Genomic DNA, 576,716 nt, shown 5'->3' with positions numbered 1-576,716 from the left:
GGGAGAAGGCAATGATTGGGGAGATGGGGAGAAGGCAATGATAGGGGTTATGAAGAGAAGGTAATGATGAGGATGGTGGTGGAAGATGAAATAATGGAAGTGGTGGAATGGGTAAGGATTGGGATGTGAGGAAGGAGGAAATGATGGAGGTGGTGAAAGAGAAATGATGGGGGTGGGGGAGAGGGCAATGATGGAGATGGGGAGAAGGGAATGATGGTGGTAGTGGAAAAGCCAATGATGTGAGTTGTGGGGAAGGAGGCAATGATGTGGGTGGTGGAGGAGAAGGCAATGATGGAGGTGGTGGAAAGGGCAATGATGGGGGTGATGGAGAGGGCAATGATGATGGGGTGGTGGTGGAGGAGGAAATGATGGAGGTGGTGGAATGGGCAATGATGGGAGTGGTGGGGAAGAGACAATGATGGGGGTGGTGGGGGAGGAGCAAATGATGAAGGTGGTGGAATGGACAATGATGGGGTGGCAGGGGAGAAAGCAATGATAATGGTGGGGGAGAAGACAATGATGGAGGTGTTGAAGAGGCAATGATGGGGTGGGGGAGAGGACAATAATGGGATCCGGGGGGAGGAGGACAATGAGGGGTGTGGGGGATTGGGATGGGAGGAAGGGGGTCTTATAATGGACTTAGGAACAGGGGGAGGTGGAGGAAGACATTATTATCACTTATTATGTCTAACACTGTCCCTTAGTATATAGTGTATGTACTTATTATGTATAACACAGTGCCTTAGTATATAGTGCACTCACTTATTTTGTCTAATGCAGTCCCTTAGTATATAGTGTACGTACTAATTTTGTATAACACCATCCTCAGTTACATAGTTCCTTTTTTTATTATAACACCGTCCCTTATTATGTACCATCCTCTCTAGTTATATATGATGCCGTACCTTATTATATAGCTTCCTCTGCTGATATGTACAGTGCTTTCTCTCACATAGTGTATTCTTGTTAATTATGTTATTCGCAGCGCCCTCTTTTATCACATAGCCCCCTCTCTCTTTAGATATAAAATGACTGTTGATGGAGGAGCCAGTGACTAGACTACCAGTCCATCAGCTCCTCCATTAGAAAGGAAGCTTTCCTATGCTCCATCAGCCATCACTGCATTATACAGCTAACAAAACAGACGGTATGTAATAAAAAAAACAGGGCTCTATATAATCCAATATGGAAGGGACAGTACTGTACATAACAAGAGAGGGCACTGTATAAGCGACAGCAGTATACATAATAAAGGAGACTATGTACTGTAATATATATACATGTATGTATGTGTAGCTATATATATATATATATATATATATATAGCTTTGTCGCCATAAAAGGAAGGGGGCACAGGCACATTTCTTGCACAGGGGCCCCAAGCTGTCAGTGTCCCTGGTCCAGTTACAGCAGTCCCTATAGCAAAGGCTTACAAGTGCTGCACTTCTTGCCTTGGAGACTGGCCATTGTTCCCAGGCTGTAAAGGTGGATGAATTCTATAATCCAAAAAGTAATTCCAATGTAGATAAGAGCACACAGAAAAATCCTAATATATCTGTTAATCCAATTTAATAAAAAGAAATCAGACAAAATATATATACACACACAAATATTTTATTGACATACACAATAAAAAAAACCAATAGTTAATAGTAAAAACAAGAAGCAATGAAAGCAAAAGGAGGCCAATGAGAGACACAAAATAGTGAAGAGACTACAATACAAAACGTTGCCACACATATGGCAGAATACTACTAAGGAGTAATAACAGATATGTATCCCCAGATGAAGTAGAGTCAAAATGCACCCTGAGTAGTGTTGAGCATTCCGATACTTACTGCAAATATCGGGTATCGGCCGATATTCATTGTATCGGAAATCCGATACCGAGTACCGATATTTTTTCAATATCGGATACCGGAATCGGAAGTCCCCATAATGCAAAGAGCCACTATTGTGGCTGTGATTGGCTGCTAAAATTATGTCATCATGATGCGCGGTCTGTGCCGACAGCCGGGGGTCTGTACAGGCCTGCCGGGGGGCCTGTGCCGGCTGCCGGGGGTCTGTAAGGGCCTGCCGGGGTTTGTGCCAGCTGCCGGGGGTCTGTACGGGCCTGCCGGGGGCTTGTGCCGGCTGCCTGTACGGGCCTGCCGGGGGCTTGTACTGGCTGCCGGGGGTCTGTACGGGCCTGCCTGGGGCTTGTGCCGGCTGCCGGGTGTCTGTACGGGCCTGCCGGGGGCCTGTGTCGGCTGCCGGGGGTCTGTGCGGGCCTGTTGGGGGTCTTGTGTGTGTGCAGGCATCGTCCGATGGGACTACAAGTCCCATCGGGCGATGCCTGCTACAATGACAGTGATTGACACATTAGCCAATGATGGGACAGTAGTAGTCCCATCATCCGGCTAATGTGTTGAATGTAAAAAAAAAAAAAAATATATATATATATATATATATATATATATATATATATATATATATACACACATGCTACATACATACTACATACATACATACTACATATATACAACATTCATACAACATACATACATACTACATACATACTGCATTTATACTACATTCATACATACTACATACAAACTACATTCATACAACATACATACATACTACATACTACATACATACTACATTCATACAACATACATACTACATACATACTACATATATACTACATTCATGCAACATACATACATACATACTACATACATACAACATTCATACATACTACATACATACTACATTCATACTACATACTACATACATACTACATTCATACAACATACATACTACATATATACTACATTCATACAACATACATACATACTACGTACATACTACATATATACTACATTCATACAACATGCATACATACTACATACATACAACATTCATACAACATACATACATTCATACATACTACATACATACTACATATATACTACATTCATACATACTACATACATACAACATGCTACATACATACAACATGCATACTACATACATACTACATACAATACATTCATACAATACATACATACTACATACAATACATTCATACAATACATACATATAGACATACAGTAAATATAACATAGAGTACATACTCACCATCACTTGTCACTTTGATCCCCAAAGCCAGTGTCATCTGTGGAAAAATATGAAAATAACAAACAAACAATATACTCCCTGATCCGCAGAAATCCACACGTGTCCCACGCCTATCTCCTGTGCAGAACAGTAGCATCAGCTGATGTGACCGCTCTCTACGGGGCTCCAGGAATCCAATGACGGGAGGTAGGTATCCTCCCGCACTGTATTCCTCCGCCACTGCAAAAAAATATTCCCTGGTCATATTTCATATTTTTCCACAGATGACACTGGCTTCGGGGATCAAAGTGACAAGTATTCGTGAGTATGTACTCTATGTTATATGTACTGTATGTCTATATGTATGTATTGTATGAATCTATGAATGTATTGTATGTAGTATGTATGTTGTATGTCTGTTGTATGTCTGTAGCATGTTGCATGTATGGAGTAAGTATGCAGTATGTATGTCTGTATGTTGTATGAATGTAGTATATATGTATGTAGTATGTATGTATGTTGTATGAATGTAGTATATATGTACTGTATGTAGTATGTAAGTATGTATGTTAAATGAATGTAGTTTATATGTAGTATGAATGTAGTATATATGTAGTATGTATGTATGTATGTTGTATGAATGTAGTATATATGAAGTATGTATGTAGTATGTATTATGTATAATGTTGCATGAATGTAGTATATATGAAATATGTAGTATGTATGTATGTTGTCTGAATGTAGTATATATGTAGTATGTATGTATGTTGTATGAATGTAGTGTATATGTAGTATGTATGTATATAGTATGTATGTTTTTGTTTTTTTTACATTCAACACATTAGCCGGATGATGGGACAACTACTGTCCCATCATTGGCCAATGTGTCAATCACTGTCATTGCAGCAGGCATCACCCGATGGGACTTGAAGTCCCATCGGACGATGCCTGCACACACACAAGGCCCCCAGCAGGCCCGCACAGACCCCCAGCAGCCGGCACAAGCCCCCGGCAGGCCCGTACAGACCCCCGGCAGTCGGCACAAGCCCCCGGCAGGCCCGTATAGACCCCCGGCAGCCGGCACAAGCCCCCAGGCCCGTACAGACCCCCGGCAGGCCCGCACTGACACGCACAGTGTCCGCCCACGCACCGCCCACACTCTTCCCCCCTCCCGAACTGGATGTGCAAGTAAAGAAAGGGTTTTTTTTAATTCCGATATTTCTGTCCCATTTACATGAATGGGACTTCTGGTATCGGAACTGGCGATACCGAAAAATTTTTGGGTATCGGGCCGATCCAATCCGATCCGATATTTCTCAATATCAGATGGTATCGCTCAACACTAACCCTGAGGTCTGAGGTGGAGGCTTTTGTGGTGACAGTATCATTTGTCGAGTACGTCTATATTATAACTTTATTTTTTCACTACTGAGTTTATCTTTTTGAAATTGACTACAGGATGGTAGTGGGGTGGTCCGTTTCCTTCCCAGACTGATTTTCTATGTGACCTATGGTCACAGGTTCCTTGTAAAAAAAACCCTGCATCAAAGGGTTGGATGTGCCAGTCTTGTTTTTCAAACCTGCAGAGCAGCACGGAGCCAAAAGGCCTGGCACCCCTCACTGTGCTCAGTGATGCAGTTGCCCATGGTAACCGGTCCCGGACTATCTTGTTTCCCGGCTGTGAACCGGAAGATTCTATTTACTTTCTGTTTTGTGACTATGTTGACTATTAAAAAAGAGACTTTGTTTTGAATTTTCCTGGGTCACTGCCTGTCTGTCTCACTGCACCAACCCCGCTACACTACAATACACATATATACTGTACATACTTGTTGTCATTACACCTTCATAGTTTTTTGCTATCTGGTAGCTACCCTTTGTATTGTAATCATACGTTCACAATTTAGTGTATCTGAGTGCTGATCCAACAGGAAAGGGGGGTGACCCACTTCTTGCCGCCGACAGACACGAGACTGAGACAGGGGTTATATTCAACAGGTCCGTTTTTATTGGCCGCCTCTCTGACGACCGATGCGATTCTTCACATGAATTTCACAGTCCTATTGCTCACAGACCTGAGTACCTTCACTTCTTAGTCTCACTGTCGTGGCATCCTTTGTGGCTCTTCTCACTGTGGCTGCCCTAGTCACATCCACCACAGCACTTCACCATTCAAAGTACACCGTCCACTTGGTACCCCCAGACCATCTCCATCTGCGGCTACTGTCCTCTGGGCCACCCCCCGTGACCGTCTCCACTGTCAATTTCTCTCTGGAGGCTTTCTATCGTCTTTCCCTCTTCAGCAGAACCTCCTTCCTAGTGAGCTCCCCTGGCTGACTGGACCTTCCAGAACCTTCCCTCAGCCTTTATACTCCCAGTCCTGGTAGCTCCGCCCACTATCACCTGACAGTTACCTTGACCAATGGCAGTTACTTTAACCCATGGCAGTTACACAATCACTCTCTCCTACACTCCCCACTGCCCTCTAATGGTCAAACTACAACATGACACCCCTTTCTCTGTATCTCAGCCTACACTGCGCTATGCCTCTGCCTCTCTCCACAGGCAGACCTGTCTGTTATGAATGAGTCACCGTAGGAGGCAGACACAAAAATAGCAGCTAAGTCCAGAAAACCGGAGAAGTTGGCAACTATCAGATTGCAGACCCCTGAACCTAACAACACAACTAGCAGTAGCCGTGGGGGGTTCCTACGGTGCCCTAGACCCCTCGATCACAGCCGGAGAAACTAAATAGCCTAAAGACAGAAAAAGGAAATCTAAACTGCCCCAGAGCAGACCCCAAAGTAAAAGGCAGCCCCCAACATATAATGACGGTGAAGCAAGATGAAAAACACTCACACAGATAGAAAGATGGGCTGAGCAAACGATGGGGCCCAAACTCACTAAAATAGGACAGGATAGGACAGCTGCTGTCTGCAATCTGCAAAAAACCCTAAAAAGACAATAGCCAACAGGCTGATATGGAAAAAGGCCCTGAAGCAGCTAGGCTTCAAAAACTATATCAGCACTCAGGTATTTTCTGAAGACAGAGCTAAAGGAATTCAGCTCACCCCAGCAGGGAATGACAGAAATCCAGCAAAACAAAGACAACGTACAAATGCAAACGGAAGAGCAGAAAACTTAGCTTTTGGAGAGCAGGAATTCAGACTGGTATCCAAGGATCCCACAGAGAAATCACCCGCAGAGCAGGAGGGCGTGGACAGCCTTATATCCAGTCAGAAACTCCACTCAGCCAATCATCATCATTAGACCCAGATGCCTGATAATCAGGCTTACTATCTTTCTTTACTAGAAGAGGGAGTTCATCGGGCCTCAGTGGTAAAGGGGAAAATGAACTCACAACAGTACCTCCCCCTTGAGGAGGGGTCACCGAACCCTCAACCACGCCACCAGGGCGATCAGGGTGAGCCCGATGAAAGGCACGCACCAATCTTTTGGCATGAATATCAGAGGCAGAGACCCAGGAGTTATCCTCCTGACCATAACCCTTCCACTTAACCAAATACTGGAGTCTCCGTCTAGCCAGACGGGAATCCAGTACTTTCTCTACCTCATATTCCATGTTACCTTCAACCAATACAGGGTCTGGAGGTGCCACCCCAGGAACAACAGGTTCAACAAACCTCTTCAACAAAGACTTATGAAACACATTATGGATTTTAAATGTGACAGGAAGAGCAAAACGAAAAGAGACCGGATTAATAATCTCCAAAATCTTGTAAGGTCCAATAAATCTAGGCTTAAACTTAGGAGAAGCCACCTTCATAGCAATATTTTTTGATGATAACCACACCATATCACCAACCTTAAACTGGGGACCAATGGTCCTATGTTGGTTGGAAAACCGCTGGGCCTTTTCCTGGGAGAGAGATAACTTATCCACCACTTGGTCCCAGATCTGGTGCATTCTCTCCACCACAGTGTCAACACCTGGGCAGGCAGAGGGCTCCACCTGCCCTGAAGAAAATCGAGGATGAAACCCAGTTACAAAAAAAATGGTGACATCAAAGTGGCAGAACTAGCTCTATTATTTAAAGCAAATTCGGCCAAGGGCAAAAATGAAACCCAATCATCCTGATCAGCGGAAATAAAACATCTCAAATATGACTCCAAGGTCTGGTTTGTTCTCTCTGTCTGCCCATTGGTCTGAGGGTGAAAAGCAGAGGAGAAGGACAACTGAATTCCCAGCTTGGAACAGAAAGTTCTCCAAAATCTAGACACAAACTGAACTCCTCTGTCAGATACAATGTTCTCAGGAATCCCGTGCAAGCGAACCACCTGTTGCAAAAACAGGGGTACCAACTCAGAGGAAGACGGCAACTTAGGGAGTGGTACAAGATGGACCATCTTAGAGAATCTATCACAAATCACCCAAATAACAGTCATTCTCTGAGAGACAGGCATATCAGAGATAAAATCCATTGAAATATGGGTCCATGGCCTCTTGGGGACAGGCAAAGGCATCAACAACCCACTAGAGCGAGAACACGATTTAGACCGGGAGCAAGTCCCACAGGACTGCACAAAATTCCTGACATCACGAGACAAGGAGGGCCACCAAAAAGACCGACTCACCAAATCTCTAGTACCAAAAATATCTGGATGACCAGCCAAAGCAGAGCAATGAACTTCAGACATCACTCTCCACTTCCACTGGTCAGGAACAAACAACTTCCCACTGGGACAACGCTCAGGTTTGTCCTCCTGGAACTCTTCCAGAGCACGTCTCAAATCGGGCGAGATGGCAGAAAGAACTACCCCTTCGCCTAAGATGGTAGCAGGTTTGGTCACCACAGGAGAATCAGCAAAGAAGCTCCTAGAGAGGGCGTCTGCCTTGACATTCTTAGTTCCAGGAAGAAAAGAAACCACAAAATCAAAACGTGTAAAAAACAAGGCCCACCTAGCCTGTCTATGGTTCAAGCGTTTAGCCGACTCTAGGTAAATCAAATTCTTGTGGTCAGTGAGGACCACGACTTGATGCTTAGCTCCCTCCAACCAATGTCTCCACTCCTCAAATGCCCATTTCATGGCCAACAGTTCCCGATTCCCCACATCATAGTTACGTTCAGATGGAGAGAACTTTCGGGAAAAGAAAGCACAGGGATTCATTTTAGATGTTACAGGATCCTTTTGGGACAAAACAGCTCCTGCACCAATCTCAGAAGCATCCACCTCTACCTGGAACGGAAGTGAGACATCAGGTTGACGCAAAACCGGGGCGGAGGTGAATCTTCGCTTCAGCTCCTGAAAGGAAGAAACAGCCTCTGGAGACCAATTTAACACATCAGCACCCTTCTTAGTCAAATCAGTCAATGGCTTGGCAATACTAGAAAATTTTGCTATAAATTTCCGATAAAAGTTAGCAAAACCCAAAGACTTCTGAAGGGCCTTCAAAGAAGTGGGCTGAACCCAATCGTGAATGGCCTGTACCTTGGCCGGGTCCATTTCAATAGTTGACGGAGACAAAATAAATCCCAAAAAAGAAATCCTCTGTACTCCAAAAAGGCATTTAGATCCTTTGACATACAGGGAATTTTCCCTCAAGATCCGGAACACAGTCCGAATATGTTCCACATGAGAATCCCAATCCTTGGAGAAGATCAAAATATCATCCAGATAGATAATCAAAAATTTATCGACAAAATCTCGGAAAATATCATTCATGAAGCACTGGAAGACAGAAGGGGCATTAGTGAGCCCAAAAGGCATCACCAGGTACTCAAAATGTCCCTCCGGAGTATTAAACGCCGTCTTCCATTCATGCCCATGCTTAATGCGAATAAGATTATACGCCCCCCTGAGGTCAAGCTTGGTAAACCAACAAGCACCTTTAACTCTAGAGAATAGATCCGAAATCAGGGGTAACGGATACTGATATTTAACAGTAATTTTGTTGAGGGCACGATAATCAATACAAGGTCTTAATGATCCATCTTTTTTGGCTACAAAAAAAAACCCGGCACCTAAGGGTGACGAGGATGGTCTAATATGACCCTTCTCCAACGCCTCCTTAATATAGGATCGCATAGCCTCATGCTCGGGTACAGATAAATTGAAGAGCCGACCCTTGGGGAATTTACACCCCGGGCTCAGTTCAATTGCACAGTCATAACTTCTATGAGGCGGCAGAGACGCAGACTCATTCTCACTAATTACATCATAAAAGTCCGCCAAATAATCAGGAACATCATGCGACTGAGGAGAGGTGGAAAACACCGGAGCCTCACTAAAGGCACACCGACAACTCCAACTCACCACAGACACAGATTTCCAATCCAAAACTGGATTATGAATTTGCAACCAGGGAAACCCCAGAACAATGGTATCATGCAGATTATGCAACACCAAAAATCTGCAATTTTCTTGATGGTCTGGGGCGACCCACATTACCACCTGGGTCCAAAACTGAGGTTTATTTTTTGCCAAAGGAGTAGCATCAATCCCCCTCAAAGGAATGAGTGTCTGCAGAGGTGTCATCGGAAATCCACAATGTTTAGCAAAATCCAAGTCCATTAGGTTTAGAGCTGCTCCCGAATCCACAAAAGCCTTGGTGGAAAACGTGGACAGGGAGCAGATCAGAATAACAGCCAGAAGAAACTTAGGTTGAACACCACCAACAGAAAACGTGTGTGCAAAGTGTTTCTCTCATTTAGGACAGACAGAAATAACATGCGAGGCATCTCCACAGAAAAAACACAACTTATTACGCCTTCTGAACTCCTGACGCTGCTCTCTGGACAAAACTCTATCACATTGCATAGGTTCAGACATTTGTTCAACAAGTGGCAACAATACTCGTGCAGTTTTGCATTCGCGCAAACGCTGATCAATCTGAATGGCTAATGACATAGAATCGTCAAGACCAGAGGGAACAGGAAATCCCACCATAGTATCTTTTACGGCTTCTGACAAACCCTTCCGAAAGAGAGCAGCCAAGGCATTATCATTCCAGGTTGTAAGTACCGCCCACTTTCGGAATTTTTGACAGAACGATTCTGCAGAATCTTGACCCTGGTTCAATGCCAGCAGGGTCTTTTCAGCTTGATCAATGGCATTAGGTTCATCATACAACAACCCCAAGGCTTGAAAAAATGCGTTCACATTAGTCAGAATAGGATCATCAGGTTTCAAAGAAAACGCCCAATCCTGGGGATCGCCACGCAGCAGAGAGATGACAATTTTAACCTGCTGCGCGGAGCTCCCTGACGAGTTAGGCTTCAAGGCAAAAAATAATTTACAATTATTTTTGAAATTCAAAAATTTAGACCGATCCCCAAAAAATACATCAGGTGTGGGAATCTTTGGTTCAGCAGTATGTGAATGAGCAAGGTAGGCGGAAATTCCCCGCACTTCCACAGCGAGCTGCTCCACACGATCAGACAATTGCTTTATCTCCATTGAGAGAAAAAAAAATCCCCCTACGGCCTCAGAGATATAGAGGTATATTTTTTCCTCTATATCTCTCATTTTACCACCTTTTTTTTTTTTTTTTTTTTTTTTTTTTTACAATTCTTTCCTGCTATTGAGTACCCTAGGATCTGCGGTTCGGCGGGTGATTCTGTTATGAATGAGTCACCGTAGGAGGCAGACACAAAAATAGCAGCTAAGTCCAGAAAACCGGAGAAATTGGCAACTATCAGATTGCAGACCCCTGAACCTAACAACACAACTAGCAGTAGCCGTGGGGGGTTCCTACGGTGCCCTAGACCCCTCGATCACAGCCGGAGAAACTAAATAGCCTAAAGACAGAAAAAGGAAATCTAAACTGCCCCAGAGCAGACCCCAAAGTAAAAGGCAGCCCCCAACATATAATGACGGTGAAGCAAGATGAAAAACACTCACACAGATAGAAAGATAGGCTGAGCAAACGATGGGGCCCAAACTCACTAAAATAGGACAGGATAGGACAGCTGCTGTCTGCAATCTGCAAAAAAACCCTAAAAAGACAATAGCCAACAGGCTGATATGGAAAAAGGCCCTGAAGCAGCTAGGCTTCTAAAACTACACTCACTGGCCACTTTATTAGGTACACCTGTCCAACTGTGTGTTAAGACTTAATTTCTAATCAGCCAATCACATGGCGGCAACTCAGTGCATTTAGGCATGTAGACATGGTCAAGACAATCTCCTGCAGTTCAAACCGAGCATCAGTATGGGGAAGAAAGGTGATTTGAGTGCCTTTGAACGTGGCATGATTGTTGGTGCCAGAAGGGCTGGTCTGAGTATTTCAGAAACTGCTGATCTACTGGGATTTTCACGCACAACCATCTCTAGGGTTTACAGAGAATGGTCCGAAAAAGAAAAAAAATCCAGTGAGCGGCAGTTCTGTGGCCGGAAATGCCTTGTTGATGCCAGAGGTCAGAGGAGAATGGGCATACTGGTTCGAGCTGATAGAAAGGCAACAGTGACTCAAATTGCCACCCGTTACAACCAAGGTAGGCAGAAGAGCATCTCTGAACGCACAGTGCGTCGAACTTTGAGGCAGATGGGCTACAGCAGCAGAAGACCACACTGGGTACCACTCCTCTCAGCTAAGAACAGGAAACTGAGGCTACAATTTGCACAAGCTCATCGAAATTGGACAGTAGAAGATTGGAAAAACGTTGCCTGGTCTGATGAGTCTCGATTTCTGCTGCGACATTCGGATGGTAGGGTCAGAATTTGGCGTAAACAACATGAAAGCATGGATCCATCCTGCCTTGTATCAACGGTTCAGGCTGGTGGTGGTGGTGTCATGGTGTGGGGAATTTTTTCTTGGCACTCTTTGGGCCCCTTGGTACCAATTGAGCATCGTTGCAACGCCACAGCCTACCTGAGTATTGTTGCTGACCATGTCCATCCCTTTATGACCACAATGTACCCAACATCTGATGGCTACTTTCAGCAGGATAATGCGCCATGTCATAAAGCTCGAATCATCTCAGATTGGTTTCTTGAACATGACAATGAGTTCACTGTACTCAAATGGCCTCCTCAGTCACCAGATCTCAATCCAATAGAGCAGCTTTGGGATGTGGTGGAACGGGAGATTCGCATCAGGGATGTGCAGCCGACAAATCTGCGCCAACTGTGTGATGCCATCATGTCAATATGGTCCAAAATCTCTGAGGAATGCTTCCAGCACCTTGTTGAATCTCTGCCACGAAGAATTGAGGCAGTTCTGAAGGCAAAAGGGGGTCCAACCCCTTACTAGCATGGTGTACCTAATAAAGTGGCCAGTGAGTGTATATCAGCACTCAGGTATTTTCTGAAGACAGGGAATGACAGAAATCCAGCAAAACAAAGACAACGTACAAATGCAAACGGAAGAGCAGAAAACTTAGCTTTTGGAGAGCAGGAATTCAGACTGGTATCCAAGGATCCCACAGAGAAATCACCCGCAGAGCAGGAGGGCGTGGACAGCCTTATATCCAGTCAGAAACTCCACTCGGCCAATCATCATCATTAGACCCAGATGCCTGATAATCAGGCTCACTATCTTTCTTTACTAGAAGAGGGAGTTCATCGGGCCTCAGTTGTAAAGGGGAAAATGAACTCACAACACCTGTCCATCAGTTCAACCTCCCCACACTTTCATTGTTCCTTGTCTTTAATATTAATTTCTACAATATTATTTCCTTTGTGCAGTGGTGTGTCTCGATAACATTTATTGTGTATATATACACATTTGTCTATTTTTTTTAATAAATTGGATTAACATATGATATATTAAGCTGCAGAGGTTGTCTGCAAACTTGGCATCAATCAGTACACAATAGGATTAAAAAGATCTCCTTTCTTGTGAACAAAGAAGATCTCTTATAATAGTGAAAATGCAAAATTGCTTGTTTATACAGGCACTTTGCAATTCTAACCATTAAAGATGTTTACTCAGCATTATAAAACTATTTGCCCGCACTGCCCAGTTTTCAGTTTTTGCCCTTTCATTTTTTCTATAGGCCTTAAGGTTTTTATTTTTCCCAAACAGCATAGCCAACTTGATTTTGGGGGATGAGTTTTCATTTTACCATGAATTATACTGGAAACTGGAGAAAAAGAAATCCAAATGCAGTGAAAAGGTAGCAAAAAAACAAAACAGCAATTCCGTAATTTATTTTCTTGTATGTAATGTTTATTTTACCCATCAGTCATGTATATAAATCTATTATGAACTCAGCAGAAAGTAAAACAACATTATTATGTATATGCTAGCTCAACTTTAATTTCTGCCTGAGTGGTCTACAGATGGGAAACTCGTGCAACATTCTGACTAGCACTACAGATTCGTGCCCATGGGAGGTATAATTGAGTACTCTGCTTAATGCGCTTGCAGTAATTAATATTTTTTCCAATTATTCACACTAGTTTGGATTGTGCATTAACCCACTGGCTGGTAAGATGACCTGTAGTTTTGCTATTCTGAATAATATGATTTCTGACATCTACATTTAGAAAACAAAAAGTAACTTTTATAAGGAATTATAATAATGGCAGTGTAATTCTTAGCAGAATCAGTGTTACTACTGGAGTTATTCTAGTCAATTTTTGTTTTTAGGAATAAAAATATAACTTGTTCAATGTTCTGTCTCCGGCATTTAATTCATAATCCCTGATTATCTGCTTGTTAATGTTTACAGTGTTTTCTGGATCCATCTAGTGACCAGAGTCATAACCGCAGTGTTATTGTGGGTTTTACTTTCACTTTGCTATTTCCCTCCGTTTGCAGTGCATTCTGGTAAGGTTGCAATGCATCCTGGTAGCCTTTTGCAAAGGATTATGGTTAGTTCAGCCCCCATTTTCCCTCCAGTCCACCATTTTCCTTCTGCCTGCATTCAGGAAGCATCTCATTTCTCTTCTCCCCTTGTGACAGCATCGCTGGTATGTATTTATGTTTCCTGTATCCAATTCCTGTCTCATACTAGCCTGCTTAGTTAGTTCTCTCCTGGTTAGCTATAAGCGCAGATGATATATTATGTATATATGAATCCCTGATGAACCCAGAATTGATTGTATGCATATATGTTTTTGTTTGTAGTTTCACCGTGGAAATATACCATCATGTTCAATAAAGCACAGATTTAACCTACAGTCTCCTTATTGGACCCCGGTATAGTGGTTTAGCTGCATGTATAAACTACATGAATTCTTCTTCATTTAGTGAGGACAGTACATTCAATATGAAGTAAAAATTTATAATTTTGCAAATTTCAATTTATGTGTTAAAAAAGAAAATAAAAAGAGGATGATACATTTTCTTTAAACATAAGTCTGTCATTGGGTGTTTGCTGCCCCTTCCAAGATTAGCATAAAGTAAAATTGACCCCAATTCTAATGATGTGCCACTTGCTGTGATTTTCACAGTGTACTGAATATGTGCAGTGTCAAACATACATGTTGCATAAGCTGAATTGTATTGAAGTGCCAAAAAGATGCGTTTCCTGTAAGGCAAGTGACATAAGGTGCAAGCGGTAAGAGAAATAGTATCAATAAAGGAGTATAAGGCTCATACACTAATCAACTGATGTGCGTTTCACAAATTCTTCATCAGGGGTTGAAACAGGAGATGAAGCATTTGCGAAACGCTCGTTGGGTGACTTTCCTTTTAGGAAATATCTTTTTGGCACTTCAATTCAAATCAGGTTATGTATTGAGCATGCATAATATTGCACAAATATATTTATCATATCTCTTTTAAGCATATGTCTACTTATTTACTTATTATGTTTAAGGGGTTCCCTTCGGGCTCACCCATCAATTCATTTCTGTGTCGGTTGTACAAGCTTATATTATATAGCCTCTATATATTGCCTCTATAGCAAATTCCTATCTGACAGAGTGATAATTACAGGATTACATTAATTTTTGTCATACTGAAACAGCTTCCCAAATTTCACCAGGACAGGAACCTATTGGGAGGGGGCCTGCAGACTCCAATTTCGCTTGAATGTGCCTCCTCGAACGCACATTCACATCAAATATATTGCTGCGCAGAGACCCGCCAGTTCTGCAATACATGCTGCTGGAAAGCCAGAGGACGACTGCTGACATTGGATTGCCAGTGACGCATGGCAGTGACGTAATGCTGTGTCCCTGGTGGCACACTGAAGAAGGCTGCCGGCTTTTGTGTCAGCTATAGAAGAGGATGTCGCGTGGTGTGGGAGCGGAGGAAGGTGAGTATAATGGCTTGTTTCTTTTTAAAAATTTTCTGGAGTAGGATGGAAGGGGCCTAGGATGGGGGAAAATGCATCAGGATGGGGACATTATGCCAGGAAAGGACCCAGGATGGAGGAGATGTAGGCGTTTATTACAAGAAAATTAGACGGAGAACATTTTTACATGGGGGGTGGACATGTATGCCTTTATATGATCTAGAATGCTACAAGGGTCCATACATATCACTAGCATGCAGGTGGGGCCCTGGGTCCAAATGTTGCATCGAGGCCCATCAGACTCTAGGCACCACTAAAAGTCACTATATCAGCATAATGTATAAATTTGCTGGTTCCGTCAGACTGTGCATTTCTAGCGCTGATTAGAATATATTGTTTCATGTTGCCTTCAGGAAAATAAAGCAATAACTGATTAAATGTTGCAAAAGTGGAAGACAGTAATGTTATGCTATTCTTCTCTGTCATATTATAATGGCTTTCTCCTGTGTATGAGGAAGAATACATTTCAGAGGCTTAGCTTACAGCAAACATAGATTTGAGCAATTTAAACAATTTATCAGCATAAGCACATGCTATGACTTATTCATTGGCAGGCGCTGCAAAGAAACAGCTGGAGATGTCTGTTCATTTTAATTGAGTGATAGTATTTTGTTTCGCTTGTTTGTTTGTATAATTCTCACGATTCTCTCGTTACAATAATTATTGGCGCTTCCCTCATCTAGGTTTTGTTTTTGTTCTTTTAAAGTGAAAAACAAACGTATATACGGTAAGTTACTTAGTCTAAATACTATACTCAACATGATCGTACTACAGATCAATTATGGTGGCTATTAACGTGTCTGGGAAGTACTTCTATCTTGTATGTTTCCAAATGTATACAGAATAGGGAGGAGATATAATGGGGAAAAAACAGTTATAGAACAACCCCATGTGTAAAAGGTAGAAGTAGGTATGAAGTGCGGTGTCACCTTCCTCAAAAATGACCCCCAAACCTTAGTGTGTTGTGTTAAAGGGAATCTGTCATCAAGTCTTTGCTGTACCATCTGAGAGGAGCTTGATGTAGGAGAAGAAACCCAGATTCCAGTGATGTATCACTTATTGGGCTGCGGTCATCCTGATAAGATCCCTTTTCTATCTGCTGCAAATCTAGCAGTTCTCTGAATGCTAAGCTGTTTGTAGCCCTGCTCACACCACTGCTTGGAAGTTTTCTGCCAATGTATAGTCAACACAGAAAGCTGCCAATCAGTTGTGGGGGGCGGAGTTATATATAGAGCTTATAAATATGCTTGACTACCTGGCAGCAGGTTTACTAGTCTTCTAAGGATCATTTTCTGCCTGTAACACATGAATTTTATGAGAAATTGGTGACAAAACCAGGTGTCAAATTCTTCCCATTAATGTAGTAGTCATCTCCCCATCAGTGCTACGTCACATCCATGTGTTCTTAAAATCTGTCATGGAAGTGTGCCTATCCCTTATAACAGACCTGTTTACTACAGATTAAGTAAGAATAAAATCCAGAGAGCAGAAGGGTAGAGACATATATAAATCGGAGCGAGATCGGAAGTCAGTGCACCGACTGGCCAGCGGCGCTCCTGATCCAAGTGGGACAGCTCCATGTATTCGTATGCAGCTGTCACGCTCAGAATGTTTTACTGCCAACATGTGGAAATTTTATTCCCCCCTTTTGATATGAAATAAAGTTTAAAAATTTTTATTTGGCGGTGCCTTCCTACTCTATACATTTTTGTATCATTCTCAGGTAGGGATAGCCGCTGGCCAGTCCATGCATTGCATTCCGATCTTGCTCAAATTTATACGGCTGCCTGACTGTGACCTTAGACTATCCTATTAAAGGGAATCTGTCACCCCATTTTTTGAGTATCAGCTGCCGGCACCGACATCAGGGGCTTATCTACAGAATTCTGTAATGCTGTAGATAAGCCCCAAATGTAACCTGAAAGAGAAGAAAAAGGAGTTATATTATACTCACCCTGGCGTTTGGTCCGGTCCGATGGGTGTCGCGGTCCAGCGCCTCCCATCTTCTAATGATGACGTCCTCTTCTTTGCAGCCTGTCGTGGCTCCTGCGCAGGCGCACTGCTCTGCCCTGTTGCCTGCGCACTGCAGTATTCTGCTCTGTCCTCAACAGGGCAGAGCAGTGTGCCGGAGCCACGACAGGCAGCAAAGAAGAGGACATCACTGTTAGAAGATGGGAGACAACGGACCGCAACACTCATCGGACCAAGACTGAACCCCCCCCCCCAGTGAGTATAATATAACTCGTTTTTCTTACCTTTCAGATTACATAGGGGGTTTATCTACAGCATTACAGAATGCTGGCAGCTGATACTCGAAAAATGGGGTGACAGATTCCCTTTAATTCCTGTCTTCCAAAAACATTAAAGGGAAATGTCCAGACTTTCCCTGGTTTCATTGCATCCCTGTGTCAAAGTGTAATAACTAGTGATGAGCAAGTATACTCGTTGCTCGGGTTTTCCCAAGCATGCTCGGGTGATCGAGTATTTTGGCGTGCTTGGAGATTTAGTGATGCAACTGCTGGACCGCCTGAATACTGTACATGTGGGGGTTGCCTGTTTATTAGAAATTGCACACATGTATTCAGGCTGTCTAGCAGCCACAAATAATGCAGCTGTGTTGACAAACAATAAATCTCCGAGCAAATCCAAATATTCAGAGGACACCCGAGCAATAAGTATACTCGCTCATCACTAGTAATAACCTTTGAATCATTGAAGGCAGACGACCAGCGAAGCATAATGTTTGCTTTTAATACGAAATATATCACTTGGAATTTTAGACTTTAAAACTACAAGAAGATAGTAGTACAAATACATTTTAAATGTTCCTTTAATAGATTTTCGATATAACAGATATCTAAGGAATCACAGCCTGATTAAACTACATTAAAAAAAAGTATGAAATGGCACTGCAGAGCTTACAATTACCCAGGAAGATCAAGAGAAATCATACAAACCTCTTCTTTCGTTGCCTTTTATTTCAGTGGTGTTTACGGTCATTTAATAGTGCAATTTTGTGGGAAATGAGGCCCCTGCCTGGCAGCAATCTGTTTGAAAATTATATTCAGAAGCACAAATCAAAAACCTTTTGTTCAAATTTCCTATTCAAATAGCACAAAAGCAACAGGAACAAAACCCAACGGCAGCCTTGTACTGTGACACAGAGATGTAGGAATTGTCTCGGTCATGTTAAATATATATCTTTTTCTTGCAGAAGGAGTTATTACTGTTAATGGCTAGAGTAGATATTGCAAGGTTGCAAACTGCTATTGTTACAATTGTTATGTTTATTATTCCGTATTAACACAACCTACGAGATTATTCCGAAACCGATGTTATAACTATGAATTGGAAACCGGTTTCTACCATGCAAGCAACCTCCTGTTGGTACCCTCCTCCTATCCAAACTCAACTGTGACCTTAAAGGGAACCTATAAGCAATAAAATAACAAAAAACAACATTTGCCTGCGGCCATAGTTGTAATTTGGAAGCAGTGACCTCCGGGTCGGTGGTCCAGCCAGCTCTCAGGTAATTTGGGGTACACGGTGTCAGAACCACCTTCAGATGTTCCTTTCCTGGATGACTCACTGTGCTGCCTCCTCTCCTGCCCTGCACTTTCACACACAGTGTCCCAAGTCAGCAACCCTGGATCTTGTCGGGCGACATGCTCTAGGTCCCCTGGATCCCATTCGGCTGCCTTTTCAGCGAATGTGTTGGATGTGGCTGCAGCACATGCGGATACTGCGGCCCCCAGTTTGCTAGCTGAGTCCTTAGTTTCTCCACTAGTCTATGGCCGGTCCCCTATTGCAACCTGGTCCTTCCACCCGACTATGGTTGGCATTGATACGGGCCTCACGGGTGGATTCCTCACTCCCCGTGCCACTAGGACCCCTTCCTCCTCTCTTCCACTGAAGCTGATCTTTCTGTTCTTCTGTATGTCCTTTCCTTCTTGAGTACCACACATCTGGCTGAGGTGCAGTACCTCTATGGCAACTGAACCCTCATGGGCACCACATTTCTACCCCCCCCCCGTTAAACACAGCGCATCCTCGGGCTGGAACAAAGGTAGAAACAATGGTAGAAAACATGCAAATTTTATGGCATGCATTCCAACGAATATAATAATCAACAAGTAACTCTTCTTCCTTTATGGGATGCTCCTTCACTTGAACGCTACATGTTACTACTAGAGATGAGCGACTTTCTCAAAAGTCGGGTCGAACGCAATCGGCTGATTATCGTGAAAAGTCGAAGGCCGACTGAAACACGAAACCCAATGCAAGTCAATGGGGAACCAAGGTCGGCAGTGAGTGGAGGACAGGAAACACACCTACAGTTCCCTTTTAATGCCAAAAACATTAATTCTTATTACTTAAGCTTGTCAACCTTAATTTATTTATAATAATAGTTAGGCATTGAAAACTGGGGGTTATTTGGCTAAAGTTGTGGGGGGGTAGGGCTGGCTCCAGATTTTCCTGGGCCCTGGGCCAAAGAGTGTCACTGGGCTCCTTTAACACATGCCACAATTCATGATCCTCTGATACGGCAGAGAAATAGCGGTATAGTACAATGAAAAATACTTCACTTCTTACATCTCATGACTGATATCCATTTTAAATTCTCAAAATAGCTCCAAAAACGGACAGTATATTACTCCATACAGTATTATGGCCACCGCATAGTGCGCTATACAGAGTAACGAGGCCCATAAATTTCTCCATACAGAATCATTGGTCCCATATAATGTTCCATACAGTATATGATGAGCTCCACATAATGCTACAGTATATGTTGGTCCCCATGGATGAAGCTCCACTGTCTTATGGGCCCAAATAATGCTCCATATATAATGGGCCCCATTTCTAATGCTCCAGTGTATAATGGGCCCTGTAAATGCTGCTCCATTGTCTGATGTCCACCTTTGGAATGCTCCAGTGTATGGTGGGCCTCATATATCATTCTCCAGAGAATAGTGCTCCCCAAAAATTGCTGTCCCAACATTGAAAACAATTAAATAAGTCTCCTCGCTAGGGAATCCCTGTACCAGTCTGGACTCCTCGTCCTCCCCATCTTCCATCTCACTGCACTTGGACTGTTTAGACAGAGGGCATACAGACATGATGTCATCGCGCTCTCTTACCAGAATGTCACTGTCAAGATGTCACGGCGGTGGAGCAGGGAGAGGTAGGTGTTATGAAAGAGTCACTGTAGGAGGCAGACACAAAAATAGAAGCTACGTCCAGAAAACCAGAGAAGTTGGCAACTATCAGATTGCAGAACCCTGAACCTATCAACACAACTAGCAGTAGCCGTGGGGAGTTCCTACGGTGCCCTAGACCCCTCAATCACAGCCGGAGAGCTAAATAGCCTAAAGACAGAAAAGGAAATCTAAACTGCCCCAGAGCAGACCCCAAAGTAAAAGACAGCCCCCAACATATAATGACGGTGAAGCAAGATGAAAAAACACTCACACAGACAGAAAGATAGGCTGAGCAAACGATGGGGCCCAAGCTAATTAAACAGGACAGGAAAGGAAGGTTGCTGTCTGCAATCTGCCAAAACCCTATCAAAGACAAAAGCCAACAGGTTGATATGGAAAAAGACCCTGAAGCAGCTAGGCTTCAAAAGCTATATCAGCACTCAGGTACTTTCTGAAGACAGAGCTAAAGGAATTCAGCTCACCCCAGCAGGGAATGGCAGAAATCCAGAAAAACAAAGCAAAAACAAAGTCAAAGCACAAATGCAAAAGGCAGAGCAGAAAACTTAGCTTTAGAAGAGCAGGAATTCAGACTGGTCTCCAAGGATCCCACAGAGAAATCACCCGCAGGGCAGAAGGGCGTCGGCGGCCTTATATCCAGTCAGTAACTCCACTCAGCCAGTCATCATCATTAGGCTCAGATGCTTGATAATCAGGCTCACTACCCTTCTTTACCAGAAGAGGGAGTTCATCGGGCCTCAGTAGTGAAGGGGAAAATGAACTCACAACAGGTAGGTATTTCAGCTTTGCAAGTGCTGTGATCCTGAGCAAGTGGGGGGGGCCCACTCGTTGGCGATGGCGCTGGAACAGGGCCCCTCATAGTACGGCGGTGTGTCTGACGACGGGTGGGCCCTCCCACCGGCAGAGACACTTTTGCGTACTATGAGGGGCCCTGTGCCAGTGCCGTCGCCCATGAGTATGCCCCCCCACCTGCTCAATGAACCTGCACTTTCATCTGCATCTTCCTCTTTGTCACCGTGTAAGATGATATAGTATGCGGGAAGGGGAACCTGAGTTTCATCAGGGTCAGATTCTGGCTGTGTAGAGTGCAAGGGGAATATAGTGGTCTGGGTCAATGTACCAGCAGAATCATCTAGCAGTGGCTGGGCATCAGTGCACTTGTGGCGCCCCCAGGATTATGGTCGCCACAGTGGCATTACCTTCCTCCTAGGGAGTGTGATGTCATGCTTGGGAGCAACAAAGGATCTCTCTAGCAGTTAAACCAACACACAACACAGTTCTCACTCCAGGCCAGCAGGGAGACCTCTGAACCTGACTGCTGAGGAGCTGCTCTCTGTGGTCGGGAGGAGGTAAGTTAGGGCAGTCTGTGAAGGGAAGGGGAAGTGTGTGGACTTGAGAAGGGGAGCTGGAGGATGAGCAGAGTTAAGGCTTACTCCTAGCTGGAGCGCATGGTCCGGATTCCGGTCTCCGAGTTTGTAGGGACACTGACGGTCCTGCAGCAGAAACCGGAGGAAGTAGCAGCTGTAAATGCTCTGTTAACAACTAAGGCTCGGAGGCTCCAGCAGCGACGTGTGTGAGCCAGAAGGAAAAGGCTATGGCTGCCTGCCATACGAGAAAGTTCCAAAAGAGAGTCAACAGGGGGAACTTCAGTGAACTCAGTACTGCGAGTACCTCAGATAAGCGCTAGAATGGAGGCCACACTACCTATCTGCAGAGAGAGAATTCCAAATTTGCTTCCAGGCTGACCAACTCCTTCTCCATCCGTACTCTGGGTCCTGGACGGCACTTACCAAGTACAGGTAAAGGAACTGCACGACTGTGTCTGTCATCTTTCTTCTGCGCCTGGCGCACGGCTCTGCTACATCCTGCACTGCACACCATCTACCAACTCTTTCATCTGCCCTGCAACTACGGCCCTAACTGTGCAGGACTTCTACATCTTAGCTGCACAGCAACATCTGTGCTAGAGAAGCAGCACTGCAGCGCGGGTCAATCTGATCAGAAACCACAGGTGATGTCACGTATCAATCACCTATAAACGTTATTCACCCCTTTGCATGGACGCCCAGGGCCACGGATTGGGTCATCACCACCAACGTGACACATCCCTCTGAGACACCGGTACCGATTAACCCCACTGCCCTGGCTGGCCACCCACACTCTATATCAGATTCATCTTGGACTGGGGAATTCACAATTTGACTTGATAACCCAGGCATGGTAAGATAGAAAGAGCTACATGGACTAATGTGAAGTGTGGCCTGCTGCATCATTCACTTTTGGTGGTAGTGAAGGTCACAAGGAAAGGGGTTCTTCCTGACCAGGAGCCAGCACTTGATGACTCAGTGCTTGCATGTTTTGAAACTTCAGAAGAGGAGGGCATATTTGCAGGAGTCTGTTTCGGCAATGTAAGCCAAAACCAGTTCCTGATGCTCCGGCTTTAAAAGCGGTTAACCTACTCCCAGAAAAGGTAGCCTTCCAGGCGTTCCGGAGCCAGACCATGACGCAGGCTCAACACCTCCTGCCTTAGCTGCTATTGTGCTTTTGCCACTACCAGCAGATGCACCACCACCATCAGCACCAGCTGGCCCCCCAACGCCCACATCCGCGGCCTCTTCCACCAAACTTCAAAATTTTGCAGAAAATGAACCCAAAATAACATCAGATATATGGTACTGTATCAGAAGCGTACAGCTCTATACAGTCAAAGGCCTCTTCCACCAAACTTAAAAATTTTGCAGAAAATGAACCCAAAATAACATCAGATATATGGTACTGTATCAGAAGCGTACAGCTCTATACAGTCAAAGAATAATTGTCAATCTCCCTATATATTCCATCAGTCACACTCACACAGAGACGCTCACAGGCTCAGTATGGATTAGACAAGAATATAAAAAGTGTACAGTATCATCAGATAGTAGGTATATATAGTATAGTTTAAACATTCTAAATCTCCATAGATATTTCAGGAGGCAGACACAGACGCTCTCAGGCTCAGTATGGATTACAACACAATATAAAAGGTCGTAAAATGGTAATGGATCTGAAAAGTACAGCTGTACACAGTGTAGGGGTCATTGCTGTCAATCTCAGTATTTATTTCCACAGTCAGAAAATAACTTTCACTTGGTCAGTTTGGATTGGAGCAGAAAATAAAAAGCAGGAAATGGGTAATGTATCACAAGCGCAGAGCTGCATACACTAGTGTTGGGGTAATTTTTAAATGTACATCTAAATTGCAGGAGTAACCCACAGACTGTCACACGCTCAGGATGGATCATATACCACAATATAACAAGAAGATCTGCAAGAAATAATTACACATGTGGGACAATGTTCCTGGTGTCAATGATACACTTAGAGTGGTGGGTGGAGGAGGACTTCCTGGCAGAAAGGGTACAGTATCACCAGATACCAGGTATATATAGCATAGTTTAAACATTAAAAATGTACGTCTATATATCAGGAGTAGTGTTGAGCCACCCCGCTAGTGTTCGAGTTCGTTTTGGTTCGTCGAACAGGAGGAAAGTTCGTCCAATGTTCACCGTCGAACACCATTGACAACAATGGCAGGCAAACACAAACACATACTAACACATAGAAGACAATTACAAAACACCTTAAAAGGTGTCCCAAAGCAGACAAAATGCTCAGAATACAAAAATAACATATGGAAAAGGGCAACTACATATAGAAAAGAGGTGGAGGAGTAAAAGGAGGAGGACGAGACACAGATATAGGCATGTCATGCCCTTATGAAGTCAAGAAAGGCTGGAATAAAAATGTAAAATAGAAAAAAATAAAAATCTGAAATCGAAGACGATCATATACCGTCGGACTTCCCACCATAAATTATGCCAACTGCCGATCGGGCGGCGTTATTCCCACGAACCTCCAAACAGCGTCCATGAAGGCAAAGTGTTTGGTTTCCGGGGGCAGTATGGTTGCAAAGCTGAACCTTAAAAGGAATGTCCAGAAGGGCACCACCAGGAGCGGAGCCTGCGGCTTAATTCGACTCCACCCGGGAAACCTCAACCATGCCAGCTACAGAAAAGTTGGACAGATTGCAAGCTTTATCAATTCAGTGGGTGGTGGTGGATGTCCGTTTTTAGTTGTGCTAGCGATTTGTCAGCTTAATTCCGTTAATGAACGAGACTCCGGCATGCCCCAGCGGTACGCGTCAAGCTTACTAGAGGGACACACGAGGCTCTGGCACGCGAGATCGAGCAATAACAGATCTGTCATGCCCTTACATGTCCGGGGCTGCATGCGCGCTACACTGAAAGGACCAACGTGTGTCGCTTACAGGTGCAGATAACCCGCTGAACACCGTTAGTGATGGGGATCTGGGATTCCAATTCTTCCCCGCGAACGAGGATTTCCCAGTAAGTGCAGGTCAACCGGAATTCCGGAATTAGGGCTAACCAGCATTCTAGAAAGAATGAAAAAATTAAATGTCCTAACCACAGGTGCTGTAGCTTGCTTAACAGCTGGGCTCCTCTGCTGAGTAGCATGCAGTTCTTACATAAACAGGCGGCATAGCTTGGTTCACGGGTGGGCAACTCTGCTGAGTAGCAGACAGTGATTACATAAACAGGCGGCATAGCTTGGTTCACGGGTGGGCATCTCTGCTGAGCAGCAGACAGTGCTTACATAAACAGGCGGCATAGCTAGGTTCACAGGTGGGCTCCTCTGCTGAGCAGTAGACACCGGTACTAGTCCCAAAGTATTCACTGGGCTAAATGGAGTAAAAAAATGATTCTTTCATAAACAGGCGGCACAGCTTGGTTCACGGGTGGGCTCCTCTGATGAGTAGCAGACACAGTTACTAGGCACAAAGTAATAACTGTGCTAAATGCAGTCAAAAACTGGTTCTTTCATAAACAGGCGGCATAGCTAGGTTCACTGGTGGGCTCCTCTGCTGAGTAGCAGACAGTGCTATAAGGCCCTAAAGGATTTTCTGGACAAGATGCAGTAAAAAATTATTAGAAATACACAGGGTGTAGCTCCTTGACAGGTGCACTACACCGCTTGCTACCACACACCGCTACTATGCCATGAAACAGTCTATTAACATTGAAAACCATTATTGATGTGAAAATGAAGTTACGCTTTTGATGAATGAACCGTTCTCGAACGGAACCTCGAACAGCCAAATTTTAAGCAAAGTGTTCGAGTTCGACGAACGGCACGAACACCGCCCAAAACAGCTGGAATTTTAACTTAGCGAACAGGTCGACTCGAACACCGCTCATCTCTAATCAGGAGGCAGACTCAGACGTTCTCAGGCCCAGTATGGATTCGACGTGATTGTAGAAAGTTTAGAAAGGGTACAGTATCACTGGATAGCAGGTATTTATAGCATAGTTTAAATATTAAAAATCTGCGTGTATATTTCCGGAGTCCGACAAAGACAATCACAGCCTCAGTATGGATTAGACAAGAATCTAAAAAGTAGAAAAAGGGTTATGTATTCGAAGCGTACACCAGTATACACTGTTGGGGTATTTTTCAATCTTCATATATTTTTCAGTCTCAGTAAGACAGTCCAGACTCTCTGCAAGAGGAAACAAGATGGACACAAGTACAGACGGAAAGTCGAGTGATTGCAGAAATTTTTGAATTACTAATCACGGCAAAAACTCCCGGGAGAATTCTCAGAGGCGATGCTGACCCTCAATTACTATGTCTGCAGAGACAGCGAAAACAGTTCTTGTGAAGAAATGTTTGCTGTATCGCAGTACAGTAGAGCCCATCACCGTTACTCATCTCCATCAAATTGTGATCACAGGGAGAGATGTAGACGTTGTCCTCACTGCCTATCATGAGCTGTCAATTAACTTTGGAGTGCAAAAGACACAAGCCACAGGCCGTAGGCGATTCTATTGGATTGGCAAGAGAGGACACATTTAAAAATGTGGGCAGGAATGTCACACGTTTGTGAGTCGGAAAACTGTAAAAGTTGATGATAAACCACCACTGCATCTCATTGTGAGTCGACGTCCATAGCAAATGGAAGCCATTGATCATCTGAAGATAGAGCCCAGCAAGACAGGGCATAGCTACGTCTTAACCATCATCTATCAGTTCACCAAATTTGTATTGGCAGTCCCAGTGAAGTATTTAACAGGCCAGACTACACAGTGGTGGAGCAGGGAGAGGTAAGTATTGCAAGTGCTGGTGCCCTGAGCAAGCAGGGGGGGCCCACTCGTGTCCAGCGGTACTGGCACAGGGCCCCTCATAGTATGCCGGTGTGTCTGATGGCAGGTGTGCACCCCCACCGTCAGAGACACTTGATTGTACTATGAGGGACCCTGTGCCAGTGACGTTACCCAAGAATGGGTCCACCCACCTGTCCAGGGCAACGGCACTCGCACGGATGTGTACGCCAGGTGGTGACCCCAGCCTTGAGGGGGGAGGCAGCCCAGTTAGGGTGATGGAAAAAATGGCATATGTTGATGCTGGACATTCAGCAGCTGCAAATGGAGTAATTGGAGAAGTCCACGGAAGAGGAGGACAAAAGTGAGCCATTTTTCTGGCAACCTACATGTCAGCAGGGGAAGGTGGGACGAAATCCTTTGAAACCCATGCATAGTTCATTTTAATGAAGGTTAGATCATCAACATTTTGGGTCGACAGATGGGTCCTTTTTTCTGTCAGGATTGATCCAGCAGCACTGAAGACTTTTTCAGAAAACACACTAGCAGCTGGGCAAGCGAGCTCCTGTAAAGCATATTGTGCCAATTCAGGCTAGGTGTCAAGTTTACTGGCCCAATAGTCAAAGGGGAATGACCGGTGAGGGAGAACATCGATATGGGAGGAGAAGTAGTTTGTTACCATAGTTGACAACTGCTGTCTCCTGTCACTTTCAATCGATGCAGTATTACCAGTCGTGTGAGCAGCACTTGAAAAATCAGTCCACAACATTGTCATGAAACCCATGTGTCCAATTCCACTTCGGCTGTGTGCACCACAAACACCTCTTCCATGTTGCCCCCTACGGCTCGTGGGAGAAACATCACTGCCGCTGTATGCTGGGAATGCCTCAAACAAACGGTTTACCAGTGTTGCTTGTTTGTTAGCCAATATTAGCTCTAGGTTCTCCTGTGGCATGATGTTTTGGAATATGCCTTTATAGCGTGGATCCAGGATGCTGGCCAACCAGTAGTCGTCATCGTTCATCATTTTGGCAATGCGGGGGTCCCTTTTTAGGATCTGCAAGGCATAATCAGACATGTGGGCCAATGTTCCAGGTGTCAATGATGCACTGCGAGTTCTTGGGTGGAGGAGCACTTTCTGGCAAATCAACATCCCTCCAGTCACGCACAAACCTTGTACCTGACCTTGCCACGCCAACATTTTGTCTTGACCCCTGAGAAGCATCCTCCTCCCCTAAATAATCATCCCCAACATCCTCCTCCTCTTCCTCTTCTTCCTCCACCTCGTCCACGAGACTTCCCTGAGCAGACAATGGCTGACTGTCATCAATGCTTCCCTCCTCCTCTTCCTCCTCGGCTGCAGACGCCTGCTCCTTAATGTACATCAAAGTTTGCATGAGCAGATGCATAAGTGGGATGCTCATGCTTATGATGGCGTCATCTGCGCTTACCAGCCGTGTGCATTCCTCAAAACACTGAAGGACTTAACAGAGGTCTTTCAGCTTTGACCACTGCACACCAGACAACTCCATGTCTGCCCGCAAACCGCCTGACCGTGTATCCTCCCATAAATGAATTACAGTCTGCCTCTGTTCGCCTCTGAACCATGTTGCAACTTCGATAATTAGGTGGTGCTTGGGAAGGTGGAGCAATCGCTGCAGCTTCTGCATACGACTGGAGTGTACGGGCGACCGGCGGATGTGTGAGCGCAGTCTTCGCAACTTATGGAGCAGGGCTGTTAATTCCGGATAATTATTGAGGAAGCAGTGCACTACCAGGTTCAAGGTGTGAGCCAGGCAAGGTATGTGAGTTTTGAAAGGGGTATGGCTGCCACAAAATTCCGTCCGTTATCACTAACTACCTTGCCTGCCTCAAGATGTAGACTGCCCAGCCATGACTCAGTTTGTCGCTGCAAGTAGTCGGCCAGTACCTCCGCGGTGTGTCTGTTGTCGCCCAAACACATCATCTTCAACACAGCCTGCTGACGCTTACCACTAACTGTTCGATAGTGGGACACCTCGCGTGCAACATTGGCAGCTGCGGATGGAGTGCTCATGCGACTGCGCTCTGTGGACGAGCTTTCGCTTCTGGAAGGGGAGGGTCGAACGCCTACAGCCAACTGTTTCCTATACCGTGGGCTAGGCAGCACTGTCCCACCGCTGCTGTCCCCTGTGGACCCTGCATCCACCACATTAACACAGTGCGCAGTGATGGACACGTAACGGCCCTGGCCATGCCTACTGGACCATGCATCTGTTGTGAACTGCACCTTTCCACTCACTGATTGCTTGAGTGCATGGACAATGCGGTCTTTCACATGCACGTGGAGGGCTGGGATGGCTTTTCGCAAAAAGAAGTGCTGGCTGGGTAGGTCATAGCGTGGTAATGCGTAGGCCATGAGCTCGCGGAAAGTTTTGCTTTCAACCAACCTGTAGGGCATCATCTCTAACGAGATTAGTTTGGCAATGTGGGCGTTTAAAGCCAGTGTGCGCGGATGAGAGGATGAGTACTTTCTTGTCCAACTCAGAGGCTCTGGTAGGGTGAGCTGGACTTGAGAGCTGCATATGGTGGAACTAGCAGTGGACATGTCGGACTGAGAGAGGGATGGTGATGGTGATGGTGGTGTTGCTGATGGCCTAGATTCAGCCTTTCGTAGCAATAACATTGTGATTCCATGACTGCTTTGCCCTTGCGACGACACCTCGACATTTGTTGCTGGTGGTGTGCTAACCGGTGGGCTTACAGTGGGGGAAGCAATGTAGCGTTGCTGACTACCTTCATTCGGAGCAGGTGCACATGTGGTACGTGAGGTTTGGTAGTCCGTCCACGCTTGCAAGTGCATGGTGGTTAAGACATTTTGAGGCCTTGCACGCTGTTAGAGTGTTAGCGACTCCTGGAGTGGACCCTCTGGGTCGCGGCACCAACCCTCCCAGGGTGAGCTAGCCTAGTGAGGACCACCCCCTATACAGGAAGTGTCAGGAGCAAGCCCCAGGGGATATGATACCACGACTGCTTGCACCAGGCGGCCGGCTCACAGGAGATACGAGACTGTGTGACTGGAGCGTGCAGGATACTAGGGAACACAGGAGAATACACGGGAGTGCGCAGAATACAGGATAGTGCAAGACAGGTACACGTGGGCACATAAGGCGTGTAGCGAGTAACACATCCGGAGGTAGACAAAGCAGGACGCGTGCAAGGAGCACGACAGGGTACAGAATGAGGGAGCAGTCATGCCAGGAGGTGTAACAGAACACAGGAATCGAGTGAATGCCAGGAGGCACGACTGAGCAAGAAACAAGGGACAGGATACGAGAGGATGTGCCAGGAGGCACAACTGAGCATGAAGCAACAAGGGTTCAGAGCAAGTGCTAGGAGCACCACAGAATAGCAGACAGAGCAGAGGACCTGAGAACAGCGCACAGCCAGGCTGGGACCCAGCTGACCCAGCCAAGAAACAACAATAATCAGGCACCTCCCCTAGGGGAGGTCGTCTGATCTAGCACATGACTACTACTGGTTCCGGGTAAGGACCTAGCCAGAAAGCAGATGACCACCACAGGTTCCGGGTCAGGTCCTCCATTACCATAGAGAGGACCGAGCCCTATACAGCACTGACAGGAGAGTGCAAGCGCAAACGTGACATGGAGTAGGAGACTCAGGGACGAGAGCTGCGCGTGCGCACCCGACGGGGACACCCAAAGGACCGCCATACCGGAGGGAGTGACGTCGGGGCCGAAGCCCCGCCTCCGGGTGAGCGCGGCATAACAGACGCTGTACTAATTTGACCGTTTGGCCAAGCTGTCCTGCAACTCTTTTGGTTCTTGTAACCCATTTTTGGACTGCTGCGGTCCTGCCAGATAACAGCTGTTGTGAGGTCGTTGCCTGCTGCGGATCCTCCTCCTCTTCTGAGCTATTGGCAGCGGCACCCTCTTCCCCAAATGGATGCCAATCTGGGTCAACAACTGGGTCATCCATCACCTCCTCTACAATTTCATGTGCACCTTCCTCTGTGTCACCGTGTAAGGTGGTATAGTATGCGGAAAGAGGCACCTGAATTTCATCAGGGTCTGATTCTTCCTCAGTACACTGCGAGGACAATGTAGTGCTCTGAGTGAATGTACCAGCAGATACAGGAAAGATGTATATCTTTGTACCGTGTTAGCCAGTAGATAGAAAAATATTCAGGATTGAGAGTCCTCAGTAGTTGATACCTTTTAATGGCTAACTGAAAAGATGGTAACACATTGCAAGCTTTCGAGACTACTCAGGTCTCTTCATCAGGCAAATCTAGCAGTGGCTGTGCATCAGTGCACTCCATGTCAGATTCATCTTGGACTGGGGAATTCACGATTTGACTTGCTAACCCAGGCATGGTATGTGAAAAGAGCTTCATGGAGTAATCTGTAGTGTGGCCTGCCACATCCTTCACTTTTGGTAGGGGTGAAGGACACAAGGAAAGGTGTTGTTTCTGACCAGGAGCCTCCACTGACGACTCAGTGCTTTTATTTTTTGAAACTTCAGAAGACGAGGCGAGAGAGCTGGAGGCTGTGTCAGCAATGTAAGCCAAAACTTGTTCCTGAAGCTCCAGCTTTAAAAGCGGTTTACCTACTCCCGGAAAAGGGAGCCTTCGAGGCCTTGTGGAGCCAGACGATGACGCAGGCTCAACATCTCCTGCCTTAGGTGCTATTGTGCTTTTGTCACTACCAACAGATGCACCACCAACACCACCACCATCAGGACGAGCAGGCAACCCCCACCCACTTCCACGGCCTCTTCCACCATACTTCCTAATTTTTGTGAAAATGTGCCCAAGATACCACCAGCTATATGGTACTGTAAAACAAGGTAGAAGGTGTATATAGTATTGGTGAGAATTTGAATCTCACTAGAGATTTGAGGACGCTGAACTATTGTCTCAGGCCCAGTAGAGATTACACCTCAATGTACCAGGCTGAAATTGGATGGTGTATGACAAGGTGGAGGGTGTATGTAGTATTGGTGAGAATTTGAATCTCATTATAAATTTGAGGACGCTGAACTACTGTCTCAGGCCCAGTAGAGATTACACCTCAATGTAACAGGCTGAAATTAGATGGTGTATGACAAGGTGGAGGGTGTATATAGTATTGGTGAGAATTTGGCTCTCACTAGAGATTTTAGGAGGCTGACAATGATGCTCTCAGTCCAAGTATGGACGCAGGCAGCCTAATAAGCAGGACTGCTGCACACAAAACGGTGGAAAAATGAACATTTGGTAACTGTGCAGAAAAGAGGAAGAAAAGTATTTTTGCTTTTAAAAAAGCAGTTTGCACAGCAGTGTGCAAACAGCAATGCAGCTATCAGGGAGCCTTATAAGGCATCCTAATAACGAACAGAGCTGATGCACAAAAATATAGCCTCTCCTGTCACTGCACACAAACTGTTGTGTTGTACAGTGGAAATCTCTAACAGCAGAAGCAGTTTTTTGGTTCTTCTTCCCTGTCTAACGCTCTCCCTTGTTCTGAATCAGCAGCAGCAACCTCTCCCTAATGCTAAGATCGGCAGAAGTTGGATGGCGGTCAGTGTGCACGCCCTTTTATAGCCCTTGTGAAGCCACACAAAGCCAGCCAATCACTTGCATGCCCTTCTCAAAGATGGTGGTGACCGATGCCTATGTCATCGCATTGCCCACAGTGTGCGTCCTCCATCATTGGCTGAAAAAGGGTGCTGGAAGCATCATTTGAAACGCGACTTTGGCGCTCGGGTTGCCGACCTCACGCTATGGTCAGGTTTCATTTCTTGTCATACACCATTTCTTGAAACCCGACTTCAGCGAAAGCCGCCGACTTTTGAATTTGACTGACCCGATTCGCTCAACTCTAATCTAGTGCATTAGAGTTCAGTGTATTCCCACACTGAGGTAGTCTTTTTCTTTCCTTGAGTGCAATATGGGGAAACCGTCTCAAACCCCCAACTTTGGCACTGGGCATGCCTACAGTGCATTGGTGGTCACCTCGTTGGACCACGTTTTCAGCCACACCAGATGGTTTTTGTTCATTGGTCAAGTGCAAAAGATAGAGTGCCATCTCCACACTCTAGGGGTTTTGTGTAAAACCAAAAAGGAGCACCTTAAGAAGTGCTAATTATCTACAATCAAGTTCTGATCACTCATTGTCCATTTTCACATCGTCTTTAACTTTAATGATACCTGACCAGGTAATGTAACTATTTACAGTAATGTCACATTGTGCTTGTTTACTTCTGTTTCCAGGGTACTACCTGGGACTGGCCACTCCCTGGCTGGCAAAGTTCTTGATGCAGAACTACGCCTGTGATCACCAACTGTTCAGGTCTTACCATCGGGGATCTGGGTAGCCTTGCTATGCACTTTAGGTCTTTCTGAAGCCACAGGAATCAGTGCAACAGCTGGTAATGAGGCCTCTGGCTGATTTTCCAGACTGACTGCCACTCGTCTTGGTGTTGTTTGTTTCACTGAGCATTTGCAGACATTAAGGGCGTACCATCCCTTGTCACCCCAATGACGGGTGTAGGTCACTTGGTCACCCTGGTATAGATCACGATCTGAGTGACCTTCCAGGAGATGCGACTCCATGTCCCACCAGTTGACAAATACCTCAGTGAGCATTCCTGGCTCCTTAATGAATCCCCAGCCTTTCTTAAGTCTGAAGGCCACCATGGTGCCCTGTCTCAGTGGACCTCGGTCTGCTCGCCTGGCTTTACGGGCCTCGGCTTTGGCTTGCAAGTTCCACTCTTCTAAGGCCTTGCACAGGGTTCTGCAATCCCTGCCGGGTTGGAGGGGTGATGGGGGTTCTATCGGGCCAAATAAAGTTTCATCCGTCACTGGGGCAGGGTTAGCCACAGTACCTGCTATGGTGGTCTATCCGGTGCCGGTCTCCTCTCTGGCCTCCAGTGGGGTCAGGGAAGCCGGTCGCCGGATTGGACATGGCTCCTCCAGTTTCATCTTCCCCAGCAGGGCCGCTTTCCATTTCTTCACCTCGGTCAGCTGAGTGTCCTGGAGCTGGCGGCTCAGCTCCTCCACCTGGGCTCCAAGGAACTCCAGATCTATGACGGTCGGCGGGTCCAGGTCCTCATCCCTTCTGCTGGGGGAGCCCTCTGCTTCCACACTCTGGGTAACCGCCACTCCCCATCTTGGGCTCCAGGTTCCTTGTCGCACCCACGTGTTCCTTCCGCCCTCTCCTTTGTGTGCAGTCCTTCTTTCTCTTTCTGTTCCCGCCATTCCAAATTAGGAGGCGGATCTCCCTGGCTGACAGACATGTTCTTTTCACACAAAAGTAGTTGAACTGGGTGGGCATGATCTTCGCGCTTTTCTCCCAGGTTGTGCCCATGAAAACACGCCTCACTCTTCTCGCACGGCGTGGGTCACAGTAAGGCTATGTGCACGCGTTGCAGAATTGCCTCCAAAATTTCCGCAGGAATTCTAGAATGCCATTCCGCGGGAAATATGCGAACAAATCGCATTTTAATTTCTGCCTATTTCCCGCAGAAAAACTAGCGATTTGCAAGCGTAATTAGCTTGCAGAATGATAGCGTTTTCCAAGCGATCTGTAGCATCGCTTGGAAAACTGATTGACAGGTTGGTTACACTCGTCAAACATAGTGTTTAACTAGTGTGACCAACGTTTCACTATTGAGGCTGCCTATGCAGCATCAGTAGTAAAAAGATCTAATGTTAAAAATAATTTAAAAAATAAAAAATCATGTTTTTCTTACCTTCCGGCGTCCCGCGCAGCGTTCCCAGTCATCGCGATTCTCCCGGCAGGTCCCGTTCCCAGTGATGCATGGCGGCAATGACCTTTTTTGATGTTGCGGTCTCGCGAGACCGCTACGGTGTCGCGAGACCGCAACGTCATCAAAGATCATTATGGCAATGCATCACTGGGAAAGGGACCTGCCGGGAGCATCGGTGAGGCCTGGGGACGCTGCGCGGGACATCGGAAGGTGAAAATATGGCGATTTTTTAATTTTAATTCTATTTTTTTACAGGGATATGGTACCCACAGCCTGGAGGAGAGTCTCCTCTCCTCCACCCCCTGGGTACCATGCGCAAATGTTCTGCTTACTTTTCGCATGGTGGGCACAGCCACATGCGGAAAGTAAGCAGAACAATGCATTCCTGTGTGCGCGGAATCACCGCGATTCCGCAAAATTAATGAGCACACTGCGTATTTTTCCGCGATGCGATTCCACAGCATTAGCACAGCATTGCGGAATCCCATAGGATTGCATGGGTTGCTTTTTTTTGCATTTTCACGGCAAAATCCGTGTTTAAAAATGCTGCGAAAATGCAAAAAAAATGCTACATGTGAACACAGCCTAATGGTGGCAATTTTTACTGTTCAATTAAAGTATCTGGCACCCAGGACCCGGCAATGCCGGGGTAAGGATCCTGTTTGTGACACCAAAATAGAGCACCCACCAGGGCCGTGGGGATACTCGGTACTGGGCTAGTTCTTAAGGGGATGTGTCACAGTAGCAGTGACCCGGTCCGCAGCCCTGGGCGTCCAATGAAAAAAGATGATTAAAGGGGAATAAAGTTTATAAGAGATGATTCATGACACCACCTGTGGTACTCAGCTAAGGATGGCCGACACTGCTTAAAGAAACCCTTTGGGCTGATGGTGATGCAGCAAAGTTGGTACAGCTCTCCACAGGTAGAGCTTAGTCTCAGGGCAGTATAGATATAAATGATGATGATAAATGTGATGATGGTGGTTGTAGTTGTGGTGCAAGGTAGGTGACGCTGTAAATAAGTCAGAGGACACAGTGGAATGCAGTCTTCACACTTTTACCCACAGTTCTTCCAGTTACAATCCCCAGCCGGGGTGCTGTGTCCTCTGGGTCGGTGGTTCAGCCAGCTCTCAGGTAATTTGGGGTACACAGTGTCAGAACCCCCTTCAGATGTTCCTTTCCTGGTCATTTCAATGTGCTGGCTCCCTCCTCTCCTGCCCTGCGCCTTCACACACAGCGTCTCAAACCAGCAGCCCCGGATCTTGTCGGGAGACGTGCTCTAGGTCCCCTGGATCCTATCTGGCTGCCTTTTCAGCAAATGTGTTGGATGTGGCTGCAGCACATGCAGATACTGCAGCCTCCGGTTTGCTAGCTGAGTCCTTAGTTTCTCCACTAGTCTATGGCCGATACCCTACTGTGACCTGGTCCCTCCACCCAACTATGGTTGGCGTTGATAAGGGCCCCATGGGTGGATTCCTCACTACCCATGCCCCTAGGACCCCTTCCTCTTCTCTTCCACTGAAGCTGATCTTTCTGTTCTTCTGTCTTTCCTTTCCTTCTTTCCACTCTCTGCTGGTCCAGAGACAAGCTTCTCACTGCTCAATTCCCCAGCTCCAACCAACTCACTCTCTCACTAGCACTTCCTTCAACTCTCCCCCTGCTGTTTTTTACACCCACATCTTCTGCCTTGTCCCTCCCTGCGCCTGAGAGGTCTGGTGTTGGATGCAAGTGCCTGGGTTCTGGGTATTGCTCCCTCCTTACCCGAGAGCGGAGTACCACACCTCTGGCTGATGTGCAGTACCTTTGTGGCGACTGAACCCTCAGGGGTGCCACACTCGGCCTTGTTCAATTTACTTGTTCTGAGCTAGGCCACACACATCTAGTTGGAATGTGACTGGGAGTAAGCATATCGCACACTTCTGGTTACATGACTGCCTGCTCCTGGTGCCAGCATTGGAGGATTGTGAGGATTCACAAGTCTGCAGTCACATAGAATGACTGCTGATCCTTGATCCAAACCTGGGCAATCCCTGCAAGGAGGACTTGGTCCGAGTGCTATCTGATAAAACATCTTATCACACTCGGACCGATGTTATTCTATTGGGTCTTGCAGAAGTCTGATTTTTTTCCTTGTACCGTGGCAGTCAGAGGGAACAAACAAAAATGAATAATTTGCAGGATGTCAGAGTTTGATCTGATGTTCAGATCGTATTCAGCCTTGCAAGTGAATGAGTTTCTGGAAATCATCATACAAAACAAAATTTCCATTGCGACAGTAAGCGGAATCACTCTGTTATCCGAGTGCAGACCGATTTCCGCTCACAAACAGTATGGAGATTCCCCACCATCTTCTCATCTGAGAGAGTCGGATCATAATATGCTGACACTCTGATCACACTCAGATTGGACTGTCGTTTGCATTATCTGCCCAATTATCTCAGATGAGAGAATCTATGGCCATCTGACCATAGCCTATGTTATACATTCCTTGGAGCTACTTGCTTTTAGTCATTAGGGCGGCACAGGGGGCTGTGAACAGTCAGCACTCACTACACAGTGCCGGTGCTGAAATCACACCCAGCACTCTTTGATTAACATTATTCTGTGCAGGATATATGCAGAGCAGGATATATGTCAAGGAGAAGGAGGAGTGACTACAACTTGCCTACCATGTAGAGTATGCTGAAAGTTCACAGCCTCCTGTGCCATCTTGATGACTGGTAGCAAGCAGCTACAGGGAAAATATAACTTCATTTTCTCCCTGCACCTCCAATTGTGCACATGCACATGTTTACGATGGTATTTATATGCAGACTAGAGGTGTGCCCGATGCTATCGCATCGGGAGGGAAGTGTGTGTGAGTATGTGTGTGTGTACATGTGTGTGCATGTGTGTACATGTGTGTGTATCCCGCAGCTGCCTGCCCACCCACCTCCATGCAGTCACAGCCGGCAGGAAAGAGGGTGGTTTGCGGCCTGTGCTGGAGATGTGAGTCCATGTGTGTGTATATGTGAGTATGTGTGTGTATATGAGTACGTGTGTGTGTGTACATGTGTGTGTGATACTCCCCTCATTACACCCCCCTCACCCTGCGGGTCCAGCGGCATGGCCAGCAAAGGTAGGTCCATCGGCGGGGGGCGTCCTGGCGGCGGCGGGCAGCCGGCAGGAAAGACCACGGCTTGCGGCCTGTGCTGGAGATGGGGTGCAGTGTCACCAGAGGTCTTTCCTGCCAGCTGTGACTGCACGGAGGTGGGTGGGCAGGCCTCGGTGGGTCCGGCGGGGAGGTCCGGCGGTGTGGCCAGCAGCGGTGGCAGGGGAGTCCAGTGGCGGGTTCAGCGGCGGCAGCCGGCAGGAAAGACCGCAGCTTGCGGCCTGTGCTGGAGATGGGGTGCGGAGCCACCAGAGGGCACCCGCACCCGATCTCCAGCACAGGCCGCAAGCCGCGATCTTTCCTGCTGGCTGTGTCTGCACAGAGGTGGGTGGGCAGGCAGCGGTGGGTACGGCAGTGGCGGCGGGTCCAGCAGCGGAGGTGACGGGTCCAGCAGCTGGGGGGTCCGGCGGCGGCGGGGGAGTTCCAGCGGTGTCCCGCTGGTGGTACTATGGAAGGGCCTGGTACCACCAGCGGGTGCCATATTGGAATAGTCATCATTTGGCTATTCCAATATGGCAGTCGGCGTACTTCCGGTGTGGCGTGGTGGATTGTGGCATTCGGGGACATCCAGACGGAAGTGAATGACAGACAATTTAAGGCAATTATATATATAGATTACGACTTCGGATGCTGAGAAATACTATTTTTTCTGATCTGATGTTTTCGGTAACTTTTCAGGAAAAGCAGTCACGTGTGAACATGAGGAATGAAATGGTCATTACTTGACTTAAGTTCTCCCATTTTTCCCCCTGCAGACTCCACTTCTAATTTTTAGAGGTCTCTGAGCTGGTGGACAGAGACTCAGCTGCTGTGATATCTCTGAATAGAATACACCTGAAAAGACATTGTGTCCACATAGCTGAAACACTGGACATACTAATACCAAAGTAGAGTAAGGCTAGGATCACACATGCAAGGTATTCGGCCGAGTCTCGCATGTTAATACCCGGCATTGCCGCCCGAACTCGGATCGGCGCGTGCAGCCGCATAGCTATACATGCAGCCGCAGGATCCACTCCTGAGTGCCGGCGCCAGTGCCCGGTATTAACATGCGAGACTCGGCCGTGTTCCTCGCATGTGTGATCCTGGCCTAACACTTACATTTGTACAGTGTATATCCCATACACCATTCCGTATCCTATGCACACTTGGTACAGCCACTCCACTGGGTTGTAAAAACTGCACATATTCTAAACACCCACTGCATCGGGTATTCTCCTTCCAAAAAAATGCTTCATTGACCTGTTTAAGTGTAAGGAGGAAGACCTGGCTGCGGGTACCTGTTCTGTGCCGGGTCCGGAACTGTCGGGGCTGTCTCCTCTGTTGTCTGGGGAAAAGCATAAGGTACTGGACAAACCATTGCACTTGGAAGTAGATGGTGTGGCTAAGCTGCAGCAGCCACACCACGCGTAGGAGCAGTCTTGGCGGGAATTGCAGTGCACAGCAAGGAGAGAAGTGTGTTCTGTCCCTGGAGTACCGCTGCCATGCAGGTCCGCATCTGCGTACCTCTTACCTCTACCACCACTAGCGGAGACAGGAGAGAGAGACATGCAGTGTGTCCGATGATGACTAGAAAACATGGAGACATACGCTGAGAGCTCGTGAGTACAGCACACATGCCACCTAAGAGACCGGGTGCGGGACAGATATTTGCGCCCTGACTTGCCAATATATATTTGCCGGGCTACGTTGGACCCGGATAGTGCTGTGGCCTGCCCCATCTCGGCTGCATCAATTAATGGACTAGGGGCTCAGCGGAAGGTATCGGAGACCGACCGCTGCTGCCAGAAGATGGACCATCTTTGCCCACAGGAACTCATCAGACAAGCATCGGGCCAGCCGTTGTTGGCGCCATTGTCCGTTCAGCAACAGCCACGGCCTGAGAAACGACTGACAGAATAAGATAACTTAAACAAACTGACGTTACTGTATCCATTGTTCTTCAACACTACATATCATTTGTCTTTGAACCATTCATTCTACCATTTAACTGTTTATTTCCCTGTCTACAAATATCTAAAGGGCTGTCACATTGTAGAAGGATCAACTTTATTCTCATTTGCACAAGGAAAGACTAGAAGCAATGGGATGAAACTGAATGGGAGGAGACACAGATTAGATATTAGAAAAAACTTTTTGACAGTTAGAGTGATCAATGAGTGGAACAAGCTGCCACGAGAAGTAGTGAGTTCTCCTTCAATGGAAGTCTTCAAACAGAGGCTGGACCGACATCTAACTGGGATGATTTAGCGAATCCTGCTTTGAGCAGGGGGTTGGACCAGATGGCCCAGGAGGTCCCTTCCAACTCTACGTTTCTATGATTCTATGATTCCCCATTTAACCGTTTACCTCCCTGCGTGGAGTATTCCCCTGTTAAAGTAAAGGTGTTAACTCTTGGTCTGCCTTCTTTCTGTCACTGTATCCCACAACCTGCTCATCATCAAGTGCACTTTTTTCTTGGCTTGATAAAGGCCCTGTGTGGTCAAATCATTGCTATATTCCTGTGAGAACACTGTTGTCAATGAAGCATTTTTTTGGAAGAAGAATAACCGGTGCCTTGGGTCTTTGGAGTACTAAGGTAGAGTAACACTGAAATGAAAATGAATCATTCAAGTGTTTTTTAGGTGAATTTTGTAGTGGATCTGCGGTAAGAAAAACGCTTAAAAAATTCCATCTGCACAAAGTCTTATATAATTAAAAAATCATAGAATCATAGAATCGTAGAGTTGGAAGGGACCTCCTGGGCCATCTGGTCCAACCCCCTGCTCAAAGCAGGATTCGCTAAATCATCCCAGTCAGATGTCTGTCCAGCCTCTGTTTGAAGACTTCCATTGAAGGAGAACTCACCACTTCTCGTGGCAGCCTGTTCCACTCATTGATCACTCTAACTGTCAAAAAGTTTTTTCTAATATCTAATCTGTGTCTCTTCCCATTCAGTTTCATCCCATTGCTTCTAGTCTTTCCTTGTGCAAATGAGAATAAAGTTGATCCTTCTACAATGTGACAGCCCTTTAGATATTTGTAGACAGCTATTAAGTCTCCTCTCAGTCTTCTCTTTTGCAAACTAAACATTCCCAAATCCTGCAACCTTTCCTCATAAGACAGGGTTTGCAGACCGGTCACCATTCTGGTCGCTCTTTTCTGAACTTGCTCCAGTTTGTTGATGTCTTTTTTAAAATGTGGTGCCCAAAACTGGACACAATATTCCAGATGAGGTCTGACCAAAGAGGAGTAGAGGGAAAATAAGTCTTTACTTGTCTGCATAATACTTAAGTGAGAACTTGCAAAACTTAGGCTGGAGTCACACTAACCTGCGCAAAATACGGTCAGTATTTTACATGCGTAATACGGATCAATGACCACTAAATAGTGGTCCGTAGGTCATCCGTAAGCAAGGTGAGGTCGCGTATTTTGCACATGTGTGTATCCGTATGTAATCCGTATGCAATCCGTATGGCGAGATTTTCTCGCAGCCTTGCAAAATGGACATTTAACGGTTTTGAGGCCTGCAAACAATTTAAATCATTAGCCTGCACCCTATTTAGACACTCAGAAACAGGTGGCTGCCTACATTCTGTACATTTCTCACCTTGCTTTCACGAGGTGTGTTGGTGTTCTTTGTGCAGCATGGCAGAGGGTCTGCGATTCAATACAACTGAGCAGGTTCTCTTTACCTGGCTTTTGTCACGGCGCTTTGGGCAACCATATCCTGTGATAGTGGATCCGCGGAGGAGGAGACGCATGTGGGTACATCCACTTTTGAGGGAACGACTCACAAGAGGTCATTTTCACCGCCTCTATTCGTCTCTGCGGGAGCATCCGGACAAATTTTACCAGTACTGTCGAATGAGCATTTCCACATTTGATCGCCTCTTGGAGACAGTGCGCTCTGGGATCACCTTTCAGGACACTAGGATGCGCAAAGCCATATCTGCAGAGGAGCGACTTCTACTCACAATACGGTATGTACTCCACAACCACATTCTCTATGTTCATAATGTGTGTGTTAATTTATGTTTTTTGGCCTTCTTGGACAAAGTTTAATACCCTCATCTTACTCAAAATATGTTTCACCTGACACAGCAGAATGTTACATCTAATATGTACTGCATATCACTTAGTCATTGTGCCACCAAATATGTGTGTGTTGTTCTCTCTCATTTCCTACCAAGTTTGGTCGGCATGTAACTGATTTTTTTTTACTTTAGCCATTCTAACCTGTACTATTTCTGTTGTTCTACAGCTTCCTGTCCACTGGCCTGTCTTATGCCGCCCTCCACCATGAGTTTCTCATTGGAAAGTCCACCATTTCAGGCATAGTGAGGTCTACATGTGCAGAAATCTGGACAAGACTCCATCAGGTGGTCCTACCCGAGCCCAGGATGGAAGACTGGTTAAGGATTTCAAGGGACTTTGAGGAGGACTGCCAGTTTCCAAATTGTATTGGGGCCCTGGATGGCAAACATATCAGGGTGCGTAAGCCGCCGAACTCAGGCTCCCAATTCTTCAATTATAAGCAATACTTTTCTGTTGTATTGTTGGCTCTGGTAGACCCTCAATACAAGTTTATAATTGTTGACATTGGGGCCTATGGAAGAACGGGAGACTCTAGAGTCTTCAATACTTCCATAATGGGTCGGCGGCTACGCACCAACCAGTTGGATCTACCACCACCACGCCAGCTACCAGGCTCCCCCGAACAATCAGTCCCTTATGTCCTTGTGGCAGATGAGGCCTTTCAGTTATCACATAATGTCATGAGGCCATATCCCCGGCGCAACCTTGACCACAGGCGCAGAATTTTTAACTTGCGCCTATCACGTGCTAGGCGACTGGTGGAGTGTTCCTTTGGGATTCTTTGTGCCAAATGGCGGGTACTCCAGTCTGCCATTCAGTTGAGTGAGCAAAATGTGAATGAAGTTGTGAAAGCCTGTGTTGTTCTGCATAACTTCACCAGGATACATGATTGTTCCTCCTCTGATGGTGTTGTGCGTAGGCCGGACAATGTGCGCAGGGTGAGACCACCTATCATCCCTCAACGTAGACCGCTCTCTGGCCTCAAAGTGCGTGATATATTCACGAATTACTTTATCTCAACTGAGGGGGCAACTTCTTGGCAAGAGAATGCTGTGTCTATGTTATAATTTGTTTTTTTCAAAGTGTGTCTAAATATATATTACTCAAGCCTTTTTATGATTCTATGAGTGTTTCTTTGCATTGGTTGGTGTCTGTTAGTATGTTGTGAGGGATAGTGAGAAATCACACAGAGACGTTAACTAGAGTAGACAAATTTTTAGTTTTGCCTTTTTTTTTTTGTTTTGCTTTGCTTAAAGGCAAACATAATTTTGCCATAACACAAATTTGGCAATGGCCAAAATGACCCTTTGTGCCTTCTTTAACTTGGTGTAACATTAACATTACCGAAAAAAAATGCAACAAACATTATGCAATAACAACATTGCTGCATGCCTACATTAACCTTGATTAGGCAACAAAGGGTGAGCTCCATCACCTACATAAAGTCAATAAGATAACACTCACATTTCCTCATAATGTTATCCAATCATAGAAAGCTTCCACCATGACAGGCAAGGCTACCTCACATCTTTCACACAGATATTACCTGTCTGTAGAACAGACAATATTTAAGCATGCTATACTGGAAAGGATGAAAATACAAAACTCACTTGTTAAGACATAGAGAGAGCGTGATATTGTGAATGCTGGTCGCCTCAAATTGGTTTACTAGAGAATGCTAATAACAAAGTTGACTACTTAACTAAAGGCAAGCACGCCTTTCCTATGCATTAGCAAGTGATTAGTGTATTTTCATCCTTTCAGGTAACAGTATAGCGCATTTAAATATTCTCTTTTATACACACATGTAATATCTGTGTGAAAGGCGTGAGGTAGCGTTGCCTGTCATGATGGATTGTTTCAAATGTTTGGAAAACATTGTTTAAAAATGTGAGTGTTAAATTATGTTCTAAATGTTGGTGAAGGAGAACACCTGTTTTTTTGTCTAGATTAGAAGCACCAGTTCCATGTAACTGGACATCTCCAAATTTTTGAGTCATAAATCCTCATATGTAGGGGAAGGGGAACGGGGAGGAACAGCCTGTGGGTGCTGCTGGACATTGTGGGCAACATCGCCCTGTGTGGGGCCATAATGTTGCCCATGATGCTGTTGTTGTCCAGCCTCCTGGGCCTGTTGGTGATACTGGCCAGAGTAATGATGATGGTGAGGGGCTTCTTGTTGGCTCTGGTAGGCCCGTGGATCATACCCACCAAGATAGCCAGATCGTCCCCAACCAGGTTGGGACCAGCCTCCAACACTGGGTGGGTACAAGTGGCCATATTGGTGGGGTTAGCTTGATGAAGACATTTGGGGCTGCGGAATAGAAGGACGGGTAGGGGGAGGAAGGGGTTGAGGTGTTGGCCCACGTATTAGGGGCTGTTCAGACCCTGCTTGAGCAAGCATCTGTGTGGATGGTCTCATGCGCATTAAATTTCTTGGTGAGAGCTGCCACCTCTCCAGAAATTCAAACACCTCATATGGGGTATTGGGGGGGTGCTTGCATCAAGCAGGATCTGAATACACCCCCTAATACGGAGCCTGACCTCACGGGTAAGGGCACGGAGATAAAGGGAGAGGCGACGTGCATAGGCCTCCTCACCATCATCTGTAGTGACTCTGGACAAGTAATTCAGCACCCCAGTGTCCACATTGGTCCGGCTCTCTTGAATGGTGACCTGGCGCCTTCTTCTTATTCGCCGTGATGCTAGAGCAGCCTGTGGGGAGGGCCTGATCTGGGCAGTTGGGCTGCTGCTCAAGTTGCCCATCTCTTCCAGGATGGGTGAGGTTGCAGCTGCAGACCGTCCTGGTGGTGTGTTGTGTCGGGCAGCCATTGTGTGTTCTGGTGAGGCCTCCTCTTCAGCCATCCTTCTTGTAGGGGGAGAAGATGGGCCAGCCACCTCATCCCCTACAGGATCTATAATGGGCTCTGCCTCTGAGGCCGTTCCTCGATCCGTAAGGTTGGATTGAGTTCTGTTATGAAATAGAACAGAGGCAAAAATACATCAATATTTTTGTCCCTGTAAAGTATTTGTGTAATGTTTTTGTGTCATGTGGTGTGAGGTATGTACTTACGGTCTCAGAGCCAGAATTGGGGCGAGGAAGTTCAGCCGGTCATAGTATATATATTTGCGCTTGACATGGCCAGCATCCCCACTCCTGGACCGCTGCTGGCGTTCCCGGCGGTACTGGTCCCGGATGCTTCTCCACCGTTTCATCACATCTTCTACTGCAATGTGACAGGAAAGATTGTCAAAATCACATATTTGAGAGGTCACATTTTCAAACAGTAGTCTAGGCATGGGGCCTTATGGGGGTGTGCGTTCTACCCATGGTGGCATATGTAATTGGGCCGATACCCAGGGTCTCATTAGCTCCCCTGAAACTAATTTTAGTGGCTAGGAGGATGAGGAGCTTGTGGCCTAACCCCTAATTATGGCTGTGTGAAGCCACGTGTCACATCCTAATGTAACGGCCTCATGAGGCTAATAAAAGTACATGCACAGGAAGGGGGGGGGGCTGATTGTAGATTCATTTTATAGCGCGCGCTAACGTTAATTATATTTTTATGGTTGCACTTACGAATTTTATGCTGCTCATCACGTGGTCTGTCACCAAAGTCATGGTACATCTGGCGACAGATGCGCCTCCATGACGCCTCCTTTCTTGTGCGGTTCGCATAGTTTGCGTCGCGTGGGTCCCATATTTCTGGACGCTCCTGCACCAGCACAATGAGCATCTCTACATTAATATATGTGGACGCCATGCTGCTGCTGTACTCCGTGGAGGCGTACTTCCTGGATGTCTGGAGCGCTTTTTGAGCTCATTTGCATGTCTAGGCTTCCTGATGATGGATTGGCCCATTTCCTGTTCACCAGCCAAAAGACCTGCGTATTGCTCGCAGGTCACACGTGCGTTCCGTGTGTAATGCGTATTTTTTGCGCACCCATAGACTTGCATTGGCGTACTACGGGCGAGTGGCACGGAGCGTAGGATACGGAGGAGAAATATACGCCTGGTGCGAGTGACCCCATAGAGAATCATTTGTCCGTGTCTAATGCGTGCTTTTAGCGCCTCTCACTCTCCCGTATTCCTCGCCAGTGTGACTCCGGCCTTAGAGGCAAATCTGGGCTTCATCACCAGAAGCAAAAAATAAGATTGGTGAGATGCCTCTATGCTGACATGAACAACACCAACCACACCCATCACCGCCTTCCATTTGGGCGATAGTCATGTACTCTTAACATCACCCTTGAACTTTCTGCAATATATTGTATGCTATCAAATACAGTACAAACATTCAGAAGAGAATATTTTATACAATGATTCTAATTGTAGTAAAATGTGATAGAACAAGGGTAAGTAAAGCAACAAAAATCCAGATAATATAGGCCATACAACATTTACATTGTTAACATGCACAGTGAAACTTCTAACAAACTTATATGTGTAGGGCATTTTTTTTATAAAATCAATCGATCCAGAAATATTACAGTCTAATGCTATATGCACACATTGTGGAATTTCCCACGGAAAAACTAGCGATTTGCAAGCGTAATTAGCTTGCAGAATGCTAGCGTTTTCCAAGCGATCTGTAGCATCGCTTGGAAAACTGATTGACAGGTTGGTCACACTCGTCAAACATAGTGTTTGACTAGTGTGACCAACTTTTTACTATTGAGACTGCCTTTGCAGCATCAGTAGTAAAAAGATCTAATGTTAAAAATAATAAAAAATGGTGTTTTTCTTACCTTCCGACGTCCCGCGCAGCGTTCCCGATCATTGCGATGCTCCCAGCAGGTCCTGTTCCCAGTGATGCATTGCGATAATGACCTTTGATGAAGTTGCAGTATCGCGAGACCGTGACGTCATCAAAGGTCATTGTCACAAGGCATCACTGGGAACAGGAGTTGCCGGGAGCATCGGTGAGGCCTGGTGACGCTGTGAGGGACATCGGAAGGTGAGAATATGGCGATTTTTTTTTATTTTAATTCTATTTTTTACAGGGATATGGTATCCAGAGCGTGGAGGAGAATCTCCTCTCCTCCAGCCCATGGGTATTATCTGCACATATTCTGCTTACTTTTCACATGGTGGGCACAGCCACATGCAGAGAGTAAGAGGAACAATGCTTTCCTATGTGTGCGGATTTTCCCTCTATTCCGCACAAAGAATGAGCAGGCTGCGTATTGTTCCACGATGCAATTCCCCTGCGGAAAAATCCGCAGCATTAGCAAAGCATGTGCGGAATCACATTGGGATGCTTTTTTTTTGCATTTTCGCGGCAAAAGCGTGAGAGGCCATGTTCACATATTCAGTATTTTACATCACTATTGGTAAACCAAAACCAGGACTGGGTGAAAAATGCAGAAGTGGGGATGTCTTTCTATAATACTTTTCCACAAATACTGATATAAACTATTGGCCAAACACTGGACGTGCAAACATGGTTCTAACACGGCTACTGAGAAAAAATTAACTTAATTCCTCCAAGGAGCTGCCAACTTTCAGTCACACATGTATACATGTAGCTACAGTAATGGCTCACAGAATTGTTAGTGGCGGCTGTAAGCAAGACAAAATACTTTGATTGACAGATGGATCTGCACAGATGCGCTACATCGTGAGCTGTCAGTCATAGTCCTAGGCCTTGCTTACAGCTGCCATTCACAATTCTGTGAGCCGAGACTGTAGCTTCTCTGGGTACGTCTCTATGACTGAAAGCCGGTAAGGCTATGTGCACACGTACCGGAACTCTCGCGGAAATTACCGCGAGAATTCCGGAGTTCCATTCCGCGGGAAAATCGCATTTTAAATTCCCGCGATTTTCCCGTGGAAAAACTAGCATTTTGCAAGCGTAATTAGCTTGCAAAATGCTAGCGTTTTCCAAGCGATCTGTAGCATCGCTTGGAGAACTGATTGACAGGTTGGTCACACTCGTCAAACATAGTGTTTGACAAGTGTGACCAACTTTTTACTACTGAGGCCGCCTATGCAGCATCAGTAGTAAAAGATAAAATGCCAAAAAAAAAATAAAAAATGGTGTTATTCTTACCTTCCGACGTCCCGCGCAGCCGTTCCCAGTAATCCTTTGCGAAAATGCCTGCGATGACGTCCGTTCTCGCGGGATCGCGATGTTTCGCTGTAATTCGCGATGACGTCGCACGAATGACCGCGAGACTTCGCGATCCCGCGAGAAGAGATGTCATCGCGGGCATTTTCGCAAAGGATTACTGGGAACGAGAGCATGCAGCCTGTGCTGGAGATGGGGTGCAGCATCACCAGAGGTTCTATTTTTTACAGGGATATGGTACCCAAAGCCCAGAGGACAGTCTCCTCTCCTCCGGACTGTGGGTACCATCCGCAAATGCTCTGCTTACTTTCCGCATGGTGTGCACAGCCACATGCGGGAAGTAAGCGGAACAATGCATTCCTATGGGTGCGGGATCGCCGCAATTCCGCAAATTATTGAGCATGCTGCGGTTTTTACCGCAAAGCGATTCGGCCGCGGTAAAAACCGCAGCATTAGCACAGCATTGCAGAATCCCATAGGAATGCATGGGATGCTTATTTTTCGCGTTTTCGCTGCAAAATCGCGTGGTTAAAACTGCCGCGGAAACGCGAAAAAAACGCCACGTGTGAACTCAGCCTAACTCCTGGGAGAAAGGATCATTTTCTCCCGGTAGCAGCGCATTCAGTAAAGTGGTTTGATAGTATTGTAATGCAATTAACCTGCAGATTAACCCTATATCTGCAGTTTCATTATGCTTGGGGAAATGACAAGTTTCCTTTAAGTGAAAACAGTTGCAAAATGAAAGATTTTTCAACAGATACGTCTTTAAAAAATAAAATCCACATAAAAATCGGACACTTTGGATTCTATTTTGCATCCATTTCTCTCCTATTTGCAAAGGATTCCTTCTTACTAGAACTCCTCTAGTTTTCTGGGCACTGCTAGATATTAGATCTGATAATGGATGATAGAACAGATGGTCATTACATCCCAGTTCATATCTTTGTTTTTTTTTTTTGTTTTTTTTATAGGACGCCAGTCAGATGTATCACACGCTATATGGCTTATAGCCTATTAGTAACACCCATACTACTAACTTGGGCGGCCGCCCAGCACCATATAAATGCACCCCACCGGGACAGATATGCTAGTTTACAAGGCCAACATTGATGGATTTGGGTGCATCAAAATAGATAAAAAAGTGCAGTAAATATCTATAATATTCATTCAGTATTGGTTGACATTTTGGCCGCAACCTGCGCCAGGATTTGCACATATGTTGCCTCTGCCTTTATCAAGGGGGCTGCTGCATCCTGTAAGTGCATTTCTTTTCTGACCTGTGTCGGCAAATATGCCAACTGCTTTTATTCTGCTGTTTTTGGAAAAATTTTTATGTCCTTTTGATTTTAGTGTAGGTACTCGCTAGGCAATGAGGACCTTTGATGTGGGTTGCAAGCTTGCATATTTTATCCAAAATATTAAACCATACCTTATGCATGTTATATATATTTTACTGCATGTTTTCCCTTTTTATGCAGGATGCAGCCAGACCTTTCAGTGTTGGCCTTGTAAACTAGGGTGTCTGTCCCGGTGGGGTGCACTTACATAGTGCTGGGCAGCCCGCCTAATGTAATAGTATGGGCGTCATTAGTAGGGTGTAAGGCAGACACTGTGCACTACATCTCTGTGACTGGTGCCTTATTTGTGTCCAATACTAAGCGATCACCCCTCCATGAATTGGTTGGTAGCGAGTGGTGTTCATCAATGTTTTGCACCTGTAATTTTTTTTCTTTTAAGCTGAAAAAACTTCTACAGATTATTTTAATTGTAATTGTCATCGTTGTACAGTTTACAGTGAATGCAGCTGAAGCCTATGTATCAGAATTGTGGGCTTTTTATGTTGTTTCGCTGCACAGATTTGTTCCAACCTGAAGGATTTCTTAGCATCGTGAAAATGAATGAGATTCCCGGAGTCTCGTGCTCACGTTGCCTATTTTTTTTTCCGCGCAGGTTTAAATCTGCATTATGTCGATTCTTTCAGTGTTTTTGGTGCTGAGTTCACCCATACTAATGAGTGGGGAAAAATCTGCAACCAAAAAGCCTGTAAACAATGCAGCAAAAAGGCACCTATTTAACACAGCATTTTTCCTGCCAGGAGATGCAGAAATGGCGCGGAAATTTCAGCTGCAAGTACTTAATGTGTGCACATACTCTAATAATCATGATGACTTTTGATGGTTTTCTAATGTGTCCATAAAAATTGCCTGTCTGTGATTTTTTGATAAGATAAAGATAAAAGATAAAACGTCAAGTTTGCAGGCCTGTTTTTGATTGTCCGTTTGCCAGAACATAAAGCCAGATTTCATCTACAAGGTCCGCCAGTTTTCCGGCATTTATTGCATGGTGGTAAATAGGGATTCGAGGTCCCATGTAAATCTGGGTTCTGGCACCTGACCAGACTAGTCCAAAGTTCGGTTTTGGTACCAGAACTTTACCCAAATTTGAACTGAACCCCATTGAAATTTATGGGGACCCGAACTTTGGCACTAGAAAACTTTCTCCCCTCCCAGACTTTCCCTGGAACACCGAACATTAAAACGGACTTTCAGTAGAAGTCCATGTTCAGAGTTCAGCACTGGACACTAACTGTCTGGTATGACTCTGGCCTTCAACCCCTTCATGCTGCAGCCCTTTTTTGTTTTTGCACTTCTTTTCTCCCTTTCTTCCCAGAGCCATAAATCTTTTTATTTTTCCGTCAATAAGGCCATGTGAGGGCTTGTTTTTTGCGGGACGAGTTGTACTTTTGAACAACACCATTGGTTTTACCCTGTCGTGTACTAGAAAGCAGGAAAAAAATTCCAAGTGCGGTGAAATTGCAAGAGAACTGCAATTCCACAACTCGTTTTTGGAGTTTTTTTTACCATGTTCACCAAATGCTAAAACTGAGCTGCCATTATGATCCTCCAGGTCATTGAAAGTTAGTAGATACCAAACAAGTCTAGGTTCTTTTTTATTTAAGTGCTGAAAATTTTTTCCAAATTTGTTAAAAATTGTGTCATTTTCTGAGACCCGTAGTGTCTTCTTTTTCATGATCTGGGGCAGGGTAGGGCTTATTTTTTTGCGTGCCAAGCTGGTGTTTTTATTGATACCATTTTGGTGTAAATCTTTTGATCACCTGTTATTGCATTTTAATGCAATGTTGCGGTGACCAAAAAAACATAATTCTGTCGTTTTGCCTTTTTGTTTTGCTATGCCGTTTAGCGATCAGATTCTTTTTATATCTTTATAGATTGGGCGATCTTTAACGTGGGGATGCCAAATATGTGTATGCTTGATTTTTTTTATATATCTTATTTTGAATGGGGCGAAAGGGAGGTGATTTGAACTTCTTATTTTAATTTTTTAAATATTTTTTAAATTTTTTTTGCATGCTGCAATAGTCTCCATGCTGCAATAGTCTCCATGCTGTGATCAGATCGCCTGTGTGTAGCAGAAATGCTACGAGCGTCACCCAGTGAAATCCGGCAATGGCAACCACAGGGGTCTGCTACAGACCCCGGGTTGTCATGCCAACCCATCAGCGACCCGCTGTCAAGTTATATGGGCGGAATTAGTGATGCGCTCCTGGAGCGATCACATTAAATGCATCTGCCCGAGATTGACAGCGGCATTTAACTAGTTAACAGATGTGGGTGGATCGCGATTCCACCTATGACTTTTAGGGGCACATGTCAGCTGTTCTAGACAGCTGACATATGCCAGCAAAGATGTGGGCTCAGTGCTGTAGCCCACATCAATAGGAGGGACACGACATGTGCCAAACAAGTACGCGCATGTTGTGAAGGGGTTAAAGTTTGAGTTCGCTCATTTCTAAAGGTAGGTGATGTGCCCCAGAGGCTGTGGGATACTCGGTACCGGTCTTAAAGGGATATGTCACAGTGGCAGTGACCCGGTCCGTGGCCCCAGGCAGTCATGTAAAAGGTGGATTGAAATAGGGAATAAAGTTTATGTAGTGATTTGTGACGCCAGTTGGAGTGTTCGACTGTAGTATAGCCGGCACTGCAGATGATCCCTGGGGGAGTAGATGGTGATGGCAGTGCAGATGTTTAACCCTTTCCAACCAGGGCTGACCCCCAGAGATTGTGATGGAAGTAGAAGGCACGGAGTAATAAGGCAGGAGACAAGAAAAGTCACTTTATCATTTACTGTTGTTCAGGTGCCGTTCAGAGGAGATATTACAACGCTCACCAGGTTATAGTCTGCTTTGCAGAATGGGAGTTATGCTTCACTCTGCTGTGACTCGGTGTAAGCTTATTGCTATTCTAATTCCTTCTGGGACCAAGGCTTCCCGGAGTCTAGAACTTTCCAGTATAGCCACTACTCACTGTGTTTTCCTCCTCTGGCAACTTGCAGCTTGGATCCTGTGTGAAGCTCACATTCCTTCTTGCACAATCCTCACTGATCCTAGTTTGCTGCTGTATTCCCAGGGAAAACACTCCACTGTTGGTTGTATAAACTCACACAGTCTTTCAGCTTAGCACCCTGCACTGAAAGCATGGATGGCCTAGGGGCTGACTCCCTGAAGATTCTTAGCTTTACTCCTGGAGAGAGCACATGGCAAGGCTTCCAAGAGCGTTCTCCATCTTTCCTTCTTCTCTGAAACAACAACTCTCGACTCCTCCCCCTCCTAGTTAGGGTATGTCTGCAAAGCTCTAAACTTCAGACAAGTAAGGGAGTGAGGTAAATTGTGTGTGTGTGTTGTGGTCTTTAGCAGAGAAAGCATAACTCCCATTGCTTACAAAACACATGCAAAACAGTACATATTTAACCCTTTTGTGGTGGTAAAGACGTAGGGCGCCACATTAGCAATATTCTATTTTTGGTTGAAGTGAAAAAATCATAATGTATGAAAATACCATTTGCTTTTATATTTTGCGACTATTTCATTCAAGACCTCCTCCTAAGTTTGCTTACATGTCGCTGATAATTTGCATAATTTTTAAACCATTTTGGTGCATGGTGTCACATTTAAAGCCACACCCCTTTGTTAAAGCCACACCTCTTTTCCTTTATGGCCACACCCCTTTGTCAAGTAAGTAAGAAAAATAGAATGCATGAAACTACTAATCAATATGGTGCAAATTTTACAAGAATTCTGGTAAATTTATCTTTGTAAACCTCTTTAGGCAGTTTTAGCGGACTGTAAACAGCCATATGCTATTATATGGTATGTGACTAAACCTCTGCATGTCAGTGGCCGGACGACTGTCAGTGTGTAATGTCGTCTCATGTGCAGTTTACATTTTATACTCTGAAATAATAATAAATCGGAGCGTCCGAGACCGGCGGACTGCAAACACGATACAACAAAAGAAAAAATACATTTAGATGATGACCTAAGTGGCCGAATGATAAGTCGAAAATGACAGTAACAAGCCGAAGGGAATAATGAGAGGAGATTGAGAGAGGAAACGCTGGAGTCTGGGAAATATGATGAACAGTGACAATTTAGTCGCAGGGCTGTGAAACAAACAGATTAGACAGTGAACTATAGTCCATCTTGCTTTCTCACATAGCCAAGGGGAAACTTTCCTATCATAACATTATTTTTTTTTCAGACCCCTTTGCCTATCCGGCTTGTATTTTCCTACTAAAAATAGCGGGAATTGCTACAATAAAATTCAGATCAGAGCTATCGAATAAACGAGGGCAATGACCCTGGGAAAAGGAATGTGGCAAACCATGTTTATAACTATGGAAGAAATATTTTCAAGAGGTTGCCCAGGAAAGCAAAAAATTGTCTCCTTCTTCCCAAAATGGCGCCACTTCTGTCTCCAGGTTGTGTTTGGTATTGCAGGTCAGCTCCACTGAATTGAATGGTGCAGAGCTGCAATGCCAAACAACAAGTAGACAGGAGAGGTGCTATTTTTGGAAGAAAACAGCAATATGTTCTTACTCCTGGACAGCCTCTTTAAATAATACTTAATCAGATGATTCTCCATTCTATCAGTCAGCAGAAATCGGACTGCACTCAGATGTCATCCAAGTGCACTCCGACGTTATCAATGGACACATTGACTCTCATGGCTGAGCGTGATGATATACTCTGTACAAGGAAAAAAATCGGAAGTGTATACGGCCCTATAGGCTAACATTGGTCCGAGTGCAATCCAATGTTTTGTCAGATCGCACTCGTACTGAAAATATGGTTGTCTGCACCTTCTCTAAGGGTAGGGGCAAATGACAGTTTTCGCTGCATCCGAGAAAAACAGTCCGATTATGCTGAAGAGAGTTTGATGAGAGTGGAATCAGTTTTCCTAAGAGGTAGAGAGAAAAAAAGTTTCTCCACCCTCTCCATTCAGTCATTCGTGAAAAATCAAACCGCCCTCAGATGTTATCCAAGTGCAATTTGATGTTTTCTATGGACCCAAAGACATGAACTTCTGATTTTGATCCGACAGTAGGATTAAAATTGGACATGTCACCGACTATTTTTCTTTTTCACAGCCCCACCCCCCATCTCCCCCACACACCACTCAGTCCAAGTAAAAAAAAATCAGACATGTGCGCAACCCCATAGAATAGCATGAATAGCACTTGCCCTGTATAATTGGTTGTGTGCATGATTCATCACATGTATTTTAACTTATACTGTATGCAGCCTTTTCAGATTGTAATGCCTTTTGCAGACCACTATATGGAGAAGGGCTAGGTTGGCAATGAAAAAAAGATGAATAGTTGGGTTTTTACTAAAATAGTCCTAATTAACAAATTTTGCATCAATCAATAGTTCAAATGAATATAAAAAAACATTGTAATGTTTATCAAGTAAATTTCACCACGTCCTCCTGAACTTTTCATTCCCACTGTAAAATAGTAAAACCTGTCTTGTTCAAAACAGGATAGGCTGCCAATTCACTGAAGGATCTGATTATAGCTTCCCAAAGAAAGGGAAGACTGAGAAAGGCAGAGAGACACATACAGATCGTGCTGCTGCCCTATAATAAGTGTTTCATCACATTCCAAGGTGGAGAGGTTTAGCCTATTAAAATTATTTCAAAAGGGCTCCTACTTATTTAAAAATAATGATCAAAAAGAAAACATACTCATCCTCAGGGATCACTTGCAGGTCTTAAACTGGTCCCTGCCGATCTGAGAGACGTTGGAAAGGTGATGGAGATGTGACTGCTGGAAAACAGACTGTTCTGCAGGACTCCATCTGATCGGAGCAGTGGTGGAGCATGTGTATTGCCGCTCTGTTCATTCATTGGGATCTCCATTTCTATCTCATGGACAATGAATTGAGGACAGGTGTGAATTCTTGACCTCCGTTCCATTCAGATAACCCTTTGTGAGGGTCAATGGGGGTCTATGTAGTTGAATCCGACTGATCAAGATAAAATAACTTACAATCTTGGTACATATAATACTGTAAGTCCCAAAAAGCTGGTACCAAAATCCAACAGATAACTATTAAATAGTTGGAGCAAATAAAAATGGCAGCATGTAATAAAGTTTATGTAACACGATAATGAAATAAATGAGACATTGAACGTTACCTATAACAATCCTGATGGCTGTGCTAGATACTAATAGGCTAGTTAGTAGTGAATTACCAGTGTCTGCTATTACCTTGGAGAATCTGGATCTTGACTGATAATGCTATATAACTCCACTATACCGGGATTTAATTTCTAATAAAATGAGCGGATTATTTTATGCTACCCCAGTCCATGGTCCAGATCAGTAGTCTCTGGCTATAGACAGGAGTTGCGTGAATTTCCTGAGCTTCCAGGTTCCCCAGAATGTACAATGTGTGGCTCTGCTAATCATAGTGGAGTGCCCCCGCAGGGCCTTAGGTTACTCGGTACCGGGCCCCTTAACTTCGATGGGGGATGTCACAGTGGCAGTGACCCGGTCAGTGGCCCTGGGCGTCCAGTAATTAAATTGAGGAAAGTTGTGTGATGTTTAAGTGTGACGCCACCCGTGGTGTTCGGCAATGAGTGGCCAACGCTGCAGTTTTGGTCCTCTGGGGCTGATGGTGACGCAGCAAAGAATGGTTCAGCTCCCCACGGGTAGAGCGGGGGCCCCAGGGCAAAGATATATTTGATTAATTGTTTAGTTGGCGGTGAATGTTGGGGTGCAGAGAAATAAGAGGACACAGAAAGGTGTAGGTTTCTTTACCTTTTACTTGCAAGTCATTGCAATCCGGGGTACCACATACAGGTGATGGATTGAGTCCGGCTCGCCTGGAGGCATTCAGGAGATCCACCCTACCAGGTGGGGCTTGGGACCTTCCTTCTGCTCTTTGTTTTCGGGTCCCTGCTGTTTGTAACTAAGCGGCGACCCTCTCTTGCTGTTACGGGGCTGGCGGAACGCACCAAATAATAAAGATGAAATAATATATAAGGTGCATTCGCAGCCCAGGGCCCACCATGCAGAGGTGACCAACTGCTGCTAAACAATGAGGGAAAGGCGTGTAGGAGTAAAGCCGGACACCGGTGCGTAACCACTGAGCTGGTGCTAACAGACACGTGTGCCGTTACTTAACGTAACACGTGCCTGCTGGCGAACAACCACAACCTGTTAACATCACAGGTCACGGGGTGTAAACCACTGCTGCAACGTGTGCAGTATCTGCCCTGACGGACGCCACTAACCAGCCTAATAACCGGGCTGGAAAGCGCTACTAAAGCGCACGGCGTAACTAGCGGACGCTGCGATAGCAGTGGCCAAGGAGGCCTATACTGGCCGACGCCCTAGGTGCTAGTGGTGGATGTGGATCAACACTGCGGCGCTATGTAGTGTAGAGCTAACGTACTGACTCTAATCCCTCACCCTAACACATACGTAATATCCAAGGAGGGGGGAATTATAATGCGTCAGTCACCAGGCTCATTCATCCATAATCACACATACACTAAATGCATTAGCCTCAGAGTCTGTCATAGCGCATGGCGGGGTGGCCATGCCCACCTTTTATAGCCGTGCCCTTCCGGGACCTTCCTGATCCTCCAGATGGACCAATCATAACTGGAGAAAGACCTGAGCATGTGACTCCCGATCCCCAATGGGAGATCGTCACCTGAGCATGCTCAGTGGAGCGAAGAGAGAACTTAGACTCTGGAGTCTTTTGCTGCTGGACAGGCTGCATTGCCATAACTGGACCAGAGGTAGCAGCAGCAACTGAATCCATGATGCTGGTGTGGGCAGAACGCTGGGATCGTGGAGTCTGCTGAACAGGCTTCACTGTGGCCAGAGGGGAATGGGAGACTGCAGATGGTAAGGCTCGGGATTCCCACTGTGCAGCGCCTGGAACCCGATGTCTAAAATTACACCACCGCCCCTCTGAGCCTCGCTGCGCTCAAATGCCATGATATGGAGCGGAGCGTGGATATTCTACATTGGCTCCCAGGTCCGAGCCTCTGGACCATGACCCTTCCAGTCCACCAAATAAAATTTTTTGCCACGCACCACCCTGCATCCCACGATAGCATTGACCTCGACCTCAACCGAAGACAGGTCGGATGTCCCGGCAGACGACTTGGAAAACCGGGACATGTGGGCAGGCTTAAGGAGGGACATGTGAAAGGTGTCAGAAATGGCCAAGTGGGGAGGAAGAGCCAGGCGATAAACCACAGGGTTGACCTGCTCCAGGACCTTGAAGAGACCGATGTGTCATGGTGCAAACTTGGTGGACTCGGCCCGCAGCCTGATATCTTGGGCAGAGAGCCACACCAAATCACCAGGGGCAAAAGTTGGAGTGGGACGCCGATGCATGTCGGCGGACGCCTCATTCTCTCCTTAGAGGCCCGGATGGCATCCTGAATGCGATCACAGATGTCGCGAGCCTCCACTGCACAGTCTGCCACCCTGGAATCAGTGGAAGATACTGGCATCGGGACGGGAACGCGCGGATGCTGGCTGCAATTAAGGAGGAATGGGGTCTGACCGGTGGAATCAGCCACTGCATTATTCAGAGCAAATTCTGCCCACGGTAGTAAGGATGCTCAGTCATCCTGCCTGGCCGAGACAAAATGTCGCAGATATGTGACCAGAGTTTGGTTAGCTCTCTCAACCAACCTGTTTGTCTCGGGGTGATAGGCGGAGGACAAATTTAGCTCAATGCTGAGTAGACTGCAGAGCTCCCTCCAAAATTGAGACGCAAATTGGGGACCCCGGTCACTAACTACCTTGTCCGGCATACCGTGCAGACAAAATACGTGCTTTATGAACAGCGTGGCGAGACCACGAGCAGAAGGCAGCCGCGCGAGTGGCACCAGATGCACCATTTTAGAAAAATGATCGGTGACCACCCAGATGACCTTGCTGCCACTGGATTTGGGCAGGCCGACCACAAAATCCTTGCCGACCATCCCCCAGGGTCTGTCTGCCACCGGCATGGGGTACAGTAACCCAGCCAGCCTCTGCCTAGAGGACCTGTTCCGAGCACTGGAGACGCATGCCTGAATGTACTCTCTCGTGTCCCGAACCATGTGCGGCCACCAATAGGTCCTTGCCATGAGTTCCGTGATCTGCCTAATACCAAAGTGACCACCCACCCTGGATGCGTGAGCCCATGCGAGAACCTCTGGCTGCAGGCGGGGAGGGACAAAGGTCTTGCCCAGTGGCACTGACTCAAGAGCGACCGGAGCCACTGTCCTCAGACTTTCAGAAGGGATGATTATCCAAGACTCAGCCTCCTCCTCGTCCGCTGACACCACCGAGCAAGAGAAAGCATCAGCCCGGATGTTCTTCTCACTGGACAGTGCAAGGTGAAGTGGAAGCGGGAGAAGAAAAGTGACCACCTGGCTTGGCGAGAGTTCAACCACTGGACCGTTTGTAAATACACCTGGTCGATGTATACCTGAAAGGGAAACCAGGCTCCTTCCAGGAGATGTCTCCACTCGGAAAAGGACAATTTCATTGCCAGCTGCTCCCTGTCCTCGATGGAGTAGTTTCTCTCCATCGGTTAGAAGGTCTTCGAGAGAAAAAGAAGCAGGGATGCTTCCGACCTTGGGCATCCTTTTGGAAAAGGACTGCCCCTGCAAAGATGGAGGAGGCATCTACCTCTAGGATAAAGGGTTTATCAACATCGGGACGATGGAGGATAGGAGCGCCAGCAAAATGGGTCTTAAGAGACGAGAAGGCCGTGGAGACCTGATCCAACCAAACCTTTGGATTGGCTCCCTTTTTGGTGAGGGCGACCAAAGAAGCCACCAGCGTGGAGAAATGTGGATTGAACTGGCGGTAATAATTAACGAAGCCCAAAAAACGCTGCACTGCTTTAAGAGAGTGGGGCTCCTGCCAGTCCATTACCGCCTGCAATTTGGCAGGATCCATAGCCAACCCCTGGGCCGAGATGATATAACCCAAGAATTGCAAGGATTCCTGCTCAAATTGACACTTTTCTAACTTGGCGAAGAGAGAATTCGCCCGCAAACAGTCGAAGACCTTGCAGACGTCTCTCCGGTGAGAAGCCAAATCTGGAGAGAAGATGAGGATGTCATCCAGATATACCACCACTGAGGTGGAGAGCATATCACGAAAGACATCATTTACGAAGTCCTGGAAGACATCTGGTGCTTTACAGAGGCCAACGGGCATGACTAGATACTCATAGTGGCCATCCCTGGTATTAAAGGCTGTCTTCCACTCGTCCCCTTCCCATATGCGGAGCAAGTTGTAAGCCCCCTGTAGATTTAGCTAAGTGAAGATCAGGGCCCCTCGCAACCTGTCAAATAACTCAGAGATCAGGGGAAGAGGGTATTTGTTTTTCACAGTTATAGCATTGAGACCCCTGTAATCAATGCAGGGACGCAGCTCTCCACTCTTCTTCTGTACGAAGAAGAACCCTGCCCCTGCTGGTGACACCGACTTCCTAATAAACCCTCTTGCCGGGTTCTCCCGGATATATTGTGACATGGCCTCCGTCTCCGGGAGGGATAGAGGGTACACGCGGCCTCAAGGAGACTCCGCGCCAGGCAAAAGGGCTATCGGACAGTCGTAGGGGCAATGAGGCGGAAGCGTCTCAGCAGATTTTTTAGAAAAGACGTCCGCGTACTGCTAGTAGTGTCTGGGAAGCGCAGAGAGATCCGCGGGCACTTTGGTAGAGGCTACTTGAACGCTGCCCCTCATGCACCTTCCCTCACAGTCCTTGCTCCAACCAGTATTCTTTCCGAGGACCACTCAATATGAGGAGAGTGGCAACGGAGCAAGGGAACTCGTAGGAGAACCTGGTTGATGCCCTCAGGCATAGTGAGCAAAGACAACGTCTTGTGGTGGGATGGTGAGATTGAGAGCCCCATGGGTGCTGTCTGGTGTGTAATCTGGGATGGTAGGGTTGAACCGTTGACCACCCTGATGGTCATGGGGTGAGGAAGTGGCACCAAAGGAACTGTGTGCTGTTTGGCGAAGGCCCATGACATAAAGTTTCCCTCTGCCCCGGACTCCACGCAGACCTCTGCCTTCCATGTGGAAGCACCACTCTCTAACGTCCCTCGGAAGGACAGCTTGGAGGAGAAAGTTTCTTTATCAAGTAGACCTCCTCCAACTACCACTGGACGCGATCGTTTTTCCGACCGCTGAGGGCACCTGTTAGCCAGGTGACCAGACTGTCGACACTGGTAACAGCGTGCGGAGATTCGCACCGGGCGCGACTTGGGACCAGTGCAAGACACCTCTTTAGGCTCTGGAGGCATGACTCCCATAGCGGGGGGTTCAAGAGGTTTAGAGAAGGCGGGGCCAGCCTATCCCTCTGTCTGGATTGTACACGCTCCAACCCGCGCTCCGTAAAACGGAGATCTATGCGGGTGGAAAGGGTAATCAGCTCCTCCAGACTAATGGGAACCTCCCTGCTAGCTAGAGCATCTTTAACATGCTCTGCCAAACCTCTCCAGAACACAGGGACGGGTGTCTTATCAGGCCATTCCAGCTCAGAAGCCAGTGTCCGGAAGCGGACGGCATAATGGCTGACCGAGAGGGATCCCTGTGTTAGTGCTAATAACTGGAGAGAGGTGTCGTGAGTGACTTGTGGCCCCAAAAAGACCTGCATTAGGGACATTAGAAACTGAACAGCGCTCAGAACCACGGGGTCACCTCGCTCCCACAGTGGAGTGGCCCATTGTAACGCCCTGCCCGACAGGAGGGAGATGATAAACCCCACCTTAGTCCGCTTGGAAGGGAATCGCTTGGCCAGTAACTCAAGCTGGATAGTGCACTGACTCACGAATCCCCTACAGGTGGCGCTGTCACCCGAGAACTTGTCAGGCAACGGGAGACGGGATAATTTTGGGGCAGGAATGGATGTAGAGGTGCGGGAGACCGCCTCTGCTGCTGCCTGGACTGCGACTGCAGTGACGTCCACAGCTGAGGCTGAGTGCTCGAGAGCGGACAACCTGCCCTCCAGCTGCTGGACATATCGCTGCAGGCGCTGCTCGTCCGTCATTGTTAGCAAGGCCCTGGCGCTATGATAATGTTACGGAGCTGGCGGAACGCACCAAATAATAAAGATGAAATAATATAGAAGGTGCGTTCGCAGCCCAGGGCCCACCATGCAGAGGTGACCAACTGCTGCTAAACAATGAGGGAAAGGCGTGTAGAAGTAAAGCCAGACACTGGTGCGTGACCACTGAGCTGGTGCTAACAGACACGTGTGCCGTTACTTCACGTAACACGTGCCTGTAGGCGAACTACCCCAACTTGTTAACATCACAGGTCACGGGGTGTAAACCACTGCTGCAACGTGTGCAGTATCCGCCCTGATGGATGCCACTAACCAGCCTAATAACCAGGCTGGAAAGCGCTACTAAAGCGCACGGCGTAACTAGTGGACGCTGCAATAGCAGTGGCCAAGAGGTCTATACTGGCCGACGCCCTAGGCGCTAGCAGTGGATGTGGAGCAACACTGCGGCGCTATGCAGTGGAGAGCTAACGTACTGACTCTAATCCCTCACCCTAACACATATGTAATATCCAAGGAGGGGGGAATTATAATGTGTCAGTCACCAGGCTCATTCATCCATCATCACACATACACTAAATGCATTAGCCTCAGAGTCTATCATAGCGCATGGCGGGGTGGCCATGCACGCCTTTTATAGCTGTGCCCTTCCGGGACCTTACTGATCCTCCAGATGGACCAATCGGAACTGGAGAAGGACCTGAGCATGTGACTCCCGATCCCCAATGGGAGATCGTCTCCTGAGCATGCTCAGTGGAGCGAAGGGAGAACTTAGACTCTGGAGTCTTTTGCTGCTGGACAGGCTGCATTGCCATAACTGGACCAGAGGTGGCAGCAGCAACCCAACCCACGATGCTGGAGTGGGCAGAACGCCGGGATCGTGGAGTCTGCTGAGCAGGCTCCAGTGCGCCCGGAGGGGAATGGGAGACCGCTGATGGCAAGGCTCGGGATTCTTGCTCTGTAGCGCCCGGAACCCGACGCCTAACACTTGTGTGATGGTTTCTAACCTGTATGGCTGACAGCGTGAGCCTATATCACAGGTACTGTGCTTTTCACTGTCTGCCCCGGGCTCTTGATCTGCTGCCATGCCTTCAGGTGTTCAATGTCGCTAAGGAACTTGCAGTCCCCTGTACTTCCAGATTTGGCGGTCAGGGCATACAGCTCCTGTTCAGCCTAGCACTCTGGCGTCCTTTTTTATATCAGCGTTTCGCTTTGGGGTCAGCTATATGCAATTTCAGCTTCACCAGAGCCTCTTGTCTCCGCTCCTGTCCTTTCCCTCTTCACAGATCAACTCCCCCTCACCAACTGAACAACTGTCTTAACATGAGCTCAGCTGCTCTCGTTTCCATGAGAACTCCCATGTTTACTCTCTCAGCTGACTTCTTGCTGACTCACTAACCCTATCTGCTGGCCAGAATTTATAAGGAAGCTCCCCTTTCTGACCTGCAGCAGGAATTGTCATGTAATCTGTTACCTGGCATGGGGGCCCCCCTCCTGCCTCCAGGCATGACTTTACTCCTTAGAGGGAGGCAATGTCACTGTGACAACTGGACTCTGGGGTGTCACAATAGCCCAATTGTGGGATCGCAGATGAAAAGAAAATTTACTGAGCTCGTCCATGGCCAGTGACTTCTGACCTGGACCATGGACCGGGGTCAAGTAAAATGATCCCCTCATCTCTACTTCTAAGCTTATGAGTGTCAAGATTCTGTTTTCCTTCTGTGGATTGACCACTAGTGGCTGCTAAATTGTGCTGCAATCTCACTCCTTTCCACTGAAGGCTGTTGTCATGTTTCTGAAATACCCTATTTCCAATATGGCCGATAATGAGCCCGTGAAAGCCGTTTTGTTTCTTGTTTGGGCCTAGTTAAAGCCACATGGAAGATTCACTCATTGCTTGTGTATATTGGCTAACCTTTAGCCTAGTTCTAGTCTCCAGCTCCTAGGATCTGTCTGTTCTCAGACTGTTCTTATTAATCTCCGGATTGTGCTAACAGCTCCCATTGCAACATCCAAGAAATTCTACCACTGCTTGTGTATCCTCTTCATGCTCCCCCAGCCATTGGATTCCAGCTGTGCTAAATCTGTATCGTGACAATGCCTGCTGTGTTCTACTTTTGACCTAACTACAGTACAAGTCCCAGTATGTCTAGGGCTACTGCTTCTCCCCGTGGAGACTGCCAACTTTTGATTCTGGCAGTTTTGCTCAATTTATGCAGGCAGCTACTCACCCAGACCTCCACTCATTCTTCATCTTTTTGTGCCAGGCCTTCCAGCGCTGACACTAACTAAGCCCCTCATGGTCATGTGGCGCATGCTGAATATTATGACTACCTGGTGCTTAGTCAATGGCAGTGATGGAAAATCCTGACCTAGACTAGACCAAAGAGGAGCAACTGGAGGACAAGCTAGGGACCAGCAGAAGAAGGCTGGGTGAGGGAAGAGCCCATGAGAGACGAGAATAACTTTGCTTATTTAAATCTTTCCCTGCTCTTATTTTGGACATTTTTCTGGATTCATGTGAAACAGATCTAAAAAACTCCAGCTTTGTTAGAATCTCTAGCAGAGAGACCTATTTACCAGGCAATCTGCTATAGGAAAGTAGTATACAATTTAGCTCTCTATTAGGAGAAGGAAAGATGTCTTTTTGCTAAAGGTAGTAATCCGTTAAATTAACATGACTCTTTTAACAAATTTAAAAACATGACTATTTTCTCTAAAAGGAAAAAGTTATCCATCCATTGATGATGTTACAAAGTACGGCACTGGTTGGCTGTGTAAGAGATTGGTCACAGTAGTCTAGGGATACTGTTTCCCTTTGTGGAGACTGTTAGCTTCATCTTGAGTAGGGAAACTCATAGATTATGCACTGGTCTCTGGGAAAAGGGCTTGCAAATTAGCTCTACTTCCGAAGAAGAAATTGTCCTTGTCAGTGTTGCTACTTGTGGTAGCTACTTTCTAGGACAATGTCAATGAGAACATAACTAGTGCTCATTGCCCAGGTTGAGTAAATTGGAATGCTTGGGTGCTCAACCCGAGCAACGAGCCCAATGTAAGTCCATGGGAAACTCGAGCATTTTTCCGGTGCCCCCCCCAGCGGTCTGCAGGGGACTAGAAATTGTGAAAATCGATGGGAACAATGCTCAAATGACATGGAAACAGCATGGTGAAGAACCCTGGAAGCATTTCTGAATTCCAGGTCACTGCTGTGAACAATGTTGTCAGAGTCTTGCGCCACTTTTAAAGGCGCACTATAAAACATACAATAACAAAACCAAAATGGATTTTCCTGGGAAATATGTCAAGGTGTCAAGGAACATCCTTTCCAGGGTAATGATTTGTCTATAAAGCATAATAAATAACCAAAAGAAAAAATGCTCCTCCACACCTTGGGCTGTGTTCACACATAGCGTTTTTGATGCATTTCTGAACTTTTGCATTGCTTTCAACCAAGACAAATGCATTCACTGAGAAATGTCATTTTTTTTGCAAATCTTTATTTATAAATTTTTTTCAAACAACCTGTGCATAGCTTTCAAAAGCTAAACTTTCCAGAGCATAAAGTTACAGACACTTCAATGTTACTTAACTGGAAAGCGCAGATATCCAGGTTAACAAAACATTAACATAAACATAACAAAGAAACAAGACAGGCAAGTATAATTCCAGTGCTGTTGATCCTGAAGGGTGTACAGATGAACATGACAGTGACAGTTGAACTCTCAGTAAAAATAAAAAACCTGTAAAGGAATTGAAAAATGCCATAAGGTAAAATTACATTGTTTGATTAAGAAGGGTTATTAAATTGAGTATCGGGCTCGACCACGTCGAAACAAACTGCAGGGATCGATCCAATAATCTCAATTCTCCGATTTTCCCATTACAATACCAAAGTATTTTTTCCAAGGGAGCCATAATCTTTTGAATTTTTCATGCGATCTAGTCTCCCAGCTGGATAATTCCTCGAGTCGGTATATGTCATCTTATTACGCCATTCTCCTATCGTAGGAGGAATTTGATATTTCCAATGTGAGGAAATCTTTTGTTTCACAGCAGATATCAATAATGGGAGAAAGTTATGTTTTCTTGGTTTAAAAGTTATAGTAGGGAGTGACAACAAAATCTCCTGGGGAGTGAGACCTATTAATGTCAAATCCATATGATGAAGTGCTTCATTAATATCCTCCTAGAAAGTCTAGATAACCGGGCAGAACCAGAAAATATGTCCAAGAGAGCCTATTGCACCAGAACATCTCCAGCACAGTGGTGAATCGCTTAGACCTAGGTGGAACAAACGCTCTGGAGTGCTGTACCACCGGGAGAGAATCTTAAACGCATTCTCCTGTAATAGGAACTGGAAAACCCGTGAGAATTGGCAAGTACTTGACTCACTTCTTGATGAGACAGAGTTATCTTCAACTCCGATTCCCAAGAGGTTATATAAAGAGGTTTGAAGTTTTCTGGTGGCTTGATGAGATTGGCATATAATTTAGACACTAATTTGGAAACAGGAGAACAGAGCTTAACTATAAGCTCTAACTAGAGTTGAGCGACTTTTGGTTTTTTAGGGTCGCGTTTCGTTTCGTGAAACCCGACTTTTCCAAAAGTCGGGTCGAGCAAGATCGTCCGATTATAGGGAAAAGTCGGGGTCGTCCCGAAACACGAAACCCAATGTAAGTCAATGGGGAATAAAAGTCGGCAGTGAGAGGAGGACAGGAAACACACCTACAGTGCCCATTTGAATGCCAAAAGCATCAATTCTTCTTACTTAAGCTTGTCAACCTTAATTAACTTCATAATACAAGTTACGCACTGAAAAATGGGGGTTATTTGGCTAAAGTTGTGGGGGGGGAGGGCTGGCTGCAGGTTTTCATGTGCCCTGGGCGAAAGAGCGCCCCTTTAACACATACCACAACTCATCATGCTCCGATACGGCAGAGAAATAGCGGTATAGTACAATGAAAAATACCTCACTTTTTACATCTCATGACGAGGCCCATCTATTTCTCCATACAGAATCATTGGTCCCATATAATGTTTGAAACAGTATATGATGAGCTCCACATAATGCTACAGTATATGTTGGTCCCCATGGATGAAGCTCCACTGTCTTATGGGCCCAAATAATGCTCCAAACATAATGGGCCCCATTTCTAATGCTTTAGTGTATAATGGGCCCTGTAAATGCTGCTCCAGTGTCTGATGTCCACCTTTGGAATGTTCCAGTGTATGGTGGGCCCCATCTATCATTCTCCAGAGTATAGTGCTCCCCAAAAATTGCTGTCCCAACATTGAAAACAATCAAATAAGTCTCCTCGCTAGGGAATCCCTGTACTTGTCTGGATTCCTCGTCGTCCCCATCTTCCATCTCACTGCACAGTATTTCAACTTTGCAAGTGCTGTGATCCTGAGCAAGCAGGGGGGGCCCACTCGTTGGCAACGGCACTGGCACAGGGCCCCTGATAGTACGGTGGTGTGTCTGATGGCGGGTGGGCCGAACCTGCACTTTCATCTGCAGCTTCCTTTTTGTCACCGTGTAAGATGGAACTGTATATGGGAAGGGTAACCTGAGTTTCATCAGGGTCAGATTCGGGTCGTGTAGCGTGCGAGGGGAATGTAGTGGTCTGGGTCAATGTACCAGCAGATTCATCGAGCAGTGGCTGGGCATCAGTGCACTTGTGTCGCCCCCAGGAGTACGGTCGCCACAGTGGCATTACCTTCTTCCTAGGGAGTGTGATGTCATGCTTGGGAGCAACGAAGGATCTCTCTAGCAGGTTAACTGATTGGGCGGCGTTATTCCCACGAGTCATGACCCTCCAAACAGCGTTCATGAAGGCAAAGTGTTTGTTTTACGTGGGCAGTATGGTTGCAAAGCTGAACCTTAAAGGAATGTCCAGAAGGGCACCACCAGGAGTGGAGCCTACGGTTAAATTCGACTCCACCTGGGAAACCTCAACCATGCCAGCTACAGAACAGATGCACACATTGCAAGCTTAATTCCGTTAACGAACGAGACTCCGTCATGCCCCGCGGTCCGAGTCCGGCTTACTAGAGGGACACGTGAGGCTCTGGCACATGAGATTGGCCAATAACTGGTGTGTCATGCCCTTACATGTCCGTGGCTGCATGTGCGCTACACTGAAAAGGCCAGCGTTTGTCGCTTACAGGTGCAGATAACCCGCTGAACAACGTTAGTGATGGGGATCACTGATTACAATTATTACCCGCGAACAATGATTTCCCAGTAAGTGCAGGTCAACCGCAGTTCCGGAATTAGGCCTAACTGTCATTCCTGAAAAAATGAAAAACTTACGTGTGCAAACCACAGGTGATGTAGCTTGCTTAACAGCTCGCCAGCCGTTCTCACGCCCAGTATGGATTACACGTGATTGCACAAAGGTGAGAAACGGTAGCGTATCCCCAGATAACATGTATGGATAGCGTACACATTCAAAATATATGTCTATACATCAGGAGGCAGGCTTAGACGGTGTTAGGCCCAGTATGGATTGCACGTGATTGCACAAAGGTGAGAAAGGGTACCATATCCCCAGATAACATGTATGGATAGCGTACACATTCAAAATATATGTCTCAGGAGGCAGGCTCAGACGGTGTTAGGCCCAGTATGGATTGCACGTGATTGCACAAAGGTTAGAAAGGGTACCGTATCCCCGGATAACATGTATGGATAGCGTACACATTCAAAATATATGTCTCAGGAGGCAGGCTCAGACGGTGTTAGGCCCAGTTCGGATTGCACGTGAATGCACAAAGGTTAGAAAGGGTACCGTTTCCCCGGATAACATGTATGGATAGCGTACACATTCAAAATATATGTCTCAGGAGGCAGGCTCAGACGGTGTTAGGCCCAGTATGGATTGCACGTGATTGCACAAAGGTTAGAAAGGGTACCGTATCCCCGGATAACATGTATGGATAGCGTACACATTCAAAATATATGTCTCAGGAGGCAGGCTCAGACGGTGTTAGGCCCAGTATGGATTGCACGTGATTGCACAAAGGTTAGAAAGGGTGCCGTTTCCCCGGATAACATGTATGGATAGCGTACACATTCAAAATACATGTCTCAGGAGGCAGGCTCAGACGGTGTTAGGCCCAGTATGGATTGCACGTGATTGCACAAAGGTTAGAAAGGGTACCGTTTCCCCGGATAACATGTATGGATAGCGTACACATTCAAAATATATGTCTCAGGAGGCAGGCTCAGACGTGTTAGGCCCAGTATGGATTGCACGTGATTGCACAAAGGTTAGAAAGGGTACCGTATCCCCGGATAACATCTATGGATAGCGTACACATTCAAAATATATGTCTCAGGAGGCAGGCTCAGACGGTGTTAGGCCCAGTATGGATTGCACGTGATTGCACAAAGGTTAGAAAGGGTACCGTTTCCCCGGATAACATGTATGGATAGCGTACACATTCAAAATATATGTCTCAGGAGGCAGGCTCAGACGGTGTTAGGCCCAGTATGGATTGCACGTGATTGCACAAAGGTTAGAAAGGGTACCGTATCCCCGGATAACATGTATGGATAGCGTACACATTCAAAATATATGTCTCAGGAGGCAGGCTCAGACGGTGTTAGGCCCAGTATGGATTGCACGTGATTGCACAAAGGTTAGAAAGGGTACCGTATCCCCGGATAACATGTATGGATAGCGTACACATTCAAAATATATGTCTCAGGAGGCAGGCTCAGACGGTGTTAGGCCCAGTATGGATTGCACGTGATTGCACAAAGGTTAGAAAGGGTACCGTATCCCCGGATAACATGTATGGATAGCGTACACATTCAAAATATATGTCTCAGGAGGCAGGCTCAGACGGTGTTAGGCCCAGTTCGGATTGCACGTGAATGCACAAAGGTTAGAAAGGGTACCGTTTCCCCGGATAACATGTATGGATAGCGTACACATTCAAAATATATGTCTCAGGAGGCAGGCTCAGACGGTGTTAGGCCCAGTATGGATTGCACGTGATTGCACAAAGGTTAGAAAGGGTACCGTATCCCCGGATAACATGTATGGATAGCGTACACATTCAAAATATATGTCTCAGGAGGCAGGCTCAGACGGTGTTAGGCCCAGTATGGATTGCACGTGATTGCACAAAGGTTAGAAAGGGTGCCGTTTCCCCGGATAACATGTATGGATAGCGTACACATTCAAAATACATGTCTCAGGAGGCAGGCTCAGACGGTGTTAGGCCCAGTATGGATTGCACGTGATTGCACAAAGGTTAGAAAGGGTACCGTTTCCCCGGATAACATGTATGAATAGCGTACACATTCAAAATATATGTCTCAGGAGGCAGGCTCAGACGTGTTAGGCCCAGTATGGATTGCACGTGATTGCACAAAGGTTAGAAAGGGTACCGTATCCCCGGATAACATCTATGGATAGCGTACACATTCAAAATATATGTCTCAGGAGGCAGGCTCAGACGGTGTTAGGCCCAGTATGGATTGCACGTGATTGCACAAAGGTTAGAAAGGGTACCGTTTCCCCGGATAACATGTATGGATAGCGTACACATTCAAAATATATGTCTCAGGAGGCAGGCTCAGACGGTGTTAGGCCCAGTATGGATTGCACGTGATTGCACAAAGGTTAGAAAGGGTACCGTATCCCCGGATAACATGTATGGATAGCGTACACATTCAAAATATATGTCTCAGGAGGCAGGCTCAGACGGTGTTAGGCCCAGTATGGATTGCACGTGATTGCACAAAGGTTAGAAAGGGTACCGTATCCCCGGATAACATGTATGGATAGCGTACACATTCAAAATATATGTCTCAGGAGGCAGGCTCAGACGGTGTTAGGCCCAGTATGGATTGCACGTGATTGCACAAAGGTTAGAAAGGGTACCGTATCCCCGGATAACATGTATGGATAGCGTACACATTCAAAATATATGTCTCAGGAGGCAGGCTCAGACGGTGTTAGGCCCAGTTCGGATTGCACGTGAATGCACAAAGGTTAGAAAGGGTACCGTTTCCCCGGATAACATGTATGGATAGCGTACACATTCAAAATATATGTCTCAGGAGGCAGGCTCAGACGGTGTTAGGCCCAGTATGGATTGCACGTGATTGCACAAAGGTTAGAAAGGGTACCGTATCCCCGGATAACATGTATGGATAGCGTACACATTCAAAATATATGTCTCAGGAGGCAGGCTCAGACGGTGTTAGGCCCAGTATGGATTGCACGTGATTGCACAAAGGTTAGAAAGGGTGCCGTTTCCCCGGATAACATGTATGGATAGCGTACACATTCAAAATACATGTCTCAGGAGGCAGGCTCAGACGGTGTTAGGCCCAGTATGGATTGCACGTGATTGCACAAAGGTTAGAAAGGGTACCGTTTCCCCGGATAACATGTATGGATAGCGTACACATTCAAAATATATGTCTCAGGAGGCAGGCTCAGACGTGTTAGGCCCAGTATGGATTGCACGTGATTGCACAAAGGTTAGAAAGGGTACCGTATCCCCGGATAACATCTATGGATAGCGTACACATTCAAAATATATGTCTCAGGAGGCAGGCTCAGACGGTGTTAGGCCCAGTATGGATTGCACGTGATTGCACAAAGGTTAGAAAGGGTACCGTTTCCCCGGATAACATGTATGGATAGCGTACACATTCAAAATATATGTCTCAGGAGGCAGGCTCAGACGGTGTTAGGCCCAGTATGGATTGCACGTGATTGCACAAAGGTTAGAAAGGGTACCGTATCCCCGGATAACATGTATGGATAGCGTACACATTCAAAATATATGTCTCAGGAGGCAGGCTCAGACGGTGTTAGGCCCAGTATGGATTGCACGTGATTGCACAAAGGTTAGAAAGGGTGCCGTTTCCCCGGATAACATGTATGGATAGCGTACACATTCAAAATACATGTCTCAGGAGGCAGGCTCAGACGGTGTTAGGCCCAGTATGGATTGCACGTGATTGCACAAAGGTTAGAAAGGGTACCGTTTCCCCGGATAACATGTATGGATAGCGTACACATTCAAAATATATGTCTCAGGAGGCAGGCTCAGACGTGTTAGGCCCAGTATGGATTGCACGTGATTGCACAAAGGTTAGAAAGGGTACCGTATCCCCGGATAACATCTATGGATAGCGTACACATTCAAAATATATGTCTCAGGAGGCAGGCTCAGACGGTGTTAGGCCCAGTATGGATTGCACGTGATTGCACAAAGGTTAGAAAGGGTACCGTTTCCCCGGATAACATGTATGGATAGCGTACACATTCAAAATATATGTCTCAGGAGGCAGGCTCAGACGGTGTTAGGCCCAGTATGGATTGCACGTGATTGCACAAAGGTTAGAAAGGGTACCGTATCCCCGGATAACATGTATGGATAGCGTACACATTCAAAATATATGTCTCAGGAGGCAGGCTCAGACGGTGTTAGGCCCAGTATGGATTGCACGTGATTGCACAAAGGTTAGAAAGGGTACCGTATCCCCGGATAACATGTATGGATAGCGTACACATTCAAAATATATGTCTCAGGAGGCAGGCTCAGACGGTGTTAGGCCCAGTATGGATTGCACGTGATTGCACAAAGGTTAGAAAGGGTACCGTTTCCCCGGATAACATGTATGGATAGCGTACACATTCAAAATATATGTCTATACATCAGGAGGCAGGCTCAGACAGTGTCAGGCACAGTATGGATTTGACGGCCCAGACTACACAGCGGAGGAGCAGGGAGAGGTAAAGATTGCAAATGCTGTGGCCCTGCCCAAGCAAGGGGGGCCCACTCGTGGGCGTCGGTACTGGCACTGGGCCCCTCATAGTACGGCGGTGTGTCTGACGGCGGGTGTGCACCACCACCGTCAGAGACACTTGATTGCACTATGAAGGACCCTGTACCAGTGCCCGCGCCCAAGAGTCGGCCTACCCACCTGTCCAGGGCAACGGCACTCGCACAGTGTCGTGCGCTAGGTGGTGACCCCGGCCATGGGGGGGGAGGCAGCACAGTTAGGGAGTTTTAGAAAGTGGCATATGTTGATGTTGGACATTCAGCTGATGCAAAAGGTGAAATAGGTCAAGTCCCAGGAAGAGGTGGACCAAAGCAAGCCATTTTTCTGTCACCCTATGTGTCATCAGAGGAAGGTGGGACAAAATCCTTGGAAACCCATGCGTGGTTCATTTTAATGAAGGTTAGATCATCCACCTTTTGGGTTGACAGACGGGTCCTTTTTTCTGTCAGGATTGAAAGCACTGAAGACTCTTTCCGATAGCACACTTGCAGCTGGGCAAGCGAGCTCCTGTAAGGCATATTGTGCCAATTCAGGCCAGGTGTCCAGTTTAGCGGCCCAATAGTCAAAGGGGAATGACCTGTGTGGGAGAACATCGATATGGGAGGAAAAGTAGTTTGTAACCATAGTTGACAACTGCTGTCTCCTGTCACTTTCCATTGATGCAGTATTACTAGTTGTGTGAGCGGTACTTGAAAAATCAGTCCACAACATTGTCATGAAACCCCTGTCTCCAACGCCACTTCTGCTGTGTGCACCACGAACACCTCTGCCAAGCTGCCCCCGGCCCGTACGGCTCGTGTGAGAACCATCACCGCTGCTGTGAGCTGGGAATGCCTCAAGCAACCGATTTACCAGAGTTGCTTGTTTATTAGCCAATATTAGGTCAAGGTTCTCCTGTGGCATGATGTTTTGTAATTTGCCTTTATAGCGTGGATCCAGGATGCTGGCCAACCAGTAGTCGTCATCGTTCATCATTTTGGCAATGCGTGGGTCCCTTTTTAGGATCTGCAAGGCATAATCTGACATGTGGGCCAATGTTCCCGGTGTCAATGATGCACTGCGAGTGCTGGTTGGAGGAGCACTTTCTGGCAAATCCACATCCCTCCAGTCACGCACAAACCCTGTACCAGACCTTGCCACGCCAACATTTTCACTTGCCCCACGAGATGCATCCTCCTCCCCTAAGTAATCATCCCCATCATCCTCCTCCTCCTCCTCTTCTTCTTCCACCTCGTCCAGGAGAGGTCCCTGAGCAGACAATGGCTGAATGTCATCAAGGATTCCCTCCTCCTCTTCCTCCTCATCAACATTGGCTGCAGACGCCTGCTCCTTAAGGTGCGTCAAAGTTTGCATGAGCAGACGCATAAGTGGGATGCTCATGCTTAGGATGGCGTCGTCTGCGCTTACCAGCCGTGTGCATTCCTCAAAACACTGAAGGACTTTACAGAGGTCTTTCAGCTTCGACCACTGCACACCTGTCAACTCCATGTCTGCTCTCAAAGTGCCTGGCCGTGTATCCTCCCACAAATGCATTATGGCCTGCCTCTGCTCGCACAGCCGCTCCACCATGTGCAGGGTGGAGTTCCACCTTGTTGCAATGTCGATAATGAGGCGGTGGTTGGGAAGGTGGAGCAATCGCTGCAGCTTCTGCATACGAACGGATTGTACAGGCGACCGGCGGATGTGCGCGCACAGTCTTCGCACCTTCTGGAGCAGGGCTGTTAACTCCGGATAATTTTTGAGGAAGCACTGCACCACCAGGTTCAAGGTGGAATTCAACGTTACATATGTTGGAGCGGTTGTGTGAGCAGCAGGCAGCAGTCATGGAGTACCAGCTGCATCAGGCGCAAACAAGTCGCACTGTGCGCCGTTCACACTTCAGCACCATTGAGTGGGCCTCTATGAAGGACATCTGCCTCGTTTTGCGTGCCTTCGATGAATCCACGCGGATGGCGAGTGCAGACGATGCACTAGTCAGCATGACTGTCCCCCTTATCTGCCTGCTTCAACAAACACTGCAAGCACTAAGGGATGAGGTTTCAGAAGAGGTGGAGGATGAGGAGTCCCAAATGCCATCTGCTTCTGGACAGTCTGCGCTACGTGTTTCCTCACAAAGGCCTAGGCAGGGGACACTTTGTGAGGAGGATGAGGAGGAGTCGATGGAGGAGGAAGACATCTCTCCAGAGGAGGGAGGTACACAAACCTCTACTCAGTATGTACAGCGAGGGTGGGGTGATGCAGAGCAGGTCGAGGTCACGCCTCAAACAGGGGACAGCGGTTCTTTGGCAGTTGGGAGTCTGCAGCACATGGTTGATTTCATGCTGCAGTGCCTGAGAAACGACCGCCGCATCGCCCACATTCTCGTCTCGGCTGATTATTGGGTGTACACCCTCCTAGATCCTCGCTACCGGGACAGCGTACAAAGGCTCATACCAACGTTGAACCGGGAGCGTAAAATGCGGGAGTACGAAGAGTCACTGGTGCAGTCCATAATGTTTTCCATTCCACCCGACAGCATTGTTGCTAGTGCTTTACAAAGCAGCTCTGTGCGTCGAGGCAGTGGAGGAAACTCTGCACAAAGAGGGAGCAGAGGCAGTGCCGCAGCACAAGGCAAGACCACTATGGCCCAAATGTGGCAAAGTTTTGTGTGTCAACCACAATTGTCTACACCATCAGCGACGCCTCGAGTCAGCAGGAGGCAACGCTTCCGTCAGATGGTGTCAGACTACATGTCTTGCCCTGTCGCTGTACTCCCAGATGGCTCTTCCCCCTTCAAGTTTTGGGTCTCTAAGCTGGATACATGGCCAGAGCTTAGCCAGTATGCATTGGAGGTGCTGGCTTGCCCTGCTGCCAGTGTATTATCGGAACGTGTCTTTAGTGCCGCAGGTGGTGTACTAACAGACCGTCGCACGCGACTATCTTCCGATAATGTTGACCGGCTGACTTTTCTGAAAATGAACAAGGCCTGGATCTCCAAAGACTTTGCCATTCCTCTTACAGACTAAATTAGTGGTTGGCAACTGTATCCAGGTCTGCTGGTGTGTTCATTTTTCTACCACCTGAACTATAATCCCTGTGCTTCAACACAGCCAGTTGTCGCTCAGATGTGTCGTCTGCACAGAGAAACACACTAGCTCCTGTGTTACTGGGGTTCAGTAATGCCAGCTGATCCCCTGCTGTGTGGACGGCAGAGTCACCAGCTCCATCAACATTCAAACCACTACTGATTTTTAAACGTGCCCAACTTAGGTCTCTGGCTCCACTGTCTCTACTATTTCCCCTGACCTCCAACCCCGCCATCTACATCTCTGAAGTGGCGTCAGCACAATCTACACTTGTTCCTGTGTTCCTGTGGCTCAGTCCCATCAGTTTATCCCCTGATGTGTGTCCGGCAAGGTCTCCTGCTCTGTCCACATTCCCATAACCAGTAGTGGGAATGAGGACAGAGCTGGCGAACTTGCCGGACAAACATCAGGGGATCAACTGATGGGACTGAGCACCAGTAACACAGGAACAAGTGTAGATTGTGCTGACGCCACTTCAGAGATGTAGCTGGCGGGGTTGGAGGCCAGGGTAAATAGTAGAGACAGTGGAGCCAGAGGCCTAAGTGGAGCATGGTTAGAATCAGTAGTAGTCCACAACCTCCATAAAAACCGATGCCCATTGGCCTCTGCATGCGGCATGCGTAATCCTGGGCTCCAACAGCGTCAGTTGGTGTTCAGAAGTGTCGTCTCCACAGAGCCAAACACATTCGTTCAAGTGTTAGTGGGGTTCAGCACTGCCAGCTGTTCCCCTGCTGTGGAGATGGCAAGTCTCCTGCTGCATTCACCTGCCAAAATCCAGTAGGCCCCAGCCTGCTCCTCGCCTAATCCTGGGCTCCAACAACGTCAGTTGGTGTTCAGAAGTGTCGTCTCCACAGAGCCAAACACATTCGTTCAAGTGTTAGTGGGGTTCAGCACTGCCAGCTGTTCCCCTGCTGTGGAGATGGCAAGTCTCCTGCTGCATTCACCTGCCAAAATCCAGTAGGCCCCAGCCTGCTCCTCGCCTAATCCTGGGCTCCAACAGCGTCAGTTGGTGTTCAGAAGTGTCGTCTCCACAGAGCCAAACACATTCGTTCAAGTGTTAGTGGGGTTCAGCACTGCCAGCTGTTCCCCTGCTGTGGAGATGGCAAGTCTCCTGCTGCATTCACCTGCCAAAATCCAGTAGGCCCCAGCCTGCTCCTCGCCTAATCCTGGGCTCCAACAGCGTCAGTTGGTGTTCAGAAGTGTCGTCTCCACAGAGCCAAACACATTCGTTCAAGTGTTAGTGGGGTTCAGCACTGCCAGCTGTTCCCCTGCTGTGGAGATGGCAAGTCTCCTGCTGCATTCACCTGCCAAAATCCAGTAGGCCCCAGCCTGCTCCTCGCCTAATCCTGGGCTCCAACAGCGTCAGTTGGTGTTCAGAAGTGTCGTCTCCACAGAGCCAAACACATTCGTTCAAGTGTTAGTGGGGTTCAGCACTGCCAGCTGTTCCCCTGCTGTGGAGATGGCAAGTCTCCTGCTGCATTCACCTGCCAAAATCCAGTAGGCCCCAGCCTGCTCCTCGCCTAATCCTGGGCTCCAACAGCGTCAGTTGGTGTTCAGAAGTGTCGTCTCCACAGAGCCAAACACATTCGTTCAAGTGTTAGTGGGGTTCAGCACTGCCAGCTGTTCCCCTGCTGTGGAGATGGCAAGTCTCCTGCTGCATTCACCTGCCAAAATCCAGTAGGCCCCAGCCTGCTCCTCGCCTAATCCTGGGCTCCAACAGCGTCAGTTGGTGTTCAGAAGTGTCGTCTCCACAGAGCCAAACACATTCGTTCAAGTGTTAGTGGGGTTCAGCACTGCCAGCTGTTCCCCTGCTGTGGAGATGGCAAGTCTCCTGCTGCATTCACCTGCCAAAATCCAGTAGGCCCCAGCCTGCTCCTCGCCTAATCCTGGGCTCCAACAACGTCAGTTGGTGTTCAGAAGTGTCGTCTCCACAGAGCCAAACACATTCGTTCAAGTGTTAGTGGGGTTCAGCACTGCCAGCTGTTACCCTGCTGTGGAGATGGCAGTCTCTCCTGCTGTCTCCGCATTACAAAGACAGTAGGCCTCTGCCTACACCCTCCTATTTCCTGGGCTTCAACACAGCCAGTTGTAGTTCGGAAGTGCCGTCCACACGGAAAGAGACACTTGCTCCCGTGTCTCAGTGGGGTTCAGTAACGTCAGCTGATCCCCTGCTGTGTGGATGGCAGTCTCTCCTGCTGTCACCTCATTCAAAATTCAGTAGGCCTCTGCCTACACCCTCCTATTTCCTGGGCTTCAACACAGCCAGTTGTAGTTCGGAAGTGCCGTCCACACGGAAAGAGACACTTGCTCCCGTGTCTCAGTGGGGTTCAGTAACGTCAGCTGATCCCCTGCTGTGTGGATGGCAGTCTCTCCTGCTGTAAACTCATTCAAAATTCAGTAGGCCTCTGCCTACACCCTCCTATTTCCTGGGCTTCAACACAGCCAGTTGTAGTTCGGAAGTGCCGTCCACACGGAAAGAGATACTTGCTCCCGTGTCTCAGTGGGGTTCAGTAACGTCAGCTGATCCCCTGCTGTGTGGATGGCAGTCTCTCCTGCTGTCACCTCATTCAAAATACAGTAGGCCTCTGCCTACACCCTCCTATTTCCTGGGCTTCAACACAGCCAGTTGTAGTTCGGAAGTGCCGTCCACACGGAAAGAGACACTTGCTCCCGTGTCTCAGTGGGGTTCAGTAACGTCAGCTGATCCCCTGCTGTGTGGATGGCAGTCTCTCCTGCTGTAAACTCATTCAAAATACAGTAGGCCTCTGCCTACACCCTCCTATTTCCTGGGCTTCAACACAGCCAGTTGTAGTTCGGAAGTGCCGTCCACACGGAAAGAGATACTTGCTCCCGTGTCTCAGTGGGGTTCAGTAACGTCAGCTGATCCCCTGCTGTGTGGATGGCAGTCTCTCCTGCTGTAAACTCATTCAAAATACAGTAGGCCTCTGCCTACACCCTCCTATTTCCTGGGCTTCAACACAGCCAGTTGTAGTTCGGAAGTGCCGTCCACACGGAAAGAGACACTTGCTCCCGTGTCTCAGTGGGGTTCAGTAACGTCAGCTGATCCCCTGCTGTGTGGATGGCAGTCTCTCCTGCTGTAAACTCATTCAAAATACAGTAGGCCTCTGCCTACACCCTCCTGTTTCCTGGGCTTCAACACAGCCAGTTGTAGTTCGGAAGTGCCGTCCACACGGAAAGAGACACTTGCTCCCGTGTCTCAGTGGGGTTCAGTAATGTCAGCTGATCCCCTGCTGTGTGGATGGCAAAGTCTCCTGCTGCCTACACAGTCGTACCACTACTGATTTTTAACCGTGCTCCAATTAGGCCTGTGGCTACACTGTCTCTCGTATTTCCCCTGTCCTCCAACTCCGCCAGTTACAGCTCCGAAGTGGCGTCTGCACAATCCACACTTGTTCCTGTGTTACAGGTGTTCAGCCCGGTCAGTTAATCCCCTGATGTGTGTCCGGCAATGTCGCCTGCTCTGTCCACATTCCCATTATCGGAATGTGGACAGAGCAGGCGACATTGCCGGACACACATCAGGGGATTAACTTACCGGACTGAACACCTGTAACACAGGAACAAGTGTGGATTGTGCAGACGCCACTTCGGAGCTGTAACTGGTGGGGTTGGAGGACAGGGGAAATACGAAAATCAGTGAAGCCACAGGCCTAAGTGGAGCTTGGTTCAAATTAGTAGTCTACAACCGATCTTAAAATTTCTTCAATGCAGCCTAAGCCTGCTCCGTGCTTGTCCCTGGGCTTCAACACAGCCAGTTGTTGCTCGGAAGTGCCGTCTTCACAGAGTAAAACACTAGCTCCTGTGTTTGTGGGGTTCAGTAACGTCAGCTGTTCCCCTGCTGTTTTGATGGCAATCTGTCCTGCTGCCTCCCAATTGACAGCACATCAGGCCTCAGCCTGCTAAGTGCTTGTCCTGGGCTCCAACATCGCCAGTTGCTGCTCATAACTGACTTTGGCACGGGTACTCCCTCCTGCCCAGCTTGGTTCCAGCCCTGCCTGCTGTTTCCGGGAAGTGTCAATGTCAGTTTGCCACCCCAAGTTGCCATGTCGTGTTGCGGTTGGGTTAGTCGAGGCTAGGGTGCCAGCAGTTTAGGTGCTTCCTATGTGGACTGCGGGTTCTGGTAAGAAAGGTTTGTTCCATAGTGCCAGTAGGACAAGCACCCCCTGTAGGACTGTGTGATTCGGTAACTGCGGCCAGCTTGCGGCATGCCAACTTTGCTTTTCAGGGGTAACTTCTGATACCCCTCCGGGTTCCAGCACCGTCAGCTGGTTCTCATCAGAGCCTTTGGCCTAGGTGCCTCCATCTCGGTATCCGAGTTCCGGCAACGTCTGCTGGTCCTTGGTAGTGCTTTGTAGCACAGGTACCTCCTGCTTAGTAACCGGGTTCCAGCACCGTCAGCTGGTCCTCGGTTGTGCCATTGGCTCTTATTCCTTCTGCTGCCCCTCCGGGTGCCAGCACTGTCAGCTGGTCCTCGCTATTTCCATTTGCTCTTGCAGCTTATGCTACCCCTCCGGGTTCCAGCACCGTCAGCTGGTTCTCGTCAGAGCCTTTGGCCTAGGTGCCTCCATCTCGGTATCCGAGTTCCGGCAACGTCTGCTGGTCCTTGGTAGTGCTTTGTAGCACAGGTACCTCCTGCTTAGTAACCGGGTTCCAGCACCGTCAGCTGGTCCTCGGTTGTGCCATTGGCTCTTATTCCTTCTGCTGCCCCTCCGGGTGCCAGCACTGTCAGCTGGTCCTCGCTATTTCCATTTGCTCTTGCAGCTTATGTTACCCCTCCGGGTTCCAGCACCGTCAGCTGGTTCTCGTCAGAGCCTTTGGCCTAGGTGCCTCCATCTCGGTATCCGAGTTCCGGCAACGTCTGCTGGTCCTTGGTAGTGCTTTGTAGCACAGGTACCTCCTGCTTAGTAACCGGGTTCCAGCACCGTCAGCTGGTCCTCGGTTGTGCCATTGGCTCTTATTCCTTCTGCTGCCCCTCCGGGTGCCAGCACTGTCAGCTGGTCCTCGCTATTTCCATTTGCTCTTGCAGCTTATGCTACCCCTCCGGGTTCCAGCACCGTCAGCTGGTTCTCGTCAGAGCCTTTGGCCTAGGTGCCTCCATCTCGGTATCCGAGTTCCGGCAACGTCTGCTGGTCCTTGGTAGTGCTTTGTAGCACAGGTACCTCCTGCTTAGTAACCGGGTTCCAGCACCGTCAGCTGGTCCTCGGTAGTGCCATTGGCTCTTGTTCCTTCTGCTGCCCCTCCGGGTGCCAGTACCGTCAGCTGGTTCAAGAGGACAAAGAACAGGAAGACAACCACCAAGATGCAGAACAACAAGAGAGAGAAGACAAAGAAGCATAAAAAAAACAAAGCAGAAGAACATTAAGCATAAGACTAATACTCTGAGCAAATGATATTATCTTATTTATAAGCAGAAGAAGACTAAGCAGTGTATGGGGGTGAGTCCGTTCCTCCTCGTGGTGCCCCTGGAAAAGGCCTGCTTCTGCAGGCCAAACTGAACGCGGACAAATCCTGTTGTAAATCTTTTGTGACAGGCAGAACGGAAGGTGTAAACTTCTAACTTTTCTAGATAACAACTACAGGAATGCCTGACACAAACAAGAATATGATGAAGAAGAATAGGAAGAAGATGAAGAAGCTGAATATGTAGAATAATAATTGTTGAATAAGAAGAATATGAAGAATGTAAGAAAAGGAAGAAGAAGAAGAAGAAGAAGAAGAATGTAAAAAAAGGAAGTAGAAGAAGAAAAAGAAGAATGTAAAAAAAGGAAGTAGAAGAAGAAGAAGAAGAATGTAAAAAAAGGAAGTAGAAGAAGAAGAAGAATGTAAAAAAAGGAAGTAGAAGAAGAAGAAGAAGAATGTAAAAAAAGGAAGTAGAAGAAGAAGAAGAAGAATGTAAAAAAAGGAATAAGAAGAAGAATGTAAAAAAAGGAAGTAGAAGAAGAAGAAGAAGAATGTAAAAAAAGGAAGTAGAAGAAGAAGAAGAAGAATGTAAAAAAAGGAAGTAGAAGAAGAAGAAGAAGAAGAATGTAAAAAAAGGAAGTAGAAGAAGAAGACATACATGTCTGGCAAAATATAAATGAGGCTAACATAGTCAATATCTTTGTAACTCCTAACATCTTTAAAAAAAAAAGTTTAATTCCTGCTATTCCATTTGATTGGGCTAAACCTCTATGGCTTTAATGTCTCCTCCACCTCCCACAATACATTCTACATTATTCTTAGTTGTTTTTCTTCATGTAGAATTAACCTACAAGGAAAGAAAGGGTTTTTTTTAATTCCGATATTTTGGCCCCATTGACTTGCATTGGTTCCCGGTATCGGAATCGGCGATACCGATACTTTTTTTAAAGATCGGCCGATCCATTCCGATCCGATATTTTCAAGTATCGGCTGGTATCGCTCAACTCTAGTGATGTCCTCCTTTGGTAGAAGCAGTACAAGTTCGGTGACTGGGCGAAGGAGAAGTCGTGATGAACCACCTTTTGTTACCTTGACTTCCACCTTTCGGGTCTTTCCATCCTCACTGGGCACAGCCTTGGTGATAAGACCCATTGGCCAGTCGTTGCGATGAGCTTCTTTGTCTTTTAGGAGGACGAGGTCTTCTTCTTGGAGGTTAGGTTTTGCTGTCTGCCATTTGTGACGGCTCTGGAACAGATGCAGGTATTCTGTCTTCCAACGGTGCCAAAAGACATTAGACAGGTGTTGTACCTGCTTCCACTGACGTCTGTACATGTCCTTGTAGTTAAAATTTCCAGGAGGAATTGTGGCGGGTCCAATTTTCTGTGTAAGAAGAGTTGCTGGTGTAAGGATCATTGTGGCATCAGGGTCCGACGATACCGGCACCAGCGATCTGGCATTTATTATTGCAGACACTTCCGCGAGGAAGGTGAGCAAGACTTCATGGGTGAGTGGCAGCTTGTGGTCCAGCAGCATTGAATCAAGAATTCTTCATGCAATTCCAATCATGCGCTCCCAGGATCCTTCCGTATGCGATGAATGTGGAGGGTTGAACACCCAAGCACACCCATTGTCAGTTAAGAAATGATCAAGCTGAAGTTCTTTGCAGGCTCCTATGAGACTATTGTTCAGGTTGAGACCGGTGAGGAGCAGGTTATTGAGAGAAATACCTTCATACTGGGCACTGGAGCCAAACACCACTCTGATTTGATTGGGTTTGCGAGGATGGTAGACACCAAAGAATGAAAGATACCAGCATTCTTCTCCTTCCTTTAGTTGTAGAGCAGGCTCTGCATGATCTCTATCAAAGATATGCTGCATGAAGTCGAGGAAATGTTTTTCCATCTCTGGTTTCTTTTTTAAAGTTCGTTTTAAAGATGCAAGTCTTGCAGTTGCTTGCTGCAGATTGTTTGGCAAACTTGTCCTTGGAGAACGAAAGGGTAAGGGTGCTGTCCAGTTGTTGGAGTCATCCTGGGTGAATTCCTTGTTCATGACCTTAATGAATTCTTTGTCCTCTTTTGCTGGTGCCAACTTGTTATCTTCATTCGTAGAATCAAACACCGTTGACCCGAGGTTGTCGTCACAGGACCAGAATATGTTCATGTTGTCATAGGTTTCTCGCTGCCGCTTACAGTCACTCAGTGTTTCTTTCACCCAGTAGTGATGTGGGCATGGCTGACAGTATGTACTGCGACCATTTGGCAAGACTTGAGTCTTGCATGAGTAAATCTTTGTAGGCCTCTTCATCTTGTCTATACAGACGTTGCCTATGATAACCCAGCCTAGATCAAAGCGTTGAGCAAATGGAGCATCATGTGGTCCATTGATCTGCTGACGTACCTTATGCAGTCGGAGAATGTCTCTTCCGAGCAGGATCAGGATATCTGCACTGTTGTCAAGGGCTGGTATTTTGTTGGCTATCGTCATTAGATGAGGGTGATGAAGAGCAACCTCTGGCGTTGGAATCTCCTCTCTATTGGATGGTATCTGGTTGCACTCGACGAGTGTAGGCAGAGGTATCTCTATGTTGTTCTCAAGTGAAGATACTATAAGTCCATTGGCTCTTCTCCCAGAGACCTCTGTGACACCACTGCAAGTACCCAAGGTGTAGGGGTAAGCATTTCCTTTTAAATCAAACAAATCAAAGAGCTCTGACCTTGCAAGTGATCGGTTGCTTTGATCATCCAGGATGGCGTACACCCTTGTGCTCTTTTCGAGCTGACCCTTCGGATATATGTTCACCAGGCATATCTTTGCACATGACTTGTCCCAGAGGTCTTCTCCGCAAACTTCTGTGCATGAAGATGATATCTTAGTAGTACTTGCTTGATCTGTTTCCTCCCCGCCATAGCTTGTGGAGGGTATGGAAGGTGTGAGCTGAGCAGAGGTAGGCTGGGATGTATGGAGTGCTTGCACGTGGTCCTCACTGTCACACTCCAAACACTTATAAGGAATTTTACAGTCATTAGCAAAGTGTTCAGTAGAAGCACAACATCTGTAACATACACCAAACGTCTTTAGAAGTTCCTTGCGCTCGTGGAGCGGCTTCTTTCTGAAGCCAATGTACTTCTTTAAGGGATGTGGCTTCTTATGAATGGGACACATACGATTAGGATCTTCAACCTTGTCCCCTGTGTTGCTCTGGTTTGGAGCTGATGTAGGTGTGGGAAGGATGTCGGTCTTTTTCGCTGACACTGGGCCTCCTTGACTTTTCAGGTTAGTACGTGGACCCTCATAATTAGGAGGAGTTGGACCAGGTCCGCTGGGTTCTACATAGGAAAAACTCGGGTCGGCCTTACGCTCTGCGATATCCTTGATAAATTCACAGAAGTAGGAAAATGGAGGAAAGGAGACTTGATTGGCTCTTTTGTACTTTGATCCAATAGTGGCCCACTTCTCCTGTATATTGTATGGCAGCTTTGAAACTATTGAGCTAACGCCCCGAGCGGTATCCAGGTAGCTAAGACCAGGTAGGTGCGTGTCTGCCTTGGCTAACTAGAGCCCTAGGAGTAGGTCACTGAGTTCTAGGAATTTTGAACTGTCCTTGCCAGATATTTTGGGGAAATCCTGTAGACGCTTAAACAGTGCATTCTCTATGGCTTCAGGACTGCCAAAGCTACGTTCTAGTCTTTCCCATGCAGCCATGAGACCAGCTGCTGAATTACTGATGTGGACGGATCTGAGCCTCTTGACCTGCTCCGTGGATTGAGGTCCGAGCCACCTGATTAGCAGATCCAGCTCTTCAGCAGCAGTGATGCCAAGGTCACTAATTGCTGCTTTAAAGGTATATTTCCAACCTCTGTAATTCTCAGGCTGGTCGTCGAACCTTGTGAGACCGGTGTTGGTGAGTTCTCAGCGTATCATTAGCCTCGCAAAATCGGCCATGTCTGTTCTTTCTGACTTTGTAGTAACATTTGCCGGCTGAGTGATGCTGCTAGCGTGGGTCTTAGCTTCTTGGTTCAAGAACATGGGAAGATACGGAGTGGCGTAGGCGTTTAGACCAGCAACCGGTTTATGGCATATGATCTCTGTTGTATGCGGGACTGGAACCACACAGTTATCAGGAGCGCAGTGCCTTGTCGGCATGTTAGCTTGCATGTAGACGCTGGCGTATGGCACTGGCAGAGGTGAAGGGTCAGGCCGTGCACTGACACATGAAGAAGGTTCGGGTTTGAATGTTTGTAGTTCGTTTGACTGACCGTGAAAGCTACAATCTGCAAGCGGATCAACATCCTGATGCTCTAGAGAGAGATGGGTGCTGACGGGAATGTTGTTGGTGGTCAGGGGTTCATTGGTTTGGCTCAGCACGTAATTTCTTGTGCGCTTAAGTGGGTCTTCCATGTCGAGTTCGTACGAATTGATGCTGCCTCCTTGGTTCTCACCTAGAGCCTGCTCCAAGACCTTTAGCTTTGCCACGGCTGCTGCATGTTCGTATTCCTTCTGCAGGACTTCTATTTCTGCCTTCTCGCGTGCAGATTCGGCTTCCATCTCTGCTTTCTTGCGTGTGGATTCAGCTTCCATCTCTGCTTTCTTGCGTGCAGATACTGTTTCCTTCTCTGCTTTCTTTTGGGTGAAAATGGCTTGCACTTTCGTAGATTCTGCTTCGGCACGCGCTCTTATGAGCTGTTCACTGAGGGTTGAGTACCTTGATGAGCTTGACTTGATTGAGTGTTTTGAGCTCCTAACAGATCTGGAACTGTGCGATGTCACTTCTGACATTTGTGGTATTTTTGCTTCTGTTTTGTTCACAATGTCGCGCACGGTGCTGTCTCGTTCGGCATTAAGCTGTTGGAAGACCTCGCATTCTTTTAGCGATTCTGGTGTATTTAATTTCCGTAGCGTTGAGATGTATTTTCTGCAAGTGTCTTTGTAAGCCTGGTATGCAGAGTACAGTTGTTTAAGGGCTCCCTCTGCTGGTAACTCATGAGAGGCATGCTGGGAGATGCTGTTAATGTGACTCTGCAGTCTTTGCCATAAGATGGATATATTACAAGAAAGTTCATGTTTAATGACTTCAAGGTTCTCTATAGCTTTCAGTGACGGCTTAGCAGAGCGCCTGGGTTTGTTAGTGGCCGAGTCCTCATATTCAGATATTGCAGACTTTCCTTCAGCCATTGTAACTCACAGGCAGATGAGATCTGTGTAATATGATCTGCTACAGTCTCTACAGGGTGAAGGCTGGGGGAGGGGCTGTGCTGCACACAGGCTGATGGGATTTATATGATGTAAGCAGATCTTCTAATGTCTGCTCTGACTTGTAGAAGCTGGAGACGATTTTACAGATGTAACTGCAGGAATCTCTTTTTACTATTCTGCCTCATGGCCAAACTGTAAGTGTGTGGGCGCTCAGACTGCCAACCCATGGAGTCTGTTGACCGTTACTCATGTTTAGTGATGTCCGCAGATAGATTAAACTCGACTGAAAAGAGCACGTTTGAAGAGTCCAGTAGAAGGTTTATTCCCAGCTGAATCCTTGCATAATGCACGTTACAGTAGGTAAAAAGAGATTTTCCTTGTACAGAGCTGTATAAACGTGTGTCTCCAAGATGGAGAAGACTCAAAAATGGAGAAGAAGGGAGGGGTTACAGAAATGAGAGTCACATGCAAAGGGGGAGGAGAAAACCTCTAAAAGGAACAGATCTATATACAGCAATGGAGACAACAATATGGTAAAATGCAGTACTGTCTGATGATTCAAAATCATGGGACATGACAGGGGAGCTAAAAATTCTTGTATGTTATCTGCCGCTCTCCCACAGCCCTTCATGGATTCTGGAGGGACTATGTTGTATAAGTCTTTATAGTACTGTCTGAAGGCCTCGGCAATCTCTCTGGATTCAACCACTCTTTTGTTAGGTGTAATTTGAATATTTTTTATAAATGTCTTTTCGTTTTGTTTTTTGATCATTTGAGAGGTAAGTTTTCCACTTTTGTTACTATGCATATAAAATCTATGTCTACTGTACATAAAAATCTTGGCCGATCTCACGTTTAAACCATCTTTTATTTTATGTCTAAGAGTGGCAAGATCCTGAAAAGACTCATGCGACCTATTTGTTTTATGAAGACGTTCCGCTGTATTAATTTGATGAAGAAGGGATTGAATCTCTTTTTCCTTTATTTTTTTAACGTAAGAGCCCATGGAAACAAGTTCCCTCCTGATTACAGCTTTATGAGCTTCCCAAATATTAGGTGTTAATGCATCTTGTGTTGCTATCTCTCAGTTTCCCTACATTGTCCAGATTGTCTAAAAGCAATTCATCAAGCCTCCAGTTCCCCACCGCACAAGGTAGAGTGGTGATTTCAATAGTCATGAAAACAGGTGCATGATCCGATAGTGTTATCTCTTCTATTTGAGATGATCTAATAAAATGAAGAGCTTTCATCTGCACAAAAAAGTAATCTATCCGATGGTACGAGAGGTGCGGAGGGGAAAAGAAGGTGTAATCCTTTGTGGTGGGGAAGAAAATCCTCCAGGGATCGACTAAATGTAGTGACCTAAGTTTTTTTATGAATCTTTGTCTCAGTTTCCAAGAAATAGGGGAAGACCCTCTTGAGGCGTCCAGACCAGGTTGATTTGTTAGATTCCAATCGCCTCCCACTATTAATATGCCTTCCTGAAAAATAGGAGGGTGTCTAATGTTTTAATTATCCAGGAAACCTGATTTTGGTTGGGGTCATATAAATTTGCAAGTGTCACCTTCGTATTTGCTAAAAAACCTTTGACAAAAACAAATCTGCCTCCCGGGTCAGTTAAGCTATCTATAATTGTAAAGGGGAGGCCTTTTCGGAAGGCAAGACTCACCCCTTTTGACGCTGTGGAGGCACAACTGTTATACCATATAGGAAACTGAGAGAAAGACATATTGGGGACTCTACCAAGTTTGAAATGGGTTTCTTGGATGAAAGCCACTTGTGTTTTTTGTTTTTTCAGGAGTGTGAGTATTTGGCTGCGCTTAGCAGGGGAATTGATACCTTTGACATTATAAGTTGCCACCGCGATCGAGCCCGAACCCTTCCAACTAGTCATTTAAAGTATCACCAAGAGAGCTCTCCGTCACAGCAAGATGCCTGAAATGATAACAGATAAAGAAAAAAACATCATTTAACAAACTTTTCACAATAACATTCTCGCCCATCATGGTGGGGGGTATAAAGCACCCAAATATGAGTGAGAGAGTCCAAGTGGTGACCTTGGATTAATCAAATAGCAACTTTACAAGAAAATTATCAAATATGTCTATAGTATAGAAGCTATAAAAGTGTAATGATACATTCATATAATAATGTATCAGAGGAACAGAGATAAAAGATCCCTCAACTGAGGGTTCATGTGTCTCTAAAAGACCACCCTTTCGGTTGCATACAGACATATAATATCCTGCTCAACACTATCTAAATCAGTCATACTCTAAAAGAATCTGAGGAAGGAAGGAAGGTATGTACGAGAATAATGTCCAACCAGAAAGTTACAGGTCTAGATGACCAAATACTAAGATTTGTATTTGACTCAAAAAGACAACATAGGACCAGACCTAGCATTTCCTGGGATCAGACTTTTTTGGTTTAGGTGATATTTGTTTTTTCTTGAGGGACCACTCCTGTGGTCTTGTCAGTCTGGGCAAGGCCCAACCCATGTCAACTGGCATCCAAGAAGGGACAACAATAGGATCAATACCCAACTTTTCCCAGGCTGTCTCCAAATCTGTCGGGGATCGTATTATGATTTGGCGATTGTCTACATTGATCGCTAGCCCAAACGGATATAGCCATCTGTAGATCAAACCTTTTGTTCTGAGCTCAGTTAAGAGAGGCTTGAGGACACGTCTTTTATCCAAAGGTGAGGGAGCTATGTCCTGGAAAAGCTGAATTTGTGAGTCGTCATAAAGAATCTTGTCCTTTTTGTTTGCACGTGCAAGGATGGCTGTGGTGTCCACAAATCTGAGAAGGCCGCAAATAATGTTTCTTGGTGGATCGTTTTGTTTCGGCCTGGGTTTTAAAGCTCGATGCACTCTCTAGATAACTATTGAGTCTGCTCTTTCTTGACCTAGCAGGTTGGCAAAAATTTCTTTAGAGACTTTAGCCAATGTTTCCTTTGCAAAGGATTCTGGGATGCCTCTCAATCGGATGTTTTTTCTCCGACTTTGATTTTCTTGGCCTTCCACTGCCAGCAGTGCCATGTTCAATTGTTGTTGTTGCTGAATAACTTGATCCCTGAGACATGATATCGCTTCCACTACTTCCACACTGGAGGATTCCAAAACCTCCACTCTTTGACCTAGTTGTTGAAGGTCTGACCGTAGGCCTGACAGTTCCTCCATAATGGGTTTCATGCTTTGGGCCAGTAATTTTTTCATAAATGATCTGGAGATTGGTGTAGGGTCAGACTGACCTGAATCGCACTCCGAGTCAGCACCACTAGTATCTGACCCATCCATATTATTTGATGAAGCAAGTCTCTTAATGGACTTTTTGCGGTGGCCTGGTGTAGCTCCTGCCGTCTTCTTTAAATATTTATCAAGGTCTCCCTGCGCTTTATGCATTTGTTCCTCAACTAAGGATTTAGCTGCTTGTTTTCCATGCTCTTTACCTATTTTAACCATAATTGAGCTTCTGATAGCATGGCGTGCTAAAGGTCACCACTTGAACATGTAGAAGAAAAAAAAGAGTTAATTATTCATTATATCTAGTTATGCAGCATTCTTCAGATATTGACCAGTACGTGTTGCTATTGTTTTGTGGTGAACAGAAAATGCAGCTCCAGACAAAATCAGAAAATCATAGAGACTGTATTCCGGGTTGTTCATAAAAAACTACTTGACTGTATGTTCATCCACATGAACGTGTGCCCAGATCAGAGGGGTGCTCTCAGTTCTTATGTCCTAAGACGCTCCAAGCAGCCAATATAGTGACAGGGAGATTTCAATATGGTGCTTGTTGTTGTTTTTTCTTATTTCTAAGATGGCGCCATCCAGGAAAAGAGAAAGGAGGCCGCACAGTACTGTATGTGTTGCGAGGAAGCGCCCACAGACTCCCGGGTGGGCTCCTGCAGCTCCGCTCACGCCACCAGGCCCAGATGTCTCCCAAAACACCTCCGTCTGCTCATAACCTCACCAATGCTGTCTCTGCAGCTCCCCAGCTCCCTCTCCTTCAGCCCCACACGCTCCCAAGTCACGGCCAGGGAGTAGAAGCGTCCCACCGCCACCAGGCAGCGCAGGTCCAAAAAGCTTCCGTTCGCCTCCGCCAGGTGTCGGGATCAGCCCCTCAGCAGCTCCGCCTGTCCTCTCCTTCGTCACCGCAGCCAGGAAAAGACGGCGTCTCCAGGCCTCACCAGAATAATCCAGCCCGCAGGCCTCACAAGAGCAATCCCGGCCTGCTCTCACCGGAGCAACAACCTCAGCGAGTCGGTGAGTCTGCCTCCTCTCTCCCCTCTCAAGGCTTCAGGCGAGTGGGAGTCTTTTTGCCCTGAAAAGTCTGTTTTATAGTATATTTTGTGGCCTCAGATTGGGAGCTCAGACAACACACGTCTTGCTCTGTTGCTGCCTAGGCCACGCCACAGAAATGTCATTTTAACATTTTACAACCTTATCTGGCTATGTGGCGTGTGACACATCATCAGACACATCCTGTTTCATTTCTGAAGGAGGGACTCTGAAAGTCACAAAGCCTATTTTTATAGGGCCATCAGGCTGCCTTTACTATTCGTAAAGGGCCAGCAGTCGGCCCGCACTATTCTTAGAGAGACATCAGCCGGCTATGCTTTGTTGTTCCTATTATTAAACAGTGGGTCTCCTATACTGTTATTGCATATGCAGTGAGTGGCAGAGCTGCCCAAAATTTTAACGCACCCCAATACCCCTTTGAAGAGACGTACAGGAGGGCCTCCTGAAAACAATGTTCCCATTATTAGAAAGTGGGTCTCCCATACTGTTTGCCTATGCAGAGAATGCAAGGCCTGCCAAAAATTTGGAGGCACTCCAATGCCCCTTTGAAGAGATGTGGAGGAGGGCCTCATAAAAAATTATTCCCATTAGAAAGGAGCGGGTCATCTATACTTGTAATGCTCATGCACTAAGGGTCCCGTCACACTAAACGATGCACCAGCGATACGACCTTGTCAGGATCGCTGGTGCCTCGCTACATGATTGCTGGTGGGCTGTTAAACAGGCAGATTTCACCAGCAATCAGGACCAGCGAGGATGCTGATATCCAAGGTAAATATCGGGTAACTAAGCGAGGGCGTCGCTTAGTTACCCGCTGTGTACCTTGAATACCTGCGTTCTCGCGCTGGGAGCTGGTATCCAAGGTAAATATCGGGTAACTAAGGGCTCATGTCACTTAGTTACCCGCTGTGTACCTTGGATACCAGCTCCCAGCACGAGCATGCAGGTATCCAAGGTACACAGCGGGTAACTAAGCAACGTGCGCGCTTAGTTACCTGATATTTACCTTGGAATTCAGCTCCCAGCATCTGCTTACAGTGCTCGGAGCTTGCTGATCATTGCTCTCCCACTGCCACATGCAGCGATGCGCGCTAGCCAGCGGGAGACCAACGATCAAAAAATGGCCCAGGACACTCCTGCACGATTAGTGATACCCGGCGGGGGGGCCAGTCGCCAATGCATGTCACACATAGCGAGATTCCGGGCAAGAACACTGTTGCATCACAAAATCAGCGACCTGGTATCCAAGGTAAATATCGGGTAACTAAGGGCTCATGTCACTTAGTTACCCGCTGTGTACCTTGGATACCAGCTCCCAGCAGGAGCACGCAGGTATCCAAGGTACACAGCGGGTAACTAAGCAATGTGCACGCTTAGTTACCTGATATTTACCTTGGAATTCAGCTCCCAGCATCTGCTTACAGTGCTGTGAGCTTGCTGATCTTTGCTCTCCCACTGCCACATGCAGCGATGCGCGCTGGCCAGCGGGAGACCAACGATCAAAAAATGGCCCAGGACACTCCTGCACGATTAGTGATACCCGGCGGGGGGGGGCCAGTCGCTGATGCGTGTCACACATAGCGAGATTCCTGGCAAGATCGCTGTTGCATCACAAAATCAGCGATCTGGCTGTGTGTGACGGGACCTTAAGTGTATGGGCTGGCAAACATTAACCCCTGGGGGGTATACATGAACATACTGTCTAAAAAATTGTTTTTACGGGCATCATAAACACCCTTTAAAAAAATTATGTGGGTGTTGCATCACAGACCACGGTCACCATGGTGATATGGTGGCGGAGGATGATGAGAAGGAGGAGGAAAACACCAAATAGCCTAAATCTGGAAGTGTATACACCTGTGTGGATGTGAAGAGGTGCATGGGAATAGACTTCCCAAAAAAAGACACTGGATTTGAGTTTATGTTACGCTGCTATCTGTCTCAGTTAATAATAATAGTTTTTTAATAATTCCGCAACAAGGGCTTTCTGGTACTGCCCCATTTTAGTAGCTATGTCCGCCTCAGGAATAACTGATTCACACTGTAGGAATTGAGAAAGCGCAAATAGGGTCTTATCTGATAGACAGGGTACAGACAATATTATAATTCCACTCACCTGATGTAGGAGAGGTAAAGCGCATGAAATTGTCAGTCAGCTGCTGCACATCCACAGGTCAAACCAGTGACCGAAGGAATATTCAGATTACTGGAGCTTTTTGTGGATTTACTGCACTGCTAGACATGACACAGATTAATTCGTTCATAAAAGAATTGCAGATTTATAAATCTGCAATTCTTTTATGAACGAATGAATCTGTGTAATGTCTAGCAGCGCAGTAAATCCACAAAAAGCTCCAATAATCTGAATACACCTCAAGAATAAGAGATAGAAAGTTCTACTGGTAGCATGGGTCTAGAAGTGTCACCAACCAGTAATGACTGTCACCCAAAATTTTGAGAATGCGAGGGTCGTGGGAAAGGCAACATAACATAAACTCAGCCATACATGCCAGACTGCTAACAGGCAAGACTTCCGTGTCCTCATCAAGAGGACAACTGACCATGCTCTACTCCTTCTCCTCCTCCCTGTCCTCAAGGCCATCCACGCTGAACAGACGGTATGACAGTTGTGCTTGTAGTACCGTCTATTGCGCATGAAACTAGCTCCTGCTTTTCCTACTCCTCCTCCTCTTCCTCATTGTCACCCAATCCACGTTGGGATGAGATGAGGCTGGGCTGTGTGTAATCACTCTGTATGGTTCCATGCTTCATCTCATCATGCTCAGCCTGAAATGCAACCTCTTTGATTGTGATCAGAAAGCATTTCAGAACACAGAGAAGTGGGATGGTGATGCTAATTATGGCATCATCACTGCTAACCATCTTGGTGGAGTCCTCAGTTTTCGAGGTACATATGTACATATGTCTGACATCCATGTCCACTCCTGAGGTCTTATATGTGGAGTCTGAACTTAATACTGATGGCCTTGTTGATGCTGATAGTCCACAACTGCCCTCTTCTGCTCACAAATCCTTTCCAACATCTGCAGTGTAGAGTTCCAACACTTGGTGACATCACACACCAGTCGGTAAGCCAGAAGCTGCAAACGCTGCTGAAGCACGGCAAGGGCGGCTGAAGCTGTAGCTGACTTTCTAAAATGGGCACACAGGTGGCATACTTTTACAAGCAGAGCCGTCAGGTCCGGATAGGTTTTGAGAAACCGCTGAACCATGAGGTTAAGCACATGGGCAACACATGGTACTTGTGTGAGCTCGACTCACATCAGAGCCGCCAACAGGTTCCGGCCATTGTCACACACGACCATGCCAGGCTGTAGGTTCAGCGGTGTCAGCCACAGATCTGCCTGCTCTTTCAGAGCTGTCCACAACTCTTCAGCATTGTGTGGTTTGTCAACTAAGCATATTAGCTGCAACACAGCCTGTTGCTGCTTCGCTGAGGCAGTGCTGCGGTGCTTCCAGCTTGTGATTGATGTGGTCATTTCCAGATGGAGGCTGAAGAGGGGGAGGAGGATGAGGTACAGGAGCTGTAGACTGTGGGGGCAACCCTGATTGACCTAGGGCCTGCAATCTTCGACGTCGGGAGGATGTGTTCCATCCCAAGGTCCGACTGTGCACCGGCTTCCACTATTTTAACCCAATGTGCTGTCAGTAAGATGTACCATCCCTGCCCACAAGCACTTGTCCACATGTCTGTGGTTAGGTGGACTTTCCCAGTAACTGCATTATTGAGGGTACGGCTAATGCTGTGGTACATGTGCTTGTGTAATGCGGGAAGACACACTGGGAGAAATAGTGGTGGCTGGGGACTTAGTACTGAGGGATGGCTGCCGTCATCAGGTTGCGAAAAGCTTCCATCTCCACAAGCCTAAAAGACAACATTTCATGTGCAAGCAATTGCGAAATGTGTGAATTTAGTAGTGTGGTCTGTGGGGCATTAGCTGCATATTTGTTCTTGCATTCCAAGGACTGGGGTAAGGATAACTGAACACTGCGCTGGGACAAGGACGTGGATGTGCTTGCTGATGGTGCTAGCTGAGTGTGTACAATGACAGGTGAAGGGCAGGAGGCATCTTCACATGCACCATGGAGAGGGGATTGACTTGCATGCACAACAGCGGCATAAGCAGTGATGTCACCTGTAGACACTGTTCCTGGACCCTGGGTTTCGGCCCACAAAGTGGGTTGCTTTGCTGCCATTTGCCTGATCATGCTGGTGGTGGTCAGGCTGGTAGTTTTGCTACCCCTGCTGATGCTGGCCTAGCAGTTGGTGCAAATGGCCTTTTTGGGGTTATTGGAAGAGTCTTTTAGAAACAAGCAGACTGGGGAAGACTTAACAGTTGGACTGGCAACTTCCGTCGTGTTGGTGTTACGGGGAATGGTTGCCCACCTTCTGTTTGCGGCCACCACACTGCTTCTTCCTGCCTGTTGGGGTGCTATGCCTCCCTCTCCCTGTGTGCTGCTGTCCTCACTCTGCATGTCCTCCTGCCAGCTTTGGTCAGTTACTATATCATCCACCACCTTGTCTTCCATTTCCACACCATGGTCCTCCTCCTGACTTTCTGGAAATTGTGTCTAATCATCGTCCACCTCTTGTGACACTTTCCCACCGTAACCTTACTGTGACTGTGGCTGCTCAAATATTTGGGCATCGCTACATGCAATCTCCTCTTGCCCCGCTTCGGGCGAATTTATAAATGGAAAAGTGAGCAGCTCTTTGGAGTGTCCAAGTGTAGTATCAGTTGTCTCCGGGCACTCTGCTTCATGGGAGGAAGGAGCATCAGGGTGAGGAATATACAGGCTCATGGTTACTGAGACTTGACCATGTGGAAGACAGGGTGGTGGTGGCAAAGTGACTGGAAGCATTATCCGCTATCCAATTGACAACCTTTTGACGCTGCTCTGGGTTCAATAGTGGTGTGCTGTGGTCCCCTAGTAATTTGGACAGGAAGGTTGGGCGAGAAGATGTGGGTGTTGCGGCACAATTTCAGCTTGCCCATGGCCATGGCCACGGCATTGGCTTCGGCCTCTGCATGCACCATCACATCCAATTCCTCATCACTTGCCAGGCGCCTTGCCAATATTAAATGGAGGACAATATTTTCCATGTTCACTACAAATGGCTGAATTTGGAGCGAACTTATATGTGATCAGTGTAACGCACAAACCACAGTTTTAAATAGCTGTCCTGTAGTTAACTATTTTTACCAGCAAATTGGTGTCAAAAACTTCGCTAACATACTGCAACAAAATTTAAATGGAGGACAGAAATGGCAGAATTTTAAGTGTACTCTTTATATGTGATTCATGTGACAGAAAACCACAGTTTTAAATAACTGGCCTGTAGGTAACTATTTTTTTTTACCAGCAAACTGGTGTCAACATCTTCGCTAACACACTGCAACAAAACTTAAATGGAGGACAGAATGGCAGAATTTTGAGCACACTTTTTATATGTGATCTGTGTGACGGACAAACCACAGTTTCAAATAGATGGATTTTTAGTGCTGTGATATGGAAAGGATCTGGCTGTATTTTGCAGTGCCAACAAGCAAATGGAGCAGAATAACAGTGTTCTCTGTATTGCTTTCTAAGCAAAAAATCTGGATTAAAATCCAAAAAAAATTATTCCTGGCCCCTGATATCTGGGGCTGTGTCTAGAAATATCTGTAATAGCAGCAGCAGACAGAACTGGAATGGATGCTCTTGCTATATGCGCTGCAGTCTGCCACATACACTGACTGCCTGCGTAGCACTGATATCTATGCAGCTTTATTAGGCCATGTGCACACGATGCATTTTTCCTGCGGATCCGCATCGGATTTTACCGCGCAGAAACGCTGTGGATCCGCAAAGTGATTTACAGTACAATGTAAATCAATAAAAAAAAAAATGCTGTGCAGACGCTGCGGTTTTTTCCGCGCGGTTTATGTGCGGTACAAAAAATGCAGCATGTCACTTCTTTTGTGCGGTTTTCCACCTGCTCCATTCTCCAAATCTGCAGTGGGAAAACCACAGTGGAAAACCGCACAGAAAACGCAAGAAAACAGCACAAAAACAGGAAGAAATCCGCAGGAAAAATGCAGGTCATTTGACCTGCGGATTTCTTCAAATCTGCACGGAAAAATCCGCAGGAGGAAATTCCACGTGTGTTAGTTGAGATGGATATGTGTATAATACCTGGTATACCCACACTAAGTAAGAACTAAGAAAATCTCTCCCTAGCTCAGCAACAACTCTCCCTACAATGCCTGATTCTGGAGTAGACTGTGAGGAGCATGGCGGTGCCAGGTCTGATATAGACCTGATGACACTGTGCAGCCAGCCAATCACTGTAATGCCACAACCAACATGCAAGCTGCATTACAGTGTGTGGCAGACAATCCCTGTATGTTCATTGGCGCTCTAAAGAGTGCCAAACATGCAGGGCGGGGACCCAAGCTCCCGCCGCACAACCCCAGAAATACTCAGCGAGCTCCGAGCATCTAGAGCAGTGAGATGCTCGGGCGAGTGCCGAGTAGTGGCGAGCTTGCTTGCTCATTACTAAACATAACCACTCATTATTGCATACACAGTACTTGAATATGTATTTTGTAGAGATCAGAGACATTGGAATTCACCAGCTTTGTTGAATTGTTAAAAAAAATTGATTAGCCATGAATCGTAATCCTACAAAGCCCCCAATTGCCTAGAAAAGGTGTGTATCACTCTGAGGTATACTATTACTGCATCCAACCACTTTACAGCTCTTTAACACGAATTCAGCTTTATAATGTCCATGTGACCTCAACATATATAGCTATGGATAAATTGATTGAACCAGAGGTAATGGACAACCTGTTTAATAACACACTTTGCAGACAAACTTTAGTGTACACTGAAAAAACAATAGCTTTTTGTTAAACATTGGTCCAAAAATTATACCTTTCTAGAGGGTCAACAACTGGTTTGTTGTTTGGAAAAACAACAAAACAATAACTTTTTAACAATCTTTCAAAAAAGACGCTGTTTTGGCGGCAGTTTCATGATTGTGCACACTATACAGGATAAGGTCCTCAGCAGCCATGTTATAGCCACAGAAAACATTGGACAGGCAGATGTGTGGCTGTCTAGCAGCAGGGACAATGGCAGCACCTGCACAGAACAGAATATGATGGGCCAGGCAATGGGATATCTGGCTGTGTAGGGCCAGTCCTGGCAGCATCATCAGTAAAACAACATAGATATATCATGATAGACAGGCAAAAGATGCCCAGTTGGGCGGAGTGCATCAGTCCTAATGGCATAAAACAATGTAGGCTGGTGCTATGTTGGATCTAAAGCTTGTCATGAGCCATAGATGAATGAAATTCAGAAATTACTCGTGTCTGATTATTTTTACAAATGTAAAGAGTTCACCGCATTGTACTGTGAGAAATTTCTCAGTGAAGTCACCTGTGCAGTGTGAAACCTTTTCTCACTATGTGAGCAGTGATCTCACCGAGGTCACCGCAGTTCACTGGCCTGACTGGGAACACAGCCTCAGTGATTGGTGGTAATCTCAATAATGTCACCGTTGGTCACTGATGCTGAGCTTGCAGCACCTCATTCTTCCAGTGGCTCTCAGTCTGGACGGTCGCATCTTGACATCGTTCAGGGAGAAAACTATTTAACCCCAGACATGGATTACGGTGTGGACAGAACTACAGACAGGTGAGGGATATGATTTGTTTTTTATTTTTGTTTTATTACAGGAGACAAGGGTTTTATTACAGGGTTTTATTACAGGAAACGAGAGTTTTAATTTAGATTGTGAGCCCTATCGGGGACAGTGATGATAATGTGCGCTGCGGAATATGTTAGCACTATATAAAAATAAAGATTGTTATTATAAAGATTATTAATGGAATAAGAATAAGGTGAGTATAACTGTGTTTGGTATTTTTAAATAAAACACTTTGGCTGGTTTTCAAGAATGGTGGAGACCCCCAGCGTTTTTTTTAATTATTAAAATAATTAAAAAATACAGTGTGGGGACCCCTCTATTCTTGATAACCAGCCTTGCTAAAGCTGACAGCTGAGGGTTGCAGCCCCAGCTGTGAGTTTTCCCTCGCTGGTTATTAAAAAGACAGGGGAACGTATGCGATTTTACAAAAAAATATTTATTTATAGAGCAAGCGCCGGCTTATGAATACTCCCATCCACCTCCGCCTGCTCTCACTGTTATGACAGCTTGCAAAACGCTGGATGTTTGTGCACCACATTCAAGTGAATGGGTCCGGGTTTGGGTTAGGGTCTGGGTATTATTCTGGTACCCAAACATTTTTTAACTGTTCAGCCAAAACCGCCAGACCCAAACATCCAGGGGTCCTCCCATCTCTAGTTGTAACACAAACACAGCCTTAGTAATGTCAAATTGACCTCACCTTAGAACCTGAAGTAAATTAGTAACCAACAGTCCATTTAATAAAAAATTACACTGGCAGACTTCATGTTTTGAGAGATGTTTTATGTTTTTTTTAAACAACAAAAACATAGGCCAAAATGTATCTTTCTAAGTAATTTGTGATCAGACAGGCCATTTTGTGCAGAACACTCATTCAAACTGATGGCTTCTCTCTCAGAGGTAACATCTTCGTGCTGTGATTGAGATGAGTGATGTGTCAAATATTCCATAATGCCCTCCCCTTTCTCCACGCTAAAAGGCTTACCAAAGGCAAAGGAGGCAAATTGGAACCTGTGTTTAATAATACTACAGCCCTTATGGCTGATGTCAGTGGTGGTGATACATCTTGCTTCTCCCATGTTCTTAGCCACGATATGGATTTTTTGTTTTGTTTTAAATTATTCCTTCCATTGCCACTATTTATTTTACTATACATTTTTTACCATGCAATACTTAACTTTTGTCAGTCTGTTCAATTAAAATAATTACACTCTTGCCAAACAGGATGTCAAAAGAAGTCATACAATAGTAAAAGTTGATGGCATGATGAGGAGACATATGTTATACTCTTATGGTGATTATACAGATGTTATACACTGGATGTTAGTGGAATAAATAGAAAAGCTGAAATCAATTAATACAGTGGCATGTAAAAGGTTTCCCTGATGAAAATTACTGTTATTGTAAAGTTAAACAAGTTGAACATTAAATGATCTCTAAAAGGCTTAAAGTTAAAGATGACACATTTCCTTTGTATTTTTGGCCATTTTAAAAATTACAAAAAGGAAATAGGGCAGACGCAAAAGTTTGAGCACCCTGCATGGTTAGTATCTACAAGCACCCTCTTTTGAAAGTATCACAGCTTGTAAACACCTTTTGTAGCCAGCCAAGAGTCTTTCAATTCTTGTTTGAGGGATTATCATCCATTCTTGCTTGGAAAATTCTTGCAGTTATGTGACATTCCTGGGTCTTCTTGCATCCTCTGCTATTTTGAGGTCTACCCACAGATTTTCAATGATCATAGGACTATGAGGGCCATTGTAATACTTTTAGCTTGCACCTTTTGAGGTCATCTATTGTAGAGTTTGACGTGTGTTTTGGATCAATACCCATTTGTAAAAGCCATCTTCTTTCCAACTTCAGTTTTTTATTATGTTTGCATCAAGAATTTGTTGAGCTTTTTTGAGTCTTTTCTTCCCTCTCCCTGTGAAATGTTCCCAGTGCCATTTGCTGCAACATAACCCTAAGACATGATTGATCCACCCCCATGCTTAATGGTTGGTGAGTTGTTCTTTTCCTGAAATTATTTGCCCTTTTTTCTCCACACATACAGTAACTTTGGTCATTGTTGCCAAAGAGTTCAATTTTAACTTTTTCAGTCCACAGAACTTGTTTCTAAAAAAAAAGAATAAGGCTTCTTTACATGTTCTTTCGCATACTTCTGATGCTGAATTTTATGGTGAGGATGCAGGAGAGGTTAGTGAAGATGACTCTGAACAATAGAAAAATGTAGCACAACTCCAGAGTCTGCTAAATTTTCTGAAGGTCTTTTGCAGTCAAGTGAGGGTTCTGATTTGCAGCTCTCACTGAAATTTTGCTTGGTCTTGAAGACCTTATCTTGACCTCCGCTGTTCCTATTAACTGTCATTTCTTAATTACATTTACAACTGAGGAAAAGGCAACTTGACAACACTTTGCTATCTTCTTACAGCCTTCTCCTGCTTTGTGAGCCTCCCCCATTCTCATTTTCAGAGTGCTAGACAGCTGCTTAGAAGAACCCATGACTATTGTTTTTTGGCACAAGGTTAGAGGAGACTGGGTTTTTATAAAGCTGGGAAATTTGCATCACCTGGCCTTTCCTAATGATGATGGTGAACAAGCATTATTCCTACCAGGCTAATTAAGGTCTGAAATCTTGATCAAAGTTATCTGAGCCCACAAACCTCCAAGAGTGCCCAAACTTCTGCATTGGCCCATTTTTCTTTTTGTAATTTTAAAATGAAAATAAAAAATGACTATATATATATATATATATATATATATATATATATATATATATATATATATATATATGTTTAACTAAATTACAAAGGAAAAGTGTCACCTTTAACGTTAGGCCCTTTAGAGATCATTTAATCTTCAACTCGCTTAACTGTTCACAGTTACAGTAATTTTGACCAGGGATGTTAAAACTTTTACATACCACCGTATCTGTATGCCAATACCTTTTTCCATACAGATAGAAATTCTTAAAATTAAATCTGATGTATTTGTCAGTAACTAACATTTATTCATTTATTCATGAATCTCAGATGACATTATATAAAATATTATTAAAATAGATATTTCCCTTTTAGTAACAACCAGAAAGCCAATTGTTTCCACTTATTTTGGAAAACTTCAAATCAGTCGATCATGAGAAGCAACTTTTTTTGACAAGAAAATGTTTAATGAAGCTTGGTGAAGACACTGGCTGTCATTCATGCTTTTATATAGGATGCCAAGCTGCCTATTTCCAACAGCAGTAAAGTAATTAACGCTACTACTTGCCGAGACTTTCTGCATCAACTGCCGTTTTTCAACTACTCAAGTCGCTTCCAATTTTCTACCTGAAATAGCAGCTCTCTGTCTTCATGAGAAACCGGCGGCACCGATACCTTTTTAGTTTTGACAGCAGTAACAGCACGTTTGCTCTTTAGACTGGCAAGGTGCAGATACACAATGTATTGTAGAAAAGTTTGGGCCGTATTCCACGTTTTATTAGAAATGTTGAAACAGAGCAGACATTCTGTAATGGCGCAATATACAGATAACAGACAGATAAAGCATTCAGTCCATATTACTATATCATCCGAGTGATTGAGTCTTTTTACAGAGGCTGTACATACATTCTCTAGGAAATACAGAAAAGAAAGTGTGATTCTAAATTTTCCAAGACACCTGATCGAATTTTAATAATGTATATGCAAAAAAATTATTCTCAGGAAGTTACATTTTTTGCTGTGATTTTGATAAATATAGAAAGTAAAAAAGCCGAGCAGGAGTTTTGTATATTTTTAGACCATACGGACATGGTAAAGCCTATGCAGATCTTGAGGGACTCCACGTGCTGCACAGCAAGGCCAGATTTATAGTAAATGGGCTAGAGGAAAAGAAACAATATATCACTCCCAAATGGCCATTTGTTTTACAGCCTTTCATAGAATTTCAAAATCCCTTGAGGTCTAAAGTAGAAACAGACTTCATTGTAAATTCACTGGTGATCTAAGTCTATTAAAGGGTTAATTTTACATTTCTTCATGATCTAGGGCTGTGAAGCAGTAGAAGTTAGCTTCAGACATCTCAACCTAGGGGGTTGGATCATTTTTATATTTGACATATTTCTCGAAAACTGTCTACTGTCCAGAAGGTGTTGACCAGATGCTCATGTGGCCAATAGATATTCCTCCATTCATATGTGTCCTCAAATGGGAGAAATGGAGTAAGTTGCTGCCTGACACCTCTGCTTATTTTAAGTAACATAAAAGGATGGGTCATGTTGAAATTCAACATTCTCAATCCATCTTTCCTTTGAAATCTGTCAGTAATGGAGAGTGAACACTGCCAAAAGAGGAGAGTCAACACTTTCATACACTTGTCCAATTCCTCCCCAACGTCTGACAACGGAGGACAACCAACACTTTCATACACTTGCCCAATCCTTCTTTCTACTGGCATCTGCCAACGAAGGAGTGTCAGCACTTCCATACACTTGTCCAATCCTTTTCACTGACATCTGCCATCGGAAGAGAATCAACACTTTCATACACTTGCCCAATTCTTCTTTTTACTGACATCTGCCACTGGAAGAGAGACAACACTCTCATACACTTGTCCAATTCCCCCCCAACATCTGACAATGGAGGACAACCAACACTTTCATACAGTTGTCCAATCTTCCTTACAATGACATCTGTCAGTTGAGAAGAGTCAGCACTTTCAAACACTTGTCAAATCTTTCTTTCCACTGAAATCTGCCAACGGGGGAGTGTCAGTGCTTTCATACACTTGCCCAATCCTTCTTTTCACCGACATCTGCCATCAAAGAGAGTCAACATTTTCATACACTTGCCCAATCCTTCTTTCCAGTGACATCTGCCGTCTGAAGAGAGTCAACACTTTCAATTTTCATACATTTGCCAAATAATCCCCCCTGTTGTGAACTCATTTTCTAGTCTACCAAATGTGAGTTCTCCTTCCGGGCTCCCTCTGGAGGTAACAGGAGGTAGTGAGGTTGATTTAATTAGTAGAGATCTGCCACCTGATGATGAGGATAACGATTGGATCTCTGGAATCTCAGACTGGATTTAAGACAGCCGACGCCCTATTCTGGTGCTGGTGATTCCTTCTGGCTTTTCAGGTCTTGGTTTTTAGCTCTGTTCCAGTCATCTCAAGCTAAGTGTTTCTGCTAATGTTCACAGTTCATTTTGTTGGTCTATTCAGTTTTTTGTGTGGTCAGCCAGCCCCGGCTGGGGCTGTGCTGAATTTGCACTCTTATTTATCTGTATTTGCCAATTTGCTTTTTGTTTCTTACTAGATTGGCCTCTTTTTTGCTCTGTCTCAGAATATTTCAGAGTGCTGATATAGTGGGAGAAGTCTAGTGACTTCAGGGTTAATTTTGTTATCAGAAGTGTTGGACATTGTTTTTGTAGGGTTTTTTGGGCAGATTGCAGACAGTGTCTTTCCTTTCCTGTCCTTTCTAGTTAGTTTGGGCCCTGTCATTTGCTCAGCCTATTTTCCTGCCTGTGTTTGTGTTTTCATCTTGTTTCACCGTCAATACATGTGTGGGGGCTGTCTATTCCTTTGGGGTCTGCTCTGGGGCAGTTAGTTTTCCCCTTTTCTTGCTTCAGGCTTATTTAGTCCTCCGGCTGTGACGAGGCATCTAGATTCATCGTAGGAACGCTCCATGGCTGCTGCTAGTTGTGTGGTTAAGATCAGGGGTCTGCAATCTGCATAGTTACCAACCTCTCTGGTTTTCTGTGACTTAGCTTGTTTAGTTTTCCTCCTTGGTGACCCATTCATAACACCCCCCACCAACATCTGCCAATGGAGGACATCCAACACTTTCATACACTTGCACAATCCTTCTTTCTACTGACATCTGCCAACGGAGGAGAGCGAGCACTTTCATACACTTGTCCATTTCTTCTTTTCACTAGCATCTGCCATCAAAGGAGAGTCAAAACTTTCATACACTTGCCCAATTCTTCTTTCCACTGACATCTGCATCTGAAAAGAGTTAACACTTTCATACACTTGCCAAATCCTTCTTTCCAGTGACGTCTGCTGTCTGAAGAGAGTTAACACTTTCAATTTTCATACACTTGCCCAATATTTCCCCCACCAACATCTGCCAATGGAGGACATCCAACACTTTCATACACTTGCCCAATCCTTCTTTCCACTGACATCTGCCAACGGCGGAGGGCCAGCACTTCCATACACTTGTCCATTTCTTCTTTTCACCAAGATCTGCCATCAGAGGAGAGTCAAAACTTTCATACACTTACCCAATTCTTCTTTTCACCAACATCTGCCATTAGAGGAGAGTCAAAACTTTCATACACTTGCCAAATCTTCCTTCCCATGACATCTGTCAATGGAGGAGAGTCCGCACTTTCATACACTTGCCAAATCAATCTTTCCACTGACAACTGCAATCAGAGGAGTGTCAGCACTTCAATACATTTGCCCATTCCTTCTTTTCACAGACATCTGCCATCAGAAGAGAGTCAACACTTTATACACTTGCTCAATCCTTCTTTCCACTGACATCTGCTAGCGAAGGAGTGTCAGCACTTCCATACACTTGCCCAATCCTTCTTTTCAGAGACTTCTGCCATTGGAAGGGAGTAAACAGTTTCATACACTTGCCCAATCTTCCTTCCCACGACATCTGTCAGTGGAGGAGAGTCAGCACTTTCATACACTTGTCAGTGAAAGAAGGATTTGACATCTGCCAATGGAGGAGAGTCAAAACATTCACACATAGTATATATTCAGCTTGTCTTGCCTTATTGTGTATGGGCATCTTAAAGTCACATTGACATGACAGTAATTTCGTTTAGTATTTTCCATTCTTATTTTTAAAATAAAAACGAGCTGACAGTACAGAGAAAAAATTACATAATGAAAGATTTGTACACTTAATTATTTTGGAATCACTCCTAGGTTTGACTTCCAAACACCAAAATACTAGCCAAAATACTGCTGGGTGATAGTTTAGCTTTCTGTGTAAAACCTCTTTTGGTCTCTCTCACCAGTAAACTAAAGCAATCCCATAAGTGGGATTACAAAGGATTTTGAGACTTATAACCAGAAAAAGCTCCCAGTCTGGAGAACCTGGCACAAAGATTTCCAATAATTCACTTTATTGAAATTAGCACTCACTGGTCATTTAACCTTGTAATAACCACTAATCATAGGGATTTTCTATTCTAACCCTTTGTTAGTAGGACTTGATGTCTGGTGAAGGGTTGTCAAAAAGCATAAAATAATTGCTGTTTTGGGTGATTGTGAGTCCAATTATGTGTCCCAACCTTCCCATTAAAGTTTTACTTTAATATGGTAGATTGTTTTCCTCCATTTACATAGGTTGTCTCACAAAAAGTATTGTTCAAAATGTAATAGTGTGTTTGAAAATAAGCAAATGTGCATCAATTATAACAGTGTGTTTTGTTTATACTGTAAATGCATTACACTTTCTTCTCTTATTGTGCCACCTTGCTGTTTCTCCTGTGGATTGAGTGTTGGTTCCACCTTCACTGGTGGACACGAGTTCAATAACTTTCTAGTTCATGCTGCATAGTTGTCTGACATTGAAGAGGCCAATAGTATGTGGACGCATCGGACTGGAGCACCTTGGGCCCACCAGAAAAAAATCATTCTTGGGGCCCACTAGAAATAAATACAAGACCACCAATTGTGTGGTAAAACACATTAATATCAGGGTATAATATGAGGCAGTACACATCTTAATGATATAGCAGTGGTTGGCGCCCACATTTTGGTGCAACTCAATGATAAATGGCCCCTGGTGTTTATTAACCATTAAGCAATGTGATAATGCTCCAGTATAGTGGATGAGATTTTATAGCATCTCATCTATACGCTGAAAAAATCCACAGCGGGAATTGAGCAATGCTGATTTGAAATGAATAATGTAACAATTTATGCTGCGTATATTCACCACCGATTTTATCCTTTGCAATGCAAAAGATCAAGTCAGTAGTAAAGGTGGGACATTACATTGTAGTAAAGGCAGCAATATCTGCACAATATCTGTTTATTTGCTGTGAGATTTCCATTGTAGAAATTCTGCTGCAAGTACATTATGTGAATATCCCCTCTTATAGTGGTGGGGGACCTAAATCACTTATGTATGATATTGGGGTGATATCGAAAGGGCTTTCCCTCACATCCCTCCGTACACTTTTTAAAGAAATATCTCTGACATCTATAAGGCCATAACTTTTTATGAAGGGCTTCATTTTGCTAATAGTGGGGGAAGAAAACTTATAATCAGGGGTGATACAGGGTAGAGGAGCTTAGACAGGGTGATACGGAGGGAGGCACAGCCAGATGTGAGACAGGGGGAGGGGGTTCAGCAGGGGTGATACAGCTGAGGTGACACAGTTTTTCAGAGGTAATAAAGAGGGATAGGGTCTCAGTCAGGGTGATACAGGGAGTGGGGCTCCATCAGGGGTGACACTGGAGGAGGAGGCTCAGTCAGGGGTAATACAGGGGGAGGTGGCTCAATCAGGGGTGATACAGGGGGTGGGGGCTCCATCAGAGGTGATACAGGGAGAGGAGGCACAGTCAAGGGTGATACAGGGGGAGGGGGCTCAGTCAGGAGTGATACCAGAGGAGGAGGCTCAGTCAGTGTGATACCAGAAGAGGGGGTGCATCAGAGGTGATACAGGGAGAGGAGGCGCAGTCAGGGGTGATACAGTGGGAGAGGGCACAGTCAGGGGTGATACCGGAGGAGGGGGCTCAGTCAGGGGTGATACAGGAGGAGGGGGCTCAGTCAGGGGTGATACAGGAGGAGGGGTTCAGTTTAATAAAGATTATCATTATTATTATTATTATTATAATTATTATTCAGGAGGAGGGGCCTCAGTCAGAGTTAATACAGGAGGAGGGGGCTCAGTCAGGGGTGATACAGGAGGAGGGGGCTCAGTCAGGGGTGATACAGGAGGAGGGGGCTCAGTCAGGGGTGATACAGGAGGAGGGGCCTCAGCCAGGGTTGATACAGGAGGAGGGGGCTCAGTCAGGGGTGAAGCAGGGAGAAGGAGCTCAGTCAGGGGTGATACAGGGAGATGAGGCTCAGTCGGGTGATACAGGGAGAGGGGGCTCAGTCAGGGGTGATCCAAGGAGAGGGGGCTCATTTACAGTGATACAGAGAGAGTAGTGCAGTCAGTCAGGGATGAATGGAGATAATGGGGCCCTCATTCATCCTTAAGCTAATTAGCCCCTCCCCCTCTATCGCTTCAGACTAAAGGCCCCCATTTACACTTAGTCACTATTAGACAGGGAGGTGGGCCTTCTTCAACCATTGCAGCTGTAGCAGGGAGTTATCTATCTCCCTCTGCTGCTTACTCTGTGGTGAAGGGGAGCACACATTATAGATGACAGCACAGCTTATTACCTGAGCTGTGCTGTGCTGCCCGGGAGAAGAGGACACAAACAAAGCTAACACTGGCTGTGCTGTAGCTAATCAGTGTTAGTATAAATGCAGAAACAACTATATATAGAGATATTGTGCATCCACTGGACATAAAAACCTACAAATGTTATACACAACCAGATTTACGGATAATACATTTTCTTCATAAAATACATATAATCACAAGAAAAGGAATATTGTGTAAACAACCAACAGGTAACAAAAAGATGTGCAGGGTAAGGTACAGGGTAAGTATCAAACATCTCAGTTATTTTTAGCACAAAAAATATAAAAATACATGTATTTATAATAAATCCATTATAAGAACATTTTCAAAATAATAAGCTAATGCAAAGTGGTATAAATACATGATAATAATAAAATACAAAAATGATAAAATGTATGATAAAAAATATTTTGATACTTACCCCTTACCTACCCTGCATATCTTTTTGCCACTTGGTGGTTGTTTCCATAATATTCTTCTTCTTGTGATTATATGTATTTTATGAGTAAAATTTATTTTCCATATATCTGGTTGTGTATCACATTTGTAGGCTAATCAGTGTTGGCTTTATCAAGGCTTGTTCAACGCAAGAAAGAGCCGTGACATAAAAAGCCATCAGTGCTCTTGTTGCTTTAAATAGTGAGTCGCAGTCTGCAGCAGGCGAGCGTGTCATCTGTGATATCAGTGACGAGCACACTTCTCTCTAACTATCTATGGGAGGAGTCACTAGGAGTACTGACGTACACGCTGGGAGGACGTCCTGCTCGCGGATCCTCCCAGAGCTAGTCGGAGAGCAGTGCTGGTGTCACTGATAACACAGCTAACACGCTCGCCTGCTGCAGACAGCGGCTCGTTATTTGTAAGTAACAGAGCGCTCTTGCGTTCTGATGAGTTTTTATGTCACCGCTCCTCCCAGTAAGACAACCAGGGAGAGCTGTTGGTATGCACATTGCTGGCACAAGTTATTTATGTTCACTGTGCCAGCAGATGTCAGTGCTTGGGCCCACAGAAGAATCCTCCGGTCCTCCGGTGGGCCAGTCCGACTCTGTATTTAGAGGAGAACTGCCGTATACGAACTATGTGTAATAAACAAGATGCCACTGAGGTTGTGAGTAAGGGATTATATTTTCTGAAGGTTAGAGGAGTAAGACAGGAATCAAGGCGCTAGCAAAAGCTAGAAGATGCAAGAAGCTAGTAAATAACTGAAGCGCTGCACCTTGATGATGTCCTGTTCCAGGAGGGGTGATGGATGCTGCGTGGAGTGAGTGCAGCATCAGCAACCTGTGGTGTCACGTTTGGGACTCTCTCAAAGAAAGCGTCACATGAAGTACAGTAAAAACACATTTAGGGATTAGCAGGATAGGAAAAGTGTACAGGAAGCAAATTCCAAAAGTGGTTAGGGTATAAAGATAAATAGTTAGAAAATACATTTTATTTGCCAGATCACCCCTTTAAAATATTGTCACAAAACTCTAACAGTTATGATCAGTTTAACTTTTATCCTATCAAGTGATTTTTATTCTCTTACTGTACAGGAAGCCCGGCATCACTTGTTAATAGAGTAAGGCACAATACAAAGGAAATAAATTGCAAAATGCAAGCAATGCTTACAGTTATGGCCAAAGGTGTTGACACCCTTGAAATTGTTCCAGAAAATTAAGTATTTCTCCCAGAAAATTATTACAATTACACATGTTTTTTATACACATGTTTATTACCTTTTGTGTGTATTGGAACAAGAAAACAGAACAAAATGACAAATTGAACATAAGTTCACACGAAACTCCAAAAATTTTCCGGACAAAATTGTTGGCACCCTCAACTTAATATCTTTTGCATAAATAATTGCAATTAATATCTTCCTATAACCATCAACAAGCTTCTTACACCTCTCAACTGGAATTTTGGACTACTCATTTCTTGAAAACTGGCCGAGGTCTTTCATATTTGAATGCGCCTTCTCCCAACAACAATTTTATGATCTCTCCATAGGTGTTCAATGGGATTTAGATAAAGGCTCATTGCTGGCCACTTCAGTACTCTCCAGCACTTTGTTTCCAACCATTGCTGGGGGTTTCTTGAAGAATATTTGGAGTTATTATCCTGCTGGAAGACCCACTATCCTGTACACAAACCCAGCTTTCTCACACTGGGCGTTACATTGCAACCCAAAATCTGCTGGTAATCTTCAGATTTCATGGCACAGTCAAGGAACACAGTGTCATAGGCAGCAAAACATCCCCAAAACATATTGGAACGTCTACCATAGTTGACTGTAGGTACTGTGTTGTTTTCTTTGTAGGTCTCATTCCATTTTTTCAAAACAGTAGAATCATGTGCTTTACCAAAAAGCTCTATCTCGGAATCATCTGTCCACAAGACACTTTCCCAGAAAGATTTTGGCTTACTCACATACATTTTGGCAAACTGCAGTCTAGCTTTTTTGCCTCTGTGTTAGCAGTAGGGTCCTCCTTGGTCTCCTGCCATAGGGTTTCATTTAATTCAAATGTTGATGGATAGTTTACTCTAACAATGATGCCCTCTGAGCCTGCAGGACAGCTTGAATTTCTTTGGAACTTGATTGGGGCTGCTTATCCACCAACCCGACTATCCTTCATTTCAACCTTTCATCAAATTTTCTCTGACGTCCACGTCCAGGAAGATCAGCAACAGTACTATGAATTGTAAACTTCTTGATTATATTGTGCACCGTGGACAAAGGTACATCAAGATTTCTAGAGATGGACTTATAACCTTGAAATTGTTGAAATTCTTCAACAATTTTGGTTCTCTTCTCCTCTTTCTGTTCTCCATCCTTAGTGTGGCATACACAATGCAAAGATTGAGTCAACTTCTCCCCTTTTTTTCTGGTTTTATTTTCAAATTGCCCACACCTGTTACTGGCTATAGGTGAGTTTGAACGAGAATTGCAAGCTTGAACCAAAGTTGTTTATTCACAATTTTGGAAAGGTACCAACAAATTTGTTCTGCCCATTTTGGGGCTTAGTGTCCCGTTACTTTTAGGGATGCACCAGCGATCCCGACAACAATGCGACCCGGTCAGGATCACTGGTGCATCGCTAAATGGTCGCTAGTGAGCTGCCAAACAAGCAGTTCTCTCCAGAGATGCAGCAGCGGACGGCAGTCGTCACTTACCAGTCACACGCAGCAAGGGTGACGTCTTCCGCCCGCGTCCATGGAGTCGCTCGTCAGCACCAGCAGGAAGCCGACGATGAGAAATGGACCATCCCGTTCTCGCGCGATCAGTGATATCCAGCGGGGGGCCGTGTTGGAGGTAAGTGTCACATGTCGCGTGGTAAGTGTCGCGTCACAAAATCGGTGACGCTTTAGCGATATCGCTAGCGATCTTGCTATCTGTGAAGGGGGCTTGCGTGTGGAATTATGTCCAATTTGCATTTTTTCGTGTTGTTACAATACACACAATTGAAATAAACATTTGTATAACAAAATATGTGTAATGGCAATACATTTCTGGGAGAACTACTTTATTTTCTGAAACAATTTCAAGGGTGCCAACACTTTCTGCCATGACTAAATGTTATCAATTCCTATAGAAATGTTCATATCAAACATGTAACATGAAACCCTGGGCCTTAATTAAAATTCTGTAACAAATTTCCCACCTCCATTTGGTTCTTATCAGTGTTTTTTTTATGTGGCACAGGACTTTGCCCCCTATACAGCTACATCGCAGATTCACCCATACAGTATCCACTCAAGATAGTAACTTCTATAGAGTACATGATGCTTTATATTTTATTACCAATTAGCATTTTTCCCAAACTTACAATTTTTTTGGACAAACTCCAATTAAACTCCAGTCCGATATAAACACTTTACCAAAGAATGTAGCGTTATTGAAGATTGCTTCATAAAATACTCAACATATTTTGACTATTGAAATGTGGCAGATGTTGTTTCTCTTCCCATTCTTTTCTTCTTGGCAAGTTTAGCTAAAGTGCATTACTTAGGAAGGTTCGATAATAAACACAGGTGAATACATCGTCCTTGAAACAAGTAATAAAAAATAAGACACCAATAATTATGTCAAAAATTGTACTCTGACCTGAGATTGGAAATAAAAAATTTTAAAAAATATAACTTTCATCATTTTAGCTGAGAATATTTCTTGCTTCATTAATGTTAGTGTTAATTGTAATTAGCGTTCCACTTTAAATATAAATTCACAACTCATTGGCTTCTTAAAATGTCTGTTTAATGTGTAATACAATCGATCATTTATAGGAGAGCACGTTAAATCATTCTGGAATAGTTATGGCGCAGTATTACCAGCCTGACTGTATGAATTTTTTAATGATGGTCCACTGAATGTCTGTATTAGGGGACTTCATACAGTATACAGCGGTTTCCTAAAGGCAACTTCTCAGGCCATTTAACTGCCCACCATGTGCTATTAAATGATCCAATTATCTATTTCAATGGGCTCCTTCCTATTTTTTTTTCAGATGCAGAAAACCAATTTTTAAAACTCTGTGCATTGTATGATAATGATCTGTGAACAACCAAGTGGGTGTTCTCTCAGAATGGAAGAATTATACTGTCCAAGGTCCAACTCTATCAAAATGCTATTGACACCCTTAAGGACAAGATATTTTTTTCTATTTATATACATGTATTTTTGGCTAAAAATCACTTTGATATTTGGGTTTCATTAAAAAGTTTGCACGGTTTGCCTTCTGTAGTCTCTATGTTGCACTGTCTGTTGAGAGAATCTGACAGTGAATCATTCTGATGTGCCAAAGGGAAAGTTTTTCACTCTTTTACATGTTCTTTTTTATCTTCTTTTAGCTGATTTACAATGGGTACGGAAAGTATTCAGATCCATTTAAATTTTTCACTCTTTGTTTTATTGCAGTCATTTGGTAAATTCCAAAAAGTTCATTATTTTCTCATTAATGTACACTCTGCAACCCATCTTGGCTAAAAAATACAGAAATGTAGAATTTTTTGCAAATTTGTTAAAAAAAGAAAAACTGAAATATCACATGGTCACAAGTATTCAGACCCTTTGCTCAGTATTGAGTAGAAGCACCCTTTTGAGCTAGTATAGCTATGAGTCTTTTTGGGAATGATCACACCTGGATTTGGGGATCCTCTGCCATTCTTCCTTGCAGATCCTCTACAGTTCCGTCAGGTTGGATGGTGAACGCTGGTGGACAGGTCTCTCCAGAGATGCTCAATTGGGTTTAGGTCAGGCTGTGGCTGGGCCAGTCAAAAATGGTCACAGAGTTATTGTGAATCCACTCCTTTGTTATTTTAGCTGTGTACTTAGGGTCATTGTCTTGTTGGAAGGTGAACCATCAGCCAAGTCTGAGGTCCAGAGCACTCTGGAAGAGGTTTTCATCCAGAATATCTCTGTACTTGGCTGCATTCATGTTTCCTTCAATTGCAACCAGTTGTTATGTGCCTACATCTGAAAAACACCTCCATAGCATGATGCTGCCACCACCTTGTTTCACTGTTGGGATTGTATAGGGCAGGTGATGAGCAGTGCCTGGTTTTCTCCACATATACCGCTTAGAATTATCACCAAAAAATTCTATGTTTGTCTCATCAGACCAGAGAATCTTATTTCTCATAGTCTGGTAGTCCTTCATGTGTTTTTAAGCAAACTATATGCAGGTTTTCATATGTCTTGCACTGAGGAGAGGCTTCCGTCGGGCCACTCTGCCATAAAATCCTGACTGGTGGAGGGCTGCAGTGATAGTTGACTTTGTGGACCTTTCTCACATCTCCCTACTGCATCTGTGGAGCTCAGCCACAGTGAGCTTGGGGTTCTTCTTTACCTCTCTCACCAAGGCTCTTGTCCCACAATTGCTTAGTTTGGCTGGACGGCAAGGTCTAGGAAGACTTCTGGTGGTCCCAAAACTTCTTACATTTAAGGATCATGGAGGCCATTGTGCTCTTAGGAACCTTGAGTACTGCAGAAATTCTTTTGTAACCTTGGCCAGATATGTGCCTTGCCACAATTCTGTCTCTGAGCTCCTTGGCCAGTTCCTTTGACCTCATGATTCTCATTTGGTCTGACATGCACTCTGAGGTCTTATATAGACAGGTGTGTGGCTTTACAAATCAAGTCCTATCAGTTTAATTAAACATTAAATCAAGGAGGATTACAAGGAAATGGGCAGCATGTGATTTAAATTCGCAAAGGGTCTGAATACTTATGACCATGTGATATTTCAGTTTTTCTTTTTAAATAAATTTGCAAAAATATCTACATTTCTGGTTTTATTTTCAATCAAGATGGGGTGCAGAGTGTACATTAATGAGAGAAAAATGACCTTTTTCGAATTTACCAAATGGCTGCAATGAAACAAACAGTAAAACATTTAAAGCGGTCTGAATATTTTTTGTACCCACTGTATGATCACAGACCACATCATTGTTAAAGGTAAAAATATCTTTGATAGACTTCAGACAGTATGACTTCTTACCGTGTACATGCCCCCTTGATTCTTCCCTGGTAATTAGCATATAGAGTGTGGCATGAAAAATTGATTTTACATTGTTGCATTTGAATAAATTGACATGGATATGTTTGGAAAGATTTATTCTCTATAAGTAGACGTCTTTTCCACTGGGTCGACATGAGCGAATTGCTTTGTTCAACCTCAGTCCACAGTCCAGGTCAATGCTCTCTGTCCATGTGTCATGACACAGCTGTCTGGTGACCCGAGACCAGGGGCTCCTTCCCTGTCCCTAAGAGTAGGGGGCGCCCTAACTCGCCCTGCTCCCAGGGATACTTCAGATGGCAAAGATGGTGTGGCCTACACCCTTGCCTTATCTCCTAAGTGACCCCTCTGTCTGTTCTCTTCCCCCACCCAGGGAAGAGGGGGCGTTACTGTGCATCATAGTACACTAACTCAACAAACAAGGCAACACAAACAAGAGTGAACAGAAAACTTCAGGCATACAAAATATTCACTGACATATAACAGAGGAATACACTGGCGTGTGAAGGTAGAGGAATATACCAAAATAGAGAAGGATAAGATATTACCACGCATATAAACCAAGCAACTGTCACTAATAACTCCTTCAACTCTCCTCATAAGTTCTCCACTCCCTCCGTTAGCCATGCAGCAAATGCTAGCTCTGACAAGGAATAGTAATAGAGCCCAGATTATAAAGGGAAAAGGAGTGGCTAACCGAGTACAACTGTGAGCACAGGGATTTTTAACATGGCTGATTATCCCCTGTTTTTCCAGAAGAAAATGAAGAAGTGCTTCTTCTCAGTGCCGGAGTAGAAGCAATCTGACGCTGCGGTCTTCTGGCTCCACACTGTTGCAGTAACCCCATGACACCATGGAAGGGAACTGCACAAATTTCCTGACATTCCTAGTTCTGCAGTACTGCTTTTGGTTGGCGTGATGTCATCTGTTCGTTGGGATCATAAGACGATCATAAGACGTTTGTGATCATAAGATATGCCAGGAATCTTGGAAAGTCAGAAAAATTGGGAAATCATGTCCACAAAAAACTGACCTGGACGATGTACCGAGGTTGTGCGAATTTATCTGCTCCTCTGTACCACTGTGATCACTCTACATTGGGCAAATAACGGTAACACACAAATGTAGCAGATGACGACTTCCTACATAGCATGCTTTGGCGCTCTGCTAACCGGGTAATATGGGTGTACCCATTGATGTGAAATAGCATTGACACGCTACTCCATCCATCATCATAGCATGAGGCAGACATGTCGGCTGCGGCTACATCTATATGTGGCACCTACATCTGTTTATGCCACTGGACAAAGCAACGTCCACATTCTCCTTTTTCTCATTACCCATTTTGCCTCTTTTTATAAAGGGCTCAATTCACAAGTTGTGTATATGGGATGACCCATTGTGCAAAGTGATTTCTTCAATGTACCATGCTCTATGTGTTTCATCTTCGAAACTTATTAAACTTACAAGTCATTGGAAAAGGCAATTTTCAAATTATCTGGATGAAGTGATGCAGTTTTCACGATGTACTAAGTGGTCAGCTGGCACACAGAAAGACGTTTTGACCCAGTTTTACTGGCGACAAGCACAAGTCAAAGGCATAATGTTATTTGCACTAATATTGTATACTCACAATGTCGTACATTTTGTTGTGTTTTTTTTTATTACCATGTAAATTCGAATGAAATTTTTTTTTCTGTACTGCATGCTGAAGGTCTGGCAGCAGTGAAAGTGACAATCAGAAGGACCGCATACAACTGATTAAACGAGTTCATTGTTTTCTTTCGTTGGGTCATGGTGTGATATTATGATGTACTATTAATGTTACACACACCATGCAAGACACATTTTATATTTATATTCTTATTTTTTGGCTTTGGGCTTCTTGTCAGATCATTCTTTATTTACAGTTTAGTTTTGTTTCCACAATGTAATACTGGCATTGCTCTCCTTGTTACATTGATTGCCATGTTACTTTAATAACTGAAAATGGCCAAAGTATGCAATTGTCCATAAACCTACGAAACCATGTGTAGTCCTTAATGAAGGAAAAAGCCCCATTTCCCTGATTCCAAGTGGCAGCTTTCTTCTATTGCAAACATCAGATTGAACAAAATGACTTTGGTCTTTGGTGAGACTACAATGACATTTGCAAATGTCCTGATAATGGCTGAATCCATCCCTTCTTCTATCTCTTGACTACAGTTGAGAAGGCAATGTCTAGTACTCTTAAGGCTCATTTTGCCGTTTCCCACAGCTGTCTTGGCAACATACAGTTCATTAAAGATCCATTGTCGAAAATTCAACGCATGTCTACAGAAGTAGAACTATTTCCTTGCTCCAACTCGCGAAGCGTAGACATGTAGTTTATAGCATAAGAGCAGTAAGTAAGGTCGGAATCGGTTCCATCAATGTAGAAAGCAAGGTTTCCTTAACTTTCCCACTTCTGTAGTCGCCCATGGTTCAACATCCGACATATCTTCTAGCAGTGAAGTATTTTTATAAAGGCCTTTCTGAATTCCACATTAAATGTCGTATATATAATAGGGTTGACCGCGCTGTTGACATATCCAAGCCAAGTGAATGCACTGTACAAGGCTGGCGGAATTGTGCAGTTACAATGCATATTTAGGATGTGGGTTATGAAGAAAGGAAACCAACAGACAATGAAGACCCCTGAGTAAATACAACATATTATATCATTAGGAATTCATTGGGTCAAAATGTACAAAACACGTTTAATTCTACATTAACAACTGCTGACAAAATTGGTGCAAACGTTTCGAAAAACTCCTTTTACAACTTTTCAATATTTTCTCTGAAACACCTCAACTGTTAGATTAAAAAATAGTTTTTTGGAATCTGACAATCGGTGCTTCTTTCATTCTACTTATAGATAAGGCAATGTAAGTCTCTTGACTAGTTCAATATTAAAAAGGACAAATTAGAAAAAATATTGATCAGTTTTAATGTAGTCAGTGATGTTTAACCATCAGATTTCATAATGAATTTAAGGGGTAAAAGTAAAAAAAATAATGTGGCACAGAGTTTAACGCCGTAACCTTCAGAGGTATTTTCGTTTTTTTGGTTAATATGGCTGTATGAGGGCTTGTTTTTTTCAGGACGAGTTGTCCTTTTGAATATTACCATTGGTTTTACCATGTCATGTACTAGAAAATGGGAAAAAAATTACAAGTGCGATTAAATAGCAAAAAAAGTGCAATCCCACACTTGTTTTTTTATTTTTTTTACTAGATTCACTAAATGCTAAAACTGACCTGCTATTGTGATTCTCCAGGTCATTACGAGATCATAGACATCAAACACATCTAGGATCTTTTTTATCTAAGTGGTGAAAAAAATTCCAAACTTTGTTAAAAAAAATACACCATTTTCCGATACCCGTAGCATCTCCATTTTTCGTGATCTTGGGTTGGGTGAGGGCTTATTTTTTGTGTGCTGAGCTGACATTTTTAATGATACAATTTTGGCGCATATAAGATCTTTTGACCGCCCATTATTGCATTTTCGTGCAATGTTGTGGCAACCAAAAAAAACGTAGATCGCCGTTTAGAGATCAGGTTAATCCTTTTTTTATTGATAGATTGAGCGATTCTGAACGCCGCGATACCAAATATGTGTATGTTTGATTTTATTTATTGTTTTATTTTGAATGGGGCAAAAGGGTGTTGATCTGAACTTTTATATTTTTTTTTTTTTTCATTTTTAAAAACATTTTTTTCCATGGGAGACTAGAAGCTGCCATAACTCGATGGGGACTACTACATACAGACGATGATCAGTTCGCCTATATGTAGCTGAATTATTCACTTTCTATGAGCGCCGACCACTTTGCAGTGCTCGCAGCAGACCAGCAGTGATAGCCATAAAGGTCTCCAGGAGATCTTTGGTGGTCATGCCAACCCACCGGTGACCCGCGATCTTGTGACGGGGGTTACTGCTGGGCGGATTTACGGCGCAATTACTGGAAGCGCATGTTAAATGCCGCTGTCAGCGTTTGACAGCGGCATTTAACGGGTTAATAGCCGTGGGTGGATCGCGATTCCACCCGTGGCAATTCCACATCAAAGGGAGGGAACACCAACATCGGCGTACTATTACTCTCGACATCGGAAATGGGTTAAAAGGGTTTTCTACTATTGTACAATGAGATATTAAAGGCCTCAGGGTAAAAGAAAATCTATACTGAACTACCAGACTGGTGCTGATCTGCGGCTCTCAGCAGTGAGTCACCCACGGTTTCCTGACATAAACAATATCACATAAATGCTGCAGCCAATCAGTAGCTGCTAATAGTCTGCAGCCTTTACAACTCTGTCTGAGTGGAAAAAGAGGTTCTTTCCCTCATGGAGGGGCCATTAATAAGGGGTTGGCCTAGTGTGAAGCACATCACTAATGTTATTTGTTGCATCCTTTTTTTCTGTGAATAGAGTTGGATTTTCCTATAGACTCAGAAAGTCGGTCCCTGTGGTCAGACCTCAATCAATGACACCTCCTTAAATCAAGCAAATGAAAAAAGTGTAGACAGCGTCCTGTCCAAGGTGAAATAATAAAAAAAGTTGAAGTTTTATTTTGCCATAGCAAATATAAATACAAAGTTTCGACCACAAGTGGGTCTTTCTCAAGTACAAGCAAGTCAATGAGTACATGGAAACCATCAAACTGCACCTGGATGACATCCCAGTGTGGTCCGATTTCAGCACATGGACAGAAAGGAGAAGATGGAGAATTTTATTTTTCTCCATCTTCTCATCCAAGAAAATTGGAGCTCACTCTGATCCAACTCTGAACAGAGTTTGATCAAAGTGTCCTTTGCATAATTGACCGAGAGAATCTACAGTCATCTGCCCCTGACCTAAGGGAAATTTTACATTTTAAGGAAAGCCTACTTGATTGGTGAAATCTTAGAAGGCAGACATATTGGGTGGCTCCAGACTCCAGAGATATAATTTTGGTATTTCCTGTTTAATGCAAATGTAATTACATAATGAATATTGTCATTGCAGGCATTTGTCATACTCACCAAGTACAATGGCTAACATCTGTGTTGCTTTCTTCTCCTTTTGTTGTGAAATCTTTCTTTTGCTCATAGTTTTAAGAGAGGTCCTTGTTTTGCCATTAGGCATTGATTGAGTTTCAAAAGCCTTAGTTGGCTTAGCACTGTCTTTTGGATGACCATTTTCGGCCTTACAGGGACTATCTGCTGGAGAAGGGACAGAAGTGTTGAACTGATTGGATGCTGCTGGCACAGCCAGTTGGTGGTGGTTTGGGGACGCTGACTTGTGCTTTGATTTTTCCGGTGGTGATGTACTTGACATCATTTCCATCTCCATCTCTTCTGGATGGTTTTCTGCTTCCTGTGTAACAATGAAATATGCCAAAAAAACAAAGAAAAGAAAACAAAACACCCACATCAGAGGTTTATCCTGTTGTAAAGTGGTTCCTAGGATTATTCAGTTATGCCATATAGACCAAAGAGCACTCAATGACTTGGTAACATCTTTAGTAGACAGCCAATGAAAGATGTCTGTATGTCTTTCTTTATAATGGCATTCTACCTCTAATTTTGACTTTTTGGCATTTTATCGACACCACAGTTTTCTCAATGCTATCTGCTTACAAACTCACTTAATACCTTGATTGGCTAATATTTTTTTTCTAAAGAGTTATTTTATTTATGGGGAAAATTGCAATCTACTTGTTATTGAAAATCCTCTTTGTTCTATTGAGCAGTTTAATTTTATTGTTTACGGCTTGTTGCCTAAGATACTGGTCACCACTTGCAGTCTGACAGCAGTAGCCGAATATACTCATTGCTTACAAACTGTTTTCAAAAGAGCTTGTAAGTACTGCTGTGAAGGTGACTGGAAAGCTAGAGCACACTGTTCGCTCCTGAATAAAGCCAGCTTCAACGACTCTGTGCTCCTTCGATGCATCAGAGGCAAAGCTGCTTCAAGTGTCAATAATGGGCATTGAACGGTTTAACCATTGGCACAATGATTCTTCGGATCCAAACTGTCAATCCAGAAAGAGCTCACACCTAATTGGCTGAGGAACTGTGTTCTCCTGCTTGAGGACATTGGACAGACCCTCTAAATATATGTAGTAAGTGAGTCAGTGATTATTTGTTAATTAACTTTGACCTTATTCAAAGGGGTAATTCCATCATGGAATGTTATAGCATACCACACATAGATACAACAAAATCCCCTTGTTCCCCCCAAAAGACAATTTATCCTGTGAAAAACACCTGCATTGCCTCTGCCTTTATCATTGGTGCCTGCTACATCCTGCAGTGCACAAATATTGTATTGCAGTGATATATGGCACTCCCTGGTTAGATGAGGAGCTCGGGTAGGGTTCCAACCCATTACCAAGCAAATAAGGAACTCAGCACTCAAATTGCAGTGAATGAAACAAATTATTGGTATTCTAAACAGTTATTAATGTTTCAACTCTAATATTGGACCTTCAGCAGAACTTATAGCCTTGAGAACTTTCTTATGTACTGCCAAGTTGATGGATGGCTGCTTTTACAGGACCATGTTGGTATCAGGAAGTTCTGCACTGCAAGCCATTCTGTCACATGTTATTAAAGGCAGATGGCGTGGTGGTGGTGGGGCAGAAAGTTATACTTTAGGGGAAAGGGGTCGGAGGTGGAGGCAGGAGGTTATACACAAGAGGCGAGAGGCTGGATGTTATATACCAGGGGCAAAGGGCTGGATTTTATACAATAGGAAAAATGTGGCCAGATACACTAAAGGCAATGGGGCTGGATCTTAAATACTGGGAGCGAATGGTGCTGGATGCTATAAACTGGGGGGCAATGAAGCTGGATGTTATATACTGGGGGGCAAAGGAACTGGATGATATCAACTGGGGGGGCAATGGGGATCCATGTTATACACTGAGATGTTGTACACTGGGAGCAATAGGAAAGCATGTTATACACCAGAAGGGTGACTGGACTGGATATTGTACACCAGGGGGCAATGGGGATGGATGTTATACACTAAGGGCAATGGGGCTGGATTTTAAACACTGGGGTGCATTGAGGTTGGATATTAAAGATTGGGGGACAATGGGGCTGCATGTTAAACACTGGGGGGTAAAGGAACTGAATGATATACACTGGGGGGGCAATGGGGCTGGATGTTCTACATCAGAGACAATGGGGCTATACCTTATATACCATGAGACTGAATGAGAAACTACAATCTAATGACTAAGACGTGCATATTAATCCTTCTGTCTTTAGAGTCTAGATAGATAAATAATTGAGGTAGGTTGATAGATATATTACTATAGGGTGAACAATATGACCACTCTCTAAAACAGTAAAAACATTGATTATTTATGTGTGCAAAATCCCAAATTCTTTCTGACAATTATCAGATACATTTTATTTATAGAATAGAAAGAAAAACTATAAAATATATAATTTATTTTTTTTTCTTGGGAAGTGTAACAAACTGACGGGAGATTGTTATTTAGAAATGCTGATGAGTACCATAAATATATAATGACAATAATCCAATGTTGTCAGGTTCCGTGTATATAGACAGCTAATGTAAAGCTGCATAATTAATGTGTAGCAATACCAGAGGTGTGACAAATTCCCATAATGAGGTTCATGAACGATAGTCAACTGATTGGGATGAATACAGATTTAAGGACATTGCTTTGCTCTCGGCAAGAAGACCTCAGTTGACAGAATATGACCCACTTTATTGATGTGTATTTCATCTGAAAGTAATTTGGATTGAAATATCAACACTGCAATTTCAATGTAAAGTGATTATTAATAAATATTCACTGCAGTGCTCTGCTCTTCATTGCTTTAGTATTATCCACAAAGCTTAATATTTCTAATATATTATAATATGGCTTTTTATAATGCTCTATGGTTCAAGAATAATCAGTATAACCCAATAAATATTTTTACTTTTCAGTTAAATGAATTGCAATATTGATCTGAAGCATGACTAGTTGTATCTATAAGGCAGCCTGAGCCACATAGTCAATTCAGAGGGATAATTTTCACCAAGGTCTTTTTCTAGAATAATTGAGATTTTCAGAGTAATTTGTAACCATAAACTTTCCACATTTGTGACAATTGAGTAAAAGAAGACAAAACTGAGGATCAGATGACAGAAATCATGAGGACAAAAGTGGAGGAGAACACCATGGTGGAAGAGTTGATTAATAGAGATGTAAATTTGTGCTTATAATCATTTTCATAAGTTCAGCTTGAGTATGCAGTGGACTTTTTGGATGATATAAGCCAACCACAGTTAGAATCATAAGTTTCAATGGTGTCATGATCCAGACCGGGTTTTGAGTTTTGTCTCTCCATTTTTCTGGTTTGGTCATTTCAGGGGTTAACTTTTCTCAGCCTCAGTCTGGTCTCAGGTTTGCTATTTAGCTCCGCTGCATCCTGCAGTCAGTGTCAGCTATAGTTCTGCCTTCTAGAAAAGAGAAGACGCGCACTCTTGCTATGAGGATAGGTGCTGACTGAAAGTGGATAGACCACAGGCACAAGTCAATGAATGAACAGTCGCACTCAAAAATGAATTATTCTTGCAAAAGAGTCTTTGAAAAAAATTATTACAATTTTTTTATTTGAATTTTTCAATGGATCAAAATAGTGAAACACCGCAAACTAAGGAAATATTCCAGACGTGAGAGTGTTATATGGTTACGTTTTGACCTAAACCTAGGTCTTTCTCAAACCATACTCAATAGAAGTTTCAAGGTGAAAGATAGGGAGATACATTTCAGAGTCCCAGTTAGGGGCTGTAGCATGTGAGCGGCCCCTGACTGGGACTCTGAAATTTATGCGGTGTTTCACTATTTTGATCCATTGAAAAATTCAAATAAAAAAATTGTAATAATTTTTTCCAAAGACTCTTTTGCAAGAATAATTCATTTTAGAGTGCGACTGTCCATTCATTGACATAGTTCTGCCTTCGGCGTGTCTATCTGACTCTGGTATATTCTGATTTGTCCTGCTGTGATCCCTGACTTGCCCTCTGTCTGTTTATTCCCTCTGTATGTCCTGACTCAATGTTTCCCTGTAAGTTTGTTGACTTCCTGGTTTTGACTTGGCTTGCATTCGGACCTGCTTCTGTCTTTTGTGCTTGTCTTATCTGTTCCAACCATTGCTGATCCCCTGGCTTGTTTATGACCCAGTGTACTGCTGTGACCTCCGGTACTTCTACTCCTGACTCGTTCTGACTCAGCTCATCTGACCATTCTTTCACCACCTGGTGGCACTTGTGCTGCTGCTCAGTTTTGCTACGATGTGTGTGCAACCTCTCTTCCCTCACAAGCACCCCCTGGAGGAGGTTGCGCTATACTGCTTTGCAGTAGCATGACAAAAGGTAAAAAGAATTGTAAATAATTTTCCACCACAAAATAACAAAACAAAGTGACATATGTAGACAAGTCACGAGAGCACATCATCGGATGACCAGAGTATTGACCAATGACCACCTGCGCTCAGCCTTTGTACTAACAAGCCATAGGTGTTATGAATGAGTCACTGTAGAAGGCAAAAACAGAAATACTAGCTAAGTCCAGAAAACCAGAGAAGTTGGCAGCTATCGGATTGCAGACCCCTGAACCTATCAACAACAACTAGCAGTAGCCGTGGGGGGTTCCTACGGTGCCCTAGACTCCTCGATCACAGCCAGAGAACTAAATAGCCTAAAGACAGAAAGGGAAATCTAAACTGCCCCAGAGCAGACCAAAAAGCAATAGGCAGCCCCCAACATATAATGATGGTTAAGCAAGATGAAAAAACACTCACACATATAGAAAGATAGGCTGAGCAAATGATGGGGCCCAAGCTAACTAAATAGGAAAGGATAGAAAAGCTGCTGTCTGCAATCCGCCAAAACCCTATCAAAACAAGAGCCAACAGACTGATAGGGAAAAAAGCCCTGAAGACTCTAGGCTTCAAAAAGACTATATCAGTACTCAGGTATTTTCTGAAGACAGAGCAAAAAGGAATTCAGCTCACCCCAGCAGGGAATGGCAGAAATCCAGAAAAACAAGGCAAAACAAAACCAAAACACAAATACAAAAAGCAGAGCAGAAAACTTAGCTTTTGAGGAGCAGGAATCAGACTGGTCTCCTAGAATCCCTCAGAGAGATCACCAGCAAGGCAGAAGGGCGTCGGCTGCCTTATATCCAGTCAGCAATTCCAGTCACCCAGTCATCATCATCCTGCACAGGTGCTTGGTAATTAGCCTCACTACCTTCCTTCACCAGAAGAGGGAGTTCATCAGACCTCAATGGTGAAGGGGAAAATGAACTCACAACACATAGGGCAATAAACCGCAACTGGTCACAGAACTACCAAGGTTAAGACAATATCCACTAGCAATCATATCAGTGATGTCTGTAAGGGTTAATAAAGATGATATAATTGATTTGACACAAATGAAATTCACTTTAAATTTGGCGAAAAATTTAGATTTGACAAAATCTGATTTTTATACAATTCAATTGTTAGCTGTCAGCTGACAATTTGTTCTGTTTTTAGGGCCAAGAAATGATTAAAGAGGATATCTGGAACTTTGCGTAAAAAAACCCAAAAAACAAACAGTTGCCTAAACACTAGCAGTCAGGTAGTTGCAACCTACCACCCTGATATGCCCAGCGCGAGTCTTTGCCAGCACACAGCGGTCACAGGCTGCTCCTACCGTCGATTCAGCCACCTCTCCTGATGTCTCGTTAACAGATCGACGGCTTCTTTTCTGCTCTGTTGACAAAACGTGACTGCCGACATCATGCTGATTGACAACCGAATCCCCGCTTCCTAATTGGGGAAGGGAAGGCGGCTGTTAATCTGCATGATGTTAGCAGTCACACCCTGTGGAAAGAGCAGCCAGGAAGAAAGTTGCCACTCTGTCAACAACATGACATCAGCAGAGGCATTAAGGCACCAGCAGGAGTGGTCTGTGACAGTTCTGTGCCTGGCTAAGAACTGCATCTGGCACAAAAAGCAGATAGGCAGCAGTTACCTGCCTGCTAGTGCTTAGGCACATTTTTTCTTTTACCAAGTCGCAATTATCCCCTTTATGAAATAAAAATGAATTACTCATCTTTCCCCTCATCTATTCCACCATTGCAGCTCTACACTTGCTCCTACTGGCAATAGTATTCTTCCGTTCAGTCCTCACTGTTCTCTTCCTACAATGACTACATCTCCTGCAATCTGATGATAAGCATTATAACATCAATTAAAATTGCCTGTCATGTTGTAGTGTTAGATCTACCCAGCACCGGAGAGTTTAGACTGAAGAATAGAACAGAGCGAGAGGAGAACCCAGTTGTAGTCTGGAGAGATCTTGGAGAAAATTCAATGAAAATCAAATATTCTCGACTTCGAGCAAATCTATCAAATTCAAATTTTGGCAGATTTGATCATCTCTATGGATCATGTTATGGATCATGTTCTTAACCATCGGTTACTGATAGTATTGCAAGCACTTTATATAATATATTGGACCACCAGGTAATGGACAAATTACAAGTTACAAAGGAGTCCTTTCTAAGGACTGGCTCAACATATCCTAAGATGTATGGTGCAAGTTGACTACCTATTGAAAAAAATAAATAGATGATTTTGCTAAACTCTGAGAAAATTTTATGTGCCTATATAGGGTCACATATGGTTGTGATGTTGGTTGCAAATTGCTAAAGATTGTGGTAATGTGTTGAATGAGGAGATAAAAAATTAGAGTTCTTAGCAAATCTTGTGGAAAGTAGATCGTAGATGTTTATCACCAATCTTCATAGAAGCGAACAATTTTGCCAATCCATTCTTCAGCTATTTCTGCAAATTACTTTAATGGAGGTATAGAATGAGGAAGAACATAAATACATGGACTTTTATTTACATTATTATGGATGTTTTTGGTACTTATAAGGGTCGTGGGTTGCATTGATCATTTTCCTGAAGCCCCTTTGACTTTTCTGCTCATCTTATAAGATATCATCTTGACAATGATATGCGATTTTATATAGTAAAATCTATTATATAGATTTGAAATTCTCCACTTAACTTGCATCTCAAATGAATCAAAGGAGAAGAGAAAATATTTGCTCATCTTTGGAGAATTAATTCTCCACAATGGAAATCAGCAGCAAATCGAGCAGTTTTGCCTTTTAGAAAACTCAATGCGAAAGAAAATTTTTCAAGATCTACTTAATTCTACTTGTTATTTAGTATTCCAAGAGAACAAGGTTGTTCACTGAGGGAAAAAAAATTCTGATCATTTATTTAAAATTATAATAGTAAAATGTAAAAGTTGTGATTAAGTCTCGAAATATTTTCCCCGAGGAAGAATTATTCACTGTTGACTTAAAAATATGTTAAACTGATTAGAACGTCTGGAAAAAAATAGATGTACGACTGCCTTGTCTCCAAAGAAATTACATGAAATAATGCATTTCCAAGATGGTATAAGATTTATTTTGAACATCCAAAGCTGAAATTCGTTATACGGCATCAACAGGAAAAGCACTAGTTGAAAGAGTAGTTATGTTATGGTTATTGAAAATGTAAAAATTAAATATTAAAATTTTTGAAAATGACAATCCTTAGATCCTGTGTAAAATATATGCTTTTCCGCTTTTCAACGTTAATAAGACCTAAGACAAACATTTTAGTTTTTACTAGTACCTCAACTTAATAACCCTTAAAAACCTAAATGTAGCTTTCATTTTAGATGGCTTTTCAGGATAAGCTATGGTGTGCCTACGCATGAGAAAATACACAATATTTGCTTATCAGCCAGCAATTTTTTAGCTTACCAGGCTTTAGGCATCCTGAAGCACGGAAGTCAAGGAACTACTTGCAGTATAAAAAAGAAGAAAAGGTTCCAGCATCATCAATTTGCAAAGTTTATTCCAGTGTATTAAAAAGGATTCTCTGATCATTATAGAGAAAGCAATGCGTTTTGAGCACACAAACTGCGTTCTTAATCAGAGCTTTGATTAATAAAGCAGTGTGTGCATTCGAAAAGAGTTGCTGTGTCTATCTTGGTCATGGAATCCTTTAAAATTGGAAAAAACTTTGCAAATTGAGGAAGCTGCAGTCTTTTCTTTTTTTGTACTTTACTGTAAATAGTGAACATTATACAGTAGTACTAAGCAGACTAGCTGTGAATCCAGCTTTGTAATTTTGAATAACACTCAGTACAAACTGTAGCACTGTCATTACGTCTATGTGCTTCTGGTTCTCTCTCGTGGTTACCTCCTCCTCGCATTCCCCTCTTTATACACTTCTATGTAACCTCATCTCATGGATTATTGAACAGTAGAAGGATTTGGTTATTCTGGCTACAAGCAAGCTAAGCAGCAGTCAAGCCGTTACTGCCAAAGCAGATGGGAATTTAAAGGAATTTTCCACTACTAGGACAGCCCTTTCTTGATCCAAATGTTTGGCCCCCTTAAAATAATAAAGCTTATACATACCTCTGATGCCGACACTGTTCCCTTTGTGTTGGTGTGACACTCCAGAGTCTGGTTGTCACAGTGACATCGCCTCCCTCTAAGAGGTGAAGTCATGCTTGGAGGCAGAAAAGGGACCCCGATGCCAGGCAGCATAGATTTAATCACAATTTCTTGCTGCAAGTCAGAAAAGGGAAATGCCTTATAAATTCTGGCCAGCAGAGGGGGTTGGTGAGTCAGCTAGAAATCAGCTGAGGGGGTTGTCATGGAAACGAAACAGCTGTGAGCTGTGAGGAGAAAGGACATTTTAAATGTGAGGACGTGAGGTAAAGAGATCTTTCTGGAAGATCCTGTTATAGGAAGACGGAGCTGATGTGAGAGGAGCTCGATAGGCAGAGCTGATCTGTGAAGAGGGAAAGGACAATAGCCGAGACTAAGAGACTCTAGGGAAGCTAAAATACTGCATATAGCAGAGTCTTAGGCTGACAGGAACTGTAAGTCCTGATAGCCGAATCTGAAAGTACAGGGGATTGTAAATTCCTGTGCATATTAATCACCTGAGTGTACGGCAGCGGATAAGGATCCCGGGGCCGACAGTGAAGAGAACAGTACCCGTGGAATAGGCTCACGCTGACAGCCGTACAGGTTAGTGAAACCATCACGAATAGAGGGTCACAGCTTAGTTATATACAGCGGAGACCCACACACAAAGCGCAGAAAGGAAGGTCCTAAATCCCCACCTGGAAAGGTGGATCCCCTGAATGCCTCCAGGCGAGCCAAACTCATTCCATCACCTGTATGTGGTACTCCGGACTGCAACCTATTACCAGTAAAAGGTAAAGAAACTGCACCTCTCTGTGTCTTTCTCTCATTTATCTGCACCCCAACGTTTACAGCCATTTTTACTATTTAGTTAACATCTTTGCCCTGGGACTACAGCCCTACCTGTGGGGGCTACAACATCATAGCTGCGCCCAACATCCATCCCAGAGAAGCAACACCGCAGCGCTGGTCACCTCTGACCAGATTACCACAGGTGGCGTCACGTATTTCACCATCTAATAACTTTATTTTCATTTTTACCACATAAATACCACACAACTTTCCCCTATTTTATTACTGGACGCCTCTGGGCCACGGTCGCCGAGACACCGTCCCCCATGGAAGTCGACGGGCCCGGTACCGAGTACCCCCAGGCCCCGCGGGGCGCTCCATTGGCACTTGCGGTTTTGGGGCTCCTGTACTGATTTTGTGACCCCGTCACCCAATCAGCACCAGCGTCACTATCCCCACCTTCAGGCAAATAGAACATGAAGAGGAAGTCTGGGCTGTAGCTGATCCCTGACTTCCTCTTCCTGCTGAATTCAACAGGAGACTGGGACAGTGACCCTAGCACTGATTGAGCGTCGGTGTCACATATCACAACAACAGCAAGGGAGCCCCAGGAGATGGAGTGCCCACACTGAGGGAACAGCACAGCACGGAAGGTGAGTATAAGCTTTATTATTTTATGGGGGCCAAGTGTTGGTCTATGAGAAGAAGTTGTCTAAGTGGTGGGCAACTTCTTTAAGGTGTATAAAAATAGACCTAAAAACCTGTAATATCTTTGTACTTGCACCCCTCCATAAATGCTCTGTAAGTCTACAACTTTAATATGGGGTACAGTTTTGGGGTTCATATTCTAAAAAGCTTATTGGAGCGTGTTCAAAGATGGGCAACTAGATAATTACTGGGAGGGAAGATACCTCTGATAATGAGCGGTTAGACAATTTTTGAATATTCTACTTAGAAGAAAGGTGTTTCAGGGGTGATTCCATTTACATGTATATGTGTATATGTGATCAATATAAAAAAGGGGACAATTCTTCTTTCAGAGGACTTTACAATGGACTAAAGGACATTTATTTTGTGCTGGGTAAAGACAGTTCCAAGTATGCTTGACTGTGTAGTAGCAGGATTACTAGTCCTTTAGTGATAATCTCCTTCATATAAAATGGTGATTTTAACAAAACTACAGCAGTAAGCCCAGTAAATGACACATCACTAGAATCAGGGTCTCAGTCTCCACATCATGCTGCTGACAGATTCCTCTTAAGATCTTTAAATACAATAGCTCCAACTTACCTTAGTAAAGAGTCTATTTATTTGTAAGCCCTTGACCTTTTAACAAGAGCGAGCATAGCTTTAATAATAATTTATAAAATGTTTTAGTTGATAATTCCATCATATTTTTTGGGGCTTTGCAGTTTGTGGCCATTTTTTTAATATTTATCACCAAAAATATTAGCTTAAAAATTCCATATTATGTATTCAGTCCTTGCACTTTATTTTATATTTTAGTAGACTTGGGTTTCCACCAAAGCTTTTCAATCTGTAGGTAATTTATTTGTCACTAGTAGAATCAATTTGTCAATAGATTTTAATGCATACGATTCCACTGAGAGGTCACCGCGTCAATCACAATTACTTTATGAAAGATGACTTGTGTCTATTGTTGAAAACTTATTATTCCGGTGCTTACTCCACCACAGCCTTGGATTCCTTTTATTTCACCATTTCAGTTTCTCTTTTATATTTGATGTGTATTTTATTAGATTTTTTAATGTGACTATTAGTTTTGCTTAGATAAGAAAGTGATGTGATTCACTTATTGTAATCATTCTTAGAAATGCAAGTGGCTGCTCACACAGTATTTCAATAACTTTACATTATTGGGAAACTATACTTAAAGGAAATGTTTCATCCACTTGTATAGCTAATTTTAGAGTTTAAGAAAGTCGGGTTTCATGAAACCCGACTCGAACCGAAAAAAGGCTCATCTCTAATAATTATTATTATTATTTACTAGCTGAAGAGCACGGCGCTGTCTGGGCATAGTAACTAACTACGGTTAGTTATAACAAATTATAATGATTATATCTATATATATAAAGCTGAGTGTAGAGCCCCGCCCACTCCACATAGCCACATTCACTATAATATCCCACATCTATCCCATCAGCCAGATCTACTGGACTACTACCCATATTATCCCACATCATCCCGTCAGCCAGAGCCACTGGACTACTACCCCTAATATCCCACATCATCCCATCAGCCAGAGCCACCAGACAACTACCACTAATATCCCACATCATCCCGTCAGCCAGAGCTACCGGACTACTACCCATAATATCCCACATCGTCCCATCAGCCAGAGCCACTGGACTACTACCACTAATATCCCACACCATCCTGTCAGTCAAAGCTACCGGACTACTACCCATAAAATCCCACATCATCCCGTCAGCCAGAGCCACCGGACTACTACCACTAATATCTCACATCATCCCGTCAGCCAGAGCTACCGGACTACTACAACTAATGTCCCACATCATCCCGTCAGCCTGGAGTCAGAACCAGAGCGCTGAGTGGAACAGTCCTAACTTCCATACCGGGGGGATCCCTTTAAGAGAGGCCTGGCATCAGAACGAGAGCGCTGAGTGGATTTGCCCTGACTTCCATACCAATGATCCCTTTAATAGAAGCCTGAGGTGAGAATCAGAGCGCTGAGGGATTTACCCTAACTTCCATACCGGAGATCCCTTTAAGAGAGACCTGGGGTCAGTACCAAAGCGCAGAGTGGATTTTTCCTCTCTTCCGTATGTAGGATCCCTTTAGGAGGGGACTTGGGTCAGAACCAGAGCGCTGAGTGCTTTTGCCCTAACTTCCATACCAGGGATCCCTTTAAGAGAGCCAGTACCAGAGCATTTGATGGCAATTGCCCTGACTTCCATACTGGGGATCCCTTTAAGAGAGGGCTGGGGTCAGAATTAAAGCGCTGGATGGATTTGCCCTGACTACCATACCCCAGATCCCTTTAAGAAAGGCCTGGGGTCAGTACCAAAGCGCAGAGTGGATTTGCTCTAAATTTCATACCAATGATCCCTTAAGAGACCATGGGGTCAGTACCAAAGCACTGGATGGATTTGCTCTGACTTCCATACCAATAATCCCTTTAAGAGGGACAATGTGCCTACTGGATAGATGATGTGTGATGGGGATATAGGCACGGGAGGGGGGATTCATTTCTGTCATGTGCTCTCTGCTCCTTTCAGGGGGGCAGACAATGGCTGGGAGCTTATGTTCCCAGGGATGCTATATTTCTCCCGCCATGTCAGTGTCTGCTGAGGTGTTGTCAAGTGGGAAAACTGTTGGTCATAGCAACCAATCACAGCTCAGCTACTTTTAACCAGCTCTGGTGAAATGAGAGATGCTTAGTGATTGTTTGCAAGGAAAACTGTTGCTCATAGCAACCAATCACAGCTCAACTTCTTTTAAACAGCTCTGGTGAAATGAAAGATGCTTCGTGATTGGTTGGTGATACACACAAACACATTCATTTTTATATATAGAGATTATTATAGCACCATTTATTCCATGGTGTTTTACATGTAATTATTCAAACCTACATAATAAAAAATACACATTTTCTGCTACTTTTTGTTTTATTTAAAGGCTTATTAAAAATTAACATTTGTACGCTTTGGGTTCAGGTATGAATGATGATGTGGGACAGAGCGACAGACAGGTATGGTATATTGTTTTTTTTTTTAAATTTACTTTTATTACAGGAGATCAAGGGCTTCGCTGGAATTAGGTGTGTAAATAAAAATGGAAAACTGTGTTTAGTCTTATTTCAAATAAAGGACTTTATTCTGGCTGTGTCTTTATTTTTCATATAAATATAGGATTAGTAATGGATAGGTGTCTTATAGCTGCCTCTCCATTACTAAGCACTGGGCTTGATGATGTCACAAGACATCAACCCCACAAATATGAACCCCACTTGGCACCGCTACAGGGCAAGTGGGAAGAGCCATGCAAAGAGCCAGAATTGGCACATCTAATAGATGTGCATTTTCTGGGCAGCTGCGGGCTGCTATGTTTAGGCAGGGGCCAATATCCATGGCTACTTACCAGCCTGAGAATACCAGCCCCCAGCTGTCAGCTTTAGCAAGGCTGGTTATCAAAAACGGGGGACCCCATGCCATTTTTTTAAATCATTTATTTAAATAATTAAAAATATGGTGTGGGGATCCCTCTATTCTTAATAACCAGCCTTGTTGAAGCTGACAGCTGACGATTGCAGCCCCCAGCTGTGAATTTTGTCTGGCTGGTTAGCAAAAATACAGGGGAACCTATGTCTTTTTTTTAATTATTTATTTACAGTGCAGGAGCGGGTAATGATTAGCAGCAGCAGGTGTCAGATAATGGGAGCTGTAGTCTCATCAGCTGACACCAGTGACTGGATGTAAACTTTATACCTCCGATCACAGCTTTTGACAACGTGGGAACTGCGGCTCTCTGACCATCGGGGATGATTCCCCCACAGATCAGAAGCAGTGTTTGCCGCTCTGTCATGCACATGACAGCGTGGCAAACACTGGATGTTCATGCCCCCCATTCAAGTGAATGAGTTCCAGGTTTGGGTTCGGGTACTGTTCTGTTACCCGAACCCGAACTATTTGTAACTGTTCGGCCGAACCTGCTGGACCCGACCATCAAGGTGTCCACCCATCTCTAATAAAAATGCCTTAAAACATTCAAAATATAATAATAATAATAATTATTATTATTATGGTAATCCTTACTGACCTAAAATGGGAAAGATTTATTCTGATTTCATGTCAGATATTGAGAAAAGCATGCAGATGTGTCTTTTATATTGTGCATGGAAACTTCTGGTTTCAACCAATGATGCTTGAATGAAGCATATAGACACATATACATATACACATACATACGTACATATACAGTATATGATGCTTAAAATGAGGGAAGAGAAAAAAAACCTGTCAAAAAACAAAGTTAGGCCGGGGTCACACTAACCGACGCAAAATACGGTCTGTAGTTTACAGGCGTAATACGGATGAATGACCCCTAAACAGTGCTCTGTATGTCATCCGTAATCAAGGTGTGGTCGCGTATTTTGCGCATGTGAGCATCTGTATGTAATCCGTATGGCATCCGTATGCTGAGATTTTCTTGCCGGCTTGCAAAATGGACATATAATGGATCCCTATGACAGGTTTTATAACACAAAAGAATAGATATAGACACATAGAATGCATATATATATATATATATATATATATGTATTCTATTGTGTATATATCTATTCTTTCGCTTGTGTTATAAAACCTGTCAGTGTGAGTTTACTGTATAGCGCACTGAATTGCCGGCTTTTCCAAAAGACACCGGGTGCGTATTTCTCGCAAGTCACACATCTGGTCCGTGTGTAATGCGTATTTTTTGCGCACCCATAGACTTGCATTGGCGTATTACGGGCGTAGTACGCTGACAATCGCAGCATGCTGCGATTGGCACGGACCGTAGAATACTGAGGAGAAATATACAGCTGTTGGGAGCAAACCCATAGAGAATCATTTGTCCGTGTGTAATGCATGCTTTTAACGCCTCTCACTCGTCCGTATTCCTCGCCAGTGTGACCCCGGCCTTAGCCTGCATCTCCAGAGGATTAAATATATCTTTCAGTAATTGTCCCTATAGAGTGGAGTGCTCTCTTTCTTCCCCATGATTATTCTAATATCCTGTGGTTGAATTCTCCATTGCTGTAGAGTAATTGATGCTTTTTTGATAAGAGATCGTTCTAAACATAGTTCTCTCCTTTTATACTTACCACTTTCTTTTTATTAGCTGGGAAGTTCCCGTTGGACTTAACAAAGACCGAGCACAGCTTCACATCTTCTGGATGAGTACATTTGTCCTACAGAACAAAGCGCACATGCTTAATGGGAAAAAAACAACAGCTAGCGCCCTTGACAGCGTGTATCATGAAGAACATTTGATCGACTAAATGACTGTTATTAATCTGAAGATTAAACAAAAAAAGAAAAATGTATAATTAATTATGACGTGGGTGTATCTATTAAGCATTCAAGTCTCTCTCAATATCACCCCCCTCAAAGTTATGACAGTTTTTTACTTTTTGCAAAAATATTGTGATTCCTAATTCCTATGCACATATTAGATGTAAGGTTCAAGATACAGTTCTGTACGTTATTACTTATAGCCCTGGTGGCAATAGTGCCAAAAGTGGCTCAGTGGGCAAAATGAGCACTAAATTCCAGAAGTTAAACGACTTAGATGCCACAGTCAGTATTGACAATGGCTCCTAAGCAGTTAGAAAGCTGGAAGGTAATCACTCTGAGGGGTGGCCATATCATTAGTGCAGCCTGTGCAGCTGCACAGGGGCCCGAAAGTTAAAGGGGCCCATCTCTATCTCCAAAGCAGGTGGAATTGTGCATTATGATGAGCTATTGGACTTCAAAGGGCCCATATACTGTTCTTGCTCTTTTTCGTCTGCCAGTGACTCAAGCACTTGATAGGTCCACTTAAAAGTCACCCCAATGGCTTCCATTTTTACACTGTTACGCGACCCCATACAAATTAGACGAAAGCCATCCGAGCCTGTCGAAATGTGCCATCCGGACTCTCCTCCGATTGACAATGTTGAGGAGAGAAGGATTCACCAAAAGTTGATCCTTTTGATTTCTGGGAGAAAAGGAGCTCAAACATTCTGATCACAGGAGTGGATGAAGGAGTCAGGGAAGCTGATGGCGGAATAATTGACAGCTATGATTTTGGGGCGTCTTTACTTTATCAATGATGATCACAATGCATTGCACTACTAAAGTACTGCAGTGTATCACAGGAGCGATTAGGCTCATGCAAGTTTAATTACTTTAGTGGGTCTGACATTAAAATTGGAAACACTAGTTTAAAAATTTGTTGAAAAATAAATATGCAAACACAAAGTCAAAATAAGAAGTGTACGCTTTACATGAAAAATACAATAATAGTACTCGTAAATGAAAATACATTTGATTTGCATAGTCATCTTTGTAATGACACAAGATGAAACTAGAATGATGCCAAATAAATTATTTCCATAAGAAACTTTTCCCTACTGCAGCTTTCAGGGAAAAAGTTTTATTTTTTTTTTTGCGTTCTTGCTATAGAATATACATTATACGGTATATTGAAAAATAAAACTATTGAAAGATATAACTCACCATCCAAAAAAAAATATATAAATGATATGGCTCATGGAATAAGATTAGGGAAAAAAAGCAAGCAAAGTATTTAACCCCTTCATGACCAGAGGTATATTCGTTTTTGTGTATTCGTTTTTTGCTTCCCCTTCTTCTCAGAGCCATAACTCTTTTATTTTTTGGTCAATATGATCATTTCTGGGCTTGTTTTTTGTTGGACGAGTTGTACTTTTTAACGACTCCATTGGTTTTAACATATGGCGTACTGGAGAAAAAATTCCAAGTGCGGTGAAATTGCAAAAATTTGCAATTCCACAATAGTTTTTTGTTCTGCTTTTTTACTATGTTCACTAAATGCTAAAACTGACCTGCCATTACGATTCTCCAGGTCATTGCGAGTTCATAGACACCAAACATGTGTAGGTTCTTTTTTATCTAAGTGGTGAAAAAAAATTCCAAAATCTGTTAAAAAAAAAATTGCGCCATTTTCCGAGACCTGTAGCATCTCCATTTTTTGTGGTCTCGGATTGGGTTAGGGCTTAATTTTTGTGCACAGAGCTGAAATTTTTAAAAATACCATTTTGGTGCAGATACGATCTTTTGATCGCCTGTTATTGCATTTTAATGCAATGTTGCAGCGACCAAAAAAACCCGTAATTCTGGCATTTTGACTTTTTCCTCGTTACACTGTTTAGCGATTAGGTTGCCGTATATACTCGAGTATAAGCTGACCCGAGTATAAGCTGACCCCCCTAATTTTGCCACAAAAAAACTGGGAAAACTTATTGACTCGAGTATAAGCCTAGGGTGGGAAATGCTACATAGATTATTCCCCCATATGGTGTCCCCAGAAGAAGCTCCATAGATTATTCCCCCATATGCTGACCCCATAAGAAGCTCCATAGATTACTCCCCCATATGCTGACCCCATAAGAAGCTCCATAGATTATTCCCCCATATGCTGACCCCATAAGAAGCTCCTTAGATTATTCCCCCATATGCTGACCCCATAAGAAGCTCCTTAGATTATCCCCCCATATGCTGACCCCATAAGAAGCTCCTTAGATTATTCCCCCATATGCTGATCCCATAAGAAGCTCCTTAGATTATTCCCCCATATGCTGACCCTATAAGAAGCTCCTTAGATTATTCCCCCATATGCTGACCCCATAAGAAGCTCCATAGATTATTCCCCCATATGCTGACCCCATAAGAAGCTCCATAGATTACTCCCCCATATGCTGACCCCATAAGAAGCTCCATAGATTATTCCCCCATATGCTGACCCCATAAGAAGCTCCTTAGATTATTCCCCCATATGCTGACCCCATAAGAAGCTCCTTAGATTATCCCCCCATATGCTGACCCCATAAGAAGCTCCTTAGATTATTCCCCCATATGCTGATCCCATAAGAAGCTCCTTAGATTATTCCCCCATATGCTGACCCTATAAGAAGCTCCTTAGATTATTCCCCCATATGCTGACCCCATAAGAAGCTCCTTAGATTATTCCCCCAAATGCTGACCCCATAAGAAGCTCCTTAGATTATTCCCCCATATGCTGACCCCATAAGAAGCTCCTTAGATTATTCCCCCATATGCTGCCCCCATAAGAAGCTCCATAGATTATTCCCCCATATGCTGACCCCATAAGAAGCTCCTTAGATTATTACCCCATATGCTGACCCCATAAGAAGCTCCTTAGATTATTCCCCCATATGCTGACCCTATAAGAAGCTCCTTAGATTATTCCCCCATATGCTGACCCCATAAGAAGCTCCTTAGATTATTCCCCCATATGCTGACCCCATAAGAAGCTCCTTAGATTATCCCCCCATATGCTGACCCCATAAGAAGCTCCATAGTTTATTCCCCCATATGCTGACCCCATAAGAAGCACCTTAGATTATTACCCCATATGCTGACCCCATAAGAAGCTCCTTAGATTATTCCCCCATATGCTGACCCTATAAGAAGCTCCTAAGATTATTCCCCCATATGCTGACCCTATAAGAAGCTCCTTAGATTATTCCCCTATATGCTGACCCCATAAGAAGCTCCTTAGATTATTCCCCCATGTGCTGACCCCAGAAGAAGCTCCTTAGATTATTACCCCATGTGCTGCCGCTGCTGCTGCATGTAAAAATAAAAAAAATGACATACTCACCTCTCCGTCGCTGGGTGTCAGATACTCACCTGTCCCGCGTCCATGGCTGCTCACCGCTATCTGCCACGTCATCGGTCAGTGACATTCAGACTGCAGGGGGCATGGCGCGCACTAATCACGTCACCATGCCCTCTGCTGTCTGAAGTCACTGACCGATGACAGACAGCAGCAAGCAGCCAAGGACGCAGGACAGGTGAGTATCGCTATACTTACCCGTCCTGACGCTGTCTCTTGAGCCCCCAGCTTCTCCACTCTCTCTCTTCCTGCGTTCAGCGGTCATGTGATACCGCTCATTGAAACTCATGAAAATACGCATATTCATGAGTTTTAATGAGCGGTACCACGTGACCGCTGAAGGCAAGAAGAGAGAGCGCGGAGAAGCTGGGGGCTCAAGAGACAGCATCAGGACGGGTAAGTATGACCTGACACCCCCGTCCCCCCTCCTCCTCTGACCCCCCGGTGTATATGACTCGAATATAAGCCGAGAGGGGGACTTTCAGCCCAAAAAAACGGGCTGAAAATCTCGGCTTATATTCGAGTATATACGGTAATTCTTATTTTATATTGATAGATTGGACGATTCTGAATGCTGCGATATCAAATATGTGTAGGTTTGATTTTTTTATTGTTTTATTTTGAATGGGGTGAAAGGGGGGTGATTTGAACTTTTATATATTTTTTATATTTTTAAAAACTTTTTTTACCTTTTGCACGCTTCGATAGCCTCCATGGGAGACTAGAAGCTGCCATAACCCGATTAGCTCTGCTACATACAAATGAAAATAACTGTCCTCAATAAAAGGATTTTTTTTATATGGATCTGATGTGCCAGCTATAAGAAGTCTAGAGTAGAAGCCATATGAAAATCAGGTTGAAAGTGCTCAGGGGAGTGTCAGTGCATTAGGACTGCCTCCTTCAAGTGCTATGACACGCCCCCAGTGCACCTGAATGGCATTTGGCTTCCACACTAGATTTCTCATGAACGGCTCATCAGTCTTCTACAAAAAAAAGGTTTCATTTTTATTAGGGGACAGACACCTAAATAGCCAAACTATTACTTCCATATGTTAAAATGTTCTGGTAAATTAGCTGCGCCCACAATTCACATAATTTGATCTAAGATGACTGGAGTGTTTGAAGACATGAATATGGTTTTCAGTTATTGTTGGCTATTGTGATAGTTCTGCTTTTTTTCTTTTTTAACATCTAGAAGTATAGACATAACTTACCTTGTGGTTCTCTGGATCCACACCACGGCTGTTGCGCTTAGTGTTCACCCTTTTCCTCCTTTTTCGTAGAACTATATAAATCTGGACATACACCAGGAGTGTGACAATAAAGGGGACATAGAAGGATACAACAGAGGAGTAGATGACAAATGCAGGGTTTTCAATGAGGCACTCATTAGAAGCTGGAACAAAAAAAAGATTAGAACAGGATCATTCTTTACAAATGGTCCATGACTTAGAAATTGATGAACTTTCCTTAGGCTAAGGCATCAATATCAGATCTGCGGGGGCTCGAAACGTGGCATAACCACTGATCAGTTGTGAGCTGCCCCCTTGGCAGACAGATATACACAATGTACAGAGTCAGAACAGCATAGCTCCACACACTGTGTAGCGGACATTCTTAAGTACTGCAGTTCAACTCCTATTTACTTCAATAGGAGGTTCGGTGTAACACCTGAGAATGGCCACAACAGAGTCTATGGACCTATTCTTTTTGGGTTCTATGCACAATGTAAAACTGGCTGTTAAGGAAACAGGACACAGCTGATCTGTAGGAGGTGCCAAGTATTTCCCTCTGCCCCACCGATCTGATATTTATACCCCTTCTATAGATAATATATCAATAAAAAGAACCTAGACAACTATTTTATTATTAAACATGACAGTTCAGTTGCATTTTCATGGTAAAATCAAAAAACTACTGGCGCTAAACCTAAGATTTTTTCTAGGGATTCTTAGCTGCCTGTTTGGATGACAACAACCACCTGTTGTCGGGAAATTAAAAAGAAACTCAGAAAAAGTCCAAAACGGCGCTCAGAAGCCAATTACTGTACCGCTGGTGGTAAATATTAATCTGCAAGAGATTTATAAAAGTTTCCCAGGGGCCAGCGTACAAGAAATTGCTGCTCCTGGAACCATACTGTGAGAAGGTACGATCAGTATCATCGGAAACTTAGAATTTGCTGCTATGAGGGTGATATAAATTAGGCAGCGGTGTTCCAATAGTTCACAGCATGACAGAATGGATCTTCAATCTGAACACCCTGAACCCGCATGGTCTGAACAATGATGTTGAATTGTTCGGCTTTCAATAAACCCTCTCCCATTTTAGTTCCTACTCTAAATTCAGAATTACGAACTCATCAATTTAAATCCTTTTTCCTTTTTTTTGTTTGTTCATATACAATCCTCAAGAATAGCCGCACGAGATATGAATTTACAGGTTGACCAATGATATGTAAGAATTGTAAGGTAGCGCTGTTATTCAAGTAGAGGATACTCGCTTAGCCGCCACAAAACCAGATCCGGCACGGGTTTTCCATAAACAATCATAGTCCATGCAGTTTATTTATCATCATAAACCCACAGCAGCAACTAGAGTTGAGCGATACCGTCCGATACTTCAAAGTATCGTATCGGATGGTATCGGCCGATCTTTAAAAAAAGTATCGGTATCGCCGATTCCGATACCGGAAGTCCCATTCAAGTCTATGGGACTTCCGGTATCGGAATAAGAAAAACCCTTTCCTGCCCTTGTACAGCCTCTCTGGGGTCTGTACGGGCCTTTCGGGGGGCTGTGCCGGCCTGCCAGGGGGTCTGTGCAGGCTCCGGTGGTCTGTGCCGGCCTGCCGGTGGTCTGTGCAGGCTCCGGGGGGCTGTGCCGGCCTGCCGGGGGGCTGTGCCGGCCTGCCGGGGGGCTGTGCCGGCCTGCCGGGGGGCTGTGCAGGCTCCGGGGGTCTGTGCAGGCATCGTCCGATGGGACTACAAGTCCCATCGGGCGATGCCTGCTACCATGACAGTGATTGACACATTAGCCAATGATGGGACAGTAGTAGTCCCATCATCCGGCTAATGTGTTAAATGTAAAAAAAAAAAAAAAAAAAAAAAATTACATGCTACATACATACAACATGCATACTACATACATGCTACATTCATACTACATACATGCTACATTCATACTACATAAATACTACATGCAACATACATACTACATATATACTACATGCATGCTACATACATACTGCATGCTACATACATACCACATATATACTACATATATACTACATGCATGCTACATGCATGCTACATGCTACATGCATAACACATATATACTACATGCATGCTACATACATACTACATGCTACATACTACATATATACTACATGCATGCTACATACTACATGCTACATACATACTACATATATACTACATGCATGCTACATACATACTGCATGCTACATGCATGCTACATACATACTACATGCTACATACATACTACATATATACTACATACATACTACATACATACTACATGCATGCTACATACATACCACATACATAACACATATATACTACATGCATGCTACATACATACTACATGCTACATACATACCATATACATACTACATGCATGCTACATACATACTACATGCATGCTACATACATACTACATGCTACATACATACTACATATATACTACATGCATGCTACATACATACTACATGCTACATACATACTACATATATACTACATGCATGCTACATACTACATGCTACATACATACTACATACATACTACATGCATGCTACATACATACCACATACATAACACATATATACTACATGCATGCTACATACATACTACATGCTACATACATACCATATACATACTACATGCATGCTACATACATACTACATGCATGCTACATACATACTACATGCTACATACATACTACATATATACTACATGCATGCTACATACATACTACATGCTACATACATACTACATATATACTACATGCATGCTACATACTACATGCTACATACATACTACATACATACTACATGCTACATCCATACCACATATATACTACATACATACTACATACAATACATTCATACAATACATACATAGACATACAGTACATATAACATAGAGTAACATACTTACCAATACTTGTCACATTGTTCCCCGAAGCCATTGTCTTTTCCGGGATAAATATTAACATAACAAACCACAAAAATACTCACCCACGATCCGAAGCAGTCCACGAGTGTGTCCCACGACGATCTTGGGTAGAGAACTGCAGCATCAGCTGTTGCTGCCGTTCTCTACGGGCTGCAGGAATCCAATGACGGAAGGTAGGTATCCTTCCGCACTGTATTCCTCCGCCACTTAAAAAAAAAAAAAGTCCCTAGTCTCACTTTATGCCATTGCTGTGTGGGAAATTCCCATGCAGCAATGGCATAAAGTGAGACTAGGGACTTTTTTTTTTTTAAGTGGCGGAGGAATACAGTGCGGAAGGATACCTACCTTCCGTCATTGGATTCCTGCAGCCCGTAGAGAACGGCAGCATCATCTGATGCTGCAGTTCTCTACCCAAGATCGTCGTGGGACACACTCGTGGACTGCTTCGGATCGTGGGTGAGTATTTTTGTGGTTTGTTATGTTAATATTTATCCCGGAAAAGACAATGGCTTCGGGGAACAATGTGACAAGTATTGGTAAGTATGTTACTCTATGTTATATGTACTGTATGTCTATGTATGTATTGTATGAATGTATTGTATGTATGTAGTATATATGTGGTATGTATGTAGCATGTAGTATGTATGTAGTATGTATGTAGCATGCATGTAGCATGTAGTATGTATGTAGCATGCATGTAGTATATATGTAGTATGTATGTAGCATGCATGTAGTATATATGTAGCATGTATGTAGTATGTATGTGGTATGTATGTAGCATGTAGTATGTATGTAGCATGCATGTAGTATATATGTAGTATGTAGTATGTATGTAGTATGTATGTGGTATGTATGTAGCATGTAGTATGTATGTAGCATGCATGTAGTATGTATGTAGCATGCATGTAGTATGTATGTAGCATGCATGTAGTATGTATGTAGCATGCAGTATGTATGTAGCATGTATGTAGTATGTATGTAGTATATATGTAGTATGTATGTAGCATGTAGTATGTATGTAGCATGCATGTAGTATATATGTAGTATGTAGTATGTATGTAGTATGTATGTGGTATGTATGTAGCATGTAGTATGTATGTAGCATGCATGTAGTATGTATGTAGCATGCATGTAGTATGTATGTAGCATGCATGTAGTATGTATGTAGCATGCATTATGTATGTAGCATGTATGTAGTATGTATGTAGTATATATGTAGTATGTATGTAGCATGTAGTATGTATGTAGCATGCATGTAGCATATATGTAGTATGTATGTAGCATGTATGTAGTATGTATGTAGTATGTATGTAGCATGCAGTATGTATGTAGCATGTATGTAGTATGTATGTAGCATGTAGTATGTATGTAGCATGCATGTAGCATGTATGTAGTATGTATGTAGTATGTATGTAGCATGTAGTATGTATGTAGCATGCATGTAGTATGTATGTAGTATTTTTTTTTTTTTTTTTTTTTTTAACATTTAACACATTAGCCGGATGATGGGACTACTACTGTCCCATCATTGGCTAATGTGTCAATCACTGTCATGGTAGCAGGCATCGCCCGATGGGACTTGTAGTCCCATCGGACGATGCTTGCACAGACCCCCGGACATCAGCACAGCCCCCCGGCAGGCCGGCACAGCCCCCCGGCAGGCCGGCACAGCCCCCCGGCAGGCCGGTACAGACCCCCACAGGGTGCACAGACCACCGGCAGGCCGGCACAGCCCCCCGGCAGGCCGGTACAGACCCCGGGCAGTCCACACAGCCCCCCGGCAGGCCGGCACAGCCCCCCGGCAGGCCGGCAGAGACCCCCGGAAGGCCCGAAATGACGGCGCATCATGATGAGTATCGGCCGATACCCGATACTTGCGGTATCGGAATGCTCAACACTAGCAGCAACATAAACTTCATAGTATCAGCATAACGTCCATGACAGAGTTCAGCTCTGTAATCCCTGTGGTCACACAGGTTATGCATACACAGGCTCTTCAGCCTCAGTTATCTCACCCACATCAGGATTTGCCTCACGAGTCACGACTGCTTCATACTCCAGACGTTCATTCCCTCCCCTGGGAACTCTCAGATACTGGCAGCCATTACATCCAGCATTCACTTGCTATCAGGAAAGGAATCCCCATCTCCCAGCGGGACCTGCCACAGCGGACCAACTGGGTCCAAGCATTCACTCATATAACCTACCCTGGCCACCTTATATGGTCCGTAGCCACGCCCACCGAGTCACATGGCTATGACCTCATCACAGGTTCTACAAGCATTCATACATTCTTTAGTATGGCGTTCTATACACACCCCTGGGTGGATTTGTAGGTAACTCTCCCTAATCCACTGACACGAAACCTCAGCAGTATCACCGCTGATTCACACATACATAAGTCTTCATCTCAAGGCCACCCACCTTGAGATACATTACAATCATTCAGCATCCTACGCCTATCAGGACACTTGAAATGCTTATACTCTTGTCCTGGGTCACCCACACAACGCCCCCTAGCGGACACAGTGGTCACTACACCATAGAATATTAAACTTTATTTTACTTTATACTGTATATTGAACTTTACTTCTATTTTTCTAAGTTAGCTAAATTGAGGTTGTATACATATAATTTCACCGATGAGTCCTAAGGGGTACTTTGTATATCAGGGGATTTGTGCCCATGAGACACGTGCACGTACTAACATACACACCCATTAATTGGGCAGCATGTATGCACTAGTCCAAACATTCAAACTACTCTGGGAACTCCTACATATGTCGGTATTTAATTAGGGATCCTATAATAATAAATGGGATTCTTAATAGGTGATTTAAATATGCAACAATTAAAAGGTAATATGCACAGTTTATATTTTTTACGCTATTTCACCTTAATTTATTGACCCATTTTACTTCAATTTATTCCACTTTAATTATTTGTTTTTATTATATATATGTTTTCTTGTTTCTCATAAACATCTCATAAGCAAACAAAGATATGTACCTCTCTTATATGCCCTGTGAAATTTGAACTTCAAATCACCAGCTCCAGCTACTTTGCCCATTAACCCCCCTCATTGCACATAGCTGCTCAATCATGCCAAATGTTCACCCTACTAGGGCTGCTATTATCCCTGAGGAAGGAAGCCGCTAGCTCCTGAAATGTGTCGGATTAACACTCCAACATTACCCTTTAGACCTTACCCTAGGTACTGGGGTGACGCCACTACCCAAACTAGTAGCTGTATTCACCACTTAGGTCAAATGGCAGTGATTTACGTGCGCTTGCCACCGGCCGGGGCAGTGTCTATTCATTATCACTGCCCAGCACAGCCCTCTCTAATATCCCTGAACTTCACATACCGCGTTTGTCATCTTTAACCAACATGAAGCAGGCTAGTGGATAGGATCTTCGAGCCCTACACCCACTGCAACATGTCCTCAGCTGCTTGATTACCCTACACACAGACCGCGTTCTCTACCTGCAGTGCGTGGCTTCATCTATCTCCACTGCTTGTCTTCTCCAGAGTCTGACGGCACGCCGACACATGTGACACGCTGGTATCCTGGCTATGTGCACTGATGACCGGACTGTTTGCCCGCCTGAGCCAGCAGCATAGTCAGACCGCTATCATCGTACCCAGCTTAACTGAGCAACCATCACAGTGCAGCTCTTTTAACAGCCCGCCACCCATATTATCTAATACTGATCGCTCTACTACTGTAGAAATCACAGGAACGCGGGATACAGTGACGGACGGGAGGCCGAGCAAGGGATAACAGGTTTATTAACAGGGGAAAACTCCATGCAGGGAGGTAAAGAGCTAAACAGTATAAATGGCAAAGAGAAGTGCAATAGTTCAAATAACGGCAATCTGGTAGCAAACGTATCAGGAAGTCCTAACACTGCAGCTCCTGCTGTGAAATTAATAGCGCCGACAACGGCGGGTGTGGTGTCTTTTCTAGTGTGGTCCGGCAATCGACAATGCCCTGTCTTCTGGTGACAGTGGTCGGTCTCCGGTACCTTCCACTGCCCCTAGTCTATATACTGTAGTGGCTAAGCAACGGTGAGGGCAACTGTCCTATACGATCCCATCATAGCTCTGCAAAATATGCGATGGTCAAGTTGGGTCAAACTTGTCTGGGCAGATATTCTCTAGCACAGCCGGGGTGTGGATAACGGTCATGTGTATCTAACCGTAATAAGAGTTTAATCAGAGGGAAAGTTTTTGGATTTTTAAATTAGGGACACTAGCACCAGATGGGTTAAATCTCACAATTGAGAAACCCTTCTGACACTCACTTTGCTATTGTACCAGCTATGTTGCTTTTTAATATTTTTTTTATCCTAATTTTTAATGTCTCTATTAATATTGATTGCTCATTGTACTTGTTATGTAATTTTTTATCTACACCCTATTTAGTTATTTGTTTTTACTTTATGTACTATGTTTTAAATTCCCATGACATATTAATCACTTGACACTTCCTATTAGCTACTGCCTCTTTAAATACCTGCCCCCCCATGTGATCTGTGTACTGCCACCTGAGGAAGACAGATTATTCTGTTGAAACGCGTTGTGGATTATGCAATAAAAAGAAGATTTTAATCTACTCTCTCCTTTCTTTGCGCTCCTTTTTGACAGGGATATAACCCAGAGCAGCACCTGGCTTGGCTCTGCTCCGCTGGCACGGCTCTGCTCCGCATGTCTCTGCTCTGCATGGCTTTGCTGGCACAGCTCTGCTCTGCATGGCTCTGCTCTGCACGGCTCTGTCTGCAGGCGACCGGCGCACCGTCGCCACACCGGTATCCTCTGGTGGGGGAAGCAGGACACGCCACTCACCACTCTGTGCGCTGCTCTCTGTGCTGCCCTCTGCACTGCACTCTGCCGGTGCCAGATTCACTTGCTTTGCACACTCTTTTTATTACTCTGATGCTGCACGCCCTTTTCAGGCTCTCCCCTCCCTCCTGGGTTCAGATGTTGGTCCACCTCACTCAGGCTTCCCCCCGGCAACAGGGGAAGGTCTGCCTCTCTCAGGCTTCCCCCCTGAAACAGAGAATGTAGTCTTTTTAGTTCCAGACCTGGCATGCAGGTACCCGCGGTCTGGACAATCTCCGTACACTACCAACGCACCACGCCATGAGCTATTGACAATGGTTAAGGTAATACTTCTATTATAACCAATTGCTTGGTACAATTCATACAATATTGTTGGTAGGGTTCACTAGGGTGTTGTAGGGATTTTCACACATTATCCCAGCTATTTATAATACATATATAAAAATATTTTTACTCCTGGAATTTAGTAACTACACTTTATTATAGTGTCCGCGCCCTTTAAATTACACCGGACTCTTGATGAACTATTGGAACACCACTGCCTAATTTATATCTCCCTCATAGCAGCAAATTCCAAGTTTCCGGTGATATTAATTGTACCGTCTCACAGTGTGGTTCCAGGAGCAGCAATTTCTTGTATGCTGGCCCCTGGGAAACTTTTATGTGAGGACTAGTGTTGAGCATTCCGATACCGCAAGTATCGGGTATCGGCCGATACTTGCTGTATCGGAATTCCGATACCGACATCCGATATTTTTTCAATATCGGGCATCGGAATCGGAAGTTCAAAGTTGATTGACAGCCGAAATGACGTCATCATGATGCGCGGTGTGTGCGCATCATGATGCGCCATCATTTCGGGCCTTCCGGGGGGTCTCTGCCGGCCTGCCGGGGGGCTGTGTGGACTGCCCGGGGTCTGTACCGGCCTGCCGGGGGGCTGTGCCGGCCTGCCGGTGGTCTGTGCACCCTGTGGGGGTCTGTACCGGCCTGCCGGGGGGTTGTGCTGATGTCCGGGGGTCTGTGCAGGCATCGTCCGATGGGACTACAAGTCCCATCTGGCGATGCCTGCTACCATGACAGTGATTGACACATTAGCCAATGATGGGACAGTAGTAGTCCCATCATCCGGCTAATGTGTTAAATGTTACAAAAAAAAAAAAAAAAAAAAAATACTACATACATACTACATGCATGCTACATACATACTACATGCTACATACATACTACATGCATGCTACATACATACTACATGCTACATACATACTACATACATGCTACATACATACTACATACATACTACATGCATGCTACATACATGCTACATGCTACATACATACTACATACATACTACATGCTACATACATACTACATACATACTACATATATACTACATGCATGCTACATACATACTACATGCTACATACATACCACATATATACTACATGCATGCTACATGCTACATACATACCACATATAAACTACATGCATGCTACATGCTACATACATACTACATACATACTACATGCATGCTACATACATACTACATATATACTACATGCATGCTACATACATACTACATGCTACATACATACTATATATATACTACATGCATGCTACATACATACTACATGCTACATACATACCACATATATACTACATACATACCACATATATACTACATACATACTACATGCATGCTACATACATACTACATACATACTACATATATACTACATACATACTACATGCATGCTACATATATACTACATGCTACATACATACTACATACATGCTACATACATACTACATGCATGCTACATACAATACATTAATACAATACATACATAGACATACAGTACATATAACATAGAGTAACATACTTACCAATACTTGTCACATTGTTCCCCGAAGCCATTGTCTTTTACGGAATAAATATTAACATAACAAACCACAAAAATACTCACCCATGATCCGAAGCATTCCACGAGTGTGTCCCACGACGTTCTTGGGTAGAGAACTGCAGCATCAGCTGATGCTGCCGCTCTCTACGGGCTGCAGGAATCCAATGACGGAAGGTAGGTATCCTCCCGCACTGTATTCCTCCGCCACTTAAAAAAAAAAAGTCCCTAGTCTCACTTTATGGCAAAAGCTGCGTGGGAACTTTCTCACACAGCAATGTCAAAAGTGAGACTAGGGACTATTTTTTTTTATTATGTATGTAGCATGTATGTAGTATGTATGTAGCATGTAGTATATATGTAGCATGCATGTAGTATGTATGTAGTATATATGTAGTATGTATGTAGCATGTAGTATATATGTAGCATGCATGTAGTATGTATGTAGTATATATGTGGTATGTATGTAGCATGCATGTAGTATATATGTAGTATGTGTGATGCATATATGTAGCATGTAGTATGTATGTAGCATGCATGTAGTATATATGTAGTATGTATGTAGTATGTATGTAGCATGCATGTAGTATATATGTAGTATGTATGTAGTATGTATGTAGCATGTAGTATGTATGTAGTATGTATGTAGCATGTAGTATGTATGTAGCATGCATGTAGTATATATGTAGTTTGTATGTAGCATGTAGCATGTAGTATGTATGTAGCATGCATGTAGTATGTATGTAGTATGTATGTAGCATGTAGTATGTATGTAGTATGTATGTAGCATGTAGTATGTATGTAGCATGCATGTAGTATATATGTAGTATGTATGTAGCATGTAGCATGTAGTATGTATGTAGCATGCATGTAGTATGTATGTAGTATTTTTTTTTTTTTTAACATTTAACACATTAGCCGGATGATGGGACTACTACTGTCCCATCATTGGCTAATGTGTCAATCACTGTCATGGTAGCAGGCATCGCCAGATGGGACTTGTAGTCCCATCGGACGATGCCTGCACAGATCCCCGGACATCAGCACAGCCCCCCGGCAGGCCGGCACAGCCCCCCGGCAGGCCGGTACAGACCCCCACAGGGTGCACAGACCACCGGCAGGCCGGCACAGCCCCCCGGCAGGCCGGTACAGACCCCGGGCAGTCCGCACAGCCCACCGGCAGGCCGGCACAGCCCCCCGGCAGGCCGGCAGAGACCCCCAGAAAGCCCGTACAGACCCCCGAGAGGCTGTACAAGGGCAGGAAAGGGTTTTTCCAATTCCGATACCGGAAGTCTCATAGACTTGAATGGGACTTCCGGTATCGGCATCGGCGATACCTATACTTTTTTTAAAGAATGGAATCTCCAGCGCTGGACTTCAGTTAAAAATACATCATTTATTGTAAATTCTTAAAATAGAACAGAAAAAAGTATGGATAAGGACATACAGGCAGATGGGGTCTCTGGTGGTCTCCAACCAACGCGTTTCGACCTAGAGGGTCTTACTCATGGTACCAGTGAGTGTTCTATTTTAAGAATTTACAATAAATGATGTATTTTTAACTGAAGTCCAGCGCTGGAGATTCCATTCTTTATTTTGCTTCAGTCAACACCCCTGATCAAGGTGACTCCGTGCGCAGGAGGATTATGGATCGCAACCGAGACTGGTGAGCTGACCTCCCTTCATTTTCCCTATCCTTCTATAATTATACTTTTTTTAAAGATCGGCCGATCCATTCCGATCCGATATTTTGAAGTATCGGACGGTATCGCTCAACTCTAGTGAGGACAAACGTTCTTTTCTCTTGCGGATTTATATTTACCACCAGCGGTACAGTGATTGGCTTCTGAGCACCGTTTTGGACTTTTTCTGAGGCATTTTTATAGCTGTACTTAAACATTCCTTTTGTTATAATGCTTTATTTATTGATATTATTAGTACATTAGAACATATAAAACATTGTCATTTACAGATTATGTATCTTCTACATCTTCCTGCCATCTTTAGTTAATCTTTCTGCACAGTCTCTGTAATGTTATAAAATGTCCTAAATCTTCAATAATTACATCCTAGAGCAACACAGTAAATCTAATATATAAAGCTCAAAGTGTGTATGTATGTGTGTATGTATGTATGTGTGTGTGTGTGTGTGTGTATGTGTGTATGTCCGGGATAGGCATCCGCACCGTCGCAGCTACAGCCACAAAATTTGGCACAGTCACACGTCTGGACCCCGAGAGCGTCCTAAGCTATGTTGTGAGGTGAAATTTTAACCCCGCGCGTTCCAATTCACCAAACAATTTTGCCCCGTCTACATACTGGGGAAAAAGTGTGTGTGCGTCAAGCCCCGCCCCTCATTATGATGTCATAATGCCCCTATTTGCATACTGGGGAAGCAGTGTGTGCATATCAAGCCCCGCCCCTCATTATGATGTCACAATGGTTGCCATGGTGAAGCTGATGTCATCATAGGTTGCAAGCCCTGCCGCCGCTCATTATGATGTCATAATGGTTGACTATGAGATGGAGGATGTGTGATGGGTATATGGGCACTGGACTATGGGATGGAGGATATGTATGACGGGTATATGGGCTCGGGACTATGGTATGGCGGATGTGTATGACGGGTATATGGGCACTGGACTATGGGATGGAGGATATGTATGACGGGTATATGGGCACTGGACTATGGGATGGAGGATATGCATGATGGGTATATGGGCACGGGACTATGGTATGGAGGATATGTATGACGGGTATATGGGCACGGGACTATGGGATGGAGGATATGTATGATGGGTATATGGGCACAGGACTGTGGGATGGAGGATATGTATGATGAGTATATGGGCACGGGACTATGGGATGGAGGATATGTATGACGAGTATATGGGCACGGGACTATGGGATGGAGGATGTATGATGGGTATATGGGCACTCGACTATGGGATGGAGGATATGTATGATGGGTATATGGGCATGGGACTATGGGATGGAGAATATGTATGATGGGTATATGGGCATGGGACTATTGGATGGAGGATGGGTATATGGGCACTCGACTATGGGATGGAGGATATGTATGATGGGTATATGGGCACGGGCCTATGGGATCGTGGATGTGTGATGGGTATATGGGCACGGGACTATGGGATGGAGGATTATTATAATTTGTTATAACTAACCACAGTTAGTTACTATGCCCGGGCAGCGCCGGGCTCTTCAGCTAGTGTTGGATAAAGGAGGAAGAGGGAGGAGGGGGATGCAACTGCAGATTTTTCTCTTTCTGTGTCTGTGAGCCTTAGAGGGTGCAGAAGTTAGGAGACATTATACCAGAAGGAGCCTCCTACGTGAAATATATAATTTTGGATAAGTACAGTTTTACTTTACCTAAAAATATTTTTAAACATTCTGTACAGCTAAAATGTCAGATCTAAGGTTACATTTTTAAAGAAATTGTCTTAATCAGAAAATCCATGAGAGGAAACATGAACATCTTAGAGGAGGTTGCCTTAAAAAGGTTTAAAAAAGAAATTGGTATTTTGTTTCAAGTATAGATAAAATAGTTCACTTTAATAACACTGATGTTATACAAGCATGTTATGCAGTGTAGTTGTAAATCCAGCACTGGGATGCGATAGAACACTTACTTGAAAGCTGCAGTGCATTCTATTTGTTTTTACGTTTTTCTCCACAGACCTCTATGGACATAGTGTAAACTGATTCCTAAGTGTGAAAGCTCACCTAGTCTCTCAAATTGGATTTCAGCAATAAACAATGGGTTCTGGAAAGCAGGATGGAGTATTTCCACCATAACAGCATGATTATTGAATACTAGAGATGAGCAAGTTTTTGAATTTCAAATTCACCAACTTAGCAATTTTGTTTTAATTAAATGTGCAGCTAATATGTTCGCAGCAAACCAAAAGTACATTACTTCAAAGCCTATAATTCCCCTTAACAGATGTGTGTAACACTCTGAGGTCTTCTATGACTGTATCCAACCCTTTCAAGCTCTTTATCACAATCAAAACCTTCATAATGTCAAAGTGATCTCAATATGGCAATGGGTAAGCAGTTGGCAACTGTTCTTTACTGCTATGCTGTTACACACATTGCCCATATAGTTTATTCATTTTCCTATGTCTTTTTCTCCTTATCTCTATGGCTAAGCTGTGATGTCTTCCCACTATCCAGATTCAACACAGAATAACTGCTGTATTCCCTGCCTCTGCTTTTATACAGGCTAGAATAGTCTCTATTTAGATTGGTTGTACTATACCATGTGATCAGATAGCTGCAAGGCATCATGGGTGTGCCACCCCTTCCTCCTCTTTTGGGCTGTACCTCTTGTTTATTTAATTTTCTATGGGCAGGTGTAAAACGGTCAGACCCAGGTCCTTATCTGCCCCTATCTATTTTGAGGCCTCCTGGCACATAGCGAGGTGGAATACTAAAGTTAGGGACCATCCTGATTGGGTACACCTTGTCGGGATGGATCTGATTTTTACTTTTTTTTTGTTATCAAAAGCATGTCAGCTATATACCATATGTATTTTACATGTAATTTTGATATTTATTTTTTACTTATAGCAGGGCATCTATTATTTTTATTCTGTGCAATATTATAGGTAACTCTGCCCCATGCCTGAGGTCATGTACACCTTCTCTCGCTGATACAATCTTCAATGTGTACAATGAGTAGTCATTTTAGGCAATTCACACAAACTGAATTGCAAAATTGTTCCGTTTCGTCAGGTCAAACAAATTCCTAAAAGTTGACCAAGAATTTGATTTGCATTGAATAAACTTGCTTATCTCTATTGGAATACTTTGCAGATTTCAAGATGTTTTGAACTTTTGTTCCGCCTATTAGAAGCAGCGATCCTAAAAGTCAATATCAACCCTTTAACAAGCTTTGCAATATGACTTAGGATAAAAGCTAAATCAGAATCTCAATTTGTAGACATGGTGTTTCGGGGTATTGCCCTTCGTCAGGGTAAAATATGAGATCTGATTTGGCTAGGAGACACCGAAACATCATGCCTGAAAATTGAGATTCTGATTTGGCTTTTATCCTAAGTCATATTGCAAGGCATGCTAAAAGGTCAATATTGACTTGTATGATGGCTATTTCAAATAGGTGGCGCTACAGAGTTCTAGTCTTCTTCATCTCTGAAAAGATAAATTGCACATTTAATTTCTCAGAGGAGCAAGCAAGGCATTTAAGCCTCCTCATACTGGCATGCTAGACCTGGCATGTCACTCTGCGCGAGGAGAAAGCTAACACCTTAGATCCCAGATTTCAAGATAAAACAGACCAAGATCCCTTCCAAATTATTCCTTTAAATGGAAGGAAAAAACATAGAGTTTGGATCTTTATTTGCGCTGCCGAAAAGACCATATGATGAAAAAGTAGTCAATATGTTGGTTTTATTAGTCAACGTGTTTCAAATGTGGTTTTGTGGTGGGAATGTGGTTCTGTCCTGATGAAAATGTTTGTGATCTTTCAAACATGTTAACTAATAAAACCATGATTTTCGACACATCAACTCCTGGATCTCTTTTTTCATCATATGGTGTCTTCGGCAACGCAATTAAACATCCATCCTCTATGGTTTTTCCTTCCATTGATTGAATCCAAGATCTGCAGCAGTCATTCTACTGAGCTTTCTTTCGTGTTGTGTCACACAACCCTGTCAGGTGAAACAGAAAAACACAGTATAACAAATGTCTAAAAATACTCTGTTATACAAAAGTAACAGTAAACAGCAAATGCTAGTAAAAAGATGATAACAAAGCAGGGTATTTGGTTGATACATTTTTTGCAAAAAAGGTATACTAAGCCGATCAACCAAACGTCAAGGTATACCCGTATCAGAGCAGTCCCTAACCGATGTATTTAAAAACCTGACCATGTGGATGGTACCTTTATGAGCAGGATTCATAAAGGTAATGTCTGATGTGGACACACTGTGGAAGACGGCTTACATGTGCACGGTCCTCAAGGGAGGGGTGAAGATTAGGGAGGTCTCCCCTCCCTTGTGGGCCATGCACATATAAGCCATCTTCCACAGCGTGCCCTTAGTGGACATTACCTTTCTGAATCCTGCTCATATAGGTACCATACACATAGTCAGGTTTTTAAATACATCGGTTAGGACTGCTCTATATGTGTATACCTTGACGTTTGGTAGAGTGGCTTAGTATACATTTTTTGAAAAAAAAAATGTATCAACCAAATACCCTGTTTTTTTTATCATCTTTTTACTAGCACTTGCTGTTTACTGTTACTTTTTTACAACAGAGTATTTTTATACGTTTGTTATACTGTGTTTTTCTGTGTTTCAGTCTTTTGGTGGTGTGAACACTGTCCTATAGACTTGTTCACTATGTGCATGGCCCATGTGTTTATATTCAACCCCACCAGGTGAGCAGATCTCATATCCTATATCCGGGTACAACCCTTTTTTGCTGTCACGAGTATGTCACGCCAACCTGGGCGATCTTTCATTTGGCCTGTGTGTTTGGATCCCATATTAAATTAATTTGGCTTCCTTTGGAGCTGACGCAGTTAACAACCTTATTTATGCTGGTCAGAAACATGCAGCTCCATTTCAGCTGCTTCTGATCTGGTCATTAACTCTTCCTATAAAACCTGGCCAGACCCTTTCTGTCTTGCCAGTGAAAGCTCTGCTTCCATGCTCTTACGAGATGCTGTGCTGAATAAGAGTTTATTGCTGCTTTTGGAGATTTGTGCTTAAGCTAAGTGTTTTGGAAAGAAGTTGTTGTTAGAGCTGATTTGTTGTACATCTGTGTTACCTACTGGTCCCTGTTCCCATTTAGTTTATTCCTCCCTGTCCCTATCATCCTTCCTATTGTTGGTTGGTACTTTTGTATGATAGAGGGTTACTGCTATCCCTGTTTTGTCTTCTGTGTCTTGTTCTTGTTCATATTACATTTTTGTCCCAGGCTCCATGGAATGGGGGAGGGGACAGACCAAAGATTAACAGGAAAACAGTGAGGTCGGAGACTCGGGCCTCTCTACCATCAAGAGTATCTCTGGGATAGGAATAGTTAGGGTCCCAGTTCCAGAGACAGTTTGAGGACCCCTCTCCCCTTGCTAAGACCACCACAGTGTAACATTTGCACTATTGTCTTCCAGTTTTCTCCTAATAAATTATTTCATGTAGTACTTTGTCCACCTGATGTGTAAGGAAATATAGCAGAGCTTCATTCAAATGAGCAATAAGGCTAAGTTCCCACAATGAGCATTTGTTGAGTTTGTGTAAGGTGCATATTTTTGAAAAAAAATGCAAGTAACATATTTTACTTAATGGGGGCAGAAAATTTGCAACATCAAAAACTCATCAAAAACTTATCGTGGGGAACGTAGCCTAAGTGTGCATAAAAATTGTGCTGGATGTACTGCATTCACTTGATATTAATTAGTATGTTTCTGTGTTATGTCCGAGCTCTCTAAATTTAATACCGTTTCTTCTTCTAAAGCAACATACATTGACTATTTCGCTTGTCTTCAATATTTAATCTGAACTGCTTCATCAATAAATCCGTTTTGACATTTCGCTTGTGGGAAAAAAAAGTCTATCATTTTATACAAATACATAATAGTAACAGCCCTGGGGATTTCTAATTACTTGTCTTTATTATCACTCAGGCAGCTATTCTGCTGGTAATATATTGCCAATTCCATTTGAAAAAAGTGAAAAATATTATTGTATTTTTTGCAAAGATTTGTGTTTACCTGGATACAATTCATAAGTATATTTATCCATTCAGTATATTCTATATAAATAAAACATATACTGTAGATTTACATTTATAGCTTTTATTTTAGACTTCCTATTGTGTTAATTTGGATTTATGACATTGGTCACTTTTAGCATGCCATGTATTTTGCCATTTTTGCAACAGAGACGTTTTGGATTTGCAGATATCTATGTTGAATACTAAAAAGGTTTAGGGCATATATATGTGCAGTATTACCTGTCTTCCTTCCTTTGACATAGGACTGTCATCTATTTATGATGCTTCAAGGTGATAGATTTCCTTATGCCCTGTCAAGTCACTGTTCAGTCGCATAAAAAAGCGTGTCAAGCAAAAACAACTAAAAGTGTAATGTCCTACTCTATATAGAAGAGCTGAGTAGGAGATCAAATAAAAGAGGATTCTCAACTTCTGGAGAAAACAGAAAAACAGCAAAAAGTAAAAATTAAATACTACTCACTACCAACATGCCACAGTAGTCTGGCAGTCTGTGTAAAATTGGATAGCGTGTGACCTTATTGGTGGTTTTAGCTTTCTTCAGCAGTTGGATATTGAAAACTTGGATCGCATTTTATTGACACAACCTTGTTAAGAGAGAAATGTTTTAACCTCCCATGCGAGTTTTAATGTCAACTCAGAAAGAGAATAATTTAACTAACGAACATCAAAAAAAATCAGAAGTTTAAAAAAAAAATTAAAATTGGGGGGATGTGTTGTCGCCAAAGAGACCCGTATTATATTAATTTTTCAATCAATGGAGCTGTGTGATGGTTTATTTTTTTGTGGTTTGAGACGGTTTTTATTGATACATTAACAGGTAGAAAGCATCCAATCAAGGGTGATCAATCCCAAAAAGGTAAAGTTTATTTCGCCATCAAGTGAACAATGTTTCAAACTTTTACAAGTCTTCATCAAGTACCACATCTGTTTTCGACTTCTTACCGGATCAAATTAAATTTACACTGCAGCAAGACTTACAGTCTCATTTTCTTTTGTGGTGCTGAGGTTCAAGACACTATCAGTCTGGACCACGAGTTTCATCCACGAGCACACAATTTTTTTATAGGACAGTGTGTTGGTCCTTCTCCTTCCAATTTATAGTGTTTACTGATCTGGTTTATTATTTTTACTTTGTGAGTTTTCTTAATGCGGTAATACAACATATGCGTCCTTTTTATTTATCTTTATTTTAAATGTGGTAAAAAAGGGTGATTTGAACTTTTATTTTTTTCATATTTGTTACAGCATTTTTTAAATTTTTTAATTGTATTTGTTCCTTTGGACAGGTTAAGTTGCGATCATCTGATTGCTTGTGTTATATACAGCTGTCACGGTCACCTCTGATTGCCAGCTACAGGCTAGCTTTCACAAGTCATCTGATTGCTTGTGTTATATACAGCTGTCACGGTCGCCTCTGATTGCCAGCTACAGGCTAGCTTTCACAAGTCACAACAGTCATGACAATCACGGTGGTCTTCAGTAGATCCCTGAACGTTGAAAAGAGACGCTATTACAGAGCAAGTTGTCTTACCCCATGCAGCGGTGCAGTATGTCGTTCCGAAGAGGTATCGGGTGGCAGGGCTGGGAGCGGTCTGTGGCACAGTTGAACTCTCACCCCAGAGGCTGGTGGACCGCAGGAACGGAAGACATGGAACCCAGGAAGGATCGGTTGATGCTACCAGAGATTGGTTCTCATTCAACTGGGCGTTGAGGAAGATTGTCGGCAACAGGAGCCCAGTTGATGTAGAGAGTCCTGAGCCACAGCAGCTGGATGAAGTGGTCGAGAAAGCTGAGATAGCAGAACGAGGGACCGTCGTGGCCGTGGTTCTGAATTCACACAGCCGAAGTGGAGGATCGTCTCAGATGGATGCGGATACCGCAGTGAGTTTGACACCTACCCTCACTCCGGCCCCCTCACCTATTCCTGTCCCGGCACTCTCTTCAGTCTTTGCATCTCCCCATGGTGGCTACCCAGATGAGACTAAGGTCCTTACAGTGGAGGAGACTCAGTGGGTGGCAGGAGTAATTAGGGAGAAGAGATGGTGGGAGAGCCAGATACAGCCCCGGTGTAGGAATCATGTCCGTCCGGATGACATGTGGCCTGATGAGGTATTACCATTATACCAGAGGATGTGGATTCATTCAAGAAATCAGGACCGGCGATGAAATTTACGTGAACGCCAGGTCCATCGCACACGAGGGTCCCTTGCAAGAGTGGGACCAGGTGACTTTCATCAGAGAGGAGGGACCCCGGGGACCCTATGCCATGGCAGTCACAGTGGTCTCCAGTATCAAGTAGAGGCAGGAGCGGGAGGCACAGTATGTTTTTCAGCCGCCTGTAGCAGTTGCAGCTCTTGCAGCGAGTCAAAGGGCAGAGGCGCCTTAAGAGAAGCAGTGGCCACAGTCGGGTCACAAGAGCAGGAGATTCCAGGCTCCCTGAGCCAGCCACTGGTTGAAGGAAGGAGTCAGATAAACAGCAGAAAGTCTACCTCCAGTGGGTCCTCAGGCCATACATTCATTGTGCTAGTTACAACAGATGGAAAATGAGAGACTGTTCTGCGTCTCCTGAAGGGCAAGGAGCCCTGAATGACACCGGCTCAGGTGTAGATGCTGACCATCAACGGATGCAGTTAAGTGACTTTGTTTTTTCCACCTCCTTCAATTTTCTTTGAGCACATTTGCGCATCCCCTGCTGGATTACAGGACTGAAACCCCAAAGGGTTAATCACCATTGGTAACAAGAATGGACTGTGTGTGGCTGCTTTAAGTACTGTACAGTTTTTAACCTGAACTGTTGTCATTTTTACTCTGAAATGTCCCTTGGGAGTATAAAAGCAGTGCACTTGTTTTAAAGGGACCATACTCTGTTAATGGAGGGAGGGAGAAACCTGAACAGGAGGACCCAAGGAGCGAGCCAGATCAGGACTACATGGACTGTCAGAGCGGAGTTGAGTTGGCCGCTGGGCCATAGTGTTTTTCTACATTGACTTCCTGTGTTTGAACACCTGAAGCAGGAAAGGACTGTCCTACGGGACTGGAATGTCGCGAGGGAGCACAATGTGTGTTTGGGTCCCAGGAGTAAGGGGACCGGGGTCAGTCAGACCCATGTTTAAGAAAAAAGAACTTGGGCTCTATGTTCCAGGGTTCCAACCAAGTGGAACCAGGGTCATTGTTGACACACAGGAAGCATTGTACAAAAAGTGTATTAACTTTGAATGGGGATGACTATATTTTAGGAGGGAGGACTGAACGGGGGTGACAGAAGGCCGCCTTGTGCCTCTCCCTCTGTCGATCATGTTGGCATCGGATATGTGCTGTTTCCTAGAGTTTTATGTACATTACTGTATTTGTTTAATGTTATTATAATGTGTATGTGCTTTACAGCTACTTTGCATAAGATTAGGGAAAAATATAGAATAGAAAGGTAGCAGTAGCATAGGACAATAATGGGCATAGATTAGTGGGGCACACTAGAGATAGGGAATGAAAGTGCCAGCACAAACATAGTTAGCATAAGGGGTTTTCCAGACTGGGTGTAGTGCAGAACAATGGGTTATAGTGGTGAGACTTCCTGGTTAGTGAACAGAAGTGATGTAGCATTGAGAGAGGACACACAGATAGCCTTGTGGGCGAAGATTGCTGAGGCAATGAGGGACCTCAGGATAAGCAGCATGTGAGTGTTCACCATCTATAGACGTAACGATTCCAAAGAGGATCCTTGGCCTACGGTCGGGACTAGGCAGAGCTGAGTGCGCATTTTACTTTTTCCTATTGAAACCAGACAAGGGAAATGGGAGGAAGTTGGTGGACCTAGGGGCATGGACGCCACAGATGAGAAAGAAGTATCTGCAGGACAGGAGTTGTTGGAAGGGACAGGGATACAAGTGCCTTTAGAATGGAAGCTGTGTCAGGGAAGACAGGGAAAGCTCAAGGAATGCCAATGTATATGAACTGCTTTGTCTGTATCAAGAGCCCTGTTTTCAAGTAAAGTTGAACTGTTGAGTATGGACATGGAGTCTGGAGGTGTTTGTGTGAACCGTGAATCTGGAGCTGAAAGTGCAGAATTCGAAGGAACCCCGGAATCTAATGTGAGTGTTTTACTTGGTACATATCACACAGAACAGACAGGATTTTGTGTTTCCTATGTGGGGTGCCAGGAAGTGGTGACGCAGTAGCTTCTCACCATGACTACTCCCTTGCCTCCTCATATACTTTGTAGTGGCCATTCATGAGTATTTCAGCTCTTCTGCCATTCACTTCAATTGGAACCTAGCTACAGTGCCCAAGAACGGCCACTACACAATGTATGGAGCCATGAAGTTCCAGATCCATGCACTGTACATCCAACCAACATCAGCGTTAATAACTACTTATCAGTGGGGAAGCCAGTTGTGTTGGACCTCCACCAATATTGACGGCATATCCTTGACCTTAGTATAGATAATAACCAGTGCTGTACAATACTATCTAATACTAAGAATAGGTCATAAATAAGTTAGCAATTGACAATTCTTTTAACTCATCCTCTCAATCTAAACAGGGAACTTTATTGATGATGTTCATGTGCTAAAAAAATGGAAACTGGTTGTCTCAATAAGACAACTCTTTTACGGTGGATTTCAGGCACAAACATTTATCACTTTCCAGTTGAAGGATCAGAAACTGACAAGAGCTAGAGATTGGTTAGAGTGTCAGCAATCCAATCCTGATTATTCTTACATTTGTCACCTACCTAGTCAATCGAAAATAAATGACTTTGGCTGCAAAACTCCTTTAAGTTCCCTGGCAATCATGTCTCTTCCTCCCTCTCTGTTTGCTTGGCACTAGCATCTAAATTATTTCTACAAAAAAGAACAGTCAAAACATTCATTTTCATTTTGTATACTCACCAGTGTTATTTAGTCCAAAGAGAAGTGGACAAGAGATTGCGAAGGATAAAACCCAAACTACTGCAATCATGACAGTCACTCTGCGCTTTGAGCTGTAACGTGTGTTGTAGAGCATCGGCATTGCCACTGCTGTGTACCTAAAACAAGCACACATTACAGATATGCAGTCTGTATGCAAGAAAAAGATTTGCAAGGCACTTTAAAAACTCCTCTGTAGTGATAAGCGAACGTGCTCGGTCTTTTCCGAGCATGCTTGGTGTTCTCCGAGTATCTTGGGCGTGCTTGTGTATTATGTTCGAGTACCTGCTGCATGATTTGCAGCTGTTAGACAGCCTGAACAAATGGAGGGATTGCCTGCTTGTTACCAAATTCCCACATCTGGTGAGACTGTCTAACAACTGCAAATCATGCAGCAGCAGGGACTCGAACATAATATAGGGACATGCCGAAGATACTCGGATAACACCAAGCATGCTCGGAAAAGATGTTACCCAAGCACGTTCACCCATTGCTACTCCTCTTTCAAGTTTTACTGATAAATATAACACCATTTTACAATAACATTTCGTATCATATCTTTGTTATTGAATAGGTCAAGCTTATGCAGTGAGACTTATTTACGAGCAAAGGATTCTCCATCCAATTGTTCAGCTGACAGCCAGCTCTGCCATACACAGGAGTGCTCACTTGGCCAACCAGTCCTATATTCTCGGTGAGAATACCCTAACAGACATTTCTGCCTGTTTCTTACCTCTGGATGAGCAAATCGGAAGTTCAAAATCAGACATTTACAATTCACATCTCCCTCTAGAACCAGTTGGCAGACGCCCCCATATACAGTCACGGACAAAAGTGTTAAGAACCAAGCCTTGAACAAGCATCACATGTTAGAAGCAAAGTTGTTTACCAACAATTTTGAATAGGGGCCAACAATTTTGTCTGGCCCATTTTGGGGTTTTGTGTGAAATTATTGTACAATTGCCTTTTTTTCCTCTGTTTTTGAGTCACTCCAAAACACACAAAGGAAATAAATATATGTATAACTAAACATGTGAAACTGAAATAATTTTCTGGGAGAAATACTTCATTTTCTAGAACAATTTCAAGGGCACCAATACTTTCGACCATGACTTTATATTAGAGTGTCATCTGAACTGATCTATATCAGTGGCTTTGGCTGACAGTCTAATCTGCATGGAGGCCTTTAGGCTCATATGTAACGCAAGAAGTATAGACTGGAGAAAGATTGACTAAAATATTCTTCAAGAGATGGAAACCATGAGCCAATTTCACTCTTTAGAGTTGGCAATATAGATGAATTTTAGGAAATTTGCAGTTCTTGGTGAATTTGACCAACTTTCAACCAGAAAAATAAGTTGCCAAAAACATGCCTGTCAAATTGTTACATATTGCAGAAAATTATATTGGCTAAAGAAGGTTCACATGACCTAAGTGCCGATTTCCCCATATTGGCTACCACATCGCATAGTATAACACAGCCAATCAAGATGGAGTATCAGAGTGTATATAAAAATGGAGGCATCAAATGCAGCAGCCTCTTTAGTCTGATTTAGAGGCTCACAGCTCAGCAACAGAAAAAGGAAGAGAAAATCTTAAAGCATGGGACAAATACTTAACACAATAATGTGTTGTATAAATGCAGCAGTGAAGAAGATACGTGTAGTTCACAGACTTAGTGTGATTGATCAGTGATATTGAGTAGCTGGCACATTTGTGCTTCTGCATTTGAATTGCAATTACAAAATTTGTATTCTTCATTTATAATACACTAGAAGGCAGCAGCAAGACAGCACAATATTATTTATAGAAAAAAAGCTGAACTCAGTGTCAGTCACAGACTGCACATATGCTTCATTACTCAGTCTTTTCATCTGTTCTTGCCATAATAATACAGTGACCTTTTGTAGGTGCTGGCTATTTGGAAGTGTGTGTACCTATCATTTCTGATTAGACCCTTTTTCAGGGTGGAATTTTGTAAAAAAAAAAAAAAAGATGTTTAAAAAATGTAGACCTTTAACTGCTCATGTTTTTGTTTTCACACCTGTTTTACTAGTCCAATTTGACAACTTTACAGACTACACCTATACTGTAACCTGCTTTCACATTTGGCTCTCTGTATGTATACTTACCTACCTAGCACAAGTTAATTATACTGTTGTTCAAGATACATGGTAAAGGAAAAAGTAGAAGCATATTAGTTGGTATAAAGCTAAAAGCATTATAGAGCACATGGCACATCACACATCTTATTCACAATATGCTTATGTTACCTCTGACAGCAACATCATCAGTTTCAGTTAGTGTTCGTAAGAAAATTAATTAAAGGGATAATTTTTTCACCATTGTTTAATTAAAAATACATGAAGTCTGTAATTTACTATGTTATTAAATGGGCTTTTGGTTACTTTACTTAGGCTATGTTTGTGTTAAAGAGCTTGAAAGGGGTTTCATACAGTCCTAGTAGACCTTAGAGTGCTATATTCATCTTTTCTGGGCATTTGCTGGACTTGAAGTACTGAGATTTGAGGTACAATCAATTAGCTGCATGTATCACCTATAATATTTATAGTTCATTATAGTTTTTTAAAGTGTCTATAAAATGTTGGTACTTTTTGGATAAGTATTTGAGAAAAAAAATCAAGCGAACTTGACCACATTACTTTTCAAAATGAAACCACATTTAAATTTGAATCCTCTGCTCATTCTGCTAATTTTAATTTACGCAAAAGCTGGCATGAGATTTTAAAGGGGTTGTCCACTACTTTTACATTGATGACCTACTATAGAATAAGTCATCAATATAAGATTGGTGAAGATACAGCAACTGGCACTCCAACTCATCATCTGTTAAATTTTTTTGCATACTCTGGCAGAGGCCACATATATACAGTGAAAATGAAAAGCACAGCTCTGTACACTATTTACTAGCCATTCAATAGGAGCTGATCTATGTTACCAGCCCGTGGCCACTAAACAGAGTTGTGGTGCTCTTGCTCTGCTCAATAGTGGCAGTGACCTGTGTTAGACTTCCACTTCTTTTGTACTGATGACCTTATCCTATGTATAGGTCATCAATATAAAAGTAATGGACAAATCTTTTAAAGGGAATTTATCAGGAGGTTTTTGCTATGCAATCTGAGAGCAGCATGGTGCAGGGCAGAGACCCTGATTTCAGTGATGTGTAATTTACTAGGCTATGTATTTTGTTTCAATAAAATAACTACTTTATCAGCAGGAGACAATCACTATAGGACTAGGTTTCTTGTGCCTCCTAGTCCAATATTACCCCTGCACTGATAGACAACTTTCTGTCAAAATACAGTGTGCACAGAAAGCTACCAAACAGTGGTGTGGTAGTGCTATAGCTCAGCTAGATCTGCAGCAGGGAAAATGGTGATTTTAACACTGACAATAAAAGCCGAACTGCGTTTGAAATGCATTGCTTTTTGCTTTCTGTCCTCCCACCCATTTTTTCGAATGGAATTTTAAAATTATTAAATAAATTTGGAATTTTTTAATCAGAAGCTGGAATATCCGCTCCTTATCCTCCAGAAAGTGGTTCCATACAAACTAGACTCCATTCATTCACAGTGAGATGGGATTCACTCCCTTTCTATATTATTTTGCTTGATTTTATCACAAGTGGTGCACCCAGTAAGCTAAGTAATACATCACTGAAATCAAGGTCTCTGTCACTACATCATGCTGCTCTCAGATCACATAGCAAAAACCTGCTGACAGATTCCCTTTAATTTTCTTTTCTTTACCTGGAAATGGGTAGTCTGTATAATGGATTCTATATGACACACAGTAAACATCATCGTTGGAACGCCATTTGTCAGTTGTTTTGTAACATTTAATTTTTTTATTTGACCTTGTTACAGAACATAGCAATATAAATTCTTGACGTAGCAACTAGAAACAGTTACATTTGAAGGTTTCTCTTTCTTTTCATATTACTAAGTAACCATGTTCTATGGCGACCTTAAAAGCCTAGAAGCAGATATGCTAAAACATATTGGAGATGTTGGTGGGTGCAGTCTTTGTGGAGGTTGATTTTGCTTTTTAATTTTAACATGTGTAAGGGGAAGGAACTGACTAGGCATGTCTCCTCCATGAAGAGTCCAGAACCATCGGGGCTGTCACCTATATTGCGGAGTAGAAAGCTTGAGACTCCAGACGGTACGCTGCATTTGAGAAAAGGGGCGTGGCTAAGCGGGCAGAGCTGCAGTGCGCGAGTGACCAGACAGTTTGGGTGGGAACTTCGAGCGCGCGAGAGACCTGTGAGGTAAAATCACCTGAGAGGCGTCTGGGCAGGGCAGAGCCTGGGACGGCAGAGCGCTTTGACAGGAGATAGTCGACTGAGTACAGTTCAGACACCGCTGTCCCAGCCGACATCACTGCCCTCACTGAGACCGCTGACACAGCCAAAAATGCTGCCACTTCTGCCCCTGCTGACAGTACCGACCGTGAGAGACAAGGTCTGTGAACGGGACTTAGGCGTGTGTCGATTCGGCCCAGCGATCCGGGCTGCCCATTGTAAACTGTGTTTGGGCAGTGCTGCAAATCACCGTAGTGTTGGGACACTCACCGCTGAGGATAAGGACGTATCCTTCTTCATCACCTCATCTGCTGGAGCCAAGACCCGCATCAGGATCCTGAGGATTCACAGCCATCTTCAGGACCATGGTAGGACACCGCCAACGTCAAAAGATACTACATCATTTACCTCAGGATTGTGACAGACCCCCACTGCGACACAATCTAGGCAGCACCAGTCACAGTCAGAAGTTCAACCGTGACGGCGCCTGAGGGATAAGTTATATTTTATTGTATTGTTGGCTTTACTTGTCCCTGTTCCTTAAGTTATCCCCATTAGCCTTTTGCTGTATTAGGGAATATTATCCGTCCATTTTCTCCCTGCATGGAGTTTCTACTGTGTATTAAACCCCTTTCACCCTTGGTCTCTGTACAGTCCGTTACTGCATCCTATGTGCCTGCAGTCTCCTCACATATGCCCTGTACATAAAGGTCCCTCCATTTACTGCTTTCATATAGAACATATTATATTTAACTTAGTTATGATAATTCATAAAGCATCAGGCACAAACCTTTATGTGTGACATTTCCACAGTATTAAGCGTTCCACCAGGGAAATCACATCCATGCGGCTGCAACTGGGAAATCAATGTTCTTAAAGAGCATTAACTCATGCGGCACATACCATCCACGTTATAAATATTTTCTGCGTAATAGGACGAAATCTTTACAAATCTGATAACAGTACTGGAATTAAAATTAAAGGCCTGGATTAGGAAAGCATTATTTATAGGAATATTCTACCCACGACACCTTTCTTGACCAAAAAAAATCAATAAAAAAAGGTAGTGAAAAACTCCTTGAAGCACAGCATTTGTGACTGGTGGTGACTGACAGCTACTGTTCCAATGGAACCCTAGATTTGGCGCCAGGAAGCAACAAGAAGGACGTGTGTTGAGAGGAACACTGCAGCAAAGTCAACGGTATGTGCTTGGAGACCTAGACCAGCGGGGTGTCGTGAGCCGGTGAGCAGGGTATAGGCTTTGACAGTCAAGACCCATGAACCAGACTACAGCAGCCAAGATCCGAGGCCTAGCCAATCACCAGTCAAGACTTGTGAACCAGACTACGGCAGTCAAGACCTGAGGCATGACTATTCACCAGTCAAGACCTGTGATAAAGACTATGATGGTCAAAAACTGATTCTTAGCCAATCGCCAGTCAAGACCTGTGAACCAGACTACACAGGTCAAGATCTGAGGTCGAGCCCTCCTCTGTCTTGGCCCCATAAATGACTGTCACAGGTCAAGCACCGAAGACCAAGTGCAGACTGCAATCCGGAAGTGGACATCCACTGTGGTGTTTGGAAGGCACTGATGAATCGGGCTGTTGCTTCCAGCTCTGATGTACGGTACAGGGTTCGGTCTGGGACTGTGCAACAGATGTGGTGAGGGATGGCTAGTGCTCTTAGGGCCTATAAAGCATTACTTTACTTTTGTTAGAAGAACTTTCAGCCTAGCAGGAACTACTGGTGACCTCCTTTAGAACCTGAATCTAAGTAAATCGTATTGGGGAACCATTTTAGTGGCGTTTAGTGAACGTCACACCTACATAGACGTAGCTAGATAACGTAGAGGATTCTGGTTGCAAGTGTTATTGCATATTTATCATCATCTAAGTTAAGATTGTATACTCTTAATATCCTGTGTTTGCATATTTTGCCTCCTTCGAAATTACCCCCTCCATATATCAGTGTTAAGACAATACATAGTTAAGTTGTTTACTTCCGCTGTGTCATTGTCTGCTTGTTGCATCCCAGTACCCTGTCTCCAGATCACATTTGCAGCAAACCACTGGAGATAAAATCTTTTTTCCATTTTTTGCCCTGTCACTCTAAAATATTAAAGTTTAAGTACAAATGACTTCTCCTGACAAAGCTCTTAGGTTCAGCGAAGAAACAAACGATTTCTCCAAAATAGCCGAAAATGTTCTTTACAAACAGGCCTGCCTTCCAATTAAGAAATAATTGCTGCCACTGTGAAGCAATCTACATACTGATTATACAATGGTTCCACATAAAACTGTTTATAATGATTGTAAAACCTTGTATTCACATATTCAATAATTCATGTGTCTGAATTAATCATAATTCACAGCAAGTTACTGACCTATCTCCAGAACTGAAGTCCTACATATGGTAAGGCTTTGTGATAAAAACGTCAGAAGGAAAATTACAGCAAAAAATTGTACAACACGGTTATCATGGCTGCAATACAAATAAAAAAAAACGCTATAATTTGCAAAATGAAATGTGTCAGGGATACAATATTTGTCAGGACTTTTCTAATCCCACAAATCCCTGATATCACAGGCCAGGAAGGTCACAAGTACCACTCTGTGATCTTTGGAGCACCCATCTCTTTGCTGACCTCTATCATCCGGACAATTAAATGATTGGCCGACGATCAACAGAGAATTAACGGTGAGCGTACGGCATATACACCTCTGGATTCCAACATATGGAATATGTGTACACACCCAGGTACGGCCACAGCCAACTCTCAGATAACCCCAGACTACTCGCCACCACCACTAATCTGTTTCGGTCGATTAGACACCGTTTACGGTAGATTTCACTTCGAGGTGTAGTTTACAGAACAGAGCAGCACCGTGGCTCGGTGGATAGCACTGCAGCCTTGCAGCGCTGGAGTCCAGGGTTCGAATCCCACCAAGGGCAACATCTGCAAGCAGTTTGTATGTTCTCCCCGTGTTTGTGTGGGTTTCCTCCCACATTCCAAAGTCATACTGATAGGCAATTTAGATTGTGAGCCCCATCGGGGACAGTGATGATGATGTGTGCAAAACTGTAAAGCGCTGCAGAATATGTTAGCGCTATATAAAAATAAAGACTATTATTATTTATGAACAGAACTTTTAAATTTTATATTTAATTCAAAGGGAGGCAGTGTTTATGAAAGATATGCAAAAGATTTTACTAGGAGGACAAAACAATACAGCCTAAACAGTTGCATAAAATAAAAAGGATTAACAGGAGACTTGCTACACCGATCGCAGAGACGATTCAGTTTAGCAGGAGAGGGCTTTGATTTGGCTGTCCATAGGCAGGGCCCCTGCATACTGTGGTGCAGTGACCGCTGTGTCCGCTAGGGGGCGCTGTGTGGGTGTCCCAGGACAGCCGTATAAGCATTTCCATTGCCCTGATAGGTGTAGGATACTGAAAGATCATAATTGTCAGCAGAGGTACTGCTGAGTAGTATGTTCTGTTACAATGTGTCAGGGAAGTCTGTGTGTGGCAGTGTGCAATAGGATTGTGGGTGAGGTCATAGCCATGTGATCACCTGTGGGTGTGGCTATGGACCATATAAGGTACCTGAGGTCTGGTCACATGTGGTGAATGCAGGGACCCGATTGGTCCGTTTGGAAGGTCTCGTGCAAAGAGATGTCTGTCTGCCTAACAGCACGTGTGGATGCTGTGACTAATGGCGATGTGTGCCTGACAGTTCCCAGGGAGAGGGAATGAATGTTAGCAGTGTAAAGCAGCATGCAAGGTAACCCGGAGACGGGACTGCAACTGAGAGACTGTATCGCCTGTTGGCTAGATGAAACACAGCCTGTGTGACTAGGAGGGCTATAGGGGAGCAGAGCTCCAGTGTGAAGATACCCTGCTGTCTGCTATAAGACTGTTGCATATCGTTTTGGTTTATGATAATGAATAAACCTCATGGACTGTGATATGGCTTTATGAAAACCTGTGCCAGACGTGATTATTCGCTGCCAAGCAAGTGTCCCCCAACCCTGAATGACAGCGCTACCTCACAATACATACATACATGATATGTAGCTCTCTGCACGAACGCTGATGATAATTGGGATTTATCTTTTATCAGACCCTGAGTCTCAACCACACACCCCTCTGTGATGACCTCATAAGGGCCCAGTTGTTGGCTGTACTCAGCCCTTCATAATTTTAGGAATTATGTAAGAACTCCTCATAGAACGATCACAGGAGATTGAGACTGATGTCATCTTTTGCATTGGGATTTTAGCTATGCTTAGAGACCAACATGGCTTATCTGCTGGTGGTTTTATGGCCCCCTATGGATATGGAGCTTTTTTTGGGGGGGGTTATAATTATGAGAAAATATGTGTACTTTTGGCCTAGTTATCAGTTATCAGCAAAATATTTTTGTTTGCCCTGAGCCACCCCAATGTTCTTTTGAACCTCCCTCCACACCTCCTCCAACCGTTGAACCGCTGAATCAGCCCCAGGACACCCCGAATCCAGCCTGGAAAATTCAACAAGATGGGGGTGAAAGCCATAGTTACGGAAAAATGGAGAGGACCCAGTGGACTGATTAACCCGATTGTTAAATGCAAACTTAGCCACCTGCATGGAGGAGCACCAATCATCTTGCTGAGATGTGGCAAGACTCCGCAAAATTTGTTCAAGTAACTGGTTGGTCCTTTCCGTCTGCCCGTTGATTTCAGGATGGTAGGCCGAGGAGAAGGTCAAGTCAATACCCAATCTCTTACAAAATGCCCTCCAGAACTTGGACACAAATTATACCCCACTATCAGACACCAAATTCAGAGGCACACCATGCAACCACACAACATGCTCAATAAACAACTTGGATAAAGTTTTCGCTTTAGGTAGTTCTGCCAACAGTACAAAATGTGCTTGATTACTAAATCTGTCAACCACCACCCAAACAGTCTTGCCATTGGAATGAGGGAGATCAGTGATAAAAATCCATGAACAAATGAGTCCAAGGGTCTATCCGAATTGGCAATGACACCAATTCCCCAGCGGGCTATGGAAACTTTTAACACAGGCACACGTATCACAAGCAGACACAAACATGGCGATGTCAAAAGAAATGGAGGACCACCAAAACAGTCTAGCAATAGCTATCTGAGTAGCTGAGACTCCTGGATGCCCACTGAGAGCATAATCATGAAACTCTTGGAGAACCCTCATCCGATACTGAATAGGAACAAGAGCTTATTATCAGGCAATGATAGAGGCGCAAGAGACTGAGCCTCATGAATCTCCAGCTCCCACTTAGAGGACACCCCAGCAATGACCACCCTGTGCTGAAGAATGGAGGAAGGAGGTTCGGGAGGTGATACCAGGTCCAAACTGTGAGACAAGGCATCGGTCTTGATATTCTGGGAACCAGGCAGAAAGGTATTGGAAAAATGAAAACTTGAAAAAAAAGCGACCACCTCGCCTGTGTAGGAGTTAAGCGCTTAGCCAACTCAATGTAGGACAGGTTCTCGTGGTCCGCAATCATAGAACCATAGAATCATAGAATTGTAGAGTTGAAAGGGACCTCCTGGGCCATCTGGTCCAACCCCCTGCTCAAAGCAGGATTCACTAAATCATCCCAGACAGGTGTCTGTCCAGCATCTGTTTGAAGACTTCTATTGAAGAAGAGCTCACCACCTCTCGTGGCAGCCTGTTCCACTCATTGATCACTCTAGCTGTCAAAAAGATTTTTCTAATATCTAATCTGTGTCTCTTCTCATTCAATTTCATCCCATTGCTTCTAGTCTTTCCTTGTGCAAATGAGAATAAAGATGATCCTTCTACATTGTGACAGCCCTTGAGATATTTGTAGACAGCTATTAAGTCTCCTCTCAGTCTTCTCTTTTGCAAGCTAAACATTCCCAAATTCTGCAACCTTTCCTCATAAGACATGGTTTGCAGACCGCTCACCATTCTGGTCGCTCTTTTCTGAACTTGCTCCAGTTTGTTGATGTCTTTTTTAAAATGTGGGCCCAAAACTGGACACAGTATTCCAGATGAGGTCTGACCAAAGAGGAGTAGAGGGCAATAATGACTTCACGTGATCTAGACTGTATGCTTCTGTTAATATATCCTAGAATTGCATTTGCCTTTTTGGCTGCTGCATCACACTGTTGACTCATATTCAGTCTGTGATGTGTTAGTATACCCAAGTCTTTTTCTCATGTGCTGTTGCGTAGCCCTATTCCTCCCATTCTGTACATGCTTTTTTCATTTTTATTGCCCAGATGTAGTACTTTGCATTTTTCCCTGTTAAAAATCATTCTGTTAGTTGCTGCCCACTGCTTCAGTTCATTCAGTACCGGTTTTAGGCAAAGTGGGCCCTAGGCAAGGTTTAAAATGGGGCCCCAAATGCTAACATATTGCACATCACACAAAAGCATTTCGGTTGTAGTTACATGCGCTGAGTTCAGGCCGCTAAATGAGTGTGATCGACAATATTGAAGTCGTTCAACACTTGTTTCCCAGCCTCTTTCCACCATCTGAGAAAGAATGATGGGGACAGCACAATCACTAATGGATCACTAACAGATCACCATACAGTATCATGTTATCAGCAGCACATGTAGAGTTTACACGCCATAGTCCTCCAAATAATATAATGTGCCCCATAGTCCTCCATATAGTATAATACACTCCTCAGTCCTCCATATAGTATAATACACTCATCATAGCCCTCCATATATTAAAATACACTGCCCAGTCCTCCATATAGTATAATACACTCCCAATAGTGCTCCATACAGTATAATGCACCGCCATAGTCATCCATGTAGTACAATTCACTTCCCATAGTATAATGCATCCTGTTATGAATGAGTCACCGAAGGAGGAAAAAACAAAAATACAATCTAAGTCCAGAAAACCGGAGAGGTTGGTAGCTATCGGATTGCAGACCCCTGATCCTATCCACAACAACTAACAGTAGCCGTGGGGGGTTCCTACGATGCACTAGACCCCTCGATCACAGGCGGAGAACTAAATAGGCCTAAAGAAAGAAAGGGGAAATCTAAACTGCCCCAGAGCAGACCCCAAAGCAATAGGCAGCCCCCAACATATAATGACGGTGAAGCAAGATGAAAACACTAACACAGATAGAAAGATAGGTTGAGCAAACGATGGGGCCCAAGCTAACTAAAAAGGACAGGATAGAAAAGCTGCTGTCTGCAATCCGTAAAAAACCCTACCAAAAAAATGTCCCAACTGTCTGATAGGAAAAGCAGGCCCTGAAGTCGCTAGGACTTCAAAAAGACTATATCAGCACTCAGGTAAATTCTGAAGACAGAGCAAGAGACAAACTGATCAGAGACAAAAATGGAACTCAGCACACTCTCGACCGGGGATGGCTGAACTCAAGAAAACAAAGTAAACAAAACAAAACTAATAAGTTCAAAAGCAGAGCAAAAACTTATCTTTGGGAAGCAGGAATCAGACTGGTCTCCAAGAATCCAGCAGAGAAATCACCAGCGACTCAGAAGGGCGTCGGCTGCCTTATATCCAGTCAGAAATTCCTGTTACCCAGTCATCATCTACCAGATCAGGTGTTTGGTAATCAGCCTCACTACCTTCCTTCACCAGAAGAGGGAGTTCATCAGACATCGACGGTGAAGGGGAAAATGAACTCACAACAGCACCCCATAGTTCTTCATATAATGTATTCCCCATAGTCCTCGATACAGTATAATGCAACCCACATATAGTATAATGCAGCCACCCCACAGAGTATAATTCAGCCTTGCCATACAATAAAATGTAACCCCCCATAGAATATAATGCAGCCCCCCTCTTATAGTATAATGCAGCTACCCCACAGAGTATAATGCAGCCACTCCACAGAATATAATGTAACCCCCATAGAATATAATGCAGCCCCCCTCATATAGTATAATACAGCCCCCTCATAGAGTATATTGCAGCCCCTCATATAGTATAATGTAGCCCCTCAATGGAATACAATGTAGCCTTCTTCATATAGCATAATGCAGCCCCGATAGAATATAATGTAGCTCCCTCATAAAGTATAATGAAGCCCCCATACAATATAATCTAGCCCCCCACAGAATATAATGCAGCCACCCATAGAATACAATGGAGCCTCCTCATATAGTATAATGTAGCACCCCCCATAGAATATAATGTAGCCTCAAATAGAATATAATACAGCCCACCTCCCCATAGAATATAATGCAGCACCCCATATTATATAACACAGCCTCCACCATAGAATATAATGTAAAATGTATCTTCCATGGTATATAACACAGTCGCATAGTATATAGCCCAGCCTTACAATGGTATATAGCCCTGCACCCTGTTACATAGCCTAGCACCACATGGTATATACAGCCCAGCCACACATGGTATATGTAGCCCAGCCCCACATGGTATATACAGCCCAGCCCCACATGGTATATACAGCCCAGCCCCACATGGTATATACAGCCCAGCCCCACATGGTATATACAGCCCAGCCCCACATGGTATAAACAGCCCAGCCCCACATGGTATATACAGCCCAGCCCCACATAGTATATACAGCCCAGCCACACATGGTATATACAGCCCAGCCCCACATGGTAAACACAGCCCAGCCCCACATGGTATGCACAGCACAGCTCCACATGGTATATACAGCCCAGCCCCACATGGTATATACAGCACAGCCCCACATGGTATATACAGCACAGCCCCACATGGTATTTACAGCCCAGTCCCACATGGTATACACAGCCCAGCCCCAAATGGTATATACAGCCCAGCCCCACATGGTATATATAGCCCAGCCTCACATGGTATATACAGCCCAGCCCCACATGGTATTTACAGCCCAGCCCCACATAGTATATACAGCCCAGCTGCACATGGTATATACAGCCCAGCCCCACATGGTAAATACAGCCCAGCCCCACATGGTATATACAGCACAGCCCCACATGGTATATACAGCCCAGCCACACATGGTATACACAGCCCAGCCCCACATGGTATGTACAGCCCATCCCCACATGGTATATATAGCCCAGCCCCACATGGTATATACTGCCCAGCTCCACATGGTATATATAGCCCAGCCCCACATGGTATACACAGCCCAGCCCCACATGGTATATAAAGCCCATCCCCACATGGCATACCTCCCCCCTGAGAGTGGCCCCACAGTCCAGCACACACAACAATAAATTAAAAAAAAAAACACACTCCTCTCCTCCTTGTGCCCGCATTGCTCCTGGCTGTCTCCTACTCTGCCGGCACACAGTGGGAGCGCGATGACGTCATCGCGCACCCGCTATGTCAGAAGCAGAGCAGGGAATGATGGGAGAGGGAGCGTCAGCTGTCGCTCTCTCCTCCATCATTGCTGTGAACTCTACTGGGGTCTATGGCGCCGGTATAAGTTCAATGCGGCGGCAGGGGGAGTCGGCGCTGGTGGCAAGCAGGCCCCCCTGCCTCACAGGGGCCCCATAGCGGCTGCGTGATGTGCCGATAGATGGGGGCCCCTGGGGGAGCAGGAGCCCTATACAGTTGTCTGGTTTACCAGCCCCTAACGCCGGCCCTGAGTGTATTTATATCTTTTTGAATCCTCTCTCTCTTTCTCTCTTCTCTAGTATTAGCTATCCCTCCTAGCTTTGTGTCATCAGCAAATTTAATCAGTTTACCCTCAACTCATTCAGCTAAATCGTTGATAAAGATGTTAAACATGTTGAACATGTAATCCGATGAACAGCCCCCTCCAAAAAAAAGCCTCCATTCTTCAAAAGCCAGTTTTATGGCTAATAACTCACGATTCCAGACATCATAATTTCTCTCTGCAGAAAAAAAATTCTTGGAGAAAAAAGCACAAGGTCTTAAGTTGGTCAAAGTGGCGGGTCCTTGAGACAACACTTTCCCCACCCCCACCTATGATGCGTCTACCTCAACAATGAACGGTTCAACGGATCGGGCTGCACTAATACAGGAGCAGACATGAAACATTTCTTCAAAGAAGAAAAGACTGTAACTGCCGGGACCGACCAGTTTTTAAGATTAGCCCCCTTACAACTGTGATCAGTGAGAGGCTTGACCACCTGAGAAAACCCTTTAATAAATTTACAACAGTAATTAGCAAGCCCCCCAAAATACTGGTGACCTTTAAGGTCTTTGAGTTGCACTCAATCAGCAATGACCTGTACCTTTCCCGGGTCAATGCGAAACCCCTTAGCAGACAGAATGACCCCCAGAAAGGACAGTTCTTGGTCAAAAAAATACACATTTCTCCGGTTTTGGCAAACAGCAAGTTTTCCCGTAACCTCTAAAGATCAGCACACAGATGACCCATGTGAGATTCCTTGTCAAATGAAAATACCAGGATGTCATCTAAATATATCATCGCAAAGTGCCCAATGAAGTCAGAAAAAATTTTATTAATGAAATCCTGAAACACCACTGGTCCATTCGTGAGACCAAAGGGCATAACCAAGTTTTCAAACAAACTTTCAGAAGTGATAAATGCTGTTTTCCACTCATCTCCCTCCTAAATACAGATAAGCTAATACGCCCCCGGGAGGTCCTAACTTAGAAAACCACTTAGCCCCAGACAATTGGTTGAAAAGATCAGGGATAAGCGGCAAAGGGTAGGTATTTCTCACCGTAATATTATTAAGTTCCCAAAAATCGAGGCAAGGACGTAAACCACCATCTTTTTTCTTAACAAAAAAGAATCCAACAGCCACAGGGGAGACAGAGGGACGTATGTGTCCTTTACGTAAACTTTCAGAGAAATACTCTTTCATAGCGGAACGTTTTGGGTCGGAAAGATTGTACAGATGGGCCTTGGGTAATTTGGCACCTGGAACGAGATTGATAGCATAATCATAGGAGCGATGTGATGGGAAAACCTCAGCCTCTTTTTTGGCGAACACATCCTTAAATCTTTCAGGTACTCCGGAATACCCTCTAGATTAATGGACGTCACCAGTACAGCAGAAAGACAACCTTTAGAACAATTAGGACCCCATTTCACAATATCCCGAACTTCCCAGTCAATAACAGGATTATGTAACCTTAACCAGGGGAATCCCAACACCAGTCCTGCTGGAAGATTTTCCAAAACATAGCATGAGATGCGTTCCTGATGCAAGGATCCCACTTTGAGTAGAAATTCCTCCGAGACAAATTTCACAATATTCTTAACCAGCAGAGTCTTATCAATAGCAATGATATGAATTGGTGTTTCGAACCTAACTCTCCCTATCTGACACTTGGACACCAAACGTGAATCAATGAAGTTCATGGATGACCCACAGTCCACAAAAGCCGAAGTGGATGTGAAACAATTCCCATAACAAAGTTCCACCTCCAACAACAACTTTTGACTTGAGGAAAAAGGTACATGAGAGTCTAGGTGACCTCCACGATGATCACCCAGACTCGGAAGCTTGTCAGTCGGTGGGAAAGAGGGGCAGTCCTTTTTCCAATGTCCAGGGTTTCCACAGAAAAAACACAGTCTCCCATCTTGTTGGTGCCTCCTCGCCTACCCTTTCAGGTTGGTGGCCCCAACCTCCATAGATTCAGTATATGGAGCCACATCAGAATTAGCCAGAAGAAAAGGAACCTCTCGCTGCATAACACCTCTCTCCCATAACCTCCAATCCATATGAATGGCCTGAGTCATAGCCTCCTCTAAGGAGCTAGGTGGTGGATGAAGAGCCAGAGCGACCTTAAGATGATTCGATAGTCCTTTCCTGAACTGACATCTTAGCGCAGAATTGTTTCAGGTCACTTCAGTGGACCAAAGCCTGAACTCAGTGCAATACCATTCAGCAGTGAATTTACCCTGGAAGAGACCCATGATGTGTCCTCTGCCACCCCGACCTGGTCTGGTTTGTGAAAAATCAGTCCTAAGGCCTCAAAGAACCTATCCACAGACACACATTCAGGGGCAGTAGCAGATAATGAAAAAGCCCTGGGGACCCTTCCGGAGTAATGAAATAATTATCCCCACCCGTTGACTCTCATCCCCAGAGGAACAGGGTCTCAGGGAGAAAAGCAACTTACAGCTCTCTCTGAATGAACAGAACTTCTCCTCCCTGGAAAAAGTATCTGAGAGCCTGACCGTAGGTTCAGGAGAGTGGAATGAGACATCTATTTGGTCTGAGTGCCTACAGGCAGATTGGGAAATAGAACCCTGAGCAGACGTAACTGTCTCAGGGAGCTCCTTTTGAAGCTGATTATGAGAAGTGGCCTGGGCCCTATGTTCAACAGTCAAATCCCGCATCATTTGAGTCAGGATAGACATCTGATCTGCCAGCGTGCAAAGCGGATCCATGAAAAGAGGAGTAGAGAATAAAAAACTGTCAATGGTCAGTTATAATTTCACACTGCAGCTATGCAGGTAACTGCAACCTCCACTAGATGGCAATAGAGTGGAAGGATGGTAACAAGTCAGCAAGACCAGACCTGCTGTGCTGCAGCGAAGCTACCACCAAGTGGCAGCAGAATAGACGAACAAGCCGAGTCAAAACCTTGACCGTCACACAGTAAAAAGGGAAAAAACAAGCAGAAAGTCAGTGGAGAGCCAAAGGGTCAATACCAGACCAAAGGCAGAAAAACCAGGGACCAGAGGCAATGTCAAGTCAGAGTCAAAGCCGAGTCAAACACCGGGAAATCCAAAATAAATCAGGAAACACTAAGAGAGGGAGGAACAGACATGGGCAAGGTCATAAAGTGCAGCAGGACAAATCAGGGGACTACCAGAGTCCGATACGCCATAAGCATAAAGTATAACTGACATCGCCTGCAGGACGCAGCAGGAAGAAATAGCTGACTTGAACCCAAAACGTGGCCAGGCAGATTTAGTCCTTGCCATGATCAGACAGGGAAAGGGAAGACAGGGCTCAAAACCCAGACTGGATCATGACATATACCACCGATATATATAAGTATGTCAGTATTTTGTGTTCTGAAGTTATTTAAGGGGAGAGACAACGCTGGGGACTTTTTTTTAATTAACTGTATTATTTTGGCTTAAAAATAATTTTAGCAATTGAGCTTCATTACAAATTTTGAACTGTTTTTGCTTTGCTTTTACAGCCTCTTTGTTTCCTTTGCACATTTGCCTTTGATGTAGTCTGTGACCATAAATCAACTGAAAGTATCTCAAGAAAAAAAAAACAGATAAAAGAGTTTCAAATAGAGATGAGCAGATAAGGCAAAATTGAAATTCGCCTGTTCACGCAGATTTTCACAGGAAATGTGATTTGAAATTTGAGAATTTAATGGCTCTTATTATGCTCTGGGGTCTTTGTAGATCTCAGAATATAAAAAAGCAAGATGTAAAAAATAAGAGTGTATCCTAAAATTCACCATGCCGCTCACCTCTCTGGCCCCTCTGCTTTTCGCTATCACCCATCTGCTCCTTACTAAATTATTGTTTTGCTGCTGCTCAGGGGGAATGTAAGGTTGTGACACCATGATTTTTTGGGTACTTGAACAGAATCCGCCCAGGTCTCATCAAAGCTGAAAACCCCTGTTTGATTAAAAATATGTTTTATATAATAGAAATCAGTGGCGTAACTACAAAGTTATGGGCCCTGGTGTGAACTTTCAAATGGGGCCCCCCATGCCAAAATACACGCACATCTTCGCTCCATCCACCTCGTACACGCACGGCTCCGCTCCGTTCACCTCGTACAAGCGTGGCTCCGCTCTGCACACCTCGTACACACGCGGCTCTGCTCCATACACCTCATACACACGTGGCTCTGCTCCGTACACCTCATACACACGCGGCTCTGCTCCGTACACCTCGTACACACGTGGCTCTGCTCCGTACACCATGTACACACGTGGCTCTGCTCCGTACACCTTCTACACACATGGCTCCACTCCGTCCAAAATTGTACACACACAGCTCTGCTACATCCACCCTGTAAACCCCCCCTGACCCCACATCTAAACTTTACCTCATCCAGCACTATGACTACCAGCACAGCGGAGTCCTGCAGACACAGAGGTGATGTGGCCCCTGGTCATGTGACCCCTGACACCTCCCCTCCTGTGACCTCATCACAGATCCTGTGCGCATAGAAAAGAACAGCCTAGTGATGATTGCAGGCTGTGGGGGGCTGCGGTGGGTCTATCTGGGAGGGCGAGGATGGGGTGCATGGGGCAGCGTGGCAGCTTAGTGCAGTGCAGGAAGAATAGACTCCCGGCCAGGACGTGGGGGGGGGTGAAATATGGGACTGTTTCACGAGAATCGGGACGGTTGGGAGCTATCATGGCCTGACCTGCCGGGCCCCTGACTCCCCCCCGGCCCGGTCGCAGTGGCGACTGCTGCGACTGTGATAGTTATGCCCCTGATAGAAATCTAAGGTGTAAGGTTTCTCTTTGTGGATAGTGACATGCCAGGCCTGGCATAGCAGTATGAGGAAACTTAAATGACTTGCATGTTCCTCTAAGAAATTAAATATGCAAATTCAGAGAGGAAGAGCACTTGAACTCTAGTGTGACCTATAGGAAGCAGATATCTTACAAGTCATTATCAACCTTTTAATGAGCCTTGCAATATGACTTAGAATAAAAGCCAAACCAAAATCTCAATTTGCAAACACAGTGTTTCGGCGTATTGCCTCGCAATATTAACTTGTAGGATTGCTACTTCCAATAGGTGGTGCTGGAGTTCAAATCCTCCTCCTCTCTGAAGAGACAATTTGCATAGTTAATTTCCCAAAGGAGTATGCAAGATGTTTAAATCTCATCATACTGGCATGTCAGACTTGGCATGTTACTTTCTTTCAAGAAATCTTACCCCTTAGATCCCTGTCTTAGTCTCTCATATAGCCAAATCAGATCTCATACTTTGCACAGAGGAGGGGCAACACCCCGAAACATGTGTCTGCAAATTCAGATTCTGGTTTGGCTTTTATCATAAGCCATGTTGCAAGGCTCATTAATGGGTCGATATTGATTTGTAGAAGTGCTACCTTCAATAGGTGGTGCTAGACTACTAGTTCTCTTCCTTTTTGTAGAGACAATTTGCATATCACACAGAAAGAATCAACTGTGATCCCTGTGCTGTCCTGTCTGTATACTCTCTTTTGCTTCCCTTTGGCTGGTTTCACATTTGCATTTTTTTGCGCTGTAAAAAAACGCATACGTGCGCATGCGTTTTTTCCCCTATATTTAACATGGGTGCGCATACCTGCGCGCTGGCATGCGCATGTATGCGATTTTCATGCGCTGCGTTTTTTTGGGGTGTGCGATTGTATTTTCCAGACGCAGCATGTTGCATTTTTTGGCCCTGCAAAAAAGCGCATGCGCACGTATGCGCACGTTTTGCGCTAAAAATGGCCATTATAGCCTATGGATGCGCATACGTGCGCACTGGCATGCGCATGTAAGCGTTTTTTTAGCGCTGCGTTTTTTTGGTAGTGTCCACTTGTTGTACTAGTTATAATCTTCTAAAGTCAAAAAAAAAAAGTCTATATAAAGGAGGTGCCTGCCAAAACTCTGCCACTACTACACTGACAGATTGGAGAGCAGACAGTCAACAAGGAACCCATTATATCAGCGAAGAATGTGAGTATATTACATTATATGCCTGTCCTTTTAAATTATGTATGTACTAATGATTTTTATTATTTTTACATGCAGTATGTCTTCAGAATCCGAGTATTCCCCATCGCGGCAGGAATTGGCGCAAGCAGACCGTGAGGTGATTATTTTCGTGCATCTGGTAAGTATATCTGCTGCTTCTCCAAATCTCTTACATTTTTTTCTACTTTTTTAAGACATCGTCATCATCATCTTCTGCGGACGGGACTAGTGAGGGCGAAGAGCAGGAGCAGCGAAGCCAAGTCCCGGTGGTGATACGGAATGTATGTATCAAATGATTTGTAATGTTCTTTATTTTTTATCTTCTATTTTTACTCTTTTTTATGTTTCTTTTTTTGTAACTTTTTATTCAATTTAAATTTGATTATTCTAATGAATGTGTTTTGTCTAGGTTCCACAACGGGATGAAGACGTCTACCTGGATAATGAGCAGCTCATCAGCCTGGTCCAGGAGCGTTCGCCGTTGTGGGACAGCCGTGACCGGCTGCACAAGGACATTGTGGTGACCCGGCGGCTATGGAATGAGGTGGCCGCAGCGTTGATGGATGGCTGGGACAGCGCCACAGCATCCTCCAAAAAGGCGTTTAGTGAGTATTTCCCTGCTCTATTTTGTGCCGCAGTGACTGTTGTCCTTGACGGCACTGTTGGGTTTCGTGCTAGGCATATTCTAGCAGGAAACCCAACAGTGTCATCGGGGTCTACAGTGACTGCTTTGAGTATTGTATTGCTACATTGTGCCGCAGTGACTGTTGTCCTTGACGGCACTGTTGGGTTTCGTGCTAGGTGTATTCTAGCAGGAAACCCAACAGTGTCATCGGGGTCTACAGTGACTGCTTTGAGTATTGTATTGCTACATTGTGCCGCAGTGACTGTTGTCCTTGATGGCACTGTTGGGTTTCGTGCTAGGTGTATTCTAGCAGGAAACCCAACAGTGTCATCGGGGTCTACAGTGACTGCTTTGAGTATTTTATTGCTACATTGTGCCGCAGTGACTGTTGTCCTTGACGGCACTGTTGGGTTTCGTGCTAGGTGTATTCTAGCAGGAAACCCAACAGTGTCATCGGGGTCTACAGTGACTGCTTTGAGTATTGTATTGCTACATTGTGCCGCAGTGACTGTTGTCCTTGACGGCACTGTTGGGTTTCGTGCTAGGTGTATTCTAGCAGGAAACCCAACAGTGTCATCGGGGTCTACAGTGACTGCTTTGAGTATTGTATTGCTACATTGTGCCGCAGTGACTGTTGTCCTTGACGGCACTGTTGGGTTTCGTGCTAGGTGTATTCTAGCAGGAAACCCAACAGTGTCATCGGGGTCTACAGTGACTGCTTTGAGTATTGTATTGCTATATTGTGCCGCAGTGACTGTTGTCCTTGACGGCACTGTTTTTTTTTTAACAACAGTGGACAAAGTCCGAACACGTTGGCGTTCGATCAAGGACCGCTTCAACAGTGATGTTCGTGCTGAGGGCCAGGTTCGCAGTGGATCTGCGTCAAGGACCAGAACTAGATACCGTCACTATCACATCACGCGTTGCAGTTCCTAAGACCGGTCCTTGCCACGAGATCGTAAGTATTATAAATTTTGGGTTTTTATTTTTATTAATCTGTGTTTTTCTAATCCACAGCTGATGCTTCTTGTAAAGGCATGGTAGTAATGATTTTCCTTTATTCCACAGCACCTGGAGCAGCACCCTGCAACCTGGCCCTGGATAGGTCCTTCCTCGGACGTCCTCTGACCCGTCCCAGCCATCCGACAGCCAGGAAGCACCTTGCAGGTCAGCCACACACACAGCTGGTGACCAGGAAGCTGGGCCATCAAGTGTTCCCCTGTCCCAGGTCTCTGCCACTGGTTATGCGGGCACTACCCGCCAGCGGCAGAGGGCCTTGGACAGGAATGTCTTGCCCGAGTTTATGCATTTGAGCGAGGCCTTTAATTCCAGCCTCAAGTCACTGTCCGACAGAGTTGAAAGCGGTTTTGCACTCATGGAACGTGGTTTTAACCACTTTGAACACCGCTTCAATTCTGTAGAACAGCGCCTTGACCGTCTGGAGGCCGACCTCAACAGACCAGCACACCATTTTTTTAGTAAGATTGAAAAGGGCATGGCGGAACACCTTAGTCCTGAGCAACAGCTGAATGTGCTGCAGGCCTGCAACAATGCTTTCTTGCAGGCTATGCAGCATAATCGGTACGGTCAGCAGTCAGTGGTGTCATTTCCACCTGTGCCACCATTGACTCGCTTCACCTCACTACCGACTTGTGCTGCATACCACTGCACGGACACCTCTATTCAAAGCCAGGACACCCACCGTTACACCACCACAAGTCTGAGTGCAGCTGGTCATTTCACCGACACCACCATGGCAAGCGCTGCTCCTGTCTGGAGCACCACCGCCACTCCCATGCATGCGTGGAGCTCAGCCACCACTAGGCAAACATGGAACAGCCCTGCCGCTACAACAACATGTAGTAGCCCTGCCACCACCACTCTGCAAACCTGGACCATCACTGCCGCCACCAGTCCTCCTGCAAGGACGAGCACTGCCAACGAAGAGCAGCAGCAGCAGCCACCTCAGCAGCAGCAGCCACCTCAGCAGCAGCCACCTCAGCAGCAGCAGCAGCCACCTCAGCAGCAGCAGCAGCCACCTCAGCAGCAGCAACCACCTCAGCAGCAGCAGCAGCCACCTCAGCAGCAGCAGCCACCTCAGCAGCAGCAGCCACCTCAGCAGCAGCCGCCACCTCAGCAGCAGCAGCAGCCACCTCAGCAGCAGCAGCAGCCACACCAGCAGACGGGGGACCTACACTCAATATTTGTCCCTAGTTCAAGGCGAAATCTATCAAGGCGGGCATTGGGCCAAAGTCGGTCCAGGCACACAAGCCTACGGCGACATGCCATTACAACTAATGTACCTGAACAGATTTCCTCTCCTCCAAGTGTTCCTAGTTTAATTCCCTTAACTGGACTACCTTCCCCCACAAGTTTTGTTGCCCCTTCCCCTCAAACACCGTCTTCAACTGCAAGTGTTGCATATTCCATGCACACCCCCAAATTGAAACCATCTGCCCCCAAACGCCGTAAAAAATAATTTTTTGGTTTACTTTTTTTGATTAAAAATAAATTTACATTTGTGGTTCACCATTAAAAAGTTTCATTAATGTTGTTTGCGCCGCTCACACACACTGATGGGTAAATACATGTTAAAAACCAACCCAAGGCCTAGTATAGTCATATGTGAAATACCACGGCCTAGTATAGTCATACCAAGGCCTAGTGTAATAACTCTAGTTTTACCAACTTGGATCTGGTTTCATGAAAAACAAACTGTTGAAACTTGTCTAAAAAATAAGTTTCTTTCTAGTTTCACCAGTTTGTTTTTTGTGAAACAAGATGCTAGTTGTTAAAAATCGAGTTATTACAGTAGGCCTTGGTATTACTATACTAGGCCGAGGTATTTCACATATTACTATACTACTAGCCCCAAGGCCTAGTATAGTCATATTTGAAATACCACGGCCTAGTGTAGTCATTCCAAGGCCTAGTGTAATAACTCTAGTTTTACCAACTAGAATCTGGTTTCATGAAAAACAAACTGTTGAAACTTGTCTAAAAAATAAGTTTCTTTCTAGTTTCACCAGTTTGTTTTTTGTGAAACAAGATGCTAGTTGTTAAAAATCGAGTTATTACAGTAGGCCTTGGTATGACTATACTAGGCCGTGGTATTTCACATATTACTATACTACTAGCCCCAAGGCCTACTATACTCATATTTGAAATACCACGGCCTAGTGTAGTCATTCCAAGGCCTAGTGTAATAACTCTAGTTTTACCAACTAGAATCTGGTTTCATGAAAAACAAACTGTTGAAACTTGTCTAAAAAATAAGTTTCTTTCTAGTTTCACCAGTTTGTTTTTTGTGAAACAAGATGCTAGTTGTTAAAAATCGAGTTATTGCAGTAGGCCTTGGTATGACTATACTAGGCCGTGGTATTTCACATATTACTATACTACTAGCCCCAAGGCCTACTATACTCATATTTGAAATACCACGGCCTAGTGTAGTCATTCCAAGGCCTAGTGTAATAACTCTAGTTTTACCAACTAGAATCTGGTTTCATGAAAAACAAACTGTTGAAACTTGTCTAAAAAATAAGTTTCTTTCTAGTTTCACCAGTTTGTTTTTTGTGAAACAAGATGCTAGTTGTTAAAAATCGAGTTATTACAGTAGGCCTTGGTATGACTATACTAGGCCGTGGTATTTCACATATTACTATACTACTAGCCCCAAGGCCTACTATACTCATATTTGAAATACCACGGCCTAGTGTAGTCATTCCAAGGCCTAGTGTAATAACTCTAGTTTTACCAACTAGAATCTGGTTTCATGAAAAACAAACTGTTGAAACTTGTCTAAAAAATAAGTTTCTTTCTAGTTTCACCAGTTTGTTTTTTGTGAAACAAGATGCTAGTTGTTAAAAATCGAGTTATTACAGTAGGCCTTGGTATGACTATACTAGGCCGTGGTATTTCACATATTACTATACTACTAGCCCCAAGGCCTAGTATAGTCATATTTGAAATACCACGGCCTAGTGTAGTCATTCCAAGGCCTAGTGTAATAACTCTAGTTTTACCAACTAGAATCTGGTTTCATGAAAAACAAACTGTTGAAACTTGTCTAAAAAATAAGTTTCTTTCTAGTTTCACCAGTTTGTTTTTTGTGAAACAAGATGCTAGTTGTTAAAAATCGAGTTATTACAGTAGGCCTTGGTATGACTATACTAGGCCGTGGTATTTCACATATTACTATACTACTAGCCCCAAGGCCTACTATACTCATATTTGAAATACCACGGCCTAGTGTAGTCATTCCAAGGCCTAGTGTAATAACTCTAGTTTTACCAACTAGAATCTGGTTTCATGAAAAACAAACTGTTGAAACTTGTCTAAAAAATAAGTTTCTTTCTAGTTTCACCAGTTTGTTTTTTGTGAAACAAGATGCTAGTTGTTAAAAATCGAGTTATTGCAGTAGGCCTTGGTATGACTATACTAGGCCGTGGTATTTCACATATTACTATACTACTAGCCCCAAGGCCTACTATACTCATATTTGAAATACCACGGCCTAGTGTAGTCATTCCAAGGCCTAGTGTAATAACTCTAGTTTTACCAACTAGAATCTGGTTTCATGAAAAACAAACTGTTGAAACTTGTCTAAAAAATAAGTTTCTTTCTAGTTTCACCAGTTTGTTTTTTGTGAAACAAGATGCTAGTTGTTAAAAATCGAGTTATTACAGTAGGCCTTGGTATGACTATACTAGGCCGTGGTATTTCACATATTACTATACTACTAGCCCCAAGGCCTACTATACTCATATTTGAAATACCACGGCCTAGTGTAGTCATTCCAAGGCCTAGTGTAATAACTCTAGTTTTACCAACTAGAATCTGGTTTCATGAAAAACAAACTGTTGAAACTTGTCAAGTTTCAACAGTTTGTTTTTCGTGAAACAAGATCCTAGTTGGTAAAAATCGAGTAGGCCTTGGTATGACTATACTAGGCCGTGGTATTTCACATATGACTATACTAGTAGGCCCAAGGCCTACTATACTCATATTTGAAATACCACGGCCTAGTATAGTTATTCCAAGGCCTAGTGTAATAACTTGTAAGTTGGAATGGAGCAGATTACATTCATCCACTCAATGCTGACTTGTATTCACCATTGACTTTTATTGGGGTTGGGTTTTGAGGGTTGTGTTTTGAGAAAATCACATACTTTTTTTTCAACTAGTTGCACAATTTTCTCTTGGAAAAATTTGGTTTCCTGATTCATGGCCTGCAGCTTTGCTCGTTCCAATATATTTCACGCAGACTAGCAATGCTGCATTTTAACTCGTATGTGTATTTACCTGCCCAGGTGTGTGAACATCAAAAAATTCAGTTATACATGGGAAGTTTTTTATTTAATTGGAGTTTAAAAAATATAGTGCACTCAGTAATGGTATCAAATAAGGTTTTTTATTACCATAAACAAAAAAAAACATTACACCATTTCATCTTGCCAGTGCACCCGTCCTACATCAGAAATAAAGTAGGCCGCAAATTGGTCCCTCATTTGGCCAACTTCAACGGATGACCTGAGAGTGTGCTGAGTGAATTCAGGCAATGGGTTAGGAGCATCATCGTCCAGTTCAAAGGTCGGGTGCTCTTTAGCCATCACAAAGTTATGTAGAACCACACAGGCCTTCACCACCTCATCGACTGTTTCAAGTTTAAGATTAATGGCCGTGCCCAGAATTCGCCATCTGGAGACAAGAATCCCAAAAGCACACTCGACAGTTCTTCTGGCCCTGGTCAGCCTGTAATTAAATATTTTTTTGGTGTGGTCCAAGTCCCGGCTGGAGTAGGGTTTCAGTAAGTTTCCGCACATTTGAAAAGCCTCATCACCAACCATTACAAAGGGCAGTGGCGGAGCTTCGGTGTGAGGAAGAGGCCGTGGCATAGGGAAATTAAATTGGTTGCCATACAACCTCCGGCCCATGTCTGAGTTTTTAAAAGCCTGTGAGTCATTACCACGGCCAAATGCTCCAATGTCCACTGCTACAAACATACATCCGGCATCCGCAATCGCCATGAGTACTATTGAAAAGTACTTTTTGTAATTATAGTACTCAGATCCCGTTCTTTGGGGTTTGATGATCCGTATGTGTTTACCATCAACAGCTCCCAAACAGTTGGGAAAATTGCATACTGTCCAGAATTTGTCAGCAATTTCCATCCACTTTTCAGCGGTGGGCAGGGGCATAAATTCTGGACAAAGAACATTCCAGAGAGCCCGGCAGGTGTCAGCAACAATTCCAGACAAGGTAGAGATTCCAATACGGTACTGGAAGTGTAGTGAAGATAGGGTTTCTCCAGTCGCCAGGAATCTGTGAACAGACAAAGAAGTAAAATTAATATTTATGTATATTATTTTAAAAAACTATAAAATAAAATATTAGTACATTCACGAAAACTAATTACCCAAGGTTTTGAATACTAAATTTAAAAAAAAAACATCAGACCGCACCCCTTGGTTTTTAAAAGATACCGTAATGTCACCAGTAGCCGTTCCTCAGGAGGAATCGCACGACGGAGCTGTGTGTCCTGTCTCCGGATGGATTGTTGGACACGAGCAAGCAAATCCATGAAACTTTCGTGGGACATCCGGATATAATCTGTAAATTTCTCCGGGTTTGACTGGAGCTCGCTGTAGAGGGTGTGGTATGCCCCACGGCTCTCCCGGAGTTCAACAATCGGATGTCTCAACATACGCCGCCGTCTTCGCTGCCTCTCTCTCTTCCTTTGTTCATGGCAAGCAACTGCATACGCCTGAGCCATCGCGATGTCCAAATCCAAGTTGAAGTGAAAACTCTTCCAGCGCAGATCCATGGTCACGAGAAGAATCAAGCAAATGTGAAGAATACTGTAGACAGGGTCTATATATTAACATACCACACCCACAATGAAGTCCCATTGGTCTTGTGTGTTGTTGAATGGTTGTTTTTTCTTTTTTTTGGGGTTTTTCCAAAGTCTGTAAAAAAACGCAAACGCACAAAAAACGCATACAAACGCACAAAAACGCTGCGTTTTTTTCCTGCATGAGCATAAAAATGCTTGAAAAAAACGCAGCGTTTGTATGCATTTGTATGCGTTTTTTTAATGCGTTTTTTTGCGGGAAAAACGCGCTGCAAAAAGAAGCAAGTGTGAAACTAGCCTTTGACCAGGAGATGTGGTATGATCAGACCATGTCCCTGCACGGTCAGACACAGCCATTGCACAGTTCACAGCAGCGGAACATTTATAAGATTATCTCTGCACAGGAACATTTTTTTAGCACATCCAATTGTGGAAATTATTATTATTAGAAGATCTATTGATTAAAATGTACTTTGTTAGTTGAACAACTAATTTAAAATGTCGCACCGTTTGGCTTTTACATGTCTTTTATTTCCTTGCACATTACTGGCTGCTGAGTTAACTGAATATATGTCAATGAGCTCTCTTGTCTTTTTCTGAATTCTGACCACATCAAAGTAGAACAAAACTTTGTGGTCATCATCATATCAGCTGAGAAGGGCCCTGAAAAAAAGGCAGATAAAAGAGTTAGGCCGGGGTTACACTTGCAACTGCAATGGGAGAAACTCGTGCGAGTCTCTCACATCAATACCCGGCACAGTCGCCAGCACTCGGGACCGGAGCATTCAGCTGCATAGAAATACATGCCTCTGGACACTCCGGTCCCGAGTACCGATGGCAGTGCCGGGTATTGATGCAAGAGACTCGCGTGAGTTTATCGCATTGTAGTTGCAAGTGTAACCCCGGCCTTACAAACACTCTCATCACAATAACCTCGCTCATCTAGCAGCCAGCAATATATAAGGAAACAGAGGCTGTAAAAGCCAAAAGGTGCAAGATTTTTAAAGACACTCAATTGCAAAAATGATATTTAGCCTAACATATAACACACAGAAATTATCCATATCCTTTATGATAACCTGTAGATTTATAACTGCATGTTTTTTTTAAGGCTTTTAGGTTAAGTACAATACCACTTTCTTTAGGTCTATAGTTGTACTAACTATAGAGCTCAGTTGGTTCATTGGACTAGCGTTTCTTCTTTTACATGTAAGACTTCGGCAATCTTTCCTTGGAAATGCCGGACCTGCCTGTGTCGGCAGTGATCTTTGCAAGTACTGATTTAATAACTTTTCTGCAATTTTTATTTCTCCGTTACTTTGTCTATCCAGGATAAGTTTCACATAGATTTATTGTGAAATAGCTGGATGCATACAGCAGGAGCCTGAACTTCATTGCAATGCACGCTGTGCACGACTGTGGAGCAAATGGCATTTACCATCAGGCAGAAGAAGTATTTTTGTAGATTATAGAAGCAGAATTACAAGTTTAGTTCATATCTACAGGACTAATTGAAGTTTAAAATAACGCACTTTTATTATTTTTCTTCCTCTCATAGATCTATACTGAAATGTATCAATGCTGGAATTATTAGGTGCTGACAAAATACAAGAACTATTGGCATTTGACATGTCAGTATCAATAAGTAAACTGCTCCTTAAAGGGGTTGTCCGGTTAATCTGTGTGACTGCAGACTTATGAATCCACTCAGCGACTGCAGTGTGCGCTGCGAAGATTCTCCATTTTCTGAACCAGGAGGTGCAGGTACGTACCACGACTCTGTTGTCATGTGTCCTGGAGCTAGGGGCACCTTCCCTGTCCCTAACACTAGGGGCGTCTTAGCTCGCCATGTTCCCTAGACTACTTCTGATGGTGAAGACGCCAGGGCCTTAGCTGAAGAATCCGCCCTCAGTATGTACCTTTCCCCCACCCAGTGAAGAGGGGAGAAGTAGTGTACACCAACCTGACTAACAAGGTAATATGAACAGGGATAAAGGAAAATACCAATCCTACAAATATACTCACATATACAATAGAGGAATGCACCGGGGAGTGGAGGATGTGGTTAAACCAAAGCAGGAGAAGAAAGGGAATTATCACACACTCAATAAATCCACCAAATGTCTTCTTCAATAACAACTAACAACAACCTCCAGCCATGCACCAAAAGCTACTCTGACAATGAGTGCCAGCCAGGGCCCAGATTATATAGGAGATCGGAGTGGCTAACAGTGCACAGCTGAGAACCTTAACCAGGAAAGCTTCCAGGAGATATCAACAGAGCAGATTAACCCCTGCGCTGCTAAAAGAGACTTGCACAATTTAATATGAAGGTGAAGTGCTTCTAAGCAGTGCAGGATTAGGAGAAATCAGACGCTGCTGTCTTCAGGCTCCTCTCTGTTACAGTAAACCAGTGACAGTACGTATGCGATATATATACTCCTGCCTAGAGCCCATCTAGTGGGTGCAACCTTGCTTAATACACTACTGGTCTAACCATCCATTGGGCATGGCCTCGCTAAATACAACTGTATGGAGCAAGGCTGCGTCCACTTGACAGACTCTAGTCAGAAGTATGTATAAGGCATACATACCCTCTGGAACTCTCGAATCCTCGCAGCACACAGTGCGTACCCTGAGGGATTTACAAGTTTACAGTCACAAAGAGCGACTGCAGACTTATCAATTTACACTGGACCACCCCTTTAATGGGGATATGTCTATCTGTCCCCAGCTTAAAGAATACAAGCTGCATGCATTATTAATTAAATCTCTTTGACCTGGGAGGGAGGTGTACTTATTTTTTAAATCCAAGACAGAGACTGTAAAATCGCTTGTTAATTTTAATATCAAGCAGGAAAATTTTATCAGTTTATTAGTCTCAGGGATTCATAAAATGTTTATTGTGCAATGTGCACAATTACAGCATACGCTCTGTTGTCGGCTCAGCTCAGTAGTAACCAGTCGGCAACAGAATGTTGTCATAATACCCATCCCACAGGAAGCCAGTCACTTCCAGGGGCAGCTAGTTACTACTGATGTGAGCTGATAACAGAGCGCGTGCTGTGATTGTGTACATCACACAGTGCACAGAGGGAAGGGACACAGCAGGGACTAGCCCTGGAAAGAAAGGATCATTAACCCCTTAGCGACAGAGCCAGTTTGCAGCTTAATGACCAGGCCAATTTTTACAATTCTGACCACTGTCCCTTTATGAGGTTGGTTATAACTCTGGAACGCTTTAATGGATCCCGCTGATTCTAAGATTGTTTTTTCATGACATATTGTACTTCATGTTAGTGGTAACATTTCTTTGATAAGTCTTGTGTTTATTTATGAAAAAAACGGAAATATGGCGAAAATTTTGAAAATTTTGCAATTTTAAAACTTTAAATTTTTATGCCCTCAAATCAGAGAGATGTGTGACACAAATTTCTTAATAAATAACATTTCCCACATGTCTACTTTACATCAGCATAATTTTGGAAGCAAAATCTTTTTTTGTTAGGAAGTTATAAGGGTTAAAAGTTGACCAGCGATTTCTCATTTTTACAACAAAATTTACAAAATCATTTTTTTTAGGGACCACATCATATTTAAAGTCATTTTGAGGGGTGTACATGACAGAAAATACCCAAAAGTGGCACCATTCTAAACACTAGACCCCCTCAAGGTGCTCAAAACCACATTCAAGAAGTTTATTAACCCTTTAAGTGCTTCACAGGAACTAAAGCAATGTGGAAGGAAAAAATTAACATTTAACTTTTTTTTGCAAAAAATTTACTTCAGAACCAATTTTTTTATTTTCACAAGTGTTAAAAGAGAAAATCAACCACAAAATTTGTTGTACAATTTCTCCTGAATACGCTGATACCCTATATCTGGGGGTAAACCACTTTTTCAGCACACGGCAGAGCTCGCAAGGGATGGAGCGCCGTTTGACTTTTTCAACGCAGAATTGGCTGGAATTGAGATCGGATGCCATGTTGCGTTCGGAGAGCCCTTAATGTGCCTAAACAGTTGAAACCTCCAACAAGTGACCCCATTTTGGAAACTAGACCCATTAAGGAACTTATCTAGATGTGTGGTGAGCACTTTGAACCTTCAAGTGCTTCACAGAAGTTTATAACGTAGAGCCGTGAAAATAAAAAATCCATTTTTTTTCCACAAAAATGATCTTTTCGCCCCCAAATTTTTATTTTTACAAGGGTAACAGGGGAAATCATACCCGCACAGTTGTTATGCGATTTGTCCTGAGTACGCCGATACCCCATATGTGGGGGGAACCACGGTTTGGGCGCATGGGAGAGCTCGGAAGGGAAGGAGTGCCATTTTGGAATGCAGACTTTGATGGAATGGTCTGCGGGCATCATGTTGCGCTTGCAGAGCCCCTGATGGGCCTAAACAGTTGAAACCCCCCACAAGTGACCCTATTTTGGAAATTAGACCCCTAAGGAACTTATCTAGATGTGTGGTGAGCACTTTGAACCCCAAGCGCTTCACAAAAGTTTATAAACGCAGAGCCGTGAAAATAAAGTCTTTTTTTATTTCCACAAAAGTGATTTTTTAGACCCCAATTTTTAGACCCCCAAAGTTGGCAAATAGTGGTAACCCCTCAATTCTTGCTCCAACCCTAACCCCAACACACCCCTAACCCTAATCCCAACCCTAACCCTAATCCCAACCCTAATCCCTAATCCTAATTCTAACCCTAATTCTAGTGCCCCCTAACCCTAATTCTAACCCTAGTCGTGACCCGAGCCCTAACCCTAGCCCAGCCCTAGCACAACCCTAACCCTAGCCTAACCCTAGCCCTAACCCTAACCCTAGCCCAACCCTAACCCTAGCCCAACCCTAGCCCAACCCTAACCCTAGCCCAACCCTAACCCTAACCCTAGCCCAACCCTAACCCTAGCCCTAACCCTACCCTAACCCTAGCCCTAACCCTAGCCCTAACCCTAACCCTAACCCTAGCCCTAACCCTACCCTAACCCTAGCCCTAACCCTAGCCTAACCCTAACCCTAGCCCTAACCCTACCCTAACCCTAACCCTAATGGAAAACTGAAAAAAAAAATATTTTCTTTATTTCATTATTTTGGCCTATATAAGGTAGTGATAAACGGGGGGTTATGTACTATTTTTTTTATTTTGATCACTATGATCGTTTATCATAGTGATCAAAATTCTGAATGGAATCTGCCAGCCGGAGCCGGCAGATTTCCGGCGGGCGCACTGTGCATGCGCCCGCCATTTTCAAGATGGCGGCGCCCATCGGAGGATGCCGGCGGGACGTGGGACCACCGGGAGGGGACGGAGGGCCACGGAGAGGTACCGGGGGGGGATCGGGGACCCTATTTCTCTCTCCTCTGATGTGCGATCACATCAGAGGAGAGAGAAATTAAATGTAAAATCGCGGCTTTTTTTTTTTTGCGGTCGCCGTTATAGGGTTAATAATGGCGATTGCAAAAGCGGGGGTCGGTAAAAACTGACCGATTCATGTTCTCTGGGGTCTCGGCTACCCCTGGCAGCCGAGACCCCGGAGAAAATCCGACACTGGGGGGCGCTATTCACTTAAATCACAGCGCCGTGAATTAACAGCGCTGTGGTTTTAGTACCCTTAATTACCTCCGTTAAAAGGCGTATCGGCGGTCGTTAAGGGGTTAAGGAGTCAAGGACACTTCAGTTCTGGAAGGGGCAGGGCCTGCTGCAGTGACCACAGACTCTGCTCCCGATGTCACTTTGAGTAACCCAGCATGTGCTGAGATTCTCAAAGAGTCACTGCACAGGAAGCAGTAAAAAAATGGAATACCGATTAGATATTGTAGTTAAGGAAGGATATGGAATTTTTAATGCAAGTATATCAGAAAATAGCTTAGATTACGGCACTAAGTAGAAAGGGATTTACAATTAAATTTATATTGACTTCTTACCACCCCTTTTATTTGACCGTTTTCATCCTTGGTGTTATGTATTCAGTGTCTGAAAGTATCAAAGTCAACTCTGTAGTACATAGAATCAAATTCTACTCACATTTTGCAAAATTCACTAAACTACCGCCATTTTTCTGTACTGTAAAATGTTTTAAAAAATCTTTAAGATGTTAAAAGAAATGCAAGTCCGGTCCTTGCGGCATCACCAGATTACCACCAATCGAGGTAAAATCCCCAGTCCTAACACACTGATGAGGACGTAAGAGGGTGGCTTTTTGCACACATGTGCAGAACCTTCCAGTGCCACATCCAAGCTAAAAGTCTCTGACCCAATGTGAGAGGCCTGGAGATTTCAGTGTGACGGTGATCTGCAGATGTGGTGTTGACCTGATGGGTGACTATGAGGAGCAGAGGGTTGGGAGAGGTGGGTGGTAAACATAAATATAAATATACGCTCTGGCAAAAATTAAGAGATCACTGCACAGTTTTATAAAAATCAGCTTCTCTGCAGACAGCCATTCCATTCCAGTGTTAGTTGAATTCCAACCAGAGTACATCTCATTCTACTTAATGTGCTTCTGATTAGGTGATCACCTGAACCAAATCTTATTTAACGAAGGAAAATATAAAAAACCCTGCTATGGTGTTTATAATAATCTTACAATAGGACAAGCTGGATGGCAAAACAAGTGCTAGTGATATCCCAAAAGTAATAGGAATGAAAAAATAACTTTTATCCATGAAAATGGAGTTGAAAAGAAAAGTCTTGAGTGAGGAAAAGAAGGGCTCAATTCTGGCTTTACTAGCAGAGGGATACAGTGAGCATCATGTTGCCTCCATCCTTAAAATTTCTAAGACGGCAGTCCACTACAACAAGGTCAAGCAGTAGGCATTGGGCACTACAAAGCTACAGACTGGCAGAGGGCGAAAACGACTCTCCACTGACCAGGATGACCGTCATCTTATTTGAATGTCACTCAGCAACCACAGGATGACATCAAGTGACCTACAAAAGGAATGGCAAATGGCAGCTGGGGTGAAGTGCACAACAAGAAGAGTTCATAACAGGCTCCTAGAGGCAGGGCTCAAGTCATGTAGAGCTAGAAAAAAGCTTCTCATCAATGAGAAGCAAAGGAGAGCCAGGCTGAAGTTTGCCAAAGCCCATAAGGATTGGACCATAGAGGACTGGAAATAGGTAATCTTCTCTGATGAGTCTAATTTTCAGCTTTGCCCATCACCTTGTTATCTAATGGTTAGACAGAGACCTGTAGAGGCGTACAAGCCACAATATCTTGCACCCACTGTAAAATTTGGTGGAGGATCGGTGATGATCTTGGGATGCTTCAGCAAGGCTGGAATTGGGCAGGTTAATCTTTGGAAGGACGTATGAATCAAGCCGCATACAAGCTTATCCTGGAAAAACGGTTGATTCCTTCTGCTCAGGCAATCTTCCCCAACTCTGAGGATTGTTTTTTTCAGCAGGACAATGCGCCATGCCACACAGCTAGGTCAGTCAATGTGTGAATGAAGGACCACCACATGAAATCCCTGTCATGGCCAGCCCAATTTCCGGACCTGAACCCCATTGAAAACCTCTGGAATGTAATCAAGAGGAATATGGATAGTCACAAGCCATCAAACAAAGAAGAACTGCTTAAATTTTGTACCAGGAGTGGCATAAGGTCACCCAAAATAAGGTCACCCAAAAGCAGTGTGAAAGACTGATGGAAAGCATGCCAAGACGCATGAAAGCTGTGATTAAAAATCATGGTTATTCCACAAAATATTGATTTCTGAACTCTTCCTAAGTTAAAACATTAGTATTGTTGTTTCTAAATTATTATGAACTTGTTTTCTTAGCATTATTTGACGTCTGCAAGCACTGCATTTTTTGGTTATTTTGACCATTTCTCATTTTCTGAAAATAAATACAAAACTTAGTGCTTGGAAATTCGGAGACATATTGTCAGTAGTTTATAGAATTAAAGAGCAATTTACATTTTACTTAAGAAATATACCTATAAAGAGAAAAATCAGACAAACTGAAAATTTTGCAGTGGTTTTGCAAGAGCTGTATTTTTTAATTTTTATATCTTACGTGTTTTATACTCTGGGATTAGAAGAGAACTTGTAGCATAATAAGAAATATTGCATTTGTGGAGAATAATTTCCCAGGAAAAAAACCGCTTAAAGCTAAGTGAATGTCAATTTTGCTTGATCTTCTCATCTCTAAGAGGGTTTCTGGGCATGGAAATAACCATATTTTGATGCTAATGTACAAAAAATGTTCATATTTAAATTAAAAAACAATTAAATGTTGACTTATGTCAATAGTTTCCTCACGTTTGTTTTTCTTGAAGCAACTCATAAAAGTTACTCTTGACTATGTGACTATGGTCATGTGTTCCTTTTTATAGCATATGCTCATCATATAAAGTCACCATTGTCAAACCAGAAGAGCAATCTTTCCCAATGACTCTTACCTGTCAATGCTGATGGCACAGAGATTAAGGATACTTGCCGTACACATCATAACATCAAGGGTGACAAAGATATCACAGTGGATACGACTAAACCTCCACTCGCCAACCACCTAAGAAGCAGAAAGAGACGGGAGAACAGAAAATCAATAGTGCAGATGACTATCTGATGGAAGAGAATTAAAGCTCCGAGAGGCTGAAAACCAGAAAGACCATAAGAGTCTTATACAGTACATTCATACCGGCAGCAGATGTGTGTGAAGATAACGAAGGAGATAGCTCGCTATAAATGGACTTTTATTATGTGACATGAAAACAACCAGCTGTAAGACGGAGGGCAAAAGGGTTGAGGTTACACGTTCTCGTGAAATTTTTTGGAAGACGATAAAAGCTTAACTTCTTAAATAAAAAGTATCCTAAATTAAATTGATTTCCTGGTTCTCCGTTAAAATATTTACAATAAAAACTGAATGTAAAGTTAAAATACTCCGTATTTTCAGCTTTTTTTGTGGCTTTTTTTCTGGAGATCTCTTTTATGAATATTTTGTGTCCTTTTGTACTGTTTAGATGTCGTAGAAGTTTTGAGGTTGAAACTTTTTTTAGGCCTCGTATATAAGAAAAAGCCATTAGGTCTTTGATGTTTTCTTCACCAAAACTTGCAAACATTTTCAATCTGCTCAAAAATTTTGGCTGTTTGCCAAAAGTGGGAATGAGTACGTCTGCACACATTGGGTGTTTTACGGTCTGAGTATGAAGCCTAAATCAAGTGTAAATTTTGGTGCAAATGTATGCCTGATATATAGGAGGTGTATTTTGGGGGCAAATCCAGTCTGTAGCAAGGTGCATCACATATATTAAGAGATGCATGCCTCATAATAAATTTTGTACATCTTTTGAGCCAAAAATTTAACTGTACCCCAAGAGTAGTTATAGATTTCAGATACAATGTTCATCATTTGTTTAATTGTACATGTGGTAAAATAGTCATGTGGGGATAGGCCACAATCCTATTGTGCCCCATCTTTTTTCTTTAAAGCCAAATTTTGAGACTTTTTTGATGCCAGAAAACTGACTTTACTTGCAATTTCTCCTTGTACTGATGTTCGACACCTCTGTGAGATGCAATATTGTTCCTTAGGACCCTTTCATACTGCGTTCTTCCCCACAATCAGTTGTCCCATTGAGATTTGCTTCCAAACCCCCTGCAAAACCGAATTTGAGTGTATGTGCCAACAGGGCCATTACAGATGGAGTCACTGTGGAGACGGAGTAATTGTGTGCTCTGTCGTGCATCATTTTCTGGCATATACGCCTACTGGAGATGGACACCCAAATGCAGTCTACTACGTGTGAGTGTCCGCCTCCAGTAGGCATATAAGCCTGAAAATGATGAAAAAAAAGTGGTTTGGTACCGTGTTAGCCAGTAGGAAAAAATATATAAAGTGCTCTCAGTGAGAGAAACAAAATCTTGTGGGTGTGATACCTTTTAATGGCTAACAAATTATAGTGAATGATGTTACAAAGCAAGCTTTCAGGACAGCTTATGTCTCTTCATCAGGCTGATATAACTAATTATTTGAAGAAACCTTATTTATATACAGTAAAAAGCACATGGTGTGATACATGAACATTTCAAAAATAAACACTGAAGAGAGAATCCTTAATTAGGTAAGATTAGATAAGTGGTGTGAAAGTTCTATGGACCCCATATGCATGTGATATCAAAGGGCTGGTGGAGCCTTCATTGTTTTTGGAGGAAATAGCTCAGATTTGGTTAATCACTCACACACTCTCACACTCACATTCACACTCACGCACTCACACTCAAAAAAGTTGACATGCCTGACAAGGTGGCTATGTCTTCGGCTCCTCCAATTTATGAGGACTATGAGTTTTAGATTTCACACCTTCTTGATTCCAGGTGGCACAGAGGAGGCTTACAGTATCTTGTGTCCTGGTACGGTTTCGGTTCCGAGGACAATTCCTGGGTAAAAGCTGTGGACATCTCAGCCTCAAGATTAATTAAGGCTTTTCACAGGAGATTTCCGAATAAGGCTCGGCCTAGAGGATCCGAGGGATCCTCCTTAAAGGGGAGGTACTGTTAGAATCTGTTCAGTTTGTGACTATCAGCCATTTTCTTGTAGTGTTCTGGCTGCTGTTTTTTTTCCCCTGGTGCTGGGTTTGTCTTGGGTCAGGTGATTGTATCACCCCTTATTGACATGCACCTGTCTCCCATTCCTTGCTGGACAACAGTATTAAACCAATTGAAGTCTGGCTTGGAGCCTTGCTTTGCCTTCTGTGTGTTTAATTAGTGCAGTTCTGGGACCTATGGTACTGCTAGTCTTAGTTTCTGTTTTCAGTTTGTTTCTGCAGCCTTCTCTTTGTTTTCTATTAGGAGGTGACCGTTTTTGTACACAGTCCTTATATATTTCAGGCACCCCCTTTCCCTTATCTATAGGTCTTCGCTTGAGATTAACCTAGGATCATTGGTGGGTCTATTCACAAGGAATGGGTCACCCACTCCATCGTAAGGTATCAGCCTAGTTGCAGTGCAGGGTCAGTTTTCCCCCTCCTACCCTAGCCCTGTGCTGCAGAACCATAACAGTAGACAGTTCAAAGAAGAGAGCACAGACGGGAGAAGTCAGCACCTGGGGAAAGAGAGAGTGGATAGGTGGGTGAGCACATGGTGGAGAGAGATTCTCAACGCTGCAAAGCCTGCCCACATCGTGACATTACCATCCTCCCAATGCGATAGCATCGGGCCTCCGTCTAGTACTCATATAATTACATTGGGTATCGACTCTTTATAAATAAAGAAATATACATAGTAGTAAGCAATGTATTATTTCTTCCATACCATTCATAAGGGAAGCAACCTTGACATACTTCTCAATTGCATTAAGAATATGACAAAAGGGGAAAAAAAGCAGAGTTCAGTGTTCCAGAACATTCACATTTTTATTTGAATATGTAATGTCCTTTTTTGCAGAAACACACAATGAAGTTGAGTGTAGTAAAGAGTAATGGTGCTCATTGCCTGCAATACAAACTAGATCTGTAGTGGAAGCAGAAATGATGATTTTTATCATGCTTTAGCTAATGTTCTACCTGTAATATTATGTACAATAAGAAATGGGGTGTTCCAGTGATAAAAAAGGATGAAAAGTGACAGCAATTATTAAAGTAGTAGTCTTTGTAATGTACATCTATTAAAAATTATTTTACCATATTTGACTTTTTAGCAGAGAAACAGGAGATATCTATTTCCCCTGTCATGATGTAGAAAAAAGTATTCTTTGTCAAGCAATCAGCGTATTCAGTGATCCAACTTCTCTCAGTTCCTTCCTAAAAATCATTGTGGGGACGCTATCCTTCTCTCATAATTTTTTTTTACACGCTCATCTTCTGTATCAGGAGTTTTGAAACTACCAGGTGTATCTCAATAACGTTGTTGTCACATGTAAAGTTGGGTGGGACAACATCAATGTGGAGAAGACAGCCTTCCCACAATGTTGGCATGGTGGAGGTTGGGACCTACTGGGGTTGTGTCATATGGTACTGTTACATCTGTACACAAAATCTGTTTGCTTCTGTGTGAAGAGTAGAAAGGCAGAAAACTTCTGGACCTCTTCTAAGAGGATAGAAACAGGTAAAATAATTCAGAGTTTTTAATAGAAGTATTGTACATTACTAAGACCATTGTTTTAATAATTGCTGTTAATTTTGCTAGGGTCATATAACCGTATTTTTCTCAGCCGAAAAAATTGGGCTGTTTATGCTAATTACACTCTTATCAAAATTTGATCAGAGTGTATTCACAATGTGACATAATTTTCTCGGATGAGCAGAAGATTAAAAAAAAATTCTCATTCTTCTCCATTCTGTAAGTCCATGAAAATTATATCACATTGTGAATACACTCTGATCAAATTTTGATAAGAGTGTAATTAGCATAAACAGCCCAATTTTTTCGGGCTGAGTGTGGTCCAATTGTTTTGATGGATGTTCTAATTTACATGGCAGAGTGCCATCCAATTTACGGTTGCAAATTGTGCAGTCTAAATTTTTACTCAAACAGAATTAGAAAAAAATCAAATGTGCAAATAACATTGGTCTGAGTGCAATACAATGTTTTGTTGGGTTGTACTCGGACCGAAAATAGGGTCACTTGCAGAAGCCCTTTATCAAATATTTTATTCCATAGAACACTCCTTTTAAGGGGTTATCCTCTACTTTAAGACATTATATTAATGGACCCAGGCTGCTGCTGTCCTCCGCCAGTCAGCTGGCTTCCTGTCCTCCGCCAGTCAGCTGGTTTCCTGTCCTCCACCAGTAGGCTGGCTTCTTATCCCCCGCCAGTAGGCTGGCTTCCTATCCTCCACCACTCAGCTGGCTTCTTATCCTCCACCAGTCGGCTGGCTTCCTATCCTCCTCCAATCGGCTGGCTTCCTATCCTCCGCCAGTCTGTTAGCTTCCTGTCCTCCGCCAGTCGGCTGGCTATTCCTTCCTGGGATATCAGGTGACTGCTGCCTCCAATTAAGAGTCTTTGATCAGCTGCAGCCTTGACATTCTATATGAACAGAAAGAAACACTGATTCCCTGAGCATTTTGATACATTGTATTAAGGTAGTGGACAGCCCTTTTAAGGCTAAATATTAAATTATATAAAAGCTTTTTTTTTTCACTTGAACTGCTTGATAATCTGTCTGGTATAGAAAAACCTATTTCCCAAAGTTATTTTAGGGCATTGTAAATTAAAGAAGTTGAATAATTTAATAGAAAAAAAATGTGATTTTTGCTGCCAAAAACTGGGCGCAGGGCAGTTACGTCTTGCTGCATGATTACATCACCTAATTATAAGGGATAAGTTGTCAAGCACTGGATAGTTAATTTTAGTAGTAGCAGAACTACAAGTGCTTCTCACAAAATTAGAATATCATCAAAAAGTTAATTTATTTCAGTTCTTCCATACAAAAAGTGAAACTCATATATTATATAGTCATTACAAACACAGTCATCTATTTCAAGTGTTTATTTCTGTTAATTGTGATGATTATGGCTTACAGCCAATGAAAACCCAAAAGTCATTATCTCCGCAAATTAGAATAATGCACAAAAAACACCTGCAAAGGCTTCCTAAGCATTTAAAAATGTCCCTTAGTCTGTTTCAGTAGGATCCACAATCATGGGGAAGACTGCTGACTTGACAGATGTCAGCCACAAAAGGTCATTGCTAAAGAAGCTGCCTGTTCACAGAGTGCTGTATCCAAGCATATTAATGGAAAGTTGAGTGGAAGGAAAAAGTGTGGTAGAAAAAGGTGCACAAGCAACCGGGATAACCGCAGCCTTGAAAAGATTGTTAAGAAAAGGCCATTCAAAAATGTAGGGGGGATTCACAAGGAGTAGACTTCTGCTGGAGTTATTGCTTCAAAAGTCATCACACACAGATGTATCCAGGACATGGGCTACAAGAAACTCTTGACCAATAGACAATGTCTGAAGTGTCTTACCTGGGCCAAGGACAGAAAGAACTGGACTGTTGCTCAGTGGTCCAAGGTGTTGTTTTCAGATGAAAGTAAATTTTGTATTTGATTTGGAATTCAAGGTCCCAGAGTCTGGAGGAAGAGTGGAGAGACACACAATCCAAGCTGCTTGAGGTCTAGTATGAAGTTTCCACAATCAGTGATGGTTTGGGGAGCCATGTCATCTGCTGGTGTAGGTCCACTGTGTTTTATCAAGGTGAAAGTCAGCGCAGCTGTCTACCAGGAAATTTTAGAGCACTTCATGCTTCCCTCTGCTGACCAGCTTTTTGGAGATGGAAATTTAATTCTCCATCAGGACTTGACCCCTGTCCACACGCACCTGTCCACACTGCCAACAGTACCAATACCTGGTTTAAAAACAACAGTACCACTGTGCTTGATTGGCCAGCAATCCTGCCTGACCTTAACCCTATAGAGAATCTATGGGGTATTGTCAAGAGAAAGATGAGAGACACCAGACCCAACAATGCAGATGAGGTGAAGGCTGCTATCAAATCAACCTGGGCTTCCATAACACCTCAGCAGTGCCACAGGCTGATCGCCTCCATGCCACGCTGCATTGATGCAGTAATTGATGCAAAAGGAGCCCCGACCAAGTATTGAGAGCATTTACTGAACATACATTTCAGTAGGCCAACATTTCAGATATTAAAATCATTTTTCAAGCTGGTGTTATAAAGTATTCTAATTTACTGAGATAATGACTTTTGGGTTTTCATTGGCTGTAAGCCATAATCATCAACATTAACAGAAATAAACACGTGAAATACATCACTCTGTTTGTAATGACTATGAGTTTCACTTTTGTATTGAAGAACTGAAATAAATTAACTTTTTGAAGATATTTTATTTTGTGAGAAGCACCTGTATCTGCTACATTGCATAGTATCTCTATTTTAAAACAATGGCAGGATACATCAATATCATACCATACAGTAGCACTTTTATGCTAAAAACATCAAGGATAGACAACAAAAGTGTGTGCTGTTTTATTTTTTCATTAGTTCTACACATACAGTATATATTTTGGTTAAAGAAAAAAATGACCACTGCCCTACTTAACACGAGCAATTTATGTAGTCAAATGCAGAATGCGTATCAAAACTTTTAAATCTGACAAACGTGAAGGAAGAGTTTTTTTTCTACAAAATAATATTTTGCAAGAGTGAAGATAAAGTGCTAGATTGGTGAATTGCTCTTTTTGTCATTTGTCAGTACTTATTCCTCGCTCATTATGTTAGCAGTGGCAATGTTTTATAAGTTGTTCAAATTCAATTGCAAAATCCGGAAAGGTTTTCCATTTTTTTATTATCTTAAATTGTTACTGCTAACAATCATGTTTTGATAGCATTTGTGAAAAGCACAATTTTCTATTTTGTTTTAACCCCTTCATGGCATGAGGTATTTTCATTTTTGTGTTTTCATTTTTTCCAGAACCATAACTTTTTTATTTTTCAGTCAAAATGTCCAAGTGACGGCTTGTTTTTTGTGAGATGAGTTATGCTTTTGAACAACACCATTGGTTTTAACATATCATGTACTGAAAAACGGGGAAAAATTCCAATTGTGGTAAAATTGCAAAAAATTGCATTTTCACAGTTGTTTTTGTTTTTTTACCATGCTCAATAAATGCTAAAACTGACCTGCCATCATGATTCTCCAGGTCATTATGAGTTCATAGACACCAAACATGTATAGGTTCTTTTTTATTTAAGTGGTAAACAAAAATTCCAAACTTTGGTAAAAAAAAAAAATTACGTAATTTTATGAGACCTGTAGCGTCTCCATTTTTCGTGATCTGGGGCTGAGGTAGGGCTTATTTTTTGTGTGCCAAGATGATGGTTTTATTAAGACCATTTTGGTGAGGATACAATCTTTTGATCACCCATTATTGCAGTTTATTGCAATGTAGTGGCGACCATAAAAACATAACTGATGTTTTGAATTTGTTTCTCTTTATGCCGTTTAGCAATAGGGTCAATTCTTATTTTTGCATTGATGGATCGGACAGTTCTGAACGCAGCAATACCTAATATGCGTATTTTTTTGTTGGTTTATTTTGAATGGGGCGAAAGGGGGGTGATTTAAACTTTTTTTAAAAAATATTTTTAAATACTTTTTTTTAACTTTTTGCATGCTTCAATAGTCTCCATGGGAGAATAGAAGCTGCAGTACTTCGATCGCCTCTGCTACACACAGTGGCGGTTCTCATAGCAATCTGGCAATGACAACCATAGAGGTCTGCTTCAGACCTCTGGTTGCCATGTCGACCCATCCACTCTGTGTGCAGAATTATTAGGCAAATGAGTATTTTGATCACATCATCCTTTTTATACATGTTGTCCTACTGCAAGCTGTATAGGCTTGAAAGCCAACTGCCAGTTATGTAAATCAGGTGATTCGCATCTCTGTAATGAGAAGGGGTGTGGTCTAATGACATCAGCACCTTATATAAGGTGTGCTTAATTATTAGGCAACTTCCTTTCCTTTGGCAAAATGGGTCAGAAGAAAGATTTGACGGACTCTGAAAAGTCAAAAATTGTGAGATGTCTTGCAGAGGGAAGCAGCAGTCTTGAAATTGCCAAACTTTTAAAGTGTGATCACGGAACAATCAAGCATTTCATGGCAAATATCCAACAGGGTCGCAAGAAGCGTGTTGATCAAAAAAGGTGCAAAATAACTGCCCATGAATTGAGGATAATCAAGCATCAAGCTGCCAAGATGACATTTGCCACCAGTTTTGCCATATTTCAGAGCTGCAACGCTACTGGAGTATCAAAAAGCACAAGGTGTGCCATACTCAGGGACATGACCAAGGTAAGGAAGGCTGGAAAACGACCACATTTGAACAAGAAACATAAGCTAAAACGTCAAGACTGGGCCAAGAAATATGATTTTTCTAAGGTTTTATGGACTGATAAAATGAGAGTGACTCTTGATGGGCCAGATGGATGGGCCCGAGGTTGGATCAGTAAAGGGCAGAGAGCTCCTCTCCAACTCAGACGCCAGCAAGGTGGAGGTGGGGTACTGGTATGGGCTGGTATCATCAAAGATGAACTTGTGGGACCTTTTTGGGTTGAGGATGGAGTGAAGCTCAACTCCCAGACCTACTGCCAGTTTCTGGAAGACACCTTCTTCAAGCAGTGGTACAGGAGGAAGTCGGTATCGTTAAAAAAAAACATGATTTTCATGCAGGACAATGCTCCATCACATGCATCCAAATACTCCACAGCGTGGCTGGCCAGTAAAGGTCTAAAAGAAAAAAAAATAATGACATGGCCCCCTTGTTCACCTGATCTGAACCCCATAGAGAACCTGTGGTCCCTCATAAAATCTGAGATCTACATGGAGGGAAAACAGTACACCTCTCCGAACAGTGTCTGGGAGGCTGTGGTGGCTGCTGCACGCAATGTTGATCGTAAACAGATTAAGCAACTGACAGAATCTATGGATGGAAGGCTTTTGAGTGTCATCGTAAAGAAAGGTGGCTATATTGGTCACTGATTTTTTTTTGTTTGTTTTTGAATGTCAGAAATGTTTATTTCTAAATTTTGTATTGTTATATTGGTTTACCTGGTGAAAATAAACAAGTGAGATGGGTATATATTTGGTCTTTATTAAATTGCCAAATAATTCTGCACAGTAATAGTTACCTGAAAAAACATATCCTCCTAAGATAGCCAAATCTAAAAAAAACCCACTCCAACTTCCAAAAATATTAAGCTTTGCTATTTATGAGTCTTTTGGGTTGATTGAGAACATAGTTGTTGTTCAATAATAAAATGAATCCTCCCAAATACAACTTGCCTAATAATTCTGCACGCAGTGTATGACCCATGATCATGTGATGGGGTCACCAATGGGTGGGATTTATGATGCACTTCCAGTAAGCGCAAGATAAATGCCGCTGTCAGAAACTGACTGCAGCATTTATCTAGTTAACAGCCACTGGTGGATCTTGATTTCACCCCCAGCTGTTGGGGGCACATATTATCTGTCATGTGCCGGAAAGGTGAGGGAACTGCACCAGAGCCCACACCAATCAGGGGGAGTCCAACATCGGCATACTATTATGCCCAATATCAGAAAGTGGCTAAAGGGAACCTGACAGCAGGACCTACCCCAATTAACTACTTTCAGCTTCGCATTCACCATGTAACACCAATTTCTAGCAACTCCAATGTTAAGGTAACGTTTCCAGAATAATTGTAAAATCAGTGTTTCAACCTTGTAGTGCCACATATTCTTAGAAGTATGACTAGTCATAATGGCATGCACTCAGTACTGAGCAGCCCAGCCAGCCGATATCACTTCTGCTAAAGCATGGTTTTTGTGTCTGTAGTGTCCCCTCTGCCCCTGCTCTGCTTCTTCAATCACACAAATGCCCTGCTGACACCGTGACTTAGGGCATGCACAGTAATCTTCTACCTATGGTGTCAGACCTGAAGTCTGATTGGTGGAACCTTTCCCTTTGCAGTATTACATTAATAGTGACAGAAGCATCTAGATGGTTAACAGAGCTGGTTGGTCAACAGAGCATTCCTATAAACCCCATTGGCACCCAGAGATTGTGTGGTCCTGATGAATGATATTGCAATCCAAAGCCAAGTAATAACATTAGAGTCCGGTACCTATAGTGTTCTGTTCAGATGTCAGCCTTATTTCAGTGGTAAAAATGAAAATTGTCAGTTAATTTCTGAAAAGTCCCTGAAATGTTAATACACTACCTGAGAGCAGTACTGAATATGGTGATGACGGGTGCTGTTTTTAAACTACGAAGAACTACCACTTGTCTCCTACAAACAGAGCCCCCTAACTTAAGCAATCTCCTTATCAGAAGTGTGCTCTCATCACCAACAGTGAAGGGCACATACCCATGTAACAATAAAAAAGGCAAAATTTGTACCTAAGGTCTAAGGGACCATTCCCACCATCTCGCCATTTCAAAAACCCTAATTTCATTTCCTTGGCATATCTTTAGGAGGCATCACCCCTTCCACCTCATGAACAAATGTCCTGTTGTAATATCTCTTAAATGTTGTGCTCTTGTCTTATTACATCATTTGTAAACCTGCCTGAAAAAAGAGCCTATTTTTCCTGGTTAGCCAATAAAGTTATCGCTCCTAGAATACTTTTGTCATTTTTGGGCATAAAATTATTTCCATCAAATTTATTGGCTAACACGGTACCACAATATAATTTTTTATTGTACATCTGGATTAAAAGTATAAACATTTAAGGTTTTAAAATTGAAATTTTTTAAAATTTTTGGTATTGTTTTATAAAAAAATGCAAAACATATTAACCTAAATTTACAACAAACATAAAGTATAATTTGTCAAAAAAAATCTGATAATTATTGGATGTTTTGAAGCATTTCAGAGTTATTGCCACATAAAGTGATACATGTCAAAATTGAAAAATTTAGCTTGGTCCATAAGGGGTTAAGAAGCAGGGAGGAGGAAGAGGGCCACTATAGAGATCACAACCGCGCTTGCGTGAAAGTGATATCAGCTGGCTGGGCTTTTCAGCGCTAAGTGTTCGCCATTCCAATTGGCCATACTAATTAAAATATTTTGCACCACAAGGTTAAAACAACGATTTTACAATTATGATCACAACTTTCCATTATAATAGAGGTTGCTATAAGTCAGTGTTAAATTCCAAATGCAGCACTGTAATTAATTAATAAGGGTATATCATGTTGTCTGGTTCCCTTTAAATGAATTTAAGGAGACTTTGCATTATTTTAAATTCTAATTTTGATGAAATACTTGATCATTTACATGACGGCTTAAGGTGCCTTTTATATCAGGATAATCTGGATTTGTAAGTTCTAGGTTAATAACATCACCGCTTTCCATCACCAGGGACGTAATCAGCATATGTGATCTATGGCTACACACATTTCTGTTGGCTTCGCTATCTTTACACATTGTTACCATATATTTGATGAGATTATACATTTATCTATTGATCAAAGTAGCGGAAGATCATTTGGGAACAGATGAGATGCATGGCTGGGGGCAATAATAGACACCAGTGCACTTGCACATTGAAAAACAGAGAATTCATCAGATTCATTAATGCTTTCCTATCTCTGAGCAGAAGTGAAGCAGGTACCTTAAAAAGTGGAAAACCTTTAAAGCCAACTGTCCTGATTTAAGACCATCTATCACAAGCCCTTTTGAAGTGTCTGACTTAAGGTGCCCATACAGACTTAGAGGGATATCGGTTAAGCAATTATCTTCCTCGACTCATAAAGTTCAACCAATATAGTTTGAATTCCCGTATTTATTACAATATAATTATTATTTCATACTTGGCTCATGGTCTCATTATTTAAATACACCTTATGGACAAAGGTACTGGGACACATCCACATTACTCCATTAGGAACTTTTATAACCTCCCATTCTACATCCATAGACACTAAATAATATGGAGTCTCCCTTCTGCAGATATATTAGCTCTCGCTTTTCTGTAAAGGTTTTCTACAAGATTTTGAAGACCCCTGTTTTAATTTTTGCCCCTCCATCAATAAGAACATTTTTTAGGTCAGACACTGATGTTGGGAAGAAGTCGGGCTTACAATCTCAGTTCTAGTTCATCCTAGGCGTGTTAGATGTGGTTGAGATCAGAGCTCCAAGATCTGACCTTGGTTTGGGAAAATTCCATTATTATCCTTGAAGCCAATTCAATAAGTAGCCAATAAACCTATCAACATGTTGAAACTGGACTATCCTGAGGAAACCAACACAAAACAGGGAGAATAAGCAAATAGAGATGGGCAAACCCGAACAGTAAAGTTCGGCGTCCATACTGAACACCTACTGCTCAGGCATGGACAACAAACATGGACTTCATCAGGAAGTCCGTGTTACTGGTCGGGTTTGGCTGCCCAAACACAAGTTGTTTGTCACACTGTGATATGCATGACAGCACGGCAAGCACCACTTCGGAACAGCGGTGAAATCATCCTCACTGGTCAGAGAGACGCGGTTCCCATGCTGTCAAAAGACAGCATGAGCGTGCAGCTGTGTTCAGAGGTACAAAGTTTACCTCTGATCACTGGTGTCAGCTGATGGGACTACTGTTCCCATAAGCCGACGCCTGCTGCCGCTAATAAGAATCAGACAAGGAGCCATTGATGGAAGTATTCATCAGCCAGCTCCTACGCTGTAAATAAATAATTAAAAAACAAAAAAGTGGGTTCCCTCATATTTTTGTTATCCAACCAGGCAAAACTCACAGTTGGGGGCTGCAACCCTCAGCTGTCAGCTTCAGCAAGGCTGGTTATGAAAAATAGAAGGGTCCCCACACCATATTTTTTAATTAATTAAATAATTAATTAAAAACATGGCGTGGGATTCCCTCATTTTTGACAACTAGCCTTGCTAAAGCAGACAGCTGGGGGCTGGTATTCTCAAGCTGGTAAGGGGCCATGGATATTGGACACCCCAGCCTATAAAAAAAACTGACAGCTGCCCTGAAAAGGCACATCTATCTTTGCCCGGCTCTTACCACTTGCCCTGAAATGGTTACAAGTGGGCGTCGGCTGATGGGAGCAGTAGTTCCTTCAGCTGACACCAGTGACCAGAGGTAAACTTTATACCTCCGATAACAGCTGCACGCTCACGCTGTCTTTTGACAGCATAGGAACCGTAGCTGTCTGACTAGTGGTGATTATTTCGCCTCCAATCAGAAGAGATGTTTGCCGCCCTGTCATGCATATGACAGTGTGGCAAACACTGGATGTTCAGGCCACCATTCAAGTGAATGAGGTCTGGGTTCGTGTTGGGGTTCTGTTCTTGTACCAGAACCTGAACATTTTGTAATTGATAGGCCGAACTCGCCAGACCCGAACATCTAGATGTCCATCCATCTCTATGATCAAGCCCAGTGCAGGTGCCTTCTTTGCTCATTTTCAATTCCAGGACACTATAGTTGTAGAGTAGTAGCGCTAACTACAAATAAGTTCTGTTAATTGTCCATAGGATAATTCAATTATAAACATGCACCCATTAATTTTTCTTAAAAAAAAAACAGAAGGAAGCTTACTCTAAGAGACGGGGCACAAGATTGTTTTTTCTCCATCTGAGAAAATCGGTCTGATTTTGTTTACCAGACTCTGAGCAAAGTTTGATCAGCTTTTCTCAGAGGTGCAGAGAAAAGAAAAAGTTTCTCCACCTTCTTCATGCAGTCAGTCCGTGAAAATTGATTTTCACTAGGATGTTATCCGAGTGCCACCAAATGTTTCGTTTCGTCAGAATCATAGACTTACATCACTGATTTTAATCCGATACTCGGATCAAATTGGACATGTCACCAATGTTTTCCTTGGACCAATCGGTCCGAGGAAAAATTGGACATATGTACAGCCCCATAGAAAAACAATCAAATGAGTGCTATCCATGAAAATCCTTGATAGCACTCATGCAATATAATCTGTCATGTGCATGAGTCCTATCAATGGATATATCTGTTCTTTTGATGAATCTTAAATTTTCCGTCTTTTAAAACAATATTCTAAAAAATAAGTTTGACAAATGTAGCATATTACCTCAGACAACTGAAAAAGGAAAATCATTTGAAGAACAAGAGCAGAGCTATTTGAAAAGGTGGAAGACCCAAGCTGCCGTCACTGTAAAATCCCTAGAGAATAATAACCACAATATTTCTTTGAAACTTCCAAAGTGTAAGCAAGCACACTATTACATCAATCACAATGTATTGCCATGGTGTTTTGCTACTTTTAATGTTTGTTTTGCTGAACTTAGATACGATAAAAAAATGAATGTTATGGGATCACATCAACAGCTTCCAAATGCAAATGTCAAACCTGGAATCAGCTTCAGCAGACCTTTTTGGCTGCTTAATTGATGAAGGACTATTGAGGGAATAGCCCATTCAGCTCATTAAAGAGCTTTTGATATACAGTAACTGTCCAATTGCATTTGGTCCCTTTCAAAAGAGGCAGTTACATGTTTAAGAACTGTAATTCCTAAACTTTTACTCCAATTAGGAAGTGAATACCTTCAGATTAAGTCTGGAATCACAGTAGCATATGGCATCTGATGCGAGAGCATCACATGCGATACGCTAATGACACTCGGCTCCTGCTCAGCTGCGAGCGTGAGCTGAGTGTTAGCGCCCTGTACTCTGATACTCTTTCTTGAAAGCACTGCAGCACAGGTGAGGAAGAGATAGAAAAAGTTACTCCTCCATCTCCTCCGGCATATATCGGACTGCACTGTAGTGACATCTGAGTGTAGTCTGTTGTTTCACACGCACCCATAGGTATAGGTGTGAGTGAACTGAGTCTAGCTACCAATCGTGGGATGCTGTGATTCTTCTCGTATCTCAAATTGGAATGAGAAAATAATCACTGATCTGCTTTGATTGGGCTGAGTGCTATCCAATAAATCATCACATAGCAGTCGGCCGTGTTATACGCTAGAGTGATCCCGGCCTATAGCTGAGAGTCTGTGTTTTATGCCCATATTGATTATATAATTGTATCTACAATATGTTTTGATAAACAGCTAAAATGCCAACTTGTGTCACTGTCCAAATATTTCTGCACCTAGCTATATCTTATATCAAATTGAAAATGTTTTTCACCCTTGGAAACCCACCAAAGAGTCAATGATGGAAGCAGATTTCCTTCCTCAGAAGATGACTCTCCCATAATTGTACGTACACTTTTGTGAGCTGGATCTCTGTTCTGGATCAGGACCTGATCTGTGGCTATGGAAATATCTAACATTTTTTAAGATTTGTTTCTACATTACACATAGATTTAGACTTGATTTCCTAATATATTGTGAAGTAAATTGAGAAGTTGACTTGTATTTATTTGACCTTGGATCACATGTCCTATGTATTCAACCTGGTGCATCAAGTACTTGGGTTTCAATGCCATAATGTTATGTCTATATTATTTCTGCAGATATTGCACTTTTCCAATATGAGATGTAAAATTTGAAAAACTGGTATAAGATGGTGGCCTACTTACACAAGAGGTCATTTCACTCTGTAACAAAAGTTTTCAAATTTTGTTTTAGCTTACAAAATCTGACAGTCTGCAGTTTTACATATACATATTGAAATTTGCATGAATATTAATATTCAGTGTCGAGAAAAATAATTGGTGCTTGCACAGGGAGCTGTTTTTAAAGTAGTTAATGCAGATGAATATCTGTTATTTTTTTGAGCTAAGCATGAACATATGTTGTGGAAATGTTCTGATATTTAGGGAAACACAATTTTCATTGTTAGTTGCCTATAAAAATTATGCTTACAGTGGTTGTCCACTACCTTAGCATTAATGACCTATCCATAGCATAGGTCATCAATGTCTGATCAGTCGGGGTTCAACATTCAGCACCCCCAATGATCAGCTGTTATCGGTGTCAGCGGTAGTAGCCACTGGCCAGAAGTACTCACTTGAAAAGCTGGCTGTCTTCTGATAGTGGCCGCTGCAGAGTACTGCCCATATGCCTCTTAATGATTTGAATAAGAGGTGGATGTGCAGTACCCCGATAGGGCCACTATCAGAAGACAGCCAGCTCAGCAAGTAGGCACTTCGCCACCACCACCGATAAAAGCTGATCGGCGGGGGGTTCCAGGTGTAGGACCCTGACTGATCAGACATTCATGACCTATCCTAAAGATAGGTAATCAATACTAAAGCAGTGGGCAACCTCTTTACTTAGTATTACACAAATTCAATTCTCAAGGAAAGAAGCGAAGGGTTTCCTACCTTGTATGGCTCATTGTAATATAACTTGTGTTTTAAAGGAGTTGTCCAGCACTTTTATATTGATGGACAATTCTTAGCATAGGTCATCAATATCAGATGGCTGGGGGATGCTACACTTGACAACACAAGACTGCTGGATGTTGGGTGTCATATTTAGTCCAGTGGGTAGTTCTAATCAATGATTGACAGTCTACCCTGGATCACTGTGCATGCCGAGATAGCTGTTAATCACTGAGTTGGACCACCTACTGGACTCATGCATACAAAAAACAGGTAATCAATGAATAAAATAGATATCATTCTGCGCAGCTTCTCCTTCTCTATACTCTATACTGTGCTGTCCACAGATCGGACAGCATGTGCAACAGGGCAGCTTACCTTTATAGAATGCATAGACAAACAAAAGTATTCAAAAGTAGCTTTTACTTAGATTCTTTGATTTTGTTTTTCAATCTCTATGTTACAAACAGCCCCTTTTAACACAGTGATCATTTGGCCTAAACTGTCCCTTTAATTTCACTTGTAGTTTTAAACTATTTCTAAGTTGTAAAAAAAAGGAAAATATATAATACATATACAAACACAAAAACACAACATGAGACTGAAATATTATAATTTTCCTCTTGGTGCTCACTTTAGCCCCAGTTTAGTACATTGCTATGATTAATAAGTGTCTTTTATACTACTTATAACAAGGCTGCCTGGCGGTAGGAAGTTATTAATGGAACGTCCTATAAGAGTGCTTAAGAATCTAGTAATTTCTTCTGAAGGATACACTAACATTAACTTCTAAATGTTATCCAAGGTCACAATGCACAAAGTTTCATTGAGGCCGAGCATTATAACATGAAAACCATACTGTGATGAATCAAACATTTTTACAGTTCTATCTTGAAAGTATCCAGATATCCTAGAGAAAATGATCCTGCTATTTTTTTGTGTGTTTTTTTTTAAGAATGGTGATTTTGTCTTTTGAATTCCTGAAAAAATCCACTTGAAATAAATGACCATCGCTTCTCTGCTTCTGTAATTATGACCATGGTTACATGTTTAAGCCATGAGAAAATGCTTTCGACCACAAATCAGGAAAATGTTTTTTGTCAATTTTATGGCATAAAACACCTTCAAATATGGCATGGTTTTGACATAACTTGAATTTTTTGCAAAAATTTTGAGACTTTTGGCCTATTTTACCCCAGTCCCAAGCAAGCACGGGAAAACGTGTGAAGCATAGGTGGAACAGGGCATTGTGACGTTCGCTCATCTGATTAATGAAAAATGATGCCATTTTAGTGTAATAAATTTTGCCGGAAATGTAATCCAGTAGGTTCTCTAAGAATGTAAAAAAGTAGCTTCCATCACATAATTCAAATAGCAAACTGTCCTGGTCATTTGTCAAGACAGGCTGCAGTTTGAAGAAACACAGCTCCTGAGACCTGTGTCTCAGTGTCAGAGGAAATGTATTATTAAAAAGCATACTTTGGTGAGCTGAGGAGAAGCGTAGGGACATCAGATTAAATAAGTCTTCTCATCTGCTGACCGATCATGGAGGATTTATTTCTTTAGTCTCACTACTAGAGTTGAGCGATACCGTCCGATACTTCAAAGTATCGTATCGGATGGTATCGGCCGATCTTTAAAAAAAGTATCGGTATCGCCGATTCCGATACCGGAAGTCCCATTCAAGTCTATGGGACTTCCGGTATCGGAATAAGAAAAACCCTTTCCTGCCCTTGTACAGCCTCTCTGGGGTCTGTACGGGCCTTTCGGGGGGCTGTGCCGGCCTGCCAGGGGGTCTGTGCAGGCTCCGGTGGTCTGTGCCGGCCTGCCGGTGGTCTGTGCAGGCTCCGGGGGGCTGTGCCGGCCTGCCGGGGGGCTGTGCCGGCCTGCCGGGGGGCTGTGCAGGCTCCGGGGGGCTGTGCCGGCCTGCCGGGGGGCTGTGCCGGCCTGCCGGTGGTCTGTGCAGGCTCCGGGGGTCTGTGCAGGCATCGTCCGATGGGACTACAAGTCCCATCGGGCGATGCCTGCTACCATGACAGTGATTGACACATTAGCCAATGATGGGACAGTAGTAGTCCCATCATCCGGCTAATGTGTTAAATGTAAAAAAAAAAAAAAAAAAAAAATTACATGCTACATACATACAACATGCATACTACATACATGCTACATTCATACTACATACTACATACATGCTACATTCATACTACATAAATACTACATGCAACATACATACTACATATATACTACATGCATGCTACATACATACTGCATGCTACATACATACCACATATATACTACATACATACTACATGCATGCTACATGCTACATACATAACACATATATACTACATGCATGCTACATACTACATGCTACATACTACATATATACTACATGCATGCTACATACTACATGCTACATACATACTACATGCATGCTACATACATACTACATACATACTACATATATACTACATGCATGCTACATACATACTACATGCTACATACTACATGCATGCTACATACATACTACATGCTACATACTACATATATACTACATGCATGCTACATACATACTACATACATACTACATATATACTACATGCATGCTACATACTACATGCTACATACATACTACATATATACTACATTCATACTACATACTACATATATACTACATACATACTACATACATACTACATACATACTACATGCATGCTACATACATACTACATGCATGCTACATACATACCACATACATACTACATGCTACATACATACTACATGCTACATACTACATGCATGCTACATTCATACTACATGCTACATACTACATATATACTACATGCATGCTACATACATACTACATACATACTACATATATACTACATGCATGCTACATACTACATGCTACATACATACTACATATATACTACATTCATACTACATACTACATATATACTACATACATACTACATGCATGCTACATGCATGCTACATACATACTACATGCATGCTACATACATACCACATACATACTACATGCTACATACATACCACATATATACTACATACATACAATACATTCATACAATACATACATAGACATACAGTACATATAACATAGAGTAACATACTTACCAATACTTGTCACATTGTTCCCCGAAGCCATTGTCTATTCCGGGATAAATATTAACATAACAAACCACAAAAATACTCACCCACGATCCGAAGCAGTCCACGAGTGTGTCCCACGACGATCTTGGGTAGAGAACTGCAGCATCAGATGATGCTGCCGTTCTCTACGGGCTGCAGGAATCCAATGACGGAAGGTAGGTATCCTTCCGCACTGTATTCCTCCGCCACTTAAAAAAAAAAAAGTCCCTAGTCTCACTTTATGCCATTGCTGTGTGGGAAATTCCCACACAGCAATGGCATAAAGTGAGACTAGGGACTTTTTTTTTTTTAAGTGGCGGAGGAATACAGTGCGGAAGGATACCTACCTTCCGTCATTGGATTCCTACAGCCCGTAGAGAACGGCAGCATCATCTGATGCTGCAGTTCTCTACCCAAGATCGTCGTGGGACACACTCGTGGACTGCTTCGGATCGTGGGTGAGTATTTTTGTGGTTTGTTATGTTAATATTTATCCCGGAATAGACAATGGCTTCGGGGAACAATGTGACAAGTATTGGTAAGTATGTTACTCTATGTTATATGTACTGTATGTCTATGTATGTATTGTATGAATGTATTGTATGTATGTAGTATATATGTGGTATGTATGTAGCATGTAGTATGTATGTGGTATGTATGTAGCATGCATGTAGTATGTATGTAGCATGCATGTAGCATGCATGTAGCATGCATGTAGTATGTATGTAGTATGTATGTAGTATGTATGTAGCATGTATGTAGCATGCAGTATGTATGTAGTATATATGTAGTATGTATGTAGTATATATGTAGTATGTAGTATGTATGTAGCATGCATGTAGTATATATGTAGTATGTATGTAGCATGCATGTAGTATATATGTAGCATGCAGCATGTATGTAGTATGTATGTAGTATATATGTAGTATGCATGTAGTATGTATGTAGTATGTATGTAGCATGCAGTATGTATGTAGCATGTATGTAGTATGTATGTAGTATATATGTAGCATGCATGTAGTATGTATGTAGTATGTATGTAGCATGCAGTATGTAGCATGTATGTAGTATGTATGTAGTATGTATGTATGTAGTATGTATGTAGCATGCAGTATGTATGTAGCATGTATGTAGTATGTATGTAGTATGTATGTAGTATGTATGTAGTATGTATGTAGCATGCAGTATGTATGTAGCATGTATGTAGTATGTATGTAGTATATATGTAGCATGCATGTAGTATGTATGTAGCATGCATGTAGTATTTTTTTTTTTTTTTTTTTTTTTTTAACATTTAACACATTAGCCGGATGATGGGACTACTACTGTCCCATCATTGGCTAATGTGTCAATCACTGTCATGGTAGCAGGCATCGCCCGATGGGACTTGTAGTCCCATCGGACGATGCTTGCACAGACCCCCGGACATCAGCACAGCCCCCCGGCAGGCCGGCACAGCCCCCCGGCAGGCCGGTACAGACCCCCACAGGGTGCACAGACCACCGGCAGGCCGGCACAGCCCCCCGGCAGGCCGGTACAGACCCCGGGCAGTCCACACAGCCCCCCGGCAGGCCGGCACAGCCCCCCGGCAGGCCGGCAGAGACCCCCGGAAGGCCCGAAATGACGGCGCATCATGATGCGCACACACCGCGCATCATGATGACGTCAGGCCGTCAATCAACTGAACTTCCGATTCCGATGCCGAATTCCGATATTGAAAAAATATCGGAAGTCGGTATCGGAATTCCGATACAGCAAGTATCGGCCGATACCCGATACTTGCGGTATCGGAATGCTCAACACTACTCACTACTAATGTCATGGACATTCTCCTGGGCTCAAGGAGTTGGGTGTGCTTATGGTACATCTCCTCTGACAGTTGAGACACAGATCTCTGAAGCAGTGTTTGAAGATGTTTGAATTATGTGACAGTGGCCATTTAACTATATTCTGGGAGAGCCCCTTTAATGAATAGGGCCTTTCTCCAAACTGTACCTGATGTTACATGTTTATTTTTTCAAGGATAGTCTGATGGCTGTCTTTTATATCACTCTTGATGTCATTGTTATGTTGAGCTTCCAGGGTTGTTTATTTGTACAATATGAGTGCATTATATGTATTATAGGGTGACATTATTTAAGGGTATGGTATGGCATGATTGTCTATGTACAATTTAGCTTAACATTATTTTATCACTTCACAGTGAAAGAACTAAACCTGTACTCCAAGTACATGTGCATTTAATTGTATGTATGTGATTGCACCAACCATACTAGTGAATACACCCTTAAAGACGTTGTTCATTTTTAAAACTAAATAGCCCAAAGACTTGATCGCCTTAAAAATTACAAAATCCACATTACTTACCACCTAATGCTCCAAAACCACTTTTACGCTGGTCCCTGATGGTCTTTATAGACAGGACTGAAGTTTTAATATCACGTCTTTAGCATGTGACTGATGCAATCAATCACTTGACTTAGTGGTTATGCTAAGGTAGATTAATAAAATCACAGAACCCAATGATTGGTTGCACTGGGCATATACTGTAGATGTGCCTCCACTATTATAATCATGTAACTATTTTGAGCGTAACACACATTCACTCATGGATTAATGAAAAAGAGAAGACTTACTACAGGGAGACACCGCACCCACACCAAACTGGTCCCTGTACAAACTAGAAAGACCCTAGCTGCACAACTCAAATACACCAGCTTGGACCTGGGTACTTAAAAGGCCATCAAGAGGTATCTTGCACCTCCTCAGGAATCAGAAAGGAGGTCGCAACACACTGACAAGAAGAGGAAAGGAAAATGCGCTGGAAGATATTAAAACCTAGGGTGAGAAAATTAACACATTTATACAAGGTAGAAAGGGAAAGCTAAAGAGAGCCAAAAATAAATGGAACAAGAATAACCTCCCAGATATCTATAGTGATTAAAGGAAGAGGAAATGGGAAGGAAAACAGACTCTCAGCAGAAATTCAAATGGTGTTTACAATGCAGGGTAAACCCCTTAGCTGAAGGGCTGGAACTCCTAAACCCAAGTCCACATAAAGGTATAACCAGCAAGGAATTGTAGTGAAGGGTGAACATAAAAAACCCAACCCAGAATGTGATAAGGCAGCCCAAAACCGGAAATTGGAAAACACCCGAAGAGGAGCAATCCAAGAAGGGGTAACAAAGACAATAGGAAAAATCAGCATTTAGACAGGAAGGAAAAAGCATGGTAGCAGACAGAGGAACCTACCATGGAGCAACAGGTCATCGAATCAGATACCCAAATCAAGCCATAACATTTACAAAGACTGCAGTCAATAGAAACAGGGAGGAGGCACTGGAGCAGCAGGTTGTAACTAATTATATATTTTTTTTATTTATTTTGCTGTCGGACTATGAAAAGTAAAGCATCCCTTTAACTCAAAGATGAAGCTGTAATTGTAGTAATTTTATTCTTAACTAAAAGCATACATAAAAATGTGTGGTCCCATAGCGCGAAGATTAAAATAGGGCATTTTCTTTTGCTCGTTAGCACAACCTCAATCTTAAGCATCTTGTTTGTGCCAAAGTTCTAACCATGATCTTAGGGTGATTCCAAAGTTTACTGGATTTCTGGAAATCCCTGATATGTTCTCGTCACCTATGAAACGTTGTCAAGCAAGTCGGTGCCCCTTTCAATCCTGAGGGTCCACTGCAGCTGCTTGCACACTAATTAAAAATGAACATAGGAGGACAAATTAAGGCTTTATATTAATTGTCAAGGGGAAATTTTTATGCCTAACTAGATATAAATTAAGCACTGATTTGTTGCAAATGAACATGGCATACGCTAATTCATGCCTAACACTAATATTATCCCCTTAAAAACTTAAGGGATAATTTTAAGCAAGTCAAAGCCAGTAAATCCCCACAATAGGCATATTTAGCTCTTTTAATATGCCCTTGAAAGTATGCAAGTAAATCAAAGCATTCGCTTCTCATTTTCCATAAAAAGAGGCAAATGTAAATGGTAAAGATGTAACCCATCATTTCCTTGTTATTAACTTAATGCATGATCTAAACCTGTTGTAACCATTTTTAAATAAGGCTACTTTCACACATCAGGTTTTCGGCGTCAGGCGCGATCCGGCGTCGTGCCGGAATGCCGGATCCGGCAAATGTTTTGTAAAACCTAATGTGCCGGATCCGGTTTTCTGCCGGATCCGTCTTGTTCTTGACAGACAAAACCGGATCCGTCTCATCCGGTTCATCCGTTTTTCTATCCGTTTTTCGACGGATTACGCCGGATCCGGTTTTTAAAATTGACCCTTGTGGCCTTCCGAACGGGATTGGCTACTGGAAAACTATATATAGCATGTTCCTACAGCCCTTCTTTGACAGGTTGTAGAGAAGAAAGTGCAGGTTGGAGAGAAGAGCAAGTTACTGGCGAAGATGGATGTTGTCATTGGAAATATTACCACTAGAAGTTCTGTGACGGTTTCAGTAATGAGGGACAATTTTGCACTATACTTTATGTCACCTCAAGGCAGAGTACACTGGTAGGATGACAGAGTGTGAAAGATTTGTGCCCTAACCAAACTTGTGTACCTTCTGGACCAACAGTATATACCTTTGCCAACCAAAGTTGGCTATCTTGTCATGGTCTTACTATTTTTAGCTTTAGGCCACAGGTGTGTACCTGGTTGTGTTTTATGCAAAGTATTTCACCTTTTAACAAAAGTTGTGTACATTGTTAGGAAATCACCAACAATAAACACAACTTTTTAGGTGAAATACTTTGCTTCAAACACAACCAGGAACACAACTGTGGCAAAAAGCTAAAATTTACCCACAGTTATATACCTGGTTTTGAATACCTTTTTACCTTTGAAATACCCTGTATTTAACCTTTTTTTAAACATAGTTCGCCGCAGAAAGAAATGACAGACAACCATTGTGAAACGATAATTTAACTTTTATTTAAAATTTTTTTTTTTTTTGTAAAATGTTTTTAAAGTGCAAAAAACTTTTTTAATAAAGGTTTTAAACCCAATGGGCATTTTTATTAAAAAACACACATTACAAATCTGTGTAGTGTGGGGTGGAAATACTGCTGGAGGGGCTGCGGGACACTTCGACACTGGGTGTGTGGAGAGAGGACTGGGATCGTGGTGGGGAAGGAACAGTTAGAGGTGAAGGTGTGGAAAAAGCTACAGAATGGGTGGACATGTGGGAGGCAGAAGAGGTGGTGGGCGGTGGAGTGGAGGGTTGGGCAGGGACTGTAGGAGCAGATGATGTTGATGGAAAGTTGTATGGGGAAGGAGTTTGGTACGGGGAAAGAGTTTGGTACGGGGAAGGAGTTTGGTACGGGGCAGGTTGCTGGAAGTGGGGAGATGTCTGGTACTGGGGAGGTTGCTGGTACTGGTGAGGTTGCTGGTATGTAAAAGGAGGGGGAGGATGGAAAGTGGCTGGAGGGGGTGCAGATGTAATAGGAGGGGGAGGATGGAAAGTGGCTGGAGGGGGTGCAGATGTAATAGGAGGGGGAGGATGGAAAGTGGCTGGAGGGGGTGCAGGTGGAGGAACTACAGTGGTGGGAGGTGGAGGTTGGGAGGTAACCTGCTGTAGAGCACCGTGGCACGAATGCTTTACATGCATCTGCTGGGTAGGAGATAGTGTTGCCATGCGCTCCACAACAGACCTGAAAAAGGAGTGGTTTGGCGAAGATCTTGCTTCTGAATGCATGGTTTGCAGAAGTGTCTTCACCTCCAGAATGCTGGAGTTGATCTGCTGAAAGCCTGCGGAGATTTGCTCTGACAAGACTTTGAGACAGTTCTGGAAAGATGCATTCAGATGCAAGAACTCTTGCGCATAACTCTTTTCCTGACCCCTCTGCCGCTGCCGCCCAGTACCCGCAGGTGTACTAGAGGTGGCAGGGGCAGAAGGGTGGGGTAAAGGGAAAGCGATCTCCTCACCAGCAGCTTCATGTAATGTAGGCGGCCACGATGCTCCTGTGCTGGTGGATGGGACAGATGGGTCGAATGTGTGGGAAGGCTGGGAAGGTGCAGATGTACCGGGGCGGTCGAAGTGTCCCTCGGTGCCGGTCTCCTCAGGGATCGCCTCAGAAGGGTCCAATCGTGCAGGCTCCCGAGTGCTGCTCACCGTGCTGTGGAATAAAGAGAAAAAAAAACAATTAAAATACTGACATGGTATGGCCCTGGCTGAAAAAAAAAAGTTACATCTAACATTTTTTTTCACATGTGGTGTGTAATATTTACCTACTATTGACCATTGTTTCCCGGAGGAGCGACAGGGCTTGTGCGTACTTGTACTTGCTCCTGCATCCTCCAGATCCACTCGGGGCCCGCATCTCTTTATTGAACTCCTTCTTGAAACGATCCCTCACAGACCGCCACCGATTCACAATTCTGTTCCCTGAAACGAGAAAGGAGTGGTTAGTATACAACATCAGTGTTTCCCAAACTCCAGTCCTCATGGTCCCCAGGGGTCATGTTTTCAGGATTTCCATAGTAAATAGAAATCCTGAACACATGATCCGTGGGGACCACAAGGACTGGAGTTCGGGAAACACTGGTTTACATCAAGCAACCGGTACTGTATATACTTACGCTCTTTAATCTGGGCCCGAACATCGAGGTCCTCCCAGCGGCCCACAAGGAGCAAACAGATTTCCTCCCAGAGTCGTCGGGTAACGATAAGGTCAGCGTGGCGGCGGTCAGCCATATTCCAGAGCGGCTCCCTTTCTCTGACGAGATCGATGAGGTGGTCCACATCGAGTCCTCCATCCTCACCGTCAGAGTCGGGAGCACGCTGTGAAGGCTGTTAAAGAAAAAGACAAAAATAACATAATTAGCCTCCACAAAAGAAATGAAATAAAAAGTGCAAAAAAACAAAGCAAAAATATTTATACTTACACGCTGGTGACCACCGCGTTGCTGTCGCCGACGACCCTGGGAGGCACTGTGAGGACCTCTTGGCCGAGCACCAGATTGGGAAGACTAGAGAAGAAAACAAAAAAGTTATGTCTTTGGATGTAGGCATTTGTTTGCTGTGTGTGGTCTGCAGAACATTGTTTTCTATGTGTTGTGTGTAGTGTGATGTTGTGTTTCTGCGTTTGATGCAAAAAACTTACCAATTGTGAGCCCACTCCAGGTGTCTGTCCACCCCTTCCTTCTTCTTCTGGGAGCTCCTCTTCATCTTGTGATTCCTGTTTTGAAATAAAAGGCAATGAATAGACATATATTACAGAGATGATGGATTTTGGAAATAAAAACTTACCGTCAAATGCTGACGATGCGAGGGAGGGCTCCCAAAAGAAGATGTGCTGTCCTGTTGATGGCCAGACTCCATGGCTGTGGGTATTGCTGCTGCTGTTGCTGCTGCCAGTGATGCCATTTCTGCTGCTGCTGCTGCTGCATCTCTTGGGCGGCTGTTGAATAAAGAGAAACAAAGGGCCAATGAATATCTTGATATTCCATGGCCCTAGTTTGGAGGAATGGGGGATTTGATAATTACCGTCTCTCATCTGCTGCTGGACTCCCCTCCTCAGCATGTTCCATTTGCTTCTCCATTTGGGGTGGTGGTGGTGCTGATGGTGCTGCAGTGGTCTCCTGCCATCTCCTGCTGCGCTTGGTTGCTTTCTTGGGTGGCATGTTGGGTGTGGCTGTGGGTCCCACTGTCTTGCTTTTATATATGTCTTGTGGGCAGAGCTACTGAGCATGCTCAGACCAAAAAAAACGGATCCGGCCACCGGATCCGGCTTTCGCCGGATCAGGCGCATTGCGGCACTCATAGGCTTTCATTGTGTGAAAAAGCCGGATGCGCCGGATCCGGCGGGTCCGGCTTTTTCGCCGGAGACAAAAAACGTTACAGTAGCCGTTTTTTCCAGACGCCGGATCGCGACACATTGCCGGATCCGGCGAAAACCGGATGAAACGCATGGCCATCCGGCGCGATCCGGCACAAATGCAAGTCAATGGGGGGGAAACCGGATCCGGCATTGCATTTCGCCGGATCCGGTTTCTGTCAAAAGCGCCGGATCACGCCTGACGGCGAAAACCTGATGTGTGAAAGAGGCCTAAAAGTCAAAAAGTATAACATTACATCAGGTTTTATAAAAATGCTTGTAAGCTCTCTTTTGATGGAAAGTGATAGGAAATATTAATTCCAGTAAATCAATTGGAAATATCTCATTACATCAAGGATTAAGAAAAGGATTAAGAAAATATCAGAATGAAAGCAAAAGATCGAGTGAGAAGGTCGATCAAGTGGGTTCTTGTCATTCCTGGAGTGTGAGTCTATCGATGTACTTGAAGAAAATTATCTTGTACAAAAAGCAAACTTGAGCCATCACTATCTCCATTTCCAGGAGATTAGCTGCATAACTTATATCGTAATAAGACATAAAAAATATGCACAGCAGGATGTGAAAGGTGTTGAAATTGTGATGAAAATATAAATTTTCCATACTTATGTAGGTCTTTAATTTGTAGCAGTTGGATATCACTGCCTAGTGGAGTATCTAACTAGATCTATGTTATTTAAGGATTAGAGCTCAAAATACAATGTCAGCATGAGGATTGATATTACGGATGGTAGCTATGAATTGCCTCGCAAACCCAGTGGAAACTTATACAGAAATAATTGCATGGAATCCCAGTGATGTTCCCTTTTCGGAGAATATACAAAGATGTACTGTAATTTAATGAATGCTCTTCTTGACAGCAGCAGAACAGTAAGCTAGCAACTTATCCAATTTGAGTGCTTAGATGTTCTCTTTTTATTGACCCTTACAAACTAACAAAATTTTGCTCTGAAAATGTAACCATTGGTTTCATTCTTATTTCATAAATTAATAGCACGCATGAATACAACCAACTTTGTAGGCAAAGGTGGTTCATCGTCCTGGACCGATCTTTCATTCTCAAAGTTCTCAATTTATGGGTAAAGTCTGTATTCAGTGAACATCAATGTAGAACAAACATACAAGTTTTGGAAACAGACTGACAATCTAATGTCAAAGTTTCTCCTGAAGTGAGGAAAAGGAAGATTTGGGCAATTGATAAAAGCAAATCTTTTGATATTTGAGTTCACAATCTTCACTGAATTTTCCAAAGAATCTCGATTTGCAACATTTTCATACTTCAAAAAGGTGTATCACAATATTCTCTTTTCTGAGGTCTGGTTGGGACAGAAGTGCACAATAGGTCAATGCCACAAGAAAAATAGTAGCGAGGGTAAACAAACAGTAGTGAGGGTTAAAGAGATGGTAGTGCACACCTGGGGAGGTTGTGTTAGGACACAATACATAGAGTATAAGAGCCTTAGAATCCTCAGTTTTGACACCCCATGGCTGGAGAACAACTTTTTCCAGATAGCAACTCACTTTAGTGGAAATATCACAGTACCTGGACTGTGCTTGCGGGAATGAAGAAGCTTCAATGGTATACAATAAAGGTTTTTATTCACACCAACGAGTTTAAGCTCTGGACTGGCGTCTTTTTCAAGGTGAAGAAACAAATGACTATTCTCTTTTCGTCACACACTAATCTTCTTCACGGCATTGCTGTCACAAACTATCTGTGCAATTTATTCGGGTTTTAATGCTCTCTCTCCATTATCTCTATAATGAAGCTGTAAGTTATTACAATCTCTCAATGTCCAGATTCACTAGAAGATAGCTGGTGCATTCCCTGCCTAGGCTTTTATGTGACTTACAGTCATATGTAAAAGTTTGGGCACCCCTATTAATGTTAACCTTTTTTCTTTATAACAATTTTGGTTTTTGCAACAGCTATTTCAGTTTCATATATCTAATAACTGATGGACTCAGTTATATTTCTGGATTCAAATGAGGTTTATTGCACTAACAGAAAATGTGCAATCTGCATTTAAACAAAATTTGACCTGTGCAAAAGTATGGGCACCATTATCATTTTCTTGATTTGAACACTCCTAACTACTTTTTACTGACTTCCTGAAGCACTAAATTGGTTTTGTAACCTCATTGAGCTTTGAACTTCATAGCCAGGTGTATCAAATCATGAGAAAAGGTATTTAAAGTGGCCACTTACAAGTAGTTCTCCTATTTGATTCTCCTTTGAAGAGTGGCATCATGGGCTCCTCAAAACAACTCTCAAATGATCTGAAAACAAAGATTATTCGACATAGCTTTTCAGGGGAAGGATACAAAAAGTTGTCTCAGAGATTTAACCTGTCAGTTTCCACTGTGAGGAACATAGTAAGGAAATGGAAGAACACAGGTACAGTTCTTGTTAAGCCCAGAAGTGGCAGGCCAAGAAAAATATCAGAAAGGCAGAGAAGAAGAATGGTGAGAACAGTCAAGGACAATCCACAGACCACCTCCAAAGACCTGCAGCATCATCTTGCTGCAGATGGTGTCACTGTGCATCGGTCAACAATACAGCACATGCATAACGCCTTTTTGTATGACCAAACAACTCAATCTTTGTTTCATCAGTCCACAGGACCTTCTTCCAAAATGTAACTGGCTTGTCCAAATGTGCTTTTGCATACCTCAGGCGACTCTGTTTGTGGCGTGCTTGCAGAAACGGCTTCTTTCGCATCACTCTCCCATACAGCTTCTCCTTGTGCAAAGTGCGGTGTATTGTTGACCGATGCACAGTGACACCATCTGCGGCAAGATGATGCTGCAGGTCTTTGGAGGTGGTCTGTGGATTGTCCTTGACTGTTCTCACCATTCTTCTTCTCTGCCTTTCTGATATTTTTCTTGGCCTGCCACTTCTGGGCTTAACAAGAACTGTACCTGTGTTCTTCCATTTCCTTACTATGTTCCTCACAGTGGAAACTGACAGGTTAAATCTCTGAGACAACTTTTTGTATCCTTCCCCTGAAAAGCTATGTCGAATAATCTTTGTTTTCAGATCATTTGAGAGTTGTTTTGAGGAGCCCATGATGCCACTCTTCATAGGAGAATCAAATAGGAGAACTACTTGCAAGTGGCCACCTTAAATACCTTTTCTCATGATTTGATACACCTAGCTATGAAGTTCAAAGCTCAATGAGGTTACAAAACCAATTTAGTGCTTCAGGAAGTCAGTAAAAAGTAGTTAGGAGTGATCAAATCAAGAAAATGATAAGGGTGCCCATACTTTTGCACAGGTCAAATTTTGTTTAAATGCAGATTGCACATTTTCTGTTAGTACAATAAACCTCATTTGAATCCAGAAATATAACTGAGTCCATCAGTTATTAGATATATGAAACTGAAATACCTGTTGCAAAAAACAAAATTGTTATAAAGAAAAAAGGTTAACATTAATAGGGGTGCCCAAACTTTTACATATGACTGTATGGTAGTCCTTCCTGATTGGCTGTGCTATACCATTTTATGTAGCAGCTGCAAGGCATTATACAGAAAACCACCCGAGATCATGTGATTCCTTTCTGACTGATGCCGTCATTTGTAATTAGTTAAATGGCGGTGGTCATTTTAGGTGATTCACATGAAGTAAATCACAAATTGTTTGAATTTGCCAAGTTCATCAAATATCTAAGAATTCAATACAAATTCGATTAGCAGTAAATTGATTTGATCATCAATTCATTTGGTAAGTTTCATGCAAACACCTGATGTTTTTATGTAGATATGCTATTACCAAAGTCTGGCCGCAGTTTTCTGCACTTCAAAAAAGTACGTCTTGTCAGTGGTATGCCTGGAAGAGGTTGTCCACTATATCATTATCATAGGCCTTCAATATCTGATTGTTGATAGTGCAACACTCGGCACCCCCACCAAATAAGCTGTTACTGACAGTGGTAGTAAGTTCTTAGATGCTAACTCAGAAAACACAGATCCCTTAATCATTTGAACAGTGGGGATCAGTAGTGTCCCTCAGTGTGGCACCTATAGAAATGAAAGAGCTGTTTGGTCCGGCAGCACCCAAGAACCAGTAACAGCTGATCAGCGGATGTGCCGAATGTTGCACTCTCACGGATCAGATATTGATGGCCTATGCTAAGGATAGCCTTCATTTCGACAGTGTCCCCAGTGCCGGCTTGGCACATTTTGATGTCATAAAATTAAAATATGCATTATGGTCTAGCAGGCACAAGAAGAGTGGAGACGAGACCAGTCTTAGGAAGCTTGTGGATGAGCAGTGGTGAGCTGAGGCAATAGAGACAGGTGAGTTGCGAGGTGAGTATGATATTTTACTGTTCTTGAACCCATTACTATCCCATCCTTTTATCACGTTTTGGTGTCTGGAAACCTCAGATCATAAAAAATATATATTGTTTATAGCAATCAGGATTCATTCATTTGGCATTGAATATTTTTGATGCAAATCATTCTTCCTAGCCAAATTGCAGAAAATGTGCCTAAGAATTTTACAATATTCTCTCATCTCTAATGGAAACCCCTTTTTATAAATACTTTGCCTTTACAAAGAGAGTTGTGCAGCGCCAGAGCTGAATCAGTTAACCCTCTTTGCTTTGCCACAAGGACTTATTGCTAGGTATCTCCTCAAATGTCAAACACACAAAGATTAGCCACTTCTATTTTTAACTGAAACCTTTTGGTCTTTGAGTTCAAGTTATTGATCTAAAATATATATGAAAATGTAAAAAAATATAAAGTTTGGCTCTTTTCCATCTGTTTTCTGGGTTATGTATTCTCTCTTTCGTTAGTTTTCAGGTTTGTAAGTTTACTACATCCATGCTTTCTAAGCTTATAAAAGGCAGCAAGAGACTCCAAATGGTTAAAAATAACAGAAAAGTGCCTTTAAAATGCTCTCAGTGCTAACACAGGCTCTGATTCATCAAGACTGTCAAGAATGGTGATGTTCATACTGGTTTTGATGAGGGAAAAGGGTACCAGGAGAAAGATTTCTCTCTACTGCAAACATTTTTTGGTGGATTGAAAAGATACTTTGGCACCCAAACATGCAATATTTTTATTCAATGACCCAAGTGAAAAACAGATAAATTCAAAAAGCCAATGTTTCGGCCATTTCAGGCCTTTCTCAAGGGATATCTGTATAATGTTAACAAAAATAAACATTGGTCATAAACAAAAAACATGATGGTCATAGAAAGTAACATAACAAGATATAGTCATATCCCACGTCATATCTGTAAACTTGTAAAGAGCTGGATATTGACTTAAAAAGCCACTTAATATGGTGGTAATGGTGGTTTCCGAAAGGAGCCACCCCTTGGCTGGGTCCTTCCCTGGAGGAAGATCTGGCTAGTCCCGTGTTTGAGACTCTTAAATGAGGCTCCACGGACTTTATTTGCATATTTGTATTTCCCAGGGAGCAATGCACCTAGGATTTCACTGATTGAGCACCTTTGCCGGCTGCCGCAGTGTTTTCCTTGACTGGTCTCCCTGAGGTCAGTGATTGTTTCGTGATGTTAGTCTACTAGGCATTACTCCCACCTAGCCTGAATCCTATCCACACTGATGAGGGGCAACACCCCAAAACAGCTGTCTGTGGATGGATACCTGGCCTTAGTATTTCCCTTGTCATATCTGTAAACTTGTAAAGAGCTGGATATTGACTTAAAGGGCCACTTAATAAGGTGGTAATGGTGGTTTCCGAAAGAAGCCACCCCTTAGGCCTCTTTCACACATCAGGTTTTCGCCGTCAGGCGCGATCCGGCGCTTTTGACAGAAACCGGATCCGGCGAAATGCAATGCCGGATCCGGTTTCCCCCCCATTGACTTGCATTTGCGCCGGATCGCGCCGGATGGCCATGCGTTTCATCCGGTTTTCGCTGGATCCGGCAATGTGTCGCGATCCGGCGTCTGGAAAAAACGTCTACTGTAACGTTTTTTGTCTCCGGCGAAAAAGCCGGACACGCCGGATCCGGCGCGTCCGGCTTTTTCACACAATGAAAGCCTATGAGCGCCGCAATGCGCCGGATCCGGTTTTTTGGTCAGAGCATGCTCAGTAGCTCTGCCCACAGGAGATATATAAAAGCAAGACAATGGGACCCTCAGCCACACCCAACATGCCACCCAAGCCAAGAACCAGGAGCAGGAGAAGGCAGCAGACATCTGCAGCAGCAGCACCATCAGCACCACCCCAAATGGAGCAGCAAATGGAACATGCTGAGGAGGGGAGTCCAGCAGCAGATGAGAGACGGTAATTATCAAATCCCCCATTCCTCCAAACTAGGGCCATGGAATATCAAGATATTCATTGGCCCTTTGTTTCTCTTTATTCAACAGCCGCCAAAGAGATGCAGCAGCAGCAGCAGCAGAAATGGCATCACTGGCAGCAGCAACAGCAGCAGCAATACCCACAGCCATGGAGTCTGGCCATCAACAGGACAGCACATCTTCTTCTGGGAGCCCTCCCTCGCATCGTCAGCCTTTGACGGTAAGTTTTTATTTCCAAAATCCATCATCTCTGTAATATATGTCTATTCATTGACTTTTATTTCAAAACAGGAATCACAAGATGAAGAGGAGCTCCCAGAAGAAGAAGGAAGGAGTGGACAGACACCTGGAGTGGGCTCACAATTGGTAAGTTTTTTGCATCAAACGCAGAAACACAACATCACACTACACACAACACATAGAAAACAATGTTCTGCAGACCACACACAGCAAACAAATGCCTACATCCAAAGACATAACATTTTTTGTTTTCTTCTCTAGTCTTCCCAATCTGGTGCTCGGCCAAGAGGTCCTCGCAGTGCCTCCCAGGGTCGTCGGCGACAGCAACGCGGCGGTCACCAGCGTGTAAGTATAAATATTTTTGCTTTTTTTTTTGCACTTTTTATTTCATTTCTTTTGTGGAGGCTAATTATGTTATTTTTGTCTTTTTCTTTAACAGCCTTCACAGCGTGCTCCCGACTCTGACGGTGAGGATGGAGGGATTGATGTGGACCGCCTCATCGATCTCGTCAGAGAAAGGGAGCCGCTCTGGAATATGGCTGACCGCCGCCACGCTGACCTGATCGTTACCCGACGACTCTGGGAGGAAATCTGTTCTCTCCTTGTGGGCCGCTGGGAGGACCTCGAAGCTCGGGCCCAGATTAAAGAGCGTAAGTATATAGAGTACCGGTTGCTTGATGTAAACCAGTGTTTCCCGAACTCCAGTCCTCGTGGTCCCCACGGATCATGTGTTCAGGATTTCTATTTACTATGGAAATCCTGAAAACATGACCCCTGGGGACCATGAGGACTGGAGTTTGGGAAACACTGATGTTGTATACTAACCACTCCTTTCTCGTTTCAGGGAACAGAATTGTGAATCGGTGGCGGTCTGTGAGGGATCGTTTCAAGAAGGAGTTCAATAAAGAGATGCGGGCCCCGAGTGGATCTGGAGGACGCAGGAGCAAGTACAAGTACGCACAAGCCCTGTCGTTCCTCCGGGAAACAATGCTCACCAGAAGGTAAATATTACACACCACATGTGAAAAAAATGTTAGATGTAACTTTTTTTTTTCAGCCAGGGCCATACCATGTCAGTATTTTAATTGTTTTTTTTTTTTCTTTATTACACAGCACGGTGAGCAGCACTCGGGAGCCTGCACGATTGGACCCTTCTGAGGCGATCCCTGAGGAGACCGGCACCGAGGGACACTTCGACCGCCCCAGTACATCTGCACCTTCCCAGCCTTCCCACACATTCGACCCATCTGTCCCATCCACCAGCACAGGAGCATCGTGGCCGCCTACATTACATGAAGCTGCTGGTGAGGAGATCGCTTTCCCTTTACCCCACCCTTCTGCCCCTGCCACCTCTAGTACACCTGCGGGTACTGGGCGGCAGCGGCAGAGGGGTCAGGAAAAGAGTTATGCGCAAGAGTTCTTGCATCTGAATGCATCTTTCCAGAACTGTCTCAAAGTCTTGTCAGAGCAAATCTCCGCAGGCTTTCAGCAGATCAACTCCAGCATTCTGGAGGTGAAGACACTTCTGCAAACCATGCATTCAGAAGCAAGATCTTCGCCAAACCACACCTTTTTCAGGTCTGTTGTGGAGCGCATGGCAACACTATCTCCTACCCAGCAGATGCATGTAATGCATTCGTGCCACGGTGCTCTACAGCAGGTTACCTCCCAACCTCCACCTCCCACCACTGTAGTTCCTCCACCTGCACCCCCTCCAGCCACTTTCCATCCTCCCCCTCCTATTACATCTGCACCCCCTCCAGCCACTTTCCATCCTCCCCCTCCTATTACATCTGCACCCCCTCCAGCCACTTTCCATCCTCCCCCTCCTATTACATACCAGCAACCTCACCAGTACCAGCAACCTCCCCAGTACCAGACATCTCCCCACTTCCAGCAACCTGCCCCGTACCAAACTCCTTCCCCGTACCAAACTCCTTCCCCATACCAAACTCCTTCCCCATACAACTTTCCATCAACATCATCTGCTCCTACAGTCCCTGCCCAACCCTCCACTCCACCGCCCACCACCTCTTCTGCCTCCCACATGTCCACCCATTCTGTAGCTTTTTCCACACCTTCACCTCTAACTGTTCCTTCCCCACCACGATCCCAGTCCTCTCTCCACACACCCAGTGTCGAAGTGTCCCGCAGCCCCTCCAGCAGTATTTCCACCCCACAGTACACAGATTTGTAATGTGTGTTTTTTGTAATAAAAATGCCCATTGGGTTTAAAACCTTTATTAAAAAAGTTTTTTGCACTTTAAAAACATTTTACAAAAAAAAAAAATTTAAATAAAAGTTAAATTATCGTTTCACAATGGTTGTCTGTCATTTCTTTCTGCGGCGAACTATGTTTTAAAAATAGGTTAAATACAGGGTATTTCAAAGGTAATAAGGTATTCAAAACCAGGTATATAACTGTGGGTAAATTTTAGCTTTTTGCCACAGTTGTGTTCCTGGTTGTGTTTGAAGCAAAGTATTTCACCTAAAAAGTTGTGTTTATTGTTGGTGATTTCCTAACAATGTACACAACTTTTGTTAAAAGGTGAAATACTTTGCATAAAACACAACCAGGTACACACCTGTGGCCTAAAGGTAAAAATAGTAAGACCATGACAAGATAGCCAACTTTGGTTGGCAGAGGTATATACTGTTGGTCCAGAAGGTACACAAGTTTAGGGCACAAATCTTTCACACTCTGTCATCCCAGTGTACTCTGCCTTGAGGTGACATAAAGTATAGTGGAAAATTGTCCCTGAAACCGTCACAGAACTTCTAGTGGTAATATTTCCAATGACAACATCCATCTTCGCCATTAACTTGCTCTTCTCTCCAACCTGCACTTTCTTCTCTACAACCTGTCAAAGAAGGGCTGTAGGAACATGCTATATCTAGTTTTCCAGTAGCCAATCCCGTTCAGAAGGCCACAAGGGTCAATTTTAAAAACCGGATCCGGCGTAATCCGTCGAAAAACGGATAGAAAAACGGATAGAAAAACGGATGAACCGGATGAGACGGATCCGGTTTTGTCTGTCAAGAACAAGATGGATCCGGCAGAAAACCGGATCCGGCACTTCAGGTTTTACAAAACATTTGCCGGATCCGGCATTCCGGCACGATGCCGGATCGCGCCTGACGCCGAAAACCTGATGTGTGAAAGTAGCCTTACCTGGGTCCTTCCCTGGAGGAAGATCTTGCTAGTCCCGTGTCTGAGACTCTTAAATGAGGCTCCACGGACTTTATTTGCATATTCGTATTTCCCAGGGAGCAATGCACCTAGGATTTCACTGATTGAGCGCCTTTGCCGGCTGCCGCAGTGTTTTCTTTGACTGGTCTCCCTGAGGTCAGTGATTGTTTTGTGATGTTGGTCTATTAGGCTTTGCTCCCACCTAGCCAGAATCCTACTCCACACTGATGAGGGGCAACACCCCGAAACAGCTGTCTGTGGATGGATACCTGGCCTTGGTATTTCCCTTGTCATATCTGTAAACTTGTAAAGAGCTGGATATTGACTTAAAGGGCCACTTAATATGGTGGTAATGGTGGTTTCCGAAAGGAGCCACCCCTTGGCTGGGTCCTTCCCTGGAGGAAGATCTCGATAGTCCCGTGTTTGAGACTCTTAAATGAGGCTCCGCGAACTTTATTTGCATATAAGATATAGTCAGTATTATATGAAATACACAGGATACACATCTAGTATCATTATAAGAAGAAATCATAGCCAAGAAGAATACATGCCTCCACAGGTCCGTGGATAACGCGAAACAGCTGTAGTCCTGTTCTTTTCACTGCATTTTGTTCACGTATCTAGCCCGATTTTAACCTTGTCCAAATGATTTAATAAAGGACTATGGTTTTTTAATGGAGTTGAAGAGTGCTGCATTTTTTCCTTCTGGATATTGCTTTGCTACTACGTGTGGTTTCGTGCAAGCACGAGCTCAACCGCTTTGAAAATCACCCAGGTGTCCGGAATACAGGTGTCCACATCTCCACCAGTGAGCAGAATTTGCTTAGTGCCGTTCTGCTGTTTTTCTCTTTTTGTGTATTACTGCTCTTATGTCTTCTCATGTTCTGAAGTGATAGCAGCATGGAGGACATTATACAGCAGCACTGTGCAATGTAGCTGTGAATTAAGCATTGATGATAGATATTGCTGGTCACTAACTAGAAGCAACAAAAGCATCTCTCTGGCCTCTTACTGTGAAGAGTGCTCTTCCTCCATTTCCCTCTCAATAAACTTCAATAGACAGATGTAATGTGATCCCTCAGTAAGGTGGCAGTCCATTTTGTATAAACCAAAACGGATTTGATGGATTTTCACAGTGAATTTTTAGTGTAGGAGGCAAGAGATGTGGAGAAAAAATGGTTCTTAAGTGGAGCAGGAAGCATATTTTTCCGATAAAATATATTGCAAGGTTTCTTATATACACTTGAACTATTAATTTTTGAAAAGTTTGTTGAAACAAAAGTGACCAAATAAGAACTTTACTGCTTTTAGTTTCGGACACTGCATGTTCTAAAGTCAAAGAGTTGTGATTAGTAACGAGTCACAATGGCATGTTTCTACCAAGGCAATCTCCAATAATCACAATGTATAACACGATGAATACGAGTGAAAGTTCAAAGTTCCATTATGTGAAATAACGTGCGCTGCTGACAATAACATATTCTCTTCATCAGTTCACAAAAGTCTCTTAATTGAATCCATTTGTAAAAGAATAATGTTGAATACAGTAGGGACTGGCATCTTATCATGAAGCCAGTCTATCACACTTCCTCACTCCATGTAATATTGGTCAGTACGTTAAACTTTTATTAGTTAATTCAGTTACTGCCATAAAAATCTCATAATATCTCATCCAATTGCCTACAAATCCCTATAATCCAGCATCAAACAAAAGCAAAATGTCCTCGACTAAGCCAAGGTCACGGAACTGTGCAGGACTGGAGCGGAGGGGGAAGCAGCAGGATAAGTGATGGCGTCATGCGCATTAGACAAGGTTGGGTAAAGAAGCGAAAGGAGCTGTCAAAGCACATTGTTGGGTTCTGGATTTCTTATATGGTGACTTTGTGGACCTGGGATATCATGCAGTTATAAAAAATGAGAAAAATGATATAGAAGACTTCAATTTCCATCACTTTTTCATTTCTATCCCAAAGTAGCTCTCACAATTACCAAGAGGAATTGCTGGTTCTTAGAATATGGTGACACAAAAGGATTTTATTAACTAGCAATACATTTGTCATCATCATAATTGTATTGATCAGCAGAAATTAAGACAAAGCCACAAAATGTAAAGGTCAATAAAAAAATAAGCAATTGTTTTTCTTCTATTAAACTCAAAATAAGTTAAAGCATTTTCCTGGATTTAAACATTTATGGCTATCCTTAGGATAGGTAATCAATAGTGATGAGCGAATGTGCTCGAAGTTATCTGACCATGCTCTGGTGCTGACAAAGTGACTTCGGCGTGCTGGAAAATGTGTTTAAGTCCCAGCGGCTGCATGTCTTGCTGTTGTTCAACAATCGCAACACATGCAGGGGTAGCTTGTGTTTTAGGCGATCCCTGCATGTGTTGTGGCTGTCTAAAAGCTGCCGGACATGCAGGAGCGGGGACTCAAGCATATTTTCGAGTATGCTGAAGACGCTCGGTTAGCGTATGAGCATGGTCGGATAACACCTTATCCAAGCACATCTGCTCATCACTTGTCATCAATGTTTGATTGGTGGGGTTGCAACACCCAAGGCTCCCGTTGATCAGCTTTTCCAGGTATCAGCCGGAACTGCTCAGTTACAGAGCTGCACAGCACAGTTCCATCGAGTGTATGGTAGCCGCAGTCAAGGATTGCACCCATACCCCTTATTGAAATGATAAGGAGTGAATGGGCAGTACCCAGCCACAGTCACTATTCCGTCAACAGAGCTGTGCAGCTCCATAACTGAGAAGTTGCGTCGGCGCTGAATTCGGGAACGGGTGATTAGTGTACTGTAAATGCCAGGTATATAAAACAACACCATACGGAACCAAATATATATCCCAATAGAGTCGCCCAATTTATAGTGCCGACTCAATGGGAATGAAGAGTGGACACTCCAGCATAACATATTACACAGGGAAAAATGGAGTACGAGTCCAATATCATAAAAAATGACAAGATTTATTAAACATGTAGTACTAAAAAATTACATACATATATGACAAAAATGAAGGATCAGATAATGTCCGCTGCTTATTAGTCCTACAGATTACAATATAAAGTGCTTAGTGCTTATGATGGATATGGGCCATACTTAAGGGATAAAGAGGTAAAGAGAGATCCTAACAGGTGCGCATCCTGAAATAAATCCCACTATCCCATGCAATAGTGCTTACCCATATTAAACTCCACCAGGACAACAAGCAGCGCCGCCACCGACGCGCGTTTCGCCTCTTTCTCAAGGTGCCGTGATGTGTTGTGTAAGGGACCGGGTTATATATCCTGTTACCAGGTGCTCAATCATGCGGCACGTGTGTCCGGTGTCCTGCCCCAGAAGATGCATCACCACCGGCGACAGCGTGGCGCCGCGCATCAGAAGACGTCACTGTGACGTCACTGACCAGCAAGCGTCACTGGTGCTCCTCAGCAATGCTCCACAGGCACGCACCGCAGACATGCGCACTAGAGCCACAGTCTAAGCAATACATCTAAGGAGGGGGAAATGGATCCTAAGAATGGTGGCTGTGCAAAATGAATACGTGTGTGAACGAATACTAAAATATTACATGAATACAATCTAATGACATCTATATCATTATTAGTAAATGTGAACCATTAGTGATTGATAAAATATTAATACATTATAATAAACATTTATGTGATTACACTATCCACTATGTCATCTTTTTATATATAAAAGAGTGCATGTGAAGTACTTCAAAGAAGTACACACATAATAAAACAAGAAATATGTGACATATATATGTGAATAATATGAACCAACGTAAGATATATATCAATGTACAATCATAAATGGTACCTGATGAGATCCATTTTGAATCGACATTGGGCGGTTCTGAGGACTGATCCAATTCTACGTGAGTGCCTTTCTGAACGCCCCCTTATGACTGCGCGGAGGTGTAACACCCTTAAGAATATGTTAGTTAGAAGTCATTATACCACTAAAAGCATAGATTTCTTTCAGGCTGGCACACCCAGAAATGGATTTTTTCCATGTGGTGGGTGCCTAGCATGTAGGAATCTTCGGAGATCATTATCGTTCACTTCATCGGATGGCCGTCGAGAATTTAAAATCAGAGGTTATATCACATGTAATACCACATATGTGGTTTATTATGCAGTTTGCCCGTGTGGGCTAATATATGTTGGATTAACTACACGTGAACTACGTGTCCGCATAAGAGAACATGTGAGAGATATAATGGCCGCCCGTGAAGTGGAGGATATTAATGTTCTCAAATCTATTCCGAGACATTTTTGGTTGAAACACAAATGTGATCCGAATGGATTACAAGCGTGGGGTATCGACAGGATCCGTGCGGGAATAAGAGGGGGTGACACGAAACGTGTTTTAGCTCAAAGGGAATGCCTGTGGATTACGGTTCTTGATACCATCACACCGGCTGGACTCAATGAGCAGTTGAGTTTCAGCTCATATTTGTAAATTTTGTGTTGTGATATTAGTATTTTGTGTTTTTTATTCATATATGTATGTATGTTTATTGTATTGGTTTGTTTCCCTATTCAGTTATCTCTAATTGGACACTGTAATTTCTAGGACGTTTGAGTGGGGAAGATCTGGAGGGACCCCAAGTGTTATATCCTTGGCTCAAGAACACATATCAAGTTGGGTGAATGGGACTATAAGTCAATAAAAAAGGAAAAAAGAAGACAAAAAGACAAAAAAGAAAAGAAGATAAATAATATTTATATTCACGTTGGTGTATCATATTATTTACATATATATGTCACATATTTCTTGTTTTATTATGTGTGTACTTCTTTGAAGTACTTCACATGCACTCTTTTATATATAAAAAGATGACATAGTGGATAGTGTAATCACATAAATGTTTATTATAATGGATTCATATTTTATCAATCACTAATGGTTCACATTTACTAATAATGATATCGATGTCATTAGATTGTATTCATGTAATATTTTAGCATTCGTTCACACACGTATTCATTTTGCACAGCCACCATTCTTAGGATCCATTTCCCCCTCCTTAGATGTATTGCTTAGACTGTGGCTCTAGTGCGCATGTCTGAGGTGCGTGCCCGTGGAGCATTGCTGAGGCGCACCAGTGACACTTGCGGGTCAGTGACGTCACAGTGACGTCTTCTGATGCGCGGCGCCACGCTGTCGCCGGTGGTGATGCAGCTTCCGGGGCAGGACACCAGACACACGTGCCGCATGATTGAGCACCTGGTAACAGGATATATAACCCGGTCCCTTACACAACACATCACGGCACCTTGAGAAAGAGGCGAAACGCGCGTCGGTGGCAGTGCTGCTTGTTGTCCTGGTGGAGTTCAATATGGGTAAGCACTATTGCATGGGATAGTGGGATTTATTTCAGGATGCGCACCTGTTAGGATCTCTCTTTACCTCTTTATCCCTTAAGTATGGCCCATATCCATTATAAGCACTAAGCACTTTATATTGTAATCTGTAGGACTAATAAGCAGCAGACATTATCTGATCCTTCATTTTTGCCATATATGTATGTAATTTGTTAGTACTACATGTTTAATAAATCTTGTCATTTTTTATGATATTGGACTCGTACTCCATTTTTCCCTGTGTAATATGTAAATGCCGGATGTTGCACCCCCACGATCAGACAATAATGGGCCATCAATGTTAAAGTCCCGGACAAGCCCTTTAACAACTGAGCATAATCCAAAATGATGGCATTGAAAATTGCACCTTATTTCTATATGGCTACATCAAAAGAAAAATAAAAAGTTATGTGACAATGAAATAATGAAAAAAATTGCTGTGGCTTTATGGCCCAAGCTAGGATGTTTAGGATTAAGAGATTGCGGCCATGTGTTCAGAATACTCATCTATTGGCCAAACTGGAGAACAGTGGCAAAGAGCATCTCTTGCTCCTGCTCACCATTCTTGTCCTGTATTATGCAGACACCCCACAGATTTTAATGGGTACAGAGTAATGCTTAGCGTTGGTCCACTAATTGCCAGCATTTTCTTTGGCGGCTTCGCCTGGGAAAAAAATTTGCAGCTGTGCCAGTGTCGAAATAACGCCATATGCACATACCCTTGAAGAGTTTTGTAAGAGTTTTTTTCTCTGAAGCGTTCTTTGCATCCTTCTGATTGTCCACTGCCTAATTTGAAGGTGGATTACATTAGGAGATGCTACAAAGAAGGGACTTTAATTTTCTTTTCTCCCCACAGGTATTTGAAAAATCTCTATTGTGAAAACACACAATAGCATCAGATTTTGACAAACGCCTTTTGAGTAATTTTTCAAAAGTTTTTTTAAAGTAGACCTGTTTCATGAAAAAATTCTTGAAAAACTCAATGTACACACACTTTTACTTTGTCGTGATGAAAGGCCACCTCTGATAACTACTGTAATCAGCAATTCTTCATAAATTCACATATTATTGCCTTAAAATGTGCAATAACAGCCTAAAAAAAAAATCAATTTCCAGTAAAAGCATAATGCTGCTCGTATCATAGTAGCTGAGGTCAATTCCTCTGTAATCACCTTTCAGGTTGTTAATGACCCTCTAAGGCCTGTTTCACACATACGTTTTTGATGTCAGTTGCAATCCGCGAAAATGGCGGAAAACGGATCCGTCTCCGTTCTAACATCAACGTGTGCCACCGGACCATTGTTTGGACGGATAAGGGGAAGTATGAGATTTAAAGGAACTGCTGCCTGGGAAGAGAGAGAGAGAATATTTCACGATCCTGGAACGGCATTCAGGGTTAAAAATGTCCCAGAGAAAAGATGCCGGGCCTGCGCAGTTGAAAATAGCGGTCCGTCACCAAAGATAAACGTTGCAGAGTCCGTCTCATCCGCCTTGGAGACACTAAAATATTGGCGGATCCGTCAAAAAACGGGTGTGACGGACAACCTTCAGTCAAGATCAGCCACTAATGTAAGTCTATGGGGGAAAAAACGGATCCTCCCCTTTTTTTGCGGATCCGTTTTTTTCAGAAATTGGCGGATTTCGACTGACGCCAAAAAACTGATGTGTGAAACAGGCCTAAAATGTTACTTTCCTGTAGTTAAATTATTTTGTAATTCTCCTCTTATAACATATAAATGTAAATGAAAAAATATATGCAGAAGAAAAGTGAACATAATGTGTACAGTCTTATACTACAATGTATATGTAAATTACACATCCTAATCCAAGCCAGCCAATAGTGCCAATCTGTTTAAAGAGATTGTGCTGACAGCGGGTGTTATCGCCTCTCATACAAACAATTGACAGTGCTGTTTGCATTAAAGATGGTGCTTCTGTTCAGCATAGCAATATATCTCATGTGGTTGCAGTTTTTGATGAATGCAAACCTATACAATTAGGCTAAATAGCCATCGGTCCCTGTTCTAGAGAATACGTAGTCATAAATATAATGCTATAAAACCTGAAGAATGACTACAAAAATAATGATGTATAGATAATGCATTATATCTACATAATCATAGTAACATGCTTTACAAACTTTTAAAAACCAACAGTCTGTCACCTCGATGCGCGACATGTGTTTTGCTGTTGCTTCTTCTAAGGGGCAAAAACATTGGCATGAAATGCTTCAGACGTGGAGATGACAGACTGTTAGTTGGTACTCTCCCTTCACTGTTATTTGATGTTACTTATAAATAGGTCATTTATCATTGTGTATTGTTTTATCAATTGTGGCTTTTTGGCTATTTAATCTCTAAAGGTACTGTCACACTTAGCGATGTATCAGCGATCCCGACCAGCGATATGACGCGGTCAGGATTACTGGTGCATCGCTAAGTGGTCACTAGTGAGCTGCCACACAGGCAGATCTCACCAGCGACATCGCAGGGGTTGGGGGTCGCTACTTACGTGTCAGACGAGGCGATTAAGATGTCCTCCCGCCCACATCCACACGTCACTCGTCGTCACAGCAGGAAGCTGACGACGAGAAACAGTCCAGGACGTTCTCGCGCAATCAGCGATAACCAGCGGGGGAGCGGTCGGAGGTATCAGACATAGCGATATCGCTAGCAATATCGCTATAACGTCACAAAAACCAGTGACGTTATAGCGATATTGCTAGCGATATTGCTTAGTGTGACAGGCCCTTTAGTGACAGAGCCAATTTGGTACTTAATGACCAAGCCAATTTTTACAATTCTGACCATTGTCACTTTATGAGGTTATAGCTCTAAGAACCCTTCAACGCATCCCACTGATTATGAGGTTGTTTTTTTGTGCCGTATTGTACACCATGTTAGTGGTAAAAAATTTTCAATATAACTTGTGCTTATTTATGAAAAAACGGAAATTTGGCAAAAAAAATTTAGAAAATGTAGCAATTTTCAAACTTTTGATTTTTATACACCTAAATCAGAGAGTGCTGTAACACAAAACAGTTAATACATAATATTTATGGTGCTTAAACCGCAATTAATGCGGCCCGAACCGCTCGACGCAGAGACCCCGTTCAGGCGGCGTTTCGAAGCCCTCGGTAGGGACAGGTGTGCTATGGATTTTTGGAGTCGATCCAATTTGTAGTTTGTAAAAAAATCGCATTTTAAGCAAAAATTTTCCGATAAGAATTAATGGCGACCTTTCCCTGACTCCCAACTGTCATGGATTGAAGCCACAGCGCAGGTGCAGTGACCTTACAAAGATGGCAGCTATGCAAATGCAGCTTCCACACGTGACAAGTGTTGAACATTCCGATACTGCAAATATATGGTATCGGCCGATATTCGCGGTATCGGAATTCCGATACTGAGCTCGGATACTTTTTGCATATCGAATACCGGAATCGGAAGTTCCCATAATGCTATGAGCCAGTTTGATTTGATTCAGCCAATGAGGAATCCTAAGAAGTGTGGGCACATCCTGTTAGGCATGTAGGCATGTTAACTAATGGCATGGCTGTGATTGGCTGCTGAAATGATGTCATGATGCACTATAAAAGCCGCCGCCGCCATTTTGGGCTCACTCTGCTGTGAATTCAGTTAGGGACAGGATGCTGCTGTTCAAGACTCTGAGGGACAGTTAGAGATATCGATTAGCTATATTGTGCTTTACCCAGGCTACATTAGCAACCGCTGTGTGAAGCTTTCTTTTGCCTTGCAGCACTGTTCACAGCTGTCTGCAAGGTCTGTGTGTGTGAGTGCAGCTCACGCTGTAGTGTGTTCTGCAGCCACCTCTGGTTGCGGTCCTCTCAGCGTGCATCACTGCCTCATACATAGTCCTTTTTTGTTTTATTGCTGCTCATTTTTCCTGATTTTTCCTATTAGTGTGCTTCCATCCGTATCCATTTACATTGGTTGCAAACACTATAGGAGTAGATAGCTGAGCCTTTCTGCAGCCTTTCAGTGCTAGTGCCCAGTTCTCTGCACTGTTCATGGCTGTCTGTGAGGTCTCTGTGTGTGAGTGCAGCTCACACTGTAGTGTGTTCTGCAGCCACCTCTGGTTGTAGTCCGCTCAGCGTGTGTGACTGCCTCATACATTGTCCTTTTTTGCTGTAGTGAAGCTTATTTTTCCTGAATTTCTCCTATTAGTGTGCTTCCATCCGTATCCAGCTAGATTGGTTGCAAACACTATATAGGAGTAGATAGAGGAGCCTTTCTGCTGGCTTGTGCCCTGCAGCCCCAGCCAGATTAGTATTAGCCTATTTTTTGTAGCCTCATCTATTGCATTGTAGGTTACCTTCCTGCACTGTAATAGCTACAAAAAGTTTGTGATACTATTGCTTTTACATCTTTGGTCACATCCTTTTTTTTTGTGAAAAAAAACCATGTAAATAAAGTTCACCAAACACTCCACTTTACAGTTGTGTAGGCCACATTAGCTCATATTAAAGTGTATAAAATTAGTGTTTCTTATACCTGTTAGCAGCTGTTCAGGAATAAGCACACTAAGCCCTTATTACTTTTCTGCCTATCTTTATCAGTCTCCCAAGATGAAGAAGGCAGGGAGTAAGGTACGTGGACGTGGGCGTGGAGTTTCAGCAGGGACCAGTGACTCAGCATCCCCCAGTTTTCCCAGGTAACAGTCCTTTATGCGCAGCTTTGTAGGAGCTCGCCGTACCCCACTGCTGCGGGAGGAGCAAATTGAAGCCGTTGTCGGATGGATGGCAGCTAACGCATCGACTTCAATTACTTCCACATTCTCTCAGGTCCAGAGCACTGAAGAGCAACCATCTGTCTCTTCACCACCTGCCAAATTGTCCAGGCAGTCAGAGAGCCCTGGACAGGAGCCATCTCTACTTCTGCTCTCTGAATCTCTTGGCTTGGAAACAGGGGGCCAGCCAAGCAGCATTTTAGAATGTGAAGAAGAGGTAGTATGCAGTGATGCGCAACAGCTTTGTCTCTCTGAATCTGAAGAGGCGGGTGGGCCAGTGCTTATGGTCAGCACACCTCAGTATGCATCTGATGATGAGATGATGAGACTCAGGTGCCACTTTCTGGTGCGTACTGTGCTGGCGAGACTACCCAGGAGAAGCAGGTGTTTGAAGAGGGGAGTGTAGATAATGAGGTCCTTGACCCATCATGGCGTGAGGAACAGGAAGGTGGTGGGAGCAGCTCTGAGGAAGAGATTCCCCGAATGGCTAAAAGAGGAGGGAGAGGGAGGGGCAGACTTGGTTGCCTGTAGTCTCCACTTCAGCACCCATTAGGAGCATTACTCTTCCAAAACCTAAAACGGGCGCTCCCAGGACTTGCAGTGCAGTAGTGGTAGTGGGAATATGGACAGAGCAGGAGATATTGCCGGACACACAGCAGGGGATCAGCTGACATTACTGATTCCCATTAACACAGGAGCAAGTGTTGACTGTGCAACGACACTTCTGAGCAGCAACTGGCGGTGTTGGAGGCCAGGGTCAATACTAGAAACAGAGTGGAGCGAGAGGCCTAATCGGAGCACATTTAAAATCAGTAGTAGTCTACAACAGATATTAAACTTGCTGAAATTAGGCCTCAGCCTACACCCTGATTGACCCTGGGCTCCAACACCGCCAGTTGCTGCTCAGAAGTGCCGTCTGTACAGAGAAAAACACTAGCTCCTGTGTTAGTGGGGTTCAGTAACGCCAGCTGCTCCCCTGCTGTGTGTCCGGCAATATCTCCTGCTCCGTCCACATTCACACAACATCACATATTAAAATTGCTCCAATTAGACTTCAACCTACACCCTGATTGACCCTGGGCTCCAACACCACCTGTTGCTGCTCAGAAGTGCAATCTGCACAGAGAAAAACACTAGCTCCTGTGTTAGTGGGGTTCAGTAACGCCAGCTGCTCCCCTGCTGTGTGTACGGCAATGGCTCCTGCTCCCTCCACATTCATACTACATCAGATATTAAACGTGCTCCAATTAGGCCTCAGACTACACCCTGATTGACCCTGGGCTCCAACACTGCCAGTTGCTGCTCAGAAGTGCCATCTGCACAGAGAAAAACACTAGCTCCTGTGTTAGTGGGGTTCAGTAATGTCAGCTGCTCCCCTGCTGTGTGTCCGGCAATGTCTCCTGCTCTGTCCACATTCATAGTACTACTGATTTCAAACTTGCTCCAATTAGGCCTCTGGCTCCACTCTGTCTCTAGTATTTACCCTGGCCTCCAACACCGCCAGTTGCAGCCCAGAAGTGCCATCTGCACAATCAACACTTGCTTCTGTGTTACTGGGGTTCAGTGACATCAGCTGATCCCCTGCTGTGTGTCTGGCAATTTCTCCTGCTCTGTCCACATTCCCACTAGTAGTCGTGGGAATGTGGACAGAACAGGAGATATTTCCGGACACACAGCAGGGGATCAGCTGACATTACTGAACCCCATTAACACAGGAGCAAGTGTTGACTGTGCAGATGGCACTTCTGAGCAGCAACTGGTGGTGTTGGAGGCCAGGGTCAATACTAGAAACAGAGTGGAGCCAGAGGCCTAATTGAAGCACGTTTAAAATCAGTAGTAGTCTACAACAGATATTAAACTTGCTGAAATTAGGCCTCAGCCTACACCCTGATTGACCCTGGCTCCAACACTGCCAGTTGCTGCTCAGAAGTGCCGTCTTCACAGAGAAAAACACTAGCTCCTGTGTTAGTGGGGCTCAGTAACGCCAGCTGCTCCCCTGCTGTGTGTCCAGCAATATCTCCTGCTCCCTCTACATTGATACTACATCAGATATTAAACTTGCTGAAATTAGGCTTCAGCCTACACCCTGATTGACCCTGGGCTCCAACACCGCCAGTTGCTGCTCAGAAGTGCCATCTGCACAGAGAAAAACACTAGCTCCTGTGTTAGGGGGGTTTCAGTATTATCAGCTGCTCCCCTGTTGTGTGTCCGGCAATATCTCCTGCTCCCTCCACTTTCACACTACATCAGATATTAAACTTGCTCCAAATAGTCTTCTTCAGCCTACACCCTGATTCACCCTGGGCTCCAACACCGCCATTTTCTGCTTAGAAGTGCCATCTGCACAGAGAAAAACACTAGCTCCTGTGTTAGTGGGGTTCAGTAATGTCAGCTGCTCCCCTGCTGTGTGACCGGCAATATCTCCGGCTCCCTCCACATTCACACAACATCACATATTAAACTTGCTCCAATTAGGCTTCAGCCTACACCCTGATTTACCCTGGGCTCCAACACCGCCATTTGCTGCTTAGAAGTGCCGTCTGCACAGAGAAAAACACTAGCTCCTGTGTTAGTGGGGTTCAGTAATGTCAGCTGCTCCCCTGCTGTGTGTCCGGCAATATCTCCTGCTCCTTCCACATTCACACAACATCACATATTAAACTTCCTACAATTAGGCCTCTGTCTCCACTCTGTTTGTAGTATTTACCCTGGGTTCCAGCACTGCCAGCTGGTTCCCGGCAGTGTCTTTAGCACGGGTTTTCCCTCCTGCCCAGCCTGGTTCCAGCACGCCAGCTGTTTCCGGGTAGTGTCAACGTCACTTTGCCTCCAAAACTTTGTCCTGTCGTGTTGCGGTCGGGTTAGCCGGCTCAATGGTGCCTGCAGTTTAGGTGTTTCCTATGTGGGCTGCGGGATCTGGCAATAAAGGCTGGTTCCGTAGGGCCAATAGGACAAGCACCCCCTGTAGGACTGTGGGTTTCGGTAACTGCGGCCGGCTTGCGGCCTTGCAACTTTGTTTTTCATGGGTACCTTCTGCTACCCATCCAGGTTCCAGTACCGTCAGCAGGTTCTCGGCAGTGCCTTTGGCTTAGGTGCCTCCTTTTCGGTATCCGAGGTCCAGCAACGTCTGCTGGTCCTTGGTAGTGCTTTCTAGCACAGGTACCTCCTGCTTAGTAACCCGGTTCCAGTACCATCAGCTGGTCCTCGGTAGTGCCATTGGCTCTTGTTCCTTCTGCTGCCCCTCCTGGTTCCAGCACCGTCAGCTGGTCCTTGGTAGTTCCATTGGCTCTTGTAGCTTCTGCTACTCATCCGGGTTCCAGTACCGTCAGCTGGTTCTCGGCAGTGCCTTTGGCTTAGGTGCCTCCTTCTCGATATCCGAGTTCCAGCAACGTCTGCTGGTCCTTGGTAGTGCTTTCTAGCACAGGTACCTACTGCTTAGTAACCGGGTTCCAGTACCATGAGCTGGTCCTCGGTAGTGCCATTGGCTCTTGTTCCTTTTGCTGCCCCTCCGAGTTCCAGCACCGTCAGCTGGTCCTCGGTAGTTCCATTGGCTCTTGTAGCTTCTGCTACCCATCCGGGTTCCAACACCGTCAGCTGGTTCTCGGCAGTTTCTTTGGCACGGGTACTCCCTCCTGCCCAGCCTGGTTCCAGCACGCCAGCTGTTTCCGGGTAGTGTCAACGTCACTTTGCCACCAATACGCTGTCCTGTCGTGTTGCGGTCGGGTTAGCCGACTCTATGGTGCCTGCAGTTTAGGTGCTTCCTATGTGGGCTGCGGGATCTGGCAATAAAGGCTGGTTCTGTAGTGCCGATAGGACAAGCACCCCCTGTAGGACTGTGGGTTTCGGTAACTGCGGCCGGCTCGCGGCCTTGCAACTTTGTTTTTCATGGGTACCTTCTGCTACCCATCCGGGTTCCAGTACCATCAGCTGGTTCTCGGCAGTCCCTTTGGCTTAGGTGCCTCCTTCTCGGTATCCGAGTTCCAGCAACATCTGCTGGTCCTTGGTAGTGCTTTCTAGCACAGGTACCTCCTGCTTAGAAACTGGGTTCCAGTACCATGAGCTGGTCCTCGGTAGTGCCATTGGCTCTTGTTCCTTCTGCTACCCATCCGGGTTCCAGTACCGTCAGCTGGTTCTCGGCAGTTCCTCAGCCTTCTTGTAACTTCTGCTACATTTCCAAGTTCAAGCTTTTTGAAATGGTTTTTGGTAATCTCTCTGGATCTCCATGACGACGACCCTGAAGACCACCTCGAAGAAGACGATGACCCCGAAGACGATGACCCTGAAGACGACGACCCTGAAGACCACCCCAAAGAAGACCGAAAAGATGACCCTGAAGAAGATGACAAAGAGGACAAAGAAAATGAAGACAACCACCAAGATACAGAACAACAAGAGACAGAAGACAAAGAAGCAGAAGACCAAGAAGCAGAAGGACAAAAAGCAGAAGAACAAAAAGCAGAAGAACATTAAGCATAAGACTAAAAATCAGAGCAAAAGATATTATCTAAATTATAAGCAGAAGAAGACTAAGCAGTGTATGGAGATGAGTCCGTTCCTCCTCGTGGTGCCCCTGGAAAATGCCTGCTGCTGCAGGCCAAACTGAACGTGGACAAATCCGGTTGTAAATCTTTTGTGACAGCCAGAACAGAAGGTGTAATCTTCAAACTTTTATAGATAAGAACTACAGGAATGCCTGTCACAAATAAGAATATGATGAAGAAGAAGAATAGGAAGAAGATGAAGAAGTAGAATATGAAGAAGAATAATAGTTGAATAAGAAGAATATGAAGAATGTAAAAAAAAGAATAATAGGAAGAAGGTGAAGAAGAAGATGAATAAGGTGAAGAAGAAGTTGATGAAAAAGATGCTGCTGCTGCTGCTGAGGATCATGAAGGAGAAAGTGTGGGAGAAGTAAAAAAGGAGGTGAAGAGCATGGAAGTAGTTAAACATACATATCTGACAAAATACAAAAAAGATTAACATAGTCAATATCTTTGTAACTCCGAACGTCTTAAAAAAAAACTAATTCCTGCTATTCCATGGAATTGGGCTAAACATCTGTGCCTTTAATGTCTCCTCCATCTCCCCAATACATTCTACATTATTATTAGTTGTTTTTATTCATGTAGAATTAACCTACAAGGAAAGAAAGGGTTTATTTTAATTCCGATATTTCTGTCCCATTGACTTGCATTGGTTTCCGGTATCGGAATCGGCGATATCTGATACTTTTTGGGTATCGGTCCGATCCAATCAGATCCGATATTTCACGATATCGGATGGTATCGCTCAACACTACACATGACCCGTATTAGCTAATAGAAGCAGACAGATCGCTGATTCAAGGTCTTAAAGGCGCAGTGCGCCAACGGCTTCTGAAAAGCCACACCAAGTGATGGCTAACCTTGGCACTCCAGCTGCTGTAAAACTATAACTCCCAGAATGCCCTTGCAACTTGCAGCAGTTGAGGCATGCTGGGAATTGTAGTTCTCCAACAGCTGGAGTGCCAAGGTTCGCCACCACTGCAGTCGGACGCCAATGTGGCTTTAGAAGCCCAGTGTGCCAAAGTGGCCCCCTAGGCAAAGTGGCAGCATTTGTCAACATGGCTAAAGTGGCTACCAAGTGGCCAAAGTGGCTACCGAGGTGCCGATTGTGCCAAAGTGGCTACCAAGTGGCCAAAGTAGCTACTGAGGTGCCGAATGTGCCAAAGTGGCTACCAAGTGGCCAAATTGACTACCGAGGGGCCGAATGTGCCAAAGTGGCTACCAAGTGGCCAAAGTGGCTACCAAGTGGCCAAAGTTGCTACTGAGGTGCCGAATGTGCTAAAGTGGCTACCAAGTGGCCACAGTGGCTACCGAGGGGCCGAATGTGCCAAAGTGGCTACCAAGTGGCCAAAGTGGCTACTGAGGTGCCGAATGTGCCAAAGTGGCTACCAAGTGGACAAAATGTCTACCGAGGAGCCGAATGTGCTAAAGTGGCTACTAAGTGGCCAAAGTGGCTACCAAGTGGCCAAAGTGGCTGCATAGGTGCCGAATGTGCCAAAGTGGCTACCAAGTGGCCAAAGTGGCTACCGAGGTGCCAAATGTGCCAAAGTGGCTACCGAGGTGCCAAATGTGCCAAAGTGGCTGCCAAGTGGCCAAAGTGGCTACCAAGGTGCCGAATGTGCCAAAGTGGCTTCCAAGAGGCCAAAGTGGCTTCCAAGTGGCCAAAGTGGTTACAGAGGTGCCGAATGTGCCAAAGTGGCTACCAAGTGGCCAAAGTGGCTACCAAGGTGCCGAATGTGCCAAAGTGGCAACCAAGTGGCCAAAGTGGCTACCGAGGTGTCAAATGTGCTAAAGTGGCTACCAAGTGGCCAAAGTGGCTACCAAGGTGCCGAATGTGCCAAAGTGGCTACCAAGTGGCCAAAGTGGCTACCGAGGAGCCGAATGTGCCAAAGTGGCTATCAAGCGGCCAAAGTGGCGACCAAGGTGCCAAATGTGCCAAAGTGGCTACCAAGTGGCTGAAGTGGCTACCGAGGTGCCGAATGTGCCAAAGTGGCTACCAAGTGGCCAAAGTGGCTACCGAGGTGCCAAATGTGCCAAAGTGGCTGCCAAGTGGCCAAAGTGGCTACCAAGGTGCCGAATGTGCCAAAGTGGCTTCCAAGAGGCCAAAGTGGCTTCCAAGTGGCCAAAGTGGTTACAGAGGTGCCGAATGTGCCAAAGTGGCTACCAAGTGGCCAAAGTGGCTACCAAGGTGCCGAATGTGCCAAAGTGGCAACCAAGTGGCCAAAGTGGCTACCGAGGTGTCAAATGTGCTAAAGTGGCTACCAAGTGGCCAAAGTGGCTACCAAGGTGCCGAATGTGCCAAAGTGGCTACCAAGTGGCCAAAGTGGCTACCGAGGAGCCGAATGTGCCAAAGTGGCTATCAAGCGGCCAAAGTGGCGACCAAGGTGCCAAATGTGCCAAAGTGGCTACCAAGTGGCTGAAGTGGCTACCGAGGTGCCGAATGTGCCAAAGTGGCTACCAAGTGGCCAAAGTGGCTACCGAGGTGCCGAATGTGCCAAAGTGGCAACCAAGTGGCCAAAGTGGCTACCGAGGTGTCAAATGTGCTAAAGTGGCTACCAAGTGGCCAAAGTGGCTACCAAGGTGCCGAATGTGCCAAAGTGGCTACCAAGTGGCCAAAGTGGCTATCGAGGGGCCGAATGTACCAAAGTGGCTACCAAGTGGCCAAAGTGGCTATCAAACTGCCAAAGTGGTGACCGAGGTGCCAAATGTGCCAAAGTGGCTACCAAGTGGCTGAAGTGGCTACCAAGGTGCCGAATGTGCCAAAGTGGCTACCAAGTGGCCAAAGTGGCTACCAAGGTGCCGAATGTGCCAAAGTGGCTACCAAGTGGCCAAAATGGCTACCGAGTGGCCAAAGTGGCTACCGAGGTGCCAAATGTGCCAATGTGGCTACCAAGTGGCCAAAATGGCTACCGAGGTGCCAAATGTGCTAAAGTGGCTACCAAGTGTCCAAAGTGGCTACCGAGGTGCCGAATGTGCCAAAGTGGCTACCAAGTGGCCAAAGTGGCTACCGAGGTGCCAAATGTGCTAAAGTGACTACCAAGTGTCCAAAGTGGATACCAAGTGGCCAAAATGGCTACCGAGGGGCCGAATGTGCCAAAGTGGCTACCAAATGGTCAAAGTGGCAACCAAGTGGCCAAAGTGGCTACAGAGGTGCTAAATGTGCTAAAGTGGCTACCAAGTGGCCAAAGTGGCTACCAAGTGGCCAAAGTGGCTACCAAGGGGCCGAATGTGTCAAAGTGGCTACCAAGTGGCCAAAGTGGCTATCAAGTGGCCAAAGTGGCTACAGAGGTGCCGAATGTGCCAAAGTGGCTACCAAGTGGCCAAAGTGGCTACTGAGGTGCTGATGTGCCAAAATGGCTACCAAGTGGCCAAAGAGGCTACCGAGGTGCCGAATGTGCAAAAGTGGCTACCAAGTGGCCAAAGTGGCTACCCAGAATGTGCCAAAGTGGCTACCAAGTGGCCAAAGTGGCTACCAAGTGGCCAAAGTGGCTACAGAAGTGACGAATGTGCCAAAGTGGCTACCAAGTGGCCAAAGTGGCTACCAAGGTGCCGAATGTGCCATTTCCCCATTTCTCTCCTCTGATGTGCGATCAAATCAGAGGAGAGAGAAATTAAATGGGAAATCTGACTTTTTTTTGCGGTCGCCGTTATGTCATTAATAACAGGGACCACAACACTAGGGTCGGTAAAAACCGACCCGAATCATGTTCTCTGGGGTCTCAGTTACCACCGGTAGCCGAGGCCCTGGAGAAATTCAGACACTGGGAGGCGCTATACACTTATTTCTCAACATCGTTAAAAAGCAGCACTGAGGCATAAATACCCTTAACTGCTGCCAAATACCCTTAACTGCCGCCGTTAAAAGGCATATTGGTGGTCGTTAAGGGGTTAACATGAAAAGTTTTTATCTCTTTAAGCAATTTGCACTTTGCATAAGTGTGCATAATTGTGGTAGATCGTTTCACTCGGCTGCTCATAGAGGTAGACACAGGAACACTGTCTCTTTAAATTTTCCACTGATTTATTTAGGTGCATCATAATCCAGGGCAGGATTAGCAACATAAACATCTCTGGCCTAACAGTTAATAAAATAAAACAAATGGCAGAGTCCGTGATGCTCTAGGGATCTGTCTGCTCAGGAAACAAACATGGAAAAAAAGGTCCAACTTTCCTTTATTGTCATACACAGTTCTGGAGTTCACATCTCCTGAGACACCCAACAGCTAATGAGCCAGAAGACAGTGTATTTATCCCTGTGGTGGTGATACATTAAACAGCCTCCCACCCACTGTTCAACATAGGCCAATACATGGCCAATTAACCCCTCTCAGCACTTAGTGTGCTGGAGCATATATCTATCTATCTATCTATCTATCTATCTATCTATTGTGAGGCAGTGAGGGAAATCATTTATGAGGGTCGATATGTGTCTACCAGGATGCAGAGTCTTAATAAACCTGCTGGAACGCCTTGTGTTGACAACAGAACACCTGAGAATCACAAGGCAAAATAAAAGAAAGAGTGGATTGGGTCCAAGTAGTGACCCAGTCAGATTTTTAGGAAAACCTGTCAAGGGCTTTTATTTTTAGAGGGCTTTGCAGGTTTGGTAGTGGGGCGAATTACTCTTTCCAGTCCGGGTTTTGAAAGTGGCCCGATGGCCATGATTCCATTTAAATCTCTCAGCTTGACCTTGGGTTTGTCAGTTTTGGAGTTTGCAAGCTACAGAGCAGGAGGCTCTGTGCAACCCAGGCCTGTGTGGAGATAACAAAGAATCAGGGAGTTCAAGGTGGCTGACACACCCAAGTGACATGGTTGTATCATTGTCCATGGCAACAGGATTTGAGTATATATATGTGGTGCCCCTGCGGCTCAGTCGCCACAGAGGTACTGCACCTCCTCCTGAGGTGTGGTATCCCACCATCCAGGTAAGATGGAGACTCCTGACCACGCTCTAACACCTGCACCCCACACCACAAAGTAGTGTAGCAAAGCAACTTCGGCGGCTCCCTGCTTGGAGTATAGCAAAGCACCCATTGGTGGCTCCCTGCTTGGAACACGAAACGTGCTGGGAGGTGGGTGGAGTTAGATTACATTTCAAGGAGCGGGAAGAGTTTAAGTCAGTCAGTAGTTGGTTGGAGAGTGAGAGAGAAGAAGATCCATAGAGAGAGGGATAGATGGATGGAAGTGCTGCAGCAGATCCCAGTGACCTGGGTCTGCTGGCACGCGAAAGGGAGAGAGAGAGAGCAACATAGACTTAAAGCCTGACTCTCCATAGAAAGAAAGGATTAGTACGGAACGTTAGGAGTGAAAGAGAACAGAGGACGTGGGTGAGAAGAGAACCCTTCCTAGAAGTTCTAAGCGCAAGGCCGGGGCCCGGTCCCCGAGGTTTAATGAATACTAATGGTCCTGCAGCAGACACCAGAGGAATAGAAGTAGTGACCACTTTATTTCCACACAAGACTTGGGGGCACAGCAGCAACTGGATAGTGAGCCGGGACTTAGTAGCAGAAAGTCCCCGAAGCAGGCTACAGCTGTCTGCTGTACAAGTAAAGTTCATAGGAACATCAGACAAGAGGAACTCCAGTCTAACTCAGTACTAGGAGTACTTAATCTAAAGGCGCTATAAGAGGAGAAGTTCAGAAAGACACAAGTTGGCGGAGTGTTGGAAAGGAGTAGTCCATCTGGCCTGGGGGTTGACTGAGTCCCAGACCCGGAGGACACGGCACGGAAGCAGGCACCTGTTTGTACAATAGATTGTGAGTAAAGCTTTGGAACTATATGCTCTGGTGCCCTCCACTTATTCCTGCGTCAACCTGCGCGGCACTTCTACATCCCCTGAGCCTGATACTACACCATCTAAGTGTCGCTACATCCACTCTGCCCTTGGACAACAGCCCTGCCTGTGGAGGGCTATACCATCACTGCTGCACCACACCCTCTGTCCCAGAGGATCTGTCTGCAGCGTCGGCCTAACATCTACATTGTCGAACACCACAGGTGGCGTCATGACTTATTCATTGACACTGAACATTTACAATGGGAGCCCAGGGCCACGGGCCGGATCACAGCTACCGTGACAACTCCCATTGAGATCCACCGGGCCCGATACCGAGTACCCAGCAGCCCTGGGTGTGAGGGCATCCCATATATATATATATATATATATATATATCCTATGACCCAAAAAAGGAGAGGACCTGAGAAAAGGATAATTATATAGCTATAAAAAAATGCTCACATCTAAAAAGGATCAAATAACGCATAAGTAGCATTGACATATGTTGAACTCAACAAAATAATAATAAATAGAAGTGTAGTTCTTAAAAATTCCTATAAAATTACTATATATACAGTCCTTAATGTATGCATAACAGTCGAATGGCTCACAAAGTACCTTTATGTGCCTAGGCTCTAATCGACATGCTGTTCCTGTTCAAAATCCAGGATAAAGTTGCTAATTCAAATGCATGCCAGAGAGAGGGGCGATACTGGATGATTCACCTCTGTACAACTAGGTCCTGTGACGTCACGCAAGGTCCTGTACCTTGCTGGCTCTAGCTAACAGACAGCTCCCCGACCGCTTGGCATTGGAGGCAAGCGTGTTAGCTAGTAGGACGATTGTCACCGGCCGGGACAACGTCCGATACCTGTGAGCACACTGTATGTGAAGATTGGAAACCGGGAATGTGTCTTTGATTGGAGCTAGAAACGCTGTTTGAACTGGGACCATCTTTTTAGATGTGAGCATTTTTTTATATCTATATAATTATCCTTTTCTCATTTCCTCTCCTTTTTTTTGGGTCATAGAATATTACCTTTAGCACAAAAATTTATATCTATAACAATAAGTTTTATCACCGTTTGGACAAACAGGTGGTTTTGTCTGCATATTTGCTGCTTGGATATCCTCCATGTAGCGCCTCAGGCTGCTGTGTATCATTATATATATATATATATATATATATATAGTACTTTAAGAGTTAGATATTTTTAAATGTGTGCCAAGTATGCAAATAAGATTCTGTAAATTAATAAATTATCTAGATATCACAATTTTTAAGTAATTCTTAATTCTTAAGCAGGTTTTGTATCTTGATAAATGTGGATCATTACTTTGCCAGAGTAATTTGGAATTTATAATAAATTTAAGAACCATCAGCAGTGATGACTTGAGAAGAGTAGAGTTGAGCGAAACGGGTCGGTTATATTCAAAAGTCGGCGATTTTCGCTGAAGTTGGGTTTCATGAAATGAAACCCGACCATGGCATGAGGTCGGTCACGAGGTCGGCAACCCGAGCGCCAAAGTCGCGTTTCAAATGATGCTTCCAGCACCCTTTTTCAGCGAATGATGGAGGATGCACACTGTGAGCAACACGATAACATAGGCATCGGTCACTACCATCTTTGAGAAGGGCATGCAAGTGATTTGCTGGCTTTGTGTGGAGTCACAGGGGCTATAAAAGGGCGTGAACGCCGACCGCCATCTTACTTCTGCCGATCTTAGCATTAGGGAGAGGTTGCTGGCTGCTGCTGATTCAGAAGAAGGGAGAGCGTTAGGAAGGGAAGAAGAACCAAAAAATTGCTTCTGCTGTTAGCGATTTCCACTTACAACACACAACACTTTGTGTAACTAAATCTTACACAAAAATAATGCAAGAAGAAAGAAGGAATAAGCCAAAAAATAATAAAATCACAATTTTTTATTAGAAAAAAATTATTTAAAAATTGTAGTAAAGCAAGAAAATTTCAAAAAAACATGCCAAGGTAACACCAGAAAAAAATATCTCATTAACAATGTAATGCAATTTCTACAGAACCAATAAGGCTCTCAACAATTATATATTCACACGGAGCACTCAGTTCTGATCACAAAAAAATCAATGATAGCAAAATTTAGTATATAGTATATTGATTGCAACGATGTACATATAATGCATAAAAATTTCTATAGCACCTCACAAAAACAATATATATATATATATGTGATGCAAAAAATGCATACAAATAATTAATCACATACAGCACAAGCATATAATACGCATACTCATTACATATAGAGTATGATACAAAAAGAGGCTACATGCTGACTTATTAAAAAACAATTAAGGAAGGGGCAAACTAATAATTTGCTTGGTGCATCATTTCCTTCCCAAAATATCCAAAAATATATGCAAATGTGCCCATGCTACTAAAGTGCATATATGTGATACATAAAAAAGTGCTAAATACCAATTAAAGAATTAGATATACAGTATAGGGACGGACTAGTAATTAGCTTAGTGCACAATCTCTTTCCCAAAATATCCAACAATGCTTGCAAATGTGCCTATGCTGCTAAAGTGCAAATACTGGCAATTGAGCCTAGATCACACAGGACAATTCGCAGCTATCAGAGAAATAATGTGTGTGCAATCTCCTTCCCAAAATATCCAACAATAATTGCAAAATGTGCCCATGGTACTAAAGTGCAAATGCTGGCTATAAAGCCTAAATCACACAGGATAATTTGCGGCTATCAGAGAACTTACATGTGTGCAGCCGCTGATAATACTGGTGTGCAGGTTACCTGGCTACCCCGACAGCGCCGTATCGCCGTATGGCTTGAAGAAGCACTTACCTTGGCATGTTTATTGGAAATTTTCTTGCTTTACTACAATTTTTAAGTAATTTTTTTCTAATAAAAAATTGTGCTTTTATTATTTTTTGGCTTATTCCTTCTTTCTTCTTGCATTATTTTTGTGTAAGATTTGGTTATATGTATGGTTTTTGAAGGTGTCATTATATTGTGGATGAATTGATATGTACACAACACTTTGTGTGCACTGACAGGGGAGGCTCTATTTTTGTGCATCAGCTCTGTTGGTTATTAGGCTGCCTTATAAGGCTCCCTGATAGCTGCATTGCTGTTTGCACACTGCTGTGCAAACTGCTTTTTTTAAAAGCAAAAATACTTTTCTTCCTCTTTTCTGCACAGTTACCAAGCGTTCATTTTTCCACCCTTTTGTGTGTGCAGCAGTCCTGCTTATTAGGCTGCCTGCGTCCATACTTGGACTGAGAGCATCAATGTCAGTGTCCTCAAATTTCTAGTGACATCCAAAGTCTCACCAATCCTATAGACACCCTCCACCTTGTCATATACCATCCAATTTCAGCCTGTTCCATTGAGGTGTAATCTCTACTGGGCCTGAGACAATAGTTCAGTGTCCTCAAATCTATAGTGAGATTCAAATTCTCACCAATCCTATAGACACCCTACTCCTTGTCATACACCATCCAATTTCAACCTGTTACATTGTGGTGTAATCTCTACTGGGCCTGAGACAATAGTTCAGCGTCCTCAAATCTATAGTGAGATTCAAATTCTCACCAATCCTATAGACACCCTCCACCTTGTAATACACCATCCAATTTCAGCCTGTTACATTGCGTTTTAATCTCTACTGGGCCTGAGACAATAGTTCAGCATCCTCAAACCTATAGTGAGATTCAAATTCTTACCAATCCTATAGACACCCTGCTCCTTGTCATACACCATCCAATTTCAGCCTGTTACATTGAGGAGTAATCTCTCCTGGGCCTGAGACAATAGTTCAGATTCCTCAAATCTATAGTGAGATTCAAATTCTCACCAATCCTATAGACACCCTACTTCTTGTCATACACCATCAAATTTCAGCCTGTTACATTGAGGTGTAATCTTTCTTGGGCCTGAGACAATAGTTCAGCATCCTCAAATCTATAGTGAAATTCAAATTCTCACCAATCCTATAGACACCCTACTTCTTGTCTTACACCATCCAATTTCAGCCTGTTACATTGAGGTGTAATCTCTCTTGGGCCTGAGACAATAGTTCAGCGTCCTCAAATCTATAGTGAGATTCAAATTCTCACCAAAAGTAGATACATATTCTACCTTGTTTTACAGTACCATATAGCTGGAGGTATTTTGGGTACATTTTCACAAAAATGAGGAAGTATGGTGGAAGACGCCATGGAAGTGGGCGGGGGTTGCCAGCTGGTCCCGACGGTGGTTGTGCATCTGTTGGTAGTGGCAAAAGCACAATAGCACCTAAGGCAGGAGGTGTTGAGCCTGCATCATCATCATCTGGCTCCACAAAGCCTCGAAGGCTCTCTTTTCTGGGAGTAGGTAAACCACTTTTAAAGCCGGAACTTCAGGAACAAGTTTTGGCTTACATTGCTGACACAGCCTCCAGCTCTGTCGCCTCCTCTTCTGAAGTTACAAAAAATAAAAGCACTGAGTCGTCAGTGGAGGCTTCTGGTCAGGATCAACACCTTTGCTTGTGTCCTTCACCCCTACCAAAAGTGAAGGATGTGGCACGCCACACTACCGATTACTCCATGGAGCTCTTTTCACATACCGTGCCTGGGTTAGCAGGTCAAATCGTGAATTCCCCAGTCCAAGATGAATCAAACATGGAGTTCACTGATGCACAGCCACTGCTAGATTTTTCTGCTGGTAAATTCACTCAGAGCACTACATTGTCCTCACAGTGTACTGAGGCAGAAGTAGACCCTGATGAAATTCAGGTGCCCCTTCCCGCATACTATACCCACTTACACGGTGACACAGAGGAAGGTGCACATGAAATTGAAGAGGAGGTGATGGATGACCCAGTTGTTGACCCAGATTGGCATCCATTGGGGGAAGAGGGTGCCACTGCCAATAGCTCAGAAGAGGAGGAGGAGGATCCACAGCAGGCAACGACATCGCAACAGCTGTTATCTGGCATGACTGTAGCAGTCCAAAAACGTGTTACAAAAACCAAAAGAGTTGCAGGACAGCTTGGCCAGACGGTCAAATTAGCACAGCGTGCAAGGTCTCAAAATGTCTTCCATAGTAGGAAGAGTGCAGTGTGGCACTTTTTTGAACAAAATCCTAATGATCAAGCAAAAGTTATCTGTATGAAGTGCGCAAAGACTTTTAGCCGAGGGAAAAATCTGAGAAATTTAAATACCAGTTGCATGTTTAGACATTTAACCACCATGCACTTGTAAGCGTGGACGGACTACCAAACCTCACGTACCACATGTGCACCTGTTCCGAATGAAGGTAGTCAGCAAAGCTACATCGCTTCCCCCACTATAAGCCCCCCGGTTAGCACACCACCAGCAGCAAATGTCGAGGAGACATCGCAAGGGCAAATCAGTCATGGAATCACAATGTTATTGCTACGGAAGACTGAATCTAGGCCATCAGCAACACCACCAACAACACCATCACCAACCCTCTCTCAGTCCGCCATGTCCACCGCTAGTTCCACCATATGCAGCTCTCAAGTCCAGCTCATCCTACCAGAGACTCTGAGTAGGGCAAGAAATTACTCATCCTCTCATCCGTGTACACTGGCTTTGAACGCCCACATTGCCAAACTAATCTCGTTAGAGATGATGCCCTACCGGTTGGTTGAAAGCAAAGCTTTCCGCGAGCTCATGGCCTACGCAGTACCACTCTATGACCTATCCAGTCGGCACTTCATTTCACGAAAAGCCATCCCAGCCCTCAAAGTGCATATGAAAGACCGCATTGTCCATGCACTCAAGCAATCAGTGAGTGGAAAGGTGCACCTCACAACAGATGCATGGTCCAGTAAGCATGGCCAGGGCTGTTACATGTCCATCACTGCGCACTGGGTTAATGTGGTGGATACAGGGTCCACAGGGCACAGCGGTGGTGGGACAGTGCTGCCTAGCCCACGGTATAGGAAACAGTTGGCTGTAGGCGTTCGACCCTCCTCCTCCTCCTCCAGAAGCGAAAGCTCGTCCACAGAGCGCAGTCGCACGAGCACTCTATCCACAGCTGCCAGTGCTGCACACGAGGTGTCCCACTATCGAACAGCTAGTGGTAAGCGTCAGCAGGCTGTTTTGAAGATGATGTGTTTGGGCGACAACAGACGCACTGCAGAGGTACTGGCCGACTACTTGCAGTGACAAACTGAGTCATGGCTGGCCAGTCTACATCTTGAGGCAGGCAAGGTAGTTAGTTATAACGGCCGGAATTTTGTGGCAGCCATAGCCCTTTCAAAACTCAGACACATACCTTGCCTGGCTCACACTTTGAACCTGGTGGTGCAGTGCTTCCTCAATAATTATCAGGAGTAATCACCCCTGCTCCATAATGTGCGAAGACTGTGCTCACACATCCGCCGGTCGCCTGTACACTCCAGTCGTATGCAGAAGCTGCAGCGATTGCTCCACCTTCCCAAGCACCGCCTAATTATTGACGTTGCAACAAGATGGAACTCCACCCTGCACATGGTTCAGAGGCTATGCGAACAGAGGCAGGCTGTAATGCATTTGTGGGAGGATACACGGGCAGGCAGTTTGCAGGCAGACATGGAGTTGTCTGGTGTGCAGTGGTCGAAGCTGAAAGACCTCTGTAAAGTCCTTCAGTGTTTTGAGGAATGCATACGGCTGGTAAGCGCAGACGATGCCATCATAAGCATGAGCATCCCACTTATGCGTCTGCTCATGCATACTTTGACGCACATTAAGGAGCAGGCGTCTGCAGCCAAGGAGGAAGAGGAGGAGGGAAGCCTAGATAACAGTCAGCCATTGTCTGCTCAGGGAAGTCTCATGGACTAGGTGGAGGAAGAAGAGGAGGAGGAGGAGGATGATGGGGATGATTATTTTGGGGAGGAGGATGCTTCTCAGGGGGGAAGAAAAAATGTTGGCATGGCAAGGTCAGGTACAGGGTTTGTGCGTGACTGGAGGGATAATGATTTGCCAGAAAGTGCTCCTCCACCCAGCACTTGCAGTGCATCATTGACACCTGGAACATTGGCCCATGTCTGATTATGCCTTGCAGATTCTAAAAAGGGACCCCCGCATTGCCAAAATGATGAACGATGATGACTACTGGTTGGCCAGCATCCTGGATCCACGCTATAAAGGCAAATTCCAAAACATCATGCCACAGGAGAACCTAGAGCTAATATTGGCTAACAAATAAGCAACTCTGGTAAACCGTTTGTTTGAGGCATTCCCAGCACACAGCTGTGATGATGTTTTTCCAACGAGCCGTAGTGGGCAACATGGAAGAGGTGTTCGTGGTGCACACAGCTGAAGTGGCGTTGGACACAGGGGTTTCATGACCATGTTGTGGACTGATTTTTCATGTACCGCTCACACGACTGGTAATACTGCATCGATCGAAAGTGACAGCAGACAGCAATTGTCAACTATGGTAACAAACTACTTCTCCTCCCATATCAATGTTCTCCCTCACCGGTCATTCCCCTTTGACTATTGGGCCAGTAAACTTGACACCAGGCCTGAATTGGCACAATATGCCTTACAGGAGCTCGCTTTCCCTGCTGCTAGTGTGTTATCTGAACGAGTCTTCAGTGCTACTGGATCAATCCTGACAGAAAAAAGGACCCGTCTGTCGACCCAAAATGCTGATGATCTAACCTTTATTAAAATGAACCATGCATGGGTTTCAAAGGATTTTGTCCCAACCTCCCCTGCTGACACGTAGGTTGACAGAAAAATGGCTTGTTTATGTCCTCCTCTTCCGCGGACTTCTCCAATTACTCCATTTGCAGCTGCTGAATGTCCAACATCAACATATGACATTTTTTCCATCTCTCTAACAGGGCTGCCTCCCCCCACAGGGCCGGGGTCACCACCTGGCACACGCACCCGTGCGAGTGCTGGTGTCCTGGACAGGTGGGTGGGCACACTCTTTGGCAATGACACTGGCACAAGGTCCCTCATAGTAGAATCAAGTGTCTCTGATGGTGGGGGTGCACACCCGCCGTCAGACCCACCGGCGTACTATGAGGGACCCTGTGCCAGTACCGCCACCCACGAGTTGGCCCCCCTGCTTGCTCAGGGCACCAGCACTTGCAATACTTACCTCTCCCTGCTCCACCACTGTGTAGTCTGGTCTGTTAAATACTTCACTGGGACTGCCAATACAAATTTGGTGAAATGATAGATGATGGTTAAGACATAGCTATGCCCTCTCCTGCTGGGCTCTATCTTCAGATAATCAATGGCTTCCATTTGTTATGGACGTTGACTCACAATGAGATGCAGTGGTGGTTTATCATCAGCTTTCACGGTTTTCTGACTCACAGACGTGTGACATTCCTGCCCACATTTTTAAATGTGTCCTCTCATGCCAATCCAATAGAATCGCCTACGGCCTGTGGCTTGTGTCTTTTGCACTCCAAAGTTACCTGACAGATCATGATAGGCAGTGAGGACAATGTCTACATCTGTACCTGTGATCACAATTTGATGGAGATGAGTAACGGTGATGAGATCCACGGTACTGCGATACAGCAAACATTTCTTCACAAGAACCGTTTTCGCTGTCTCCACAGACAAAGTAATTGAGGGTCAGCATCGCCTCTGAGAATTCTCCCGGGAGTTTTTACCGTGAGGAGTAATTCTAAAATTTCTGCAATCAGTCGACGTTCCTTCTGTACTTGTATCCATCTCGATTCCTCTTGTGGAGAGTCTGGACTGTCTTACTGAGCCTGAAATATATATGAAGATTGAAAAATGCCCCAATAGTGTATACTGGTGTACGCTTCTAATACATAACCCTTTTTCTACTTATTAGATTCTTGTCTAATCCATACTGAGGCTATGAGTGTCTTTGTCGGACTCCGGAAATATACACGCAGATGTTTAATGTTTAAACTATGCTATATATACCTGCTATCCAGTCATACTGTACTCTTTCTCAACTTTCTACAATCACGTCGAATCCATACTGGGCCTGAGACCATCTGAGTCTGCCTCCTGATATATAGACATAGGCTTTTAATGTTTAAACTATGCTATATATACCTGTTATCCGGTGATACTGTACCCTTTCTCAACTTTGTACAATCACGTCAAATCCATACTGGGCCTGAGACCGTCTGAGTCTGCCTCCTGATATATAGACATAGGTTTTTAATGTTTAAACTATGCTATATATACCTGTTATTCGGTGATACTGTACCCTTTCTCAACTTTGTACAATCTTGTCGAATCCATACTGGGCCTGAGAACGTCTGAGTCTGCCTCCTGATTGGAGATGAGCAGTGTTTGAGTCGACCTGTCCGCCAAGTTAAAATTCCAGCTGTTTTGGGCGGTGTTCGAGCCGTTTGTGGAACTCGAACGCTTTGCTTAAAATTTGGCTGTTCGAGGTTCCGTTCGAGAACGGTTCGTTCACCAAAAGCGTAACTTCGTTTTCACATTAATAATGGTTTTCAATGTTAATAGACTGTTTCATGGCATAGTAGCGGTGTGTGGTAGCAAGCGGTGTAGTACACCTGTCAAGGAGCTACACCGTGTGTGTTTCTAATTATTTTTTCCCGCATCTTGTCCATAAAATGCTTTTGGGCATTGTAGCACTGTTTGCTACTCAGCAGAGGAGCCCACCAGTGAACCAAGCTATGCCGCCTGTTTATGTAAGAACTGCGTGCTACTCAGCATAGGAGCCCAGCTGTTAAGCAAGCTACAGCACCTGTGGTTTGGACACTTAATTTTTTCATTTTTTCTGGAATGCCGGTTAGGCCTAATTCCGGAATTCCGGTTGACCTGCACTTACTGGGAAATCCTCGTTCACGGGGAAGAATTGTAATCCCAAATCCCCATCACTGATGGGGTTCAGTGGGTTATCTGCACCTGTAAGCAACACACTCTGGACCTTTCAGTGTAGCGCGCGTGCAGCCCCGGACATGTAAGGGCATGACAGACCTGTTATTGATCGATCTCGCGTGCCAGAGCCTCGCGTGTCCCTCTAGTAATCTTGATGCGTACCGTGGGGGCATGCCGCAGTCTCGTTCATTAACGGAATTAAGCTGACAAATCGCTAGCACAACTAAAAACAGACATCCACCACCAGCCACAGAATCAACAAAGCTTGCAATCTGTCAATCTTTTCTGTAGCTGACATGGTTGAGGTTTCCTGGGTGGAGTCGAATTAAGCCGCAGGCTCCACTCCAGGTGGTGCCCTTCTGGACATTCCTTTAAGGTTCAGCTTTGCAACCATACTGTCCCCTGAAACCAAACACTTTGCCTTCATGGACGCTGTTCGGAGGTTCGTGGGAATAACGCCGCCCGATCAGCAGTTGGCCTAATTTATTGTGGGAAGTCCGACGGTATATGATCGTCTTCAATTTCAGATTTTTACTGTTTTTTGGTATTTATAGTGCTTGAAAAAGCACTATATTGTAATCCGAACGCTGCTAACTTATTCTTCTTTTTCCTCTTCTTCTTCTTCTTCTGTAGATTTTCCGCAATTAATGCGGCCCGAACCGCTACTCGCACAGACTCCGTTGAGGTGTCGTTTCGAAGCCAGCGTCCATGAGAGGTATGCTAAGTAATTTTCGTGTCATTCGGATTTGTAGTTTTTGCGCAATTTGCGTTTGAAAAAACATTTTCCTCAATGCTTTTCAATGGGTAAATGTTGCCACAGTCAAAACATGCCCTGAGGCGATTGAAATGGCAGTTAAGCTCATTGATAATCGCAGGCACACCCAGTTACTATGCCAATGCCTATGAACCTCACATGACACCTCCAGGACAGAGCTTCTGCCACATAATATCAGCTCTTAAAGCTAAACCCACAGCACAAATGCAAATCTAGCTTCATCACATGATGCATGCCCCTGAGAGAGAAGATGCGCCAAAGTGTATTTAGAAGCCCAGTGCGCCAAGCTTGCTCTTAAACGGCCGATGCGCCAAAGTGATTCTTAAAGGACCGACGCACCAAAATGAGTCTTAAAGGGCCGGCGCGCCAAATCGAAAGCTGAGTGACCCCAGACTCCAAATCGGAGGCTGATCGACCATGACCTACAAATCGGAGGCTGAGCCACCCTGACCTCCAAATCGGACCCAGAGTGGCCCCGCCCACCAAATCGGACCCAGAGTGGCCCCGCCCACCAAGTCAGACCCAGTGTGGCCCTGCCCACCAAATCGGACCGAGAGTGACCCCGCCCACCAAATTAGACCCAGTGTGGTCCCGCCCTCCAAATCAGACCCAGAGTGGCCCCGCCCACCAATTCGGACCCAGAGTGGCCCTGCCCACCAAATCGGACCCTGAGGGGCCCCGGCCACAAAATCGGACCCTGAGGGGCCCCAACCACAAAATCGGACCCTGAGGGGCCCCACCTGCAAAATCGGACCCTGAGGGGTCCCACCCACAAAATCGGACCCTCAGGGGCCCCTGCCACAAATCGGACCCTGAGGGGCCCCACCCACCAAATCGGACCCTGAGGGGCCCCGCCCATCTAATCGGACCCTGAGGGGCCGTGCCCACTAAATCGGACCTGAGGGGCCCCGCCCACCAAATCAGACCCTGAGGGGCCCCGTCCACCAGATCAGACCCTGAGGGGCCCCGCCCACCAAATCAGACCTAGAGTGGCCCCGCCCACCAAATCAGACCCTGAAGTGCCCCGCCCACCAAATTAGACCCAGAGTGACCCCAACCACAAAATCGAACCCTGAGAGGCCCCGGCCACAAAATCGGACCCTGAGGGGCCCCTGCCACAAAATCGGACCCTGAAAGGCCCTGGCCACAAAATCGGACCCTGAGGGGCCCCGTCCACTAAAACGGACCCTGAGGGGCCCCGCCCATCTAATCGGACCCTGAAGGGCCACGCCCACTAAATCAGACCTGAGGGGCCCCGCCCACCAAATCAGACCCTGAGGGGCCCCGTCCACCAAATCAGACCCTGAGGGGCCCCGCCCACCAAATCAGACATAGAGTGGCCCCGCCCACCAAATCAGACCCTTAAGTGCCCCGCCCACCAAATTAGACCCAGAGTGACCCCAACCACAAAATCGAACCCTGAGGGGCCCTGGCCACAAAATCGGACCCTGAGGAGCCCCTGCCACAAAATTGGACCCTGAGGGGCCCCACCCACAAAATCGGACCCTGAGGGGCTAAACCACAAAATCGGACCCTAAGGGGCCCCTGCCACAAATCGGACCCTGAGGGGCCCCACCCACCAAATCGGACCCTGAGGGGCCCCTTCCACTAAATCGGACCCTGAGGGGCCCCGCCCATCTAATCAGACCCTGAGGGGCCCCACCCACCAAATCGGACCCTGAGGGGCCCCACTCACTAAATCAGACCCAGAGTGGCCCCACCCACCAAATCGGACCCTGAAGGGCCCCGCCCACCAAATCGAACCTTGAGGGGCCCCACTCACCAAATCGGACCCAGAGTGGCCCCACCCACCAAATTGAACCTTGAGGGGCCCCGTCCACCAAATTGAACCTAGAGGGGCCCCGCCCACCAAATCAGACCCTGAGGGGCCCCGCCCACCAAATCAGACCCTGAGGGGCCCCGCCCACCAAATCAGACCCTGAGTGGCCCCGCCCACTAAATCAGACCTAGAGTGGCCCTGCCCACCAAATCGGACCCTGAGGTGCCCCGCCCACCAAATTAGACCCAGAGTGGCCCCAACCAAAAAATCGGGCCCTGAGGGGCCCCAGCCACAAAATCGGATCCTGAGGGGCCCCGCCCACCAAATCGGACCCTCAGGGATCCCATCCACCAATTCAAGCCCTGAGGGGCCCCGGCCACAAAATCGGATCCTGAGGGGCCCCACCCACCAAATCAGACCTTGAGGGGCACCCACAGTTAAAATGGATCCTGAGTTGAAAGTCTTGCAGGGGCAGCAGGTAAGTCTCTCATAAAGGGGCAGCCTGGGCAAAATTTCAAAGCACTATCTGTACTTCCTTCAGGAAATACACATCTAGTTATTATTATTCAGTTGAATTTCTGCAATTAATGCGGCCCAAACCGCTACACGCACAGACTTCGTTGAGGTGTCGTTTCGAAGCCAGCGTCCATGAGTGGTGTGCTAAGTAATTTTCGTGTCGATCGGATTTGTAGTTTTAGCGCAATTTGTGTTTGAAAAAACGATTTCCTCAATGCATTTCAATGGTTAAATGTTGCCACAGGGAAAACATGCCCTGAGGCGATTCAAATGGCAGTTAAGCTCATTGATATGCGCAGGCAGACCCAGTTACTATGCCAACGCCTACGAACTTTTCATGACCCCTCCAGGACAGAGTTTCTGCCAGATAATATCATCTCTTAAAGCGAAACCCACAGCACAAATGCAAATCTAGCTTCATCACATGACGCATGCCCCTGAGAGAGAATGTGCGCCACAGTGGATTTAGAAGCCAAGTGAGCCAAACTGGCTCTTAAAGGGCCGACGAGCCTAAGTGATTCTTAAAGGGCCGGCTCACCGAAATAAGTCTTAAAGGGCCGGCGTGCCAAATCGAAAGCTGAGTTACCCCAGGTTCCAAATCGGAGGCTGAGCCACCCCGGCCTCCAAATCGGAGGCTGATCGACCCTGGCCTACAAATCGGAGGCTGAGCCACCGTGGCCGCCAAATCGGACCCAGAGTGGCCCCGCTCACCAAACCGGACCCAGAGTGGCCCCGCCCACCAAATCGGATCCAGAGTGGCCCCTCCCACCAAATCAGACTCAGAGTGGCCCCGCCCACCAAATCGGACCCTGAAGGGCCCTGCCCACCAAATTAGATCCAGAGTGGCCCCGCCCACCAAATTAGATCCAGAGTGGCCCCGCCCACCAAATAGGACCCTGAGGGTCCTCACCCACCAAATCAGACTCTAAGGGGCCCCGCCCACCAAATCAGACCCTGAGGGGCCCCTCCCACCAAATCAGACCCTGAGGGGCCCCACCCACCAAATCAGACCTTGAGGTGCCCCGCCCACCAAATCAGACCCTGAGGTGCCCCGCCCACCAAATCAGACCCTAAGGGGCCCCGCCCACCAAATCAGACTCTGAGGGGCCCTGCCCACTAAATCAGATGCAGAGTGGCCACGCCCACCAAATCGGACCCTGAGGTGCCCTGCCCACCAAATCAGACCCAGAGTGGCCCTGCCCACCAAATCGGACCCAGAGTGGCCCCGCCCACCAAATTGGACCCAGAGGGGCTCCGCCCACAAAATCAGACCCTAAGGGGCCCCACGCACAAAATCGGACCCTGAGGGGCCCCGGCCACAAAATCTGACCCTGAGGGGCCCCAACCACAAAATCGGACCCTGAGGAGCCCCACCCACAAAATCGGACCCTGAGGGGCGCCAGCCACAAAATCAGACCCTGAGGAGCCCCACCCACAAAATCGGACCCTGAGGGGCGCCAGCCACAAAATTGGACCCTGAGGGGCCGCACCCACAAAATTGGACCCTGAGGGGCTCCACCCACAAATTCGGACCCTAAGGGGCCCCACCCACAAAATCAGACCCTGAGGGGCCCCAGACACAAAATCTGACCCTGAGGGGCCCCAACCACAAAATCAGACCCTGAGGAACCCCACCCACAAAACCGGACCCTGAGGGGCACCAGCCACAAAATTGGACCCTGAGGGGCCGAACCCACAAAATTGGACCCTGAGGGGCCCCACCCACAAAATCAGACCCTGAGGGGCCCCAAACACAAAATCAGGCCCTGAGGAGCCCCGGCCACAAAATAGGACCCTGAGGGGCCCCACCCACAAATTCGGACCATGAGGGGCCCCGGCCTCAAAATCGGACCCTGAGGGGCCCCACCCACAAAATCGGACCCTGAGGGGCCACACCCACAAAATCAGACCCTGTGGTGCCACACCCACAAAATCAGACAATGAGGGATCACGGCCACCAATTCAAGCCCTGAGTAGCCCAGGGCACCAAATCGGATCCTGAGGGGCCTCACCCACCAAATCAGACCCTGAGGCCACAGTGGCCCCTGAGAGGCACCCAAAGTTAAAACAGATCCTGAGTTGAAAGTCTTGCAGGGGCAGCAGGCAAGTCTCTTAAAGGGGCAGCTCGGGCACCATTTCAAAGCACTATCTGTACTTCCTTCAGGAAATACACATCTAGTTTACATTTTTATTCCAGCCTTTCTTGACTTCATAAGGGCATGACATGCCTATATCTGTGTCTCCTCCTCCTCCTTTTACTCCTCCACCTCTTTTCTATATGTAGTTGCCCTTTTCAATATGTTATTTGTGTCTTCTGAGCATTTTGTCTGCTTTGGGACACCTTTTAAGGTGTTTTGTAATTGTTTTCTATGTGTTTGTATGTTTTTGTGTTTGCCTGCCATTGTTTTCAATGGTGTTCGACGTTGTTTGTCGAACATTCGACAAACATTCAACGAACTTGCCTTGTGTTCGACGAAGCAAAACGAACTGGAACACTAGCCGGGTGGATCAACACTACTCCTGAATATATAGATGTACATTTTTAATGTTTAAACTTTGCTATATATACCTGGCATCTGGTGATACTGTACCCTTTCTGCCAGGAAGTCCTCCTCCACCCACCACTCTAAGTGTATCATTGACACCTGGAACATTGGCCCACATGTGTGATTATTTCTTGCGGATCTTCTTGTTATATTGTGGTGTGATCCATCCTGAGCATGTGACAGTCTGTGGGTTACTCCTGTAATTTAGATGTACATTTAAAAATTGCCCCAATACTAGTGTATACAGCTCTACTCTTATGATACATTACACATTTACTGCTTTTTATATTCTGGTCTAATCCAAACTGACCAAGTGAGAGTTATTTTCTGACTGTGGAAATAAATACTGAGATTGACAACAATGACCCCTACACTGTGTACAGCTGTACTCTTCAGATCCATTACCGTTTTATGGCTTTTTATATTGTGATGTAATCCATACTGAGCCTGAGAGCGTCTGTGTCTGCCTACTGAAATATCTACAGAGATTTAGAATGTTTAAACTATACTATATATACCTGCTATCTGATGATACTGTACACTTTTTCTACTTTTTATATTCTTGCCTAATCCATGCTGAGCCTGTGAGCATCTCTGTGTGACTGATGGTATATATAGGGAGATTGACAATCATCCTTTGACTGTATAGAGCTGTATGCTTCTGATACAGTACCACATATCTGATGTTATTTTGGGTTCATGTTCTGCAACATTTTGAAGTTTGGTGGAAGAGGCCGCGGATGTGGGGGGGCCAGCTGGTGCTGATGGTGGTGGTGCATCTGCTGGTAGTGGCAAAACCACAATAGCAGCTAAGGCAGGAGGTGTTGAGCCTGCGTCATGGTCTGGCTCCGGAAGGCCTGGAAGGCTACCTTTTCTGGGAGTAGGTTAACCGCTTTTAAAAGCCGGAGCATCAGGAACTGGTTTTGGCTTACATTGCCGAAACAGACTCCATCAAATATGCCCTCCTCTTCTGAAGTTTAAAAAAATGCAAGCACTGAGTCGTCAAGTGCTGGCTTCTGGTCAGGAAGAACCCCTTTCCTTGTGTCCTTCACCCCCACCAAAAGTGAATGATGCAGCAGGCCACACTTCACATTAGTCCATGTAGCTCTTTCTATCATACCATGCCTGGGTTATCAAGTCAAATCATGAATTCCCCAGTCCAAGATGAATCTGACATGGAGTGTGGGTGGCCAGCCAGGGCAGTGGGGTTAATCGGTACTGGGCCAGTGTCTCAGAGGGATATGTCACGTTGGTGGTGATGACCCGTTCCATGGCACCGGGCGTCCATGCAAAGGGGTGAATATTGTTTATAGGTGACTGATACGTGACGCCACCTGTGGTTTCTGATGAGATTGACCCGCGCTGCAGTGTCGCTTCTCTGGGACAAATGTTGTGGTGCAGCTAAGATGTAGAAGCCCTGCACAGGTAGGGCCATAATCGCAGGGCAGATGAAAGAGTTGGTAGATGGTGTGCAGTGCAGGATGTAGCAGAGCCATGCACCAGGCGCAGGAGAAAGATGACAGACACAGTCGTGCAGTTCCTTTACCTGTACTTGGTAAGTGCCGTCCAGGACCCAGAGTACAGATGGAGAAGGAGTTGGTCAGCCTGGAATCAAATTTGGAATCCTCTCTCTGCAGATAGGTAGTGTGGCCTCCATCCTAGCGCTTATCTGAGGTACTCGCAGTACTGAGTTCACTGAAGTTCCCCCTGTTGACTCTCTTTTGGATCTTTCTCGTATGGCAGGCAGCCATAGCCTTTTCTTTCTGGCTCACACACGTCGCTGCTGGTCAGAGAGTGCGATGACATCACATATGGACGCCCTCTGCCTAAACAGTCCAAGTGCAGTGAGATGGAAGATGGGGACGACAAGGAGTCCAGACTAGTACAGGGATTCCCTAGCGAGGAGACTTATTTAATTGTTTTCAATGTTGGGACAGCTATTTTTGGGGAGCACTATACTCTGGAGAATGATATATGAGGCCCACCATACACTGGAGCATTCCAAAGGTGGACATCAGACACTGGAGCAGCATTTACAGGGCCCATTATACACTGGAGCATTAGAAATGGGGCCCATTATATATGGAGCATTATTTGGGCCCATAAGACAGTGGAGCTTCATCCATGGGGACCAACATATACTGTAGCATTATGTGGAGCTCATCATATACTGTTTCAAACATTATATGGGACCAATGATTCTGTATAGAGTAATATATGGACCTCATTATTCTTTATAGTGCACTATGCGGTGGCCATAATACTGTATGGAATAATATACTGTCCGTTTTTGGAGCTATTGGAGAATTTAAAATGGATATCAGTCATGAGATGTAAGAAGTGAAGTATTTTTCATTGTACTATACCGCTATTTCTCTGCCGTATCAGAGGATCATGAATTGTGGCATGTGTTAAAATAGCCCAGTGACACTCTTTGGCCCAGGGCCCATGAAAATCTGGAGCCAGCCCTACCCCCCCCAACAACTTTAGCCAAATAACCCCCTGTTTTCAATGCCTAACTATTATTATAAAGTAAATTAAGGTTGACAAGCCTAAGTAATAAGAATTGATGTTTTGGCATTAAAATGGGCACTGTAGGTGTGTTTCCTGTCCTCCACTCCCTGCCAACCTTGGTTCCCCATTGACTTGCATTGGGTTTCGTGTTTCAGTTGGCCTTCGACTTTTCACAATAATCGGCCGATTTCGTTCGACCCGACTTTTGAGAAAGTCGGGCTTCATGAAACCCGACTCGACCTAAAAAAAGGCACAGACGCTCATCTCTAGAGATGAGCAAAACTTTAGAAAAGTTTAATTCATGAGTTCCGCTGATTTTTTCCAGAAAATTCATTTTGTGGCAAGTACTGCATTGCTCTATAACAGCATGGAACACTCAGCTCTCCTAGGACTGTATCCAAACTATAAATTGGACATAGTATTTTCATCTTCTTCTCTCTCTTTCAACCTAAAGTTTCTTTACAATAATAATAACAACTTTAAAGCTTACCCACTGGTGTGATTCCCATCCTGGGTGAAAAATGTTTAGCATTCTTCTATTTCGTCTTTTCTCAATGTAGACCTCTCAGGGACATTTTTATATATTTTAGCACCCTATGTGCTAAGATATTTATCTATTTAGCTGTTTCATTAGTAAGAAAATCTTCTTAGACCTGCCGGCATCCCCAGCACTAGCTCCTCCCAACGTGATGCACATGTGGCACCCTGCGTCTTTATCACCACAAAAGGGTTAAATATGTACTGTTTTGTATGTGTTTTGTGAGCAATGGGAGTTATGCTTTCTCTGCTAAAGATCACAACACACACACAATTTGCCTCACACCCTCACTTGTCTGAAGCTTAGAGTTTTGCAGACATGCCCTAACTGGGAGGGGGAGGAGCAAAGTTTTGTTTCAGTGGAGGAGAGAGGAAGGACGCTTGGAAGCCATGTTAAGACATGTGCTCGATCCAGGAGTGCAGCTCTTTAGCATCAGGGACCAGCCCGTAGACCATCCATGCTTTCAGAGCAACGTGGTAAGCTAAGTGACTGTGTGGGATTATACAACCAGCAGAAAAAGATTTTTTCCCTCAGAAATAGTGCAATAACCTAGGATCATTGAAGGATAGTGCAAGTGGGAACTTGAGCTGCTTCACAAAGGATTCAAGCTGCAAGTTGCTGAAGGAGAAATACACAGTGAGTAGAGGCTATACTGGGAAGTTCTACACTCTGGGAAGCCTTGGTCCCAGAAGGGATTAGAATAGCAGGAAGCTTACATTGTCACAGCAGAGAGGGAAAGATAACTCCCATTCTCCAGAGCAGACTGTAACCTGGTGAGAGTTGTAATATCTCCTCTGAACTGCACCTGAACTACAGTAAAAAATAAAGTGACTTTCCTTCTCTCCTGCCTGATTAGTCCGTACCTTCTACTTCCATCACAATCTCTGGGGGCCAGCCCTGGTTGGAGAGGGTTAAACATCTGCACTGCCATCACCATCTACTCCCTCAGGGTTCATCTGCAGTGCTGGCTATACTACAGTCGAACATTCCAACTGGCGTCATGAATCACTACATAAACTTTATCCCTAATCAATACTCCTCTTTTACATGACCGCCAGAGGCCACGGACCGGGTCACTGCCACTGTGACATTTCCCATTGAAGTTAACTGGCCAGGTGCCGAGTATCCCACGGCCTCTGGGGCGTGTCACACAACAATGACGTCCTTCTGGACCCACTATTTAGAAGAGGATCCAGGGATTCCAGCAGGTAGGAGAAGGTTCGAAGGGCTCTGGTCTGGCAGTCATGGACTATCAATGAGTGTCAGGAAAGCTTTTTTTTCTCCACTCTAGTATTTGTGAACAGGTTTTGTTTTTTTATGTATTTTTTTTTATAAATAATTATCTAACATCATGTAATATTTTTCTTGACAAATCTAAACATTATTGTTCAGATATTTGTAAGATAATTATTTAACATAGTTATTTTATAAGATAAGACAAGTAAAAAAGAAATGTGTACCAATGGCACAATCCTAACTACATTTTTTCGCTACATTTCCTAGATCCTATTATTAAAGATGAAACAAACTCCCCAAATAAAAGACTTGTTGTGCAAGATTTCAACACTCATAAAATAAACATACCTCCAGGTAAACCACCCAGGGCATCACCAATGTTGCCACCAACAGATCCGCTACCGCCAGGCTGACAATTAGGTAATTGGTGGTGGTTTGTAGAGCCTTTTCCCTAGATACTGCCATACAAACCAAGACATTGCCAAAGACAATGACAAATATGAGGAGCGTAAGCAGCATGGCATAGTAGTTGTAGTGCGTCTTCTGATCAATGTCTGTGACGTTAGTGCCATTATTGTATTCATCATTGTACATGGACAGATTCCTTAGATCCATGAAGGTGTGAAGATCCCTCTTCAAATTAGCCCTGCAAAGCAGAAGACGAGATGTTAAAAGATTATATATGTTACATTTTCAACATAGTATTCCAGATATTAATTAAACATTTTGCAATCATTGAACTCTTTTACATGATGACTAATAGATTCTAACATAATAGAAATGAAATAAAAGGATTATGTTCTGCCAACATTGCCTCTACTAAGCTTACCACCAGCAGAATCTCTAATACTCTGCTTCACCAGCCATCACTAATCCAGCTCTGCTTCAACAGTAATCAGTAATCCAACTCTGCCTCAGCTGTCATCACTGATCCTGCTCTGCTTAACCTGTCATCACTGATCCAGCTTTGCTTCACCTGTCATCATTGATCCTGCTCTGCTTCACCAGTCATCACTGATCCACCCCTGCTTCACCTGTCATCGGGGATCTTGCTCTGCTTCACCAGTCATCACTGAGCCTGCTCTGCATCACCAGTCATCATGTATCCTGCTCTGCTTCACCAGTCATCACTGATCCAGCCCTGCTTCACCTGTCATCACTGAGCCTGCTTTGCCTCACCAGTCATCATTGATCCTGCTCTGCTTCACTAGTCATCACTAATCCTGCTCTGCTTCACCAGTCATCACTGTTCCTGCTGTGCTTCACCTGATCCTGCTCTGCTTCACCAATCATCACTAATCCAGCTCTGCTTCACCTGCTATCACTGATCCAGCTCTGCTTCACCTTTCATCACTGATCCTTCTCTATCTCACCAGTCATCACTGAGCCTGCTCTGCCTCACCAGTCATCACTGATCCTGCTCTGCCTCATCAGTCATCACTAATCCAGCTCTACTTCACCTGTCATCACTGATCCTACTCTGCCTCATCAGTCATCACTGATCCTACTCTGCCTCACCAGTCATTACTAATCCAACTCTGCCTCACCCGTCATCACTGATCCTGCTCTGCTTCACCAGTCAGCAATGATCCAGCTATGCATCATCAGTCATCACTAATCCAGCTCTGCATCACCTGCCATCACAGATCCAGCTCTACTTCACCTGTCATCACTGATCCTTTTCTACCTCACCAGTCATCACTGAGCCTGCTCTGCCTCATCAATCATCACTGATCATACTCTGCCTCACCAGTCTCATCACTAATCCAACTCTGCCTCACCAGTCATCACTGATCAAGCTCTGCCTCATCAATCTTCACTGATCCTATTCTGCCTCACCAATCATCATTAATACAACTCTGCCTCTCCAGCAATCACTGATCAAGCTCTGCTTCACCAGTCATCACTGATCCTGCTCTGCTTCACCAGTCATCACTGATCCTGCTCTGCTTCACCAGTCATCACTGATCCTGCTCTGCTTCACAAGTCATCACTTATCCTGCTCTACTTCACTAGTCATTACTGATTCAGCTCTGGTTCACCAGTCATAACTGATCCAGCTCTGCTTCAACAGCCTTCACTGATCTTCACTGCTTCATCAGTCATCACTAATCCAGCTCTGCTTCACCAGTCATCACTGATCATGCTCCACTTCACCAGTTTTCACTGATCCAGCTCTGCTTCACCAGTCATCACTGATCCAGCTCTGCCTCACCAGTCATCACTGATCCAGCTCTGCCTCACCAGTCATCAGTGATCCTGCTCTTCTTCACAAGTCATCACTTATCCTGCTCTTCCTCACTACTCATTACTGATCCAGCTCTGGTTCACCAGTCATAACTAATCCTGCTCTGCTTCACCAGCCTTCACTGATCTTCACTGCTTCATCAGTCATCACTAATCAAGTTATGCTTTTCCAGTCATCACTGATCCTAGCTTGCTTCACCACTCATCACTGATCTTGCTATGCTTCACCAGTCATCACTAATCCAGCTCTGCTTCACCAGCGGATGCTGATTCTCGAAGTCACTGAAGAATCCAAGAGCAAGTGGTCTAGCCCTATTGTCCTGGTTCCAAAGCCTGATGGCAAAAGGAAGTTCTGTAACAATTATAGAAAGCTGAATGAAGTCTCCACCAAGCACCCAAATGAGTAGCATTCCTACAATATACAGTTATGTTTGCCCCTTCCTGGTTTCCTACTCTTTTTCATGTTTGTCACACTTAAATCTTTCAGATGACCAAACAAAATTTAAATATTAGTCAAAGATAATACAAAGAAACATAAAATGCAGTTTGTAAATGAAGGTCTTTATTATTATGTTAAAAAGAAATCCAAACCTAAAAGGTCCTGTTTGAAAAGTGATTGCCCCCTAAAAATAATAACTGGTTAGGCCACCCTTAGCAGGAACAACTGTAATCAATTATTGGCAATGAGTCTTTTACAACATTCTTGAGGAATTTTGGCCCACTCAGAATTATTGCAATTAAGCCACATTAGAGGGGTTCCGAGCATGAACTGCCTTTTCAAGGTCATGCCACATCATCTCAATCAGATTAAGGTCAGGACTTTGACTAGGCCACTCCAAAGACGTAATTTTGTTTTTCTTAAGCCATTCAGAGATGGACTTGCTGGTGTGTATTGGATAATTGTCCTGCTGCATAACCCAAGTGCGTATCAGTTTGAGGTCAAAAACAGATGGCCGGTCATTCTGATACAGCAAAATTCATGATTAAAAATGTAAATAACAAATATACACCGGCGCTTCCTAATACAAGTGATGGTGGATATGTGCAATACAGCCGCTGCTGGCGAATGCCCTGGGTCTGTGCGCACCCAAGATAAAATCAGTAACAAAAATAAAAAGATATGGCACCTGCGCTGGCTGACTGAATCCTGTAATGACCACCTGAGTAGGTCATGAAGAAATGATGTACTTACTTCCTATAATCTGTGGAGCTGCAGATGGATCCAGCATGCGCCACATGTGAAGATGGCTGTGCCGATGGTAACCGGAGACGCAGCACCAAGGAGGCGTCCCTCCTGTAGGCGGTGGTGCAGGAGCGTCTCTACAGCTGACAGACGCTGAACACGCTGAATAATGGCGGCGCACTCCGGTTACCATCGGCATAGCCATCTTCACATGTGGCGCATGCTGGATCCATCTGCAGCCCCACAGTTTATAGGAAATAAGTACATCATTTATTCATGACCTACTCAGGTGGTCATTACAGGATTCAGTCAGCCAGCGCAGGTGCCATATCTTTTTATTTTTGTTAAAAATTCATGATTCCATTTACCACAGCAAGTCTTCCTGGTCCTGAAGCAGCAAAACAGCCCCAGAACATTATAAAGAGGTGACGAGACTGCCGTTTGCCTCCCCCTCTTTGAACAGTGTTCACATTAAATACATGTGGTTCCATAGAGTTCATAAATGTTAATGTATTCATTTTCTATTATTGTAACTTGTATGTACTTTACATCTATTTTGTTTAGGATCAGGAATAGAATAGAGGGGTAGCAGTAACATAGGACAATAGTGGGGCATCATAGAGATAGGGAATGAGAGTCATAGAATAAGCATAGTTAGCATAATGGGTTTTCCAGGCTGGGAAGAGTTACAGGTGGGGGTAGTGCAGAGCAGTGAGCTACAGTGAGAGACTTCCTGTTTATTGAGGAGGAGTTGATGCAGCAATGAAAGAAGGCAGTCAGATTGCTGTGAGGGTAAAGTTGCTGAAGCAAGAAGGGACCCAAGGCTTAGCAGCATGCAAGTTGTCACTAACTTAAGTGGTAACCATTCCAAGGAGGATCTGGGGCCTAAGGCCATGACTGGGCAGAGCTGAGCGTGCCTTTTACCTTTTCCTATTGAGACCGGACAAGGGGAATGGGATGAAGTTGGTGGACCTAAGGGCACGGACATCGCAGAAGAGAAAGAGCTATCTGTGGGGCAGAGATTTCTGGGCGAGACAGATTGTTGGAAGGGGCAGAGATTGCCGGGAGAGACAGAGATTGTCAGATGAGACAGAGTTTGTCAGAATAGACAGGGAAAGCTACTGAAAGGCCGTTGCGTGTGAACTGTGTCATATCTGTAACAAGAGCCCGTGCCAAGTAAAGTTGAACTGTTAATTATGGACATGGAGTCTGGAGTTGTTTGTGAGAACTATAAATCTACAGCCGGGATGACAGAAGCAGAAGGAACCCTGAAATCTAATGTGAGTGTTCTACTTGATATCTATCACATGCAACAGACAGCACTTTGTGTTTCCTTTGTGGGGAGCCAGGGTGTGGCAACACAACAGCTCCTCGCCACGACTACCACCCTGGCCTCCTCACACCATCGCAATACCACCACCATATATTACTGTTGGCATGATGTTCCTTTTCTGAAATGCTGTTACCAGATGTAATTGAATGTGCCTTCCAAAAAGATCAACTTTTGTCTCATTATTCCACAAAGTATTGTCCCAAAAGTCTTGAGTATCATCAAGATGTTTTCTGGCAAAACTGACACGAGCTTTTGTGCTCTTATTGCTCAGCAGTTGTTTTCATCTTGGAAATCTGCCATGAAGGCCATTTTTGCTCAGTCTCTTTCTTATTGTGGAGTCATGAACACTGACCTTAACTGAGGCAAGTGAGGCCTACAGTTCTTTGGATGTTTTTGTGGGGTCTTTTGTGACCTCTTGGATGAGTCGACGCTGCCCTCTTGGGGTAATTTTGGTCCACCGGCCACTCATGGGAAGGTTCACCACTGTTCCATGTTTTTGCCATTTGTGAATAATGGCTCTTCCCTGTGGTTAACGGGAGTACCAATGCTTTAGAAATGGCTTTATAACCTTTTCCAGACTGATAGATCTCAATTACTTTGTTTCTCATTTTTTCCAGAATTTCATTGGTTCGCGGCAAAATGTCTAGCTTTTGAGGATCTTTTGGTCTACTTCACTATGTCAGTGTCAGGTAGGTCCTATTTAAGTGATTTCTTGATTGAGACCTGCATGTGGCTAGGTAATTTGAAGATGTGCTAAATCACAGTTAATTTATCAGAGTATTATTCCCTAGCCTTAGAATAGATAACTTGTCAAGAGGGAAATAACATGGAATGTAGAAAGTTCTAGAATCCAGAGAAAGTTCTATATATATGTATTCTTTCCTCTAGAACTTTCTACATTATGGATTATTTTCCTTGTGATAACTTATTATCTATCCAAAGGCTAGAAGATAACCATCTATGGGATTTCCACTGATACCACAGTACTTGTCTCTCTCTATCATCCCATAGACAATTACTAGCACTACCGTTACTCTATTCAATTGGGGCACTATTCTCAGGATCAGTTGAAGACCTTGAAGGAAACCCCCAGCGATAGTCAAGTTTTTGGATAGGTGATCACTTCCTAACATAGGAATATCCATTTTAAGGGCAAAGTCATTACAATACACTGCAAAAGAAAAAGTATGTCTTTATATTTATAGAGATATTATGTATTAAATGCAATGATATGATTTATTTTAATGATTTCCATTCAGTCCGTGGCTCAGAACCCCTAAGGTGTGACGGTTTAGTGTAGAATTTAGTTTGCTGAGGATTTGATTTTTGTGCAGGTCCTGCCCTTCGTATTCAGTAAGGAAGCTCATTGTTCTATGAAAGCTTTGAAGTGTGTTCTGTATTGTGGATAAGAGCTGAATGACAGTAGGAGGTCTGCTGTACAAAATATCATATGATGCTTCAAGTCAAATAAATTGGATTATACTTCAATAAAAGAGCTAAACAAATAGCAAAGAGTTTAGAAAACATTGCCAACGAAAGCAAGTGTAAAGTTACGTAAAAATTAAAATTACAATTCATTAAAATACTGCATGAAATATGAAGGAAAAAGAAAAATTGGATTTTACAGAGAGCAAATCCGATTAACTCAATGAATCACGACATATTTAGACTCCCCAAGTAAAGCTAATGTTTTGTTTCCTAACTGACGCAAACAAGATACCATTTTCCTGTACTCTAGAAACTGTATGTCATGATCCAGGTGGGATGATGACAGATAAAAGCACATGTAACCTTTTTTTTCCTTAAGCTGTGTGCTTAAGTTTGGTTTTGCCCTTGGTGGCCATTAGGGTCATTGCACAGTGGTGTCTTTTGTTCTAGTTTGCCCCCGGTGGTGGTTAGCATTATTACACGGGAATCACTTACAGGTGCGATTCCTCTGGCTTAACTATAAAGGTCTGCCATGTGCTCTCACTCACTGTTCGTGATATTTCTCATTTCCAACCAAGTCTGGTGGAGGAAGGAACAACCGAGAGGAGTTCCTTGCAGCTCAGGCAGAGCTCTGGTGTAGTAGCTTCAGGTGGAAGCTGAATTAGCAAAGCTAAGTGGTGTTATCCCTGTTTGTGACTTCCCTTTTGTGTGTTTTAGTGCAGTGGTGGGATTAGTTTCTGCACCATCCTTTTCACTAGTAAAGGATAGGTGCAGGGCGAGCTAGGTTCTTAGGTTCCATCTCGGCGACAGGTACGGAGCCAGTATAGGGACTGTTAGGAGTGTAGAGACTGGATCAGGGGAGTGCAGGAGGTCTCCACGTCCCCGTTCCCTATCGCAGGGCCCTCCATTGTAATTGTTTCCCTGGTGTTTCCCCTTATTATTTAAATTCGCCCTACTGGAGGCGGTGTATCCATTTTCACGTGCAATTCTGAAATTTGCCTGCTGGAGGCGGTGTATCCGGCTGCACGTTTTATTATTTAAATTCGCCCTACTGGAGGCGGTGTATCCAGGGTCATGTGTGTCATATAAATTCACCCTGCTGGAGGCGGTGTGTCCATTCACACTTGACCATCACATTATCACCAAAGCATAAAATTTTTCTCTGGTGGGCCATGGGCCAAGTGCAGACCGGTGAGCAGTTGTTGCTGGCCCTCACTGACATTAGTGAGGAGCTGAATGATGCGGTTCAACAGCACCTGCAGTGGAATTATGGGTCTGAGGCCTACCCTCTGCCTCAACTAGAGTGTCCATATACGGCTTTGGCCAGGATGTGCCGTGGAGTCCCTGCTGGGGAGCAGGACTTGCTTATACAGGCGGGCGTACCCAGGCAGGTGGGTGGAGTTGGTGTCCCCATGGTTCAGCCTGGTGTTCCCCCAGGTGAAGGGGTACGTCCCTGTAGTGAGCAGACTAATGATTTAGTCCTTGGCACTCATGCCGAAACTTCGGTTATATCAGAGAAGCCATGTCCCCCTGGTCCTTTGGAGGAAGACGACCTGGGAGTGTATATTTCCTCCTCGCCCTCAGAAGGTAATATGTCAGCAGAGGTGATGATTGGCGAGGTACCTGAGGGCATACTGGTGCTTGTGAACAGTGGAGCTGAAGTCAATCTGGTGGATGCTCAGTTTGTGTAGACTCATGGTCTGAGGTGTGAGACGCCAGACAAACCCATAAGTGTCCAGGCCATTAACTCTGTCCCACTGAGCCAGGGGGGGTTAAACCAAGTCGTAGAAGACATTGTGATGTATCATGAACATCCTGATGAGTCCCAGTCATACTATGTCTAAAAAACACAACCTGGTTTTAGATTGGCCGACTAGGGAAGTAGTCAGCTGGGAGAAGTCATGTGAGGGCTGCTACCTAGGGGCTACTGTCTCTGCCATCTCTCTACAATCATCCCCTTCCACTCCAGTGAGAGTGTCAGGAACACCGCACTGCACTTGCTCACTGTGCCAGTGCAGGTGTCCTGAGTACAAAGACAGTACTCACAGATACCTGTGGAGCAGGGCAGCAGGTGGTGATGATGTGTGCTTCAGAGTATCAGGACCTGAAGCACATGACTGCTGGGGGCATGGCCTAAGCTCCACAGATCTAGGAGCTGCAGGGAAACTCCTAGAAAGGTAACTACGGGGCAATGATACCAAGGGGCATAGACAGAGACAGAAACCAGACGAAGCCAGGGTCAAAGCACCAGATAGCAATACAGTACCACGGGGTTTAGACAGAAAGGATAGTCAGGACGTAACAATAGGTCAGAAAACCAGAACGGGCAATAGATGGTACAATAGGGACAAACTGTAATGGAGTAACGATAGCCAAGCCAGGAGGTCAGAACCGGAGAAGACAGAAGTACCAAAGCGAGAGACGGAGTACAGAGTGAGGGAACAGGCCGGGTCATACACGGGAATCAAACAAGCAACGCAGAATACACACACACCAGGGGTCAGACACACCAGAACAACAGTATAGCTGACAGAGAACCCTGGTAAAGAGTGAGTATAAATACCCCTCCCAGATCCAGAAAGAGGCCACGAACACTTAACCCTGTGAGTGCAGGGCAAGAACCCTTTTCAAACCATGACAGTGAGCAGCAGAGATGCTGCAGGAGAGTAGGGGCAAGGCTCAACCCCCGCCATTAGCCAACCCTGAGAGGCGCAGACCTCGTAGTAGGAGGGGTTGGAGGGTGGTGTTTCCCTTGGTGAATTGCGGGGGTGTGAGTGTGGTGACACAGGGGGACGCCTCTGTTGTCAGTTCCAGAAAGAGTTCACCCTATTTTGACAAATGAATGTGTGGCAATAAACGTTCAGGTCCAGACCTGTGTGTGAACGAGCATGTATGGGTGGCCACCAAAAACATCCAGTGGAAGTGTGTTGTGGCGGTCTGGAATTCTCAGGTGATCGGGCCGTATCTGGTATTGGCTGTCCAGGGCCCGGAGAATTACCAGCTGGAGTTAACCACATACTTGCCCATATACCTCTCGTTCCCCAGATCGGCGCTTTGGAGATGGGTGGTGCCTTTGGAACATATATTGCCAATACCAGCGATGCTCGTTTGTCATAAACCTGAAGTGCAGGTAGTTGCTGGTGTGAACTCTGGACCTGGGCGTCCCTGCTGTAGGTGGTTCCCTGATGAGGAAGTCTTGAGGGTCCAGAGCCTCATTAAGTGAGGGTACTGTCATGATCCAGGTGGGATGATGACAGATAAAAGCACATGTAACCTTTTTTTTCCCTTAAGCTGTGTGCTTAAGTTTGGTTTTGCCCCCGGTGGCCATTAGGGTCATTCAACAGTGGTGTCTTTTGTTCTAGTTTACCCCCAGTGGTGGTTAGCGTTATTACACGGGAATCACTAACAAGTGCGATTCCTCTGGCTTAACTATAAAGGTGTGTCATGTGCTCTCACTCACTGTTGGTGATATTGCTCATTTCCAACCAAGTCTGGTGGAGAAAGGAACAACTGAGAGGAGCTCCTTGCAGCTCAGGCAGAGCTCTGGTGCAGTAGCTTCAGGTGGAAGCTGAATTCTGGTGGTGGACTCTGTTGTTTGGAGCAATAGCAAAGAGCAAAGCTAAGTGGTATTATCTCTGTTTGTGACTTCCCTTATTTGTGCTTCAGTGCAGTGGTGGGATTAGTTTCTGTACCGTCCTTTTCACTAGTAAGGGATAGGTGCAGGGTAAGCTAGGGTTCTTAGGTTCCAGCTCGGGGACAGGTGCGGAGCCTGTATAGGGACTGTTAGGAGTGTAGAGACTGGCTCAGGGGAGTGCAGGTGGTCTCCACGTCCCTGTTCCCTATCGCAGGGCCCTCCATTGTAATTGTTTCCCTGGTGTTTCCCCTTATTATTTAAATTTGCCCTGCTGGAGGTGGTATATCCAGTTTCACATGTAATTCTGAAATTCGCCTGCTGGAGGCGGTGTATCTGGCTGCACGTTTTATTATTTAAATTCGCCCTTCTGGAGGAGGTGTATCCAGGGTCGCGTGTGTCATATAAATTCGCCCTGCTGGAGGCGGTGTGTCCAGTCACACATGACCATCACATTGTACTTATAGGCCCCAATTAGGGATGAGCGAGCATACTCGTGGGTATTCGGTACTCGGCAAGTAATGCAGTACTCAGTACATAGCTAGTATTTCACTACTTGCCTAGCACTATTCGGTTCTCCCACCCAGCAGTTGCCAATCACAGTAATGCCACACCCTCCTTGGTTGTGGGCAGCATTACTATGATTGGCTGGCCGCCCAGTGTCCTATGAGTCATCATAGCCTGGCTCTATCTAAGCCCTGCTGCCGCCATTTTCTGCACATTGCATGCAGAACACAGCTAGTGTAGGGAGAGTGTGAGCAGCTGCTAGGGAGAGTTGTGTTTTTTGGTGCAAATCTTCCAGAAATCCTCTGTGAAACCCAAAAGCTCTTTTCAGAGCTGATAGTATAAGGTCACAGAATTAATAGTGACCATTTTCCCAGCTTTTTTTGAGGTCACATTTACCCCTGCAAGTCATTTTTTTGTGCTGTTGCGGTGCTGTGTTCACATAATCACAGCGAATAGTACGCATGCACGGTACTGCACAACTGACACGCAGCCAGCACCGCTGTCTTGTGCGGTGTCTGGGGTGCATATTCTTGCCTTAAACCTCAGGGCAGTTTTTTTGTGCATTTGCGGTGCTGTGTTCACAGCGAATAGTACGCACGCACGGAACTGCACAACTGACACGCAGCCAGCGCCGCTGTCTTGTGTGGTGTCTGGGCTGCGTATTCTTGCCTTAAACCTCATGGCAGCTTTTTGTGCAGTTGCGGTGCTGTGTTCATAGCGAATTATATGCACGCACAGTACTGCACAACTGACACGCAGCCAGCACCGCTGTCTTGTGTGGTGTCTGGGCTACGTATTATTGCCTTAAATCTCAGGGCAATTTTTTAGTGGCAGCACCGCTGTCTTGTGTTGTTCCTTGTTCCCCAATATCTGCATCTGAACATCTGCAACAATGGCAGAAAAATCCAAAATTCCTAAAAAGGCTGTTGTGAAGGGACAGGGACGTGGGCGTGGGGTCGTTGTTGCCCAACAAGGCACAGAGTCTGGGAGATCGAAGAAGGTTGATGCATCTAGGTTGCTGGTAAAATTTCCCGGTCTGGAACATAAACGGGCCTGGAAGCCAGAAGAACAAGAGCAGATACTGTCTTGGATGGCTGATAAGGCCTCAACAAAATGTTCTAGCAGCACCTAATCGTCCATGACAAAACAGTCTACTGTCCATACAGATAACGCTGGGTCATCCTAGTCTCAACCTTTTCCTAGTTCATCACCCGGTCAGGAGTCACAGGAAACATTTGACCCCAACCTTGGTCACTCCGAGGATCTGTTTGATCCATTTCCTTGCATTGCCACTGGCCTGTCACCGCACGACATTGAAGAGGATTGTGAGGGGGTATCGTCTGTTGAAGATTGCCAAATATTTGAAACCCCACGTCCAGAAGAAAGCCACTTTCATCCACGTGATATACCAGGTGAAAAGGTGGATCCTGATGGTGATGACACACAGTTGCCATCTGGCCAGTCGCCAATATCAACACGGAAGGAGGATGACATGGACGACGAGGTGGTCGATGATGAGACCACCAATCCGACCTGGAACGTTGACACGCATAGCCAGCACAGCAGCACAGAGAGTGAAGGTGGATATGTAGCACCAACAAAGGCACCAAGGGCTACTGGTTTGAGAAGAGTGCGAACTGTGTCAGCTGATGCCAAGAGCAATCCCTCTGTGCCCCATTCAAGGCAAGGGTGCGTTCAGCCGCTGTCTGGAAATTTTTTTCCAATAGTCCTTCTGAACGAAATGTTGTCATCTGTAGCATCTGCCATAGGAAGCTGAGCAGAGGCCAGGGCAAAGGCAACCAAAGCACCACCAGTATGCGGAAGCACATGGCAGCCAAGCACCCTATTTGGTGGGCTGAATAACAGGCTACCAAATCAGTGTCTGCGACTGCGGGTCAAACCACTGCCATGTCGCCCGTGATTCGTCCTTTCCAATTTGCTGGGCAGGAAGCAGGTGATCATCATACCTCTTGCTCACAAGCTGCAGTTGCACAGACAAAGGCCACAACAAGCTCATCCACTTGTTTGTCCCAGGAAAGCGTCCAATTGTCCGTGCCCCAGATGTATGAAAGGACGCGGAAATACCAAGCCGCACAAATACTGAAGGCGCACATTGCCAAGTTGCTAGCCATGGAGATGTTGCTGTTTAGGCTTGTGGGGACACAGTCTTTCCATGATCTTTTGGCTGTGGCTGCCCCACGATACTCGGTTCCCAGCCGGCACTATTTTTCCCGTTATGCCGTCCCCGCATTACACCAGCACGTTTTAAACAATCTAAAGTGTACTCTCACCAATGCCGTAACCGGGACGGCCCATCTTACAACAGACACGTGGACAAATACTTGTGGCCAGGGACGACACATCTCTGTCACGGCACACTGGCTCAAACTGGTGGAGGGTGGGACAAAGTGTTAGGGCTGGCGGAACGCACCAAATAATAAAATAATAGTAGGTGCGTTCGCAGCCCGGGGTTCACTGTGCAGAGGTGGTACACTGCTGCTAGGTAATGGCGGGAGTATAAAGCGGTGTGGACAGGTCACACTTGGGTTAACGTCACCCAGTGTGAACAGAAGCGAACTCCGTTAACTCACAGAGCCGCAATACCGCTGAACATAAATGCCGGAGCCTGTTTTGCTCACAGAGCACGGCCAAGGAGCGCACAGAAAGTGGTCACAGAACTCTGCCCCAAGGACACGGGGACAGAGTCCCTCTAGACCTTCTGAGTGCGCAGCATCGCAACCGTGGACACCACTATAGGAGCTGACTACGGAGTGTAGAGCTCGTGCACTGAGGCGTGCGGAGCCACTGGTGGAAACTGATGCCTGTCTCAGACTCTGTCCTACCTACACCTAAGTCTGGGCGCTTAACAGGCTAGGCTGCACAACACATGCGTACCGAGGGTAGGGGTTTCTTAATGAGTCATTCACCAGAGACATTCATACATGCATACAACACTCACTCCTCATAGTCTGATAATGCTGTCTATACTAGCGCATAGCCGAGCGCCCATGCAAACCTTTTATAGCCTCGTGCTACTGGGACCTTCCTGGCCTTTCGGATGGACCAGTCCGAGCTGGAGAAGGACCTGAGCACGTGACCTTCGGTCTCCAATAGGAGATCACCCCACAGGTATGCTCAGTGGACCAAAAGGAGGACTTAGCCCCTGGAGAGACTCACTGCTGGCCAGCCTGCATTGCTATATGTGAACCAGAGGTGGCAGCAGCCAGCAAGCTCACTGTGTTGGTCTGAGCAGAGCGCTGGGAACGACGAGTCTGCTGAGCAGGCTCCTCTGCAGTCAAAGTAGAATGGGAGACTGCCGAGTGCCAGGCTCTGGATTCCTGCTGTGCGGTGGCAGGAACCTGATGCCTAACACAAAGTCTCAAACTGGACCATCAACACATATCCTACCCACGCCACGAACAGCGGGCCCAATCACAATCAGGGTTTCTGCCTCATCATATACATCCAGTCTCCCCTCTTCCTCCTCTTCCGCCTCGTCATCCTATACTGAATTACCCTCCACATCACTCCCAAGTGGGGAGCTGTACAGCAGCGCATCAGCAAATCGGCAAAATGCTCTGCTGAAGCAGATCTGCTTAGGTGAAACATGACAGACTGCAGTATAGCTGTGGCAAGGAATAAAACAACAGACCGATCAGTGGCTCCGGGTTGCCCTCACACCCAGGGCTGTGGGGTACTCGATACCGGTTCCGATGAGCCTCACTGAGAGATGTCACGGCAGCGGGGACCCGGCCCGTGGCCCTGGGCGCCCATTGTAAATGTTCAGTGTAAATGAATAAGTCGTGACACCACCTGTGCTGTTCGGCAATGTAAATGTTAAGCTGATGCTGCAGACAGTTCCTCTGGGACAGATGGTGTGGTGCAGCAGTGATGGTATAGTCCTCCAGGCTGTAGTCCCAGGGTAGAGTGGATGTAGCGACACTTAGATGGTGTAGTGCCAGGCGCAGGGGATGTAGCAATGCCGGGCAGGTTGACACAGGAATAAGTGGAGGACACCAGAGCATGTAGTTCCAAAGCTTTACTCACAGTCTGTAGCGGCTCAAGAGCCCGCATCGGTGCCGTGTCCTCCGGGCCAGGAGCTCAGCCAACCTCCAGGCAAGATGAAGCACACCTTTCCAACACTCCACCAACTTATGTGCCTTTTCTGAACGTCTCCCTCTTAGCGCCTTTAGGGAAGTACTCACAGTACAGAGATACACGGAGTTCCTCCTGTCCGATGTTCCTATGAACTCTACTTGTATGGCAGACAGCTGTAGCCTGCTTCGGGGACTCTCTGCTTCCAAGTCCCAGCTCACAATTCCGTTGCTGTGTTGCCCCCAAGTCTGGTGTGGGAATAAAGTGATGACAAACTTCTATTCCTCCGGTGTCTGTTGCGGGACCATAAGCATCCAAACAACCTCGGGGACCGGACCCCGGCCTTGCGCTTAGAACTTGGGAAGGGTTCTCCTCTAACCCTGCTCCCCTGGTTCTCTTCCTCTCCTCACGTTCCGTACTAGTCCTTTCCTTCTTATGGAGAGTCAGGATTTCTTTCAGTGTTCCTTTGTTGTTCCAGCGGACCCAGATCACTGAGGTTGGCTGCAACACTTTCCTTCCTCCATCCCTCTCAGGGGACCTTCTTACACAGGTCCGACCTCATCAGACTCCTGTGACTAACTCTCTATCTCCTATTCTCTTCCCGCTCTTTTGGTGCAAACTAAACTCCACCCGCCTCCCAGCACGCTTCGTGTTCCAAGCAGGGAGCCACCAAATGGTGCTTTGCTACACTACTCTATTGTGTGAGGTGCAGGTGTTGGAGTGTGGTCAGGGGTCTCCACCTTACCTGGATGGTGGGGTACCACACCTCAGGAGGTGCAGTACCTCTGTGGCGACTGAACCCTCAGGGGCGCCACAGCTCTCCCCACTGCAACTCCAACCTGGTCTGGTTGTTTGCGACAATGGGCGTAACCTGGTGGTGGCTTTAATGCTCGGGAAGCTGGTACACGTGCCATGCATAGCTCATGTGCTCAACCTGGTGGTGCAGAAATTTATAAAAACATACCCTTACTTGCCGTACCTACTTGAGAAGGTGCGCCGTATTTTTGCCCATTTCCACCACTCCTCATCTGCTGTTGACGGTCTTGCAGCGCTTCTAAAGCAATTTAATCTGCCAAACCACAGACTCATTTGCGACCTGCCAGCACGGTGGAACTCAACATATCATATGTTGGCAAGGGTAAGTGAGCAGCAGAGGGCACTTTCTGAATACCAGCTTAAACATGCCTGTCACACTGAGACTCAGCCAAGACACATAACAACTGTCGAGTGGGTGTGGATCACTGATATTTGTGAGGTGCTTGATAATTTTGAGTACTGCACCAAGCTTGTGAGCTGTGATCAGGCTATTATCAGCGTAACAATCCCTTTGCTATGTCTGCTGAAAAAATCACTGCAGAATCAAAAAATGGAATCTTTGCGTGCCCAGCAGCTGGGTATGGAGCAAGATTTCACAATGGGTGATCCTACCCAGCCCAGACAATATCATCAGGTAACATTGGGGGATGAAGATGATGAGGAAAATGTGGAGGGAGAGGACTTCTTTTTCAGTGGTACCGAGGGGACATCTCATGCTACAGAGCAGAATCCCAACCCCAGTTTCATGTCTGTCCAGCATGGGTGGGCTGAAGAGGAGGAGGTGGAGGAGGAAAGTCAGTGTGAGGAGAGGATGGGTATTGTTCCTTCATCAGGGGTCACAGAACATTTGTCTCTTTGCAGCTTGGCACACATGGCACACTTCATATCTGACTGTCTGTGCCAAGACCTTCGCGTAATCCACATTTTCAATAGCCAGCTATACTGGTTGGCCACCTTTCTAGACCCACTGTACAAGGACAAATTTTCATCACTACTGTTGCAGTCACCAAGGGGTTTCACAATGGAATCCTTCAAGAAGGCCGTTGTCGATCATTTAATGGCAACAGCACCCTCAGACACCACTGCTAGCAGAGATACCAGCTCTGTGCAACAGCATGCATTAATGTGGAGAGATATGCCAAGCAGGTCCAAAAAAGGTGGTGGTAAAATGTCCACAAACTGAGCCATCTTCAATAAACCGGCTCATGACCAAGGACTAGCTGGTACAGTAGCAATGTCAAGGAGGGAGAAGTTGAACAAGATGGTCAACGACTATCTAAGTGACTATACCTGCGTCCTTCCTTACGCTTCTGTACCGTTTAATTACTGGGTAGTTGGCCCGACCTCTCCTTCTATGCCTTAGAGATGCTGGCCTGCCCTGCTGCTAGTGTGATGTCAGAGCGTGTTTTCAGTGCTGCTGGGGCAATCATCACAGATACACGCACACGGTTGACAACAGAGATTGCAGACACTCTGATAAAATTTAACAAGGACTGGATTTCGCAACAGTATTTAAGCCCTACAGATGACAGTATCCCAACCTAAAGTCACCTAAATTTTTTTAAATTGGTGATCACATCCATCCCTTCCCATACAAGTCCCTTTTATTCTTCTTACACATGTTTTCAAAACCTGCTTCTGACACATGGACCTCATGATCAATAAACTAAAAACAATGTTACGTTAATTAATATTTCCCATCGGAGGCACTTGTGATGAGAGTGAAACCCTTCTTCCTTCATCAACTATGATACAGCCCCTTGGGCTAATTTTTGGAGACACAATGGCTATGCCTGGACACTGGGCACAGCCACCTCTATGCTAGTAGTCCTGGCTTCATCATAATTGTTTGGCCCTTCAGACCTGTCTTGCTTCCTTCATCAACTATGATACAGCCCCTTGGGCTAATTTTGGGAGAAACTATGGCTATGCCTGGACACTGGGCACTGCGACCTCTATGCTAGTAGTCCTGGCTTTATCATAATCGCTTGACCCTTCAGACCTGCCTTGATTTCTTCATCAACCATGATAAAGCCCCTAGGGCTAATGTTTTGAAGACACTATATCTATGCCTACACATTGAGCAGTGGCACAACAAGGGCAGTAGTCCAAGCTATTGTGAATCCCTTGTGATGATGATGATGATGGGTGGCTTCTTCCTGTATTAACCATAACACAGCCCCTGGGGCAGATTGTTCTCCTTACATCACTTACACACTTAGCTGTCAGAAGATCGTCTCCATCATCACTTGCTCTTACGGCACTTCTGATATATCACTGGCACTGCGTAAGTGGCGTACAAGTCCCGCTCTTCCGGCAAAAAAACACAGGACTTCAAATAGTGTTTGTATATTCTAGTGAAGCAGTGGTGTAAAAACAATTGTGCAGCCCCTGACCAGGGGACCCCATGTTATATTCATTTGTTTACAGCATACATTTTTTAACATTTACACATTTTTAAGCTTTTTCCTCAGCCCCCAGACCGCTTTGTAGGGTCCAGCAGACAATTACTCGCATTTTCCATTGACTATCGTTGGACTCGCTATTCGTACAGAATACCCGAGTATTAGGGTATATTCGGTACGAGTATAGCGAGTCCGAATACTTCAGTACTCATTCATCCCTAGCCCCGATTCATTAAGGTTGACATTTTGTATGCGTAAGTTGGATACAGTAAAGGCAATGGGATGTTTTGCATTACTCGAGATTTACTATGAGCCGATTCACCATGAATCCAATTTTTGGGAAAAATTCATTTAAGCATGCAACTTCAAATTTCAAAACACTCATCTTTACTTTTAAGAATATAGACACCATTAGATACATTGGTTTTTTTTATCCTTAATTTCATGACTATTGGGCTGAAAATAAATTTTGCAATTAGGTTTCATTAAAATGTATGTACTATTTGACTTTTCATCCCTTCACCCCCGGGCCATTTTCTATATTTGCATTTTTGTTTTTTGCTCCCCTTCTTCCAAGAGCCATAACTTTTTTTATTTTATGGTACCCATCCCCAAAGCCACATGAGGTCTTGTTTTTTGCAGGATGAGTTGTACTTTTGAATGAGACCATTTATTTTACCATGAAATGTACTAGAAAACAGGAAAGAAAAATTCCAAATGCAATGAAATTACAAAAAAAAAGTTCAATTCAACAATTGTTTTTTTTTTATTTTTCTATTTACCATGTTTACTAAATACTAAAACGTATCTGGTACTATCACACCCCAGGTCAGTATGAGTATGCACATACCAAATATATATATATATATATATATATATATATATATATATATATATATATATATATTTTTTTTTTTTTTTTATTTAAGTGGTTAAAAAAAAATCAGAAATTTGTAAAAAAAAAATTTGCTTATGTCGCTGTTTTCTGAGACCTGAAGCATCTTCAGTTTTTGGAATCTGGGGCTGGATGATGACTTATTTTTTGCACCTTGAGCTGAAGTTTTCATTTATACGATTTTGTGGTGGATGCAATGTTTTGATTGCCTATTATTGCATTTTATTGCAATATTGTGGAGACTAAAAAAATCATAATTCTTATGTTTTCAATTCTTTTTCTCTCGTTATGCCATTTATCGATCGGATTAGTTTACTTTATATTTTGGTATATCAAACATTTTTAACAGCGATACCAAATATGTGTATTTTTTTTATTTTTTTCTTGTTTTATTTTAAATGGGGCAAAATAGGAGTGATTTAAACTTTTGCATTTTTTTATTATTTTTGTAATATTTTTGCAAAGTTTTTTTAAACTTTTTACTGACTTCAATAGTTCCCTTAGGAGACTTGAAGCTTCAGTACTTGTATGTGTAACAGATATCACAATGACAGACATAGGGATCTTCTGCAGTCATGACAGCCCATCAGCGCCCTGCAATCACATTACGGGTCTGTCCACTCTGCCTGCCTCCACTCCACATGGGTTCTGTATATTGCTGATATGCACTTATCCACATGGGTTCTGTATATTGCTGATATGTACTTATGCTGACTACTGTGGGAGGCTACTTTTGCCTTTATAACTCTTTCTACTCCCTATGTGCTCAGATTACATGGGCTATCTGTATGCTTCATGCCGATTCTTGAGGTGTGGGTATCTATACTCTTGGAGGGGGTTCTCTAGATTGTATTGCCTTTAAGATTTATGTATTCTATTTGGACAAGATATATTTTCTAGGCAACACAACTCCATTTGGTTACCAGTGTTAATCCCTTTCAGGATATGGATTTATTACCCATATTGATTATTTTGTAACTCGTGTATGGTTCAATGTTTCTATTGGAGGGTGTGCATTTTTCACACTGTGGCATGCTGCTTACATGGACCTTAGGTTATAGACATTTCTCATTGTGGTGGATTTGGTAGCAGGTGGTTTGCTCTATTACAAGCTCTGTGCAATTTGTATATGTGTCACATGTGTGACCATTTTTAATGTTTTTAAAAAAAATTTTGTCTGTTTTTCTGTGTCCAATAAAATTTGAATTTTGTATGCTATTTCCTGCCTAGGGTGATCCCCTTTGTGTTGCCTATCTCTTTTTTCTTGTTTTTGGCAATCACATTACATGGGCGCCAATTGGCGAAACTTGTGACATGCTTCTGGCCAGCACATGTTGAATGTCGCAGTCAGTGATTGACAGAGGCCTCTAACTGGTTAACGGATGCGGATGGATCTTGGATTCACACGAGGCTGTTAGAAACACATGACTGCTGATAAGATTAGCTGTCATGTGCTGGGAAAGATGCGAGCTCAGCATTTGAGCCCGCATCAAAGGCAGTGACACGACCTTAGATATACCTATGTGTCCAAGGGTCACATTAATAGTTTAGCAAAGATTAATGAAATAGTTATTTAAATATACATATGTAATTATTCCCAACATAAACACATGTTAAAATGGTAGTAAGTAATCTCAATGCAGAAAACTATAATTTAACACCTAATTTTTAATGTGTTTAGGGTACAGTTATCAACTATAGCCTGAGAAAGCCACCTCTGTGGCAAAACACATGTCCTCATGATGCTTTTTCTATGAGTCAGTTCACTGTGAACATGGCATGTTATTGCACAATATTACTGCTTATTTATTTTATATCCTTTGGCTACTGCATTACTTATGTATTATTGCCTGAACATGTGCATTGTACCTCTTTATATTGTTGAATACTATTTGAGAACAAATTAAGGGTAGTGTATATCATTTTCATTTGAATCCAATTGCAAAAATTATTTCAGCTATCCATTATGTTTACATGGCTCTATTGACTATCGTGCTGGTCATATCCCAATACCAGATTTTGGCTTAGAAACACTGCCAAACTTTGAACATGGACTTTTTCCTGGAAGTCCGTTTTACTGTTTGGGTTCGGTGCAAAATACAGTTTGTTGAAAGGCTGCAGCGCATCCAATAAACAACCTTTTATGCTGTGGACACTTATGAAGACATCACAGCCCTGCCAAGCATTGGCTTGGCTGTCACTGGTTGGCGCAACACGTGACACGGCCTGTATAAGTGCGGGATAATGGGTAGTACCGCCATTGTGCTCTGACTAGCATAGGGACAGTGTAAAATAAATAAATAATTTTGAAAAATTACGTGGTTCCCCTTATTTTTAATAAACAGCCAAGGGAAAGCAGACAGCTTTGAGCTGGTCTTATTATGCTTGGAAAGGGCTAATATCCATGAACCTTAACAGCCGATTAATACCAGCCCCCAGCTGCCTGCTTTGCCTTTGCTTGTTATTAGAAATGGGGGGACCGAAAAAAAGTGATGTTCTGAGAATGACAATTCATAGGTTACGCATGGTCATGTCTTACAAGTGATAATGTCAGTAATCTCATCGCTCTTGAGAAGTGACTGAGATTGACCTATGGAGCTTGGTCACTCGCGGTCATGTCTCATGGGCGATGATGTTAATGACATCAAGTAGCCGAGGTAGCAGCAATGATTACAGTATATATGACATGGCTGACCAAATAGATAAATGGGGGAGGGTAGGCACTTGAGGATGACCGTGCTGCTGTAGAAGATGAATATTTCTAAACTCAGTTTCGTATTGGCTGCATATTAATGGTGCTTTTATTTATGCACTTCTAGTTCTTATTGAACCCTTTTTCAAAACAAACTACAGCCACAGAGGATCTGCCTGTTCAAATAATCAAAAGTTTGGATCAGTCCCTAGTGGCTTTTAAAGTATATTTTTCTCTGAAACGCTGCAGCCTTTCGGAGTCAAACATACCTGGCTGAGTTCACACAGCCAGTGCCTGATATTTGTTGTCTGTGGGTCTGGCAGAATGTATCCCATGTCAAGTTTTCTTTAAAGTGCTCGAAGGAGACTAAATACAGTTCTAGGAGACCTCAATGTGTTTCACACGTCTTTTCAGGACAATTGGAGTTTTTTGGAGTACATTCAATTTGCAGTGAATTGATATACCCAGAATCAACTTTTTGGGAAAAACTTGGTGAAGCAGGCAAATTCAAATTACAAGAAATATTCGCTCATCTCTAGAGTTTGCTTTTAAACTTGATATCCCATTTAATAAAGAAAAACTTTAACAGCAAATTTACTGATTAACGGTAAAAAAAATAGTTTCCTCAATTCTAAGCAGAATGTACATACAAATATTAATAAACTGCAGATATATCTCACTGAGAAATGCAAACTTACCTTGTCTATTTCTAACATCTGGGCAAGTAAGAATTTCCGGCAAATGTTTTTAAGTATTAAGCAAGTATTCCGATAAGAAGGGGGGAAAAAGAATAAATGGTGTAAGAATATGCAATCCAAGGTATTACTGCTGGGAGTTAGTCTGAAAATCCTGTAGACTTGATTAGGTATTAAAGAGAGCATGGAGGTGAGGATTCAGTTTTTTGTGAGAATGCTAGAAGGTGGAGTTCAGTACATTTAAGAGGGTTATTTTTAAATCATGTTCAAACAAATCTGGTGATTTTTCATAGTGTGGAAAATTACATAAGATTAGGGTTTTGACTTGTTTATAAACTGATTACTCCAATTTTTTGCACAAAAAAAAAATACTGGTGAACTTTCTACTGAGTCTAAAGCTAACTTTTCTTCTATTGGGACAAACTTTCATGGCCTTTAAAAGAAATATTGACATCAACAATCAGATGTGACAGGGTAATTAATTCATACATAAATACACTTGCGTCTAAGGTGATAGAAGCTGCTGACAGATCCACGGGTCCTGTGTGATGGCCCATAAGTAAGAAACTACTAATGGATAAATAAATGGTACCAGAGTGCTAATAGATTGAAGATGGTGGAAAAAAGATATATTAAAATATATTGAAAAATGCAGCACACACAATAGAATTGGCTATCTGTGTCTCTGTATAAAGGGAATCACTCAATAAGATGCATTTCGACAATGAAACAATGCTTCCTGTAGCGACAACTAGTAAATGTTAGCGTTGAGTGAAACGGGTCGAAATAATTGAAAAGTTGCCGACTTTCGCCAAAGTCGGGTTTCATGAAACGAAACCCGACCTTAGCGTGAGGTCGGTCACAAGGTCGGCGACTTTAGCACCAAAGTCGCGTTTCAAAAGATGCTTGAGCGCCCTTTTTGCAGCCAATCAGGAAGAACGGACACTGTGGGCAACGTGTTGACATAAGCAGCGGTCACCACCATCTTGGAGAAGTGCATGCAAGTGATTGGCTTGCTTTGTGGGGCGTCACAGGGGGTATAAAAGGGCGGGGACGCCGACCGCCATGTTACTCATGCTGATCTCAGAATAGGGAGAGCTGCTGCTGAGTCTGTAGGGAGAGTGTTAGGCAGGGAAGAAGATGCCAAAAACTGATTCTGCTGCTAGCGATTTTGCCTGTACAACACACCAGTCACTGTGCAGTGCAAAGGGAGGCTATATTTTGGTGCATCAGCTCTGTTGGTTATTAGGCTGCCTTTTAAGGCTACCTGGTAGCTGCATTGCTGTGTGCCCACTGCTGAGCAAACTGCTTTTTTCAAAGCAATCCAGATTTTATTGTTTTGTCCTTGTGAGTTACTGAGCGTTCATTTTTCACACACCGTACAGCGGTGTACGCTCCTCTCTCAGTGCCGTGTAACGGCTGTTATCACGGCCACAGTGAAGCTATATGTGTGTGACTCTGTAAGGATAAGTCGAGGAGTTGTTCCATTCTTACAGACCTCCACCTTATAGTTTTGTCTGGTTTTCAAACAGTTTAGTATATTTGCTGTTTGATTACATTCAAAACTATAGAGAGACAGCGTTTGTCAGTCCATATACTAAAACACGGAGCTTGACAATTTTACATACACTGAACAGCAGTGTACGTTCACGCTCCTCTCTCAGTACTGTGTAACGGCTGTTATCACAGCCACAGTGAAGCTATCTGTGTGTGACTCTGTAAGGATAAGTCGAGGAGTTGTTCCGTTCTTACAGACCTACACTGTAGGGAGATTCCATTTCTGCCCAATTCTATATACACCTTGTAGTTTGTCATACACTAGACAAATTCTGCTGGTTACATTGCGGTGTTAAATAAACAGGGCCTGACTGAATCCCACAGTGTCCTGAAGTGTAGAGACATTCCAATTCTACACAGTCCTCTATACACCTTTCTAACAGCATAAAGAATCTGCCTGTCATATTGCAGATCCTAAAAAGGGACCCCCGCATTGCCAAAATGATGAACGATGATGACTACTGGTTGGCCAGCATCCTGGATCCACGCTATAAAGGCAAATTCCAAAACATCATGCCACAGGAGAACCTTGACTTAATATTGGCTAACAAACAAGCTACTCTGGTAAACCAGTTGGTTGAGGCATTCCCAGCAAACAGCAGCGGTGATGACTCTCACACGAGCCATTGGGGCCGGGGGCAACTTGGAAGCGGTGTTGGTGGTAGACACATCAGAAGTGGCATTGGAGACAGGGGTTTCATGACCATGTTGTGGACTGATTTTTCAAGTCTGACCATGTTGTGGACTGATTTTTCAAGTCCCGCTCACACGACTGGTAATACTGCATCGATTGAAAGTGACAGGAGACAGCACTTGTCAAGTATGGTTGCAAACTACTTTTCCTCCCATATCGATGTTCTCAATCACAGGTCATTCCCATTTGACTATTGGGCAGCTAAACTGGACACCTGGCCTGAATTGGCACAATATGCCTGACAGGAGCTCGCATGCCCAGCTGCAAGTGTGCTATCGGAAAGAATCTTCAGTGCTGCTGGATCAATACTGACAGAAAAAAGGACCCGTCTGTCGACCCAAAATGTGGATGATCTAACCTTCATTAAAATGAACCATGCATGGGTTTCGAAGGATTTTGTCCCACCTTACCCTGATGACACATAGGTTGCCAGAAAAATTGATTTCTTTGGTCCGCCTGTTCCTGGGACTTGACCAATTTCGCCTTTAGCAGCAGGTGAATGTCCCACATCAACATATGCCATTTTGTAAACCTCCCTAACTGGGCAGCCTCCTCCCCCCAATGGCCGGGGTCACCACCGAGCGGACGCAACCGTGCGAGTGCCATTGCCCTGGACAGGTGGGTGGGCCGACTCTTGGGCGCGGGCACTGGCACAGGGTCCCTCATAGTGCAATCAAGTGTCTCTGACGGTGGTAGTGCACACCCGCCGTCAGACACACTTTTGTACTATGAGGGGCCCAGTGCCAGTGCCGACGCCCACGAGTGGGCCCCCCTTACTTGGGCAGGGCCCCAGCATTTGCAATATTTACCTCTCCCTGCTCCACCGCTGTGTAGTCTGGGCTGTCAAATCAATCACTGGGACTGGCAATTCAAATTTGGTGAACTGATAGAAGATGATGGTTAAGACGTAGCTATGCCCTGTCCCGATGGCCAGGATCCAGCTTCAGATGATCAATGGCTTCCATTTCTTATGGACGTCGACTCACAATGAGATGCAGTGGTGTTTTCTCATCAGCTTTAACAGTTTTCCTACCCACAGACGTGTGACATTCCAGCGCACATTTTTAAATGTGCCCTCCCTCTCATGCGAATCCAATTGAATCGCCTACGGCCTGTGGCTCCTGTGTTTTGCACTCCAAAGTTACGTGACAGATCATGATAGGCAGTGAGCACCATGTTTACATCTCTCCCTGTGATAAAAATTGGATGGATATGAGTAACGGCGATGGGATCAACGGTACTGCGATACAGCAACACTTTCTTCACAAAGAAAGGTTTTTGCTGTGTCCACACACTAATTAATTGAGGATTAGCATCGCCTCTGAGAATTGTGACGGAAGTTGTTCCCGTGAATAGTAATTCGTAGATTTCTGCAATCACTAGACTTTAGGTAAATAATTGTATGCATCTAATTTCCTATTGCAGAGAGTCTGGGATGTCTTACTGAGACAGAAATATAAATGAAGATTTAAAATACCACCAAAAGTGTATCATGGTGTATGCTTGAAATACATTTCCTTTTTTCTGGTTTTTAGATTGTTGTGTAATCCATGCAGAGAACACGGAGATTTTAAATGTTTAAACTATGCTCTATATACCTGCTATCCAGTGATAATGTACCTTATCTCAACTTTGTACAATCTGGTCTAATCCATACTGGGCCTGAGACCGTCTGAGCCTGTCTCTTGATCGATACACATAGGTTTTTAATGTGTAAACTATGCAACATATATACGTGTTATCCGGTGAAACTGTACCCTTTATCAACTTTCTTGAATCTTGTAGAATCCATACTGGGCCTGAGAATGGCTGCAGAGCTGTTAAGCAAGCTACAGCACCTGTGGTTTGGACACGTAATGTTTTGCATTTTTTCTGGAATGGCGGTTAGGCCGAAATCAGGAATTGCTGTTGACCTGCACTTACTGGGAAATCATCGTTCACGGCGAATTATTGGAATCCCAGATCCCCATCACTAACGGTGTTCAGCGGGTTATCTGCACCTGTAAGCGACAAAAGTTGGTCCTTTCAGTGTAGCGCGCATGTAGCCCCGGACATGGAAGGCCATGATAGCCATGTTATTGCTCGATCGCGGGTGCCAGAGCCTCGCGTATCTCTCTAGTAAGCTTTACGCATACCGCATGGGCATGCCGGAGTCTCGCTCGTTAACGGAATAAAGCTGACAAATCGCTAGCACAACTACAAACAGACATACCACACCACACACACACAATCAACAAAGCTTTCAATATGTGCATCTTTTTTGAGGTGGCATGGTTGTGGTTTCCCGGGTGGAGTCCAATTAAGCCGCAGGCTCCACTCCTGGTGGTGCCCTTTTGGACATTCCTTTAAGGTTCAGCTTTGCAATCATACTGCCCCTGGAAAGCAAACACTTTGGCTTCATGGACGCTGTTTGGAGGTTCATGGGAATATCGCCGCCCGATCGCCAGTTGCCATATTTTATTGGTGGGAAGTACAACGGCATATGATCGTGTTCGTTTTCAGATTTTGGTTTTTTGGGTTTGGTTTTTACATTTTTAGTCCAGACTTTCTTGACTTCATAAGGGCATGACAAGCCTAGATCTGTGTCTCCTCCACCTCCTCCTTTTACTCCTCCAGCTCTTTTGTAAATGTAGTTGCCCATTTCCATGTTATTTTTGGCTTCTGAGCATTTTGTCGGCTTTGGGACACCTTTTAAGGTGTTTTGTAATTGTTTTGTATGTGTTAGTATGTGTTTGTGTTTGCCTGCCATTGTTTTCAGTGTGGTTCGACGAAAATTTTACTAACTTGCCTCCTGTGCGACGAACCAAAACACTAGCGTGGTGGCTCAACACTACTCATGATATATAGACGTACATTGTTAATGTTTAAACTATGCTATATATACCTGCTATCTGATGATACTGTACACTTTGTATACTTTTTAAATTCTTGTCTAATCCATACTGAGAATGGGAGTGTCTCTGTGTGACTGATGGAATATATATGGAGATTGACAATTATCCTTTGACTGAATAGAGCTGTGCGCTTCTGATACAGTACCATATATGTCATGTTATTTTTTGTCTATTTTGTGCTAAATTTGGAAGTTTGGTGGAAGAGGCCGCGGACGTGGGCGTGGGGGGGGCCAGCTGGTGCTGATGGTGGTGGTGCATCTGCTGGTAGTAGCAAAAGCACAATAGCAGCTAAGGCAGGAGGTGTTGAGCCTGCGTCATGGTCTGTCTACGGAACGCCTAGAAGGCTACCTTTTCTGGGAGTAGGTTAACCGTTTTTAAAGCCGGAGCATGAGGAACTGGTTTGGGCTTACATTGCCGAAACAGACTCCAGCAAATATGCCCTCCTCTTCTGAAGTTTCAAAGAATGCAAGCACTGAGTCGTCAAGTGCTGACTCCTGGTCAGGAAGAACCCCTTTCCTTGTCTCCTGCACCCCCACCCAAAGTGAATGATGCAGCAGGCCACACTTCACATTAGTCCATGTAGCTCTTTCTATCATACCATGCATGGGTTATTAAGTCAAATCGTGAATTCCCCAGTCCAAAATGAATCTGACATGGAGTGTGGGTGGCCAGGCAGGGCAAGTGGGGTTAATCGGTACCGGAACGGTGTCTCCCTGGGATGTGTCACAGTGGTGGTGACCTGTTCCGTGGCCCTTAGTGTCCATGCAAAGGGGTGAATTACGTTTATAGGTGAATGATACGTGATGCCACCTGTGGTTTCTGAGTAGATTGACCAGCGCTGCAGTGGCACTTCTCTTGGAGAGAAGTTGTGGTGCAGCTAAGATGTAGAAGCCCTACACAGGTATGGCTATTGTCGCAGGGCACATGAAAGAGTTGGTAGATGGTGTGCAGTGCAGGATGTAGCAGAGCCATGCGCCAGGCGCAGGAGAAAGAGGACAGACACACCAGTACAGGTAAAGGAACTGCACGACTAAGTGCCGTCCAGGACCCAGAGTACAGATGAAGAAGGAGTTGGTCAGCCTGGAAGCCAATTTGGAATTCTCTCTCTGCAGATAGGTAGTGTGGCCTCCGTTCTAGCGCTTATCTGAGGTACTCGCAGTGCTGAGTTCAATGAAGTTCCCTGTTGACTCTCTCTTGGAACTTTCTCGTATGACAGGCAGCCGTAGCCTTTTCCTTCTGGCTCCCACACGTCGCTGCTGGGGCCTCCGAGCCTTAGTTGGGTACAGAGCATTTACAGCTGCTACTTCCTCCGGTTTCTGCTGCAGGATCATCAGTGTCCCTACATACTCGGAGACCAGAATCCGGACCATGCGCTCAAGCTAGGAGTGAGCCTTAACTCTGCTCATCCTCCAGCTCCCCTTCTCACGTCCACACACTTCCCCTTCCCTTCACAGACTGCCCTAACTTACCTCCTCTCAACCACAGAGAGCAGCTCCTCAGCAGTCAGGTTCAGAGGTCTCCCTGCTGTCCTGGAGTGGGAAATGTGTTGTGTGTTGGTTTAACTGCTAGAGAGATCCTTCGTTGCTCCCAAGCATGACATCACACTCCCTAGGAGGAAGGTAATGCCACTGTGGTGACCGTACTCCTGGGGGTGCTACAAGTGCACTGAGGCCCAGCCACTGCTAGATGATTCTGCTGGTACATTGACCCAGACCACTACATTCCCCTCGCACTCTACACAGCCTGAATGTGACCCAGATGAAACTCAGGTTAGTCTTCCCATATACTGTACCATCTTACATGGTGACAAAAAGGAAGGTGCTGCTGAAAGTACAGGTTCGGCCCACCCGCCGTCAGACACACCGCCGTACTATGAGGGGCCCTGTGCCAGTGCCGTCGCCAACGAGTGGGCCCCCCTGCTTGCTCTGGATCACAGTACTTGCAAAGTTGAAACACTTACCTCTCCCTGCTCCACCGCCATGATGTCTTTCGCATTTCCTGACAGTGATATTCTGATCAGAGAGCGCAATGACATCACGTCTGTACGCCCAGACTAGTACAGGGATTCCCTAGTGAGGAGACTTATTTGAGGAGACTTATTTAATTGTTTTCAATGTTGGGACAGCAATTTTTGGGGAGCACTATACTCTGGAGAATGATATATGGGGCCCACCATACACTGGAGCATTCCAAAGGTGGACATCAGACACTGGAGCAGCATTTACAGGGCCCATTATACACTAGAGCATTAGAAATGGGGCCCATTATATATAGAGCATTATTTTGGCCCATAAGACAGTGCAGCTTCATCCATGGGGACCAACATATACTGTAGCATTATGTGGAGCTCATCATATACTGTTTCAAACATTATATGGGACCAATGATTCTGTATGGTGAAATATATGGGCCTCATTACTCTGTATAGCGCACTATGCGGTGGCCATAATACTGTATGGAGTAAGATACTTTCCGTTTTTGGAGCTATTGGAGAATTTAAAATGAATATCAGTCATGAGATGTAAAAAGTGAAGTATTTTTCATTGTACTATACCGCTATTTCTCTGCCGTATTGGAGCATCATGAGTTGTGGTATGTGTTAAAGGGGCGCTCTTTGGCCCAGGGCACATGAAAACCTGGGGCCAGCCCTACCCCCCCACAAATCTAGTTAAATAACCCCCATTTTTCAGTGCGTAACTAGTATTATGAAGTAAATTAAGGTTGAAAAGCTTCAGTAATAAGATTTGATTTTTTTAGCATTCAAAAGGGCACTGTAGGTGTGTTTCCTGGCCTCCACTCCCTGCCGACTTTGCTTCCCCATTGACTTGCATTGGGTTTCGTGTTTCAGTCGGCCTTCGACTTTTCACAAAAATCGGCCGATTTCGTTCGACCCGACTTTTGCGAAAGTCGGGTTTCATGAAACCCGACTCGACCCAAAAAAAGGCAAAGTCACTCAACTCTAGTAGATATACATACATAAAGGGTTAATAGATATAGCGCTTCTCAATATTAATGAAAGTCCACTTAAATGACTAATTAAACTACTGTTTGTGACACAGTGTTAACTACAATGTCCAGGTTTGTAGGTCGCCTTGCTCGCCCCGGCCTTTTCAGCTTTGCCCTTAAATTTTCAATAGGATTGAGATCAGGGCTTTGTAATGGCCACTCCAAAACATTGACTTTGTTATCCTTAAGCCCTGTTGTTACCATTTTGGCAGTATGCTTCGGGTCATTGTCCGTTTGTAAGGCCCATTTCCGCCCAATTTTAACTTCCTGGCTGATATCTTGAGATGTTGCTTCAGTATTGCCACATATTTTCCTTTCTCATGATGCCACCTATTTTGTGAAGTGCACCAGTCACTCCAACAGCAAAACACCACAACATAATGCTGCCACCTCCATGTTTAACAGTTGGGATGGTGTTCTTAGGCTTCCAAATGTAACCATGGTCTTTATGCCAAAAAAGTTCAATTTTAGTTTTGTGTCTCAAAAAATGAAAATCTTTGTTGCTGTGTGCATTTGCAAACATTAATTTGGCTTTTTTATGTTTTTTTGGAGTAATAAGAGTCAATGATAAGCGGTCATAAAGGAGCGCTTAGGAAGCAACCCAGGGGCAGACAAGGATGTCAGGTCTCCACCGCAGCTCCAGCCGAAAACCTCCAATGGAGGATAGGAGCAATGAGAAAATGGAAAATGGTCTTAGGAGCACAGGAAAGAGACTCAGACAAGAGATGGGTTTAAACCACAACACGTTTCGACGGATGATCCGTCTTCCACCTGATGAAGACGGATCCTCCGTCGAAACGTGTTGTGGTTTAAACCCATCTCTTGTCTGAGTCTCTTTCGTGTGCTCCTAAGACAGTTTTCCATTTTCTCATCTTTTGGAGTAATGGCTTCTTCCTGGCAGAGTCGCCTTTCAGCCCATGCTCATACATTAATTTTTTCACTGTAGATAGAAAACAATCTTACCATCTTCCGCTATCATCTTCACAAGGTCTTTTACTTTTGTCCTTGGGTTGGTACGCACATGTTGGACCAAAGAACATTCATCACTGAGTCACAGAACCTGTCTCGTTCCTGAGCGGTATGATGGCTGGACATTCCCATTTTGTTTGTACTTGGCTACAATTTCAAGATACCTGAAGGTGCCTTGTTCATTTGTACAAACAAATTATACCCACGGATGAGCCAGACTTGTGAAAGTCCACAATTCTCTTCCTGATATCTTGGCTGATTTGTTTAGACTTTCCCATGATGCCACACAAAGAAGCAGTGTGTTTCAGGTGTGCATTAGAATACATCCACAGACGTGTCTCTAACTCAGATGTTGCCAAAAAATGAATCAGAAGCTTCCAAACACATGACGTCATCATACGGGCCGTCCAGAATTGTTTAAAGGCATAGTAATCTTAGTGTAAACTTTTGACTTTGCAGTAAATAATAAAAATACCTTAGAACATTCTCTCTCTCTCTCATTATTCTACATTTGGCAAATATTAATAATTATGGTAATCCTAATTGACCTAAAACAATCAGATTCCATTTTTCATTCTTCACAGACTCTTTGGAAAATGAAAGGTGGAATCTGATTGGTTGCTAAGGGCAACTGAGTCAGTTTCACAGATCCAGTTTTCACAGATAAATCTCCCCCAAATTAGTTTTTTATTCAGATAATTCAGATAACCATTAATGGCAAATAATTTAAATACAGATCAAAGAAAATAGATTTTAAAAGAGTACTGGAAATCTCAAAATGCTGAAACAGTTAGCACAAATTGGGTTGAAACATTTGGTACTCAAGCCCCAAAGAGACAAACCATTTACCGCATTTGTGACAAATTCGATGCCACTGGCTCAATCCTTAATGCTCCAAAAACTGGTCGACCCAAAACAGCCTGTACAGAAAATAATAAACAACTTGTTGCTGAAACATTTGTTCAGAGTCCAAAAAAGTCCACCAGAAGAGTCTCTTTAGAATTGGGAATTTCACCAGCTTCCATCATGCGAATCCTGAAATCTATTGGGTGGAAAGCTTATCGTCCACATCTAATTCATGGTTTATTGGAGGATGATCCAGACAGGCAGCTGCAATTTTGTGAGATTATGTTTAGCGAAATTGAAGAAAATCCAGTAATTTTAGATAACATTATGTGGAGAGATGAAGCTTCTTTCAAATTATCTGGCCATATTAACAGACATAATTGTAGTTACTGATATATTGAGAACATGCATTTAACATTAGAGCAACAACTAAATGAGCCTGGTGTCAATGTTTGGGGTGGTATTTCAAGTTTTGGTGTTTTTGGACCATTTTTTTTGATGAAACAGTCACAGGAGATAAGTACGGTATTTTGAAATTCTAATGAATCAAGTAGTTCCCCAGTTACAGCAACAGTCAAAAGACCTTTATTTCCAACAAGATGGGGCCCCTCCACATTATTCAAGAGTAGTCCGCAAGTATCTTGATGAAACATTTCATATTAAATGGATTGGCCGAAGAGACCCACTTGATTGGCTGGCACATTCGCCAGACTTGACACCAATGGATTTTTTCTTTTGGGAAGTACTCAAGGACAAAGATTATAGTCGAAAATAAAAAGTGTCAGTGATTTGAAAAATTACAAAAGAGATGCATGTCAAGAAATTAATACCCAAAGAGACTTGTGCAAAAATGTTTGTCAAAGCGAAAGAGGCAGACTTCAAAGCTCTGCAAATTATGATGGAAAACAGTTTGATCACCTGCGTTGATAAAATTTAAGGGCTTTTTTATTATTGTTCAGAATAAAATTTAATTGTCAATGTTATGCTTGTGTTAGTAAATATAATTTTCTATATACTGTAAATCAAAATAAATATTATTTTCTGTCCACCTACTTTTTGACCACCCTGTATATACATAAAACTAACATGAGAATTGTGAATTGATTCCATAGGACCCACATTTTTCTTATTGCTTTTCAATTTTATTTTTTTTTTATATAATATGTTGTATAAGAGTACAGGTGTATTGAAACTGTAAATATATGTATTATGTAAAGGTGTAATTTTGTACACAACAAAGTCACAAAGTTGTATGAAAAAATTTGAAAAGGAATTAGTATGTCAAGTCTGAAAAATATGAACAACATTATGGAAAAGGGGTATATGAAATGCAACAATGGTACATCACCTAAAGAGAAAACAGTCAATATCAATTTTATACTTTTTTTGGAATATAGGAACTGGAATAACCCATTCAGCTTAAAAACATATATAGATACCCCACCCTGGGATCAGTGAGTCTCAAACGCTCTCACTCCCAAGCTGTACTCAAAAAGCGTATAATTCAATATCATAAAAATGGCCTTTTGGAGTCAAGGTGTTCAGTAAAAAAATACATCTTGAATCTTTTGAAATATAGCCTATATAGTCCCCATTGTCTCAGGATAACCTGAATCCCATGAAATTTGAGACCAACCCCCTGCTCAATGATCTACTAAACCATCTTAGACAGACATCTGTCCAACCTCTGTTTGAAGACGAGCGCACCAAAATGCAACATGCTGCGTTCGGCACACACCGGCGCACCTTCAAAAGTGCGTAGCGCATGCAAAAATCCTACTAGCGCACGGCCAGCGCACGGTCAGTGCACCCTATGCTAAAGATAGGGTGCGCAGATTGCATGCAGCCGTGTGCGATAGTAGGAGGAGATGACCGGACAGGGCAGGCAGGGGGCGGGGCTTAGCGGCACCGTGCACTGTATGTGAAATACGCTAGTGTGAAACCAGCCTAATCTGTATCTTCTCACTTTCAGTTTCATTCCATTGCTTCTCATGTTTCCATGTGCAAATGAGAATAAGAATGATCCCTCTACACTGTGACACTCCTTCATATATTTGTAGATAGCTATTAAGTCTCTTCTTAGCCTTCTTTTTTGCAAGCTAAATATTCTCAGATCCTTTAACTGTTCCTCGTAGGACATACTTTGCAGTCCGCTCACCATTCTGGTAGCGCTTCTCGGAACTTGCTCCAGTTTTTCAATGTCTTTTTTAAAATGTGGTGCCCAGAACTGAACACAGTATTCCAGATGAGGCCTGACCAAGGAGGAGTTGAAGGGGATAATTACTCCACATGATATAGATTCTATTCTTCTTTTAATACATGCTAGAACTGTGTTTGTCTTTTTTGCTGCTGCATTATAATGTTGACTCATGTGCAGTCTGTGATCTATTAGTATACTCAAGTCTTTCACAAGTGCTGTTGCTTAGTTCTTTTCCTCCCATTCTGTAGATGTAATTTTAATTTTTCTTGCCCAGTTGTAGAATCTTGTGTTTCTCCCTGTTAAACATCATTCTATTAGTTGCTGCCTATTGTTCAAGCTTATCCAGATCCTTCTGAATCTTTTCTGTTTTCTGTAGTGCTAGCTATTCCTCCAAGCTTTGCATCACCTGCCATTTTGATTAGTTTACCTTCAGTTGCCTTATCTAGATTATTTATAAAAATTTTGAACACAACTTGGACCAAGACCCAGCCTTGTGCTTCGACCACTGCACACCTGACAACTCCATGTCTGCCCTCAAACTGCCTGCCCGTGTATCCTCCCACAAATGCATTACAGTCTGCCTCTGTTCGCACAGCCTCTCAACCATGTGCAGGGTGGAGTTCCACCTTTTTGCAACGTCGATAATTAGGCGGTGCTTGGGAAGGTGGAGCAATCGCTGCAGCTTCTGCATACGACTGGAGTGTACGGGCGATCAGCGGATGTGCGAGCACAGTCTTCTCACCTTATGGAGCAGGGCTGTTAACTCTGGATAATTATTGAGGAAGCAATGCACCACCAGGTTCAAGGTGTGAGCCAGGCAAGGTATGTGTCTGAGTTTTGAAAGGGCTATGGCTGCCACAAAATTCTGGCCGTTATCACTACCTTGCCTGCCTCAAGATGTAGACTGCCCAGCCATGACTCAGATTGTCGCTGCAATTAGTTGGCCAGTACCTCCGTGGTGCGTCTGTTGTTGCCCAAACACATCATCTTCAACACAGCCTGCTGACGCTTTCACTAGCTGTTCGATTGTGGGACACCTCATGTGCAACACTGGCAGCTGCGTATGGAGTGCTCGTGCGACTGTGCTCTGTGGATGAGCTTTCGCTTCTGGAAGAGGAAGAGGAGGAGGGTCGAACGCCTACAGCCAACTGTTTCCTATACCGTGGGCTAGGCAGCATTGTCCCACCGCCTCTGTCCCCTGGGGACCCTGCATCCACCACATTAACCCAGTGTGCAGTGATGGACACGTAATGGCCCTGGCCATGCCTACTGGACCATGCATCTGTTGTGAGGTGCATCTTTCCACTCACTGATTGCTTGAGTGCATAGACAATGCGGTCTTTCACATGCAGGTGGAGTGCTGGGATGGATTTTCGAGAAAAGAAGTGCCAACTGGGAAGGTCATAGCGTGGTACTGCGTAGGCCATGAGCTCACGGAAAGCTTCGCTTTCAACCAACCGGTAGGGCATAATCTCTAACGAGATTAGTTTGACAATGTGGGCGTTCAAACACAGTGTACGCAGATGAGAGGATGAGTACTTTTTTGTCCTATTCAGAGTCTCTTGCAAGTGTATGGTGGTTAAATGTCTAAGCATGCAACTGGTATTCAAATTTCTCAGATTTTTCCCTCGGCTATAGGTCTTTGCGCACTTCTTACAGATAACCTTTGCCTGATCATTAGGATTTTGTTCAAAAAGTGCCACACTGCACTTTTCCTACTATGGAAGACATTTTGAGGCCTTGCACGCTGTGCTTATTTCACCATCTAGCCAAGCTGTCCTGCAACTCCTTTGGTTTTTGTAACCCGTTTTTGGACTGCTACGGGCCTGCCAGATAACAGCTGTTGCGATGTCAATGCCTGCTGCGGATCCTCCTCCTCCTCTTCTGAGTTATTGGCTGCGTCACCCTCTTCCCCCAATGGATGCCAATCTGGGTCAACAACTGGGTCATCCATCACCTCCTCTTCAATTTCATGTGCACCTTCCTCTGTGTCACTGTGTAAGGTGGTATAGTATGCGGGAAGGGGCACCTCAGTTTCATCAGGGTCAGATTCTGGCTCAGTATACTGCAAGAACAATGTAGTGCTCTGAGTGAATGTACCAGCAGAAAAATCTAGCAGTGGCTGTGCATCAGTGCCCTCCATGTCAGATTCATCTTGGAATGGGGATATCACGATTTGACTTGATAACCCAGGCATGGTATGTGAAAAGAGCTCCATGGAGTAATCTGTCTGCAAATATCTAAAGGGCTGTCACATTGTAGAAGGATCAACTTTATTCTCATTTGCACAAGGAAAGACTAGAAGCAATGGGATGAAATTGAATGGGAGGAGACACAGATTAGATATTAGAAAAAACTTTTTGACAGTTAGAGTGATCAATGAGTGGAACAGGCTGCCACGAGAAGTGGTGAGTTCTCCTTCAATGGAAGTCTTCAAACAGTGGCTGGACAGACATTTGACTGGGAAGATTTAGCGAATCCTGCTTTGAGCAGGGGGTTGGACCAGATGGCCCAGGAGGTCCTTTCCAACTCTACGATTCTATGATTCTATGATTCTGTAATGTGTGTTGTGAGTTCATTCTATGGTTCACCAGTTGTGAGTTCTCCTTCTGGACTCCCTCTGGTGGTGATGGGAGGAGGTGCAGCAGGTTTGATTGGTGGAGATCTGCCACCTGAGAATGAGGATGACGATTGGATCTCAGGATTCTCAGATTGGACAGCCGATGCCCTATTCAGTTGCTAGTGATTCCTTCTGGCTTGTCAGCTCTTGGTTTTCAGCTCTGCTCCAGTCATCTAAAGCTAAGTTTTTCTGCTATTGTTCACACTTGATTTTGTTGGTCTATTCAGTTTTTTGTGTGGTCTCCCAGCCCCGTCTGGGGGCTGAGCTGAATTTCCACTCTTATTTATCAGTATTTTGCCAATTGGCTTTTTGTCCCTTACTAGTTTGGTCTCTTTTTGCTCTGTCTCAGAATCTTTTAGAGTGCTGATAAAGTGGGAGAAGTCTAGTGACTTCAGGGTTAATTTTGCTATCAGAAGTGTTGGACATTATTTTTGTAGTGTTTTTTGCAGGTTGCAGACAGTGTCTTCCCTTTCCTTTCCTGTCTAGTTAGTTTGGGCCCCATCATTTGCTCAGCCTATTTTCCTGTCTGTGTTTGTGCATTCATCTTGTTTCACCGTCAATACATGTGTGGGGGCTATCTATTCCTTTGTGGTCTGCTCTGGGGCAGTTAGTTTTCCCTTTTCTTGCTTTAGGCTTATGTAGTCCTCTGGCCGTAACTAGGCGTCTAGGTTCATCGTAGGCACGCTCCATGGCTACTACTAGTTGTGTGGTAAGATCAGGGATCTGCAATCTGCATAGTTACCAACCACTCTGGTTTTCTGTGGCTTAGCTTGTTTTGCTTTTTCTCCTCGGTGACCCATTCATAACAAATGTGGCCTGCCACATCCTTCACTTTTGGTAGGTGAGAAGGACACAAGGAAAGGTGTTGTTCCTGACCAGGACCCTCCACTGACTACTCAGTGCTTTTATTTTTTGAAACTTCAGAAGAGGAGGCAATAGAGCTGGAGGCTGTGTCAGCAATGTAAGCCAAAACTTGCTCCTGAAGCTCCGGCTTTAAAAGCGGTTTACCTACTCCCAGAAAAGGGAGCCTTCAAGGCCTTGTGGAGCCAGACGATGATGCAGGCTCAACACCTCCTGCCTTAGGTGCTATTGTGCTTTTGCCACTACCAGCAGATGCACCACCACCATCAGTACCAGCTGGCAACCCCCGCCCACTTCTATGGCCTCTTCCACCATACTTCCTCATTTTTGGGAAAATGTACCCAAAATACCACCAGCTATATGGTACTGTAAAACAAGGTGCAAGGTCTATATAGTATTGGGGAGAATTTGAATCTCCCTAGAGATTTTAGGAGGCTGAACACGTATCTCAGGCCCACTATATATTACACCTCAATTTAACAGGCTGAAATAGGCTGGTGTATGACAAGGTAGAAGGTGTATATAGTATTGGGGAGAATTTGAATCTCCCTAGAGATTTTAGGAGGCTTAACTATTATCTCAGGCTCACTATAGATTACACCTCAATTTAACAGGCTGAAATTGGCTGGTGTATGATAAGGTACAAGGTGTATATAGTATTGGGGAGAATTTGAATCTCCCTAGAGATTTTAGGAGGCTGAACTATTATCTCAGGCCCACTATAGATTACATTTCAATTGAACAGGCTGAAATTGGCTGGTGTATGATAAGGTACAAGGTGTATATAGTGTTGGGGAGAATTTGAATCTCCCTAGAGATTTTAGGAGGACGAACAATTATCTCAGGCCCTCTATAGATTACACCTCAATTTAACAGGCTGAAATAGGCTGGTGTATGACAAGGTACAAGGTGTATATAGTATTGGTGAGAATTTGGATCTCACTAGAGATTTTAGGAGGCAGACAATGATGCTCTCAGTCCAAGTATGGCAGTAGGCAGCCTAATAAGCAGGACTGCTGCACACAAAAGTGTGGAAAAATGAATGCTTGGTAACTGTGCAGAAAAGGGAGCCTTATAAGGCAGCCTAATAACCAACAGAGCTGATGCACAAAAATATATCCTCCCCTGTCACTGCGCACAAACTGTTGTGTTGTACAGTGGAAATCGCTACCAGCAGAAGCAGTTTTTTTTTCTTCTTCCCTGCCTAACGCTCTCCCTTATTCAGAATCAGCAGCTGCAACCTCTCCCTAATGCTAATATCGGCAGAAGTAAGATGGCGGTCGGCGTGCACGCCCTTTTATATCCCCTGTGACGCCACACAAAGCAAGTCAAACACTTGCATGCCCTTCTCAAAGATGGTGGTGACCGCTGCCCATGTCATCGCGTTGCCCACAGTGTGCGTCTTCCATCATTGGCTGAAAAAGGGCGCTGAAAGCATCTTTTGAAACGCGACTTTGGCGCTCTGGTCGTCGACCTCATGGCCGACCTCACGCTATGGTCGGGTTTCGTTTCATGAAACCCAACTTTAGTGAAAGTCGGCGACATGAATTTGACCGACCCATTTCGCTCAACTCTACTCCTTACTTCTGTTTCGCCTCCTGCGCAGGCATACTTACTCTGCCCTGTTGACGGCAGAGTAAAGTACTGCAGTTTGCAAGCGCCGAACCTCTCAAAATGACCCCAGTTGTGGAGCATGTAATATTATTTTTAATTGCATTAACATTTCTAGAAAAGGACATCATAGTCTGAAAAATAGAAGGAATAAGGCAAAGAAGAAGACCAGCAACCCGATGGTTTGATACCATCAAGGAAATGGTGGAAAAAACCTTGGTGGACCAATGTAGGCTTCCACAAGATCGATCCTCCTACAGATTGTTCATCCATCAAGTCGCCATGGCTCAAGATTGAGATGAAGGCCATTATAATTAATAATAATAATAATAATAACAATAATATGTGCATATCTACTAGCTGTCTCTACAAGCAGCATTGTCTCATTGTCCAAATTTATCTTATTGAGTTATTGTCTTTTTACAGATAGCCAATCCTATTGTGTGTGGCTCCTTTTTTAATATATTTGAATATATATTTTTTCCGCCATCTTCAATCTATTAGCGCGACAGTACCATTTAGTTATCGACGGTAATTAATTCATTTTTCACTATCTGTAAATATTTTTGTTACAGCATAAAATTGTTTTTAACTAATGTGGTTTTTCTCTTGACTTTTCGCTGCAGCATTTTACATTATAAGACTTAAAAAAAACCTACAGGGCAGTTTGGGCCCCGAGGAAATATTTTACTCTTCCATATGACAGCTTCAGTGTTGAAACCTGTCATTTCCCAGGGAATAATATCTACGTGATGTGGCATCTAATAGATCCCACCACAAAACAGTGCATCACTCCATGAAATTCGAGCCCGTGAGTTACATTAAGGTTGGCGCTATAATATATTTTAACTCACATGAGGGTATTGTAGAGTTATAAGTCTATTTATTTTCCATTCTGCGTTATTTTCAACAACTAATTTGCTTTTATTGCTGATTCCTTCCCCCCAAATAGAATGTGTCTGTTTTAAATGGTCGATATATAGATATATATATATATATATATATTGTTTATTGAAAATGGTTATATTATTTCAAATATTTCAAGTTCTAGAACTACTTCTAGTTCATTGGATGCTAAAATTCAAACGGATCCGTTAAAAAACGGATGCAACGGATGACCATCAGTCAAAATCCGCCGCTAATGCAAGTCTATGGCGGATCCGTTTTTTTATAAAAACGGTGGATTTTGACTGAACTGAAGTGTGAAACAGGCCTTAAGAGTAGACATGAACTGTTGAAAGTATTCTTAAGTTGAGTTGTGCCAATCTTTTGAAATTAGGATTTGCCAGCCTTGCAGACTTTGCAAAATTTGATTTGTGCAAAATTCACGGAGATCGTACTGGAAAGGAGAGAAATTTTCATATGATTATTATGGTGACCAGAAAAATGCCCACAGGAAAATTGCCTACAGGAAAATTGCCCACAGGAAAAATGTCAGGAAATAGAAAGGAAGATTAGCTCCAGCTGCATAAAACTCTCCATGTAACTGCACCAGAGCAAGATGATACAGAGGCTACGCGTTTCGAACTACATGGTCTTTATCAAAGTCATGGCTTTGATAAAGACCATGTAGGTCGAAACGCGTAGCCTCTGTATCATCTTGCTCTGGTGCGGTCACATGGAGAGTCCTATTACATGTCATTTTAATGATTTATAATAAAGAAGAATTTTTATGCAGCTGGAGATAATCTTCCTCTCTATTTCCTGACGTTCGTCTGCACGGAGCTCCGTGAATCTGCAAGAGTTTACTGGTGAGCTGGCTTTTTCTCTTTTTTCTTCATAGGAAAAATGCCCACAAGAAAATTGCCCACATGGAAAATTGCCCACATGGAAAATTGCCCACATGGAAAATTGCCCACACAGAAAATTGCCCACACTAAAAATTGCCCACACAGAAAATTGCCAATTGCATCATCACAAAGTTTCAGATCTATGATACTTGAGGTGCAAGGTGAGGATGTTCACATGATATGTGAAAAATGCCCACAGAAAATTGCCCACAGACATGAATACCCACAGGAAAATAGTAGCGAGTTATAAGTGAGATGCTCTGCAAGACAGAGAGTAGCATAGATCTATAGGTTAAATGCTCTGCAGGACAGAGGGATAGTATGCAAGTATAATTGAGATGCTCTGCAGGGCAGAAGAATAATCTAGAATTATAGGTGAGATGCTCTGCAGGACAGAGAATAGTATAGAATTATAGGTTAAATGCTCTGCACGATGGGGGATAGTATACAGGTATAGGTGAGATGCTCTGCAGGGCAGTAAAATAATATATAATTATAGGTGAGATGCTCTGCAGGACAGAGAATAGTATAGAATTATAGGTTAAATGCTCTGCAGGACAGGGGGATAGTATACAGGTATAGGTGAGATGCTCTGCAGGACAGAGAATAGTATAGAATTATAGGTGAGATGCTCTGCAGGACAGGGGGATAGTATACAGGTATAGGTCAGATGCTCTGCAGGACAGAGAATAGTATAGAATTATAGGTTAAATGCTCTGCAGGACAGGGGGATAGTATACAGGTATAGGTGAAATGTTCTGCAGGGCAGGAGAATAGTATAGAATTCTAGGTGAGATGCTCTGCAGCATAGAATCACATTTGCTTCTGCTTTTTGAGGGCAGGAGTCATGATAATGTTCTGTTGGTTCTTGAATTACGTTGTCATCTTTTGTTTTGAGAATTGAATGGCACTGTGAAGTGCGATGCAGTCGGTATTTCCAAGTCACTACTGCGTTGATAGTATGAAATGCAAGATATTCAAACCCCAAGTACATCATAACTTTGTTGTTCCTCTGGCTAGAATACTTTAGATGAACTCAAAATACACTTTTATCGAAAAGAAATTAAAAAATACGGGGATAGAGCTATTAAAGTACATGCTTTAACTAACCAAAGCACAATTGGCTGGCACAGCAGGAAAGCCAATGTTCACTGGAGTTGTACCAAAAGGAATGACAGGATTGACAATTTGAAACAATGGGGGTGGGGAAGCGCTGGAAGGAACATGTGAAATAATGTCAACAAGGAAAGCCCAGTGACTTCCATGGGCTCCACTGAAATACAATACAGCACAACACAGGCAGCAAAGAAAATGCAGAATGGATTTCACCACAGGTCTCTGGTCCCAGCTTACTTCTCCGGGTTCTACAGGTTGGGTTCACTCATACTTAGTCCCAGAGTACAGATTCTGTTCTTACGAGTTGTCATTCCACTGTGCTAAAAATTATTCCACTCTCAGTATGGGGTGTATGGGCCTAGAGACCCTTAATCAAATCCATTCTGCATTTTCTTTCATCCTATGCCTGCCTACACCTGCATTATATGTGGTTGTGATGGTGGGATAGGCTATGTGGATATCATTTTGTATATATCTCTATTTCACTTATTTTCATAGTGTTTTTCTTGTACGTCTATAGCCTGACTGTAGCTGTCTCTTGATGACCCCCTGTAGCTCTTTAATCCCCAAGGCTCCTTTGTTCTCCTCTGGGAGGCCAGGAAACTGTCCCAACCTGTTTGACTACCCCTGGACACAAGGAAGGGGGTGGGGAGAACAGGAGCTGGTCAAGTCAGTTCCTGTGTGGAGTGGATCGTGTAAAGACTGCACTTCAGAGAGAAGGACCCATTTTATCCTCTGGTGCTAGAGTTTTGGAATCTCGTCTCCCTGGACATTTTATCCTGTTGCTGGACTACATTCTTGTTCTGGACTCAGTGTTGTGGATTGTTTATGGACCTTATAATTTTGCCTGTAATAAAGGTCTTGGGATTGTTCACCCTTCCCTCTCTCTGTTTATTGTGTGGTATCGGAGAAGGACCCCGTGACAGTGTATGATACATAACTACGTAGGATCTGTTCATTCTTTCTCTTGGTAGTCATAAGTGGACAGGGAAGGAAGTGCAGGTGCCAGATTCACTGCCACTGAAATCAATAGGAGAGCAGCGCTGCTCTGGCACTTCCGGCTCCTGTGTTGGTCAGTGACATCACTATGGAGGCACATTGGTCAGTGGGTGCTCTTGTCTGCTGACCTGGCTGTCTTTCGAGAGCCCACAAAAACCAGGGCTCATCCCACTGAACGACTGCACTCGATCCCCACGGGTAGAACACCACTCAGACAACACAGGGTGAGGGGAACACACATTGGTAAGACTACTGGTTCACTAACAGAAAAAAACACTGAGGTGCAATGACTGTCGCCGCAGCGATGAAGGCCACGAGCAGGCATGGGGGTACAGATGCCTGCTTCTGCTGGATCTCCGTCCTCACTGAAGACGCAGATCCAGATGACGTGCATGGTGTTGCAGAGACCCGTCGGGTCCCTGCACTGCGATACATGCTGCACTGCGACACATGCAGTGGCTGTGAGCTGACGTTTGAGGTACAGCCACAGGGAGCGGCGCATGTCAATGGTGCACACTCGGATGTCAGCTGACGGGCTGTGCAGTGGATACAAAAAACACGTGGGAGCAGAGGAAAGGTGAGTAGAATGTTTTTGTTTTAAACTATGTATTAGGGGCAGAACGGGGGGACAAATACACTAGGATTGGGACCATTTAAACCAGGATATGGACATATATACCAGGAAGTGGGCATATATACCAGGATGGAGACCATTTGGACCATACATACCAGGATGGGGACCATATATACCAGCATTGGGACATATACGGTATACCAGGATGCAGACATATTCACCAGGCTGATGGGCATATATACCAGGATGGGGGACATTTCACTACATAATGAAAGGGGCAATCCATAAGTCTTTATAGAATTTAGAACACTACAGGGGCCCATACATCTGACCAATGTGTGTGGGGGTGCAGGTCCAAATTTGGCACTGGGGCCCATCGGACTCCAGTTACACCACTGCAAAACCATACATTCTCAGCAAGTACACAAGGTGGTACAAGTGGCAGAATTTCACATTTCTGCTGTGCCTTCTGGGCTTCCAGGAACAACTATCTCTGCCAGCAGCACGCTGCTTTTGGTGGGCTCCCACTGAGGTGATAATGCATAAGATGTGACCTGCAGTCCCATGTAACTCCACAGATAATACAGTGATACCTTTGTGAGTACTAATAGCAGTAATAGCTCCTCTGGATCACATTGCTGCTGGTTCTGCATGTGCTGCTGTTTTGGACTGGTGGGAGGAGTAAGGCAGAATCAGTGAGAGAAGAGAGCAGACTATATTTATCCCTGATAATGATAGACTGCTACAAACACAGATCTTCATTTTTGCAGTTTTGCACTCGACCAACTATAAATCACAAGTTAATCACATATCATGTGAACATTCTCACCTTGCACCTCAAAAATCCTAGATCTTAAACTTTGTGATGCTGCAACTGGCAATTTTCTTTGTGGGCAATTTTCCATGTGGGCAATTTTCCATGTGGGCAATTTTCCGTGTGGGCAATTTTCCTGTAGGCAGTTTTCAGGGAACCGATTTGTATATTCCACTTACACACTGGAATCTAGAGATGAATATCAAAGTTTTGTGGAAAACTTCCTTCCCTATACACAACTGAGCTCCACTGGGAACCACTGATCTCTGATGTCCTTGGTACTAACCACCATTGTACAAAGTATGGCACAGCTGTAGGACATTATGGAGAAGCCAGCGCTGCCAGACAAAACTAGATTAGTCCACTCTCTGATACTTCAAATGTGTTGGAAGAAATAATGCCAGACAAGGCTTGTTTTTTTTTTGCTTCAAATTTACGTGGAACCAACAATTTCTGGAAATTCAACTCAATCTTTATCCTCTGACAATCAATTCACTTGTTTCTACTGTTTAATATATGAGAACGATATCACCATACAGAAAGTATAAAAAAAAATACACACTTCAGTGCTTACATATTCCACCACCCCTGCAGCTCACTGTCTGATCCGCAGTGCTTCTTCTCTACCTCTTGTGCTGTCATGTGCATCCTCTTAGGCCATTTCACTCCATGCTGTGGGTTCCATGCCTAACCAGGCTACTAGGAGTGCAGTCACAGTGCAAGTCATGACGTTGTGGCATGTGTTGTTGAAGATCTAGTCAGTTATTTAAGCCAAGACATGAAGTTAAGTGGACATAGAGGATGTGTGCAATGGGGAAAAAAAGTGGCATGGAGATCCAGACGGAAGACAGCAGGGACGCTGAGGTAGCTGAGCAGTGATGTATACATTTTTCACTTTTCTTTGCATGCTGGGATCTGTAGAGAAATCAGAGCATAATAGAGAACATTCAATTTGCAAAAACTAATTATGTTGTAAATTAAATTTTGCTCTAAATTCCACATTTGCCGTAGTTGAATCTTTGCAGATGCAATCATCTCTATTAGGAACTGCTTAGCTATTGTCATGGTTTCATCATTGTGGCTGTGACTGATAGCTCAGCCTCCCTATGGGTTCTGGAGTGTGCTGAACTGTCAGTATTGTGAGTGACAGTCCAGTCATCCAATGAGATGCTGGGGCGCACTGGGTTATCAGCTCTTTGATTGACATCCCTGTTGCTCAATCTGGTCTAGTCTGTGGGTGTTCACCCAGGTGCCTCCCATCCTTAGTGATTTGCTGGCTATTTAGGTGGCTCTCTGTGAGCAGCCCAGTTTCATCTGTAGCTTAGCTTTGTTTCATGTGTGTACTTAAAATTGTGTTTGTTTCTCTGATCTTGTTGCCGGACCTGGGCTTTGTTGTGACTATTTGTGTGGATTATCCCTTCTGCTCTTGATGCATTATGACTTTAGGTACTTGGCCTCTGACTATCCCTTTGTCTTACTCTCTTTTCTTGATGTAGCCTTCAGGCATTTGACCCCGGACTGTTACCTGACCATACCTTTGGCTTGCCGCTCTGTTCTATTTGCCTGCCTGGTATATGGAGTGGAACAAATTGATAGTCAGGAGGTCTGAGGTTGGACATCACCTCAGACCTCCTGACTATCAATTTGTTTCACTCCATTTTCTTGACATACCCTTCTGGAATTTGACCCTGGATTGTTACCTGACCATGCCTTTGTCTTGCCCCTCTGTACTACGGGAGTGCCTGGTATCTGACCTCCTGATTACTGTCTCATGGCTTATCTGTGAGTAGTGACTCAGCATCACAGCTATTTTTAAAAATGAAAAATATAGAAACTATCTTGAATTAGGAGACATAACTTTTCCCTCTGGCTCTGATACTTGGAGAACTAGTATGCATTGTTTGTTACTGCATTTTCAATTCATAGTTTGAATGGTGCTGATTTTTTTTCGGATAAGCCACTTTATATTTCAGAATTCTTCCATTTTTCAAAATCAGAACATTATGAATTTTTCCTTCAAAAAAGTGCCCATGGCTTTTAACATGTCACAATTTCGTAATGATTTCTTGCAAAACACATATAGAAAGTCTGCAAACAGATCATGCACAACCACGATGCTTTCAGAGCACAATAACTTCTGCTTTTACTCCCACACAATAAGAACAAAGGAGTCCAATCACTTGTCATAATGGGACTATATTGAGAACACAGTAGCAGGATACAATAAGTGATGAATACAAAGCCATCCACAACCTGTCTCCTCCATATATCTGTGACATGGTCTCCCGGTACTTACCTACACGTAACCTTTGATCCTCTCAAGATCTCCTTCTCTACTCCCCTCTTATATCTTCTTCACACAACCGCATGCAAGTATTCTGGAACTCTCTAACCCAACACATCAAACTTTCCCCTACCATGGAAACCTTCAAAAAGAACCTGAAGACCCACCTCTTCCAACAAGCCTACAACCTGCAATGATCCTCAGTCAAACCACTGTTCAACCAGCTCTACCCTCTCCTAGTGTATCCTCACCCATCCTCTGTAGACTGTGAGCCCTCACAGGCAGGGTCCTCTCTCCATCTGTAATTGTGTGTTCCTTGTTTTTCTCATGTTTATTGTACATGTCTATATTTGTCCCTTTCACATGTAAAGCGCCATTGAATAAATGGAGCTATAAAAATGCATAATAATAATAGTGATGAATCCTAAACCCTTGAGTTGAGAGCTTGCGTATTTTGGCCAAAATATTAACCAATACCTCATGTAATATATTTATCTTATACATTATTTTTCATTTTTATTGCACATTTTTGTGCATTGTTTACTAGACATCGACCCCCTCCATGAATTGGTAGGTTTGTGATTGGCTGTTTTCATCAGTATTTTTCACCTGAGCTGTCACTGCTTTTATCATGGGGGGTCTGTTGCATCCTGCTTATGCATTTGTGATCTGACTTGGTATTGGTAAGGCTTTTTCTTTTTCTGGTATGTTTGTTCCATCCTAAACCCTATTAAAATCCATGCATCGGAGATACATACATCTTATTTACTTGATCTGAAATGATGGCACAATAGCATTTAACATTTGAGTCCCCAACTTGTGCAAAGCAAGACACAAGCTATGGATATATTATGATACAGATTTTGCTTCAAGATTGGTTTCCCAGGAGAAGACAGCTAGTGGAATGAAATAGAAGTGATTTCACAAAATTTTTCATCTCTTTCCTGTCATCTGCATGGATGACTGTCAATATTCCTACTTCACAACCATACAAGAATCTATTCCCCTTAGCCTTGAAGGGTGATTTCATGTTTAATGGTACAGGACAGTAGAAAAAGATGGATTATATATTTTTATTATGCATTGATCAACAAAGGATCCTACAAAAAAATTGGAGCTATGATGCCCCAGAATGTGTGTATAACTGCTGAGATGAAAAACACTGTATGTATTAATCAATATAAAAAAGTTTATTAGGTTCTCATTCATATAACAAACAAACGAGTACAACAAATGATAAAAAGATGGATTGACATGTTGAAGACAGGGCAAAGAAACACTACCTCATGGACAGCAAATATCAAGAATCAGATATGATCAGGGCAATGAGGAAATGTATATGATATACCTTGTGTCATGATATGATGTATGATGGCTCCCTGCAAAGTGTAGGGAAAAAGTCCATCAGGCTATAGTCCTCTTACTCATATTAAGCCTGGGTAGAAGACCAGGACTCTCACAATGCATAAAGTGCCATAGATAGTGCTACCATAAGGTGCTTACCCATGTGGGATGACAAGCGTTTCTTCCCATGGCCCTGATGCACGTTTAGCATGGGGGGTTCCTCGGGGGGCTATGTGGACTGTTCAATATGCTATTGTCAGCAAAGGGTGAGTAGACACGTGGGGGTGCACGCATCACAGAAGCAAAGCGTCACGAAGATAAGCGTTGGGATACAGCAGTTATTACATGGCAGTTAGTCAGGGCAGGAGTCAGGTAACCCACACTCTGCTGTCCCTTTTATCCATGTGCTTTATTCCTATCCTCCTATGTTCTATTGCAATCCACTTTCACCGACCAATCCCCCCTCCATCACAACTCATATACATCAGCTCCTCTCTCTTTCCTTCTCCCATGTACAGCTCCCATGCACTTCTCACCTTCTTAAAAAACCTCAGCCCATCTTGCCCAAACACACTGCACAAAAAATCTTCATACAATTCCAAAAACTACTTGCTCTTTATCTTCCTGCTCCTACTGATTTCAGGAGACATCTCCCCCAACCCCGGTCCACCATCCCCCAACCTCAACCCCTACCCTACCTCACATCGAAACCTTAATAATCTTACTAATATTATTTGCACTCCTTCATCTCCTTCTTTCAATTGTGCCCTTTGGAATCCACGGTCTGTATGCAACAAGCTTCCTTTCCTACACAATTACTTTCTGAAAAACTCTCTGAATCTGTTGGCCCTCACGGAAACCTGGATTCAGGATTCTGACACTGTCCCTCCTGCTGCCATTTCCCATGGTGGCTTACAATTCTCCCATTCCCCGAGACCGACAAACAGACCTGGTGGTGGAGTCGGCATACTCCTGTCCCCACAATGCACTTTCCAGGTCATCCCCCCAGTTCCATCACTCTCATTCCCTTCTTTTGAAGTCCACACCATCAGGCTCTTTCGTCCCCTCTCCCTCAGAGTAGCGGTCATATACCGGCCCCCAGGCTCACCCACCCACTTCCTGGACCATTTCTCTGCCTGGCTGCCGCACTTCATGTCCTCAGAACTACCAACCCTTATCCTGGGAGACTTCAACATCCCCATTAACAGCCCCACTTCCACATCTGCATCCCAGCTTCTATCACTAACAACTTCTCTAGGCCTCTCTCAGCTCTCAACCTCTGAAACACACAAAGACGGTAACACCCTGTACCTGGTTTTCGCCCGGCTCTGCTCAATCTCCTACCTAGATAACTCACCGCTTCCCCTCTCTGACCACAACATTCTCTCCTTTACACTCACAAATCCTTGCTCACCCCAGCACCCTCCTACCTACCATTCAGTCAGAAATCTACAAGCCATTAACCCTCATACACTTTCAGACTCCCTACACTCATCATTGTCCCCAATCTCTTCTTTGTCCTGTCCTGATCTGGCTGTACATCACTTCAATGACACTCTTAGAAGCACCCTTGACCAAGTAGCTCCCCTCACCCTCAGAACCTCCAAACACAGAGTGAAACAGCCCTGGCTCACATCACAAACCCGATTTCTCCAGCGATGCTCTAGGTGTGCTGAACGCTTATGGAGGAAAACACGCACACCAGAAGACTTCATACACTTCAAATTTATGTAAAGGACATATAACTCTGCCCTTCACCTCGCCAAACAGACCTACTTCACCACCCTGATCTCCTCACTATCCAACAACCCCAAGAAACTTTTTGACACCTTTCACTCCCTCCTCAGGCCAAAAGCACAAGCCCCTATCACAGACATTTGCGCTGATGACCTGGCCTCCCACTTTATAGAGAAAATAGACAATATCCGTCAGGAAATCTGCTCCCAATCACCAAGTTCAGTGACTCCCATCCCTCCCTGCATTTCCCCTGGCTCACTCTCCACATTTGCTCCCATCACAGAAGAAGAAGTCTCCAGGCTCCTCTCCTCTTCTCATCCGACTACATGCACAACCGACCCCATTTCCTCACATCTCCTCCAGTCTCTCTCCCCAGTCGTCACAACTCACCTAACTACAATCTTTAATCTCTCCTCCTCTGGCATTTTCCCCTCCCCCTTCAAACACTCTATCATTACTCCATTACTAAAGAAACCCACCCTCGACCCATCCTGCACAAACAACTACAGACCAGTCTCCAATCTCCCCTTCATCTCTAAACTCTTGGAGCGCCTGATATACTCACGCCTTACCCGTTACCTCTCCACTCACTCCCTCCTAGACCCTTCACAGTCCGGTTTCCGCCCCCTACATTCGACAGAAACTGCACTCATCAAAGTGACCAATGACCTTCTGACAGCAAAACGTAATGGTGACCACTCTCTGCTCATTCTTCTCGACCTTTCTGCAGCTTTCGACACTGTTGACCATCCTCTCCTACTCTCTAGGCTCCAGTCACTAGGCATAAAGGACACTGCTCTTTCCTGGTTCTCCTCCTATCTTTCCGACCGCTCCTTCAGTGTTCTGTTTTCTGGCTCCACTTCATCTCCTCTTCCTCTCACTGTTGGGGTACCTCAGGGCTCAGTCCTTGGCCCCCTTCTCTTCTCTCTCTATACGGACCCAATTGGACAGACCATCAGCAGATTTGGCTTTCAGTACCATCTTTATGCTGATGACACACAACTGTACACATCATCCCCTGACCTTACCTCCGCTGTACTACAGAACGCCACTGACTGTCTGTCTGCAGTCTCCAAAATCATGTCTGCTCTCTATCTGAAACTCAACCTCTCCAAAACTGAACTTCTTCTGCTCCCACCATCTACTAACCTCCCTAAATCTGACATTTCCCTCTCTGTGGGTGGCAACATAATAACACCCCGACAGCAGGCGCGCTGTCTGGGTGTTATGTTCGACTCCGATCTCTCCTTCACCTCCCATATACAATCTCTTGCCCGCTCATGCCGCTTACACCTAAAGAACATCTCTAGAATCCGCCCTTTTCTCACCATGGAAACAACAAAAACTCTCACTGTCGCCCTGATCCACTCCCGCCTGGACTACTGTATTGCTCTATTAATTGGCCTCCCTCTCACTCGACTCTCCCCTCTCCAGTCTATCCTTAATGCAGCAGCCAGGGTTGTCCATCTGGCTAATCGTTACTCAGACGCGTCCGCTCTTCGCCAGTCGTTACACTGGCTGCCAATTCATTACAGGGTACAATTCAAAGTACTTGTTCTCACCCACAAAGCTCTCCACAGTGCGGCACCCCCTTACATCTCCTCCCTCATTTCTGTCTATCGGCCTAACCGACCGCTGCGCTCTGCAAATGACTTTCAACTAACCTCTGCCCTAATCCGTACCTCCCACTCCCGACTCCAAGACTTCTCCCGTGCTGCGCCAATCCTCTGGAATGCTCTACCCCAAGATATTAGGACCATCCACAATTTGCATAGTTTTAGGCGCTCGCTCAAAGCACATTTGTTCAGAGCGGCCTATCACATTCAGTAATCAAAGTCATGTTTGTGTGTGTGTAGCCCATTCACTATCTCCATCTAACCCCCACCCCCTGAAGATGGCTGGACCGTCATTGTAAATACATCAATGTAAATACAAACCTGTGCTTTGTATCTCCCCCACCTCATTGTAGATTGTAAGCTCCACGAGCAGGGTCGTCTTATTTCGCTTTAATTATTGTAGTGTTAACGTTGTTACTTATGACTGTTGTGTTTGAAACTGTTCAACTGTAAAGCGCTGCGGAATATGTTGGCACTATATAAATAAAGATTATTATTATTATTATTATTATTATTATTATTATTAGACACTGTCATGGCTGCAGTACTGTTCGTGGCCAACAGAGGGCGAGTAGATATTGCCGTGGCAATATTGTTGCTCATTGTCAGCAGAGCGAGTGTACCCATAGACTCAAATAGATTTGACTACAAAGTTGCTTAATCCTTCCTATCTAAACCCTGGTCATCAGGTAAGGACTAGTATAGGGATGGAGAAATCTTCTTGCTGGAGTTAAAGGCAGAAAACAGGGGCTTTGCTGCGAAATTATTCTGCGTTAACCCCCTTTTGAAGTGCCATTTGGTCTTCACAGTCTTCATTACTAATCAAAGCTACTATTAATAGCTGTCAGCTAAGTACTCTTTGACTAGTAGTCCCTAAAGGGGTCATATCGCCTACATTTATTATTCTTTGGGGTTTGGAGAGACCCCAGAGAATGGTAAGGGATATTAAAATTGCGACAACTTGTTTTCACCAGGCAGCTCTTTAAGGCCCCTTTACATTTAGCAATGCACCAGCGATCCCGACAACGATACGACCTGGTCAGGATAGCTGGTGCATCGCTAAATGGTCGCTAGTGCGCTGCCACAAAGGCAGATCTCACAGCGATGTAGCGATGCAGCAGCGGTCATTACTTACCTTCCCTGACGTCCTCCCGCCCGCATCCAAGCATCGCTCGTTGGCGCCAGCAGGAAGCACCCAACGAGAAATGGAGCTGCACGATCTCGCGCGATCAGCGGCAGACAGCGGGGGAGCCGGTCGGAGGTAAGTATCACACATAGCGATATCACTAGCGATATCGCTGCTGCGTCACAAAATCGGTGATGCTTTAGCGATATCGCTATGTGTAAAGGCCCCTTTAAGGTCAGGCGAATTAGGGACAAATAAAGAAGACTAAGGGCCCAATTTATAATTGCATATATGTGTATTTTTTACTATGAATGCAAATACATCAAGACTAAAAAAAAAGTGACTTAAAAAAAGTGCAAATAATAAATTGGGTCCTAAGAGTTCAAATACTCTTCAGATAGCCAGTCCAATGCATCCCAATTCAAAAATCAAATTTATTTCAATTTTTTTTGTCAATTTTTTTTTTCAATCAGGCTCTCAAGATCCCAAACAAAAACTTATTCTGCTAAAAAACAATGGCTGCTCATTTTCCCTGCAGTGACCCAAAGGTCCAATACCTGGTCCACATGAGTGAGAGGAGAGATAATCCTCGTTAGCAGCTCTTCACTTTGCTTCAGAAACATGGAATGAATGGCATCGATCTTTATTGTGTTCGCATGCCAAAATAATGCAACCCCTTTTAGGAAGAAATTTTGTAAAAATGAATCACAATACTGTATAACTCTCACTTCATTCCGTAATGACTTGCAATTAGGGGATTAAATAAACAACCTGGACTTAGTGCACCCGTCAGTTTTTTTGCTCATGATGATTATAACCTATTAGGAAGGTTCATTAAAATTCCATAGAAATGACTGTGCTATTGTTTAAGCCAAGTATATTAGGCTTCTTCAGAGGGCTGATAATGACGGATGGATGTGTTTTACATAATGACGCTGTAGCACAATTTTAATTGAAAGCTCCCACAGGGAAGCACTTTCAGGTCCATCTCTTGTTCATGTGATAATAATTAAGCTTAGTGGCCAAAAAAAGGCTTCTCTCTGTTATATTAAAGTAACAAATCTTTCCTAGTCTCAATGGACCTTCCTGGATAAGTGTATTCAGCGTTTGGAAGGTATTGACTCACTCCACCCGTCATCGAATTAACTATGGGAAAAAAAGCTAGAATAATAGAAAATCTCTCCCTAGATTTCACTATGCAGTCCACATACATAATTAACCTATTAAAGTGGTTGTCCAGGCTTGTGGTCATTCTGTGACTGCAGACTTGTGAATCTTCACAGTGCGCACACTGCGTACTGTCAGGATTCTTTGGTGTCACGTGATCGCAAGTATGAGATTTGCATGCATGCAGTCACGTACCAACTAGATGTGTGTAACTTCGCTCAATACAACTGAATTGACAACCCACTCCCAGCAAAGGCATCGGAGAAACCTGACATCATGCAGTGTGCTCACTGTAAGGATTCACAAGTCTGCAGTCTTATCAAGTGACTGCAGATTGTAACCCCAAGCATGGACAACCAGTTAAAGGACGCTTCAAATTTTTGATTTTGCACTTTCGTCCCCTCTTATTCAAAGTGTCATAATTTTTTCTTCTATTGACACAATATAACCGTATGAGAGCTTTTTTTTTTGTCAGGACGAATGGCAGCTTTGGTTGATGCCATTTATTTCACCATACAATGTACTGAGAAAAATTACATAGGAGGAGAGATGATGGAAAAAAATGCAAATGCCAAAATAATTTTTTGGGTTTCATTTGTATGGCACTAATTGTGGGGTCAAAATGACCTATAAAATAAATTCTCCAGGATGGTATGATTACGACGGTAGCAAACACGCATCGCTATTCCACTATTTTAGAGGCTTAAAAAAAGCTGAACTATCTACAAATGAATTTGGTAAAAATTTTCGAGACTGAATTTTTAAATTGTTTTTTTTATTATGCATGAGGTCTTCCATTTTGTGAGCCGCATGGTCAATTTTATTGCCATCATTTTGAGGATCATACATATGACTTTATAATTGCTCTTATATTGTGGGTATTGAAGTGACAAAAAACATGGCAATTGTGGGCTTTTCATTTTTTTATTCACAACATTTTTAATAGAGGTTAAACAATAATGTTTTTAGATATCAGACTTTTACGAATGTAAAGATACCAAATATGTACCTTTTTATTTATAAATTCCTCTACGTTTAAATGGGAAAAAGGGGAAAAATTCAAATTTTTATGTTTATTTTTTAAGAATTTTTTTGCTTTCCTTTTTTATTTCAGTTCCTCTAAAGGTCCTGAATTTGCTATAGTTTGACTACTTGTTTTATATGTAACAATTCTATAATATTGCAAAATACAGTCCTAATAATGGTCTACTCTGAATCTCAGCCAAAGGCACAAGAGTACTGACACGGCAGTGATGGAGACCTTCAGCAGTTCCCCAGCTGCCATGGCTTCCAACAGCACAATGTGATATTGGGGGTAGACCTGGAATGGATGCCCAACAGGTTTGTGTGACGTCTTATTTGACAGAGGCATTTAAGGGGTTAGCAGCAGTGATAGGAGCTCAGCTCCGATAGCTGCTGTTACAGGGAAATGCTGGCTAGGTAACACAGCCAACATCTGCCTTGTGTGGGGCAGGCTTAGCTTCAGAACTCGCTCCACACACTTGTACCTCCTCCATGCTACAGTGGTGTGTCATGTAGTATAAAGGGGTTGTCCAGTCCAAATCGATAAGTCTGCAGTCTCTCTGTGTGACTGCAGACTTATAAATCTCCCCAGCACGTGCACTGTGCACTGTGGGGATTCACTGGTTTCTGAGCTGGGACCAGAGGGTAAGTATGCGTTACATATCCTCCCAGCCACCTACACTTACCGTATATTGAGCCAAAGCTGCACCCTGACTAGAGACGCCGCCATTCAGTGGGCATGGCAGACTGGAGGGGGCGGCCTTGCTCCATACAAGTGTATGGCCGGGAGTATGTATAACACATACATACCCTCCAGTCCCAGATCAGAAACTGCCGAATCCCTGCAGAGCACAGTGCGTGTACTGGGGGGGGGATTCAAAAGTCTGCAGTCACGCAAAGTAACTACAGACTTATCAATCTGGACTGGACGACCCCTTTAGTTAGATGTCTTAGAACCTAAACCTCATGGTGTACTTACTTTGATTATGCATGTCAGAATCATCTCCACCCAGCCTGATTCACAGCCCCCCATTATCCCTCCTCCCTTCCTTTGAATCTCCACCCACCCAACCTGATTCATGGCCCCTCATTATCCATCCTTCCTTCCGTTGAATCTCCACCCACTTAGCATGACTGACAGTTCTTTAGTGTCCCATCGCCATGCTGTTGCTGATTCCTTGCCTCCTGGAGCTTTTAGTCAGGATTGAGAGGGCAGTTCCAGCTTGATATAGATTTTCAAAGTAAGCTCACCAGCCTTATCAGGTCCAAGAGATCTATTTAGCAATGTGTACAGTTGGCATTGTGAAATCTGTTAACAGATTGTTTTAAAAGTACTTTAATGTCAAAATTATTTTAAAGCTTCCCATTTTTTATACTTCATTGCCCAGTCAATGACAATGTGCAAAAAATTTACACTTGAAATTGTACAATAAAGTGTTTTCAATCAATATCTGTTGAAATGGTCTGTGAAACAGATTTTTGAAAAACCTCTGTAACATCCCTGCAAGCATCACTGCATGACTTTCCATTTCCCATCATACTCACCACTCAGGGTCATGCTGTGAGTTCTGTCCATTGCCTGCTCCATGCTGTGAACCTCATGTCCTTGCTTGCTGCATACTTCCTGGCTGCATGCTTAGGGTGGCAGTGCCGGTACTTCCTGAGCCTTGTGGAGACAGTGTGCACACTCATAATTTGTCCCCAGCCTATTTTCAAGAGGCATCGGGTACTTAAGGCATCTCCACCCATAGAGAGATACCTGAGCAAAAAACTCTCTCAGTCCATGCTATGCTACTGAGTTGCCAGGTCCTGTCCTATTACTGCTTTTTCTTCTGCCACCCTGGATGCTGTATACCCAGGTCTATTCCTTTTTTCCTGTGTGTCTCGTTACTTCCACCCTGGGGGCTACATACCCAGGCCTGTTTCTGTTTCCTGTGTGTATTGTTTCTGCCACCTTGGGGGCTGTACACCCAGGCCCAAATCCTTTGTTCTGTACCTGTTCCAGTGTCAGACTTTGTCTGTACTAAGTCCATTTTCTATACCCAATTTAATCCTTGTTTGTTGCCTTCCTTGCTCAGCTTGTGTGTATCCTTGTGTCTGCCCCCATCCCACACCCTGAGGCTCTGCTATGCTCCCGCTCTGCACCCTGCGGCTCTGCTTCTGCTGTGCTCTCTGCAGCTCTGCTCCGGTCATGCATCCTTGGGCTCTGATATGCTTCCGTTCTGCATCATGTGTGTCACGTGCCCCGTCCTGTGTGATACGACCAGTAGGCCAGTAACTAAAACAACAGGACACGGCACGTGTAGTTGTCCTGTGTGACACAACCCGCAGGCCGGTAACTAATACAACAAGACACAGGGGAAAGGGGAAACAGTTACAACGGTGGGCCCTGCGATAGGGAACGGGGATGTGGCGACCTCCTGCACACCCCTGAGTCAGTGTCCCTAACGCTCCTAACGTTCCCTATGCCGGTTCCGCACCGGCCGCCAACCAGGATACCTGTTGCCCTAGCACACCCTACACCTATCCCTTGCTAGGGAGCTGGGTGGCGCAGGCACTAGCCCCACCGCTATACTAATACACACCAGAGAAAAAGACGAACAGGGAAACACCACTTAGCTTTACTCTGTTGCACTTGCTCTTGGCAACAGAGTCCACCACCACCAGAATGCAGCTCTGTCAATGCAGCTTTTCCCCCAACTAGATCCAACACCTGAGTGCAGCTTTCCAGCAATAGAGTCCAGTATCTGAGAGCAGCTCTCTTCCAGCAACCGTCCAGCATCTGAGTGCAACTTTCACCATAGCTGCCACTCCACCAAGCATCTGAGCACAGCTCTCTTCCAGCAAACGAGTCCAGCATCTGAGTGCAGCCTTCACCATAGCTGCCACTCCACCAAGCTTTGCCCGAACTCCTCGCTCTTCCAGCAACAGAGTCCAGCATCTGAGTGCAGCTTTCACCATAGCTACCACTCCACCAAGCTTTGCCAGAACTCCTCGCTGACACCATAGCTGCCACTCCACCATACTTTGCAAGAACTCCTCGCTGACACCATAGCTGCTACTCCACCAAGCTTTGCCAAAGCTGCAAGGAAATCCCTTCAATCAGTGCTGCAAGGAGCGCTCTCTCCAGCTCCTTCCTCCACCAAGGATGGTTGAAAATGAGCACTATCACCAACACTGATTGCAACACCTGTGACTCTTTTATAACAGAGCCAGCAATCGCACCTGCATTATAATTACATGCACTTAACTAAAAACCAGAGTGCAATGACGCTCACCACCAGCGGGGGCAAACTTAGAACTAAAAACACCAGTGCAATGACCATACTGGCCACCGGGGGAAAACTATCTCTAAGCACAAAGCTTAGAGAGAGGGAAAAAAAAGGTTACCAGTGCATTTATTTGACATGATCCAGCATGGATCATGACACTGTGACTCTGCTCTGCTCCCATCCCACATCCTCCAGCTCTGCTCCCACTCCACACCCTGCGGCTCTGCTCTGCTCCTGCTCCGCACCATGTGGCTCTGCTCTGCTTCTGCTGCACGCTCTGTAGTTCTGCTCTATCCAGTACACAGGCATACACATTACACACAAGGATACACATTATATACACACATTATTTAATCTCAATACACACAAATTACACATGTGCATTGTTTTTCTGTAAATAGTTGAATTCTGGTGATACAGACAGCATTCTCATGCCAGGAAGTGGAGGTGAGCCTGTAATAAATAAGTTGGACTAGAGGCAGCAGAGAAAGGGAGAAAACATCTGGAGGGGAAATGGACAGTGTAAATTAGGTTGGGAGGGCAATGGACTGCAGAAAGCAGTAATAGGGGTGTGGAAGGCGGATAACAGCAGAAAGCAGCTAGAGAGGCATAGAGGGAAGATAACAGCAGACAGCAGCTAGAGAGATGTTGAGGGCAAATAGCAGAAAGCAGATAGAGGGGCATGGAGAGCAGATATTGGCAAACAGCAGCTAGAGGAACATGGAGGGCAGAAAATAGCAGAAAGCATTTAGAGTGGCGCGGAGGACAGATAACAGCAGAAAGCAGCTAGAGGGGCATAGAGGGCAGATAACAGCAGAAAGCAGCTAGAGGGACATGGAGGGCAGAAAACAGCAGACAGCAGTAAGACAGGTGTGGAGGGCAGATAACAGAAGAAATCAGCTAGAGGAGCACAGAGGGCAGATAACAGAAGGCCGCTAGAGGGGCGTGGAGGGCAGATAACAGCAGACAGCAGCTAACTCTACCACGTCAGTCAGAGTTTAGCAGTTTATGTATGAAATTACAGACAGCAGGGAAATTGGAAAGGAGCTCATTACTACAGGTGAAGGAGCGTCTCTGCATCAGTCATGATGAATTGAGCACTCAGCTAGTTAAATAAGATAGTTGGTGAAAAAACATGTAACATTCTTGAAGATCTGTAGGTCCAAGAGAGTGCCTCTATCTGTCAGTCCAACACTTATACATTTGGCATTGCTGTAAGGTCACTGGGCTTCCTGGATTGGTGAGGATGCCTGCCATACTATGTATAGTGTCATGGTAAGCAGTCGCGCTATGAAACTAGAGTGATACAGCCTCCATGATGGCAGCTCTAAATCAATGACATGCAAGGCAGATTTGAAGAAATTTTCTCATCCCTAGTCTCTTGGCCATTTCAGCTCCTATAATAGGCGTTGATATGATAAGGATAATAATTTTTTTGGCAATCATTTTCCATCTATAAATTTATAAGATGATAATTCTTTCAGGTGATTGGGATTTATTTAAATTGATGTGGTAATTGACAACTTGGTGATTTGTGGTGTGTAATTCTTTTCAAGGTGAATGATAATAGCCTTAAATAAGGTAGAGCAGTGAAGCATACTATGCTATTAACATATATTAAAGTATTATACTTTCTGAGATCATCACCTTTCAGCAAGCTGATAGCACAGTAAGTCCACCAATGACTTCAATAAATCTGCTGCTCACTTTTTTTTATAGCTTTTAACACTTCCATGATGTAAATCTTGGGCACTGGAATGCAGCTTTGGAGCATGTCAATACAGCCATCATACCTGGGACTTAAAGATCCAATGTCCCATCTGTCACATCAGAAGAAACTGGCACTATAAATAGACATGATAGGTGAGGGGCAGTTTACAGATATTGCAGTTCGGAGCTATAAATGTTGTCATTGGTTGAACCGTTAGACAAATTTTTTGCCAATCTAGCATGGATGGTGTTACACACCTGTTCCGGGTCCGGGCTCAGTCTGATTGCCTCTGTTGTGCTCCACTTTGGGATTTCTAGGTTTGCCAATGTGGGACATCATCTCCCTATGCCTTTTAAGGCCCATTACGTCACTCACCTGTGTCTTCGGATTGTTATTCAAAACTCTAGCTCAGTATTGTCCAGCTCTTGTGCACACCATGCTAGCATGTTTCAATCCCCGCTGCCCTACTGTACTATCCATCCTGCTGTTCTCGCGAGTTTTGTATGTGCCATGTACATGCTGTTCACATGCCATTGCCAGTTACACCGACGCCCGGGATCCGTTTCCAACCGGCCTTGGGGCTTAGCATGTTTGTTCACGTCACAAGGTGAGCCTTATAGAGGGTCATGTTTTTTAGCGACCAGATGAAAATATAGTATATGGGGATGAGATACCTTGGTCCTCGAGATCCTAAACTGGAGACGCATTCAATGTAAACTGATAGAGTTGGTGCAAATCGATTTGCAGAACTTGGTCCAACGATCTTGTAAGTTGTGGCCACTGTATGGGAGGCACCTCCTACCTCCTGGCACCCAAAGCTCTTTATTAATTACATCGCACCTGGCAGGCTAATCGAAAGAAGAGCCACAGATAATAACTCTAGGATCAACTGATGAGAACCACACTGATTCTAAGAACAAAGTCTTCCGCGTGAACGGAGCAGTAGGGAGGATATGCAACGTGAATGTAGCAGTGGTTGTACATGCCCTCTAATGTTCAATTCGTACAGGTGACTTTGGGACCACTTATTCTCATGATCAGTGGGAGTACCAGTGGTTAGACACATTACACATTTATCATCTATGGTGTAGATAGGTGATGTATGTTGCTTATGGGATAACCACTTTATAAAATTGTTTTATCTTGAATTGCAACCAAGCAAGATATGTCACTCATAAGTTGTAAACCTTTCAGCTTCCCGTAGCAATGAATTTTAAAGTGTTGAATTTGGTGACCGCTTCTCTGGAGATTTAACCTTTCCAAATATATTATAATCCCAAAATACATCTAAGTAAATCAGTAAATCAAGATTGAAGAGTCTGCACAGTGCTGCAAATCAACCAGGATGGATCCTGATATCAGCGCCTTTTTCTGACAGTGCATCCAATATGCCAAAAGTATATACTCAGTGGCCCTAGGGATATAGTAGCTTTATATATAGTTGCTGACACTGTATCCTTTACCTAGATGCATCTAGCAGCAGCTGTTAGGAACGTCAGCAGTCACAATGATACAGATCAACATGTCTTTAGTTTTATACGACCCAACTCTCCATCAATATGTCAGGAAGTAATTACATAACGCTGACATGTCAACTTTGGAAGACTCTTCAGACCTTCAGAGGTATTCTCCAGTCACCATATTATATTGGATTTCCTTAGCCAAATTGAACAGTCTTTGGCTAAAAAACAGAATTATATTGTGGTTTTCACAATTGAAATGTTTTACTGCAACATTTTATGTACAACCAGAATGCCATATGGACTCTTACTTTGCCATTTAATGGTGACTCCTGGGATAGACCTATCTTGATTCTACAGATGAGATTAGAGTAGTTGTAATTTTTCTTTTTCCAAATATTGGGACCATTAAAGAGTTATAGCCAAAAAATCAAGTTATTACATAGCCATACAATAAGGGTTAACTTGATGATTGCTGGATGTTCAACAAATTTCAAAATTGGTGCTCTAGAACTCCGAGAATAGGACAATTTTATCCCAAATGATCAGAGGTGCATATATGGAGTCTTTGCTTCAGTCATTGTCAATCGGACTGAATTAGCTAATTATTAAGCTGGGCAGTCCCATGAATAATACACCATCACTTTATTCAAACAATGGTTGAGGAGCCTTGTTTTTTGAGGTTTCAGAGCCCCACTAAGAATAATCACTTAAATTGCACTTTCAGAAAAGCACACTAACCATGTTACATTTGGATGAAAACTAGAGTTTAATAAATCGCTTGAAATTCAATGTGCATCAAATAAATTTGCTGAAAATTAAAAAGAGTTGGGAAGAGGTTTGAAAAAAACACCTTCTACTTCCTTCGTCTCAGGTCTCCCCTTACCTGTCTCCTCAACACTAATCCTCTGATTTGCTATTCTTTCTTTTGTATTCTAACCTCTATCTTCCTTTATATCATATACTCACCTTTCTTCAACCCTCCACCGCCACCAGTTCTCCGATCCGGTTTCTTGTCTATCTTCTACCTTCCTTCCTACCATGTATTCCATTCACTGGACTTTACGCCCTCATGTGGAGGCCATTGCACGTCAATGTCACACTGCATGCTGTCATTGACATGGGTCACGCAATACATGATAGTGTAGAGCCTAATGAATGGAAGTCCTGTCATGAAGGAAGATGGAAGACAAAAGGCAAAAAAGCCAATCGGAGGAATGCGGTGGTAGTGGAGAGCTGAGGAAAGTCTGTGCATAAGATTTTTTTTTCTCAGCCCTATATAATCAAGCTAAATAGGAGCCAAATGGCTGTCATTTTGGCAAAACAATTGCAAAAAAAGTTAGATTCTGGTAAATTTGATTGTTTTGGAAAATTTGAGGTGAATTCACAATTTGCTCATCTCTAATGTTAACTGTATCCAGGTATACAAGAGTCAGACTACTGAGAATTTTCTTCTCTGAAAAATTCACTAAAGGACACTTTATTGGGTAAGTGATAATCTACAACCAATATTTCTTTGGCTTTCAGGGCTAAGTAATCAAACAGATTGTTGACTCCAATGGGCAACATTTAACGCCTAATTGTTCCTATGGTGGCACTACTGAATAGTTGAACATTTGCTTCCTTGACTCCCCAAGAATTTAATGGTCATTGTTATTATATACTGGCTTAGATTAGTCAAAAGATTAGCAGGAATTGTTGCAAACTGTAATGATCTGTAGAGATGTCCAAGGTTTAGGTCCAATATCAGTTTTTTTTCTCAAGGATCAGAAAAAAGGTCTTATTTTATAGAAATAGTGCCTGTGAGGGACGAGGGAGACTCCATTTTGGAAATATTAATTCAGGCCCAATATATTGTCCAGAGATCTTCCTCCACTCCTGAAGTGGCCCCCGCCCTTGGGATAAGTACACAAATCCCCAAAAGAACAGAACTTCACCACTTGGCCAGAGAATTAGAGGTCATGTGTTAATGAGGGCGAGGAGGAGCAGAGCTGGGACCCCATGCTGTCTTTTATGCAAGGCAGACAACATCAATTAGCTATCAAGGGAAAGCTCTAGACCGAGCGTCACCGACATCTAGAGATGAATTATGAGAGTACCGTGGGTTAAGTCCAATATACCACCAGAACATTGGGAGACCTCTGCACACACCCCAGTATCTCAAGTTCCTCTAGCTGTCACAGATACCAAGCTATTGAGACTGGCTCTCCAGAACGTCTTGGCCGACCAAAGTTTGGACTCTTCGTATTAGTCCAGCCCCAGCGAACCAGTTGAGACATCAGTCATCCCGTTTGGACCCTCCTTAGGATGTTATGATCCATCCTAGATATTGGGAATTATTTCAGCTAGGAGGTCAAGGGAGGGAGAATTCAGTCCAACGCAGAGGGGCAGTGACAGATGTGGCAGATATGGCAGGGGGCAAGCTAGGGGTTAAAAGCTAGCTACACACATTTAGACTTTGTTATTGTTCTGCCATGGAAGCCACGTCACGTCACGTGTGGAGACGGACCAGAAACTAAGAAGGTACCTGTGGATACAAGAGCTTCCCTTCATCCACAAGTAAGAAACGGTAACATGACACATACAGCTAACTGCTATCCCATACCTGTACCCTAACTTTATCTGTACTTCTGGCTAAAATACCTATATATTACTCTGTATATATTTGTAGTATCTAGTGCGCCTTTCGGCAATTAAAATATCACTTAATCTTGGGCTGCTCTTTTAACTCGAAACCTGATTTCCCACATCCGTGAGTCTGGCTTGTACTTATTCGTTACCTGGGGTAGGTTTCTGACCCGATATAAGCTTGTTAATAGACCTGGCTTACATCTAAGGAGAAACTGGTGGCAGCATACTGTTCTGGTTTTATTGGGGGATCCTGGCAGTGATCGATCAGAGGCTTATATATTCCCAGCCTGGGACTGGTGATATATATACCGCCCTCACTGCAGAGTGCCCGATAACCAGTACGAGACAGGGTAGCCTCTCCGGCGACTACTTATCCTTGATGCAGTTCACTGACCTGGGGGTAAGGGGGGCACCAGGGAGCTGTGACTGTGTTACCTGGAGATCAATTGGAAAACCAGATTTCTATGGACAAAAGTGACCTTGTTTCTGGAGAAAAAGTTGACTCATTTTCAAATATGGGACAACTTCTTAAACATATTAACATTTTTACTATTGTGCATTTAGTAACAAAGTTATCTTAAACAGAAACCTGTCAGCAGGATTGTGCACAGTAACCTACAGACAGTGTTAGGTTGGCGCCGTTATACTGACTACAATGATACCTTGGTTGATGAAAGTAAATCTGCAAAAGGGATTAAATGCACGGTAACCATGCGATTACGCTGCAGTGCAGGTGCCATGGCTGTGGCCTATCTGCAGAAGCGTTTTTTTTATTCAGTATGTGATGGTATTCATTATGCAAACTAGGGGGCAGTCATTGAGGGATCAGTGACCTGTCAGCAGTCTGCATTATGAATATCTAATCAAAGCACCACATACATGAACCCCGCCTTAGGGCACGAGCATATCATTAACAAAATAAAGATTAAGAAACAACCACAAGACTGATTTCATCACCAGGTATCATTTTATTCAGTATAACAGCGCCGACCTGACAGTGTGTGTAGGTTACTATGCATAAAATCCTGCTGACAGGTTCCCTTTAAGTCAAAAGTAAAGACTTTGCTACTAATGGTTAGCCCAACTTTTTTTATTCTATTTTTTATAGTGGAGCACAGCAAGGTCTAAAAGTAAAAAAAAAATATATATATATATATATATATATATATATATATATATACACATGCCTACTATCCACCATACATGGATACAAACTTCCTCCAATCATAGAAGCTACTGACATTTTGCTGACTTGCTCTCTTAAAGAAACACTCCTCCTCCTTCCATCAAAGTTTTCATGCTCTTAATACATTGCAGTCATCATATTATATAGCACTGTGTACTTACAATTGCTCATTTTGCCTTTCTACCCAGTTAGTTCTTATCTTTTTCATTAGGTTTATGACATCAAGTGATTAAAAATTGACGAACTGAATCCTTCTAAGTTCCATGTAGAAACAGGAGGTCAATTTTCTCTGCAGAGGTCATAAGTCCCCGTAAAAGTCTCTAGCTAAGGAAGGAGGGAGCAGCTGGGTCAGAAAGTGAAGCAGGTAAAAAAGACTTCCTGTTTCTACATAGAGCAGAGAAGAATTAACTAGATAGAAAGGCAAAATGAGCAATTGTAAGTACACAGGTCTGTAATAATATGACGGCTGCAATACATTAAGAGGATGAAAAGTTTCATGGGAGTGCTTCTCTAATTTATTAAAGTTTCCTAGAATAGTACTGATTTTCGATTAGAAATATTAGAGCCTTGTAATCTGGGAAACGAACCTGACACAGTAGGGGTATGTGCACACAGAGTATTTTTGAAGAGGTCTAAATCATTGAGTTTTTCAGTGGAAAACTAATTTCTTTGGGGACTTTTTGAAGTTTTTGTTTTTTGAAGTGGTTTTGAAACATTTTTCAAGTGTTTTTCAGAGAGGTTTTTTTTTCTAAACTTTCTTTAGAGCTTATTTTGTAGCTTTTTCCATCAGGAAACAATTCAAAGAAGTCAAATACACTTTCTTTTTTACCACCTGGCATTTGTCAAAGACTGAAGCTAAAGAAAAACACTGAAGAAATTGAAGAAAAAAGAATGAAATAGGGAGCATTTTAATTTTTCAGACGTCCCTTGAAGCACACCATTCCAACAGACTCCTTAAAAATCTTCGCATGCACATACCCTTCTGCAGCAACTGTATAAAAGAAAACAAAATTACCACTAAACTTTCCGTATAACACATATCAATGCTTTTTATTTCAGAAGGTTCATTGTGTCATTGGATTTATTCATTGCAGTAAATTACAGTACTTTGCTTTTACTTTTCTACCTATTTTTTATTATAGTATCCAACACAAGACACAGCACATTAAATTCATGCAAAGCAGTTATCAATGTTGCTTTATGACTGCTGAAAAGTATTTGTGGGAAATGCAGAGTTTATTGTGATCGTTAAAGCTAGAAGAACACGATTTCTAATAAAATATATTTTTGCTAAATTATTACTAACTTGCTTGACAATTTTTTTTAATACTCAGCATATTCCAAAAGTCTGGATGAGTACTGGATTTAACCAACAAAGTAAACTTAAAAATAAAGGTTTCATTTTTGTCTAGTTCTTATTTGTTTTTTTTTTTTGTTTTTTTATCATTCACATTTTAGCAACATTATAAAAACAATGGGAAAATTTTTCGCACCATAAGGCCATGTGCACACGGTGCGTTTTTTTCAACATTTGTTTTCCGCACGGAATTGGCTCAAAAATGCTATGGAATCCTTATGCTAGCAAAGTCAATGAGAATACTGAAGTGCTGTGCACATGATCAGTAGTTTTCCTTTCAGGATTTGCTGTGCTTTTAAATCCGCAGCTTTGTGTGTTTTTGTCTCATTTTTCACCCATTGACTTCAACTGAGTCAGTCAAATACGCAGCAAAAATGCAGATATAAAAATGTTTGCGGATTGGTTGCATTTTTGCTCCTATGTCTGGTGTTTCCACACTCTCATCTGTGTGAAGGCCCAAGAAACACCGGTGGCTCTGATTATAGATGCCTCTCCATTACTAACCCCCGGGCTTCATGTCAGCTGACAATACGAGGCTGGCATGAATCTCTTCAACTCTGCTACCCCACTTGTCACCGAATCAGGGCAAGTGGGAAGAGCGAGGCTAAGTACTAGAGTTGGCGCATCTTATTGATGCGACATTTCTGAGGCTGCTGAGAGCTAATGTTTTTAGTCTGGGAGGGGGCCAATAACTATGGCCAAAGGTTGTCTGGCTATTAATATCAGCTCGTAGCTGTCTGTTTAGCCTTTGCTGGTTAGAATGTATGGGCTGATGCTACATAAAAAAAATTTCTGGGGTCTCCCTGTAAACTAGCCAGTATAGGCAAAGGCCAGGTCCATACTGTGTTGGGCAGCCCGTTCAACACATAGCATTGACGGGCTGCGTTAACGCTATATAACATAATGCGATCGCGTTATGCTATACCGCTAGCACCGATGCTTCATCGGCGCTAGCGGTGACGGAGCCTCAGATGCTGCAGCCCACGTCTGAGGCTCTGTCACTGAATGACGGCACATCACTAGCGCATGCCGATTATGGCATGCGTTAGCAATGTGTCCGATAATGGGGGTTAATGGCAGCGTTAACGGACTGCATTGCACCGCGTTATGCCACAGTGTAATGCAGTTGGTCCAACGGACTGCCATAACGCAGTATGAACCCAGCCTAAGCAAACAGCTGTGAGCTGATATTAATAACCTCGGAACCTTTGGCTATTGGCTCCTTCTCAAAATATTAACATCAGCCCTCAGCCGTTGGCTTTCCGACTGCTGGTTATACAAATTACGGGGGATCCCATGCCATTTTTTAATTTTTTTAAATAAATAAATAAAATGTCAGCATAGAGACTTGTCTCTAAAAAAGAAAATCAGATTCAATCAAATTCTGATCACCATCACTCAATTTACTGCTATTTAGTGTACGTAAGCGTATAGAATGGCGTAAATAACCCAGGAAAATGCACTTTATGGAACACTTCAACCTATCCCAGTGATTCAGAGATTGTTATTTTGTGGTACATTATCATTTATGATAATGGTAACTTTAGGACAATATGTCTTGTGTTTTTTTTAAATTAAATATCAGAAACTTGACAAAAATGTAAAAAAATTTGCAATTTTCAAACTTTTAAAGATCCCTTTAATCCAGATAGTCATACCACACAAAAACATTAATAAATAACATTTCCCTCATGTTTTCTTTAAAACAGCACATTTTTTGGTAAAATGTTTTATTTTGTTAACATTTTAGTAGGTTTAAAAATGTAGCAGTCATGTTTCATTTTTTCAAATAAATTCACAAAAAAATTTTTTTAGGGACCTATCCAGGTTTGAAGTGACTTTAGGGGTCCTACATATTAGAAAAACCCCAAAAGTGATACCATTTTAAAAACAGCACCCCTCAATATATTGAAAACTGCTGTCAGGTAGTTTATTGACCCTTCAAGTGATTATCATGAATGAATGCAAAGTGGCAGGACAGAAATGAAAAAGTGTATTTTTACCACCTACCGTATTTTTCAGACTATAAGACGCACCGGACCATAAGATGCACGCCAATTTTCAGTAGGAAAATATGGAAAAAAAATAATGTGTCAAATGGGGGTCCGTCTTACAGTCCGAATTCAGCTTACCTGGGAAGGGATCCGGCACAGGTGGAGAAGTAGTCACAGGGGTCATTCAGTGGTCCAGGCTCATGCGGTGGCGGCTCTGTGCTGAGGCTGGTTGGTTGTGCTGGGGCAGCTGCGCTGGGGTAGGGGCAGCTGTGCTGGGGCAGGGGCAGCTGTGCTGGGGCAGCTGTGCTGGGGCAGGGGCAGCAGTGCTGGGGCTGGGGCAGCTGTGCTGGGGCAGGGGCAGCTGTGCTGGGGCAGGGGCAGCAGTGCTGGGGCTGGGGCAGCAGTGCTGAGGCAGGGGCAGCTGTGCTGGGGCAGGTGGGCTCTGCGGTGGTGGCAGCTGTGCTGGGGCAGTGGCAGCTGTGCTGGGGCAGGGGCAGCAGTGCTGGGGCAGGTGGGCTCTGTGGTGGTGGCAGCATGCGGCGCTCTGCGGTGCGGTGGTGGCAGCGGGCTGTGTTCCGGTGCAGGGGCCGCGGCTCCGCTGGCATTTCTTCGCAGCCCGGAGGCCCCCGCAGTTCCCTTGCTGGCCGCCGCCATGTTGCGGTGGCCTCCGGGAGCATGGACGCCAGAAAGATGGCCGCCGGTCCAGGGACGGCACATGCGCGGGATCAGATCTCGGACGAGATTCAAATCTCAGCAGCGAGATCTGAAGCAGCACATGCACATGTGCACACCTAATATATGAATAAAGATATCATTTTATAAGATTAATAAGAGTAATAAAATCACTTAAAAACATGCAATAATACAAAACCATACATCGGTCCAAATCTATATATATAATCGTCTTATCATGTCTGTCTGTAACCGAAATCGCGGGTCGCTGATTGGTCGCGGCCACCAGGCCGCAACCAATCAGTGACAGGTGCAGTTGGGCGCAGCGCTCAATCGGGCACAGGCCTTAATCTGTAAAAAAGAGAATTAAAATAAAAAAAAGGTTATTCTCACCTTCCGACGGCCTCCTGTCTTCTTTCCACGCGCCCGGCCTCGCATTCCCAGTAATGCTTTGCGGCTTAGACCGCTGATGACGTCACTCTAGTGAGAGCGAGAAAGAAGACCGACGTCACTCTCGCGAGAGCGAGAAAGAAGACCGACGTCATCAGCGGTCTAAGCTGCAAAGCATTACTGGGAACGCGAGGCCGGGCGCGTGGAAAGAAGACAGGAGGCCGTCGGAAGGTGAGAATAACTTTTTTTTATTTTTTAATATTATTTTTTTACATGCTAGAGGGCCACGGCAGTGATTGGTCGCAGCTACAGGGCCGCGTTGCTGAATGGTCGCGGACAGAGGGCCGCGACGCTGATTGGTCGCGGCTACACGGAAAGGGGGGTGAGGGGACCATGCATACCAGGATTGAGGGGTGAGGGGACCATGCATACCAGGATTGAGGGGTGAGGGGACCATGCATACCAGGATTGGGGGGTGAGGGGACCACGCATACCAGGAAAGGGGGGTGAGCGGACCATGGATACCAGGAAAGGGGGGTGAGGGGACCATGCATACCAGGAAAGGGGGGTGAGGGGACCATGCATACCAGGATTGGGGGGTGAGGGGACCATGCCTACCAGGATTTGGGGGGTGAGGGGACCATGCATACCAGGATTGGGGGGTGAGGGGACCATGCATAACAGGAAAGGGGGTGAGGGGACCATGCATACCAGGATTGGGGGGTGAGGGGACCATGCATACCAGGAAAGGGGGGGTGAGGGGACCATGCATACCACGTTTAGGGGGTGAGAGGACCATGCATACAAAGAAAGGAGGGTGAAGGGACCATGCATACCAGGATTGGGAGGTGGGAGGACCATGCATACCAGGACTGGGGGGTGAGGGGACCATGCATACTCCAAAAGGGGGGTAAGACGACTATGCATACCAGGATTGGGGAGTGAGGGGACAATGCATATCAGGAAAGGGGGGTGAGAGGACCATGCATTCCAGGATTGGGGGGGTGAGGGGACCATGCATACCAGGATAATGGGGTGAGGCGACCATGCATACCAGGAAAGTGGGGTGAGGATACCATGCATACCAGTATTTGTGGGTGAGGGGACCATGCATACCAGGAAAGGGGGGTGACGGTGAGCATACATACCAGGATTGGGGTGTGAGAGGACCATGCATACCAGCAAAGGGGAGTGAGGGGACCATGCATACCAAGAAAGGGGGGTGAGGGAACCATGCATACCAGGATAAGGGGGTGAGGGGACCATGCATACCAGGATTGGGGGGTGAGAGGACCATGCATACCAGGATTGGGGGGTGAGGGGACCATGCATTCCAGGATTGGGGGGTCAGGGGACCATGCATACCTGGATAGGGGGTTGAGGGGTAGCATGTATATCAGGATTGGGGGTGAGAGAACCATACATATCAGGATTGGGGGGTGCATTATTGCATTATTATTATTAAATCGTCAAAAATAAACTGCATACATATTCTAGAATACCCGATGCCTTAGAGTCGGGCCACCATCTAGTAATATATAACCAACTAGTACAACAAATTCATATAATAATCAAAAGGAACCAAAGAAATAAGTCGGAAATAACCACTATCTATCCTCAATGAACCCAAATAACCATGGAGAGGTCATATGAATGTAGTGCCCCTGGACTATAGGGGTATGAAAAAGTCCTATAGGGCAAATACCTGATTAAATAAGATGAGAGTGACCCAAGCTGCTAATAGAGGTACAGTGGGTATGGAAAGTATTCAGACCCCTTTCAATTTTTCACTCTTTGTTTCATGGCAGCCATTTGGTAAATTTAAAAAAGTTCATTTTTTTTCTCATTAATGTACACTCTGCACCCCACCTTGACTAAAATAAAAACATAAATGTAGAAATTTTTGCAAATGTATTAAAAAAAAACCTGAAATATCACATGGTCATAAGTATTCAGACCCTTTGTTCAGACACTCATATTTAAGTCACATGCTGTCCATTTCCTTGTGATCCTCCTTGAGACGGTTCTACTCCTTCATTTGAGTCCAGCTGTGTTTAATTAAACTGATAGGACTTGATTTGTAGAGACACACACCTGTCTACTTAAGACCTCACAGCTCACAGTGCATGTCAGACCAAATGAGAATCATGAGGTCAAAGGAACTGGCCAAGGAGCTCAGAGACAGAACTGTGACAAGGCAAACATCTGGCCAAGATTACAAAAGAATTTCTGCATTACTCAAGGTTCCTAAGAGCACAGTGGCCTCCATAATCCTTAAATGGAAGAAGTTTGGGACCACTAGAAGTCTTCCTAGACCTGGCCGTCCAGCCAAACTGAGCAATCATTGGAGAATAGCGTTGGTGAGAGGGATAAAGAAGAACCACAAGATCACTGTGGCTGAGCTATACAGATGCAGTAGGGAGATGGGAGAAAGTTCCACAAAGTCAACTATCACTGCAGCCCTCCTCCAGTCGGGTCTTTATGGCAGAGTGGCCCGTCGAAAGCCTCTCCTCAGTGCCAGACATATGGAAACCCGCATAGAGTTTGCTAAAAAACATATGAAGGACTCCCAGACTATGAGAAAAAAGATTCTCTGGTCTGGTGAGACGAAGATAGAACTTTTGGTGATAACTCTAAGCGGTATGTGTGGAGAAGACCAGGCACTGCTCATCACCTTCCCAATACAATCCCAACAGTGAAACATGGTGGTGGCAGCATCATGCTATGGGGGTGTTTTTCAGTTGCAAGGACAGGACGACTGGATGCAATTGAAGGAAACATGTTTGCGGCCAAGTACAGAAATATGGATGAAAACCTCTTCCAGAGTGCTCTGGACCTCAGACTTGGCCAAAGGTTCACCTTCCAACAAGACAATGACCCAAAGCACACAACTAAAATAACAAAGGAGTGGCTTCAGAACCCCTCTGTGACCATTCATGACTGACTCAGCCAGAGCCCTGACTTAAATCTAATTCAGCTTCTCTGGAGAGACCTGAAAATGGCTGTCCACCAACATTCACCATCCAACCAGACAGAATTGGAGAGGATCTGCAAGGAAGAATGGCAGAGACATCAATAGGTGATGTCACATCTCACCTTCTCCTCCTCCTGTACAATGACAGATAACACCTCTATATACAGTAGATAACACAGGATCCACCCTTCACAATAGGTGATGTCACAGCTCACCTCCTCCCCTCCTGTCAAATGACTGATAACACCTCTATATACAGTAGATAACACAGGATCCACCATTCACAATAGGTGATATCACAGTTCACCTCCTCCTCCTCCTGTACAATGACTGATAAAATCTCTATATACAGTAGATAACACAGGATCAGCTATTCACAATAGGTGATGTCACAGCTCACCTCCTCCTCCTGTACAATGATTGATAACACCTCTATATACAGTAGATAACACAGGATCAGCTATTCACAATAGGTAATGTCACAGCTCACCTTCTTCTCCTCCTGCACATGCTCATTAGATGTTTCAGTAGAGAAGATGGAGTATGTTCTTTGATACTAATGTACGATTTTCCTGAAACCACAAGGAGTATGAGTCTAGAGCAGGGGTGGGCAATTAATTTTGCCATGGGGCCGCATTAGAAACTGGGATGGTGTCAGAGGGCCGGACTAAAATAATTAACTCAGTTGTACCCAATACTATATATGTATATAATATATAGTATACATATGCTATCTTTTCAGAAACAAACAGTATGTTAAACAATGCAAAGATTTACAATACAATGAAAATTGTAATCTTTAAACACAGTTATGTGCTCTCCACAAACTAAGCACACAGCTTTACCTTTGGCGTCAGCAAATAAATATTTAGAAGTCCTTTCCTTGTTAAAAACTCTGCATTCTGCATCAGTCTTTCTTTTTTTAGCCGACATATTTAAGGGCTATAACAGCTAACCTTGCCTAATTCTTCCAATGGGAGTCTCTGCCCAAGTTTCAGAAGAACGTGACTGCTGCAGGGGACAGGGGAGGAAGCAAGTGGTATCTGTGTACCACTCCTGTGCTGCTCACAGGGGCTTTATTAGTCGCTGACCACTCTACCCAGAGTCCCAGACACTGGCCTGATGTGAACACCCAGTCCAGACCCAAACACCCAGTCCAGACCCAGTCTAAAGTAATTGATGCTAGCCTTACGCTGCACCACAGTGTAAGCAGTAGTATAGATCACACCACGCCTCCACGCCCGCACGTTTTAGCACAGAGTTGGAGGCGTGGTTTGATGTATACTGCTGCAAGCAGATGCCACCAACGGCATCTACGCAGCCCTCTCTCAGACCACGCCCCCCTCCAGCCTCGACCAGTCAGCACCATAGGTCTGGTGTGTGGACGGTGCGCTGGAGGCAATGTTTCTGTGCCACTCTCAGGAGGTCGGGGTCCGCTCCGCTCACCGCCGCGTCTGCGGGACTCCTCTGCTTTCTGTTTTCCTCATGAATGATTCTTGAGGAAAGCAGGAACCGGAGAAGTCTCGGACCCCTCCACGGGCCGGTCACAGGCAGTGGGCGGGCCGGATGCGGCCCGGGGGCCGCCCCTTGCCAAGGTCTGGTCTACAGTATCTCCAGGGGTCAGTATGGAAACCTTTAATACAGATTGTGATATGAAAAAAGCAATATTGCCAATTTTAAAATAAAATAAATACATTTTCATAATGCTTTAAGCTGGCCATTCGCTTTAAAGGTAATTTTTAAAGCAGCATATGCTTATTACACCTCCACCATATACTTATCTCTGTTCGTCACCCGACTGGTGATGCCTCGCGTCCAGTCATATCAGTTGCTGCTACTTAAAGGGGTAGAACCGAATCATGAGCGCAAATCGTCCTTCAAAAGTCACATCACAAAACTACAACCTTTCAGCAAGGGTGAAACCATTTATTCAAACTCAACAAAGCCGTAATGTAACGTTGTATTGGATTTTTCTCTAATTTTTCAATGTAATTAGAGGTGACTGATAGAAATTGGAGCAATGAAAGTTCGTCAATGTTCATCAATGTAGGGTAAGTTTAGAGGAAGGAGACGATGTGATGAGTCTACATTACAGTCCGTGCTCTAGAGGTCATTTCAGGACAGTAAGAAAATCCAAGCGCATGAAAACACAGTCCGGACACTCATCGCCTTGTCGACCCTTCCTCTGCCACCTTTTCGAATATTGTCAAAGTCCATAATAAATTGTAATTGACATCAAAATGAAATTCCAATGAGACTAAAATTCAAAATACCATCAGAAAACTTTACCAAACACTTAGCTTAAGCAAATCCATTTCCACCACCGCCAAGTCTGCAATATAAGTATTAGCCAATGCAATAAGGTGACGGTACAGGAGACTGGTTGTCATGGCGACCGACGCAAAACGTTTTAGTTAATATTAGAAGACTACTATAACGCCTGCATTCTTAAGCCCTCTCTAAATATCACCATGGTCATGTAATCTTTTTTATATTTCTACTAGAATAATATTGCTGCAATGTATTAGAACAACATCTCATATAAGTTTTCCAATGGATTGCTTCCTTTTCTGTTTAGAGAAAGATAAGTACATAAATAAGAATGCAGACAGAAGACACTTGATATATATTTTTGTCATGTATATGTATATATATATATGTGTATATATATATATATATATATATACACAACTCCAAAATATTGTATATATTTTCTAATATATTATATATTAATATACTAAATATAAATAGAAAGTGTATTTATATCAATATATTAATACATTTATATTAAATATATTAATTTAGTGAAAGAATACATACACTTTCTACAGTATATATTTTTCTTTTATGCATAAAACAGATAGAACCAGTGTGTGTATGTATATATATATATATATATATACATATATATATATATATATATATGTATACATACATACAGTTTATATATAATGCAGTGTATATTTTCTTTTTCTCTTACAAAGGCTATATATATACATATATATATATCGTATATACAATATATACGCATATGTATATATATATATATATATACACACATATATCTATAGCATCTATCTGTATAATTGCCTTGTAATGTTTTCATTTCCTGTTCTGTCCAAATGTCACAATGTCACTGTATCCCAGAATTCCATGCTGAGGAAAATCACCGACCGCTGTTGTGAACTCATTTTGTGGTTTACCTGTGGCTTCTGGTAAGGGTGGTGGAGCTGGCTGTGTTGACAGAGGAGTCGTGAGTTCTCCATCCGGGCTCCCTCTAGTGGTGACAGTAGGTAATCAAGCTGATCTAAATGGCAGAGACCTGCCACCTGAGGAGGAGGACTGTGAGTGGACATCAGGAGTCTCTGACTGGATTTAAGACAGCCGACTCCCTAATTTTGTGCTGGTGATTTTTTCCTGCCCTGAGGTTCTGGTTTCCAGTTCTGTTCCTGCCTTCTCAAGCTAAGTGTGCTCTGCTATTTTTTCACATGAGATTTCTTCTGGTTTACTCAGTTTTTGTGGTCAGCCAGTCCCTGCTGGGGCTGTACTGAATTTCCATTCTTATGTTTGATTATGCCAGTTTGCTTTTTGTCCCTGATCAGATTGGTCTCTTTTTGCTCTGTCTTCAGAATATACCAGAGTGCTGATATAGGGAATTGAAGTCTAGCGACTTCAGGGTTTTTGTTATCAGAAAGTGTTGGACATTTTTTGGCAGGGTTTTGTGCGTGATTTCCTGTCCTTTCTAGTTAGTGTGGGCCCCATTGTTTGCTCAGCCTATTTTTCTATCTGTGTTTGTGTTTTCATCTTGTCTCACCGACAATACATGTTTGGGGGCTGTCTATTGCTTTGGGGTCTGCTATGGGGCAGTTTAGATTTCCCCTTTTCTTGCTTTAGGCTTATTTAGTTCTCAGGCTGTGGCGAGGCATCTAGGATCATCGTAGGTACGCTCCACTGCTACTGCTAGTTGTGTGGATAGGATCAGGGGTCTGCAATCTGCTTAGTTACCAACCTCTCTGGTTTTCTGTGGCTTAGCTTGTTTTTTTTTTCCTCCTCGGTGACTCATTCGTAACAGACCGCCATATTGGGACACCCAAGTGATGGGTGTCTCAATATGGAAACTGAGGCTGGTACCAACCTTTTGCGTGGTACCACCAGTGGAACACCGTCGCACAGCGCCTGCGCGAATTCCACGCAGGCGCAGTGAATCTTTCGGCTGATCCCGGCGGCAGATGTACGACGTGTCTACAGGCAGAGGAAGCCGATCACATTAAAGTGGATTTCCCATGAACAAAAGTTCATTTTAAAAATTGTCTGTCTCTGACCGTGTACAGAGCTTACCACGTTTCCTGGGCAGGGGAGGAAGCAAAATATACTTCTGACATCAGGGGATCACAGAGGATTCATTTTTTGAGGTAAAATATTTCACAGACTTTTTTAAACAATATTTTACCTCACAAAAAGTATCCTCTGCAATTTCCTGTTGTAATGTCAGTATTGTCTTTTGCTTCCTCCCCTGCACGGGAGCTGTGGCATGTTCTGTATACGGTCAGACACAGGGGTGAGAGAGATTGAGTACAGGGGAGAGACAGCTCAAATGGGACAGCTAGAGATGAGTGACTTTGCCTTTTTTAGGGTCGAGTTGGGTTTCATGAAACCTGACTTTCGCAAAAGTCGGGTCGAATGAAATCGGCCGACTATAGGGAAAAGTCAGAGGCCGACTGAAACACGAAACCCAATGCAAGTCAATGGGGAAGCAAAGTCGGCAGGGAGTGGAGGACAGTAAACACACCTACAGTGCCCATTTCAATGCCAAAACATCAATTCTTATAACTGAAGCTTGTTTACATCCTAATAATAGTTACGCATTGAAAACTGGTGGTTATTTTGCTAAAGTTGTCGGGGGGTAGGGCTGGCTCCAGGTTTTCGTGTGCCCTGGGCCAAAGAGTGTCAGTGCGCCCCTTTAACACATACCACAACTCATGATGCTCCGATACAGCACAGAAATATAGGTATAGTACAATGTCAAATACTTCACTGCTTACATGACCTGACTGATCTATTTTAAATTGTACAAAGGCTCAAAAAAGGACAGTGTATTACTCCATACAGTATTATGGCCACCACATTGCGCACCATACAGAAAAATGAGCCCCATATATTCCTCCAGACAGAATAATTGGTCACATATAATGTTCCATACAGTATATGATGAGCTCCACATAATGCTACAGTATATGATGGTCCCCATGGACGATGCTCCAGTGTGTTATGGGCCCAAATAATGCTCCATATATAATGGGCTCCATTTCTAATGCTACAGTGTATAATGGGCCTCGTAAATGCTGCTCCAGTGTCTGATGTCCCCAATCTGGAATGCTCCAGTATATGATGGGCCTCATGGATGATGCTCCAGTGTATGATGGGCCCTAATAATGCTCCATATATAATGCATCCCATTTCTAATGCTCCAGTGTCTAATGTGCCCCACAGATGCTGCTCCAGTGTCTGATCTTCCCCATTTAGAATACTCCAGTATATGATGGGCTCCATGGATGATGCTCCAGTATCTTATGGGCCCAAATAATGCTCCATATATAATGGGCTCCATTTCTAAAGCTCCAGTGTATAATGAGCCCCGTAAATGCTGCTCCAGTGTCTGATGTCCCCTATTTGGAATGCTCCATTATATGATGTGCCTCATGTCAGATGCTCCAGTGTATGATGGGACCTAATAATGCTCCATATATAATGGGCCCCATTTCTAATGCTCCAGTGTATAATGTACCTCATAGATGCTTCTCCAGTGTCTGATCTGCCCCATTTAGCATGCTCCAGTATATGATGGGCTCCATAGATGATGCTCCAGTGTCTTATGGGCCCAAATAATGCTCCATATATAATGGGCTCCATTTCTAATGCTCAATTGTATAATGGGCCACGTAAATGCTGCTCAAGTGTCTGATGTCCCCATTTAGAATGCTCCAGTATATGATGGGCCCCATTTTGAATTAACCCAGGCATGGTATGTGAAAAGAGCTCCATGGAGTAATCTGAAGTGTGTGCTTCCGCATCCTTCACTTTTGGTGTGGGTGAAGGACACAAGGAAAGGGGTTGCTCCTGACCAGAAGCCTGCACTGATGACTCAGTGCTTTCATTTTTTTAAACTTCAGAAGAGGAGGCAATAGAGCTGGAGGCAGTTTCAGCAATGTAAGCCAAAAACAGTTCCTGATGCTCCGGCTTTAAAAGCAGTCTACCTACTCCCAGAAAAGGGAGCCTTACAGACCTTCCAGAGCTACACCATGACGCTGGTTCAACACCTCCTGCCTTAGCTGCTATTGTGTTTTTGGCACTACCAGCAGATGCACCACCACCACCATCATTACCAGGTGGCCCCCCATGCCAATGTCCGCATCCTCTTCCACCATACTTCCTCATGTTGTGGAAAATGGACCCAAAATACCAGCAGATATATGGTACTGTATCAGAAGTGTACAGTTCTATACAATCTAGGGATAACAGTAAATCTCCGTATATATTTCATGAGTCATACACAGACGCTCACAGGCTCAGTATGGATAACACAATAAAATAAAAAGTTGAAAAAGGGTACAGTATCACCAGATACAAGGTGTATATATAGTATAGTGTAAACATTCTGAATCTCCGTATATATTTCAGGAGGCAGACACAAGCGCTCTCAGGCCCAGTATGGATTACACAAGAATATGAAAAGCTGTAAATGGGTAATGTGACACAAGCGTACAGCTGTATATCGTGTTGGGGTAATCTTAAATCTCCAAATATATTTCTGAAGTAACAGACAGACGTTCACAGGCTCATTATGGATTACACCAGAATCTAAATAACATAAAAGGTTACTGTATCAGAAGTGTACAGCTGTATACAGTGTTGGCCAAATTTGAAATCTTGGTATATATTTCCGGAGCCACCCTCAGACGCTCACTCAGTCTGGGTTTAACCATAATAAAAAATGTTGCAAAAAAGGTACTGGATAACAAGATAGCAAGTATATATATTATAGGGTACATTTGAAATCTCCGTATAGTCCCGTAGTCACTCTCAGATGCTTACTCAGTATGGATTTGACCGTAATACTAAATGTCGAACAAAGGTACTGTATAACAAGATACAAGCTGTATCGAGTATAGGATAAAAATTGGTATCTCCGATTCACCGTATATACAGAAGGCGTAAACCACACACGCTCACTCACTATGGATGATTCCGTAATAAAAAATTTTGAACAAAGTTACTGTATAAGCACATACCAGGGGTATCCAGTCTAGGGGTAATTGTAAATTTCCATCTATATTTCCGGAGTCAGACACAGACACTCACAGGCTCACTATGTATTACACCAGAATTTAAAAAGTAGAAAAAGGGAAAGGTATTCGAAGCGTACAACAGTATACAGTGTTGTGGTAATTTAAATCTTCGTATATATTTCAATCTCAGTAAGGCAGTCCAGACTCTCCGCTACTGGAAACTACATGGATACAAGCACAGATGGAAAGTCGAGTGTTAGCAGAAATTTGGGAATTACTCATCGCGGGAAAACCTCCCAGTAGATGTTGCAGAGGCGATGCAGACCCTCAATTACTGTGTCTGTGGAGAAAGCGAAAAAGGTTCTTTGGGAAGAAAGGATTGCTTTATAGCAGTAGCGTGGATCACATCACAGTTACTTGTCTCCATCAAATTGTGACCACAGGGAGAGATATACCCATGGTCCTCACTGCCTATCATGATGTGTCTGGTCATTTTGGAGTGCAAAAGACAGAATCTATTGGATTGGCATGAGAGGAGACATTGAAAAATGGTGGCAGGAATGTCACACGTCTGTGACTATCACAACTGTGAAATGTGATCATAAAGCACCACTGCATCCGCTTGTAAGTTGACGTCCATTACAAATGGTAGCCATTGATCATCTGAAGGTAGAGGCCAGGAGGACAGGCCATAGCTACATCTTAACCATCATCGAACAATACACCAAATTTCTAGTGGCCGTCCCTGTGAAGGATTTAACTGCCCAAACTACACAGCAGTGGAGCAGGGAGAGGTAAGTATTGTTACTTGCAAGTGCTGTGGCCATGACCAAGCAGGGGGGCACACTCGTGGGCGATGGTACTGGCACAGGGCCCCTCATAGTACACTGGTGTGTCTGAAGGCGAGTGGGCCCCCCCACTGTCAGAGACACTGTATTGTACTATGAGGGGCCCTGTGCCAGTGCCGTCGGCCATCAGTGGGCCTATGCACCTGTTCAGAGCAACGGCACTTGCCCAGTTGCGCCAGGTGTTGACCCCAGCCCTTGGGGGGGTGGGCAGCCCAGTTAGGGAGGTTTAAAAAAAAGGCATATTTTGATGTGTAGGTTGGACATTCAGCTGCTGCAAATGGCAAAATTGGGCAAGTCCAAGGAAGAGGAGGACAAAAGCGAGGCAGTTTTCTGGCAACCTATGTGTCATCAGGGGAAGGTGGGACAAAATCCTTTGAAACTCATGCATGGTTCATTTTAATGAAGGTTAGATCATCCACATTTTGGGTTGACAGACGGGTCCTTTTTTCTGTCAGGATTGATCCAGCAGCACTGAAGACTCTTTCAGGTACCACACTAGCAGCAGGGCAAGCGAGCTCCTGTAAGGCATAGTGTGCCAGTTCAGGCCAGGTGTCCAGTTTAGAGACACAATAGTCAAAGGGTAATTACCTGTAAGGGAGAACATCGATATGGGAGGAGAAGTAGTTTGTAACCATAGTTGACAACTGCTGTCTCCTATTACTTTTAATCGATGCAGTATTAGCAGTCGTGTGAGCGGTACTTGAGAAATCATTCCACATCATGGTCATTAAACCCCTGCCTCCAACGCCACTTCGGCTGTGTGCACCACGAACACCTCTTCCATTGTTCCCACTACGGCTCGTGGGAGAGCCAGCACAGCTGCTGTGTGCTGGGAAAGCCTCAAACAAACGGTTTACCAAAGTTGCTTGTTTGTTAGCCAATAATATCTCTAGGTTCTCCTGTGGCATGATGTTGTGTAATTTGCCTTTGTAGCGTGGATTGAGGATGCTGGCCAGCCAGTAGTCGTCATCCTTCATCATTTTGGCAATGCGGGGGTCTCTTTTTTAGGATCCACAAGGCATAACCACACATGTGGGCCAATGTTCCAGGTGTCAATAATGCACTGCCACTGCTGGGTGGAGGAGCACTTTCTGGCAAATCCACATCCCTACAGTCACGCACAAATACTGTACCTGTCCATGGAATGCCAACATTTTCTCTTGCCCCCTGAGAAGCGTCCTCCTGCCCAAAATAATCATCCCCCTCATCCGCCTCCTCTTCCTCCACCTCGTCCAGGACAGTTCCCTGACCAGACAATGGTTGACTGTCAGCAAGGCTTTCCTCCTCCTCCGCTGCCAGATCCTTAATGTGCTTCAAACCTTGCATGAGCAGACGCATAAGTGGGATGCTCATGTGTTATGATTGGGTCACCGAGGAGGAAAAAACAACACAAGCCAAGTCTCAGAAAACCAGAGGGGTTGGTAGCTATGCAGATTGCAGATCCTTGATCTTACCACACAACTAGCAGCAGTCGTGGAGAGTACCTACGATGATCCTAGATGCCTCGTCACAACCGGAGAGCTACATAAGCCTAAAGCAGGAAAAGAGGAAACCTAACTGCCCCAGAGCAGACCCCAAAGGAAAGAGAGCCCCCCACATGTATTGACGGTGAAACTAGATGAAAACACAAACAAAAGCAGAAAAATAGGCTGAGCAAACGATGGGGCCCGACTAACTAGAAAGGACAGGAAAGGAAAGACACTGTCTGCAATCTGCCAAAACCCCTACCAAAATAATGTCCAACACTTCTGATAGCAAAATTAACCCTGAAGTCACTAGACTTGTCCCACTATATCAGCACTCTGAAATATTCTGAGACAGAGCAAAAGAGGCCAATCTAATAAGGGACCAAAAGGCAAATACAGATAAATAGGAGTGGAAATTCAGCACAAACCCAGCAGGGGCTGGCTGACCACAAAAAACTGAACTGACCAACAATAGCAAGTGTGAACAATAGCAAAAACAAACTTAACTTGAGAAGACTGGGACAGAGCTGAAGTCCAAGACCTGAGAAGCAAACTGAATCACCAGCACCAGGATAGGGCGTCGGCTGTCTTATATCCAGTCTGATACTCCAGAGATCCAATCGTTATCCTCCTCATCAGGTGGCAGATCACTACCAATTAAACCAACCTCAATACCTCCTGTCACCACCAGAGGGAGAACGGAAGGAGGAGCAGAAAATGAATTCACAACACTCATGCTTATGATGGCATCCTCTGCGCTTCAAAATACTGAAGGACTTTACAGAGGTCTTTCAGCTTTGAACACTGCACACCTGACAATTCCATGTCTTCCCTCAAACTGCCTGCCCGTGTATCCTCCCACAAATGCATTACAGCCTGCCTCTGTTCGCACAGCCTCTCAACTATGTGCAGGGTGGAGTTCCACCTTGTTGCAATGACTATGATTAGGCGGTGCTTGGGGAGGTGGAGCAATCACTGCAGCTTCTGCATACGAGTGGAGTGGATGTTTGAGCGATCGAAGTGCGAGCACAGTCTTCGCACCATATGGAGCAGGGATGTTAACTCCGGATAATTATTAAGGAAGCACTGCACCACCAGGATCAAAGTGTGAGCCACGCAAGGTATGTGTGTGAGTTTTGCATGGGCTATGGCTGCCACAAAATTATCACTGACTACCTTGCCTGCCTCAAGATGTAGACTGCCCAGCCATGACTCAGTTTGTTGCTCCAAATAGTCGGCCAGTACCTCCACGGTGTGTCTGTTGTCGCCCAAAGACATCATCTTTAATGCAGCCTGCTGACGCTTACGACTAGCTGCTCGATAGTGGGACACCTCATGTGCAACACTGCCAGCTGTGGATGGAGTGCTCGTGCGACTGCGCTGTGGACGAGCTTTCGCTTATGGAGGAGGAGGAGGGTCGAAAGCCTACAGCCAACTGTTTCCTATACTGTGGGCTAGGTGTCACGGTCACATGTCTCTGGACGCAGCGAGTACGGCAAGGCTAACCCATATGACACACGTGACCCTGGATACACCGCCTCCAGTGGGTCAAATTTAAATAATAAACACGTGCAGATGGATACACCGCCTCCAACTGGCGAATTTAGACATTACACGTGTATACAAGTCTGGAAACACCGCGTCCAGTAAGGTGAATTTAAACAATAAGGGAAACCTGGGAAACATTAACAATGGTGGGCCCTGCGATAGGGAATAGGGAAGTGGAGACTTCCTGAGCTCCCCTGAGCCAGTGTCCCTTCACTCCTAACGTTCCCTTTGCTGGTTCCGCACCGGGCGCGCAACAGGAACCTAAAAAACCCTAGCTCGTCCTAACCTAAACCCTCACTAGGGAATTGGTCGGTGCGGAAACTAATCCCACCACTGCACTAAAACACACATGAGGAAAGATGACAAAACAGGGGAAACACCACTTAGCTTTGCTCTGTTGCGTACGTTCCTAGCAACAGAGCCCACCACCTGTGTGCATCTTCTCCTCCACCCGGATCCATCACCATAACTGGATACTTCACCATAGTGCAGCCTTGGAGCAGAGTCCTCCACCAATTGCCGAAGTCCAGTAACAGAGTCCCAAAGATGAGTTCAGCTCCTGCCCAAAAAGAGTCCAGCTCTCAGCAACCAAGTCCCGCATGCTGAGTGCAACTCTCTCCATAGTCGTCACTCCACCAAGCCATGCAAGCACTTCCTGCCGACACCATAAACTGTGACTCCACCACGCCATGCCAGCCCTTCTTGCAGACCACCAAGCTGCCACTCGTCCCCTCTGTTTGGGCTGCGCAGGACTCATGTTCAGCTCCTTCATTCACCCAGGCTTCCTTGTGAATGACTAACACACAATATCACCAACAGTGATTGAACCCTCCTGGCTCCCTTTTATAGAGCCTAACACCTGATTTGTAATTGCGTGCACATTAACCTTTAAAACTAAGGTGCGATACCACTCACCACCACCGGGCAACTTAGAATGAACGACACCACCTGTAATAATTCTAATGGCCACCAGGGGCAATCACATCACTTTGGCACCTAGCCAAAGGAAAAAAAGTTCACTTATCCATCTAAACTATCAGATCCACGCTGGATCATGACACTAGGCAGCACTGTTCCACCGCCGCTGTCCCCTTTGGAGCCTGCATCCACCACATTAACCCAGTGCGCAGCGATGGACACGTAACGGCCCTGGCCATGCCTACTGGACCATGCATCTGTTGTGAGGTGCACCTTTCCACTCACTGATTGCTTGAGTGCATGGACAATGCGGTCTTTCACATGCAGGTGGAGGGCTAGGATGGCTTTTCAAGAAAAGAAGTGCCGACTGGGTAGGTCATAGCGTGGGGCTGTGTAGGCCATGAGCTCGCGGAAAGCTTCGCTTTCAACCAAACGGTAGGGCATCATCTCTAATGAGATTAGTTTGGCAATGTAGGCGTTCAAAGCCAGTGTACGAGGATGAGAGGATGAGTACTTTCTTGTCCTACTCAGAGTGTCTGGTAGGGTGAGCTGGACTGGAGAGCTGCATATGGGGGAAGTAGAGGTGGACCGGACGGAGTGAGAGGGAGTTGGTGATGGTATTGGTGGTGATGGCCTAGATTCATTGTTGTGTTGCAAAAGCATTGTGATTCCCTGAGTGCTTTGGCCTTGCGACAACACCTCAACATTTAGTGCTGGTGGTGAGCTTAACTGTGGCGGTGGTCTTACAGTGGGGGAAGCGATGGAGCGTTGCTGGCTACCTTCAGTTGGAGAAAGGTACACATGTGCTACCTGAGGTTTTGTAGTCCGTCCACGCTTGCAAGTGCATGTTGATTAAATGTCAAAGCATGCAACTGGTATTCAAATTTCTGAGTTGTTTAACTTGGCTAAAGGTCCTTCCGCACTTCTTACAGGTAACCTTTGCCTCATCAGTAGGATTTTGGACAAAGAAGTGCCACACTGCACTCTTCCAACTATGGTATACATTTTCTGGCCTTGCACGCTGTGCTAAATTGACCGTCTGGCTAAGCTGTCCTGCAACTCTTAGTTTTTGGTCCACGTTTTTGGACAGCTACGGCCTGCCAGATAACCGCTGCTGCGTTGTCAATGCCTGCTGCGGATCCTTCTCCTTATCTGAACTATTGCTAGCGCCACCCTCCTCCCCCAATGGATGCCAATCCGGGTCAAGAACTGGGTCATCCATCACCTCCTCTTCAAAGTCATCTGCACCTTCCTCTTTACCTTCCTCTTTGTCACCGTGTAAGGTGGTATAGTATGCGGGAAGGGGCACCTGAGTTTCATCAGGGTCAGATTCTGGCTCAGTAGACTGCGAGGGCAATGTAGTGCTCTGGGTCAATGGGTCAATGTACCAGCAGAATCATCTAGCAATGGCTGTGCATCAGTGCACTCCATGTCAGATTCATCTTGGACTGGGGAATTCAGGATTGGACTGGATAACCCAGGCATGGTATGTGAAAAGAGCTCCATAGAGTAAACTGAAGTGTGGGCTGCCACATCCTTAACTTTTGGTGGGGGTGAAGGACACAAGGAAAGGTGTTTTTCCTGACCAGAACCCTGCACTGACGACTCCATGCTTGCAGGTTTTGAACATTCAGAAGAGGAGGTAATAGAGCTGGTGGCTGTTTCGGCAATGTACGCCAAAACCAGTTCCTGATGCTCTGGCTTTAAAAGCGTTTTTCCTACTCCAAGAAAAGGGAGCCTTACAGGCCTTCTTGGGCCAGACAATGATGCAGGCTCAACACCTCCTGCCTTAGCTGCTATTGTGCTTTTGCCAGAACCAGCCGCTGCACCACCACCATCAGTACCAGCTGCGCCCCCCTGCCCATGTCCGTGGCCTCTTCCACCATACTTCCTCATGTTTGGGAAAACGTACCACAAATACCAGCAGAGAGATGGTACTGTATGAGGAGCGTCCAGCTGTGTAAGGTGTATTAAAATAATTAAATCTACGTATATATTTTGTTAGTCACAGTCACTCTCCCAGTATGTATTTGACCGTAATCCAACAAGCAGATATACGGAACTGTATCAGAAGTGTACAGCTGTATACATTTTTTGTGTAACTAACAATCTCCGTATATGTATTTACGGAGTGTCACATACACACGCTTACTCTGCATAGATGTGACTGTAATGCGAACGGCAGATATACAATACTGTTTGAGAATCAGACAGCTCTATACGGTGTCTGTATGGAAAATTGTAAATCTCCGTCTATTTTTATACGGAGTGACACATGCTGTCTCTGTATAGTTTTGACCATTATCAAACAGCAGATAGATGAAACTGTTTGAAAAGCAGACAGCTCTATAAGGTGTAGGTCTGGAAAAATGGAAAATCTCCTCGGTTTGTTTTTCCAGAGTCACACACAGCTTGTAATTGTCCGTGATACCAGCCGGTACACGGTAGTGTGTGAGGAGCGTACACCGCTAGACGATGTGTGAAAAAATGAACGCTCAGTAACTCACCAGGACAAAATAATAAAATTTGGAGTGCTTTGAAAAAAGCAGTTTGAACAGCAGTGTGCACACAGCAATGCAGCTAGCAGGTAGCCTTAAAAGGCAGCCTAATCACCACCAGCGCTGCTGCACATAAGAAAAATTCTCCCCTTTCACTGAACACTAACTGTACAGTGAAAAGCAGAAGCAGTTTTTTTTTCTTCTTCCCTGCCTAACGCTCTCCCTTATTCAGAATCAGCAGCAGCACCTCTCCCTATTGTAAGATCGGCAGAAGTAAGATGGCGGTCGGCGTTCACAGACTTTTATGTGACGCCACACAAAGCCAGCCAATCACTTCAATGCCCTTCTCTAAGATGGTGCTGGCCACTGCCCATGTCATCGCATTGCCCACAGTGTGCGTCCTCCATCATTGGCTGAAAAAAGGCGCTGAAAGTATCATTTGAAACGCGACTTTGGTGCTCGGGTCGCCGACATCATGGCCGACCTCACGCTATGGTCGGGTTTTGTTTCATGAAACCCGACTTTGGCGAAAGTCGGCGATTTTTGAAATTGACTGACCTGTTTCGCTCAACTCTAGTTATAATTCTAAAAACTCATATATGAACTTTCTCTGAAACAGTATATTCTGAATTTTCCACTGAAATAACATAAATCGCTGATATGCACATATGCAAGAACTTATTATGTGAATTCTGCGCAAGCACAGTGAATCATTCGGCTAACCGTGTACAGAGCATATTACATCTCCTGGGCAGGGGAGGAATCAAAAGACAATAGTGACATACTTATAGCATGGCTGAATGAATTTGAAACGCAACTTTGGAGCTCGGCTCGGTGACCTCATGGCCTACAAAACCTCAGGTAGCACATGTTCACCTGCTCCCACTGAAGGTAGCCAACAACGCTCCATAGCTACCCCCACTGTAAGACCACCGCCACCATTAAGCACACCACCAGCACTAAATGTGGAGGTGTCGTCTCAAGGCCAAAGCACTCAGGGAATCACAATGGTTTTGAAACACAACACTGAATCTAGGCCATCACCACCAATACCATCAACAACCCCCTCTCACTCCATCCGGTCCACCGCTACTTCCCCCATATGCAGCTCTCCAGTCCAGCTCACCCTACCATACACTCTGAGTAGGACAAGAAAGTACTCATCCTCTCATCTGCGTACACTGTGTTTGAATGCCTACATTGCCAAACTAATCTCATTAGAGATGATGCCCTTCCACTTGGTTGAAAGCGAAGCTTTCCGAGAGCTCATGGCCTACGCTGTCCCACGCTATGGCCTACCTAGTCGGCACTTGTTTTCTCGAAAAGCCATCCCTGCCCTCCACCAGCATGTGAAAGACCGCATTGTCCATGCACTAAAACAGTCAGTGAGTGGAAAGGTGCACCTCACAATAGATGCATGGACCAGTAGACATGGCCAGGGCCGTTACGTATCCATCACTGCGCACTGGGTTAATGTGGTGGATGCAGGATCCACTGGGGACAGCGACGGTGGAACAGTGCTGCCTAGCCCACAGTATAGGAAGCAGTTGGCTGTAGGCTTTCCCTCCTCCTCCTCGTCTATCAGCGAAAGCTCGTCCACACAGCGCAGTCGCACGAGCACTACATCCACAGCTGGCAGTGTTGCACATGATGTGTCCCACTATCGAACAGCTAGTGGTAAGTGTGAGGACTCAGCAGGCTGTGTTAAAGATGATGTCTTTGGGTGACAACAGACACACCGCGGAGGTGCTGGCTGACTACTTGCAGTGACAAACAGAGTCATGGCTAGGCATTCTACATCTTGAGGCAGGCAACGTAGTCAGTGATAATGGCCGAAATTTTGTGGCAGCCATAGCCCGTGCAAAACTCACACACATACCTTGCCTGGCTCACACTTTGAACCTGGTGGTGCAGTGCTTCCTTAATAATTATCCGGAGTTAACATCCCTGCTCCATAAAGTGCGAAGACTGTGCTCACACATGCATCGCTCAGACGTCCACTCCACTCGTATGTAGAAGCTGCAGCGATTGCTCCACCTCCCCAAGCACTGCCTAATCATAGGCGTTGCAACAAGGTGGAACTCCACCCTGCACATGGTTGAGAGGCTGTGCGAACAGAGGCAGGCTGTAATGCATTTGTGGGAGGATGCACGGGCAGGCAGTTTGAGGGAAGACATGGAATTGTCGGGTGTGCCGTGGTCAAAGCTGAAAGACCTCTGTAAAGTCCTTCAGTGTTTTGAGGAATGCACTTGGCTGGTAAGCGCAGACGACACTATCATAGGCATGAACATCCCACTTATACGTCTGCTCATGCAATGTTTGATGCACATTAAGGATCAGGCGTCTGCAGCGGAGGAGGAGGAGGTGGAGGGAAGCCTTGATGACAGTCAGCCATTGTCTGGTCAGGGAACTGTCCTGGACGAGGTGGAGGAAGAAGAAGAGGAGGAGGATGAGTGGGATGTTTATTTTGGGCAGGAGGATGTTTCTCAGGGGGCAAGAGAAAATGTTGGCATTCGAAGATCAGGGGCAGTGTTTGTGCGTGACTGTAGGGATGTGGATTTGCCAGAAACTGCTCCTCCACTGAGCACGGGCAGTGCATCATTGACACCTGGAACATTGGCCCTTTGCTTGTGTCCTTCACCCACACCAAAAGTGAAGGATGTGGAAGCACACTCCTCAGATTACTCCATGGAGCTCTTTTCACATACCATGCCTGGGTTAATTAAAAATAGGGCCCATTATGTACTGGAGCAATGTAAATGGGGCAGATCACACAATGGAGCAGAATCTAAGGGGCACATTATAAACTGGAGCATAACAAATGTGGTCCATTATATATGGAGCATTATTAGAGCCCACCATACACTGAAGTATCATCCATGAGGCCCATCATGTACTGGAGCAATGTAAATGGGGCAGATAAGACACTGGAGCAGCATCTAAGGGACACATTATACACTGGAGCATTACAAATGGGGCCCATTATATATGGAGCATTATTAGAGCCCATCATACACTGGAGCATCATCCATGAGGCCCATCATGTACTGGAGCAATGTAAATGGGGCAGATCAGACACTGGAGCAGCATCTAAGGGGCACATTATACACTGGAGCATGACAAATGGGGCCCATTATATATGGAGCATTATTAGAGCCAATGACACACTGGAGCATCATCCATGAGGCCCACGATGTACTGGAGCAATGTAAATGGGGCATATCAGACTCTGGTGCAGTATCTAAGGGGCACATTATACACTGGAGCATTACAAATGGGGCACATTATATATGGAGCATTATTGGAGCCCATCAGACACTGGAGCATCATCCATGAGGCCCATGATGTACTGAAGCAATATAAATGGGGCAGATCAGACACTGGAGCAGCATCTAAGGGGCACATTATACACTGGAGCATTACAAATGGGGCCCATTAACCCCTTCCTGACATGAGACGTACTATCCCGTCCATGGGACCAGGGCCCCTATGCCCATGGACGGGATAGTACGTCTACCGCGATCAGCGGCGCCCACGTGGTGAGCGCCGCTGATCGCGGCCGGGTGTCAGCTGATTATCACAACTGACACCCGGCACAATGTGTCAGGGGTGGTGACGGACCGCCCCCGACACGGTAACCCCTTGCACACCGCGATCAAACATGATCGCGGTGTACGGGGGGTTAAAGGGAAGCATCGGCAGGGAGGGGGCTCCCTCCATGCTTCCCTGAGCCCCCCCACGGCAGTGCAATGTGCAGCGCTGCTGCGGGGGGCTCCGTTCCTGCAGGCCCCCGAATCCAAGATGGCGACGCGGGCCTTCGGGGGCCTGCAGGAAGCTGGCTTCCTCAGTGCCTGCAAAGCGCAGGCATGAGGAAGCCTTCTGCAGTGCCTGTGACAGATTGCTGATCTGTCTCAGTGATCTGTGATGTGACAGATCAGCGATCAGTCACAGGACAGTGATGTCCCACCTGGGACTATTTAATAAAGTAAAAAAAAATAAAAAAAAAATGTTAAAATAAATTAAAAAAAATCGCCAAATAAATTAGAAAAAAAAAAAATATTCCCCCAAATAAATCCAGTTTTTGGAAATAATAAAAAAAAAAACAATAAAAGTACACATATTAGGTATCGCCGCGTCCGTAACGACCCGCCCTATAAAACTGTCCCATTAGTTAACCCCTTTAGCGAACCCCTTAAAAAATAAAAATAAAAAATGAAGCAAAAAGTAATGATTTATTATCATACCGCCAAACAAAAAGTGTAATAACGCGCGATCAAAAAGACGCATATAAATATCTATGGTGCCTCTGAAATCGTCATCTTGTCCTGCAAAAAACGAGCCACCACACAGCATCATCCGCAAAAAAATAAAAAAAAGTTATAGCTCGCAGAATAAAGCGATGCAAAAATAATTATTTTTTATATAAAATAGTTTTCATTGCATAAAACTGACAAAACATAAAAAACGACCTAAATAAGGTATCTCTGTAAGCGTACTGACCCGAAGAATAAAACCGCTTTATCAATTTTATCGCACGCGGAACGGTGTAAACGCACCCCCCCAAAAGAAATTCATGAAACGATGGTTTTTGTTCATTCTGCGTCCCAAAAATCGGAATAAATAGTGATCAAAAAATTTCACGTGCCCGAAAATGGTACCAATAAAAACGTCAACTCGTCCCGCAAAAAATAAGACCTTACATGACTCGGTGGGTCAAAATACGGAAAAATTATAGCTCTCAATATGTGGTGATGCAAAAACTATTTTTACAATAAAAAGCGTCTTTTAGCGTGTGACAGCTGCCAAACATAAAAACCGCCATAAATAGTAAATCAAACCCCCTGTTATCACCCCCTTAGTTAGGGAAATATAATAAAATAAAAAAAATGTATTTATTTCCATTTTTCCATTAGAGTTAGGGTTAGGGCTAGGGTTAGGGTAGGGTTAGGGCTAGGGTTACAATTAGGGCTAGGGTTAGGGTTAGGGCTAGGGTTAGGGTTAGGGCTAGGGTTAGGGCTGAGATTAGGGTTAGGGGTGTGTTGGGGTTCGGGTTGGAGTTAGAATTGGGGGTTTCCACTGTTTGGGCACATCAGGGGCTCTCCAAATGCAACATGGCGTCTGATCTCAATTCCAGCCAATTCTGAGTCGAAAAAGTCAAATGGTGCTCCTTCCCTTCCAAGCTCTGCCATGCGCCCAAACAGTGTTTTACCCCCACATTTAGGGTATCAGCCTACTCAGGTCAAATTGCAAAACAATTTTTGGGGTCCAATTTCTCCTGTTACCCTTAGGAAAATAAAAAATTGGGGGCAAAAATATCATTTTTGTGGAAAAAAATGATTTTTTTATTTTCACGTCCGAGCGCTATAAACTTCTGTGAAGCACTTGGGGGTTCAAAGTGCTCACCACACATCTAGATAAGTTCCGTGGGGGGCCTAGTGTCCAAAATGGGGTCACTTGTGGGGAGTTTCAATAGTTTAGGTACATCAGGGGCTCTCCAAACGCACATGACACCCGCAGACCATTCCATCAAAGTCTGCATTCCAAAATGTCACTGCTTCCCTTCCGAGCCCCGACGTGTGTCCATACAGTAGTTTTCTCCCACATATGGGATGTCAGCGTACTCATGACAAATTGGACAACAACTTTTGGGGTCCAATTTCTCCTGTTACCCTTGGGAAAATAAAAAAAATTGGGGACTAATTGATCATGTTTGTGGAAAAAATACGATTTTTTTATTTTCATGCCCGGGCATTATAAACTTCTGTGAAGCCCTTGGGGGTTCAAAGTGCTCACAACACATCTAGATAAGTTCCTTAGGGGGTCTCGTTTCCAAAATGGGGTCATTTGTGGGGGGTTTCCACTGTTTAGGTACATTAGGGGCTCTCCAAAGGCAACATGACACCCCCAAAACATTCCCTCAAAGTCTGCATTCCAAAACGTCACTACTTCCCTTCCGAGCCCCGACGTGTGTCCATACAGTAGTTTTCTCCCACATATGGGGTGTCAGCGTACTCAGGACAAATTGGACAACAACTTTTGGGGTTCAATTTCTCCTGTTACCCTTGGGAAAATAAAAAAATTGGGGACTAATTGATCATGTTTGTGGAAAAAATACGATTTTTTTATTTTCATGCCCAGGCATTATAAACTTCTGTGAAGCCTTTGGGGGTTCAAAGTGCTCACCTCACATCTAGATAAGTTCCTTAGGGGGTCTAGTTTTCAAAATGGGGTCATTTGTGGGGGGTTTCCACTGTTTAGGTACATCAGGGGCTCTCCAAAGGCAACATGACACCCGCAGACCATTCTATCAAAGTCTGCATTCCAAAACGTCACTACTTCCCTTCCGAGCCCCGACGTGTGTCCATACAGTAGTTTTCTCCCACATATGGGGTATCAGCATACTCAGGACAAATTGGACAACAACTTTTGGGGTCCAATTTCTCCTTTTACCCTTGGGAAAATAAAAAAATGGTGACTAAAAGATCATGCTTGTGGAAAAAATACGAATTTTTTATTTTCACGCCCGGGCGTTATAAACTTCTGTGAAGCACTGGGGGGTTCAAAGTGCTCACCACACATCTAGATAAGTTCCTTGTGGGGTCTAGTTTACAAAATGGTGTCATTTGTGGGGGGTTTCCACTGTTTAGGTACATCAGGGGTTTTCCAATCGCGACATGGTGTCCGATCTCAATTCCAGCCAAAAACGTCAAATGGCGCTGCTTCCCTTCCGAGCTCTGCCATGCGCCCAAATAGTGGTTTACCCCCAGATGTGGGGTATCAGCGTACTCAGGTCAAAAATGGCGCTGCTTCCCTTCCGAGCTCTGCCATGCGCCCAAATAGTGGTTTACCCCCACATGTGGGGTATCAGCGTACTCAGGACAAATTGCACAATAACTTTTAGGGTCCTGTTACCCTTGGGAAAATAAAAATTGGGGTGAAAAGATCATTTTTGTGGAAAAAATATGATTTTTTAATTTGTACCGCTGTACGTTATAAACTTCTGTAAAGCCCTTGTGGGTTCAAAGTTCTCACCACATATCTGTGACGTCTGCCTGCGGTCTGGGCTGCAGCCAGACAACACCCCGAGAAACACTGATACCCTTTACCCCTATACAGGGATCTGGATTTATAGCAGAGCCCAGGAGGTGCTGTCTGAATAGGAGCAATGACCAGAGCAGGACGGTCGCCAGACAGGTGTTCCAACACAGGACACAAAGGCAATGATATCCGAGACTAAACCAGTCAGGCAGAAAAGGTATAAAAACGGTAGACAGCAGCAAAGAGAGATACCAGGTCGAAGCCAGAGTCATAAACCAGGGGAGTCGCAGAGGTACAGAATCGTTAGGCAGAAGCAGAGTCAGAATCCAGGCCGAAGTCAGTGTCATAAACCAGGAGAGTCGCAGAGGTACAGAATCGTTAGGCAGAAGAAGGGTCAGAAGTCCAGGCAAAAGTCAGAGTCAGTCAACAGTAATACACACAGTAACACGCAGGGGAACCAAGAATATATCCAGCGGCCTGCAAGAGCAGTCCCAAGGTATTTGAGGGATCAGGTCATCCCTCACAGGCCCGTGGGCTGATGATGTCATCCGGACCGCCCCCAGGACCAGGCTGGATGGTGATGCACCATCCCCTTCATGACTGACCGAGGAGCGAAGCCTGCGTCCAGCGGACGCCTGCGCAGGAGCCTCATGACTATCGCCGCCACCACTCGGGGTTGAAGCACAGCGCCTCCCAGAGACCAAGGCCGGGACTGCAGGCCACGGGTCAGACGGTGATAGGACAGTCCGGCGCCTCCTAGTGGTTGAGGCCGGGACAGCAGGCCCTGAGTCTGACGGCGATGTGATAGTCCGGCGCCTCCTACTGGCCGAGGCTGGGACAGCAGGCCCTGAGTCTGGCGGTGACGTGACAATATCTAGATAAGTTCCTTGGGGGGTCTAGTTTCCAAAATGGGGTCACTTGTAGGGGGTTTCCACTGTTTAGGTACATCAGGGACTCTCTAAACGTGACATGGCGTCCGATTTGAATTCCAGCCAATTTTGCATTGAAAAAGTCAAACGGCGCTCCTTCCATTCTGAGCTCTGCCATGCGCCGAAACAGTCGTTCCCCCCACATATCAGGTATCAGCATACTCAGGACAAATTGCACAATAACTTTTGCAGTCCAATTTCTCCTGTTACCCTTGGTAAAATAAAAAAAATTGAACCTGAAGTATTTTTTTTGTGAAAAAAAGTTAGATGTTCATTTCTTTTTAAATATTCAAAAAAATTCCTGTGATGCACCTAAAGGGTTAATAAACTTCTTGAATGTGGTTTTGAGCACCATAACGGGTGCAGTTTTTAGAATGGTGTCACTTTTGGGTATTTTCTATCATATAGACCCCCTCAAAGTGACCTCAAATGTGATGTGGTCCTAAAAATAAAATGGTGTTGTAAAAATGAGAAATCGCTGGTCAACTTTTAACCCTTATAACTTCCTAACAAAAAAAAATTTTGGTTCCAAAATTGTGCTGATGTAAAGTAAACATGTGGGAAATGTTAGTTATCAAGTTTTCTGTGTGCTGTATCTCTGTGATTTAAGGGCATAAAAATTTAAAGTTGGAAAATTGCGAAATTTTCGCCAAAATTCCGTTTTTCCCACAAATAAACACAAGTTATTTGAATGAAATTTTACCACTAACATGAAGTACAATATGTCACGAGAAAACAATGTCAGAATCACCGGGATCCTTGGAAGCGTTCCAGAGTTATGACCTCATAAATGTACAGTGGTCAGAATTGTAAAAATTGGCACGGTCATGAACGTGCAAACCACCCTTGGGGGTGAAGGGGTTAAATATGGAGCATTATGTGGAGCTCATCAGATACTGTATGGAACATTATATGTGACCAATTATTCTGTATGGAGAAATATATGGGGCTCATTATTCTGTATGGTGCACAATGTGGTGGCCATAATACTGTATGGAGTAATATACTGTCCTGTTTTTGAGCTATTGTACAATTTAAAATAGATCAGTCATGTCATGTAAGCAGTGAAGTATGTGTCATTGTACTATACCAATATTTCTGTGGCGTATCTGAGCATCATGAGTTGTGGTATGTGTTAAAGGGGCGAACTGACACTCTTTGGCCCAGGGCACACGAAAACCTGGAGACAGCCCAACCCCCCCACAACTTTAGCCAAATAACCCCCTGTTTTCAATGCGTAACTATTATTATAAAGTAAATTAAGGTTGACAAGCTTCAGTAATAAGAATTGATGTTTTTGGCATTGAAATGGGCACTGTAGGTGTGTTTACTGTCCTCTACTCCCTGCCGACTTTGCTTCCCCATTGACTTGCATTGGGTTTCGTGTTTCAGTCGGCCTCTGACTTTTCCCTATAGTCGGCCGATTTCATTCGACCCGACTTTTGCGAAAGTCGGGTTTCATGAAACCCAACTCGACCTTAAAAAAGGCAAAGTCACTCATCTCTAGCTGTCCCATTTGAGCTGTCTCTCCCCTGTACTCAATCTCTCTCACCCCTGTGTCTGACCGTATACAGAACATGCCACAGCTCCCGTGCAGGGGAGGAAGCAAAAGACAATACTGACATTACAAGAGGAAATTGCAGAGGATACTTTTTGTGAGGTAAAATATTGTTTAAAAAAGTCTGTGAAATATTTTACCTCAAAAAATGAATCCTCTGTGATCCCCTGATGTCAGAAGTATATTTTGCTTCCTCCCCTGCCCACTTTGCTTTCCCATTGACTTGCATTGGGTTTCATGTTTCAGTCGGCCGATTTCGTTCGACCCGACTTTCATGAAACCCGACTCGACCCGAAAAAAGGCAAAGTCGCTCATCTCTAATTATAACAGAATATTATAATGTTTCGTACCATTTCTCAAAAACCTTACATGATAGGAAAAATCTGAAGTCATTTCTGAAATCAGCATGAAAAAATCTATCAGGAACACTCAAAATTCTCTGAGAAACAAAACCTTGGTAACACAGTGTAATCATTGGTTAAGTTACCAATGTGTCCTCATCTTCTGCGTTGTTGCATCCCAAGTACCAGTTTACATGGAGAATTTTAAATAGGGAGAGTAAATATTCATTAAGACCTTTTATTCTTGCTTCAAATACTCAGATCCACAAAAGGTGATCATTTTCCTTCTTGTATTTCCTCTAGGTGCACCAAACACTTTTGATGCCACATGGGATGAGCACCAATTTGCTTTATAAATGGCTTTGAAACGTGATGTATTTTGGATAAGCTCATCAATACTTGTGGCATTTCTGTAAAAGTACAATCTCTCTCCGTTAATGTTTTACATTTTATTTCGGTAAAATGCTCAAAGTAACGAAGTGTCAATGAAAATTGGAGCTCTACATCTGGAGTCAGTGGGGAAGGTTAAATGGTTTACAAAGCTCTTCAGTTCCGACTGCTTATGTGGTTGTCTTGAATTTCCAGCTAGCGAACATGCAAGCTGTCTTTTATAACTGTAATTTCATGCTGAGAAACTCTTTCCTCTTGATTTTCATGAATTTTTAATCAGCAAAACAGATAGGAAATTTAAGCAGCCTCCAAATCTCTGTGTCTCCGCTTTCATTTCTCGGATGTAATGCGGTGTATGACTGCGCACAAGATAACAGCTTTGCTACTTAATTTCTCCTTGACTGCACTTGCGTGTCTGTTCTCGGCATAGCATATTTGGTGCGCTAAATTAATGACAAAATAATGACTCTTTGCCTTTGCTATAAACAATGACTCCCAGTAGAGCATGGCGCCAAGGTTAGAAATCTGGAAATTGCTAATCTTTACTCACAAATAGTTATATCGATTGATATATTGGTTCCTGATTTACATAAAAGTCACAAATAAAACATGTAGAGAATCAACAATTTAATATCAAGCTATTCTCTTCTCTCCATATTCTTAAAATTCCTTTGAGACCCCAAAAGCGTTGTAGTTAACACATTCCCATTATTTTTCTATCTTTGCGCCTCCCATTTTTACTCCCTTTCTTCCATAAGCCACCAATTTTATATTTTTCTGTTGACATAGCTGTTTAATTGTTTGTGCAAGAATCTGTTGCTTTGAATGACACTAGAGATAAGTGAATAAATTCGAGTGGAATTGAATTCTACTTGAATTTTACAAAAATCCGCATTCACAAAAAAGCAGATTTTTTTTGTAACTCGCTTCCACGCAGCTTAAGCTAAATGGTGTTAGCTGGCCGTCATTTTTCTGAACCATAAAAGGCCATCAAAAAGTAAAAAAATAATATATATTTATATTAACCTTACTTCTCACTTCCCCGGCCCCTCTGCTTTACCAAAACCCATCCAGTATTCGCCACAACTTCCTATCCTATGATGCTTGCGAAAGAATTTTTGGGCATCTCAAACTTTTTTAATGAAGCACTCCTATGAATATTCTATTAATTAAATCTGTGTATATGTGCATGTAATGTAGTGGTAGTGAATTAGGGTTCTTTTACAATTGCTGTATTTTTGCAGGCTGTTTTTGCGGCCCAAAAGATTTCTATGGGGCTGCAAAAATGGCCCGCAAAAATTCATCGGAGCGCCGTGTCCCGTATGACCGTGAAGGCCGTATATACAGCATACAGCCGTGAAAAAATATTGAGCTTGCTCAATATTTTTCACGGCTCACGGACACGGCCACAATACATTTCAATGGTACCGCAAAAACAATTTATTACAACAGGGTGAAAACGGTGATCTAATAAGGTTTTTTACGGCCCATTTTTGCGGGAGACCACAAAAATCACGGCAATACGGCCCAAAAAATGGGTTGCTAAAAACCCGGTAAATATAAAAGAAGCCTTAATATACTCAAATATACTTATTTACTTCCTCCTTCTCCAGAGTCCATCGCTGCTCTGCTCCTCTTCTCAGTGACATCACCGGATTTCAGACTCTCCAGCTCACTCTATGCATTGTAAAAGTCACTTCCAGGTCATGCAGAGCTCATTACCGGGAGAGTCTGAAAAGCTCTGATGTCACTGAGAAAAGGAGCAGAATGTCACTGGATCCCAGAGAAAGAGGCAATTGGTATATCAATACTCTCACAGTATATTACATGCACAAATAAACAGATTTAATAAAAAAAATATTCATGTGAGTGCATCTTTAAGATAGGATTCATACATTTTTGAAAATTGGAAATAACGACAGTATCAATTTGTAGACCGTAGTTATTAGCAAATTCAAGGTTACCAGCAACACTAAAAGGATTGATTTTTTTAATCTGTGAAATTGAGGCACATACATATTCAAAAATATAAAAACTCTGTTCAAAAATGATATTAACCTTGTTATCCATTAGCAAAAGGAATGGGTGGTTTATGCTCCTTGACTGAGATCACAACCTTCAGAGCACGTCTTTTCTCCTCTCTCTCGCTGTTTGTTGACTGACAACATTGTAATAAAGAGTGTCAACTGTGGGAAGAATAATAACGTTCAATGTGGGCTGATTTCTAATATGCTATTGTGTTATTTTCTATTGCATTTTCTACCCAGTAGTTTACAATTTTTACCTTCTTTCCTTTTTACTCTGTATGATTAATGCTATGGCTTTAAACACTGGGATGTTGAGTAATAGATTGTTTAATCGCAAACATTTCACTTTTTGCTTTCCTTCTGGATTGTTCTTGTTCTTTGCTCTCTTTTTGTTCACACAGGCTGTTTTTGATTTTGGCAGGAAATGTCTATGGCCTTACGTTATACTTATCATTAGTTCTAAAACTACTCCAGACTTATACTTTCGAACCAGGCACAAAAGTGACTTGTGCAATTGAGTTTAAGAAGAATCCCTAGAAGATATATTTAGTCAATGGTTAGAAGATATTTCTTTTGACATGTCGTCAGTATGAAAGTTATCTCTTCAAAGAGAAAGCCGACTAGAGCTCTATAGCGCAACCTATTGGAAGCAGCAATCCTAAGAGTTGATGCCGACTCTAACGAACCTTGAAAAATGATTTTGGATTAAAGCTAATCCAGAATTTGAATTTGTAAACACAGTGTTTTGGGATGTTGCCCCTCATCAGTGCAAAGTATGAGATTATAAAGCAGCACTAGATGGTGCTAGAGTTCTAGTCACCTTCCTCTCTGAAGAGACAATTTGCACATTTAAATTCTTAGAGAAGCATGTATGGCCTATAAGTCTCCTCACTCTGACATGCCAGGCCTGGATTAGCACTCTCCATGAGGAGAAATGAAAATTTAGCACTACAATGACTATCTTTGCACTTTTCGCCTTTCTCAACTTCATTACAAGTCAACTGGCTGTTGAAAACCTTAACATGAGTAGAGTATGTATCAGAGGGAAGCCCCATACTCCCAAGATCAAATCATTAACTAACAAGACACAAATGTTTTGCTTATTTTGTGGTAAATTGGATGACATTTAGCACTTTGGCATTTAGCTGTGTTGGACAATTTGGATTTGACTGACTAGCGATGAGCAACTCAAAAATAATAACACATTTAATTAATTCAGAATTTTTCAGAATTTTTTTTTACAAAATTTGGATTCACTAGAATCAATTTTTTTGTGATTGAAATTGCTCAAATTCCAGCAAATCTGCTCATAAAGCAATCATGTGCATGAGATTTCTGAAATCCCATAGCTTTTGCTGGTGCTGTAAAAAGAACCTTTTGGTTTTTATCACTATAGGATCATATCTACTGATATAAATGTAGGCTATCTGCCTAAGAGAGGAGTCATATTTGATTAGGTTCCCAGCAATGAAGATCACCTTGTCGTGGCTGCTGGGCACACATGAATTGGCTAATTTATGTGCTAATTATCTTTGTTTTTTCCTACTTTCTAGAGCAGTAAAGCAATTCCAATTTCATATATTTCATGTATACATACTACAGTACTACAGAGTGCAACTTTATTTGTTACTGTTTAAAATCATTGATAGCACTCGCCCAATTTATATGGTCGTGTGCACGAGCCCTAACCCTAAATCTGTATTCCGCCGCCTGAGCTCCCTGTCTGGTCATCTAATTTTCCTTGCACCTCTAGTGTCTTTTCTTCAAGGGGTGATGATGGTTGTCCTCTTTTGGGCCTTCAATCATTGGCTAAGCCTGAGGTCACACATTTTGTGATGACCTGACTCAACATCGTGAAGTGCGTTGATAAAGCTTAATCAGGAATGGACACATCAGGGAAGACTGAATATATCTGGAAGAGGACGTTGGTTACCACAGCTGAAGAAGAAACAAAAAGACTCAATCGGATGACTGGGCAGCAGTCTGGGTGGTGAGGTGAGTATGACTTTTTTAAAACCCTTCGCAGCCTAGAGGAATCCAGCAAATTGGTCACTGGCCAGTTGCCATTTTGTTGACTCTTCCTGAAGCAAGTTGCCAAAAAAATGTGGATTTTATCAAATCTGATTTTTTTAAAAGAATTTGAGGTGAATTTGGTTAGTTTCTTATTAATTAGCTCATCTCTATACAGCGGATAATTTCCAATATTTGAAAATATTTGAAGGGAATTTATATAAATGCTGATACAAATTATATAAAATAAATAATAAATTTGTAAAAAAATAAATATTGATTATAAAATCTTAATTTATACCATGGGTCATTTTCTAAGTAGAGAAAGTAAATGGAATAGGCGTGAATACTTGAACGTAACAATAAAAGCCAACTGTACTTAAAAAAAAAACTTGGCTTTCCCATAATTAATAGTGATGAGTGCATGTGCTGGGATAAGGTGCTATCTGAGCATGCTCGGGGGCTAATCGAGTTTCTTCTGCGTGCTTGAATAATATATTCGAGTCCCCGCGCTATTCAAAAGCCACAACACATGCAGGGATTGGCTAACAAACAGGTAATCCCTGCATGTGTTGTGATTGTCGTACAGTCGCGAGACATGCAGCCGCAGGGACTTGAACATATTTTCGAGCATGCTGAAGTCACTCGGTCAGAACCTGAGCATCCTCAGATAACACCTTATCTGAGCACGATCGCTCATCACTAATAATTAACTTTTGCCTCTTTGACATTCGTCCTTTGACACTGTTAGATTGTCTCTACAAAAGGCAATGTTAGGAAAAATATATATAAAAAAATAGTTTAGTTAAAAATTCATTTATGCCACGCTGCTTCCCTGGTTCCTCTTTCCTTCAATGAATATTTGTATTGTAAAAGGACATTGAAATTCATTACTTATGAGCCCTAATAACAGCTAATTGAAAGGAGCCCTGACAGGCCTGTGAAGTTTGCTTGATTATTCTATGTATTTTTGCGTGCTAGCTGTCAAGGTGTCACAATTTAATTAAATGTTAGGAGCGAATGACTCAAAGCCGAGCTGGTGAGAGGGGGAGGAAGTTTTTATGCTAAACAAAGAAATATTTTCTTAGATTTTTTTTTTACCTTCTTACTTAATGCAGACAGACACTGAACAACGCACCCGGCTCATTTATATCCTCACAGGTAGCTGCAAGGAAGAGATGAAATCCAATCTGCTTTTGGATTGAGACTTTGGTCTATGTGCAGAAAATTCTTTATAGTTGGTAAATAATTAATGAACATGTCATTATTATTCACAGAAAAGATTTTTATTTTTTAATTTTACAGCTGACGTTGGTGGTTTGTGTCAAAAAGACATGTAGCGTGCCACATAATAAAGTTGCTTCAAACGGAAAAGGCCTCCTATCTCTTCAGTATCTAGTGAAAAAAGCACTGCAAGGGTAAAGGATAATGGCATCCAGAGATTAGCGGATCTTTTGAAATTTAAATTGCTAGACTTCAACAAATTGTCCCTCAAAATTTGATTTGCTACAAAGAAATTTGGGCAATTTTTAATACTGGAAAGTTTGCAATTACTTGGAAAATACAAGTGGGGGAGATGAGAGAGAGAGATAATATCGCTGACCATAAGAGCTTAAACTCTACAGGAGAGAGAGAGAGGACCCCGCTGACCATAAGAGCTTACACTCTATAGGATATAGAGAAAAAGGATGTGGCTAATAATAAGAGCTTACACTCTACAGAAGAGATTTGATCCTGCTAACCATAAAAGCTTACACTCTATAGGAAAGAGAGAGAGGACACTGCTGACCATAAGAGCTTATACTCTTTAGGAGACACAGACAGAACTCTGCTGACCATAAAAGGAGTTTACACTCTACAGGAGATAGAGAAAGAGGACTCCACTGACCATAAGAGCTTACACTTTACAGGAGAGAGAGAGGACCTTGCTGACCACAAGAGCTTACACTCTACAGGAGAGAGAGAGAGGACCTTGCTGATCATAAGAGCTTACACTCTATAGGGGAGAGAGAGGACCTTGTTGACCATAAGAGCTTACACTCTACAGGAGGGAGAGACAGAGGACCCCGTTGACCAAAAGAGCTTACACTCTACAGAATAGTGAGGGAGGACTCCACTGACCATAAGACCTTACACTCCACAGGAGAGACAAACTTGCTTAGTGAAAGTAAGATGGAAAATGACTCTGATGTAAAAACTGTTCTTTATCTATGATGGCCCAGGTACTGACCATCTGTCAAGATCTCCACTCTGTTTCTGTCTTTTTGTTACTTTGTGTCGGGGCTGTCAGTGTGCTAGGTCTGTGCTGCAATCACCTGTGTTAATTTTCCTTAATCAGGCTTCTACTTAAGCATGCTTGTTTCTCCCCCCAGTGTCAATCGTACACTTGCTGTTGCCTGTGTATAATTGATCCCTCTGTGCTCTGTGCCTAACCCTGCTTGACTTGATTTTCTTCCCAGACTCAGACTCTTTGCTTTTGAACTGACTTCTCTTGTGCCTGCTCCCTGTATACTGTTTTGTCTCTCTGGCTTTCCTGACCTCGGCTTGTGTATTGGACTTCGTCTATGACTTCCCTTTTTGTACTGCTCCATTTCCTGGACATGACCTCGGATTGTTTGACCTCCCTTTACTTACAGTAAGTACAGTAGTATTAGTATACGTATTTTTACATTAGTGACTCGTAACACACCATCACTGTACAAGGTATGACAATCGGTAAGTCTTCATAGCAGTAGGGCATTATGGGTAGTCCATGCGGCATGCGAAATGACACTACCCAACCTCTGATGTTACAAAAAAATGGAAAATAATGCAAGGCAGGTTTTGTTTTTTTTGGCCAGCCACAAATCAAATCTCAAAATGTCTCAATTCACCTGACATGAAATTCGACTTATGCTCAATCCTACGTGAATCAATCCATTCATCTCTAGTGGCCTCCACCCACCAAAGCCTTAGGTTATGTCCTTAAAAAATGCATCTTTTAATGTGTCTGAAAAATATATATAACTAAAAGGTGTTGTCTCTAGAGATGAACGGCTCTGTCAAGGTTTGAATTTGCTAAATCAATCTGACAGCGGCATCTAATACGCACCGCCATGCATGCACATCATTCTCTCTGACCAGTGGCATGCCCGTAATGTCATCGCTGGTTGCCAATGGGTTGTCATGACAGCCGGGGGCCAGCTGATGCCCCTTGTGCCGGTCATTATGGAGCTCTTTGAATCCCTGCCTGTGGTCTGAGAGCATCAGAAAATAAAGATATATATATATAAATTTATATAAAATACAAATATGTGGTATTGCTTCTTTCTGAAAAGTCCGATCTATCACAATATAAAAACAATTAACTCAACTGATAAACAGAGAAAATGAAAAAAATTCAAGAATGTCAAAATTATTTTTTTTGGTCGCTACAATTCAACAAATAAACATAATCTCAACAAGCAAAAAATAAGTCCTCAAACATCTCCTTGGGCTAAAAAATAAAAAAATGTTGCGGGTTTTGGAAACTGTCAACACAACTCAAAAAAAATGTTTTTTGCAAACTTTTGATTTTTTTTCCACCACTAAAATAATTTAAAAAAATAGACATGCTGGCTATGACCATAATCGTATTGATTAGAAGAATCATATTACAAAATGTACACCGTAAAACCAATTCCTAAAAACCAATGCTAGAATTGTGTTTTTTTCGCAATTTCACCGCACTTGGAATTTTCTTCCCATTTTCCAGCACATTATGTGGTAAAATGGATGGTGTCACTCAAAAACTCAACTCGTCCCACAATAAACAATTTCTCATATGACAGAAAATAAAGAGTTATGGGTCTAGGAAGAAGAGGAGGAAAAAAATTGAAATTGGTCCCATCGTGAAGGGGTTAAAAATAGCAAGAAGATAGAATACATTGTTCCACAGCAGCGCCCTGAACATGTTTCTGAGAAAGGGCAATATAACAAAATATTTAATTTCCTAAATGAAAATACAATGTAGAACTGGAGATGCAATTAGGATCAGGGCTAATTACATTCAGAAATTAACATTTGTAAACGCGTATGCTTCAAACGGAGCTCAGGGAAGATAAAAGACACTAAAATCAGTCAAAGCGAAGCATGATTAATTAAATGCTTAAACCTTATTATTTTCTAAAGACAGACAGACAAAGCAAATCTTGTGTCCGTGAACGATAAACAAAAGAAATTGTAAAACAGCAAAAAACAAAAGTTCAAACTGAAGCAATATTATTAGATCACAGGATGAAAAGCAAAGTTCTGCTGAAATACGTAGTCTACTAATATGATGGAAATTGTCCTTACAAAACAGTAGCAGCAGAAATTACATTTTATTTATTTCATTTCTACCTCTTAGATTAATGAAAATTCTTTGTATAATAAGGGGGAGTTATCATGAGTGGAAATTTTTCAGCCGGTTTTAATTGTATCAGCATTTGCATTATTTGTGAAAAATTGTCAAAAGTCTCCTCGAGGAAATGAATTTTGCTTCTCCCATCAGCCTCCGGCTTTCAGTCATAGAGGAGCCGATGATGCGCTTTATAACCACGCCCCGGCACTGACTGACAGCCGGCTCTGTACTGATGCACTGTTGAGCTGACTTTCAGTCATAGAGCGTTTGGTGTGCTTTAGTCACCACCCAGTACATAGTGAGCTGATACACTGTTGAGCCGGCTTTCAGTCAGTGCTGGAAGTGCGGCTACAGCAGCCGCTTACTGTTAACTAAGCGATGAGAGAAGCCGTACCTCTATGACTGAAAGCCTGAGGCCGGCAGGAGGAATAAAGTTAATTTCCTCCTGTCAGCTGTGCTTCCAGTGTGATGGCCACATAGCTTGAAAAGGATACTAACCTGCAGACTAACCTCACATCTGCAGATTAATAGTGGATTTTGACATGACAGGTTCCCTTTAAATAGGAGCTCTTCTGCAGCACCCAGCAGGGGCTGCTACACATAAAATAGAGAAATGCCGTCCAACATTGTTAAAGGTTTATATATGTCATGAGAACAGCTAATCAGGGGGAGTGACGAGTGTCAGACATCCTTTGATCTGATATTGATAACCTATCCTAAGATATGCTGGACAGATGGATGCGAGTCCCAGCGGTGGATATTGTAGATATGCCATAAATGTCTGATGTGCTACTGCACTGTTCTGTATAGCAAAAATCATGGTGTCCTATGAATGCTAGGTATACAGACTTATTTTCACAAAAGTGCCATAGCGACAGGCACAAGGGTCTTCAGCAAACTCCAAACTGTCATGACAACCTATCGGAACCCTGTGATCACTTCACAGCTGCACCGATGGGACTGTGGGATGCCATGCCCCTGGATGGACCGCAAGCAATCTATACCACTATCACAGACTGACTGTGGCATCTGCCAGGTTGACATCAGTGGCTGGTAAAGGCAGATGATGGCTCGCATCAAAGTCAGGGACATGAGTTTTGATGTAATCAGTGCTGTGGGTGGAGTAATACACAGAAAGCATCCAATCAGCAGTGTGGATGGGAATATACACAAAAAGCTGCCAATCAGTGGTGTGGGTGATGTTATACACAGAAAGCTGTCAATCAGTGGTGTGGGTGGGTGTATACACAAAAGCTACCAATCAGTGGTGTGGGCGGGGTTATTCACAGAAAGCTACCAATCAGTGTTGGGACAGGATTACACACAGAAAGCTGACAATCAGTTTCCTGGGTGGGATTATTCACAGAAAGCCGCCAATCAGTGTTGTGGGCAGGGTCATACACAGCTCAGCATTCTGAGCTCTGCTAGATCTACAGCAGAAAAAAACTGTGATTCTATCACAACTGTTGCACCCTACATCATGCTGCTCTAAAATTACATAGCAAATCCTGTTGATAGATTCCCTTTAAAATAAAACTTTGCCAATAATTAAAAATAAACACATGCAACAGAAAACCCTGATTTAAACAATAGTCTATTTTCTGATGATAACCTCCCTTTAGCCTCCTCGTGCAGCTGATCATTAGTGATGTTGTGTATTCCTGTCATACTGCTCATTGTCACAGTTCTTTTAGGGCTACTAAGTGAGAGCTGCTTAATCCGACAGTATTAATAGGAATCCACAGATGCTATTTATCCTCTCTAGGTCTTGGCTTAGAATCCTGAATCAGCTTATTATGATTCCAGAGGAGACGGTGCTCAGGCAGTAACTGTCATTGGCATTGCATCACAGCGGTAACATTAACTTTTAATATAGTCCACGCTGTCACTGTGATCTGTGATCTATGAGCACTGGGCGAGTGAGGCGACACCTGGCTTCATGTGGATAATTTAGATCAAGTCATGTGGATTTGAAGCAGCTGTGGACAAGACTAGATATTAATAAAGGCAAATGTGAAATAACTTTATAGTTTAAAAGGACATGACAGCGACAAAATAAAGCCATTTTAGCGCACATGAGAACGCAACTCAATCCTTCATTAAACAGATTCACATTGCAAATTCATATCATGGAGTGATTCTGTCATTTCACCCGATCCAGAGCGCATTGATGTATTGAATTAATGCTAACGTCTTCTTTCAATGTCATTGATCAGTCGCTGATGCGCTAGTTCATTTTTTTTATCCTCATTTTCCCAGGAAACGACTACCACTACTAGGGGATTTAAAGTGCATTTATCATTTTAGTTTTTAAAATAACCTGTCATCTGTACATGAGGAATAATAATATGTCTGGCCATTATATGAGATGTACAATGTATTTTTACCAGTTTTTACCTCTGTGCACTACATTTAAAATTTTCTACTCTCTCTGAGCTAGTGAGTGGAGTCTAGCTGCTATGATGTATCCCATAAGCAGCTGCAGCATGACTCCAGCTCTAGGTTGAGATACAATATTTCTGACCATTATATGTCTTTAATCCTGCATTTTTTCATCAGTTTTTCCCTCTGCAGACTCCATATCTTATTTTCCATTGTCCCTGAGCTAATGAGTGGAGACTAGCTGTTATGAGATGTCCCATACACAGCATGCACAGAAAAAAAAAAGGATTTCTCTAGAGTCATGTGTACATGAGGAAACATAATATTTCTGGCCATTTTATGACCTGTAGCTTGCACTTTCTTCAGCGGTTTTTCACTCTACAGACACTATTTCTATCTAATTTTCTGTTGTCTCTAAGCTAGTGAGTGAAGACTAGCTGCTATGATGTCTCCCATACACAGTACACACAAATACATGAGGTAGTCTTGCACTCACGTCATCATGCAACGCATGTGCAGAAGCAACAGCCATAATTTTACAGGTTGAGTTTAGTATTGAGAGAACGTGCTCGAATGAGATGTTATCGGAGCATGCTCGGGCGCTAATAGAGTATCTTTGGCGTGCTAATAATATGTTCAATTCCCAGCGGCTGCGTGTCTCGTGGCTGATCAACAGACATAACACATGCAGAGATTGCCTAGCAAACAGACAATCCCTGCATGTGCTGTGGGTGTGGAACAGCCACAAGACATGCAGCCGCTGGGAATTTAACATAATATTTGAGCACGCTGAAGATACTCTGTTAGCACCTGAGCATACTCAGATAACACCTTATCCAAGCACAGCACTTACCTCAACCTGTACAATTATAGTTGTTTCTTCTGGACATGTGCTGGAATCAGGTTCTCTCAGAATAAGTAGCGAAACCCTGAGGACAGATTCCCTTTAAGAAGCCAATGTGTTGCACTTTAGCAACATGTACTGTATCTTCCATATTCTAGGCTACATGGGTGATTTCTAGTAATGTGATCATGCAACTGAGATTGCTCATAATCATTACAGCTTCCTAGGAATTTAATTATACTCGCTAGGAAACTTGTGATTGCATAATAATGTGGAGCTGTCTGCAGCAGTTTGCAATCATGCATACAATAGGGGTTCTGACATACAGTATATCAATGTACAAATATGGTAATTCATCAGCGTTGATTTTGGTGGCACAAATTTATCTTTGCAGCTCTGATCTTACACATAAACTTCAGTAATTATATTATGTCATGTTGAAGCCACTAGAACAGTAATTAATAATGGCATAATGAAAGTAAACAAAAACACTTTTTTTATCTTTTGTTGTGCCAGTCACATGTACTGTACGGCATGCTACTTGTTCTAAAATGGCTTTAATGGTTTCTGTCCCGAGTGTGTCATGCCAAACTGGGAGATCTGAGGATAGAAGATCACTACATATTGTGAATCGCAGATCATCCATTTAGGTCGGGTGCACACATCTGAGAAACTCTGACGAGTCTTGCATCTTAATACCCGGCACAGCCGCGGCACTCGGGAGGGGAACGTGCGGCTGCATAGAAATACATGGAGCCACACACCCAGCTCCCGAGTGCTGGTAGCAGTTCTGGGAATTAAAATGCGAGACTTGTCCAAGTTTCCCCCACGTGTGATCCCGGCCTTAGCCTGTTTGTGTCCCATATTAAATGTATTTGGTTTGCTTTGATGCTTCAGAGGTTAATAACCCTTTCTTTGCTGGTCAGAAACTTGCAGTTCCATGTTCAGCTGCTTCTGATCAGGTCATTACTTCTCCCTATAAAACCTGCCCAGACCCTTTCTGTCTTGCCAGTGATAGCTCTGCTTCCTTGCTCTTTGGAGACACTGTGCTGAATAGGAATTTGTTGTTGCTACTGGAGATACACCTTCCTGTACTGTGAGCTAAAGCTAAGTGTTTTGGAGTGAAGTTGTTAGAGGTTTTCTGTGGTTTGCTGTAGTACGTGTGTGTTTATCTCCTGATCCCTTTCCCGCTTACTTTATTCCTCCCTGTCCCTATCCTCCTGTCTATTGTTGGTTGCTTTTGTATCATAAAGGCTTTCTGTTATCCCTGTTTTTTCTTTGTGTCTTGTTTACATCACTTTTCTGTCCCATGCCTCATGGAGTGGGGGAGGGGACAGACCAACGATTAACAGGAGCATAGTAAGGTAGGAGACTTGGGCCTCTCTACCTACAACACAACCCTCGGGACAGGGACAGGTAGAGTTCCAGGGACACTTTGAGTCACCCCTTTCTTACTAAAGACTGTCACAGCATGACAGCTTCTGTCTAGACCAGGGTTCCCCAACTCCAGTCCTCAAGGCCCACCAACAGATCATGTTTTCAGGATTTCCTTAGTATTGCTCAGGTGATAATTGCTTCACCTGTGCAATACAAAGGAAATCCTGAAAACATGATCTGTTGGTGGGCCTTGAGGACTGGAGTTGGGGAACCCTGGACTAGACTACATATTCTGTTTGTTTATTTACCTGTACTAGATGTACTATTCTGCTCCTAGCTTATCTGATAAGCACTGTTCTGTTGCCTCCCTGTATTACATGTACTATAGTTAACTCTACCTGTATTATATGTACTGTTCTGTTTTCTACCTGTATTACATGTACAAGACTTAACTCTACCGCTATTATATGTTCTGTTCCCTACCTGTATTACATGTACTGCACATAACTATACCTGTATTATATGTACTATTCTGTTCCCTGCCTGAATTACATGTACCATAGTTAACTCTACCTGTATTCTATGTACTGTTCTGCTTCCTACCAGTATTACATTAACTGTAGTTAACTCTACCGGAATTATATGTACTGTTCTGTTCCCTACCTGTATTGCATGTACTGTACTTAACTCTACCTGTATTATATTTACTTTTCTGTTCCCTACCTGTATTAAATGTACTGTACTTAAAGAGTAACCATTGTTTTAATTTTTATTTCATACAGTTGAGCTCAAAAGTTTACATACCCCGGCATAATTTTTGCTTTCTTGTCCTTTTCTTTTAGAGAATATAAATGATAACACCAAAACTTTTTCTCCACTCATGGCTAGTGGTTGGGTGAAGCTATTTATTGCCAAACTACTGTGTTTTCTCTTTTTAAATCATAATGACAAACTTAAACATGCAAATGCCCCGGATCAAAAGTTCACACACCATGGTGATTTTGGCCTGATAACATGCACAAAAGTTGACACAAATGGGTTTGAATGGCTACTAAAGGCAACATCCTCACCTGTGACCTGTTTGCTTTTAATCAGTGTGTGTGCATAAAAGCTGAGTGAGTTTCTGGGATTCAGACAGACTCTTTCATCTTTCATCCAGCCACTGACATTTCTGGATTGTGAGGCAAGTGAAAAGCAAAAGAATTGTCAATGTATCCATAGTAAAAAAGTAGTTGAACTATATAAATCAGGAAAGGGATACAAAAAGATATCCAATGAATTGATAATGCCAGTCAGCAGAATTTAAACTGTGATTAACAAATGGAAAATCAGGGGCTCTGTAAAAACAAAACCACGGTCAGGTAGACCAACAAAAATTTCATCCACAACTGCCAGGAAAAATGTTTGGGATGCAAAGAAAAAACCACAAATAACATCAGCTGAAATACTGGACTCTTTGAAAACTAGTGGTGTGGCTGTTTCAAGATGCACAATAATGAGGCACTTGAAGAAAAATGGGCTGCATGGTCGAGTTGCCAGAAGAAAGCCATTACTGCACAAAATCCACAAAGTCTCTCATCTAAAATATGCAAAACAGCACAGAGACAAGACTCAAAACTTCTGGAACAAGGCAATTTGGAGTGATGAGACCAAAATTGAACATTTTCGCCACAACCATAAACGTTACATTTAGAGAGAGGTCAACAAGGCCTATGATGAAAGGAACACCATTCCTACTGGAAAGCACGAAGGTGGATCGCTGATGTATTGGAGATGTGTGAGCTACAAAGGCACAGGAAACTTGGCCAAAGTTGAAGGAAAGATGAATGCAGCACGTTATCAGCAAATACTGGAGGCAAATTTGCAATCATCAGCCTGGAAGCTGCGCATGGGACATACTTGGATGTTCCAACATGACAACGATTCAAAACACAAAGCCAAGTCAACATGTTACTGGCTACAGCAGAGCAAAGTGAAGATTCTGGAGTGGCCATTTCAGTCTCCTGAGCTCAATATCATTGAGCCACTCTGGGGAGATCTCAAGCGCGCAGTTCATGCTAGACAGCACAGGAATTTATAGGAACTGGAGGCTTTTTGCCAACAGTGGGCAGCTTTACTATCTGAGAAAATAAAGAACCTCATCCACAACTACCACAAAAGACTTCAAGCTATCATTGATGTTAGAGGGGGCAATACAAGGTTAAGAAATGGGGTATGTAAACTTTTGATCAGGGTCATTTGGATGTTTCGGGTTTTGATTATGATTTAAAAAGAGAAAACACAGTAGTTCGACAATAAATGGCTTCACCCAACCACTTACCATGAGTGGAGAAAAAGTTTTCATGTTATCATTCATATTCTCTGAAAAAAAGGCCAAGAAAGCAAAAATTCTGCTGGGATATGTAAACTTTTGAGTACAACTGTATATCAATAGTGGACTTAAAAATAAGCAGCTTTGTACTATATCTTATTAGAGAAATCTGCTTCTTTCTCTGCCAGAATTGATCAGTCATTACCAAAATTCTCAATTCTGAGATGAAATCTGTATTCAGTAAAGACTTTTCCTTTACTAAGAGAGGAGATGACAGTCAGGGCCAGCTCCAGGCTTTTAAGGGCCCTGGGTGAAAGAGTCTCAGTGGGCCCACCCTTTAACACATACCACGATTCATGCCGTGTGGCATCCGTGGTGCCGGCCAAAAACGGACTTGTTTCTGTGTGGATCACACGGACACGTACTGTATGTGATCCACATGGACACATACTCTGTGGCAAAACATGTTCATGTGAAGGAGGCTATTGATTAGTAGTGTACATATGACAGAAAGATGAGAAAGAAAGAAAGAACAAAGAGAGAAAGAAAGAACAGAGAGAGAACAGAAAGAGAGAAAGAAAGAACAGAAAGAAAGAAAGAAAGGAAAGAAAAAACAGAGAAAGAAAGAACAGAGAAAGAAAGGAAAAACACACACAGAGAGAAAGAAAGAACAGAGAGAGAAAGAAAGATTAGAGAGAAAAAGAAAGAGGGGAAAGAAAGAGATAGAAAGAACAGAGAGAAAGAAAGAACAGAGAGAAACAGAAAGAGCAGAGAGAGAAAGAAAGAGAACAGAGAGGGGGAAAGAAAGAACAGAGAGAAATAAAGAGTGGACAGAAAAAAAGAACAGATAGAGAAAGATAGAGGAAAAAAGAACAGAGAGGGAGATAGATAAAAAGAAGAGAAAGAAATAAAGACAGAACAGAGATAGAAAGTGTGGAAAGAAGAAAAGAACAGAGAGAGTGAAAAAGAAAGAGGGGAAGAAAGAAAGAACAGAGGAGAGAAAGAAAGAGAAGAAGAAACAGAGAGAAAGAAAGAAAGAAAGAGGGGAAAGAAAGAAAGAAAGAAAGAAAGAAAGAAAGAAAAGAAAGAAAGAGGGGAAGGAAAGAAAGAAAGAACAGAGAGAAAGAAAGATGGGAAAGAAAGAACAGAGAGAAAGAACAGAGAGCAAGAGAGAAAGAAAGAAAGAACAGAGAGAGAGAAAGAGAGGAAAGAAAGAAAGTACAGAGCAAAAGAAAGAACAGAGAGAAAGAAAGAGGGGAAAGAAAGAACAGAGAGAGAAAGAAAGAGGGGAAGAAAGAACAGAGAGAAAGAAAAAGAACAGAGAGAAAGAAAGAGTGGACAGAATAAAAGAACAGAGAAATAAAGAAATAAAGAGGGGAAAAAGAACAGAGAGGGAGAGAGAGAAAGAAAGAGGGGAAGGAAAGAAAGAAAGAACAGAGAGAGAAAGAAAGATGGGAAAGAAAGAACAGAGAGAAAGAACATAGAGTGAGAGAGAAAGAAAGAACAGAGAGAGAGAAAGAGAGGAAAGAAAGAAAAAAGAAAGAAAGAACAGAGCAAAAGAAAGAACAGAGAGAAAGAGAAAGAGGGGAAAGAAAGAACAGAGAGAGAAAGAAAGAGGGGAAAGAAAGAACAGAGAGAAAGAAAAAGAACAGAGAGAAAGAAAGAGTGGACAGAATAAAAGAACAGAGAGAAAGAAAGAAAGAGGGGAAAAAGAACAGAGAGGGAGAGAGAAAGAAAGAAAGAGGGGAAAGAAATAAAGAAAGATGAGCGAGAGAAAGAAAGAGTGGACAGAAAAAACAGCAGAGAGAGAGAGAAAAGAAAGAGGGGAAAGAAATAAAGAACAGAGTGGTAGAGAGAAAGAAAGAGGGGAAGGAACAGAGAGAGAAAGAAAGAAAGAGGGGAAAGAAAGAACGAAAGAAAAGAGAGAAAAAAAGGGGAAAGAAAGAAAGAACAGAGAGAGAGAAAGAAAGATTGGAAAGAAAGAAAGAACAGAGAGAGAAAGAAAGAGAAAGATAGAACAGAGAGAGAGAAAGAACAGAGAGAGAAAGAAAAAAAGATTAGAGAGAAAGAAAGAACAGAGATAGAGAAACAAACAGAGAGAGAAATATTCTATAATGATACCATAGCAGCCCGGCTCCCATTGTAGTGCCCACCTGAGCCGCCCAATGCAGGACATATCATGATCCGCTCACATGGCTGGCATCCTCGATTCCAAGGCGATCCCGCTGTTTGCGCTGTTGGAAGAGGACACGGTGATGGATCTGAAGCATTCCCTGAAGTGCCTCCATGGTTCCGTCAAAATCTCCTCCCGAAATTACCTCATTTCCAGTCAGCTTCCAGCACGTCACTTCCGGTAGAACGTCATGTGCGAGTTTTAAAGTGCTCCTTGGGGATCTATCTTGTACTTCTGTGTCCGCGGGAAAAGTAAGTTCCCGGCTGGTGCAGTCTCTCTCTCAAAATTGGGACTGTCTCACTGAATCCGGGACGGTTGGGAGGTATGGATGCTCCTCACCATAAATATCATGCACGCATGGCTCCGCTCACCTCATACATACACGGTTCCAGTTTGTATGCCTCGTACACACTTGGCTCCGCTCCATACACCTTGTACACACAGCTTTACTCCATGCACCCCGTACACACTCAGCTCTGCTCCGTAAACACACAGCTCAGCTCCGTACACCTCGTACACATACGGATCCGTTCCGTACACCTTGTACACATACAGCTCTGCTCCATACACCTCGTACACACACGACTCCTCTCCGTACATCTCGTACACACACGGCTCGGGGCTCCGCACCATACACCTCGTACACACTTGGTTCCGCTCCGTACACCTCGTAGACACGTGTCTCCGCTCCGTACACCTCGTACACACGCAGCTCTGCTCCGTACACCTCATACACACGCGGCTCCACTCCGTTCACCTCGTACACATGCGGCTCTGCTCCGCACACATCATACACATGCGGCCCCACTCCGTACACCTCGTACACATGCAGCTCTGCTCCGTACACCTCGTACACACGCGGCTCCGCTCCGTTCACCTCGTACACATGCGGCTCTGCTCCGCACACATCATACACATGCGGCTCCGCTCCGTACACCTCGTACACACGCGGCTCCGATCCCTACACCTTTTACACATGCGGCTCTGCTCCGTACACCTCGTACAAACACACGGCTCTGCTCTGTACACACACAGCTCTGCTCCATACACACACAGCTGTGCTCCGTACACACACATTTCTGCTCCGTACACACACAGCTCTGCTACATCCCCCTGTAAACCCCTCCTGACCACACACATAAACTTTCCTCATTCAGCACCATGACGACCACCAGCACTGCAGCGTCCTGCATACACTGAGGCCCCTGATCATGTGACCCCCTGACTCCCTCCTGTGACCTCATCACAGGTCCTGTGCTCACAGAACAGTCTGGGACATCATTGCAGGCTGCGGTGGGACTCTCTGGGAGGGCGACTGGGTGAGGATGGGGTCGGTGCATGGGGGGCATGGCAGCGGGTATCCTAGACAGCATGAGTGGGCCCCCCCATCTCGCCAGGGCCCCGGCACTTGCCGGGTGCTGACGCCAGCCCTGATGAATGTTGCTACTGATACAATTCTATGTAGATGGAAGAAGGGAGATATCAGAGAAAGAGTTCCACCCTCCTCCTCTACCTCCTATCTACATAAGATTGTATCAGTAGCAACTGTCATCTCCAGTCTCAGTAAAGGAAAAGTCTTCACTGAATACAGATTTTATCTCAGAATTGAGAATTTTGGTAATGACTAGTGTTGAGCATTCCGATACTGCAAATATCGGGTATCGGCCGATATTCGCTGTATCGGAATTCCGATACCGAGTACCGATATTTTTTCAATATCGAATACCGGAATCAGAAGTTCCCATAATGCAATGAGCCACTGTTGTGGCTGTGATTGGCTGCTGAAATAATGTCATCATGATGCGCGGTCAGTGCGGGCCTGCCGGGGGTCTATGCCGGCTGCCGGGGGTCTGTACGGGCCAGCCTGGGGTCTGTGCCGGCTGCCGGGGGGGTCTGTGCCGGCTGCCGGAGGTCTGTATGGGCCTGCCGGGGGTCTGTGCCGGCTGTCGGGGGTCTGTTCCGGCTGCCGGGGTTCTGTGCGGGCCCATCGGGCGATGCCTGCTACAATGACAGTGATTGACACATTAGCCAATGATGGGACAGTAGTAGTCCCATCATCCGGCTAATGTGTTGAATGTAAAAAAAAACAACATACATACTACATACATACTTCATATATACTACATTCATACAACATACATACATACTACATACATACTACATATATACTACATTCATACAGCATAAAAACATACTACATACATACTTCATGTATACTACATTCATACAGCATACATACATACTACATATATACTACATATATACTACATTCATACAGCATACATACATACTACATATATATAACATTCATACAACATACATACATACATACATACTACATATATACTACATTCATACAACATACATACATACTATATACATGCTACATATATACAACATTCATACATACATACATACTACATATATACTACATATATACTACATTCATACAACATACATGCTACATACATACTACATATATGCTACATTCATACAGCATACATACATACTACATACATACATACAACATACATAAAACATGCTACAGATATACGACATACATACTGCATATATACCACATTCATACAACATACATACATACTACATACATACTACATATATACAACATTCATACATACATACATACTACATATATACTACATTTATACAACATGCATACTACATACATACTACATATATACTACATTCATACAGCATACATACATACATACAACATACATAAAACATGCTACAGATATACTACATATATACTACATTCATGCAGCATACATACATACTACATATATACTACATATATACTACATTCATACAGCATACATACATACATACTACATACATACATACAACATACATAAAACATGCTACAGGTATACTACATACATACTACATACTACATACAATACATTCATACAATACATACATATAGACATACAGTACATTCAGTTGTGGCCAAAAGTATTGACACCCCTGCAATTCTGTCAGATAATACTCAGCTTCTTCCTGAAAATGATTGCAAACACAAATTCTTTGGTATTATTATCTTCATTTAATTTGTCTTAAATGAAAAAACACAAAAGAGAATGAAGCAAAAAGCAAAACACTGATCATTTCACACAAAACTCCAAAAATGGGCCAGACAAAAGTATTGGCACCCTCAGCCTAATACTTGGTTGCACAACCTTTAGCCAAAATAACTGCGACGAACCGCTTCCGGTAACCATCAATGAGTTTCTTACAATGCTCTGCTGGAATTTTAGACCATTCTACTTTGGCAAACTGCTCCAGGTCCCTGATATTTGAAGGGTGCCTTCTCCAAACTGCCATTTTTAGATCTCTCCACAGGTGTTCTATGGGATTCAGGTCTTGACTCCTTGCTGGCCACCTTAGAAGTCTCCAGTGCTTTCTCTCAAACCATTTTCTAGTGCTTTTTGAAGTGTGTTTTGGGTCATTGTCCTGCTGGAAGACCCATGACCTCTGAGGGAGACCCAGCTTTCTCACACTGGGCCCTATATTATGCTGCAAAATTTGTTGGTAGTCTTCTGACTTCATAATGCCATGCACACGGTCAAGCAGTCCAGTGCCAGAGGCAGCAAAGCAACCCCAAAACATCAGGGAACCTCCGCCATGTTTGACTGTAGGGACCATGTTCTTTTCTTTGAATGCCTCTATTTTCTCCTGTAAACTCTATGTTGATGCCTTTGCCCAAAAAGCTCTACTTTTGTCTCATCTGACCAGAGAACATCCTTCCAAAATGTTTTAGGCTTTTTCAGGTAAGTTTTGGCAAACTCCAGCCTGGCTTTTTTATGTCTCGGGGTAAGAAGTGGGGTCTTCCTGGGTCTCCTACCATACAGTCCCTTTTCATTCAGACGCCGACGGATAGTACGGGTTGACACTGTTGTACCCTCGGACTGCAGGGCAGCTTGAACTTGTTTGGATGTTAGTCGAGGTTCTTTATCCAACATCCGCACAATCTTGCGTTGAAATCTCTTGTCAATTTTTCTTTTCCGTACACATCTAGGGAGGTTAGCCACAGTGCCATGGGCTTTAAACTTCTTGATGACACTGCGCACGGTAGACACAGGAACATTCAGGTTTTTGGAGATGGACTTGTAGCCTTGAGATTGCTCATGCTTCCTCACAATTTGGTTTCTCAAGTCCTCAGACAGTTCTTTGGTCTTCTTTCTTTTCTCCATGCTCAATGTGGTACACACAAGGACACAGGACAGAGGTTGAGTCAACTTTAATCCATGTCAACTGGCTGCAAGTGTGATTTAGTTATTGCCAGCACCTGTTAGGTGCCACAGGTAAGTTACAGGTGCTGTTAATTACACAAATTAGAGAAGCATCACATGATTTTTCGAACAGTGCCAATACTTTTGTCCACCGTCTTTTTTATGTTTGTTGTGGAATTATATCCAATTTGGCTTTAGGACAATTCTTTTTGTGTTTTTTCATTTAAGACAAATTAAATGAAGATAATAATACCAAAGAATTTGTGTTTGCAATCATTTTCAGGAAGAAGCTGAGTATTATCTGACAGAATTGCAAAGGTGTCAATACTTTTGGCCACAACTGTAGCTACAAAAAGTTTGTGATACTATCGGTTTTACATCTTTGGGCACATCCAGTGTCTTTTTGAGAAAAAAAAAGTTAATAAAGTTCACCAAACACTCCACTTTACAGTTGTGTAGGCCACATTAGCTCATATTAAAGCCTAGTCCACACTTTATAAAATTAGTGTTTCTTATACCTGTTAGCAGCTGTTCAGGAATAAGCACACTAAGCCCTTAGTACTTTTCTGCCTATCTTTATTAGTCTACCAAGATAAAGAAGGCAGGGAGTAAGGCACGTGGTCATGGGCGTGGAGTTTCTGTAGGGAGAGGTTGTGGAGATTCTGTGCCTGCTGCGGGCACCAGTGACTCAGCATCCCCCAGTTTTCCCAGGGAACAGTCCTTTATGCGCAGCTTTGTAGGAGCTCGCCGTACCCCACTACTGTGGGACGAACAAATTGGAGCCGCTGTCGGATGGATGGCAGCTAACGCATCGACTTCAATTAGTTCCAGATCCTCTCAGGTCCAGAGCACTGAAGAGCACCCATTTGTCTCTTCACCACCTGCCAAATTGCCCAGGCAGTCAGAGATCCCTGAACAGGAGCCATCTCTACTTCTGTTCTCTGAATCTGTTGGCTTGGAAAGAGGGGGCCAGCCAAGCAGCATTCGAGAATTTGACGAAGAGGTAGTATGCAGTAGAGTTTAGCGAAATGGGTCGGTCAATTTCAAAAGTCGCCGACTTTCGCAAAATTCGGGTTTCATGAAACGAAACCCGACCATAGCTAAGGTCGGCCACAAGGTCGGCGACCAGAGCGCCAAAGTCGCGTTTCAAAAGATGCTTCCAGCGCCCTTTTTCAGCCAATGATGGAGGACGCACACTGTGGGCAACGCGATGACATAGGCAGTGGTCACCACCATCTTTGAGAAGGGCATGCAAGTGATTGGCTTGCTTTGTGTGGCGTCACAGGGGATATAAAAGGGCGTGCATGCCGACCGCCATCTTACTTCTGCTGATCTCAGAATAGGGAGAGCTGCTGCTGCTTCTGCTGCTGATTCTGTAGGGAGAGCGTTAGGCAGGGAAGAAGATACAAAAAACTGCTGCTACTGCTGCTAGCGATTTTGCCTGTACAACACACCAGTTAGTGTGCAGTGCAAGGGGAGGTTATATTTTGGTGCATCAGCTCTGTTGGTTATTAGGCTGCCTTAAAAGGCTCCCTGATAGCTGCATTGCTGTTTTCACACTGCTGTGCAAACTGCTTTTTTAAAAGCAAAAATACTTTTCATCCTCTTTTTTGCCCAGTTACCAAGCGTTCATTTTTCCACACTTTTGTGTGCAGCAGTCCTGCTTATTAGGCTGCCTGCTGCCATACTTGGGACTGAGAGCATCATTGTCAGCTTGCTAAAATCTCTAGGGAGATTCAAATTCTCCTCAGTCCTATATAGACATTTTATACACCATCCAATTTCAGCCTGTTATATTGAGGTGTAATCTATATTGAGGTGTAATCTACACTGAGATAATAGTTCAGTGTCCTCAAGTCTGTAGGGAGATTCAAATTCTCCCCAGTCCTATATAGACATTTTATACACCATCCAATTTCAGCATTTTCCCAAAAATGAGGAAGTGTGTTGGAAGAGGCCATGGAAGTAGGCGGGGGTTGCCAGCTGGTAATGATGGTGTTGGTGGTGCTGGTGGATCTGCTGGTAGTGGCAAAAGCACAATAGCACCTAATGCAGGAGGTGTTGAGCCTGCATCATCGTCTGGCTCCACAAGGCCTTGAAGGCTCCCTTTCCTGGGAGTAGGTAAACCGCTTTTAAAGCCGGAGCTTCAGGAACAAGTTTTGGCTTACATTGCTGACACAGCCTCCAGCTCTATCGCCTCCTCTTCTGAACTTTCAAAAAATAAAAGCACTGAGTCGTCATTGGAGGCTCATGGACAGGAACCACACCTTTCCTTGTGTCCTTCACCCCTACCAAAAGTAAAGGATGTGGCTGGCCATACTACAGATTACTCCATGGAGCTCTTTTCACATACCATGCCTGGGTTATCAAGTCAAATCGTGAATTACCCTGTCCAAGAAGAATCTGATATGGAGTGCACTGATGCACAGCCACTGCTAGATTTATCTGCTGGTACATTCACTCAGAGCACTACATTGTCCTCGCAGTGTACTGAGCCAGAATCTGACCCTGATGAAACTCAGGTGCCCCTTCCCACATACTATACCACCTTATATGGTGACACAGAGGAAGGTGCACATGACATTGAAGAGGAGGCGATGGATGACCCAGTTGTTGACCCAGATTGGCATCCATTGGGGAAGAGGGTGCCAATGCCAATAGCTCAGAAGAGGAGGAGGAGCATCCGCAGCAGGCATCGACATCACAACAGCTGTTATCTGGCAGGCCCGGAGCAGTCCAAAAACAGGTTACAAAAACCAAAAGAGTTGCAGGACAGCTTGGCCAGACGGTCAAATTAGAACAGCGTGCAAGGCCTCAAAATGTCTTCCATAGTAGGAAGAGTGCAGTGTGGCACTTTTTTGAACAAAATCCTAATGATCAGGCAAAGGTTATCTGTAAGAAGTGCGCAAAGACCTTTAGCCGAGGGAAAAATCTGAGAAATTTGAATACCAGTTGCATGCTTAGACATTTAACCACCATGCACTTGCAAGCGTGGACGGACTACCAAACCTCACGAACCACATGTGCAACTGCTCCCAATGAAGGTAGTCAGCAATGCTACATCGTTTCCCCCACTGTAAGCCTACCGGTTAGCACACCACCAGCAGCAAATGCTGAGGTGTCGTCGCAAGGCCAAAGCAGTCAGGGAATCACAATATTATTGCTACTAAAGACTGAATCTAGGCAATCAGAAAGAACACCAACTCCATCACCATCATCAACCCTCTCTCAGTCCGCCATGTCCCCCGCTAGTTCCACCATATGCAGCTCTCAAGTCCAGCTCACCCTACCAGAGACTCTGAGCAGGACAAGAAAGTACTCATCCTCTCATTCGCGTACACTGGGTTTGAACGCCCACATTGCCAAACTAATCTCGTTAGAGATGATGCCCTACCAGTTGGTTGAAAGCGAAGCTTTATGCAAACCCATGGCCTACACAGTACCACGTTATGACCTACCCAGTCAGCACTTCTCTTCTCGCAAAGCTATCCCAGCCCTCCACATTCATGTGAAGGACCGCATTGTCCATGCACTCAAGCAATCAGTGAGTGGAAAGGTGCACCTCACAACAGATGCATGGTCCAGTAGGCATGGCCAGGGCCTTTACGTGTCCATCACTGCGCACTGGGTTAATGTGGTGGATGCAGGGTCCACAGGGGACAGCGGCGGTGGGACAGTGCTGCCTAGCCCACGGTATAGGAAACAGTTGGCTGTAGGCGGTCGACCCTCCTCCTCCAGAAGCAAAAGCTCGTCCACAGAGCGCAGTCGCATGAGCACTCCATCCGCAGCTGCCAGTGTTGCACCCTCGGTGTCCCACTATTGAACAGCTAGTGGTAAGCATCAGCAGGCTGTGTTGAAAATGATGTGTTTGGGCGACAGACACACCGCAGAGGTACTGGCCGACTACTTGCAGCGACAAACTGAGTCATGGCTGGGCAGTCTACATCTTGAGGCAGGCAAGGTAGTTAGTGATAACGGCCGGAATTTTGTGGCAGCCATAGCCCTTTCAAAACTCAGACACATAACTTGCCTGGCTCACAAATTGAACCTGGTGGTGGAGTGCTTCCTCAATAATTATCCGGAGTTAACACCCCTGCTCCATAAGGTGCGAAGACTGTGCTCGCACATCTGCCGGTCGCCCGTACACTCCAGTCGTATGCAGAAGCTGCAGCGATTGCTCCACCTTCCCAAGCACCGCCTAATTATCGACGTTGCAACAAGGTGGAACTCCACCCTGCACATGGTTCAGAGGTTGTGCGAACAGAGGCAGGCTGTAATTCCTTTGTGGGAGGATACACGGGCAAGAAGTTTTCAGGCAGACATGGAGTTGTCTGGTGTGCAGTGGTCGAAGCTGAAAGACCTCTGTAAAGTCCTTCAGTGTTTTGAGGCATGCACACGGCTGGTAAGCGCAGACAACGCCATCATAAGCATGAGCATCCCACCTATGCGTCTGCTCTTGCAAACATTGACGCACATTAAGGAGCAGGCATCTGCAGCCGAGGAGGAAGAGGAGGAGGGAAGCCTTGATGACAGTCAGCCATTTTCTGGTCAGGGAAGTCTCGTGGACGAGGTGGAGGAAGAAGAGGAAGAGGAGGAGGAGGAGTATGATGGGGATGATTATTTTGGGGAGGAGGATGCTTCTCAGGGGGCAAGAAAAAATTTTGGCGTGGCAAGGTCAGGTACAGGGTTTGTGCGTGACTGGAGGGATGTGGATTTGCCAGAAAGTGCACCTCCACCCAGCCCTCGCAGTGCATCATTGACACCTGGAACATTGGCCCACATGTCTGATTATGCCTTGCAGATCCGGGACCCCCGCATTGCCAAAATGTTGCACGATGACGACTACTGGTTGGCCAGCATCCTGGATCCACGTTATAAAGGCAAATTCCAAAACATCATGCCACAGGAGAACCTAGAGCTAATATTGGCTAACAAACAAGCAACTCTGGTAAACCATTTGCTTGAGGCATTCCCAGCACACAGCGGCGGTGATGTTTTTCCAACAAACCGTAGGTGGCAACATCGAAGAGGTGTTCGTGGTGCACACAGCCGAAGAGGCGTTGGACACTGGGGTTTCATGACCATGTTGTGGACTTATTTTTCAAGTACCGCTCACATGACTGGTAATACTGCATCGATCGAAAGTGACAGAAGACAGCAGTTGTCAACTATGGTAACAAACTACTTCTCCTCCCATATCGATGTTCTCCCTCACCGGTCATTCCACTTTGACTATTGGGCCATTAAACTTGACACCTGGCCTGAATTGGCACAATATGCATTACAGGAGCTCGCTTGCCTTGCTGGTAGTGTGTTATCTGAACGAGTCTTCAGTGCTACTGGATCAGTCCTGACAGAAAAAAGGACCCGTCTGTCGACCCAAAATGTTGATGATCTAACCTTCATTAAAATGAACCATGCATGGGTTTCAAAGGATTTTGTCCCACCCTCCCCTGCTGACACGTAGGTCGCCAGAAAAATGGCTTGCTTTTGTCCTCCTCTTCCGCAGACTTCTCCAATTACTCCATTTGCAGCTGCTGAATGTCCAACATCAACATATGCCAATTTTTCCACCTCCCTAACTGGGCTGCCTCCCCCCACAGGGCCGGGGTCACCACCTGGCGCACGCACCCGTGTGAGTGCCATTGCCCTGCACAGATGGGTGGGCACACTGTTTGGCAACGGTACTGGCACAAGGTCCCTCATAGTAGAATCGGCGTACTATGAGGGGCCCTGTGCCAGTGCCGTCGCCAACAAGTGGGCCCCCTGTTATTAGAGATGAACGACTTTGCCTTTTTTTGGATCGAGTCGGGTTTCATGAAACCTGACTTTCTTAAAAGTCGGGTCGAATTAAATCGGCCGACTATAGGGAAAAGTCGGGGTCCGACTGAAACAGGAAACCCAATGCAAGACAATGGGGAAGCAAAGTAGGCAGGGAGTGGAGGACAGTAAACACACCTGCAGTGCCCATTTCAATGCCAACGACATCAATTCTTCTTACTTAAGCTTGTCAACCTTAATTTACTTTATACTAATAGTTACGCATTGAAAACTAGGGGTTATTTGTCTAAAGTTGTGGGGGGGGGTAGGGCTGGCGGCAGGTTTTCATGTGCCCTGGGCCAAATAGTATCAGTGCCCCCTTTTAACACATACCACAATTCATAATGCTCCGATACTGCACAGAAATATAGGTATAGTACAATGAAAAATACTTCACTGCTTACGTAACATGACTGATATCTATTTTAAATTCTACAATAGCTCAAAAAACGGACAGTATATTAATCCATACAGTGTTATGGCCATCACCTTGTGCGCCATAAAGAATAATAAGCCCCATGTATTTCTCCACACAGAATAATTGGTCCCATATAATGTTCCATACAGTATATGATGAGCTCCACATAATGCTACAGTATATGTTGGTCCCCATGGATGATGATGCTCCACTGTCTTATGGGCCCAAATAATGCTCCATATATAATGGGCCCCATTTCTAATGCTCCAGTGTTTAATGGGCCCCGTATATACTGCTCCATTGTCTGATGTCCCCCATTTAGAATGCTCCAGTATATGATGGGCCAAATGGATGATGCTCCAGTGTATGATGGGCCCCATATATCATTCTCCAGTGTATATTGCTCCCCAAAAAATGCTCCCAACATTTAAAAAATAAAATACCTCTCCTCGCTGGGCACTGCTCTACTCTGGACTCCTCAGCATTGCCATCTTCAAGCTCTCTGCACTTGTACTGTTTCGGTAGAGGGCATGCAGACGTGATGTCATCACGCTCCCTAACCTGAATGTCACTGTTAGGAAAGGAGGAAGACGTCACGGCGGTGGAGCAGGGAGGGGTAAGTATTGCAAGTGCTGTGACCCTGAGCAAGCATGGGGGGCCCACTCGTGGGCGACGGCACTGGCACAGGGCCCCTCATAGTACAATGGTATGTTTGACGGTGAGTGGGCCCTCCCACCGGCAGAGACACTTTTGCGTACTACGAGGGGCCCTGTGCCACTGCCGTTGCCCACGAGTAGGACCCCCCACCTGCTCAGGGAACCGGCACTTTCATCTGCAACTTCCTCTGTGTCACCATGTAAGGTGGTATAGTATGCAGGAAGTTTCATCAGTGTCACATTCTGGCTCTGTAGAGTGTGAGGGGAATGTAGAGCTGTGGGTCAATGTACCAGCAGAATCATCTAGCAGTGGCTGTGCATCAGTGCACTCCATCTCTGATTCATGTTGGACTGGGGAATTCAGAATTTCACTTCATAACACAGGCATGGCATGTGAAAAAAGCTCCATGGAATAATCTGAAGTGTGGGCTGTCACATCCTTCACTTTTAGTGGGGTGAAGGAGACAAGGAAAGGGGTGGTTCCTGACCAGAAGCCTACACTGACGACTCAGTGCTTGCATTTTTTTAAACTTCAGAAGAGGAGGCGATAGAGCTGGAGGTTTTTTCGGCAATATAAGGCAAAACCAGTTCCTGATGCTCCAGCTTTAAAAGCAGTTTACCTACTCCCAGAAAAGGGAGCCTTAAAGGCCTTCTTGTGCCAGACGATGATGCAGGCTCACCACCTCCTGCCTTAGCTGCTATTGTGCTTTTGGCACTACCAGCAGATGCACCACCACAATCAGTACAAGCTGGCCCCCCACACCCATGTCCACGGCATCTTCCACCATACTTAACAATTTTTGTGAAAATGGACTCAAAATACCAGCAGATATATGGTACTGTTTCAGAAGCATACAGCTCTATACAGTCTAGGGATAATTGTAAATCTCCATATATATTTCATGAGTAAGACACAGATGGTCACAGGCTCAGTATGGATTAGACAATAATATAAAAATTTGCAAAAGGGTACAGTATCACTAGATACAAGGAATATATAGTATAGTTTAAACATACTGAATCTCCGTATACATTTCAGGAGGCAAACACAGATGCTCTCAGGCCCAGTATGGATCCGACAACAATATTGAAAGTTGAGAAAGGGTACTATGGTGCCCCTGAGGGTACAGTCACCACAGAGGTACTGCACCTCATCCAAAGGTGTGGTATCCCACCCTCAGGTAGGGAGGGATTACCACTCAGGACTCCTAACCCTGCACTCCACACACACTAGTTAGTCAGTGCTTTCTGGGTGTACCCGGCAGGAGGATGGCCTCATCCAAGACTGACTAGGAAAGGGTGGTGGGGGTTAGTGTGGAAGGTAGGTGCAGTGGGAGGAGCTTAGTTAGTGGAATGATTGTGGGCATCCAATCAGAGAGAGCAAGGTGACAGTTGGTGGGTGGAGCTAGTCTGAGGTAAATGGATGTTTCTAGAGAGTTGTCAGTCAGTGACAGGACAGAGTAAGCACAGGATTGCTGTGAGAGGGCTGAGGGACAGAGAAGAGAGAAAAATCTTGTCCAAGCTCCTAGACTGGAAGGAAGGGGTTCTTGGGGCACAGGAAGTGCAATAAGCCACCTGTGAAGCCAATTTCTGGAGAAGGAAAGACCAGGCCTCATTGGGGAAGGTGGCTCCTGAAGGTAGTGGATAAATACAGGGCTCATCTAGAAAGACAGAGGCTGAGGTAACTTTAAGTGCCTCAGTCGCAACCACATTAAATACTCAAAAAGGCAGCAGTTGGAATAAAGGACCCCGGAGCCTGACCCACGTCGCCCGATGTGATCCTTGGCTGCTGGCTTGGGACACTGCTTGCAAAGGCGCACAGCAGGAAGGAAGGGAGAGATCAGCGCAGAGACACGGCCTAGAAAGGATACACAAACAGGAGTCTTGAACAGGTGCTCCTGATCTACCTTGAAGTTTACCGGACCCCTCCCTCAGATGACACAGTACCAAGCGGGTCATCTTGTGCACAACATTTTTGAGGAAAAACTCAGAAACTGCACTCAACTGTGTCCTTGGTGTCTTTTACAACTCGCCAGCTACACACGCTACACTCACCATCACCATGAACGGCTCACAAACACCATCTCAACTGCCCTGGGATACAGCTCTGCCCTTGGAGAGCTTCAACATCTTGGCTGCTTTAACAGCGGCCCAGAGGATCTGCATTGCAGCGTCGGCTACCCTAGCCGATTACCACAGGTTGCGTCAGAATCCCCCTTTTCCAAATTAATTATCATACCACCTTCCCCCTCATCTGAACTGTCATCTTCTTTATTGGACACCCAGGGCCACAGACCGGGTCCCAATCACCACCGCGACATACTTCCCCCTTAAAAGAGCCTGAAAGGCCCGATACTGAGTAACCCCCGGTCCTGTGTGGCGTTTCATTTTAACACCAGATAACAGGGATATATTGTATAGTTTCAACATTATAAATCTACGTATATATTTGAGGAGGCAGACACAGACGCTGTCATGGCTAGTATAGATTCGACAACAATCTAAAAAGTAGAAAAAGGGTACAGTATCACCAGATACAAGGTATATATAGTATAGTTTCAACGTTCAAAATCTCCGTATTTATTTCAGGAGGCAAACACAGATGCTCTGAGGCCCAGTATGGATTACACAACAATATAAAAAGCAGGAAAAGGGGAATGGATCCCAAGCGTACTGCTGTATACAGTGTTGGGGTCATTTGGCGATCTACATATATATTTCAAGAGTAACACAGTCTTTCACAGGCTCAGTATGGATCACACCATAGTATAAAAAGAAGATCCGCAAGAAATAATCACACATGTGGGCCATGTTCCAGGTGTCAATGATGCACTTTGAGTGGTGGGTGGAGGATGAATTTTGGGCACATTGGTACTGGATCAACAGATACAAGGTATATATAGTATACTTAAAATCAAAAAAATCTCCGTATGTATTTCAGGAGGCAGACACATATGCTCACAGGCTCAGTATGGATTAGACAATAATCTAAAAACTTGAAAAAGGGTACAGTATCACCAGATACTAGGTATATATAGTATAGTTTAAACATTCTAAATCTCCGTAGAAATTTCAGGAGGCAGACACAGATGCTCTCAGTCCCAGTATGCATTAGCCAAGAATATAAAAAGTATAAAAAGGTTACTGTATCACCAGATACAAGGTAGATATAGTATTGTTTAAACATTATAAATCTCCTTATTTATTTCAGGAGGCAGACACAGATGCTTTCAGGGTCAGTATGGATTACACAATATAAAAAGTAGTAAAAGGGTAATGGATCAGAAGCGTACAGCTGTATAGAGTGTAGGGGTCATTGTAAATCTCAGTATAAATTTCCAGAGTCATAAACAGACTCTCACTGGCTCTGTATGGATTAGACCACTATATAAAAAGTAGTAAATGGGTAAGGTATCACAAGCGTACAGCTGTATACAGTGTTGGGGTAATCTTAAATCTACAAATATATTTCTGGAGTTACAGACAGACATTCACAGGATCAGTATGGATTACACCAAAATCTAAATAGCCAAAAAGGGTACTGTATCATTAGCGTACAGCTTTTTCCAGTGTTGGTCAAATTTTACATCTTGGGATCTATTTCCGGAGTCTCCCTCACAAGCTCACTCAGTCTGGATTTGAGCATAATGCAAAATGTTGAAAAAAGGTACAGGATAAGCAGATAGCAAGTGTATATATATTATAGGGTACAATTTAAATCTGCGTATATATTTCCGTAGTCACCCTCAGACGCCCACTCACTATGGATTTGACCGTAATACAGTATACAGTGTTGGAGTACTTTGAAATCTTCATATATATTTCAGTGTCAGTCAGCCAGTCCAGACTCTCCGCTAGAGGGAGCTAAATGGATAAAAGTACAGAGGGAAAGTCGAGTGATTTCAGAAATGTTGGGATTACTAATCACGGGAAAACCTCCCGGGAGAATTCGCAGAGGCGATGCTGACCCTCAATAACTTTTACTGTGGATACAGCTAAAACACAAATTAGTGAAGAAAGGGTTGCTGTATCGCAGTAGCGTCAATCCCATCACCGTTACTCGTCTCCATCAAATTGTGATCACAGGGAGAGCTGTAGACATGGTCCTCACTGTCTATCACGATCTGTCTGGTCATTTTGGAGTGCAAAACACAGAAGCCACAGGCCATAGGGGATTCTATTGGATTGCCATGAGAGGAGACACTGAAAAATGGTGGCAAGAATGTCACACGTCTGTGACTATCAAAACTGTGAAAGGTGGTCAGAAAGCACCACTGCATCCGATTGTGACTTGACGTCCATTACAAATGGTAGCCATTGGTAATCTGAAGGTAGAGGCCAGTAGGACAGGACATAGCTACATCTTAACCATCATCGATCAGCACACCAAATTTGTAGTGGCCGCCCCTGTGAAGGGTTTAACTGGCCAGACTACACAGCGGTGGAGCAGGGAGAGGTAAGTATTGCAAGTGCTGTGTTCCTGAGCAAGCAGGGGGGACCCACTCGTGGGCGCCTGTACTGGCACAGGGCCCCTCATAGTACGCCAGTGTGTCTGATGGCGAGTGGGCCCCCCACCGTCAGAGACACTTTATTGTACTATGAGAGGCCCTGTGCCAGTGCTATTGCCGAAGGGTGGGGCCACACACCTGTTCAGGGCAACTGCACTTGCCCGGATGCGGCAGGTGGTGTCCCCGGTCCTGGGGGGCAGCCCAGTTAGGGAGGTTTAAAGAATGGCATATGTTGATGTGTAGGCTGGAGTTGCAGCTGCTGCAAATGGAGGAATTGGAGAAGTCTGAGGAAGAGGAGGACAAAAGCGAGACTTTTCTCTGGCAACCTTTGTGTTATCAGAGGAAGGTGGGACAAAATCCTTTGAAACCCATGCATGGTTCATTTTAATGAAGGTTAGATCATCAACATTTTGGGTCGACAGATGGGTCTTTTTTTCTGTCAGGATTGATCCAGCAGCACTGAAGACTCTTTCAGATAGCACACTACCAGCAGGGCAAGCGAGCTCCTGTAAGGCATATTGTGCCAATTCAGTCCATGTGTCCAGTTTTGAGGCCCAATAATCAAAGGGGAATGACCTATGAGGGAGAACCTCGATATGGGAGGAGAAGTAGTTCGTAACCATAGTTGACAACTGCTGTCTCCTGTCAATTGCAATCGATTCTGTACTAGCTGTCGTGTGCGCGGTACTTGAGAAATCAGACCACAACATGGTCAGGAAACCCCTGTCTCCAACGCCAGTTCAGCTGTGTGCACCACGAACACCTCTTCCATCTTGCCCACTACGGCTCGTGGGAGAGCCATATCCGCTGCTGTGTGCTGGGAATGCCTCAAACAAACGGTTTACCAGAGTTGCTTGTTTGTTAGCCAATATTATCTCTAGGTTCTCCTGTGGCATGGTGTTGTGTAATTTGCCTTTATAGCATGGATCGAGGATCCTGGCCAACCAGTAGTCATCATCCCTCATCATTTTGGCAATGCGGGGCTCCCATTTTAGGATCTGCAAGGCATAATCACATATGTGGGCCAGTGTTCCAGGTGTCAATGCTGCACTGCCAGTGGTGGGTGGAGGAGCATTTTCTGGCAAATCCACATCCCTCCAGTCACGTACAAATCCTGTACCTGACCTTGGCACGCCCACATTTTCTGTTGCCCCCTGAGAAGCATCCTCCACCTCATCCACGACAGTTTCCTGACTAGGCAATGGCTGACTGTCATCAAGGCTTCCCTCCTCCTCCTCCTGTTGCTCCTCAGCTGCAGACGCCTGATCCTTAATGTGCATCAAAGTTTCCATGAGCAGATGCATAAGTGGTATGCTCATGCTTATGATGGCGTCATCTGCGCTTACCAGCCATGTGCATTCCTCAAAACACTGAAGGACTTTATAGAGGTCTTTCAGCTTTGACCACTGCATACCCGACAACACCATGTCTGCCCTCAAACTGCCTGCCCATGTATCCTCCCACAAATGCATTACTGTCTGCCTCTGTTCCCACAGCCTCTCAACTATGTGCATGGTGGAGTTCCATTTTGTAGCAACGTCTATGATTAGGCGGTGCTTGGGGAGGTGGAGTGATCACTGCAGCTACTGCATACGACTGGAGTGGACGGTCGAGCGACGGATGTGCGAGCACAGTCTTCACACCTTATGGAGCAGGGCTTTTAACTCTAGATAATTATTTAGGAAGCACTGCACCACCAGGTTCAAGGTGTGAGCCAGGCAAGGTATATGTGTGAGTTTGGCAATGGCTATGGCTGCCACAAAATTCTGCCCATTATCACTGACTACTTTGCCTGGCTCAAGATGTAGACTGCCCAGCCATGACTCAGTTTGTCGATGCAAGTAGTCGGCCAGTACCTCCACGGTGTGTCTGCTGTTGCCCAAAGACATCATTTTTAAAACAGCCTGCTGCCGCTTACCACTAGCTGTTCGATAGTGGGACACCTCGTGTACAACACTGACAGATGTGGATAGAGTGCTCTTGCAACTGTGCTCTGTTGACGAGGTTTCGCTTCTGGAGGAGGAGGGTCGAACACCTACAGCCAACTGTTTCCTACACCGTGGGCTAGGCAGCAGTGTTCCACCGCTGCTGTCCCCTGTGGCGCTTGCATCCACCACATTAACCCAGTGTGCAGTGATGGACACGTAATGGCCCTGGTCATGCCTACTGGCCCATGCATCTGTTGTGAGGTGCACCTTTGCACTCACTGATTGTTTTAGTGTATGGACAATGGGCTCTTTCACATGCCGGTGGAGGGCAGGGATGGCTTTTCGAGAAAAGAAGTGCCGACTGGGTAGGTCATAGCGTAGGACAACGTCGGCCATGAGCTCTCGGAAAGCTTCACTTTCAACCAAGTGGAAGGGCATCATCTCTAATGAGATCAGTTTGGCAATGTAGGCGTTCAAAGCCAGTGTATGCGGATGAGAGTATGAGTACTTTCTTCTCCTACTGAGAGTCTCTGGTAGGGTGAGCTGGACTTGAGAGCTGCATATGGGGGAACTAACGCTGGACCTGACGGACTGAGAAGGGGTTGCTGATGATGAGGGTGTTGATGGCCTAGATTCAGAGTTTCCTAGCGAAAATATTGTGATTCCCTGACTGCTTTGGCCTATCGACAACACCTCAACATTTCTTGATGGTGGTGTGCTTAGCGGTGGCCTTACAGTGGGTGAAGCGATGGAGCATTGCCGGCTAATTTCAGTCGAAGCAGGTGCACATGTGCTACTTGAGGTTTTGTAGTCCATCAACGCTTGTAAGTGCATGTTGGTTAAATGTCTAAGCATGCAACTGGTATTCAAATTTCGTATATTTTTCCCTCTGCTAAAGGTCCTTCGGCACTTCTTACAGATAACCTTTGTGTCATCAGTAGGATTTTGTTCAAAAAAGTGTCACACTGCACTCTTCCAACTATGGTACAAATTTTCAGGGCTTGCATGCTGTGCTAATTTGACCATCCGGCCAAGCTGTCCTGCAACTCTTTTAGTTTTCTTGCCAAGTTTTTTGACAGCTAAGGGCCTGCCGGATAACCGCTGCTGCGATGACGATGCCTGCTGCGGATCCTTCTCCTGTTCTGAGTCTGACCTATTGTCACCGGCACCCTCTTCCCCCAATGGATGCCAATCTGGGTCAACAACTGGGTCATCCATGACCTCATCTTCAATGTTATCTTCACCTTCCTCTGTACCTTCCTCTGTCACCATGTAAGGTGGTATAGTATGCGGGAAGGTGCACCTGAGTTTCATCAGGGTCTGATTCGGGCTCAGTAGACTGCGAGGGCAATGTATTGCTGTGGGTGAATGTACCAGCAGAATCATCTAGCAGTGGCTGTGCATCAGTGCACTCCATGTCAGATTCATCTTGGACTGGGGAATTCAAGATTTTACTTAATAATCCAGGAAAGGTATATGAAAGGAGCTCCAGGGAGTAATATGAAGTGTGTGCTGCGGCATCCCTCACTTTTGGTGTGGGTGAAGGACACAAGGAAAGGTGTTGTTCCTGACCAGAATCCTGCACTGACAACTCTGTGCTTGCAGTTTTTGTAACTTCAGAAGAGGAGGCAATAGAGCAGGAGGCTGTTTCGGCAATGTAAGCCAAAACCTGTTCCTGATGCTCTGGCTTTAAAAGTGCTTTACCTACTCCCAGAAAAGGGAATCTTAAAGGCTTTCTTGTGCCAGACGATGACACAGGCTCAACACCTCCTGCCTTAGCTGTTATTGTGCTTTTGCCAGAACCAGCCGATGGCCCACCACCACCATCAGTACCAGCTGCGCCCCACCGCCCTCGTCCATGGCCTCTTCCACCATACTTCCTCATGTTTGGGAAAATGTACCAAAAATACCAGAAGAGAAATGGTACTGTATGAGGAGCCTACAGCTGTGTAAGGTGTATGTAAAAAGTGAAATCTCCATATATATTTTGTGAGTCACAGATGCTCACCCAGTATGTATTTCACCATACTCCAACAAGCAGATATACGGTACTGTATCAGAAGTGTACAGCTGTATACGTTGTTTGTGAAACTATCAATCTCCGTGTATGTATTTACGGAGTGTCACACACACACACGCTGACTCTGTATAGATGTGACCGTAATAAGAAGAGCAGATATACAATACTGTTTGAGAATCAGACAGCTCAATACAGTGTATGGAGTAATGGAAATATCCATATACAGTATGTATTTATGGAATGTCACACACACGCTGACTCTGTGTAGATGTGACCGTAAAGTGAACAGCAGCTATCCGATACTGTTTGAGAATCGGACAGCTCAATATGGTGTATGGAGAACTGGAAATGTCTGTATATGTATTTACAGAATGTCACACACACACACTGACTCTGTGTAGATGTGACCGTAGTAAGAACACCAGATATCTGATACTGTTTGAGAATCGGACACCTCTATACGGTGTATGTATGGAAAAATGTTAATCTCTGTGTATTTTTTGGCGGAGTCACACACATATAGCATGTATTTGTCCGTGATACCAGCCGGTACACGGTAGTGTGTGAGGAGCGTACACCTCTATACGGAGTGTGCAAAAATTTACGCTCAGTAACTACTGTGCAGAAAAAAAGGAATAAAAGTATTTTTGCTTTGAAAAAAGCAGTCTGCACAGCAGTGTGCAAACAGCAGTGCAGCTATCAGGTAGCCTTATAAGGCAGCCTAATAACCACCAGCGCTGCTGCACACAAAAGTGTGAAAAAATGAACGCTTGGTAACTGTGCAGAGAAAAGGAATAAAAGTTTTTTTACTTTTAAAAAAGCACTCTGCACAGCAATGTGCAAACAGCAATGCAGCTATCGCGGAGCCTTATAAGGCAGCCTAATCACCAACAGAGCTGCTGCACACAAATATATCCTCCCCTGTCACTGCACACTGTTCTGTTGTGTTGTACAGTGAAAATCGCTATCAGTAGAAGCACTTTTTTTTTCTTTTCCTGCCTAAACACTCTCCCTATTGAGAACGAGCAGCAGCAGCAACCTCTTCCTATGCTACGATCAGCAGAAGTAAGATGGCGGTCGGCGGGCATGGGCTTTTATTGCCCCTGTGATGCCACACAAAGCCATCCAATCACTTGAATGCTCTTCTCTAAGATGGTGGGGGCCTATGTAATCGCATTGCCCACAGTGTGCGTCCTTGATGATTGGTTGAGAAAAGGCGCAGGAAGCATTGTGGGAAACGCGACTTTGGCGCTCAAGTCGGCGACCTCATGGCCGACCTCACGCTGTGGTCGGGTTTCGATAGGCGAAACCCGACTTTAGCCAAAGTCGGCGTATTCTGAATTTGGTCGACCCATTTCGCTCAACTCTAATGGTTATACAATATTTTCCAGTTTGGAACATTGGGTCAGTAAGTTACCGAGACATTCTGTCTGATACTGTTAAAAGAATAAGATTCAGTGTCTGCCGTAACTGCTTTAATATTTATCTTTAGCGCCTTATGATAACAGTTTTGGCCTTCTAAGTTCTTACCTCTGCAGAATCCTTCCACGTGCAGACCGCTAATTAATAATGTTTTTCAGACTCTTGGGCATTGTTAAAAGTAGCATATCAAAGGAGAGAATACTAAAAAGGTCAAGTTGTGGCGACGTGTAATCAAAATTGATGGAACAAATTGTCTATTAGAGCTGAATATGTGATTTCCCTGACAGAGCTGCTAACAAAAATAGGACATGGCATGAAATTAGGCCGTCTGACCAACACAAACTCTGCAACAATTATAGGACGGCGACAAAATAAATCTCCCGTCCTCCCTCTGACAAGGTTATGGTGAATACTGAATGAGGCAGTCAGTAAGGACATTGCTTGTGACAGAATAACTAGTATTTTATTTGATTCTAGCTACAACTCCATGTATTCTTATCTTACATTTCTTTAGTATTTTAATGGTATTAAAAATTTTTGCTATCTTTTATTCTATAAAATAGTTTTATTCTAGCATATCATTTTTGCTAAACCACATTTTTATTTCATAAATGCATATAAAAAATGTAGACCTACAGTATGTGTCTTCATGGTTGTCATGGGCATGGTTTGTGGAACCACTGTGCCACAGACCGTGGAGAGCCTGGAGGGGCATGACTAAACGATCACCAGACTGTTCACTAGAGTCTCTGATGGTGAGGTTAGACTGGGATCCCGATGAACGCCAGGTGCCACTCCAGGGCAGACCAACGGTCACGCAGCATCTAGACCCTGAAGGACAGACTGAATGGAGCAGCAGGCAGAACTTATATCAGAGTGCAGCTGACCAAGTTCATATCCTAATGCAGCAGGCAGGATTTGCTCTTGGGTGCAGCAAACAGGACTTGCACAGGTATGTGACTTTACACAACATAGACTGTAAACAGGAAGGTTGCTCAGGCACCTCCCCAGTGGGGAGGAAGCAATAAATACATAATTTCCCACAGCCATTGGCTGGGGAGGAAATAGCAAGTGCATGCGCTGACCCTTTAAGAGGGCCAGAGCGCATGCTGGCGTGACCTAAGGACGTGGCTAGAGGACCCACTGAAAGCATGCAGAGCATGGAGAAAAGAAGAACTCTCTGCAGCATGGGTGAGTGAAGAGACACGCTGGAGACCCTGCCTGACAGAGAAGGGATCCGGCGTGGTGCTAACATTGGTAAAAGATTGCTGTCACACTCTGACACATATGTCACTTAAGGAAGCCCTCCTCCCATCAAAACATTTATCCTCGTAATATATTACAGTCATTACTTTATACAACACTGTGTACTTACATTTACTCATTTTGCCTTTCTACCCAGTTATTTCTTCTGTTTTCCATTAGGTTTATGACATCACGTGATTAAAAACAGACTAGCTAAATCCTTCTAAGCTATATGTAGAAAGAGGAAGTCTCTTTTTCCTGCATGAGTCATCATTAGTACTACAATTTTACATCACTGCACAGTCCCTGACAAGGGGGGGAGTAGGTTGCAGCTGGTTCAGGAATTGAAGAGGAGGTGGAGCTGGGCTGCCAGGGATTTTTCGGTGATGTAGAATTGTAGCTCTGTTATGGTAAATATTTATACAGTGCTTTGATTATCATTTAGACAATTTTGTGTATTTGTATTAGTTTTATAAGTGTTATTCATAGAATCAAAAACACAGGGTGTTTGTGATATATAGGTGTCTTTGCGTCAAGCTTTCCTTTGTTTATAAAAGTATAGTAAACTGGACAGAGCCAGTTTCAAGGAATTCAGCAGAATTCATAATTTACGATTTTGTTATTCCCAACTTACATACCTTTTTCTTAGGTAATGTACTACTTAGTCACCATTCCCCTTTCTTCTAGGGGTGTAATAAATACTTGTTGCTTGTGATCTTAGTGCAGACAAGAATTGTACACTGACAGACACAGGCTTTGTGTTATTTTCTTATCTCTGATGCATTGTATTTATTTAATTTGAACCAATAGTGGCAGATGGGAGATCATTTGCATCTCAACCCAAATTAGCTCTTCTTGGAAGGGGTTACCACAACAATTCTAATGATGACTCATGCAGGGAAACTAGATTTCTATTTCTACATAGTGATTAGAAGGATTCAGCTAGACTATTTTAAATCATGTGATTTCGTAGACCTAATGGAAAAGAGAAGAATTAACCAGGTGCGGGGAAAAAAACAATTGTAAGTACTCAGTGCCATATAATATGATGACTGAAATATATTAAGAGGATAAAAACCTTGATGGAAGGAGGAGGAGGAGGAAGAGTGCTTCTATGAATGTATTTCTTGAGCAGATGCTGCATAGACGAAACACAAATCAAGGTGGATAAGCGTGATTCAGCTACTTTTTGGCTTCTTCAGTTACTTCACTATTCATCTGGGGAGGTCATGTGGGATGTGTTGAATATCATTGACGTGAGTCATGACCCAAGTGACAACGTAGGGTCTACTAGTCCACAATGGCTTCCACCGGAATTCCCAGAGTTAGAATAAGGAAATAGAATCAAATGGAAGAAGGAAGAGCCAGTGGCCAGACTAGAGACTAGGGAAGATGAAGAGAGAGGTAAGTCTAAAACTACTGTTTTCGTAACCATTTTTTGGCCCTTAGAATCAGTAGAGGCTGGGAGAAACAAAACCGGTTTCCCCTCCAAAATTCATTCTCATTCGAATCTGAAATTTTGAGTAATTTCATAGTGTAATTTTATAGTGAATTCGATTCACTTAGGGTCAATTGTCTCATCTCTAACTATATCTAATGAAAAATGAAAAAATAGGGTAATTTTTTGCTAATAAATGGAATTTGCAGTATTTATCACACTGCTTCCTGCAGTGGTCTTCTGCTGATGATCATTCACGTAACGGCTGCAATCCATCATCGGCATTAGTTATGATACTAACATTTGTGGCATGTGAATTATGAGGTCATCGATTGGCTGGACCACCGAAAAGGCACTGTCGGAGCCACAGAAGATTGAAGAGAAGAGTTTAGGCATTTTTTAATTTATTCTCTATGCTGTTTTTACAAAACCCAAATCCCCTTTTAGTCGACCATGAGCAGAAAGAGTGAGATGTGTGGCAAAGAGGAGAAATCAGCGTCCTCGCTACTATTCCACCTCTCCAGTTATGTGAACAATGTCTTTGGTACGTTGAAGAAAATCACACTATCGAGCCGCGCACCATTTGACTTCAATAATTTAATAACGGCAAAACATCTAAAAAGAAAACCATTTACCACTGCCTGAACGCATTCAACAATGTATATTCTGCAAAACCAACTTGGATAAAAGAATGAAAGCATTCCAAGTGTTATCTCTGGAGAGCTACAACTCCAGTTGTGAGAGCAATTATTCTATAAAAGGTTGCATTAACATGAAATGTATAATTTAAGCCTCCGCTACAAAAACCTCTTTATTAACTCGCTAACATGTGTTTCTGCGAGATTATCTGAAATGGCAGTTGTAAGGATTTAGAAAGAAAAATGTTTCGCTGTATCAGAGACATGTGACATTTTGTATTTTTAATGTATTTTAAATATTTTATTACAAAGCAGATCTGGAGAATTCAAGCTGAGTTACTGTTTTGCTTTCCATATTAGTTACTGTTTGCACTTTGTGTGTTAAGAGAAAGAAAAGCAGGTGTAGGAGAGAGTTCTGGGGAGGAAGGGGACTGGAAGTGGACATAGACCATTTTTTTGGCTGCAGTGAATCAGAAATTGCTGGATTTCAGGGAAGAAGTGGACACATGAGAGAAGAATTAGGGGGAAAACAGAAAAATCCATATTTGTACAATTTCTGTAAGTTCTATACTACTGTAGATTCCGAAAGGAAAAGACAATCCAGTGAGGCCAAACAGGGGCAGAGAAACCTGATTTTATTTAGAAAGCACCTGGTGTACCGACAAATGACTATTTAGGTCAAACTCTTCTGCTCTGATAAAAAGAACCTGTCACCAGGTTTTCCCATTATAAACTAATGCCACCACCTTTAAGGCCTCTTTACAGCATTCTAGTATGCTGTTCGTATGTCCACAATCCACTGTGCAACGCACAAAAAAGTTTTTTTTTTAATACTCCCAGGGAGTTAGTCCAGTCCAATGGGCGTATCTGGTCTTGAATGGGCACCTCCTCTTTTCTTTGCAATCGCCGTCCTCCTTCCCTGTATCATGTGGATGATGTGTCCTACGTCATCTACACAGTGTCTCCCATCATGTATATTGTGCAAGTGCACTTCGCTCCATGCTGCAGAGCGCAAAGTGCTGTAATGCGTATGCACTGGGAAAGGCCAAAGAGTGCATACTCCCAGACAGCCAGTCCAGTTCAATGGGTGTCTCTGGTCTTGGTGATCCGGTGCCTCCTGTCTTCTTTACGATTGCCGTCCTCCTTCCCTGCATCATGTGGATGATGTGTCCTGCATCATCCACACAGTGTCTCCCATCACCTGTACTGCGCAGACGCACATCTCTCTGCACTGCTGAGGGCAAAACAAAGTGCTGTAATGCACATGCGCTGAAAAAGTCCAAAGAAGAGAAGAAAAAGAAATAGCGCACACTGAACCAGTACAAAAACAATGTTTTATTGATGCAGCAATACAATTAAAAACATAATAAAAACATATGAAGCATCCCACAATATATAACAGTGAAGTATGGCATATCACAATTATAGATTATGCTGTAAGAACCTGTATATCACAACCATATGGTCCAACCTCACTGCAATTAATCACAACAACCACCCCATAAACCTGCTCATGGAGACCAAGGGCCATAATATTGCACAATCACTGCATGAAATAATTCCATGCATGTGTCCCTAAATATTCACTGGTTAGGGCACACAGGCCATAATAAGCCAACAGCAATATGGCCAATGCCCACAATCCAATATTCAATTGTACCACACAAAAATTACTCCAGAGCAACCAATAATAAGGTCGCAGTGAAAATACAGCTATAACCAAGTGGGTGCTACACCCAGGATCATACCCCACGCGTATCGCCGCAACCCATGCGGCTTCATCAGGGGAAGTACACTGATCATGATCCAACAGCCTTATATACCTTACTAAGACTCAAATGACCCGCACATGCACCACAGGTGAACTGCCCCCATCCAAAAGTTCCAATCACTACAAAAAGACCGGCGTTCCGGTCACTGAAGGAACATGGCCGCCGTGCATGCGCAATGAGCTGTGTGAGGAGTGTTGATAAAACAGGGGAGAAAAAAAAAAAAAACCCTTCAAAAAATTTTTCTTTAAAAAAATTTTTTTTTTCTCTTTTTCTTTCCTTTTCGCACCTGCATCCAGTGAGACGCATGGAGTTCTCCCCTGGAACGCAAGCCTCACGCCCCCACATGCTGGCCAAAGAAGTCAATCAAGGTCAGCACCGAGCGGTAAACCACACCCGGGCGCGAGGCTGCAGCTCCAACGACACACAGTGCTCACAAGAGCATGAAACATGAAGAACAGACACAACAATGAGACAGACAGAAACACATAGGGAGGGGGTCACAACATGAAGGGGAGCCATAAGCTAATTAGGGTTAATGTAAAGCATGAACACCGGTACATGTCATAAAAGACTGTGACCCCCTCCCTATGTGTTTCTGTCTGTCTCATTGTTGTGTCTGTTCTTCATGTTTCATGCTCTTGTGAGCACTGTGTGTCGTTGGAGCTGCAGCCTCGCGCCCGGGTGTGGGTTACCGCTCGGTGCTGACCTTGATTGACTTCTTTGGCCAGCATGTGGGGGCGTGAGGCTTTCATTCCAGGGGAGAACTCCATGCGTCTCACTGGACGCAGGTGCGAAAAGGAAAGAAAAAGAGAAAAAAAAAATTTTTTAAAGAAAAATTTTTTCAAGGGTTTTTTTTTTTTTTTTTTTCTCCCCTGTTTTATCAACACTCCTCACACAGCTCATTGCGCATGCGCGGCGGCCATGTTCCTTCAGTGACCGGGACGCCGGTCTCTTTGTAGTGATTGGAACTTTTGGATGGGGGCAGTTCACCTGTGGTGCATGTGCGGGTCATTTGAGTCTTAGTAAGGTATATAAGGCTGTTGGATCATGATCAGTGTACTTCCCCTGATGAAGCCGCATGGGTTGCGGCGATACGCGTGGGGTATGATCCTGGGTGTAGCACCCACTTGGTTATAGCTGTATTTTCACTGCGACCTTATTATTGGTTGCTCTGGAGTAATTTTTGTGTGGTACAATTGAATATTGGATTGTGGGCATTGGCCATATTGCTGTTGGCTTATTATGGCCTGTGTGCCCTAACCAGTGAATATTTAGGGACACATGCATGGAATTATTTCATGCAGCGATTGTGCAATATTAGGGCCCTTGGTCTCCATGAGCAGGTTTATGGGGTGGTTGTTGTGATTAATTGCAGTGAGGTTGGACCACATGGTTGATATACAGGTTATTACAGCATAATCTATAATTGTGATATGCCATACTTCACTGTTATATATTGTGGGATGCTTCATATGTTTTTATTATGTTTTTAATTGTATTGCTGCATCAATAAAACATTGTTTTTGTACTGGTTCAGTGTGCGCTATTTGCAGTGGTTCTTTTTCTTCTCTTCTCATGTTTATTATTCCACTGTTGCTGCACCTAAACCTTCATTTATATATTTGTGATTGGTACAGTTGGTGCGCCCCATTTTTGTTATATATAATTGGTTTTGGTCGGTTCTTTGCCGGCCCTTCTTGTGGGCTGCACACACTTGATGGGTAGTGTATGTGCCTTATTATTGGCCTGGAACATTATTGTATGCTCTAGGCGTTTACCATTAATATAATTATTATTTGGTTGATGCATTGTGCAAGGGTATTATATATTTTTTAATTTATTGTTGTTTTATTTCAGCCTTCCTTACTGTGGTTCTTCCCGGATGGATTGGGATACGAGAGAGGCAGCATGGAGGGCGCAGTCTTCAGATATTTTTTCCACTTCTAATAGTTATATGCCTAGTTCAGAATTTGCTAGTGTGACTGCAGAGTTGATAGCAGCACATAAATTAGGCATCAGGTTGTGGTGGAACATTCGGTCCTTGGAGGAATATATTAAATCCAACATTGTGCCAAGAGGCCTTAGGGTTTCTATATATCCGGCATGGGAACCCTCTTTGGACTTTCGTGCCACATGGGAGAAGGGACTTTTACGATGCTCAGGTATTATTATGAATATGTTGTTGGAACATGATAGGGAGCTATTGGTCTCGGTTAAAAAACAGATTAAAGAATTAGATACTAAACTGAGTGCTTTTGATGAAGTGACCCAAGTATTGCCTTTTAAAACCAGGCTCAAAGAGACTTTGGACAGATATGATAGGGACATTACCCATAAGAAAAAATCCAAATTTCACAGAGATCGTAGAGATTTTGAGGAGAAGCAGGTATTCCAATGGAAACACAAAGGGAATATTAGACGTAAGGCCCCTATGGATAGGGCCCCAGAGAGAACTGTGGAGTTGGCCCGTAAACCTGATTATACATCGGGTAATGATTTTTTATCTTCAGCCGAGAGCGAGGCCGATATCGGACAAGAAGGGGCCGTCGCAGGCGCGAGGATGTTCACAAGAAACACCCGCTTCAGGGGACGCAGGCCCCCGCAGTACAATCAGTACAGGAATTTTCGCAAGTAGATGAGGAGGTTGTCGTGGAGGATGGGACTACGGAGATACAGGTACAGGAGAATGTGCTTCAAATCATTAACCTATCTCAATATAACCTTTCACCTTTGGAAATTTCTGTGTTACAGAGGGGTTTGACTTTTTCGCCTGTTATAGGTATGGATAAGTTCACTTTGGTTAAGGACCTTTATATTTTTTGCAGACAATTAATTCTTCAGGTTTTACACAACAAGCCACAGATGGTGGATGGTTTGGATCAAACGGATCGGCAGGTGTTACAGGATCTATTGGATCTTTTACAGGAGGACACGACACATGGTAAAAATCGATTTCCTTATAAAAATAAATCAATGGTAGCTCCGCCTTTTTCCTTGGTTCCAGCTGTGAGGGTTTTTTTGAGTTGGTCAAAAAAGATTTTTTGGCCATTCCTGCTAGATCACGTCACGTGGATAATCTACATGCGGGGGAAAGACTGGCTGTGGATAATTTAAAATCTAACAAATTGTTTTTGATTAAGGAGGCTGATAAAGGTGGAAATGTGGTGTTGTGGCCGCATGAATTATATCAGGAAGAGGCGCACCGCCAATTGGATAATGTTCGATTCTACAAAAGATTACCGTCAGATCCTACTGGACCCTTCTCTATTAAATTCAAGAGACTACTAGATAGGGCTTTTGAGTTGGGTATTATTAACAAGAAGGAGATGGAATTTTTGTGGGTTGAACATCCAATCACTCCTACCTTTTATATGTTGCCGAAGGTCCATAAGGATCTTGTTAGGCCTCCGGGCCGACCTATAGTTGCCAGTATAGGCAGCTTATGCGAAAAGGCCTCTATCTATGTGGACTATTTCCTTCAACCGATGGTGAAAACGTTACCATCCTATATACAGGATACCTCTCATTTTATTAGGAAACATCGTGATGTTACTCTGCCCTCTGGGGCCTTGTTGGTCACTTGCGATGTAGAATCGCTTTACTCTAATATTGACCATTCTGATGGCATCACTGCAGTACTGTATTTTTTTGATCAGATCGTGCATTCTATCCGAATGAACTATTCATTCATTGTGGATCTGTTAGGTTTTGTGATGAAGCATAATTTCTTCCTTTTTGACAGGTCTTATTTTCTCCAGACCTCCGGTGTGGCTATGGGGGCCAGATGTGCCCCGGTTTTGGCTAATTTGTTTCTCGGATGGTGGGAGGCCACTCGGGTATATGTGACACAAATGTTCAGAGATAAAGTGCGACTTTGTTCGCGCTTTATCGACGATATTTTTTTCATTTGGACTGGTACGGTAGAGGAATGTGATATCTATATGGGATTATTGAATTCCAATCCATACAACATTGTGCTCACTTATACTGTGTCCTCTGTTTCAGTTAACTTCTTGGATCTTACGGTCTCTAATATCAATGGGGGCATCTCTACAAGACTGTTTAGAAAACCTACTGCTACAAATAGCCTTTTGGACTATACAAGTTTTCATCCAGCCCATACGAGAAATGGGGTGCCCATAGGGCAATTTTTGAGAGTACGAAGAAATTGCACATCGGAGGTAGTGTTTCGTGAGGAGGCTGCACAATTAACGAAGCGCTTCAGGAAGAGAAACTATCCTCGGGGTAGCATTTCACGAGCTTATCAGCGAGCGAATGGTACTACGCAGGACTCTCTCCTGGTTACTCGTGACAAGATTCGGAGTGTGATGCCCCGGTTCATTACGCAATATAATAGTCAGTGGTCACAGGTGCGAGAAGTGATTGGGAGACATTGAGGTATACTTACGACGGACTTGCAGACGTCTGCTCTGGTGCCGGAACGGCCCTGTATAACAGCAAGGAGGGCTCCAAACTTTAAAGATATTTTAACAAAAAGTCACTATATGAGACCAGTAATTGGGTTGGAAAGGGGAATAATGCTTAGGGGCTCATTTGCATGTGGCAATTGTACCATATGCCCCCATATGCATTCCATTAGGGATTATTTTGTGAACCCAAGAGACGGCACTAGACATAGGTTAAGGTCATATATGAACTGCAAAACTACTTGTGTGGTTTATGCATTAATCTGTCCATGTCATCAGGTTTACGTTGGTCAAACTTCTCAGGAATTACGCCGGAGGATCCAGAAGCATTTCTCAACAATCAACCTGGCACGTATTGATCAAACCAAGGGCAAGGTGTTGACATCTGTGGCAGCCCATTTCTTGAACCACCATGCTGGTAAGATTGCTGGTACTATGGTGGTCGCATTGGAGAAAATATCATTATCCAATAGGGGGGGTTCACCCAGAAAGCTATTATTAGAAACAGAGTCCAGATGGATTTTTAATTTGGACTCACTGAGCCCAAGGGGTCTAAATGAGGAGCTCTTATTTACTGGATTTCTGGGATGAATATTTATGATGTTCTCTTCTCTCCCCTCATGCAGTTATCCTATTGGACATCACTTCTCATGGGGAAGATGGTTACCCATTACCTCATTGGAATCTCAGTCTGGATATATTGTGTTAGGTCTTCGTTCTCTTATATGTAACTAAAATCTGAATAAAGTTGTACTGTACTGATTCATATGGTTCTAATTGATAGGTTTACACGATGTCTCTGTAGTCTCTTTGAGATATTCCTTATCATTATCTTCTGTTTTCTGTATAGTAGGAGTCTGATGTGAGGGGGGTTTTATCATCATATTATCATTTTTGGCTGTGAGGTTTTACCTTATACATTGCTTGGGACATTAATCCCTTTATGGATTTTCTATCTAGTTCTATTGTATATTGTGACCTTGGAATAATATGGTGGATCCCTAGGTTTGAGCTCATGGGGACCATTGGGTTGGACCTGGGGATAGGTAGCCATTGTTATATTTTTAATGTCTTTTATGACATGTACCGGTGTTCATGCTTCACATTAACCCTATTAGCTTATGGCTCCCTTTCATGTTGTGACCCCCTCCCTATATGTTTCTGTCTGTCTCATTGTTGTGTCTGTTCTTCATGTTTCATGCTCTTATGATCACTGTGTGTCGTTGGAGCTGCAGCCTCGCGCCCGGGTGTGGGTTACCGCTCGGTGCTGACCTTGATTGACTTCTTTGGCCAGCATGTGGGGGCGTGAGGCTTGCGTTCCAGGGGAGAACTCCATGCGTCTCACTGGACGCAGGTGCGAAAAGGAAAGAAAAAGAGAAAAAAAAAAAATTTTTAAAGAAAAATTTTTTGAAGGGTTTTTTTTTTTTTTTTTTTCTCCCCTGTTTTATCAACACTCCTCACACAGCTCATTGCGCATGCGCGGCGGCCATGTTCCTTCAGTGACTGGGACGCCGGTCTTTTTGTAGTGATTGGAACTTTTGGATGGGGGCAGTTCACCTGTGGTGCATGTGCGGGTCATTTGAGTCTTAGTAAGGTATATAAGGCTGTTGGATCATGATCAGTGTACTTCCCCTGATGAAGCCGCATGGGTTGCGGCGATACGCGTGGGGTATGATCCTGGGTGTAGCACCCACTTGGTTATAGCTGTATTTTCACTGCGACCTTATTATTGGTTGCTCTGGAGTAATTTTTGTGTGGTACAATTGAATATTGGATTGTGGGCATTGGCCATATTGCTGTTGGCTTATTATGGCCTGTGTGCCCTAACCAGTGAATATTTAGGGACACATGCATGGAATTATTTCATGCAGTGATTGTGCAATATTATGGCCCTTGGTCTCCATGAGCAGGTTTATGGGGTGGTTGTTGTGATTAATTGCAGTGAGGTTGGACCACATGGTTGATATACAGGTTATTACAGCATAATCTATAATTGTGATATGCCATACTTCACTGTTATATATTGTGGGATGCTTCATATGTTTTTATTATGTTTTTAATTGTATTGCTGCATCAATAAAACATTGTTTTTGTACTGGTTCAGTGTGCGCTATTTGCAGTGGTTCTTTTTCTTCTCTTCTCATGTTTATTATTCCACTGTTGCTGCACCTAAACCTTCATTTATATATTTGTGATTGGTACAGTTGGTGCGCCCCATTTTTGTTATATGAAAAAGTCCAAAGAGCGCAGATGACACATAGGTAAAGCAGTCGCATGCGCACTGCAGTGCCTTGGTCTGCATGGGCAGAGAGAAGTACTTTTGCACAGGACCACTGATTGAGGGACACTGTGGTTTATCCTGATAAAGAAGTGTGTCACTTCGAAACGTGTTGACAAATAAACCGCATCTCCGCATATCTTGTGTCCTGCTCATCACTGGGCCTCTAGCAGAGCAGGTATAATTCACTTTTCTCGAGTCTCACAGGGAATTTAGCTTGTAAGCCCCTATAGGGACAGTGGTGATGATGTCTGTAAAGAGCTGTGGAATTAATGGTGCTATATATGCAAGCATTCTTTGGTGACTGTAGAAAACTAGAAAACTGTTTAATTCTGCCAACAACTATCCTATAGATACCATTTATACTCATGTATAAGCTGAGTTTTTCAGCAATTTTTTGTGCTGAAAATGCCCCCTTTGGCTTATACATGAGTCATGCCCCTGAAGATGGCAGGGGAGGGGGAACAGCAGGTCACAGGATGAAGGAGCCGGTGGCTGCGGCCAAAGCCTGTGCCCACTGCTTAATAGAAATTAATATTCACTGTACTGACAATGAATATTAATTTTCTCTTATAGCGCGCAGTGTCAGCCAGAGCTGCCGGCTTCCAGCATCTGCCTGACTAGCACAGATGTTGATGCCCCCTGGGGAAGGAGTCACCTCCAAAACGCGTGTCAGGGTGGGCGGTCTGACCACATGAGATTCCGTTGCTGCACTCTGCAAGGTATTTACCTAAGTCCTTAATGTCTCTTCTTTTCATTGCCCATACATGTAGCATATCTTTTGATACTCTGCTTTTAGCACACTATTGTATTCATATGATACAGTTGTGGCCAAAAGTATTGACACCCCTGCAATTCTGTCAGATAATACTCTGTTTCCTCCTGAAAATGATTGCAAACACAAATTCTTTGGTATTATTATCTTCATTTAATTTGTCTTAAATGAAAAATCACAAAAGAGAATGAAGCAAAAAGAAAAACATTGATCATTTCACACAAAACTCCAAAAATGGGCCAGACAAAAGTATTGGCACCCTCAGCCTAATACTTGGTTGCACAACCTTTAGCCAAAATAACTGCGACCAACCGCTTCCGGTAACCATCAATGAGTTTCTTACAATGCTCTGCTGGAATTTTAGACCATTCTTCTTTGGCAAACTGCTCTAGGTCCCTGATATTTGAAGTGTGCCTTCTCCAAACTGCCATTTTTAGATCTCTCCACAGGTGTTCTATGGGATTCAGGTCTGGACTCATTGCTGGCCACCTTAGAAGTCTCCAGTGCTTTCTCTCAAACCATTTTCTAGTGCTTTTTGAAGTGTATTTTGGGTCATTGTCCTGCTGGAAGACCCATGACCTCTGAGGGAGACCCAGCTTTCTCACACTGGGCCCTACATTATGCTGCAACATTTATTGGTAGTCTTCTGACTTCATAATGCCATGAACACGGTCAAGCAGTCCAGTGCCAGAGGCTGCAAAACAACCCCAAAACATTAGGGAACCTCCGCCATGTTTGACTGTAGGGACCATTTTCTTTTCTTTGAATGCCTCTTTTTTTCTCCTGTAAACTCTATGTTGATGCCTTTGCCCAAAAGCTCTACTTTTGTCTCATCTGACCAGAGAACATTCTTCCAAAACGTTTTAGGCTTTTTCAGGTAAGTTTTGGCAAACTCCAGACTGGCTTTTTTATGTCTCGGGGTAAGAAGTGGGGTCTTCCTGGGTCTCCTACCATACAGTCCCTTTTCATTCAGATGCCGACAGATAGTACTGGTTGACACTGTTGTACCCTCGGACTACAGGGCAGCTTGAACTTGTTTGGATGTTAGTCAAGGTTCTTTATCCAACATCTGCACAATCTTGTGTTGAAATCTCTTGTCAATTTTTATTTTCCGTCCACATCTAGGGAGGTTAGCCACAGTGCCATGGGCTTTAAACTTCTTGATGACACTGCGCACGATCGACACAGGAACATTCAGGTCTTTTGAGATGGACTTGTAGCCTTGAGATTGCTCATGCTTCCTCACAATTTGGTTTCTCAAGTCCTCAGACAGTTCTTTGGTCTTCTTTCTTTTCTCCATGCTCAATGTGGTACACACAAGGACACAGGACAGAGATGGAGTCAACTTTAATCCATGTCAACAGGCTGCAAGTGTGATTTAGTTATTGCCAACACCTGTTAGGGTGTGTGCAGACGCTGCGGAATCCGCTGCGGATTAATCCGCACGGATTTTGCAAAAACCGCAGATAAACCGCAGGTCAAAAGACCTGCGGATTATCTGCGGTTTTGCCTGCGGTTTGGTTCTGCGGATTCACCATCTCCACAATGGTGGAGATAGGAACCCGCTGCGGATTCCGCAGAAAGAATTGACATGTCAATTCTTTTTGCGGTTTCAAAACCACAGGAAATCCGCGTGGATTTTTCCGCACCGTCTACACAGCGGTTTTTGGTTACCATTCATTTGAATGGTACTGTACACCGCAGCTAAAACTGCTGCGGGTCCGCAGCGGCCAAAACCGCTGCGGAACTGCAGCGGAATCCGCAGCGTGTGCACACACCCTAAGGTGCCACAGGTAAGTTACAGGTGCTGTTAATTACACAAATTAGAGAAGCATCACATGATTTTTCGAACAGTGCCAATACTTTTGTCCACCCTCTTTTTATGTTTGGTGTGGAATTATATCCAATTTGGCTTTAGGACAATTCTTTTTGTGTTTTTTCATTTAAGACAAATTAAATGAAGATAATAATACCAAAGAATTTGTGTTTGCAATCATTTTCAGGAAGAAACAGAGTATTATCTGACAGAATTGCAGGGGTGTCAATACTTTTGGCCACAACTGTATATGGCTTTGATACTGTTTGTGTTATGGATCTTATTACATTGATTATGCATTGATTTTTCTATTATTAGTGTGGTCTTACCTGTCCATTGCAATATATGGGTGTTGATTTGCTCACCATTTTAGCCATGTTTGTCCTCTACTTGATCATGTGACTATTAAAGATTGTATATTTTACTACTTTGGACCATATGATTGCTTCTTTTTTGGTTTGTCCCCCCATTTTTATTAATTTGCGATCTGTCCATATTGAGTCCATATTTATACAGTGGGCAATATATGACGTGATATTATTCAAACTTTTTGAAAGATTGTTTTTTTAGGTATCACCCTTTCACCTCTCCCAGTGTATTATGTTTGTCATTACTATCTATTGTTATCTCATTAAGGTAATGAATATTCACCTCTCTCTACTCCCATAGGTGTGGACAGAGGGGAATATTCATTCCCTTAATGAGCAGGGACACGTGATTGCTTGGCCACAGCAGCTGCTGGCACCCAAACAAGATGCTGCAAGGGTGCGCAGGTAAAGCAAGTAGGATTTTTTTAATGTTTTTCTCATAGGGGGCATGCATACAAGGATAGGGATGAGGAGCCATGCATACCAGGACAGGGATGAGGAGCCATGCATACCAGGACAGCGATGAGGAGCCATGCATACCAGGACACGGATGAGAAGCCATGCATACCAGGACAGGGATGAGGAGCCATGCATACTGGGACAGGGATGAGGAGCCATGCAGACAAGGATGGGAATGAGGAATCATGCATACCAGGACAGGGATGAGGAGACATGCATACCAGGACACGGATGAGGAGCCATGCATGCCAGGACAGGGATGAGGAGCCATGCATACCAGGACAGGGATGAGGAGACATGCATACCAGGACACGGATGAGGAGCCATGCATGCAAGGATGGGGATGAGGGGACCATGCATTCCCAGTTTTTAATTGCAAAATTAGGTGCCTCTGCTTATGCTCGGGTTGCCTTATACATATATTTATGCAGACAATGAAATGCATGGCATATACCAGGAACGCAGCCTCACTGTTATATCACCTTTAAATATATTTTCAGTAGACTTAGAGTTTGTCCATATAATGATCAGCAACTGGTGCTCCTATTTCATTGAGGACATGTATCATGCTGCGCTGCTTAGTATCAGTTCCATACATGGTGTTCATTAGGGTTCATCCTTAAGGGCATCATTAAATAACACAACCGTGAGCAGAAAAGCACACAAAGCGTTATTTATGAGAATAGAAATCATACGTGAAAACTATATACCAATTCTAAAGTACATATGCTGATCGGCATGAAAGACAGCATCACTGAAGGAGAGAGAACAGCACCATTAGTGGAACCATATATAGAGAATTCTTGGTGCTCAAAGAAGGAGATTCCGAACATCCTCCCCACCCTGGATGTCTGACATTCAGCATTTTAGCTGACGGGAGGTCAAGTATCAATTTAAGCCTTACCAATTTCCAGTATTTACATCTACATATACACATTTTCCTCCATCCATTCCTTCCACTCTTGTACAGTTTTCAATGAAGGGTCAACTGAACACCTTAAAAAGCATCTGAATCAGAGACGCTCCATGACCTCCTCTCCTGGTTCCATCCCGTACCTTCATCCAGCAATTACAGTGGATATAAAAAGTCTGCACACCCTGATTAAAATGCCAGGTTTTTGTCATGTAAAAAAATCATAAATCCTACCAAGAAGAATTATTTCAGAGTTTTTTTCCATCTAGATGTGACCGATAATATGTAAAATAGACTGAAATCTTTCCAGGTGGAAAAGCAAAATAAAAAACTAAAATGGTTGCATAAATATACACTCCCTCACACCAATACTTTGCTGAAGTAACCTTTGAATTTCTGACAGTGTTCAGTCTTTATGGGTATGAGTCAGTCAGCCTGAACCAACAATCTTTGCCCACTCTTCCTTGCAGTAGCACCAAATCTCTCCATTGCAAGGGCATACAGCATAGAACATCTTCTTCAGGTCACCCACAGATTGTCACTTGAATTCAGGTCAGGACTCGGGCTGCACTCGTCCAAAACATTGATCGTCTTCTGGTGAAGCCATTCATTTGATTTATTTGTTGATTAAGGTCATTGCTGTGCTGAAAAGTGAAATTGTTCTTCATCTAAAGCATTTTAGTAGAGGTCGGAAGGTTTTGTTACACAATTGATTAATGTTCCGAAATGTCCATAATTCACTCCACCTTGACTAAAATCCTAGTTTCAGTTGCTGAAACACCCCAAAGAACAATGCTATATCTGTAACAAGGTGGCAAGGGGGTGGTAGTCATGGGCAAGTTCACTAGGTCACAGTTAGTGAGCATCCCGGCCCCTGGCACATGAAAGGACAGTTCTAGCCCCAGTTCTAGGTCACAGTTAGTTACCGCCGTCATATGGCGGCTCTCCATGCTGGAACGGTGTCCTCTGGATGCACCACACATCATGCCATGGGGAATCCTGCCCGGGCTCTGCTCCAGAAGCAGGAATTTCCTGCTCCTGTTGGGGGCTGCAAACCCAACCCAAAAGGTTAACCCCTGCTATCCCTGACTCCAATATAGAAACCAAGGAACATTACACGTAACATTGATAACACCACAATACAATAATACATTACAAGACAATATCAGAACATACAGGCAGACCATCCGGGCACCACATGAGATAAGGGAAAGGGGGGGAGATGAGGATCCCTGCCACCTCCTTACATCTCCACCATGATTCACTGTGGATATGATGTTCTTCTCTTGATGCATAGTGTTTTGTTTTTTGCACCAAACATAACTTTTCGTATTATGGCTAAAAATTCAACATTTGTCACATCAGACATTACATGTTTCCAACATGCCTTTGGCAGACTTTTAGCGAAACTAACAAGCTAGACCAACCAATACTTGCCAGAAACTCCAACAGCTCCTTTGATGTTGCTATAAGCCTCTTGGCAGCCTCCCAAACCAATTTCCGTCTTGTTTTTTCATTAATTATTGAGGGATGTTCAGTTTTAGGTAATGTCTTTGTTGTCCCATAGTTAAGCCACTTCTTGATGACGTCTTCTCAGTGTCCATGGTATATCTAATGCCTTGAAAAAGAAAATTTTAATCTTCCCCTGACTAATAATTTTCACCATTCAGATACCTTTGTTGTATTTTAAGCTGTTGTGGATCATGGCTTTCACTGTAAAATGCAAAACGTCAGGAAAATCCTACTGGAACACTTAAACTTTTTTGAGGTTAATCAGAATCACTGTAAATGATGACTACTGACTAATATTTAGCATAGTTTAAATGTGTTTGGCTAATTCTGAGCACAGCCACATCCCCATTTATAAGAGGTTTTTCACACTTATGCAACCACATTATTTTAGTTTTGTTATTTTTTTTCCCCATCAAAATTATTTCAGTTTGTTTCGCAATTGGATTTGTACAGATTACAGATGACATTAAAGGTGGATACAGTTCTGAAATGATTCTTCTTGGTATCATTTTTTACATGATTAAAACCTGACATTTTAATAGATTAGTGTAGACTTTTTGTATCCACTGTAATTGCTGGATGAAGGTAAAGGAAGGAGCCAGAAAATGAGTGAGTGGAATTTCTCTGCTCCTGAAGTTTAATAAGGCGGCCAATTGATCCTTCATTGAAAACTGTGCAAGAGTGGAAGAAATGGACATTTTACATCCATTATTTCATAAAGGATTGTCCCATAGAAAACATACATCTACTATCCCCATGATAGATCATAAATGTATGATGCTTAGAGTTCTGGCAGCTGAGACACCAACCGATCCCGAGAATGGGGGTCCAAAGGCCATTTGTGCATAGAGCGGTAATGAGCATGAGCGCCCACTGCTAAATTTACAGACAATAGGAGCAGTGGTTGCACATGCTCACTATCGCTCCACTCCACTCACATCAGGTACTTTGGGCCCCTAAGTCTCAGGATTGGTGTGGGTCTCAGCAGCTGGACACAATTTAAGAATGCATTTATCATCTATTTTAAGAATGCATTTATCATCTGTCATTTAGGGTGGTGATATGAATTGTTTATAGGATATATAGCGATAACCTCAGCACTGACAATGAGAAATGAAGATTTATTTTGATCCAGCACCAATTATACAACAGAAATTGTCCAATGTTTTGACCAGCTTGTGGTCATTATCAGGTGCACTTGTGTGGATAGTGACGGTATGCCTGTATATGGAGCCAGATGCCTGTATATGAAGCCAGACACACATCTGGCTCCATACAAAAGAATGCAGCAACTATCCACATAGATGTCCCTGATAAAGACCACTAGCTGGTCAAAACGGTGGACAATATATGTAGTTTTATTGGTGCCAGATCAAAATAAATCACATTTGCAGTAAATCCATCTTCACGTCTCATTGTCGGTGCTGAGGTTATCACTATATGTATAGAGGACCATCGTCCCTTCCCTTAGCATGACTACTGACATAGGCAGTGTTGCAGGCTTGACCTTACATGATCGTTTATGGGTAGAGATAGGAGAACCCGAACAGTAAAGTTCGCCACCCATACCGAACAACCACTGTTCGGGCACAGACACGAAACACGGACTTCACCCGGAAGTCCGTGTTACTGTTCTTGTTCGGCTCCCGAACACCAGATGTTTGTCGCGCTGTCATGTGCATGACAGTGTGAGCGCACAGCTGTGATCAGAGATATAAAGTTGATCGCCAATCACTGGCATGGGCTGATGGGACTTCTGCTCCTATCAGCCTATGCCTGCTGCTGCTAATAACAGTGAGAGCAGGCTGTGGCTGATGGGAGTATTCATCATCCAGCACCTGCGCTCTAAATAAATTATTTTAAAGAAAAGGCGTGGGTTCCCCTGTATTTTTGATAACCAGCTAGACAAAAACTGACAGCAGCAGTCTGCAACCCTCAGCTGTCAGCATTAGCAAGGCTGGTTATCAAAACTAGAGGAGTTCCCATGCTGTTTTTTAAATTACATAAATCCCTGGCTAAGACTGGGATCTAAGGGGTAAGCTTTCTTCTTATGGAGAGTGACATGCCGGGTCATCTGTCACATATCTGGTGTTACTCCACTTCCACACCAAACCATGTATACTGTTTTTTTTTCTGATATTGATATTGACCAGCAGAATAATTGTCTATTTATGTGTTTAGTCCTGTGTTGGTGGCTGTTTTTTGTCGACGAGCCTGTATTTGTAAATTCTGGCAAAGAAACGGTTCAGAGCCTATCTATCTATAGGAAGATAGTGCATAAATCACCGTTGTGTTATCTGTTGCCAGAGAAGTGATAGACTGCATCTTAAAAAGCAGAGAAAGATAAATGTAAATGTCATAATGATAAATAGAAGCACCATAAACCAGATAAGCGTTCCACAAACATGGCATTCATTTAAAGCTTAAACAAGCATGAAAAAAAAAAATATTTCTGCAGCACTGGAATCCGAGAAATGCGAATCTGATTGAGTTTTATTGTCAGACGCCTATAGCGTGGATGTCAGGAGTGACATACGCAGTTCATACCAGTCTTCTAGATATGCAACTTTGTTATGTAGACAATAAAACACACATCAGCGCTCAGAGATTAAATAAAGCAGTGTAAAAATGGAAGTTTATGTCGCTATGGTGAATGTAATTTCAGATAACAAATGCTCTCAGACAGCTTGCTCAGTGTTACAAGATACTGAGATCAATCACTATTACCGAAGTCACATTTCCAGTGTATACGAAGAGTATATTCAATTCCAATCCAGTTGGTAAAAATCGTATTCTGTGCCTAATGCAGTAAGAAGTTGGGCTGTGATGGCTGAAGGTGGGGAAACCTCTGCAATCACTTGGGTGTCCATCAAATGAGCAGTTGTTCGAAGAAGATAATTAGAGATGGGCGAACCTGAACAGTAATGTTCGGTCTCAGTACCGAACACCTACTGCTCGGGCACAGACACCGAACACAGACTTCACCAGAAAGTCCGTGTTACTGTTCGGGTTTGGCTGCCCGAACACTGGGTGTCTTTCGCGCTGTCATGTGCATGGCAGCACAGCAAACACCGCTTCTGATCAGCGGGGAATCATCCCCGCCGGTCAGAGAGCCGCGGTTCCCACACTGTCAAAAGACAGCGAGAGAGCTCAGCTGTAATTGGAAATATAAAGTTTACCTCTGGTCACTGGTGTCAGCTGATGGGACTACGGATTTCAATATCCGACACCTGCTACCACTAATTACAGTGAGAGCAGGAGCGGCAGATGGGAGTTTTCATCTGCTGCTCCTGCGCTGTAAATAAATAATAAAAAACAATCGGCGTGGGTTGCTCTGTATTTTTGCTAACCAGCCAGGCAAAACTCACAGCTGGGGGCTGCAACCCATAGCTGTCAGCTTCAGCAAGGCTAGTTGTCAAAAATAGAGTGGTCCCCATGCTGTTTTTAAAGGGAATCTGTCACCCCTTTTTTGAGATATCATATAATGATATAATTCAATTGTGTGTCACATAAGGATTCTCTTAGTACTTTTACTTCCCCCTGACCCCGCACCTTTCATGCATAAATACCTTTTTTATATTGGTTCAGATGTATGTAAACTGCCGCTGTCCAGTCCACTGGGCGGGGCTTATTCACCTGATCCCCCCCTCCCTGTCTTGCTCTACACAAGAAGAAATGCGTAAAGCAAGACAGGGAGGGGGGAGCAGGTGAATAAGCCCCGCCCATCGGACCAGACAGCGGCAGTTTACATACATCTGAACCGATATAAAAGAGGTATTTATGCACGAAAGATGCGGGGTCAGGGGGAATCAAAAGTACTAAGAGAATCCTTATGTGACACACAATTGAATGATATCATTATATGATATCTCAAAAAAAATTATTTAAATAAATTATTTAAAAACGGCGTAGGGTCCCCACATTTTTAACAACCAACCTTGCTAAAGCAGACAGTTGTTGGCTGGTATTCTCAGGCTGGTAAGGGGCCATGGATATTGGCCTCCCCAGCCTAAAAAATTGCAGCCCGCAGCTGCCCAGAAAAGGCACATCTATTAGATGTGCTAAATCTGATGCTTCGCCCGGCTCTTCCCACATGCCTTGTAGCGCTGGCAAGTGGGGTTCATATTTGTGTGGTTGATGTCACCTTTGTATTGTCAGGTGACATCAAGCCCATGGCTTAGAAATGGAAATGCGGCTATAAGACACCCATCCATTACTAATCCTATAGTTGTATTGTAAATAAATACACAGCCAGAATAAAGTTGTTTATTTGAAATAAGACTAACAACAGTTTTCCATTTTTATTTAAACGCCTAATTTCACCGAAGCCCTCGTTCTCCTGTAATTAAAGAAAAATAAAAAACAACAATATACCATACCTGTCCGTTGTTCTGTCCCACGCCGTAATCCATGTTGGGGGTGTCGTAGCTGTTTTCATTCTGACCCAGAGTCAGATATGCTAGATCACCAGTGAGGCCAAATTAGGAGTTTACGCCCTTAATTTACAAGTGCTTGGAGACAAGAGACTGCACATGGGCCGCGTGCAGTCTCTTTTGTCTCCAAGCACTTGTAAATTAAGGGTGTAAACTCCTAATTTGGCCTCACTGGTGATCTAGCATATGTGACTCTGGTTGCGAACGAAAACGGCTACGACAGTTTTGGCGCCCGAACGCGGGACCGTGGAAACCAGCCTATTCAGAATCCGTATTTGGGAGTTTCCTGGGAGATTGGAACTGCAAAATCCAGCAGCTGCAACAGGTGAGAAAATGTTATTGTTACATTGATTTTGCATCTGCAATCTCTCTCTGGATCTCTTCATATCTCTGGGTAAGGCTGTACAACACGGTTCAAAAGAACCTACATCACCAGTGAGCAGTGAGTATGTCCGTATGAGAGTTGAATAATAGAGTAATAAGATAATAATTATCATCTGTATTATCTGTCAATCTTTTCTGTCAATATACTAACTGGTTGTGTACTGGTGTACTTTGTAGCACAGAGCCTGGGATAGACTCTGTGCAGTGTTGATTTTGGATTGGCAGTAATTCATGTGAGGCTGTATTTTGTATAGGGCTGTGGTTTTTGGTTGTTTTGGTTTTTGTTGACTCTTGTTGTTTAAAAAGTTGGCTTTTGTGTTCTCAGAGTGTCAGTGGACACTGCTGTAGTTTCATAAGGTGTTAATTTCAAAGTTCCAAAGTGTAAAATAGGCAAGCTGTGTGAATCCTTGTATGTATGTCTATGAGTACCTCTGAATGAGATGAGAGATGAGTAATTGAGTATAAGGGATATGCATAAATCCCCGATTGATGAGGGGTTCCGATTAGGAATGGTCCTCTGCATGTAACAGAGGACATTATTCAACTCACTTTGAGCTGAATTAGGCAGAGTGATTGAGATAAGGGATTTTTGTTATCTTCCCTTTATAAAATCAAATGACCACTGAAAAGTGAAAGGAAAAAAAATCCCTGAATGAGCACGTATGAATGAATCATCACATATCATATTGTGTCAAGAGATTGTTACCTTTCTAGTTCTTGTAGGAGATCCCGGACAGATACGTTATAAATATTTCAAATCTACATCTGAGACTGAATGAATTGAGTAATGATATAGCTCATGTTATATGTGGCATTACATTGTAAAGTTTCCTGGATGCATTTGGCCAGAAAAGGGCAAGACTCGGTTACTCACATTATACAGTTACCTGCTCTTACAGTGAAATCCCGTGATTTTGAGGGTTTTGTAGAAATTGATTTTGATTAAGTCTAAAGAACTACTGCATTCTGTTACTGTGTGAAGGACACTACATCTCTAAAAATTTGATGGGAGGGGGAAAGAAAGGGCTGCGCGGTTCTCCTCTCCGTTCTTATCTCCGCTGAATGTCTAATGGGAGGATTCACGGAGCTGCACTCAAGATTCTCTGTGTTTCTGTCCTTGGTGTAATGCTCGCTAGGAGATTTGTGCATTTTAAAGCAACAGTACTTAATTGAAGTGGAATGAAATTTTGTAAGTTGAAGTTGGAAGTTGAAAGTAAAATATGGTGCCTAATTTAGAAGGAAATTGTAAGTGATGTTTGGTCATTAATGTGTTTGAACCTGCTTCTAGTTGTGTGATTGATTTTTAGCAAATTGAGGATCAGCAGAAGGAGGTAGCCAACTGCACGGCTGATAAAGTAGGTTAGAGGCCTATCACATCTGGTCCTTCTTACTTTAGTCAGCGGGTTTTTTTGTTGTGGGTGAGAGGCAAGGGCAAGGAGCCTTCTGGCTACACCTTGGCAGGCTCACTCTTACTTGCTATGTGTGGCCTGTAAGACAAGGTCAGGCACACTAGAAGAGCATTTCAGAACAGAGGTGAGCTGCCTAAGTTGAAGCAGCCTTCCCACGTTCCATGGAGCTGGGCAGGAAGGAAAAAGGCCTATTCCTATTCCTAGCCAGCTGATCTAACGGGTGAGAGTTAGAGAGCCTTCTCGTTACATCCTATAGGTCTACCGGGTGAGAGGCAAGGAGCCTTCCTGCTACACCTTGGCAGGCTCGTTCTGACTTGCTATGTGTGGCCTGTAATACAAGATGGTCCAGGCACACTGAGAGGGCATTTCAGAATAAAGGTGAGCTGTCGGGAGAAAAAGTTGAAGCCATGGGCAACTTTTTCTGTGTGCAGTCAGGGCCTACCAATGGGATTCCACCGCTTTGCAGATTGTAAAAGACAGAGAAGAAAGGAAGCAGTAAAACAGGTGGAACCGATATTGAAAAAGGCAAAAATGCCAGAGTGTGAATGTTTTGATGTACAAAAAGGCACAGACAAGGGAAGAAAATAGCAAGTGAATAAATATTTGAGAATGTGCAGCAGTATGGAAGTAAGGTGTATTATGAATGTTTTGATTGACAAAGTTTAACCAGAGACCCAGACAAAACAGATGGACTTGTAAACACTGAATAGCTACTTGTGTGACCTGTGCTACTGACCTAAGCTAGTTGCGCTAAATCCTGTCCAGACAAGATCATATGCAGTGACATAAGAAGCTGACATAATAGTGTGGGTAGTGGGGTCATTGACCTTTGAGGAGTAAGCTGACAGTAGACACCAGATGACCAACCCCATCAGAACCTAGAAGGGTGACTAGAGTAAGAAAGATGCAGGTGTGTTATCCCTTCGAGCCCCCCTGGAGCCCCTCTGACCAGCTAGCTTTGCTGAAGCAGCTGCCTGACCCTGAAAACCAACCATTTCCATTTTACAGACACATAAAGGAAATATAGGAGACATATAAGTGTACCTGGGCAGACCTAGAGAGGTTGATGAGTTTAAAGGCAGGTGACGCACTAGGACAAATAATTAAGACACATACAGATGTGGCAAAGAATCAGGCTTCGGGCATGGATGATAAATCTGCACGGTCTGGGGAGATGTAATGTGTGTCACTAAGACAATGGGCTATAGTGAAACAATCAGAGCAGTCTGTACTCCTGACTAGTGTGACACAGCAAAAAGGAGAGATTGTAGAGATGTACTTTGGACGGTTATGGCCCCATCACACATAGCAATCTCGCTAGCGAGATCGCTGCTAAGTCACAACTTTTGTGACACAACAGCGATCTCACCAGCAAGATCGCTGTGTGTGACAGCAATCAGCGACCGGCCCCCCTTCCGGTATCGCTGATCGCTGCAAGAAACCTCTGGACATTTTTTCCGTCGCTGATCTCCCGCTGGCCAGCACGCATCACTGCGTGTGACAGGCGGGAGACCAGCGATCAGCTGTAAAATAATACAAAAATATATATATATTGTTTTATTCACACCTTCCAACGTCCCGCGCAGCATTCCCGCCTCTCTCCACGCTCCGGTCCCAGTATGACTGCAAGACTTCGTGATCCCGCGAGAACGGACGTCATCGCGGTAATTCTCGCAAAGGATTACTGGGAATGGAGCGTGGAGAGAGGCGGGAATGCTGCGCGGGACGTCGGAAGGTGAGAATAACAATATTTTTTATTTTAATTCTATTTTTTACATGGATCTGTGGCATCAGCGCTAACGAACACAGCGATGCCGCGCGCTCAGCATCGCTGTGCAAATCGCTGGTGAAGCTGTCTGTTTGACAGCTCACCAGCGATCACATAGCGACTTACCAGAGATCCTGACACGTTGATATCGTTGTCAGGATCGCTGGTAAGTCGCTATGTGTGACTCCAGCTTTATAACTGAAATGGGCAGACATGGGGTACATTTGCATAAACCCACTTGATGTTAGAATACTGGTGAATGCATTCATTGACGGTATGAACAAAGACTTACGAGACGCAGTACAGACAGACAGACCAGAATGGAGATATTTAGATCCGAAAGACCTCCTTAAGGTAGCTAAAGTAGTTGAGCAAACAAGGACGATAAGACAACCTGTCATGTATGCTGGAGCACAAGGAAAACAGTAGAGATGTAATAGGGGACCAAGGGACCTATAAACAGTGAGGTGCTGGAATTGTGGCACTTACAAAACTTATTGTTAGTGACAATACCCCTATGAATTTACTGTCATGATTAAATTGAAAGAAGGAACCACTCCTCCTTGTTTACAGCAATACCCCTTGAGCCTAGTCAAATCAATGGCCCTGAGCAGAGATATTAAAGAGTATGATAAGGCAGGGGTTCTGGTGCAAATATATTCTCCCTGCAACACCCCTTTGTATCCCATTATGAAATAAAGGACCCAAGGGTTTGCTGACACTAACAGAAAGGTTCATGACTTAAGGGCTATTAATTATGTTACAGAGAATGTGACCCCAATTGTCCCTGATCCACACACATTACTGTCACAGATCCCAGCAACGTCAACATGTTTCACAGTGGCGAATGCATTTTTCTCTGTACCCATGCACCCTGACTGTCAGTATCTTTTTTCCTTTACTCATGAAGGTAAACAATATTGTTGGACAGTCCTCCCACAAGGGGAAAGAACTCCCCTACCATCTATTCAACAGCAATGGCAGGGATCCTTGAGCAATGGCAACCACCTCACCCACAGATACTTCTACAGTACATGGATGACCTTTTGCTCTGCTGCCCGGACCAGATGTCCTGCAAGGAAGCTACAGTTTCCTTGCTATGTTTTTTAGCAGAAAAGGGCTGCAAGGTCTCACGTGACAAATTACAGTATTGCAAACAAAAGGTGACATTTTTGGGACATTGTATTGCCGAAGGGACGAGACACCTGACTGAAGACAGAAAACAGGCAATTCAAAATCTCCTTCTACCCAGGTGACATCAGCATCTACACACTTTCCTAGGCTTGGTGACCTACTGCAGGCCTTGGGTAAGGTCTGCTTCACAAATGATGCAACCACTTTATGACTGCTTGTCATCAGACCCCTATGATCTCACTCAAGAAGCAATTGATTCCTTCTATTCTCTCAAACTGCTCATTGTGTCAGCCCCAGCCTTAGGCATTCCAAACTATGACCAGCCATTTTTCTTGTTTTGCACAGAGCAGGGAGGAAATGCTACCGCAGTACTGACACAACAACATGGAGGGAAATAGAGACCAATAGCTTACTACTCAGCACAATTAGACCCAGTGATCGGAGGGTCACCTACGTGTGTCCGTGCGGTAGGAGCAGCTGCACTACTGCTAGGAAAGGCAAGTGAGATCACACTGACTTTTCCTTTGACAATTTGTTCCCCATATGACTTCCACTCCATACTCGTACAAGTTTAACCAAAACATCTGTCTATGGCCATACAGCTCCGACTTGAATGTGCTCTTCTAATTCCTGAGTATGTCACCCTTAAAAGGTGTAACGTTCTGAATCCAGCCACCCTCCTGCCTGTGGATTCAGAAAAGGGGGAATTGGTGACCGTATTAGCAAGTGAGGAAGAAAGCTTTGACATGACACATGAACATGACTGCATACAACTGATGAGTCAGGAGACAGTGGGTTTTGCACACGTTCATGAAAAAACCTGCTCCTAATGCAGATTTTGAGATTTTTTTTTGTAGATGGCTCCAGATACCACCAGGTTGGACGATTCTACACTGGATATGCAGTAGTATCCTCACACGAGGTAATTCGAACGGAACCACTCCCTCCTCACAAGTCGGCACAGGAGGCAGAGATGAAGGCACTCACTGAGGCGTGTAGAGTCGCTGCAGGTAAAGTCGCTAATATTTACACAGATTCGAATTATGCATGGGGAATAGCCCATGTTTATGGCCCTATCTGGAGAAGCAGAGCGTTTCTTACATCAGCTGGTAAGCCCACTAAAAATGCAGAGCTGGTGAAACAGTTGATGGAGGCATTGATGTTACCAGTCCAGGTTGGCATTGTCAAGGTAAAAGCACACACAAAAGGTGACTCCGTGGAGGTAGAGGACAACAGATGGGCGGACGAGGCTGCTAAAGTAGCAGCAAGGCGGCCTAGGGAGCAGTGGACGGTGGCGGGGAGTCAGCGTATTCCAGCCACACTGTGCCTAGATGTCCTGAAATCCCTCCAGCAACAGGCTGCCCAAACAGAGTAGGTACATTGGGGGAGACTGGGAGCTGAGCTGAACTCAAATGGAGTATGGGAGAATAAGGATAAATTGTGCCTACCGAAGTCCCTGTTCCCAATCATGGCGCAAGCAACACATGGCCCCACTCACGCCTCAAAAAGTCACATGTGTGCCATGGTAGATGCCTTCTGGATCACTCCTGGTTTCCTTTACGCAGCCGAAAAACTTGCACAATCATGCCTCATCTGTGTACTACACAACCCAGGTAAAACAGTAAAAGTCCCTAAGAAAGCGACACATAGGCCTCTCTACCCGTTTCAGAGACTGCAGATTGACTACAAACAGCTACCAAGGTAGGAGTGTATGCAAATGTGGCGCCCCAGAGGCTTCAGTCACCACAGAGGTACTGCACCTTCTCCTAAGGTGTAGTTCCCCACCATCCAGGTAGGCTGGCAACTCCTTTCCGCATTCCAACACCTGCACCCCACACACAAGATAGTTCAGCAGGGACCCATCCATGCTTTATGCTGGAAAGGTCATAGGGTGCCTTTTGTGGTCCCTGGCTTCGTAACACGAGAGGTGCTGGGGAGGCGGGTGGAGTTAGATATAAAAGAGAGGGAAGTTGTAGGATTTCAGGTCAGTTTTGGTTGAGTCCCAGAGAGAGAGAGCAGGCTGACAGCAGGTCAGCCTGAGAGGAGCTCAAGGCAGAGGAAGGCAGTCAGGAGAGGCTGAGGACTGGTCTTAGTGGAACGAGCTCCCTAGGAAAGGAAGAGAAGGAGAAAGAGACGTAGACTGGAGACTACAGATTCCATAAGAGAGATGGAACAGATCGGAACGAAGGAGAATAGATGGATGGTGGGAAGCTGGTTGAAGAAAGAGAGGGAACCCTTCCAGTCCAGAGAGCGCAAAGGCCGGGGCCCGGTCCCCGAGGTTGATTGGATTTTTATGTCAGGCAACAGACACCGGAGGAGTAGTGAGCCGCTAACGCCTTGCTCCCATCATAGACTTGGGACACAACAGCAGCTGAATAGAGAGCCAGAACGCAGTGAGGAGTCCCCGAAGCAGGCTACAGCTGTCTGTCATACAAGTAAAGACTAGGAACACCTAGAGAGAGGCATTCCAGGGTAACTAAGTACTGGAGTGCTTCGCACCTAAAGGCTCATTGGAGGAGTCGTTCAGTAAAGTACATGTTGGCGGAGTGTGGAAGGGAGAATCCTATCCTGCCTGGAGGTTGGCTGGAGCCCAGACCTAGAGAACACAGTACGGAGGCAGGCAATTGAGTGAACTGCAAACAGTGAGTAAAGCTTTGGAACCGCATGCTCTGGTGTCCTCCAGTTATTCCCGCACCACTACACCTGGGTACCAGCCTCCATACCATTCTGCGCCTCTCCTCATCCATTGCACCTACACTGACCTGGGACTACAGCTACACCTGTGGGGAGCTATACCATCTCTGCTGCACCACACCATCAGTCCCAGCAGATCTGTATGCAGCATTGGCTTACCATCTTACTTGCCAAACACCACGGGTGGCGTCACAAACTATTCTAATAAACTTTAACACCATTAACATCACCGCCATTGATATTGGGCGCCCAGGGCCACGGACCGGGTCACCGCTGCTGTGACACTTTCCCGCCTCGACACCGGCCCGGTACCGAGTACCCCGCTGTCCTGGGTGTGTGAGGGCGACCCACAAATGTCCTAGTATGTGTAGATCTCTTCTCTGGTTGGCCGGAAGCCTATCCGGTAAAATGCGCAAATGCTATAATGACTGCAGACAAACTGATGAAAGAATTGATCTGCAGGTATGGTGTCCCAGAAACCATAGAAACTGATAGGGGTACACACTTCATGGGAGAAATAATGAGGGAAGTCATGCAGGCCCTGGGTGCACAGCCAGCATTTCATACACCATATAGGCCACAAAGTAGTAGGAAAGTGGAAATACTAAATGGGACACAAACTGAAAATTCAAAAGGCCATGGCAGACACAGGAAAGAGCTGGGTAGAGTGTTTGCCTCTTGCACTCTTTTCAGTCAGACACAATCCAAATAGAAATACAGGCTTGTCTCCTTTTTGAAGTCCTGTTTGGTAGCGCACCAAAGACTGGTCTGTACTTCCCACAGGTGCTACTAATGCAACACGGTGCTATGACAGCCTATGTCCAGGCTTTTCAGAAAAGACTTAATGTGGTGCATGGACATGTGTTTTCATCCATTCCAGATCCTAATATGGGTGCAGATGTGCATCAGCTGAATCCAGGTGATTGGGTGGTTATACGCAGACACATGAGAAGGAGTCTAGACCCATGATTTGACGGCCCCTTCCAAGTCCAGCTGACCACATCCACCTCAGTAAAACTTGAGGGAAAGCATACCTGGATCCACGCCAGTCACTGCAAGAAGGTCCTTTCAACATCAGAATGACTGTTCTCCTAATTACCTTGCTGGCAGTGACAGGATTACTGAACTCTACAGAGACACAGGACAAACTCTTAAATGCTGACTGGGACTACAAACTTATTCGGCATCATGCTCTTCTTATAAAGGACATGGAAGGACAGAAACCGAAAGACTGTTGGATCTGTACACACAGCCCAGTATCTGCAAGGACTATGCCGTACTTAGCCTTACCTCTGGAGCCATGGACACAATTAGACTTGGACTCAATCTAGGTTTTGGGGAAAATATGTGCCCCGTGATATATCTTCCTCATTGGCTATAATCGGATGAGCTGCTAATGCCTGGTTTCAGTTTAATATAACGCGGCTTAAGGTAAAAATGTGGTGGCGGGAATATGAGTCAGACATCAGAAATATGGTCGCCAGGAGGAGGACTCAAATCCCTCACTCAGACCCCAATCCCAATGATGGACTGTGGTTCAGTCTTCAACACACTGGAGCAAACACCTGTGGTGAGGACAATAATTGCTTCCATATATACACTCATGATCAAACAGTTAATGAGACAGTATACCAAGATGGTGTTTAAGATGTTAGGACTTCTGGGTTTGTACCAATGTATACAGACCCCTGGTCACGTTTGTGTTCTCCCAGAAGGAGTATTCTTGGTTTGCGGACATCATGCCTACAGGTGGGTGAGCCCAGACATAAGAGGGGTTTGCACTCTTGCCAAACTAACACCAGCCACTTTCATAGTTCCCCATAGTAAAACAGACACAGCAGCAGTTCCAATTCATACTTTGTATAGAAGGGCTGCAGACAATAAGCCCCGGCCAAATGGTAGGCCGCATCTGGTAGAAATGGGGATAACAAATAAAATATTCAGTAGTATGCTAATATACCCCTTCATAACCCAAATGTGGGATAAATTAGTGGAAGCTACCGACTACCTTGATGATCAGATTTTCCAGATTCTTGAAGTTCTTAATGAAACTAATACAATACAGAGACAATTAATCATAGTTACTAACCAACATACTACAGTACTAGATTACCTGACAGCAAAAGAAGGAGGAATGTGTCAAATAATTGGACCCACCAGTTGTAATTATATCGACCCTGCTGGCAATCTCCAGATCAGGGCAGGATAGAAAAAAATAAGTGAGCTTAGAGACCAATGGTTAAAACAACACAGTGCAAACAGAGACTCCTGGTGGGGTAACACATTCTCTCTTTTTTTTTTTTTAAATCCAGCAAATTGGTTTAATGGCCTAGCAGAATGGATTTTTGTCATTTGCACAGACTTGTATGCAAATTTTGTTGTTTTGCTTATTGTTTTATGTAGCCGTAAATGCGCTAATATATGTATTACTTAAGCTACTGAATAATGTATGTGTGAAAAAAAGAATCTAAGGCTGAACCTTCTGTAGTGCCAAGCACTGAAATTCCCATCTCTGATGAGACCCAGACAGTTGCGAGCATGTGCATACAAGGTCACAATGCCATTACCTATCGCATGCTTGCACAGAACCCTACCAAGCTCCATCAGAGATGGAAGCCCATTCTCAGTGTGAAGGACCTGGGAATATCAGAATTTGCAGCGGAGGTGAGTACATACGACGAGGACCGGATGGGAGATAGTGAGGAGCTGCAGAGGTGAGCGATAAAGTAAGTCTAAGGATTTTTTTTATTTTTTATTATAACTTTATTTATTATTCTTTGGGTTCTGTCAAGAGCCCAGTGCGTAATAAGGTAAATTAAATTTGTGTAGAAAAACGTCTCTGCAAATCAAATTTCCCTTCAAAATCCGCGCGAAAGGGCAAATTAGAATTTTGCTTGATCCGCTTACTTCTAAGTACTAGGGGAAAAAAATTATCTGGTGGTGCTTCTTTAAATACAGTTGTGGCCAAAATTATTGACATCCCTGCAATTCTGTCAGATACTACTAAGTTTCTTACTGAAAATGATTGCAAACACAAATTCTTTGGTATTATTATCTTCATTTAATTTGTCTTAAATGAAAAAACACAAAAGAGAATGAAGCAAAAAGCAAAACATTGATTATTTCACACAAAACTCCAAAAATGGGCCAGACAAAAGTATTGGCACCCTCAGCCTAATACTTGGTTGCACAACCTTTAACCAAAATAACTGCGACAACCGCTTCCGGTAACCATCAATGAGTTTCTTACAATGTTCTGCTGGAATTTTAGACCATTCTTCTTTGGCAAACTGCTCCAGGTCCCTGATATTTGAAGGGTGACTTCTCCAAACTGGCATTTTTAGATCTCTTCACAGGTGTTCTATGGGATCCAGGTCTGGACTCATTGCTGGCCACCTTAGAAGTCTCCAGTGCTTTCTCTCAAACCATTTTCTAGTGCTTTTTGAAGTGTGTTTTGGGTCAATGTCATGCTGGAAGACTCATGACCTCTGAGGGAGACCCAGCTTTCTCACACTGGGCCCTACATTATGCTGAAAAATTTGTTGGTAGTCTTCAGACTTCCTAATGCCATGCACATGGTAAAGCAGTCCAGTGCCAGAGGCAGCAAAGCAACCCCAAAACATCAGGGAACCTCTGCCATGTTTGACTGTAGGGACCGTGTTCTTTTCTTTGAATGTCTCTTTTTTTCTCCTGTAAACTCTATATTGATGCCTTTGCCCAAAAAGCTCTACTTTTGTCTCATCTGACCAGAGAACATTCTTCCAAAATGTTTTAGGCTTTTCAGGTAAGTTTTGGCAAACTCCAGCCTGGCTTTTTTATGTCTCGGGGTAAGAAGTGGGGTCTTCCTGGGTCTCCTACCATACAGTCCCTTTTCATTCAGACGCCGACGGATAGTACGGGTTGACACCGTTGTACCCTCGGACTGCAGGGCAGCTTGAACTTGTTTGCATGTTAGTCGAGGTTCTTTATCCAACATCCGCACAATCTTGCGTTGAAATCTCTTGTCAATTTTTCTTTTCCGTCCACATCTAGGGAGGTTAGCCACAGTGCCATGGGCTTTAAACTTCTTGATGACACTGCGCACGGTAGACACAGGAACATTCAGGTCTTTGGAGATGGACTTGAAGCCTTGAGATTGCTCATGCTTCCTCACAATTTGGTTTCTCAAGTCCTCAGACAGTTCTTTGGTCTTCTTTCTTTTCTCCGTGCTCAATGTGGTACACATAAGGACACAGGACAGAGGTTGAGTCAACTTTAATCCATGTCAACTGGCTGCAAGTGTGATTTAGTTATTGCCAACACCTGTTAGGTGCCACAGGTAAGTTACAGGTGCTGTTAATTACACAAATTAGAGAAGCATCACATGATTTTTCGAACAGTGCCAATACTTTTGTCCACCCTCTTTTTTATGGTTGGTGTGGAGTTATATCCAATTTGGCTTTAGGACAATTCTTTTTGTGTTTTTTCAGTTAAGACAAATTAAATGAAGATAATAATACCAAAGAATTTGTGTTTGCAATCATTTTCATTAGGAAACTATTATCTGACAGAATTGCAGGGGTGTCAATACTTTTGGCCACAACCGTATTTATATGTATTTTTTATGTGTTTTGAATTTTTTATGTTTTTTTCTTACAACCAATTGAACCTGTGATTGCTCAATTTAATTTATAATACACTGCAATACTTTTATATCGCAAAGTAATTTCCTCTGTATTTTCCTATTAAGCCACACCTGTGACTAGTCCAAATAGGGAGACCTAACATGCTAGACATTTGGGTCTCATTAGGCTTGTGGCTGCCGCGACAATCCAATCACACACTGGAATCATAATAACTGGTTTAACTTCAATCTGGGCAATGTCAGGTGGGTGACAGCTGCACAACACAGTTGGCATCTTCCATGTATACAGTAAACTTATCACCTGAGCTAGCTGTATACACTTCCTCTTATCATGTGATGTATACTTACATCATATATGAGGAATGGGTTACTGACGTGTTATTACACACTGGTAGGAATTGCCTGACCTGACCTCACTGTGCAGTTCTCTGGTTAGATAATTAGTTAAGCTGAGATTTATATGAATGAACTCCCGCTTCATCTGAAGTATGGGAATCCATACAGGAGGCCATTTGTGGAATGAAATCATGACAATATCAAAAGACATTTAGACGTCTTACCATTTTAAATCCATAAATTCTAGGGAAAAAAAAATGTTTAATCACATAGACATGCCAAAGGTCAAGCACATCAGTTTATTAGAACTGCATGAAATCTTCTCCAAAGCATCTTGATTGTTGGTGTGAGTGTTTAGTTAAACCAAAGCATACCAGTCATTTCAGGCAAATTTTATAAATAAGCTGCAATTTGTGTTCAGTGCAAAAATAATAACACTATTTCTGTCCATTTTATGATTTAATTTCTGCATTTTTCTCCAGTTTCCCCCTCTGCTGGTTCTATCTCTAATTTTCAGCTGTTTCTGAGTTAGTAGGTGGAGTCTAGCTGTTATTATGTCCCCCATGCACAGCACATACAGATATTACTGTTCTCCTCTGCCTATGTAACACACTATCAGAAGCAGCAACTCACCTGAGCAGTGTAGCTGTGAATCCAGCACTGAAGTGAGATAAATCACTTGCTCAAAGATACAATCTTCCTTAACTTCTATACGTACGCTCCCCTTTCCAAATACTTCAATAGGAAACTTTAATTTCATCCCCCAAATTGGTAGCAATCTATTTTACTTTGACCAAGAGAGATTTGAGCTATTTTTTGTAGTTAAAAGGGAATACGAGCGGCATGAATCAGAGTCTGGCTGCCCTATTGCAGCTAAGTTTTCTGAAACATTCTGGCTTTTTAGAGAAGTGATTAGAGATCTGTACAGGGACCATAGCCAGAGATTAAAGTAGCCCAGCTTCCATTTCATCCATGGCGTTTCAGAGAAAAACACACCTGGCTGTAATTATGCAGCCAGGCTCTGATTCATGCTGTCTGTGGTTTGGGTAGCATCAATCAAATGACAGGTTCCATTTAATAGTTGATTCAGGATCTGGGGTGAGAAGAAGTGGCTCTTAAGTGGCGAAAGAAGAATACTTGGAAACTCATGCCAACTAATGCTTGCACCCATCTTCTTCTGCCCAGGTTTCACAACAATTCCATAATGATTTTGCATTCCTACCATTTCCAGGAAACAAATATAATATTTCAGAACCCTTAATACCTTCAAAGCAGCATAAAAACACCACCAAGCAGTGTCTATACTAACCAAATAGCTTCATTGCAGCAAACATAATTTGTTATAGCAGCAAAAAATACCACAATGCAGCACAAAATGACTTAACAGAAGTGCAAAACAAGTACCATGGTGTCTTCCTAACATTAAATTGCAACAACTGATGTAGATGAGATGACTTACTCACCTCTCATCTGTTACCCCTCCTTCTTCTCTCCTGAGAAGGGGGAAGTTCAGAATATGAAGTCAAGAAGGCCAAGAGCTGTGGGAGCTGTGAGAATAACCTCTTAACTGACACCATCCACAACTATTTTTCATCAGAACCTGAATAGTGCTGTTTAGGCTCACGTAGTGAGGTGGATCTTCTAAGCCTCAAGTCCAGATATATACATGGACCCCCGGGTGTTACTGTAGCAAGCAAGAAGGCCCATGAGAAGTGAAGACTTGGCACACTAAGGAGTCTTGGAAGCAGAAGGATGGATGCAATGGAACCCAGAAGGAATTGAAGCAAGTTGAAGTATGGTGTACACAGGAGGTGGAGCACACCAAACAAAAGTCTTGTGACTCAATCCTAAAACACGTGTGTGTCCTAATGGGCCTTAAATACGATTAGGGAGATGATGTCACTGAGCTGTAACAAGGTGGTATGGGGTGGTAGTCATGACTGAGTCTATTAAAGCAGCAGTCCGTAAGCACCCCGGCCCCTTAAACATGAAAAAGACAGGTCCAGTCCCACAGCACAGTCAGTTACCTTCTTTTCACACTCACTGCAGCTACTGGGGAAGAGGATCCAGGAAAACATGACAGGTACTGTTCTGATCCAACAGGGAAAACTTTACTGTATATGAAACAATGCTTCCTGCTCTGTCCCTGCAGCTACTTGAGGCCGGTCAGTATCATTAGCTCTCTTCCAAACTTGAGGGCCACAACAGTTTTTCTGAAGACGGTCCCACGGTCCCAGGGTTTGTCTACGCTGCCTGGCACACTGAGGAAGGGGTCTGCGGCAGCTTTAATCCCTCGTCCGGGGCACCTCCTGCTCCTGGCTGTAGGAGCATCCTGCCATGGGCAAGCCTGCCGGGCACTGACTGGGAGACAGGAACTTCCTTTTTCTTTGAGGCTGCTGATCCAGCCACCTTAGTTAACCTCTTACTAGCCCTAATCTAACATCTGCATATTGTATATTACAATGCACAATAGTAACATTAAGACAATATATGACATTCAAACACAGCACATGAATAACAGTAATACATCATATTAACAAAGTAGTTTAAAACTAAACTGTCAGGGCACCGCGTGGAGAGAGGGAGTAACTGAGGGTCCCGGCCACCTCCTTACCGAGCCATGGCAGCAAGCCTATAAAACTCAACATGGAGCACAACAGAGGGCAGCGGACCAAAGTGAAGAAACAGAGCCCCAGAAACATGGGCAATGTCACATGAGAGCCAAGCCACAATGATGGTGTCATGCTAGGCTGACAAATCAAAATAAGAACCTCAGATGCCATCCGATAAGAAGCAATTCTCATAGGTCCTATCAAGCAGCCGCAGATTACTGATATGGCTGATAAATTAGGTCATGCAAATCGATTCACGCCAACTATAACCAGCACCTCTCTCGTACACTTCCGCCTTTTCTCCTCTAGTTCTACCATTGGCTTTCTGCAAATCACTCTGCCTCCTTTGGCTAATGTTGATAAGACACCTCTGATGAAATCCAATATCTCTAGACAGGACTACCTTGGGTTTGGCATTGCCAGTCACACTACCTCAATATCCAATAAGCCTTTCCTTATGCTTTTAGATGTCCTGGTTTATACACTGAGCGAAATAAAAATAAATCCATGTGAAGGCATACTCTACATTCAAGCTTGCTATGCCTCTGAAGGGATTTTTCTAATTAGTATAATTGCCAGAACTAACATTGCAAAACTGATATGGAATATTCATAAGTCAGATTCGCCATTCATCATTTTGTTATGATTCGTCCTTTCGAGAGAAAATATGTTACGCTTTGATGGAAAATGCATTATTACATCCAACCTAACAATATACTGCATCTCAACATTCATTGTGGGTTAACTTATAAAAGTAATTGGCTAATATGGACAGATATCTGCTATCTGTGCCAAATATTTCCCAAAGTGTCTTTGATTGCGACCGTTGCTAAACAATACTCATAAACACCTGCAATATGTCTAGGCAACGGACCAAAATGTCATTAGTGAATATTAGACTTCAGACTCAGTGGTCAGTTATGCAGAAAGAGCACTCGTAGGAAACCAGTTTGGAAGCTAATTACCATTGTGCTTGCTCCCCATCCTGCGTGTTATTTTGTTCAAACGTCGCTTAAAATATGTTAGCAAAATATATGTATCCTCAGACAATGAAATGAAATAGAAACCCGCTAATCAAAAGTACTTCAAAAATCCATATGAAAACCTCCCAGGTCATAATTTATTTAATCTGATAAAACCATTGCTGGACAAAATTAAAATCAGCTTGTAACAATTATTGAAAAGAAAAATTATATTTCCGTGAAAATCCAATTTGGAGAAATGTATTTGTAATATAATAAAGAAAAATAATTAGAATTGCAAAGCCATAGGAAATAATAAGCTATGATATCATGTGTGCTAACGCCATCCCTGTACTTATACAGCAGATGTTGTGGAGGTCTCTACCTGGTGATTTTGATTAATTACTCCTCAAGTGTTATGCCAAAATGCAAGAAAAAGATATGTGTTACCTCTATTTGCCATTACAGTATGATTTGAGCATTGTATCAACTTGTAGCTAGAGATGGGCGAACCCGAACAGTAAAGTTCGGCACCCGTACCAAACACCTACTGTTTGGGCACGGACACCAAACACGGACTTCACCAGTATGTCCGTGTTACTGCTCAGGTTCGGCTGCCCGAACATTGGGTGTTTGTCGCGCTGTCATGTCCTATATTAGAAGAACTCTCACGGTGCTAGCGGAAATCTCACGAGGGCACGGCAGTTCAGCCCGGCTGGAAATAGAGCCTCAGTGACTGGAGGTAGCCTCAATGACATCTCCACTGGTCACTCAGGCTGCGCTCGTAGCAGCTCATTCTCCCAATGGTTCTCAGCCTGGACAGTAACATCTTTGCACCGTCCAGGTTGAACACTGTTTCCCTCAGACATGGATTACGGTGTGGGACAGAACGACAGACAAGTATGATATATTGTTGTTTTTTTATTTTTGGTTTATTACAGGAGCTCAAGGGCTTCGGTGGAATTAGGCGTTAGGTGAGTATAATTGTGTTTGCTAATTTTAAATAAAAATGGAAAACTGTGTTTTGTTTTATTTCGAATAAAGGACTTTATTCTGGTGTGTTTATTTGCCATGTATCTATAGGATTAGTAATGGATATGTGTCTTACAATGCAAAGGTGACATCAACTCCACAAATATTAACCCCACTTGCCACCGCTGCAGAGCAAGTGGGAAGAGCTGGGCAAAGTGCCAGAATTGGTGCACCTAATAGATGTGCCTTTTCTGGGCAGCTACGGGCTGCTATTTTTAGGCTGAGGGGCCAATATCCATGGCTCCTTACCAGCCTGAGAATACCAGCCCCCAGCTGTCTGCTTTAGCAAGGCTGGTTGTCAAAAATGGGGGGACCCCATGCTGTTTTTTAGAATTGTTTATTTAAATAATTTAAAAAAACAGCATGGGGACCTGAAGCTGAAAGCTGAGGGTTGCAGTCCCCAGCTGTGAGTTTTGCCTGACTGGTTATGAAAAATACAGGGGGACCCATGCTATTTTATTTCGATTATTTATTTAAAGCGCTGGAGCAGCTGTTTAATACGCATAGGGCTCGCGCGAAAATCATCTTTGTGGAACGCACGCTAGGTAAATGAAAGGCAATATAGATTATGGAACATTGTTTAATTTTGACCTGGTTATGATTCCCGCTGGCCAGTAGGTGGGTGGGGCATATCGTGGCGCAAGGATTTAATGAGGGTTATTTAAGTCCGCTTTTTTGACCGCCGGCCTATTTCAGTTATCATCTAGCATCTTGAATATCTATACTACCTCCTGATGAACCGTGACAACGGGGAAACGCGCGGGATGTCTCCAATTCATGCTAATTCATTTTTCTTATTAATGTACATATATTTAAACGAATGTTTGGCCGAGTTGCTATCTGACAGGCAAATTATCTTATGCATCTCTTAAGATTCTGTGCATGTTGTTGGATGCGATTTGTTATGATATTATCCATGTTTGCTCTACAAGATCCCTACAGGGAATTTTTATGATATGTTTATCTTTTTTCATCTCTGCTCTTTACTATATTGTTTTCCCACCTATATCGATAGGGCTGTTGTAGGGAAGTGAGGGACAGTCCACATTGAGTGGGGGAGCCAAAAAAAATGTTTCTTAGGGTGCCAACCTCCACAGCCAGGTAGGGGAGATTTAAGCAACAAAAATTCGGACTTACAATGTAACCAAAGCCAAAAGAAGAGATCTAGAAATAACGACTTAAAACATTGCAATATTTTATTAATGTTATTAAAATGTAGACAAAATTAAAACAATCAAGAGTGACCAAAACTAGGAGAGACCTGTACTGCGTGTTAAACATCTGGCAACTCATACACCAACACTAATTACATCCCATAGTCAATTCATAATATCTATCAAAACAGCATGAAATAGAAATAGAAAAATCACTGTATATTACCAGGGAAGGCAGGTAAAGGGTGAAGGCAGCATTAACACAGACAATAGCATGTCTCTCCTCACCCCGACGAGCGTTTCACATCCAGCTTCTTCCGGGGGCGTGTATTGTCTTGTTAGGCAACTTTATGGTCATTTGTATCTATGGTATTTAACCAATGAATTCACTGGGCTTGTGTTTTTTAAAATTGAAATATTAAAGGTTATTTTTAAAGGGAATATATGTTCACATATGATTTAGGATTTCCTAGACCTATCTGTTTTGAGACGAATACATGATGAATACTCCCATCAGCCACTCCTTGCACTCACTGTTATTAGCGGCTGCAGATGTCGGATAATGGGAGCGGTAGTGTCATGATCCAGGTTGGATATGACAGAGAAAATTCACTAGTAACCTTTTTTTTCTGTGAGCTGTTTGCTCAGGGTTGGTTTTGACCCTGGTGGTGATTAAGGGTTATTACACAGTGGTGTCTTTTTCTTAGTTTCCCCCTGGTGGCCATTAGGGTCATTGCACTTTGGTTACTTTAGTTTTGTGCACATAATTATAGAAAAGGTGTGATTTCTCTATAAAAGAGTGTCAGGTGTGGTAATCTGTTGTGAGTTCATTTTCCCCTTCGTCACTGAGGTCTGGTGAACTCCCTATTCTGGTAAAGGAAGGTAATGAGCCTGATTATCAGGCACCTGAGCCTAATGAGGATGACTGGCTGAGTGGAGTCACGGACTGGATATAAGGCTGCCGACGCCCTTCTGCCCTGCGGGTGATTTCTCTGTGGACTTCTAGGACACCAGTCTGATTCCTGCTCCTCTAAAGCTAAGTTCTCTGCTTTGCCTGTTAGCATTGGTGTTTTGTTTTTGTTTTCCTTGCTTTTCTGGATTCTGCCATTCCCTGCTGGGGTGAGCTGAATCTCCTTTTGCCAGTTGCTCTGTCTTCAGAATATTCCTGAGTACTGACATAGCTTTTTTGAAGCCTAGCGTCTTCAGGGCCTTTTTCACTGTCAGTCTGTTGGCTCTTATTTTCATAGGGTTTTTCACGGATTGCAGACAGCAGCCTTCCTGTCCTTTCCTATCTAGTTAGCTTGGGCCCCGTCTTTGCTCAGTCTATCTTTCTGTCTGTGTTTGTGTTTTCATCTTGCTTTACCGTCATTATATGTTGGGGGCTGCCTATTGCTTTGGGGTCTGCTCTGGGGCAGTTTAGATTTCCCCTTTATTTCCTTAGGCCTATTTAATTCTCCAGCTGTGATCGAGGGGTCTAGGGCATCGTAGGAACCCCCCACGGCTACTGTTAGTTGTTGTGGATAGGATCAGGGGTCTGCAATCCGATAGCTGCCAACCTCTCTGGTTTTCTGGAATTAGCTAGCATTTCTGTTTTTGCCTCCTACGGTGACTCAATCATAACAGAATCACCCGCCATACCGCAGATCCTAGGGTACTCAATAGCAGGAAGAATTGTGTTTAAAAAAAAAAAAGTGTGTGTATATTCTTTCCTCTATATCTCTGAGGCCGTAGGGGGAATTTTTTTTTTCTCTCAATGGAGATAAAGCAATTGTCTGATCGTGTGGAGCAGCTCGCTGCGGAACTGCGGGGAATTTCCGCCTACCTTGCTCGTTCGCATGCTGTTGAACCAAAGATCCCTACACCTGATGTATTTTTTGGGGATCGATCTAAATTTTTGAATTTCAAAAATAATTGTAAATTATTTTTTGCCTTGAAGCCTAACTTGTCAGGGAGCTCCACGCAGGAGGTTAAAATTGTCATCTCTTTGCTGCGTGGCGATCCCCAGGATTGGGCGTTTTCTTTGAAACCAGATGATCCTATTCTGACTAATGTGAATGCATTCTTTCAAGCTTTGGGGTTGTTGTATGACGAACCTAATGCTATTGATCAGGCTGAAAAGACCCTGTTGGCATTGAACCAGGGTCGAGATTCTGCAGAGTTGTACTGTCAAAAGTTCCGAAAGTGGGCGGTCCTTACTACCTGGAATGATAATGCCTTGGCTGCTCTCTTTCGGAAGGGTTTGTCAGAAGCCGTAAAAGATACTATGGTGGGATTTCCTGTTCCCTCTGGTCTGGACGAATCTATGTCATTAGCCATTCAGGTTGATCGGCGTTTACGTGAACGCAGGATTGCACGAGAGGTGTTGCCACCGGTTGAACAGACGTCTGAACCTATGCAATGTGATAGAGTTTTGTCTAAGGCGCAACATCAGGAGTTCAGAAGGCGTAATAAGCTGTGTTTTTTCTGTGGAGATGCCTCGCATATTATTTCTGTTTGTCCTAAACGAGAGAAACGCTTTGCACACACGTTTTCTGTTGGTGGTGTTCAACCTAAGTTTCTTCTGGCAATTACTCTGATCTGCTCCCTGTCCACATTTTCCACCAAGGCTTTTGTGGATTTGGGAGCAGCGCTAAACCTAATGGACTTGGATTTTGCTAAACGTTGTGGATTTCCGATGACACCTCTGCAGACGCCTATCCCTTTGAATTTGGGATTGATGCTACTCCTTTGGCTAAAAATAAACCTCAGTTTTGGACCCAGGTGGTCATGCGGGTCGCCCCAGACCATCAAGAAAATTGCAGATTTTTGGTGTTGCATGGTCTGCATGATGCCGTTGTTCTGGGGTTTCCTTGGTTGCAAATTCATAATCCAGTTTTGGATTGAAAATCTGTGTCTGTGGTGAGTTGGGGTTGTCGGTGTGCCTTTAGTGAGGCTCCGGTTTTTTCCACCTCTCCTCAGTCGCATGATGTTCCTGACTATTTGGCGGACTTTTATGATGTATTTAGTGAGAATGAGTCTGCGTCTTTGCCTCCTCATAGGAGTTATGACTGTGCAATTGAACTAAGCCCGGGGTGTAAATTTCCCAAGGGTCGGCTCTTCAATTTATCTGTACCCGAGCACGAGGCTATGCGGTCCTATATTAAGGAGGCGTTGGAGAAGGGTCATATTAGACCATCCTCTTCACCCTTAGGTGCCGGGGTTTTTTTTGTGGCCAAAAAGGATGGTTCTTTAAGGCCTTGTATTGATTATCGTGACCTCAATAAAATTACTATTAAATATCAGTATCCGTTACCCCTGATTTCGGATCTATTCTCTAGAGTTAGAGGTGCTTGCTGGTTTACCAAGCTTGACCTCAGGGGGGCGTATAATCTTATCCACATTAAGCAGGGGGATGAATGGAAGACAGCATTTAATACTCCGGAGGGACATTTTGAGTACCTGGTGATGCCTTTTGGGCTCACTAATGCCCCTTCTGTCTTCCAGTGCTTCATGAACGATATTTTCCGAGACTTTGTCGATAAATTTTTGATTATCTATCTGGATGATATTTTGATCTTCTCCAAGGATTGGGATTCTCATGTGGAACATATTCGGACTGTGTTCCGGATCTTGAGGGAGAATTCCCTGTATGTCAAGGGATCTAAATGCTTTTTTGGAGTACAGAGGATTTCTTTTTTGGGATTTATTTTGTCCCCGTCAACTATTGAAATGGACCCGGCCAAGGTACAGGCCATTTATGATTGGGTTCAGCCCACTTCTTTGAAGGCCCTCCAGAAGTTTTTGGGTTTTGCTAATTTTTATCGGAAATTTATTGCAAAATTTTCTAGTATTGCCAAGCCATTGACTGATCTGACTAAGAAGGGTGCTGATGTGTTGAATTGGTCTCCGGAGGCTGTTGCTTCCTTTCAGGAGCTGAAGCGAAGATTTACCTCCGCCCCGGTTTTGCGGCAACCTGATGTCTCACTCCCGTTCCAGGTAGAGGTGGATGCTTCTGAGATTGGTGCAGGAGCTGTTTTGTCCCAAAAGGATCCTGTAACATCTAAAATGAATCCCTGTGCTTTCTTTTCCCGAAAGTTCTCTCCATCTGAACGTAACTATGATGTGGGGAATCGGGAACTGTTGGCCATGAAATGGGCATTTGAGGAGTGGAGACATTGTTTGGAGGGAGCTAAACATCAAGTTGTGGTCCTCACTGACCACAAGAATTTGATTTGCCTAGAGTCGGCTAAACGCTTGAACCCTAGACAGGCTAGGTGGGCCTTGTTTTTTACACGTTTTGATTTTGTGGTCTCTTTTCTTCCTGGAACTAAGAATGTCAAGGCAGACACCCTCTCTAGGAGTTTCTTTGCTGATTCTCCTGTGGTGACCAAGCCTGCTACCATCTTAGGCGAAAGGGTAGTTCTTTCTGCCATCTCGCCCGATTTGAGACTTGCTCTGCAAGAGTTCCAGGAGGACAAACCTGAGCGTTGTCCCAGTGGAAAGTTGTATGTTCCTGACCAGTGGAAGAAGAGAGTGATGTCTGAAGTTCATTGCTCTGCATTGGCTGGTCATCCAGGTATTTTTGGTACTAGAGATCTGGTGAGTCGCTCTTTTTGGTGGCACATCTTGTCTCATGATGTCAAGAATTTTGTGCAGTCCTGTGGGACTTGCTCCCGGTCAAAATCTTGTTCTCGCTCTAGTGGGTTGTTGATGCCTTTGCCGGTCCCCAGGAGGCTATGGACCCATATTTCAATGGATTTCATCTCTGATATGCCGGTCTCTCAAAGAATGACTGTTATTTGGGTGATTTGTGATAGGTTCTCTAAGATGGTTCATCTTGTACCACTCCCTAAGTTGCCATCTTCCTCTGAGTTGGTGCCCCTGTTTTTGCAACAGGTGGTTCGCTTACACGGGATTCCTGAGAACATTGTATCTGACAGAGGAGTTCAGTTTGTGTCTAGATTTTGGAGGACCTTCGGTTCCAAGCTGGGAATTCAGTTGTCCTTCTCCTCTGCTTTTCACCCTCAGACCAATGGGCAGACAGAGAGAACAAACCAGACCTTGGAGTCGTATTTGAGATGTTTTATTTCCGCTGATCAGGATGATTGGGTTTCATTTTTTCCCTTGGCCGAATTTGCTTTAAATAATAGAGCTAGTTCTGCCACTTTGATGTCACCTTTTTTTTGTAACTTTGGGTTTCTTCCTCGATTTTCTTCACGGCAATTGGAGCCTTCTGCCTGCCCAGGTGTTGACACTGTGGTGGAGAGAATGCACCAGATCTGGGACCAAGTGGTGGATAAGTTATCTCTCTCCCAGGAAAAGGCCCAGCGGTTTTCCAATCGACATAGGACCATTGGTCCCCAGTTTAAGATTGGTGATATGGTTATCATCAAAAAATATTGCTATGAAGGTGGCTTCTCCTAAGTTTAAGCCTAGATTTATTGGACCTTACAAGATTTTGGAGATTATTAATCCGGTCTCTTTTCGTTTGGCTCTTCCTGTCACATTTAAAATCCATAATGTGTTCCATAAGTCCTTGTTGAAGAGGTTTGTTGAACCAGTTGTTCCTGGGGTGGCACCTCCAGACCCTGTATTGGTTGAAGGTAACATGGATTATGAGGTAGAGAAAATACTGGATTCCCGTCGGGCTAGACGGAGACTCCAGTATTTGGTTAAGTGGAAGGGTTATGGTCAGGAGGATAATTCCTGGGTCTCTGCCTCTGATATTCATGCCAAAAGATTGGTGAGTGCCTTTCATCGGGCTCACCCTGATCTCCCTGGTGGCGTGGTTGAGGGTTCGGTGACCCCTCCTCAAGGGGGAGGTACTGTTGTGAGTTCATTTTCCCCTTCGTCACTGAGGTCTGGTGAACTCCCTGTTCTGGTAAAGGAAGGTAATGAGCTTGATTATCAGGCACCTGAGGATGACTGGCTGAGTGGAGTCACGGACTGGATATAAGGCTGCCGAAGCCCTTCTGCCCTGCGGGTGATCTGCTCTGTCTTCAGAATATTCCTGAGTACTGACATAGCTTTTTTGAAGCCTAGCGTCTTCAGGGCCTTTTTCACTGTCAGTCTGTTGGCTCTTATTTTCATAGGGTTTTTCACGGATTGCAGACAGCAGCCTTCCTGTCCTTTCCTATCTAGTTAGCTTGGGCCCCGTCTTTGCTCAGTCTATCTTTCTGTCTGTGTTTGTGTTTTCATCTTGCTTCACCGTCATTATATGTTGGGGGCTGCCTATTGCTTTGGGGTCTGCTCTGGGGCAGTTTAGATTTCCCCTTTCTTTCTTTAGGCCTATTTACTTCTCCGGCTGTGATCGAGGGGTCTAGGGCATCGTAGGAACCCCCCAAGGCTACTGTTAGTTGTTGTGGATAGGATCAGGGGTCTGCAATCCGATAGCTGCCAACCTCTCTAGTTTTCTGGACTTAGCTAGCATTTCTGTTTTTGCCTCCTACGGTGACTCAATCATAACATTAATCACTGTTGGTGATAGTCCTCTGTTACAAGCATGCCTGGGTGAAGGATGGAGCTTGAAGGAGAGTCCCGGGCAGCTCAGTGAGATTCCTGGAGTGGCAGCTATGGTGTCTGCGAGGAGGGCTGGCTTGGCTTGGTGGAGTTGCAGCTATGGTGTCAGCAAGGAGTTCTTGCATGGCTTGGTGGAGTGGCAGCTATGGTGTAGAGCTTCACTCATGATGCTGTACTCGGTTGCTGGAAAGCTGGACTCAAGATGCTGGACTCTTTTGCTGGAAAGCTGGACTCATATGCTGGACTCTGTTTCTGGGCAGCTGCACGCAGGTGGTGGACTCTGTTTACTCTAAGGCTGCACTATGTTGTTGGATCCGGTTGGAGGAAAAGATGCACGCAGGTGGTGGGCTCTGTTGCTGGGAGCGTAAGCAACAGAACAAAGCTAAGTGGTGTTTCCCTGTTTTGTCTCTTTTCCTCATGTGTGTTTTAGTGCAGTGGTGGGATTAGTTTCCGCACCGTCCACTTCACTAGTTAGGGTTTAGGTGCAGGGCGAGTCAGGGTTTTTAGGTTCCTGATCATCGCCCGGTTCGGAATCGGCCTAGGGAACTTTAGGAGTGTAGAGACACTGACTCAGGGGAGTGCAGGAGGTCTCCACATCTCCGTTCCCTATCGCAGGGCCACCATTGTTATTGTTACCCAGGTTTTCCCTTATATTGTTTAAATTCGCCTTACTGGAGGCGTGGTTTCCAGACATACGTGTATTTCCGAAATTCGCCTGTTGGAGGCGGCGCATCCAGCTGCACTTTTTATTATTTAAATTCGTCCAACTGGAGGCGGTGTATCCATGACAGTTAGTCCCATAAGCTGACACCAGTGACCAGAGGTAAACTTTATACCTCCGATCACAGGTGAGCGCTCACGCTGTCTTCTGACAGCGTGGGAACCGCAGCTCCCTGACCACCGGGGATGATTTCACCGTTGAACAGAAGAGGTGATGACACGCTGTCATGCACATGACAGCGTGGCAAACACTGGTTGTTCGGGTCCCCCATTCAAGTGAATGGTGTCCGGGTTCGGGTCCGGGTACCGTTCTTGTACGGCCAAACCAGCTGGACCCGAACATCCAGGAGTCCACGCATCTCTACTTGTAGCTTGACTTCAACAACATATTTTTGAAAAAAGCAAAAATTTATATTGTACTATTATCAGGGGCCATGCTTGCTGCTCATACACTTGTTTTAGACAAAGTATAGCCCTGAGAAAAATTTAAAGTGGGACCCTAAATGCTAACATTTTCCACCCTCACACAGAAACTTTAGGGTGAATCAATTTCAGACCATTAAATCAGTGACATCATACTACATTCAAGTTTGGCGCTTGTTTTTCGGCCTATTTATACACGATGACGAAGAATGATGGTGACAGAACATTTATACTTGCAATAAACAAGTCCCGTGCACCACTCTGTTTTCCATACACGCTTAGTGCTACCCTCCTCAAGGTTGTAGCAATACAGAGAAATCCAGGAAACAGGGCACCAGACATCCTCGTGCATATGTCTCGTTTTCTGTGGCTTGATAAAGGCCTTGTGAAGCTAAAACGTTGTGACTTTTTTACATGCATCCCATGCTCTGAAAACACTGTGTGTTACACACATTACACACATTCCATGCTCTGCACATACTGTGTGTTACACACACACTATGTTACATAATCTGAATGTTACATCCAGTGCGTGCCCTCCATGTACATACATATTACACACTCTGCTTGTTACACATATATACAGCAAATTACAAACAAACTGCATATTAGAAAACACACTCCATGCTAGACACACAGACACCATATGTTACATATCACACACACAAGTGACCATGATGTCACCAAATGTCCTTCTGCACTTTAAACATTGGAAACTGTGTAAGAAGGTGGCGGGGACCCTCAGTTGCTTCCTCTCTCATTTATGATGGCGCGTGTCCCCCGTATGGGCACATGTCTCCCATGTGGTGGCCTGATGGTTTGGTTATAACTACTCTGTTATTCATGTGCTGTGTTTGTATGTCCGATCTTGTCTTAACGTTTTACTATTGTCCATTGTAATATAGCATAAGCAGATGTTAGATTAGGGCTAGTAAGAGGTTAACTAAGTGGGCTGGATCGGCAGCCTCAAAGGGAGAGGAAGTTTCGGTCTCCCAGTCAGTGCCCGGACAGGTGGCAGGACACTCCACACAGCCAGGAGCAGAAGGACGATGGGCTAATGCTGCCGCAGACTGCTGCCTCAGTCTGCCGGGCAGTATAGATGGATCCTGGGACCGTGTTACAGTCATCAGAGAGACTAATACTGACTTGCCTCAAGTTGCTGCAGGGACAGGGGAGGAAGAATTGTTTCATGTACAGTAAAGGTTTCCCTGTTGGATCAGAACTGTGCTTGTCATGTTTTCCTGGATCCTCATCCCCTCATGGCTGTAGTGAGCGTAGAAATAAGGTAACTGACTGTGCTGTAGAATTGGGACCACACCTGTCATTTTCATTTGTAAGGGGCCGGGGTGCTTATGGACTGTTGCTTTAATAGACTCGGTCATGACTACCACCTCGTGCCACCTTGTTACAACTGCACTGATAAAGCAGCACTGATATTATCAGTACAGTTTCTGCTTTCTAAAATCAGGGAGCCATAGATTGACTAGCCTACTGAACCTACAGTTGTGTAGGATATAGTTGGAGGCCCACTGGAGATTGAGACTATTAGCAATTATCCATTTTCCTCCCACCAACGCCATTCCTGCTGGTTCCTCACGAAAGGTAATTGCGCATGAGCATATGTTGTATGTGTTGCCCAATCATGAAATGAAACATCAATAACACTTTTTCCCAAGGTAATTCTGAGAGGCCAATCACTGGGGCTGGCCAGCGGACCAATATGTAAGTGAATTCAGTGGCCAATAACCACACTAGGTATTCAATTAAAATCTCAACTCCCCCTACCCAGTTTATATTGGATTGACTGCCATTGCAGACTCTGCACGTTCTCATGTTTACTCTGTTGATAAACTCCTTGGATTCACTTCTATATTTGACCCAGAACTTCATGATGATTTTCTCTGTTTGACATCTCTGTCTGATGTCTTGGACTTCAACTCATCAGTCCCCTGATTACACACTTGGTGGTGATTTAATCATTCTTGCCATCTCTCTGACTCTAAATCTGTTGTTCATGTGTTTTCCCTCATCTAGATCCACTGGCTTGCATCAACTCTGTGGATGCAACCAAGGGCCCCCTGCAATGAAGGCAAGATAAAAGTGGCATAAGCAAGCAGATGAGACATGGTTAGCTCAGTGGCTTGTGAAAAGTCTGTCCATTGACATTCTTTTGAGTGGAAACTTACGTTAACATTTGCTAGATCTGTATATTTCTGGTTTGCATTTAATGGGATTGTCTAGTACTTTAAATTAATACACCGCAAGTGATCAGCTGTTCCCAGTGCTGGTGGTGACCACATCTACAACAGTACAACTATTTCAACTGTATAGTGGCCAGAGGGGAATACTGCAGATTCTACCATATTCATTCGAAGAGGAGCGGATGTGCAGTACCCGACCAAAGCCACTATACAGTTGACAGAGCTGTGCTGTTCAGCTCCGCAACTAATCACATCCCTCAGTTGTCGGCATCAGCAACAGCTGATCGGCACCTGCACTGCTCTGATGTTGATGACCTTTCCGAGGATAAAAGATCAATATAAGGCTGGGGTCAGACTTGCGTGAAACTTGGACGAGTCTCACATGTTAATACCCGGCACTCGGATCGGAGTGTGCGGCCGCATAGCAATACATGCAGCCGCATGCTCCACTTCTGAGTGCCGGCGGCAGTGCCGGGTATTAACATGCGAGACTCGTCCGAGTTTCTCGCATGTGTAGGTACATGTGCCGACTGGGGAGTGGTCCCTTTTGCGCCCCGAACAGACTGGAGACAGAAACCGATGTACGGTCAACAGATCTTCTTTATTTATCGTCCTCCCTACAACAACAGCAACATGACAGCCTCTGTACTCACAGGCCCAGGTACCTTTCACCTTCCTTCTTTCCTTTGTAGTGACGTCTCTCGCGGTTCTTTCGCTGTGGCTGCCCTAGGCCTACCACCACAGCACTTCACCCGTCCGAGTCCATCCGTCTGTACCCCTGGGCTTCCTCTGTCCTTTGGCTATCTTGTCAGGGCCACCCGCCTGACTGTCTCTTCTTCCAGTCTCCTCTGGAGCTCTTCCACTTTCCATCTTTTCCTCCTTCTGTTTCTTCCTCTGTTCAGCTCCTCCCCCTGGACTGGCTACCTTCTGGAACTCTCTTTCCCTATTTATTCCTCTCCCTGGGAATTCCCCTCCTGAGTTCCCGTAACTCCGCCCACCATGACTATGCGGTTTCATAGCCTTTAAGCTGCTGTTAAGCCCTTTCCTTACTTCTCTCTATCCCCATCTTGTGGCCAAACTTTAGTACTGCACTGTCTCCATTTCCTGCTTTCTTGGTCTTCCCCTAGTGGCCAAAGCCCAGTTCTTCACCATCTTCCTGTCTTTCTAGCTGTTCACATCAAGTATATTTATGACACATCTCGCATTCACGTTCCTACGTCAGACAGGTACAAAGGTCAGTTCACTTCCCTACACATGTGTGATCCCGGCCTAAAAGTACTGGAAACTCATTTAATGTTAATTTTTACATTTAGGTTTTTTTTCTTCATTTTTTAGCACTTTAACATTTCACACAGAAGCCTCCATTGAAGTTATTAATACAAAATGTGATGGGGTTGCTTTATACTTTATCTCAGATTGATTGTGGGAAAAATAGTTAGCAAACATGGACATATTTTAAACTTTTCAAACCGTTGTCATAGTTTCATTCTCTATATTTTGTCAGCATGTCCCTTGTGTTCGTAAGGAAACAAAAATGCATGAACGAAACTATGGAAACTTTTAAAAAGCGTACAATGTTCTTTGTCCTAGTTTTCTGTCTCTAGCAAATGGAAGGACTAATCATTCCTGCCTTTGGGCAAAGTGTGGAATATTACTGTTACCAAGAATCCAGAATTGCTTCACTTGGGGTATGAGCACATAATGTAAAGTTATAAAACTTCGCACAATGGCAATGCTGAGACACAGCAGCTATTCTCCCTATTGCATGATACATTTTGCAATTTTTTGCAGAAATGTAAAAGATAATAAAATACTTTGTGATTTATTGAACTCAAATGGATTCTGATGTTCCTAAAAAAATAGTGTTGCAAAACAAGTAAAATAAAAAGATCTGACCACAAGATTGTGTGCGGAATAAATCATGGTTTATACAGTTCTAATGACTTTCTGCGATGGCTGAGATCTGCTCACATGCAGACATTTCATATACCAGTCTTGATTCAAAAGATTACTTGAGTAAGTTGCCCAAAGTTTATAAAAATGCGCCCACCCCTTAATAAATTTGGAGCACCTTTTGGCAATCTGTGTGACTCTTGTGGCTACTTGCCATAATTACCTCATGTAGATGTTGGCTATGTATTTACACCCATTTTCTGGACACATTATAGTAGATTTGGTTTGCAGCCTCAGAATTTTTGCAAACTCCCGCACATTTTAAAACAGATACAGGGACGATGCCTTTTGTACCAATTTTTCGACTTTTAAATAAACTGGCGTATAAGAATGATAAATGCCGCCATGTAGTTCACAACGCAAGCTAATGTTATTCTGCGGTAAAGCAAGATTCTGTTGTAAACTAAAAGTTATCCATCTATATATTTTTTGAGGATATTCTAATTACAAATCGTCTATTTTGAAATTTTATATATAATAGATCAGGATTGACCATTCACGTGAATATCACAGCTCACCTCCTCCTGTACAATGACTGATAACACCTCTATATACAGTAGATAACACAGGATTCACCATACACAATATGTGATGTCACAACTCACCTCCTCCTGTGCAATGACTGATAACTAGAGTTGAGCGACTTTTGGTTTTTTAGGGTCGCGTTTCGTTTCGTGAAACCCGACTTTTCCAAAAGTCGGGTCGAGTAAGATCGTCCGATTATAGGGAAAAGTCGGGGTCGTCCCGAAACACGAAACCCAACGTAAGTCAATGGGGAATAAAAGTCGGCAGTGAGAGGAGGACAGGAAACACACCTACAGTGCCCATTTGAATGCCAAAAGCATCAATTCTTCTTACTTAAGCTTGTCAACCTTAATTTACTTCATAATACAAGTTACGCACTGAAAAATGGGGGTTATTTGGCTAAAGTTGTGGGGGGGGAGGGCTGGCTGCAGGTTTTCATGTGCCCTGGGCGAAAGAGCGCCCCTTTAACACATACCACAACTCATCATGCTCCAATACGGCAGAGAAATAGCGGTATAGTACAATGAAAAATACGTCACTTTTTACATCTCATGACGAGGCCCATCTATTTCTCCATACAGAATCATTGGTCCCATATAATGTTTGAAACAGTATATGATGAGCTCCACATAATGCTACAGTATATGTTGGTCCCCATGGATGAAGCTCCACTGTCTTATGGGCCCAAATAATGCTCCAAACATAATGGGCCCCATTTCTAATGCTCTAGTGTATAATGGGCACTGTAAATGCTGCTCCAGTGTCTGAAGTCCACCTTTGGAATGTTCCAGTGTATGGTGGGCCCCATCTATCATTCTCCAGAGTATAGTGCTCCCCAAAAATTGCTGTCCCAACATTGAAAACAATCAAATAAGTCTCCTCGCTAGGGAATCCCTGTACTTGTCTGGATTCCTCGTCGTCCCCATCTTCCATCTCACTGCACAGTATTTCAACTTTGCAAGTGCTGTGATCCTGGGCAAGCAGGGGGGGCCCACTCGTTGGCGACGGCACTGGCACAGGGCCCCTGATAGTATGGTGGTGTGTCTGATGGCGGGTGGGCCAAACCTGCACTTTCATCTGCAGCTTCCTCTTTGTCACCATGTAAGATGGAACTGTATATGGGAAGGGTAACCTGAGTTTCATCAGGGTCAGATTCAGGTCGTGTAGCGTGCGAGGGGAATGTAGTGGTCTGGGTCAATGTACCAGCAGATTCATCGAGCAGTGGCTGGGCATCAGTGCACTTGTGTCGCCCCCAGGAGTACGGTCGCCACAGTGGCATTACCTTCTTCCTAGGGAGTGTGATGTCATGCTTGGGAGCAACGAAGGATCTCTCTAGCAGGTTAACTGATTGGGCGGCGTTATTCCCACGAGTCACGACCCTCCAAACAGCGTTCATGAAGGCAAAGTGTTTGTTTTACGTGGGCAGTATGGTTGCAAAGCTGAACCTTAAAGGAATGTCCAGAAGGGCACCACCAGGAGTGGAGCCTATGGTTAAATTCGACTCCACCTGGGAAACCTCAACCATGCCAGCTACAGAACAGATGCACACATTGCAAGCTTAATTCCGTTAACGAACGAGACTCCGTCATGCCCCGCGGTCTGAGTCCGGCTTACTAGAGGGACACGTGAGGCTCTGGCACATGAGATTGGCCAATAACTGGTGTGTCATGCCCTTACATGTCCGTGGCTGCATGTGCGCTACACTGAAAAGGCCAGCGTTTGTCGCTTACAGGTGCAGATAACCCGCTGAACAACGTTAGTGATGGGGATCACTGATTACAATTATTACCCGCGAACAATGATTTCCCAGTAAGTGCAGGTCAACCGCAGTTCCGGAATTAGGCCTAACCGTCATTCCTGAAAAAATGAAAAACTTACATGTGCAAACCACAGGTGCTGTAGCTTGCTTAACAGCTCGCCAGCCGTTCTCACGCCCAGTATGGATTACACGTGATTGCACAAAGGTGAGAAAGGGTACCGTATCCCCGGATAACATGTATGGATAGCGTACACATTCAAAATATATGTCTCAGGAGGCAGGCTCAGACGGTGTTAGGCCCAGTATGGATTGCACGTGATTGCACAAAGGTTAGAAAGGGTACCGTTTCCCCGGATAACATGTATGGATAGCGTACACATTCAAAATATATGTCTCAGGAGGCAGGCTCAGACGGTGTTAGGCCCAGTATGGATTGCACGTGATTGCACAAAGGTTAGAAAGGGTACCGTATCCCCGGATAACATGTATGGATAGCGTACACATTCAAAATATATGTCTCAGGAGGCAGGCTCAGACGGTGTTAGGCCCAGTATGGATTGCACGTGATTGCACAAAGGTTAGAAAGGGTACCGTATCCCCGGATAACATGCATGGATAGCGTACACATTCAAAATATATGTCTCAGGAGGCAGGCTCAGACGGTGTTAGGCCCCGTATGGATTGCACGTGATTGCACAAAGGTTAGAAAGGGTACCGTTTCCCCGGATAACATGTATGGATAGCGTACACATTCAAAATATATGTCTCAGGAGGCAGGCTCAGACGGTGTTAGGCCCCGTATGGATTGCACGTGATTGCACAAAGGTTAGAAAGGGTACCGTATCCCCGGATAACATGTATGGATAGCGTACACATTCAAAATATATGTCTCAGGAGGCAGGCTCAGACGGTGTTAGGCCCAGTATGGATTGCACGTGATTGCGCAAAGGTTAGAAAGGGTACCGTTTCCCCGGATAACATGTATGGATAGCGTACACATTCAAAATATATGTCTCAGGAGGCAGGCTCAGACGGTGTTAGGCCCAGTATGGATTGCACGTGATTGCACAAAGGTTAGAAAGGGTACCGTTTCCCCGGATAACATGTATGGACAGCATACACATTCAAAATATATGTCTCAGGAGGCAGGCTCAGACGGTGTCAGGCACAGTATGGATTTCACGTGATTGCACAAAGGTTAGAAAGGGTACCGTTTCCCCGGATAACATGTATGGATAGCGTACACATTCAAAATATATGTCTCAGGAGGCAGGCTCAGACGGTGTCAGGCACAGTATGGATTGCACGTGATTGCACAAAGGTTAGAAAGGGTACCGTATCCCCGGATAACATGTATGGATAGCGTACACATTCAAAATAAATGTCTCAGGAGGCAGGCTCAGACGGTGTCAGGCACAGTATGGATTTGACGGCCCAGATGACACAGCGGAGGAGCAGGGAGAGGTAAAGATTGCAAATGCTGGGGCCCTGCCCAAGCAAGGGGGGCCCACTCGTGGGCGTCGGTACTGGCATTGGGCCCCTCATAGTACAGCGGTGTGTCTGACGGCGGGTGTGCACCACCACCGTCAGAGACACTTGATTGCACTATGAGGGACCCTGTGCCAGTGCCCGCGCCCAAGAGTCGGCCTACCCACCTGTCCAGGGCAACGGCACTCGCACGGTGTCGTGCGCTAGGTGGTGACCCCGGCCATGGGGGGGAGGCAGCACAGTTAGGGAGTTTTAGAAAGTGGCATATGCTGATGTTGGACATTCAGCTGATGCAAAAGGCGAAATAGGTGAAGTCCCAGGAAGAGGTGGACCATAGCAAACCATTTTTCTGTCACCCTATGTGTCATCAGGGGAAGGTGGGACAAAATCCTTGGAAACCCATGCGTGGTTCATTTTAATGAAGGTTAGATCATCCACATTTTGGGTTGACAGACGGGTCCTTTTTTCTGTCAGGATTGATCCAGCTGCACTGAAGACTCTTTCCGATAGCACACTTGCAGCTGGGCAAGCGAGCTCCTGTAAGGCATATTGTGCCAATTCAGGCCAGGTGTCCAGTTTAGCGGCCCAATAGTCAAAGGGGAATGACCTGTGTGGGAGAACATCGATATGGGAGGAAAAGTAGTTTGTAACCATAGTTGACAACTGCTGTCTCCTGTCACTTTCCATCGATGCAGTATTACCAGTTGTGTGAGCGGTATTTGAAAAATCAGTCCACAACATTGTCATGAAACCCCTGTCTCCAACGCCACTTCTGCTGTGTGCACCACGAACACCTCTGCCAAGCTGCCCCTGGCCCGTACGGCTCGTGTGAGAACCATCACCGCTGCTGTGTGCTGGGAATGCCTCAAGCAACCGATTTACCAGAGTTGCTTGTTTATTAGCCAATATTAGGTCAAGGTTCTCCTGTGGCATGATGTTTTGTAATTTGCCTTTATAGCGTGGATCCAGGATGCTGGCCAACCAATAGTCGTCATCGTTTATCATTTTGGCAATGCGGGGGTCCCTTTTTAGGATCCGCAAGGCATAATCTGACATGTGGGCCAATGTTCCCGGTGTCAATGATGCACTGCGAGTGCTGGGTGGAGGAGCACTTTCTGGCAAATCCACATCCCTCCAGTCACGCACAAACCCTGTACCAGACCTTGCCACGCCAACATTTTCACTTGCCCCACAAGATGCATCCTCCTCCCCTAAGTAATCATCCCCATCATCATCCTCCTCCTCCTCTTCTTCCTCCACCTCGTCCAGGAGAGGTCCCTGAGCAGACAATGGCTGAATGTCATCAAGGATTCCCTCCTCCTCTTCCTCCTCATCAACATTGGCTGCAGACGCCTGCTCCTTAAGGTGCATCAAAGTTTGCATGAGCAGACGCATAAGTGTGATGCTCATGCTTAGGATGGCGTCGTCTGCGCTTACCAGCCGTGTGCATTCCTCAAAACACTGAAGGACTTTACAGAGGTCTTTCAGCTTCGACCACTGCACACCTGTCAACTCCATGTCTGCTCTCAAAGTGCCTGGCCGTGTATCCTCCCACAAATGCATTATGGCCTGCCTCTGCTCGCACAGCCGCTCCACCATGTGCAGGGTGGAGTTCCACCTTGTTGCAATGTCGATAATGAGGCGGTGGTTGGGAAGGTGGAGCAATCGCTGCAGCTTCTGCATACGAACGGAGTGTACAGGTGACCGGCGGATGTGCGCGCACAGTCTTCGCACCTTCTGGAGCAGGGCTGTTAACTCCGGATAATTTTTGAGGAAGCACTGCACCACCAGGTTCAAGGTGTGAGCCAAGCAAGGTATGTGGCTGAGTTTTGAAAGGGCTATGGCTGCCACAAAATTACGGCCGTTATCACTAACTACCTTGCCTGCCTCAAGATGTACACTGCCCAGCCATGACTCAGTTTGTCGCTTCAAGTACTCGGCCAGCACCTCGGCGGTGTGTCTGTCGCCCAAACACATCATCTGCAACACAGCCTGCTGACGCTTTCCACTAGCTGCTCGATAGGGGGACACATCGTGTGCAACAGTGGCAGCTGCAGATGGAGTGCTCGTACGACTGCGCTCTGTGGACGAGCTTTCGCTTCTGGAGGAGGAGGAGGAGGAGGGTCGAACGCCTACAGCCAACTGTTTACTATACCGTGGGCTAGGCAGCACTGTCCCACCACCGCTGTCCCCTGTGGACCCTGCATCCACCACATTAACCCAGTGCGCAGTGATGGACACGTAACGGCCCTGGCCATGCCGACTGGACCATGCATCAGTTGTGAGGTGCACCTTTCCGCTCACTGACTGCTTGAGTGCATGGACAATGCGGTCTTTCACATGATGGTGGAGGGCTGGGATGGCTTTGCGAGAGAAGAAGTGGCGACTGGGTAGGTCATAGCGTGGTACTGCATAGGCCATGAGTTCGCGGAAAGCTGTTCTTTCCACCAACCGAAAGGGCATCATCTCAAACGAGATTAGTTTGGCAATGTGGGCGTTCAAACCCAGTGTACGCGGATGAGAGACTGAGTACTTTCTTGACCTACTCATAGTGTCTGGGAGGGTGAGCTGGACTTGAGAGCTGCATATGGTGGAAGTAGCGGTGGACAGGGCAGACTGAGAGAGGGTTGATGATGGTGATGGAGTTGGTGTTCTTTCTGATGGCCTAGAATCAGTCTTTCGTTGATATAACAGTGGGATTCCCTGACTGCTGTGGCCTTGCAACGACACCTCAACATTTGCTGCTGTGCTAACCGGTGGGCTTACAGTGGGGGAAACAATGTAGCGTTGCTGACTACCTTCGTTGTGATCAGTTGCACATGTGGCACTTGAGGTTTGGTGTTGTGTCCACGCTTGCAAGTGCATGCTGGTTAAATGTCTAAGCATGCAACTGGTATTCAAATTTTTCAGATTTTTCCCTCGGCTAAAGGTCTTTGCGCACTTCTTACAGATAACCTTGGCCTGATCATGAGGATTTTGTTCAAAAAAGTGCCACACTGCACTCTTTCTACTTTGGCAGACATTTTGCGGCCTAGCACGCTGTGATCTTTTGACCCTCTGGACAAGCTGTCCAGCAACTCTTTTGATGTTTGGAACCTGTCTTTGGAGTGCTCCGGGCCTGCCAGATAACAGCTGTTGCGATGTCGATGTCTGCTGTGGATGCTCCTCATCTGAGCTATTGGAAGCAGCACCCTCTTCCCCCAATGGATGCCAATCTGGGTCAACAACTGGGTCATCCATCACCTCCTCTTCTATGTCATGTGCACCTTCCTCTGTGTCACCGTGTACGGTGGTATAGTGTGCGGGAAGGGGCACCTGAGTCTCATCAGGGTCAGAATCTGGCTCTGTACACTGCGAGGACAATGTAGTGCTCTGAGTGAATGTACCAGCAGAATCATCCATCAGCGGCTGTGCATCAGTGCACTCCATGTCAGATTCATCTTGGCCTGGGTAATTCACCATTTCACTTGATAATCCAGGCATGGTATGTGAAAACAGCTCCATGGAGTAATCAGTAGTATGGCCTGCGTCATCCTTCAATCTTGGTTGGGGTGAAGGACACAAGGAAAGGTGTGGTTCATGAACATGAGCCTCCAATGACGACTCAGTGCTTTTAATTTTTACAACTGAAGAAGAGGAGGCGATAGAGCTGGAGGCTGAGTCAGCAATGTAAGACAAAACTTTTTCCTGATGCTCTGGCTTTAAAGGCGGTTTGCCAACTCCTAGAAAACTAAGCGTTCGAGGCCTTATGTAGCCAGACGATGACGCTGGGTCAGCACCTCCTGCATTCGGTTCTATTTTGCTCTTGCCACTACCATCACATCCACCACCAACACCAACATTACCAGCTGCCAACCCCCGCCCAATTCCACGGCCTCTTCCACCAGCCTTCCTCATTTTTGGTAGAAATGTAGACAAAATCCAACAAACTATATAGTAATGTAAAACAAGGTACAAGGTGTCTATAGGACAGGGGAGATTTTGAATTTCTGCACACACTTTTGGACACTGGACACTTTTGGATTGTGTGAGGCCCACTGATATCTGAGCGCTATGTGACAGGCTCGATGGCACTGCTGTGACAAAAGTGACTAGAGGATAAGGGAGATTTTGAATTTCTGCACACACTTGTGGACAGTGGACACTTTTGGATTGTGTGAGGCCCACTGATATCTGAGCGCTATGTGACAGGCTCGATGGCACTGCTGTGACAAAAGTGACTAGAGGATAAGGGAGATTTTGAATTTCTGCACACACTTGTGGACAGTGGACACTTTTGGATTGTGTGAGGCCCACTGATATCTGAGCGCTATGTGACAGGCTCAATGGCACTGCTGTGACAAAAGTGACTAGAGGATAAGGGAGATTTTGAATTTCTGCACACACTTGTGGACAGTGGACACTTTTGGATTGTGTGAGGCCCACTGATATCTGAGCGCTATGTGACAGGCTCGATGGCACTGCTGTGACAAAAGTGACTAGAGGATAAGGGAGATTTTGAATTTCTGCACACACTTGTGGACAGTGGACACTTTTGGATTGTGTGAGGCCCACTGATATCTGAGCGCTATGTGACAGGCTCGATGGCACTGCTGTGACAAAAGTGACTAGAGGATAAGGGAGATTTTGAATTTCTGCACACACTTGTGGACAGTGGACACTTTTGGATTGTGTGAGGCCCACTGATATCTGAGCGCTATGTGACAGGCTCGATGGCACTGCTGTGACAAAAGTGACTAGAGGATAAGGGAGATTTTGAATTTCTGCACACACTTGTGGACAGTGGACACTTTTGGATTGTGTGAGGCCCACTGATATCTGAGCGCTATGTGACAGGCTCGATGGCACTGCTGTGACAAAAGTGACTAGAGGATAAGGGAGATTTTGAATTTCTGCACACACTTGTGGACAGTGGACACTTTTGGATTGTGTGAGGCCCACTGATATCTGAGCGCTATGTGACAGGCTCGATGGCACTGCTGTGACAAAAGTGACTAGAGGATAAGGGAGATTTTGAATTTCTGCACACACTTGTGGACAGTGGACACTTTTGGATTGTGTGAGGCCCACTGATATCTGAGCGCTATATGACAGGCTCGATGGCACTGCTGTGACAAAAGTGACTAGAGGATAAGGGAGATTTTGAATATCTGCACACACTTTTGGACACTGGACACTTTTGGATTGTGTGAGGCCCATGGATATCTGAGCGCTATGTGACAGGCTCGATGGCACTGCTGTAACAAAAGTGACTAGAGGATAAGGGAGATTTTGAATTTCTGCACACACTTGTGGACAGTGGACACTTTTGGATTGTGTGAGGCCCACTGATATCTGAGCGCTATGTGACAGGCTCGATGGCACTGCTGTGACAAAAGTGACTAGAGGATAAGGGAGATTTTGAATTTCTGCACACACTTGTGGACAGTGGACACTTTTGGATTGTGTGAGGCCCACTGATATCTGAGCGCTATGTGACAGGCTCGATGGCACTGCTGTGACAAAAGTGACTAGAGGATAAGGGAGATTTTGAATCTCTGCACACACTTTTGGACACTGGACACTTTTGGATTGTGTGAGGCCCACTGATATCTGAGCGCTATGTGACAGGCTCGATGGCACTGCTGTGACAAAAGTGACTAGAGGATAAGGGAGATTTTGAATTTCTGCACACACTTGTGGACAGTGGACACTTTTGGATTGTGTGAGGCCCACTGATATCTGAGCGCTATGTGACAGGCTCGATGGCACTGCTGTGACAAAAGTGACTAGAGGATAAGGGAGATTTTGAATTTCTGCACACACTTGTGGACAGTGGACACTTTTGGATTGTGTCAGGCCCACTGATATCTGAGCGCTATGTGACAGGCTCGATGGCACTGCTGTGACAAAAGTGACTAGAGGATAAGGGAGATTTTGAATTTCTGCACACACTTGTGGACAGTGGACACTTTTGGATTGTGTGAGGCCCACTGATATCTGAGCGCTATGTGACAGGCTCGATGGCACTGCTGTGACAAAAGTGACTAGAGGATAAGGGAGATTTTGAATCTCTGCACACACTTGTGGACAGTGGACACTTTTGGATTGTGTGAGGCCCACTGATATCTGAGCGCTATGTGAAAGGCTCGATGGCACTGCTGTGACAAAAGTGACTAGAGGATAAGGGAGTTTTTGAATTTCTGCACACACTTGTGGACAGTGGACACTTTTGGATTGTGTGAGGCCCACTGATATCTGAGCGCTATGTGACAGGCTCGATGGCACTGCTGTGACAAAAGTGACTAGAGGATAAGGGAGATTTTGAATTTCTGCACACACTTGTGGCCAGTGGACACTTTTGGATTGTGTGAGGCCCACTGATATCTGAGCGCTATGTGACAGGCTCGATGGCACTGCTGTGACAAAAGTGACTAGAGGATAAGGGAGATTTTGAATTTCTGCACACACTTGTGGACAGTGGACACTTTTGGATTGTGTGAGGCCCACTGATATCTGAGCGCTATGTGACAGGCTCGATGGCACTGCTGTGACAAAAATGACTAGAGGATAAGGGAGATTTTGAATTTCTGCACACACTTGTGGACAGTGGACACTTTTGGATTGTGTGAGGCCCACTGATATCTGAGCGCTATATGACAGGCTCGATGGCACTGCTGTGACAAAAGTGACTAGAGGATAAGGGAGATTTTGAATATCTGCACACACTTTTGGACACTGGACACTTTTGGATTGTGTGAGGCCCACTGATATCTGAGCGCTATGTGACAGGCTCGATGGCACTGCTGTAACAAAAGTGACTAGAGGATAAGGGAGATTTTGAATTTCTGCACACACTTGTGGACAGTGGACACTTTTGGATTGTGTGAGGCCCACTGATATCTGTGCGCTATGTGACAGGCTCGATGGCACTGCTGTGACAAAAGTGACTAGAGGATAAGGGAGATTTTGAATTTCTGCACACACTTGTGGACAGTGGACACTTTTGGATTGTGTGAGGCCCACTGATATCTGAGCGCTATGTGACAGGCTCGATGGCACTGCTGTGACAAAAGTGACTAGAGGATAAGGGAGATTTTGAATTTCTGCACACACTTGTGGACAGTGGACACTTTTGGATTGTGTGAGGCCCACTGATATCTGAGCGCTATGTGACAGGCTCGATGGCACTGCTGTGACAAAAGTGACTAGAGGATAAGGGAGATTTTGAATCTCTGCACACACTTTTGGACACTGGACACTTTTGGATTGTGTGAGGCCCACTGATATCTGAGCGCTATGTGACAGGCTCGATGGCACTGCTGTGACAAAAGTGACTAGAGGATAAGGGAGATTTTGAATTTCTGCACACACTTGTGGACAGTGGACACTTTTGGATTGTGTGAGGCCCACTGATATCTGAGCGCTATGTGACAGGCTCGATGGCACTGCTGTGACAAAAGTGACTAGAGGATAAGGGAGATTTTGAATTTCTGCACACACTTGTGGTCAGTGGACACTTTTGGATTGTGTGAGGCCCACTGATATCTGAGCGCTATGTGACAGGCTCGATGGCACTGCTGTGACAAAAGTGACTAGAGGATAAGGGAGATTTTGAATTTCTGCACACACTTGTGGACAGTGGACACTTTTGGATTGTGTGAGGCCCACTGATATCTGAGCACTATGTGACAGGCTCGATGGCACTGCTGTGACAAAAGTGACTAGAGGATAAGGGAGATTTTGAATCTCTGCACACACTTGTGGACAGTGGACACTTTTGGATTGTGTGAGGCCCACTGATATCTGAGCGCTATGTGACAGGCTCGATGGCACTGCTGTGACAAAAGTGACTAGAGGATAAGGGAGATTTTGAATTTCTGCACACACTTGTGGACAGTGGACATTTTTGGATTGTGTGAGGCCCACTGATATCTGAGCGCTATGTGACAGGCTCGATGGCACTGCTGTGACAAAAGTGACTAGAGGATAAGGGAGATTTTGAATCTCTGCACACACTTTTGGACACTGGACACTTTTGGATTGTGTGAGGCCCACTGATATCTGAGCACTATGTGACAGGCTCGATGGCACTGCTGTGACAAAAGTGACTAGAGGATAAGGGAGATTTTGAATTTCTGCACACACTCGTGGACAGTGGACACTTTTGGATTGTGTGAGGCCCACTGATATCTGAGTGCTATGTGACAGCCTCGATGGCACTGCTGTGACAAAAGTGACTAGAGGATAAGGGAGATTTTGAATCTCTGCACACACTTTTGGACACTGGACACTTTTGGATTGTGTGAGGCCCAATGAATATCTGAGCGCTATGTGACAGGCTCGATGGCACAGCTGTGACAAAAGTGACTAGAGGATAAGGGAGATTGGATTGCTTTTAAAAAAGCAGTTTGCGGAGCAGTGGGTAAACAGCAATGCCAGCCTGTCAGGAAGCCCTAAAAGGCAGCCGAACAACCAACACCACTGATACACCACTATATAGCCTCCCCTTGCACTGCACACACAGTGACTGGTGTGTTGTGCAGGCCAAATCGCTAGCAGCAGAAGCAGTTTTTTTGTCTTCTTCCCTGCCTAACGCTCTCCCTACAGAATCAGCAGCAACCTCTCCCTATACTGAGATCGGCAGAAGTAAGATGGCGGTCGGCGTGCACGCCCTTTTATACCCCCTGTGACGCCCACCTAAGCAAGCCAATCACTTGCATGCCCTTCTGAAAGATGGTGGTGACCCCTGCCTATGTCATCACGTTGCCCACAGTGTCCGTGGATCCTGATTGGCTGAAAAAGAGCGCAAAACAAACTTTTGAAACGCGACTTTGGCGCGTAAGTCGCCGACCTCGTGGCCGACCTCATCCTAGGGTCGGGTTTCGTTTCATGAAACCCGACTTTGCCAAAAGTCGGCGACTTTTGACATTTTTCGACCCGTTTCGCTCAACTCTACTGATAACATCTTTATATACAGTAGATAACACAGGATCCACCATTCACAATAGGTGATGTCACAGCTCACCTCCTCCTGTGCAATGACTGATAACACCTCTATATACAGTAGATAACACAGGATCCATCATTCACAATTGGTGATGTCACAGCTCACTTCCTCTTCCTGTACAATGACTGATAATACCTCTATATACAGTAGATAACACAGGATTCACCATCCACAATATGTGATGTTACAGCTCACCTCCCCCTCCTGTACTGTGACTGATAACACCTTTATATACAGCGGAAAACACAGGATCCACCATTCACAATGCATGATATCACAGCTTACCTATTCCCCTTCCTTTCACACATCACAAAGTATGACAATATTACCCTCTAATAGAAGTCAATGAACATCTCCAGTCTAGTTTTTCATACTGTCCACATTGCTGTTATTAGTCATATAGCTATATGCTGCTCAGCAGCTCAGGGAAGATGGACACACCTATGATTGCGTACAGAAAATGAAATTAAAATGCATTAGAATTCCATAGAGATTTTTTAATGGAAATCAAATCTTCTTGGGCCGATCCGCACCCCAGAACATAATAAACACAGGGTAAAAAATAATCTCATGTCGACTGCTCACCTGTCCCGCCACCATAGTTCCCTATCCGGTCTTCCATGCAGCCTTCTCCGACAGAGTATGATGTCTTCTTTGGTGCTTCCAGCCAAGGGAAGACATATCACTTGTGCAACTGGGGCTCAGGGGGTAATGGGGTCTATTTCCCCCTCCAAAGCGAGAGGAAATGATGACCTATTGGACTGAAATTTGTAGCAGCGGGACAGGTAATGTCCATCGAGAGTATTTTTTTTGCCCCTTTTTCCAATCAATTAGCCACTGTTCTGCCTTTACTTTTCAGATTGCCTCTTCAGTTCATAAAATTCTATCTTCCTACAAAGCTCATATTTCAATAAATTCTCCCGACGAGGAAATAAATGCAGTAATGATTGTTTTATTTCCCTCTTAACCATGCTTTCACCTTAACTCCCTTTAACTTTTAATGCATTGTTGTGAGATGATCAATATGAGGCGACGCTGTCCAGAGCATCGCCAGGCTAGACGAGGCGCTGTAATTATAAGAACCTGTCATATCAAATCCTCTGTGTATCTAACACGAGATAGGAAAAAATGAGTCTGGGTGAGTCTGTCGCTGTTATTTATGTGACATACGCTCCATTTGGACCAGACTGTGGCAGAAAGAGTGCAATATAAGATCGATAACGCGGTCTTTAGCGGCACCATTACTATCGCCTCCCTGATTATGGGCTGCAGCGTAATGTGCAGGATTCAGACACAATACGGGAATTATATCTTTTTATTAAAGTATTACATCTTAGGAATGCAGAATGGGGTATTGTCAGCGCATTATTCATCCAATGTCAGTAAATTCTAGAATCTCTAGTCTCCGTAGCACTAATGAGATAAACACTGAGACTCTTATCGCTAGGCAGATTGCAAATCCTAATTACATTGATTTACATTTAACGTGCAGTAAATATGAGAAAGCAGATTACAGGTTTACCTTGGCTAAGATACAAGGATGGATTTTCTGCTTTGTGTGTTCCACTATCAAAATCATGGTTTTTGTTTGTTTGCTTTTTTAGATTAAGTTTAAGGTGTTCCCATTATTTCAGATTATTTTACAGAATAAGCACTAGTTCTGCCCATTATATGATTTGTGTTCTGCATTTTTCACTAGTTTTCCCATTTTCATTGCCGATTGTCATTTGGGTTCCCCTCTGCAGACTCTATCTCTAATTTTCAGTTGTTTCTGAGCTAGTGGGAAGAGACTAGCTACTCTGTTATCTTTCATACACAACACACACAGAAATATTGGATTCCTGCCCTCGTGTTTGTATATAGCACAAGTTCAGAATCAGCCGGAGGATGTTATAAGGTAGCACTTAGCATTGTAGCTGTGAATCCAGCAAAACACCAGATCTGTCTTTGTGTTTATCCATCTTTCATCATCTCTAATTATCAGTTATCTCTGAGCTTCTGAGTGGAGACCAGCTGCTATGATGTTTCTTATACACAGAAAATACAGACATTGGGCATTACTGTTTACCTGTCTCTATATAACACGTTTATTATGCAGTCAGACAGTCATATATATTAGACTGGAATGCATAAATTGAATTTGATTTCCCAGCCCGAGTGTGACATCTTCACATATTTCTATTCAGCTGTCATGCTCAGGTCAGGAGACCCGTGGACATTCTTATCATTGCGGTCCGATCTTGGTCCGATTTATATGGCTGTCTGACTTCACCCTTAGAAGGAACAGCAGCATGGAAGGAATTTTCCTGCAGTACTGAGAAGTGTAGCTATGAATCCAGCACATGGGTGAGATAAAGTTTTTAAAAAGTGTCTTTGCACCTCTGTTTCCCTCCAGGTTCTACCTCCTCATTCCCCTTCTCCCTCTTTAGACTCCTAAGAACAGGAACTGTAATATGATCCCTATGTAAGCTAATAACCTGTCTTAACTGATTTGGCAGAATCTAACACTGGAATAAGGTGTAACACATGGTAGAAAACTGCATTTGTATGAGTCTGTGTCTTTACCTTATTCTGTTCCTTTCTTTGCTCTCCATAGACAGCTGTAATCTAAACCCGCAGTGAGCTAACAGCCTGTTTAGTTTTGATCAAGACAGATTTTATTTGTTTTTCAGAAAAAAATTGGAGTTCAGGACGTGGGAGAGGAGTAGAAGTGGCTTATGAGTGGAGAAAGAGGCATATTAAGGAACTGAGCAGTGTATCTATGAATCCAGCACATTGGTGAAAAAAAGATTTCTTAAAAAGCATCTTCTGCTTTTATGAACCTCAAGCTCTTCCTCTTTATTTCCCCTTTTCCCCTTGGACTTTTAAGAACAGGAACTGTAATCTCTTTTATGATCCGTATGTCTTCACTGATGGATTTAGCATTGAATGTAAAATAAATGATCAGAAATCTAATAAATAGGTAAAGAGGCATTTTATAAAGTGTCAATTGTCCTGTTGATCTATGAAAAACATGGGGTTATGTCTGGATATAACATAAAAATCTTGTAAATGGATAGGCCATCATCAGTAAGGTACCATGCCCACAAGCCCCATTGATCACTATTATGAGCTTTATTAAAATTTCTGTCCTTTTATTATGGTAGCCAGCACTGCAGCAAATGTGTAAGTGTCCAGTATTCAAGTGAATGAGGCTGGGCATGGTAGCACTGCAGTGTGGGAAAGCCACAGCTATGCTGGTTCTGCTGTGCCAGTTTCTGCAACTGCAGTAAAGTGATCTTACTAAAGCTGATCTGTGGCAGTGAACGGGGTAGGATCCCACCAATCATATGATGATGGCCTTACTTATAGGTATGGCCCATCAAGGTGCTCAACTGGAATCTTCACCTCTTGCTAAATTTCATTATACGAGGTATCTTAAGCTCCAGTATACATTAGTCTTGTGTTCGGCACACTTGCCGATATTGACAGGGTGTTGGCAGTGATGTTGATCGGGCATATCCAATTTTAGACTGCTGAGCTGCCGACCTAAGTATCAGTTGGTGGTTTTCTCATAGAGAACACAAGTGTGGCCGGCCTGTGTGTGGAAGAGATGGCGGATGATAATCATGGCTGAAGCATTGTTTGGCTGACAACCATCTAATGTGTACGGGAGGGAGGTTAGGTACCAAGTCATTTTTCTTTTTTTGCACTGTAGTTCAGATTGTCCTTCACGAGATATGACGTATACTTACTAAACTTAGTTGCAAAAACAATGTTTAGCCCAAAATACATATATTTAAAGAAGCCCTCCTCCTCCTCTTGATATATTGCAGTCATAATATTATACAGCACTGTGTACTTACAATTGCTCATTTTGCCTTTCTACCCAGCTAATTCTTCTCTTTTTATTAGGTTTGTGAGATCTCATGATTAAACACAGACTAGCGGAATCCTTCTAAGCTCTATGTAGAAACAGGATGCCAATTTTCCCTGCATGTTTCAAGAGTTACTGCAAAAGTTCCTGACAGGAGGAGGAGAGAACAGCTGGGTCAGTAAGTGAAGAGGGTGATGACTCATGCAGGGAAAAGAGACTTCCTGTTTCTACATAGAGCAAAGAGAAGAATTAGCTGGGTAGAAAGGCAAAATGAACAATTGTAAGTATTCAGTGCTATATAGTATGACGATTGCAATATATTAAGGGAATAACAAAATTAATGGGAGTGCTTATTTAAGTAAAAGAATATTTGCACTTCAATAACTTTCAATTGGTATACCCTTTGGTCCCAGTTTTACATCATTATACTGTCGATACGCAAGCAATTAAACTGTTTAATCTCATGCTCAATCACAGTTATTTAATATAAGAAACTAGAGAAAAAAAATGACCAGTGCCAGACAGCGGAGGCTACATGTAAGGTAATTAAAAGGTGTTACGTGTGCCTTTGCCGTGCCTAGAGGTATTAGATGCTTGTAGAAAATGTTATATTGCTTTCGCGGTTCCCATGGCATTTACCTGCTATTTGCTAAAAGCCATTTTTCCTGTTTTTGTGATATTAAGTATATTTGATTCCTGCTCAGTATGCAAAGTTCACATGCACATTTCAGAGTCAGCTGTGGCATTAGCACAGAGGGGGTCCACATCAGGCTGAAGCTTCCAATTGCAATGCTGATAGTTCCAAATATGTCAGATTGGCATTGGGTTCCATAGAACGTCTTAAAAGGGTGGTTCAAAACTAATATTGATTTTCATATTAAATGTCTCTATTTTTTCTATAATAATATGATAGTTTTCCTAATATTCGTAATTTAGAAAGTCCCTACACTTCCCTCTCTAATCTAATTGCTTTATTATATACTAGATGGAGGCCCTATGCTATCGCATCGGGAGGGCGGTAATGTCACGATGGGGGCAGGCTTTGCAGCGTTGAGAATCCCCCCCATGTGCTCACCCACCTATCCACTCTCTCTTTCCCCATGTGCTGACTTCTCCCGTCTGTGCTCTCTTCTCTGACCTGTCTCCCTCCTGTGCACTGTCTCTCTCCCCCTGTGTGCTGTCTCTCATGTTCTCTCTTCTTTGATCTGTCTACCCCATGTGCTCTCCCCATTGTCTGCTCTCTTTCTCCTCTTCCTGGGCTGTCTTCTTTCATCATGTGTTCTGTCATTTGAGCTGTCTACCTCCTGTGTATTCTCTCGTGTGCACTCGCCCCTCCACCTGTAGTAAATTGAAAACAAAGGAGGTAAAAAATAACTTTTTATTAACATGAAAAAATGCTTTAACGTGTATTTTTTAGGTTCAGCGACACGTTGTAACGTGTATTTTTTAGGTTCAGCGACACGTTGTAACGTGTATTTTTTTAGGTACAGTGACATGCTTTAACGTGTATTTTTTAGGTCCAGTGACACGCTGTAATGTGTATTTTTTAGGTTCAGCGACACGTTGTAACGTGTATTTTTTTTAGGTCCAGTGACATGCTTTAACGTGTAATTTTTAGGTCCAGTGACACGCTGTAATGTGTATTTTTTAGGTTCAGCGACACGTTGTAACTTGTATTTTTTAGGTCCAGTGACACGCTGTAATGTGTATTTTTTTTAGGTCCAGTGACATGCTGTAACGTGTATTTTTTAGATGCAGTGACAAGCTGTAACATGTATTTTTTATGTCCAGCGACACGCTGTAATGTGTATTTTTTAGGTCCAGTGACACGCTGTAACGTGTATATTTTTAGGTCCAGTGACACGCTGTAACCTGTATTTTTTAGGTCCAGTGACACGCTGTAATGTGTATTTTTTAGGTCCAGCGACACGCTGCAACCTGTATATTTTAGGTCCAGTGACACACTGTAACGTGTATTTTTTATGTCCAGCGACACGCTGTAATGTGTATTTTTTAGGTCCAGTGACACGCTGTAACGTGTATATTTTTAGGTCCAGTGACACGCTGTAACCTGTATTTTTAGGTCCAGTGACACGTGGTAACCTGTATTTTTTAGGTCCAGTGACACGCTGTAATGTGTATTTTTTAGGTCCAGCGACACGCTGTAACCTGTATTTTTTAGGTCCAGTGACACACTGTAACGTGTATTTTTTAGGTTCAGCGACACGCTGTAACGTGTATTTTTTAGGTCCAGTGACACGCTGTAACCTGTATTTTTTAGGTCCAGTGACACGCTGTAACGTGTATTTTTTTAGGTCCAGTGACATACTGTAACGTGTATTTTTTAGATGCAGTGACAAGCTGTAACATGTATTTTTTATGTCCAGCGACACGCTGTAATGTGTATTTTTTATGTCCAGCGACATGCTGTAACCTGTATTTTTTAGGTCCAGTGACACGCTGTAACCTGTATTTTTTAGGTCCAGTGACACGCTGTAACCTGTATTTTTTAGGTCCAGTGACACGCTGTAACATGTATTTTTTAGATGCAGTGACAAGCTGTAACCTGTATTTTTTAGGTCCAGTGACACGCTGTAATGTGTATTTTTTAGGTCCAGCAACACGCTGTAACCTGTATTTTTTATTTCCAGTGACACGCTGTAACCTGTATTTTTTAGGTCCAGTGACACGCTGTAACCTGTATTTTTCAGGTCCAGTGACACGCTGTAAACATGTATTTTTTAGATGCAGTGACAAGCTGTAACCTGTATTTTTTAGGTCCAGTGACACGCTGTAACGTGTATTTTTTAGGTCCAGTGACACACTGTAACCTGCATTTTTTAGGTGCAGTGACACGCTGTAACGTGTATTTTTTTTATTCTAATTTTCACCAATTCAATTCATTCTAATTTTCAGTGATGAAGTTGAGTCCAATCTTCACTGATTCAGAGGCTACTGGCAGGCTGCTGGAACGTCACAGCATCTGTCAAACAATGCCATGCTGTGACGCAGTTCATAAATAAACAGATAAATCAAATGCACATGCACTCCCTGGGTTTGCGCATGCACAGTTATTGTGACCAGCCACCGTCATCTGCCTCTACAAAGATGGCGGTCTGATTTATTGCGCCTGCGCTTAAGTCATGCAGGCGCAGTGAATCATTTTGCTACAGCTGCCCAGCCGTCTGGATCCCAGCGGCGGTCTGGATCCCAGTGGTGGCCGGGATCCCAGCGTCGGTAGGGATCACAGCGGCATCCTGGATCCCAGCAGCGGTCTGGATTCCAGGGGTGGCCGGGATCACAGCGGCAGTTGGGATCACAGCGGTGGGGAGGAGTCCTTACGGCGGTGACTGGCTGGTGGTACTGTGCAAGGGCTGGTACCACCAGCGGGTGCCATATTGGAACATCCATTACTTGGGTGTTCCAATATGTGTCAGTCAGCATACAATTTTAGGTAAGTATATATTAAGAAATACATATATATATATATATATATATATATATATAATACACTGCGGAAAAAAATAAAGGGAACACTTAAACAACAGAATATAACTCCAACTAACCCTTGTAGTAGCAGTAGTAGCATGAGATGGACTCTACAACCCACACAAGTGTCTCAGGTAGTGCAGCTCATCCAGGACGGCACATCAATGCGAGCTGTGGCAAAGTTTGCTGTGTCTGTCAGCGTAGTGTCCAGAGGCTGGAGGCGCTACCAGGAGACAGGCCAGTATACTAGGATACATGGGGGAGGCTGTAGGAGGGCAGCAACACAGCAGTAGGACCGCTACCTTAAGGTCCCGTCACACTAAGCGACTCACCAGCGATCCCAACACCGATATGAAGGTGTCAGGATCGCTGGTAAGTCGCTATGTGATCGCTGGTGAGCTGTCACACAGACAGCTTCACCAGCGGTCAGCACAGCGATGCCGAGCGCCCGGCATCGCTGGCTATCGCTGTAGAAAATAGTATCAAAATAAAAAATATAGTTATTCTCACCTTCCGACGTCCCGTTTAGCCATCCCGCCTCTCTCCACGCTCCGTTCCCAGTGATCCTTTGCACGAATGACCGCGAGATGTCACGGTCTCGCGGGATAACAAAGTCTCGCGGTCATTCATTCAAAGGATCACTGGGACCGGAGCGTGGAGAGAGGCAGGATGGCTGAACGGGACATCGAAAGGTGAGAATAACTATATTTTTTATTTTTTTTTATTATTTTTTTACACCTGATCGCTGGTCTCCCGCTGTCACACACAGCGATGCATGCTGGCCAGCGGGAGACCAGCGACCAAAGAAATGTCCAGAGGTTTCTTGCAGCGATCAGCGATACCGGCGGGGGGGCGCTCGCTGATCGCTGTCACACACAGCGATCTCGCTGGTGAGATCGCTGTTACGTCACAAAAGTTGTGACTCAGCAGCGATCTCGCTACCGAGATTGCTTAGTGAGACGGGGCCTTTAGCCTTTGTGCTAGGAGGAACAGGAGGAGCACTGCAAGAGCCCTGCAAAATGACCTCCAGAAGGCCAAAAATGTGCATGTCTGCACAAACGGTTAGAAACTGACTCCATGAGGATGATCTGAGTGCCCGACATCCACAGATGGGGGTTGTGCTCACAGCCCAACTCCGTGTGGCCATATTTTTTTTTTTACATATTTCCTTTTTGATGACTCTTTGAGAATACCCAGTGCATGCTGGCATACTCAAACAGGATATCATAAGTGGGCAGAGGCTGTGGTTACTGGCACAGCCTCTGTCCCCACCCTGAAACGAAGTGTCTTCAGAGACGTTCATTTTCATAAGCTGATTTTATCCATGCCTTGCGGATCATGCGTTGGTTGTCAATTCTGATGTATGCTCAGTATAAGTTCCCTTCTTACTGTGCAATATTCTTCTCAGTGCACAGTGACAGTGTGCTCCCTCACCTGCTCTGAAGGAAAGTGATGAGCTGGCAAGAGAGTGCACTGACATAATTTTCTTAGGGTGTTTGATCTCTGCTTTGCCTGCCCACTAGCTTATCTCCATAAAAAAGCTTATGGACACTGAGCCCTGTTGCCATCTCTTCACTTTTCTTTAGAGCCTGCAAAGAGAGCGAACTGTCACTGTGCACTGAGAGAAATATTGCACCGTAAGAAGGGAGCTCATACTGAGCATAATATCATAACTGACAACTGATGGATGTTCAGTAGAGCAGGGACTAGCCCAGCCTCTGAAATGAAGGTCACTGATGACGCCTGATTTCAGGGTTGGGACAGAGGCTGTGGCAGTGACAGCAGTTTCTGCCCCATGATGACATCTTGTTTGATTATCCCAACATTCATTGGGGATTCTCAAGTGAAGTGTCATCAAAATTGAAACAGGTGAAAATAAAATAAAGTAGTTAGATTAGAGACGGAAAGGTAGAGACTTTAATTAAACCATATTAGAAAAACTTTTATATTATTAAAATAGAGAGACATTTAGGATGAAAATATATATTAGTGTCTGACCACCCCTTGAGCACACTCTGTTATCTTTAATACAGATACAATATGTTGTCATCACAGCACAACTAGTAATTTGCCACTTTACACTTCATACGACTTTGAAATGAGATTGATAATTTTCCAAGGAAATAGACATTAAAGATGATCTGTAATATTGGAGAATTTCTTCATGGATTGAAACCTTTGTAGATAAACTTGATTAAGTCGAGCTCTATAGGATTTTATAGCTTTTGTGACTTTCAAGCTGATACCAGGTAGAACAGGCAGATAGTTTGCAACTATCTGCCTATCAGTCTTTAGGTCCATGGTAAAAAAAAATTGTCCTGGATAAACCCTTTAAGAACCTGACAGAATCGTGAATTTTCTGGTGAGGATGAAATGGAAAAAGGTTAAAAAGTCCTGTACTGGTGGCAAGATCATCATTGCAAAGCATTATATATGCGACTATAAAAACTAAGAACTTGTCCAACAGAAAACCAAAGCATTTAGGTACATTGAAAGGAACCTCACAACTCTTAGAATACAGGCGGCAACATAAAATTGATTTGCTTTCCCCCAAAAAAAAAAAAAAAACATGCTTTTACTGTGAAAAAGTGGTAAAATATTTAATAAACTATGCATAATTGATATCATTGCATATGAAGTCACCTAAAGAATAAATGGATAATGTCATTTTTACGACACATGCATTAAAAAAAGGCAAAGAGATAGCGGACTTTGAATCTTTTGTGAATACTTGTATTTGGTAATCTATTCGTGGTGTTCAAATATCAGACTTCATTCATGCCATTGTAATTGATATGTGCCCGGGATACTATTCGCGTATACATCTCTTGTCATGTCAAATAGAATGTAGCAAAACTAAGAACACTATTACGTATATTCATCGACAGACGGTCCTTCACCAGGTTCAGTGGAAATCAAATTGGATTTATTTTTGTACTTTCCTTAAGTCTAAGTAAAATTCAAAGGGAGGATGAAACATATAAAGCATCAAGCAGAATATGACCTTACAGGGGAACAGATCACTATTCTTACATGTGCAGAACAAGCTGTGTCATCCGGAAAAATAACATTTCGAAGCTCCCTCTGCCTGGGTGACCAGCTCTTCCATCAGATCGACAGTTTGAGTTTTATCATTTCGAAGGTTGGGACAATAAAAAAAGTATTTCAGTTTTATGCTCAAAAAACATTATTTTTAGAAAGATTATATATTAAGATATCCATTATTTTTTGGATCGAGTACATGTGAGGAACAGAATGTGCCATCTACAAATGTTTCTCCAAAATTTGATTTATGGCAGGTTGTCCAATTGTATTGAAATTATGTGGTTCAACCCCTTCTAAATCCCTATCAAATTATAAAATGTTAGAGTTGGAAGGGACCTCCAGGGTCATCATGACCAACCCCCTGCTCAATGCAGGATTCACTAAACCATCTCAGACAGATGTCTGTCGAGCCTGTGTTTGAAGACTTCCATTGAAGGAGAACTCACTACCTGTTCCACTCATTGACCACCCTCACTGTCAAAAAGATTTTTCTAATATCTAATCTGTATCTTCTCCCTTTCAGTTTCATCCCATTGCTTCTCGTGTTTCCATGTGCAAATGAGATTAAGGATGATCCCTCTTCAGTGTAACAGCTCTTCAGATATTTGTAGACAGCTATTAAGTCTCCTCTTAGCCTTCTTTTTTGCAAGCTAAACATTCCCAAATCCTTTAATCGTTCCTTGTAGGACATAGATTGCAGTCTGCTCACCATCCATTGGACATAGCTTGCAGTCCGCTCACAATACTATGGCTCCCCCAAGTAAAATAATAGCACTTATAATCACTTCCATTGCTAGTGCTGTTTCAGCAGTATTGTCACTGGCTCTCCCAGGGCTGACATGACATTGTCATGTCACACAATCCCTGGGACCAATCAGTGCTGTCTTCATTCTCCATTCCTTGGACAAAGTGAAACATCCAAAGTGAAGAGCAGCAGCCCTCACTTACTTCAGATGTCAAATACGTCCACAGGAGAGGAGAATGAAGCCAGTGCTGATTGGCTGCAGGGATTGTGTAAAATAATGTTATGTCAGCCATGGGAGAGATGGTGCCAACACCACTGGAACAACGCCTGCAGAGGAGGTGAGTATAGGTGTTATTATTTTACTGGGGGAAAACACAGGGATTCAGAAGGGGCTATCCGAGTAGTACAGGCCCCAGTAGTTTAGAATTGAGTGAAAAAGAGAGTTCTGGTTCATGACAATGCAATTGTCATATGACCTCTTTCTTTTCATTTGTCACCATCATTATGTACAATTGTAGACTTTTTATATAACTGAAAATAGCTGGAAGAGGAATGATAAGTGTGAAAGAGGCGCTGTCAAAATAGGTGAAGTTCATAGGTCTGGACTGTAGAGGAGAAACCAGGAACACAGATGTCAGTGTTCGAAGCCCCGCTCTGGGGTGCTCTGAGCCCCAATATTCAACTCTTTGCAGGCATTCAGCTGCAGCGAATGTGAAACTGGGATTTCACCTGTTACAGGTATCTCTCACTACATCTCAGATGAGAATTACTATCGCATAGTAAACACAGACCTAATGGTTATTGAGCATCCTGGGAGATCCCACAAAGCTGCCAGGTATTTTGGCGGAAGCCCATGAAGTCTGTGACTCTGCTACAATGTGTTAAATGGTGACTGTCATTTTTGGCCAATTTGCATAAATCAAATCGCGCTTTATTCAGATTCGTAAGAACCTGCAATTTTCAGAAAACCAACAGAAAATTCATTTAACATTGAACTGATTCAATCATCTCTAATCATACATGAAATGCAACATTTCATATCTCCCTCTATCGGCATTCTCAGCCCTTTCATCAGACTGTGCAGTATATTATATCAGGTTGAAACATTGAAGTTAAGGTTCAGTTTAACACTCAAAAGCATTATTTTTGTTGGACTCTCATTCATCTTCCAAGCTCTGATGTTCTACTTTTGGCTGCTGCTCTCCACTCTCCACTGAGTCACGTGCATGCACCAACTCCCATCCTCTTAAAGAACTTTGATTTCGGTCAATGTCCAGGTGTCCTAAGCTTTATAAGGGTCGTCCTCACTTCACTAAGGGCCATTTGGTGCTTTCTCTGCCAATGTGTGGTTCAACATTTATAATCTAACTAATTTCCGCAATCTTATCAGGTAGACTCGTAACCTGTGATGGGCTCCCTTGGGGCTTAAACCTCCTTTAAGGCAGTTAAAGGTCAAGAAAGCTCAATCCCTTTGATTTCCTTTCCTGAGAAGGCTTTTTACTTTACCAAACATCAAGTAGCATAGTGACAATGTTTTGGCCCGTGTATGCTGTTGGCCCTTTGTCAAACTCAAGTTATGCCGTTTGGTGTTTGCTATTCAAAACGAAAATATTCCCATAAATGAGCAAGAGCCCTGCCTTCAACAGTTTTCTTTAAGTTATTTAAGACTGGAGAAGTGAGACATCATTTATGTTGGACTTCTGCGCTTTACCTATCACTACATTTTTATTATGAATTTTAAAGAGGTTGTCTAGGACTATTTTATTATTTTAAGATAGGCCATAGAGCTATCAGACAGGTTGTTGCTAACAGAGGCAAATACCTGCCTGTTCCACTTGGTGCTGACTCAGAGCAGTCACCAACCGCTCCCGACGGCAATTTAGCTGCTCCACGTCAACAGAGCAGTTCTTTTTCAGGGCAATAAGTGCTAACACCATGCTGATTGACAGCCAGCTCCCTGCAAGTAGGCAGTGGGGAGCCAGCTGTCAATGAGCATGATGTTGGCAGTCATGCCCTGTCAACAGTGCAGAAGAGAAGCCACTGCTCTGTCGACTTAACATCAGTGGAAGATGCTGAACTGTCAGCAGAAGTGCCTGTGACCACTTTGTGTCAGCAGAGAGCTGCACCAAGAAAACTGACTGGTTATTTAGCAAACACCTGCCTGTTAGTACTTAGACCAATGGTAAAAAAAAATTATATAGTCCCAGAAAACCCCTATAAAGTTCCCAGCTATGCCGTACACAAAATTAAAGCCCAATGCACATTCCCTTTAAGTAATACATTACTCCCACACCCTCCATGTTATTTCACTGTCTCATCACAGATAACTACATTGTGGCACATTTAATCACTCACTATCTCATTCCTTTTGTGCGAGATCCTTTTTGCCTACATGCCCATTTCTTACCACCTCCTATCACCCTTCTAGGTTGTAACGTCTGTTTTGACCCTTATTTTTCACTGCTGATACCTAGATGGTTTTCTTCAGCTATGGCCGACTGCTGTGTGACATCTATGGGCTATGCATCTGCAGGATCCTAGGCTAGTCAATTTAATTATGAGCCTAAGGGTAGCTTCTAGTGATAGAACCTGACTACGGGGAGACTTTTTGTAGTCAGGATCCACTAGCTAACTATCGGATTTTGTACACCAGAATCAAATAACAAAAGAGTAAAACAGGAAAAACAGGAACATAAGTAACAAATATATAGACAAAGTGGCATATACGTACAGTGTCAGTATAGATTCAAACATTTGATACCTTCACTTATTTTTAAGAATATTTTTATTAGACATTGTTCAATTTTAAACCTAGACTTGAAAATAGTCTACTTTGAAAAGGGATTTGGCTGTATGCGCCGATGGGGCCAGAGGCTATAATGGTGCCAGAAGAGTGAACATGTGGTCTGATGTGCATTATTTTCGGGCGTGTATGCCTACTGGTGGTGGACACCCAGAGGCAGTCTGCTAACACCCTAATAGATGCAGCTTTTTCTGGGGCAGCTGCAGGCTGTTATTTTTAGGCTGGGGGGAGCAACAGCGTTCTAACCGGCAGTGATGCTCTTACAAAGGATCAGAGGCAGACAAGCTACCCCTGAGGAAGGTACTTTGTGTCGATACGAGTGGTGTTCCACTCCCACTGTTGATGATATCTTGTGTGTATAGGGGCACTCACTCTGAATAAGTGCGAAGTATTGTTCACAGCTGTTCTTTGAATTGCTCTCTTGCCAGTATTTTCACTTATCTTTGTACTTTTTGCGGTATTTACCATATCTTGCATGACAGATTATTTAGGATCTTGTATACTCCACACAGTCTACCTATGGGATCTGGTTTACATATGCATTTCATTGCCTGTAACCATGTACGCATGTATATGCACATTTGAATATCCGGTGCATTATTTATATATTTTGTGCTTATTGCATATTTGATACATTCTATCATCTGGCACTATTGCACTTTCTATCTATATTTACATGCTCTGCACTCTATTTTGGATATATGCCCTAACATCCAACTAAGTCTTACTGTTACGCACTATTCCTACCAAAAAGTGACATTAGTAAACCAGGGGATAATTACTCATTGCAGTGATCCATCCTGCCTTGACCTCGGCCAATGTACCCCAATGTCATTTATTTATGTGTCAAAATAAACTTTTGTAATTTTTTATTGGTATATTTTTTACTCTGTTTTCTCCTTGTTTTGTAAATCCTGAAGGAGAATGTGTGGACATCTGCTAATGACCTTATTCTGAAATGCACTTGGGTTATTCAGCAGGGCAATGATGCAATATACACCAGCAAGTCCACATCTGAATGGCTTAAGAAAAAAAAATTAAGACTTTGGATTGGCCTAGTCAAGGTCCTGACCTTAATCCGACTGAGATGCTGTACCATGACCTTAAAAAGGCAGTTCATGCTGGAAACCCTCCAATGTGGCTGAATTACAGCAATTCTGCAAAGATGAGTGGGCCAAAATTCCTCCAAAGTGATGTAAAAGACTCATGGCTAGTTGTCACAAACACTTGATTGCAGTTGTTGCTACTAAGGGGGCTAACAAGTTATTAGGTTTAGGAGGGCAATCACTTTTTCACACAGGGCCCTGTAGGTTTGGATTTCTTTTTCCCTTAATAATAAAGACCTTCATTTATAACCTGCATTTTGTGATTACTTGTGTTATCTTTGTCTAATATTTACATTTGTTTGGTGATCTGAAATATTTAAGTGTTACAAACATGCAAAAGAATAGGAAATCAAGAAGGGGGAAAAATACTTTTTCCATACAACTGTATTTATTGGAAAACTTGTGATAACATTATAAAAACAGTGCCCCTCAACATGTTCAACACAGTCAGGTAGTTTATTAACCTTTCATGAGCTTTTTAGGAATTAGCACAAAGTGGAATGATCAGAATGAAAAATTATAATTTTGGTATTTTAATCCACTAAAATGATTTACCACTAAAATCTGAGCAGGCCACTATAGCTGACAGACTGTAAAACCATTATTTGACCGTGAATTGCCATGTTAACTTTTAGTACCACACAGTAAGGGGTCCAATGGGGTTAAAAGAGAGCCGCCACGCTCTGTTAACCATCTAGATGGCGTTGTCACTATTGACGGTGGCATCTAAGGGGTTAAACAGCCATGGTCGATGCCAACACCGATCATGACTGATGCAGTAGGGTGTCAGCTATAGTGCACAGCTGACTGCTGCTGCATTTTCTCCTGCCAAGGGAGGCTAGTCACATATTTCAGATCAATAAAAAAAATGTATTGGTGGTCACGAAGGGGTTAAGGTGTAAGATTTTCAGAATATTATTAAATTTAGAGTATTCCAATTATTATGAAATATGTTTGAATTGATTCGCCAGGTACGTGACAAGCAGCCTTGTTCTTTTCTAATTATTATGCTTCGTAATTCTAGTATTTGACAGCGGACTTTTACAACGAAATTCTACTTTCACGAACGAAAACTATTATCGCGTAAGTAGTCCTTGAAGGAAATTAGATTTCAATTATATGAGCATTTTTTTTAGGAACAATCTTGAGTTACTGAAACTGTTTCCTTATCTTCTTGTAAAAAAAAGAAAAAAATACTCAAAACGACTTTTCTATCATCAGTTTATGATCCGCAAGACGGGAGTAATGATATGAATAATCATCTACAGTGTTTAGCTCCGGCTCCTCCTGATGCCCCATTAGACAGGATGCATAGTGACTTGCAAAAGTATTCACTGAATTTGATGTTTTACCTGGAATTAATATAAATATTTTGGAGGGGTTTGTACAGTTTCATTTACATAACATGCCTGTCGCTCTGAAGGTGCAAAATATATTTTTCATTTTTATGCAAGCAATAATAAAAAGGAGTCTGTCTCCAAATATTTACTATCCCATCTGATAGCAACATGTAGGAGCAGAGTCCCAGTGATGTACCACTTAGTTTACTGGGTGCTGCAGTTTCAATTAAAAACACTTTATCTGCTGCAAATCTAGCAGTTCTCTGAATGCTGTGCTCTGTATAACCCCGCCCACACCACTGATTGGCCATTTTATGTGCACGCTATAAATTTTTCAGAAAGCTGCCAATCAGTGGTGGGGGCATGGTTGGACTACCTGGAAGCAGGTTTACTAGTCCTCTAGTGATAATCTCCTGCTGATAAGACAAAGATTTTCTTAAAAAAAAAACTACACTAAGCAAGCAAGTAAGTTTAGATAGAAATAGACAGGTGACAGGTTCCCTTTAAGAACAAAAACAGCATAAGCATTGAACCCTTAAAAGTCAATAATGTGTAGAGTCCACTTTTCTTGCAATTACAGGAGCAATTCTCTTGGAGTTTATCTCTACTAGCTTGACACATGTAGTTGTATGCCCATCATTCCAGGCTAAATCAACTCCTTCACGTGAGAGAGTGGACTAATGGGTAAATTTGGTTAAAAACACATGTGACATGCACACATATGAACAAGTCGACTTGTTCATATGTGTGCATGTCACATGTGTTTTTAATCCAGTTTTTTCCGTGCCTCTGCATGATTTGAGAGACCCCACCCCTCTCTTGTGTGACATGCACATAAAGAGCTGGCTTACACCACGTGCCCATACTAGGAAGCTCCTGTCTTCATCCTGTTCATTTAGACACTGTTCACATGTTCAGGTTTTAAATACATTAGATAGGGACTGCTTCAATAGAGTTACCTTGACGCGGTGAAGCAGCTTGATATACTGTTTTTGCAAAAAAACGTATCGACTAAATACCTTGTATTTGTTATCATCTTTTCATCAGCACTTGCTGACTACTGTTATATGTTTTACTGCAGGATATTTCTGCACAATTGTCATTCTGTGCTCTTTGTTTGTGTAATGGGTAAATTTGGAAGCTTCTTAGAGATACATTGAGACAAATTAATAATTTTCACTAATTAACATTATCACTAATTAATAATTCCTATATTATTCAAATGTAAAATAAATTTGTAATACTCTACTTTGGACTATAATTGATCATTAAATAAATGGTTAAAAAGGTATCGAAATCCAAAAAGTAAGTAAATCTAAAACTGCCTAAATTGAAAACTCAGATCTAATTTCACGAGAGCAGAACAGGCTTGGAACATCATGTACATTAAACAAAATACGAGACCAACGTCTCAGAACAAAGAAATGAAAACGGCTCATCCTCTAATCTTCTCTGCAATACACCTGTCACTATGCATTGAATATAAATACACTGTGAAGGATATATTATCATCTGGTGCTTCTCTCGAAATCTTGACATGACTGTACCTAATAAATATTAGAGCGGAGTTGAGGAAGAAAATAATGAAAATGATATGGTTGTCCCAAATGGACAGTTTTTAGGTTTACGACCCATCAAGCCAACAGCTGTTTTATGGTGACATAAAGTAAAATTGGAAGTGTATATTCACCCCAAAACTCCTCTTATAACTCCAAAACTCCAACTGATTGACGGAATTTTCATCAAATGAGCCAAGTGATGAACTAATCTCGGGAGCAGCTATTGTTAGAAAAGATTCTAACAATAGTGCGTCCGGGAAACACCCGGTAACATCCACCGTCCTTCTGGAAAGATGCAGTTCAGCCCTCTGGTGTCAGACGTTAGCACTCAGCACACCTACACCAGAATAATGTATTACTGTAACCTCAAACAAGACTGTCTACTTCACTCTTTCCGAAGTCAATCCAGTGGAGGAAGATCGTGAAATGCGTCACTGCATGGCGTTCAGATAAGTAATTCCAAAAAGAAGGATGATATGCCACTTCCAGAGTATATTAAAATAGCAAATCTTTATATGTAATCCATTAATAAAGAAAGAAGGTGTATATACTTTGGTGAGGAGCTTAAAAAAAAAACACGTTTTGAATGCTATAGCGCTCTTAGGTATAAGAATGGTATGGCATTCAAAACGAGCTGCATTTTTTGAGGGTCCTCATCACACAACTCTTTGCAAAGTATGTACACTTTCTTCCATTTTTAGTGGATTACAAATAAAAATGTGATATTTTAATATAATCTGAAGCTAGATTTCCTCCCTCTCTTTGGACCTAATCACTGTAACCTACATCCCCATGTTATCCCCATCTAAATCCCCTATGTAGCGTCCAGTGGATCTTCAACCGCAAGAGACATTCTATACAGCGTGGTGATCTCTACTTTCCCTCATCCTCTACATATAAATCACGTAGGGATAAATAATCATAAAGGAACATAAAATGATAGAAATAAAGATATTAAATACGTTACCTAGAAATGTTAGCAAAACCCTCAACAGATTGCTATTCACACAACAACTAGGTAGCGATACATAGCTTGGGCATCTCCTAAATGAGTTTTGCAAAATCCTGTTTTTTTTCTCAAATATGGTGATCATGCACCACCCATATTGGGATATGTTGAGCCAAGAGGAAAGGCAACGAAGAACACATCTGTATGAACTACACCCAGGACAGATAGTTTTTGCAAATTTAGATCAAGTGATTGTGAAGCCAATATTTGCATATCATGTAAAGCATTCTTCTAGAAGTTGATTTTTTAAGGAATCCCATATATAAGGTTATATTAGAAAGTGAATACAATAATGCGCTATTTGAAAACACAGGCAAAAATGTAATTTTCTGTTATATTTTAGATACATATAGACGGTCAAACAGAATATTAATTTACAAAAATAAAAGCCTGGAGATATAATTTGTGTTAGGCGAGTGGCATACCCAGCAAACACTATATTTCGTGTTTATAATAAATATGATCCTCAGGCTGTAACATACTCTCACTGCATAGTAAAGAGCATAAACTAGCACAATGCAAAAATAAATAGATCTGCTTCTGCTATCAGGAGACTCACAATCTGCATCACCACCATCATAATCACAGGATTATCATATGATTAATACCATTAAGAAACTATCATTACCTTGGCCAGTAACTGGAGTTAAGCTTTAGTTCGGAACCAATGTAATGATAACGCTGAGGAATTCGATAACGTCTACTTTTCTAAAAGCCCCCATTACACTAAGCGATGTCCCAGCAATCCCACCAACGATCCGACATGATGGGATCGCTGGGACATCGTTAGGCTGATCGCTGGTGAGCTGTCACATAGACAGCCCCAGCGATCAGGACCAGTGACGCTGGACACTGGTTTCTAACATAAATGTCGGGTATCCAGGAGCAGTGCGACTCCTGGATACCCGCTGTTTACCTTGGAAACCGGCGTACATGCTGGTTTCCAAGGTAAACATCGCGTTAGAGACGGCGGAACGAACTAAATATAATAGAAATATAATATAATAGAAAGTGCGTTTGCCGCCCGGGTTCCACTGTGCAGAGGTGTTAAACTGCTGCAATATAATGGCAGATGCACAATATGGCGGTATATCGCACACGGGTTGAACGTCACCCGGTGTGCACTGGGCGTACTCTGTTATATTCACAGAGGCGCCTTAAGGCATAAACATAAATGCCGAGCCTGTTGACCTCACAGGTCTCAGCGGTGTGCACGCACGGTATATGGTCACAGGACTTAGGCCCAAGGCACAGGGTCGGTGTCCGTCTAGACCTGCCGTGCATGCGGCGTCGCGACCGCGGACGCCCACAAGTGCTGCTGACTGCACCACGGCAACTGACTCAGCTGCTATACAACAATGCCCAGGAGGGGCGCACTGTCGGACGCTAGCTCTGTGGAGATTAGCACTGTGGCTTGTAGCATGCCACTGACTGGCGCTGACTCTAAGGCTAAGTCCTTATCCACACATGAAATATCAGAGGGAGGGGATCTTAATGAGTCATTCGCAGGTACATGCATCCATCATCATTCACACAGTAGCAATTAGAGACTATACTAGCGCATGGCCGAGCGGCCGTGCAGACCTTTAATTGCCGTGCGGGACCTTCCAGATCTCTGGGATGGACCAATCAGATCAGGAGGACCTGAGCGCGTGAATCCCAATCTCCAATGGGAGATCGTCTGATGAGCATGCCCAGTAGCGCGATGAGAGTACTTAACCACTGGAATGGCTTGCTGCTATTGCTGACCCATAGGTGGCAGCAGCAACCAGTCCTACAGAGCTGGTCTGAGCAAAGCGTTTGAGACACTGAGATTGCTGTGCAGGCTCCTGAGTGGTCGGAGGAGAATGGGAGACCTCTGGATGCAAGGCTTTGGATTCCCGCTGTGCAGCTGCAGGAACCCGATGCCTAACATTATCCCCCCTCCTAGGGCCCCCTCCCCACTGAGCCATGGTATGCTCAAACACCGTGATCAGGAGCAGAGTGTTGATGATCTCCACTGACTCCCAGGTCCAGGCCTCAGGACCATGACCCTTCCAGTCCACCAAATAAAATTTTTTGCCACGCACAATCCTGCGTCCCACAATGGCATTGACCTCAAACTCATCTGAGGAGAGGTCTGATGTCCCGGCAGATGACTCGGAAAACCAAGCCATGTGAACAGGCTTGAGAAGGGACACGTGGAAGACGTCAGAAAAGGCCAAGTGTGGTGGAAGAGCCAGACGGTAGACCACTGAGCTGATGCGCTCGAGAACTTGGAGGACCCGGCCCGCAGCTTGATATTACGTGCAGAGAGCCACACCAAGGCGCCAGGGGCAAATGATGGAGCGGGATGCCGATGTGTGTTGGCTGACGCTCTCATTCTCTCTTTAGAGGCTCGAAAAGCATCCTGAGTGCGATCCCAAATGTCGCGAGCCTCCACTGCACAGTCTGCCACCCTGGAATCAGTGGAAGGCACTGGCATCGGGACAGGGACGCGTGGATGCTGGCCGTAATTGAGAAGGAACAGCGTCTGACCAGTGGATTCAGCCACTGCGTTATTCAGGGCAAATTCAGCCCATGGTAGTAAGGATGCCCAGTCATTCTACCTGGCAGAGACAAAATGTCGCAGGTATGTGACCAGAGTTTGATTGGCTCTCTCAACCAACCCGTTCGTCTCGGGATGATATGCAGAGGACAAATTGAGCTCGATACTGAGTAGACTGCAGAGCTCCCTCCAAAATCGAGACACAAACTGGGGACCTCGGTCACTGACTATTTTGTCTGGCATACCGTGCAAACGAAATACGTGCTTTATAAACAGTGCGGCGAGACCACGAGCGGAAGGCAACCGCGCGATTGGCACCAGATGCACCATTTTAGAGAAATGATCGGTGACCACCGAGATGACTGTGCTGCCACCAGATTTGGGCAGGCCGACCACAAAGTCCTTGCCGACCATCTTCCAGGGTCTGTCTGCCACCGGCAAGGGATACAGTAACCCAGCCGCCCTCTGCCTAGAGGACCTGTTCCGAGCACAAGATACGCATGCTTGAATGTACTCTTTAGTGTCCCGAGCCATGTGCGGCCACCAATAAGACCTTGTCAGGAGTTCTGTGGTCCGCTTAATGCCAAAGTGACCACCCACCCTGGACATGTGTGCCCACGCGAGGACCTCCGGCCGCAGGCGAGGAGGGACAAAGGTCTTGCCCGGCGGAACTGCTTCAAGCGCGACCGGAGCCACGGTCCTCAGGCTCTCCGTGGGGACAATTAGCTGAGGCTCAGCATCCTCTTCCTCACTGAGACAACCGAGCGAGAAAGAGCATCCGCATGGACGTTCTTCTCTCCAGACAGGTAATGCAAGGTGAAGCGGAAGAGGGAGAAGAGGAGCAACCGCCAAGCTTGACGAGAGTTCAAGCGCTAGGCTGTTTGCAAATAGACCAGGTTTTTATGGTCAGTGTACACCTGGAAGGGAAACTGGGCTCCCTCCAGGAGATGTTTCCACTCAGAAAAGGCCAATTTCTTGGCCAGCAACTCCCTGTCCCCGATGGAGTAGTTTCTCTCCACCGGTGAGAAGGTCTTTGAGAAGAAGAAGCAGAGATGCTTCCGACCTTATGCATCCTTCTGGAAAAGGACTGCTCCTGCACCAATGGGTGAGGCATCTACCTCTAGGATAAAGGGTTTATCCACATCGGGATGGTGGAGGATGGGAGCGCCAGCAAAATGGGTTTTCAGAGACGAAAAGGCCGTAGAGACCTGCTCTGAGCAAACCTTTGTATAGGCTCCTTTCTTGGTGAAATCGACCAAAGGAGCTACCAGTGTGGAGAAGTGAGGAATGAACTGGCGGTAATAGTTAACGAACCCCAAAAAGCGCTGCACCGCTTTTAGAGAATGGGGCTCCTGCCAGTCCATCACCGCTTGCAATTTGGCAGGATCCATAGCCAACCCCTGGGCCGAGATGATATAGCCCAGGAACGGCAAGGACTCCTGCTCAAACTGGCACTTCTCCAGCTTGGCGAAGAGAGAATTCACCCGCAAACGGTCGAAGACCTTGCAGACGTCTCTCCGGTGAGAAGCCACATCTGGAGAAAAGATGAGGATGTCATCCAGATAGACCACCACCGAGGTAGATAGCATATCGCAAAATATTTACGAAGTCCTGGAAGACAGGACAGCATTACAGAGGCCGAAGGGCATGACCAGATACTCATAGTGGCCATCCCTGGTATTAACTGCTGTCTTCCACTCATCTTCTTCGCGTATGCGGATCAGGTTGTATGCCCCCCGTAGATCTAATTTCGTAAAGATCCAGGCCCCTCGCAACCTGTCCAATAACTCAGAGATCAAAGGAAGAGGGTATTTGTTTTTTACGGTAATGGCATTGAGACCTCTGTAGTCAATGCAGGGACGCAACTCCCCACTCTTCTGCACGAAGAAAAACCCTGCACCAGCCGGCGACACCGATTTTCTGATAAACCCTCTTGCCAGGTTCTCCCGGATATATTGTGACATGGCCTCTGTCTCCGGGAGAGACAGAGGCGCGTGTAGCGACCTCTAGGAGGCTCCGCGCCTGGCAATAGGTCTATCGGGCAATCATAAGGACATTGCGGCAGAAGCATCTCCACTGATTTTTTGGAGAAGACGTCCGCATACTGCGTACTGCCGGTAGTGTCCAGGGAGCGCGGAAAGATCAGCGGGCACCTCCGTTGATGCTACTTGAACACTGCCCCTCATGCACCTTCCCTCACAGTCCTTGCTCCAGCCCAGTATACTCCCCGAAGACCAATCTATATGAGGCGAATGGTAATGGAGCCACGGAAGTCGGAGAAGCACCTGGTCGATGCCATTTGGCAAAACGAACAGGGACAACGTCTCGTGATGAGAGGGTGAGTGTGACGAGATCAGCTTACGCTGAGTCGTTTTTCTTTCAGAGTGGACCCTCTGGGTCGTGGCACCCACCCACCTAGGGCGAGCTGACCTTGTGAGGAACCACCCCTATACAGGGAGTGTCAGGGGCATGACCAAGGGAGTGAGTCACCACGACAGCTGGCAGCAGACGGCCAGCTCAGGTAGACACTAGGTACGAGTGTCTGACGACAAGGACGAGCAGGAAGCAAGACAAGACAAAATGTAAGTTCAAGGTATCTTCATTAAGACAACTTCAGGAAAACATTCAGTGCAAAAACGTGAGAACAAGCAAACATGGCAAGGTGCGTTTGTGGGCACGCCAAGGTCCATGGAATAGTACGTGCTAGAAGGCAAGCCTGGTTACAGGCAAGGACACGATGGCATCGGACTCCAGACAGCTGGCAGGGATCAGGGCATCAGGCTGTAGACTTCATGCTTATGATCTCTGGCAGTGATGGCAGGTTCTGGGAATCCAGCAGGCAAACCAGGGTACAGGCAAGGAGGCATGACAGATCTCCAGACATGGTGCGTGTTAGGGAACACGCCGAGATCCAAGGCAAGATTCCAGACAGGGTGCATGCTAGGGGCACACCAGGGTCCAGAGCAAGGTGCAAGGCAAGGTGCGTGAGTAGGGGACATGCCAGGTTCAAGATGTGAAACACGGTGTTTGTGTAGGGGACACGCCAGGGTTCAAAGTTCAACATACAAGACAGGATGCGTGTGTAGAGACACGCCAAGGCACAACGGACAAGGCAGAGTCCTGCGTGTGCAGAGGGCACGCCAGGGTCATAGTTCAAGGCAGAGTCCTGCGCGTGCAGAGGGGCACGCCAGGGTCAGGTTCAAAGCAGAATCCTGCACGTGCAGAGAGACACACCAGGGTCAGGTTCAAGGCAGAGTCCTGCACGTGCAGAGGGGCACGCCAGGGTCAGGGTTCAAGGCAGAGACCTGCGCGTGCAGAGAGACATGCCAGGGTCAAGGTTCAAGGCAGAGTCCTGCGCGTGCAGAGAGACACTCCAGGGTCAGGGTTCAAGGCAGAGTCCTGCGCATGCAGAGAGACATGCCAGGGTCAGGGTTCAAGACAAAGTCCTGTGCGTGCAGAGGGGCACGCCAGGGTCAGGGTTAAAAGCAGAGTCCTGCGTGTGCAGAGGGCACGTCAGGGACAGAGTACAGGCTAGGACCTGTGCGTGCGAGAGGGCATGACAGGGTACATGGCGAGACCTGCACGTACTTTTACAGAAGCACGGGGAGGTATGCCACAGGGCAGGTGAGGGCCTGCGCATGCTAAGAGAAGCACGGAGAGCACAGTGCAGAGACAGCGTAGGTGCAAGGGAGCACAGAGAGCACGGCTTTGCACTGGCTAGCTGGACGGGCTGCAGCACAAACAGGCGGGTAAGACTCCAGCGAACCCGACTGGGGCATAGCAGGCGACACAGCTGTCACTGACCGACGAGCACGGCTGAGGCACAAGCAGGCGGGCACGGCTGAGGCACAAGCAGGAGGCTAGGAAGGCCAGGCGCAAGCAAAGGGCACACGAAGAAACAAGGCAATGCAAACCAAGAAACAAGGCAAGGCTAGGTGAGAATCAAGGCAAGACAGGGTACGGAACACGTAGTGGAACATAGGCAGAAACACAGAGCCAGGTCAGAGCGAGAACAGAGCTAGCAGCGGAGCATAGGCCAAAGCCCAGAGCCGGGTCAAGGGAGAACCTTGAGACTAGTGTGGAAATGTGCAAGAGAGCACAATAGGACAGAGTACGGAAAACCAGGCAGAGACAGAGAACGTGGAAGTACTACAAGGCTCAGAATAGCAAAGGCCAGACATGGCGAAACAGGCAAGGCAGAGAACAAAGGAAGTACTACAAGGCAAAGAATAGCAAAGGGCAGACATGGCGAAACAGGCAAGGCAGAGAACACAGGAAGGACTACAAGTCCAAGCATGACAGAGACAAAGCATGGCACAAAGGAAAAACACAAGACAAGGCATGGGATAAGAGGCAGAGTACAAGCACAGACCATGTGCAGAGACGCACTACAGGGCAGAGTGCAGGGGCACAGAATACAGGGAGCGACCCAGCATACCAAGCAGCCATGCAGGGAAGCAACACGTTACTCAGGCCCCGACCATAGGAAGGGGCGGTCTGATATAGCACCATAGCACCTGGACTTCCGGGTCAGGATCAGGGAAGGACTTCCGGTTCAGTTCCTCCAGGATCATAGAGAGCGTTGCTAGATCAGACTGGGCCGAACCATAGAGAAAGTCACATGATCAGGGGTTCCAGGATTACATAGAGAATTGCAGAATCAGACAGTGCTGGAGCATAGGAATGGTCACAAGATCAGGGGTTCAAGGAATACATAGAGGATTACAGAATCAGACAGCACTGGAACTTAGGAAAGGTCACATGATCAGGGTTTCCAGGAATACAGAGGATTGCAGAATCAGAGCAGAGACGGATGGTTACCTAGCAACGGCGTGCAGCCATGAGGTAAGGCGCACGTGCACACCACTCCAGGCATCTTGCAGCACGAGACATAATGGGCATGAGAATTCAGTGCACGTGCACACCGCTCCAGGAGTCATGCGGCTTAACAGACATGGCGGGCATGAGAGGCATAACGGACATGATAGGCATAACGGACATGGCGGGCATGACAGTGAGATTGAGAAACCAAGAGGTGCTGTCTGGTGTGTAACCTGAGATGGTAAAGGCGCACCGTCAACCACCCGGATGGTTAAGGGACGGGGCAGTAGTATCAGCGAAATAGCGTGCTTTTAGGCAAAGGACGAGGACATGAAGTTTCCTTCTGCTCCGGAGTCCACCGTGACACCTACCTCCCAGGTGGAAGCACCGCTACCTAACGTCCCTCGGAATACTGGTTTAGGGGAAAGGGGTTTCATATCAGGTAGCCCCCCACCTACTACCATGGTGCGTGCTCGTTTTTTCAAGCGTTGCGGGCACCTGTTAGTCGGATAACCAAACTGTCGACATTGGTAACAGCGTGCAACGCTTCACGCTGAACTCGACTTGGAGCTGGTGCGAGACACCTCTGTGGGTACAAGAGGTAAAGAGAAGGTTGGAGCCAACCTAACCTTCTGTCTGGATTGAGCTCGCTCCAACCCGTGCTCCGTATAATGGAGATCAATGCGGGTGGAGATAGCAATTAGCTCCTCCAGAGTTACAGGGACCTCCCTTGTAGCTAAGGCATCTTTGACATGCCTCTCCAAACCCCTCCAGAACTCAGGGACGAGTGCCTTATCAGGCCACTCAAACTCGGAAGCCAGTGTCCGAAAATGGATGGCGTAATGGCTAACCGAGAGGGAGCCCTGTATTAAAGCTAATGACTGGAGAGAGGTGTCGTGAGTGACCCGTGGTCCCAAAAAGACCTGTTTTAGTGAGGTTAGGAACTGAGCAGCGCTCAGAACCATGGGGTCACCACGCTCCCACAACGGCGTGGCCCATTCTAACACCCTGCCCAACAAGAGGGAGTCGATAAACCCCACTTTCACCCGCTCTGTAGGACATTGCGCGGCCAGTAACTCAAGCTGAATAGAGCACTGGCTCACAAAACCCCTGCAGGTGGCGCTGTCACCAAAAAAATTTATCGGGCAATGGGAGGTGGAACATTGTCGGCACAGGCGATGTGGGCACATGCGAGACAGCCTCTGCGACTGTCTGGGCAGCGGCCATAGCATTCGCAGCTGAGGTGGAGCTCTCAATAACCGCCAACCTGCTCTCCAGCTGCCGAATGTACTGCTGTAGCTGCTGCAGGTCCGCTATTTCTAGCCAGACCCTGGTGCTAGAATAATGTTAGGGATGGTGGAACGCACTAATTATAAAATAATAGAAAGTGCATTCGCCGCCCGGGGTCCACCGTGCAGAGGTGTTAAACTGCTGCTATATAATGGCAGACGCACAATATGGCGGTATATTGCACATGGGTTGAACGTCACCCGGTGTGCACTGGGAGTACTCTGTTATATTCACAGAGGCGCCTTAAGGCATAAACATAAATGCCGAGCCTGTTGACCTCACCGGTCTCAGCGGTGTGCACGCACGGTATATGGTCACAGGACTCAGGCCCAAGGCACAGGGTCGGTGTCCATCTAGACCTACCGTGCATGCGGCACCGCTACCACGGATGCCCACAAGTGCTGCTGACTTCAGCACGGCAACTGACTCAGCCGCTATATGACAATGCCCAGGAGGGGGGCACTGTCAGATGCTAGCTCTGTGGAGATGAGCACTGTGGCTTGTAGCATGCCACTGACTGGCGCTGACTCTAAGGCTAAGTCCCTATCCACACACATATTATCAGAGGGAGGGGATCTTAATGAGTCATTCGCAGGTACATGCATCCATCATCATTCACACAGTAGCAATTAGAGACTATACTAGAGCATGGCCGAGTGGCCATGCAGACCTTTTATAGCCATGCGGGACCTTTCAGATCTCTGGGATGAACCAATCAGATCAGGAGGACCTGAGCACGTGACTCCCGATCTCCAATGGGAGATCATCTCGTGAGCATGCCCAGTAGGTCGATGAGAGGACTTAACCACTGGAGTGGCTTGCTGCAGGAGAGCCTGCGCTGCTATTGCTGACCCAGAGGTGGCAGCAGCAGCCAGTCCTACAGAGCTGGTCTGAGCAGAGCGTTTGAGATGCTGAGATTGCTGTGCATGCTCCTGAGCGGTCGGAGCAGAATGGGAGACCGCTGGATGCAAGCCTCTGGATTCCCGCTGAGCAGCTGCAGGAACTCAATGCCTAACACATCGGGTATCTAGGAGCCGCGCGACTCCTGGATACCCGACGTTTACCTTGCAAACTAGCATGTATGCCGGTTTCCACGGTAAACAGCGGGTATCCAGGAGTCGCGCTGCTCCTGGATACCCGACATTTACATTAGAAACCAGTGTCCAGCATCGCTGGTCTCTCGCTGCCACATGCAACGATGCGTGCTGGGCAGTGGGAGACCAGCGATCAAAAAACGGCCCAGGCCACTCAAGGGCGATCAGCAATAACCGGCAGGGGGGCCGGTCGCTGATCCCCGTCACACACAGCGATCTCGCTGGTGAGATCGCTGATGTGTCACAAAATCAGCGATCTCGCTAGCGAGATCGCTGTGTGTGACGAGACCCTAATGCTATAGTAACATAGTTATTAAGGTTGAAAGGAGACTTTAAGTCATCTAGTTCAACCCATATCCTATCCTAACTTGCCCTAACATGTTGATCCAGAGGAAGGCAAAAAAAACCCATGTGGCAAACAGTAAGCTTCACATTGGGGAAAAAAATTCCTTCCCGACTCCACATACGGCAATCAGACTAGCGCCCTGGATCAACGCAATATTAAGGAAACTAGTGTATATACTCTGTAATATTATACCATGCTGATCTTGGTAACAGGAACCAAGGCCAGATACTATAATTTTTTTTATTAGTAGGATGTCAGTGTTTCTACCAGTACAAGTAAATATATGTAAAACCTTGGAAAGGATATTTTTCATATGTTTCAGTTTAGATATATAAGCATTTTAATTTTTCTTTCTTAAATCAATAATACATATGAAAATAAGAAACTTTGTAATATACCTTATCAGAGTAATTTGTTTCCTCTTTTTTTCCCAAGACTGATCTTTAACTCGTAGGTAAAATCTGTATTCAGTGAATACAGATTTTCCCATTACTGAAATAGGAGATGACAGTCAGAGCCTTCAAAATTTTATGGAAAGGGGATGGGGGAGATAAAAAAAAAGGCCAACGAGAGACATGATCATGGTCTATAACACGGGCAAGGTTATGATCTGCAACGAGAGGGGTTGAAGTGTCAGGGGCTTTGCTTCATCCAGTTTTTATTTTAGATCCTATTATTCCATTAAAGACTATGAGAATCAAGATGAGCAGTTTTAATGCCCAATTCCAGAGTGTTTAACATGGTCTTAGGTTACATGGATGTGATTATTTAAACAAAGGAAAGCAATTACAATTTTGGTGGCAACCAGCATACTATTGTTTTGTGCACTAAAATAATTACTTCTTTTGGTAATTACTCAATTTTTCTATACATTTTTTACATTCGATAAATGAATCCCAATGAAACAATATTTCAGCACTCATGGATAACAAAGGTTAGAAGATTGGTTTCCATGGTAACATTTGACGATTTGTTGACGTTGACCCTCTTTAATGTTTCTGATTAATAAATGATGGGTATTAGTGAGTTAATTAGATCCTGTATGAATAAAGGTCAAAAAAATGGGAGCAGAGTAGGGTCACATTAATTAACAACGTGAACCGTTTGTGGAGTATTATGGATGCCTCGCTGTATCGTGGATAATTGGAAGAGATATAACTGTGCGCTGGGGAAAGACCAAAGATGTTATTAAGCAGTACGTCACCTCTCCTGCACTGAACATACACAAGGTTTTCATGAACTATGACCATATTATCCTCTTAAGGCCTCTAATGAGCAATAAAAACCTAATCCTGCTAATATAACCAGAAAAATTACCAAATATTGTAACGTTTCACATCACATTGAAAAAATTGCCAATTCCATTATTTATGGAATGAGTGCTATTGAATAAGTGCTGAAGTTGAACGCATGGAAGGTAGAATGTTACAACTCTTTAAAGGGAATCTGTCACCCCTTTTTTCGAATATGAGCTACCGGCACCGACATCAGGGGCTTATCTGCAGCATTCTGTAATGCTGTAGATAAGCCCCCAATGTAACCTGAAAGATAAGAAAAAAGAGTTAGATTATACTTCCCGGGGGGGGGGGAGTGGTCCGGGTGGATGGGTGTCGCAGTCCGGCGCCTCCCATCTTCATACGATGCCATCCTTTTCTTTCCTTCGTGTCATGGCTCCGGCACAGGCACACTCTCTGCCCTATTGAGGGCAGCGTAGAGTCTTGCAGTGCGCAACAGTCGGAAGAGGTCTGGTCTCAACAGGGCAGAGCAGTGCCCCTGTGCCAGAGCCACGACAGGAAAGAAAGAAGAGGACGGCATCGAATGAAGATGGGAGGCGCCGGACCGGACAGCGACACCCATCGGGCCGGACTGCCCCCCGGGTGAGTATAATCTAACTTTTTTTTCTTATCTTTCAGGTTACATCAGGGGCTTATCTACAGCATTACAGAATGCTGTTGATAAGCCCCTGATGTCGGTGCCGTAAGCTCATTTTCGAAAAAAGGGGTGACAGATTCCCTTTAATATATCCGTTAAGATTTCTTTAAGACCTCATTGAGACTGCTATTTTTCATGGATGGACCATGTACCCATTTTATTTTTTGGGGCTGTTCACATTTCTGTATTTTTTTGTGGACCCTATGGCCGCAAAAAAATCATGGAGAAAATCTGTTTTTGATTCGAATCACTGATCAATATAGCATACAGTATACACGTCAACGGGTCCATAAAAATTATGAATGATGTCATCCGTGTGCAACCAGTATGCTGTCCGTTTTTAACATTGTAATGGATAGCCTTGCAATTTTTTTTTTTTGGGGGGGGCACATACAGTAACAAAACAACTTCTGAAAAGTTAATGAAAAAACTGAAAACTAATCCAAAACTGTTGAAAATCTGATCCAAAACACTGATGAAAATCAGTTCAGATGTAAAAATGAGACCTAAAAGAAGACATGCGTATCACCAGAATCTGCTCTCTCCGGAGCTACCACCCGGCAATCTCTACTGGACCAGAAGCAATGACATCCCAGCCACACCAGTCACTTGACCCTATAATCAATAACCCCACTGTGGTCAGGTCACCGGTGGTTGTAACGTCATTGTTAATTGTCCAACTGTTAGAGAAGCAGTGCAGGAGTGAGAAGCAAATCGGTTGTAAGTCTTCATTTTTAAGATAACAGTCATCACTTGTATTTTCCATGTTTGAAATATGATAACCACAGAATCAGGGTGTGTAGCAAGAGTTTAGACCTATTTATCACCACTAGTGTTGAGCATTCCGATACCGCAAGTATCGGGTATCGGCCGATACTTGCTGTATCGGAATTCCGATACCGACTTCCGATATTTTTTCAATATCGGAATTCGGCATCGGAATCGGAAGTTCAGTTGATTGACGGCCTGACGTCATCATGATGCGCGGTGTGTGCGCATCATGATGCGCCGTCATTTCGGGCCTTCCGGGGGTCTCTGCCGGCCTGCCGGGGGGCTGTGCCGGCCTGCCGGGGGGCTGTGTGGACTGCCCGGGGTCTGTACCGGCCTGCCGGGGGGCTGTGCCGGCCTGCCGGTGGTCTGTGCACCCTGTGGGGGTCTGTACCGGCCTGCCGGGGGGCTGTGCCGGCCTGCCGGGGGGCTGTGCTGATGTCCGGGGGTCTGTGCAAGCATCGTCCGATGGGACTACAAGTCCCATCGGGCGATGCCTGCTACCATGACAGTGATTGACACATTAGCCAATGATGGGACAGTAGTAGTCCCATCATCCGGCTAATGTGTTAAATGTTAAAAAAAAAAAAAAAAAATACTACATGCATGCTACATACATACTACATGCATGCTACATACATACTACATATATACTACATACATACTACATACATGCTACATACATACTGCATGCTACATACATACTACATACATACTACATGCATGCTACATACATACTACATATATACTACATACATACTACATACATGCTACATACATACTGCATGCTACATACATACTACATACATACTACATGCATGCTACATACATACTACATATATACTACATACATACTACATACATGCTGCATGCTACATACATACTACATACATGCTACATGCATGCTACATACATACTACATATATACTACATGCATGCTACATACATACTACATGCTACATACATACTACATATATACTACATACATACTACATACATGCTACATACATACTGCATGCTACATACATGCTACATACATACTACATACATACTACATACATACTACATGCATGCTACATACATACTACATGCATGCTACATACATACTACATGCATGCTACATACATACCACATACATACTACATGCTACATACATACCACATATATACTACATACATACAATACATTCATACAATACATACATAGACATACAGTACATATAACATAGAGTAACATACTTACCAATACTTGTCACATTGTTCCCCGAAGCCATTGTCTTTTCCGGGATAAATATTAACATAACAAACCACAAAAATACTCACCCAAGATCCGAAGCAGTCCACGAGTGTGTCCCACGACGATCTTGGGTAGAGAACTGCAGCATCAGATGATGCTGCCGTTCTCTACGGGCTGCAGGAATCCAATGACGGAAGGTAGGTATCCTTCCGCACTGTATTCCTCCGCCACTTAAAAAAAAAAAGTCCCTAGTCTCACTTTATGCCATTGCTGTGTGGGAATTTCCCACACAGCAATGGCATAAAGTGAGACTAGGGACTTTTTTTTTTTAAGTGGCGGAGGAATACAGTGCGGAAGGATACCTACCTTCCGTCATTGGATTCCTGCAGCCCGTAGAGAACGGCAGCATCATCTGATGCTGCAGTTCTCTACCCAAGATCGTCGTGGGACACACTCGTGGACTGCTTCGGATCGTGGGTGAGTATTTTTGTGGTTTGTTATGTTAATATTTATCCCGGAAAAGACAATGGCTTCGGGGAACAATGTGACAAGTATTGGTAAGTATGTTACTCTATGTTATATGTACTGTATGTCTATGTATGTATTGTATGAATGTATTGTATGTATGTAGTATATATGTGGTATGCATGTAGTATGTATGTAGTATGTATGTAGCATGCATGTAGTATGTATGTAGTATGTATGTAGTATGTATGTAGTATGTATGTAGTATATATGTAGTATATATGTAGTATGAATGTAGTATATATGTAGTATGTATGTAGCATGTAGTATGTAGCATGCATGTAGTATATATGTAGTATGTATGTAGCATGTAGTATGTATGTAGCATGCATGTAGTATATATGTGTTATGTATGTAGCATGTAGCATGCATGTAGCATGCATGTAGTATGTATGTAGTATATATGTGGTATGTATGTAGCATGCAGTATGTATGTAGCATGCATGTAGTATATATGTAGTATGTATGTAGCATGTAGTATGTATGTAGCATGCATGTAGTATATATGTGTTATGTATGTAGCATGTAGCATGCATGTAGCATGCATGTAGTATGTATGTAGTATATATGTAGTATGTATGTAGCATGCAGTATGTATGTAGCATGCATGTAGTATATATGTAGTATGTATGTTGCATGTAGTATTTATGTAGTATGAATGTAGCATGTATGTAGTATATATGTAGTATGTATGTAGCATGTAGCATGCATGTAGCATGCATGTAGTATGTATGTAGTATATATGTGGTATGTATGTAGCATGCAGTATGTATGTAGCATGCATGTAGTATATATGTAGTATGTATGTTGCATGTAGTATTTATGTAGTATGAATGTAGCATGCATGTAGTATATATGTAGTATGTATGTAGCATGTAGTATGTATGTAGCATGCATGTAGTATATATGTGTTATGTATGTAGCATGTAGCATGCATGTAGCATGCATGTAGTATGTATGTAGTATATATGTGGTATGTATGTAGCATGCAGTATGTATGTAGCATGCATGTAGTATATATGTAGTATGTATGTTGCATGTAGTATTTATGTAGTATGAATGTAGCATGCATGTAGTATATATGTAGTATGTATGTAGCATGTAGTATGTATGTAGCATGCATGTAGTATATATGTGTTATGTATGTAGCATGTAGCATGCATGTAGCATGCATGTAGTATGTATGTAGTATATATGTGGTATGTATGTAGCATGCAGTATGTATGTAGCATGCATGTAGTATATATGTAGTATGTATGTTGCATGTAGTATTTATGTAGTATGAATGTAGCATGCATGTAGTATGTAGTATGAATGTAGCATGTATGTAGTATGTATGTTGTATGTATGTAGCATGTAATTTTTTTTTTTTTTTTTTTTTTTTACATTTAACACATTAGCCGGATGATGGGACTACTATTGTCCCATCATTGGCTAATGTGTCAATCACTGTCATGGTAGCAGGCATCGCCCGATGGGACTTGTAGTCCCATCGGACGATGCCTGCACAGACCCCCGGAGCCTGCACAGCCCCCCGGCAGGCCGGCACAGCCCCCCGGAGCCTGCACAGACCACCGGCAGGCCGGCACAGACCACCGGAGCCTGCACAGACCCCCTGGCAGGCCGGCACAGCCCCCCGAAAGGCCCGTACAGACCCCAGAGAGGCTGTACAAGGGCAGGAAAGGATTTTTCTTATTCCGATACCGGAAGTCCCATAGACTTGAATGGGACTTCCGGTATCGGAATCGGCGATACCGATACTTTTTTTAAAGATCGGCCGATACCATCCGATACGATACTTTGAAGTATCGGACGGTATCGCTCAACTCTAATCACCACATTTTTGCAATTTTTGTAAAAATGCAAATTAAAGCAAAAAGATCAGCTTTTTTAAAAAAAAAAAAAACAAAACATATATGTTGCATCCATTTGAATCCTTTTGAAAAATAAAAATGATCCTTTTTTAAAGCATAGAGTCAGGAGATCATGTGACATTATCTGGGATCAAAATATAGAAAAAAGGATGGAAGAGGGGCACTAAGTTATTATTCTTCGTCCAATACCTGCAATGTTCTAAAAAGAACATCAGTCTTTCATCCATTTTTTTTAATTATGGAAGAGCACAGAAGAATGTATTTTGCATGCTGTAAAAAAAATATTAGTTCTCCATATGCATTAGATGGTCAATTGAACGACTGTTTGGCAGGGCATTCGGCCAGCAGCCATCACAGCTGGCTATCCGATGCACAGGAGCTCTCCTGCGTTCTTTATGGGAGAACCACTGCCAGACAGTCCAAAATTACATATGCCAGATCAATATCTTCCCCGATTGTACGTGCACATAAAAAACATAGAAAAACCCTTAAGACCTGTGCACACGTTGCAGATTTGGTGCACGTTTAAATCTGCAGCATGTCAGTTCTTTTAGGAATTTTTGCTGCAGATTGGTACAATAATGTATTAAAAACATGGCAAAAATGAACCTATTTTAAGCTGTGTTTTTCCTGCCAAGAGATGCAGAAATGGTGCAGAAATTTCTGCACCCAATACTTAACGTGTGCACATACTCTTAATCATGGGCTATAACCTAGTAGGCACCCTGGATTCCTCCTGCGGGCACTAAAGGCCCCGTCACACTAAGCGACTTACCAGCGATCCCGACACCGATATCAAGGTGTCAGGATCGCTGGTAAGTCGCTATGTGATCGCTGGTGAGCTGTCACACAGACAGCTTCACCAGCGATCAGCACAGCGATGCCGAGCGCCCGGCATCGCTGGCCATCGCTGTCAAAAATAGAATCAAAATAAAAATATAGTTATTCTCACCTTCCGATGTCCCGTTCAGCCATCCGGCCTCTCTCCACGCTGTGGTCCCAGTAATCCTTTGCAAGAGTGACCGCGAGATGTCACAGTCTCGAGGGATAACAAAGTCTCGCGGTCATTCGTGCAAAGGATCATTGGGACCGGAGCGTGGAGAGAGGCGGGAATGCTGCGCGGGACCCCGGAAGGTGAGAATAACTATATTTTTTATTTTTTTTATTATTTTTTACACCTGATCGCTGGTCTCCCACCTGTCACACACAGAGATGCGTGCTGGCCAGCGGAAGCCCAGCGACCAAAGAAATGTCCAGAGGTTTCTTCCAGCGATCAGCGATACCGGCAGGGGGGCCACTCGCTGATCGCTGTCACACACAGCGATCTCGCTGGTGAGATCGCTGTTACGTCACAAAAGTTGTGACTCAGCAGCGATCTCGCTACCGAGATCGCTTAGTGTGACGGGGCCTTAAGCGCTGTATCTGTTTGCATAGCCTGACCCCTAGCGCTGCTAACCCATTCCTGTAGCCCTGCTTTATCCAGTCACATTTATCCAACTCCAACCAGATAGACTCGTGCTCCAGTCTCTATATAATACCAGCAGCATAGACTTTGCTACTACCTAAGGACATCTATTACCCTATCTGTATCTTTTGCAGTTTTCTACCAAAAGAAACTAAAAAAAACCTTTCTGATGAAGGTCCGTTGTTGGACTGAAAACGTTCAATACGATATGAGTCTATGTTTGTCTGGATGCTAAATAAAGAATATACTGCTACTTCATTTTTGAGTGCCAAGTATTTTTGTACATATTTATGGGCTATAACCTGTCATCATCATTTAACTTGTTAACCCCTTTACGACATCGGATGTAATAGTACGCCGATGTCGGACTCACTCCCTTTGATGTGGGCATAGTGACCATCTAGACAAATGTTACCAGGGACATTTTGCACAGGATAAGACCACAGTATGTGTGCACTGCATTATGAATGTTGTCTGCTCCATTATCAAGTCCATGACTTACCAGTTACTTCTTATATTTAACATTTCCAAGTGCCTCCTAATCTAATCTTTATGTGACGTAATAACCTCAAATTGGAGCCCGCTAATGTAACCAACAGTAATGGGAAAGTGATAACATAAAAGCAATACCGGCTCATGTAATTAGTATTCAGAAGCCATCTACAATGAATGCACTAGGCTAACATTCAAGGAATCATTTAATAGTTTTATTTTTTATTTTTGTTTGGAACCAGATGGTGCTTGTACGTTCAATAAACAATGTAATCCTACTGGAAGTCTTAATGGCATAAGACACCTACGTAAATTTTTCAATTACTGATGATTACTTATGATGTTAGGTAGAATGAATGAAAGGTTAAAATCAGCATGAAGAACACTAGATACCATAAAACTCGTACGGTGTGGGTCACGAAGAACGACCCAATGTTCATTTTGTGTGGTTTGTGCAGGATGAAGCTTATCGGACCTCAGTTTTTATTTTACCATGGCAGTGGAAGAAACAAATGTGTTCTATAGACCACTTCCTGGGGTCTTGTGGTTTTCCGCGGAGGGCAGTAGTGTTGTGTATGAGTGTGATCAGGCACATTCAAAATACTCAACTTTTCTGCACCTTTCCATTTCAGTAAAAAGCAGAATACGTTTTTTATAGAAACTTGTGTAAAACGGGATTTTTAGCTGGTGCCAAAAAAGATAGTCAGTCAATTGTTTGGGCATCCATCATTCTTAGAGATGTCCAGGAGAGGATTTTGAGAATCCTCATGAAATGTACCTGCTTAAATTTTGTTCTTGGTGTCTAAGTATATTGTCATCATCCTTAACCTTGTGCAACCATAAAAACTGGAAGCGTCGAATAGATCTTTTATTAAGGTCAATAAGGGCACTATCATAGCAAGCCAAAGTATTTGTAGCTATAGGTTTCGTGTTTCGAAAATGCCATCCAAAATATGGACTTTTTTCATAAAAATTGTCAAGGATGATTCCCAAACTGCAGCATTCTTCGAGGATCCCAAAAATAGGGGACCTCACGATGTGTGCTATAATAGCAAAACAATATATTTGGAGCTGTAGAGTTTTTTAAGGTAATTTGTTTCAATGGCACTTTCCAAAATACGGACTTCTACTTTCAAGTATGGTAAATGATTATCTTCAAACTGCTCTCCAGGAGCATTTTTGGAGAGCAGTTTGCCGATCATCCAGAAATAGAGGAGACCTCAAGGACTTGAGTTGGTAAATCTCCCACTTACCAGCTAATCCATCAGATGTATTCCTGGAAGGAAGTCCCCAATGTCCAATTGTGTTTTTAGAGAGCGTAAACTTGGATGTGAAGAGTCGTAGCTTCAAATAGAGGGGACTTGCCACATCATCTCACCTCCCGAAAATCCGGCCTGAAAAGTTGGCAAGTATGGTATTAAAGCAAAGTTTGTAATTGAGTGATGATTCTATTATTGGTGTTATAGGGTTATAGAAGTATGGCTGCTTTCTTCCAGCTCCTCACTTATCCTTGGGTTGCATTTAGTACTTTTCTTGAGAAATTGTTTGCTGCAATCATAACCAACCTGTGGATAATTTTTGTGCCATTTTAAGATGAAAGCGGCCATGTTTTTTTTTCTCATATATAATTCGGGACATCCCTTTTGTTACCAAATAGTACTATATCTTAATCCTTGCCATCTGATTCATTATTTCCTTGTATTTGCAGATACGGTTTCCATGGCTCTTACTATGATTACATAGTGAGCATTTGGGAGTATTATTCATAAAATATGTAGTGCATTTTCTTGATACTGGCAGGGAATGTATAGCCAAGTCATGGTCCATGGCTAGTGAAATGTGCCCTGCTATCCTGAACATAATACATTATTGGAAAGTGCAGCCCTAAGCTGACAACATGTTGAATAGTGGTTAAGGAGGTGAGGGAGCAGGAGCCGTATAGTCTGGCGATAAAGCTCAGAGCTTCCGATATAACACGCTAGGGACAACTGGTAGATAATTTGTATAACACTTTATTACAGAATTTTGCCAATGTCCAGTAGCAGAGATGTCGCTTCTTTTATTAATGTCTCTAAATTGCACATTGCTTTTCTAAAAATATATTTTATGTAATATAAAGTACAGGGGAACATGCTTTTTAAATGACGACCTAACCAGGAATTCCCCAAAATAAGGGCACAGTGTAGGGGATGAGCTATGTGACGCGAGTGCCGTGTGCCAGGCGGGTGTTAATAAGCAACTTTGCCTTAGTCAGGATATTTTGATTCATGGTTAAGGTAACATAGTAACATAGTTTTGAAGGCTGAAGGAAGACCTTATGTCCATCTAGTTCAGCCTATTTTTAGTGCAGCTGTTCTGCATTGTTGATCCTGGGGAAGGCAAAAAACCCACAGAGCAGAAGCCAATATTCTCCATAGGGAAAAAAATTCCTTCCCGACTCCTAAGCTGGGTCAACCATCTACCTATAATATTATGTTATTCGTAACCTTCTAAACTGTTACTCACAAAAGCATCCATTCCTTTCTTAAATTCATTCAGTGAGTTGGCCATCACCACTTCCTCAGGAAGAGAATTCCAGAGCCTCACTGCTCTTACTGTGAAGAACCATCTTCTATGCTGGGGCAGAAATTGTCTTTCCTCCAAACGAAGAGAATGCCCCCTTGTTCTTGTCACAGTCCTTGGTACAAACAGTTCATTGGAGAGATCTCTGTATTGCCCTGTGATATACTTGTACATATATATTAAGTCTCCCCTAAATCTTCTCTTTTCTAGAGTAAATAGACCTAATTTTGATAACCTTTCTGGGTATTGTAGTGAACCAACTCCATTTATCATTTTGGTCGCCTGCCTTTGAACCCTTTCAAGTTCAGTAATGTCTTTCTTGAGCACCGGCATCCAAAATTGCACACAATATCCAAGTGTGGTCTGACGAGTGATTTGTACAGAGGGAGAATTATGTTTTCATCTCGTGTCCCCAGACCTCTTCTAATGCATCCCATGACCCTATTTGCTTTGGTGGCAGCTGCCTGACACTGGGCACTCCAATTTAGCTTCTTATTGACTAAACTGCCTAAGTTTCCATGTCTGATTTCCACAGCAGTTTCCCATTTAGTAAGTAATTGTAGCATCTGTTTCTCCTTCCCATGTGCATAACCTTACACTTATCTGTTAAACTCTGTCTGTAGTTGCAAACTGTCCTCCTTTGTGTTAGCCACCTTACATAGTTTTGCATCTTCTGCAAATACTGATATTTTACTGTGTAAGCCATCCACTAGATCATTAATAAATATATTAAATAGTAGGGGGCCCAATACAGAACCCTGTGGTACCTCACTAGTAACCCTGGCCCAATCTGAGTATGCACCATTAATAACCACTCTTTGTTTTCTATCACTAAGCCAGCTATCTACCCATCTACACACATTTTCCCCTAGCCCAAGCTTTCTCATCTTACTTACCAATCTTTTATGTGGGACAGTGTCAAATGCTTTAGAGAAGTCGAGATAAATGACATCCAATGATTCTCCTTGGTCCATTTGAGAGCTTACATCCTCATAAAAGCTGATCAGGTTAGTTTGACAGGAGCGATCCTTCATAAATCCATGTTGATATGGAGTTAAACATTTATTAATATTGAGATATTCCATAATGGTATCCCTTAGAAACCCTTCAAAAATTTTACCCACAACAGATGTTAAGCTTACCGGCCTATAGTTTCCAGGTTCCCTTTTACACCCCTTTTTGAATATTGGTACCACATTTGCTTGCCCCCAATCAAAAGGAACAGACCCTGTTTCTATAGAGTCTTTAAATATAAGGAATAGAGGCCTGTCTATCACATTACTTAACTCCCTTAATACCCGAGGGTGAATGCCATCAGGGCCTGGTGATTTGTCAATTTTAATCTTACTAAGGTGGTTCTGCACTTCTTCCTGGGTTAGGCAGGTAATACTTAATGGGGAGTTTACATTACCACTCTGCATTTCCCCTGGCAAATCCTTTTCCTGTGTGAACACTGTTGAGAAAAAAGTATTTAAAACATTTGCTTTTCCCACATCGCTCTCTATGATTTCACCCTCACTGTTCTTTAAAGGGCCGACACCATCAATTTTAATAATTTTACTGTTTATATAATTAAAGAATAGTAGTTTGGGGTTTGTTTTACTTTCCTTAGCAATGAGTCTCTCAGTTTCCACTTTTGCTAAATGTATTTGTTTTTACACATTTTATTTTTTTCTCTGTAACTTTTTAATGCTTCTTCATCGCCTTCTTGTTTTAGCTTCCTAAATGCCTTGTTCTTGTTATTTATTGCCCTTTTTACATCCTTAGCCACATTGGTGTTCTCCTGTTCCTAGCCCTTTTATTTCTGTATGGTATGGCTAGCTCACTGTGGGTGTGTAAAACTGATTTAAATATTTCCCATTTATTTTCTGTGCTCCTATTTTTGAGGACATTGTCAAAATCAATTCGGCGAAGGTCTTCTCTAAGCTGATCAAACTTTGCTTTCCTGAAATTCAGCGTTTTCGTAACCCCCTTCCAGGGCACGTTACTGAAGGACAAGTGGAATTGTATTATATTGTGGTCAATGTTCCCTAGGTGCCCCTCGACTCGTACTTCTGTTATTCTATCTGGCCTGTTGCTTAAAATTAAGTCCAGAAGGGCTGTCCCTCTAGTTGGGCCCTGCACAAGTTGTGACACATAATTATCCTTGGTCACTGAAATTGGTTTCCTTTCTGAGATACGCAGGTTTCAGTTTCCCAGTCTATGTCGGGGTAGTTGAAGTCCCCCACAATAATCACCTCATTGTGATTTGTTGCTTTGTCTATTTGTTTCAATAATACATATTCAGTGGTTTTTGTTATATTTGGTGGCTTATAACAAACCCCTATGAGGATTTTATTACTTTTCCCTCCTTGTATCTCCACCAATAGAGACTCCACCTCTTCATTTCCCTCTTGTATATCTTCTCCTAGTGTGGGCTTTAATGTGGACTTTATATATAGACAGACTCCACCCCCTTTCCTTTTTTTACGATCCCTCCTAAACAAATCATATCCTTGTAAGTTAGCCGCCCAGTCATAGCTGTCGTCTAGCCATGTCTCACTTATTCCTACTATGTCATATTTTTCCTCATACATTACCAACTCCAGATCGTCAATCTTATTGGTCAGGCTTCTTGCGTTGGTCAGCATGCAGGAAAGAAGTTTTGCTTCCTTTTTCTTAGCTTCCTTCTGAGTACCCTGTCTTGGGTCCTCTTTACCACATCTAGTATCCTTGATTAGTTTGTCCTTTCTGCATGTTCTTGTCTTGCTTTTTTTCCTCCCATCCCCTCTTCTTCTAGTTTAAAGCCCTCCTGATGAGTGTGGTAAGTCTTCTGGCGAATGTGTGTTTCCCAGGTTTTGTGAGGTGTATCCCATCTCTTGCGAGAAATCCATCGTAGAGGTAATTCACGCCATGGTCCAAGAATCCAAGGTAAGGAACTTAATCATTGTCCAAAATAAAGAGAAGCTATTGTATGTCTTTGACACAATAATAAGGCTTGTCGCTCCATATGAACCATGAGGGCAAAAAAACATCACAAATTGTTAAGGTCATCGTCCGGAACAAATTATTATTTTTTTGTGCGCAGCCATGCCCTTTTTCAAAAACACACCCTAGCCATGCCCCAAACACAACTTGATCATGCCCCTTTAAATGTCAAATAAGGCGCCTCCAAAACCTCTCTATCTGCTTTCCATGAGGTTTCAGAAGACTTTGGTGGCGCATGAGAGTTTAGTAAAATCCTATGGGAATCCAGGAGATTTTATAGGCGCCTTCCAGGCATTCCAGGAGAGTTAGCAAATCCCACCCATAGGACACCACCCTATTTGTCAGAGCAAAGAGCAACTTGGGACCAAATCATACATTAATTATGTCTTTTCCCATACATTTGAATGGTCATCCAATAATTGTAGATTTGGTTTCCAGTGTATAAGAAGGACAGAGCTAAATGCAAGCAGAAAGAAGAGCACCAAGGTTATTAAGGGAAATGGTGGAATGTGATGATAAGACAAAATATCAAACTTTGGTGTATTCAGTTTGAGCAAAAAAAAGGCTTGGGGTGATCATATTACAATGTGCAAATATATGACGGGACAGTACATAGATCTGTATAATAATCATTTTAGACCTAGACCTGCAACGGGGACAAGGAGGAATGAAAGACTGCTTTATCATCATCGTAGAATGTGGTTCTTTACTGTAAGAGCAGTGAGACTATAGATTATTTACTGTATGAGCAGTGAGAATATGGTTTCTTTACTATACAGACAGTGAGATTATAGATTCTTTACTGTAGAAGCAGTAAAACTATGGATTCTTTACTGTACAAGAAGTGAGACTATGGATTCTTTACTGTACAAGAAGTGAGACTATGGATTCTTTCCTGTACAAGCAGTGAAGTTAGAAATGCTTTACTGTATAAGCAGTAAATGTCCTAAAGCAAAAATAGTTTATCAAGGTTGAACCTAAACATCATACCATAACATAGTATTATTGAATGGAGGGATATTTAATTATCTATGTTTGAGTATCTTAAAGAGAACTTTATATACCCAAATGTGCAATAACAAGGTAGTTGAGGTGAAAACTCCTTTAGATCTATTAACATCCAGATGGAAATTTTCATAGTAAAATGCCAGCAGCATATTAGTTTCTAACAGTTATATCAAAGGAAACGTGCAATGTTTGCAGCTCACCCTGGGGAAATAAAGGCTAAATGCAATAAATAAGTATGTAAATGGAGCACACAATCCACAGTCTGCTCTACACGGTGTGAAGTAGCGCTGTCATTCACATAGGGGATTCTCGCTTAGCCGCCACAAAACCAGATCTAGCACGGGTTTTCCATAAAACCAGTATAGTCCATGCGGTTCATTATGCAGCATAAACCAAAGCAAGCAACATAAAGTTCATATCAGCATAGTGTCCTTGACAGAGCTTCTTTCTGTCATCCATGTGATTACACAGGTTGGCATACCCAGGCTCTTCAGCCTCATATTTATCTCACCCACGTCAGGGTTTCCTCATGGCTGTTTCTCCACGCTGCAGACAACCACTCTCTCCTCTGGGACTCTCAGACGCTGGCAGCCATGACACACAGCCACTCCACAGGCTGTTAGCCAGGAGACACTTCTCCCAGTGGGACCTTCCACACTGGACCAACCAGGTCCCTGCTTTCACCCCATGTGACCTTCCCTTGCCACCTTATATGGTCCGTAGCCATGCCCACAGGGTCACATGGCTATGACCTCATCACAGGTCCTTCACACACTCATACACACACTACCATAGTGCACTAAACACACCCCTGGGTGGGTTTGTAGGTAACTGGGTCCGCCCATCTCCCTAGTTACCAGGAGACTTCTCCCTGACACACTGAAACAGCACCTCAGCAGTATCACTGCTGTTCAACACACACGTCAGTCTCCATCTCAAGGCCACCCACCTTGAGATACATAACGGTCCTTCCATATTCTGCCACTCATCCTCTCTCTCGGGACGTCCACACAGTGCCCTCTAGCGGACACAGTGGTCATTACACCACAACGGTAAGAAGGCATATTTCTTTGATATACTTACAATTGAAACCAGAAGTTTCGATCCACTACATAAAAAGACACATCTGCATGTTTTTCTTAATATCTGACATGAAATCAGAATAAACCTTTCTCGTTTTAGGTCAATTAAGATTACCATAATTATTAATATTTGCCAAATGCCAGAATAATGAGAGAGAGAGAATGTTTCAAGACATTTTTATTACTTACTGCACAGTCAAGACTTTACATACAATAAGATTACTATCCCTAAACAATTCGGGACTGCCCATATGATGATACAACAAATATAAACCTAGCACTCAACTTAAAGGTATTTGTAAGGCAGTTTATTGTAGTACACGAAAAAAGACGTTTCGGTCAATGTGACCTTCTTCAGTTACGTGTGGTATATAGATTGTGTAGAGCTTATAGGCATCTATCAGAAAGGACGATGGTGCTTTAGGCATTGAGGAGAATGATCTCTCTAAGGTAATGAGCTTGTCAGTATATAGGAGAGGGGCAAACGTGCCTCCAGATGCGGTGTCCACCGGCATATACCACATATATACCACACGTAACTGAAGAAGGTCACATTGATCGAAACGTCTTTTTTCGTGTACTACAATAAACCGCCTTACAAATACCTTTAAGTTGAGTGCTAGGTTCATATTTGTTGCTTTAACGGTTTGGGAACCTAACCTTAGTACCATCTTGAGTTGCGCTCACGGTGTTCTTTCTATGCCCATATGGTGATGTCAGGTGTTTGGAACATCTGAGTTAATTAGAGACACACGTGTGGATGTATTTTAATGCAGACCTGAAACACAATGCTTCTTTGTGTAGCCTAATGGGAAAATCTCAAGAAAACATTGAAGGTATGTGTCTTTTTATATAGTGTATGTAAATTTCTGGTTTCAACTGTATCAATAAATTTACATTAAGAAATATCACCTAGATGAACAAGACAAATGCATAAATCAAAGTGAGTGAGAGGCAACTTGGTCATTTTGATGGCACTTTTAGGTAATTTGCATCATATAATTAATTCTTAGGGATCGATAAAAAAGTGAAATTGGTTCAATAAAATGTGCTTGTTTCTATATAGTTCAATCAGGAGTTCATTTATAGATTAATATAGAAATAATTAGCTTTTAAATCATTAATATTATTATTTTCTTTTTTTACAAATGGAAATGAGCACATTTTTTGAAATTCACAATGGACAGATTCACTCAAATTCAGATTTGCTTAGATTTGTCCAGCTGATTCAATTCCAAAGTACCTTGATTTCCAATTATTATGGTCTAAGATCTCTCCAGACCCCAAAGGGTAAACTGAGGGGAGGGAATTTGAAAAAATACTAAAATATTATATTCAACTGAGAAAGAAAACTGAAGATTGATCACTGATCCCAAACTAAGAGAACAGCAGGCCATGTAGGATAGGTGTGTATAATCTTTGCCATTTTTTTATCTTATTCTGGCTCCTAAACCTTTTCCCAGTGAATCAAAATTTTGGGAAAAATTAGTAGCAAATTTGATCTAGTCATCTCTTCCAATAATTAAGAATATTAAAGTTGTTCAATCAATAATATTTTCCATTGCAATATCCTCATATCCTCTATATCTAGTGCACATCTTTTCAAATGTTTTGTACAGAAACTGACAGAACATGGGGATGCCATGGTTTCACCATCAACACAATTCCAAATTTTAAAACATATCCCAATTCATCTTACAATTTGTTTATTAAAACCAGAAAAAATAACCTCATCATGACCATGTACCATAAGTATACCCCAAATGGGGTACATGGAGAGGTCTCAATATCTGAGTCTGCACCATAAGTGGTGGTACACAACTGTGTTATACAGCTGGCACCAAACTATGACTACAGAGATCGGAACTGGCTCCAAATGATGCAATTTCATCTCTTTAATTCAAGTTAATAAGTCAAAGGCAACTATGGCAGCTAAGTGTTAAAGAGGTTGTTCACTACATTAACATGGATGGTCTATCCTCAAGATAGGTCATCAATGTCTGACACCCGTCACCCATGCTGATCAGGTGTTCCTGGTGTTGGCCGGAACTACGCAGTTACAGAGCCTCACAGCGCAGCTCCATCGAGGGAAGAGTGGCTTTGGTCGCCTATTGAATTCAATGGGAGGCAGATGTGCAATACACAGTAGTGGGCATTCTACAGTAGATACAGCTGTGCTCTACAGCTCGATATCTGGACAGTTCTGGAAAAACACGAGGAACAGCTGATCGGCAGGGGTGCCAGGTATTGCACCCTCACTGATCAGACACTGAGGACCTATCCTAAGGATAGGCCATTGGGCTAAAGTAGTAGACAACCTATTTAAGGCAGAGAGAGTAGGACCCTTCTTTTACAACATTTCCCTCCCAACATTGTAATCCGAGAAGGCTGGTTGGTTATAATGGCAACCGGTGCCTCTGTATCTTCCATCTATGTAGACCAATTATTCCCTATAGTAAATTATATGGAAATAAATGGTGCCATTAAAAAGTATAACTATGGCTGAAAAAATAAAAAGTGAGGAAAAAACACACAAAAGTAAAAAAAATTGCCTGGCCATGAATGCGTTCAAATTAATACAAAAGAAGTCCATTACATTTTTAAACCAGAACTTTAAATTCTCTGTCTATAATTTGGCTGTGATGCAATGGGGGGGCAGGCTTACCTATTAAAATCAGTATGTCAGCCAGACCCCTTCATATACATGATTGACTCACAGTAATGTGTAGGAAACATTCTCCAGGAGGAAAGTAGCCAGAAGCTGAGAACTGTATTGATATCCTGACATTGATCTAATCCACGTGTCTTTGAGTGGGTTAGGTTTGCAGTAAACACAGCTTCAATCACTTCAGGGGTTGTCCTTTTGGGGCTATCCCCCCATTCCCCCCATTTACCTAAAGTTTTATAGGATAGCAAAGTAAATCGCTCTTCAGTTTGAAGATTCGTCAAGCAGTGTCCAATATCTCAGCTTCTTGGACCTCAGGTCGTATAGAGTATTGGAATAATATGCAATCAGAAATGAATTTTCAAGGGTCAGCCTGTAATATGCACAATTATTGCAACTTCTCTCTAAATGTCTCTTTAGCTGCCAATTATTCTATATCTTTGTCTAGATGTAATTAGCAGTTAAACTAAAGTTCAACAGAAATCACAATGACTCGCATAGAGCGATTCATGTCATAATTTATACCCTCGGAACTTTTTTTTAATACAATTTGATGAAGCGCTTTATTTTCTAATTTCACTTGCGCACTTTTGCATTGTATAGTTTAATAGACTTGTTAACTTCCAAATAATAAGCTCTAATTGAACAAACAGTTCTTGGTAATTGCACAAAAACAATGATATTACTGTCAAACAAGAAACAGCTCTAAAGTTAAAGCACCATCTTTAATGACCCCCTGTTTAGCATAATGACATGGCTGTATTGTGCAGAATGATGTTAGGACTTTGTGAATACAAGTTGAGTTGACTGCGATGGCAACAATGGAACAATGGATGTCATTAAAATGTGTTGATTTGTGTGTCGTGCAGTGTTGAATGACACTTTACCACAACATTTCTTTTAGTACTAACTCTGCGAAGAATATACTATCTTCTGTGCCATAAACATAAAATAAAATAATAGTTCTTGCAAAATTAAAGCAAATCAATATATCTAGTGGCCTAACGTACTTTCATGTAATTAACTGTCTGGGACTATTTAAGGGCTTCTAAGACACACACCTGTTGTGAACACTTTAGACCTGACTTCTGAGTTTGGGCTCCCTCTGGTGGATGCTGTGGTTAATGGAGCTAGTCGGGTTGACAGAAGTCAATCACCTAAAGAGGATGATTGGAAGTCAGGTATTACAGACTGGGTAGATTTAAGTCAGCAAGCTTCCTTCAGTTATTGCTGGTGATTTGGTTTTCTTCCTGTGCTTTTTGAAGTCTGCTTGCCCCCTGCTTGGTCCTGCATCGTTCAGATAAGTTATTTGTTTGCTGGAATCTTTTTGCATTTGATCCAGTTTTTGCCTTTCTCTGCTTTCGGCTTTGCTGTGTGGGTTCAGCATTGTTCCCTGCTGGGACCAGTGCTGGACCCCGTTCCATATGCCACAGCTTATGTCAATCTGTTCAGTATTGCTAGTCCACTGTTATATCAGTATCTTTTGCTTTGCTTCCAGTTCACACCAGAATGCTGATCTAGTGAGGGAGAGGTCGTGTGGCCTCAGTATTTTTGCATAGCAGACGTGTTGGATTTTTCTTAGGGTTTTTTGTGTGATTGCAGACAGTATGCTTTCCTGTCCTGTTCTATCTAGACAGTTTGGGCCCCATAATTTGCTTACTTTATTTTCTGCCTGTGTTTGTGCCTAATCTTGTCTCACTGGCAATATATGTTTGGGGGCTATATATTCCTTTGTGGTTCTACTCCGGGGCAGTTTAGCTTTCCGCTTTCTTGCTTTAGGCTTAGTTAACTCTTTGGCTGTGCCTAGGCATCTAGGGCATCGTAGGTACTAATTCTAGTTGTGTTGTTAGTTTTAGGGGTCTGCAATCCACTTAGTTACCAACCTTTCTGGTTTTCTGGTTGCCTAGCTTATTCCCCTGCTATCCTCCTCAGTGACCTAATCATAACAGACAACCCAAGCCTTGAAGACAAACATCCAGACCTTGGCATAAAGTCTAAGAGCCATATTACACATAGCGAGATCGTTAGCGAGATCACTGAAAAAACAGCGAACTTGCTAGCGATCTCGCTATGTGTAACACATAGCGGCGACCGGCCCCCCGCTGGATATTGCTGATCATGCTCGAATGTCCCAGGCCATTTTTTGATCATTGGTGTTCCGCTGGCCAGCATGCATCGCTGTGTTTGACACCAACGAGCGACCTCGTCTTGTTAGCAATGCACAACTCATGGACGCAGGCATGAGTCGTCAGAATAGCTGCTGTGTGACAAGGTCCCAATGACCGCTGAGGTCGTTATACGGATTGCCGCATTGTTGCTGCGTCGTTGAGTAGATCTGCCTGTTTGACGGCTTACTAGCGACCATGTAGCGACGCACCAGCGATCCTTACCAGGTCATATCGTTGTCGGGATCGCTGGTGCGTTGCTCACTGTAACAGTACCCTAAGACTAGACTGATTTTTCTGCACTATTAAAGTTATCAAAAGGAGAATGTCTGGTGCTGAGTCCTGGATTTCTCTGTATAAAGGTACTGTCACACTTAGCGATGCACCAGCGATCCCGACCAGCGATATGACGCGGTCAGTATTGCTGGTGCATCGCTAAGTGGTCGTTAGTGAGCTGCCACACAGGCAGATCTCACCAGTGACATCGCAGGAGTCGGGGGTCGCTACTTACCTGTCAGACGAGGCGATCCTGATGTCCGCCCGCCCGCGTCCACGCGTCGCTCGTCTCCACAGCAGGAAGCCCAGCAGGAAGCTGACGACGAGAAACGGTCCAGGACGTTCTCACGCGATCAGCGATAACCAGCGGGGGAGCCGGTCGGAGGTAAGTATCAGACACAGTGATGTCGCTATCAATATCGCTATAATGTCACAAGTTATAGCGATATTGCTAGCGATATCGCTTAGTGTGACAGTATCTTAAGTTAGTCTATCTTTTGCATATTATCTTTAAGTTGTGTAAGTTAGATACATCAGAAGATTTATTGGTGGTGCCCTTTTGTTTTCTGACTCAGAGATGTTTGCTTCTTTGAATCAGAACGCCTATTCAGTGCGTTAGCACCGGAGGCATAGGACTCAAATTTAGGATACCTCAAAGGCATTTCTGAGCACAAATAGTGTAAAAAAAATTTCAACAGTCCTAATTTCTGTCAAGAGAATTTAAAACACCATTACATTACTATTGGTTTGGCCCCTAGATACAATGGATCTATGGATTTTAAAGGTTTTACATTAAAATTTGGTATGTGCATTACAAATCAAAAATGGAGATATGTGCTACTGCCCAACATTGTTTCAATCTTCACTTTTCCACTTTTATTATGCACCTTTTAGCCTCAGTTTCCTTTGCTGATATTAATGGACCCTTGCATTGTGTTCGGCTTCTGCAACCTGTCCACTTTGAGGGTCCGCCGCACACTATCTGTTAGGCATCGGGTTCCTGTCGCTGCACAGCAGGAATCCCGAGCTTTGCTTCCGGCGGTCTCCTATTCCTCTCCGGCCGCAGTGGAGCCTGCTCAGCAGACTCGTCGATCCCTGCACTCTGCTCACACCATCATTGTAGGTTTGGTTGCTGCTGCCATCTCTGGTCCAGCTATAGCAACGCATGCTGGCCAGCAGCGAACAACTCCAGGGACTAAGTCCTCCTTTTGGTCCACTGAGCATGCCCTTGGGACGATCTCTCATTGAAGATCGGAGGTCACGTGTTCAGGTCCTTCTCCAGCTCGGATTGACCGAGTGCACAACAAAATTCCTCATCTCTACTTTGAGGTTCCACATATCGTGCATTTCAAGATGATGTGCTGCAAACCTCTGATTTGGATATTTCATTTGCTGTCTGAATCCATTCTTATCTAACCTCATTCATCAACAATGACTCTGCACCCACAAAACTGGCAGTCACAAAACTCTACAAACAGGGAGTCACATTTCTTCCTAGTTTTAGCATTTAGTTTTATACAGTTTGTTGGTCCAGTTACTTAAAATCTCATCTCACCAAAACAAGTTAATAACAGGGCAGCCTGTTTAGAAAGACAAAATGCTAAAGCTATAATTGCACAGGAGGACTTCTTTGCCCATCTGGATCACCCAGCCTAATCTACAGTCCAAAGTCAGTCCTAAACTTGGGACAGGACAGCTGGTAGTCTTGGAGCTACAGAATTGTGCGTTCATCTTGGCATGTATTGAGTTACATAGTAGGCTAATTACAAATGGCAGATTTCATGGGATGTTCATAAGGTACACAGTAGTTGGCTTCTGCAAAAATTGGTCTATAAAAGGATAACTAGAGGACTAGTCACAGATTTATGGTTGCTCAAGGCTCATTGATGCCAAGAGAATGTCATGAGTGTGTCACATCACCTGAGAGTTCTGTGATTAAGCAATCTTTTTGTATTGGAAATCGCAGGTCTTCCATTTAGCCTGTGTGTTTTGCTACTCTTATGAAATTGACTTTGTTTCCTTTGGTCCTGAAGAGGTTAACAACTCTTTGTATGCTGGTTGGAGGCCTGAAGATACATCTCACAGCTGCTCCTGACCTGCTCATTTTCTCCCTCTATAAACCTTGGCCAATGGCCAGACCTTTTCAATTCTGCCCATGAAAGTTTACTTCCTGGCTTGTTGGAGTTGGTGTGCTGAAGTTGGAGTTCGTAGTTGCTGCTCGAGATTTTTGTGTGCTGTTTTTGGGTGTATGATTTCTCCATTATTCTATTCCCATTTTATTACTTCATTCCTATCTTTCCCTATATTCCTCCCTAACCTTGTTGAGTGTTTTTGTATGTGAGTTGCTTTTCATTACCCCTGTTTGTCTTACGTGTTTATACTCTAACATATCTGTCCCAGGCCTCCTAGGGGAGGGGGCAACTTAGGGCATATCAGGAGCATAGTAACGTTGTTGACTTGGGCCTCTTTACCATCAAGAGTACCCCCAGGACAGGTATAGTTAGGATCCCAGTTCCAAAAACAGTTTGAGGCCCCCTTTCCTTACTGAAGGTCATTACAGCATGACAGAGACACAAAGACAAGCTTACCTAATGTTACAGAACAGTTAATATAGTACATATTGCTGATAGAAATGTGTCAGAATACCCAGTGCATTATTGCCCGTAAGGGATTTTTTCATGCCTATACACCACCAAAATTGTCTACATTGCCTTGACATTTCCTTTGACACACACCATCAGCCTAAAACTTTTTGCAGATCAAGTATATACCTTTACGATACTTTCTAATGGCAGTAGCCTCTTTCAGAAGGATAATGCCTCATGTCTCACTGCAACACTTATTCAGGAATGGTTAGAGGAACACAACAAAAAAGTTCAAGGTGTTGACTTGGCCTCCAAATTCCCCAGTTCTCAATCCAATTGTGGAAGGTGGTGGAAAAACAAGTCTGATCACTGAGTTCTTACTTTATTCAACTTAAGATTTTGGTCTCCTTTATAACAAAATACTTTCAGAAGTCATGCCTCAATGAGTCAGAGCTGTTTTGGCAATACAATACAGATTTATAAAAGTTTTAATGTTACGTACTATCAGGTTAAGTGTTCCATTTAAAGTTCGCTGTCAAATGTCAAGTATCTGAACTCAATCTGAATAAAGCTCGACGCTGCCATTTAATATGCTTTAACCCTTTTATTCTTACAAAACGTATAATAAGGCATGTATTAGAGATTCAGCAGCCCGAGCATTTACACTTTTTTAAGCTAGCTTGGCTGCAGGTGGAGTGTAGTAAATTCAATGGAAGCCACTGGGCTTAAACTGCCAAAATCCAAAATGGGTATTAAAAAGATAAAACCCCAGGATTTGTGAGACGCCAGACAAAATTTATTCAATTGCAATAGAGAAAGGAATCATTGAAAGCTGGAACATTGGCAAGATGCAAAATAGATACAGAATCACTAAAAGGGCATTAGAAAAGTGGAAAATATTTGCTATCGTTTTCAATTACCATACATCAACTCTGTGTATTTGTTGGATAAATGTTCCTTCACAACATGGTCTTTATAAAAGATATTGGCTGAAATTAACGTCTCTCGTGTCCTCACAGAAAAGCACATTGCTAATTGAATAATGTTCTTTATCTAATGCATTACTGAGAAATGTATTCCAAAGCCCTTCCAGATATGTCTCATTCATTGTTCTGATGAGTTACTGTGCACAGGCAGACAGCTCTCCACCAAGCATAGGAAACATGGAACCATTGTTTCTTGGATTGCTTGTTGTATTCTTTAGTCCAGTCCAGTGGCTAGGTCAATATTTTGCTGTCCCTGGATAGAGGCCCTGCAAATTGCTTCTTACATAATGTTATCCGCGGCTCCTTTTTTGATTAGTTGGCCTGGCACGTTGGTGATTTGTTTTGGCGCTGGGCCAAACCAATTAATCGAAAGAGGAATTATAGATGCTGAAAGGTAGGAGACGCTTTGCAAGACTCCAGTTCAGCTGCCACAGAAATGAGCTGACCACTGGACCAGGGTCTTGAGAATTTATTTGCTCTTCCTGAGAGTAAATACAGTGCATCCATTGAGCAGTGCTGCCATGTAATTCCAGCTACAATGCTTTCATAACATCCAGGAGCCAGAAAAGACCCTAATATCACAAAAACTCAAATATTGATTTGACAACACTTATTCAGAAACATATGCAGCTACAATAAGGGGTGTAACTATTGCTGTCACAGAAGGTACAAATGCGAATGGGTTTGTGCATGAGGGGGGATCGCTTACCCCAGCATCTACTACAACTGGATGTGCATCTATTGGCGCATATCCAGGTGATGTACATTGTAGTACATTGACCTTCCGACTCCCTGCATTCCAATACATGCCACTTGCCAATCAAAGGCTGTCAGCTTACGTCAGCATGCCAGGCATTGGAATCTCATGGCAGTGACATTGAGTTTTTTTTTAAATCTTATACTCACCTCTCTTCAACCCGCCCTCTTCTTGTCCTGATTGGCTCTTCTGTCTTGCCTCTTCTATCTTCCATCCAGCTGGGTCTGCCATTCACAAGCTCCCACATCAATGACATCCATGATGCCCAGTGGGGTCCAATGAATGGTAAGCCTGGTTGGAAGGGAGATAGAAGAAAGAAAAGCTGATTGGATGACTAGCAAAAGCAATATAGATACGGAGAAGGTGGGAATTTCAATGAAAGGAATATGAGTTTTTTTAATCCCTTCCTGGCCAAATTAATTTTCTTCATATTTATTTGATGAACATTGAATTTCCATCCTGAATTGAGTGAATCTGCTTGAATTTAATTTCAGGAGAATAGCTCAACTCTAGTCATATACTGTCGAATGTTTTACATTTACTATCAAGGTTGTAGTCAAAATTCTTGTATCTCACGGACCTGGTGGAGTCCTTGACTTTATCAAGTGTTATAAAAACAGATGCAATTTTATGTAAAGGAAAATATTTCATTAAATACATAAGACGATCAAGGACACATACTAATATGTCACGTCAAACAATCTGGTATCTCTGAACCACTGCTAGTCATGAATACTACACGGGTCTGAGATGCCACCTACTGGCACTGCATTATGTGATTTGTGCAATATGTATTCATCGCCCTGTGTTTGTGTTCTACTACCACCATGACCCTAGGGTTTCTGAGCTGCCCTCAATTACAAGGGATTGCAGAAATTAATTGAAGGTGGAAAAGATACAGGTTTTAGTGAATTTCTTTAAAAAAAAAGTGTTATCAAATCTTCTCAAAACCACCTAAAGCTTATCATATACTCAACTATATGTCTGACTTTTCTATATCTACTTAAAAGGAGTTTGCCAGTGTAACGCTCGCGCCCTGACTGGATGGCGTGGATTGTGGCCCCACTGTGCCACAAACCAGACTACCTCGGAGGGGCGTGACTAAGCAGCTACCTTGGTGTTCACTAGAGCCTCTGATGGTGAGGTTAGACTTGTGCGGCAGGTAGCTGCAAGGTACCACTCCAGGGCGGTGTCTGGCTGTAACAGCTGATCCCACTGGGGGACGGAACACTAATGACAGGTGCCGGAAAGTACAGACGGGCATGACTGGTAGTCTCTCAGGTGCGGCTGGCACTCTGTCAGGCAGGTGGACATGGCTGGCACTCTGGCAGGCAGACGGGCACGGCTGGCACTTTGGCAGGCAGGCGGGCACAGCTGGCACTCTGGCAGGCAGGTGGGCACGGCTGCATTCTGGCAGGCTGGCGGGTACAGTTGGGACACTGGCAGCCAGGCAGGCAAGGGTCAGATAGGAGAGAGGTAGGAACCAGTTCAGATTGGAGGAACCAGAACCGTAGGATGTGGGATGGGAGGAGAGCAGAACTGCAAGGTGCGGAGCGGGAACAGAGCAGAACAGCAAGGTGTGGAATGGGAACAGAGCAGAACCACAAGGTGTGGAATGGGAGTGGAGCAGAACCGCTAAGTACGAAACGGGAGTGGAGCAGAGCCGCAGGTTGTGGAGAAAAGAGCAGAGCAGAGCTGCAGATTGCAGAGCAGAGCTGCAGGTTGAGGCGCAAAGAGCAGAGCCAAAGGGTGCAGAGCAAAGAGCCAAGCAGAGCAACAGGGTGTGGAGCAAAGAGTGGAGCAGAGCCACAGAGTGCAGAGCATAGAGCAGAGCCGCAGGGTGCAGAGCAAAGAGCAGACACAAGGCTACACAAGGCTGAGTAGGGAAGGAAACAGACAAGGACACGAACAGGTATAAGAAATGGACTTAGTACAGCCAAGGATGGACACTGGATTCAGGCCTGAGTATGCAGCACTCAGGGAGACAGAACACAAGACACCACAAGCACAGAAATGGGTCTGGGTATGCAGCCCCCAGAGAGGTGGAAAACATGACAGGACCTGGCAACTCAGCAGCAAGGTACAGACTGACATAGTCTTTTGCTCAGGCCTCTCCCTATGGGTGAAGATGCCTTAAGTACCTGATGCCTTTTGGGAATAGGCTGGGGTCAAATTAGGGGCGTGCACGCTTTCTCTATAAAACTCAGGAAGTGCCATGCCCCTAAGCAAACAAACAGGAAGTATGCAGCAAGCAAGGACAAGAGGACCACAGCATGGAGCAGGCAGAGGACAGAATTCACAGCATGGCCCGGAGTGATGAGTAAGATGGGAGATGGGAAGCCATGCAGTGATGCCAGCAGGGATGTTGCAGTCAGCCTAAGTAGACAGTATAAACAGAGCACACAGCTTTGTCGGGGATATATAGCCTATAAAAATAGCACATTTAGTTTTCCAATTACTGCCTCCATTCTGCAGAAAATAAAGTTTAATCATATATTATAATTAGACTTCTCGGTGCACCCTGGGTGTAGCCAAGAGGCTAGGTCAACAATTCTGCCTGCCTTCTTCATTGATGCTTACTCTGTAGAGAATGCTCGCTACAAGCAAGCCAGTGCTGTCAGTCACCAGTGAGGGAGCAGGGGAATGCATAACCAGTGGGCGTAACTGTGACACTGAGCCTCTCAGTCTCACCAAGTGTACATCGAATACTTTAATTAACATACTTGTTAAGACTTCACTTTCTGCAGAACAGAGGAAGTAATTAGAGCATGAAAAGTGCAATTTTTTATAGTAGCTATATCTTCTACAAGTCAATGCTTAATTTATACTGTCAGTTTGGTCTGACGCATTCCATTTAACCCCTTAACGGCTGCCGATGCGCCTTTAACAGCGGTAGTTAAGGTTACTTAAACCACAGCGCTGGTAATTAACGGTGCTGTGGGAAAAGTGCATAGTACCACCCAGAGTTGGATTTTCTCAGGGATCTTGGCTGCCGCGGGTAGCTGAGACCCCATAGAACATGATTCGGGTCGGTTTTTACCGGAAAATAAAATCTGTGATTTTGTATTTATTTTCTCTTTCATCTGATTGATGTGATTGCACTTCAGAAAAGAGAGAAATAGGGTCCCCGATCCCCCCCGTGGTACCTCCCTGGATCCTTCGGTGGTCACCACCATCTTCTTCCGAGAAGAAAATGGGGAGCTCATGCGCAGTGCGCCTGCCGAAACTGCCGGCTGGCAGATTCCATTCATTCATTCAATGTACATTTTGATCATTGTGATAAACACTATCACAATGATCAAAATAAAAAAAATAGTAAACAACCCCCCTCTTTATCACCCACTTAGTTAGGGAAATATAATGAAATAAAGAAAATATATTTATTTTCATTTTTCCATCGGGGTTAGTGTTAGGGTTAGAATTAGGGTTAGGGTTGGAATTAGGGTTAGGGTTGGAATTGGGGTTAGGATTAGGGTTAAGGTTGGGATTAGGGTTAGGATTAGGGATTAGGATAAAGGTTAGGGTTGGGATTAGGGTTAGGGATGTGTTGGGGTTAGGGTTGAAGCTAGAATTGAGGGGTTTCCACTACTTAGGCACATCAGGTGCTCTGCCAACGCAACATGACGCCCGCAGAACATTCCATCAAAGTCTGCATTCCAAAATAGCGCTCCTTCCCTTCTGAGCTCTCCCATGTGCCCAAACAATGGTTCCCCCCACACATGGGGTATCAGCGTACTCAGGACAAATTGCTCAACAACTTTTGTGGTCCAATTTCTCATGTTAGCCTTGTGAAAATAAAAAATAGTGGGCTAAAAAATAATTTTTGAGGAAAAAAAATGATTTTTTATTTTCACTGCTCTGCGTTATAAACTTCTGTGAAGCACTTGAGTGCTCAAAATGCTCACCACACATCTAGATAAGTTCCTTAAGGGGTCTAGTTTCCAAAATGGTGTCACTTGTTTGGGATTTTCACTGTTTAGGCACATCAGAGGCTCTCCAAACGCGACATGGCGTCCAATCTTAATTCCTGCATTGAATAAGTCAAACGGTGCTCTTTCCCTTCTGGGCTCTGCCGTGCACCCAAACAGTGGTTTACCCCCAGATATGGAGTATCGGCGTATTCAGGAGAAATTGCACAACAAATTTTGTGGTTCATTTTCTCTTTTTACACTTGTGAAAATAAATAAAATTGGTTCTGAAGTAGAATGTTTGTATGAAAAAAGTTAAATGTTAATTTTTTCCTTCGACATTGCTTCAGTTCCTGTGAAGCACATAAAGGGTTAATAAACTTCGTGAATGTGGTTTTGAGCACACTGAGGGGTGCAGTTTTTAGAATGGTGTCACTTTTGTGTATTTTCTGTCATATTGACCTCTTAATGTGACTTCAAATGTGAGGTGGTCCCTAAAAATTGGTTTTGTAAATTTTGTTGCAAAAATGGGAAATCGCTGGTCAACTTTTAACCCTTATAACTTCCTAACAAAAAAATTTTGGTTCCAAAATTGTGCTGATGTAAAGCAGACATGGGGAAATGTTATTAATTAAGTATTTTGTGTGACATATCTCTCTGATTTAAGGGCATAAAAATTAAAAGTTTGAAAATTGCAAAATTTTAAACATTTTCACCTAATTTCCTTTTTTAATAAATAAACACAAGCCATATCGAAGAAATTTTACCTTTAACATGAAGGAAAATATGTCATGAAAAAGCAATCTCAGAATCAGCGGGATCCGTTAAAGCGTTCCAGAGTTATAACCTCATAAACTGACAGTGGTCAGAATTGTAAAAATTGGCCTGGTCATTAAGCTGCAAATTGGCTCCGTCACTAAGGGGTTAAGTAAATTTTCTGCATTATTTAACCCCTTAGTGACAGAGCCAATTTTCTACTTAATGACCAGGCCAATTTTTACAATTCTGACCACTGTCAGTTTATGAGACTATAGCTCTGGAACGCTTCAACATATTCCACTGATTCTGGGATTGCTTTTTTTGTGACATATTGGACTTCATGTTAGTAGTAAAATTTCTTTGATATAACTTGTGTTTATTTATTTGCAATTTTCAAACTTTAAATTTTTGGACCATTAAATCAAGGAGTGGTGTCACACAAAATAGTTAATAAATAACATTTCCCACATGTCTACTTTATATCAGCACAATCTTGGAAACAATTTTCTTTGTTAGAATGTTAAAAGGGTTAAAATTGACCAGCGACTTCTCATTTTTCCAACAAAATTTACAAAACCATTTTTTTAGGGACCATCTCACATTTGAAGTGAGTTAGTTTGGGAGGTCAATATAGCAGAAAATACCCAAAAGTGACACCATTCTAAAAACTGCACCCCTCAAGGTGTGCAAAACAACATTATTAACCCTTCAGGTGCTTCACGAGAATTAAAGCAATGTGGAAGGAAAAAATGAACATTTTACTTTTTTCAAAAATGTTGTGTTTGGAGACCCCCTGATGTACCAAAACTGTGGAAACCCCCAATTCTAACTCCACCCCAGCCCCAACACACCCCTAACCTTAATCCCAACCCTAACCATAACCCTAACAACAACCCTATCCCCAACACACCCTTAACCCTAATCCTAACCCTAACCACATACCTAACCCTTACACACCTCTAACCTTAATCCCAACCTTAACCTTAATCCCAACCCTAACCCTAACATTAGCCCCAACCCTAACTTTAGCCAAACTTTAACCCTAATGGGAAAATTGAAATAAATCCTTTTTTTACTTTATTATTTTTCCCTAACTAAGTGGGTGATTAAAGGGGGGTTGATTTACTATTTTTTTATTTAGATCATTCTGATAGGGTCTATCATAGTGATCAAAATGAACCAATAGGAAAAATTTCCTATTGTTGCCAAGTGCATGCACACACCATTTTCTCCTGGAAGAAGATACCGGCAGCCCGGGGGACTTCACAGGGGGATGCACAAGTATCAAGGGACAATGGAGGTATCAGGGTGGGATCGGAGGACCCTATTTCACTCTCCTCTGATGTGCAATCACATCAGAGGAGAGAGAAATTAAATGGGAAATCTGACTTTTTGTGGTCACCGTTATATCTTTAATAAAAGCGATCGCAACATCGGGGTTTGTAAAAACCTACCCTAGTCATGTTCTTTGGGGTCTCAGCTACCCCCAGTAGCCGAGACCCCAGAGAAATTCCGACTCTGGGGGCGTTATACCCTTATTCCTCAGCTTAATGGCGCTGTGGTTTAAGTAACCTTAACTGCTGCCTTTAAAAGGCATATCGGCGGTTATTAAGGGGTTAATGTGATGGCTTTCAGAGTACATGAAACTTAGTTATGAATATCATCTCCAATATTCTGCATCTTAGTTTTGGAGATCATTAAAGGTAAACTGTCCTCAGGTTTTTGCCACATAAAGTACAGCCAGCACCTGTAAGCTCTCTGTAACATAATTCTAGTATGCTGTTTGTTTGTCTTCAATCCCCTATGCATGGCACAGAAAAGACCTTTTATTATAGTCACAGAAAGCGATGTCCAGTCCGATGGGCATCTCTGGTCTTGATTTGGCACCTACTCTCTTCTTACGATCGCCGTCCTCCTTCTGTGCATGTGATATTATCCACATAGTGTCCTCCATCGCGCTCCTGCGCAGGCGCACTCCTCTCTACCCAGAGCAAGGTACTAAGAAATAGGTCCACTGATACATGTCAATTCATGAGATTATCTATTTTTAGGACAAACAGTAAACATGGACACGCCACAAAATATAGATCCTACAAGCAAAAAAACGGAGCAAAAAGTCCAACTAGATATGTATGAAAAATAACACATAAATTTTATTAGTCACATAAAACATATATTGTACAAGCTCATAAAACAAAGTGTATCCCAAAGGCTAGAAAAAAGTGCCTAGTGCATATAAAGTGCAACACATTGTAAAATGGACTCCACACCTGTTAGAAGATTAACACCAAAAGATTGTCATCTATGCCAAACATGGAGAGTCATAAGTAAGGAGGTGCAAGTCTTACCCATTAGTAGCTGACCGTGCATGTGCCCAGCAGCAGCCCCAATGTGCTGGGCACATACACTGACAGCTACTACTGGGTATAGATATATAATATTAATATTTTTGTGCAATTTCCTATAGAGGATTGTGAGCTTTGCACATGCTGTTATTGCAGTGTTTTGTGTGTCCTCACACATGAGCTTTGGGATACACTTTGTTTTATGAGCTTGTACAATATATGTTTCATGTGACTAATAAAATGTATGTGACATTTTTCATACATATCTAGTTGGACTTTTTGCTCCGTTTTTTTGCTTGTAGGATCCAAGGCAAAGAACTGTAGTGCGTATGCGCCGCTAAAGGCCAAAGAGCGCTGAGGGGTACTGGAGGGGCACCAGCCAAAAGCTTTAGCTTTTGTATTCAGTTGCCGGGCTTGAGTAAGTAAACAGCTCATGGCCGAATACATATAAAATTTTCTTATTAATGAAGATGAATAAAAGGCTGCAGAACGTAACACACATGGACCTTGAATGTTTAGGTGCTAAAGAAATGAGCATAAGAGCACTTTGTTAAAGTAAGTTGTGCAATAAAAGGTTTCATTAATTAATTAAAACCATTAAATCTCCGCAATAATGAATATATATTGTATAAGGACACGTGTATATACTGCATCAACACATTAGAGAGATAAAAGATAGATACAGTAAATAGATAATTAGATAAACAGAAAAACATTTATACAGCTAGGTCCAGAAATATTTGGACAGTGACACAAGTTTTGGCATTCTAGATGTTTATCAAAACATATTACAAATAAAGTTATGTAATCAATATGGGCTTAGTGCAGAGTCTCAGCTTTAATTTGAAGGAATTCACATCCTAATTGGAGTAAGGGTGTAACGCATGCAGGTGGCGCACGTGGTCCATGGACCAACTGTGTCATCAGGCCGGGCTTGCCTAGGAGGGGTGTAGCTAAGAGGTACCCCTCCCAGGCAGTTCCCAGTACTGCAGCTGCTGACCCCAGCGGTCAATTACGCAGACACGAACATGGACTTGATCTCAGTTCAGAGCTACTTCGGTCCTGGATTCTCGGGCAGAACGGACACTGACATGGAGTCACACACATGGCAGGATTCGGAGACTGGTATAACAGTCCGGACAAAACAAAGTACTGGGATAGGTACAGGTTCAGGCATCCAGGTCTGGGGAATTGGTTTTAGGTAACACCAGAGTGAATGAATTCACGGCACTGTGGAAGAAGTGTATAGCGGCCCCCAGAGTCGGAATTTCTGCGGGTTCTCTGCTGCCGGGGGTAGCCGAGACCCCAGAGAACATGATTTGAGTCAGTTTTTACCGACTCCAGTGTTGCGAATCGCCGTTATTAACCGTATAATGGCAACCGCAAAAAAAGTCTGATGTGTCATTTAATTTCCCTCTCCTCTGATGTGATTGCACATCAGAGGAGAGAGAAATAGGTTTCCCCCGGTTCCTCCTGGCTTCCACCCACGGCCACCGGCATCTTCTTTCGGTAAGAAAATGGTGAACGCAAGGGCAGTGAGATCTGCCAGCCAGCACCTGGCAACAATAGGAAGATTTTTCCTATTGGTTCATTTTGTTCACTGTGATAGACCCTATCACAGTGATCAAAATAAAAAAAAATAGTAAATAATCCCCCCTTTTATCACCCCCTTAGTTATTGAAAAATAATGAAATAAAGAAAATATATTTATTTCCATTTTCCCATTAGGGCTAGAGTTAGGCTAAAGTGAGTTGGGCTAAAGATAGGGTTAGGGTTGGGATTAGGGTTAGCATTAGGATTATGGTTAGGGTAAAGGTTAGGATTAGGGTTAGGGTTGGGATTAGGGTTAGGGTTGTGTTGGAGTTAGGTTTGTGGTTAGTGTTATGGTTATGGTTGCTGGGATTAGGGTTAGAGTTGTGGTTAGGGTTATTATTAGGGTTGTGATTAGGGTTAGGGGTGTGTTGGGGTTAGGGCTGTGATTAGGATTATGGTTAGAGCTGGGATTAAGGTTAGGGGTGTGTTTGGGTTAGGGTTGGAATTAGAATTGGGGGGTTTCCACAGTTTAGGTACATCAGGGAGTCTCCAAACGCATCATGGTGCCATGATTGATTCCAGCTAATTTTGCATTTAAAAAGTCAAACGGTGCTCCCTCCTTCCTGAGCTCTGCTGTGCTCCCAAACAGTGGTTTCCCCTCACATATGGGGTATCAGTGTACTCAGGACAAATTGCACAACAACTTTTGCAGTCAAATTTCTCATGTTAACCTTGTGAAAGTGAAAATTTGGTGGTGAAAATATCATTTTTGCTGAAAAAATATGACTTTTTATTTTCACAGCTCTAGGTTATAAACTTCTGTGAAGCACTTGGGATTCAAGTGCTCACCACACATCTAGATAAGCTCCCTGGGGGAGTCTAGTTTCCAAAATGGGGTCACTTGTGGGGGGTTTCGACTGTTTAGGCACATCAGGGGCTCTGCAAATGCAGCATGATGCCCGCAGACCATTCCATCAAAGTCTTCATTTCAAAACATCATTACTTCCCTTCTGAGCCCCCAAGTGTACCAAAACAGTGGTTACCCCCACAAATGGGGTACCATCGTAGTCAGGACTAACTGGACAACAATTTTTGGGGTCCAATTTCTCCTGTTACCTTTGTGAAAATAAAAAATTGCAGGCTAAAAACATTTTTGAGAGGAAAAAATGATTTTTTTTATTTTCATGGCTCTGCGTTATAAACTTCTGTGAAGCACTTAGGGGTTCAAAGTGCTCAACACACATCTATATAAGTTCCTTAATGGGTCTAGTTTCCAAAATGGTGTCACTTGTGGGAGGTTTCCATTGTTTAGGCAAATCAGGGGCTCTCCAAACGCGACATGGCGTCAAATCTCAATTACAGTCAAACGGCCCTTCTTCCCTTCCGCGCTCTGCTGTGCGCCCAAACAGTGATTTACCCCCACATATGGGGTATCGGTGTATTCAGAAGAAATTGCACAACAAATTTTGTGGTTCTGAAGTAAAATGTTTGTAAAAAAAAGTTAAATGTTAATTTTTCCTTAAACATTGCTTCAGTTCCAGTGAAGCATGTAAAGGGTTATTAAACTTCTTGAATGTGGTTTTGGGCAACTGGATGGGTGCAGTTTAGAATGGTGTCACTTTTGGGTATTTTCTGTCATGTACACCCCTCAAAGTGACTTTAAATGTGATATGGTCCCTAAAACAATGGTTTTGTAAATTTAGTTGTAAAAATGAGAAATCGCTGGTCAACTTTTAAGCCTTATAAGTTCCTAACAAAAAAATTTGTTTCCGAAATTGTGTTGATGTAAGGTAGACATGTGGGAAATGTTATTTATTAAGTAGTTTGTGTGACAGATCTCTCTGATTTAAGGGCATAAAAAAGTTTGAAAATTGCAAAATTTTAAAAATTTTCACCATATTTCCATTATATTCATAAATAAACGCAAGTCATATAGAAGAATTTTTACTATTAACATGAAGTACAATATGTCATGAAAAATAAGAATCAGCAGGATCCATTAAAGCGTTCCAGAGTTATAAACTCATAAAGTGACAGTGGTCAGAATTGTAAAAATTGGCATGGTCATTAAGCTGCAAATTGGCTCTGTCACTAAGGGGTTAATATATTGCAGTCATCATATTATATAACACTGTGTACTTACAATTGCTCATTTTGACTTTCTACCCAGATAATGTTTCTCTTTTTCATTAGGTCTATGGGTCCAGCTGGGTCAGGATTTGAAAGAGGTGAATGATAAATGGAGTCATGAAAGACTTCTTGTTTCTACACAAGGCAGAAAAAAAGGCAAGAATGAGTTATGTAGAAAGGCAAAATGAGCATTTGTAAGTATACAGTGCCATGTAATATGACTGCAATATATTAAGGGTCAAAAAGTTTGATAGGAGGGCTTCTTTAATGGTTGTCTGAGGAATGTTCTGCCACACAGAATGCACTTGGGAAAATCATCAAGATCCGCTGCTGGCAGCTCACTTTGCAATTGTGAACCAATGGCACTTCAGATGAGCTCAATGGGAGACAAGTCAGGAGGCTCTGCAAACTATAGTTGCACGGTTAGGCCATGCAAGCCTCTGTCTACAATACAAGTCACAGGTGGCCTGGCATTCTGGTGTTGAAAAATGGTTCTCGGGACTTGTTAAAGAAATAGACCACTGGTTCCACAATCAAATTAATGTAGCATCAAGATGTTTGTGCACCTGGAATTAAGACTAGAGTGCTCTGGCTAACACATTATGCCCTCCCACACAAAGAAATCATGTAATAAGGACTAGTAGAGATGATTTCTTGTGGAGGCCTATTCATGGCATTGCCCAAATGGTCTCTTGACCAATTATGGCTATTACTGTTTCAAAGACAAGAGCAGAACTCATTGCTGAAGAGTATAGACTTCCATTCCAGCCTCAATTGTCATCATCTTGTTTTGCATCATGAGAGTCTTTTAGAGTGGTGAAATGAGGTCAATGGGACAAGTGGGCATCTTTCTTGTAGCCCAATGCCACTCAAACACCTTCTAATGATTCCTGTACCTGCTGTTTGATGCGTGATCACTTGCAGTACAGAATAGATAGTAACATCGTAACATAGTAACATAGTTAGTAAGGCCGAAAAAAGACATTTGTCCATCCAGTTCAGCCTATAAAATTCTGTCAGAATAAATCCCCAGATCTATGTCCTTCTAAAGAACCTAACAATTTTGGAACAATGTGGTTCAACCATCTCTCTAAAGTATTCCAGATATTTCAACAACACAAGGCTGCATGTCGCTCGTGTTACATGCATCCATGGCTACAATGCCTCTGGACTTGTCTCCCATCGAGGACATCTGGGACATTCAAATTTGTTAGATGTAAATTTAATGTGTCTTATTATGATCTGAGGTGTCTTCAGACTCCAGAGTAAATTAAACATAGGGTAAAGAAAAAAAAAAATTATAATTAACTCACCACTCAGCTATCCTGCGACAGCTCCCTCTGGCCTCTTCTTTATTTGTGGCACATGACATTCTGATCCTCTATCTTCACTTTGTGCCTGAATGTCTGTCCTTTGCTGTCAGAGGCCTATAAGATGGAGGAAGAGTATGTTGTGTGCCATGGTGAACCGGATGAGGGCTGCACGGAAGACCGGATGAGGGGCTGAACGGAAAGCTGGATAAGGGGCTGCATGTAGGATTGGATGAGGGGCTGCATGGAGGACCGGACAAGGGGCTGCATGGAGGGCGAGATGAGAGGCTCCATGAAAAACCGGATGAGGGGCTGCACAGAGGAGCAGATGAGGGGCTGCATGGAGAACCTGGTGAGCTGCATGGAGGACCGTACAAGGGACTGCACAGAGGACTAAACGAAAGGCTGCACAGAGGACCAGATGAGGGGCAGCACAGAAGACCGAATTAGGGGCTGCATGGAAAATCGGATTAGGGGATGCACAGAGGATCGGACTAGAGGCTGCATGGGGACCTGGATGAGGGTCTGCATCGAGCACTGGATGGGGGCTGCTATTATGGACTGACCTGAGTTGGAGTAGTGATATTGCAGCCACTAGGGGCAGCATCAACACCTAGTATCATCAGGAAGTAGCCAGAGGTCAGTACACCAAGCAGTAGTATAGTTTGGAGGATAATCAGGTAACGTAGTCAGGAGATAGCCAGAGGTAAGTACATGGAGCAGGAGTAGAATCTTAAAGATAGGCAGCAGGTGAAAAGAAGCTAGACTAAAGGCTGGGAGCTCAATAATCTCTCAAGGAAGTGCAGTGCCAAGTTTAAGTAGGGTGTTCAATCAGGAGATCACAGTGTTGAGCCAATCAGGAACTTGGGTTGGAGAAAATTAGGAACCACGCAGGTACTAGTATCTGGTTAAGCAAGGACCTGTCCAGCCTGCTGAATAGGTCAGAGGGAAGAGCTACTGCCTGGTAGAGCTGCATGGAGGACCAGATGAGAGGCTGCACGGAGTATCGGACTAGAAGGCTGTGATAGTTGGGAAGGGTGAACTGCAAGGTTTTTTTTTTACCTTTTACCTCGATCTCTACAAATCAGCATTGTATTGAATTTGTGCAAAATTATTAGAAAACAGATTAAGAATAATAAAACAAATTGGCTGAATTAGAAGTGAATTCCATTTGCTTTGAACCAATATGCTCATCTCTAATAGATGGATTTATAGATGTGAGGTTGATGTTTAGATAGATAACTTTAAGCATCATAATTGATAATGAAAGTGGTTGTAGTAAGGTTTTTCTCATTTTAACAATATACTTGTATGTGAGTTTTGTCACTTTAAGGTGTAGCTGCGCACAATCCATACCAATCTCAGTGTGCACTGTACCAAGTGACAATTCTCTCTATTATGTGTCTGCTGCGACTTAATAGGGGTTAATGGACTAAATTAATGGGTCGCTATAACAAAACTGCTTAATATAACTTTTCAACTGGAAAAATAAAATGCCATCTGTCTTCATTAAATCTTTTCTTTGCATTTTGGTGCGAATCTAATGAACCCCAGTCCAAAGAGATATCAAAGTAGAAGAACTCAAACCATCACTACTAAATGTCAATGGTCAGTCATAAGACTGGTGAAGTGGGAGACCTCATCTAAGATTCACCCCACTACAAAGGCACACGAGAATAGTGAACTTCGGAAAAGTCTTACAAGTTTCTTAGTTCATCCAAATATGTGTATAGGGTAATGAATACACAAACAATATATGAACAAAAGCATTGGACACATCTTTAATCATTGCATTCAGGTTTTTCATTCAGTCTCATTGCACCTGGTGTATAAGATCTGGCCTCATTGCCCCCCAAGTGTATAACTTCTGGCCGCATCCTCCCCCGATCCTGTGTATAAAATTCAGCCCCTTGGCCCCTGGTGTATAATAGATGGCCCCATTGCCTCCGATGTATAATTCTCACCTGATTGCTGCTGTTTTATGACATCCAGCCCCCCAGTATATGACATCCGTACCCTTACCCCTAGTGTATAACCTCCACCCCCTCACCATGCCGTTTGCTTTAACTAACATGACAGATTGGCTGGTGTTGCAGGGCTCACTGATACCAGCGCAATAGCCTCCACCAGGGTAACCAGTGCGATCATGACATTTCTTCCTCCTGATTTTTTCCCATCACCTGAGTGATATTACTGAGAAGTGGAAGGAACAGTAGATATTCAGCCATGAAGTGGAGACCCTGTAATGTTACAGAGAGGGGGGGTGAGTGCTGAGGAGCAGAGGACTGAAAAGTCACCAACGCTCTGCTGACCCCATAACTGCAGAGTCCAGACCTCCTCTGGTGTAACATCAGCAAAACCACTGCACCCCCGCTGGGAGCTACATGGCTGAGAAACTGTTTGCAGCCTTACATCACCAAGCACAGTGCCAAGCGACAGACGGAGTGGTGTAAAGCCGCCACAACTGTACTCTCAAGCAGTCAACTCTTGAGAAGGGAAAGACATTGTGGATCATTTTAGCTTCAGCTTTGTGGGAACAGATTTTGGAAGGCCAATGGCTGTGCCCAGTGCATAAGGTCCATACAAACATGGTTGGGGGAGTTTGGTGGAAGAACATGACCGACCCCACAGAGCTCAGACATCAGTCCCATCCAATACCTTTGGGATGAGTTAGAACAGAGAGAGCTCGGCCTCTCCCCAACCTAACAAAAATTCCCATGGGCACCTCCAAACTTTAGTAGACACTCTTCTCAGAAGATCGGGAGCTGGTATAGCTGCAACAGGGTCAACTCCATATTATGTCTATTGATTTATGATGTGATGTCATAAAAGCTCCTTCGGGTACAATGAGCAGGTGACGGCATCCCAATACTTTGCTCCATATGCTGTATGTGTCTCAATGTCTACAGACCTTGTGTCTGATCTCTGAGATTATTCCAAGAAAAAGAGCAGAGAGAAGAGAGCAACAAATCACTGCAAGTTGCCATTATACTGTTTCGTTACAAACTCTAAGTAGAAATTGCTTATATGGAACATTGAATCTAAACTTTTAGCAAAGTTTCTTCACTTTTTATGTAGCTGCTGTTTATGGAAGCAATAAAGACAAACATTAAAAATGTGGAAGTGTGGAAGTATGAAGGGTCCAAGACACAAATCTAGTCATTAGGACATTGACATTTACTGCAATTTTATGGAGTTTTGGTACTTTATTCTGAAATTATATTATTCTAGAGATCATACCTGCTCCTCACAGCAAGATTTACAGTAGAATCCAGCTTCATATAACTGTAAGGGCTCATAATAGGAGACTTTTGTTTCTAGTTTCTTGAATGAAATCACACATATTATCCCTATCTATTAACCCCTTCAAGACAAAGACCTTTTTCGTTTTTGTGTTTCTGTTTTTCGCTTCCCCTTCTTCCCAGAGTCATAACTTTTTTATTTTTCGATCAATATGGCCATGTGAGGGCTTGTTTTTTGTGGGACAAGTTGTACATTTGAACGACTCCATTGGTTTTACCATATCTTGTACTCAAAAACGGCCGGTTATTGCATTTTAATGAAATGTTGCGGCAACCAAAAAAACGTAATTGTGGCGTTTTTAATTTTTTTCTCATTACGCCGTTTAGCGATCGAGTTAACTCTTTTCTTATATTGATAAATCGGGTGATTCTGAATGCGGCGATACTAAGTATGTGTATGTTTGACTTTTTATTGTTTTATTTTGAGTGGGGCGAAAGGGGGGGGATTTGAACATTTATATTTTTTATATGTTTTTAAAAACTTTTTTTTTTTACTTCTGGCATGGTTCAATAGTCTCCATGGGAGACTAGAAGCTGCCACAATCTGATCAGCTCTGCTACATGCAGGTGATGATCAGATCGCCTGTATGTAGCAGAATTGCTGACTTGCTATGATCGCCGTCCACCGGGCAGCGCTCATAGCAATCTGACTTTGACAACCCTCTGGTTATCATGCCGACTCATCAGTGACCCACGATCATGTGACGGTTTCACCTATGGGTGGATTTCTGGCGCGATTGCTGGAAGCACATGTTAAATGTCACTGTCAGAGTTTGACAGCGGCATTTAACAGGTTAACAGCTGCGAGTGGCTCACTGCCGGAGCCCACATCAAAGGGGGAGACACGACATGTACCGTACTAGTACGGTGCATGTCGTGAAGCATAGGATCTTTTGGTAAAGAAATGCATTAGAGATCTCTGATATAAAGTATGTGTCTGACATTTTTATACACACATTGATTTTTATGTGAACACTAAAATATAGTTTAAGTAGTTGCAAGAAATTAAAAGTTGATCAGCACATCCCAAAAAAATAGATAAAATCTTTAAATTTGATTCCATAAATATCAAACAATTAAGATCCACATGACGGTGATTGAGAAAACACTCCGACGCGCACCCTTAGTCTTAGAGAATCTTGCGAAGAAGTGACATCTGCTGTGTTCGTTTTTTTTGCTGTTTTTTTCAGAAACAGTGCTGCTAGTGTGCACTGGTCATGTCTGGTATTGTAAATCAGCCCCTTGAAAAAAATAATGAAAAACAAAAAAAATCGCCTTTTATAATGGATTAAACAACTTATATAAAAATACTAGAGATGAACAAATTTGAATTCAGCAGGTTCCCTCACATTTGTCCTGTAATTTATTCAATGCAATTCTAAGGGGTAGCGTTTATCTTTGAGGAGAGTGACAAGCCAAAACTGGCATGTCAGAGTGTGGAGACTTATAAGGGTTTCCACGTTCAGTATTTGCTGCGGATTGGATGCTGCGCACGGCCACAGTGTCCGATCGCAGCGGCCAGATGTTACAGCATAGTGGATGGGATTTTATGAAATCCCATCTCCACTATGCGTCTAAAGAAGCAGGTGGCAAATCTGCATAACCGGACATGCGTCGCGTCTTTCTAGACAGCAGCATGTCTATGTATCTTGCGGAGATGCTCAGTCTCTGCAAGATAAATATCAGCGTCCAATGTATTGGATGCGGTGATTATGCATGTGTTCAATGATCACATGCGGAATTACTGCGCGTACAAAAGCTGGCAGTGCTTTAGACGGAGCGGGTATGTGCTGCGTCCAAAGCCCTGCCGGTACGGACCGAGGGAACATACCCTTAGCCATGCATGCTCCTCTAGGAAATTAAATATGTAAATTGTCTCTTCAAAGAGGACAAGGACTTGAACTCTTTAGTGCCACCTGTTGGAAGCAGCGATCCTACAAGTCATTATCGACCCTTTAACAAGCCTTGCCACATGAGTTAGGATCAAATCCAAATCAGAATGTCAATTTGCAAACATGGTTTTTCGGAGTTCAGAGCCTCTCACCTAGCCAAATCAGAACTCATACTTTGCACTGATGAGGGGGCAACACGCTGAAACACAGTGTCTGCAAATTAAGATTTTGTCATTCTTGAGTCCAACTTTTTCCTCAGACCACGTGATCCTCAGAAAATTGTGGAGACATTTCCAATTTTGATCCAAGGGTCATATCAAAATCGTCAATGCAAGTCAATGAGTCTTTGAAAAAAATCATACTCCACTCGGAAGACATCCGAGTGCATTCCGATTTTCATGGTCTGTTAAAATGGAGGTGGAGACTTTTATTTTTTAAATTTCTCCATGTACAAGAAAATCGGATCACACTCGTACCACACATTGATCAAACTATGATTAGAAAAATCGGTCCGCTTTTCTATTATGTGTATAAATCGAATGTCTTAATGATCCCAAGGAATGCACACATTGACCAAACACTGATGACACCTGTACCATCTGCCTATAAACTCGACAAGTGCAATTTAAGAAAACCTCGCATTACACAATGTTAGTCAATTAGGCAGTGCTCTGCTGAGAGTTTTTCCTCCCCTTGAATTGTGGTGATAAAAAGTTTTCAGCATTCTGGGTATGGCTGCGTAAAAAACTGAGACTCACCAATGAAAGTCTGAGTGTGAGAAAAAAAATTGCACGGCACACGGCCCATGTGTGTGCTTTGTTTTTTTATGCACACATCTCATAGGAAACTTGACATTTATTCAGCCAACTACATTATATTCACAAAGTGAACCATCAAAATATAATAGATATATAGATAGAATAAAAGAAAATAATGGTCTGGGGTCCCCCATATTTCTGTTAACCAGCTGAGGTAAAGCTGACAGCTGGGGGTTGAAGTTTATAGTCTGGGAAGGGGGTAATAAACATGGAGCTTCCCAGGCTACTGATATCAGCTCACCGCTGTCTGAAAAGCCTTTAATGGTAATTAACGAGGGGTCACCCTCCCAAAAATGACATGGGTTCCCTCCTATTTTTAATAAACAGCAAAGGCTAGGCAAACAGCTGTGGGCTGATATTAATAGCCTAGAAAGAGGCCCCCTTCCAGTCTAATAACACCTTTGACACATTTAGTAATATCCAAAGAAAAATTAAAAACAAAAAAACCCTCACCTGTCCACCGATAATCCTTATGTCCTGCGACAAACTCAAATCTGCCACATTTGGATGCATTGCTGAGCTGTGACATAAAATGTTACCGCTCAGCCCAGCATCCAGAAGATTCTGAGTGTGAGAATGCAGCTTCAGAGTGGAGCGCTGACATCAGGAAGTGACTGGAGTTCATAGCGGATGAACTCCGATCATCTTACTGACATCACCACTTGCATCGTGAGAAATTTCTTTTGCTCAGCTCAGTCACAGCTCACCCCTTGTTAATAGCCACTACAGGCTAACAATACTGATGTAAAATACTGACCAAATTCCGAAGGAGGGAATGTGGCTTAAGGCCTCACTCCCACTTGTGTATTAAATCGTCAACTGCAATGCTAGAAAAAAATCTCATTGCACTCCTACCAATGTTATTCAGTGTGTCAATGCTCAAAGGCGATTTATTCATCAGGTGGAATCTGGATGAGAAAAAAATCTCAGCATGCAGCAACTCGCCGTATATATCGGACAAGACTCACCAATGCAAGTCAATGGGTGGAAGAAAAAAACGAACATCACATGGACCATCCGTATGCTGACCGATTTTTACGGAAACAGTAAATGGTCCTGTAAATCATTGTAGAATAATAGTTGCAGAGAAAAACACATTGCATACTCATGTCATTGGGATTCTATGTGAGAAAAGTCACATTGTACTCGCATGACACTGCTCCCCGATCACATCACATAGGTGCCGATGGGTGGGATTTGTGATGTGCTTCCAGGTGGCGAGTGTTAAATACCGCTGTCAGAGATTGATGGAGGGATTTAACTGGTTAACAGCCGCAGGTGGAGCTACCATCCACCTGTCATGTGTGGGGCTCAATGCCGGGGACAAGACATATGATGTAAATAAACGTCATATGTCATGAGGGGGTTAATAAACTTCGTTCTATTGACCAAAAATGCTGCTTAAAACGCTGTTGCATTTTTTTCAGCATTTTTTCACTTTCTCATTGTGTCTGTGGGAGAAAAAACTCTGCAAAAGCACTGCAAGAATTGACATGCTGCAGATATTTTAAAAAACGATGCAATTTTCCAATTCAGTCGGTAAGAGAAAAAAATAAGCACTTGCAAGAGATTTCTGAAATCTATAAATTAGCTTCTTATTTTCATAAGAAAAAATGCAACAACAAAAAAAAGTTGAAGAAACTCTGTGTGTGATCAAAGCCTTGCATTTTAATGGACTTGTACCACTTTAATAGGTACAGTTTAATCTGTGTGAGATATGATGTCAGAACCGACATTGTGGGTATCTTTCCTAGGATGACAGATATTAGACATAGAACATTACATGTGTTTCTGCCTTATCGCTCTTGTTGGATCATCTTACAACGAATCTAGTGGCTTCTTGTAACCAGCTTTGAAAAGAAACAATTTTTAAAACCTGATTTTGTGATACTCTGTTGGGAGATGCTTATACTGCATGTGTCTATATAATGTCACCTAGTGGTTATATTGTGCATTACGGTCTGGTAGCATATTGCCGTAATGTATTGAATTTGTATTGTGAAAAATTGAGGAAGTCGCTAGTGAAATTCGTGAAGAGGTAAGAGTGGACACAATCTGTTCAGTAAAGAAAAATATTCACATAAATATAAATGAATTTCTTATTCATCATCAAAACAGACGCTGTATTTTACATGTACATCGGAGACTTGCAGACTCCTCTCTCCGTATTCCCTAGCAATTCTTCCGTTACATATATCACATCTAGATGTCACATCTTTTACCAGAACACACAACGTGTTAACTAAACCATGCTTATCTCTTTAAGATAACTTGATTCAAAAATTGACATTTGACACATTACAAACCAATGAACATGTTATGGTGTAGATCAGGGTATGAGTGTGAAGTCAGGAAAGGATATCTGTAGTCAGCCGTTCTTCTACGAAGCAGTGTTCATAAGTCTCCTGACACTGGCATGTATAATATATATGTATATAGAGTCAATATTGACCTTTACAAATGCTACTTCCAATAAGTGGCAATTGTGGTCCCATAAGAGCATTTCATGGCCTATATATCTCCTTACCAGTATAAGGAGCATGTCAGCTATGTCACGCTCCACAAAGGGAGTCATTACCACTTAAACTCCAGTCAGTGGCCTCTTATTCAGCTAAATCAGATCTCTTCCATTGCACTGAGGAGGAGCAAACACCCCAAAACACGTCTATAAATTCAGTATCTGGTTTGCCCTCTGTCCTACGTCATGTGGCAAGGCTCATTAAGGGGGTCTAAATTGACTTTTAGGATTGCTACTTCCAGAGAGTTCTAATCCTCTTTCTCTCTGAACAGGTAATTTGCATAATTAATTTCCCAGAGAAGCATTGTATGCCCTAGATGTTTCTGAATCCTTACACTGGCATGTCAGGAATCCACAAGTAGAAACAATACCGCTTAGATCACAGTCAGACGCCTCTTATCCAGCCATATCATATGTTTTGTTTTGCACTAAAGGCCTCTTGTTTTGCCCTAAAGTGGAGCAAACACTCCAATACACATGCATGAAATCTGAGTATGTGGATTGGCTTTTAGTCTAAGTCATGAGGAAAAGATCACTAAAGGGTCGATATTGACTTTTAGGATTGCTACTTTCAGTTGGTGGCGCTAGAGTTCTAGTCCTATTCCTCTCTGAAGAGGCAATTTGCATGTTTAATTTGCCAGAGTATCATTGCATGGTCAATAAGTCTCTTTACAATGGTACAGTATGTCAGGTATGACCCTCTACACAATGAGAAACATTACCCTGAGTACCGCATATCAAATACATGGACACTTAATGTAAGAATTGCTCACCGAGAAAGCCTGGGGTGAAACAGGGGAGGGTGCACCAGGGGTGAAAAGACATCACCAACAAATATTTTTGTCTATGCCATGGAGTAAAGAAAAAAAAGAGGCACCAAACTGAATTTCTATGTAAGTAAAAGCTTAAATACAACTTGGTAGATGATTAGTAGAAGTACCCAAAAGGGTGCAAATACTGTATACTGGGATATGGGATGCAGACACACATGGTGCTTTTGTCTAGGGAGGGAGGCAAATATTCCCTTTGGCTCATTCAAGAAGACAGATACTTTTATCACCTTCCCAATATTGAACAAACTGGGTCCCAGTATATAATGCAGGCTCAAGAGCTGAGCATGCGTCATACCAGGGAGATGGTGACTGTATTACACAACCAGCATCTGCCTTTAAGAGTGGTGAGCAGAGGTTATCGCTGACCCCTCTTAACTACTAAAATCTCTGAAAGTGTCATCTAAGACACAGTTCGGAACATCATATGAACACAATGCAACGCAATCACGTGATGCCGTTGGAGTGCCAAGGCAGCCAGGGTTCTACTGAAGGCCCCCATGTCTAATTTGACAATACCACTGTGAAGACCAGCTTGTGTCAGGGCTTCATAGGAAACCATAATTTTCTCTGTCTACAGAAACACTATGATATTACAATATGTAGAACAAGCGACCAGACAATCACAAGTTCAAGTCTCCCAAAAAGAATAAACAACTAACTTAAAAAAAGAAAAAAATATATAAAAAAAATATAAATATTCAAATCACCCACCTTTTCTCCATTGAAAATAAATACTAAATAGATATTTGATATTGTTGCATACATGGAAGTTGTATAAAACAAATATAAAACTAATTAATTCACATAGTAAAATGCTTTAATGAAATGATGAAAACATTGCAGGTCTCAGAAATAGCGACATATTGATTTTTTTTTTTTTTTACAAAATATTGCATTTTTTTCACTATGTCAATAATAAAAAAAAACTTTACAAGTTTGGTACTATCGCAATATTACTGACCTGGAGAATCTTAATGACACGTCATTTTTACTACTCAATGAATGCCATAAAAATACTTTGCAAAACCTAAAAATAAATTGCAGAATTTTTGGTGTTTTTTTTTTATTTTGCAATTTTATTGCACTTGGAATTTTTTTTCCCCATTTTCTGTAAATTGGAGTTATTCCGAACTACAATTTGTCTCAAAAAAAATATGGCTACTGGAAGAAGTGGAGAAAAAATAAAAATGCAAAAACTAAAAAATAAATGGGTTCAAGATCCTTGATAGTTTCAAGTTTTAAACTACACCACTAGTAACAGCTCACCAATGTAATCGTATTATATCATGTACGATTGCTATCAAGCGGGAATATACATCAACAAGTGTATGGAAAATACTTTATGAGTCCAAGTAAAGGATAATAACTGATAAGAACACAAGAAATAAATTACAAACTAAAATTTGAAATCCCATAAAAACTTGGGTAATTCTTACTCCCATGACAATATATAAATGAGCATTTATGAGCCCTCTATCACCATGTCACCGAATGTTAAAAAGAGACAGAAATGAATACTTTTTCGTGTGAAAGAGGTAAAAAATATATAATGGCGATATACATATTTTCATTTGTGCTATTGCTAAAGAACCATATAAATATGGCAGGGCATAGGGCAGAAAAGTTCTGTTTTTTTATTTTTTTTTTAACGGGTACTGAATAGAGATGAGTGAATCAAATATGTATCAAAGTTTAGGAAATTTTATACAATTTGAGATTTGATTTGTGTGAATAGCCAAAAATAAGCCATCATTTTAAACAAATTGCACCATCCAGAGAAGGCGCATATGACCCACAGGATTCTCCATAATACCTCTCAGCGATCACATCACATGGTATAGAACAGCCAATCACGAGAGACTATTATAGCCTGTATAAAAATGGAGGCAGGGAATGCAGCAAACAATATGTGATAATACAGTAACTCTAGACAGTGTGAAAATGTCACAGCTCGCAGTTTAGCCACAGAAATAAGAAGAGAAAGCCATAAAGCACTGAATACCCACAAATAGTGTGTGATAGCAGCGAAAGAACCGCCAATAAGGATAGACTATTATAATCTGGAGAAAAGCAGAAACAAAGAAAGCATTAGCCGTTATGTGGTGAATCTGGGCAGTGAGAAAACGTCACTGCTCACAGTTTAGCCATAGTCAAAAGGAGAGAAAGCCATAAAGCACTGAATAAACACCGATAGTGTGTGATAGCAGTGAAAGAACCATCAATAAGGATAGACTATTATAACTTGTATAAAAGCAGAAACAGAGAAAGTATTAGCAATTTTGCAGTGAATCTGGATAATGAGAAAATGTCATTGCTCACAGTATAGCCATAGTGATGAGGAGAGAAAGCCTTAACGCACTAAATAAACATCACAGATAGTGTGTGACAGCAGTAAAAGAACAGCCAATGAGGATAGACAATTATAACCTGTATAAAAGCAGAGGTAGGGAATGTAGCAACCATCATGTGGTAAATCTGGATAGTGAGAAAACATCACAGCTCACAGCGTACCCATGGATATAAAGAGAGAAAGCCATAAAGCAGTGACTAAACATCACAGACAGTATGTGATAGCAGTGAAAGAACAACCAATGTGGATAGACTATAATAAAAGCAGAAACAGAGAATGCATTAGTCATTATGTGGTGAAACTGGATAGTGAGAAAATGTCACAGTTCACAGTTTGCCAAAGGAGGTAAGAAGAGAAAGCCATAAAGCACTGAATAAACATCATAGTGTGCGACAGCACTGAAAGAGCAACCAATGAGGATAGACTATTATAACCTGTATAAAAGCAGAGGTAGGGAATGCAACAACCAATATGTGGTGAATCTGGATAGTGAGAAAACGTCACAGCTCACTGCTTAGCCATAGAGATAAGGAGAGAATACCATAAAGCACTGAATAAACATATCAGATAGTGTGTGACATTACTGCAGTCAAGAAAAGTTTCCATATTTTTACCCATAGCCACATATGTTGAGTTCACCTTGACATTAATAACATTGTGCTTATGTTAAAAAGCTTCAAAGGGGTTGGATACAGTCATAGGAGACCTCAGAGTGTTACACACATTGTCAGGGCAATTGGGGGCTTTGCAGTACTTGCAATTCACTGCATATCTATTTTTTTAATTCAGAGAAACTGGTGGAGATACATTTTAACCTCTAATTTTGAGTATTGCATCAATTTTACAAGTATTTATTCATATGTTGAATAAAACAAGATTAATAATCCAAGAAGTTCAACCTTTCATTAATTCTGTGAAAGTTGTATGAAATTTGAGTTTGTTTGAGGTTGTGTGAGTTAGGGGTTGTGTGAAATGCTGTGAAAGGTACATGTACATTATGTAACAGAGCATTATAAATAACATATAAATAATACACAGGGTGGGCCATGTATATGAATAAACCTAAATTAAATGGGAATGGCTGGTGATATCAACTTCCTGTTTGTGGCACATTAGTATATGGGAGGGGGAAAACTTTTCAAGATGGGTGGTGACCATGGCGGCCATTTTGAAGTCGGCCATTTTGGATTGCATCTTTATAAATGGCCCACCCAGGTGTATCCATATAAATGGCCCACCCTCTATACTATATTCATCTATATGGCTTCCCATGGACGGCTGTCTAAACAGTCAGCCCCTCTCCTGCTCTGCCCTTACCTACAGGTCAGATGACATAAGGTAAGGGTCCCGATAGCTACACCTTGTCACGGTGGGATGGCTTTTATGCTTTTTTGATCAAATTAGTGTTAACTAAATACCCTATGTTATTTACAAGCACTATTTACTTACTTATTTACTTACTACAGGGTATTTGCTCATTTTGTTTTTTTTTTGTGGGTTTTGCTTGTTAAATGTCCACAGTGTGAACATGCTCCTACGCATTGCACTTATAGCAACTTATGCTCCGGCTCATTTCTTTAGTTTTCATTTATTATATCTGCTTGATCCAGTGGAAGGTAAAACACACCCTCGAGGTACCAGGGGTATTCTTGAACTTATGGTTCTCCAGGCAATGTAAAGCTCTTACTCCTAGTCTATGGCTAAGTGGGTAAGGCAGAGTGGCTTGATGGTGCCTTCATTGCTGCAACTTTGGAAGAACTTTTTTACAATACTCCGTATCTTCATATTTTGAGATTCATTCTCTCTTCCTTTATCAGCGCTCGCTGAATACGTGTTTGCAAGTCCAGAACATGGACCGACAACCACCAGTCAATGATTGCTGGATATAAAACCATGATTTTTTTTTTTTTTCATTATTGATTATGACACTGTGTAATTGTTCATTACCCAACACCCATCGAAATCAATAACTGTTCACAGATTTCACTGGACAATCCTCAAGAGCCAAGAGCCATGATTGTCACCACCGTCAGATGTGGCTATTAGAAGAGGTTCTGAGCGGAGGACCCCTATACTTTCTTAATTTTAACAGCCTTATTGGGTCATTGAACAAGAATTAGTCTGATCCATCCAACCGCTGACATTTTCATCCAATGCACTCTGGTTTTCTTTGGAGAAACTGACAAGTAGTAACACAACAATATGGAACCTTTGCTTTCCCTGCAAGAAATATTAATGATCAGTTTATAACCGAACTGTGATGCTATTAAAGTGGTTTTTCTCCTTTGGGGAGTTTCTTTTTTAACTTAAATGCATGTATTTGGCACCAAAAATCAATTTTGTAATTGGGTCTTATCAACAATTTAGCACCATTTGGCTTTTACAGGCTCTCTGTTTCCCTCCACATTCAACTTTGTTGTTGTCTGTGGCCATAAATTGGCTTAGGGAAGCTAAAAAATGAGTTACAAACGTCCTGTCAGACCATTATGGCGAGCTCACTGACAGATTCTCAGTTAACTAATTCTGCAACCTTGAATAAACAGTGCATCGCTGACACTTTAGAAAACAAAGGGTGAGATATTTTAATGGAAATGATTTTTATCCCCAATTACATTCAGTTAAGTAACAAAAAATGTCCTAAAAGGTGGACAACCCCTATAGCTATGAATCACGTACTGGCCATGGCTACTTAGTGTTATCTTTGGGTAAGATCAGTGTAATGGAATTCTAGGGTTTCATTGGTGAATCTACATGTATAATAAAACATTACAGAATTGCATAGAGTTATTTCTGCCTGTTGATAGCACCAACATATTCCATATCGTTGTACAAAGACTGACGACATTATCTGTCCTTGACAAGCTTACAGTCTAAATCTCTGTCTCAAGTAGACCCTTTAGGGCTAGTTTACCTATCAATATAGAAATTCCATTAAGAAAAAAGGAGAATTTACAGAGCTTTTACACTTCAACATAAACTTGTAAAAATCAGCGTCAATCAGTAATAAAGTGATATTAAACATTCACAAATCCTATATTTATATGTAAGGCAATAATATGCTTAAAGCGAATCTGACTGAAAAAGTTATCAATAAAGAGTTTTTCTAAGTAAGAAAAACATTTCATATCACTTATAAGGGTATTCTGCTTCAATAGATTGAGGTCCTTTTAGGACCCCTATTGGGATCCAACTTAGAGCCCTTTAACACAAAGAACAATCCTCGGCTAATCTGAGTATTTTGTGGACAGTTCATTAATTTCAAAACCGTGCAATAACTTATGTCCCCTGAGGTGGCGCAGTAGGTGAATTGAACACTGGCTAGCCTGGTTTTATCACAGTATACAGCTGAACGTTGAAGGTCTCAGGTGCAAGAAGATAAGATAGCCTGAGGTCCTTGATTCAATGTAAACTCCCAGGATCCATAACTGCATTGTTGCATGATTACAAAACATATATAATAAAAAAGACAGATAGGAATAGGTGAAATCCTAGCACTGCAGGTCTTAATTAGATGCACCTGGTTAGATTTGACTAAGATCCAGGAGATGGGTTCACCCTGCGTCAGTCTGCAGGATGTAGTGCAGAGTGGAATGTGCTGGAGCTGGTGAATGACCAGCCAAAATATGAGCTGTAGAAGGGAGAGAGACAAGCCAGGGTCTCTGAATGGAGACTGCACGGATCAGCTAGGAAAGCTGAGCAGTCTGTGTGTTGGAGATGCAGAGAACCGTACATGGAGATAAACATTTCTGTCTGGTGGCTGTGGGAGCTCAGGCTCAGGGTGATACCGTAACTGGTGGCATCGTACTTCTTCTGTGAGTACGATACTCAGGGGGAAAGGACTGTAATCTGGTTGGGTGAGCCCGCACTGACATAAATAAATGAACTGTTTATTCGCTGTGATATATTTGTGCCTAAGTTTTTGGTTTTAAACCTTTGAGCTTTATGAAAGCAATAAAGCTGCACATGTTTGGACCAAACCGCATTGCCTGTGTGAATGCCGCCAATGCCTACCTGATATAGTCAATCCCTACAATACTCACACACACATATATATATATATATATATATATATATATATATATATATATCAACCTCCTTTCATTTGTTTCTAACTTTTGATCAAAGGCAAATCCAGGGGCAACTTTATTGTATCTGTAAAATGAGCATTATAAGACACTGCAATGGCCCATTGAAGTACTAGTATTCTTCAGGAATTTTATATTTCACGCTACAATGTATTCTAATTCTTCATTAAAAAAGGTCAATGCAAACCTCACCTATCAGCACACTCAAACTGTTTCAGGTATGGCAAAAGATAAGATACCTTTTCCTTTAACAACCGTCCATCCTTGCCTTGCACCATTTAATTCCATAGAACTGTCTAGTAACAGGGCATCGACATCGCTTTCTCTCAGAGTTACAAGTATCATCCAATGTTCTTTACGTCTATACAAGCATTCTAAAAAAGAGATTTCTAGATCTTTAAGAGTTAATCGCTGCCTGTTATTACATGGCTATACATGCTGCATGGGGGGCTAAGCTGTTCCCTAACGCAACCTTGCAGAATGCATTTATCATGGTCTGGCTTTTAACTCTGTCCTGTCTGCAGTACATTATTATTCCATAGATCTTGCACTATGATCCACAATTTATACAAATATTTACTCAAATGTGCCAAGGAGATTCCTCCAAGGAACCTTCAGAATAATTAAAATGCTAGATAAGGCTAAGCAATAAAGAGAACACATTTCTTTTACTTAGTCTTAGTTGTCTTTGGGAAAGGTTTTAAAAACATTGTCTACTAATAGGTCCATAAAGGAAAAATGAATACTGCCCAGTTGTATCAGTAACAGTCCACATCATCGTATTAACACAAGACTAATATCTGGAAAGCTCATCCACCAAGCAAAGCTGCTAGATGCATCCACAAGCAATTCATCAAAATTACCCAAGAAAAGTCAAGATCTGGTTGTTGCCTAGAAAAAAGCCTTCATGCATAAACCTGCCTGGGGTAGTCAGTATCATAGAGCATATCTTACCTTCAAGCCATAAGACTCAGCAGGAATGGTGCATCACAACCTGGCGACTGCTGGATCCTCCTGACTTTTTGGGTTCTCATAGGTCTTAGGGAGTTACCATAATCAATGAGATGAAGCCCATGTAGAAGAAAAGTCCCATCTACAACGAATAAATGGGAAGGACCATCAGATTAGCATCAGGATGCAAAGTATTCATAGGAAACCAAGGGAGCTTGAAAGCATCAAACTTTGCCTCTGGATTCAGGACTGACCTAATGTTGATTCCTTCTTCCAAAGTATTTGGGAAAGAAAACTTTACGAAGCCTCTGGGATTTTATTGCAGAACCTAAGGCTCAATAGTTCTCAATAATTGACTTTATTCTTGGACATCCACCTGCACCATAGAGATCAGCAATCACTTCTTAAGGAAATGTTTTCTTTCTGTTGTAGATAAAAAAAGTCTTAATATTTTCCAGTAAAAGAAGGAAAAAAGGAAAACCAGATGGGATGGCTTATACTACAAGCAAAGGCAGCAGACCTTCAGCAGTGAGTTGTGGACAGCTCCTCTGGAGGAGATGGGATCTCTTCTGCTAGTTGCAGGGAAATGGCCATTCAGCACTGGGATCTGGACAACTCCTCTGGAGGAGATGGGATCTCTTCTGCTAGGAGCAGGGAAATGGCCATTCAGCACTAGGATCTGGGCAACTCCTCTGGAGGAGATGGGATCTCTTCTGCTAGTTGCAGGGAAATGGCCATTCAGCACTAGGATGTGGACAGCTCCTCTGGAGGAGATGGGATCTCTTCTGCTAGCTGCAGGGAAATGGCCATTCAGCACTAGGATCTGGACAACTCCTCTGGAGGAGATGGGATCTCTTCTGCTAGTTGCAGGGAAATGGCCATTCAGCACTAGGATGTGGACAGCTCCTCTGGAGGAGATGGGATCTCTTCTGCTAGCTGCAGGGAAATGGCCATTCAGCACTAGGATCTGGACAACTCCTCTGGAGGAGATGGGATCTCTTCTGCTAGGAGCAGGGAAATGGCCATTCAGTACTAGGATCTGGACAACTCCTCTGGAGGAGATGGGATTTCTTCTGCTAGTTGCAGGGAAATGGCCATTCAGCACTAGGATGTGGACAACTCCTCTGTAGGAGATGGAATTTCTTCTGCTAGTTGCAGGGAAATGGCTATTCAGCACTAGGATCCGGACAGCTCCCTGGAGCTCTCAGGTACAGAGGAGGAGTCCACACAGATCCCCTACTTATCTCATTCATTTGCTGCTGTAGTCCCTCCTTTCACATCATTCCTGCATTTATACAGTCCACCCTTTCCAGCACATTTCCCCACTTACCACTGAGTTCAGTCTGAATCTTCTCTTCCCAAATATTGATTAGAAGAATAGAAACCCCAACCCCTGACATAATATACTCAATCCATGCAGTTGCTCCTGTCTCCTAGGAGCGCTCCACACCTCCCTGCAGATTCTCCACCTTTCTCTTTGCAATCTTTGTCATTTTTTTCTCTTACATGTGCAGTACAGCAGTTCTCCTGGGGGTCTTTGAATTGTTGCTTTTTTTTGTTTCGCACTTTTCTTTGCTTTGTAAACTTCCTGTGTTATTTTATAAATGTGATTTTACAGGAGGAGATTGTAAGTGAAGAGTGAAATGCTGCTGCTATCTCTGCTGCTGTGCTCCATCCACAGCACATCACAGGTTAGAAAGCCTCAGCCTTCATGAGCTGGACAGTGTAGCCCCCTGGATAAAATCAAGCGAGGGGGATGTCGACTTGTATCCATAATCACAGGAGCAGACCAGATTACTCTTGAGGCTAAACAGAGGAAACTGGTTAAAATCAAGACAAGAGCAGCTCTGCACAATGCAAACCTCAGGAGCCAGGAGACGGTGAGAGGCAGCTGTGCCTGCTACACTTCATGGAGGAAACCCATGCACTGGATACAGTTTCATTATATTTGTTTGTTGGCTTTTTTTTTTTATTAATAGTAGCACATATATTTTTGTATTGTTGCTTTTTTTTCCGTAATAAGACATATAATGTTATAATAATCTAATAATAAATTATATTATTTTCTATGTAATTATATATATAATGAAATATATACATTGTCTGCATGTATTACATATACATACATTTATGATACTATAATAGTAATATAATTTTATAAGCTATGATAATATATATATATACATCTATAAATAATTTCATGTGTATATATGTAAATTTAGTAATATATGTTATTATTATTTTTTCCTTATATATAATGAAAATAATAATAATAATAATAATAATATATTAAGGAAAAATATTTAGGTAAAAAATGGCAAAAAATGTATATATGCATATAGAAAGAGAGAGAGAGAGAGAGAGAGGGGAACTATTGTCTTCAATGAGGAAAAAATGTTTACAGGAATGTTCACATCAACATCAGGGCTTTCTGAATTCAGATTTAAAGTCATTATTCACCATGTATTCTTTTTAAAGTTCACTCTCAATGTCTTCTATTTTTATAGTGGTTGTGTGATGTAGTGACCTTACACAAAGCTATGCTTCACCTACATATCCATGGTGTCACACCACTAGGAGGGACTTAGGAGATTACTGTGTACCGTGTATTTATTATGCTCTTAAGTATAAGCAGTATCCATTACACTTCTAAAATCCCTCTAGTGGTGAATACAGGAAGACAATAATATAATATATATATATATATATATATATATATATATATATATATATATATACTGTGCAAATTAATTGGGACAAAGCATTTTTTTAAGTAAAATTGTAAGTTGGTTACAAGTCAGTGACTCAAACCAGTTCTAACTGCTTTGAACAGGCACTCACACCTGTTCAAAGCAGTTAAAACTGGTTTGAATCACAGACTGGTAACAAGCTTATGATTTTACTTAAAAAAATGATTTGTCCCAATTAATTTGCACAGCACTGTATATATAGACAGCTCTGGCACAAATTAAGAGACCACCACATCAAAACCTTATCATGGGCAGCCCATTCTCCAGACCTGAACCCCACTGAAAACCTCTGGAATGTAATCAAGAGGATGATGGATAGGCACAAGCCATCAAACAAAGAAGAACTGCTTACATTTTTGCACCAGAAGCAGTGTGAAAGGCTGGTGGAAAGCATGCCAAGACGCATGAAAGCTGTGATTAAAAATCACGGTTATTCCACAAAATATTGATTTGTGCACTCTTCCTGAGTGTCAGGAGCCCCGCACTGCACTTGCTCACTGAGCCAATGCGGGTGTCCTGAGTACAAAACAGTGCTCAAAGATACCTGTGGAGCGGGGCAGCAGTGGTGATGATGCATGCTTCAGAGTATCAGGACCTGAAGCACGTGACTGCTGGGGGCGTGGCCTAAGCTCCACAGATCTAGGAGCTGCAGGGAAACTCCTAGAAAGGTAACTACGGGACATGTTACCAAGAGGCATAGACTGGGACAGAAACCAGATGAAGCCAGGGTCAAAGCACAAGATAGCAATACAGTACCAAAGGGTTAGACAGAATGGATATCAGGACATAGCAATAGATCAGAAAACCAGAACGGGCAATAGTTGGTACAATAGGGACAAACTGTAATTGAGTAACGATAGCTAAGTCAGGAGGTCAGAATCGGAGAAGACAATAGTACCAAAACAAGAGACGGAGTACAGAGTGCGGGAACAGACTGGGTCATACATGAGAAGCAAACAAGCAACGCAGAATACACGCACACCAGGGGTCAGACAGACCAGAACAACAGTATAGCTGACAGAGAACCCTGGTAAAGAGTGAGTATAAATACCCCTCCCAGATCCAGAAAAAGGCCACGAACACTTAACACTGTGAGTGCAGGGCAAGAACCCTGTTCAAACCATGACACAGAGTTAAAACATCAGTACTGTGGTTTCTAAATGATTATGAACTTGTTTTCTTTGCATTAATTGAGGTCTGAAAGTACTGAGTTTTTTAAAAATTTTTGTCCATTTTTCTTTGTCAGAAAAAAAGTACAAAATTTATTGCTTGGAAATTCGGAGACATGTTTTCAAAAGTTTATAGAATAAAAGAACAATTTACATTTTACTCAAAAATATAAAGAGAAAAATCAGACAAACTGAACATTTGAAAGTGGTCTCTTAATTTTTGCCAGAGCTGTGAATAGCATATGCTGAGGATTTCAGTAGAGTGAACATGCTTCTCAGTCCAATACTTACTACATACAGAAATTAACCAGCACAGAATTTTTACCCAATTTAAATAAAAAAAATGAGGGGAATTTTTTGGATTATGCTCCAGACCTGCCTCGCAATGAATGGAGCATGCAGGACAATATGACCACAACTTGAATTTCTGTCCTGGCTGAAACATTCAGCTTGAGAAAGGGATGGAGAAAAGTCTGAATTGTTGCTGTTTGTACTCATACATCACATATGGATTTGTAAATAATAAATGAACATAGAAGTGAATCCACTGGAGTATGTGAGCCATCAGTCTTCATTCACTGCCTCTATCAGCATTGCTGCCACATAACACATAAAACTGCTCAAATTTTGCTGATGACAGATACAGGAGCTGCCACTGATGAGAGAGTCTGGATGAAAATAATGGTATAGTTCAGCAATTCCTTATGCAGGACCTGTCTGTCTTTTATTACTCTTATTTCCAAAGGCTTTATTCTGCTTTCTTTTTTACAATTTTTGGCATTAATAATGTTTGTATTGTGTGCATACAAGAATGTGTGTTTCAGATGGAAGCTGTATCCAGTTGCCCCATTCCAATGTATGTACACAGGCTTTACAAGCTAACATATTGTCAGAAAATTATCATTTGTTTAAAATTTTCATGTGAAATCTATTTTTTAAAATCTCCCTCTTACTGCCTATATTGCAAATAAAAGGAATCTTGCAATTTCTTACACTGATCACTAAGTCTAATATTAGACTCACACTTCGTGTTCTCTACCATTCACAATAGGTGATGTCACAGCTCACCTCCTCCTCCTGTACAATGACTGATAATACCTATCTATACATTAGATAACACAGGATCCACCATTGGCAATAGATGATTTCACAGCTCACCTCCTCCTCCTGTACAATGACTGATACCTCTATATACAGTAGATAACACAGGATCCACCATCCACAATATGTGATGTCACAGCTCACCTACTCCTCCTCTTGTACAATGACTGATAACACCTCTATACACAGTAGATAACTCAGGATCCGCCATTCAACCATTCACAATAGGTGATGTCACAGCTCACCTCCTCCTGTACAATGACTAATAACACCTCTATATACAGTAGATAGCACAGGATCCACCATTCACAATAGGAGATGTCACAGTTCACCTCCTCCTCCTGTACAATGACTGATAACACCTCTATACACAGTGGATAGCACAGGATCTACCATTCACAATAGGTGATGTCACAGCTTACCTCCTCCTCCTGGATAATGACTGATAACACCTCTTTACACAGTGGATAATGCAGGATCCACCATTCACAATAGGTGATGTCACAGCTCACCTCCTCCTGCACAATGACTAATAACACCTCTATACATAGTAGATAACACAGGATCCAACATTCACAATAGGTGATATCACAGCTCACCTCCTCCTCCTGTGCAATGACTGATAACACCTCTATATACAGGAGATAACACAGGATCCACCATTCACAATAGGTGATGTCACAGCTCACCTCCTCCTTTACAATGACTGATGTCACCTCTATATACAGTGTATAACAGATAATCCACCATTCACAATAGGTGATGTCACAGCTCAACTCCTCCTCTTGTACAATGAATGATTATATCTCTATATGTAGTGGATAACACAGGATCCACCATTCACAATCGATGATGTCACAGTTCGCCTCCTCTCCTTCCCTGCACTCATCACAAAGTCTTTGATGCAAGCTCAGAAGCGGAGTCTGCATCTTTCCCAGCAGATGATGGCTGTGTTATTCAGCCATCATCTACCTCTAAGAGCTGCAAGTGCAACTCAGCTTTGCCCACAGCTGTTAACCTTTTAAATGGGGTGGAAGTAATGAAAACTAAAAAAAATACCCTGTAAAATTGCTATGTAGGGAAGGAGTTAAAGGGAACCATGCAGAGGATACATGCTACCTGAACCATGGACAGCATGTACGATTTCAGCCATGTATGTTACTTTAGAGGTCAGCTGGGGACCGAGTCTCAATAGCTGACAGGTCACTCCATATATGCACACAGAGGAATAGACCTGTCACTCCAGATGAGCTGGCGGGGAAAAGTCACCAAGGACTGGTCTTTCCGACTAGCCTCTCTTGTGGATTTCATCCATTATAAGTTTATGCTTAAAGCATACAACACTGCCCTTCACCTCTCAAAACAAACAACACCCTCATCACCTCACTATCCAATAACCCGAAACGTTTCTTTAACACTTTTCATTCCCTACTCAACCCAAGAGTGCAGGCCCCAACCACGGATCTCCATGCTGACGATCTGGCCAATTATTTCAAAGAAAAAATTGACCATATCCGACAGGAAATTATCTCCCAATCCCCTCATACCATGCACTGTCCTCCCTCCCCCACTGCATCTAGCTCACTCTCTGATTTTGAACTAGTAATAGAAGAAGACATAATCAAGCTCCTTGCATCTTCTCGCCATACTACTTGCACCAGTGACCCCATTCCATCACATCTCCTCCGGTCCCTTTCCCCTGCTGTCACCACTCACCTAACAAAAATAATCAATCTCTCTCTTCCGGTATCTTTCCTTCCTCATTTAAGCATGCCATCAAGCAGCCTTTACTTTAAAAACCTTCCCTCAACCAAAACTGTGTCGCTAACTATAGACCTGTCTCTAATCTTCCCTTTATCTCTAAACTCCTGGAACGCCTGGTTCACGCCCGACTTATCCGCTATCTCTCAGATAACTCTCTTCTCTACCCTCTACAATCCGGTTTCCGCTCTCTACACTCTACTGAAACTTCCCTCACTAAAGTCTCTAATGATCTTCTAACAGCTAAATCTAATGGTCACTACTCCATGTTAATTCTCTTGGATCTCTCTGCAGCATTCGACACTGTGGATCATCAGCTCCTCCTCACTATGCTGCATTCCTTCAGTCTCAAGGACACCATTCTCTCCTGGTTCTCCTCCTATCTCTCTGACCGCTCCTTTACTGTATCTTTTGCTGACTCCTCCTCCTCTCATCTTCCCCTTACTGTTGGGGTTCCTCAAGATCGGTTCTAGGCCCCCTACTCTTCTCTTTGTATACTGCCCCTATTGGTCAAGCAATGAGTAGATTTGGCTTCCAGTACCATCTCTATGCTGATGACACCCAATTATACACTTCTCCTGATATCGCGCCTGCCTTTTTGGAAAACACCAGTGATTGTCTTACCACTGTCTCTAACATCATGTCCTCCCTCTATCTGAAACTGAACCTGTCAAAAACTGAACTCTTGTTTCCTCCCTCTACTAACCTACCTATGCCCGACATTGCCATTTCCGTGTGTAGTTCCACCATTACTCCCCAGCAACATTCCCACTGTCTTGGGGTCATACTTGATTCCAAGCTTTCATTCACCACCCACATCCAATCACTGGCTCGCTCTTGTTATCTGCAACTCAAACACATTTCTAGAATTCAACCCTCTCTTACTTTCAAATCTGCAAAAACTATTACTGTTTCTCTTATTCATGCTCGTCTGGACTATTGTAACTCTCCACTAATCGATCTCCCTCTTACCAAACTCTCCCCTCTCCAATATGTCCTGAATATTCCTCACCAATCATTATACTGATGCCTCTACCTTGTGCCAGTCCTTACACTGGTTACTCATCCACTCCAGAATTCAGTATAAACTTATTACCCTCTCCCACAAAGCACTCCATGGCTAAGCACCACCCTACATCTCCTCCCTCGTCTCAGCCTACCACCCTACCTGTGCCCTCCGTTCTGCTAATGACCTGAGGTTTACATCCTCAATACTCAGAACCTCCCACTCCCATCTCCAAGACTTTTCATGTGCTGCGCCAATTCTTTGGAATGCCCTACCCAAGTTAATACGATTAATCCAAAATCCCCACAGTTTTAAACGTGCCCTAAAAATACGTTTGTTCAGACTGATCTATCGCCTCAACGCATTAACCTAAATATCCCTATGTAGCTCATTCAAAAATTTTTTACCATAACCAGGTTCCTCACATCATGTTCTCACATGCTTTATGCATTTAATAGCCCTCTGTGTCTGTACTGTTACATATTTAGAGTGATAACTGGTTCATGCAGCATCACAGGAACATCCGATTCTTACACTATGGCTGGTACGAACAATAAAAGCAATTGTTACAATCCACCTTTCGTGTCCCCATTTTTCCTTATAGATTGTAAGCTTGTTAGCAGGGCTCTCATTCCTCTTGGTATCTGTTTTGATCTATGTGTTTAGTGGTATGCTGTAATGTCTATTGTCTGTACAAGTCCCCTCTATAATGTAAAGTGCTGCGGAATATGTTGACGCTATAGAAATAAAATTATTATTATTAGTCTCTGGACTGCCGGTAAAGTATGTTTCTGTGAAGTCATGACATGCACGCTAGGTTGGGACTAATTGTGGTGAGAAGTCCATTCTTGAAATTTAGATGCGTTGAGTTTCACCCCACGGTGGTAGTTTAAGAAAAGGTGCTGAGGACCGTAAAGGGGAAAGTGAGCAGAGAGATGAGTATAAGGCTATGTGCACATGGTCTCTATTTTAGGCCGGAGTTTTTTTAGGGGCATCCCACCCAGAAGGCACCTGAAACAGTGCTCTATCAGATTTACATAATGTGCAGCAACGGTCAAACTCCACTACTGTGCACATGTTCAGTATTATGTCACTCCTTATAACTACCTAAAGGTATGGAAATCCTCAAGCAGTAAAAAAGAAGTGACATGTTCATTCTTTAGGAGGCTGTCACGCTGTGTGATGGCTTTCAGTTAAGGAGGGGGGGCCTCAAACTGTCCATGGATCTGGGACATTAACCATCCTTGACCCGGGGGTACTCTTGAAGGTAGAGGGGCCCGAGTCTTCGACCTTACTATGCTCCTGTTAAACCCTGATCTTTCCCCTCCGTCACCCCATGAGGCACAGGACAGAAATATAAGGTAAAGAAGACACTAAGATAAAACAGGGATAGCAGAAAACCTTTATGATGCAAAAGCACTAATCAACAATAGTGAGGAGAATAGGGAGGAATAAACTAAATGGGAGCAGGGACCAGGAGATAAACATACACATACTACAGCAAACCACAGAACACTACAACAACTTTACTCTAACCGCATAGCTTTAGCACACAGCACAGGAAGACGAATCTTTCACCAGCAGGGACAAGAAGGTCAGACCAGTTTATATAGAAAGAGGTAATTACCAGACCAGAAGCAAGAGAAATGAAGCTGCATGTTTCTGACCAGCATAGAAAGGGTCGTAACTAGAGTTGAGCGAAACGGGTCGAAAAATTTCAAAAGTCGCCAACTTTTGGCAAAGTCGGGTTTCATGAAACGAAACCCGACCCTAGGATGAGGTCGGCCACGAGGTCGGCGACTTACGCGCCAAAGTCGCGTTTCAAAAGTTTGTTTTGCGCTCTTTTTCAGCCAATCAGGATCCACGGACACTGTGGGCAACGTGATGACATAGGCAGGGGTCACCACCATCTTTCAGAAGGGCATGCAAGTGATTGGCTTGCTTTGGTGGGCGTCACAGGGGGTATAAAAGGGCGTGCACGCCGACTGCCATCTTACTTCTGCCGATCTCAGTATAGGGAGAGGTTGCTGCTGATTCTGTAGGGAGAGCGTTAGGCAGGGAAGAAGACAGAAAAACTGCTTCTGCTGCTAGCGATTTGGCCTGCACAACACACCAGTCACTGTGTGTGCAGTGCAAGGGGAGGCTATATAGTGGTGTATCAGTGGTGTTGGTTGTTGGGCTGCCTTCTAAGGCTTCCTGACATTCCTGCATTGCTGTTTACCCACTGGTCCGCAAACTGCTTTTTTAAAAGCAATCCCAATTTTTTTTTTTGTCCTGCTGAGAAGAAAAAAAAACTGCTTCTGCTGCTAGCAATTTGGCCTGCACAACACACCAGTCACTGTGTGTGCAGTGCAAGGGAAGGCTATATTGTGGTCTATCAGAGGTGTTGGTTGTTGGGCTGCCTTTTAAGGCTTCCTGACAATCTGGCATTGCTGTTTACCCACTGCTCTGCAAACTGCTTTTTTAAAAGCAATCCAATCTCCCTTATCCTCTAGTCACTTTTGTCACAGCTGTGCCATCGAGCCTGTGACATAGCGCTCAGATATCAGTGGGCCTCACACAATCCAAAAGTGTCCAGTGTCCAAAAGTGTGTGCAGAGATTCAAAATCTCCCTTATCCTCTAGTCACTTTGGTCACAGCTGTGCCATCGAGCCTGTCACATAGCGCTCAGATATTCATTGGGCCTCACACAATCCAAAAGTGTCCAGTGTCCAAAAGTGTGTGCAGAGATTCAAAATCTCCCTTATCCTCTAGTCACTTTGGTCACAGCTGTGCCATCGAGCCTGTCACATAGCGCTCAGATATTCATTGGGCCTCACACAATCCAAAAGTGTCCAGTGTCCAAAAGTGTGTGAAGAGATTCAAAATCTCCCTTATCCTCTAGTCACTTTGGTCACAGCTGTGCCATCGAACCTGTCACATAGCGCTCAGATATTCATTGGGCCTCACACAATCCAAAAGTGTCTAGTGTCCAAAAGTGTGTGCAGAGATTCAAAATCTCCCTTATCCTCTAGTCACTTTGGTCACAGCTGTGCCATCGAGCCTGTCACATAGCGCTCAGATATTCATTGGGCCTCACACAATCCAAAAGTATCCAGTGTCCAAAAGTGTGTGCAGAGATTCAAAATCTCCCTTATCCTCTAGTCACTTTGGTCACAACTGTGCCATCGAGCCTGTCACATAGCGCTCAGATATTCATTGGGCCTCACACAATCCAAAAGTGTCCAGTGTCCAAAAGTGTGTGCAGAGATTCAAAATCTCCCTTATCCTCTAGTCACTTTGGTCACAGCTGTGCCATCGAGCCTGTCACATAGCGCTCAGATATTCATTGGGCCTCACACAATCCAAAAGTGTCCAGTGTCCAAAAGTGTGTGCAGAGATTCAAAATCTCCCTTATCCTCTAGTCACTTTGGTCACAGCTGTGCCATCGAGCCTGTCACATAGCCCTCAGATATTCATTGGGCCTCACACAATCCAAAAGTGTCCAGTGTCCAAAAGTGTGTGCAGAGATTCAAAATCTCCCTTATCCTCTAGTCACTTTGGTCACAACTGTGCCATCGAGCCTGTCACATAGCGCTCAGATATTCATTGGGCCTCACACAATCCAAAAGTGTCCAGTGTCCAAAAGTGTGTGCAGAGATTCAAAATCTCCCTTATCCTCTAGTCACTTTGGTCACAACTGTGCCATCGAGCCTGTCACATAGCGCTCAGATATCAGTGGGCCTCACACAATCCAAAAGTGTCCAGTGTCCACAAGTGTCTGCAGAAATTCAAAATCTCCCCTGTCCTATAGACACCTTGTACCTTGTTTTACATTACTATATAGTTTGTTGGATTTTGTCTACATTTCTCCAAAAATGAGGAAGGCTGGTGGTAGAGGCCGTGGAATTGGGCGGGGGTTGGCAGCTGGTAATGATGGTGTTGGTGGTGGATCTGATGGTAGTGGCAAGAGCAAAATAGGACCGAATGCAGGAGGTGTTGAGCCTGCGTCATCGTCTGGCTACATAAGGCCTTCGAACGCTTAGTTTTCTAGGAGTTGGCAAACCGCTTTTAAAGCCAGAGCATCAGGAAAAAGTTTTGTCTTACATTGCTGACTCAGCCTCCAGCTCTATCGCCTCCTCTTCTTCAGTTGTAAAAAGTAAAAGCACTGAGTCGTCATTTGAGGCTCATGTTCATGAACCACACCTTTCCTTGTGTCCTTCACCCCAACCAAGATTGAAGGATGACGCAGGCCATACTACTGATTACTCCATGGAGCTGTTTTCACATACCATGCCTGGATTATCAAGTGAAATGGTGAATTACCCAGGCCAAGATGAATCTGACATGGAGTGCACTGATGCACAGCCGCTGATGGATGATTCTGCTGGTACATTCACTCAGAGCACTACATTGTCCTCGCAGTGTACAGAGCCAGATTCTGACCCTGATGAGACTCAGGTGCCCCTTCCCGCACACTATACCACCGTACACGGTGACACAGAGGAAGGTGCACATGACATAGAAGAGGAGGTGATGGATGACCCAGTTGTTGACCCAGATTGGCATCCATTGGGGGAAGAGGGTGCTGCTTCCAATAGCTCAGATGAGGAGCATCCACAGCAGACATCGACATCGCAACAGCTGTTATCTGGCAGGCCCGTAGCACTCCAAAGACAGGTTCCAAACATCAAAAGAGTTGCTGGACAGCTTGTCCAGAGGGTCAAAAGATCACAGCGTGCTAGGCCGCAAAATGTCTGCCAAAGTAGGAAGAGTGCAGTGTGGCACTTTTTTGAACAAAATCCTCATGATCAGGCCAAGGTTATCTGTAAGAAGTGCGCAAAGACCTTTAGCCGAGGGAAAAATCTGAAAAATTTGAATACCAGTTGCATGCTTAGACATTTAACCAGCATGCACTTGCAAGCGTGGACACAACACCAAACCTCAAGTGCCACATGTGCAACTGATCACAACGAAGGTAGTCAGCAACGCTACATTGTTTCCCCCACTGTAAGCCCACCGGTTAGCACAGCAGCAAATGTTGAGGTGTCGTTGCAAGGCCACAGCAGTCAGGGAATCCCACTGTTATATCAACGAAAGACTGATTCTAGGCCATCAGAAAGAACACCAACTCCATCACCATCATCAAACCTCTCTCAGTCCGCCCTGTCCACCGCTACTTCCACCATATGCAGCTCTCAAGTCCAGCTCACCCTCCCAGACACTATGAGTAGGTCAAGAAAGTACTCAGTCTCTCATCCGCGTACACTGGGTTTGAACGCCCACATTGCCAAACTAATCTCGTTTGAGATGATGCCCTTTCGGTTGGTGGAAAGCACAGCTTTCCGCGAACTCATGGCCTATGCAGTACCACGCTATGACCTACCCAATCGCCACTTCTTCTCTCGCAAAGCCATCCCAGCTCACCACCATCATGTGAAAGACCGCATTGTCCATGCACTCAAGCAGTCAGTGAGCGGAAAGGTGCACCTCACAACTGATGCATGGTCCAGTCGGCATGGCCAGGGCCGTTACGTGTCCATCACTGCGCACTGGGTTAATGTGGTGGATGCAGGGTCCACAGGGGACAGCGGTGGTGGGACAGTGCTGCCTAGCCCACGGTATAGGAAACAGTTGGCTGTAGGCGTTCGACCCTCCTCCTCCTCCTCCAGAAGCGAAAGCTCGTCCACAGAGCGCAGTCGTACGAGCACTCCATCTGCAGCTGCCACTGATGCACACGATGTGTCCCCCTATCGAGCAGCTAGTGGAAAGCGTCAGCAGGCTGTGTTGCAGATGATGTGTTTGGGCAACAGACACACCGCCGAGGTGCTGGCCGAGTACTTGAAGCAACAAACTGAGTCATGGCTGGGCAGTGTACATCTTGAGGCAGGCAAGGTAGTTAGTGATAACGGCCGTAATTTTGTGGCAGCCATAGCCCTTTCAAAACTCAGCCATATACCTTGCTTGGCTCACACCTTGAACCTGGTGGTGCAGTGCTTCCTCAAAAATTATCCGGAGTTAACAGCCCTGCTCCAGAAGGTGCGAAGACTGTGCGCGCACATCCGCCGGTCGCCTGTACACTCCGTTCGTATGCAGAAGCTGCAGCGATTGCTCCACCTTCCCAACCACCGCCTCATTATCGACATTGCAACAAGGTGGAACTCCACCCTGCACATGGTGGAGCGGCTGTGCGAGCAGAGGCAGGCCATAATGCATTTGTGGGAGGATACACGGCCAGGCACTTTGAGAGCAGACATGGAGTTGACAGGTGTGCAGTGGTCGAAGCTGAAAGACCTCTGTAAAGTCCTTCAGTGTTTTGAGGAATGCACACGGCTGGTAAGCGCAGACGACGCCATCCTAAGCATGAGCATCCCACTTATGCGTCTGCTCATGCAAACTTTGACGCACCTTAAGGAGCAGGCGTCTGCAGCCAATGTTGATGAGGAGGAAGAGGAGGAGGGAATCCTTGATGACATTCAGCCATTGTCTGCTCAGGGACCTCTCCTGGACGAGGTGGAGGAAGAAGAGGAGGAGGATAATGGGGATGATTACTTAGGGGAGGAGGATGCATCTCGTGGGGCAAGTGAAAATGTTGGCGTGGCAAGGTCTGGTACAGGGTTTGTGCGTGACTGGAGGGATGTGGATTTGCCAGAAAGTGCTCCTCCAACCAGCACTCGCAGTGCATCATTGACACCGGGAACATTGGCCCACATGTCAGATTGTGCCTTGCTGATCCTAAAAAGGGTCCCCCGCATTGCCAAAATGATGAACGATGACGACTACTGGTTGGCCAGCATCCTGGATCCACGCTATAAAGGCAAATTACAAAACATCATGCCACAGGAGAACCTTGACCTAATATTGGCTAATAAACAAGCAACTCTGGTAAATCGGTTGCTTGAGGCATTCCCAGCACACAGCAGCGGTGATGGTTCTCACACGAGCCATACGGGCTGGGGGCAGCTTGGCAGAGGTGTTCGTGGTGCACACAGCAGAAGTGGCGTTGGAGACAGGGGTTTCATGACAATGTTGTGGACTGATTTTTCAAGAACCGCTCACACAACTGGTAATACTGCATCGATGGAAAGTGACAGGAGACAGCAGTTGTCAACTATGGTTACAAACTACTTTTCCTCCCATATCGATGTTCTCCCACACAGGTCATTCCCCTTTGACTATTGGGCCGCTAAACTGGACACCTGGCCTGAATTGGCACAATATGCCTTACAGGAGCTCGCTTGCCCAGCTGCAAGTGTGCTATCGGAAAGAGTCTTCAGTGCAGCTGGATCAATCCTGACAGAAAAAAGGACCCGTCTGTCAACCCAAAATGTGGATGATCTAACCTTCATTAAAATGAACCACGCATGGGTTTCCAAGGATTTTGTCCCACCTTCCTCTGATGACACATAGGGTGACAGAAAAATGGCTTGCTTTGGTCCACCTCTTCCTGGGACTTGACCTATTTCACCTTTTGCATCAGCTGAATGTCCAACATCAACATATGCCACTTTCTAAAACTCCCTAACTGTGCTGCCTCCCCCCCCATGGCCGGGGTCACCACCTAGCTCACGACACCGTGCGAGTGCCGTTGCCCTGGACAGGTGGGTAGGCCGACTCTTGGGCGCGGGCACTGGTACAGGGTCCTTCATAGTGCAATCAAGTGTCTCTGACGGTGGTGGTGCACACCCGCCATCAGACACACCGCCGTACTATGAGGGGCCCAGTGCCAGTACCGACGCCCACGAGTGGGCCCCCCTTGCTTGGGCAGGGCCCCAGCATTTGCAATCTTTACCTCTCCCTGCTCCTCCGCTGTGTAGTCTGGGCCGTCAAATCCATACTGTGCCTGACACCGTCTGAGCCTGCCTCCTGATGTATAGACATATATTTTGAATGTGTACGCTATCCATACATGTTATCTGGGGATACGGTACCCTTTCTAACCTTTGTGCAATCACGTGCAATCCATACTGGGCCTAACACCGTCTGAGCCTGCCTCCTGATGTATAGACATATATTTTGAATGTGTACGCTATCCATACATGTTATCTGGGGATACGGTACCCTTTCTAACCTTTGTGCAATCACGTGCAATCCATACTGGGCCTAACACCGTCTGAGCCTGCCTCCTGAGACATATATTTTGAATGAGTACGCTATCCATACATGTTATCCGGGGATACGGTACCCTTTCTAACCTTTGTGCAATCACGTGCAATCCATACTGGGCCTAACACCGTCTGAGCCTGCCTCCTGATGTATAGACATATATTTTGAATGTGTACGCTATCCATACATGTTATCTGGGGATACGGTACCCTTTCTAACCTTTGTGCAATCACGTGCAATCCATACTGGGCCTTACACCGTCTGAGCCTGCCTCCTGATGTATATACATATATTTTGAATGTGTACGCTATCCATACATGTTATCTGGGGATACGGTACCCTTTCTAACCTTTGTGCAATCACGTGCAATCCATACTGGGCCTAACACCGTCTGAGCCTGCCTCCTGAGACATATATTTTGAATGAGTACGCTATCCATACATGTTATCCGGGGATACGGTACCCTTTCTAACCTTTGTGCAATCACGTGCAATCCATACTGGGCCTAACACCGTCTGAGCCTGCCTCCTGATGTATAGACATATATTTTGAATGTGTACGCTATCCATACATGTTATCTGAGCATACGGTACCCTTTCTAACCTTTGTGCAATCACGTGCAATCCATACTGGGCCTAACACCGTCTGAGCCTGCCTCCTGAGACATATATTTTGAATGTGTACGCTATCCATACATGTTATCCAGGGATACGGTACCCTTTCTAACCTTTGTGCAATCACGTGCAATCCATACTGGGCCTAACACCGTTTGAGCCTGCCTCCTGAGACATATATTTTGAATGTGTACGCTATTCATACATGCTATCTGGGGATACGGTACCCTTTCTAACCTTTGTGCAATCACATGCAATCCATACTGGGCCTAACATCGTCTGAGCCTGCCTCCTGAGACATATATTTTGAATGTGTACGCTATCCATACATGTTATCCGGGGATACGGTACCCTTTCTAACCTTTGTGCAATCACTTGCAATCCATACTGGGCCTAACACCGTCTGAGCCTGCCTCCTGAGACATATATTTTGAATGTGTACGCTATCCATACATGTTATCCGGGGAAACGGTACCCTTTCTAACCTTTGTGCAATCACGTGCAATCCATACTGGGCCTAACACCGTCTGAGCCTCCTCCTGAGACATATATTTTGAATGTGTACGCTATCCATACATGTTATCCGGGGAAACGGTACCCTTTCTAACCTTTGTGCAATCACGTGCAATCCATACTGGGCCTAACACCGTCTGAGCCTGCCTCCTGAGACATATATTTTGAATGTGTACGCTATCCATACATGTTATCCGGGGAAACGGTACCCTTTCTAACCTTTGTGCAATCACGTGCAATCCATACTGGGCCTAACACCGTCTGAGCCTGCCTCCTGAGACATATATTTTGAATGTGTACGCTATCCATACATGTTATCCGGGGAAACGGTACCCTTTCTAACCTTTGTGCAATCACGTGCAATCCATACTGGGCCTAACACCGTCTGAGCCTGCCTCCTGAGACATATATTTTGAATGTGTACGCTATCCATACATGTTATCCGGGGAAACGGTACCCTTTCTAACCTTTGTGCAATCACGTGCAATCCATACTGGGCCTAACACCGTCTGAGCCTGCCTCCTGAGACATATATTTTGAATGTGTACGCTATCCATACATGTTATCCGGGGAAACGGTACCCTTTCTAACCTTTGTGCAATCACGTGCAATCCATACTGGGCCTAACACCGTCTGAGCCTGCCTCCTGATGTATAGACATATATTTTGAATGTGTACGCTATCCATACATGTTATCTGGGGATACGGTACCCTTTCTAACCTTTGTGCAATCACGTGCAATCCATGCTGGGCCTAACACCGTCTGAGCCTGCCTCCTGAGACATATATTTTGAATGTGTACGCTATCCATACATGTTATCCGGGGATACGGTACCCTTTCTAACCTTTGTGCAATCACGTGCAATCCATACTGGGCCTAACACCGTCTGAGCCTGCCTCCTGAGACATATATTTTGAATGTGTACGCTATTCATACATGTTATCTGGGGATACGGTACCCTTTCTAACCTTTGTGCAATCACGTGCAATCCATACTGGGCCTAACACCGTCTGAGCCTGCCTCCTGAGACATATATTTTGAATGTTTACTAAATACCCTTATTATTATTATTATTATTACCTTTATGCATTATTTGCAGTATATTTTTTACTTTTAGTTCAGGATATTTGTGTTTTTTGCTTTTTGTTTTCTCTGGTTAATGGTCATGTGTTAATATGCACTTACATTGTGCATACACATTAACTTACTTTTCTCAGTTCAGATTTCTTTTTTATTCATTTCATTGTGCATTCAGTGCATATATGGGTGTGACCGCCCTCTTTCTGAGCTGGGAAAGCCATCCAGTCTGGCCTAAGCTGTTACAAGTGGTTCAGCCGCTCGACCCTTATTCACATTCACGCCACTTGGCAAGTGAAAAGGTTTTAAATACTAGAGTAGGGACTGTCCCACAAGGGTTGCCGTGACGTGGCGGGATGGCTTGTTCATTATTTTGATCAAAATTATGTTTACTAAATACCCTTATTATTATTATTATTATTACCTTTATGCATTATTTGCAGTATATTTTTTACTTTTAGTTCAGGATATTTGTGTTTTTTGCTTTTTGTTTTCTCTGGTTAATGGTCATGTGTTAATATGCACTTACATTGTGCATACACATTAACTTACTTTTCTCAGTTCAGATTTGTTTTTTATTCATTTCATTGTGCATTCAGTGCATATATGGGTGTGACCGCCCTCTTTCTGAGCTGGGAAAGCCATCCAGTCTGGCCTAAGCTGTTACAAGTGGTTCAGCCGCTCGACCCTTATTCACATTCACGCCACTTGGCAAGTGAAAAGGTTTTAAATACTAGAGTAGGGACTGTCCCACAAGGGTTGCCGTCACGTGGCGGGATGGCTTGTTCATTATTTTGATCAAAATTATGTTTACTAAATACCCTTATTATTATTATTATTATTACCTTTACGCATTATTTGCAGTATATTTTTTACTTTTAGTTCAGGATATTTGTGTTTTTTGCTTTTTGTTTTCTCTGGTTAATGGTCATGTGTTAATATGCACTTACATTGTGCATACACATTAACTTACTTTTCTCAGTTCAGATTTGTTTTTTATTCATTTCATTGTGCATTCAGTGC

General features: G+C 43.8%; 1 protein-coding gene and 1 long non-coding RNA gene across 4 annotated transcripts; both read right to left on the bottom strand.

Annotated features, from left to right (window-relative positions):
• Nucleotides 1-115,479: 115,479 nt before the first annotated feature.
• Nucleotides 115,480-559,128, bottom strand: DRD2 (dopamine receptor D2). 3 transcript variants are annotated; one of them, XM_073585299.1, is made up of 10 exons: nt 557,871-559,128; nt 557,620-557,758; nt 319,070-319,410; nt 274,366-274,663; nt 196,785-196,894; nt 160,930-161,066; nt 138,536-138,717; nt 133,765-133,851; nt 118,642-118,975; nt 115,480-116,273 (listed from the first exon to the last, which is right to left on the bottom strand). In XM_073585299.1, the coding sequence occupies exons 3-10, from the start codon at nt 319,141-319,143 to the stop codon at nt 116,080-116,082; spliced, it is 1,416 nt and encodes a 471-aa protein (XP_073441400.1). In that variant the 5' UTR covers nt 319,144-319,410; nt 557,620-557,758; nt 557,871-559,128; the 3' UTR covers nt 115,480-116,079. The 3 variants fall into 3 exon arrangements, with proteins under 3 accessions (XP_073441400.1, XP_073441399.1, XP_073441401.1); XM_073585298.1 differs by having other exon boundaries at nt 557,620-559,128; XM_073585300.1 differs by lacking the exon at nt 319,070-319,410 and having other exon boundaries at nt 557,620-559,114.
• On the bottom strand, nt 480,209-482,299 carry LOC141097835 (uncharacterized). The gene is made up of 2 exons (XR_012234054.1): nt 480,467-482,299; nt 480,209-480,434 (listed from the first exon to the last, which is right to left on the bottom strand). It is a non-coding gene; the product is annotated as an uncharacterized lncRNA (long non-coding RNA).
• Nucleotides 559,129-576,716: the final 17,588 nt, after the last annotated feature.

This window comes from Dendrobates tinctorius, unplaced genomic scaffold, assembly GCF_039654945.1.
Source record: "Dendrobates tinctorius isolate UK_male_01 unplaced genomic scaffold, ASM3965494v1 ptg000086l, whole genome shotgun sequence".
In the NCBI taxonomy this organism is placed as follows: Eukaryota; Metazoa; Chordata; class Amphibia; order Anura; family Dendrobatidae; genus Dendrobates; species Dendrobates tinctorius.
The sequence above is the reverse complement of the archived record's forward strand: the minus strand, read 5'-3'. Positions and strand labels throughout refer to the sequence as shown.

What these genes read in the sequence shown, in the direction of transcription:
- DRD2 (XM_073585298.1), bottom strand. Translation starts at nt 319,143, where the DNA reads ATGCACATGACAGCACAAGAGGTAGAGAAGAAGCACTGCGGATCAGAC. An exon ending in CTTTGGACTAAATAACACTG is followed by an intron (nt 138,718 to 160,929) that starts GTGAGTATACAA and finishes TTTTTGTTCCAG; the next exon opens with CTTCTAATGAGTGCCTCATT. An exon ending in GATGTTAGCCATTGTACTTG is followed by an intron (nt 116,274 to 118,641) that starts GTGAGTATGACA and finishes GTATTTACTCAG; the next exon opens with GGGTCTTCATTGTCTGTTGG.